The sequence below is a fragment of the Heterocephalus glaber genome, unplaced genomic scaffold, assembly GCF_053883595.1.
Source record: "Heterocephalus glaber isolate CG9 unplaced genomic scaffold, H.glaber_assembly_v1.0 deba00000347, whole genome shotgun sequence".
In the NCBI taxonomy this organism is placed as follows: Eukaryota; Metazoa; Chordata; class Mammalia; order Rodentia; family Bathyergidae; genus Heterocephalus; species Heterocephalus glaber.
The window spans coordinates 48,047,900-48,588,647 of record NW_028258143.1 but is presented as its reverse complement, the minus strand read 5'-3'; the positions used below and the strand labels follow the sequence as shown (position 1 = coordinate 48,588,647).

Genomic DNA, 540,748 nt, shown 5'->3' with positions numbered 1-540,748 from the left:
GCAGGAGCACTGGATAACAAAGCCCTTTATTTTAACTTTCGAGGCGCTACAAGAAATTAGGCACTTAATTGCTCTTTATTACTATTTGATGATAGCAGTGATGATAATGATAGCAACTGCAGCATTCTTAAAACTGCTTCCCACTAAACTCTTAAGTGCTGCTGGACCACGTTTTGGCAGTTTGTAGTAGTCAGCTTTCCGATTGCTGGACACAATATCAGACACAACTTAGAGGAGAAAACGCTTTGATTTACCTCATGTTTGGGGGCAATCCAGTCTATAGTCAGCTGGCGCCAAGACTGGAACATCCAGGCAGAAGGCATGGCCGAACAAAGCTGCTTTAGCGTGTGACTTCCAGAAAGCAGAGCAGGGAACCAGTGCCTGAGGAGCACAGGCTAGGGCCCACAAACTGTATAGTACCCAAGGTCATTATTTCTGCCTTTTACATCCATATAAAGCCTTTTAATGCATGAAGTCTTTGAGGTGTAACTCCGGCATTACCCACACCTTACATTTCTCCTTTGATACAGGAACTACATGTAGATTAACGCCCTTCCCTTTGTTGACCAAGTTCCAGGGAATACTTTGCTCATTTTTTTCACTATCATTCATTTTCTGCTTAGTCCTCCCAGTAAGTTCTGCCGGACCTTTACAATAAGCATATCTCTCTCTCTCACACACACACACACACACACACACACGCACGCACGCACGCACACAAGGCCTTTGTTTACCCTCCTCTCCCTCCACTCACTTACCACTTGCTTCTCCTTCCTCCCTTTTACCCCAAAACTATAAAGAATGGCCTATCTGTTGCCTCTAATTTCTCTCCTCTGGTTCTCTTTTGAGCTTTCCTTGGCGTTTGCCTCCTCTACTACACTACTGAAACTGCAAGGTCACTGGTGAGCTCCATGCTGCTAAACACAAAAGTCAGGTCTGGTTTTGATTCAGACTACTTAGACTGGGAGGCTTAAACAACTGACATTTATTGTGCAAACTTTTGGAGTCTGGAAAGTCTAAAATCAAGGTACTGGCAGTTTCAGTGTCTGATACGGGCTCTCTTCCTATCTGTGGATGGCTGTCTTCCCATGCCAGGGAGCAGAGAGGAAGCAAGTGCTCCTGTATCTTCTTACCAAAGCACTAATCCCATTTTGAGGGCCCCACCCTCATAAGCTAATTACCTCCCCAAATACCTTCCTATTGAAGGCTAGGCTTTCAACATAAGAATTTGAGGAGGATATAAACACTCAGTCCATTGCAGTAAACTTCTCTACCCCCCATCAGAAGCTTTTGGTCTACCTGGTCCATTCCTCATAAAACATTCTTATCATGGTTTCCAGAAACCACATTCTTCTGTTTCTTCTCCTCCTTCGTGGCCACTTCTGCTCAATCTCCTTCTTGGTTACTCCTCACCTTCCTAACTCCTAAAAGTATTTTGTCCTCATGACATTTCCATCTGCACTCATCTTCTTGGTGATCTCACCCATTTCCAAGGCTTTTGATAGCTTTCAATGACACACTTATAGCCCCCATATTTGTATCTCTTCTCATGAACACTGCACTACAGCCTCCTAAATCCATTGTGGCTCAACAATGCCACCATCTTATGGCCAAACTACGAATCGCTCAAAAACCTGTGTCTTCCATAGTCCTCACTCAGACCAAAAACAGTCATTCTTCCCCTTCTTTTTCTCACTAATTCCTTTTCTAATCATCACAAATCCTGTCAACGTCATTTTAAAAAAATCTCACCATCTCTCAGCACCTCTTCATCTACTGTGAGATCCACACAACCAGCATTTCTCACCTGAGTTTCCCTAGTAATCTTCTACCTCCCCATTTCTAGACTTGACCCTCTGCAGTCTATTGTCAGGCAGAGTGATCCTGTTGAAATGTGAGTCAGATCACTTCAGAACTTAAAGACCTGCTTCTCCATCCTTCCCCAAGTGGAAGTCAAAGTCATTGGAGTGTCCTAAGATACTTGGTTCCATATTCCCTCTGACCTCATTGGCTCTCTCCTCTCCCTCTGCTTTGGTTGCTGGCCTCCCTGCCCTTCCTGGAACACACGAGCCATGTCTTAAAGCTCTTGCACTTGCTTTTCCTTCTCTTTGGAATGCCTTTCCCCTAAATGTTCATGTCTGTTTTTTCTTTAATGTCATAGTGAGCCCTTCCTTTGTCACACTAGATAATCTACTACTCTCGCTCTTCAAAGCATTCTTCACCATCAACACAACATGTATTGTACTTACTGCTTCCCCCACCCACCCACACACAAGTATAAGCTTGAAAAAGTTAAAATTGTCTATTTTATCCACTCTTATATCTGCAGTACTTAAAAGGTGCCTGGCACATAGTAGGTCTCCAATTAACTATTGATTAATGAATGAATAAACTTTACTCTAACCTCAATGAACTTCTCCAGGAGAGAAAAAGCCTGAATAATTGTGTTCAGTGTGTATATATCCACGTTAGACTCATATTAAGAATGATGTGGGGCTGGGGATTTAGCTCAGTGATGCCACACCTGCCTCACAAGTGCAAGGTCCTGAGTTCGATCCCCAGTACCAAAAAAAAAAAGAATAATGTGATAATATTACACATAGGATAGGGAATTGGTCTGTTCTGGGGTGGGAGTGTGGGTGTCATTGAAGTGAGTCATCTTTGAGGAGAAAATGTCATCAGCGTCACTTCAGACCATGTGGTCAGCTGCTCACTGCTACTGAAGGCCGTGTGGGAGATGCATTCAGATCACTTCAACTGCATTCTTGTAGCCCTGGAGAGGAGATTTGTTAAGGCCTATCACCTTTTGTGGCAGAAGTTCATGTCATGGTACCGCCTAGCCCCTGCAGAGCTCATGCGCTCACATCCCTTCCTCCAGTATAACCTGGCCTCCTACCCCAGGGCTTCTGTGCTATCTAGGAGCTGCTGCTGTGTCCTCAAGTAGGACTGCATTAAGTGTTGGTGAGTTGACGCCCAAGAGCCTGAACTTTGATAACAGACAGTGGAAGCCTTAGGATACATTTTTACTCCTTTCCCTCCCCTGGACCTGGAATACAGAGGCCTCTCCAAAAACATGCAGTGGTGTCAATTGGCTTATTTCAAAGTTGTGGTGAGCTCAGTTAGTCATGCCCCCATGTTTCTTCTCCCTCTCTTTCTGTCTCACTCTTCTTGTCCCTTATTCCCTTTTCCCTGAAACTGCATTTCCCTGGAACTTTCTTTCTAGAGAAGCGAAAGTAATAGGAAAGCAGAGGACAGTGCTGCCATTCTGCCACTCACCCAATTCTAAGACAGTGGAGGGATTTCAGGAACCTTTTGAAAGATGGATTTCATTGGGCCGTGGAAGGAGATACTAGTAATTATCTGGGATTCTTGCACAAGTCGCTTAGTTTCTAAGAGCATATTAATGCCCTCCTATGTAGTTTATCTAATAATAGTGTCTCTCTTGCCTGTGGCACTCATCATGAAACTCACAGGAGATGAGCTATGGGGAAAGGCTTGCACACTATCGACCTCTGTGCCCCGGTGTCGCAGAGCAAACATCTAGTCTTTTATTGGAATAGCAGGCCTCCATCAGGCAAGGGCCCCGTCCCACCATCTTCCAGCCGAATGGTTACCCTGGAAACCCAATCGAGTGAACTATCTTTCCATATCTGACCAGTCTTCATTGATCCAGGGACTGGCCCGACATAGCAGTTAAAGTCCTTCTTTGGGTGTATTGATCAGATCAGGGCATCCTTCTATGGACACTTGGACTCAAGGATTTCAAACATTAAGGCCCCTCTACTTCACGGTACAGCTGGAAAAAGCAGAAGCCAATCTGCCCCCAGAGAGAATAAAACAGACCTGTAGAGTTAAGTGAAAGTCAGAGACACAGAGTCCTCTTGGCATTTGAGCTCCAGGTTCCACACAGTACCTGGGGGCTGACTATCTTCGCATGTTTAGGCTCCACACACCAGCATATCTTCATGTCCAATTCCCTTTTTGGATTGACTTGCTGTTATTTTAATGCAAAATATTCCCACTCTCCAAGACATTACTCAAGAGTCCATGTCTCCAACATTCTGCTGACCTCAGCTGAGGCCCTAGGGAAGGCTTCTTAAGGTCATATCTTCATTACAGGAACGACACTGCACAGCATAACTTCCAAGGAGCCACTTTATACCTGTGCAGAAGGCTTCTAGTTGTTTACCCAGGAAACCTAAATACAAGCTATGCATCAGACAAATGCATTGTTCAGTGAGGAAATGAATTGTTAGTTTATAAGTAGAAGAGACAAGAAGAGAGAAAAGATGACAAAATATTAGCGGTGGGGGTAGTGTGCCACCACTCACACTCCATATTAGGAGAGCATGATTTGGGCCCTGAGTGTGAAGTGGCATATAAGAACACACCCTCTTTTCTAGGCAACTGGAAAATATCACCAAAGCTAAGCTTATTTCTGTTCACACCCACATCTTAGCTCTCCCACATACATTTGAGTTCCCTATAGGAAATCATCACTTGGATACAGGAGGACAGCCAGAAGTTTTAATGAGTTTTCACTATGAGTCGCATAACACAAAATTGTTGTACTTGTTCTACAAAAAGAAACCAAAATCAATTTGTGAGCAAGTTGTGCTCACATGAAAAGCCAGATAGCAGTATACACCAGCACCACTCATGATTGCCTTAGTCATTGGATAAGGGCCCAAGTATTCAGATAACAAGAGTTTCCTGCTCAAAGGAGGAAGGAGACATTTTGTTTTGAAGAGGCCAAGGAAACTTCAAAGAAGAGGCAGAAATGGAATCAGGTTATGAAGTATCAGTAAGATTTGAAAAGGCAGGGGCAGTGGTAAAAAGTGGGAGATTTGGTGAGGGCATACTAATCAGACATTGCTAATACACTGGATTACAAATGGCCTTAAATGTGAGGCAAAGGAACACTCCCATTTGTTTAGTGAGAACTTTATCTATGATTAAACCATAGAAGCAGTTCTGCAATACCCTCCCTGGTACACAACACACTCAACTATTTTGGATTTAAATATGTATTCAAACAAAGTTGCTTATTGCTCAAAACATAGGGCAGTGCTAAGCATAAGCATTCTTAAAGAATTCATTAATTTTAAAGGAGGCTGGTTTTCATTGGGAATAATAAGGAGATACTGGAAAATTTTATTTCTGTAGTCATTCCTCACAAATATACAACCTTTTAGCTGTGGTTGTCAAAAATATTAAATCAACACTCATTGTTTTGCTGTCCCATTACCGGTGTCTTGTATTCTCATTTATACAGTATTTGGGATGGGGGCTCCGGGGAGTGGGGATTCATCCCCAGTGTGCAGATGTCCCATAGCAATACAGAAACTTGGCCCCTCTGGCCATCTGAAGAAAATAAAAAGAGTATTTAACTCACAACATTGGGGTCAGACTAAGCTAAGGTCTAAAACCTACACAGGGATATTGAATCCCATTATTTGCTGGAAGCTCTCTAGCCGGACTTGCTCCTCCCTCCCTGTTCAGTCTTTCTTACAACCATGTCAGCTATTAAAGATCTTTCTCCTCCTTCCTCTTCCCTGAAAGTTCCTACCTCTGAAAGAAAAGAAAAAAAATACTTTTCTGACATAGACAACCATCAGTTATTCTGGTATTCCTAGCTAAGCCAAATCTCTGGCTGCATTTTCTATAGTATCTCCTAAATCAAGTGTGTTTAAATGTTAATTTTCCCCTTGAACATTAACCTACCAGTATTGCTTCAGAATCCCATTAAAATTTTAAACACACTTGTGTTGCAAAACTACCAAAGAAAAATGAGAAAAATACAGATTGTTTGACTATGGGCTAACCAGTTAGGGATTAATTCACCTTAGTTATGTGTTATAGCTTCCAGCCCATCTACTAAATATAGTCATCCATGATGGCATGTCTTATATGCATGTATATGTGACTAGCATTTAGCAAGCAGGACATCTGATTTATTAGCCAGAAAGTCTGATTTCTGTCTCACTGTACAAACCAGAGAAACAAAACCTCAACTGATCATCCAGCTAATTTAGTTTAGAGTAAATAACACAACTTGCAGAAATTAGTGACATAGGATAGAAACATAGGATTTCAGGGCTGGAAGGAACCTAATGTGTCAATGAGTACATTAATTGATGGACATCCAAACTATGATTAAACATTTCCAGTGACAGGGAATTCACTACTTAATAAATTGATCCATCCCATTTTGGCATACTTATGACTACTAGAAAATCTTTAATGAAGATAAGACCTTAAGAAGCCTACCAAAATCTCCTTCATGTTCACCTATATAAAATGAGGACAGTATTTTTATGTTGGCTAGCTGGACCTAGCACTCAAGGACAAGATTCATGTCTAGTTACATATCATCTTGAACAATACACAGCAAAGTATACTTGACTAACCACTTCTATATAAAGGCATTAGGAATATCTGGGTGACATTCTGTGTCATGCAGGGGTACTGTGTATCTGTGATGACCATAAAGATAAAAAATAACTTGCCTGCAGAATGATCAACCATTTGCCTGTGGATATTTCCATGTGCCTTTCTAATTAGAGGTAAAAAGAGTGCCCCAATATCCCTGAAAAAAAATATAATAGCTAGGCATCATGAAAATCATCAGTCATCTATGTTGATAACAAAAAAATTGAAACTCCTCAAGTTTAAATCACAACATAAATGACCCTAGAGCATATAATTGCCTGCATTAAAAAAATGTGAAGACAAGCAGAGAACAGAAAGGCCACATTAAATGTGGAAGCTAGGTGGTTATCTAGATGGGTTCATTAGGTAAATCACTCCATTCCGCATAGTAGTTATAGAGGGTAGGCAATTCTTATTCATTCCACAGCAAGGTTAGAAGTTACTGTGAGCCACAGACCTACTGAGTTACTTGAGAAGAATTACAACTACAAATGTCAAATCTACCAATGCCAAGAATGTGCCATGTTCAAAAAAAATGTAGGGATTTCAAATTGAGATGACTTTAGGAGCCAGAAAGGTTTTTTTTAAAATGAACAGAACAGGGGAAAGAAAATAAGGTGAACTAAAGGTTATACAGGCATTCAAATTCTCTTCCTCTGCTTCCTCCTTTCTTTATTTTGTCATTGAAAATACCGTAACAGTGTCAGGCACACTGGCTTATGTGTATAATTCCAACTACTCAGAAGGATCATAAGGTCAAGGCCAGCCTGGGCAACTTAGCAAGACCCAGTTTCAAAATAAAAAGGACTGAGGATGTAGCTTAGTGACAGTGTGTTTGCCTAGCATGAGGGAGGCCTCGAGCTCAATCCAGTACTGAGAGAGAGAAAAAAAAGGAAACTATAGCAATAGGCAAGTCAAACATATTGGTTGGCCAGTGTTTGTAGTTTCCAATTACTTCCTTGTGCTCATTTAAAGAATTCTTTTCATTTAAGAGGCCATGTTTTCAAAGAGCTACCTTTTTATTTTTTAAAAAACAATTTATCCAGAGATATAACAATCAGAATGATGAGGGATATGTATACGAGGTGTTTCATTTACAGTGCATGCTGAGAGTACATTTGGAGTTCAATTTTATATATATACTAAATATATTTGTGCAGCTTTGGCAGTAATAACCTATTTTTTCATAGAAAAATTACCTCTTGATGGTTCAACCTCTTGAAACTTCAGGATCTTACATGCACAAAGGGAGTAATACTGCCTACCACATGAGATGAAAGCAAGATTTAATGAGATGGTGAAAAGTGTCTGACATTTAGACGCAGGCAGTTGTTATTTTCATTGTTAATATTGGTATTACGCATTGTTGCCGCGTGGCAAAAACTTCCTCACTGCAGGAAAGGAGGACACAGAACTTGTTGAGATGATCTGCCCTCCAGTCACCCTGGAAGTAAAGGCCCACAAGGACAAAGTAAGGAAGGGACAGAGGACAGGACTAGGAGAAAGTTTCAGAAGTCTGTGTACCCTGCATGTGATTCCTCATGATATTTTCGCCCCAGAGCGTCCATAAACATCTTAAATATAATGCTGGATATGGTACCTCAAGCCTATAACCCCAGCACTCTGGAGGGCTGAGGCAGAGGGATCTCAAATTCAAGCCCAGTGTGGAGGGTTTACCAAGACTGTCTCAAAGTTTAAAAATAAAGAATAAAAAAAGGAGGAGAAAAGAAAAAAAAAGTGGCTGGGGATGTAGCTCAGTGCAAAAGGCCCCAGGTTCAATTTCCAGAAACACACACACACACACACACACACACACGCACACTCCTTATAACCAGTGATATTTTGCAGAATCTTATAGGGCACTGGGTTTTGATTGAAGCAGCTTATACCAACAAGCAAGTCAGAATCTAAGTGGAATAAAACTTGCCAATTTATGGAAATAGAATCTGAATCTCCAGAGGCCAAGGAGCAGGTGAAACTTGGGGACAGCGCTGCTTCAGGCCCCCTGGGAGCCCTGGGAGGATACAGAGGTGAAAGGGTGTTCAGAGATCAGCTGCGGGTCCCTGGGTTGGGAGGACTGTGGGGGGCGCAGTGGAGCTTGATTTGAGTAGATCCAGAGGCCAATTGGCGGAAACACCTGAAAGGCCAATTTTACCCTCTGAGAAGCAAGGCTGGAAGGGAATGAGTGGCCCTATCAGGCAGTGAGCTTCCTTTCTATTACCAGAAGTGCTCAGGCTCCAGGTGGGAATTTTCCTCTGAATGCTGTTGAGGATGATCATGTTCAACAGTTTCATTCCAGGGGAACTTTTCTCACCCTCAGGACTTTGCATTAACCATCTCAAAAGGGAAGAATGAAAGCCTAGATTAAAATATGCACAAAAGTGTGCTAACGAAGATACAAGAAGTAGACAAAGAAATATTAAATTGTTATTGATCTATCATTTGATGGCAGCTACAACAGATCATTCTAATGAGATTGAAATTGTTTTTTAAATTATTGTATACTCTTACATGATGTCATCATATCAATGAGGTAATCAATTTTTAGGGTCATATGGATCTTCAAGTAATTTTTTTCCAATTTTATTTTTTATTAGTACATGTTTGCTGTATATAATGATTACATTCCGTGTGGAGAGTTGGTACATGTGCATAACACATCTTAATTCTTTTCTCATCTCCTTCCCCAACCTTCCTTCCCCCTCCCTCCCTGATTCCTCCATCTCTCGATCCCTCTCCCTTTTGCTATCTATTTCCCATCATCTGTGTTTTATTTTGTTCTTTATTTATATTTTGAGTTTCTCATATAAGATAAACCATGTGATATTTAAGCATATGTGCCTGTCTTATTTCATTTAGCATTATGGTCTCAAGTTGCATCCATTTTCCTACAAATGACTCAAGTTTATCCTTCTTTAAAGCAGAATAGTACTCCATTTGTGTAAATACATTTTCTTTATCCATTCATCTAGTGATGGACATATAGACCTCTTCCAAGATTTTGCTATTGTGAATTGTGCTGCTATAAACATGAGTATGTATCACTGTAAAATCAAGTCTTTAACTCTTTTGGAAAGTGGGTCTTTAAATAATTTTGAAGATTCTTTTAACATACTTTTATACCTTTAGAGAATGCCTAATGTTTTTAAGTAGACAATGCTGGAAATAACTTAGATAAGGGAAGTTAAGAAACATCTTGTATCAACCAAAATGAGCTCTACTGTAGTATGGAAGCGAAAAAAACTTACAGTGGCTTGATGCAAGAAAAGTTATTTCTCACCCAAACTCAATGTCAAATGAGGATCGGCAGGGGCCTCTTTTTAATAAGAGATTAAAAGGAGTACATTTTCTATTCAAATGCCTGCTTCATGATTACCACCACAGAAACAGAGCCATGATAAGTCACCTACTGGTGCTTAAAGCTTCTACCCAGAAGTGGCATTGCTTCTAATATTCATATCTTATTATCCAAAGAGGTCCAGGCCACGCTTCAAAGTGGGACATGGACATTCAAGCCAACTACTGAGAAATCTCAATTTAAACTTATTTGTATCTTGATACTGTGGCTAACAGTGAACACTATAGTCTCACAGTTGAAAGCATGGGTTCTCGATTCACATGCCTTGTTTGGGGTAAGGGCCACTGCTCAGCAATTATGTGACAACTGGATGTAACAGCCTCTGTGCCCCAATTCCCCACTAAAGAAGTGCAAAGAAAATATCACCCACTCCAGAGTAGGGTTCTGAGTTTCAAACAAGGTAATAGATGTAAAACATGTGTAATAGCACCTGGAACGTGGCCAGTGTTCCATAAAAAGTAGTTTCAATTATTTTGCTAGTGTTGAGAAACGAAAAGAAAATACAGAAGAGGGGAAACAGGAGTTAGATTTCCACCTGCAACTCCTAGACTCCAAGATTCTAGGATGAGTGAACTTCAGTCTCAGAATTCATCAATTCAACAAATATTTGTGAAGCCCAAGGCCAAATGATAACCATATATGGGTAGGCAAAAGAAACACAGTGTCTGCTGTTTTGGAGCTCAGGCTCCAACAGGAAGTATCTAACAATATAATTGGCTCAGGCAAATTTCAAGTGTCTTCCCAGGGCATTGTGTCTGTTTCATGCTTAAATCATCTTGCTTTCCAGGTGTCTGTCTCTGGACCCCTGATTGCTTATATATTCATACTAATTACTTGCCCTGTCCTTGCAGAATTTTTATTGCCTGCTGTACCTAATCAACAGGTTCATTTGCAAGCCTAGATCCCCAGCAGTAGCACACTTCTTACATTTGCACACTTGGCCCTATTCCACTGCTACTCAGGACCTCTGGTAACGTAGGCAATGCACTAATACTCAAAAGACCTCCTCTATCCTAAACTTCTGCTCTCTTAAAAGGAAGAGGGAAAGGGGGATGAAGAAAAAATGGATACAGAAAGGAAAAAGCAGGAGGTAATTAAGGTCAGACAATAATGCTCAAAAAGAGTATAAAAAATTTTAAATCTAAAGAAGAAAATCAGTTTTTGCTTTACCTCATATCAAGTCCTGCAATGTTGCTAGCTGCCTGCAAGGTCCCATTGAGAAAAATATCACAGGGAAGTGTCTCTTCCCTAGCACTTTGAATAACATTCTGTGAGATACCAGCTTCCCTCTGTAGTACTCTGAACATAATTCTGTTTTTAATAGTGGAAAACTAGACATCAGCAGTCACTCTATACTATCTCAGAACTGATGTCAGATCAAGTGTCTATAATCCTTTCCTTCATCAGTTGGAGTTTAAGTTCATTCTCATATGTGGATGCCACAGAGAGAGTAGAATCTCAAAAGTAACCTTCCCTTGAAATAATTTTTCATCATTAATTTTGCCTTCACTAGTGCACTGAAGGCAAGTATTTATATGTAAGTCTAACATAATTGTTACCTGGGAATCATTGATATATGTTAGTCTCTACATGCTCACATTTAGAAAGTACAAAGAACTTTTAAAGTCTTTCCCTAAAATTAAGAAAAGTATATACCTATGTATAACCAAACAGTTCAACCCATTCTCATTGTTAAATTACGTTCAGGACAACATAGTTTCTTAATAAGAAAGCTGTATTGTAAATATCCTAAAGAATTAGTTGATCTCATTTAATTGAAACTGAGACCAATAAATTACAATTCCTCCTGCTGCCCCAATTGCATGTGATATTGTAAGTGATCAGCTTCACTTGATGGATGTGTCTAGGCTTAGATGTTTCTATTCATCTTGAATTTTTATGATCTCTAAATTCACTTAAACTTTAAAATGCAATTAAAATGGAGCATAATCAGTATTTAGAAAAAACAAGAATTCAGAAATCTGCACAGATGCAGGTTATTAGAAGATTTAGGCACTCTGAATTCACCAGCTATATTTTTTTCAGAAGATCTCCCTAATGATTGCTACAAAATTATTAACAAAATCCAAAGGCCCTGGAGTTTCTTAAACACTTAAAATGATTTGGCTTAAAAGATTTTTTCAGTCTTCATTTGCATTGTAAAAGTGACTTCGGTTGTAAGTTTAGGAAGAACTTTAGAAGCTTTGACATGGCATGTTGCCATAAAAAATATTTTCCCTGTGGGGAGACAAAACTCAAGTGTGCTAATTAAGGGTGGTTAATATCCCTCAAAATTAATTCTTTGTTACCTGCAGTGTTTTAATTATTCCCTTATGGGGAGCCTGGAAATGCCCTATATCTTTAAATAGCAGCTGGCTGCTCATTGATACTGAGTCACCAACCAGCCTGAAAGTGTTTCTTATATTTATTGGCTATAGAGTGGTGGCCACGGAGAAAGATGCCATATAAAGCAGTAAGACAAATTTTCACTCTTGATTTATAAAATCACTTTCATTGATACCATCATACTTCAAATAAAAGAACCCTAAATAATAAAAGCTCTGATGTAGAATGGCCCCTGAAGGCCCATGTGTTAATAGCTTGGTCCACAGCTTGGCAATGAAGGAGGTGGGGCACCTCTAAGAGTCAGGGCTTAGGGGGAGGTCTTCACTGGAGGCTGCCCTAGCAGGAGATATGGGATCCCAGCCTAGCCCTCTTCCTCTCTCTTTCACTTCCAAGCCATGACATGAGTAGTTTTACTCCACGGAAGGCTCTGGCTATGATGTGCCCTCAAAGGCCCAAAGCAGTGGGGCCAACCGCGGACTGAAACCTCTAAAATTGTGAGCCAAGATCTGTTCTCTCTATAACTTAATTATCCCAGGTATCCTGTACAGTAACAGAAACTGGCTAGCATGATAGCCATAAAAATAAAGGAAAGGGACTGGGGACGTAGTTCAATGATACAGCACTTGCCTCATGTGTATGAAACTCTGGTTTAAGTCAGATCACCAGCACAAGAAAACAAACACACATACAAAAACTAAGGAAGGAATGGGACTGTAATTAACCCCAGGCCACTGTATCTAAGCTTCAGCCACAGGTCCAGTCGGCCAACCATGACACTTCCCCCACCAGTATGCAGCCAGTCCTTTCCATAGAAGTAAAAACCAAATATCCTCAGAGGATATTAGCTGAATTTACAGCTAATGGACCATGGATGAGACTGTTTATCTAGTAATGATGAGTGTTATGCAGGTAACTGTTGTTTCTTCTGGAGTCCTTCTTGAACCAAGTACCTCCAGAAAACTCTAAATATTGGATACACATCCTGAGCTCAAATGTCACTTCCTCTGTGAGGCAACTCTGACCTTATAGTCTCTGGTTGCTACCTAATTATTCTATCAAATTGCCCCATTTTATTGTCTTCACATGCCATCTGAAATCTCCTTGTGGGTTTGCTCATTTACTTCTTTGTTTCCTTCTTCCCACCAGGAGCAAGTGGGCACTAGTTAGGCAGGACCCTGGCCATCTTGGTCCCTCTTCTTCCCCATGGCTTGGGCTGCGTGGGTACATGGTGACTGCCAGTAAATCACTGTTGAATGAGTGAAATTAAATTTTTTTAATATCAAACTTATTTTTCTATAACAATCAAAAAAAGGATTTATTCTGGAACTTGTACTGAGAAAGTGGCTGGTTACAAGAGTGTAGGCAATGCAGGCCACAGGTATTTAATCAGAATAACTGTGCATGGACCCCAAATCACATGCACACACACAAACCTTCACACTGAAAGTGTCATCTCAGGTGAGTATGACCAGAATCAGCCCAAGCGAAGGCCAAGCCAAGCATGTGGCCAGTTCCTCACAGCATTTGCTCTGTCACTCATTCTTCTGATAACTTTAGGAAGTTTTAAGAAAAAGAAAATGCTAGCGAGTGCTTCAAGGGAGATGGGCAGCTGGGTGCTAGAACAGGACCTAGCAGGGGCAAGCTTAAGTACTGATGCATAATTCATGCTAATGTACTCACTGAGGAAACACACTGAGGAATTTCCTTAGCTTCCCATATCCAGGAACCAGGGAGGTCAAGTGAGGCTCTACTCCAGTTCTTCAAAGCTCCTGGGATAGTAAATAATAATAACAAAAATAATAATAATACTAAAACTATAAAATTGGCCATTTTGAGAAACTTCTTAAATTAACATTATTATGCACAAATACTCTGCAATATACATTGTGCCATCATAAAATAGGATCTGTCTAAAAGGACAAATCATAGAGCACAGCAGCGGACATAGTCGGGCACCTGTGCCGCAGACTGACACGGAATGTCTTCTCTGTCTAGACCGCTCAGTGAGTCTCTGGAGTCCTAGGACTGATTCCATTTTGACCTATATTTGAAAAATTACTTGAAGCACTTCATAAACTTAGGAAATGTCGGCCAACCCTTTGAGCAGTCCTCCACCTTGCCCCTGGGGCTACCTGTTCCTGACCTGTGGAAGCCATATCTGAACTTCTGTTACCTGTGCTTGGAGCACAGAGTCAAGGAATTTCCTTCCCTGGCTGGGTGAGCAGTTTGCCTGGATGTGCACAATACTCCTTTCTATGCCTTTGATACCACTGTAGTTCAGTGGTCATCAATCACTGTTTCAATCAGTGGACTTTCAAACTGCACTCAAGAGCTACTGATCACCTGAAGGGAACCATGGTGGAATGAGACAGTTTATAAACTAGTCTATTTGAAAGAAGAAATTTTTCATGAAGGCAAAAAGCCTGCTGTATGTTACCTTCTCTCTCACCCATCAGGCAGCACAATGGAGTCATCGCCACAGGCTTTCCAGGGTTGGCCAAGGTAAAGGGATCATACCGCCATTGCGGATGTTGTCCAGAATCCAGCCCATTCTCTGGGCTGCTGGGGCTTCACTCTTCATGGATCGCCATGAAAAAGACCACTTCTCCTCAGCACATATCCTTAGTCTTAGGTCTCTCTCTCTCTCTCTCTCAAGTCTCTCTCCTCTCTCTCTCTCTCTCTCATCTCTTTCTCTCTCTAAGGGATTGAGCCAGGGCCTTTGCATTGAGTTATGTCCCCAGCCCCCTTTTTAAAAAATATTTTACCAGTGTAAGACAAAGTGTAAGTTGCTAAATTGCCCGGGCTGGGCTCTAATTTGTAATCCTTTTGCATAGGCTTTAAATAATAGGAAATTGTTTCAAAGTTTCAAGGCTAAACATAAAAGCGTGAGGGGCTGGAGATATAGCTCAGTGGTAGAGCACTTGCCTAGCAAACCCTGGGTTCCATCTCCAGCACCTTAGATAAATAGATGGACAGAGTGGATAGAGACAGACAGGCAGGCAGGCAGGCAGGTGCTATCAAGAGCTGTGGGGTAGGCTATCACCATGAAATAACCCTCCCCCCTTGCGCCTTCCTCCAGGCCACCTTCAGATCTGTGGTGGATTTGCTCTCCTCCCATGCACATTCTTTCTCCTGAAGAGCCCTTGTCCTCTTTGGAAATGACTGCCAATAGGTAGCATTTGGCTCTGGCTGAGAATTTAAACACACATCTCAGCCTTTTTTCTTTCCCTGCACCATTGGAAAATATCTAAGTAACATGAGAGCCACCAGAAGGACAAAGCCATAAAAACCCAAGTCAAGGAAACAAAAGAGAACCCTGGAGGTGAAAGCTGAGGTTTCCTTGGTTTTCTGCCAGTGATTGGGTCTTTCCCTTGGCTGCCTCAACTAACTTGGCAGGATAGGAGGTGGATCCAGAAGACTCATCCATCTGAGGAGTCACAGGAGCTGCCTGGTATCTGCTACCTATGAGGTAACTGTGTCCCCACTACATGACACTCGCTGTCCCCAGACCCCTTTGAAGCCCTGCAGAGCCCTCACAATTGGCTTCCTGTATCTCTTTCTGATCCCTCTTTGAAGACAGTCACCTAACCCATCTGTTTCCATCCATCTCCTGACATCTCAAGTTTCTTCTCATTGTGCTCTTTAACAGGCCTCTTTCCCTGCCCTCTTCATAGGAGTTTCTCTTGTTTAGGATGCTTTCCCCCTCTTTCTTCTCTACCTATCAGAACAGTGTTTGTAAGCTAAGTTAAATCTAAAAAATCACCTGCAGGAATTCTTTCTAGATCAGAATTAGAAGCAGTTCTTCCCTGGCTGGTGTCAGCGGAGGCCCTAAGGGCCTCCCTACCATGCCTGTTGTCTTCTCCATTAAACCATTGGCTCCTTCCAGTCCATTTCTCTCATCTCACAATGTAGCACGGATTTGTGTACATAGTGAGTGGTCACTAAAGCTTTGACTTATTGGATATCTTAGGAAAACAACATCTAATAGTTTAAGGTGGGAGACAGTTGATAAGAACACTGTAAAAGTTCAGGAATGTGTTAGCTTTCTGTCACTGTGCCAAAATACCTGAAATAATTAACATACTTTTAATTTTTATTTTTGCTTTGCTAGGAATGGAACCCAGGGCCTTGTGCATGCTGGGCAAGTGCTCTACCACTGAGCTATATTCCCAGACTGATATCATCAACGTACAAAGAGGAAAAATTTATTTTGGCTCATAGTTCCAGAGGTTTGAGTCCACTGTCAGTCAGCTTTATTGGTTTTGGACCTGTAATCAAGCAGAACACCATGGTAGGGAGCAGGTAGTAGAACAAAGCTGCTCATCTCATGGTATCTATCATGAATCAAAGAGAAAGGAAGAAGCTGCATGTGGTGGTTCAGGCCTGTAATTCCAGCCCTCTGGGTGGCAGAGGCAGGAGGATCACAAATTTGAGCCCATCCTGGGCAACTTAGTGATTTAGTGAGAGTTTGTCTCAAAATAAAATATAAAAAAGGAAAAAAGGACTAGGGATGCAGCTCAATGCAAAGGCCCTGGGTTTGGGTTCAATCTCCAGGGTAGCGGGAGGGGGGATTTCTCCCATATCCCCTTTGCAGGCATACCCTCTGTAACCTAACCTCCTTTCCATAGGCCCTACATTTTAAATGTCCCACCACTTCCAAATAGCACCACTGGCTGACAATCAAGCCTTTAGCACATGGGATTTGGGAGGACATTTGGGGTTTGGTTTGGTTTGGTTTTTTTGGTACCAGGGATTGAACTCAAGACCTTGTACTTGTGAGGCAGGCAGTCCACTGAGCTAAATCCCCAGCCCTTGGGAGGACATTTACAATCCAAACCAGAAGAAGAAATATGAATGCTTGGGTAGAAACACTCAGCTTCCCCTCTTATAAGCTCTGTGACCTGGATAACTCTCTATATCTTTGAGTTTCCTCATATAAAAAATTGGAGGATTTTTACGTATGTACAAAGCAGTATTCACCCAACACAGCTATTGGAAGAATTAGATGAATGCATTTAGCACAATGCCCAGCCCCTGTTAAGAATTTAAACCACAAGTGGTGGCACACGTCTGTAATCCCAGTTGCTCTAGAGGCTGAGGCAGTAGGATGGTAAGTTCAAGGTCAGCCTGGGCAATTTAGTAAGGCCCCGTTGCAAAATAAAATAAAAAGGGCTAGGGATGTAGCTCCATGGTAGAGCACCTCTGGGTTCAATCCCCAGCACCACATTAAAAATTATTCCACTGCTGACCCCTCCCTGTGCCTTCTCTTTCTTCCCCTTTCCCCCTCCCTCTCTTTCTCCTCCTCCTCGTTATTACTACTACCACGATTGCTCCTACTATTCCTATTATTTTCTTAATACCCTAAGGTAAAGGCCAGCTGTGGAATATGGAGCCTTCCAAACCTGACCTCCAGCTTCTACACCTGGGCTATGCTTAAGAAAGAATTCTCCTGCTTGCAGAGAGATCTGAAACTATCAAAAATGTGACCTTGAAATCTGGGAGTAAAGAGGAGCCAGGGGAAACTTTTGTCCAGCTTTGAGCAGTGGACAAAAAGAGAATTTCTCTTTGGACGAGCCCCTCTTCTGTTTGGGGAAGACTATCTCACTGTTCTCTGACACATAACAATGAAAAGTAAACATCCACCCTCTGTTTTGGCAGAAAATGTGAGATCACCAACAATCAGAAGACCCACATTAATTCCTAGAAGCCAGAGTTTATGTTTGGAGTGTAGATTATTGTTTTATTGAGCAGAGCTTCTTTCTGTATGCTTTATTGTGCTTTTTGTTTTTTTTGTAGGAAAAAGATACATGTTCCTAAGCTTTGCAGGAGTGAGTTCGGAGACCCAGGCTGAATTACGGCTTATCCTAGAGAGCATGGGGGAGGTCTTTGCTCTTATCCTCATGCAAAACCAGCTCTGGCTATCCCAGCCACTTCGAGAAGGGGAAGACCCAGCTCCTTTGTCACGATGTTCTCAGAAGTCCCACCATGGGCAGAAGAAACAAAGGCATGGCAGCTGTTAGGCAAGGGTAGATGGCTTGTGGGGACATGAGACAAACCCATTTAGGAACTAGAGAATAGGAAAGGAAGGGAAACAATTGGGATCAAACAGTGAAGTCAAGCACTTGAATTACTAGACAATTTAGCTCTTATAATTTGGTATTAAAATTATTACAATCTCACACTACCATCCCCCCCACCCCCATCCACGTCTATGAAGTCTGTGGCACAGGTTTTACTATGGAAATTGAACTATATTATCTTAAATTTATCATTTTTAAAATTTAAAGTCAGAAAGAATTCGAGGTGGGAGACAATGTAATATAGTAATTTTAAAAATGAGAATGGATTCTGGAAACCAGTAGGTCTTAGCTTTTCTTTTTTACCAATTGCACAATTGTAGGCAATTTACCTATTCTTTTTAAGCTTCTGAGTTTTCATCTATAAAATGTAGGTGTGTGGTCAATTGAATTTTCCAAAAGAGGGCTGCACTGATGTATGTTCTAGCCCACATGCTGTTCTCATGAAGTGACACTGACATTTCTTCAAGAGGTGTAGTCTGTCCCCAGCTACTTGGGAGGCTGAAGCAAGAGAATCACTTGAGCCTAGGAGTTTGAGTCCAGCTTGGGCAACACAGGGAGATCCCATCTTGGGAGAAAAAAAAAGGAAAGCAATGAGGCCCATAACCCTTTTCCCCGAATCCAGGCTGAACTTTGAAACTCCAAGTAAAGAACAAGGTAGAAGTGATGTGGCTTCCAGCTTAGTTGTAAAAAGCAGCAGGGTGCTGCCCAGCACTGGCCTGTGCTCTCTCTTCCCCCACTTGCCTTGGAAGCCCACACCACATGCAGAGGCCCTGTGTTGGTGGCCCCCTAGGCCACAGCGACAGTGGCATTAACCCCAGACATGGGAATGAATGAGTCTTCAGGTGATTCCAGACCCAGTCTTCAAGTCCCCCAGCTAGGACTCCAGAGCCCATAATGCAGAGCTAAATGGTACTGTGTTCTCTCTGAGTTTCTGACCCTCAAAATCATGGGAGATAATAAGTGATTAACGGTGCTTTAAGCCCCTAAATTTTGTGATCATTTCTTTTGCAACAATAGATAATTAAAATAAGGGGTAATCATAGCAAAATCATGGCCCTGTAGTGAGAATTAAAAGAAATAATAAAACACTTAGCATAGCAATAAGTGCCCAGTAATGTTAAATTTTTGTTATAACAAAAAAGCAGTTACTACACAAAACTTTGAGCTGAATGAGGCCTCTCAATAGATGCCTTTTCTGGTTCTCCTGACAGATAATCAAGAGAAAGAGACATTGAAATGCATGAGGAACTGAGTTGAAAGCCAGGGGTCTGTTCGATTTGTGCTTGAGTCAATAATCATGGGTAGGCTTTGTTTTTACTTCTGTAGAGAAGCTCCTCTTTAAACTCTTGCAGCCAGAACCTCAGAAGAGAAGAAAGAATATATTTGTTGGGAGCACTATCCTATCTGGGCTGCTTGTAACTGCTAGCCCACCATCTTGTGCCAAATCCCTGTCTAAGAGAAGCTGGCTTCTGTGTGAAATTACAATTACCTCTCCAGTCAATTTACCCTCCCAGTAACCTACCACATGCTGATCTAATATTTGTTTCTTGGAATAGTGCAGTAAGGTATCCGATGTCATAAAGCCCTTCTGTAAAGCCAGACAGCTTTAATGGGACTTGGGGATATGCCAAGCTTGTGCCACATCTCCAAGGAAATTGCAACTCCATCATCTTCAATTTGAATTTGCTTGAGTTTCCAGAGCGATCTGTAATTTTGATGTAGACAGATGTAAGTAAGCGATGGGATGTTTTCCTGAGGTTCCCAATGACCAAGGCTTTCAACAGCAACAACAAAGACCGAGGCCCATTTTTACTTCTAATCTCTTTCCTCCTAACACACAAAAACATTATAAAATATGATTGTCAGTTATGAAAGCAAGAACAGTGAAAATCAACTGAGAAATATATCTTTTTTCCCTCTCTGTTGCAGAGTTTTCTGCTCCTCTCTCCCCCTTTCCCCCTCCTCCTTTTCTTTTTTTGTCTTATGACAGAGTCTCACTAAGTGTCAGGTTGGCCTCAAACTCCCAATCCTCCTGCCACAGCCTCCAGAGTAGCTGAGATTACAGGCCTGCACCACAATGCCCTTCTCATAAGTAATTATTCCATAAGCAATCACGTGAAGACAGAGACAAGACTTAAAGGCGGCATCTCTGGCACAGTAGCTAAGGAAATGGTTCTTGGGTTAAACGCCATTTTAATATCCTGCAAATGATCCTTTAACCCTGCTAATACCCCACATTCCAGTAAAATTAGACCCCACAGATTGAGTGCTTTTTCTAGTTCCAAGCACTGTACTGATTTCTAGTAAGAGCAGCTGACCCATCACCCGAAGACCATTCCTTGCCCTTTCCCCAGCATTGTCCCCTGCTGGTGGCTGAGGTTCCCTCTGCACACTGCACATCTAAAGCTGCTCACCTTTAAGACTTAGTTTAGTATGAGTGTCACTTCTTCCTTTTTCTGCCTGCCATGCCCCTCCCTGTCTGCCACGCCCCACCACCACACAGGAAGTATTCTCGCACTCCCTCCTAAACTACCTTAGAAAAGCTACCAAATAGAAATTACGTAGGCCATACAGGTAGTTTTAAATTTTCTAGTAACTACGTAAGACAAGTAAAAAAAAACAGGTAAAATTTAATCCAAATATATCAAAAATATTATCGCACCAGCATATAAGCAGTATAAAAATATTGAGATGCCTTACATTTTTTTCCCATAAAGTCTTAGAAATGTGACGCATCGTTCCCATTTCCAGTACTTCTCAGTGAGGATCGGCCACATTTCAAGTTCTCAGGAAATTAACTCGTGGCTATCACACTGGATTGTGCAGTTCTGTGGCATTTAGCACATAGCCTTTCCATCTTACGTAGTGTAAGTTTCTTAAGGTCAGGAAGCAGTGAGGGGTAGACAGTCTTTTAGTTTCCCAGCACCTCCAGAACACCCTGCATCATAAACGCTTGAGTCAGTGTGCTAGTCCGGGCTGAGAAAACACGTCAGTGCACCTTGCTGCAATCCTAGAAGGGAAGTATGCGCGCCACATCAAAGCCTAGCTACGGTGGTTCTCACAAAGCCAAAGGCAAGGTGCAAGTCCCTGTGAGGGCTGAAAAACGTCCTTGAGGTCAAAGTTATGAAACTGACAGGACCCAAGTTTGATCCCCAGTACCAAAAATAAATAAAAAATAAAAAAACAATTCTTAATGTCCTGAAATATTGTCTAATTTTTTCACTTTCTGTTTTTGCAAGGAGTGCATGTTTAAATATGAGAATACAGCTTGACGGTATTTTACCATGTTTGTGAACTTGTACTAAGTTGTTTTCTAGGAATGTATGGTAATTCATGGCATATCCTAAAAAAGGTTTACCTTCAGGTGGGACTTCCAATTCACTTTTGCATGTGTTATTTCATGTTCATCAAAATCTCTAGAACATTCATGCCCCTCCTGTTGATCTACTGTCAATGATCCTTGAACTGAAGAAATCAAAGTCTCAGACACGAGATCGTGTTACTTCATATGGTTTCAAAATGATTAAAACTCTGTCTTCTTTAAAATTATAACTCCCTCCTTAGTACCTGCACATCTGGTCAATTTAGAAACCCTTCAGCTGCTGGTTCTGCATGTGGAGATGGCAAAGTTTTGAAAAGGCATTATTTTTCTGATGCACTGAAGTTTCCACAAAAACATGGAGGACTAAGATCACCAGCCAAGGGGCACTAGTAAAATAAGGAAGGCCCAGTTTGTGTGTTTTCCTGTTAATATCATAGCACACAATAACAATGCATTTTATATTTCAACATAGCCAGGAAAGAGGATTTTAGATGTTCTCACCACAAAGAAATGGTAAAAGTTTAAGAGGATGGATATGCTAAAAATCCTAATTTGATTGTTAGGCCCTGCATACAGGAATTAGAACATCACATTGTACCCCATAAACATGTACAATTATTACAAGTCAATTAAAATATATAAATAAACATTCTCCCTGAAATGTAACCCTCATAACTATTACCATTCAAGAGGAGGCCTGAAGCAAGTGAAGAAAGCAGGACTGCTGGAGCAAGGCTAATCTGCAGGCTGCTGGGGAGGCAGGCTACGACCCTCATCTGGGTCTCCCTGAATCCCCTCCCACCAGGAGGGCAAGGAGCGACTACTTCTGCTCAAAAGCTCACCAAGCAGAATGCGATGGTTGGTAACAGAAAACAATCAAAATGTAATGCTACTTCTTTTCTCTTTAAAATCTCAAGCTAATTTATGCTTGAGTCCTTTTAGGTTGGGGCTTGCAGGGAAGCTTTCTTCCTTCCCCTGGTCATTAGGAGTGGAGTGTGGATTGGGTCACTCTATGCTCTTTACAGCCAATTAAGCTTTAAGAGAAAGTGAGCATTGTGAAAACCCATCATCCATAGTCTTAAAACGCCCTCATCAGCATTTGAAATGAGCCCTTACACCTTCAATCAGTATCAACCCACAGCGTTGTGGTTGGCAAGAATAGTGCAATTTTCTTTTGGGGGGAGAGGGGATTTAAGTTGTATATTAGAGTAACCACGGTAGTAAATGTTCAGAATTACTGTCCAAAAGGTTGCAAGGTGAATAGTTGTGGACTACTTCCAGAGTACATTTTCACTAGCATAACTTCTAGCTAATAAATAAAGCGATTATCTAAACGTGTTTATGTATATAATCGGAAGAAAATATGTTATTTTAAAATTTTTTAGCTATCAATCTAAATTCCACACTAAAAGCAATCTTCCCTCAAAAAAGTTCTAGATATTTTGTTTTTAATGTGTAAAATAGAGTCAGATTCTAGGCTTAGATAATTTTAAACAGGGTTCTTGTGGTTGTTATTTTTGAGACAAGCTTTCGCTATGTAGCTCAGGCTGGCTTTGAACTCACGGTAATCCTCCTGCCTCAGCCTCCCAAGTGCTGGAGGCATGCCTGGCACAAATATCTTATTTGTATACCAAGTAATTTAGACTACCACCAGGACTATACTGAAATGAAATACAAGTAATCTTTTTCGAAAATTGAATAGTCTTCTCTTGTAAGAAAAATAAAAAGGAAGCAATTTACAAAATACATAAAAATATGCATTCAATATGCAAATACTTAGCCAGGAGGACCCTAGCAAATACATAATGAACACATTGAATGTTTGTGGAGCCAACAGAACCCAGATAATGCAGTGGGGGTGTGGAGCACTGTGTTTCAGTGACAACATGGCCATCTCCTTTGCCTTTTTCCCTAACTCGATCCTAAAGGAGATGGACTATTGGGGAAATTTTGAATCAGATTTGAAAACCCCAGATTTTTTTAAATACATAAAACAGAGCAAGGTTCTCAGCTCCAATAATTTTAAACAATATTATTTAACCTGCATGAATGTCCTGAGGATATCTGAAAATGGCAATTCTTCATTGTGTGGCCCCATTCTGCTCATTGTGGGACAACTGGCAGCTCTGCCTCAGCATTCCCTCCTAAACCCTGCATCATCCAAAAATATCACCCCAATCCCTCCGTGGGAGAGATCTGGGGAGAAAGAAAACCTACTAGCATGGCAGCAGGCAAAGTTCGAAGGAGGAAGAAGGGCAGGGAGCCATTCCCTGAGAGGCCTGATATTCCATTTTAAGCTGTTTCCTGTTTTATAACATGATGAAAACTGCTATTTTTATCTGCAAAGCTCTGGCAAAGCTGGAGAATCAAACTTGGAGATGAAGACCATTCCCCCCAGTTCCAAGCTTCCACTTCAAAGTGTGGCAAATGCATCTGATTGGCTCAAACTCTGTAGCACGTCCTGTCTTAACCAAATGGGAGGCTGGGCAGGAGTCCAAGCATCTTTAGCTCCCATACTGAGAGGCAGGCTCTGCTTTCTTCAAATAAGGGGAAGGGGTCAGCAGCTGGAAAGAAGAGCACATGCCCACTCTAATTAGCTCACCAGATGTGCTCTACAGGAGAGAGATACTGCGGGCTTTTGGACCACAAAGCGATCACTCGGGAGAGGTATAGTCAACAAAGGCCTTAGTTAGACAAGAGTGAGATTTGATCAAGTCTTAAAGGATGAGAAAACTGGCAGGGTTGTGGGTAGGGGTGAGAGAAGGAAGAGACATAGATGGAATAATGAAACAAGAATGCTAAATTGGGAAAACTAGTGCAGTGGCTGGAAATCCAAGCTCACCAGAGCTGAGGGGCTTGAGACCACAGCACCTTGGGCTGTGGTGAGGGTAAACTGTGGGTCAATGCATGACCCACCTGGGAGCCCGGTGCCTGAAGCTCCTCAGCCCAGAGGTTCGTCAACCTTGCAAAGGACCCTTGTTCTGTCAGAAGACTCTTCTTCCTCCCTCGAGCTTCAGAGCACACTTTACTGCCTCTCCATAGCTCTCTCCAAAGCCACAGCACTTAAAATATACTTCTATCATAGCACTTGCCATATTTTATTTGACTCTGTGTCCTCCTCTTCTTCAACATGGAAACTTTTGAAAATAAAAAATAAGCCACACTAATCTCTGTATTCTAAGCAGCAACTATGACGACTAACACATAAATAAGTGTCCAGTAACTTTACGTGAACTGGATGTTGTTCAGTGTCTTTTTTTCCTGAAAAGTGTCATTTCCTGGGAGCCCCAGCCTTGCACTTGGCTCACAATAGTAGTCAGTGAATAAATGATAGCACTTATATAATTGAGGCTGCTAAAATATGTGTAACTATCTTCGGCACACACCTCCAAAGGTGTGCATTGAAGGTTCAAAGGATTAAAATGTCCTTTCTTCCATGAGACAACTTTTCTCATCCACATCCTAAGGTTAGAGAATGTCTGTGATGGAAGGTAAGATCCCAACATTGGGACTCCCTAAAATCATATATTATAGGACAAATTATTACCACAAATCCATTAGAACCCAGTACCCCAGAGCTGCTATGTATTGATTTTTCTGTTATAAAACAACATTTAAAGGTGGGAAAGGGCCGGGGATTTAGCTCAGTGGTTCCACAGCCTGCTTCACAAGCACAAGGTCCTGAGTTTGATCCCTGGTACCAAAAATTAATAAATAAGTAAAATAAAATAAAGGTGGGCTGGTGATGTTTGGAGCCCTCAAATGGAAAATAAAAGGAGTCCAAAAGGGATGGGTGTTAGGTGGAAGAATGGAGAATCAGGATGGCTTTTCCTCAAGCCTAGGAAGCCACAAGGTTAGCACAGAGAGAGGCAGATTCCAATCTGCATTGCGGGTGATCCACGTTTAAATCTCAGCTCTGTCACTCCCTCTGATCTCTGGTCTGGTCTCTGGTCTCCCTCTTTTTTCTCTGTAAGTCTCTGTTCTTTTTACCTGGAAAGTCCAGATAATAAAAGAGGAAGCTGCAGAAAGTTTCTGTGAATATTAAATGAGCTGTAAGAAATCTTAAGTGGTTGACAGAATGTCTGCTAGCCAGTGAGTGTTAAATAAACATAAACTGCTATGATTACTTTTTCCCCTAAGTATGTTTACAATCTTACTGCTCTGCAATGGGTTATTCCATGTGTAGGTGGTCATAAGGAAATTACATTTTAATTGTTTTTTAAATTATTTTATTTTATTTTATTGGTACCGAGGATCGAACTTGGGACCTTTTGCTTATGAGGCAGATGGCAGAACCATTGAGCTTAGTCCCTGGAGCTTAAAAATTGTTTTAAAAGCATCATTACATTGTTCATAAGGAAAAAAATTGATTCAGATCCTTTAAGAAAAAAAAGACAGGGCTGGGGATTTAGCTCAGTGGTTTCACCGCCTGCTGCGCAAGTGCAAGGACCTGAGTTCGATCCCTGGTACCAAAAAAAAAAAAAAAAGAAGAAGAAAAAGAGAGATTTGAGCTTGCAGTGGTAATAGCAGAGCTTCCTAAGAGAATACAGCCACCTGGTTCCTAGGGGAATCTTTTTTTCTCTTTACGGAGCATGAAACAATCATAGGGTCCTATAATCCCAGCGATGTGGGAAGCTGAAGCAGAAGGATCACAAACTTGAGCCTAAACTGAGTAATTTGGAGACTCAGCAAGTCCTTGCCTCAAAATAATTTTTTGAGGGCAAAAAAAAAAAAAAAGGCTGGGGATGTAGCTCAGTGCAAACGGCCCTGGCTTCAATCTGCAGTACTCCTCCCATCCCCAAAGATGGTAAGATATTGTTTTAGATGTGTCTCATATTTAGGGTTTCTTATTCAAGGAAAGTAAAGTATGAGGCAGTCTCTCATTATACAAAAAAAGACAAAAAAGAGAGAAAATCTTATGCACAGAGAAACTGAAAGTTACAATGGCAACTAACACCTTATCTAAAAGTGCAGAGTAGACGGTGAACACTATATGGGTCTCAGCCACACAATACATGAAAAATGTGGCAGTGACACCCAGGAGATACGTCTTCAACAGCAGTGTAAAAGCAGCACGGAGGAAGACAATGGAATAGAGATGTAGCACAATGTTTATAAGACATATACTCAGGTGTTTCTTCTCTGCTCACCTGGTTACAGCAGCTGCTTGTGTATAAAAGCAGAGGACCAGCCCTTCGTCCCTGTCCAAGCCCTTAGTACTTCTATGACCTTGGCCATGTCATTTAGTCTCTCTGTCATCTGTGAGGCATGGCAAAGAAAAACACTTGCTATATCAACCTCAATGAACTCCTGGAAATTTTAAAAGAAACAATGCTACGAACACACTTGGCAAATTATAAAGCATGATACAAGTGTTGGCTATGATGATGCAGAATTTAGCAATTAGTAAGTGGTTAAACGCTTTATGCTTTAAGGCTACAGTTTTATAGTGAAGGCAAACGACTTCACGTTTATGCGAATTACGTGTGAAGTATGGACTCCATTATTAGACGCCACCTGGTGGCAGGTAAGAGTAATGCAGGTACATTGCTGAGCAAATGTCGCATACATGTTACAGAAAGTTAAGTGACCTGCAATATCAGATACCCAGAAGCTCAAAGGGTGACTTGGACTAAAATGAGCTGAAATGAGACCCGAAGCTATAAAATGGATCTAGGGCTTGCAGTTCTATAAATTGTAGCAGGCCCACTACTGGTTAGCTCAATTGTAGCTAAATTAGGGAAAGAATATTGTGCCTATTTATCCTTGATTTCCACTGACCACCACAGTACTCAACAAGTTTTTAAAATTCGAAAATGAAAAGGAGAAGAATTAAAGAAAGGAAGGGAGGAAGGAAGGGAGGTTGAGAGGGAGGAAAATCTTAAAAGAAACTCTATAATACAACTCATTTTGTGTTTTAGATTTTTTCTTCCCTTCCCTGGGATAGAAGAAAAGAAACAACATACAAATTTTCAGTCATGGTAAAATGCTGCTTGGACCTAGAACACTGAAAAGCAGGAATAAGACATGGAATAGGGCCAGGCATGGAGTGCACACCTATAATCCCAGCACTCAGGAGGCTGAGGCAGGAGGATCACTGCAAGTTTGAGGCCAGCTTGGGCTACACAGTGAGTTTAAGGCCAACCTGAACTGCGTAGAGAGACCCTGTCTCAACTCCTCCCATCCCCCAGAAGAAAAAAAAGACTTGAGGCAGGGCAATTAAGGCCTACATTTTTTGATGGTTTGTGGAGGACATCTATGTTATTCTTCTTGCCTAGAATGGTCTTCCCAGCACAAGCCCCAAGTATAAAGATGACTAAAAGCTCCAGTCTGAGATGATTGCCACCTGCCTTTTGATGCTAGCTGGCCTCCACTCCCTAGCAAAAATGGGCAAATGCACCCCCTGAAAGCCTTAACTTTGCTTGACCTTGACCTTCCTTCCTTTGACCTTCATGTTCTCTTCTCTGGAAAGTTTCCACCATGATCCTAGCAGCCTAGCATGCTCAAAACTTGATTATCCGTGATTGATTTTTCATAGCAATGTGAAGATATTTGGGGCACACAGAAGTTTAACACTGTTGGCTCCATCGTACCATCCTAACAGATAATCACAAACATGGGATTCAGTTACAGAGCGAATAACAGACATCTTCTAACCAGTTTATCCGTCCCAGCCTTCCACATAAAAAGTCATTTAATTTGCATAATACTATGAAGGCGGTATTGTTATGACCCTCACTTTGCAGTCTATGAAAATAGAGTTCAAGGCTGGGGATACAGCGCTAGTAGGGTGCTTGCCTAACATGTGTGAGGCCCTGGGTTCTCACTGCAAAAGAAGAAAAGGAAAAAAGAAAATAGGCTGTGTTAGCTTTCTCATTGCCAAGACAAAATACCCGGCACTAAAAGGATCAGAGGTTTATTTCGTCTCACAGTTTCAAGGAGTGTAGCCTGATCACCTGGCTCCAACGCAGAAACATCACAGCAGAAGGGTGTGGTAGAGGAAAACCACTTACCTGACAGCATCCAGGAGGCAAAGAGCAGGGGAAGAATCCCAGAAGAGGGGCCAGAGACCAGATATATTCCCAAGGTCACGGCCCCATCACCGACCCAACACTCTCAGAAGTGTGTGTTCCTCCTCTAAGCATCCCAGGCCAATCAAGTGGGCAATCAGGATTAAACATCCATAGGGGATTCTTCCTTGGTGAAGATGCAGAGGATATGTGTATCTCTAAGGATGAGCAAATCTGGAAACTAGGGGAAAAAACCATAAGGCATTTTGTTGAATCCTAAATAGGATACACAAAGCTGTGACTTTTCTTTCTCTTTTTTTGTGGCTTTTCTTTTTTCTTTTGTGGTACTAGAATTAATTAAACCCAGGGCTTTGCACTGAGCTACATCTCTACCTCATTTTTATTGTTTATTTTTGAGACAAGATCTGGCTAAACTGCTACATTGTCCTGGCTGTTCTAGAAGTTTTGATCCTCTTGTCTCAAACTCCCAAAGTGCTGAGATTAACAAGCATGAGGAACCATGCCCAGGAAATAATGCTATTATGAGAAAGGAATAAGAAGAAAATGTTCAAATGGGAAGGGGAACTAGGGAGGTGGGCAGGGGAAAGGAAGGAAGGGAAAGAAAAAAAATGAGAAAAGAAGGAAAAAATGGAAACAAAGCTATTGTAAATAAGGAGGGGATGAGGGGTTGAAGGAGGGTAGGGGAATGGGAAAAAATAAGACTCAAAATGTATTATGTACAAGCACAAATTCCCTATGATGAAAGTGATCATTATGTATACCTAAAATGTACCAATAAATTTAATTAATTTTTAAAAAAATTAATAAAAGACAGAGACAGATTGAGATTGCTGCCTTTTTAATGCTAGATTTTGGAAATGAATATATTTAAGATACATATTATCAAACTGTATTTGAATCATGGTACAATCTGCACAAAAGTCCCTAGAACACCTGTTTCATTTCTGTAGGTATAACAGACTAAAGGTCATTGCTACCTTGATAATATTTAAGTAGTTTTGCATTTCCTTGAACATTTCTTATATGCACGATAAATGTATTTTCTCTTCTTTGTATTATTACTATGTATTTTCTAGTTATCAAGCTTTGATATTGCTGCTTATTTTATAATACACCATAACCTTTAAAAAGAAAAGCAAATTTAATAAGAGAAGGGTAGATTGTTATTAATTACATTCCACATTGGAAGCAACAAACATTGCAGCATCAGAATTCATTAAATAGAGGAGAGGCTTGAAAAACTCTGTAGGAGTTTGTATGAAAAGATAGATGAGAAAGAAGTTAAGCACAGAGAATGAAAATAACTTCTAAGAAGTATGTGTTCCCATAGTTTAATTTTGGCATGGTAGTAGGAAGGACAGCAGGTAGCTGAGAAGATCTGAAATAGAAAAAATAATCAGCAATGTATTTTAAAAACACTGAATTGAAAGAAAAGGCCAAGTAACATGAGACAGGTGATTCTATTCTTAACCAGAATGGAAAACCATTGATCTCATTGATTTCTGCATTCGCTTCCATCTGGAATTCTCTATGATTTTAAATTGCAGCACTGCACTGGTATTTATCACATCTGATTTCTTTCTGTCCACAGTCAGTTTGGTGAGAGAGTGAAGAAGTTTCCACAAGAATGTTTGGAATTCAGTAATTTCAAAATAACACATGGTCTTAATGGCTTGATGAAAACAGATGTGTGACTTGATAAAAGATCAGTTAATCTCATGAATTTTTAAATACAGCTTTCTGAGGCAGTTTTCTATTAAAAGAAACCATCATCTTAAAAAATAATATGGTCTTGATGATAGCCACTCTGACTGGAGTGAGATGGAACCTCAGAGTTGCTTTGATTTGCATTTTCCTAATGGTGAAATATGATAAATATTTTTCTATATATTTATTGGCTATTTGTATTCCTTTTTTGAGAAGTGTCTGTTTATCTTCAAGAACACAAAAAACAACAAATTGCTAGTGAAGATGTAGGGGAAAAGAAACCCTTATACATTGTTAGTGGCAATGAAACTAGTACAATGGCTGTGGAAATCAGCATGGAGGGTCCTCAAAAAACTAAAACTAAAAATTCTATTTGTCTCAGCTATACCTTTCCTGGGTATATTTTCAAGAGTTAAAGACATTGCATTGTACTATGATACAGGCATACCATATTTATAGTAGTACAATTCACAATAACTAAGCTCCAGAAACAGTCTAGATGCCCATCAGCAGATGAATAGTTAAAGAAAGTGTGGTATATACACAATGGAAGATTATTCCACCATCAAAGAATGGAAATATGTCATTTGCAGGAAAATGGATAGATCTTGAGACCATAATATTAAGTGAAATCAGTCAGCTATGGAAAGTTAAATATCATCGCATGGTTTTTCATATGCAAGAAATGCAACACATAAATTAATTAAAGAGTAAAATAAAGGAGAGATGGCAGGAAACAGAGGCAGACTCTTTGGAGAAGCGGAAGGAGATCAGGAGAAGAGGGAAGGGGTAGGGTGAAGAGGTGGGATAAAGGAATCAAGAAGGATGGAGAAATGATGCATAAATGTACCAACTTCCCCAAACAGATGCAACTCGTGTATTGTAAATATACACTAATTTTAAAAATTAAAAATATTAAACCCTTTGCTACCATTGAACTTGCTATTAATTTTAGTTTATAAGGTTTTGTTTTTGTTTTTGTTTTTGTTTTTTTCTTAAGTTCTTTTATTGGTACATTTTAGGTATACAATTTGTTTACATTTATCATTGGGTGCTTGTACCTGTACATGATGTATCTTGGTTCTTATTTTTTCCCCATTACCTGTGTGCCCTTCACTCCCTCCACCCTTCCCTATTTATATAGACATCATTTCCTTTTTTTTTTTTTCTTTTCTCATAGTTTTTCCTTTCCCTCTTTTCCTTTCCCCTTCCCCTCCCTTCACCCCTTCGACTTTGGACCTTTTTTCCTATTTCAAATTATCAATTAGGGTTTTTTTTTGTTTTTAAAACATTAGAAATAAATAGACAAATAGGTAGAAACACCCTCAAATCCTGTCATATTGTTTAATCTGAAAGGAGTCAGAGACAGATGACAGCAACCCAAAATGACACAGAAGGGGAAACTTCAGGCTTTCAGGGACTCTGTTAAACTAACTCTTCTCTGTGCAGCATCTTCCTTTGCAAAGCAGAGAGTCCATTGTTCAGAACCTGTATGTTCAGAGGACTTTTTAGTCAAAGCTCAAGGGCGACTACATCTTATCTTAACAGGGTCCAATTTAACTTAAACAGTTTGCTCTTACGACTGGTTTTATATTTGTCAAAGTATCTTTATTTTATGTTTTGGACTATGTTCTATCACAATCCACATTATAATGACTCCCCAGTTGCAGGTGGACTTTGTCTTTTTCTTTTCCGGTACTGAGGATTGGACTTAGGACCCTGCGCTTGCCAGGCAGGCGTGGTGTCACTGAGCTACACCCCCGCCCTTAGACTTAGCTTTTACAACCCTTGAGGGTTTCCCTGGCTTCTCTCTACCCTTTTCCTGCCCTCTCCCACCTCCACATGTTACAGGGAGCAGATAAAATCAGGCCATCAGAGTCAGCAGTGGACATGAGCTGCTGTGACCAGTGTCCCAACGGTCATGACATCCAGTTGTGACTCTCCCCTTCTCATTTGGGGTAAAAAAGAAGCAAGTCCTCTGTTTCTACTGGAAAATTTTCACAGCATGGAACAATTTCATTGACTGGGTGAAAGACAGAAGCTGAATATCATGTGCTTACATCTCTTGCTCTTTATAATAATTTATATAAATTTTCTCTTGGGAATGGAATGCCCTAGGCCTTTCTGTTCCGTTCTGTCTTAATAAGAATGTATCATTCTGGGTTTCCAGATGAAAGAAATACTGCCAAATGACAAATGGCCATGAAAATCTCTGAGGTAGATTATCTAAGTCTACTCATGCACAGTTCCTGCTACACTTTTTGTGGCCCTTTATTTTCTTTGTGCAACACCTACACTAGTCTTGCTAATAACATTTTTTTCTGCTTTGGATGAATTCATAAAAGATGTACATGTGATGAGACTGTATGGTTCATCCACTTGGGTGTGAAGCCTCCTACATCCAGACCCCCTCTGGCCTGGGCTCTGGGGACACAGGGAAACCTTGCTGAGAGTCAAGTTCCACCCTCACCCGCTGGTGCCCACGCCTACATGCTCATTCCACTCTTTGCAGACTCTTTGGCCTGAGACTGAATCTGTTTGTTCAGAACTCCTAACTCCTTCACTCTTCCCATATGCTGGGCCCCCTACATTAACCTGAGTAGCGCATCCCCATTGCCTGCCTTCCCCAGACTTTCAGCCAGAAGCTTAGTTTGATGTTAAGGTTTGACTTTGTGGGGAGGTGGAAGGTTACAGGGGAAATCACCACTTTATTTGAGCATATTCCTCTAAAATGGCATTTATTCCAACACTTTTTCAAAGTAAATGTTAACATGGTGATTATTAAGTCTTAGGAAAAAGCAATTAGAAAAGTGAAATGTGAGAATATTTCAACCCATTCCCCACTCAGAACCCAGCGTAATTACACAGGCAACCAGGTCTGTCCCAGGCAGTTAGCCCAGGCACACGTCTCTGCTCTGCGCATCTCACCTGCCTGGACAATGGCCGCTTCCTGCACTTCTCCACTTTGTCATTCCCTCTGAATTCAATCCTTCCATCCAGTTGACTGCTATGTGCCATTCCACCACAGGTCTAGCCAAAGCCCCTCTCTTCTTCCCCTCATCCTACTGCTGCACGACTTAGCAGACTCTCTTGTTCCTCTCAAGTGGACTGCATCTAGTGAGGGACCTCTCAAGAGCAGAATTTCAAAATAGGGAGTGGGGAGGGATGGCAAAGAAAGGTCATCTGTCCCTGACTTCTTCACAAAGGGACTTAATTGCAGAATCATAGCATAATCTTCAATGATAAGGCCACTAGAGATATAGACAAATACTTTTACTACATAACTTTATGGCTGTGTTCTACCATTGGAACCAGAGCCCATACTGCACAATGAAGTCATATTTGTCATGGTTTGTAGTTGTGGTAATTAGCATATCGACATTTTATTATAATTTATATTGAAAACACTGTGGTGTCAGGTATGGTGGTGCACACCTGTGGTGCACCTTGGGAGACTGAGGTAAGGGGGACCTGAAGTTCAAGGCCAGCCTGGACTATACGGCAAGATCCTGTTGGGGAAAAAAACCCAAGCCAAGCAAAACAAGAAAGCATTGTTGTTCATTGGAAAGAATGTACCATCCAATTATTATAAGGCTGTTTTAGAATCTCTCAAGACCCAAAATTTTAAAAGAACTGCGGAAGTAGCTCAATGCTAAGATGAGTCCCGGTTCCAGAAAAAAATTATATGTAGTATTACTACATTTGTATATGGCTGATTTATAAAAATAACATTATCCTGTATGTATGTCTTAACTTGCTTTTTCTTTTTTCCCTATTTCTGTTGACATTATAAAGTTAAAGATATCACAACTACTGTTGAGTATGGAATTGTGTAAACATATTACATTCCTTTCATATAATCCTTTACTGATGGGCATTAAGGTTTTCTACTTATTTGCAATTAACAGTACTTCTATGAGCATCCTTGATATTTCTCCTTTTGTACCATATATGTTTTTCTGGTGTGTGTACTGAGACATAGGATTAATGGGTTGTAGCTTATGTATATTTTTTAATTTTACTAGATACTACCATATTATTCCTCAAAAGGTCTACACCAGTTTATACTCCTACTAGAGAAGATATTCCATCTCTTCAGAAGTTGACATTTTCCTATTAGATGGGTTAAAAATAGATCTCAGTGTTGTCTTAATTTATGTTTTGCTAGTGTTAAGTTTGGGTGTCATTTCATGAATATATCAGCCATTTGGACTGCCTTTTGTAGATTAGTTGTTCATATCCTTTGTCTTTTTTATTGTTATTTTTTCTGTACTAACTAGTAGTTCTATATACATGACTTAAACACTAATCCTTTGCTAATTTTGTACTGAAAAGACTTGCCCAAGTTGGTTGCTTCTCTTTGAACACTTTCATAGTATCTTTACTTATGTAGACATTTTAATTTCAATGTAGTCAAAATTATCATACTTTTTGCTTCTTTTGCCATAGAAGAGACACGATACTATCACATTTCTTTTCCAAAAATTGCCTTAGCTATTCATGCCTTCGCTTTGCCTTTTGTATGAATCTTGGATTTAAGTTATTGAGTTTGATGAAAAATCATTTGTAATTTCTATCAGAGTGTATTACATTTACAGATTAATTTGAGGAGATAGTTTTGTAATAGTGTGTCTTTCATTTTTTGGACATAATGGTTATTTATTCAGATGTTCTTAATATATCCTTCAAAGAAGGTTTATAATTTTCTTTATAAAAATCTAACTTTTGAAAAATTAATTTCTTGACATTTTGTAATTTGTACTGTTCTTAGGAATGTCTTTATATAAAGAAATTGGTATAAAAAGGACTATTGATTTCTTTCATGTTCACATTTAATCTTAATAAAAAAATTTGCTGAATTGTCTCAGTCATTAAATAGTTTTTCCATTCTTTGCCTTGGATTTTTGTTTGTTTGTTTGTTTTGTTTTGTTTTGTTTTGTTTTGGGTACCAGGGATGGAACTCGGGACCTTGCGCTTACAAGGCAGGCACTGGAACCACTGAGCTAAATCCCCGGCCCCTGCCTTGGATTTTGATAGGATTATCATTATCACCTACAATAGTGACTTTTTTCTTCTCCCTTTGAGAAATAGACAATATGGATAATTTTAAAATCTCCATCCACAAAGGACTGGAATAATGGTACATTCTATAATCTTTACAGTGCTTTTAAAATATCCTTTTATATTTAGGTTAATAATTTTCCTAATTTGCTGAGAGTTTTTCTTTTCAAGAATAACCATTGGGTTTTATAGAATGCTTTCTCTGTAGCCACTGAAATGATCATATACAAAATCTATTAAGGACCCAAGTTCAATCCCTGGTACTAAAAAAAAATTATTAATGTGAAACATGGATTTCTTGTACTTAATATTTTATTTCTGGAATTTGCACTACTTTATAACTAGTAGCATATTTTTAAAATTTAACTTGATTATTTTTAGAAAGTTTGTGTCTAATTAATTAATTTATGAATTTAAAAGCAATGCTTAACTGTATCCCTTTTCAACTTTTGCATTTAATTTTACTACTTTGACTTATTTAGATTCTGAAAAAGTAGATAAAATGTCAAGCCTTCAAGGAGACATTCTCTGGACTGTGGTCTAAACCACACTCTTACCTCTTTTCCAGCCTTCTTGCTGCAACTAGTGTTATGATTCCAGTTATCTGCCACATTGCTTGGGGACTGAGTCACTGGTAGGCTTGAAGCTTCATAAGACTAGGACACTTCATTTGTTCAATTCATTGCTCTAGGCCTAGGGCCTAGCTGTACTTACTGCATAGAAGACACTTAAAAGCTTATTTGTGGAATGAATGAATGAGGAATAAATAGCAATTTGGAAGCTGGTGATGTGCTATGGTCTTTGTTTAAAACTTGGCTAGTGTTCACATAAGAACTTAATGTTCCTTACTAGATTGCTTTTCCCAAAATATCTTCACTTGCTTGAACTGACATGCCAAAGACTGTGATGTCCCTAGGACTGGATGGATTCTACATGATTCTCCTCTCTATCCAGTGTACCAGCACATCATAAAGAAAATGGGAGAGTTTTCTCAAATTAGAAACTAAATGCTACTGGCCCCCAGTGATGAGGAGCAGCCCCCAGCACCTAGGAGGAGGCTTCTGGGCAGCTGAACCACTGCCCCCAGCACCAAGGATCAGAGCCCCGCCCCCCCAGCACCAAGGAGGTGACCCTTCCAGGGCAGCATACCAGTGCCCCCAGCAAGGAGGAGGTGGGCCATGTGGGTGCCAGCAGCACAACCCCCCCCCCCGTATTGAAATGAGAAGACAGGTAAATAAGTCTCCAAACCAGACTTCCAGATCACCTAAAGCAACCCCAAAGAGAAATGAGATGGAACAATCTGATGTTCAACCACCTAGACTCCCTGAACTGGCAACAAAAGAGGATCTGGGAAAAATGAAATCTGAAATAATTTCTCAGACATCAGCACAGATTGTTCCCATAGTGCAAGACATGATTAATAAATCTAGAGAAGATACAGATTAAAAAAAAATAGAAGATTCGAGGAACATGATGGAATCCCAACACAGGAAAAAAATGGAATCCATAAAACAGATGCAAACAGATTTCCAGGAGATTAAAAACTCCATTGAAAGTTTACACAGCAGAATGAGCCAATGTGAGGACAGGATTTCAGATATAGAAGATAAGATTGCAATTAGTGACCAGGAAAAAAATTTTTCTTTAAAATAGTAAGGGACCATGGTAAATCAATCCAGTAGCTGCTAGACAATGCAAAGAAGAATAACATAAGACTTACTGGAGTCAATGAAGAAACAGGATAGAGTGCAAATGACATAAAAAAAACTGTTCACGGAAGTGATGGTAGAAAACTGCCCAAGCAGGGGAAAAGAACTTGACATACAGATAAGTGAGGCATATAGGACTCCAATTAACCTTGATTAAAAAAAAATCTCCACATAGGGATATAATAGTTAAGATTCCAAAAACCCAACAGAAGAACAAAATTCTACAAGCAGTTAGAGAAAAGAAACAAATCACATACAAAGGAAAGCCCATCAGAATCACAGCAGACTTCTCAGTGCAAACCCTCAAGGCAAGAAGAGCTTGGAGTGATGTATTTCAAGCCCTAAAGGAAAACAGCCTCCAACCCAGATTGATGTACCCTGCAAAACTATCTTTCAAAATTGATGGAGAAATAAGATACTTTCATGAAAAAGAGCACTTTAGGAACTTCATGAATACCAAACCTGCACTCCAAAGAATTTTACACAATATCCTAGGAACAGACATTGAGGATCACAACCCCAGGAAGAAGAGCAGAATGAACCCATCTGGCATGACAAGAAATTAAATGTAATGGAGGAGAATGCAACAAAAAGAAAAAGTCATGGCAATGACAAGTCAATACGTTTCAGTTATAACCATGAATGTTAATGGTCTCAATTCACCAATCTAAAGAAATAGACTGACAGAATGGGTCAAGAAGCAAGATCCACAATATGCTGCATATAAGAAACACACTTAATTCAAAAAGAAACTCACAGACTTAAAGTTAAAGGGTGGAAAACAATACTCCCTGAGACAGGAACCCCCAAAAAAGCAGGAGTAGCTATCCTCTGCAGATTAAATGGATTTCAAACCAACACTGATTAAGAGACAATGAAGGATATTACATCCCTGTAAAGGGAACAATCCAACAGGAAGAGATGACAATCATAAATATATATACACCAAATACTAGTGTGCCCAACTATATAAAACAAATACTGGGCCAGGGATTTAGCTCAGTGGTTCAGCTGCCTGCCTTGCAAGCACAAGGACCAGATTTTGAACGTGGTACCAAAAAAAAATTGACTTATATAAAATAAATATTAACAGACATGAAAAATCAAATAAGCACTAATACAATAGTAGTGGGGGACCTTAATACCCCACTGTCACAAGTAGATAGATCAACTAGACAAAAAATAAGCAACAAAATACTAGAACTCAATCAAACTCTTGAACAAATGAATTTAACAGATGTTTACAGAGTGTTCTACCCCACAAAATCAGAATACACATTCTATTCAGTTGCACATGGGTCATTCTCCAAAATAGACCACATACTTGCTAATAGATCATGTTTAAGTAAGTGCAACGGAACTGAAGTTATCCCCTGTATATTATCAGGCCATAGTGCAATGAAATTGGTGATCAATAGCAAAAGAAACTGCAAGAATTTCATGAACACATAGAAATTGAACAACACACTTCTGAATAACCAATGGGTCACAGAGGAAATTAAAGAAGAAATCACACAGATCCTAAAATTAAATGACAATGCCAATACAACATATTGGAATCTATGGGACACAATGAAAGCAGTCTTATGAGGGAAATTCATAGCAGTGAATACTCCTGTTAAGAAAACAGAGTGAGACCAATTAAACAACCTGATGCTGAACCTCAAGCTTCTACAAAAAGAAGAGCAGGACAAACCCAAAGCTCATAGAAGGGAGGGAATTATAAAGATCAGAGCAGAAATCAATGCAATGGAGACTAAGACAACAATACAAAAAATCAATGAAGCTAAGAGTTGGTTCTTAGAAAAAATAAACAAAACTGACAAACGTTTAGCCAACCTTATCAAAAAACAAAAAAAAAGTAAAGAAAAGGCCCAAATCCATGCAATTAGGAATGAAAAGGATGAAATTACAATGGACCCAGCAGAAATCCAGAGGACCATCAATACCTACTTTGAGAAACTATACCCCAATAAGATGGAAAACATGGAAGAAATGGACACATTCCTAGATATGTATGAATTACCAAAGTTAAACGAAGAAGACCTAAAGATTCTAAACAACCAAATATCAACCAATGAAATTGAAAATGTATTTAAAAACTTACCAACCAAGAAAAGCCTAGGCCCTGATGGCTTCACTTCTGAATTCTATAAGATATTTAGAGAGGAACTACTGCCGCTACTGTTTAAACTCTTCAATGAAATTAAGAGGGAAGCAATACTCCCAAATTCATTCCTGAAAGCAAGCATCACCTTGATCCCCAAAGCAGAGAAAGACCCAATTGAAAAAGAGAACTATAGGCCAATCTCACTAATGAACATAGATGCAAAAATCCTTACTAAAATACTGGCAAATAGAATCCAGAAGATCATCAAGAAGATCATACACCCTGATCAAGTGGGATCCATCCCAGGGATGCAGGGATGGTCCAACATATGCAAATCAATCAATGTAATACAATATATCAATAGAGCCAAGGACAAAAAAACATATGATTATCTCCATAGAAGCAGAAAAAGCATTTGACAAAATCCAACATGCATTTATGATAAAACCCTACAAAAAATTGGAATAGACAGTCTCTACCTCAATCTGATAAAAGCCATCTATGAAAAACCAACAGCCAATATCATACTAAATGGTCAAAAAATGAAATCCTCCATACGAAAATCAGGAACAAGACAAGGATGTCCACTATCACCATTCCTGTTCAATATAGTTTTGGAAACATTAGCCACAGCAATTAGACAAGAGAAAGAAATAAAAAGAATACAGATAGGAAACAAAGAAGTCAAACTGTCATTATTTGCAGATGACATGATACTCTACATAGAAGAAAGAACTCCACCAAAAGTCTTCTAGACTTAATAACCAAATTCAGTAGAGTAGCTCGATACAAGGTCAACACACAAAAATCAATAACTTTCCTCTACATGAACAACAGACTCACTGAGAGAGAAATGGGGCAAACAATTCCTTTCACAATAGCATCCAAAAAACTGAAATACCTAGGAATCAACCTAACAAAAGAAACCAAAGACCTCTTCTCTGAAAACTATTGCATTCTGAAAAAAGAGATCAAAGAGGATATCAGAAAATGTAAAGACATCCCTTGCTCCTGGGTAGGAAGAATCAATATAGTGAAAATGGCCATACTTCCAAAACTGCTATATAGTTTCAATGCAATCCCAGTTGAAATACCAGCAGCATACATCACAGACCTTGAGAAAACAATCTAAAAATTCATTTCGAACAAGAAGAGACCCAGAATAGCAAAAGCACTTATAGACAACAAAGACAAAGTAGGGGGTATCACAGTCCCCAACTTGAAACTATACTGCAAAGCTACTGTGATAAAACAGCATGGTACTGGCAAAGAAACAGACCTAAGGACCAGTGGAACAAATTAGAAGATGTAGAAACAACTCCAGACACACTCAGCCACCTCGTCTTCGACAAAGGAGCCAAACATTCTCACTGAAGGAAGGATAACCTCTTTAATAAATGGTGCTGGAAAAATTGGGTTTCAACTTGCCAAAGATTAAAACTAGACATATCTCTCACCGTGCACTAAACTAAAATTGAAATAGATTAAAGATATTAAAGCAGAAACACTAAACTGGCTGGGAGAAAGTTTAGGTAGAACTCTTGGAGACATTAGTGTAGGAAAAGACTTCATGAACAAAATCTCAGTTGCCTGTGAACTAGCACAAACAATCAACAAGTGGGATCTCTTCTTGTTAAAAAGCTTCTCCACAGCAAGAGAAACCACCAACAGAGTGAAGAGACAACACACACCGTGGGGAAAAATTTTACCAGCTGTTTCTCAGACAAAGGTCTACTATCTAGAATCTATAAAGAACTTATAATGAGACCTCCCAAATTTAAAGACCTAATCCAAAAATGGGCATCTGAAATGAACAGACATTTCTCACACAAAGAAGTACAAATAGCAATTAAACATATGAAAAAATGTTAACATCACTGGTCATTTGAGAGATACAAATGAAGATAATGCTGAGATTTCCACCTCACTCCAGAAAGAATGGCTGCTATCATGAAATCAACCTACAACAAATGCTGGAGGGGCTGTGGGGAAAGAGGAACACTGCTCTACTTGTGGCGGCAGTGTAGACTGGTGCAACCACTGTGGAAATCAGTATGGAGATACCTCAAAGAACTAGGACTGGAAGTCCCATTTGACCCAGCTATTCCCCTGCTGTCTATCTTCCCCAAAGATTTAAAAGAATCATACCACAGTGAAATATGTGCACCCATGTTCATAGCAGCACAATTTGTAATAGCTAAAACTTGGAAGCAGCCCAAATGCCCATCAGCTGGAAACTGGAGAAAGAAAATGTGGTTTTTAAATAAAATGGAATACTATTCAGCCATCAAAAATGAGAAATTAGAGACATTTATAGCTAAACGGATGTGCAGTGAAGCAATACTCTTAAGTGAAATGAATAGGACACACATGTATAAATACCGAATAGTTTCTCTAGTGTGAGAAACTGAAAGTGTCAATAAGGACTAAAAGTTATAATAGATAATGTGAAATAGGAAGAAAAGGGGCAGAGGGGAAGTGGGAGGGGGAGGGGAAAGGCAAGAAGGGAATGGAATTAATATGAGAAAATGAAAAAATGGAAACAAAGTCTTTGTAAATAAGGAGGGATGGAGAGGTTGAAGGGAGGGCTGGGGAAGGGGGAAAGAAGAAGAACCAAGACAGATTATGTAAAGGTGCAAATTTTCGACGATGAATGTAGCTGTATTGTATATCTAAAATGTACCAATAAAATTAATTTTTAAAAAAGAAACTAAATGTTACTAAAATAAACATAGCATCTGGAAGGTATTTACTTAGTTTCATACATGGGACAATGTGCAGTCACAGGCTCAACACACCCTCCAAACCAAAGCACCATTATGCAACAGGTTGTCAAACATTGACTTCAAGAACAAAGATCAGGTGTGTGGAAGGTCAGCTCTGTGTGGGGATGCCAGGGGATTTCCACTGTCGCAGCCAGCCTCTCTCTTCCTGTCTCCTTGGAAGGACCCAGGTGCCCTGTGAACAGGAGTGGGTAGTTTCTGTTTTTCTGGTTCCTCTTCCCCACTAACAGTTCTTAATTTTCAGCACAGTGGTTGGATTTCAGGCTAGTTCCAAATACAGTGTCTAACAGTTAAATAACTGTAAATGATGGTCCTAGGGAATTGTCAAGGCATCTTTTCCTGATTTCTTACTAATATACAGTGCATAATCAAGAAAAGAAACAACTGTATTTTGTCTGTAGAGATATCTTTTAATTAATTTTACTTTACGATATGTATAATAATAATAATTTGAAGTATTGTACTTGCAAATTCATTTGCATCATTAGGCTATCATCAGTAGTCACATTTACTAAATGGGCTGTTAAAATAGTATCATTTAAAAAATTTGTCAGTTTTACAATTTAAAGACCTTGATAGATTATATTTCAAGAGATGAATTTTTTAATGAATAAATTTATATTTTCAATTATTCATTAAAAAAATTCATCCTGTTGAATTGCAACTTACTGAAGAAACTTACATGTTTGGAAGTTATCCTAGGTTCGGGGCATATAAAGGGAATATATTCCCTGCCATTGTGGAATTTGTAGACTGGCAAGGGAATGGGAAGGTGTGTACTGTGCCAATTTACTAAGCTGAAACCATGTTTTCTGGAATTCATGTTTATGTTTGATTCTGGTTTAGCACCGGCCACAGAACATAGGCATGAGATTTTGAAGGAGGAAGGGATGCAGCTGCTCTTAGTCAGTGCAGGGGGCCAGGCCTCTTGTCACCCCCACACATAGTCACTGCTCTGTGGGCCCACCTTGTTGATGACGGGCAGCATCCAGCAGCCCCTTCGGCTCCTTCCTGACCGACTCCTTCAGCTTCTCTGAGCCCTGGACCACATATGTGCACCTCCATGGTGAAGGCCACCAGCCACCGCACATGTCCCACAGCAGCGAGGCTGGAGGTGGTGTGAGACAGATGTGAATTCCAGTCTGTCCTCATGGACTCCCGCTTGACCTTGGTCCCTGCATTTCATGCCTGCCCTTCCTTCCTGACTGCCAGTCCTCCTGACCTATGGAAATGACAGGCTCACCCCCAGAGGCCGCAGCATTCTCTAAACTTCTCCACCAGTACCACATAAGGTCTAGTGCCTATTAAAAAACCCACAAAACTCTTTTGGTACCGGGGATCAAACCTGGGTCCTTGCGCTTGCAGGGCAGGTGGCGGAACTACTGAGCTAAATCCCTGGCCACAAAACTCTTGATATCACTCAGGGTGGTTCTACTTCTCTGATTATAGCTGACTGATACATGGAGATAGGCATGGATCAGAGAATTATACAGTGTACTGTGCAATTACCAATTGTGTTAAGGGATTTGAAGGCAGAGTATAAGCTGTGATAAACAATATATAAAAGGCCTTCATTTAGATTAGGGAAGAGGATATTGGGGATGACCCCTTGGAAGTAGTATTTTTTTAGCCAAGAGCTGGAATTCAAGTAGACTTAGCCAGGTTAATAGTTAGACAAGAGGAAGGGCAGTGAGACCTCTGAGGACCTGAAGAGGACCAGAGTGGCCAGAGCCTGGGAGAAGGAGGAGCAAGTGGTAAGGAAGGTCCAGGACTTAGGGCATATAATCCAGTTCAAGGTATCTAGGTTCAAAGACATGTGACAGCAACAGGTTTCTGTTTTTAAAAGACTGCGACTGCTACACAAGAAAAGCAATCGTCTAAATATCTGCAAATGATGATTATTTGATCATTGAGAATTAAAGATGTTTTACAATAAAATTCAGAATTCAGTATTTTTGTGCTCTGGAAATAAAAGTTATAGGCTAAAACCTTACAGCATGCAAATAAAGACCTAGCTCCTGAGTGTCTAAGCCTGGCCATCAAACATGAAAAGAGGGTGGCTTAGCAGTTACCCTTGATGAATCATATTAAAGTCTGAGACTTTGAAACAGGAAGGAAACTACAGTATTAAGATCATGACTGCAACAACGGATTAGAGAGGTTATTAACCCATGTACAAAAACATGGAGGTGTTATTCTGACACGGAGAACGTATCGAACATTACTGAATCTGTCTCTTGTCATCATAGCTAGAGTTAGCCACGTGCTGATAATTGCGCCTGCAACAAATATCTTGTTCTAGCAATATAGATGCTTTCCACCACCCCTGTTGCATTCCAGATTTTAAAAAAATATTTTTATTCCTTCTCAGGAGGATGGTAGATTGGAGCAATAATTTATCAGGATCAAATTTGAAAACTATATTTCAGATTGACTCCTTGCTAGTTTAGATAGCTAAAAACAGAATCATCTAAAGAAAATATAATACCAGTGGTGACGGTAATAATAATAATGATGAGGCCTGAGGGAGGTAAGAGAAGATTAGCTTCAGAACAAGTTTCAAAAATTGAACAGCTTAAAGAAAACACAATTATAGGTTTGGGTTGTTTGTTTATCCCAAAGAAAAAAAATTCTGATAATAAAGAAGCCTGGTACATAGTGAAAAATAGAGATACACAGCAGAAAGTTATACAATGGGCTGGATGAGTGAAAGGGTTGGAGCAGTGGGAACAAGAGGGCAGGAAGGGCTGGGGATGTGGCTCAGCAGCACTGTGCCTGCCTGGAAAGCGCAAGGTCCTGAGTTCGATCCCCAGTATGGGGCGGGGCGGCGGGGAGAAGGCAGGAAGATGTAGGAGGCATTTGAGAGGGAGGGGTGACATGACTTGGGATGTGATGATGGAGAACAACACAGGACAGACATATCTCGGTGGAGATAATAAAGTTGAGTCAAAGGTCCTTTTCATTTCAGAAAAGTTGAAACTTACTAACATTAATGAAGAAAACAGTGACTATAGGACTCTTCAGATCAATGGAAAAATTCAGACTCAATTGAAAATATAATTTCTGCTTTCTTCAGGTATCAGATTCAAACAAACTAATTCATCCTAGAGATTACTGAGGCCTCAGATGCTTGAAGGGAGCAGGAAAACTTTATTTTTCACAGTAGCACAACCCAGGGCCACAGTTCCTTGTGCCAGATGGGAGTGGACTTTAACTGGCTTAAACTTTGTTGTTGTTAAACCTGGGGCCATGCTTAACTGATGCAGGGAAAAATATTTCAGAATGGTTTGTCATGATAATGGCATGATTGGTGTCTTGATGTTTAAATGTACTTGAGGATTATGTAATTACATGGAAGACAAATGGTGTGGTGAGAATATGGCTCTGTCCTTGGTATTCTCTGCTCAGGTGGGTACTCCTGTAAGTAGGCATCCCCTGCAAGCACACGTTCTGAGGGAGGACAAGGAGCAAAGGAGGATGGTACTGGCTGTCATTCCTGGCTCCCTCCTCCCTGCCCTCTTCTACCTAGGCCTCCAGCCCCAATTGGGGGACCTCTTCTCTGGCTCCTCCCGGAATTCTCACTAACCTTTCTGGATGTCTCTCTGTGCCTAGATTCCAAGTGGAGAAAGCATTCCATTATTTATATAGCTGGCAAAAGAAAAACTGCAGTTACTACTGTGATGACAAAACTACACAGATGGGAGAATTGTGGACATTCCATAACTTCACTCAGGGTAATAAAAGATTGAGAAGCTGGTGTTTCAAGTTATGTTTTAGCTGTAAAGCATATTGCATAGTAGCTTGCTTGGACTCTGTTACTAAAAGATTGTGGCTTTGAACTTCAGGGCCCAGAAAGGAGGCCTTAGGGGCTGATGTACTCAGTGGCATGTGTTCTGATTGCACAGGGCACCTGAAAAGGGGCTTAATGGCACTTCCCAATGTTAGGCATTTGGATGCTTTTCTTTGTCTTTTAACATTAAAAACATCATCAATTTTAACCTTAATCCTCTTGCAGAGCTAGCATAGGTGTTCCAAATCCTCTAAGCATTAAAATAGCACTAAGTAACTTCAATTTTCCTACTCCCATCCTTCTCCTTCAACTGATATGGACACAAATCATAATGTTACTTTAAAATCCTTTTTATCTTTGGAGACATTAGAATTCTAAAAAGTCTGATTTATCTATCCTATCTATCCTATCTATCTATTATCTATCTATCTATCTATCATCTATGTATCTATTTTTGTGCTGTACTGGGGATTGAACTCAGGGTTTTTACACTGAACTACATCTCTCCCCATTTCTTGAAACAGCCTCACTAAGTTGCTCAAGTTAGGCTCAAAATTGCAATCTTTCTGCCTCAGCCTTTCAGAGTTACGGCATTACAGGTGTGTGCCACCACACCCAGGTGAAAATTTGAGAGATTCTTTTTTTTTTCTCCTGGTACTGGGGATCGAACTTAGGACCCTGCATTTGCCAGGCAGGTATGGCACCACTGAGCTACATCCCGGGCAGTTTGAGAGATTCTTAAGAACATCCCCAAAGCGATTGTTTAATGTGTACAACGTTTCAGTGGGGCTGATGAGAAGGCTTTGGAGATACACAGTGCTGATGGTGTACAACAGCAAAAACGCTTAACACCACTGAAGTATCCCGGTAAGTGGCTAAAATGGTAAATTTTACGTATGAATGTTTTAGCACAATAAAAAAGAAAACAGCAGACTTTAGGTGTCTTGGATTGGAGGTGGGGGAAGGAGGCTTGGGAAGGGCCTAATATTACTGCATTTTCTCTACTGCTGCTCAGTCTGTTCAATAATTATCATACTTACATTTCCCCCTAGCATGTCACTGTGTAATATTTACCATAAAAGGGTTAATCTGAAAGTTTGAAAAAGAGATTGTCCCAAGTGTTGAGAATGATGAAGACGTGGAAGGTCGCTTGCTCTGTTTTGGGCCTCGTTTTAAATTTGTAGTTAATTTATTTTTCATCATTGGGGTGCTAAAATTTATGGGGTTTTTTTTTTTTACAAAAACAGCATTATTGAGATATAATTCGCATATTGTGTAATTCATCCATCTGAAGTGCACAGTCCCATTGCTTTCAGTTGGTTCAGAGTCGTGTGGCTGTCACCACAGTTTTAGAACACTGTCATCACCCAAAAAGACACCATTCGTAGTCACCATTAGGAGTCATTCCCCATTTCTTCTCACCAGCATTTCTATTTTTAAAGTAAAATTGAGTTGGACTCAAGGATCTTGAAAGCCTTTCTGGTGCCAATGTTCTATAATTTATGAAATAACTGTTTATGAATGAAATAACCACAAAAAGCAAAATTCCTAGGAGTGGAACTTATTTTGGCTGTGCGTTCCTTTGGAGAAATTGAAAGACCAAGGAAATAAAAAGCCTTCAGGATAACAAAACCCACTGACTAATATAAAGAAACACTTTATCTAAAATACAGTATAAGTTCACTGCTCTAAAATATGAAAATGCAGACAGGCGGGGAATGATTGTCACTTAATCTAAGGCTTCAGGGGAGAGAAAGCTCCGTAAGAGGTCAGCTGGGTGGGCGCTCCTGGGTGGGGAGCTGGGAGAGGCCTTCCCCGTGGCCGAGGAGGTGGCACTGGAGCTGGCACACATCCTGGCTCTCAAGCTGCCAAACACAGGCTCTCTGATGCCAGCTCAGCCTCCAAATAAAACCACCAGAACTCTTTATTTTCTATATTCACCCAAAAATCTTCCATAGGCTCCTATACCTAAGAGATGGGTTCCTTAGGAGGCTTCTATTTTCTAAAAATCTCCCTCATCTTTTGAAGCTTGCCAGAAGTCTTCACCATCCTCAAAACTTTCATGAATGAGGCCATCCCTCTCGTTGGGTTTCCATGACATCATTCTGTCCTGGTTGTCCTCCTTTTTCTCTGTCCTTTCCTCTTTACATCTTCTTGGTCTGCACTTTTCTATTTCTGAACTTCCCAGAGCACCTAATTTCCCAAAAGCTCATTCAGAAATCTACCATGCAGTGTTGTCTTGGAGTTTTCTCTAATAAAAGGGTTGACAAATCACAGCTTGCAGCCCAGGAATTGTTTTTATAAATAAAGTTTTATTGGAAACAGCCACAACCATTTTTGTATGTCTTGACTATGCCACTTTTGTACTTCAGTGGGAAAGTTGAATAGTTGTGACATAGGTCATATGAGTACAGAGTGCAAAATATTTGGTATTTAGTCCTTTATAGAAAAATTTATGTTGTTCTAATGAATAAAACCTGTGTCTTATTTCTTCAACTTGATGTCAAAGACTACCTAAATGCTTTTGTGCCCATTCAGAGCCCATTTCACTGCCTTTCGCTTTGTAGGGTCTCAGCAAATTCTTAGAGAGTGAGTGAAGCTGGGGAAGGTGAAGCATGCCTATAATCTCAGCAGGCAGGAGGATCCCAAGTTTAAGCCCCACCTGGGCAACTAAGCAATTTAGCAAGACCCTGTCTCAAAATTAAAAATTAAAAAAAAAAAAAAAAAGACCTGAGGATGGTTCTCAAGGTAAAGACCCTGGGTTCAGTCCCCAGTACAGGAAGAAAAAAGTCAGCGATGGTACAGCTCATGGCCCTTCTGTTGCTGTTGAAAGAAAATTGCCTGAGCTGGAGCAACACCTTCTAGCCTTCTGCTTGAGGCCCAGCTGGCTCTGACCTCCCATCTTTGCCAGGCATCAGGGTAGGCTGTTGGGGGACAAAGGTTCAGGGGTCAGAGAGCTTGGGGTTTGTACCCTGGCCCTGCTCTTGTCAATGTGTGTCCTTAAATGGGTTTCTAAAGTCTTCCAGGCTTCACCTCCCCTTCTACAAAAATGTGCTCACAACACTACCTCATCATAGGATGGAAGAGTTTTAAGTAGGATACATATTTTACGTGCTAGGTATGGTTTCTGAAACATTGTAAACAATCTAAAAAAGGTTGACAATTGTTACTGTCCTATTGTAATCGCATCTTCTCCTGGTCCCTCCCCTTTTTTCTATCTAATCCAAATTTGTTTAAAATCGATGTGATTTCCTTTCTAGTCTCAGTGTGTTGAATTCTAAGATTAAAAAGTTGGGGTCCTCTTGGCAGTAAAGGGAAGATGGCAGTCGACCAATGAATTCCTTTCACTTGGCTTGCCTTAATTCTGTAACTACAGAAAAGCAGTTCAGAAGGTCAAGGAAGTAAATGAAGGGTTAATGAAAAATGTATTCTACAACAGGAGTGAAAGAAGTTTGGCCACTTCAAGGATGAAGAGCATATTTGCTCAGTTCCAAGAAAATACAGGGCAATTAAGCAGAAATAAACAGTAAGAGCAATCTTGAAGGAAAATTGAGTCCTTCAACCCAATGGAATAGGAAATGTTAATGGAATATCATGTTACTTTGATAATAGCATTATTTGATGGGGTTACCACTCCCTTAATAATAATACATTAAGTATCTTCTATGGACCAGGTTTTGTTTAAGATGCTAGTTCCACAGCAACTAACATAATCAGATAAAAATCCCTGGCCTTGGGGACTTACACTCTAGTATGAAGAAAATAAAATTGACAGAGATAGACAGATAGATAGAGAGAGTGATTTATAGTATTAGAAAGTGACAACTGTTATGGAGAAAAGTAGGATAAGAAGTTTCCAAATAAGAAAAGAGGATGGGATGTTTGCATTTTTAAGCAGGATGATTAAATGGCATTTAAACAAAGATGTCAGAATTCTAAGAGAATGAACCACAGGGACATCTGGAGGGAAAAAAAATTACAGGCAGAGAGAACAGATTGTGCAAATGTCCAGAGGCAGAAATTGTCTGGCTTATTCAAGAACAGTTAAGAGGCCACTGTACAGCCAGAAATAATAGCAAAAATATAGTAGTCATCCTTTCTTGAGGCCCTAGCATTCTTTCAAACAACTTAACAAATCTAAGTTCTGCTACATATAATCTTCAAAACAGGCACACACTGTAGGCAAAGTTATTCTTTCCATTTTATTAAGTGAGTCAAGGTTTTTAAAATGTTGAATAACTAGCACAAGATTTCACAGCCAGCAACTACTGGCCCCAGGTGGGCCTGATTCCCACGCTCATGCTCTTTGCCATTCCATCTTTGCCTGCCTTGGAGGTTGAGATTGGATTAGCTCAACTGTTTTCCAACATGTCTAACCTGGGGAGTGTCTGTCACCACTCCTACTGGTTAGCTTGCCTTTAGATTCATTTTAAACTGAATTCGGAGCTTAATATAGTAGCAGATGTTTCCTATGGTCCCTTTAACAACCTTGCAACATATCTACTTTCTTCCCTCTTCTTTACCATTTTGATCTCCCATTATCTTACCAGCTCTGCCTTTGTGCTCGAACTTTTACATGATGTGAGAAATCTACATACCAAAGGCAGCCACATCTTTTTCTAGCCTTTTTCCTCCCAAAGAGCTGATACGTGGTAGAACTCTGAAATATTTATTGCATACTTTGTGAGTGCAAGATTATGGACAATCATCCCTTGAGACATTTTTTGCAAGTTGTTTTGGTGTATCACTGTCTTTCTGCTTTTAAAAAATACTGTATTGTTTTGAAGATTAACCTCAGTTCCTGACAGCATTATTTCAAAGTTCCTGTATTCTCAATCTTGCCTACTCCTTTCTTAATCAGATGCATGATACATTTAAAATAAAGCCAAAAAATAGCACTAAAATTTCAAAAGCCTGTTCATCTTTCTATCCATTGATGAATTTTTAAAAAATCAAAACGTCCCTTGTTGCCTTTGCTACTTTGTGCCCGCCATGTTTTTTCTCCTCTGTTTCTCCTCTGTGATGCCTGTTTGACCACCCTGTTTTGGAGCCAGCTGACTATGGACTGAAACCTCTACAAACTATCAGCGCACCAGGGCTTCCAGGCAGCAGGAGGCCTCCGGGTAGGCTTGCTGCGGCTCCCAGTTTGGAGGAAGCTTCTGGGTAGGCGTGCCTTGGTTCCGAGCCCAGAGGAGACCTCCAGATCGGCAAACCACGGCTCCTGGGCAGCAGGAGGCTTCTGGGTAGGCGTGCTACGGCTCTGAGCCCAGAGGAGGTGAGCTGTGAGGAACACAGACCCACCCTACTCCCCCCCTCCCACCTGTGCATCAAAATGAGAAGACAGGTAAACAAGCCACAGAACCAGACTTCTAAATCACCTACAGCAACCCCAAAGGAAACGAGATGGAACACTCTGATACTCAACCACCTGAACTCCCTGAACTAGCAACAAAAGAGGTTCTGGAAAAAATGAAATCAGAAATAATTTCTCACATAACAGCAAAGATTGTGCCCATAGTGCAAGACATGATTAATAAATCTAGAGAGGATACAGATTAAAAAAAAAAATAGAGGAGCTGAGGAACAGGATGGAATGCCAACATAGGAGACAAATTGAGTCCATAAAACAGATGGAAACAGATTTCCAGGAGATTAAAAATTCCACTGAAAGTCTATGCAGCAGAATGAGCCAATGTGAAGACAGAATTTCAGATACAGAAGATAAGATTGCAAGTAGTGACCAGGAAAAGAAAAAATTCTTTAAAATTTTAAGGAACCACAAGAAATCAATCCAGCAGCTGCTAGACTATGCAAAGAAAAATAACATAAGACTGATTGGAGTCAATGAAGAAAGAGGACAGAATGCAGATGACATAAAAAAAACTGTTCACAGAAGTGATGGGAGAAAACTTCCCAAGCAGGGGAAAAGAATTTGACATACAGAAAAGCGAGGCATATAGGACTCCAAATAGCCTTGATCAAAAAAAATCTACACATAGGCATATAATTGTTAAGATTCCAGAAACCCAACAGAAGAACAGAATTCTACAAGCAGTTAGAGAAAAGAAACAAATCACATACAAAGGAAAGTCCATCAGAATCACAGCAGACTTCTCAGTGCAAACCCTCAAGGCAATAAAAGCTTAGAGTGATGTGTTTCAACCCCTAAAGGAAAACAACCTCCAACCCAGATTGATGTACCCTGCAAAACTATCTTTCAAAGTTGATGGTGAAATAAGATACTTTCATGAAAAAGAGCACTTTAGGAACTTCATGAATACCAAACCAGCACTCCAAAAAATTTTAGACAAAATCCTAGGAAAAGACAACAAGGATCACAACCCCAGGAAGCCCAGCAGAATGAATCTGCTGGGCACGACAAGAAATTAAAAGCAAAGGGGGAGGATCAAACAAAAAGAAAAAGTCATGACAATGATAACTCAATACATGTCAGTTATAACCATCAATGTTAATGGTCTAAACTCACCAATCAAAAGAAATAGACTGGCAGAATGGGTCAAGAAGCAAGATCCAACAATAAGTTGCATACAAGAAACACACTTAATTAAAAAAGAAACTCATAGACTGAAAGTTAAAGGGTAGAGAACAATACTCCATGTGATGGGAACCCGAAAAGAAAACAGGAGTAGCTATCTTCTTTGCAGACAAAGTGGATTTCAAACCCACACTGATTAAGAGAGACAAAGAAGGACACTATATCCTTGTAAAGGGAACAACCTAAGAGGAAGGGATGACAATCATAAATATCTATGCACCAAACACTAGTGCACCCAACTATATAAAACAAATACTAATGGACATGAAAAACCATATAAGCACTAATACAGTAGTAGTGCCGGACCTCAATACCTCACTGTAACAAATAGATAGATCAACTAGACAAAAAACAAGCAATGAAATATTAGAACTAAATCAAACTATTGAAGATATGAACCTAACAGATATTTACAGAGTGTTCCACCCCATAAAATCAGAATACACATTTTTTTCAGCTGCACACAGGTCATTCTCCAAAATAGGCCACATACTCGCTCATAGAACATATTTAGGTAAGTGCAAAGGAATTGAAGTTATCCTCTGTACATTATCAGACCATAATGAGATGAAATTGGAGATCAACAGCAAAAGAAAATCCAAAAACTTCATAACACATGGAAATTGAACAACACATTTCTGAATAACCAATGGGTCATAGAGGAAATTAAAGAAGAAATCAGACGGTTCCTTCAAATAAATGACAATGACAACACAACATATCGGAATCTATGGGACACAATGAAAGCCGTCTTAGGAGGGAAATTCATAGCAGTGAAGAATCATATTAGGAAAACAGAGCGTGCCCAATTAAACAACTTGATGCTGAATCTCAAGCTTCTAGAAAGAGAAGAACAGGACAAACCCAAAGCTCATACAAGGGAGGAAATTATAAACATCACAGCAGAAATCAAAGCAATGGAGACTAAGAAAACAATACAAATAATCAATGAAGCCAAGAGTTGGTTCTTCAAAAAAATAAACAAAATTGACAAACCCTTAGCCAACCTTATCAGTAAAAGGAAAGAAAAGGCCCAAATCCATGCAATTAGGAATGAAAAGGGTGAAATTACAACAGACCCAGTAGAAATCCAGAGAATCATCAATACCTACTTCAAGAACCTAGACGCCAATAAGATGGAAAACACAGAAGAAATGGACAGATTCCTAGATACGTATGAATTACCAAAGTTGAAGGAAGAAGACCTAAAAATTCTAAACAACCTAATATCAATCAATGAAATTGAAAACGTAATTAAAAACTTACCAACCAAGAAAAGTCCGGGTCCTGATGGCTTCACTTCTGAATTCTATAAGACATTTAGAGAGGAACTACTGCCACGACTGTTTAAACTCTTCAATGAAATTGAAAGGGAAGAAATACTCCTGAATTCATTCCTGGAAGCAAACATCACCTTGATCCCCAAAGCAGAGAAAGACCCAACTGAAAAAGAGAACTATAGACCAATCTCACTAATGAACATAGATGCAAAAATCCTCAATAAGATACTGGCAAACAGAATGCCAAAGACCATCAAGAAGATCATACACCCTGACCAAGTGGGATTCATCCCAGGGATGCAGGGATGGTCCAACATATGCAAATCAATCAATGTAATACACTATATCAATAGAGCCAAGAACAAAAACCATATGATTATCTCCACAGACGCAGAAAAAGCATTTGAAAAAATCCAACATGCATTTATGATAAAAACTTTACAAAAAATTGGAATAGATGGTCTCTACCTCAAACTGATAGAAGCCATCTATGAAAAATCAACAGCCCATATCATACTAAATGGTCAAAAACTGAAATCCTCCATACGAAAATCAGGAACAAGACAAGGATATCCTCTATCACCACTCCTGTTCAATATAGTTTTGGAAACATTAGCCACAGCAATTAGACAAGAGAAAGAAATAAAAGGAATACAAATGGGAAATAAAGAAGTCAAATTGTCATTATTTGCAGATGACATGATACTCTACATAGAAGAAAGAACTCCACCAAAAGTCTTCTAGACTTAATAACCAAATTCAGTAGAGTAGCTGGATACAAGGTCAACACACAAAAATCAATAGCTTTCCTCTACATGAACAACAGACTCACTGAGAGAGAAATAGGGCAAATAATTCCTTTCACAATAGCATCCAAAAAACTGAAATACCTAGGAATCAACCTAACAAAAGAAATCAAAGACCTCTCCTCTGAAAATTATAGCACTTTGAAAAAAGATATTTAAGGGGATTTCAGAAAATGGAAAGACATCCCCTGCTCCTGAGTAGGAAGGATCAACATAATGAAAATGGCTATACTTCCAAAATTGCTATATAGATTCAATGCAATCCCAATTGAAATCCCAGCAGCATACTTCATGGACCTTGAGAAAACAATCCAAAAATTCATTTGGAACAAGAAGAGACCTAGAATAGCAAAAGCAATTCTAGGCAACAGAGACATGGCAGGGATATCACAATCCCCAACTTGAAACCATACTACAAAGCTACTGTGATAAAAACAGCATGGTACTGGCAAAGAAACAGACCTGAAGACCAGTGGAATAGATTAGAAGATGCAGAAACAACTCCAGACACACTCAGCCACCTCATCTTTGACAAAGGAGCTAAACACCCTCACTGGAGGAAAGATAGCCTCTTTAATAAATGGTGCTGGAAAAATTGGGTTTCAACTTGCCAAAGACTAAAACTAGACCTATATCTCTCACCATGCACTAATCTAAAATTGAAATGGATTAAAGATCTAAATATAAAAACAGAAACACTGAACTGGCTGGAACAGAGGTTAGGTAGAACTCTTCAAGGCATTGGGGTAGAAAAAGACTTTAGGAACAAAACCTCAGTTGCCTGTGAACTAACACAAGCAATGAACAAGTGGATCTCTTTTTACTCAAAAGCTTCTGCACAGCAAGAGAAACCACCAACAGAGTGAAGAGACAACCCACAATGTGGGAAAAAATTTTCACCAGCAGTCCCTCAGACAAAGGTCTACTATCTAAAATCTATAAAGAACTTAAACAAATCAAACCTCCCAAATTTAAAGACCCAATCCAAAAATGGGCATCTGAAATGAACAGACATTTCTCACACAAAGAAGTACACATGGCAAATAAACATATGAAAAAATGTTCAACATCACTGGTCATTGGAGAGATGCAAATGAAAACATGGCTGAGATTCCACCTCACTCCAGAAAGAATCACTGCTATCATGAAATCAACCAACAACAAATGCTGGCAGGGCTGTGGGGAAAGAGGAACACTGCTCCACTGCTGGTGGAAGTGTACATTGGTGCAACCACTGTGGAAATCAGTGTGGAGATACCTCAAAGAATGAGGACTGGAAGTCCCATTTGACCCAGCTATTCCTCTGCTGGATATCTTCCCCAAAGAATTAAAGGAATCATACCACAGTGATATATGTGCGCCCATGTTCATAGCAGCACAGTTTGTAATAGCTAAAACTTGGAAGCAGCCCAAATGCCCATCAACTGGAGACTGAATAAAGAAAATGTGTTTTTTAAAATAAAATGAAGTACTACTTAGCCATCAAAAATGAGAAATTAGAGACATTTATAGCTAAGTGGATGCACATTGAGGTGATACTCTTAAGTGAAATAAAAAGGACACACATGTGTAAATACCGAATAGTTTCTCTAGTGTGAGAAACTGAAAATGTCAGTAAGGACTGAAAGGTATAATAGATAATGTGAAGTAGGAAGAAAAGAGGCAAAGAGCAAGGGGAAATGGGAGGGGTAGGGAAAGGAAAGAAGGGAATGGAATTAATATGAGAAAATGAAAAACTGGAAACAAAGTCTTTGTAAATAGTGAAGGATGGAGGGGTTGAAGCGAAGGTAGGGGAAGGGGGAAACATAAGAACCAAGAGAGTATGTAAAGGTGCAAATCTCCAATGATGAATGTCATTATGTTGTACACCCAAAATGTACCAATAAAAGGATATACAAAAAAATCAAAACTTCTATGAACATCATCCTTGTCTAAATTAAATCATCTCCTTCTTTCTTCAAAGAAAATACATAAGATTGAACCAGTTATTTTCCTTTTTTGACATGTTTAAAAGATTTTTCTCCTAGGGAAAGTGTATGTCAAATTTTGAAGGCAGAATTGGATAGACGGAATGTTCATTTCTCTAGCAGATTATAAAAATCATCAAACTAGAAAGACAATGATCATGACAAAGAAAAACATTCTTTTGTATCGCTCTTTAAACTGGAAAAAGGAATAAAATCCTTGAATATTTTCCACATAAAAATAATTAAACATTAATCGTTACCTCAGTATTAGTATTCTTGGGATGGGTACTGAAGTAGATGAATTTTGTGTGTATTGTTTTTGCAGGAAATTCTAGTTTTAAAAAATGGAAAGATTTGAAACTATTGGCCAAATATTTGAGATCAATGGTATAAATTTAAATGTCAGAAAGTCAATCTGTAGTAGTTTATTTCTGTAGAAGCTAAAGCTACATTTACTTTTAAAATCTTAAGGTAAAACCAGAGATAGAAACTGTTCAAATCCATCTCATCATTTACCAAGTGGAAACAAATGGGTTGTAGATCACAGTCCTCAAATGAAGCCTACAAGGATGATCAGGCTAAACTCTTCATTGGAAACAACTTGAGGTTTCTTTAACCTTTCTGCGGGGTTGAAATTACTGTATTTTTGAATAAATTTCACTTTACATAATTTCTTCTTCACTCTAAGTGAAAAATTTATTTATTTATTTATTGTTTGTTTTTTGGTACCGGGGATCGAACTTGGGTCCTTGTGCTTGTGCAGCAGGTGGCTAAACCACTGAGCTAAATCCCTGGCCCTAAGTGAATAATTTAACAGACTAATTTAATAAATCTTCATCACCCATCATGCAGCTTCAACCACTATTAACACATGGCCGAATTTGTTTCTTTTCTTTTTCTTCCCTTTTCTTACCATCAGTGCCAAACATCACATCTTGATCCTTTTTATTTCTACTTCCTCGCCTACTCTCCCAATCCCTTAACAACCTTCCATCCAATTTGGAAGCAAATTTCAAAAAGCATATCATTTCACTGGTAAATACACAAATTTCTTCTTAAATTTAAAGAGCCATCACCTGAAACATGCAATAAATCAACATTTATTAAAAAGTCCTAGAAATGGTTCCCATGTCTAGACATGCTTCCTGGTTCTTAACTCTCTATAACTTCTAATTTTAGTCCAAAAAAGATTAGAGCAACCAACCCTGGAGAAAGTCACGAAGCTAAAGATTCAGTGTCTTACATGGTGGTCATATATGATTTTTGTCTGCCTATCATCAGAATGTCCTCGTCTGTCTTTGGAGATTTCTTCCTTAAGGCTTTGTGGAAGACAGACTCTCTTTCCTACTACAGGAGCTAAAGATGCTTAAGACTCACCCTCCCAGCCATTGGGACCCAACTGCCCATTTTTGGAAGGAAGATAGGTGACACAAAGTACTAGGAAAGTGGAGCCCTGCCAGGGGGCAGTGGCTCTAAAAACCATGCTCCTTTCTCCAGAGTGACCAGGGGAAAGGAGAGAAGTGCAGGAGGGTGGGTAACACCAGTGCTGGTGTCTTGAGTTAAGCGTCAGTGTGGACGCTGTACTACAGTGCTCCACAGTGAAGTCAAGGAGGCCCAGTTTGCTGATGAGATTATGGCTGGGTCACTGGTTAAGCAGTTTTCCAGCTCCGTGGCCATTCTTTTCCAATATTATTTAACTAAATTCTTTTCTGTCGTTGCTCCTTTTTTTTTTTTTTTTGGTGCCGGGGATCGAACTCGGGTCCTTGCGCTTGCGCAGCAGGTGGCGAAACCACTGAGCTAAATCCCCGGGCCCTGTCATTGCTCTTTAGAAATATAACCAATACAACTAGAGTTGATGTAATATTTTAAATAATCCTCCAAAGAGACCCTAAAATATAACAAAAAATGAAATAAGCCAGGCACAATGGAACATGCTTGTAGAATGAGAAATCAGAAGGCTGAGGCAGGAGGATCCAGTGAGCCTGGGCAACATAGTGGGACTCTATCTCGTCAGTCAATCAATCAATCAATCAATCAAAAGGAAGAAATAAAGAAGTGATAAAAATTACTCAAAGATTATAAACCAAAAAAGTACAAAACACATCACAGTAGCAGTTTGAATAATCATGGAGCTCTTCTAATAAGGCAATAAAGTTCTTTCACTGCATTCCATTGGTACTTGTGGGTTCATGGTATTGTTGATGTATAAGGATTTTCTTCAAATATTGCCTGTGGAAGGGTGATAACCTTAAATATCTACTGATCGGACTGATCACATTGACATAAAGTTTACTCTAGCACCTACTTGCACCCCCGTAGTTAATTCATATGCAGGATTTAGGAAATGTCATTGACATGTTGGCAAGGAAGGAAGGAAAAAGAAAGGAGAAAGAAAGAGAAGGGAGAGGAAAGTAGAGGAAGGAAGGAAGGAAGGAAGGAAGAGAAGAGAAAAAGAAAGAAAGCTAGATAGAATGGCAGTCTGCAGGGCTTCTCCATTCCATAAATTCTGCGTTTGCGAATCTGTATGTAAATAGGAATACAACAGATCCTCATGGCTCTGGTAGACAGGAGGAGACAATTTTTGTTTTTCATAAGCTTTGTGTATTAGTTTCCTTTTAATGTGAAGATTGACCCATGTTTGATGGCTTAAAACAACACACATTTATTCTCCTTAACGATTCTGAAGGTGTGACGTTTGGTATGAGCCTCACTGGGTCCAATCAAGGTGTGAACTTCACGGGGGAACTGTTTTTCCTAGAAGCTGCCGTGGAGAACCTGCTTCCTGACCTTCCTCAGTCTTCAGAGGCCACACATGGTGCTTGGATAGTATCTTACTTTCCTTGCTGCTGAGGCAAAATAACTGACATCTTCAGCTTAAAGGAGGAGAAGCTTATTTTGACTCATATTTTAGAAGTTTCAGTCCTTGCATGGTTCCTGGCTTCAGGCAGAAGTGGTCATGGTGGAAGGGTGTGTCAGAGGAAAGCTGTTTGTGTCCCATGGAGTCCAGAAGCAGATAGAGAGTGAAAAGCAGAGCCACGAGGGGAGATAAATCCTTCTGGGTCATGCGCACAGTGGCAGCCTCTCCTGACCAGATCCCACCTCCTAACAATAGATCAGCTATGATGCAACTATATTCTTCTTTTAAAAACATTTTTATATTTTATTGGTACATTTTAGGTATACAATATAATGACATTCATCATTGGAAATTTGCACCTTTACATAATCTCTTGGTTCTTATTTTTCCCCCTTCCCCTGTCCTCCCTTCAACCCCTCCAGTCCTCCCTATTTACAAAGACTTTGTTTCCATTTGTTCATTTTCTTATATTAATTCCATTCCCTTCTTGCCTTTCCCTACCCCTCCCACTGCCCCTTCCCCTTTGCCCCTTTTCTTCCTATTTCACATTATCTATTATACCTTTCAGTCCTTATTGACACTTTCAGTTTCTCACACTAGAGAAACTATTCGGTATTTATACATGTGTGTCCTATTTATTTCACTTAAAAGTATTGCTTCACTGTGCATCCATTTAGCTATAAATGTCTCTAATTTCTCATTTTTTATGGCTGAGTAGTACTCCATTTTATTTAAAAACCACATTTTCTTTATCCAGTTTCCAGTTGATGGGCAATTGGGCTGCTGCCAAGTTTTAGCTATTACAAACTGTGCTGCTATGAACATGGGTACACATATATCACTGTGGTATGATTCTTTAATTCTTTTGGGAAGATCCCCAGCAGAGGAATAGCTGGGTCAAATGGGACTTCCAGTCCTCATTCTTTGAGGTATCTCCATACTGATTTCCATAGTGGTTGATGCAACTATATTCTGACCACTTTCCAGAAGCCTCATCTATGAGCACATGAAGCTCTGCGGGGATACCACCTATATATAAACCATAACAGATAGTGACCCATTCCTTCCTCCTCAAAGTACATTGCTCCCACTTCTGCTTCTGCAGGCCTTTTCTGACCTGATCTTCCTGTCTCCCTCCTTCAGGAACCCTGGGATTACCCTGGGATCACGTGGGCAATCCAGCATAATCTTCCCCATCCCATGAGCCTTCATCGAACTATATCTCCAAAGTCCCTTTTACCATGAGGGATAGCATAGTCACAGATTCCAGAGATTTGAAAATAGTCATATGAGGAAGCCATTATTCTGTCTGCTACACTATCTAAACAAACTTAATATTATTAGAAATTTATTTTTTACTAGAAACCCTTGTCTTCAGTAGTTTACTAGTTTGTTTATGAGGTCCTTATAAAATTCCCACAAAACCCTAAGTAGATTGCAACGTTTAAGGCAAGTAGATTATATTATTATATTAGTTTTTACTTTTGTTACCATTTTTAAAAATGAAAACTTGTTTTTAAAATTCAAGATCATTCTGAGAATAAATGAATATGCAATCGTCTATATCTCATTTTTTCACCACCACAGTTAAATAATCATGAAATTTTTTGGCCATACTTACATTTTTTAATTTGACAAAATGTCCTGACAGTATTGTTCAAAAAAGTGATGGTTGATGTTAAACTCATTTCTTAACTTCTTAAAGATAGATATTCTGCTAAATGTCATTGAATATATTCCAACGAAGCCCACAGAAGTAAAATAAATAACAAAGGCAATAACTTTTGAATGACAATTCGATTCTTATTTGCATTAAGGACAATATGGCTTTTGATGCCTTTAAACTTGTGGAAATGTTAGATAAAAGAATCATTGCCAGTTCAATTGTGTCCTGGGTTCAAAAGCAGAAATTTGTGATCAACATATTTTGATTAAACTACTTATGAATGCTGTCAGGAAAAATATGTTTCCTTCATTGTAACCCCAGTTTATATTACTGTTCTATCAAACAATATGAAGTCTAAATCTGATTCATAGAATGCATGATGGTAAATGCTCACTGATATAACCTGTACAGTCAGAGATGCTATCTCCAGGGAGGAATGTGATTAACAGCTGGGAAATAACCCAGCCAAGGAAAGAAAATGACAGTGTAACATTCGTTTGTCCAACCGCTTTAAAAGTAGATGACAGGAGTAATTTCTCTTATCCCTTTACCAGCCCACCGTGCATTCATGCTCGTTGGAGGGTTGAGTGTGCCATGCCTTGCAGTTGGTCTTTTGTACCATGGGAATATTAATTAAGTCTCTGCACAATATCCACTGTAAAACTAATTACTATTCAGTGCCACCAGTTTGCATCTCCGTCTTTATGTGTTGCTGTTTTCCCTACTCAGCCAGCCTCCTTTGCTTGGCAGAGGTTTTGCATTTGCCTTTACTTTATTGTCTGTAACCATTTCTCTCCTGTAGATTATTTTCCAGCCTTCACAGAATCTGGCAGCATCCTGGGTATCCTTTTGATTCTATTGAAATTCTGTTAAAAAATTCTCTCTCTACCTCCTCTCACTGCCCACTATTTTCATGCACCCAGTGATATCTTGCCAACATTCTAGTTTCCCAGGACATTTTATAAAGATACTTTTTGAACTATATAATCTTAGCAGAAGTAATCATAATGCTAGATGCTTGCTTATCTTGGGAAAAATGCAAGGAGTGGTTTAACCCACAGGAAAGAATGTGATTGTACAAAAGTTTTCTAATTAGAATTTTTTTTCCAGTGCTAGAAAAGGTAGAGTAGTAAAGCATATAGAGAAATATAATTCCTTGAAGATTATTTCTTTATAGTTTAGGCTAACCCTTGTATACTCTGTGTAACTGATCAATCGGAATAATTTCAGGACTGTGAAAAGTTACTTTTCTCTGACCTAGGTTCAGGAGAACTGTTCCTGAATGGCTTTCTGGAAAAGATGCTATTTCAGAATTCATAGCTCATCTAATGGCATTAGTTTAATTTATTAACATTCGTGATTTCCTGGCAGAGAGCAGATCCTAAGGGAACTCACGACAGGTTAATTCTTGATGGAAAGAAAGGATGGGGAGATGTTGTAGAGAAAAGTCTAGAAAATATCAGGAGGGCAGCACAGGCCAAGCAGATATTAGCGGGTTCAAAGTTTATGACAGGAAAGGTAAAAAATTTTAGAGAATGTTGTGTATTTTTCATATAGATATATTTATTCATCATTTTAATACAAAGTTTATATTATTTAATTGCTTGTGGCCCAATTACATCATCAGATTTCAGCTCCATAACACAGTAATGCTTCACATTTTAAATTTAGTGACCAAAACATGGTTCAAATAAAAGTTGCACCCATTCCCATGGTGAAAATCCTATGAAAACAGAGCTGTTTTGATCAAAGAGCTTTGGCGTTTCAGGTGGTTGTTCTCCCCTCTTTTCCCACCCACAGTCCTTAGGCAGCTTTCTGATTAAGGGTTGTTCTCATGTAACTTCCTTTGAAATAAGGGGCTTTTACTGAATAGATTCATGATTAGGGAAGAGAAATCACTCTCCATGAAGTAGGCAAACATGAAAAATTGCTGATGTCCTCTTTTTAATAATTTATTCACTCATTTGTTCTTTTAACAACTATCATTGATGACCTACTATGTGTTAGATACTTGACCAACTCTGAACACACCCAAAATGGCTATGGTCCCTGCCTCATGGGATCTACATTCTAATCAAGAGTCAGCCATGTGCTACCACATGTACTTTAAGGAATCATTTGCTCAAGATCCCCTCCCCATATCCAACTATACTCTGCCCAACGCATGTTTTTCCACAGATAATGTTCTTATATGTGTCTATGACAACTTGCTCATGCTTTCTAAAAGCTCCATATATTATCTAGGTGAGGGTTAATATGGCAATTGAGAACATCATTTGCAATATGTTGAAAGATTACTACAGCATTAACCAATCTCAAAAGACATTGTTATTTGGCTTATTTTCTTGTCACTGAGACACAATAGCCAACACTTGCAACTCTAAGGAGGAAAAGTTTATTTTGGCTCACAGTGTGTAGAGTTTTCAGTCCATAGTCAGCTGGCTCCAAGGCAGGGTGGCGTGGCAGAGGGGTGGGTCAGAGGAGAAAGAGCTCATGGCATGACAGTAGGAATCAGAGAGAGAGAGATCAACAGACAAAGAAGGAGATAGACCCTCCTAGGCCATGCCCCCAGTGATCCACCTCCTCCAACCAGGCTTCACCTCCCAACATCACATTTAGCTAGAAACTTAACCGTGGGCTAATTGATTACACTGATGACTGTCACACCTCCATGATCCAATCACCTCCCAAAAGCATCACCTATGAGCCCACGAGGCTCATAAGTGGGACATCTAGATATAAACCATAACATTATTCTGTGGTCAAAATTGGTGTTCATGATCAATTGGCTTTCACAATTAAAAGAAGTTTTCAGTTTTGCAGAGTGGCTCAGTGGTGGAGCACTTGCCTACAAGAACAAGGCCAAGGATTTGATCTTCAGCATTTCAAAAGAAAAAGGGGTTTTCCATTGATCCTACTTAATGTTTCTCAATTCCCTCCATCTATGAAGTTCTCTGGGATATTTAAAATTCACTCTCAATCTCAAAAGCTAATTTCTTTTAAATTATTCTCTTTTCTGTCATCAACAACTCATAGACAAATGGAGACGCGCATTTCCACGTGCTATGATCTCAGGAAGAGGAACCTGGACATGTACTGACCAGCTTCATGGTAGCTCCTATGTGAGCTCTCAGGGTTTGGCAGATTTTTCTAGACTTGCCTGCCCCATCTTTCTGGGATTCCAGGATCAACATTTTATACCATGTCATTCCTCCTCCTTGTGTGTTCCCCAAACTACTGCAAGTCATTTCTTTTCTTTTAAAAATGTTCCTTAATTTTATTTTGATATTCCTTCAGATAACTAGAACCACTTTAATGTGAGGCAAGGCAAAACCAGAGAAATCATTTGCATGATAGTAACTAACATAAAAACATTAATTTACAACTAGTTTTTCATAATTAAGGTGACCTTCTCAATAACACTGTGATAATGAATCCCATCTCACAGGTAGAGAAACTGAGCAGAGATGCAAAGCAACTAGATAAAGATCACACAGTCAGAAAGCATCTGGATCTAAACTCAAAATTTGGTTTCTGACAATCAAGATGAATCAAAGTGATATGCATTGCCTGCATTTCTGGTCATTTGAGATAATCCCAGCCTCAAGTTGCTGTATTTTCCCACGTTTAGACTCCAAAGAAAGTGGATAAGAAAAAATTTTAAATTTGGGTCCTGGGATAATTAGGATAATCAGAATCTCACTCTAATGGTGAGTAGAGACAGTGTAAGCAGCTCGTACTGGCTGACCTCTGATTTGAATCCTGCAGGAACAATGCTGGTCATGGCTTTATGAAGGATGTGCCCTGCCTCCCTACTGCCTCTGCACCCCAGTTTGGTTCCACAGACCTTCTTTATGTTCTTCATGCATATTGAGCTCCTTGCCACTTCGGAGCCTTAAATTGCCACCCCCTCTGCCTGACATGCCCCCCTTCTGGATGTCTCCTTCCCATTATTCCTGCCTCATTCAGGAACGAGCCCCACAGGGAAGCCTCTTCTATCTTTATGTCTAACCTTGTATTAATCAGCTTTCCTGGCACTGGGACACAATAACTGACACCCACAACTTTAAGGAGAAGGTTTAATTTGGTTAACAGTTTCAAATGATTCAGTCCTTGGTCAACTTGCTTCAAGGCAGAAACAGCATGGTAGAAGGGTCTAGCAGACAAAGATGCTTCCCTCATGGTGACCAGGAAGCAGAGGAGGGGAACAGTGCCAGAGAGGCAGGGGCCATTGCTTATTTATAGTATCCAAGGTCATGACCTCCATGACCCACCCAGACACCCTCAGATATGTGCTTTACTAATCCTCTGGGAGTTTTTTCCAGTAAAGTTGACACAACTAAATTTAACCACTGAAAACCTACCCTGTTTTTCTGTCTTGTTACTTTATTTTTGTTTTCTTCATACTACTTGTTTTCTCTCAAATTAGCTTATTACTTTTTGTTCGTTTGCTTGTTTTGTTTTGTTTTGTTTTTGGTACTGGGGATCAAACTTGGGTCCTTGCGCTTGCACAGCAGGTGGCGAAACCATAGCTTACTACTTTTTAAAAATTATGATAAAATACGATAACAAAAAGTTTGCCATCTTAACCATTTCTAAGTGAGTATGGTTCCATGACTATACATACATTTGCATTATTGTACAACCATCACCACCATCCACCCCCAGAACTTTTTTATTTTTCAAAACTGAAGCTCAATATTCATTGAACACTAACTTCCTTTTTCTCCCTACCCCTATTCCCAGACAGCCACTATTCTTTGTAATTTTATGAATTTGACTACTCTAGGTAGTAGACTGGTTTATTTCATCAAGTGTAATTTGCTCCAGATTCATCATGTAGCATGTGTTACAGCTGCCTCCTTTTTTAAGGCTGAAGAGTATTCCATTTTGTATACATACCACATATTTTTGTCCATTCATCCATCAATGGAGACCTTTTGACAATTATAAATAACACTGCTACAAACATACAAAATATCTCTTTGAGTCTTGATTTTCCATTCTTTTGGATATAATTTAGATGTTGATTTCTTAGATCATATGGTAATTCTAATTTTACTTTTTGAGGAACATTTACACTATTTTCCCATAACAGTTTCACTATTTTACATTCCCCCTGAACAGGGCCTGAGGATTCCAATTTCTCTATATCCTCTTCAACATTTGTTATTTTTTTGTTTTATTTTGCTTGGCAGCCAACCTAGTAGGTGTGAAGTGGTGAAGCTAGTTGTTACTTTTCATCTTCTTGTTTACTGTCTACTTTTACTGCTGTGGCAAAGCAGAACAGCTCAGTGTTGCAGCCAAGTGCTACAGCTCTGTGTTACAGCTACAGCAATTTGAAGACTCGAGAATCCGAAAGTTACTCGAAGAGATGGAGCAAAATCATTTATTATCCAGCTGGCTCAGAATAGTTTGCCCACTCTGACTTCTAAGCACTGAGCTGCAGTGAGAATCCATTTATGTACAGTTGGGGAAAGAAAGTTGAGAGGAACCTTTTAGGGTGGAGATACAGCTAGAAGCTGGAAACTTCGGTAGAAACATCAGATACCAATGTTTGACCATAATACTTTTGATATATTGAGCAGGTACAACTGCAGAACAAACAGTCACAGAACATTTTGCTACATTGGGCCTGAACACTGTGTAGCTCAAACAGTTACATTTCTGGGACAGAACACCTTATGGAAAAAACAAAAACAAAAAACACATGGACACAAGGCAAAGACCTGTCCTACTGTGCATTTTATTATTATTATTATTTTTTGGTAGTGGGAATCGAACTCAGGACCTTGCGCTTGAAAGGCAGGGGCCAGAACAATTGAGCTAAATCCCGGCCCACCTATTGTGCATTATTGCTTCATCACTATTTACTAGTATAATAACCAGAATGACATTAGTTATTCAGCAGTGTCTGCCATGCAGTAGGCACTCAGTAGACACTTTTTGACTGAACAAAGAATTACCAGTTGGCCACAAGAAATATACATTTTCATTTAATTTTTAAAGTAAATAACAAACGTAAGGGCTGAGGGTATAGCCCAGCAGTGGAGTGTTTGCCTACCATGTGTGAGGCCCTGGGTTTGATCCCTTGCAGTGTAAATTGATAAATAAAATAAAAAATAATTGTCTGATTAAAAAATTAAAATAGATAACAGTTTAATTGACAAGTAAGTCTTTCTCTCCTTGCCCCCAGCTACCTAATTCCTCTCTCCAGAAGCAACATCTATGATTAATTTCTTATGTCTATTTCTAGAAATGTTCTATGAGTAGACAGCCATATATGAATATATATTTTCTTTTTCTTCATATAAGTGATAGTATACTAACTGATGAGCAAAGTGAAGATTTTCAGGCAGGATCAGACTAGTAGCTGGTTTGAGGCTCACAGGCCAGAGTGAAGACTTTAAAGTAAACAGGGAAATCCAGTAGGCCAGGGTTAGGAAGGTGAAATAGTACCAAGGTTCAGGTTCAGAAGCTAGAACAGGCAGAAAGGAAGATTCTTGTGGGGGTGAGTGTGTGTTGTGTGTGTGATATGTCTCTGCCTGAACCTAACAATATCTTGCATTAGCCCCTCTTATATCAGTTAACTTCTGGATGTCTTTGTGGCAGGACACATAGATGTGTTGTGAGTTTGGGAGGACTTTGAGGTCACAGTGTGACCCTGAGGTCGGAACCGGTCAATAAATATCATAGGTGTAGGAGATGGAGAGTGTGTATCTGGACAGAGATAAAGATTTAGGTGTCACTTGTACAGAAGGGGATGTTGAAGTTGGTGGGCAAAAATGAGCCCTCTAAGTGTGTCATGGAAGAAGACTAATAAGCCAAAGACTGGACTCTGCCAATGCCAATAGACATCAGGAAGGGAAATGAGAAACTGTTGAAGAAACAGCAATATATTTTATCATCATTAACGGGAGATTTGTCATGGGCACTATCGTGACTTTTCTTTATTTAAGACCTCTAAGTTCACTCTGAATCCACATGAGATTGCCTTTTCTGTATTTTCAATAATGCATTTACTCTAAAATGAAATGTTTTCCTAGAAAATTGGTCTGTAAAAATATGTCACTCTAAAGACAGTTGCTCCCACTGCTTGCTACTGAGGACCAAGAAAAAAGCAGCATGTTCCCTCTACAAAAAGAAGAATCAAACTTCAGGTTCTGCATCTGTGGATATAACCAAACACAGAGAGAATATATATTTTTAAAAAATTGTGTCTGTACTGAACTTATACAGGCTTTTTCAAAACCATACTCCCAGGGGCAGAGAAGCTCAGCCAGTCCCAGCACCCAGAAGGAAGCTCCCCCGCTGCCATCCCAAGCTCCTAGGGCAGAGAAGGTGAGCCGTGTGGGTGCCAGAAGCACCCCCCCACCGTGGAAATGAGAAGACATGTAAACAAGCCTCAAAAACAGACTTCCAGATCACCTACAGCAACCCCAAAGGGAAACGAGATGGAACACTCTGATACTCAACCACCTGGACTCTCTGAACTGGCAACAAAAGAGGATCTGGGAAAAATGAAATCAGAAATAATTTCTCAGATAACAGCAAAGATTTTGCTCATGATGCCAGACAGGATTAATAAATCTAGAGAGGACACAGATAAAAAAATAGAGGATCTGAGGAACATGATGGAATCCCAACATAGGAAACAAATGGAATCCATAAAACAGATACAAACAGATTTCCAAGAGAATAAAAACTCCATCAAAAGTCTACGCAGCAGAATGAACCAATGTGAGGATAGAACTTCACATAGAGAAGATAAGATTGCAATTAGTGAGGAGGAAAAGAAAAATTGCTTTAAAATTGTAAGGGAACATGAGAAATCAATCCAGCAGCTGCTGGACGATGCAAAGAAGAATAACATAAGACTGATTGGAGTCAATGAAGAAAGAGGAGAGAGTGCAGATGACATAAAAAAAACTGTTCACAGAAGTGATGGCAGAAAACTTCCCAAGGAGGGGAAAAGAACTTGATATACAGATAAGTGAGGCATATAGGACTCCAGCTAGCCTTAATCAAAAAAAATCTAAGGGACGCCCTGCCAGGGTCGGGGTCCTGAGTCGAGCGGAAGATGCCAAATCACCCTGCTGCGGACAGGCAGGTCTGCCCATGCCCTGCCGGGGTCCTGAGTCACAGAGAACACGCCGAATTGGCCCGCTGCACACAGGAAGGTCTGTGCATGCGCTACCGAGGTCCTGGGTCATGCGGAGGATGCCGAATCACCCCGCTGCAGACAGGCAGCCACCTGGTTCCACACTACAAAGACACAGAGGAAACCACACCACCAGACCAAGGTACTGAGTCCCGCTGTTTCCGGCCCAGAGGTAGGGGCTTCTGAGCCTTTGTCCCACTGCTCCTGGCCCAGAGGAAGGGGCTTCCAGGCCACCATCCCTCCCACCACTCCCGGCCCAGAGGGAGGGGCTTCTGAGCCGCCATCCCACTGCTCCTGGTCCAGAGGAAGAGACTTCCCGGCCACCATCCCTCCCACTGCTCCCAGCCAATAGGAAAGGGCTTTTGGGTCACCATCCCTACTGCTGCTCGCGGCCCCTGGCCTACCTCAGCCAGCTCAGAGGAGGTAATCCATGCAGGCGCTAACAGCCCCCTGGCCCAGTCGACATGAGAAAACACGTAAATAAGCCTCAAAACAAGACTTCCACATCACCTACAGAAACCCCAAAGGGAAATGAGATGGAACACTCTGATACTCAAACACCTGGACCCACTGAACTGGCAACAAAAGGGGATCTGGAAAAAATGAAATCAGAAATAATTTCTCAGATAACAGGAGAAATTGTACCCCTAGTGCAAGACATGATTAATAAATCTAGAGAGGAGCTCAGGAATATGGTGGAATCCCAACATAAGAAACAAATGGAATCCATAAAACAGATGCAACTAGACTTCCAGGACATGAAAAACTCCATTGAAAGCCTACACAGCAGAATGAGCCAGTGTGAGGACAGAATTTCAGATATAGAAGATAAAATTGCAATTAGTGACCAGGAAAAGAAAAATTGCTTCAAAATTATAAGGGAACATGAGAAATCAATCCAGCAGCTGCTAGATGATGCAAAGAAGAATAGCATAAGACTGACTGGGCTCAATGAAGAAACAGGAGAGAGTGGAGATGACATAAAAAATCTCTTCACAGAAATAATGGCAGAAAACTTCCCAAGCAGGGGAAAAGAGCTTGACATACAGATAAGTGAGGCATATAGGACTCCAAATAGCCTTGATCAAAAAAAATCTACACATAGGCATATAATAGTTAGGATTCCAGAAACACAACAGAAGAACAAAGTTCTCCAAGCAGTCAGAGAAAAGAAACAAATCACATACAAAGGAAAGTCCATCAGAATCACAGCAGACTTCTCAACACAAACCATCAAGGCAAGAAGAGTTTGGAGCGACATATTTCAAGCCCTAAAAGTAAATAGCCTCCAGCCCAGATTGATGTACCCTGCAAAACTATCTTTCAAAATGGATGGAGAAATAAGATACTTTCATGACAAATAGCACCTTACGAACTTTGTGAACACCAAACCAGCGCTCCAAAGAATTTTACACAGTATCCTAGGAACTGACATTGAGGATCACAACCCCAGGAAGCAAAGCAGAATGAACCCATCTGGCATGACAAGAAATTAAATGTAATGGAGGAGAATGCAACAAAAAGAAAAAGTCATGGCAATGACAAGTCAATACGTTTCAGTTATAACCATCAACATTAATGGTCTCAATTCACCAATCAAAAGAAATAGACTGGCAGAATGGATCAAGAATCAAAATCCAACAATATGCTGCATACAAGAAACACACTTCATTCAAAAGGAAACTCATAGATTGAAAGTTAAAGGGTGGAAAACAATACTCCATGTGACAGGAACCCGAAAAAAAGCAAGAGTATCTATCCTCTTTGCAGATCAAGTAGATTTCAAACCAACACTGATTAAGAGAGATGAAGGACACTACATCCTTGTAAAAGGAACAATCCAACAGGAAGAGATGACAATCATAAATATCTATGCACCAAACACTAGTGCACCCAACTATATAAAACAAAGACTAACGGACATGAAAAGTCATATATGCACTAATACACTTGTAGTGGGGGACCTCAACACCCCACTGTCACAAATAGATAGATCAACTAGACAAAAAATAAGTAATGAAATACTACAACTCAATCGAACTCTTGAACAAATGAGCTTAACAGATGTTTACAGAGTCTTCCACCCCACAAAATCAGAATACACATTTTTCTCAGCTGCGCATGGGTCATTCTCCAATATAGACCACATACTCACACATAGAACATGCTTAAGTAAGTGCAAAGGAATTGAAGTTATTCCCTGTACATTATCAGACCATAGTGCAATGAAATTGGAGATCCATAGCAAAAGAAACTCAAAAAATGTCATAAACACGTGGAAATTGAACAACACACTTCTAAATAACCAATGGGTCACAGAGGAAATTAAAGAAGAAATCAGACAGTTCCTTCAATTAAATGACAATGACAATACAACATATCGGAATCTATGGGACACAATGAAAACCATCTTAGGAGGGAAATTCATAGCAGTGAATACACATATTAGGAAAACAGAACGAGCCCAATTAAACAACCTGATGCTGAACCTCAAGCTTCTAGAAAAAGAAGAGCAGGACAACCCCAAAGCTCATACAAGGGAGGAAATTATAAAGATCAGAGCAGAAATCAATGCAATGGAGACTGAGAACAAAACAAAAAAATCAATGAAGCCAAGAGTTGGTTCTTCGAAAGTATCAACAAAATTGACAAACCCTTAGCCAACCTCATCAGAAAAAGGAAAGAAAAGGCCCAAATCCATGCAATTAGGAATGAAAAGGGTGAAATGACAACAGACCCAGCAGAAATCCAGAGGATCATCAATACCTACTTCCAGAACCTATACGCCAATAAGATGGACAACACAGAAGAAATGGACAGATTCCTAGACACGTATGAATTACCAAAGTTGAACGAAGAAGACCTAAAAATTCTAAACAACCCAATATCAACCAATGAAATTGAAAATGTAATTAAAAACTTATCAACTAAGAAAAGCCCAGGCTCTGATGGCTTAACTGCTGAATTCTACAAGACATTTAGAGAGGAACTACTGCCACTACTGTTTAAACTCTTCAGTGAAATTGAAAGGGAAGCAATACTCCCAAATTCATTCCTGGAAGCAAGCAGCAGCTTGATCCCCAAAGCAGAGAAAGATACAACCGGAAAAGAGAACTGTAGGCCAATCTCACTAATGAACATAGATGCAAAAATCCTTAATAAGATACTGGCAAACAGAATGCAGAAGATCATCAAGAAGATCATACACCCTGATCAAGTGGGATTCATCCCAGGGATGCAGGAATGGTTCAATATACACAAATCAATCAATGTAATACAATATATCAATAGAGCCAAGGACAAAAACCATATGATTATCTCCATAGAAGCAGAAAAAGCATTTGACAAAATCCAACATGCATTTATGATAAAAACCCTACAAAAAATTGGAATAGATGGTCTCTACCTCAAACTGATAGAAGCCATCTATGAAAAACGAACAACCAATATCATACTAAATGGTCAAAAGCTGAAATCCTTCACACTAAAATCAGGAACAAGACAAGGATGTCCACTATCACCACTCTTGTACAATATAGTTCTGGAAACATTAGCCATGGCAATTAGACAAGAGAAAGAAATAAAAGGAATAAAGATAGGTAATGAAGAAGTCAAACTGTCATTATTTCCAGATGACATGATATTCTATATAGAAGACCCCAAGAACTCCACCAAAAGGCTTCTAGACTTAACCAAATTCAGTCAAGTAGCTGGTTACAAGGTCAACACACAAAAATCAATAGCTTTCCTCTACACAAATGACAGACTTACTGAGAGAGAAATAGGGCAAATAATTCCTTTCACAATAGCATCCAAAAAACTGAAATACCTAGGAGTCATCCTGATGAAAGAAATCAAAGACCTCTTCTCTGAAAACTATGGCACTCTGAAAAGAGAGATTGAAGATGATATCAGAAAATGGACAGATATCCCCTGCTCCTGGGTAGGAAGAATTAATATAGTGAAAATGGCCATACTTCCAAAACTGCTATATAGATTTAATGCAATTCCAATTGAGATCCCAGCACCATACTTCATACACCTTGAGAAAACAATCCAAAAATTCATTTGGAATAAGAAGAGACCTATAATAGCAAAAGCAATTCTAGGTAACAGAGACATGGCAGGGGGTATCACAATCCCCAACCTGCAACTATACTACAAAGCTACTGTAATAAAAACAGCATGGTTCTGGCAAAGAAATGGACTTGAGGACCAGTGGAATAGATTAGAAGATGCAGAAACAATGCCAGACACACTCAGCCATCTCATCTTTGACAAAGGAGCCAAACACCCTCACTGGAGGAAAGATAGCCTCTTTAATAAATGGTGCTGGAAAAATTGGGCTTCAATTTGCCAAAGATTAAAACTAGACCTGTATCTCTCGCCATGCACTAAACTAAAATCAAAATGGATTAAAGACCTAAATATTAAAATAGAAACTCTGAACCAGTTGGAACAGAGGTTAGGTAGAACCCTTGAAGACATCGGTGTAGGAAAGATTTTATGAAGAAAACCTCAGTTGCCCGTGAACTAGCACAAACAATCAACAAATTGGATCTCTTCTTATTAAAAGGCTTCTACAAAGCAAGAGAAACCACCAGCAGTGTGAAGAGACAACCCACAATGTGGGAAAAAGTCTTCACCTGCTCTTCCTCAGACAAAGGTCTATTATCTAAAATCTATAAAGAATTTAAAAAGATCAGACCTCCTAAATTTAAAGACCCAATCGAAAAATGGGCAGCTGAAATGAACAGACATTTCTCAGATAAAGAAGTAGAAATAGCGAATAAATACATGAAAAAATATTCAACATCGCTGGTCATTCGAGAGATGCAAATGAAAACATGGCTGAGATTCCACCTCACTCCAGAAAGAATGGCTGCTATCATGAAATCAACCAATAACAAATGCTGGCGGGGCTGTGGGGAAAGAGGAATCCTGCTCCACTGCTGGTGGGAGTGTAGACTGGTGCAACCACTGTGGAAATCAGTATGGAGATACCTCAAAGAACTAGGACTGGAAGTCCCATTTGACCCCGCTATTCTACTGCTGGGGATCTTCCCCAAAGAATTAAAAGAATCATACCACAGTGATATATGTGCACCCATGTTCATAGCAGCACAGTTTGTAATAGCCGAAACTTGGAAACAGCCCAAATGCCTATCAACTGGAGACTGGATAAAGAAAATGTGGTTTTTTAATAAAATGGAGTACTACTCAGCCATAAAAAATGAGAAATTAGAGACATTTATAGCTAAGTGGATGCACATTGAGGCGATACTCTTAAGTGAAATAAATAGGACACACATGTGTAAATACCAAATAGTTTCTCTGGTGTGAGAAACTGAAAGTGTAAATAAGGACTAAATGTATAATAGGTCATGTGAAATAGGAAGAAAAGGGGCAAAGAGGAAGGAAGTGGGAGGGCTAGGGGAAAGGATAGAAGGGAATGGGATTAATATGAGAAAATGGAAAAATAGGAACAAAATCTTTGTAAATAGGGAGGACTGGAGGGGTTGAAGGGAGGGCTGGGCAAGGGTGAAAAATAAGAACCAAGAGAGACTATGTAAAGGTGCAAGTTTCCAATGATGAATGTCATTATATTGTATACCTAAAATGTACCAATGATTAGAATGAATAACCGATAATGCAAAATAGGAAGAAAAGGTCCAAAGTGTTAGGAGTAGTGGGAGGGGCAGGGGAAAGGAAAGAAGGGAAAGGAAAAATGATGAGAAATGGGAAAAAATGGAAATAAAGTCTTTGTAAATAGGGAAGGGTGGAGGGGGTTAAAGGAGGGCTAGGAATGCGGAAAAAATAAGAACCAAGATGCATTATGTAAAGGTACAATTCCCAATGAGAAATGTAATTGTGTTGTATACCTACAATGTACCAATAAAAGAATTTAATACAAAAAAAAAAAAAATCTAAGGGCCAGGGGTTTAGCTCAGTGGTTTCGCCACCTGCTGGGCAAGCACAAGGACCTAAGTTTGGTCCCAGGTACCAAAAAAAAATAATCTACCCATAGGCATATAATAGTTAGGATTCCAGAAATCCAAAAGAAGAACAAAATTCTACAAGCAGTGAGAGAAAAGAAACAAATCACATACAAAGGAAAGCCCATCAGAATCACAGCAGACTTCTCAATGCAAACCCTCAAGGCAAGAAGAGCTTGGAGTGATGTATTTCAAGCCCTAAAGGAAAACAGCCTCCAACCCAGATTGATGTACCCTGAAAAACTATCTTTCAAAATGGATGGAGAAATAAGATACTTTCATGATAAAGAGCACCTCAGGAACTTCATGAATACCAAACCGGCATTCCAAAAAATTTTAGACAATACCCTAGGAAAAGACAATGAGGATCACAACCCCAGGAAACCCAGCAGAATGAATCCACTGGGCGTGACAAATTAAACGCAAAGGGGGAGAATCCAACAAAAAGAAAAAGTCATGACAAGGCTTTTAAAACTTTTGACTTCATCTCCCTAATGAGTGTATAATTCAATCTTATTATTGTACTGATTAGTATTTTTCTGATTTTAGAATTGCACACCATTCCTTGTGCTCTACTGGCTATCATCTTCTTGTGCCTGCTTTTTAATTGGGTTGTCTATTAATAAGCTCTAAGAATTCTTTATATATTCCGGTCATAGGTTATATGCATTGTAAATATGATCTGTTTAAGGACTACTTTTCATTTTAATGATGTCATTTAAAGTTCTAAATTTTGATGGAATCTCATTTATCAATTTTTTTCTTTTATACATCATGTTTTTTGTATCCTAGGTAGTTCTTGCCTACCCTGAATTCATAAATATTTTCCCTTATCATTTCTTCTTAAAGTTTTATACTTTTAGGCTTTATTATTTAGGTTCATAGATCCCTTCAAGTTATTTTCATGTATGGAAAAAAATGGTTGAGGTTAATTTTTTATCTACAGATACCAGGTGTTCTAGTGCCGTTTGCTGAAGACACTCTCTCTTCCTCAGCTCTTGAATCTAGTTTATATTCTATAAAATGCTAATGTTAAATAATCTTTCAAAACTCAGTGGACCATATATGTGTGGTTCTATTTCTAGATTCTCTGTTTTATTCAAATGATCTATATGTCTTTCCTTACACCAACACTACCTTGATTACTGTAGCTTTAGAAGAAGTCTTAAAATCGGGTGCTAAATGTCTTCCAACACTGTTTTTGTTTTTGTTTTTGGCTTTTCTGGGTCCTTTGTACTCCTACATAACTTTAAAATTTCAATGTCCAGTTCTTCATTTATAGCAAGTATACATAGATCTGAATTTTTATATATATCTTGTGTTTTCTAATCCTGCTAAATTCAAGTACAAGTTCTAGGGGCTCCTAGAGATTTCTTAGTATTGTCTCTGTAGATGATCATTTTATCTACATATAAAGATTTCGCTTCTGCCATGCCAATCCTATCCTAGTTGTGTCATTTTATAGCCAGACTATTTTGGTTTAGACTTATGTTTCAAAGTTTAATGGACAGATGAAGAGTAGGCATATCTGCCCTTGTTCCCCACTTTAGGGATAAAGCATTGTATCATCTCCATTCATAGAAGGAGTTTTTGTTGGAAGTGTGGAGTACATGTCTTTGACCTGTTGAGAAGGTTCTGTTCTACTTCTAGTCTCCTGATAGCTTTTGCCATGAACAGCTGTAGAATTTAGTCCAATACTCTTTCTCCAACTAGTGACAGGATCATATGGCTTTCTCCTTTCCTCTGTTAAAATGATGACTTTTGGGGGTGGATCTTCCAATGCTGAACCAACACTGCCATCCCTATAATAAGACCACTTTCTACATACGGCCAGATCTGACTTCTAAGAGTTTGTTTTGTTAAACAAATTTCTATCTATGTTCATACTTTTTTCTTCTATTATCTTTATCCAGTTTTAGGATTAGCACAATGTTGATTTCTTAAAATGAGGGGAGAAGTGTTCCTTCTTTTTTCTGCTTTAAATGTTTGATATAATTTATCAGTTAAAATGTATATGAGCCTGCTCTTGTCATATAGGTAGGTTTTCAAACTAGGAATATACTTTCTTTAATAGTTGCTATTCAAATTTTATATTTCCTCCAGAGTTAGTTTCATTCATTTGTCTTCTAAGTTACTTCTTAGAAGTTGTCCAATTTATTTCCAAAAAGATTTTTGTAATATGCTTTCTATATCCTTTTAAATTCTGTAAAATCTGTGGTAATGTCTCCTAGATCTTAATATTGTAATTTAAAAAATGTATAACTGACATTGTGTAACAGGAAGAAAAGGTCTAAAAGAGCAGGGTAATTGGGAGGGGTAGGGGAAGGGAAAAAAGGGAAAAGAAAAAATATGAGAAGAGGAAAAAAATGGAAACAAGGTCTTTGCAAATAGGGAAGGGTGGAGGGGGTGAAGGGAGGGCAAGGGAAGGGGGAAAAGAAGAAGAACCAAGAGACTCCTGTAATGGTACAAGATCCCAATGATGAATGTAACTGTGTATTTTATACCTAAAATATACCAATAAAGTTAATGGGGGGGAAAAAAACCATACTCCCTGAACAATACATTACAACAACTATTTATATAGCATTTACATTGTATTAGGTGTTACAAGTAAAATGTACGAGTAGGGCCATATCAGTATATTCCAATATTGCTTCATGTTATAAAAGGAACTTGAAAAATCCACAGTTTGGTATCTGCAGAGGTTCTGGAATAGATTCTCTCTGGATATTTGGGGGTGCATGCTAGGCAAACATTCTACCACTGAGCATCCTCAGCCCAATAACTCTATTCTTAATTTGTTCCTCTGATGCATACTTGAGATATTTCCTTTATTTTTTTCAGTCTTTCATTTTTCTTCAATATATAAAAATATAGCCTTTTTTCTAACTTCACTTATTTCAAATCTAAAATGATAATTGTCTTACCTGCAATGTAGTGTCATTTTAATCTACCTAGGTGGGAAGAACCAACTCTTCCTGGATCTTCAATTAAGCATTTCTTGGTTTACCTATGAAAGCTATGTGTGGTCTTCTCTTTAGAAGACTGTGCACAGGGCTTGTTTATGTTAGAATAAAACCTCTGTGTTTTCAAACTCCTCTTTTCCTTCTGTCCTCCTATTTCCTTCATGCCCAAATATGTAAGACTGCCTTATAAAGAGTGGGATAAGCCTCTCACATGTCAGCTTCCAATAATGGAAAGTGATCTTTTGCCCTAAAGGAATAATGTGGATCTAGTTCTTTGGCTGTTTTACAATGAAATTTCTATTTAGGGCTCAGTGAGTCTCAATGCTATATTGTTTTTCGAGGGAGAGCAAGTAGGTAATTCTCAATCCTAGTAAGCTCATAGGAATAGATTAGTCCTGCCAACTCAAGTCCCAGAGTCTACAAACCAATAAAATGTAAGCCAGTGACACATAGCAAACAGAATAATAGCAAAGAAGAAGCCTGTGTATTTTCAAGAAAATAGTTAGAAGGAGAAACTTTAAAAACATTTAAGGTCTCATATACATTTATATAAACTTATTCTGTTTAAATTAACCTACATTTATTGACTATTTATCACATATTAGGAACTCTAATGTGGGGAATGTAGAGAAAATAATGTATACAATGATTATGGCCCTTTCACAAAGTAAACTTAATGTGCAACCATTGGTGTTACAAAGTCCAAAAGGCATAGAATTATTGACCAAAGTGGCAATGGAAGGGAAATGTAGATTTAAGAAATTCAATCCAATGTAAGAAGGCTTCCAAGAAGGTACAAAAACCCTGTGTGGGATTCAAGTGGACACAGCGGAGGGTTGTATTTAGCAAGAGAGGCTGGGAAGTCATCCTTCTGCAAAGCAGGACCATTCTGTCCCCAGAGCAGCTTCTCCTAACTCTGCCTGAGCTTATTTATGATTTCTCCTCACATTAGGAAAACAAGAAAACAACTCTACTAGCTTTGGTCCTGGCCAACAAAAAAGAATGAGTGGGGATACAAGAGTGACAGAAGTCATGTGGGAAAGTGGCCCCAGGACAGAACGGTAAGGAAGGGAGAGCAGTGGTAAATGGCCAGACATTTCTCTGGCCTCTTATTGAGGAAGTAGCTTGTAGGATGTTAATTGTAGGCATGACCCACTGTTTGAGACTGAGAAGGAATATGAGTAAAGAGAGACTGGAGGTTTCCCAAAGCAAAATGCTGACAGTCATTAGAAATGATGTCAAGTAGAAAGAAAATGGGCATGCAACCCAGACGGAGCAGGTGCCTCGGTATACCAAGGAGTTCTCATTATGAAAACCTATGTGAAAAAGATGTAAGCTGGGACACAAAGTGAAGATCGCATAGAAAAATGGCACAGACTCAAAACACAGGCAAGAGTCAGCCTACACTCATATGGGATAAGATACTAGGGTTGATAGTATTGTGGAGTCCCTGTGCCCCCATTCTTGTTACCTTGTACCTATCCCCCAACAGCAAGCTTGACACAAGACACCTCTTCACTCAAAAGAGGATCGCCACACACTAACCAGAGGGAAAATTCACCTAATTCTGGGGCCTACTTCGTTTTAGAGCTTTTCTAACATGGCAGATAGTCCTAGGCCCCATGTAGTAAAGGTCCAGTATTCTATGAGAAATTCCTTTGTGTGTGGTGAGGGAAGGAGTTGGGAATTGGAGGGAGTTGTCTTGTGGACTGTAAATCCCTTCTCCACTCCTCCCCTCACCACACACAAACTCGGGAACTCCAGGGGCTTGGTCAAGTGCTGCAGGGAAGGGAGGCAGGCACATGATCTCTTTCAACTTCTTATCAACTCATTTAGGCAGTTTCGAAAGGCAGGTGTCTGCTTTATTAAATCACAAGTCAGAATAAATTCTACCAAGGGAATGTCCCGTGGAAATATAGCAATCATGATATGATCTCTTCTAGTTTTGCAACATATACATTTTATCTCTTAAGAAGAGAGTTTTCAGATCTTACTCTGACCTACTTCAGAACCACAGTCAACATCATAAATTGCTAATCCTATTTGCTTCTCAAAAGAAAAAATCCCTAATTGTATTAATTGTGTAATCAGTCTTCAAGACTATTGTTCAAAGAATGAAGTATAATTAACTCAAAGATATTGGCTCCTTCTTTATCAAAAGACACAATTTATGCACAATAATGGTACATGGATTCCACATATAATGGTTTGAATAGTCACCATAAAAATCAGTTATTTAATGGATGAATGGCAATATGAAAAGGAGCTTCCAGCAGCATCTCGTAGGAATCTATCCTGTTACCAAGAAAAGTTTAACAATGACCAGGATAAAAATATAAATAGAATACAGAATTCTATCACACAAACAAGGTAAAGCTGGTGGAACAGACAATATGGCAGATAGCAGAATCAAAATATTAAAATTTCTCAACTGCTCATAAAGTGGGCTGAAATAAGTAACAACTGAGAAAGGAAACAAATTCCACATAAAAACTGGTAAGCTGCACTATACATCCTATATATCTGTAGAATTTACAATGAGCTTGTATATATATGTAGATACATATATTTTTTTCCAGAAACTTAGTTGTTAAACATTTCTCAATCTAACACCAGGCAGGAAAAAAAAGATAGGAAAGATGAGGAGAGAGCCCAAGTGAGAGGCAGTACTTGAACCGTTAACCCAGCAGAGGTGTAACTCCCAGGTCCACCCTCTGCTCTCTAGTTACCATGAGCCAGTGGACCCTTTTAATTGCGTTGGCTTAAAGCTAATTTTTTAAAAAATTTTATTTTATTGGTACATTTTGGGTATACAGTATAATGACATTCATCATTGGAAATCTGCACCTTTACATAATCTTTCTTGGTTCTTATTTTTCTCCCTTCCCCTGCCCTATTTATAAAGACTTTGTTTCCATTTTTTCATTTTCTTATATTAATTCCATTCCCTTCTCTCCTTTCCCTACCCCTCCCACTTCTCCTTCCCTTTTGCCCCTTTTCTTCCTATTTCACATTATCTATTATACCTTTTAGTCCTTATTTACACTTTCAGTTTCTCACACTAGAGAAACTATTCGGTATTTACACAGGTGTGTCCTATTTATTTCACTTAAGAGTATGGCCTCAATATTTAGCTGTAAATGTCTCTAATTTCTCATTTTTTATGGCTGAGTAGTACTCCATTTTATTAAAAAACCACATTTTCTTTATCCAATCTCCAGTTGATGGGCTTTTGGGCTGTTTCCAAGTTTTGGCTATTACAAACTGTGCTGCTATGAACATGGGTGCACATATATCACTGTGGTATGATTCTTTTAATTCTTTGGGGAAGATCCCCAGCAGTAGAATAGCGGGGTCAAATGGGACTTCCAGTCCTAGTTCTTTGAGGTATACTGATTTCCACAGTGGTTGCACCAGTCTACACTCCCACCAGCAGTGGAGCAGGGTTCCTCTTTCCACATAGCCCCACCAACATTTGTTATTGGTTGATTTCATGGTAGCAGCCATTCTTTCTGGAGTGAGGTGGAATCTCAGCATTGTTTTCATTTGCATCTCTCCAATGACCAGTGATGTTGAACATTTTTTCATATGTTTATTTGCTATTTTTACTTCTTTGTCTGAGAAATGTCTGTTCATTTCAGATGCCCATTTTTGGATTGGGTCTTTAAATTTGGGAGGTCTGATTTGTTTAAGTTCTTTATCGATTTTAGATAGTAGACCTTTGTCTGAGGAACAGCAGGTGAAAATTTTTTCCCACATTGTGGGTTGTCTCTTCACACTGCTGGTGGTTTCTTTTGCTATGCAGAAGCTTTTTAATAAGAAGAGATCCCACTTGTTGATTATGCTAGTTCATGAGCAACTGAGGTTTTGTTCATAAAATCTTTTCCTACACCAGTGTCTTCAAGAGTTCTACCTAACCTCTGTTCCAGCTGGTTCAGCATTTCTGTTTTAATATTTAGATCTTTAATCCATTTCAATTTTAGTTTAGTGAATATTGAGAGATATAGGTCTAGTTTTAATCTTTGGCAAGTTGAAACCCGATTTTTCCAGCACCATTTATTAAAGAGGCTATCTTTCCTCCAGTGAGGGTGTTTGGCTCCTTTGTCAAAGATGAGATGGCTGAGTGTGTCTGGAGTTGTTTCTGCATCTTCTAATCTATTCCACTGGTCCTCATGTCTGTTTCTTTCCTGGAACCATGCTGTTTTTCTCACAGTAGCTTTGTAGTATAGTTGCAGGTTGGGGATTGTGATACCCCCTGCCATGTCTCTGTTACCTAGAATTGCTTTTGCTATTATAGGTCTCTTCTTGTTCCAAATGAATTTTTGGATTGTTTTCTCAAGGTCTATGAAGTATGCTGCTGGGATTTCAATTGGGATTGCATTAAATCTATATAGCCGTTTTGGAAGTGCTTAAAGCTAATTTTAATGGGAATTTTGTCCATTGCCTCCAAACATGTTATGTGTCATAGATGAGTTCAAGGGAACTGAATTGAATTTTTTTTTCTGCTTTTTTTGAGTGCTAAGAAAGAGGGTTTTTTCAGGTCCAAAGACCCATGGTCAAATGATAGTTTAAGTGGAAGGGATTAACAAGCTCTATTCGGAAACTCTGGGTTCTGCACTGCTAGCTGTCCTGCTTCTCCAACTCTGCCCTCCTCTCTCACTTCTATAACAGGGTCCATTTGGGAGCCCTAAGTCCCATTTTTCACCTAGTTCTGCAAATATGTGTCTTCTGGTCCTGGCTTCTGCTCCATCAGGCTGACGAGAATGACTTCACAGTCTTGCCTTTTGTGTAGCACACACTCCAGACCATTCTGACCCTGAGGCCCAGCTGCTGGAAGAGAGCATTCCCTGTGCTGCTAGGCGCCATTTAGCTACCTGCAACTTGTCCAGGCTGACTTCCCCAGGCTGTTGTCTGGCAGGGATGAGCTCTTCAGGCCCTCTGATGTGCATTGTTATGCTTGACAACCCCTTCCCATCTATAGTGTGGCCCTCATACATACAGTGCTCTGCCTGGCACAGGAGAACCTCCCCAGACTGGCTAGGACCTTCCTTATATTGCTGCGGGGATCTTCCTTATGTTGCTGCAGCCAGTCAAGTCAGGACCTGATGAATACCTGCTCAGAACTGCCACACCCGTTGTCCTCTTGTACAGAAACAAAGCCATACACAGTGGACCCTTGAGTTATGACCACCCTATCTTTTGAACAACTTAGGTTATGATGAGAATTTTAGTTTTAACTTATGAACAAATTCTTGACCTGAATGCTGGCCACTTGTGCTTCCAGATAATCTCAGATACAGATTTAACCCTTAAAAGAGTTCTGGAAGGAACATTACAACATCCTTTCCTGTGTGGGGTTAACTGAGAAATCCTGGACCAGTGTCTCTCTAAGGACACTGAGATCTGCCTGTATACAGGAGAGAGATTTTGAAGGCAATTGACCAACTTGAGTTATAACCAGCCCTCGGGAACAAACTCAGTTCATAAATCAAGGGTCCACTACTGCAGTTGGAAACCATTTACACCACTGATTTTCAACATAAGACTTTGGTATTCTACTTGAATATTGAGTTGAATGGCTCTGTTTGTGAAAATGAAAATTAAAAATCCAAATTTGATCCCAGGTAGTGAGTTGATATGGACATAGGAAATTGTAGGAGGAAGAAAGGCTAAAAGCTGTCTTTAGTTGCTTATTTTTAACTTCTCTTTCTTTTTCCTCCACTCAGTCTCTCAGCTCCACTTGTTCTTTTGAAATGTGAAAGCCACTAAAACCAAGATGGAAAAGAAGCATTTATCTAAAAACTCACACAAAATTAACAAAAGCTCAGTTCCCAAGCACACGAGACAAGAACCATCTCTCTGGCCTTGTTAATGAGTGAAGACACTGCCCTTGTCTCAGTGCTGGGTCCCATTAAGTTGTACTTTCTTCTTCTGCTTGAAAAAATTTAAAGCGAACATAACCATTGCATTTAAGTGGTTATATTTGGCAACATCAGAAATCTTGACTTGATGAGTTCAGAAAAGTAAAAGTGGGCAAATTTTCTTTACTCCACTTGAAAGAAAGGAAGAGAAGAAGCAAATGGAACCAGATAATATACTTAATCAGGCCTGAAATTGTTTCAGATGTTACAGGAAAAATGAGTTTAAAAAGGGACGTTGAAGGGGAAGAGACTCTTCAACAGATAAGACCCATTCAAGATCCATGAATGTAATAATGTAATTATTATAAGAGAGAGTTTCTTTCTCTCAAATCATATCAGGGCTTCACTAGGGATTTCCTCACAGTAATAGGATTTCTATTAGCTGTTCCCTGGAGCAACTGTGTTCAACCATTTTATTGCAGCTCACTTGATGGACGCCATTTAAAAAATGTGACACTTCCACAGGCATGTCCAGATTTTAATGAGTCAAAAACATTTTGTGTATGTGCAGAAAGAAAGCACTACAAATATTTATAATGGCCAGAGCGATTCAATATAGCTCAAAAGTGGATAAGCAAGGCTACTAGTTATGCATAATTCTGCATACACTAGAGATAATTCCACATTTTTTTTCTTTCCATTCAAAGAAGGCTCATGGATTTTAGGTTGAAAGTTATGTTATTTAGGGGGGAAATTTTGCATCCACTGAAATATGTTTTTCAACAAAAATGTTCACAAACTCGAGAATTCTAGTTCCCATTTAGTTATCCATTACTGAGACACATTTCACAAGTGGTTGAAAGTCATAGTCTTGGGATACAGGTCCTCTAATAACAAGAGGGAAGGAGGAAGGGAAAAGGAAGAAATACTACTTTTATAGGACTAGAGGCATGGAAGGAAATGGTGTGTGAAAGGAATACAAAGAGTTTGAAAGCAGGTGTGGCATGTTAGACCACTGGATTCTTTGACCTCTTCCAAGTGGGCAGCTGTGGGCTGGAAACAGGGAAAGCTACTGACTCTGTCCTTCATCCAGAGAGGCCCAAGTGTGGGTACCTGGGGTGAAGTCAGCATACTTCTTGTGAGCGTGACAACTTAGAAGAAAAGAGACAGTTCTGACTACCAGTGTAAGTCACTAAATGTTTCCCTTAACCCACTGAGAACAAAGTTAGGATTCACCATTTTAGTTCCAAACACCTTCATTCATTGTAAGCCTGAACATTTCCTGAAAATTTCCCTTTCAAAATAGGGCATCTAATTTGAGACTTTCAAATCAGAATTTTAACAGCCTAGTAAGTAACTTGGTAGGAATTTTGGCATCAGCACAGGGTTGTGTGTGTATGATGCTGACAGGACACAGCTGGCATACACAAGCGGTAATTAGGAAAGTTTCACAGTCAGGCAAAGGGAGCAGGGGGTGGGGGAAGGGGTATGACATTCAATATTTTGGGGGTGCCTTCTATGGGCTGATCCCAGTCATGCCAGAGGGAAGGGGAGGAGAGATGATTTGGCCTATGAAGGCCAGCCTCCCTAAGCGCGGGGCAGGGTGAAGAGGACAGAAGGTTTCCACACAGCCTTCTCCCATCCTCTTGCCCCTAACACCTTCAACACATGGAAGAGAGGTTTACTGTGCTTACGGTTTCAGTGTTGTGTTCAGTCCATGATTGGCTGGCTCCAAGAACAGCATGGTGGAAGGGCATAGTGGAACAAAGCTGCTCAACCCACGGGAGATAAAAGGGGGAGGAGGGAGAAGGGGAGAGAGGGAGAGGGAGAGGGAGAGGGAGAGGCGGGGGGGGGGAGGGAGAGAGAGAGGGAATATATATATATATATATATATATATATATATATATATATACACACACACACATACCTCTGCAGGTCATGCTCCCAGGACCTGCCTCTTCTTACCAGGACCGGCCTCCTAACAGCACTTTCAACCAAACTCCAATGTATGAATCCACTGACAAGTACAGCGCCCCTCGCGATCCAGTCTTTTTCCCAAAGCCCCGCCTCTGAACACATGAGACTTTGGGGGATATTTTGTCTAAACCATAACACTCTGAGAAGTCACTGACAACATGGGTGGAAAAGAACTGGCAACCTTTTTCTTTTTGAATTTTCTAATGCTCTCCATTTTGATATGGGGCAATTTCTTCTATTGAAAGAAAAATAAATCACACTCAAAATAAGGATATTGGCCCAGAGGCCATCTAAACAGTCGGATTGAAAATTTGGTGCCTTCCTAAAGGATGAATGTGGTCTGGGCTTACAGTCTGTAGTAGAGAGCCACACATTATTCTTTCTTTTTGGTACCAGGGATCTAACTCGGAACCTTGCGCTTTCGAGGCAGGCTGCGGGCGGCAGCAACACTGAGCTAAATCCCAGCAACACATTGTTCTTAAGTACTTCCACTTCACTTAATTTCCTGGGGCCTCCCTAGTCTACAGGACCCAAGAGACCTACTCACAACTAAAACAGGGCTTTGTTCGTTGACTCTGAAGAGGCTTACAGATTTTTTTTCTTCTAGTGAACTTCAAAATGTCAAAGAATAATTTAGCTTAAAATTACCAAGTCTCAATAGGTTTTGATTCAATACAAGAATGAAATGTGTTTCTAGTCCGCCTGTACAGAGCCTCAGTTGGATGCCTGGGTGCATGAATTTTAGTTTGTCAAGACAATGCCTGAAGGGGCCAAGCAAAAAGAGACTGATATTCTTCTAACCTGGCAACCCTAATTCAATTTTGTTAAAATATATTACATCTTTAACTCTTTTTTTTTTTTTTTTTTTTTTTTGGTAGCACAGAGGATTGAACCCAGGGACCACTGAGCTAAATCTTTCCCATCTCCAGCCCTTTTTTATTTTTGTTTTTAAATTTTGAGACAGGGTATTGCTAAGTTGCTCAGGCTGGACCCAAACTTGCAATCCTCTTGCTTCATCCTCCTGAGTAGCTGGAATTACAGATATGCACCAACTGTTCCTGGCAGCACATTTTCAGTATTATGTTTATAACATTTTGTTAAAAGTTGTGGGTAGAAAAAAGTTCTATGTTAGGAAATACTAGATTGTACAAATGTAAGTGAGTTTCTCCGATTCATCATATTCCAACGTGATGTGTTTACACAGGACCCAGTGGGTCAGACTCCCAGACTCCTTCACCATGGAATCTTTACGTCACACATCATTGTTAAGACCTATGTTTAATGGAATATATTTTGAAACACTCTCCTCCTATTTTTCCAATAACGCTGGATCAATCCTGGAAAGTCTCAACCTAGGAGGAGACTGTGTTTTCAGGAAGATCTATGAGCTAATAGAAACTTCTCTGGGTGCAGAGTTGGGAGAACTAAGTTTAGTTTTGGTTTTACTACTTATGGGCCGTGCAACACTGAGCAAATCAGGCATCTCTGAGACCCAACTTTCCTCATCTCTAAGAAGTCAATATTTCATTGACTCAATAAGTCATGGATAAGGTTGTAAATCAGCAGGGTGTTTCATAAAACATTAACTATATGGCTACCATATGATGAAGCTTTTCTATTCCTCGCTATTTACTCAAAGAAAGAAAAGTGTGCATCATACAAGAATGGTCATAGCAACTTTATTTGTAATAGCAAAAAAGTGGGAATAATGCCATTGTCCATCAACAGATGAACAAATAAACCAATTGATGTGGTAGGAATAAAATGGAGCACTACTCAGCAATAAAAAGGAACCAGCTATTCACACACACCACAAGATGGATGAATACATATGCCCAGTGAAATGAGCCAGACAGAAAGCATATGTAGCATATGATTCTGTTTATATAAAGGTTTAAATAAATGAAAACTGGTTTATAATAAGAGATAAAGTGTCAGTGCCTGCCTGGGGACAGGGGAAAGGCTGCAAGGAGTGGCAGAAGAGAGGAATTATGAGGGAGTGAGTGAACTTCTGAGAATGACAGCCATCTTCGGCATCTTGATTGCTGATTATTTCACGGGGACATACATATGTTAAAACTTTTCATATTTCTACATTTTAAATATGTTCAATACGTGAGAATTTTGGTTCCTCCACATTTGCCACAACACTGACGTGGCTAATTTTTCACACTTTAGCCATTTTAATAGGTGTATAATGGTATCTCATTGTGGTTTGAATTTGTGTTTCCCTAAATGCAAACTAAAGATGTTGAGCATTTTTTATGTGCCTGTCTACCACCCATATATCTTCTTGGGTGAAGTGTCTTTAAATCTTTTCTCTTTTTGTATTTTTTTCTGTTGTTGATCCTTGAGAGCTTTTAGATATTCTTGATATAAGTCATTTATCAGATACACGATTCATAAATATCTCAGTCTGTGCTGCTGGCATGATGTGTTGGAAATGTTTACCCCAGAGTACCAGGATGTCTCACTGTAGCTTTATAAATTTGGAAGTCAGCTTTATAAATTTGCAAATTCTCTCTCAATTTTTTTCTTTTCAGTTTTTAACTCTTCTAGGTTATTGGTCCATTCATAGAGATTTCAGATTCATCTTGACAATTACCACAAAAAATCAGCGAGGGATGGTTTTGATTAGATTGTACAGTATTTAATTTATAGAACAATTTGGACAGAATTGATCTTTTAGCAATATCGAGTCTTCAGATCTATTACTATGGTATGTCTATTTTTTTAGTTCTATTTTAATTTCTCTTAGAAATTTTTTATAATGTTTAGTTTACAACTGTTGCACATCTTTTGTCAAATTTATCTCTATGCATCATATTTTTGTGGTACAATAAAGCACTGTTTTGTTTTAATTTCAATATTTGATAGTTTATTGTTAATATGTAGAAATACAATTGATTTGTTGATTTTCATATATCCATTGTATATCTAGTAACCTAGCTGAAATACTAGTTTTAGGAGCTTAAGATTCTCTCAAATTTCTTAGGGAGACTATCAAGCCATCTTAACTTCTTTTTAATTTAACTTATCTTTGTTTTTCGAGACAGAGGTTTTGCTAGGTTGCCCCTGCTGCCCTTGAACTTGTGATCCTCCTTCCTTAGCCTCTAAAGTAGCTGGGGTAATGGGCATGCACTATTGTACCTGGCTGCTATTATTATTATCATTATCATTATTGTCTAAAAACTCAAATACAGTGTTGACTAAAAGTGATGTGAGCAGATATCCTTATCTTGGTCTTGACCTTAGGGGAAAAGTATTCAACATATCATCACTAAGTATGATGTAAGCTATAGTTTCTTTCATAGATTTCTCTTATCTGATTAAAGGCTTTTCCTTATTTTCCTAATTTGATGACAGAGTTTTATTGAAAATGATGTCAGATTTTATCAAATGCTTTTTCTATGCCTGTTGGGTATTTTTATTTTTGGTTTGTTGATATGGTTAATTGATTTCCAAATGTTAAATACTTAGATGCCTCAGATAAATTGCACTTAGCCATAAGTGCATCATTATTATTATTATTAGTCATAAATGTATCATTAGATTTGATTGCAAAAGTTTTATTTAGAATTTTTGCATTTATATTTATGGGATTATCAACACTCTCCTTCTAGGTTTCCAATTATACCTACACTAGAAACTGTCTCACAGCTCATTGACACTCTGTTCATTTTTGTAAAATTTCCTTTTCTGTGTGTTTTATGTTGGGTGGTTTCTATTGGTACCTTTTTAACTTTAGTAATCTTTTCTTCTGTAAATATGCTCTGTATTTAATCTCATCCCATAGATATTTTTTAATCTCAAATATCATAGTTTTCAGATCTAGAAGTCTAGTTTTGCTCTTTTTAAAACATCTTGCATGTCTTTACTTAATTTTTTTGAATCTATGGAATACAGTTATAAAAACTGTTTTATGTACTTGTTTGCAAATTCTAAGACCTGGGTCTGTTCTTAGTCCATTTTGGTTCATTTTTCCCTCTTTATGAACCTCATTCCCCTGCTTCTTTGTGTGCCCAGTACAAGCACAGGGATCAGTTCATTTGTTTCCCTCCTCTTGGGGAGCACTGTCCTTTGTCTTTAATGTCTTCATCCATCAGCCTTTCACTTAATAGCTGCAGCAGCCACTGATGTTATGTCAGATACCACTACTTTAGTACAGGTTGCAATATGGCATTTGATACTCTTATTCTTTCTACATTTGTTAGTTGGAATAATTTTTGGAAGACTACTCCCACATCATCTAGTTAGTTATCTAGTGATATAGTTAATTAAAAAATGGTGGAATAAATACTCTCCTCCTTATTTTAGAATAAGTAGCTACTTTGCCACAGCCTCTGAAGGTGACACTGAGTTTCTTTTTAACATGAAAGGCATTGTGAGTTCATGAGATTTCATGTATATGTATTTGATGTTCAAGTTATTCCATCTTTGGCCTAATAGCACTCCAGCAAACTGGCTCCTATGCCCTTTTGACATCCTCAGTAGCCTTTGATAACTTCTTTGATTTCTGAAGAAATACAATATTTCTTGTTCATAGTATATATTTTCTCCTAGATATAGAATGAGCTATTTATCTAGGCAGGCCTTGTCTTGTTTCAGTAGGAAATGGTATTTGGGGACCATAATCTGGGTGCTAGGTCTGCTTATTTTTCTTGATTTGTCAATACTTCTAAACTTTTTCAGTAGCGAGCTTGGAAGTAAGTTTTTATAGAAAGAAAAAAATGAATCATGGACTTAAACAATATTTACAATTTAAGATTGAGTTTTGTAAAACATTTTTGGTTTTATGTTTTCTGGCTTTTCTCTTACGCTGAAAAAAATCTCAGTTCTGACCCAATAAGAAAATTATTTGCACGTACACGTTTATATACAGATGTATGTATATGATAGCTTCAAAATAACAATATAATTACTACTACTAACAATAAGAGTACTTAATATAGATTAAGAATTCTTTACATTATTTTTCCTTTTAGGATATATTCCAATAGGTAAAATTAAATATGTTGTGAAGTCATGTGCAATGATTTTTCCTCACATTTAATAAGTTTGTTTATTTGAGTTTGTTTGGTATTTTTAGTGATTATTCTTCAAATTTTACTTTTAAATTATATAAATTATTAACTTTTAAATGATGTAAAATATTAACATAGTTCTGAAGTAGTTTTGTGCTAGTAAATATTTAACAGCTGGCTCCTTGGGAATAAAAGCCCTGATTTCTCTTTTAGTCTTCTCTCCCTTCCTCCCTTCCTACCTTCCTGCTGGTTTTCTATTTTTAAGACTGTTTCACTAAGTTGCCCAAGTTGGTCTCCAACCATATACAAGTGGACTGTCGAGTTATGACCAGCCTGACTTGTGAACAACTTGGGTTACAACCTGAATTTTAGTTTTAACTTACGAAAAAAGTTTTGAGTCAGCTGCTTGTGCTTCCAGATGGTCTCAGATACAGATTTGACTCTTGAAGAGCTCTGGAAGGAACATTACAACATCCTTTCCTGTGTGGGGTTCATGAAGAAGTCCTGAGCCAATGTCTAAGGACACCAAAATCTGCCTGTATACAGGAGAGAGACTTTGAAGGCTGTGTAGAGAAACCTGAGCCTTCAATTGACCAACCTGAGTTAGAACCAGCCCTCAAGAATGAATTGAGTTCGTAAGTCAAGGGTCCACTATACCTAATTCCTTATCCAAGAGGCTGTATAACATAAGCACTTTACTGTGTTCTGCTCTGAATTTTGATGCCTGTTAAATCGCAGCTCCCTAGGAGAAGTAAAGATGTATGTCAAACTATAACTAGGCCCACACTCTAGTAGAAATTAGTTCTGTTGTCTTTGTTATCTTTTTTGAGAGCTAAGAAGTGTTTGAGTGGGACTAGAAAGGTTGCACTGAGAATCAGGATGAATTCAGGAACCTGGCAACTTCAAAGATAAATTTAACAAATCTCCTCAAGGCGAGAGCAGTGGGCAGCCTGGCTTCAACAGCCTGTTGAGTGGCAAGGTTGTGTGGATGAGCTTAGACCCTATAAATCCAGCTGCTTTCACTACAATCACCCTACTGCCTTGTTAGACAACTTCCAGTCATCAGAGGGCATAATCGGTATTTTAATGTTAGTTGGATTTTCAGCTGAATTGAATGTGATAGGGTGATGCTTATTACCCTTGTGAAAGTCATTTCTGCAGTATTTATACTCTTATCAATTTTCTGTTTGTCTTTGATAATGTTTCCTTTAGAGGAAATGACTGAGATCCTGGATTCGTATCTTTATCACGACTGCTTAAAAAGTCATGAGGTTTTAGACAAACCTCTTTGTTTCCTACCAGAACTATATCTCATCTTGGACTCTTTTTAATACCACTTTTAATACCACTTCATCACACCATCATATTTGCATGCCCAAGGCCAGACAGGTAAAAGGGCTGCTGAGGTGATTTGTTGGCTTGTGTCATGGTGCTTACCCAGAACTGTCACTTCTATTTTTGAGCTGTTTCTATTTATTTCTGGCTATCATTATGATTTTCTGTGTAGTCTAAGAGAAAGTATGGAATGGTGTCTATGATAAGAATAACTGTGATCAACTGGTAAAGGAAGTCTGCTGTATTTCCAATGATGCTTCAACACATTTGTCCTAAAGTCAGGCTGAGCTTCAAGACAGTGAAACTGTGGTACCTAGAGATTTTATGTCAAGTCAACAGAGAAGAAATGAGTCCCCAATACGTTCTATTACAGTATAGGGTCAGTGCCTTCTATTCTATGGCAAGACAGTAGCCTCAGAAAAGACCATGGCAGATGACGAGGGAAACCTCTTACATCTTCACATAGGTCTTTATGCTTGAATGAACAAGCAAGATTACCTGAGATGAGATAGAGAAGATGGTGGCAGAGAATTTATATACTCTCACAGAGTGCTGCTTCACAGACCTGTGTATAATGGACCTCAAGACTTTTTTTTTTTTTGGATGAGAAGGAACTCTATTTTTCAAAGAGTATGAATTATGACAATGACTTTGCTCTCCCTATAGTTAACAAGATGTGGGCTATAATTTGCAAAATAAAAGAGAAATTAGTTAATAGAGCACTTTAGTTCATAGAGCGCTTTAGTTCATAAGGGGGAGAAGAAAGAAAACATTTGTACCCCTACCCATTTTGCCACAGATCACAATTAGTTTTCCAATATGACTCTGGAGAGAGTCATTTTTGGGGAAAATAGATACAAAAACAAAACAAAACAAAAAGTACTTGTCATGTTGTGTAGTTTAAATTGCATTCTCCAAAAGACATATTGAAACTCTCACTCCTAAGACCTATGCATGTAACTTTATTTGACAACACTAAGTAGGATAGAAGAAATAAAGATAGTAAAAACAAGACAAGAAAAATCATAATTTTTAAGTTGTACTTTTAAGAAAACCGCAGTTTAAAGATACAATCAAGAGCACCCAGAAGGAAGCTCCCCTGCCACCATCCCACACTCCTAGGGCAGAGAAGGAGAGCCGTGTGGGCACCATAAGCAACCCCCCACCTCCCCGCCGAGGAAATGAGAAGACACATAAACAAGCGTCCAAAACAGACTTCCCGATCATCTACAGCAACCTCAAAGGGAAATGAGATGGAACAATCTGATACTCAACCACCTGGACTCTCTGAACTGGCAACAAAAGAGGATCTGGGAAAAATGAAATCAGAAATAATTTCTCAGTAACAGCAAAGATTGTGCTCATAGTGCAAGACATGATTAATAAATCTAGAGAGGACACAGATAAAAAATAGAGGATCTGAGGAACATGATGGAATCCCAACATAGGAAACAAATGGAATCCATAAAAGAGATGCAAACAGATTTCCAGGAGATTAAAAACTCCATCAAAAGTCTGCGCAGAAGAATGAACCAATGTGAGGATAGAATTTCAGATAAAGAAGAAAAGATTGCAATTAGTGACCAGGAAAAGAAAAATTGCTTTAAAATTGTAGGGGAATGCAAGAAATCAATCCAGCAGCAGCTAGACAATGAAAAGAAGAATAACATAAGACTGATTGGAGTCAATGAAGAAAGAGGAGAGAGTGCAGATGACATAAAAAAAACTGTTCACAGAAGTGATGGCAGAAAACTTCCCAAGAGGGGAAAAGAACTTGACATACAGATAAGTGAGGCATATAGGACTCCAGCTAGCCTTGATCAAAAAAAATCCACACATAGACATGTAATTGTTAAGATTCCAGAAACCCAACAGAAGAACAAAATTCTACAAGCAGTGAGAGAAAAGAAACAAATCACATACAAAGCAGACTTTTCAATGCATACCCTCAGGGCAAGAAGAGCTTGGAGTGATGTATTTCAAGCCCTAAAGGAAAACAGCCTCCAACCCAGATTGATGTACCCTGCAAAACTATCTTTCAAAATTGATGGAGAAATAAGATACTTTCATGATAAAGAGCACCTCAGGAACTTCATGAATACCAAACCAGCACTCCAAAAAATTTCAGACAATACCCTAGGAAAAGACAATGCGGATCACAACCCCAGGAAACCCAGCAGAACGAATCCATCGGGCATGACAAATTAAATGCAAAGGGGGAGAATCCAACAAAAAGAAAAAGTCATGACAAGGCTTTTAAAACTTTTAACTTCATCTCCCTAATGAGTGCATAATTCAATCTTGTTATTGTACTCATTAGTATTTTTCTGATTCTAGAGTTGCACACCTTTCCTTGTGTTATACTGGCTATTTTTCATCTTCTTATGTCTACTTTTTAATTGGGTTGTCTATTAATGAGATGTAAGAGTTCTTTATATATTCTGGTCATAGGTTATATGCATTGTAAATATGGTCTGTTTAAAGACTATTTTTAATTTTAATGATGTCATTTAAAGTTTTAAATTTTGATGGAATCTCATTTATCAATTTTTTTCTTTTACACATCATGTTTTTTGTATCCTAGGTAGTTCTTGCCTACCCTGAATTCATAAACATTTTCCCTTCTAATTTCTTCTTAAAGTTTTATACTTTAGGCTTTCTTATTTAGGTTCATAGACACCTTCAAGTTATTCTCATGTATGGAAAAAAATGGTTGAGGTTAATTTTTTATCTACAGATACCAGGTGTTCTAGTGCTGTTTGCTGAAAACACTATCTCTTCCTCGGCTCTTGAACTGAGTTTATATTCTATAAAATGCTAATGTTAAATAATCTTTCAAAACTCAGTAGACCATATATGTGTGGTTCTATTTCTAGATTCTCTGTTTTATTCAAATGATCTATATGTCTTTCCTTACACCAACACTGCCTTGATTACTGTAGCTTTAGAAGAAGTCTTAAAATTAGGTACTAAATGTCTTCCAACGCTGTTTGTTTTTTTTTAGCTTTTCTAGGTCCTTTGTACTCCTACATAACTTTTAAATTTCAATATCCAATTCTTCATTTATAGCAAGTATACACAGACCTGAATTTTTATATATACCTTGTGTTTTCTAATCCTGCTAAATTCAAATACAAGTTCTAGGGGCTCCTAGAGATTTCTTAGTATTGTCTCTGTAGATGATCATTTCATCTACATATAAAAATTTTGCTTCTACCTTGCCAATCCTATCCTAATTGTGTCATTTTATTGCCAGACTATTTTGGTGGGGCCTAGGTTTCAAAGTTTCATGGACAGATAAAGAGTAAGCATATCTGCCCTTGTTCCCCACCTTAAGGAGAAAGCATTGTATCTTCTCCATTCATATAAGGCGTTCTCACTGGAAGTATGGAGTACATGTCTTTAATCTGTTGAGAAGGTTCTGTTCCACTTCTAGTCTCCTGATAGCTTTTACCATGAACAGCTGTAGAATTTAGTCCAATACTTTTTCTCCAACTAGTGACAGGATCATATGGCTTTTTCCTTTCCTCTGTTAAAATGATGACTTTTGGGGGTAGATCTTCCAGTGCTGAACCAACACTGCCATCCCTATAACAAAATCACTTTCTACATACGGCCAGATCTGACTTCTAAGAGTTTGTTTTGTTCAACAAATTTCTATCTATGTTCACACTTTTTTCTTCTATTATCTCTTTCTAGTTTTAGGATTAGCACAATGTTGAGTTCCTAAAATGAGGGGAGAAGTGTTCCTTCTTTTCTCTGCTTTAACTGTTTGATATAATTTATCAGTTAAAATGTTTATGAGCCTGCTGTTGTCACATAGGTAGGTTTTTCAAGCTAGGATATACTTTCTTTAATAGGTGCTATTCAAATTTTATATTTCCTCCAGAGTTAGTTTCATTAATTTGTCTTCCAAGGTACTTCTTAGAAGTTGTCCAATTTATTTCCCAAAAGATCTTTGTAATATGCTTTCTATATCCTTTTAAATTCTGTAAAATCTGTGGTAATGTCTCCTAGATCTTGATATTGTAATTTAAAAAATGTATAATTGATATTGTGTAACAGGAAGAAAAGCTCTAAAGGAGCAGGGGAAGTGGGAGGGGTAGGGGAAAGGAAAAAGCGAAAAGAAAAAATATGAGAAAAGGAAAAAAATGGAAACAAGGTCTTTGCAAATAGGGAAGGGTGGAGGGGGTGAAGGGAGGGCAGGGGAAGGGGAAAAAAATAAGAACCAAGATACTCATATAATGGTACAAGATCCCAATGATGAATGTAACTGTATTTTATACCTAAAATATACCAATAAACTTAATGGGGGGGGCAAGGATACAATCAATACTGCCTATGATTATAATGCCTTTTATTCCCTATCAGGAAATTCACCCCCAAATTCCTAAGTGTCTTAAATGAGAAAATGAGTCTGTAAAATGGGCCTTCCTGATCTTAAGACTTTTCCCTTGCTGTCATGACCTCTGCCTTAATGCTAATTGTTGACCACTGAAATTGCTATATCTTGTACTTACTTTGATGACAGGATTTGGAAGAATGGGCCCCCACCCCATTCTGTCTTTCTGGAGCCATTCTCTTCCATAACATGCTTGCTTTGAGTTAGGCCTGTGATGCTGGTATAACTGTGTATGGTTATAAAGTAGCACATAGCACCAAAGGCAGAGGATTTCCTCATGGAGTCACCAGACCCCTTTCTCGGACCTTCTTTTCCAAGGTGGATATAGTCTGAGACAAACCAAGAGCAGACAATCTGTACTAGAGACCCAAAGCCTCCAAAGAGGCAACTGAAAAAGTGAGCTCACTGCTGTCACCAGGAAGTGTCAGAGACAACCCTTCCCATACAAGAATTGGTGTTGCATGATCTGCCTGGAAGACAGGAAGTAAGGTCCTGCCTTGTCCACTTCCTCTTGTGTGTTCCTGGACTCACTGGTCTGGGGATAGTGCCCTAGTTTAGAGAGCTCTTGTGACATAGAAAATGCATGTAGAAGAGAAACTCCTTGAGCTGTAAAATATCACAGAGCTGGAAAGACTCCCATGAACATCATGGATAAGAGTCTGCAGGAGGGGAAGTAGTATTTTGACTATTGCTGTTTGTCACCTATGGATTCTCTCGACCCCAACAACTCTGGTGTTCTTGGCTCATTATTGCCCCGCAAACACAGTGAATCAGATTAAAGCCTGTGGAGTCACTAACTAGATCCAGGCTTCTTCATGGGAGTTAGTTAACTCCTTGCGTGGGGACAGATTTCAGAAAAGGGCCCTTCTGAGCATTTGGTTACTTTTTCCATGGCCTCACTATTTAGTCTTAAATAAGAAACTGTGAGGCAGGGCACACATCCCCTTAAACTCTCTCAGCCTTGGAGTTACCTCATGTGAGAATCCCCTCCAGGACATCCTAGCATCACCAGGGTCTGTACTGTCTGGGTCTCACCACTCCATGCGATGACCACTCCCTCTTCTCCACAGCCCTCCACAGCTCTCAAGCCAGCATCTTGCCTTTCAGGAACTTCTACCTTCCCTTTAAATGTGATAATTAAATATTTTATTTAGTTTTTAAAATTTTAAAGACTAACTTCTGCCTGTGGGTATAAGGCAAACTAGAGAGCCTGAAAATAACCCAAAATAATAAAAAATTCTGGATTCAGTAAAAACAGGTCTCTTTCAGGACATGGTTGAATGCTAAGAAAAAGTAAGGAGAGGCTCTGGGGTCAAAAATGAAGAGGAAATAAAAACTTAGAGCGTGAGTATCTGTGCCAGTGCTGTAGTCATTCGGGTGGGCATTGGCAGTTTGGAACTTAGTGGCTTGGGATATAATGCTCAGGCCAGGGCACAATGTGAGGTTTAGAGCTACAGAATTCTGGCTGTTGCTATATAGACTCCTGTAGAAAGTCTGGTCCTCGGAAAAGCTCTACCCACAATGAAAGGGTAAATCAGGGCAAAGGCACCCGCTATCTCACGAAGACAATACGGAGCTTTTCTATCTTACTCTGGGCTCTGCAGGAAAAGTTTCCCTTGATGATCTGCACCCCTGGGTTTGGCATTATATTAACTCCAAGAATCCCCAAGCTGAAAAATAAACATAAATGGAGGCAGAGGCAATGACTCCCCTTGGACAGCTAACAGAAACCACCACAAACCCCACCTGTTCTGAAGGAGTGGCTCTTGTGCAGCCTCTCTGAATCTGAAGGCAGCTCTTACAGTCCCTGTAAATCTTACACCCTCTGGCTCCAGTGGCCTCAATTCTTTCAGCTAATTTTTATACAAGCTTCTGCAGAGCCTTCACTGTCCTGGTCATTTTCCTCTGGGTTATGCCACTGTCCCTTCTCATCCTCCTGAACCTTCAGATGGCTCTACCGTTATGCTCCTGTACAGGGGAGGCTAAGAAGCCTGTAACTTACCCGGGTCGGAGAGCTAGGAACTGCTCACACGGCCAGGACCGTGCGTGTAACGCAGACCGATCTGCTCCAGTGTCTGATCTAAAACACGAACACTCTGCTCCTCTCGGTGAGCAAAGCTAAGCATCTGAAAGCAGTTCCAGGTTTTAGACACTCTTAACTGTGCTCACAGTGAACTCAACTCTTACTGTTTTTATTTAAAACTTAAGTCACAATATTTTTCCCGAGTATAGGTTTTTAGAGCAGAGGATGACAAAAAAATAGAAAGACACAACAGAGGCGAAGGCAGAGAGCAGTGGTTAGGAGCAAGAAACAACTGTGGTCACACAAACCAGCCGTTCTAGTTCTCACAGTTGTTTTCTTTGCTTTTTTATTTCTTTCACTTCTTAAAGCTTATACTGAAAGCCAGCAGCTTCTACACCCCAGCTGGCACTTGCTCTCTGGTATCACCTTTATTTTTCCAGGAGCAACGTCTCCGCAGCACAGAGCATTTACGTTTGGGAGGCCTGCCGCCTGCTGGACTAGAGAAAGATTACATATCAAGTTTCAAAGCTGGCAGGAATCGGGTCTTCCGAGTGAAAATGCTTTATCCTTAGCAGCTTTGGGGGCAAAGAAATCCCTTTGAGATCATTTCCTTGAGATTCTTGGATTCTTCTTGTATAAATATTTAGGTGGACTTTGTCTATTTTCATATCATACTTGTCCCCAAAAAGCATAAAATAAAAATGTTCAAGGAGCCAAAGAGGTAACAACAGTAATAATGATAAACATTATGCCCCGTGCCCTCTATATGCCAGGTATGTGCAAAGTACTCGGTGAAGACTGCCTTTTCCAACACTCACCAAGGCCCTATAAGACAGGTTCTACTGCATCATTAGCCCACAGCCGAGAGGGTCAGAGGTGGAGTTGGCCTCCACACTACCCCCAGAAGGTCCTTCTGAGCGACTTTGTCCAGCAAATGACCACAATTGATTGGACCAGAAATGGTCAACCACGCTGGGCTAGCTGGATCCTTTCTCCTGGAGCTTTGGAATCAGATCCCAAAAGAGCAATCAGTCTGGGCTGCTGGCTTGCATGGAGGCCACATAGACTCTGGTCTGCTGTGAAATAGCATCTTATCCCCTGTGCATGGGAAGTGGAAAGAGATGACCCAGAGAAAGTGAAAAAGGAAAGGGTTTGCATGCAAGAAAACAGAAAGGACAACTTTTCTTTTCTTGGTCATAATCCTTCCTGAGGCTCCCCTGCTTTGATTTGGCTTATTGATATGATTTTCCCTATTTTTAAAAAAATGTGTATATACCCATCCTATGAGCAATAATATGCAAAAGCAAACCAAATCTAATGCATGATGTGCATAATTTGTATTGTACTCCAGGCCAATTAGAAGCTCAAATAAGGAGCAATGACTGTACATGACTATATTTAGTATCATGATAACAAAGCCAAGCCAAGCAATTCCAGAGTCAGCTTTAGAGAAGAGATATTGTACACAGCAGGAAGTTGTCCTAGGGTTTGTCTAAAGACCCTGGATTTAAAAGGCAGATCAAGTCCTTCCTTTGCCCTTCACTTCTCAGGCACCCATGGTCCAGGAGGTCCCTGAGGCCCTAGTGAACAAGCATGCGAGCCTCTAGGAGCTCCTCAACATCCCCTCCCACCTTCTCTTTCCCTGGCTGTAGCTGGGGGTGGGGAGGCTGCAACTGATGGCTCATAGAGGAGGCTGCATCTGCTTGGGAAGTTTTCTTCCCCAAAACTGGACTGAGGAAATCCAGGGCACAGGGCATTTGAAGCTGCTGTAGGAAGAAGTTTTCAGGCCACTGCTCATGGCACACTGTGTGTCCACGGCCCAGAGCGTCCTCAGCGTGTGCCAGGCTAGCTCACCTGGGGTCTGTATGGAGCATGGGGATGAGATCCTCATGCCAATAACAGGTGTGGAATTGCCTGCCATGGCTCTGTGTAGGTCTCTGGTGGGCAGATTGGGTGGGCCGTGCTATACACCATAGAGGCAGCACTCAATTTGGGTCGTTATGACTGTTGGGCTACATCCAGATACCACCATCTCAGTCTTTCCCCACTGAGATAAGACTAAGAAAAAGTACTAGGAACAGTTAACCAAAGACAGAATCCCAGATTCCGGGCCAGTGGCTTCACATAGCCTGTACTGAGAGCAAGAAAAACTCAAGGACTGAAAGTGATCCTCCTTCCACGCGTAACTGAGCCAATACTTTGCACTAACCTTTGACCAGAGGACCTTTATGTCGAAAGCAAATGACCCTGAGAAGCTTTATAGATATTACATCCTTGAAAATGTGTTTTGCTTTAACTAGCTATGATCCTGGCATAAGAGTAATTCATGTTTTGGAAGGACCAAGATAGGTTTTTCTGCAGTTTTCAGCCTCCATTTTTGAGTAACTACCATGTTTTAGGCCCTGGAGAAAAGTAATCAGATAAGATCTTTGTCTTCAGGAGCTAATAGGTCAGGTACTCACCATTAACCTGGGGAGCATGAGAAGAGGCTGGCTGGGCATGGTGGTGGACGCCTGTAATCCTAGATACTTGGGAGGCTGAGGTAATAGGATTATAAATTCAAGCCCAGGCTGAGCAATTCAGTAAGACTCTGTCTCAAAATAAAAAAGGGGGTGGTGGGCTGGGGATGTAGCTCAGTCCAAGGCCCTAATCCTCAGTACCAAAAAATAAAAAAGGAGGTTGTTCTTATCTTGAAACATTGTAACAGCCTCTGAACATTTCATACAGATAAATGGATTAAAATAAATACCAAGAGAAGTCTAGGAGAGAAAGGATTGGGGTGGGAGCGGGAAGAAAATTGTCGGGAGGGGGGAGAGCTGTTATCTTGGAGCTGGAACCACCTTCATACTTGGGCATGTGAGGGCTGTTTTTAAACACTGTCTGAATCATTCCTCCACCCTCCACCCTCCACTTCCCACCCTCCCCTCACCGCCTCCCTGAGTCACCCAGACTGCCGGTTCTCACCGGGAAAGAGAAGGAAGACAGGGTGTAATTTGTGAAGAATCATTGCAGCTGTGGGACTCACTTATGTGTCCCATCTGGGCTACCACTGTGCAGGGTCTGAGTGACTTTACATAGTTTATCTCTTACTCTGTCTAATTTTTCAGTTAAATTTTCTCATAGGTATGTATGTATAGGAAAAACTGTCATGTATTATAAGACTTTGTATTATATGAACCTTCAGGCATCCACTGGGGTCCTTGAACGTAACCCCTAAAAGTACTAAGGGACCACTGTGTATTTACTTCATTTTTTTCCTCTAAGATCTAGATTCAATTTAGTTACTATATTACATCTTGTTTACACATTTCTTTATTGATGAGGAGGTCCTTGTTCTGTTTACTTTGAAATTTAATACTAGTGCTTTCTAATAAAGGTATTATCTCCTATGAGTTTTGAAACATATATCATGCAAAAGAATTCTGACATAGAAACTGAAGCCTCTTTTTCTGTCATTCTCCATTCTAACTCCCACTCCTTAGACTCTTGTTATTGTTGTTTCTTTGGTGTTTTGTTTTTCTACTACTTACCTTTTTAACTTTGAATGAAATACATATACTCACATCTCTTTACTGATCCATTTTAGAAAGTATCTGTTGTCTTACCTCAATGACAGCTAAATTTAATCTACTTATGCTGTCTCTCTCTCTCTCTCTTTTTATTGCTAGTCATGTTGCAATTTTAAATCATTCTGGTTAAACTTACACTTTTTTCATGTATGTCTTCCATGCTTATCAGAGATTTTGAAAATTTTTGTAGTATGTCAGGATACATAGAAAAGAAGACTCTGTCCTCTGTGACTTAACATGCTGCAGCTGGGAAGAGAAGTTCTGAGATGTGGGGCCTCATCCCTTCTTTTCCCTGTTTTTTTGTATGGAGGATCGTACTCAGGACCTTGCATTTGTGAGGCAGGCACATGCGGTGCCACTGAGCTAAATCCCTGGCCCATCCTTTCTTTTCTTATCAGCTCCTTCTAGTGTATACAGAGTCACCACTATTTTTTGTGTACCATGAGCTAACAGACTGAAACCAAAGGGTTCTATGTTTTCCAAAGCCTATAAGCATCAACTTCATCTGAGGTCCAGAATATAACATTTATGAATGAAGAAGAGGACCAGATCCTGCAGGGAATAAGGTTCAAGGACTCCCAGGCAAAACAAGAAGTTTCCCTAACACCCCAATGTGCTAATCCTAGGCACCCTTATTCTTCCTCAAGCCACATTGTTACCTCCTCCCCAGCTTCACATACCTGGTTGCCATTTTGGTGAGGAGCAATAGAAATAAGAGGGGACATGGTATAAAAGTAGTTTGAACTGGAATAGACTGATATGTTGATGTTTGTCTAGTTTAGTTGTTTCTACCTCATACCCACTGAGAAATATACTTAAGAGAAACATTAGTTCATGAGACATAGACTGACTGCTATTCTAAATCCACTGCTCCACTACATTTCCCAACATTCCCTGCAGTCGGGCATAACCATGTGAATGAATCCTGGCCAATGAAATGCAGGTGGAAGTGCTGCACCCACTCTCACATGTGGTCCTCACAGACCTCATTCCTCCTCGTCCATGTTCTTTTCTTTCCCAGTCGCCTTGGAAGCCAGACACTGGAGATTGTCCAGCCACAGGATGCGGGGGGGGGGGGGGCACCTGGGTCCCAGGGGATTTGAAAGAGCTGCCTGCCAATCAGGAATAGCTGTTTTGGATATTGAGGATGTGTTTCAGTTCTCTACTCCTAAATAACAAAGTGTGCTGACTTAGATGGTTTAAAGCTATCATTTACTATAATCTCTATCAGTTTGGGGGATTGACTGCACTCAGCCAGGCGGTTCTCACTTAGGGTATCTCTTAAGGTTGCAGTCAGATGTGAACCTCTTTATTTCAATTCTTGACTCCTTCACTGCCCTCTGAGAAATGGGTTAAGAATTCATATTCCCAGCCCTTGCTTTTCTCCTGAGACTCAGGCAGTGGGACTGGAATTCAGTCTGGAGATGTGCATTTTTTTTTTGCACTCTTTCAGTTTCTTTGTTAACTTTGTTGCATAAAATACACACATTCTCATATTGACATTTTTGTCATGAATAAAGGCAACAAAAATAAGGCAATAGCAGGATGTGCTTCACATAAACAATTACATAATAATAGAAAGTCTACTAGATCCCTGTAAAACAAAAAGATTAGGAAGCAAAATGTGAATAAGCTTTGTATGCAGAATATACTCAAATATGCGTGCAGACAGTATACTCATACTATGGCTCACTTAAGCTCTTTTATGATGCATAGTTTCTTAATCATCCATTTGTAAAGTAAGAGTATTAACAAACAAGAAATCCAAATCACATTTATTTTCACAATATCAAGGCTAACCTCAAAGCAGCATTTTCACTGACTCTAAATGCTAAGTGTTTCAAAAGTAAAAGACGATCTTAATTATTTTTAACCCTCTGAATAAGGTCTGCAAAAAAAAAGGGTATATTATTTAACTCCTTTCAGAAGACCAGGCTCCAACCTGCACTTACTTAGCATAAGCAACAAGAGAGCCAACAGATACATCACCAAGAGCAATCCCTATCCATAGAAAAGCATGGGGGTGAACTGTGTTCTTTCTACTTCCATAGCAAGCCTATTAAGCCACCAGCATAGCAGTTCTGACCTCGTGGACTAGAAGTACTAAATTAACTACACATCGGTTTGACATGTCCCAAGTCCCTGCTCCTAACACAGTTTTGGCACACCTATTAAACACAGCAGGTCATTTAAAAACCAAAACCAAAACTTATACCCAGTCTTTGCAATTAAACATTTTTGTAATATGAACAATGTTCAGACAAAATTTGAACTGTCTGTTCTAAATATAATTTATGTAATTAAGGCTTTATTTAAAGCCTCAATGCAGAATTCTTTATTTTGTCCAAAACAGCACAGTAAAAACATCTCCACAATACATAAATCTATATATAAATATAGAATATCTCTAATATTTTTCCTTTATATGGTAGCATACCAGTATATGCAAGAGAAAGTACTTTTGATGGGCCAAAGGGAAAAGTGATTTAGGCAGTGACCTAGTTACCAGGCATTCACCTTCAAAGACCAGGTAAATGCCAATTTTAGTCAGAAAAGCAGTATTAAAAGAGTTTCTATGAAGCTGAGATTTGTGTGTAATTAAGGCTTTCTTAAACAAAGACAGGTCTTAGATATATGATTTATACAAACTTACAGTAGTGTATATTCCAAATAGAGATTTTCTTCCTATTATAACATGACAAAATAACTGTTTTCTGAGTAAAGACATATGCTAAGGCTTAAGGTTGTAAACACTTTGAAAGGAAAACAGCTTAGTGAAGAAATTACTGTTCATTTAAAAACGTTCATTTAAAAATGTGTATCATCTCATAACAGGCTCCTGAACTTTCAAATTTACATCCAAGAACACATTTACATCTTAAATGTCTAGGAAAGGCACAAGTTTTATGTAAAAAACCAGCAAAATTTTAAACCCACCAATTTATTGAAAAAGCCATTACTTTTATTAGAAAAACATGCTTCACAAGATGTTGGCAACAAGTCGTGGTACAGACACAAGTTTGGTTTAGTGTATTTCTCCCTGAATTATATTCCAGGAGGAGGAACAGCTCTTCCTTGGCCATGGGAAGCAGAAGTATTTGAGGGACTATGTAAGCTGGTGTTGTTTATACAAACCAAACATTTCCTCTCCACAGTATCATATTCAGAAAGCCAAAGATCACAGATACATTTAGGGATCTCATTAATTGACACAGAGCCAAAATGACATACTGTTGACTGTTTACAATGCAGAAGTTCCCGAACAATCCTGGGACATGTAGCTACTTTAATATCTGTAAGAGCTTTAGCCCAGGGGGAAGTAACCACCAACCCCAAAAATGTGGCAACAGTAGCAACAAAGTCAATCATGGTAAGTTTATGACTATCCCAGTACAGGTTGGTGTAACCAACATAAAGCAGAAGGGCAGCAATGCAGTATAAGAATACAAAGACTGCAAATGTAACATAGAATTGTTCAGAAGCGGAGTAATCTATGAGGATGTAGACTTTTCCAATCTATACCACAAACATTTGAAGGTGACTGAAATGATGCCTGATTCAACCAGAATGGATAACCAAAAGTAGCTGTAACAGTTTTATTCTCAGTCACGTTACTACAACTCACTAGAATTTCTGTTTTGTCCTTAAACCCCCTACAGGTGGCAAAAGAGAAAATGGCAGCAATCCACTCCAAGACCTTGATGAAGCCCAGCGGCTCCTTGAGCAGGACCAGGTTCATCTGGAAGGCAGACGTCCTCTGAGGGAAGGAGGGGAGAGAGTCTGGAGATGTGCATTTTAACCAGCATTGTTTTAGGACCTTTATTCCTCTTGTAAGTCCTTTTCATTTTCTAAGTTCCCTTGGACCTGCAGGTAGCAATCAGCTTCTTTGTAGACCTAACAGGTATAACATTCAGCTCAAGTCACAAGAGGTCTCCAGGAAGCACCCTACGTGTCGATTCTGCTCTGGAGTTACCGGGCTTTCTTTCACATTGGGCACACATCATCATGCCAGTGCTCTGAGCCAAGTCTCCAGTGCAGATTGTGAGCGTTGATGACTTCCCTCAGTCATTCGACATTATTTTTACAAAAGTGTTCTGAGCATTTGCCTTGACCTTTCAGGCTTCCTGCTCAGGGCCCAGCTGGTCTCCCTAGTTTGCCTGCCTACCAGTGCGAGCTGGATTTCATGCATGGAGGGTACTTAGCTTCATGTATGTCTGTGACACATAATAGTTACAGTGGGGATATATATATATATATATATATATATATATATATATCCCACATATATAACAATACAAAATATATATTTTTAATATATTATATAATATTATTATATTATATTGTTTTATATTATATAATTATTATAATTATAATATAATGTTATATATGTTATATATTATATATACAAAATGTCTTGATCATTTTCATTCTTTTCTTTCTCCCTCCCTCCCTTCCTTCCTCCCTCCCTTCCTCCCTCCCTCCGATCTGCTACCCCATCTCTACAAAGTCTTTTTGTTTCCTACCATCCCTCCTTTATTTGAATCTTGATTTATTCATATTTTAGGTTTCTCATATAAGAGAAACTATGTGGTATTTAACTTTCTATGTCTGACTCATTTCATTTAACATAATGGTCTCAAGTTCCATCCATTTTCCTGCACATGACATGATTTCATTCTTCTTTATGCCTGAATAATATTATATATTACCTTTTCACTATCCATTCATCTTTTTGATGGACATTTAGCTGTTTCCAGAGTTTAGCTATTGTGAGTTGTGCTACTATAAACCTGGGTATACAGGTATCACTCTACCATGATATATTTAACTCTTTAGGAAATATACTCAGAAGTATAGCTGGGTCAAGTGGAATTTCCATTTTTAGCTTTCTTAAGAAATCTCCATACTTATTTCCCTTGTGTTTGCACCAGTCTACATTTCTACCAACAATACAGGACTGTTCTTTTCTCCCCACATCCTAGTCAGCACTTGTTGTCTTTTGTGTTCTAGCTGAAAGCCATTCTGACTGAGTTAACAGTGAATCTCAGCATTTCCTTAATGGCTAAAAATGATGAACACTTTTTTCATGTATTTATTGACCAACTGTATTTCTTCTTTTGAGAAGTGTCTACTCACTTCATTTGCCCACTTTTTTGACTGGGTTATTTGTTTTTTGAGGGTGGATTTTTTTTGTAGTATTTTATATATTTTAGATATCAGTCCTTTTTTAGAGGACTAGCTGACAACATGTTTCCCATTATATAGGTTGTCTCTTTACACTGTAGATTGTTCCTTTGTTATGTAGAAGCATTTAAATTTCATTTAATTCCATTTGTTGATGTTTGGTATTATTTCTTGTGCTGTTAGAGTTCTGTGCAGGAAGTCCTTGCCTGTGCCAGTGGCTTCCAGAGTTTTTCTCACCTTATTTTCCAGTAGTTTCAAAGTTTCTGTGTTATATCTAGGTCTTCGATTCACTTTGATTTTAGTACAGGATGAGAAATATGGATCTAGTTTCAATCTTTTACATGTGGATAACCAGTTGCCCAGAACCATTTGCTAAAGAAGCTATTTTTCTCTCCACCAGGTGTTTTTGGCAACTTTGTCAAAAATCAGATGGCTGAAGGTGCAAGGGGTTGTATCTGTATCTTCTCTTCTATTCCATTGGCCTACATTCTGGTTTTGTGCCAGTACCATGCTGTTTTTGTTACTATAGCTTCATAGTTTAACTTGAAATCTGGAATTGTGATACTTCCTGATTTGCTCTTTTTCCTCAAGATTGCTTTGGCTATTCTATATCTTGTCTTGTTCCATATAAATTTTAACATTGCTTTTTCTAGTTGAAGAAAGTTGTTGGTATTTTAATAGGGATTGCATTAAGTCTATAGATCATTTTTGGTAATATGGGTATTTTAATAATATTAGTTCTGCCCATCCAGGAAGAGCATGTCTTTCCATTTTCTAATATTCTCTTCAATCTCTTCTTCAGAGTTCTGTAGTTTTTGTTATAGAGGTCTTTTGTCTCTTTAGGTTGATTTCTAGGTATTTGATTTTTTTTTTTTGAAGCTGTCATGAATGGAATTATTTTTCTGATTTCTCCCTTAGTGGGTTATTTATTGGCATATAGGAATGTTATATATTTTGTGTGTTGATTTTATATCCTGTCACTTTGCTGAATTTGTTTATCAGGTCTAAGAGTCTTTGGATGGAGTTTTTTAGTCCTGTATGTAAATGATCATATCATCTGCCAACAGAGACAATTTGTTTTCTTTTTTTTCCTAGTCATAGCTTTTTTATTTCTTTGTCTTGCCTGATTGCTCTGGATAAAGTTTCAAGTACTATTTTGAACAGGAGTGGGGAGTGTGGACACCTTTGTCTTGTTTCTGATTTTGGGGGGAATGCTTTCAGTTTATTCCTGTTCAGGATGATATTGGCTATGTGTTTGTCACATATGGCTTTTATCGGTTTCAGGTAAGGTCCATCTATACCTATTTTCATTAGGGTTTTTTTTTTTTTATCATGAATGGATGTTGAATTTTGTCAAAGGCTTTCACTGCATCTATTGAGATGATCAGTGACATTTTTATCCTAATTCTGCTTATGTGGTGCATTGCATTTATTGACTTATGTATGTTGTACCATCCTTGCATCCCTGAGATAAAGCCACCTTGGTTGTGGTCTATGATCTTTTTAGTGATTTGTTGAATTCTTATTTGTAAGTATCTGATTGAGAATTTTTATTGCATCTATATTCATCAATAATATTGGCCTATAGTTTCCTTTTTTGTTGTTGAGTTATCTCATTCTGGCATCAGGGCAATGCTAGCTTCATGGAATGAGTTTGAAAGCATTCATTTTCTTTTAATTACAATGAAAAAATGAAAAATTGAGGAAGTATTGACATTAGTGCTCCTCTGCAGTTCTGGTAAAATTTAGCAGTGAATCACTGGGTCCTAGGCTTTTTTTAGTTGGTAGAGTTGGTAGAGTTTATTACTGCATCCATTTTATTGTCTGTTACTGGTCTGTTTAGGGTTTTTGTATCTTCTTGGCTCAATTTTGGTAAGTCATGAGTGTCCAGGAATCCATTTCTTTCAGATTTTCCATTTTGGAATATGTTTTAAAAACTGTTTCTAACGATCTTGTGGATTTCACTGGTGTCTGTTGTAATTTCATATTTTTCATTTCTAATTATATTGATGTGGGTCTTCTTCTTTTCGTAATTTTGGCTAAGGATTTATAAATCTTATCCTTTTAAAGAACTAACTTTGATTCACTGATCCTTTGTATTTTTGTTTCAATTTCCTTAATTACCATTGTGATCTATATTAATTTCTTTCCTTCTACTTGTTGCAGATTTAGATTGTTCTTTATCTTAGTTTTTCTAGGACCTTGAGATGGGTCATTAGGTTATTTATTTAGGATCTCTGTTTTTCCAATGTAGGTGCTCATGGCTTTAAATTTCCCTCTTGGAGCTGCTTTCATTGTGCCTCAGATGTTCTGATACATATGTTCTGATACATGTGTTATACTTCCATTGTCATTCAATTCTATGATTTAAAAAAAAAAATCTTCCCTGATTTCTTTCATGAGTCATTGACCAGTTAAGAGTCAAGAATGCATTATTCAGTCTCCATGTGTTCATGTAGTTTCTGTGATTCTTTTTTGCTGCTGGTTTCTACTTTCATTCCATTGTAGTCTGAGATGAGGCAAGAGATTATTTAAGTTCTTGTATTTATTGAGAGCTTGTTTATGACCTAAAATATGGTCTACTTTAAAGAAAGTTCTGTGGGCTGCTGAGAAGAATGTACATTCTTCTGTTGTTGGATGAAACATTCTATAGATATCTGTTAAATCCATTTGTTCTGTGTAGTTTAACCCTGGTATTTCTTTGTTTATATATGTTTCTTTTAATGAAGACATAATTTGATTTCCAAATACATTAATTCTCTGAGCTTTATTTCTCTTCAAAATATTATCATTCTCATATACTTTATGTGTACAATCATGTTTCCTCTTGACCAGTACAGTCTTTCTTTAGCCTGCAGTGGTTTCTAGAAAGGAGGTTTTGGTACGTTTTCCCACTTTACCCAACACTGTATTTCATTGCACACTCAGAAGACCTATCACTTGATGAGTCATTAGGAATTTGAGAAGTCATTGAGTCCATTCAGCCCTCCCCTCCAGAGGGGACAAAAGTGAAAATGCTTTATTCAGATGAACATTGGTCCTAAAGACTACTAGGGAGAAAAGTGATAGATTAGGATGCTCCAACACTAGAATCCTTATCTGCTATGACTGAACATATTAAACTGATGGGCCCACACTTGTTTCAAATCCAGAATCCTAATCACAGAACACCACCCCATCCACCCACCCCTGCTGCCACACACACACACACACACACACACACACACACACACAGTGCTTTGATCTTAGTCACTCTTTCTCTAAACTCTCTGCAGGAGATCAGCTCCCTTAGGTTAAATTCCCAGCTCATGTCTTTCTGCAACGCCCCCGGGATTTCTTTGACAGTGATGCTCCTTTGCCTGGATGTATTTTTCCTACCCTGGCCATGCTATGTTTTTATCCACCTTGAATAAAATGCAAAGACTAAACCCATCCCAAACAACACATCTGTAGAGAGGAATAGGAACTGAGGAGTGGGAAGAGGTCTGCTCAAGCTCTGACTTCACTGCTGCCTGTTTTTTCCTAGTCTCCATCTACAAATAGGGTTAGTACAAGTAACAGAATCTACCCTGTTGGGCTGCAGGTTCACTGACCTTTCAGGTCTTAGGAGCACCCCCTCCTCCTTCAGGGCTATTACAAAAGTTGTTCCCTCTTCCTGAAACAGGAGGTTTCTCCCCAACCCTGACCCTGGTAAATGTCTTTTCTTCCGGTGTCAATTGAGTGATCACTTCCAAGGTGACTAGGCCAAACGTCCATTTTATACTGCTATGTATGTTACCTTAGGGTACTGATCACAGTTCTAAATTTATATTGATTTGTGAGATTATTTAATTAGCAGCAGTCTCCTATAATAGACAGTGTGCTTTGTGAGAATAGACACAACTGTTTTTCTCACCAATTTATCTCTAGCACTCAGCACTCAATATATATTTGTGGGATAAATGATGAACATAAATGAATGAATAATAGTGATGAAAAGAAAGGAGATTATACAGGTCAGTTACTGAGCACTGTGTTGTTATCATTAATATTTTCCTTTCCCAAGCAGGTTTTATAATAATGCTATCAGGATCACAGGGACAGCAGGAGGCAAGGTACATGAAATTTGTTTGTAAATTATAGGGCACTAGGCAAATATTAGAATTTAGTAAGCATTGATATCCCTTAGTTCTCTTTCTTCAGACACCTCAGTAATCCTACACAACCATTTAATGCATATGTACACACAGAGCCAACTGTGCTTCTGTTACCTGGTATGAACTTGGCTTACCTCTTAAACAGTTGTCCTCATAAACACATCACAAGTTCTGCTATTGGAAGAATCAGACAGGAAATGGTTCTCTTATAAACTAGGCACAGAAACACTCGTTTTCATGATGCAGTTTGTGTCACAAGGAAGAGTGAAGCAGGGGCTGGGGGACACATGGAACTGGGGATACATGGATGGTGTATTTTACGAATCAATTTGACTGGGCCACAGCATGCCAAGCTATTTGGTAGAACATAATTCTGGGTATTTCTGAGGGTGTTTTTGGATGAGACTGACATACACTAGCAGGCAAAGTAAAGCAGTTTACCTTCCTAATCTACAGGGCCTTATACAATCATTGAAGCCTGAATAGAACAAAAGACTGACTTTACCCTGAATAAGAAACAATTCTTCTTTCCTGAATGCCTTTGAACTGGGACAAGAGTTTTTTTCTTACCTTCAGATGTGAACTGAAACTTCAGTTCTTCCTGAGTCTCAACCCTGCTGTGGGAACTACACTGTGAGCTCTCTTGGTTTTCAGACCTCTGGACTGAACTAGAATTCATCATCAGCTCTCCTGGGTCTCTAGATTGCTGATTCTCCCGGCAGATCTTGAGACTTGACTGCCCCCCATAATTCTAGCCCCCCTACAATGTCTCCTACCCCCATTTCTTTGGTTCCTTTTCTCTGGAGAATCCATACTATTACTGCTGGCCTCAGAGGTGCTCCCAGCAAGGGCATTTCGGCAACAAGCACAGTGTTCAAAATGGTGCAGTGAGTTCATGAGAAATCATGAGAAAGGTCTAGGCAACCATCAGCATTGGCATAGGATCTGTTAGATGTAGCATGAACACAAATGTGGTCAGGCACAGCTATACTGGGTTGCTGCTGTTTTTGATTGACAATAGGACTCTTGCCAGTGGTTAAAGCCACAGGGACTTTCAGGGGAAAATATAATGGCAGACAAGAGACAACTTCAAATTCTTTGACAGCCCTCCCACCAAGAGGTGTAGTGTCTGTCTCCTACTTTTCAATCTACGCTGGTTGAACCAATAAACTTTCCCAGAAGTACTGTTGTGCCAGTTTCTGAACCCAGGCCTTATAACACCAGTATCTTCCACATTCTTGCTTGGAAACTTCTCTCTGAAGAAGCCATGGACCATCTAAGAAACCCACCTACCCTAAGTCCTTCATGCATGGAAAGCCCAAGCCAGAACACTGTGGCTAGGCCCTCAAGAGTGAGCTTATGTAGGGGAAGGACGGCCAGGAGAGACAAAGAGAAGAGACAGGCACCAAGGAGCACTGAGGCCCCAGACATGTTAGTGAGGAGCCATGGTTGCCTGAAACCACTGCATTTGGGGTAGGTGGCATGCACCAATAGATAACTGAAGCAGGGGTTGACTGGCAGAGGCTGACAGACATCCAAGCCCCATCAAGCCAGGTGAGGCTTGGGGAAGTGCTATAGACCTAGAGGGAGACTGGCTGATCAGGTAACTCATTGGCCAGAAACCAAAGGAAGATGAATCAGAGTTACCTGGCTTTCAGCGTGCAGAAACACAGGACACTGTTAGTACAACCTCACCACAAAGTGAAGCTAAGCCGCTTACCACACTTCCTGGCTGTGCAGGTGACTGAGGAACTGCTGGAGACTGAGCTCAAGGTTGGACCAATCAGGAGTCAGAAGGCAATTTGGAGGAGTGGGGAGGGCCTGGGAGGTGTGAGCGCTCATGAATCTATTAAAATAAATTATTTATCTTTATAAGAATTGCAATGTTTATACATTACTGTTACTAATATACTTTTAAAAAATGTACTAGTTTGTTGGAGACAACAACTGTGTTTGGTTTCTCTTTTTTTTTCCCTTCACAATGAGGAGTCCATATGTGATAGGGGTTTTATGTGATTTTGTTACAAAAATCCAACTTTCTTTTTTTTTTATTCTTAAGTTCTTTATTGGTACATTTTAGGTATACAATAAATTTACATTTACATTGGTTGCTTGTACCTGTACATGATGTATCTTGGTTCTTATTTTTTTCCCATTACCTGTGTGCCCTTCACCTCCTCCACCCTTCCCTATTTACATGGGCTTCATTTCGATTTTTTCTATTTTCTCATAATTTTTTCTTTCCCTTCTTTCCTTTCCCCTTCCCCTCCCACCACCCCTACACCTTTGGGCCTTTTCTTCCTATTTCAAATTATCAATTATTCATTTTAATCATTTTAACCCTTATTTACACTTTCAGTTTCTCACACTAGAGAAACTATTCAGTATTTACACGTGTGTCCTATTTATTTCACTTAAGAGTATGGCCTCAGTATGCATCCATTTAGCTATAAATGACTCTAGTTTCTCATTCTTTATGGCTGAGTAGGACTCCATTTTATTAAAAAAACCACATCTTTTTAATCCAGTTTCCAGTTGATGGGCACTTGGGCTGTTTCCATGCATTAGCTATTACAAACTGTGCCGCTATAAACATGGGTGCACATATATCTCTGTGGTATGATTCTTTTAATTCTTTGGGGAAGATATCCAGCACGGGAATAGCTGGGTCAAATGGGACCTCTACTCCTAGTTCTTTGAGGTATCTCCATACTGATTTCCACAGTGGTTGCACCAGTCTGCACTCCCACCAACAATGGAGAAGGGTTCCTCTCTCCCCACAACCCCACTAACATTTGTTATTGGTTAATTTCTTGATAGCAGCCATCATTCTGGGGTGAGGTGGAATGTCAGTGTTGTTTTCATCTACATCTCTCAAATGACCAGCGATGTTGAACATTTTTTCATATATTTATTTGCTGCTTTTACTTGTTTGTCTGAGAAATGTCTGTTCATTGCAGATGCCCATTTTTGAATTGGGTCATTGAATTTGGGGGCTCTGATTTTTTTCAGTTCTTTATATATTCTAGATAGTAGTCCTTTGTCTGAAGTAAAGCTGCTAAAAATTTTTTCCCAGATTGTAGGTTGTCTCTTAGCACTGTTGGCATTATCATTTACTTGTAGAAACTGTTTAATTTCTTCTTTAATTTCCTCTGTGACCCATTGGTTGTTCAGGAGGTTGTTATTCAGTTTTCATGTGTTTGTGGGGGTTTTGCGGTTTCTTATGCTATTGGTCTCCAATTTTATTGCATTATGGTCTGATAATATACGGGGGTAACTTCAATTCTTTTACATTTACTTGGACATGTCCTAGGAGCTAGCATGTGGTCTATTCTGAAAAATGACCCATGTGAAGCCAAAAAGAATGTGCATTCTGATTTTGTGGGGTGGAACACTCTGTAAACATCTATTAAGTCCATTTGTTCAATAGCTTGGTTCAGTTCTAGAATTTCATTGTTGACTTTTTGTCTAGATGATCTGTCTATTTGTGATAGTGGGGTATTGAGGTCCCCCACTACAATTGTGTTAGTGCTTCTTTGGTTTTTCATGTCCATTAATATTTGTTTTATATAGTTGGGGGCATTTGTATTTGGTGCATATATATTTAGGATTGTCATCTCTTCCTCTCGGATTGTTCTCTTCACAAGGATGTAGTGACCATCTTTGTCTCTCTTAATTAGTTTTGGTTTGAAATCTACTTTGTCTGCAAATAAGATTGCTACCCTTGCTTTTTTTCCGGGTTTCTGTCACGTGCAGAACTGATTTCCATCCTTCTACTTTTAGTCTATGAATTTCTTTTTGAGTTAGGTGTGTTTCTCGTATGCAGCATATTGCTGGATTTTGCTTCTTAATCCATTCTGCCAGTCTATTTCTTTTGATTGGTGAATTGAGGCCATTAACATTGATGGTTATAACTGATAGATATTGATTCATCCTTGTCATGATGTTTTACGTTTGTTGGCTGTTTTATTTACTTTTCCCCTTTTCCCTTTAGTTTCTTACCTTGCCTGGTGGCTTCCCTCTGTTGGGCTTCATGGAGTTGTGACCTGCATTGCTTTTTCCTAGGATACTGTTTAGAATTGCTTATAGTGCCGGTTTGGTGTTCGTGAAATTTCTCAGGTGTTCTTTGTCATGGAAGTATCTAATTTCCCCATCGATTTTGAAAGATGGTTTTGCAAGATACAACAGTCTAGGTTGGAAGTTATTTTCTTTTAGGGCTTGAAATTACTTCACTCTAAGCTCTCCTTGACTTGAGGGTTTGTGTTGAGAAGTCTGCTGTGATTCTGATGGGCTTTCCTTTGTAGGGGATTTGTTTCTTTTCTCTTACTGCTTGTAGGATTTTGTTCTTCTGTTGAGTTTCTGGGATCTTGACTATTCTATGTCTAGGTATAGATTTTTTTTTTTATCATGGCTAGTTGGAGTTCTATATGCCTCACTTATCTGTATGTCCAATTCTCTACCTCTGTCTGGGAAGTTTCCCACTATTACTTCTGTGAACCTTTTTTTTAATGTCAATTGTACTTTCTCTTGTTTTCTCATGGATTCCTGTCAGTCTTATGTTATTCTTCTTTGTATTGTCTAGCAGCTGCTGGATTATTTCTCACAGTCCCTTACTATTTTGAAGAAATCTCTGTTTTCATGGTCCTTAACTATGATCCTGTGTCTTCTATATCTGATATTCCATCTTCAGATTCCCTTAATCTGCTGTGCATGCTTTCAGTGGAATTTTCAATCTCCTGGATATCAGTTTGAATCTGTTTCATGGATTCCATTTCTTTCTTTTGTTTGGCAATTATGGTTTCCATTTCTTTCTTATGCTGGGCATTCATTGCTTCCAGTTTCTGAACTCATCTATTTTTTTATCTATTTCTGATCTAGAGCCTCTAATCATGTTTTTCCCTCTGCTCACCATCTCTGTAGTTATCTGGGAGATTATTTCTACTTTGAACTTTTCCAGAGCCTCATTCATCTGTTTTGTTCCTTCCTGTGCTATCAGTTCAGGGTGTCCAGGGGGTTGATTATAAGACTTTTCCACCTCGTTTCCCCCAGAATTTGTCTTTAGTAGGGTGGAAGTCTGAGTTTGTCCCTTGCTTAAATGTCTTCTCATTTTTGTTTTTGGTACTGTCCTTGGTTTAATTCCTGTGTTGATACTTTGAAATTGCTTATTGTAAGTATCTTTGTTGCTTGTAATTAGAACACTTATGGAATGATTGCTTCTTAGAGCTATATCTTCCAGATATAGCTGGTCTTTAGGCTTTGAGTCTCTAATGACTGTAATTCATTTTCATTATTCCAGGAAGGACCACTGACTAGATCAATAACAGCACCTTAGCACAAGTGATACAATCAGCAACAACATAGCATCAAGGACATCTTAGAAAATGACAATTTGTGGTAGTTATTAATCTATCACCTTTATCTGTGTGAATTAAATCAAAATCGAGGACCAACCCAGCATATGTTTATAGTGAATAAACTCTTCAATATAGCAACTTTACCCTTCGGGATGAGGAATTAGAAGGAGTCGGGGAGGGAGAGACAGATAGGTAGAAGGATAGGGGAAGGTAAGCAGTGAGGCCAGAGGACACAGCTGAGAGAAGGAAAAAGAGAATAAAAGAAAAATAAAGAAGAAATCTGAATTAGGGCCAGGACAGGAACAAAAAGGGAGATGAAGAACAATGTGGGACAGCAAGAGAGTGAGTTTGAGAGAGAGAGAAAGGAAAGAGAAAAGAAAGAAAAAGAAGAAGAGAAAAACAAAAATTTGCAAAGAGTGGGAAAAAAAATTAAAAATACCAGAGGAAAAAACCACAAATCAATAATACTAATTTTGGAAATAAAAAATAAAAATGAAAATGAAGGGCCTCCTTCAGGTTATGTCTCTGCCATCACAATAGACAATGTGGGTAGCAGTGTGCAGATAAAAGTCAATGAGTCTCAGCCAGCCTGTCACAGACCTGTGAGATTCTGGCAGATTTCTGGCTCCGAGTCCCAAATTGAACTCCCTGTCCTGTAGGGGTGAACTCTGCAAGGTTGTGCTGCAGGTTCCAGCTGCCCTTCCCCTAAAGATAGTCCAGGTTCCGATGGGAGGTGATGATCCCTCCAACTTACCCAGTACGGTGGTCTGGTGGCCCCTGTGTCTTTGTAGTGTGGAACCAGGTGGCAGTACAGCCAAGAGGCCAGGGGAGCGGGGGTGGAATGTGTGTGGGAGGATGTGGTGTCCTGCAGGCACCTGTGCTGCTAAGTTGATCTCCGAGGGCGCGGGCTGGATGGGGCCGAGCTCCCTGCGACCCGGGACCTTTCTGCGGCGTCCCGCGGATGTGCCTGGTGTGGGCTGGATCTCTTTTGCCTTTCTTGACCATCCCCTTCCAGAAATCACAGGAGTGTGAGGCATATGAAACAGCATAGTACATGTCTGAGGCCTCGAGGGAGGTAGAATTCCCAGGACGTGGTTATTTATATGACGAGTAGGAGGGAGAAAGCCTAGTTTAGTTTATAGTATTAAACCAGGAAGAAAACAAAACCAGCTTTGTGTAGCCTGGAGTATTTTGTTTTCTAATCTATTTGCAGTCATTCTCATGAAAATTACAATTACAGCAAAGGACAAGTTTAATAAAACTTAAAAATAGTATAAAATTAGCCAATTTAAGATTTCAGGTCCAGTATATGCCCATTTTGTGGGGGAATTTGTTGTTTTGCTATTCTTTGTTTTTTTACCAAATTGAAAATACAGAAAGAACCTTGCAAAGTTTAAAATTAGAGATCTTTGGAAAAATAAATGAAATCATGCATCACTGAGGGAATTACTTCCTTTATGTCCAGTATAAAGGCTCTGTAGACTCAGGTCAATCTCTTGGATTCTAGCATGAATGTACTTTTGCTGCCTTGCAGAAACGTCCAGCTCTTTCAAGTGAGCAAGTCTTACTGCATTCACCAGACTGCAAGAATCACCAGGTCAGGTTCTACACATGTCAACTTTTAAATGTTGACTACATGATCCAGCAGAGTAGCAGAAATGCTATAATGAAGATAGCCAAATTAATCTCAAGAAACTCTTTCATAAATCACTCATAATTATGATGTAATTATTTTTTAAGATAATAAAATATTTGCCCTTTCATTATAGTTAATATTGGCTTTTAGAGAGCAATCTTAGTTTTGAGCTCCAAATCTGCATATAATTGGGCTGGCTTAGTATTTTTCTGCATTGAATAATATCAATGATCTCTCTTGGTAGCAGAGAGTACTGAGATCATTGTGTTTATAAAACCCCGCTAAAAATCTATGCTTACCTCTCCCACCCAATCAGATAAAAGGTAAAAATACCTAGTGGTACTTCCAAATGCAGGTATGGTTTACACCAGACTAGCTACCTCTCCTTAGTACTAACTGCATGAATTTACAAATTTTGGTGTTTTATAAATATAACAAAAGGAGAAGTTGAGAAAACCAGAAAATATTCTTTAGAATTAACTATTTACAGTTTGCTAATGACTAACCAGTGTATATTAGAAATTAGGTTTCTTGGGCTGGGGATTTAGCTCAGTGGTTTTGCTGCCTGCTGTGCAAGCACATGGACCCAAGTTCAATCCCCGGTACCAAAAAAAGAAATTAGGTTTCTTTCTTCCTCTGCAATGAATATATGCTTTAAAGCTTCCTAAGATAGAAAAAGTCACTGCAGGGGCTGGGGATTTAGCTCAGTGGTTTCACCGCCTGCTGCACAAGCGCAAGCACCTGAGTTCGATCCCCAGTACCAAAACAAAAAGCCACTGCAAAGAGTTTAAGAAAAAAATTTCATTTAAAATTCTTAAACTCGGACTGGGGATTTAGCTCAGTGGTTCTGTCGCTTGCCTTGCAAGTGCAAGGATCCGAGTTTGATCCCCGGTACCAAAAAAAATAAAAATAAAAATAAAATTCTTAAACTCTGGGCTGGGGATTTAGTTCAGTGGTTCTGCCACCTGCCTCACAAGCGTAAGGTCCCAAGTTTGATCCCTAGTACCAAAAAAAAATTCTTAAACTCTTTTATTCATTGATCAATTCTGCATACCAGAGATTCAGAAAAGCCTCAGCAGGATGACTTGTGTCTCTTCAGAGTGTCTGTGGTCTCCACTGTGGAGGCTTTGGTCTAGGGTCATCCTTACTTGCATGCCTGGGATGGGGATGTGGCCAGCATGCTGGCTGTCTCCAGAGAGCCTGGCTGGGGTCTCCTGGTGTGGTACAGGCCTCAGTGTGGCAGCCTCAGGGTGTTCAGAATTCTTATGTGTCCCCTCAGGGGTCTGAGACTATATGCTCAGTGAACGTGTGAAAACTCATGACTGTTATGATACAATTTCAGAAGCCACATTATGACTTCGGCCACACTTTTTGGTCAAAGAAGCCAGAAGTCCACTGACATTCAAGGCACAGGGTGTACCTCACCTCTTGACCACAAGAATGTCAAAGAACTTGTGACCTAAGGAAACAAGCACTGCTATCATACACTTTACCTTTCCCAACTTACTAGACACCTTCACAGATGTCATCTACCACCTGTAGTCAGAGTTCTCCAGAGAAACAGAACCAATAGCATGCCCATATGTATGCACAGACAGATTTATTCTCAGGAATTGGCTCCTGTGATTATGGAGGCTGGAAAGTCCAAAATCTGTAGGACAGATTGGTTGGCTGAAGACCCAGGAGAGGCTACATTCCAGCTCAGATCGCAAGCCCAGTAGGCTGCTGCGGAGCCAGGGAGAGCCAATGGTGTAGATGAAGGCCAAGTGCAATCTGCTGGACAATCCCTGCTTGTGCTAGGGGAGACATTTTGTTATTGTTGTTGTTGGTTCCAGGACTTCACCATGGATGAAGCTCACATGCATTATAGGGGCAATCTGATTTAATCAAAGTTCACTGATCTGAATGTTAATTGCATCCAAATACCCCCCCCCCCAACCAAACACCCAGAATAATGTTTAATCACATATCTGGGCACTCCCTGGCCCAGCCAAGTTGACACTTAAAATTGACCATCACACTATCTTTACACTACATTCTCACTTTTTTTTTTTTTTTTTTTTTTGGTACCAGGGATCGAACTTGGGACCTTGCGCTTGCAAAGCAGGTGGTGGAACCACTGATACATTCTCACGCTTAAAAAATACTTAAGAATTTTGTCGCATTTCATTGTCATATAATTTGCATATAAAGTATCTTTCTTCTTATTTGATTCCTGCCTTTCTGGTTTCTTCTGAGCTCAGAGTCCTTTTCCCTAAGTTATTATTTGGACTGAGGGAAGAGTCAAATATGTTTGATCCTATGATTTTCAATTCCTAAAATGATTTTCAGAAGTAAATCTACTTTATACCAGCATTATGTAATGTACAAGTTCCAGCTGGGGAGGAATAGTCTCTGGGTCCCCAGGGTTAAATCATTTTAGTCCTAATGCAGGTCCTCGCTCACATTCATTATCCTGCTTCCATGTCTGCAACCCCCATTATCCTCATTCATATTGCACTCTGTTTCCTGCCAGACTGCTTCCGGCCTCACGTTTAATTAACACCCATTGTCAGGGAGCTCTCCAACAGTCAGTAACTGTACGAAGCTCAAGCCATAAAATCCAGGTATTTTACTTCAACCACATAAAGTTCATCATCTGTGCTTATATTGCTCTATTTCTGCCTCAAGTAGTTATCGCAGAAAACATGCAACACAAGAATTGCAGGAGGGGATTCTCCTATGTAGCTGCCTTCAGAGGGTAAGCAGTGCCCTGGAGAAAGGCTGTTGTTTGGGTTTCAGGGAAATGTTCGGAACATCAACATGGAAACTGGAAAACTCTCACATTAAGCAAAATGCTATCGTCTTGCTTGCAACCGACTACTTCAGAGGAGTTATTTTTCTCTATCCTGAGAGTGACGTGCTTGTCCTTCAGTGCCTGCTTTTGAACCCCCTGGACTTGGTGTTAATGTGCAGATTCCTGGGCCCACCTAGACCAGCGGAATCACCTTCTCTAGTTAGAGGGCTATTTCAGGCATTTGCATCTTTTTTGTTTTTATCGTGGTAAATTATACATAACATTAAATGTATCATCTTAAGTTTTAAGTGTGCATCTCAGTAACATTGGTACATTCATACTGTTTTGCAAACATCACACCATCCCTCTCCAGAATGCCTTCATTGACCCAGAATGAAACTCTGTACACAAGAAACACTAACTCCCCATTCCTCCTAGCTCATGGCAAATTCTATTCTACTTTCTGTCTCTATGAATTTGGCTATTCTACATTGAACTCATACTATATTTGTCATTTTGTGACTGGTTTATTTTACTTAGCATAATGGCTTTGGGATTCATCCAAGCTGTAACATGTATCAAAATGTACTCTCTTTTAAAGGCTGAATAATTTTCCATTGTGTGTATACTACATTTTGCGAACTTGGGCCTACAAGTATGTTAGAACCCCTTCTATTTCTTTTGTTGTTGAGCTTTTTTTTTTTTTTTTGGTACCAGGGATCGAACTCAGGACCTTGTGCTTTTGAGACAGGTGCGGTGCCACTGAACTAAATCCCCGGCCCAGGGATCTTCTATTTTTGGGGGGTATGTACTTAGAAGGCATTTGCATTTTTAACAAGCTTCTCTAGTGACCCTCTTACCCTAAATTTTGATAACACTAGATGTTTTGCAGTTAAATGTTTTGTGTAGTGTAAAGCCTTGTGTGTGCTGTTTTTTTTAAAACTTAGTTTAAAGGAGAATAAGTGAATGAGGTTTATAGCAACTATTTTCTTTTGCTAGTCCTTCTTCCACATCTATGTTACAGACCTAAAGAAGCCTTACCTACTTTGAAAGTCTTTGATGAGTCCTTTCCTTTTCCAAATTATTCTTGGCACAGTGATTAGAATCCCCCCCACCCCCAGAAAATACCTCATCCCATTTTCTTTAAATAACATTCAGCTGATTTCCCAGCGTAAACAATAAAAGCTAAACTTAGCCTGACTTTCAGAGCCATTCACCCAGGCTCCATTTACCTTTTCAGACCTGTCATTCAGAAATGCTCCATTTCGCCTAGGGCTTCTCAAAGTTTGATCCTTGGACCACCGGCATAGTGTCAGCATTACCTGGGAATCTGGTTAGAGACAAAAACTCTCAGTCTGCCTCAGCCGTACCCTATCAGAAATTTTGCATTTGTGGGCTGGTGGGAGAACACAGTTACTTAGGCTTTTAAAAGCCCTCCAGGTGATTTTGAGATTGTTAGCTCACTGCTGCAGCTGAACTTCTTGTACCAGCCCTCCCCAAGTGCTTCTCATGTTGCCAGCTCAACTTGTCCCCATACAATCCTACTTTCCAGGGATCGCCCTCTCTGCCCATGCAAATCCTATGGCTGTCAGTTAAACTTGATTGACAACTTGACTAAATTAAGAAATTCCCAGGGAGGTGACGGAATCATAGAGATGCTATACTTAATCAGTGGATTAATCCACTGCTCTTCCATGGACTGGAACTTTTGAAACCAAGAGCCAAATAAACCACTTCCTCCTTTAAGTTGAGGGTATCAGGTATTTTGTCCCAGCAATGAGACAGCTGACTAAAACAGTGGCTCCCAGCACTGTGTCAGCAGCTACCTTCTTCAGGTGGCCTCTACCAGCTTTGGGCTCAGATGGGCCTTTTCCAGTGAGCCTCTTGGCAGCTTGTCCTGTGCAGGCTTGGGTCCTCTCTGCCTTTTGCACAGAAGGCCATGACTAGATTGTATTGATTTGAGCAGATTTTATTTTACCTCTACTGGGTTGAAAAGGCAGCTGGGGGGTGGGGGTGGGAATGGCGTCAAGCGGTACCGCGCTTGCATACGATAGATAGTTGGTGTGAGGCCCTGAGTTGGATCCATCAAAAATAAAAAACCCCATCAAAAACAAACAAACCAACCAACAAAAACAGCTGAAAAACTTACCAAACTGCAGCCCTGTTTCCATAAACTCTGTGTTGTTAGTCCACTCCCAAAGTTTTGATACACCTTGTTACACCAACCCTGTAGGAAGTGTGAGGGCACTGTCCGTCAGGTAAGCACCCGGATAAAGACTCTTGTCAGGAAGTGAGGCCGGGCTGTAGCAACAGGTGAGGAATAGGGGTGGGGAAGTAAGACCCAGCAGGCACCCACTGAGCACAGGGGTGGGAACAGAGCCACAGGCATGCGTCTTCTCTAGGTCCTGGGCTGTTCCTGTGGGTTTGTGGAGCGGTCTGAAATCACTTCCTTTCCTTTCCTGTGTGTAACACACGTGATCTAAAGGATGTGCTTGCTTCTCTGCAATTACTCAAAAATGAATAAGTAGTGCATATCGCGCAGAAAAGCTAGGAGGGAGTGCCAGGTTCAATTAACTCTTCTACAAAGCCAGTGAGAAGAAAGAGTGGGAAGGTGAGACGTAATTTCCCCCTGGATGCTGAAGAGCTCGTATTTCACGGGAAATGCTGTCATGTGCTCCTAACAGGAATATCTATCTTATTGTTGAAGTGCTGCCTAATTCACTAGAAAATAGGAAGGAAAATGCTTTTCTATATGTAATTTGATAAGAGGATTTATTAGAAATGCTGTTGTAGACTTAATAAAATGATGAATGATTTTCCATCATTTTTCTTCCTAATAGTTGGTTAATGAGGATGAAAAGCAATTATTTTTATAATGCATTTTCATGTAATTGGTGGCCAAGTGTACTTAACAGAGAATAATGAATGTACTACTTTGCAAGGAATTTCTTTGAAAAAAAAGAGAATAAGGAAGATTCTTGGGAATTTTACCCAATAGGTTATAAGCACAAAATTTCCCCCATCAGTCATTACATATAATGCACCATATCTTAATCACTGCAAGGAGTGTGACTGTTTCTTGAAAAAAGGCATAAATCTTTGAGAATTTGCACTTGGAGTTTGGAATGTTGCTACAAATTCACAGAGACAGGAAAAACATGTTTGTTTTTTAAAATTTGCTATTTTTAGCTATCTAGGCTATATGGGCTAATCATATTTAAAGTTATGCTACATTTTTTTGGTGTATGAAAGGAAGCTGTTTTTACTAAATGAAATTTAAAACTACTCAGTGCAGATGGCAATAAGAAGTTGCTTAGTCTGCCTAAGAAAATGTTTTAAATCTTCTGCCCAAGAGGCTCATAAGGGCAGCAATCTACCAGTGTTTATAGATCCTGACCACAACAACCAGTAGTCATTCAGAATCTTCTAGAAAACTGCTCTGAACACTTATGTTTATGTCCTGAACATTCAATCATTTCTGGCTTGTAGAAAAAGATTTCAAATATATACCAGAATGTTCAGAGCACTTCCTAGTTTCTATTTATCTTTTCAATAGAACTATTTTCACTATTACATTTATATAGGTTTAGGGCTCTCCCTTAATCCATCACCCCATAGTCCCTCGAAGTTCTTTCTGCTAGTGATGAAGTACATTCTCCAGGTGCTGTCTGGTTCAAAGCCGAGTTGAAGTTGTATAAAGGAGTGTCCACAGGCGTTTATTGTAGGTGATGGAACAATATTGACATTTAGTTTCTGTTCTTTATAGAGGGGAAAATCCTGATGACTATGTAGGGCTGAGGAACTTTCCACCCCCTGAGGGCTCAGTAATTTGAGAGTATAAAAGAAGCTGACAGATCAACAGGAGAAAAGGCTTATACATTTATAAATGTGCAAATGCATGGAAATCACAGGGAGTGTATGAAACTCAAAGAAGGGCCAAATGATTGAGCCCTAAATACTCTTTTCATAGGGAAGAGGAAAGTTGGGGCTCTGGGCAATTGTAGGAAAAGAGTTAATGATTTCTAAGGGAGATGAATGGGTCTGAAAAATGGTCAGAATAGCTCAGGACAAAGTTCACCTGGGCTGTGAGTCGGCTGTGAAGTCTGTTCTCTTTCTGTGAGTTAATCTTCTGGAGGACCCAGCCCTTCAGTGCCTAGGAAAACTTCAAAGAGAGCCCCTTCCTGGCTTTGAGAGCAAGGGGTGGGTGTGGGGAAACTGTGGGAGTGCGTGTGGGAGAGAAACGGTAAGACTTGCTTCTCCTTTACTTTAAAGCTTTCAGCATAGGGAAGCATCATACTTTGGGGTGTCATTTTCTGAGCCCCAACAACAATAAGAAAGCTTGAGATTGTTAGATTGTCCTTTGAAGATAAAATGTCTTGTGGGTTTCTAATTTGTATTCATTCTTTGTGCAGTTTTACAAAAGATAATTTAAATTTTTTACTTTGTGGATTAATCCCAGTAATGCTAACTTCAGTTTTTTCCTTCTTCGGGTTTAAGAAATGCATTAGAATTGCTGGCTCCTCCAAACTTTGTTTCCACTCATGACTCTTGTCTGTCCTTCTGAGACATCATTTCTGATGACAAAAATAGTCTTAAATAAATAAATACTGGCTCACCATCAGATACAGAATCTTAGACTCTCTCTAGGTCAGATACCTATTTGCTCGGAATTTATGTTGCTGCATCCAGGAACCCAAGAATCAGAACTCCAGTTTGTGGAGTAAAACTTGACATCATGAAATCTTGTTTTACCACTGATTGTATTCATGATTCATTGGGCTCCACTAAACCCTGCATTTCTATGCCAGGCTTTATTTATGAAAATGTGCTCTCCATAACAATATTCCTGCTTACTTCTTTTTTTTTTTTTTTTTTTTTTGGTACCGGGGATCGAACTCGGGTCCTTGCGCTTGCACAGCAGGCGGCGAAACCACTGAGCCAAATCCCCGGCCACTTACTTCTTTTTTTTAATAAAAAGGGACCAGATCCCTCCCTTCTGTCTCCATCTTTCGATTACCACAGCAATCATCCTAATTTAAAGGCCTCTGTTTTTCCCTGTGCACTCCCTTCATCTTCCCCAGTCTATCCCATCTTCTGTGCTCTCATCAAATTAATCTTCCTAAGCTGAAGCTCTGTCAGTTTCCTTACCTGGAAGCCTTCATCTTCTCTCTACTGCCTGATGAGCTTACACTGGCATCCAAAGCTCTGCGGAATAGAGTCCTCAATACATTTGTCAGTCATATCTCTACTCTCCGACAAAACTTCTATCACCTTCAGCCAAAGGAAGCAGACTGTAGCTTCCTTTGTCCACCCCTTGCTCATACTCCTGAGAACAGGGATTGGCAAACAGTGTCCAGTGGGATTGGATTGATGGGTGCATTTTGCACAGCCTGTGAACTAGGGATGCTTTTCACAGGTTTAAAAGATGGAGGTGGGGTCTGATCAGAAGAGGTGGGTCATGGGGTGTGGCCTGGAAGAGTTTGTCTCTTCCTGCCTTCTTTCTTCCGTCTCTGCCTCCTGCTGCCATGCTGTGAAGGTACTTTTCCTCTGCAGTGCCCCTCTGCCATGCTGCCCTGCCTTGGAGCCAGCCAACTATGGACTGAAACCTCTACAAACTGTGAGCCAAAATAAAACTTTCCTCTTTTAAGTTGTGGGTGTTGGGTATTGTGTCTCAGTGAGGAGAAAGTGACTAAGTCAGGGTGTATTTCCCTCCCTGGCTCCTTCCTCCTCTCTCTGCTTCCTGGTCACCATGATGTGAGCAGCTTTTCCTCTCCTATGCCCTTGTGCCAGGGCAATTCTGTGTGGGAGCCAGCCAACCATGAACTGTAACCTGAGCCAAAATAATCCTCTCCTCTTTTAAATTGTGGGTATCAGGCATTGTGTCCCAGCGATGGGGAAAGTGACTAAGACAAGCTCCTAAAGATATTAGGGCTTATTCCCAAATGCACTTGTGTTTATAATAGGGGTGAAAGATGTAATACATTTTCTCACCCATCGTGAGAGTCACAGCCAATACTCCGATAACAGCAGACAGGATAAGAAAAAAAATACATCGGGTTTATTTAATCAAACTTACATGTGACATGGGAGCCTTCAGAAATGAAGACCTAGGAAAACTATGTGTTTTTATTCTTAGGTTTGATGAAGATGGCCTTGCCGCATAGAAGTATGATCAGACAAAAGGTTGAGCTCTAAAGTAACAGACTGAGGGCAAACTCAGCAAGCCCTGTAGCTCATAGTCACCTTGGCTGTCCATGTAGCATCCCTTCCTCCTGGGCTCTCCAGCAGGACCTCCCTGGAATGACAGGCCAAAGGGAGAAGGGAGAGAGAGAGAATGACTCTTCTAAGCAAATGAGCAGCTCCATGTTCTGTGACCTACCTTGGGGAAAAAGAATTCTGATTTCTATGGCCTTCACTGGGGGAGGAAAAGGCGTGGGGAGACAGAGGGGCAAGAGAAGGTCGGACAGAATTTGCTTCTCAGGCTGTCCTAATCTCAACTCAAAGTACTCAGCATGCTAAGGTGGGCATATTGCTGCCTCTAAGATTTAGCTACTGTGAGTTGTACTGCTATAAACAGGGGTATGCATGTTTCACTGTAATATGATGTCTTAAACTTTTTGGGGAAGATATCTAGAAATGGAAGAGCTGGATTAAATGGAATTTCTAGTTTTAGTTTTTTGAAGAATCTTTATACTGATTCCCATAGTGGCTGTACTAGTTTACATTCTCACCAACAATGGAGAAGGGTTCCTTCCCCCCCACACCCTCACCAGCATTTGTTATTATTTGATTTCTTCATGATAGCCATTCATTCTAAAGTCTTTTTTTTTGTACGGGGGATCGAACTTGGATCCTTGTGCTTATGAGGCAGGCGGCAGAACCACTGAGCTAAATCCCCAGCAGCCATTTGTTCTAGAGTAAAAATCTCAGTGCTGTTTTAATTTGCGTTTCTCTAATAGCCAGCAATGTTGAACATTTTTTTTCATATATTTATTGGCCATTTGTACTTCTTTTGAGAAGTGTCTGTTCATTTCAGTTGCTCATTTTTTGACTGGATCTTTTATTTTGGGGGGGGTCTAAATTTTTTGAGTTCTTTATATAGTGTAGATATTAGTCCTCTGCCTGAGAAGTAGCTGGTATACATTTTTTTCCATTCTGTAGGTTATCTCTTGGCTCTGTTGGTTGTGTTCTTTGCTGTGCACAAACTTTAATTTTTATGATTCCATTTGTTGAATCCATTCATGTTATTTCTTGTGCCATTGGGATTCTGTTCAGAAAGTCCTTGCCTATGCCTGTGTCTTCAAGACTTTTGCCTATTTTATCTTCCAGCAGATTATGTGTTTCTGTTTTAACATTTAGATCTTTGATTCATTTTGATTTTAGTTTAATACATAGTGAGAGAAATGGATCTAGAGTCAGTCTTCTCCATGTGGATAGCCAGTTTTCCCAGCATCATTTGTTAAAGAGTTTATCTTTCCTTCAACGTATGTTTTTGGTCCCCTTTTCAAAGATCAATGGCTGACTGTATCTGATGTTTTTCTGCATCCTCTATTCTGTTCCACTGATACATGTCTGTTTCTGTTCTTGTAGGCACTGCACTGCCAAGCCAGGATAAGTGCGATCATTCAATGGATTCAGTTCATGTCAGTAATTTCTGCCTAACCAATGTTAAGTATAGGATTCATCTTTCAGATAAAAAATAAATCTTTTGGGTGGTCCAAAGTGAAACATGAATTTTTGAAATAGGAAAAGAAGAGCTGACATGTTTCAGAGTTTCAGACAGAATTTAGGGAAGGCAATATGGTTACCAATGTGAGTATCTCAGCTCATATTTTTGCCAAATGTGATAAGGACACAACACACACACACACACACACACACACACTTACACACACTGAACCAGGAAATCATCAAGATGAAAGAGTTCTATTAGGAAGTTTCATATAACATAGCAAAAAACAGAGCTCATGTTATAGCTGAGGAAGGAAGCAAAATGCTAAAGCCGGAATTATAGGGCCCCATTTCAGTTCCAAGGGACAAGACAAGGTGATCATTAAATAACAATGTAGAAGTTACAAGACTGATAAAAGATCCAGTCAGAGAGTGAGGGAGGGAAAGAAGAGGGCAGCAAGGGTGAGCACTGTGCCCAGCATGGAGAGTGTCAGATACACGGTATCTGCTTCACAGGAAAGAATTTGCAGATCAAAGTTTCTACAAAATAGGGGTCCTCTAATGAAATTGCAGCAGATATCAGACTACGTCTTTAGAACTCAAAGCAGCAATCACATTTTCTGATGTAACCACAATATCATGGACACAAATAGAAAAATTAATAACTATTATTTAATATCATCTAATTAGAATACCCTATTCTAACTTTTTCAGTTGTTTTAAAAAATAATAAAAGATAAGTTCTCTACATACTTCCAATGGTGGGTGACATTTTCAGAGCGTGTGACAAAGCCTAATGCTTATTGATTTTATGTTCCATCTGTGGGAGTTATAAATAAATATTTCCAGAATCCCTTGGTGACAGAAGTATTAGCATGATGTCATGCCTAAAACTCCAGCCAGGTCAGGAACTGAACTGACGTAATAGTTAGTGGAAACACAAGGGGCAGCCAGGGCCAGAACTACACCAGGGAGAGCAGGAAACTGTCTACCCAAGGCAGCATTTGGAGTCCAAAAATTTTCCCTTCTAAACTTCTTCCTTTCCCTCTTCCATGTGGCCACACTTTTAAACCTTCCCTACTACCTAGGTAGGGTGAGTACAGGTATTTCAAGCAGCAGAGGCCCCAAATCAGGATGATCTGGCTGGTGCATGCCAGAACTGGTTGCTTTTCTCACCCTATGACCTACCCTCCTACCTTCTCTGTTCTAAGCCATAGACTATCCATTTGCTTTTGGGCTCACTCCTTACTCTTCTTTATTCTGTGTTGATACTCTGACTTCTCTTTGTTTTTCCTTGCATAATTCCATTTCCTCTCGCCTAATTCCAGATACATCTAAATTTGAGATCTCTACCAGTTTCTTCATTTTGCTTCCCTCAGCTCCTTAATATTTCCTCTTTGGTTCCCAAACTCCTTCAAATGACAGAGTGTAGTCTCTGCTTCCAACGGCCTCAGTGGGTTTTTGGACCCTTGCCATAAGCAGTCATCCACAGTGGGTCTTGCCCCACTGAGTTTCTTTAGGAATTAACATGTTCCCAAGATAAATCTCTGTGTCCTGATCCCTTACCTCTACAACTACACCTTCTTCACTCCAACTTTGTGATGACAGAAGGATTGCTCAGCCCGTGGCATTATCAAGGATTATGAAAAAAAGCCTATCTATAAGGTTAAATAGTAATCAAACTACCAAATATGCATACATAAGACATAAAAGAATTTGACTTTTCAGTATTTGTTTTTGCCCCTACCATAGAAAAGGACACCACTTTGAACAAAAAGAAAATCCACCATGTCAAAGAACCCCAGAGTTGTAGGCTCAATGCCTTTGTGTCATTTTAGTTGTGGGAGGAGGCATGCCAGTCCTCCAGGGTACCCTTCCTCTTCATAGGAGAAAATTCTTGTTCTGGCGCTGTTCTATACTCCTGAGCCCCACATCTTCCTGTGTCACTTGTCCTGCATGGAGTTTTGTTGCATCCTGCTTGACTAAGGGTCACCATATACTCTGATTAGCCTTATTCTATAGATGAAGCAAAGGAATTTAAAGCATTTGGGCAAGAGACAGCAAGCCTGATACAGGAAAGGGCATCTGAACACAGTTACCTAATTCTTCTGTCCGTCTTCATGATATTCCTTAAAATGACTCCTCTTACTGAGTGGTATTAAGACATCAGTGTATTAGTACCTATTAATCAGAAACAGGGATTAGCTTTGCCACTTTAACAAAAGAAAGAACAAGTACATTTTGGTTGCAAAGAATCTAGAGGCATACTGTAGCCATAGAATACCATCACCGATGAGGAGAGAAGGATCTGTTCATCACATAAAAGCAACGCCACCATTTTATATAGAGCCACATCCAGGTTAGAAAAGGATGGGTGTTAAAAACGTGAGTGAGGCCGCGCGCCTCCGCTGCCCAGCGCCGGGGTCGCCATCGCCGCCGCCGTGCTCTTTGGCTGTCCGGGTGCGGGCGCCCGGCTCCCCCTGGAGGAGGGCACAGCCGGCGCCGCCGCCTTTCCGGCTGGGCCCCGGCTGCAGACCCCCGTCCGACCCGGTGCGGTGATGAAGTGTCACTACGAGGCCCTGGGGGTGCGGCGCGACGCCAGCTAGGAGGAGCTCAAGAAGGCCTATTGGACACTGGCCCTGAAATGGCACCCGGATAAAAATTTGGATAACGCTGGGCCAGGGATTTAGCTCAGTGGTTCCACTGCCTGCCTCCCCCCGCCCCCGAGTTCGATCCCTAGTACAAAAAAAAAAAAAAAAAATTTGGATAACGCTGCAGAAGCAGCTGAACAATTTAAGTTAATCCAAGCAGCATATGATGTGTTGCGTGACCCTCAAGAAAGAGCATGATATGATAATCATAGAGAGGCCTTACTTAAAGGAGGGCTTGATGGAGAATATCAAGATGGCAGCTTAAATTTGCTTCACTATTTCACTGTTACCTGTTATTCTAGTTATGGAGATGATGAAAAGGGCTTTTACAGAGTGTATAGTAATGTTTTTGAACGGATTGCAAAGTAAGAACTAGAATCTGTACTAGAGGAGGATGTTGAAGCTTTTCCAACTTTCAGAGACTCCCAGAGGGCCTATGATACAGTAGTCCACCCTTTCTACACTTATTGGCAGAGTTTTTGTACTCAAAAGAACTTCACCTGGATGAAAGAATATGATACATGGCAAGCATCAAACCGCTGAGAAAAGCGAGCCATGGAAAAAGAACACAAAAAAATTCGAGACAAAGCCAGAAAAGAGAAGAATGAGCTTGTGCGTCAGCTGGTAGCTTTTATTTGTAAAAGAGATAAGAGAGTGCTGGCTCATCAGAAGCTTGTAGAGGAACAGAATGCTGAGAAGGCCAGGAAGGCCGAGGAGATGAGGTGGCAGCAGAAGCTCAAGCAGGCCAAACTGGCGGAGCAGTACAGAGAACAAAGCTGGATGACCATGGCCAGTATGGAGAAGGAGCTCCAGGAGATGGAGGCGCAGTATGACAAGGAGTTTGGAGATGGATCAGATGAAAATGAGGCTGAGGAAGTTGAGTTTTATGATAACCTTTACTGTCCAGCATGTGATAAATCTTTCAAGACAGAAAAAGCCATGAAGAATCATGAAAAGTCAAAGAAACACCGGGAAATGGTTGCCTTGTTGAAACAACAGTTGGAGGAGGAGGAAGAGAATTTTTCAGGATCTCAAGTAGATGAAAATCTATTGAATACCAATTCAGAGGAAGAAATGGAAGACACACTAAAACAAAAGCTTCCTAAAAAACAGAAGAAAAAGAAACAGAAGCCACCACAGAATTATGATGACAGTTTCAATGAAAGTGGAACTGGAGAAGGAGAGAAGGTTGATCTAGAAGATACCAACTTAAATCAAGACAATGCCAAAGAATTAGAAGATAGTCCTCTAGAAAATGTCAGTGTCACAAAGACCATTGAACCATGTGGTGATCCAAAAAGTGAAGCTAAAAGTATTGCTAAATCCAAAGGAAAGAAAACCAAAGATATGAAAAAATCTGTCAAAGTACCTACTGAACCACAAGTACAGAGTGATGTTCTTATCAGCTGTACAACCTGCTATAGTGAGTTTCCATCCTGGAATAAACTTTTTGACCATCTCAAGGCCACAGGTCATGCAAGAGCACCTTCATCATCATCTTTAAACAGTGTAACCAGTAGTTGAAGCAAGAAAGAAAAACGTAAAAACAGATAGAAATCTGCCAACACTTTTTTGCTTACTGTGTCCACATTTTGAGACCAAAAACTGAACTGAAATCATCTAAAGGGTTACAATTTCAGTGATTTGCAATTTATTGCACTGTGGAAGATTATTTTTTAACTTGTAAAGATACTTTTTTGTTTAATATATTTTTTTAAACATTTCACCAGTGATTGAATTCTACTTTTGCCATCTGAATTGACTTGAATGTCTCAAAACAGGTAAATATTGTAAAGTGCATATCTTGATTTCTCATGTAGACAGAAATGTACAGGGAAATTAAATTATTTTAACACATTAAAAAAAAAACATGAGTGAGAAAGAAGGAATCATCAGACCAATGAGCACCCAACGGTTTATTGGTAAGGTTCACAACACTTTCAAGGTAAGGTTCACTTTCAAGGTAAGGTTCACGACAGACTGGAGTGTATTCCTCTAGTGGTAGTTCTGACAAGCCTTGTGTGGTAGCCATCCTGCAAGAAAGCCAAAGATATCTACTTCCTGGTATCCAAGTCCCTGAGTAGTCAGCACCTAGGGCTCACAGATGACCAGAGCTCAACACCCTAGCGGCAGTCTCTTGGGAGTCTTTGAGCTACTACCACCAGCTAAGTTCCTGACCCACATAAACTCTGAGACTGTGTTTATGTTTGAAGCTGCTAGATATGGGGTACTTAAAGTTACACAGCAAGATACCATCAATAAGTGCGCCCAGATCCCAATGAGAAGTTGATGTGCACCAGAGCAGCTCCAGGTACTTCCAACCAGGGGCCTGCCCCAACCCCAGCCACTTGGGCCCACAAGCCTGAGCCAAAAAGATGCTAGGAAAAGAGCTCCACAGGTACACAAGCAACAGCCAGAGGCCTGCCCTGATACCATTGGTAAGTGGGCACAGACCCTAGCCAGAAATCCACTCAGACACCAGTGACTGGGGTGCTCAGGCCTCAGCCAAAGGCCCCACAAGATAACAGCAAGATAGGGGGGCAGACCCTAGCCAGAGGCATGCCTAGATACCATCCCAAGTGTGCACAGTCCCCAGCCAGAACCCTACCTGGAAAACAGGGCAATGCAGGGATCCAGAAGGCCACCATACTGAGCTCAGGAATTGGTGTAGTGGTGAGCAACAGAGAAAAGGCTGCTCCATGGCTTGCTGAGAATTGAAGACCACTAGGTGAGCAAAAAGTTGCCTCACCACAGGCTCAGCAGGCTCCATCTGTTGAAATGAGAAGGCACATAAACAAGTCTCAAAACCAGACTTCCAGATCACCTAAGGTAACCCCAAAGGGCAACTAGATGGAACAATCTGATACTCAGCCACCTGGACTCCCCGAACTGGGAATGAAAGAGGATCTGGAAAAAATGAGATCAGAAATAATTTCTCAGATAACAACAGAAATTGTGCCTATAGTGCAAGATATGATTAATAAATCTAGAGCAGATACAGATAAAAAAATAAACAACTGAGGAACATGATGGAAGCCCAACATAGGAAATGAATGGAATCCATAAAACAGACGCAAACAGATTTGCAGGAGATTAAAACCTCCATGGAAGGTTTACACAGCAAAATGAGTGAGTGTGAGAATAGAATTTCAGATATAGAAGATGAGATTGCAATTAGTGACCAGGAAAAGGAAAATTTCTCAAAAATAGTAAGGGACCACAAGAAATCAAACAAGCAGCTGCTAGACGATTCAAAGAAGAATAACATAAGACTGATTGGAGTCAATGAAGAAACCAGAGAGAGTGCAGACGACATATAAAAATTATTCACAGAAGTGGTGGCAGAAAACTTCCCAAGCAGGGGAAAAGAACTTGACATGCAAATAAGTGAGGCATACAAGACTCCAACTAGCCATGATAAAAAAAAGTCTCCACATAGGCATATAATAGTTAAGATTCCAGAAATCCAATAGAAGAACAAAATTCTACAAGCAGTTAGAGAAAAGAAACAAATCACATACAAAAAAGCCCATCAGAATCACAACAGACTTCTTAGAACAAACCCACAAGGCAAGAAGAGCTTGGAGTGACGTATTTCAAACCCTAAGAGAAAACAACCTCCAACCCAGATTGATGTACACTGCAAAACTATGTTTCAAAATTGATGGAGAAATAAGATACTTTCATGACAAAGAGCACCTTAGGAACTTCATGAATATGAAATCAGTACTCCAAAGAATTTTAAGCAATATCCTAGGAGAAGATAATGAGGATCACAACCCCAGGAAGCCCAGCAGAATGAATCCATCAGGCACGACAAGAAATGCAAAGGGAGAGAATCCAACAAAAAGAAAAAGTCAAGGATAAGTCAATACATATCAGTTATACCCATCAATGGTAATGGTCTCAATTCATCAATCAAAAGAAATAGACCGGCAGAATGGGTCAAGAAGCAAGATCCAACAATATGTTGCATGTAAGAAACACACTTAATTAAAAAAAACTCATAGACTGAAAGTTAAAGGGTGGAAGGCAATGCTGTAGGAACCCCCCAAAAAGCAGGAGTAGTTATCCTACTTGCAGATAAAATGAATTTCCAACCAACACCATTTAAGAGGGACAAAGAAGGACACTACTTCCTTGTAAAGGGAACAATCCAAGAGAAAGAGATGACAATCATAAATATCTATCCACCAAACACTAGTGTGCCCAACTATATAAAACAAATACTAATGGACATGGAAAATGTAACAACCACTAATACAATTGTAGTGGGGACCTCAACACCCCACCGTCACAAGTAGATAGATCAATTAGACAAAAATAAAACAAGAAAATACTAGAACTCAATAAAACTCTGGAACAAATGAACTTTACAGATGTTGGTAGAGTGTTCCACCCACAAAATCAGAATACACATTCTTTTCACCTGTACAGGGGTCGTTCTCCAAAATAGACCACATTGTTGGCCATAGAACATGCTCAAGTAAGTGAAAAGGAATTGAAGTTACCCCCTGTATATTATCAGACCATAGTCTGATGAAATTGGAGATCAATAGCAAAAGAAACTTCAAGAATTTCATAAACATGTGGAAATTGAACAACACACTTCTGAATAACCAATGGGTCACAGAGGAAATGAGAAAGAAGAAATAAGATGGTTCCTACAATTAAATGACAAAGCCAATACAACATATCAGAATCTATGGGACACAATGAAAGCAGTCTTACAAGGGAAATTCATAGCAGTGAATAGTCATGTTAGGAAAACAGAGTGAGACCAATTAAACAACCTAATGCTGAACCTCAAGCTTCTACAAAAAGAAGAGCAGGACAAACCCAAAGCTCACACAAGGGAGGAGATTATAAAGATCAGAGCAGAAATCAATGCAATGGAGACTAAGAGAATGATACAAAAAAATTAATGAAGCCCAGAATTGGTTCTTTGAAAAAATAAACAATATTGACAAACCTTTAGCTAACCTTATTTAAAAACAAAAGGAAAGAAAAGGTCCAAATCCATGCAATTAGGAATGAAAAGGGCGAAATTACAATGGACCCAGCAGAAATCCAGAGGATCATCAATACCTACTTCCAGAATCTATACGCCAATAAGATGGAAAACACAGAAGAAATGGACAGATTCCTAGATACATAAGAATTACCAAAGTTAAACAAAGAAGACCTAAAAATTCTAAACAACCCAATATCAATCAATGAAATTGAAAATGTAATTAAAAACGTACCAACTGGAATCACCCTGCTGCAGACAGGCAGGTCTGCCCACGGCTTATGGAGGTCTCCAGTCGCACGGAACATGCCAAATCAGCCTGCTGCAGACAGGCAGGTCTGTGCATGCCCCACTGAGGTCCCGAGTTGCATGGAAGATGCCAAATCACCCCGCTGCAGACCAGCAGGTCTGCCCATGCCCTACCAAGGTCCCGAGTGGCACAGAACATGCCAAATCAGCCTGCTGAAGACAGGCAGGTCTGTGCACACCCTACTGAGGTCCCCAGTCTCACGGAAGATGCCAAATCATCCTGCTGCAGACAGGCAGCCACCTGGTTCCACACTACAAAGACGCAGAGGACACCAGACCACCAGATCAAGGTACTGAGTCCCACTGCTCCCGGCCTGGAGGTAGTGGCTTCTGAGCTGCCATCGCACTGCTCCTGGTCCAGAGGAAGGGGCTTCCTGGTCACCATCCCTCCCGCTGCTCCCAGCCCAGAGGAAAGGGCTTTTGGGCCACCTTCTGTCCCACCGCTCCTGGCCCAGGGTAGGGGCTTCTGAGCCGCCATCCCACTACTCCTGGTCCAGAGGAAGGGGCTTCCCGGCCACCATCCCTCCCGCTACTCCCAGCCCACAGGAAAGGGCTTTTGGGTCACCATCCCTACCACTGCTCCCAGCCCCTGTCCCACCTCTCCCAGCTCAGAGGAGGTTATCCGGGCAGGCGCTAACAGCCCCCTGGCCCAGTTGAAATGAGAAAACATGTAAAAAGTCTCAAAACCAGACTTCCAGATCACCTGCAGCAACCCCAAAGGGAAATGAGAGGGAACACTCTGATACTCAAACACCTGGACCCACTGAACTGGCAACAAAAGGGGATCTGGAAAAAATGAAATCAGAAATAATTTCTCAGATAACAGGAGAAATTGCACCCCTAGTGCAAGACATGATTAATAAATCTAGAGAGGAGCTCAGGAATATGATGGAATCCCAACATAAGAAACAAATGGAATCCATAAAACAGATGCAAATAGATTTCCAGGACATGAAAGACTCCATTGAAAATCTACATAGCAGAATGAGCCAGTGTGAGGACAGAATTTCAGATATAGAAGATAAGATTGCAGTTAGTGACCAGGAAAAGAAAAATGGCTTCAAAATTATAAGAGAACATGAGAAATCAATCCAGCAGCTGCTAGATGATGCAAAGAAGAATAACCTAAGACTGATTGGGCTCAATGAAGAAACAGGAGAGAGTGGAGATGACATAAAAAAATCTCTTCACAGAAATAATGGCAGAAAACTTCCCAAGCAGGGGAAAAGAGCTTGACATACAGATAAGTGAGGCATATAGGACTCCAAATAGCCTTGATCAAAAAAAAAATCTACACATAGGCATATAATTGTTAAGATTCCAGAAACACAATAGAAGAACAAAGTTCTCCAAGCAGTCAGAGAAAAGAAACAAATCACATACAAAGGAAAGCCCATCAGAATCACAGCAGACTTCTCAACACAAACCATCAAGGCAAGAAGAGCTTGGAGTGACATATTCCAAGCCCTAAAAGAGAACAGTCTCCAACCCAGATTGATGTACCCTGAAAAACTATCTTTCAAAATGGATGGAGAAATAAGATACTTTTATGACAAAGAGCACCTTAGGAAATTCATGAATACCAAACCAGCACTCCAAAGAATTTTACACAATATCCTAGGAACAGACATTGAGGATCACAACCCCAGGAAGCAAAGCAGAATGAACCCATCTGGCATGACAAGAAATTAAATGTAATGGGGGAGAACGCAACAAAAAGAAAAAGTCATGGCAATGACAAGTCAATACGTTTCAGTTATAACCATGAATGTTAATGGTCTCAATTCACCAATCAAAAGAAATAGACTGGCAGAATGGGTCAAGAAGCAAAATCCAACAATATGCTGCATTCAAGAAACACACTTCATTCAAAAGGAAACTCATAGATTGAAAGTTAAAGGGTGGAAAACAATACTCCATGTGACAGGAACCCGAAAAAAAGCAAGAGTAGCTATCCTCTTGGCAGATCAAGTAGATTTCAAACCAACGCTGATTAAGAGAGATGAAGGACACTACATCCTTGTAAAGGGAACAATCCAACAGGAAGAGATGACAATCATAAATATCTATGCACCAAACACTAGTGCACCCAACTATATAAAACAAAGACTAACGGAGATGAAAAGTCATATATGCACTAATACAATTGTAGTGGGGGACCTCAACACCCCACTGTCACAAATAGATAGATCAACTAGACTAAAAATAAGTAATGAAATACTAGAACTCAGTCGAACTCTTGAACAAATGAACTTAACAGATGTTTACAGAGTCTTCCACCCCACAAAATCAGAATACACATTCTTCTCAGCTGCACATGGGTCATTCTCCAAAATAGACCACATACTCACACATAGAACATGTTTAAGTAAGTGCAAAGGAATTGAAGTTATCCCCTGTACATTATCAGACCATAGTGTGATGAAATTGGAGATCCATAGCAAAAGAAACTGGAAAAATTTCATAAACACATGGAAATTGAACAACACACTTCTGAATAACCAATGGGTCACAGAGGAAATTAAAGAAGAAATCAGACAGTTCCTTCAATTAAATGACAATGACAATACAACATATCGAAATCTATGGGACACAATGAAAGCTGTCTTACGAGGGAAATTCATAGCAGTGAATATGCATATTAGGAAAACAGAACGAGCCCAATTAAACAACCTGATGCTGAACCTCAAGCTTCTAGAAAAAGAAGAGCAGGACAACCCCAAAGCTCATACAAGGGAGGAAATTATAAAGATCAGAACAGAAATCAATGCAATGGAGACTGAGAACAAAACAAAAAAATCAATGAAGCCAAGAGTTGGTTATTCAAAAGAATCAACAAAAATGACAAACCTTTAGCCAACCTTGTCAGAAAAAGGAAAGAAAAAGCTCAAATCCATGCAATTAGGAATGGAAAGGGTGAAATTACAATGGACCCAGCAGAAATCCAGAGGATCATCAATACCTACTTCCAGAACCTATACACCAATAAGATGGACAACACAGAAGAAATGGACAGATTCCTAGATACATATGAATTACCAAAGTTGAACGAAGAAGACCTAAAAACTCTGAACAACCCAATATCAACCAATGAAATTAAAAATATAATTAAAAACTTATCAACTAAGAAAAGCCCGGGCCCTGATGGCTTCACTGCTGAATTCTACAAGACATTTAGAGAGGAACTACTGCCACTACTGTTTAAACTCTTCAATGAAATTGAAAGGGAATCAATACTCCCAAATTCATTCCTGGAAGCAAGCATCACCTTGATTCCCAAAGCAGAGAAAGACCCAACTGAAAAAGAGAACTATAGGCCAATCTCACTCATGAACATAGGTGCAAAAATCCTTAATAAGATAATGGCAAACAGAATGCGGAAGATCATCAAGAAGATCATACACCCTGATCAAGTGGGATTCATCCCAGAGATGCAGGGATGGTTCAATATATGAAAATCAATCAATGTAATACACTATATCAATAGAGCCAAGGACAAAAACCATATGATTATCTCCATAGATGCAGAAAAGGCATTTGACAAAATCCAACATGCATTTATGATAAAAACCCTACAAAAAATTGGAATAGATGTTCTCTACCTCAAACTGTTAGAAGCCATCTATGAAAAACCAACAGCCAATATCATACTAAATGGTCAAAAGCTGAAATCCTTCACACTAAAATCAGGATCAAGACAAGGATGTCCACTGTCACCACTCTTGTTCAGTATAGTTCTGGAAACATTAGCCACAGCAATTAGACAAGAGAAAGAAATAAAAGGAATAAAGATAGGCAATGAAGAAGTCAAATTGTCATTATTTGCAGATGACATGATACTCTATATAGAAGACCCCAAGAACTCCACCAAAAGTCTTCTAGATTTAATAACCAAATCCAGTCAAGTAGCTGGTTACAAGGTCAACACACAAAAATCAATAGCTTTCCTCTACACAAATGACTGACTCACTGAGAGAGAAATAGGGGAAATAATTCCTTTTACAATAGCATTCAAAAAATGGAAATACCTAGAAATCAACCTAATGAAAGAAATCAAAGACCTCTTCTCTGAAAACTATGGCACTCTGAAAAGAGAGATTGAAGATGATATCAGAAAATGGACAGACATCCCCTGCTCCTGGGTAGGAAGGATTAATATAGTGAAAATGGCCATACTTCCAAAACTGCTATATAGATTTAATGCAATTCCAATTGTGATCCCAGCACCATATTTCATAGACCTCGAGAAAACAATCCAAAAATTCATTTGGAACAAGAAGAGACCCAGAATATCAAAAGCAATTCTAGGTAACAGAGACATGACAGGGGGTATCACAATCCCCAACCTGCAACTATACTACAAAGCTACTGTGAGAAAAACAGCATGGTACTGGCAAAGAAACAGACCTGAGGACCAGTGGAACAGATTAGAGGATGCAGAAACAACGCCAGACACACTCAGCCATCTCATCTTTGACAAAGGAGCCAAACCCCCTCACTGGAGGAAAGATAGTCTCTTTAATAAATGGTGCTGGAGAAACTGGGCTTCAACTTGCCAAAGATTAAAACTAGACCTATATCTCTCACCATGCACTAAACTAAAATTGAAATGGATTAAAGATCTAAATATTAGAACAGAAACGCTAAACTGGCTGGGAGAGAGTTTAGGTAGAACTCTGAATGACATTGGTGTAGGAAAAGATTTCATGAACAAAACCTCAGTTGCTCATGAACTAGCACAAACAATCAACAAGTGGGATCTCTTATTAAAAAGCTTCTGCACAGCAAGAGAAATCACCAGCACTGTGAAGAGACAACCCACAATATGGGAAAAAAATTTTTACCAGAAGTTCCTCAAAGGTCTACTATTTAGAATCTATAAAGAACTTAAAAAAATCAGACCTCCCAAATTTAAAGACCCAATCCAGAAATGGGCATCTGAAATGAGCAGACATTTCTCAAAGAAGTAGAAATAGCAAATAAACATGAAAAAATTTTCAACGTCACTGGTCATTCAAGAGATGCAAATGAAAACAAAGCTGAGATTCTACCTCACCCCAGAAAGAATGGCTGCTATCATGAAATCAACTAATAACAAATGCTGACGGGGCCATGGGGAAAGAGGAACACTGCTCTACTGCTGGAGGAGTGTAGACTGGTGCAACCACTGTGGAAATCCATATGGAGATAACTCAAAAAACTAGGATTAGAAGTCCCATTTGACCCAGATATTCCACTTCTGGGTATCTTCCCAAAAGAATTAAAAGAATCATACCAGAGTGATATATGTGTACCCATGTTCATAGTGGCAGTTTGTAAAAGCTAAAACTTGGAAGCAGCCCAACTGCCCATCAACTGGAGACTGGATAAAGAAGATGTGCTTTTTTGGGATTTTTATAAAATGGAGTACTACTCAGCCATAAAAAATGAGAAATTAGAGGCATTCATGGATATATTGATGCACATTGAGGTGATACTCTTAAGTGAAATAAATAGGATACGTATGTGTAAATACCGAATAGTTTCTCTGGTGTGAGAAACTGAAAGTATAAATAAGGATCAAAAGGTATAATAGATAATGTGAAATAGGAAGAAAAGGTTCTTAGTGGAAGGGGAAGCCAGAGGGGTTTGGGGAAAGGAAACGGGGAATGAAATTAATATGAGAAAATTTAAACAAAGTCTTTTTAAATAGGGAAGGGTGGAGAGGTTGAAGGGAGGGCAGGATATGGGGAAAAGTAAGAATCAAGATATATTATGTAAAGGTACAAACCTCCAATGATGAATGTCATTATACCTAAAATGTACCTATAAAATTAAAAAAATAAAGTTACATAGCAATACAAACTAACTTCATTTCTTTCTACATTCGTCTATTTGAGCCAACAGATAATTATTGAGCTGTTTTGGTTCAGTTGCAAGGCGCAGTGGGTGGCAGGGCACACTGTAGTAGAACCATCCATGGAGGGAGGAAACAGCTGCATCCAGGTGTAGGTCACACCTAGGCTCCTCGAGCCCTGCTGCAGAGTAGTCCTGTTTCCAAAGAAGCTACACTTTGGGCACCCCTGTCACATGGATGAAGAGCACCTTCTTTTTGAAATATTTTTGGGACAGAAATTGTGTTAATTCTCAGGGAGTTGTGTTCATAGCTTCTTACTTCATTTAGGAAGTTTATTTCTCCCAGTAGGCAAAATTCTCACTGTGATTTAAATCTCTGTAATTTTATTGATTCTTTAGTGAAGAAAAGGAACATACTCTGTAGAAAAAATCTGTCACCAATTTCAAATTATCCAACGCAGTGTCTGAATAGTGAATTTTTAAAGAGCACAGATCCCACTGTGCTTAGTACAACAGAAATAAGTACGTTTGTCTGTGTGTTTCTTGGGTGCTTGTCCCTAGTCACATCATGTGGATGAGAGATTTAGTCAATCCCTGTTTGAGCTGGGAGACGAGCATTGATGCATTGTTATTACCTCCTGGTACAAGTACACTTCCTTCAGTACCTAATTCTTTTTTAAAAATTAATTTTATTGGTACATTTTAAGTATACAATACAGTTACATTCATCATGGGAAATTTGCACCTTTACATAATCTCTCTTGGTTCTTATTTTTCCCCCTTCCCCTGCCCTCCCTTCAACCCCTCTATCCCTCCCTATTTACAAAGACTTTGCTTCCATTTTTCCATTTTCTCATATTAATTCCATTCCCTTCTTTCCTTTCCCCTACCCCTCCCACTTCCCCCTCCCCTTTGCCCCTTTTCTTCCTATTTCACATTATCTATTACACCTTTTAGTCCTTATTTACACTTTCAGTTTCTCACACTAGAGAAACTATTCGATATTTACACTTGTGTCCTATTTATTTTACTAAAGAGTATTGCCTCACCTAATTCTTTTTAATACTTGGACCTTAGGAGAAAACTCCTAAGACATCAGTTGAATTTCCTGCCATTTGCTCACTCACATATGCCCTTGGTACATTTCCAATGCACAGTCTGATGTATGACTCTCCTTCTTTATAGCAGCCATTTAAAATAAGCATGGTTTTGCATGATAGCCATATAGAATATAAGACTTGCATAAGTTTTGAATTCTTGAATAAACTTATTATTATAGTTCAGGCACATTCCTTAGGCCACTATCTTATAAAATCAAGGGGAAAAATCATATTTTAAAAATCAGTTACAATGTTATATCTGAGTAGAGCATACTTTGATGTGCAAACTAGTAGCTAATTTTGAAGTGCAATTCTATTTCGTTTCTTCCATGGCCATCTCTTTAAGCATATTTACTGAAGACTTAACGGTAGCAATTCCTTATGAAAAGATTTACTGGTAGGGTCAGGGATTTAGCTCAGTGGTTTCACTGCCTGCTACGCAAGCACAAAGACCCGAGTTCTATCCCCGGTACCAAAAAGAAAAAGAAAAAAAAGATTTACTGGTAATTAAAAGACTTGTACTGGGTATGGTGGGACACACTACTCTATTCTGGAGGTGGCCACTCCAGAGGCTGAGGCAGGAAGATTTCAAGTTCAAGGCCAGCCTGGGCCACTTAGTGAGACCCCTGTCTTAAAATAAAAATAAAAAGGGCTGGGGATATAGCTCAGTAGTAGAGCTCCCCTAGGTTCAATCTCCAATACCACAAAACAAAACCGCCACAAAACTATTTTATGTTTAGAAAGTCTAATTCATGCAATAGGTTTTTTGGGGTTTTGTTTTGTTGTTTGCAGTGGGAATTGAACCCAGGAATTTATGCACGCTTGGCAAGTGCTCTATTCTGCCAGTGAGCTAAACCTCCATCCTTGGGTGGAGAAATTCTTTAGCTTTTTTGTTGCAAAATCAGAAGTTGATCATTTTTCTATGCAGATTCACTGTCAAGCTACCTAAAAATGTACATTTGAACACTGGAATTATGTCTGAATGGTCAAATATTTAGAAAACAATTTTAGAGAGCAGGGCCCTGTGAGTGTCAGAGAAGATAAATGATCTTTGGCACCTAATTTTAGCCCTTGTAGCTTAAGATACAATTGTCCAATATGAACATGCTTCCAAAAATAACTGTGGGCAGAACTGTGGCCCTGTGGTAATTTAAAATACCTCTGCTAAAGACAATTGAGCTTCATATATATTTAGCTTTTTTGGGTGGGACATAAACCCAACTATGTTGGGTGAGTCTTTTAGCCAAATTCAGTCGTGTTTCCGTGGAAGGCAACTGTTCATAGATGTCATGTAAAGAAATAACATGAGTTCACATTTATTTTTAATTTTCATTTTTTTCTCCACGGTAGGGGCATATTTTTAAGAAGAAAAAAGTACATTTCAAAAATGAATCAATTCATGAGCCAGCTCTATGGGACAGGCCATGTTGACAGAAAGATAGGCTGCAGAGGGGTAGAGTGGTAGAGACTCTCTCTGCACTCAGAATTCAGTGTGTGTTAATTTTGGAGAGAAATTATTTATATTACCACAGCAAATGCTTACCTTATGAAAGCCATGCTGTGGGAGAAGGAAAAGCTGATAGGTAAGGCTCATCCAGCCAAAATATCTGCTTTTCAAGTTTGTAACAAATTATTGTTTTGATAAAAGAACAAAAATATATTTTCAGGGCTTTTAAAAAATAATAGGAGTGTTTGTTTTGTTTTGCTTTTTTTAAAAAAACAGGAGTCTATTAAATTCACATTTAAACTCAGGATTTAGAAAAAACGATTCACTCAAATAAATTTTGATTAATTTTTTTCATGGGGAATAAAGTAAATACTCGTCTGATACGGAAACTATTAGTCACTTATGCAATTTAAGTGATTTAAAATCAAGTGAAATTAACATTTGAGTTTCTCAGTTGCACATGCCACATTTCACAGTTTTCATGGCCACAGGCAGCTGGTGGCTGTCACATTAAACAGTGCAGATGTAGAACACTGTCATCATCACCACAGGCCTGTGGGATGGCACTGCTCTATGTCTTACTTGTGGAATACAACACTATGTGTCCCATCTATAATTTCTACCTAAATTCAGTTTTCAAGAGGACAGATAGATCATTCACTGGGAACAGAAAAACAGAAAAGTGATGCACAGAGCCCTAGGTTCCATCCCCAGCTCTGCAAACAAACAAAAAAGAAATCGGAAGATTCTGGTGATGTGGAAGTGGTGGATGACCTGCTGAGATTTCTGCTTGGGTCGCTGTTGGTAGTGGTAGTAGTGACTTTGTTGCTTTAGTTAAGATGGATGCCAGCTGTTTCACTGGATTATCCTGGGCAGGATGACCAATCAGAGAAGTAGACACAGTATTTCCCATTAACAATAATCTGGCTCCTTGGTATGGAGTGAGCATTCCGTTTTTTGAGAGTCAAGAAAGAAAAGAAACTGTCCAGTTCCCTCCGCAGCCTCCTGAATATCTGAGGGTGGAAAGAGGGACAGCAGTTGCCTCCCCTGTGGTGGACTGAGTTGCTAATCAGCCCAAGAATAGCACCTCTTGGCAGAAGAACTCAGCTTTGTGGGCACTTAGGTGATGTCCAGAAAACCCAGGGAGGGCACCCAAGTCAAATGAAGCCACCCACAGGTGTGGCCTCCTGTGAAAGCTTAGGGTGACCTGCGGCCAAAGTTGACTGAGGGTGAGTCCGCGGTGGCTCAGGAGAGTCAAGTGGACAGGAATGAGGGCCAGTGTGTAGCAGCAAGGGACGATGGCCTCAGGCAGCAGCAGACCTTTAGACACAAGTCCTTTCCATACAGAAACGAAGTGGGTGGAGCTCTTTGATAGAATGAAAAGAGCAGAGGGACTGAGGGACTCCTGAGAGTCCACTGTAGAATTTCTTCCCAATCTGGCATCCAGGAGTTTAAATTCATTTTAATTTTTAATTTGAGAAAAAGAAAATAGACTTGGTGTTACATACCCGGAATACAGCTGAACAGTTGGGACTTACCTCACGAAGGCATACACAGCTATAGTCTAATAATTCACCCCGCACTTTTGCATAAATAGCCCACATTTAGCAATAATTCAGCTGGCAAGGGACCTGCCCATTTGCCAAGAAAATTTAATTTGGAGATTAAACAGTGAAGTTAATTTTGAAACAGTTTTTGAGTAAGCAAAAAAATTTAAAGGTATACTTAAATTCCCATAAGTCATAATTTTATTAGCATTTTCAAACCCCTAACATCTCCACAATAATAGCATATTTATAAATATTAACTTTTTTGTTACCAAGTTCTTAAACATTTCAATTTATTCAGGCACGTTTGATCTGCATTGCGAATAGTTTCTGTACATGATTCTATATATAATAGATTTTATATATGCGTTAAAATTCATGGCAAAAATGGCTCCATTTTGAAATAAGCTAACCCACTTTCATAATTGCAATGAGGATTTTTTTCTTGACTTAAATTTTGGAAAATAGTATGTTAATTTAAAATATTTCCATTATTGTCATGAAATAATTTTTTATTTGATCTTAGCCAAAAGGCTGACAAGTGATGAAATGACTTTTTCAATGATTATGATCTGAAATAGTGGAATTATTTCAATTCATATGCCTTTCTTAGATCTCTAAATTCTTTATTTTATCATTGTAAAGTCAGGTTCATTTCTACATATGAATTAACATCACAAATATAAGTGCATCAGATGTGTATTAATATGTAAATTATATTAATACGTAAAATGACTTCTGAATATTTTACTATAATGGGTTGTAATTCTCTGTAGTGTATCTTTTATAGATATCAGTTCCCTTGTTTCTCAGAAGAAATGTTTAACAAAATGTTTCGAGATTGGACGTGGTAACCCTCACCTGACCTCACCCTGTTTTGAAAGTCTATTGCTCTGACTTCTAAATCCTTGTTTTAGTTCCAGGACATTTATGACAATGAAAGAAAAAAGAGCTATAGAAAAATTTTAAAGCTATAATTTTACAAAAGTCTAAGATATGATAAAAATATGGTGAATATTTAAATTATAAAAAATGTATTACTGGGCCAGGGATTCAACTCAGTGGTTCCTATGCCTGCCTCGCAAGGGCAAGGTCCCGAGTTCAATCCCCAGTACCCCCCCCAAATGTATTACAGTAAAATATACATTGCCCTTAACAGCCCCCCTCAAAATACTGCCTCTTGTTTCAAACACACTTAGCAGCATTCTTGCCACTTTCTGAAGCCGTTCTGGACATTCTTTTTCTTGAGTGTCTTTAACTATACTAGTAAGGCTACCTGAATGTCCTGAACTGATTCAAAACATTTACCTTTCATGATCATTTTGACTTTGGGGAAGAGCCAGAAGTCTCATAGTGCCAGATCTGGTAAATGAAATGGATGAGGACACACCATAATGTTTTTAGTTGGTAGAAACTGCTGCAAATGTTTTGAATCCATTCAGGACATTGTTACAGCCATGAAAAGACTTTCACAAAAGAGGACTTCCATATCTGCTTCAGAAGGTGCCAGGGACACTGGAATAAGTGTGCTTGAAGCACGGTGATGTACTTTTAGGGGAATTAATGGCAGTGTGTCTTTTACTGTAATAAGTTTTTATTCTTTTTTTTTTTAAAGTAGGAAAAATTTATTGGGAGAAAGAAAGCTTCTGCCTAAGAGGGACAGTAGGACCGGAAGATGGGTTGTCTGCTCACCCCACTTTTCAAAGATGTTTTATACAGCAAAGCCATGTGGTGAGGTGGGTACAAAGTGGGACAAACTATCAGACCCAATGGAAATTTACAAGGTGGGCATGAGGTGGGACAAAACCATGACCAACCAACAAGATTACAAGTACAGTCACCCTGGTAATAATGATTAAATGGGGGTCAAATGGGGGAGCAAGTCACATAGCAAGCACACAAGGATTTTTCAGTATTATTCTTTAAATTTAAACATCCTCTATACTTTTGTTTTGTTTTGTTTTGAGACAAGGTCTCATGGTGTAGTCCAGGCTGGCCTCAAACTTGTGATCCTCCGGCCTCAGCCTCCCAAGTAGTGGGATTACAGGTGCCCAACACCATGCCTGGCGCATCTACTATACATTGGATCACAGCGCACAAACATTATTATTTTAGCTATAGCCATATACTCATACAATTCAAGTTTACATACTATTGTGAATGACTGGCCAATAAGTTCAAAACTGAAAAGGTCTATATCATGTTACTGAATGGGCAAATTGAATCCATGCGTGAGGCATCAAAAAGTATGGCAGGGGTGAGGTGGGGTGATTAGCGAGTTCAGCTTCAATGAATTTATCAGAATATTGCAATCTGAAAACCTAGAAAGAAATTATTATTTTTTAACGTAAAATTTTTTATGTTCTGACATAGTATTATTTTTATTTTTAGTCAAAAGTGTTGGGGAAGGAGTATCTTTTTTTTCAATGCTCAGAGGCTTGGAAGGGGCCAAGTTCAATGGTTACTATCCCACCCAGAGAAGATATGTTTGTATCATCATGCCTGGCCATGTTGGTGAGGCAATAGTGCATTTCACTTCAGATGTAATCAATATACGATCTCAGCCATGGCAGGCATGGGACCCAAATGAAAGGGAATCCCTGACAGGATGCAGTTGGCCCTCTGTATCTATGGTTCCCCCATCCAAAGATTCAACCAACTGTGAATGGAAAATTAAACAAATTGAGTATGTAGTGCACATGCAGGTTTTTCTCTTTCTTTTTCTTTCCTTCCTTTTTTTGTGCTAGGGATCAAACTCAAGGCCTTGCATAAGCCTTTCTAAGCAAGCACTGTACTACTGAGCTATAACCCCAGCCCTGCCCTTCCCATCACTCCCTAAACAGTATAGTATAAACTTTACATAGTATTTACCTTCCATCAAGTAGTATAAGTAATCTAGAGATGATTTAAAAAGTATAAGGAGGATATAAGTTGTATGCAAAGACATGTCATTTTATATGAGACTTGAGCAGCTACGGCTTTTGGTGTCCTTGAGGATTCTGGAACCAATCCTCAGATGATTCCCAGGGATGACTACAGTACTCACCACCCACAGGTGCCCCTGGTCTCAGGCCCCTCTGGAGATGCCTTAGGTGTTCCTGAAAAATCAGGTATACATTGTTTCTGCTCTTGCTGAAAGAATCCATAAATCTTTCCAATTCACCCTAACCCATCTTGGGAGATTTCACCCACCCAAGTGGAGCAGTTTTTCTGGTTTGGTTGTGAATAAAATCTACCCTGCACTAGGTGTGACAGAATTCCTGGAAATACTTCCTTCTCCAAAGAAGACATGGATGCCCTTTTCTCCAACTACCATTCCTTCCTTGCCAGGGGCACCTTCTGTTCCCCCTTGGAATTACTATTTTCTGCTTTCATCAATGGAGGCTCTATCAAATAAAAGGTGCAGTTACCCTCTGAGGGCTTTTGACACATGTAAGAGTCAATCATTAAGGTTTCATGTACCTTAGGAAAGCTTTGTCTTCTACCAGGAATTCAAAATGTAAATGAATTTTCCAAGCCTCCCAACCTTCAAGCCTAAAATAAAATACAACATTTCTTTTAGTGAACCAACCCAGACTGTTTTTAATTTTAGTAGATAGGAATAATATCTTAAATGAAACAGTGTTAGCAAAAACAATAGTTATTTTTGTCTGAGTAATGCTGATGTGATGGCATTTTTTCCTCCTCAATTCTGGTCTGAGTTATAAGATAAATACGTGATGATATAAGTCTTAGGCAATGAATGAAGGCAGTTGACTTAGTCTGGCAAGATGTTCCTTACAGGTGAGCCTGGGACTTGTGCCAGCAATCAAAAGGATTGAAATTTAATGATTGCATCATCTAATGATGTCTTCTTTTTGGCTAGGACAGAGGCACCTTCTCCAGAATTTATTCAGAATACATTTGAATCATTCTAGCTATGTCACCTTGGGAAAATTACTTATTTTCTTTGTAGCTCTGTTTGTTCATGTACAATATAATGTCTATCCTATTGGCTTATTAAAGAAGTTGACATATGGAAAGCATTCAGATTACCTGATAATAGTAAAGTCTATGTAAGTATTAACTATTATTTTGATTGCTATTGCTAAAATTTTTTAATTTATATAGAAAAACTGGAGAGATTTTATCTTTATTCTCAATCCATGAAATAAACTAGGTAAATACAGTTTCCACTTAAAGAATTTTTAAACACATATCTTGTGTACTTAAGTATTTTCCAAATAATTATCTTAAATCAAATATAAACCTCTTCTGGAAATAATTTCTTTTTAGAAAAAAATAATGTTTTATAAAGAAATGACTTACCTTTGGAGAATGAAAATAGAGATAAAAATTGGAGGAACAAGGCTAGGGGTTTAGCTCAGTGGTTCCACCACCTGTCTTGCAAGTGCAAGGTACCGAATTCGATCCCCGGTACAAAAAAAAAAGAAATTGGAGGAACAAGCACAGAAATCTCTTGGTAAAACCTCTTCATCATTGCTTGGATCTTAAAGTTTTATTTTTCACTGACCTGAGTAGGTCAGTGGTAGGTAGTCACAGTAGGTAGTCACAGGTAAATAACTTGGAGATTTCTTACATTTATTTTTTATTTACCTCAGTAAATGTATTAAAACAAATGCTGCTTTTCTTTTTTTTAAGTTTATGAAATACCTTTTAGAAAAAAATTATTTCTGTTTTTAAAATTTTGTAGTCTTGGGACAAGGTTTCTGCCATGATAGCATATTGGTACTGGACTAGCTCTCTTAGAGTAACATACAGTACTACAAACCTGGTTAAAATATTGAAAATGATGTCTTCAGCTACTGGACTAGAGCCATCACCTGACTCTAATTCCTGGGAAAAGGGAAATGCAAGGAAAACCCTATGACCAGCGAGATTGTCTGCAGAGAGGCACCTTCCTGGCCCTGTGACAGAGCTGGGACCCAGAAGAAAACAGTGCTCTAACTGAACTCCAAGGACAAGAATTTTAGGAGGCAGAAGTGGCTGGAATTTGTGGTACAGGGAATGAGAGAGAGGAATGAGTGCTCTAGAAATCTCCAGAGCGTCCTTTTATATCTCTGGCTAAGAAAGAATCTGTAGGTATAGAGGGTGGTATTAGTGAGACTAAAGAAATCTACCAGGAAACTATCAGCTGAAAAATTACTGGGCTAGAGCATGGGCTACATGGAGTGAAGAGGAATTGTCTTGGACCATGCATAAAACATAATATAGTTAATATAACTACATAACAAAAGTGCCTTTAGGGCTGGAGATTTAACTCAGTGGTGCCACCACCTGCCTTGCAAGCGCAAGGTCCTGAGTTCAATCCCCGGTACCCCTCCCTCCAAAAAATTTCACCGGGGATTGAACTCGGGACCTTGTGCTTGCGAGGCAGGCGGCAGCACCACTGAGCTAAATCCCCAGACCCATTTAAAATATTTTAACTTATTAATTTTCAAAATAACACAAGCCCAAATTTAATAATTAAATAAGAAAACTTACATAACTAACAATAAATGCCTGTCTTCCTCAAACACACACACACACACACACACACACACACACACTTAGGCTGAAAGCTATTACTGGTCATCTCTGTGTATTACTCACCAAGTCACACAAATGCACATAATGTTTGATACACATGAGTTTTGACTGACTGTGTGGCAGGCACAAGAAGCACAGATAGCACTGTGCCTTCCCCTACACAGCCTTCTGTTGTCACCGTCATACTTTGTGCTCAAGTTCCATACAATTTAATCACAAAAAAGCACTGAAAATTGCATGCTAATGTTAAACGTTTACCATCTTGTAGCTGTTCATGGCTTCACATAGCCTAAGGTTAGACATGACTGAACTAGCTTCACAGGGCCATTCAAGTTCTGCCCTTGAACCAGAGAGGAAAGACTTCCTTGGACAACTGGAGCATTCAGTAGAGACTCCAGAAAGTCCCTACTTTAAGACTGAGGCTAAATTACACTATGATATAGGTTCCTGCACACATGTCCCCCAAAGCATGAAAACAAGCCTCCAAAATCAACAGGATCTGCAGTAAATTAACCACTTGTAATTTTAAAAACCCAGTCCTCTTCAAACAAAGAGAACAAAAATTCATACACTTAATAAGATAGCACTCACAATAGAGCAAAAAAATAAAAATTCATGAGAATTGCAAGGAAACAGTAAAATGTAACCTATGACTAGGAGAAAATCAATCAATAAAAACAGACCCAGAGAGACAATGAAATTAATATATAAGAACTTCAAATTGTCTATAAGGAGATAATTAAGGGCTTAAGAAAAGCATGTACAGGGCCAGGGATTTAGCTCAGTGATTCTGCCACCTGCTTCACAAGTGCAAGGACCCGAGTTTGATCCCTGGCACCAAAAAAAGAAAAGCATGTACAAAATGAAGAAAGAAATGGACTACAAAAATTAGGCAAGTCAAACTTGTAGAACTGCAAGTTAAAATATCTGAAATGAAAAAGTCACTAGATGAACTTATTACATTGGATACTGCAGAAATAAAAAGGACTGAATTCGAAGACGGAGCAGTGGAAACTATCTAAACCATAGTAGAGTTAGAAAAAGGCATTTAGTAATAAACAGACAAACTTCAAATACATTAGGTTCGATGAAAGAAGCCAGACAAAAAAGAACCGATATTTTGTTATTCCACTTATATGAAATGTTGGAAAAGGCACAATATAGAAACAGAAAGTTGATGAGTAGTTGGGTAGGGCTGGGGTTACAAAAGGGGAGTAGCTACAGACAGGCACAAGATTCCTTTTGGGGCATATTTAAAAGGTTCTAAAGGTAAATTGTGGTAATGGTTATATACCTCTATAAATCTAAAATTGTTTGAGTAAGCTGTACATATAGTGAGTTTTATGATATTTAAATTATAGTTAAATAAAGTTTTTTTAAAACACATACAAGGGGTTATCAAAATGTAGAGTGAATGTTTACCTTTTAAAAATTTATTACAGTAAAAGACACATTGCCGTTAATTCTCCAGACACTCTCCCTCACTTCAGATGTACTTATCCCATTGTTCTTCCCATTTCTGAAACAGTTCTGGAGGTTTTTTGTGAGTGTTTTTACAAGGTGTGATAAAAATATGGTGAGTGCTACTGCCAAATGCTATCCAATGGAAATGCAGGTTCTTAAAACATTACTGCGTATCCTCTTCTACCTTATTGACTGGATCTGGCACTGTATGACTCCTGGCTCTTCCCCCAAATCAAAATGACCATGAAAAGTGAATATTTTAAAAGGATTCAGGGCACAGAAGCAGCTCTGCTAGTGCATGACATGAAAGAGAACTTCCAGAACTACTTCAGAAAGTGACAAGAAGGATGGGACCAGTGTGTTCAAAAAGAGGGGATTGATGGCAATGGATATTTTACTTGTAATAAATTTTTAAAAAATTAAACATTCACCATATTTTCTGATGATGTACACTGCCCAAGAAACAATATGAAGTGTCTAACCTACTTTGATTAGAATCCAAGAAAATATAAGTAAGAAAAGAGATTAATTTGGAAAAACAACACTGAAAAATTTCTAGATTTGGAAAACCAACACAAAGGTATATATAACAATGTCAAATTGTGTAAAGAAATTGCTATTAAGAAAAAACAAAATCAGCCAGAGGAAAGAGGATACATTAAATCAGAAGTACAAAATTGAAAATAATTATTGACATATCATAAGAACTGATGCAAACAAACATTCAAAATGAAAGTAAATAAATCTTCAGAAAAGATACCAACTGTACTACCAAAAATGTTTAAAGAAGTTCTTCAGATTGAAGGAAAGTAATTCAAATAAAAATCCAAGTATATACAGAGTAATATAGAATACCCTAGATGGTTAATATGTGGTGCAATTAAGATACATTTTACCACTTTTAATTGTTTAAACAATACTTGATTTTCTAAACCAAAACAATATCAATATTTTTCAAGATGTATCACATTTTTAGAAACAAAATTAATAGAAAAAGATGTGGAAGCTAAGTGGGAAATGTACTATTGCAAGATGGGTTCTTGCAATACATGTAGAGTTGTATAATCTTATGTGAAGATAGGGTGTGATGGCTAAGGGTATGTACTATAACCCTTAGAGCAATCACTGAAGGAAATAGAAGTAATAGCTATAGCTAGTAAACCAACTGAGGAGTATTGTTGCTTGTACAATTCTGAAGATATTAAAACAACTTAGTTTTATACTTCAAAGAGATTAATTTTATAATATGAGATAGCTAGCTCAGTAGATCTGTAATTTAAAAACATGGAAAATATATTATGAAAACTCTAATTATAAGAAACCCAGAACAACTATATTAACATCAGGTAAAGTAGTCTTCAGCACAAGAAGTATTGCCAAAAATATTGACATATTTTACATAATGAATAGAGGATAACTTCCTCTAAAAGATATATCAGTGCTAAATATAAATGTATTTAGTTACACAGCTCTAAAATATATAAAGCAAAATGACATAATGAAAATGATAGACAAATTTAACTTATAATTGTTGATTTCAACTTTCTTTTCTCAGTAATTGATACGAGTAGATAGAAAATCATTGATAGAAACATAACTATCACTGTCAATTTGACACAATTGAAATTTATAGAACATTTCACCTAACAAGTACACATTTTTTGAAATGTACATGAAATATCTATGAAGAAAAATTATATGTAGGGCTATAAAATTCATTTTCTTTTTGGAGACAGGGTCTCACTATGCAGTTCAGTCTGACCTTGAACTCATTATGTAGCCCAGACTGGGTTTGAATTCATGGTGATCCTCCTGCCTCAGTCTCCAAAGTGCTGGGATTGCAGGCGTGTACCACCATGCCCAGCCAAAATTCATTTTAATAAATTTAAAAGGATTACAATCATGTGGGGCATTTTTCAATCAAAATAAAATTAAATTAGAAGATAACTAATTAAAATCTCAAGAATTCCCCAAATATTTGGAAACAAACAAACAAAAAAACATGCCAGTGCTGAGGCTATAGCTCAATGGTAGATCATGTGTTTAGCATACTCTAGTCTCTTGGTTCAGTCCACAGCACCAAAAACAAAACAAAAAAACAGCAACAATACAAACAAACAAATATGCTAAATGAACATCATTTAAAAAGGAAATAGAAAGTACTAAATATTTTAAACAAAATGATAAAAATACAATATATCAAGATTTGTGGGATTTGCAATGAGTAGAAGGAAAGTTACAGCTTTAAATACTTATATAGAAGAGAAGAAAAATCTTTTATTTCAAATACAAGATTGTACCTCAAGAAACTATAAGAAGGAGAGTAAATTAAGCCAAAAATAGAGGGGAAAATAACAGAGGAAATCTGTGAAATAAAAGCAGGGCAAACAATATAGAAAAAAAATCAATGAAATTTAAAATTGGTTCTTTCAAAAAAAAAGATGAATAAGTCTATTAATTGTATATGTAATAGACATGAATTAAAGTATGGCATTAATATTGGTAAATAGAAGAGTAAAAAGTTAAGATAAAAAAGAGTAAAGGCATATATAAAGAGAAAGATGTTTATATTTTTGTGTTAATATACATGGAATATATGTGTGTGATCCCTGGAATTCCTGCCCCCAGTATAAAAACGTTGTTTAATCCTCTCCCTTGGAGTATGAGAAGGACTTGTAAGAAGATGTGAGTTTTGCTCCTGTTTTTTGTGGTACATTATACAAAACTTTATTGCAGCTCTCTGGACAGAGACTGTCCTCTGCTTTGAGGAAGGAAGCTACCATGTTGTGAGAAGGTCACAGAAGGCCTGATGCTGGCCTTTAAAAGGAGAAAATAAGCTCCCATGGACAGCCAGAAAGAAAACAATGATTTCAGTCCTACAACCACAAGGAACTGAATTCTGACATCAGCCAGCCTGAGCTTGGAAGGAACCTGAGAGATGAGAATACAGCCTGGCTAGCACTTGATTTTTTTTTGCTGGGATCCGGAGCAGAGATCATTAGAGCCATGCCTACACTTGTAACCTACAGAAAAGGTCAGATAATAAGTGTATGTTGTTTTATTCTGCTAAATCTGTAGTGATTTGTTATGTAGCAGTGACAGACTGACACGATGTCTCCCTTTGTACTTTCCCTGCCCTAGCCCTGGTGTCAGCCATTTTTTTCAAGGAGTCCTTCCAACAGTGAGAAGCATGGCTATAATTCTATATCTATGAGGGAACACAAAACAAACCCAAATTGAGGTAAATTTTAAAAAATAACTGACCAATCCTCTTCAAAAGAGTCAAAGACAAAGAAGAAAGTTTGCAGGACTATTAGAGGCTAAAGGAAAATGAACAGATAGGACAGTTAGCACAGAGCACAATCTTGAATTCTTAGGCCCAGACAAGAACGATATTATCATATCTATATTAGTTTCTTAATTTTGGTAACTGTAGTATAGAGAATGTGCTTGGTTTGAGTAAATATATAATTTGGTATTTAGAGATTTTTTTTTTTTTGGTACTGGGGATCGAACTCAGGACCTTGGGCTTGTGAGGCAGGCGGCAGAACCACTGAGCTAAATCCCCGGCCCTGGTATTTAAAGATATTTATTTATTTATTTATTTAGGTACCGGGGATCAAACTCGGGACCTTGCACTTGCGCAGCAGGCGGTGGAGCCACTGAGCTAAATCCCCAGCCCTATTTGAAGATTTTAAAAAACCATCGTAGGTCACCATATTGACAAAATGTAGAAGAAAAATCATATTTACTTCCACCTGTCCAAGCAAGGCATTTGATAAAATCCATACCTATTGATGATAAAATAAAAAGAGCAAAATCCACAAGGTCTTTGCAAATCAGGAATGATAAGAATTCTTGATATGATAAAAGGTTCTATAACAACCCTACAGCTAATATTCCATTTAATAGTTAAAACACTGAACTCATTCCTCCTAAGACCCAGAACAAGGCAAAGATACCTACCCTTATCAGTTCTTCTCAGCAAAGTCCTGGAGGCAAGAGAAAAATAAAGAACGTAGAGGTGAAAGGGAAGTACTAGGACTGTCTTTATCACAGACAAACATATTGTGCACATATTAAATCTTAAAAAATCTTCCATTAAACTACTAGAACTAATAAATGAAATGAGCATGTTTTAGGACAAATGTGAATATCTGAAAGTCAACTGTATTTCTATATACCAACAACAAACAAGTAAAATTTGAAAAAAGTTAAAAATAACATTTACCACTGGACCAAAAGCCAGAAGTACTTGAGTTTGTTTGTTGTTTCAGTTCTGGAAACCCAAGGTCTCATATGTGCTAGGCAAGTGCTCTCCTACAAAGTCACACATCCAGTGCTGGGATGTACTTCATAAAAATATATACAAGATCCATGGACTCAAAACTACAAAATGTTACCAAGGGAAATGAAAGAATAATTAAATGAAGGCACATCACTGTGGTTTAAGTATTGGAAGACTTGGTGTTGGGTACGAACGGTGTCCCAGGGAGCTGTCCCGTCTCTGTTGTCAGAATGTGACGATGTTTGACGGCCTTTCCCACAGGTAAGTATGCTCAAGATCAGGCACTGTGGAGTAGGGTTGTCTGTGGCAGAGCTGATTAGATAAGACAGTGTAATTATATCAGGGACCAAAAAAAGAACAGTAGCATTTTTTGCACCCTTTTCTAAAAAATGAATTTATTTAGGCACCTGGAATCGAACTCAGGACCTTGTGCTTGCCAGGCAGGCGCAGTGGCACTGAGCTACATCCCTGGCCCATGAATCTATTTTTTGATACAGGGCATTGAACCACACTGAGCTTCATCCCCAGCTCCTTTTTCATCTTTTATTTTGAGAAAGGATCTCCCAAAGCCAGTCATTAAGATGCCCAGGCTGGGCTTGAACTCAAGATGCTGTTGTCTTAGCCTCCCAGAATGCTAAGATTATAGGCATGGGCCATCATTCCTGGCTCTAAACAATGAATTTTTAAAATGAAGCAAAGTATAAATGAGCTCAAGAGAGGAAAGACAGAAAATTCCTCATCATTTTTAACTGTTTTATCTCAATAAAAACAATGAATATGAAGTGGGAAGGAAAAGAAAAAGTAAGAAAATGAGAGGTTGGAAAACTATATAGAAGATCACAATTTCCTTCTCAACATGTCATTAAGAATGTTGGCAAGCAGTCATTTTCATCTGTCAAAAAAAGTAAGTAGAACAGCTCACTCAGGCAAGGAGAAGGCAAGATTAGTAAGTCTAATCTGCCAATCAATGATTGCTGGGGTATGTTTAGAGAAATATATGTAAGAAAGACTTCAAGTGGAAATATTTGTATTTGTAATAAATTTTAAAATCAGGTTTTGAAATATTCTGTTTTTCTTAAAATATGACATTTAACAAGCTGGAATTATATTTTCATTTTTTGGTTTTTAGAGAAAATTTACACTGGCCATGAAAATAGAACAAGAGGCTAGTAAATGAGTTACTTCACCCTCTGAAGAATACTTTTAGTATTCTCAGCCTTATATGTCATGAGCACAGATACGGCATCGTTACTTCAGGCAGGAAGTAGTGTGTGTGATATGTGACATACATGTGGTGTAATAGAAAAATATGGTGAATACTTAAATGGAAAAATTTTTAGAGTAAAAGGCACTGTCAGGGCTCCCTCAATGGCCACAATCTATCCAAAATGTTTACCGATCGTGGTCATTTTGACTTTGGAGAACAGCCAGAAGTCCAGATCTTAGGAATAAGGTGGATGAGCACACACCATAATGTTTTTACAAGCCTGCTTTTTTGTGGGATGGCACCAGGCAGCAGCAATCACTATATTTTTTTATCATACCTCATGAAGACGCTCATGAAAGAGTACTTCCAGAACTGCTTTAGAAAGTGGAAAGAACAATGGGATATATGTTTGAAATGAAGGGGAATATCTGGAGGGGGATTGGTGGTAATGTGTCTTTTACTGTAATAAATTAATTTTTAATTTAAATATTCACTGAATAGTTCTGTCACACCTCAGATATATGTCATCAAACTAAACTTCATCTAAGTGAGCTTAAAGCCAAGGATTTTATAAAACAGTACCATGTGTTGGAGTCTGTGAGGAAAAAGAAAATATTTGAAGCATTAAAAGAAGACATGAGGGGGTGCCAGGGATTTAGCTCAGTGGTTCCACCGCCTGGCCTGCAAGCGCAAGGTCCCGAGTTTGATCCCCGGTACCAAAAAAAAAAAAGAAGAAGAAGAAGACGACGACGACGACGACGACGAAGACGACGACGACGAAGAAGAAGACATGAGGAAAAGCCTCCTACTTCAGGATTTGGCAGTTTGAAGACATTACTGTGGATTCTTGGACACTCCTGCTATGGAGTGATGGGATCTGTTTCCTCCACTTGAATCTAAGTGATCTGTGGCTGCTTTAGACAATAGAAAATGTCAGGCATGAGGTTGTGTGACTGCAGAGGCCAAGACAATGCCTCTGCCCAGATCTCTGGAACACTGATTCTCAGAGCAGCCACGATTGAAGACCAGCACCACTGCACTGGCAAGGCCACACACAGATTCTCCAGCCGGCAGTCCCACCTGCATCCTGCCTTCTGGCTGTCCTCTTCCAAAATGCTAGTTCCATATGCAGAGCTGTCTGGAACCTTCAGACCATTAGCTGAACACACCCCGACTGACCTCCATGTGGAAAAGAAAACTCCCCTAGTCACACCCTGCCCAAATGTGGGACTCTCCAAATGATGAGATATAACAGTTTGTGTCTTGAGCTACACAATTAGATGGTGGTTTAACATCTAAAGAGTGAGCCATTTTAGAATGAATGATATAATTACTTTTTGACAAAGAATATAACTGTTACTCCTTAATAATGAGTAAAGGCAAATGATATAGCAAAATATTACAGCAATAAACTGAATCTGTTTTCTTTTTTTTTATGTGGTTTCAGGATGCCTAAGGCTATCTAAGGGATACCTTGAATCTATAAGCAGAGTAAACTGAGGAGAAAATAAAAAAGTACAGTAGAATTTCTTAACATAACATGTAACCAAATGAAACATCCATGTATCCAAAACTCTAGAAAGCAAGAAGTTAAGCAGCAGATTGTAAATTGTCTGCATAAATTCTTCTGCTTTTATGAAAGAGTAACAAGTAAACAAGCTGATATCATCATTTTAATGAAAAATACCAAACCATGTCAGGCCTTATCACTGTGAAATAGTTGTTTTAGGACCCTTGTTTTAGAAGAAAGGTACCAGAAAGGTATTTATATGACTGACTGAAAAACAACACAAACCTAGAAACATAGCCATACCTTGCACATCCATAGTATTGCATATTAGCAAAAAACGTTCACATCACAAAAACATCTATAAGATTCTGAGAGTCAAAAGGAACTAATAGGGATGATCAGAATAATCCCCAGAAATATTCTGACATAGGACTCCCCCCCAGACCCAGTTCTTGGAATCAAACCCAGGGCTTTATAAATGTTAGGCAAGCAGTCTACCCCCTGGGCTACATTCCCAGTCTGAACATATTTTTTTCTAATCCTTTGAACTGCAGTCACCCCTCTTCTCAGACTATCCATTTGTTTATCTTTCTGTTCAAATATGATGTTGAATCCACTGAAACTAATTTTTATTTGTTGAACTTGGCTTCTTGATAAGAAATGCAATGCTTACGTCAATGCACATGTGAAACCTACTGATGTCTTGCCATTAAAGCAACTCAAGTTAACTAAATATAGGAATAACTAGAGCTAAAAGCCAAAAGATAAAACCGTGTGGTATTTTTATGTTAATTAGAAAATTGAAAAAGCAGGGCACACAAAACTCATTTCTGTTTTGGCTAAATATAATAGTGTGGATCAAAACAGCTCCACTCTGAAACAAACTGCCTAACATGTAGAAGAGGTGTTGTAAATAATTGCAGCATTGAATTGATTATAAATAAGTTACATGTTCCAAAATCTGATTAAAAAGCTACTGAGATGCCAATATTATAACTCTCCCTTCCAAAACAATCATAAATTTTTTTTTTTTTTTGGTTCCAGGGATCGAACTCTGGTCCTTGTGTTTGCAAGGCAAGCAACGGAACCACTGAGCTAAATCCCCGGCCCAACAATCATAAATTTTACTAATGGAGTTTAGTTAAGAAAGCTAGTTATCACATTTTATATTTAGGTTGAGGCTACCTAGAATGGATATGATTGATATTGCTTAATAATGATAGGAAATGTCTCAGAATGTATGAGAACACATGTGTTCTCAATTGTTAAAAATTAAGCTTAAATTTGGGGTTAGTCCACTCAAGATATTGCTATGGTTTGGATATGGTTTAAATATGTCCCACCAAGGGCCAGGGATTTAGCTTAGTGGTGCCATGCCAGTGTCAAAAGTGCAAAGGCCTGAGTTTGATCTCTGGTACTGGAAAAAAAAAAGAAATTAATAAATATGTCCCCCAAAAGGTTCATGTGCTGAAAGCTTGGACTCCAGTCTAGGAGCACTAGGAGCTGGTGGAGCCTTTAAAAGGTGGGGCCTAGTGCGAGGTTAGTAGGTCACTGGGGTCACTGGGGGGTCATTGGGGTTCTGCCCTAGGAAAGGATTACAATAGTTCTTGTAAAGTACTCAATCTCAAGTATTTTGTTATAGCAACAGAAAACAGACTAATACTGATGTTACCAACATCATGGGTCTTTCCTCCAAAGTCATGATCTTTTAGAGACATGGGAACAGAAGAGAGATGTTGGAGAGTCCTTGGGCTTACAAAGCATCATGAAATGTCCTTGACCCAAGAAGCATACCAAGACTGACTCAAAGATAATAGCTTTCAAACAATGTTACAGGCAAGGCCTACTAATAGTACCACATTTTCTGTAGCCCCCTTCCAAAACCTCTCAGCTTATCACCCAAGAATCTCATAATAAATAACTGACAGAGGGAAGAGCTTGTGATAACCGATTTTCTAGGGCCTCTAAGCATTTTTCTGGAACTCACTGATGCACATGCCTGGCAATGAAGTCATTCCAACAGCTTCAAACATCCCAAGATTCCCTCATTTTAGATGTGTGAAAGTTGTCAGCATCAAAATTGATTCACTTTTATCAACCCTAACAAAAATGAGTAAATGCAAAAAGTCAAGTAATATGAATAAAGAGTTCATGTACAATTGCTTGATAGTGACTATCACACAAAAACTCTACCAGAGCCAAAATCTTGTGAAAAGACCACTGCAATGTTACACAAAAAAACTTCTGCAAGAACATTTGCCCAACAACTGTCTGTGAACCTAAAACAGACACCTCTGTTAGTATTAATTCTTATGCACAAGAATTATTGCTTCAGAATGTCTTATGAAATACTCCTCTTTTTGGCCTTGAAAACTTACCCTTGCATCAACCCCTTTGAATACATTCAAATTTTACTACAGCATTCATATGCCCATCACAGTGTTTCTGTATCCCACATAAATTCTCTGTTATTTAGAGAATCTCTTCCTTTTTTTGGTTGGCAGATGAAAACATTTACAGGCAGTCCTCAATTTATGATTTTTCCCACATTATTATGTTGAGAAAGTAGTACATTCGGTAGAAACCATAATTTAATGTATATTAATCATATGTCAATGGCCAGTAAACACACAGCCATTCTATTCTTTATTTTTAGTATGGTATTGAATAAATTATATAAGATATTCAACACTTTATTATAAAATACGTTTTGTGTTAGATGAGTTCATCCAACTGTAGGCTAACATAAGTGCTCTGAGAACATTTAAGGTAAGGTAGGCTAAGCAATGATTTGGATTAGATATATTATGTCTGTATTTTTAAAAAATTATCAATTTTATTAGTACATATTTGCAGTAAACAATGATTGTGTTCATTATAGGGAGTTTTTACATGTATTTTCTTCTCCTTTTTTTTTTTTTGTACCAGGGATCGAACTCAGGACCTTGTGCTTGTGAGGCAGGCGTTCTTCTTTTTGAGACAGGGTCTCACTATGTAGTACAGGCTGGCCTTGAATATACTATGTAGCTCAGGCTGGCCTCGAACTTATAGTGATCCTCCTGCCTCAACCTCCTGAGTGCTGGGATTACAGGAGTGGGCCTCCATGCCCTGCTTGTACATGTATTTTAATTTAAGATATTTTCAACTTATGATTGATTTATCAGGCTGTAACCACATTGTAGGTCAAAAGCCATCTTTATTAAATAGGGGAATAGGAGCCTTATGAAATTACAGTCTTTCAGGGGTTCTGTAGACTTTTATTTAAGACAAAGAAAACTGGGAAATAAGAATAGATCAGATGATTTTAAAGCCTTCTGACCATTAACTCAGATTTCTTTAACTCTAATTTAACATTAGGCCTATAATCAGAATGAGTATCCAGCAATTACTCTTATTTAAGCAAATTTCATTATTTTATTTCTTTACTCTTCATTTTTTACTCAATATCTAAAATCCAATACCATTGGAAATTCCTAGCAAAAGATGACTGGCCCAGGACAGTGCAGGACTCCCTAAGACCTATCTCAGGGTAGCCAGAGCCAGCCTGAAGAATTGTCCTTTTTGTGCTACAATCTCCTCTTAGGAGCACTCTCTGACCATTTACTTTCATCACTGTCACTGCAGAGAAGACGACACCAGGAAAGAGCAACACTATCTTCCATGTACAGTGATTTTGGAATACCCAAGAGAGAGAGGCATTTAGTCCCAATCTTTTTAATACAAAGGAGTAAGAGTTCCCTGACCCTTTATAAACCAACCCTAACACTGGTACTTTTCATAGTTATACCCGCACCAAATTTTCTATACCTTTTGCTATAGACTAAGATAACATCCCATTAAAAATCTTTATGAAGTCCTATTACCTATGCTTACATAAGAAATCATGATATTACAGAATATCAAAGAAATAAATTGTAAGAGCACTATTTCAAGAGAGATGACATCAGAATTAAAGAAAATGTTTCTAGGATTTTTGACTGGCAGCATTCTGACATGAAGGCCTATTTTAAAGTGTGTACCATGTGTTTATAAACCACATGGCAATATTTACATGGTAGATGTGTAACAACACATATTCTCTGAACTTCTTAATGATAGGGAATGCAAATGCCCTAAGCCACTTCACAATATGATTTAAAAGTTACAGGGCTGGGGATTTAGCTCAGTGGTTCCGCCACCTGCCTCGCAAGCACTAGGTCCTGACTTTGATTTCCGGTACAGAAAAAAGAAAAGTTACAAATAAATTTTTAAATGATTTTTTCACAAGCACTGTTGGCATTTAACAGAAATAGCATTTTAAAGAATTTAGATAGTGTGTGTTTTAGAGGTTATATGTTTTCCAGAAAGGAAAGAGAGCCCTGGACAAACACAAGTGCCCTCCTGACCATCTATGATTTTTATCCCCAGGAGAGATACTGGTCACTGTATTCAATTGGGATGTTACTCCCTTCCTTTCTAATTTTGTTGATTATTGTTAATAAACTAACCATGGCCAATTAGTTGTGTCTTTACAAAGTGGTTCTCATTTCCCCTAACACCTGAAGGCGCTGCTATAAGTGGTAAGCCAAAAATTGGGTGTTGAACAAAGCACTGTCTCATGGGAAGGATGATACCATCAAGAACAAATCCCTGAAGACTTGATTTTCATAGTAGTACAGTTATTTGCGGAAGTTCAATAAGAACCACTCTTGCTCTTACCAGAGAAAACTGGGCAAATCATTTGTGCAACTGAGATTTTCCTTGGCATGTTATACCTGAGGTTGATTCTCTGCTCTTAAGAAAACAGCCTACAACCATGGAACAAAAGTTTGCTGTCTATGTGGAATCAATGCCAACCAAAAGAGAGGTAAAAATATTTTATGGTACTGGCTGCATACCTTTTTTGAGTTTATTGCATACACTTCTTAAAATTATTCCAATTAAAAGATAAGGCCAAAGTATAAAAAATTAAAATATAGGAAGTATAGTTCAAATAATTAGTGATAATTAATAAAACCTACTATTAGTGCCTAGATAATTGCTCATATAAGCAAGTGGTGGTTATGAAATAATCTAATAGTTATACACTTTAAAAATAACGAAGTAATAAGAATACACATACAAAACATAAATTAACATTAACACTTGGAATTTAAAGACTCGGATAATCCTACCAAAAGGAAAAAAAAAGGAGTGGAGATACAAAAAAAGAATAAAAATATATAAAATTACCTATTTAGTCATTGGTAGGATGTATGTAGATATATGTCCAACCTGGTGTTCAAAAAATTTAAGTGTAATTATAGTTCCCTTTGACACTTTAATAAATTATCATAAACTTGGTGGGTTAAAACAACTAAAAGTATATTCTCTCACAGTTCTAGAGGCCTGAGCTGGAAAGGACTGGTATTACCTCATTGGTGGAGCTGGCCTCCTCCATTCTCCAGAGAAGAGCCTATCTTTCAGTTTATGTGGCGGCTGGCATTAGGTTGGGGCTACATCATGCCAATTCCTCCTTCCATGGTTGAACTCCTCCTATAATCCCTCCTCTATGGGAGGCTGAACCAGGAGGATCACAAATTTTAGGCCAGCCTGGACAATTTTGGGAGAACCTGTGACAGAATAAAAGGGGCTGAGGGCATAACTCTGCACTGGATGGTTGCCTAGCAGGCTGAGGCCTTGGGTTCAGGTCTTCAAATACCACATACACACACACACACACACACACACACACACACACACACACACATGCACGCACCCAGATAAGATCACTGCTGCACCTGGCTAATCCCAGTGATGTTGTTTGTAGTATTTTTGTGATTTCCAAAATTTAAAAATATATATACACTCTATAAAGATTTACTCTCTACTGGATATGAATTTCCTTTGAATATTTTTATTATTGGTCAATTGAAATGTACAATCACAAATGGTGAAAAAATTTAGAGAGGACATAATGAGATTCAACATAAAATGTATATATATACTGATTAACGTATACAGTTGCTTTTTGTGGGGTGGGGCTGGGTGGTTAGGGAGAACTGATCCAGAGGAAGAGGAAGGAAATAGAGGCAGACTTTTATGGAAAAGAAGAAATTTAAAAGGACTTAGGTAACAGATGGGAAAATCATAGGTAATACCTATTAGAAGAGTGATGTTTTAAGTTAATGATAAGTAAATAAATGCATTTCCTTAGGGGACTTATACACATATAATTATGTATGTTCAGGCATACCATGTATTATGTGGTAATAGAAACAGAATACTAAATTAGTGGATTTATGAGAACATATCTTGGTCAATTAGATGTATAAAGACATTGGCAGAATAAGAAGGAAGCAACGGAATGTTTACAATCAGCAACCACAAAAATGAGACAGGGTTCATTGAACTGAAACAAAGGATTCTTTGCTAACACTTAACTATTTATATACTACTTCCAGTTCCCCCAAGATTTAGTCAGGACTAGATTCAGCTTCAAATAATGGAATCCACAAACTGTTAATTTAAATGTGATAAAAGTAGTAATTTTCTTGTAGAAAATTTTCTTGTAGAGTTCTGGCCAGATGGTCCAGAGTCAAACATTCCATTGTAACAGAAACCTGGAATCTTTCGCTTTTCAATTTGGATGTAGCCTTTACCTTATAGTACACAGTGGTTATAACTGATTCCAAACCACCAAAAGGGGAAGGGAAGGAAGGGGACCCAAAGGGTGCTTGGGAGGTGTCTGTTGAGCAAGGACCCAGACAGTGTCATACTGCAATTCCTCCCAGGTCCCTTGAACATAGGACTAAACTTAGCTCCCAGGGATGCTCAGAAGTGCTCTATTTTTTTTTTCTTTTTATTCATTAGGGTTAGTGGTACATTTTTGGTACATAATATGACATATTATATAATATGTCATATTATGTAACATATATAATATGACATTCATCATTGGGAATTTGCGTCTTTTTTTTTTTTTTTCGGTACTGGGGATCAAACTCAGGACCTTGTGCTTGCGAGACAGGCGCCAGAACCACTGAGCTAAATCCCCGGCCCGGGAATTTGTGTCTTTAAATGTCATGCCTTGGTTCTAATTTTTTTCCCCATTCCAAAAGAGAAATGCTCTATTCTTGATTGCCAGGGACTCCACCAAACATGTCATTGTTGAGAAAGAGAAGAAGCCTCCTGAGGGGCACATGGGGTTCCTATGAACACTACCTGAATAGCAGCCTTTGGAACCACCAAGAAAATGCTATGACTGCTGACTGAAGCTTATCCATACAAAACATTACAACCAGAAAAGGCATGTGCGCATGACAGGACTGCTAATTAATGGTAGAGCAGTAAGTAGTATCGGAAGACCCAGTGGGAAAAAGGATTATGGTGACATGTGGGAGGCCTTTGAATAGTGCAGCCTGTGTGATGAGCTGAAAAAGGCTTACATAACAAGGAATAAGGATGCCGAGTTAGCCCGCCCAAGAACACTTGACTACTACATAGTAGTGTTAGCTGAGTGTTCTAGTGTTACACCATGGTGGCATATGCCTGTAATCTCAGGATTTTGGGAGCCTGAGACAGAAGAATCACAAGTTTAACCATAGCCTGGAAAATTTACTGAGACCCTGTTTCAAAGTAAAAATAAAAAGGAGCTGGGGATGGTAGCTCACCGTGAAGGCCTTGGGTTAAATGCCCAGTACTGAAAAAGGAAGTACAGTTGTATTTGAAGTGTGCTCTGTAGACCAGCAACAGCAACTTCTGAAACCTTGCCAGAAATGCAAATCTTTGGCACCAGCCAGAACTAATGAATCAGAGTTTCCAAGGGGGCCAGAGACAGGAGTCTGCAGTCCAGGTGATTTTAAAGTGCTAAAAGCAGCACTGCATAGATGAAGGTAAATCCAGAAGTTTTTAAATCCACCTGTTTCTTTGGTACTGTAACTATTTCTGGCCTTACAGAAAATATTAGAAGGAGCTGGATTCAGAGGTCAGCATTAGTAGAATAAAAATGTGGTATTTGTAAAAGTAATGATTAATTCTTTCCTATACACTCACAAATACAAATATTTATATAGAGAGATGCCCTGCCATCAGACTTGATGTAGAAAGCTTAGACACATTCTTATTAAATCACAAATAAAGTAAGTATACAATTGTTATTGTTTAATAGCCTTTCCAGAGTTGGCCAGTGTAATCTATCCACCAAATAAATACTGAAAAAGATGTTTTAATCATTTTTTTAATATGGAGAATACAAATGTGTGCATTTTATTTTACTTTATTTTTATTTTAATTTTTTGGTACCAGGGATCAAACTCGAGTCCCTGCACTTGCGCAGCAGGTGGCAAAACCACTGAGCTAAATCCCTGGCCCATTAATCATTATTTATAAATGATACAATTCTATTTTTAGAGAAATAAATTTTCTTTTAAAAATATTATTAATTTTATTGGTACATTTTAGGTATACAATATAATGGCATTCGTCATTGGGAATTTGCACTTTACATATTCTACCTTGGTTTTTATTTTTTCCCCATTCCCCTGCCCTCCCTTCAACCCCTCCAACCCTCCCTATTTACAAAGACTTTGTTTCCAGCCAAGGATTTAGCTCAGTGGTTTTGGCGCCTGCCTTGAAACCACAAGGACCCGAGTTTGATCCCCGGTACCAAAAAAAAAGACTTTATTTCCATTTTTTTTTCATTTTCCCATATTAATTCCAGTCCCTTCTTTCCTTTCCCCTATCATTCCCACTTTCCCTTTGCCCCTTTTCTTACTATTTCACATTATCTATTATACCTTTTAGTTCTTATTTACACTTTCAGTGTCTCACACCAAACTATTTGGTATTTACACATGTGTGTCCTATTTATTTCACTTAAGAGTGTTGTCTCAATGTGCATTCACTTAGCTTTAAATATCTCTAATTTCTCATTCTTTATGGCTGAGTAGTACTCCATTTTATAGAAAAGCCACATTTTCTTTATCCAGTCTCCAGCTGATGGGCACTTGGGCTGCTTCCAAGTTTTAGCTATTACAAACTGTGCTGCTACAAACACGGCTGCACATATATTGCTGTGGTATGATTCTTTTGATTCTTTTGGCAAGATACCCAGCAGGGGAATAGCTGGGTCAAATGAGACTTCCAGTCCGAGTTCTTTGAGGTATCTCCATACTGATTTCCACAGTGGTTGCACCAGTCTACACTCCCACCAGCAGTGGAGCAGGGTTCCTCTTTCCCCACAGCCTAGCCAGCATTTGTTATTGGTTGATTTCATGATAGCAGCCATTCTTTTCTGGGGTGAGGTGGAATCTCAGCTTTGTTTTCATTTGCATCTCTCGAATGACTAGTGATGTTGAAGATTTTTTCATATGTTTATTTGCTATTCCTACTTCTTTCTCTGAGAAATGTCTGTTCATTTCAGATGCCCATTTTTGGATTGGGTCTGGTGGTTTCTCTTGCAGTGCAGAAGCTTTTTAGTAAGAAGAGATCCCACTTGTTGATTGTTTGTGCTAGTTTATGGGCAACTGAGGTTTTGTTGATAAAATCTTTTCCTACACCAATGTCTTCCAGAGTTCTACCTAAGCTCTCTTCCAGCCAGTTTAGTGTTTCTGTTTTAATATTTAGATCTTTAATCCAGTTTGATTTTAGTTTGGTGCATGGTGAGAGATATAAGTCTAGTTTTAATCTTTGGCAAGTTGAAACCCAAGTTTTCCAGCACCACTTATTAAAGAGGTTATCTTTCTTCCAATCCAGATGTTTGGCTCCTTTGTCGAAAATGAAGTGGCTGAGTGTGTCTGGAGTTGTTTCTGCATCTTCTAATCTATTCCACTGATACTTAAGTCTGTTTCTTTGCCAGTACCATGCTGTTTTTAAAAAAAATCACAGTAGCTTTGTAGTATAGTTTCAAGTTGGGGACTGTGATACCCCTGCCGTGTCTCTGTTGCCTAGAAGTGCTTTTGCTATTCTAGGTCTCTTCTGGTTCCAAATGAATTTTGGGATTGTTTTCTCAAGGTCTGTGAAGTATGCTGCTGGAATTTCAATTAGGAATTTCAATTCATTGAATCTATGTAGCATTTTTGGAAGTATGGCCATTTTCACTATGTTGGTTCTTCCTATCCAGGAGCAAGGGATGTCTTTCCATTTTCTGACATCATCTTCAATCTCTTTTTTCAAAGTGCTATAGATTTTAGAGTAGAGGTCTTTGATTTCTTTTGTTAGGTTGATTACTAGGTATTTCAGTTTTTGGAATGCTATTGTGAAAGGAATTTTTTGCCCCATTTCTCTCTCAGTGAGTCTGTTGTTGGGGTACAGAAAAGCTATTGATTTTTATGTGTTGACTTTGTGTTCAGCTACTTTACTGAATTTGGTTATTAAGTCTAGAAGACTTTTAGTGGAGTTCTGAGGTCTTCTATATACAGTGTCATGTCATCTGCAAATAATGACAATTTAACTTCTTCATTTCCTACCTGTATTCCTTTTATTTCTTTCTCTTGTCTAATTGCTGTGGGTAATGTTTCCAAAACTATATTGAACAGGAGTGGTGATAGTGGACATCCTTGTCTTGTTCCTGATTTTAGTGTGAAGGATTTCACCTTTTGACCGCATAGTATGATATTGGCTGTTGGATTTTCATAGATGGCTTTTATCACATTGAGGTAGAGACTGTCTATTCCAACTTTTTTAGTATGAGTGCATGTTAGATTGTGTCAAATGCTTTTTCTGCATCTATTGAGATGATCATGTGGTTTTTGTCCTTGGCTCTATTAATACAATGTATTATATTTCTTCTGTGTTTTCCATCTTATTGGCATATAGGTTCTCAAAGTAGGTATTGATGATCCTCTGGATTTCTGCTGGGTCCATTGTAATTTCATCCTTTTCATTCTTAATTGCATGGATTTGGGCCTTTTCTTTGCTTTTTCTGATAAGTTTGGCTAAAGGTTTGCCAATTTTGTTTATTCTTTCAAAAAAGCAACTCTTGGCTTCATTGATTTTTTTGTATCATTCTCTTAGTCTCCATTGCATTGATTTCTGCTCTGATCTTTATAATTTCCTCTCTTCTATGAGCTTTGGGTTTGTCCTGCTCTTCTTTTTGTAGAAGCTTGAGGTTCAGCATCAGGTTGTTTAATTGGTTTCACTCTGTTTTCCTAACATAAGTATACACTGCTATGAGTTTCCCTCTTAAGACTGCTTTCATTGTGTCCCATAGATTCCAATATGTTGTATTGGCATTGGCATTTAATTGTAGGAACTGTGTGATTTCTTCTTTAATTTCTTCTCTGACCCATTGGTTATTCAGAGGTGTGTTGTTCAATTTACATGTGTTTATGAAATTCTTGAAGTTTCTTTTGCTATTGATCTCAAATTTCATCACACTATGGTCTGATAATATACAGGGGATAACTTCAATTCCTTTGTACTTAGTTAAATATGTTTTATGAGCAAGTATGTGGTCTACTTTGGAGAACGAATCATGTGCAGCTGAAAAGAATGTGTATTCTGATGTTGTGGGGTGAAACACTCTGTAAACATCTGTTAAGTTCACTTGTTCAAGAGTTTGATTGAGTTCTAGTGTTTTGTTGTTTATTTTTTGTCTAATTGATCTATCTATTTGTGACCATGGGGTGTTGATGTCCCCCACTACAATTGTATTAGTGCTTATTACATTTTCCATGTCCATTAGTATTTGTTTTATATATTTGGACACACTAGTGTTTGGTGCATATATATTTATGATTGTCATTTCTTCCTCTTGGATTGTTCCCTTTACAAGGAAGTAGTGTTCTTCTTTGTCTCTCTTAAACAATGTTGATTTGAAATCCACTTGATCTGCAAAGAGGATAGCTACTCCTGCTTTTTGGGGTGTTCCTATCACATGGAGTATTGTTTTCCACCCTTTAACTTTCAGTCTATGAGTTTCTTCTTTAATTAAATGTATTTCTTGTATGCAGCATATTTTAGATCTTGCTCCTTGACCCATTCTGCCAGTCTATTTCTTTTGATGGGTGAATTGAGATCATTAACATTGATGGTTATAACCGATATGTATTGTCTTATCCTTATCTTTTCTTTTTGTTGGATTCTCCCCCTTTGTGTTTAATTTCTTGTTGTGCCTGATGGATTCATTCTGCTGGGCTTCCTGGTGTTGTGGTCCTCATTATCTTTTCCTAGGATACTGTTTAAAATTCTTTGGAGTGCTGATTTGGTATTCATGAAGTTCCTAAGGTGCTCTTTGTCATGAAAATATCTTATTTCTCCATCAATTTTGAAAGAATTTTGCAGGGTACAACAATCTGGGTTGAAGGTTGTTTTCCTTTATGGCTTGAAATATGCCACTCCATGCTTTTCTGGCCTTTAGGGTTTGTGCTGAGAAGTCTGCTGTGATTCTGATGGGCTCTCCTTTGTATGTGATTTGTTTCTTTTCTCTAACTGCCTGTAGAATTTTGTTCTTCTATTGAGTTTCTGGAATCTTAACTATTATATGCCTATGTGGAGATTTTTTTTTTATCATGGCTAGTTGGAGTCTTGTATGACTCACTTATCTGTATGTCAACTTCTTTCCCTCTTCTTGGGAACTTTTCTGCCATCACTTCTGTGAACAGTTTTTTTATGTCCTCTGCACTCTCTCTTGTTTCTTCATTGACTCTGATCCATCTTATGTTATTCTTCTTTGCATTGTCTAGCAGCTGCTGGATTGATTTATCATGGTCCCTTACTATTTTTGAGAAATTTTTCTTTTCCTGGTCACTAATTTCAATCTTATCTTCTGTATCTGAAATTCTATCCTCACACTCAACCCTTCTGCTGCATAAACTTTCAGTGGAGTTTTTAATCTCCTGAAAATCTGTTTGCATGTGTTTTATGGATTCTATTTGTTTCCTATGTTTGGATTCCATCTTGTTCCTCAGCTCATCTATTTTTTTTATCTGTCTGCTCTAGATTTATTAATCATGTCTTGCACTATGGGCACAATTTCTGTTGTTGTCTTAGAAATTATTTCTGATTTCATTTTTCCAGATCCTCTTTCATTCTCAGTTCAGGGAGTCCAGGTGGTTGAGTATGAGGTGGCTCCATCTTGTTTCCCTTTGGGGTTGCCTTAGGTGATCTGGAAGTCTGATTTTGAGACTTATTTACATGACTTCTCATTTCAACAGATGCAATCTGTTGTGCCTTTGTTTAGGCAACTTTTTGCTCACCCAGTGGTCTTCAGTTCTCAGCAAGCCACTGAGCAACCTTTCCTCTGTTGCTCACCAGTGTACCAATTGCTGGGTTCAGAATGGTTGCCTTGTGGATCCCTGAGCTTAGCTGTTGTCTGGTGTTGCACCCAGTGAGAAAGAACCAACCAGAGACCGATATTAAATCCACACAGGAATTTATTACCGGCCAGGACCCGAGCCGAGCATCGGACTCGAGCCTCGACTGGGGGTTGACAAACATGTTTTATACACCTTTGAGACCAACAGTTTCTAGGCCCCTCTATGGGATAGAACTAGTAAAGCAAACAAAAGGTACAGAAGCGGAATGTCCTGCTGTTAGAACATTTGTAAAACAATAGTTGATTAATTGTTGTTTCTAAGAGACTTTCTAAGGGGAGGAGGTTTCTAAGCTTCCTCCTTCTGAGTTCATCTAAAGGACAGGAAGGTGGGTCAAGCAGCAATATGGAGTCTGTCTTGCTATCAAGGGTCCTTCATTCCCCACTCATTCTTGTAACTTAATCAAATCTTTGATTCCTGTATTTACTCTTTGAATTTTTTTTAAACATCTTTTAAAATCTCATAATTTTGTCTCAACACCATCAGTTTAACTGTATCAACCCTCTGTCTAACATATTTAGTCAGAGCAGTTATAATGTAAGGTCCCACAAGCAAAAACAGAAGTAAGATAACTAAGGGGCCTGCTACAACATAAAGTAGGGTAGTTGATGATGGGACCAGTCAAATAGATTTTGAAACCAATTTTGATCCTTTTGTTGAGCGTATTTAGTCTTTAAATTTTCCCTGAGCATAGCTAAGGTATCTCTAATGACACCAGACTGATTAGCATAGAAGCAACAGGTTTTTTTTTTCCAGGACTACACATAATCCTCTTTGTTTTATGAACAGGAGGTCAAGTCCCCTTTGATTTTGCAGGACCATCTTAGCTAGGGAATCAACCTGGTTTTTTTAATCTGAAGATTGAGTCTTTCAGGTGACCCAAATCTCTGGCTACTTGGTGGCTTAAGGCTTTAAATTTAATTTGTGTCCTGAAGGATCAGGGAGGAAGTTCCAATAGCCACTGACCTGGCTATTTCTAATCCCACCAGAATGGGCACTAAAACGGGGGCAGCCCATTTACTCCTATAGTGTTTAGTGGTTAATCCCAGATATTCACGGCCCCCTTTTTTATTATAATACAAGACTTGTGGAACAACATACACGGTGACACAAAATAAAGTGGCAGATTGGGTAGCCAAGACTGATTTGGGAATGTATTTAGTCAAGTCCTCGGTGCAAGCAAACCAAGCATATCAGGACCAGGTCTCCTCGCTTGAAACCATGGGGCTGGAATGTCACAAAGGTTTTTTTTCTCAAGCCTGTTGTTTTGTAGCCTGGATCTCACTCTGAAGAATCTGTAAGGCTTGAAGAGACTGAAGTAAAGAGACACAAGAACTCTCTGTTATCTGTTCAAGGTTTAACTTAGGGAGGAGTGGCAGCGGCCTCCCATACAGGATTTTAAAAGGGGTAAACTTGTCACATATGGGGTACATCTAACTCTTAACAAGGCTAGAGGAAGCAGATCAGGCCAGCTACCGCCAGTTTCTAGAACATATTTAGTCAGGGTTTCTTTCAGGGTCCTATCTATCCTTTTTACTTGCCCTGAACTTTGTGGGTGATAGGCACAGTATAACTTCCAATTGATATGTAGTGCCCTTGCCAACAATTTGGATATCTGTGCCATGAAGGCAGACCCATTGTCGGACCCCAGGTAACAAGGAATGTCAAATTGGGGAACTATCTCCTGGAGCAAAACCTTAGTTACTATGTTGGCTGATTTTCCACTAGTGAGGAAAGCTTTTACACAACCTGAGTAAATGTCAACCAATACCAGTAAATATTTGAACTTATTATTGGATTTTATTTCAGTGAAATCAAGTTCCCAATGTTCCCCTGGCTCTTTTCCCCATAGTCGATTACCTTTGTTCCTTGGTCTTGTCTTGGAGTTTAACTGTGTACACACCTGACACCTGGAACTGATGTCCTGGACCATAGAGGTCAGTCCTGGGATTGAAAACTTAGAGCTCATTAGTCTTTTTAACTTTGATTCTCCCAGGTGAGTTAAGTGATGTAACTGATGAACAAGTCACCCCAGGGCTCAGGGGAGACAAATTCGTTCATTTGTCCCTTTCCACCAGCCTGAGTCCAATTTTGTAGCCCCTCACTTTCGATTTTCCTCTTTCTCTTCTGGGGTATATGTGGGCTTTTTTGGCAGGTAGCCAAAGGGCCAGACAGGCAGAATGTCTATTGGCCCCATTGGTTCTTTGGCCACCCTTCAGGCTGCATCATTGGCCTCTCAGTTATGGCGGGATTCAAAGCTGTCTCTTTTTTGGTGGCTTTTGTAATGAATAATGGCCAATGTCCTGGGTTTCCAAATTGCCTCCAATAAGCCCCCCAAAATTTTTTTATATACTTTTCCCTTCTGATGTCAATAGCCCTCTCTGTCTGTAGATGTCGCCATGCACATGGGCAGTGGTGAATGCATACCGGCTGTCAGTGTAGATGTTTACAGCCTTGTTTTGACCTAACAGGGCTTGAGTTAAGGCTTTTAGTTCAGCCTTCTGCGTTGAAGTCTTTTGGCTTAATGCCTATGTCCAGTGTACCTGTTTTTCTGGACTGACTATGGCCACCCCCACATACCTGACTCAGTCTTCCACAAAGCTGTTTCCATTGGTGAAGAAGGTCTCATCTGGGCTTTGTAGGGGAACATCAGTCAGATCTGGGCGGTTGGTGGTGGAAGTTGTCAGAGTGTCCAGACAGTAATGGAGGGGCATGCGTATGAGTCAGAGTCCAGGAGTAAGGTGGCTGGATTGAGGGTCGTTTTTCAGGCAAATTTGATGCATGGAGCATCCAGCAACGGGGCCTAGTACTGACTCAGGCAGGCGTTGGAGAGCCATCATTCTGGGGCTCCTCTCAGCAATGTTTCCACCACATGGGGTGTGGTGATGACCAGGTCCCGTCCCAGGCTGAGCTTATCTGCCTCCTTGACCAGGAGGACAGTGGCTGCAACTGCCCTCAAACAGGTAGGCCATCCACTTGCCACAGGATCAAGTCTTTTAGACAGTAGGCCACAGGTCTGTTTCAAGGCCCTAATGCCTGAGCTAGCACTCCCTTTGGCTATGCCCCCTCGTTCAGCCACAGACAACCAAAAGGGCTTGGTGACATCAGGTGGGGCCAGGGCTGGTGCTGACACTAAGGCTTTCTTTAAAGCCAAAAAGGTGGCTTTCTGTTTTTCTGTCCAGTGGGACTGTCTCTTGTGTCTGGAGTGCAGCAATAGTGACTTTCCCCAGTTTCTTGGCTAGGACTTCCTCGAGGGGGCATCACAGTTATCATAAACTTTTTGGGCTATGCTCAGGAGTTCAGTCTTATTCTTTCCCTCAAATCCCTCTAATTTCTATAACTTTTTTTAATGCCTGGGGCCGACTGGGAAACTAAGGCCAGATTTAAAGCTGCTGCATTTTTGGGCACCTCTGGGTCAATAGGAGTGAAAACTCTATGGGCTTCCAAGAGTCTCTCCAAAAATGCAGCCGGAGACTCCGTTTTTCCCTGGCAAACCTCACTTACCTTACTCAAATTAGTGGGCTTTCTGGCCACTGCCTGGAGTCCCCCTAATAAGTGCTGGCGGTAGGTCCTCAGCCTCCTCTTACTGTCATCATCATTGGGGTCCCATTTGGGGTGTCGCGACGGAACTACTGTTTCAGGCTTGGCTGAATGCCCCAGAGTTCCAAGAGTGATGCTGGGGTTTGGCCCAGGGCCTCTTTGACTGTCTGTTGATAAATGCGGTCCCATTCCTCAGTGGTGAACAGGATCTGTAAAAGCTGCTGGCAATCATCCCAGGTTGGCTGATGGGTATGATAAACAGACTCAAGAAGAGATTAATGCCTGAGGCTTTTCAGAGAAGGGGGGATTTTGATGTTTCCAATTGTAAAGATCACTAGTTGTAAAAGGGACATAAATCAATCCTCCCCTGGGCTCTGTCTGTTTTAAAGAAAAAAGGGAGGAGGAAGATGGGGCCGATGGAACATAGTCCTGTCCCGATCGAGTGCCACAGGTCATTCAGGAACTGTGGGGCCCCAACTCCCATGACCACATTTCAAACCTTGCACGCAATGTGCACAGAATAAATTCCCACTGGGGGCCAACTGACTCTGAAACTTGGCCATTTTGATTGACACAGAGTTCACAATTTGCCTTTGGAAAATTTCATGCCATATTTATCTTCTCTGTCTGTGGAATAAATTTTTTTGAAGTTATTCAAAACACAATCAAGTGGAGTTCCTTCTGTGGACTGTGAGGAACCCATAATTTTAGCCTGTGAAAATGCAAAAGGCACACAGAGCAAGCAGACAGACAACAATAAACAGACAAAGACAAACTTTGACCAACTAAAACCTCTGGGGCCAAATTGATTCGGACCCCACCCAGGGAGTTGCTCTTCTGAGGACTCCAACCCAGTTGAGCCTGCTGACCATCGCAAAGAGGCTCTAGGTAGGAGGAACCTGCGCCATGTCTGGCTTCCTCCTACCTACCCACAGTGCACTAAGAATCATTCCATTCTTACCTCTAGAGGCTTCCCTGATAAACTCCTGTGGGTCAGTTGATTGGCAATAGGGCCAGACTGGGACCGGCCTACCTGGAGCCCTGGAATACCTTCAGGGTGGCCTCTCCTTCCACTGACCGGTGTCCAGAGGGGCCAAACACCGTCGATGTCTGATCCTGGTCTCTCCTAAAAAGAAACAAAGGCTCCAAGATAATAAGCTCCAGAGCAGCTGGCTATCTCATTGGGGCCTCCAAGAATGTTGCACCCAGCGAGAAAGAACCAACCAGAGACCGATATTAAATCCACACATCCACACAGGAGTTATTACTGGCCGGGACCCGAGCCAAGCATCGGACTCGAGCCTCGACTGGGGGTTGACAAACATGTTTTATACACCTTTGAGACCAACAGTTTCTAGGCCCCTCTATGGGATAGAACTAGTAAAGCAAACAAAAGGTACAGAAGCGGAATGTCCTGCTGTTAGAACATTTGTAAAACAATAGTTGATTAATTGTTATTTCTAAGAGACTTTCTAAGGGGAGGAGGTTTCTAACCTTCCTCCTTCTGAGTTCATCTAAAGGACAGGCAGGTGGGTCAAGCAGCAATATGGAGTCTGTCTTGCTAACAAGGGTCCTTCATCTGGGTGTGCTTCTGGCTGGGGCCTGTGGACACTTGGGATGGTATCTAGGCATGCCTGTGGCTAGGGCCTGCCTCCCTATGTAGCTGTTGTCTTGGAGGGCCTTTGGCTGGGAGCTGTGCACCCCAGACCCTGGTGTCTGAGCAGGCTTCTGGCTAGGGTCTCTAGACACTTACTGATGGTATGGGGCAGGCCTCTAGCTGATGCTTGTGTGCCTGAGCAGTTGTTTTCTGGGCCACCTTTTGGCTTAGGCTTGTGTGCCCGAGCCACTGGTTTCTGTGCATGGCTCTGGGTGGGATCTCAGAAATAAAATTTTTTTTAAATAATCAGATGAAACATGGGTGAAAACCTACTACCATAATAATGGCACGCTAGTTTTCCAGAGCCTAAGCTGAATAATTGGCAACATTAGACTGAAATCTGAAAGCAATTTTTAGGAAAAAATAAACTCTCTGATGGTTGGGGAGTAGCTCAATGTTAGACCACTTCCCTTAGCGTGCATGAGGCCTTTGGTTCAATCTCCAACATTGTAAAAATAAAAACTAATGGACACTTGGAAACTAGTATAATTTTAAAAAGATAAACTATCCTAGTGGTCATCTATAAGCAAAAATATCTAGAATATTCTAGAAAAAATTTGGAATCTTGGTTTTTTTATATAACATGCATACAAATAAGAGAATAAAATTAACATTTGCAGGACTCAATCCAGAATAGGAAGGTAAAAACAGAACAAAACTAGAAATTTGGAATCAGATGTGTAGTTATATACTAGTAGATATATACTAGTATTTCAAGCTAGTGGGTAATGGACAGCTAAGACAATAAATAAAATACATACCCATGAAACTATTAATATGCTTTGACCAAAGATATGTATCTGAAGAGGCATCTGAGGCGTTTATTCATATCTTTTCAATATATGAAAATGGTAGCATGTTATAGTGAGAAAATATATGGTTTATTAAATTCATAGCACTGGGATAGTAAATATCTTTGATGGGAAAAACAAATGTTTCTACCTCCTATTAAATAAAATAGCACATTATAGAAAGACTAAAATATTATAATATTTAACTAATAGAAATGCAAATTAAAATTAAAATTAAATTCTGTTTTAAACTTAACAGCTTTTATGGGAGAAAGCCTGGTATCACAGTATATTATGAAGGTGTAGGGAAGAAAAAAATTTTTGATACTTGTGGTGTATAAATTGGTGTAACTCCTATAGAAGATTTTCTGGTAAGCTCCATGAAGATTTAACATACTCATCTTTCTGTACTTGTTACCACTCAGTGTTCCCCAGAGAAACTGGTTCAATTGGACATTACGGAGGGTTTTACTGGAGCACTTGTCTGTGGGGGCTGGGAAATCTACAATAAGTAGAGTAGGACAATGAGCTAGAAAATCAGGCAGGAGTTAATGCTACCATCTTAAGGAAGAATTGTTCCTTTATCTGAAAACCTCAGTTTATTTTTCTTAAAGACTCTCATCTGATTGGATGAGACCTTTGCATTACCAAAGAGAATCTTTACTTAAAGTCCATACTGATATAGATGTTAATCATAGCTACAAAATACTCTCAGCAGCAACCTAGAGGAGTGCTTGCCTAAATAGCTGGATAATATCCTACCCAAGTGGCTTATCTAAAAGAACTATCACACCCAACAACCTCACTTCCAAGAGTGTCCTTGCACATGTAAATCTCTAGACACATGCATATGGAAAATTATTTTATACACATACACATAGAAAATAATTTGCAGCACTTTATTTTTTCAGCATTTTTAATAACACCAAAGGATTAGGAACACTATAAATGTAGATAAACAAGAAGATGGCCTAAATACTATATATATTAAGATGAAATAATACCTGAAATATAGTTAAAATAAAAACAATATTGTTTCATGTGAAAATCTTTTTTAGATGAACTCATATTTTTTACATGCTCTCATTTAAACAAATTAACTCTGGAAGAATATGAAAGAAACTGGGTGGTAAGGTAATGCCTTGACCAGAGATTTATATTTTACTTATATAGTTTTTAACACCTTTTGAAATTTCAGCTATTAATATGAATGCTATTACCAAAATGAAATTAATTAAAAATATACTGGCTATAAATCCTCACAATGGATGAAATTAAAAAGATCAACAATGCCAAATGGTGGCTGAGATGCAGAGTAACTATAATTCTTATACATTTTTGGTGGGGCTGTAAAATTGTACAACCAGTCTGGAAAAGTTTTCTCAATTTTTTATACAACCAAACATACATCTACCCAATAGTTTAATAATCTTGCTCCTAGGTGTTTATCTAAGAGAAATGAAAGCACATGTCCACAAAAAAGGACAATTGCTCAGGAATAGTCATAGCAGCTTTATTCAAAATAGCCCCAAACTGGAAATGGTTTAGATGTTCAACCACAAAAGAAGAGCTAAACCTACCATGGCTCATTTAATGAAACACTGCTGAGTAAGAAGGTGAAGGAAGCTATACAGTCTCAATAGTATGGGAAAATTTCAAAAATACTGTCCTGAATGAAATATGTTTTGATCATAAGACTTCATGTGACATGACTTCATTTTCATAACTTTCTAGAATAGATAAAAATAATCAATGGTGGGGAAAAAGTAGCAAAGTGTTTGTTTCTGAAGGGGAAGGGTGAACATTGACTGAGAAGAGAATGAAGGAGCTTTCTGGGGTGCATGGTAGGGTTTCATATCTAGACAAGAATGTGAATTATACATTAAAAGCTCATGTAATGGTACACTTAGGGTTTGGGTATTTCACTGTAAGTTTTACTTCTAAAAAGGTTTGTAAATATTGAATTCTCATTAATGATACGCATGCATAGGTAATAATTTTCACTTAGCAGAATAAAGTTAGTGTTTGTTCTCCATGTAAGTATATATAAGGGCTAGGGTTCAGTGAAATGACTCCTACACACTATTGATGGGAATGTTAATGTGTGAATAATATTTATTGTTTCATTACTCATAATACCAATGGAGTGGAATTGAGTTTTAAAGTTGACAGTATTTTCAAACTAATCATTATGTATGTAACATGAAATACTAAGCATTAGTATTTAACAATAGTTTAAAAATGTAGGACAACAACTGCATTGGGAATGTTTCAGGAATGTTCTGAAATAAACTTTTTAATTAAAAAGAAAATATGCAAAATTACACAAAATGTGTGCATGCTTGGAAAATGGACAGACAGATGTACAGAAAAATTTATCAGGAGTTACCTTACAGTAGTATATCATATGCTACTTTTATTTCACTTCTTGCACATTAGTAATTTTCAAATTTTCTAATAATATAAATACAGAAAAATAGATTAAGTGCAATTCTTGGAAAGAATCCAAATATTGTAAACATTCAGGAAACTTACAGAAGAATAAGAATAGTAGTAGTTAGCTGTATAACAAATCACTCCAGAACATGGTCTTTAGTATAATAACAATTTATTTAATTCCTGATTCTGTGGGTCAGAGCTGCAGACTGGACTAAGCCGGGTGGTTCTTCTGCTCTCGGCTAGGATGACTCCTCTGACTGTCCCCCAGTGCCAGGTTGGCTGAATGGCTGGCTATCAGCTACGAGTCCTGGCACTCTTCCATGATGTTTCTAATCTCTAGCAGGCCAGCCCAGGCTTGTGCTCCTAGTCACCCAGAAATTTGACAAGAGCACTCAACAAATACTCATGAGGCTCAGCCTTAAAACTGACACGTATTGCTTCAGTAGTGTTCCACTGGCCAACAAGAGTCACAAGACCAACCCAGATTCCAAAAACAGGAGACGTAAGCAACTGTTAATAGAAAAGATGAAGTCACATCATGAACAGACTTGGATTTAGGGAGTGCATATTTTGTGGCCATGTTTGCAAATGTATTATGCCCAACACTAATCCCTATTTTATAAACAGAAACTGCTCCAAATATTAAGGAAGTGAATGGTATGAAGAGATCTTTGTGTAGCATAAAATAAAATTAGTGATAAAATTATAAAAGTAGCCAACTAGTTCCTATATAATTAAATATTAAGTTAATAATACAAACTTCTACTTGTATAATATTTTTTTAACATGACAAGATACATCTACAACTTGTACATCAATGAACAGTTTATGAAGACTTAACTTATAGCATTACCACGACTACTAAACATCTTCATTTTTGTCTATGTGCAAGGTTAAAAAATGTGATTGTAGCATTAATTTCATTTTTCTCATTTGGAGAGACTGATGAGAATTATTTTCATGTGTTTAAGAGTCATGGTACAGTTCCATTCTGGAAGAAAATCTGAGCAGAAGTAAAGACTGTGTCCTACATTTGGAATAATGAACAGAAACAGGGAAGACCTGCCATTTATTCTGACCTTTCATAAGAAACTGAACAAAGTAAAATGTTTTTAAGGACAATATATAAATGAGGAAACTTGATATTTCCACCATAAATTGAAAAAAGAATGCCAAAATCATGAATGGAAAACCCCTATAACCCAAAGATCTAAGAAAGTGTGCTTCTTCATATTGCAGATAAAAACAATAATTAATATTTAAATATTTAATTTGCTTCTTAAACTTAAATGATATTTCCCAAGGTGAAGAAGTCAGACAGGCCTATCATGCAGGAATTCTAAAATCTTTGTGGTACTGTGTACGGGACAAATGACTGTTTGGAGAACTGATTGTTTGCTTGTTGTAGGATAGAGGGAACTTTTACACATTAGATCACAAAAGTATTCCATATTGATTCTTCATTGAACATAGGCAAAACACAGGCATTTGTTTTCCATCTCAAACCCTGGACCTTATAAAAATATATGCCCTGTCATGAAGCTAATTTAGCTGCTTTTACCTTTTTAGCTTGTTGTGTTGTGGTGCAGCAAAGCTCACTGCTTGTAGAGTTTCAGTTAAGGATCCTCAAAGCGGGGCCGGGATTAAGCTCAGTGGTTCCGGTGCCTGCCTCGCAAGCGCAATGTCCTAAGTTCGAATCCCCGGTACCGGAAAAAAAAGGATCCTCAAAGCATTACAAACACTGGAGGTATTTGTATTCCAAAATGATTCAGATTGCAAAATAGTTTCATTTCTAGAGATAAATGTATGGCCAGAAATATATTCTCTGCTGAAAAGTCAGACATCAGTGTCTGGCTAGCACACAGGACTCATTCTATGCCATTATTGGTAATTACCAAAGTGATCTGTCCACCTGCAATCTCATGGATACAACAGAAATAAATTGAAAAAGGATTCAAAAGTCATTTAAGTGATAAGAAGAATGTATAGAATACTTAACAGATCCCTGATGCCATGGTATTTGTGCAGGAAAATAAAAATGCTGGAGAATAGAAGGATTAGAAGAAAGGATTAAAATCCCTTCAATATCTGTCTACTTAATCTTGTGCTGCTTTGAAGGACAATAGGGTATTCAACATTGGGTTATCTGTGATACTGGGAAAGAGTTAAAATTCATAATCCAAAATGAAAAATGATGAGACAGTGATCTCTTTTACAAACTTGCAGTGTTGGCAGGAGCAGTTTACAGGTAAAGACTCAGTAGACACATGAGGGTTGAGAGATTGGCCCAGGCTCCTGCATGCAGCTGATTAATTCATGGCTGGAACTGAAGTGCACAGTATCTCACTTCCAAACCACTGCATTGGACTCCCTGTAAGCTCCACAATGTGTTCACTGTACACATGAATGTTATTCTAAAATTTCTCTTCAAATGGCATCAGAGATGAAGCTCAGATCTACTGGAGGAGGTCAGGGTGGGGGCACATCCTATTCCCCTCCCCCTGCAGTGGTTCCTCAAAGGCCCCATCAACTTCTCCTTAACAAAGGAGCATGTCATAGGGTGGTTGATTCTGAGCAGTGAAATATTAAGTTGAAAATACAGTCTCATCCTAAGGCTGCAACCACATGGAGCAGGCGCTCTTACCTGATGACCAAGCAGACAGGGTCAGGCAAATTAGACAAATTATCAGCCACAGTTCAGAGGGACTCCCAGGTGACAGGGAATGCCTTGTCAACTCCCCTCATTCACATTAAAACATCTAAGATGCAAACTTCTGTTAGAGAAAAATGAAATAAAACTGACTCTGCAATTGGCTGAGCCCACATATTGTTGGAAGCATCCCCACACTACTGCCCAGCCTGCTGACCTCCACAGAGCTGGACCATGGGTGTCAAGGGGACCAGCACTGGCACCTCTGTTCCCACACCTGTGACTCTTGCTTTTTTTTTTTTGGTGCCGTGGATCGAACTTGAGTCCTTGCACTTGTGCAGCAGGCAGCAAAACCACTGAGCTAAATCCCCAGCCCACTCTTGTTTTTCTTAACGAAATGTTTAAATGTATATTCCTGGGACAAGAGCAATATTTGCTTTCTCACCCCTTTCTACCTCCACTTGAACCTATCCCGGTACACCCCCAGACTTTTTACTCAAGAAATGAAGCACTTACATTCTCTCACTTCTGCTGTCCATGTAATCTCCTCAGAAACCATTTCAACTCTAAGTAATTTGAGCTTTGCTGGTTCCCTAGGTACACTTTCAAATAACTTTTCAAGGTGACCAGAGACTCATCAATAAACACAATTTCCTTTGAAAAAAATTTTTAAATTAAAAAGTTGTATTAATTGATAACATAAAATGACAAGACCTAGAATGAGAGCAGTTATAAGGATCATTCCTTGCTTAAGTGCTGACTGAAACTCTGATCTTGAAAATTCCATTCTTCAATATCATAGCTTCTGCTTTTGCTCTAAGTTCCTCCTTACTCCACCTAACTTTTCTGTTTCACTGAGGCTCCACTTCCTCAGCCATATTTTTCTGAAGCCTAAGTTTTCAGCCATTGCTTGGTTTCAGTACTTCATATTAAAAAACTAGAACATGTGCTCCAGGAATCACTCGTTTGAAAGTGCTTTCCAATTCTAGCCATCTTTGGCTGACAGCATTCTCCAATCTGGAATTGAGTCAACACTTAACAGACACATGCTAGCAAGTTTAGCTGCCTTCTCTCACTGAATACCACATCAGAGGTCTCATCATTTTTCTATGAATAAAGATTCTTACAGAAGCTCATCAGTATCCCAAGACCTCATCTGGAAGTCATGGAACTGGAATCTGAGACTACACCTCTGAGTCCAAAGCCTGTACAGTGCACCCCCTTGTGCAGTGGCTTCTTGCCTGACTTCTCTTCTGCTCCTATCTAGGAAAGTTAGCTAATCCAGAGAAAATCCATGAACAAATCATTTCATTTCACTGGCCATGGTCACCATTATGGGACGGGCTTCACCAGGCTGCTCTAACTTTCCATCCTGTCACTAGCAACTATTAAGGGATCCTCACAACACTTAAAGATCACCTATGTCCATAATGCTAAGAGAATAGTCTCAGTGATCCCCATCTACGTCCATAAAGCCCCCTAATGTCCCATTTTCTTGGAACCATGCCAGGGGCTTGAGCCCAAGGGCACATTCCCATCAGCTCCCTCCAACACTGTCTTCCCTCTTCCAGGAGCTCTTCTCTTTGCAGTCATCTCTTCCCTTCAAGCCCAGGACAAGAGTCGTGTGTGTGTGTGTGTGTGTGTGTGTGTGTGTGTGAGATGTGTTAGCACACAGGTGAGGCTTTCTGGGAAACTCACTGAGGTTTGTACCCCTCTGTGTGTTGATACAAACTATGTGGAGAGTAGTTAGTTATTTATGCTAGTTCTCCCACCACCCCGGAGTCCTTTGAGGGAAAAAAATGAGATTCTGTACTCTTAACTCATGCTAACTTGTAATGGGCACTTTTGGTCAATGTTTGTTAGATAGAAAATTGATGGTATGCAAGTCATGAGCACACCTTATAGTTACACAGAGGTTACAAGTTTCAGAGACCCCAAAACTATTACTTTGTATGATCCTTGCAGCAACCTACATTATTATCCCTACTTCATAGGCCAGAAACTTGGTTAAGAGGAAGCACAAGTTAGTGACAGACTGGAATGTTAAAAACCTCCTGCCTTCTATATCTTTTAGAAAATGGAATGGGGGGGGTGGGGGTGGGGAGCTGTCTTTTCCAGGGTCCTCCTCTTAGGTAGATTCCCACACTCAGTATGAGTTATTCCCTCTCCTAGTGAACTTCCTTATCTTGGTAGCACATGATCATCAGAGTGGGTTTCTGCTTTTATTCCAGTTCTGGGATTGAACACAAGGTCTTTCCACTGAGCTATATCTGTATCCCATTTTATTTTTTTATTTTGTTTTTAGGCAGGGTCTCACTAAATTGCTAAGTTGCCCCAGGCTTGGTTCAAATTTGTGTCCTTCTGACTCAGCCTCCCAAAGTGCTGGGATTCTAAGCACATGCTGACTTTGATTGAAGCTTTAAACAAGCTCCAAATTTCACATCGTTCCCAGGGCAATAAGCCAGTATTTCTGGTGGGACCTTAGCCCCAGGCTTTTTCAAGCTTCCCAGGTAATCCTTTTATGAAGCAGGGCTCTTCAAAGTGAATGGTACTTCTCAGAAAAACATTCAAATTGGATTTACCCTCCAGGGCCTGAACAGCTTGGAAAAACTGAGATTCAACCTATCAGATGTACCCACTTCCTGTCCCATGAGGAAAAGGCAACATTAGGAGCGCAAGGCACACAGCTCGTGGCCAGGCTCTACCACAGGTCCAGTGAGCAAGTTAGGCAAGTCATCCATCTGGTCCCCATGCTCATTTCTTCAGCTGCATTTTGGTGAGAGTCAAGTGACACTGGGCACAAACAGACCCTTGGAAACTATAAAGGACGGTCTGTATTGGAGTTAAGGAAGACTCCGAACAACCTGATTGCTGCTTTGGGACTTGGCCTCTGTAATAAAATCATGCTGCATGGACCATTGCATTAGTGCTCTCCAGACTCACATTTTAATATAATAGAATTGGAAAATGTTTTCAATGTTTCACAAGCTAGAAAACAAAGAAACAAACAAAACAAAAAGAGCTGTATGAAAGGAGTTTCCACACATATTTGTGGGCTAGATAAACTATTGTACATACTCATGACCACCTAATGAAAATGTTTTAAAAATAATTTAAGACATTTATAAGAAAACAAAATTGCTTACTAATATCACAGCATGAACAGTAAGTAAGAGTAAATTCAATGATAATTTCTTCCTATAAACTATTTTTCAACTGCTTTCCAGTAAGAAAATCTCAATATCTCCAGTTGGTAACTTTCCCCCATTAACCCTGAATAGTCTATGTGTCTTAAGATTAAACTAAGTGTTTTTATTCCTTTGACAGTAATTCTTTTGGAAATTGAATAAAATTCAAGAAAATTTGAGACTCATTTTTAAAAAAGCAAAATAGACTGGATAGTCCACTTTTGCAATGGATACAGATTAATTCTAAAATTCAGCAACATATTTGGAATAAACTGTTTTTCTAAAATTTAGAAAAACAATTGCTTTCTTAGAAATAGGAAAATAAGGCTGGGGCTTTTGCTCAATGGTGCTGTGCCTAGAAAGAAATAGGAAAACAGAAGTGCATTGTTTTTAAAAATCTCAAAATACAACCACTAAGATATATACCTCCTGCTGCTAAGACAAATTGGTTTTAAGAAATATATTATTCCTTCAGGGTAAGTTCAGCTTCTGCTGTACTGATCAATCTGTATTTCTTCCTATTCTGCAATAACTTCTGGTAAACAAAAGCCTCCTGAATTGTCATGAGTTTGTTAGAGGGATTTTACAGAATGGAAACCTACAAGTGGAAATAGGTTCTGAAATTCATCAGCAACACGTGTTAGAACTGTAAGAGTCCAGGCAGCATCTGGCCCGGCCTGCTCTCTCCTTTCCTCCTCCATAGCCATGACAATGGAGCGCCTTTCACACCGCTCCAAGGAGACTGGCCACCAGGCTGAGGCCACCTTTTTCTGCACTTCAGGCTTCTGGCTCTCCAAACATCTTCCTGCACAAACACTACAGCCAAAGGCAACCCAGCTACCCTCTGTGGCATCAACACCTTTCTTGTAAAGGATCTGAGAAAGTTAGCTGAGCACTAGTGTCCCATAGGTGGACTGCGGATGGGCCTGGCCTGTGAAAAGAACACCTGGTATCTCACTTGCTTCACACAGATCCAGTCTTCTAGAGGTTGTTTCTGCCCAGCACTTTTGATGTTTTCATCTTTATTTCCACAAATATCCCTTTGACATTTTATATGTATTGTTCAAGTGTCACAAAGAGGTTAATGCAACCTTTACCTCAGGCTCCCTTGGTAAAGGAGCTGTAAAACTGAACTTGAATTGTAGGTTTCCTGAAGGCAAAGTTCAAAAAAAATCTTTACAGGAAATGTTTAGAAAATAATTCCCCCAAGAAGAAAGGTGTAAAAGTAAAGCATCAGGGCCAGGGATTTAGCTCAGTGGTTTCACCTCCTGCTGCGCAAGCACAAGGATCTGAGTTCGATGCCCGGTGCCCAAAAATAAATAAATAAATAAAAAATTTAAAAAATAAAGCATCAGCTAGGGTGGGCATCCTGCCTTAGCCATGCAATTCTTCCCAATGATACTCTATGTCAACTTTTCTATTCACCTCAAATATTGACTAGTTTCCACACAAGAGTAAGGCCCCTTCTGGGACCATGTTCAGTCTGCATTAGCCAAATAAGAATGTCTGTTTAGGACTAACGGTTTCCTAAGAAAAGACTTCTTAAAAGTATTTGGTTTTCATTTCATTTAGAAACATTTGGCCTCCAAGCCGCGACCAGCCAGATGAGACAAGCAGCTTGAAGCTCCTTGGCTGTACGGGGCTCCGCCCACAGCATGGTGAGGTCCCGGGGCATCTTGAATCCCACCCTCATCCCACGCTCTCCAAGCTGCCACCAGCCAGGTGAGACAAGCGGCTTGAAGCTCTGCGGCCATCCCGGGCCCCGCCCATGGCATGATGAGGTCCGCTTAGCTGTGCAGGCACCTCCAAGGCCCAGTCCCGTGCCCCCTCCTCCCCCCCTCGCGCTTCTGGCCTTCTGGCTCTTCTGCTACCTGGTCCCACACTACAGAGGCACAGGAGATTATAAAGACCCTTGTCCTGAGTGCCGCAAGATAGAGCAGAAGTTAGTAACAGAGGGAGGGCTTCTCAGGCTCCTCGATGAAAACTGAAGCTCAGTGGAAAAGTAAAGAGAATCTCTACAATAAAGGCACATCAGACCACTATACTTGGTCTGCTGCTGGCTTGCTAAGGCTCATTGACTCGTATATGCACACAGATTCCTACGTCGCCTACTGTGACAGCAGAGACATTCCCTGAAGGAGGCCCATAATTTTTATTGCTATTTGCAAAAAAAAAAAAAAATTTTTTTTTCTTATTTTTAATTCTTAATTTTTACTCCTCAAATTTTTACTTTTCTTTCTTTATCTTTTCTTTTTCTCTCTCTCTCACTCCTTCTCTCACTGTCTCACATTGCTCCTCATCTCCCCATTTGTTCGTTTCTGCACTGAATTCAGATTTCTCTTCTATTGTTCTTTTCTTCTCTTTTTCCTTCTCTTATCATTAGGTTTAAAGGAAAGTAAATTCAGTATCTAGCCTCCCTGTTGCTGTTAGGTGATTCTATTCACATCTTTGTTCTTTCATTCTGCCTTTTTCTCTTGTCTTTAACAACTTCTTAGAGTTTGTGTGATCTTTCTGTGTCTTCTGGCCTCACCACTAATCTTACCTGTTCTTTCTACCTGTCCCTCCCTCCCTAACTCCTTCTAACTCCCCACCCCAAAGAGGAAAGATGCTATATTGAAGAGTTGATTCATTATAAACTCATGTTGGGTTGGTCCTCGGTTTTAATTTAACTCACATAGTTAAATGTGATAGATTAATAACTACCACAAATTGTCATTTTCTAAGCTGTGCTTGATCCTGTGGTATTGCTGACTATGTCATTTGGGCTAACATGTTGTGACTGATCTAATTTGTTTTCCTTCCTGGTATAAGAAAAATAAAATAGCCTCAGAGTCATTAGAGTCTCAAAACCCAAACACAAGCTATATCTGGAAGACACCTCTGAAAAGCAATCATTCCACAAGGGTTTTAAACACAAGCAACAAAGATACCTACATTAAGCAATTTTGAAATATCAACCGAGGAATTAAACCAAGGACAGTACCAAAAACAAAAATGAGAAGACACTTAAGCAAGGCACAAACGCAGGCTTCCTCACCACAAAAAGGAAATTCTGGGGGAAATGAGGTGGAAAAGTCTGATAAGCAACAATTTGGACACCCTGAACTGATAGCACAGGAAGTAACAAAGTAGATGCATGAGGCTCTAGAAAATTTCAAAACAGAAATAATCTCCCAGAAAAATACAGACATGTTGAGCAGAGTGAAAGACATGATTAGAAGCTCTAGAGCAGAAACAGATAAGAAAATAGATGAGATCAGAAACATGCTGAAAGCCCCAAATGCCCAGCATAAGAAAGAAATGGAAAACATGATCTCCCAACATAAGAAAGAAATGGAATCCATGAAACAGATTCAAATAGATATTTAGGAGATTAAAAACTCCATTGAAAGCATGAAGAGCAGACTAAGAGAATCTGAAGACAGAATATCAGATATAGAAGACAGGATTGCTGTTAAGGACCATGAAAATAGAGATTTTTTAAAGATAGTAAGGGACCATGAGAAATCAATCCAACAGCTGCTAGATGATGCAAAGAAGAATAACATAAGACTCATAGGGGTCCATGAAAAAACAAGAGAAAGTACAATTGACATAAAAAAACTGTTCACAGAAGTAATAGTAGAAAACTTCCCAGACAGAGGTAGAGAATTGGACATACAGATAAGTGAGGCATATAGAACTCCAACCAGCCATGACCAAAAAAATCTACACCTAGACATATAATAGTCAAGATCCCAGGAACCCAATAGAAGAACAAAATTCTACAGGCAGTTAGAGAAAAGAAACAAATCACCTACAAAGGAAAGCCCATCAGAATCAAGGCAGATTTCTCAACACAAACCTTCAAATCAAGGAGAGCCTGGAGTGAAGTATTTCAAACCCTAAAAGAAAATAACTTCCAACCTAGACTGTTGTATCCAGCAAAATTACCTTTCAAAATCGATGGGGAAATTAGATACTTTCACAACAAAGAACACCTGAGAAATTTCGTGAACACCAAACCAGCACTCCAAACAATTCTAAGCAATATCCTAGAAAAAGGCAATGAAGGTCACAACTCCATGAGGCCCAGCAGAGAGAAGGCACCATGCAAGGTAAGACACTAAAGTGAAAGGGGGGAAAATAAGAAATAAAAGAGCCAACAAAAGTAAAACATCATGACAAGGATGAATCAATATCTATCAATTATAACTACCAATGTTAATGGTCTCAATTCACCAATCAAAAGAAATAGATTGACAGAATGGATTAAGAAGCAAAACCCAGCAATATACTGTATACAAGAAACACACTTAACTAAAAAGGAAATCCATAGACTGAAAGTAAAAGGATGGAAAACAGTTCTCTACAAGACAGAAACCCAGAAAAAAACAGGTGTAGCAATCTTATTTGCAGAAAAAGTAGATTTCAAACAAAAACTAATTAAGAGAGACAAAGATGGTCACTACATCCTTGTGAAGGGAACAATCCAAGAGGAAGAGATGACAATCCTAAATATATATGCACCAAATGTGAATGCCCCCAACCATACAAAACAAATATTAATGGACATGAAAAACCAAATAAGCACTAATACAATTGTGGTGGGGGACCTCAACACCCCTCTATCACAAATAGACAGATCAACTAGAAAAAAAATTAACAATGAAATTCTAGAACTGAACCAAGCTATTGAACAAATGGACTTAATAGATGTTTACAGAGTGTTCCACCCCACAAAATCAGAATACACATTCTTTTCAGCTGCACACAGATCATTCTCCAAAATAGACACATGTTAGCTCATAGGACATATCTAAGTAAATGTAAAAGAATTGGAGTTACCCCCTGTATATTATCAGACCATAGTGCAATACAATTGGAGATCAATAACATAAGAAACTGCAAAACTCCCACAAACACATGGAAATTGAACAACACCCTCCTGAACAACGAGTGAGCATCAGAGGAAATTAAAGAAGAAATTAGACAGTTTCTACAAGTAAATGATAATGCCAGTACAACATACAGGAATCTGTGGGACACAATGAAAGCAGTTCTAAGAGGGACATTCATAGCAGTGAATGTCCATATTAGGACAACAAAGAGAACTCAGTTAAATAACCTAATGCAGAACCTCAAGGTCCTAGAAAAAGAAGAGCATAACAAACCTAAACTCATACAAGAAAGGAACTTATAAAGATCAGAGCAGAAATCAATGCAATGGAGACTAAGAGAATGATACAAAAAAATCAATGAATCAAAGAGTTGGTTTTTTGAAAGAATAAATAAAATCGATAAACCTTTAGCCAACCTTATCACAAAAAGGAAAGAAAAGGCTTAAATCCATGAAGTTAAGAATGAAAAAGGTGAAGCCACAACAAATCCAGCAGAAATCCAGAGAATCATCAATACCTACTTCAAGAACCTGTACTCTAATAAAATAGAAAACACAGAGGAAATGGACAGATTCCTAGATACATACAAATTGCCAAAATTAAATGAAGCAGATATAGAAATTCTAAACACCCCAATTACAATGAGTAAAACTGAAAATTTAATAAAAAACTTACCAACAAAGAAAAGCCCAGGTCCTGATGGCTTCACTGCTGAATTCTACAAGACATTTAAAGAAGAACTATCACCATTACTCTTTAAACTTATCAAGGAAATTGAAAGGAAAGCAAGTCTTCCAAATTAATTCCTGGAAGCAAGTGCTACTTTGATGCCAAAACCAGGGAAAGACCCAATCCAAAAAGAGAACTACAGGCCAATCTCCCTAATGAACATAGATGCAAAAATCCTCAACAAGATACTGGCAAACAGAATACAGAGTGTCATCAAGAAGATCATACACCCTGACCAAGTCAGATTTATCCCAGGGATGCAAGGATGGTTCAACATCCATAAATCAGATCCCAAGCTCCTAGGGCAGAGAAGCTGAGCCTGTCCCAGCACCTGGAAAGAAAATCCCCCGCTGCCATCCCAAGCTCCTAGGACAGAGAAGCTGAGCCGGTCCCAGAACCTGGAAGAAAGCTCCCCCACCGCCATCCCAAGCTCCTAGGGCAGAGAAGGTGAGCTGCATGGGCACCAGAAGCACTGCCCCCCAACCCGGGGAAATGAGAAGACATGTAAACAAGCCTCAAAAACAGACTTCTGGATCACCTACAGTAACCCCAAAGGGAAATGAGATGGAAAAATCTGATACTCAACCACCTGGATTCTCTGAACTGGCAACAAAAGAGGATCTGGGAAAAATGAAATCAGAAATAATTACTCAGATAACAGCAAAGATTTTGCTCATGGTGCAAGACATTGTTAATAAATCTAGAGAGGACATAGATTAAAAAAAAATAGAGGATCTGAGGAACATGATGGAATCCCAACATAGGAAACAAATGGAATCCACAAAACAGATGCAAACAGATTTCCAGGACATTAAAAACTCCATGGAAAGTCTGCTCAGCAGAATGAACCAATGTGAGGATAGAATTTCAGATATAGAAGAAAAGATTGCAATTAGTGACCAGGAAAAGAAAAATTGCTTTAAAATTGTAAAGGAACATGAGAAATCAATCCAGCAGCTGCTAAATGATCCAAAGAAGAATAACATAAGACTGATTGGAGACAATGAAGAAAGAGGAGGGAGTGCAGATGACATAAAAAAACTGTTCACAGAAGTGATGGCAGAAAACTTCCCAAGAGGGGAAAAGCACTTGACATACAGATAAGTGAGGCATATAGGACTCCAGCTAGCCTTGATCAAAAAAAATCTACACATAGGCATATAATAGTTAGGATTCCAGAAATCCAAAAGAAGAACAAAATTCTAGAAGCAGTGAGAGAAAAGAAACAAATCACATACAAAGGAAAGCCCATCAGAATCACAGCAGACTTCTCAGTACAAACCCTCAAGGCAAGAAGAGCTTGGAGTGATGTATTTCAAGCCCTAAAGGAAAACAGCCTCCAACTCAAATTGATGTACCCTACAAAACTATCATTCAAAATTGATGGAGAAATAAGATACTTTCATGATAAAGAGCACCTCAGGAACTTCATGAATATCAAACTGGCACTCCAAAAAATTTTAGACAATACCCTAGGAAAAGATAATGAGGATCACAACCCCAGGAAACCCAGCAGAACGAATCCATTGGGCATGACAAATTAAACCCAAAGGGGCAGAGTCCAACAAAAAGAAAAAGTTATGACAAGGCTTTTAAAACTTTTAACTTCATCTCCCTAATGAGTGTATAATTCAATCTTATTGTTGTACTGATTAGTATTTTTCTGATTCTAGAGTTGCACACCTTTCCTTGGGTTGTACTGGCTATTTATCATCTTATTATGTCTGCTTTTTAATTGGGCTGTCTATTAAAGAGCTCTAAGAATTCTTTATATATTCTGGTCATAGGTTATATGCATTGTAAATATGATCTGTTTAAGGACTACTTTTCATTTTAATGATGTCATTTAAAGTTCCAAATTTTGATGGAATCTCATTTATCAATTTTTTCTTTTATACATCATGTTTTTTGTATCCTAGGTAGTTCTTGCCTACCCTGAATTCATAAACATTTTCCCTTATAATTTCTTCTTAAAGTTTTATACTTTTAGGCTTTCATATTTAGGTTCATAGATCCCTTCAAGTTATTTTCATGTATGGAAATAAAGGGTTGAGGTTAATTTTTTATATACAGATAACCAGGTGTTCTAGTGTCGTTGGCTGCAAACACTATCTCTTCCTCGGCTCTTGAACCGAGTTTATATTCTATAAAATGCTAATGTTAAATAATCTTTCAAAACTCAGTGGACCATATATGTGTGGTTCTATTTCTAGATTCTCTGTTTTATTCAAATGATCTATATGTCTTTCCTTACACCAACACTACCTTGATTACTGTAGCTTTAGAAGAAGTCTTATAATTAGGTACTAAACGTCTTCCAACACTGTTTTTGTTAACTTTTCTAGGTCCTTTGTACTCCTACATAACTTTTAAATTTCAATATCCAATTCTTCATTTATAGCAAGTATACACAGACCTGAATTTTTATATATACCTTGTGTTTTCTAATCCTGCTAAATCCAAATACAAGTTCTAGGGGCTCCTAGAGATTTCTTAGTATTGTCTCTGTAGATGATCATTTCATCTACATATAAAAATTTTGCTTCTACCTTGCCATTCCTATCCTATTTGTGTCATTTTATTGCCAGACTATTTTGGTGGGGCCTAGGTTTCAAAGTTTCATGGACAGATAAAGAGTAAGCATATCTGCTCTTGTTCCCCACCTTAAGGAGAAAGCATTGTATCTTCTCCATTCATATAAGGCGTTCTCACTGGAAGTATGGAGTACATGTCTTTAATCTGTTGAGAAGGTTCTGTTCCACTTCTAGTCTCCTGATAGCTTTTACCATGAACAGCTGTAGAATTTAGTCCAACACTTTTTCTCCAACTAGTGACAGGATCATATGGCTTTTTCCTTTCCTCTGTTAAAATGATGACTTTTGGGGGTAGATCTTCCAGTGCTGAACCAACACTGCCATCCCTATAACAAAACCACTTTCTACATACGGCCAGATCTGACTTCTAAGAGTTTGTTTTGTTCAACAAATTTCTATCTCTGTTCATACTTTTTTCTTCTATTATCTTTATCCAGTTTTAGGATTAGCACAATGTGGAGTTCCTAAAATGAGGGGAGAAGTGTTCCTTCTTTTTTCTGCTTTAATTGTTTGATATAATTTATCAGTTAAAATGTATATGAGCCTGCTGTTGTCATATAGGTAGGTTTTCAAGCTAGGAATATACTTTCTTTAATAGGTGCTACGCAAACTTTATATTTCCTCCAGAGTTAGTTTCATTAATTTGTCTTCCAAGGTACTTCTTAGAAGTTGTCAAATTTATTTCAAAACAGATTTTTGTAATATGCTTTCTATATCCTTTTAAATTCTGTAAAATCTGTGGTAATGTCTCCTGGATCTTGATATTGTAATTTAAAAAATGTATAATTGATATTGTGTAACAGGAAGAAAAGTTCTAAAGGAGCAGAGGAAGTGGGAGGGGTAGGGGAAAGGAAAAAAGGGAAAAGAAAAAAATATGAGAAAAGGAAAAAAATGGAAACAAAGTCTTTGCAAATAGGGAAGGGTGGAGGGGGTGAAGGGAGGGCAGGGGAATGGGGAAAAAAATAAGAACCAAGAGACTCATGTAATGGTTCAAGATCCCAATGATGAATGTAACTGTATTTTGTACAGAAAATGTACCAATAAACTTAATGGGGAAAAAATCCATAAATCAATAAATGTAATACACTATTTTAAATGAGTCAAGGACAAAAACCACATGATCATCTCAACAGATGCAGAAAAAGCATTTGACAAAATCATTCCTGGGTAAATCACTGACAACCTTAACATCCACCACCACTTCTCAACTGTCCGATACTTTAATTAGACATTTGAACAGCTCAGGGGGTCAGTTCAGTGATGTTATTATTCTGGTGAACTCCAGCATAGGCCTACGGCATGAAAAAAAGCTGGGATGTTTCAGCATTCCCAGTCAGGCAGGTAAGGCTCTCTAAGGTCTTTTTCCAGGGCAGCAATGGTTCTCAGCCTCTTTCAACCTAATTCTCACGTCCTCCTCCCACAACAGGCCTGGGGAAGAACAGGGCAAATGAGAAAAAACAAGAGAGCAGCATACTTCCTGCTGTTACTCTGAATAGAAACAAGAACTTTGTCTCCAGGGCAAAACCTCCCTCAGTTCCTCGTCTTGGAGACAGTGAGGGTTTGAGGACATGGGCTGGGAATAGTCTCTTCTTTAGAGCCAGTGTCTCACGTGGACACCTACGGCCCCACCCAGGAGACATCCTGGGTGACCAGAAATCCAGAATGCCACTGGACTCTTGGATCCTATGCACTGGTTGCTTGGCCTCAGCCCTCCCTTCGGGCTGTTCATCTAGATCAAGAGAAATTAGCTTAGAGGTAAGAGAGGAACTCATGTCTGGGTTTAGGTGTTTCAAACTGGAACTGTATTTCAAGAGCTTCAGGTCTAGCTAGCAGCCTCTTTGGATGTAGCTCAAAGTCCACTGTGACATGGTCCCCCATCACTCCATCCCTTGCCAGCCTCTCCTCCAGGCTCTCCACATGACAAGGACACTCCTGACTCAGGACCTTTGTACTTACTTCCTCCTCTCACTTATATTCATGCTGCTCCTGATATCCTTACTATCATATTGCATTTTAAAGGTTCTCTTGGCTACCCCAACTAAACCAGCACCCACCTGACACAAATACTTGCCCCTCACTTCATTGTGACCCAGTGAACAGACTCTACCTCACATAGTAGTTCCCTGTCCTGCTCCCCAGTAGGAGAACTGTAATCCCCGAGGCTAGGAAGTGTTCAGTGAGGATTTCTGGGCACATCAATGTCTGTCATATTAAAATATATTATGAAAGAGGAAAGCAACAAATTTTCCAATTACATACACAGGCCACTAGTTGCATGAGTTACGAAAGTCACTTTGTATTGCTTTCCTCATCTGTTAAATGAAATTAGAAGACCACCCCTGTGGGAAATTGTAGAATTCAGCTATCTAGTTGTAAGAATTGATCACAAGAAGTTTGTTAACTGAGAAAATTAAGTCATTTCTGGGAAATTCCACAGGTCTGTTTGTTAAAAGAGTGTCAGAAAACTTTAAGAGACCTTGTGAAAGTTTCAGGGAAGAAAAACAGGTTTTCCTAGTTTTCTTATTTATCATTTCCTGGGATCAGAGAACCTTGACCCAATGACTCTACGGGTGGTGAGAGAGATATGACTCACTATGCACATCTGTGATGTTTGTGGTGGGCCTGTGGGCTTGATTTTGGCTGAAATGGTCCTGCTCTCTTGATACTGTCTGATGAGAAGAGGGCTGTGGTGTGCTCTTTGATGTACGGGATTGGTGAACGGAAACAGGGGACTTATGAATTTGCCTGTAGCTTTTATGAGTCACTTAAAGTCACTGGTTATCATCAGATGTAAAAATCAGAAAGACAATAGCCAGAATAACTAAGCTGCTTTCCTACATGTATAAAAGCCTTACTTCTTTCCTTTGTGATTGTCGAATAGTGCCAGAGGAATTAAACTGCTGTTTGTCCCCCAGGCTGTCTGCTTTTCTTTCTTTAAAAGTCGGTGCTGGGCCGGGGATTTAGCTCAGTGGTTCCGGTGCCTACCTCGAAAGCGTAAGGTCCCGAGTTCAATCTCCGGTACCAAAAAAAAAGAAAGAAAGAAAGAAAGAAAGAAAGAAAAAGAAAGAAAGAAAAGTCGGTGCTTTCCGGGGTCTCAGGTCTCCTTCTAGAGAGACCACTAACACACCCCTATGTAGTTATAAAGATAAAATATAGGTAGGATTTGTGCCTGGCACTTAGCAAGTGCGAATGAGTGTTAGCTACTCTTATTAACTCTTATTTTTCTAGGGGGGTTAGGGGTGAATCCTTTAAAAGTACATTGCTAAAGTAGCCAACACTTCTCTTACATAGGGTCAGCCCTAGTGTGCCAATACTAGGCTTTCTGTCTGAAAAGTCTGAGCTGCCAAAAGAGGGTGACCCCACAGGGCACTAGGCACCTCTTCCTCAACACACTCTACAAGTGCCTTCACCAGTGCCCAAAGGTGCATATGTCCATGACAGTGCTCTGGTCATGGCCACCCGTCCTGTCTGATCTCTAGGCCATCAGGGCAGTGTCCAAAATGAAATGACAACTAAAAAGATTCAAGTCTTAGGATCTGGGTCTCACAAGACTCTAGACCCACAAGTTCTGAATTACTAACAGGAGTCCTGCCTGTCTTTGGCTCGGCCTGTTTTGCCACCTTGCCTGCCAGCTAGGAATTATTTACCATGTGAGCTCTTCTTCAGTACTCTCCAACACCAAGCTGGTAATTAATGTGTCCTCAAGCAATGATTAGTAAGTGATGCGTGCACTACTTCAAAACAAAAATAAAGCTTCCATGTTTACTTATATTTCTGTAATTAAGGAAATAGATGCAGATCTGACTTACCAGACTCAACCTCTGAACTGCAGCCCTCTCCTAAATGAATACATATTGAGTGTGTGTGTGTGTGTGGGGGGGGCATTCCATGAATAAAGGAGCAACTATTTTTTTGGCAAATGATACAAATTATAAAATAGATAAAATTTAACTCATTTCTTCTCGTAAACATTTCTCATTGAGCTAAAAACTAGTGTGTTTTACATCAAAGGGGACTTTTTCTTTTTTGGGAAAGGATGAAATAGACATTGATGGTTTGAATATGATCTCAAGTCACAGCTCTGGCTGCAGTGATTTCATTTGGGCATCGCCCAAGTCCTATCTACCCTTGACCTGGGTCTACTCCTCCACACTCACCCACTGCCTCTAACATTTAGAAGGTCCGCACATACAAGTTCAAGGTCGCAATAATGCAGAATGCTAGATTGAGAATGTCATTTCCCTGAGGCACAGGACACTTTTACTCCATATTATTCGACTACTTCCTGAGAGCAGCTGCCAAGAGTGGCCTCTCCAGTCTTCATGCCTCTCAGTGCTTTGGCCTGCTGCCATCAGGCTGCTCTTTCCAATACTAGCTCCAAATCCTTTCCCTGATGCCTCTAAAGACCTTCTAATGCCCAGACCCCAGGCTGCCTCCTTCTCCCAGGCCCTCCTCTCTCCCACTTCCCACCCAGGTGTCTGCCCTGGCCCTCCTGTGGCCTCTCAGTGAGCCTTCCTGCTCCTCAGTGTGACTCAGTAACTACTGAAGACACAGGCCCACTTCCCACATGTCTTCCCAGACTCCTTCTACCTCAAGACCTCAAGGAGGACATCTCATCTACCTTGCAATCCTAGAGTCCAACCTCCCCTCCAGGGACACCCAAGATCTCTCCTAGCCAACCTCAGGGTTAAAGAAGGAAATATCTGGAAAGCTATTGGCATCATTCTCAAATCTCTCCCTCCCTCCATGTAACAAATAATGAAAACTACAGATTGGCAGTGGTTAAACGATGGAAAAGATCTAAGAAGAATGATGGGAACAGTGTTAAAAACAGTTACCAGCAGCTTGTTGTGAGTACTTGTTGTGCACCAAGTACTGTACACATATTTACTCCTTTATATATTCACTGACTGTACATACATTTACATGTATATAAGTACATGCAAACTTTACATATATTTAATGAGTATATATTTATATAAATGCTTTATACACATTTACCCTTTAATTCTTAGAGTATCCAATCCCCTAACCAGTGAGCTTTCAATGATAAAAGCAGCTCACTGCGACATAGGTGCCATAAGTTTGCCACCACTGCCCTAAGCTGATACTCTTAAGTTTCTACACAAGATCCCCACCACAACCCAGTGCCCTCCCCAATAAGTCTGGGATTTGATTTCAAGTCAGGCAACGAGGCTTAAACTCCCACTTACAAGTAGTTCAATCCAAGAGAGCTAATGACTGATTGATCAGAAATGAGGAGGGAAAGAGGCAAAGTAGAAGCCAGGGCTCCTATAATGTGATGCCCGAGATGAAGGTGACACATTTACTGTGCAGGATCAGGTGCCGAGAAATCACAGTAGTGAGCCTTGGGTTTGGCCCTCCAGGGCTGGAAGCACACAGCAGTGCATCTCCACCTTGGCTATCCAGGGAGTCACCTGGGTAGCTTTCTAAACACACACGCCCATGCCTGGACATGCCCTTCCTTAGGTTCTGATTACCTGGCCCTGGGTGGGGCCTGAACATCAGAATTTTTCATAGGTTCCCAGATGGATCTAAGGTACAGCCAGGGTTCAGAGTCACTGGCCTAGACTCTATATCTCTCCTGGTTCCCAAATTTAGACCCGAGGAGTATTTGATTTATGTTCCTCCAGGCATTTCCAGATGCCTTCCATGGTTTGGTAATCATTGCCCCAAACTCTATCTCCAGAATTCCAAGGGATCCATGAAGATCCAGCTCTAATATTGGATCTGCTGAAAGTCTCCCTCCAGCCTATGAGTTCATCCTGCCTCTTTGGTGCCTCACCCTGGAGCATTTATTCCATTGCCAAACATTAGAATTGATTCAATTCTTTTTAGTAGAAAGATGAATGTCTTTGCTTTTCATCCAGATTTTCTTAAGCACAACAACCAACTCTAATTTATTTTACTAATATTAATTAAACTCTTATATGAAGTACAGTTTTTTGAAATATCCAGGTTGTGGCTAGGGAAATTTAAATTTTGAAAAGGAAATAAAATTTAAGAGTATAAATGCAAGGCTACAGTACAACAAAACATGTCCACATTTGGAAAGCCACCAAACCAATACTAACAGAAGCATCATCTCCTCTCAATTGAATCACAAAGTGACCTTGCATTTCAGACATGTATTCAGCTACCAATGACAAGTGGTATCTTCAGGAAAAAGAGATTTAGAGCAAGAAACCTTAAGCCTTTTTCCATCTAGAAGGAGACTAGGAGGACAACACACTTTAAAAGTACATTTGGTTTGCTTTCCTGATAATTCCTCGCCTTAATATTACATATTCTAAACATTGAAATTAAATTCATTTCAGCATATTCCATGTGATCCGTTTGACATAAAGAATCTGATATAATGAAAGTAAAGCACAGAAGTATGCTTAGGTGATAAAACTACAGAGAAATGGTCATTTTTACCATAAAATGCTCCTTTTATGGGGAGGAAGCTGCCTTTGGTGGAGGCAGTCTGCACCCTCTTTCTCTCCAGAAGCCCTGCTCACACAGGGGACAGAGCCAGTGAGCTCATCTCATTCTGTTCTATGCACTTTTCTGCACATGTGTTAAATTTTACAGTACAATTGGTTTTAAAAAAACCTCTTAATACTTAAAAAGACTTCTGAAGTGTGTCTCAGTGGTGGTGATATCCTCAGGCCTCTGGATTAGTGAGCATGAAAGATCTAACAACTCCCCAAGTCAGAATCAGTTACTTCTTGTGTTTCGAATCTTTTACATATGTAAAAAGGTTTAAGAAGTGTTTGTAATTCCTACATTTTAAACTCGAAACAATGAGATTTTGCAAAGCATAAAATAGCAAGTGTTTGCTTCACCCAAAATGTTTTAATTCAAATCAATGATTTAACTTCCAAATAAAATTTAAACTACATCAACAAAGTAAACCTCACGTTAGTTTTCCTCACACCTGTTTATAGTGGCAATAAAGATGGAATATTGGTACAATTAATGAGCACCTGAGGGACACCTGAGGGACAACTGAAAGATGCCTGAAGGATGCTGCAGCTCTCACTCCAAACACAGGTTTCTTCATACCCAGAGTGTGTTGGACATGCCTCAGAGGACAAGGAGCCCCGGTGGAGATGGGTCAGGAGCATGGGAAGGCATTTGGGCAGCTGCCGGGAGCAGAATGGGGAGGGGTGCAGAGGGCAGAGCACAGCCTGGTGTCTGGTGTGGGAGAGGCACTTGTGTCACAAAAGCCCAGGACACGGCAGAAAGCCCTACAGCAGCAGTCCAGCTGTAGGCTGAACAGGAAGGGCCAGAGCATCTCAGGATCACTGAAGCCCTAGGCCACCTTGAGGGAGGGCCCATTGAAGGGTGAAAGCTGTCCTGCCTTGATGATGAGCATCCTTCACTAGCAGCTCCAGTTACAGGTAAAACTTGCCCTACCCAGTTCCTGGGGGTCCCAACCCTGACTGCAGGATGTTGTGTGGATTCCTTGCTTTTGATGGCCTCATGTCTACTTACCATCTATCCACCAGAGAGGAAAAAGAAAATGTATACAGATAAAGGAGGAAAAAGAGGTAAAAACCTATGTTAACCATTAGCAGTCCCATACACTAGTGAAGGAGGGGGAATATATTCCAGCCTGTGACACTCCAGAGGCTGAGACATAGCACCTTGCACTTCTATAATCAGATGAAGAAAGAAGCCCCTTTCTCTCTGCTTTCCTGGATCTGCCTACTGACCACAAACATCTCTCCTCTCAGCTTTCTCAACCTTTGATGCATGGTGGACAACCTCACCATGCCAAGGAAGATCAGGGCAAATACACAGAGCTCATCTGAACACACAAGAAATCCCTGTTAGACTAAGAGGAAAGTGATGGCTAAGGGAGGAAGTGGAGCAGAAAGCTGGCCAGAGGCTGGGCTGTGTCTAATCATCTGGCTCAGATCCCTCAATCACCCATCAAACCACCTGGCCATTACCAGAAAAGTCACTCCAGGAGGGACACACCTGTGCCTCCTAACCGAGTCTGTGTACACACAAAGGGCACCCTCACCTCTCTAACAATATTTTTGAAGTCACTGAGGTAGGTACAAAACAAAACAAAACAAAACAAAAAGACCCCTAGCATCGTCTACCCTGAACTCCTGTAGCAAATGGGAAAATCTCACATCCCAACCTGAGCCAAAGCCCAATGCTCCTATGAAGACCAGTGCCACACAGCCACCAGCTCACCCAGTCCCTGACTTGCTGCCAGGATTCCCACCTGCTCCATGCCTCACCACTTGCTGTGTGATATTGACAGTGCACAATCCAGATGTTTTTGGCAGGAGCTGCTTCCTAGGTGGCATTAATGAGAAAAGGTGAGAAACCACGAGGACACCACACTTGCAACACAAGGACATGAAGGTTAAGATTCATTGCTCTTCTTAAGGCTAAGACTGATTCTTTGGGGAAGATGATGCTTCTCCTGGGGAATTTCTTAACTGTCTTCACGTTTACCCTGTAGATCTATGGCTCAATTGCAAGAATCTCCAATAAGCTCCTCAGCTTAACATCTGGGGGGACTTGCATTAGTGAGAATTGCTTGGTCTAATTCACTCCCCAGGCACTTTTGGAGTCCAGTTCTCAGGTGATTCAGGACAGGTCACTGGGGGCTCCTAGCCACTCCGAGGTCATATACTGCCGGTGGGACTGTGTGATCACAAATAATAGCTTTTAAAAGTCTGATTCTATGACAATTACAGAACAGAATTCAAAAATTAGAATTAACTTTTTTTTTTTTTTTTGGTACTGGAGATAGAACTCCCGACCTTGTGCTTTGGAGGCAGGTGGCGGAACCACTGAGCTAAATCCCTGGCCCTAGAATTAACTTCTATTCCACCTTTTCTCTATATGGTTGCAAAACAAGCCAAAAAAACTAATAATAAACATTTCCTTGAGAAGGAGATCACACTTGTGTTTCCAAGAAGAATAGCTTATGAGGAAACTGTTGCCTCTTCAAACACACAGAAAACATTAGAACCCAAAGCAAGTGGGGAAACTGATGTACACGGAGATAAAAATGTCTACTCTTTCAGCAAATGTAAACTAAGAGAGGTGTATATGTCCAGTATGTTTCTTAGTCCTAGGGTCATAAAAAGAAATAAAGTATCACGAAATACTTTATTTCACACAATAAATCATCAAAAAAAAGTAGAAATGCTAAAAATTTTTAAATGGAATTTAAAGGGAGAGAAACCAGACACAGGAAGTACGTAGACTAGGTGGTGGGATCATGGGAAAAAGGTGGGATGCTGGAGGGCAGCCAGGCAAAACCCTCACCATACCTTGTTTCAAAATGCATGATGCCCTCAGATGAGGATCGAGATTGATTTTCAGTTCATTAATTTAGCACAGGAAAAATCCTTGTTCTTGTCAAGCTTCCGGTTCCCTCCTCTCTGTCCTAGCCTTCCCCAAGGACTGCCTGTTGAATCTGCTGGGCAGAGCTGCAACCTCCCAGCTTCTTCATACAGGGTTAACACCAGGTAGGCTATTTCCTTCAGTTCCACGAGGTAGGCATCATGATAATCTCCAAATAATCAGTAAGACTTTCAAATATGTCTTCACTTTTGTGTGATAGAATTTTCAGTTTTGGTCCCTTGCATTCTAAAGACATCCATTGCTTTTTTAAAATGCATGACATAATGAATTTTGCTGTTACGATGAACACTGAAAAGTTTTTCATAGTAACTTAGGTCAACCAAGACACATGCTTAGGAACTTACTGGAAGAATACTCACTTTTTCATTCACCTGGGTTTCAGTAATGCTTTTACCAATAAATTGCAAGACATTTAAATTATTTTCTGTAACTAATTAAATTATCTGTCTTGGGATTTTTACTTTCTGTCTGGGATGGTGGCCTGATGATGAGTGAGAAGGATCCTGATCCTAGGAGTTTGACACCAGCCTGGACAGTGGGGGGGAGAAAGAGAGAGAGAGAGAGAAATTAGTAAAGGAAGGGAAAAGAGAGAAGGAGAGGGGAGAAAAGGAGGAGTGACAGGAGAAACAAGGGACAGAAATGGCAGAAACAGGAGGAGACAGGGAAGAGAAAGAAAAAGATGGAGAGGAGAGGAAAAGAAAGCAAACATTTACTTTTTAATAGTTTTATGCAAGTGATTTTTAATTTGAATATTTAATTGACAAAATCACATATATTCAAGGCACACATGATATATGTATGCATTGTGTCATGATTATCAGTGAAAAACATTTTTAAATCAAAATTATTTTACTTTGGGAGTGAGTGATGTAAAGAGTCATACGCAAATAAGTAAACAGTTAATGTCCAAGAATACTGAATTGATTCATAAAAAATAAAGGTAACATTTTTTAAAACTTTGCAACTGAATTTCCCTACTGTCAATGAATTTGAAGAAAGAAACAGACCTCTGAGTTTATAAAAGCTTGTGGAGTCATCATGATCAATAACAGCAGGTCAAGTTGTTCTTATCAAGACACTGTCTGTCAGCCTGGCATGGTGTTCCAGGCCTATAATCCTAGGACTCTGGGAGGCTGAGGCAAGAGGAACCTAAGTCCAAGTTGTCCTTGGGCAATTTAGGAAGATCTTATCTCAAAATAAAAATGGGCTGGAGATGTAGCTCAGTGGAACAGCATCCCTGGCTTTGCCTTCAGTACCACACATTAAAAAAAAGATATCTATCAAGGTATTATCATATTTTACAGATTATTTTGGATGTCATATATGGGGAAGTCAGAACCTGTTGATCCATAGGAACCAGGCAGTCAACCCACACAGATACACCTGTTAGACAGACTCCCCCCGCCCACCCTGCACATGCACACTGCTCAGGAAAACACCAGTAGCATCCTGCAACCAAAAGTACAAGGGATACCTTTGGAGTCCCAGTCTGGAGTCTCATTTTCTGTCAAGGGGAACAGAGTGGGGAGTGAGGATGACTCTCAGGGTTTGGGGACAGTGAGCAGATCTGAGATGGAAATGACATCAAGACCTCTGGTAAGGCTGGGCACATCCCGGTCCCTGCTCCCATCTGCTCCACCCACAGGCCAGCCAACCGGCCTGCTTATACCACCCACCAATTGGCCCCAGGGCCAACACAATGAGGCCTGTGGGTGGGCTTCTCAGGGTTTTTCCAGTTACAAAAGCGGGAGAAACAGTCAGGGGGAAAGGGTCCTTCTGTGTTACTAAGGGTAGAGTAAGTGACTCCACACAGGAAATACAAGGTTCTCTATGCTTCCCTATATATTGCACTGGCTACCCAGGAATTGAGTCCCACATCAGCTCTAAGGTGAGGGCTTCTGAGCCACTGAGGACTTGCTAAGCACAGAGCGAACTGCTAAGCCTAAACACGAACCAAGGGAGAAACTTCTGCCCCCTGTGCCAAAACAGAATCCAGTACCATTCCTGTGTCACCATACACACTCTGTGAAAGCAGAGGGCTGAGAATTTGCACAAGGAAATATGGTATATGTACTGGTCACTAAGAGGAGGAGAAGTCCTGCCAATGAGAAACTATCGGGAGTACCAGTCAAGCCTTGCCTCCAACCTCCTAGCTCCAGCATTTCAGGGGACCTCAGACCACAGCCAGGGAGTGCAGGCTGAGAGGGGTGGTTGGCTCCTAGGTACTTATTATGCCAGGTGGGCCTTTGTTTTCTACAGAGTGAAGAACTTTTTCAAATAAAGTCATGCATCACAGAAAATGGGGGCAGGTTGGGAAATGCAACATCTACAATTGTTTTCACTGTGGAATATCATAGGATGTACTTAAACAAAGATGGCTAAGACGTCACTGGCTGATTCAATCTGATGAAACCATTTTCATATATGCAGTTTGTCCTTGACAGAAATGTCTTATGTGGTGCATCCCTACAGAGGACAGTGTTATGGTTTTTCTCCATTTAACCTAAAATTAACTGTCATTAATGATATATTTATCATGTTTGCTCAAGTTTGCTAAAGAAGGAAGAAACACAAGCAATGTAGTTAATATGATAGGAAGCTCAGCCCCTCTTGGCCCACCTGAAACTACTAAGGGCTCGACAGACACACTCAACTCATTTTCACACTTTTCTAGGCATACATGTGAACACAAGAACAACATATGGACTGGGTGTACATGTGCGATTTAGAAAATCTCATTTTCTAATGAGATTCATTGCTTTTGAGACTTACTCATAGAGAGACCTAGTTGAGTTCCTTTAAAGCCAGCCTTTTATTATTTCATTACGACAAAATGATTATATGAATATCCATGATAGATGACAATGCAATCTGCTTGTTACTACTGGACTGCACATGTGGAGGTTTGCTCAAGCAAATACTCCCAAGGGAAGCCTGCAGACTTTGGATCCTGGGTGCCCCTCTGGGGCTTTGTCACAATGCCATGGGGCAGTTCCAGAGCAAACAACAGCAGTGCGCTAGTCCCTTCTCTGGTCTCCGCCAACTACTAACTCCGTGAGATTTGAGATTTTTTATAAATCTCAAGGGTAAAATGGTATTTAATTTTTAATTTGGCAAGAAAATAAGAATGCTTAGCACATTTTCCTCATCAGAAGAATGACACACATAGTTCTTTATAGGAGGAGGACTAACATTTCATTTAGAAGATGATTATGTATTGTACTCTGACATAGCCTAGGAACCAACTCACTTGGAACAATATTGTTTAGAATCTGAAATCACTACAAAGTCTTTTGAAAGAAATTATATTACAAAATATTATAATCTGCATCATTATAATCCATTAACAGAAAAACGATTCTAAAAGCATTCTGTTCAGATTTTTATAACTTCTAATAATATTCCATTAACATCTATAGGTTTCAGTGTGATAGCCAACCTGACTCCATTTGTAGAGTTGAGTGATTCCAGGTGGTTGCCTTCCCCTTCCCCCATGGGAGTCCCCCCAGTTAATGCATGACAGATTGCTGCATCCTGTGTAAGTTTGCAACTATATTATCTTTACAACCTTATAAACAGGATACTCTGCACCTGTGTGATATTTTGTTTCAATTAAACTGTGTGAAAATTCCCCTGACCCCCATTAATTTAGCAAAGTTTTGTTCTTGTGAAATTCTCCTTGCCCGCCCCCTCTCCCCAAGCCCTCCCCAATTAGAGGAGCCGCTTAAAAATACCCCAAAAGCTGCTTTTCCTTTGTCGAGAGTTTTTCTGGCTTATGACAATAATAAAGGGCTTAATTTGGCTCAGAGTGTGACGCATCTCTATAGTTCCAACTCGCTCACCCTATAACATCAGGATATCTTTGTCAGATAAAAGGGCCGAAAACCAAGACCAGACCAGGCCACAACAAGCCTTTATTAGGGGAATAGATCTGCCGGGCTGTCTCTGAACAAAGGAGAGACAAAAGCAATATGGCCGGGGCAGGGAGAGTCTTTTATAGAGACTAGGGTAGGGTTTGTAGGGGCTGAGGCGGGGTTGAATGCCGTAGTGACTAGAGAATGGAGGAGCCGGTGACGTCACTAGCTGGTAGGAGGTGAGCAAGTATTAGGTTACTCTCTAGGCGGGAACAGGGGCATGCTGGGAAGAAGGGTTTGTTCTTTGGTGGGAGCAACCATCTTGGCATGATGTCATACAGGGCAGGGGGCAAGGCACATAGGAAGAGGGCAGCTACTATACATGATAGCTGCTGAGGTAGTGGGAGACCTATCTTAAATTGTGAAAACATAAGCATTAGTATATATCTCAAAAACAATTTTAATTAAATACCTTTAAATGATCAAACACTAACAATTTAAGGGTTACTACATTGGAAACACTTTGCTTGCTGATACAGTCAAATTGACTACTGGAATGTAGCCACTTTGCCTGGATGTCCCTTCATGGTCCTCAAACACAAGTAATAATAATGGTCACTGGAACAACTAAGGCAGAACTTTCTTCTGAATTCTCAGCACTAAGGAGCAATTTCCTGCCTCAACCTTCACAGTGAGGATACTGGATCCCATACAAGAGCTCCAGATACGGCTGTCACCACACTCCTCTAAACTTGAGGGAAATGGGCTTCACAAGTAAGTCTTACTTGAATTCTGGCAGTCGAGGCCACAGTCCAAAAGCTGATCTCAGAATCAGAAAGCCTTAACTGCATAAATCACCACTGGCAGACAAGGCTCCTGAGGACCCCTGAGTGCTAATCCAAGTTTGCAGTGTGTCCTAGGTCACGTCCACACAGTCTCTACAGGCCAACAATGCACAGCTTGGGAGGCAGCTTACTGTAGACAGCTAAACTAGTTAGAAAATATTATGAGGCAGGTAGGTAAGGCTGGCCCTCAGCACAGAAAACTATTGAGACACATTTACTAAAAGGTCAGGATTCAAAAAGGAAGAACTACTACACTCACATATTTCCCCTAAGGATGAATAGCAGTGATTGATATTCTAAATAGACATCAATCACCTTTACTGGGGAGCAAAACTTCTCTAGCTAGACCATTCCTTCCAGGAAATCCTTCCTTGTACGCTTGCTACTACGTGACTAGCTTCCCCATTTGATTCCCATTTAATCAATATGACCTAAGTGACTATAATTGTAATCTTACTGGTTAATCATAGTTTTGTCCTACCTTGTGATTTCCCATTGGATCAATATTACCTAGGTGACAATAATTGTAATCTTAATAGTTGACTGTAGTTTTGTCCCACCTCGTAAGGCCTCATAGTTCCTGGCTTTGTTCAATAAAACAAAGAGAAGCGAGGTGGGTGGGCAACCCATTTTCCATCTCCCTTCTGTCTCTTAGTATATGTGCTGCCAAAGCAAGCACTCTTCTGTCTCTTAGATGGAAGCTATCTTTCTCTCAATAAATTCTTCCTACTCTTAATCTCCATTGTTCCTAGAATTCATTCTTCGATTTTAGAGAAAACGAACTCAGCGTTTTGGATATCTAGCACTCTGGGAGTTATAATATTTTGCTTATTTAGATTATTTCCTTTATTTGAATTACTTGGCACCCTATATCAAGCCTCCAGCTCCTTGTGGTTATAACGAACTGTTATCAGTTCAGGCCTATGAACAAGGTCCTGGACTGAGGGCAGATGCTGAGGTTTTAAATGTCCTTTAGTTTAAAAATACACAAACAGGGGGCCAGGGATTTAGCTCAGTGGTTTCACTGCCTGCTGCACAAGTGCAAGGACCCGAGTTCAATCCCCAGTACCAAAAAAACAACAAAGAAAATTAAAAAACACAAACAGGAAGAGAGAGAAAATTTGTTGTCCCTCCTGAAACTTTCCTTAGTGGTTACTCACTGGACAGGCTGACCAGAAGTTATGCTCCTTCTTCCTATAGCAGAGATCTTTCTTCCTGTTACAGAAAAATCAGATTAAATTTACCCATAATCTGTGTGTGTGTGTGTGCGCGCTGGTGCGTGCATATGCATGTGTCTGAGAGGGTAAAGTTCACAAGGAGTAGTTATCACATGTCAACAATTATGTAAACAACCCTAAGTTTTGACCACATACCATTGCTAAATTTTCAACCACTCCTAGTATTCTATTCTAAAGTTGAAAGACGCAATATTGAAGCAGAAGAACATAAAGACATTCCAAGGGAGGATGCTCTTTCATCAGTTGGTTGAAAATGGCATCAAAAGCAATCCTGGGTTAAATCAAGAATGTGTGGAGAAAAATATCAACTCACCACATGCCCTGGGTACTCCTAGAAAAAGTCAGGAACTTCAGGACCAGGCCCTGCCCTCCAGCAGGGGAGGTAACCCACAGCTGGGGATTTCCTCTAGATGCCTTAGACTTTTCCAGGGGAAAGAACAGATTTATATTAATAGTCAACAAGAGGCAAGAGCTCGATGGAAAAAAAGATATTGTGTAACAAAAGGTAGCACATGGACAGGAAGTGGACATGGACAGGAAGTGGACATAGAACATGGACAGGTAGCACTATGACAGGAAGAGCCTTCTTGAGTAAAAAACTGAAGTCACAAAACAGTATAGAGATGCTTATTGCATGTTGCAAGAATATTACACACGTCTGTGCTGATGTAAGAAAAGAATTTATGAAAAGCGTACTAAACCCATGGTTAACGCTGTCATTATGTTTTATATGTACCTTTAGGTGACCACATGGAGAGGCAACCTGTGCCTCAAGCTTGAGGTCCAGGGAGAGGTGTTGACCATGTGACCAGTACTGTGAGAGAGCCAGGGGCTGCACAACCACCAAGAACAAAGACCCTGGAGCAGCTGAGCCTGGCAGGGCACTGAAGAGGTGGAGCCTTGCTCAAGTTATGAGGCCAAGTCCTGTTGGATGCTCTGTCTTACACCAGAGAAGAGGATAGACAGGACAGGCCCCGTGAAGGCATCAGGACCAGGCTTCATGGGGGCATGTGTGACCAGAAATAGAAAAAGAGGATTGGCCTCCTGGACTACTGCTGGCCAGAAACAAATGGACCATCACGGGCAGATGCAGGTTACCAAACCAAGAAGGAACCTGGTCGCCACATTCAAATTCATTCACCCTAACAGTAAGCTTCAAGAGATACTTATTGTATTAGAGCCTCACTATAAGGAGTAGCACTGATTTAGTGTACAAAAATAATTAGGGAAAAAACCCCAAACAAATAGTGCTCAAATAGAACCTGATACTCAGAACCCTGGGCTCCTAGTGTGGCAAACACAGTGAAGGGGACATTATGGCTTGACTCACAGTGGCCTGAGCTAGTGTTCCACAAATAAATACTTCTTAGGACAAAGTAAGCTGTTCCATATGCTTTCTTTAAGTAATAATCTAACAAAGTGCACTAAAATTGCCCTTCACAAGCTGTCACAACTGAGCACCAATGCATCCACAATGGGCCAAGCATGGGACATCAAGTCAAAGAAGCATATACTTTAGACCCAGCAATTCTGCCTAGGAGTTTACCTGAGGAAGTAACAAGGTGAGCACAAATACACACTGGCAGATGCTCACTGCTGTGTCACTTTGAGGATTTCACTTGAAACTCTCCAAACTTCAGGATCACTGCAGAAATAGGGCTTTAACTTCTTCATCTTAGTTTCCCCTCTGGGTTCCATCAAGGCACAAAAAAATAAGGATTTCCCAAGAGCTCTGAAAAGATATACATAATATTTTTGTTCCCCTGGTGCTAAGCCCCAACTTCTTGTACTCTTTATCTCCACTATTGCCCAGATCCCAGATTCAGCCAAGTCCAAGGGGTTTAGGGACCTATAAAGCTCCACCAGCCTCCAGATGCTCCTGGTGGAGAAGAGCTATCTGGAGAGGTGTATGCCATCATAAGCAGACATAGCAGAATTTGAAGCCCTCTCCAGCCAAATCTTATCATTCCCTATTGGGATAATCATGTCAAGTGTTATGAAAAGGAAGAGCCCAGACTGCTAGGAGTGAAGACGGCTTTGGGATAATAGGGCTCTGCCAATGTGGAAGACATAACAGGCAATGGAGCTACAGATGGTAAAGATGGTGAGGACACGGGTCCTTCTAATCTGAGGAAGAGGAAGAAAGTGAAGGAGGAGAATAGTGGAATGAAACCAGGCTGGTAAGACTTGGAGGGCAAGACTAGGAGGTTAAGGCCAAGTGACTAAGTCATGTGGATAAGGCAGGGTGGTCAAGGCCAGGTATAGCCAGTTTTTAAGGGTAGTGGACCTGGCCAGGGGGCTTTGGCTATGAGTAATGCCAATATATTGAGGCCAAGAGACTAAGGCCAGGAGCATACTAAATCTAGGTGGGTTTGCTAAGGCCAGGACGTCACTGCCAGGAGCTTATACCAAATGGATATGACAAAGTGGTTAAGGTCAGATGAGTAAGGCCAGGAGGCTAATGCAAACTGGGTTAAAGCCAGTTTTGATTAATCCAGGTGACTAAAGCCAGGTGGCTTAGGCCTAGAAGGTGAGACCAGAGGAGGTTAAGTAGAGTCATGTGGTTAAAGCCAGTTAGACAAGGCTTAGTGCTTAAGACCAGGTAGGTAGTATCGGCACAGTAAGGTCAGGTGGATACTGCCTAAACCTTAAGACCTTGGCTGGATTTGGGCCATGTCGGAGTCCTACTTTGACTCAGATCTGAGGACATAAAGTTACTCATCCTCAGCTTCCTAACTGCACATGAGGTGAAGAATCTGGACAGCACTGTGGGAAGCTCTTAGGAGATCACAGCCACTCCTCATGTTACCTCTCTTAAATCATCACTGTCATGGTCTAATGGGACATTTGGGAGAAATGCACCCCTACTCCAAACAGCACACGTGGGAGGACAACCACGGTGTCCCTTGCTCAGTGTCAAGGCCAAGGGTGTCTGGCCCCATGTCCTCTGTGGATCACTGATGCCCCACTTCTTCCATATGGTTACCATAGAAGAGCTGCTCTCTGAAGTTATTTGGCTGGTGACTCCCTTCCTCCTTCAGCATTACAGCTGGGGAAAGAAGAGACTGTGACACATTGTGTAAAATATACAGGGTCAGGAATGGAGGTGGAGGCAGAAGCAAACCTGTAGTATGGATAGGAAACACCACAAGAACAGCACCTGTTTACCACCTGATGATGAATCCTGCCTCCATGGAACTCAGCCAAACCATGCCCATTGCTGTGCTCTCAAACACCTAGGCAGGGTCAGCAGTGATGGCAACTGCCATGCTTATGTTTATAAATAACACGTTGTCCCCATTCGCAGAAATCAGTTCCTGATATACATCAACACAGCACTGCAAGAGGTATGTGAATCGCCTGCTGAGCAGTGGATACCCTGGCATCCACCTGAGGGTGTAGCCTTTCTTCCTCCCCAATCCCCACATTTATGTGGTCCAGCTGCATCCTCATCTGCCTGCCTTCACTGTCTAGCTGTGGCCTTTCCTTAGTCCTCATGCCCAGATCTGCACATTCCACCTGCAAGGCAGATTGTCTCTGATGTTTCTCAGTTCTGCTTGTATGTCACAGTGTCACCCCAGGATATGACATGACGAACACAACAATCTCATTGTAATCTGATGTCAAGAAACCCAAAGTCCCAGAAACCACACACAGCCACCACTGTTGGGGGGAAGACTTGTGTCTCGACCCAAGGCCTGTACTCTCAGGACAACCCGCTTGGTCTCGAACACAGCCCTGCTTCCTTCCCAGGAAATGTCTCTTCATGCTTATTTTAGCCACGATTCTCACAGCAGTTGTCCATAGTTAGCTGGCCAGGCCTCTACCTGAAGTCTGAGGAGGGATAAAGGCACTAGACTTTCTCTTCAAGCCTCAATTAGTGACACAAAGTTGAAGGGGAACTGGAAGACACAAGGACCAGGACATAAAGGTAAGTGGTTGAGAAGAAGAGAAGAGAATGATGCAAACCCATAGACCAGTGCCAAACTATTGGCAGAAGTTTTAACAGCTATGATTCCAGTTATGGTCATGTTCTATACAGTGACATTTTGATCAACTATGGACTGCATATATGACAGTTCTACACAATTACATTGCCTAGTGATATAATGGCCATGTTAGTTTGTGTAAATATACTCTGTGATGTTCTCACAACAATGAAATCACCTAACGACAATTTTCTCAAAGTATTTGTCTCTTTAAGCAAAACATGAGCATATATTTGCAAATAAGCTTCATGTTGTTCCAAGAAAATCCTTAAAATAAATTCCTCTTACATATGCTCCTTAAAATTGTTTCTGTCTTGTCTACTCCACAAAGAAGCTAAGATAGAAAAGCTGACTTGTAGCTGGGTGTGATGGTATAGCCAGCCCTAGAACTCTGGGAGGCTGAGGCAGGAGTATTACACATTTGAGCCCAGATCGGGCAGTTTAATGATTTAGCAAAGCCCTGTCTCCAAATACAAAATAAAACAAGGCTGGGATTGCAGCTCAATGCAAAGGCCCTAGATTTAATTCCCAGTGCCAAACCAAACAACAACAGCAGCAACAAAAAAGAAAGAAAGAAAGAAAAAAGAAAGGAAGGAAGGAAAAAGAAAACCTGGCTAATATTAAAAAACCTACAGCCTTGATTTGCTAATTCCATTGCCCACATTTCCAGAGTTTCAGTGAGGTCTCCTTCCTTCTGGCTTTCTCAGTGAGAACAAATCAATGGGGAGCAGGTGAGAACATAAAATCAATACCAGAGCTGGCTTTCTCTGCCACACTACAGCCATCTGGGCCTCAATTACTCTTTGTCGGGGCACTCACTGTCCTTCATTGTGGGTCAATCAGCAGCTTCCCTGGCATCCTCCCACTAGATGCCTGTATCAACTAAACTTATTTCCAGAAACTGCAAAATCAACCTCACCTGGGAGCCACTGGCTTAAGGACATTATTCCCAGGGCCACACTGCTTCTGAAACAGATCTCTCCAGAGTTGTATAAATAAATGCGCAACTCACTATATTCTCAACCCTAATTCAATTAAGAATGTTAAGACCTAGGGGCCGCAAATCTGACCTAAAAGGAAAAGAAAACCAAGCAGTGTGTCCTTGTAGCTCCTTGTAAGCAGTTATGGCACTAGTGCTAGCTTACCTATGGTGACTGTTACGAAAACAGAAAACAAGTCTATTTCATAGCAAAATTACTAAAATCCCAAAGGAAATGCAAGCTCTCCTTTCCATGAAATTAGAAAATAGAATTAGAATTAATAAAATTAGAAATTAGAAAATAAAAGCACCTCCTAGAACTCTCCTGTTTATAGACAATCTAAAGAACAGTAATACCAAATTTCTAGAAGCCATCACTGGCAGATAATGCCCTTCTGAGTGAGAATTAATCTTGAAAGGTGGGCTTCTATTATGCCTGAACCAGCACGCCTAGGACAGCTGAAGCTGCGATTACGGTGACAGGCCATATCGGGGTTCTGCTATGGTCTGAATGCGTATGTCCCTCCCCATTGATACGTTATAATCCTAATCCACTTATGCTGCTCTTGGAGATGAGGCCTCTGCTCTGCAAGGCAATCAGCTCATGAGGGTGGAGCCATCACAAACGTTGCTACTGCCCTTATAGAAGGGACTCCAGGGAGCCCCTTTGACCCTTCATCCATGTGAGGCTGTAATGGGAAGGCTCCATCTGTGAACCAGGAAACGAGCCCCCACTGAACACTGCATCTCTTGGGGCCTTTATTTAAACTTTTACCCTCCAGAACTGCAAGAAAGGAATTTCTGTCATTTGTAAGCAATCCAGTTTATGGTATTTTTGTTACAGCAGCATGATACAGACGGCCCCTAACTCCTGCCAGGTATGTTTGTCATCCCCTCCTAAATGAATTGACTTCTCTTAACACATAGGAAATTGGAAGTGAGAGAGTGACTTCTGAAATTAGGTCATTCCCTGTTCCCTTGGATCACTCACTTTGGGGAAAGCTGGTGGCCATGTTGTGAGGACATTTAAGCACCCCTGTGGAGAAGCTCTTGTGGGAGGAGCAAAGACCCTCTTCCCATAGGTTTGGGGAGCTTTTGGAAGCAGATCTCTGGCTCCTGACAAACCTTCTGATGGCTGCAGGCCTGCACAGCATATAGGCCACACAATTCATGAGACTCCAGGGCAGAAGGACTCAATCAGGACACTTGCTAATTCCTGACCCACTGCACTCGTGTGGGATAATAATATTTACTATCATTTGAGGCCACTGAATCTTGGGGTTATTTGTTTCATAGAACTTGATAACTAATGAACATTTAGAACTCTGTACATGGAGTGACCACACATCCGGGTCTTCCAGAGACTAAGAGGAACTCCTAGGATGTGGAACTTTTAGGGCCCAAGTCAGATAAGCCCCTGGCTAGCTCTGAAGTGCCAACTGCTTGATGGAGCTGTTAATACTAGTAGTGTCAACCAGGATCTGTCTGCTACTACAAGCATCAGCATCAACATTAATTACAAGTGGTGCATTCCATCCTGCTGAGCACAGCCTTCTATCTACATTCCCTCTTCCTGTGACAAAATGGTCCTTGCATCCAGGCCCCTAGTCTTTGCAGTACAGGGCCATGGACTGCACTTGTGTAAACCTGGTAGTTCTTATCTCAAAACCTGCAGCTGTATGGCAACACCAGCAATTCTGAGCCTCGGGGATCTGAGGCCCCTGTCTATACCACACCCCCACAGACGCCCTTCTTTAACTTCCTGCACCCTGACTGGTCCCTGTGTGAGTTTGGTCCTCTACTGACTCTACACATTAAGACAGTCCAAGGTCACACAAATTACATAATTAGAGCCAATTGTCAGAACTAATATATAAAAAATAGATCCAGTTATAGCGTCTCTATGATTTTACTATGAACCCATTCTTACTCATTAATATTTAGTAAATACAGTACTATAAACCTCAATCATGCAACCGTAAATATTGACTTAAAAATTATGACATACTCCCTGAACTACATCATTTATACAAGTCTTCCTTACATAGCCTGCAGGCTGTAACCTATAGAAACTTGATGACAAGTATCAAAACACAAATTACCCAATTTTTAAAATATATTTTGAAACTGCCATTCATTTTAAGATGAGTGTACTGGACTTTTCCTATGAAGTTTTTATATTCAAGACATAAACCTACTTCACATTAAGGAAAGATGAAGTTGCTAAATATATCAACATATAAACCAATAGCAAATGTACTCCTTGGCCACAACTAACCTTAATTTTTCTTAGAAAAAAGTCTATATTTGACCATTGCATTTGCAGTAATTAGAATCAAAAGTTGGTTATCCTATCTTAGATAAAACTGCATTATTAATAGCAGCAATCACAGTGAACACATGTTCCCAGAACACATCTTGCTGCTAGAAAAAGCCAAACCAATGAGATTTTTGAAATTAAATACAATTATTTTGCTTTGTTTACCAAACTTACTAGCGCTTACTATACGCCAGGCTTTAAAATGTGACTGATTTCCCAGAGAATGGGATCCTGTTAATGCCATCATTTTTTAAAATGGGCAAGTGACCACAAGTCTCATAACCCCATGATGATGCTCATTGGCCCCAGATCAAGTACACAGTCCTAAGCAGGACAGATGATGTTGGACTGAAGTGATACCCTGCTGTAGTCAGGAGGATTTGGCAAGGGAATACATTAAATACAGGACACATAATTTCTAAGATTATTTTATGATAATTACCCAAAAAGTCAAATAAAAGGAGTGCAAGAGATTAACCACACACTAGAAGCCCAAAGGATTCAGCTGAGGGCCTAGATCCCAGCAGTTTCCCACACAAGTCCAGCTGAAGGCTTAGAGTCCAAGGCAATGTCCTCCTCGAGTCCAGCCAGTGTCCTAGAGCCCACGGCAATGTCTCATGCTTGTCCGTATTGAGGGTCTGGACCTGGAAGGCCCAAAGGCCAGTAGTGGAAGCCAGAAAATCTATACTGGTGAGATGAAGGATTTGTGTCACCAGGCTGAGGGATCCACATTGGAGCCAGAAAGTGATGCTCACGGTAAAGATCAGAGGTCCCCTGATGAAAACAGCAGCCATTCCCAGCAACAGCAAGACCCTGAGCTCCTCCTCTGACAAGAACAGCCTAGTTCCCATCAGGAAAACCAGCTGCAGCAAGCTTCTAGAAAAATCAACAGCCCACAGTCTTCCCCTCCTGTTCTCTCTTTTTTTAAAAATTAATTTTATTAGTACACTTTAGGTATACAACACATTTACATTCATCATTGGAAATTTGCACCTTTACATAATCTCTCTTGGTTCTTTTTTTTCCCCTATTTCCCTACCCTCCCTTCAACCCCACCATCCCTCCCTATTTACGAAGATTTTGTTTCCATTTTTTCATTTTCTCATATTAATTCCATTCCTTTCTTTCCTTTCCCCTACCCCTCTCACTTCCCCTTCCCCTTTGCCCCTTTTCTTCCTATTTCACATTATCTATTATACCTTTTAGTCCTTATTGACACTTTCAGTTTCTCACACTAGAGAAACTATTTGGTATTTACATATGTGTCCTATTTATTTCACTTAAGAGTATCACCTCAATGTGCATCCATTTAGAACATCTCTAATTTCTTATTTTTTATGGCTGAGTAGTATTCCATTTTATTAAAAAAAAACACATTTTCTTTATCTAGTCCCAGATGATGGGCTATTGGGCTGCTTCCAAGTTTTAGCTATTACAAATTGTGCTGCTATGAACATGGGTGCACATATATCACTGTGGTATGATTCTTTTAATTCTTTGGGGAAGATACTCAGCAGGGGAATAGCTGGGTCAAATGGAACTTCCAGTCCTAGTTCTTTGAGGTATCTCCATGCTGATTTCCACAGTGGTTGTACCAGTCTGCACTCCCACCAACAGCGGAGCAGGGTTCCTCTTTCCCCACAGTCCTACCAGCATTTGTTATTGGTTGATTTTATAGTAGCAGCCATTCTTTCTGGGGTGAGGTGGAATCTCAGCATTGTTTTCATTTGCATCTCTCAAATGACCAGTGATGTTGAACATTTTTTCATGTTTATTTGCTATTTCTACTTCTTTGTGTGAGAAATGTCTGTTCATTTCAGATGCCCATTTTTGGACTGGGTCTTTAAATTTGGGAGGTCAGATTTTTTAAAGTCCTTTATAGATTCGAGATAGTAGACCTTTGTCTGAGGAACAGCAGATGAAAATTTTTTCCCACATTGTGGGTTGTCTCTTCACTCTGTTGGTGGTTTCTCTTGCTGTGCAGAAGCTTTTTAATAGGAAGAGATCCCACTTGTTGTTTGTGCTAGTCATGGGCAACTGAGGTTTTGTTCATAAAATCTTTTCCTACACCAATGTCTCCCAGAGTTCTACCTAACCTCTGTTCCACCTGATTCAGCATTTCTGTTTTAATATTTAGATTTTTAATCCATTTTGATTTTAGTTTAGTGCATGGTGAGAGATATAGGTCTAGTTTTAATCTTTGGCAAATTGAATCCCAGTTTTTCCAGCACCATTTATTAAAGAGTCTATCTTTCCTCCAATGAGGGTGCTTGGCTCCTTTGGGGAAGATGAGGTGGCTAAGTGTATCTACATGAACAACAGACTCACTGAGAGAGAAATAAGGCAAACAATCCTTTCACAATAGCATCCAAAAAAACTGAAATACCTAGGAATCAACCTAACAAAAGAAATCAAGAGCCAGGGATTTAGCTCTGTGGTGCCACGCCTGCCTTGCAAGTGCAAGGTCCTGAGTTCCACCCCTGGTACCAAAAAAAAAAAAAATTGATATTAAAACAAAAGAAATCAAAGTCCTCTTCTCTGAAAAGTATAGCACTCTTAAAAGAGAGATTGAAGATGATATCAGAAAATGGACAAATACCCCTTGCTCCTGGATAGGAAGAATCAACATAGTGAAAATGGCCATACTTCCAAAACTGCTATATAGATTCAATGCAATCCCAATTGAAATTCCAGAAGTATACTTCATGGAGCTTGAGAAAACAATCCAAAAATTCATTTGGAACAAGAAGAGACCTAGAATAGCAAAAGCAATTCTAGGTAACAGAGACATGGCAGGGGGTATCACAATCCCCAACTTGAAACTATACTACAAAACTATTGTGATAAAAACAGCATGGTACTGGCTAAGAAACAGACCTGAGGACCAGTGGAACAGATTAGAAGATGCAGAAACAACTCCAGTTCTCTTTTTTATGGCTATTGGTAACAGTCATCAGGTGGATCCTCCACACCCAGACCACGCTGATTCAGTTCAGCTGGGTGATACAAGTTGACCATTATTAGTTAATCCACCACACACCCCATCTCACCACACTGCTGTGTGGCTCCTCCCTTTATACTCAATGTCCCAGCCACGCAGCCCTGTCACACCTCTAGGTGCATCTCTCCCCGGAGGACTCAGGGCAGCCCATAGGTGGTGGAGACTGAGGGTATCTATTAGCTGCAGCCAGGGAAGTGAGGGAAGAAATGTGAAGACAGATCAAGTACCCTTGGAGGTCTCCCTGAGGGAGGTAGGGGAATCAGTACCCACTGGTGGCAGAATGGCCATACTGGACACAAACACAGAAGAACCTCAGCCTTGCCTGTGTGATCCCTCCTGCCTCTTATTTCTACTTATACTTTCTAATTTACTAATTCATTTTCTATTGCCTAGCTCTCCTTGAATAGCAAGGATATGCTATTCTATGCTGGAACATCTATAAGGGCAGGAATTTTGCCTGGTAAGAAAACAGCTGAAGCAAGGTCTATACAATCTGGACTGATGAGGTTCACAAACCAGGTTCCAAGAAGGGATTGGGAGAAGGATGTAGGGGGCCACCCAGGAAATTGAATTTTGAGGATTACAATTTGTCACATCTTCTCAACTCTGAATCTTTGGCAAAGGAGCAACTACAGACAATCTGTAAACAAATGACCATGACTGTGTTCCAATAAAACTTTATTTACAAAATCCAGTAGTAGGCCACATCTGGTGCACAGGCAGATCTTTACTACCTGAAATTCAAGTACAAAAAGAAGAAAACAGCAAGATAAGGAACTAAATAAAGGGATGGAAGAACAGAAGTTTTAAAAACTATAGGGCCCGGGATTTAGCTCAGTGATGCTGTTGTCTGACTCGAAAGTGCAAGGTCCTGAGTTCGATCCCTGGGACCGCAAAATAAATAAATACATAAATATAAAAATAAAAACTATAATAATGACATGAAAAGATGAAAATGATGCTGTGAACAGTAGGTATTTACCAGACACACTGAAAGAGTCCACAATGACCAACTAGAGACAAAGCCACAAATGCAAATATTAGGGTTCTGTGTATGTCTTGACCTCCTGGCTCAGGAAGCATTTGATAAAGTCATTGGCTACTTTGACTCAACAAATGTCTTCACACTTGAACATAGTAATGCTACAACCAGCATAGTGATTGTTAATTAAAGGTCAAAAGCACTCCAAGGCCAGATAAGAGCATGGAAGAGCAATAATACTGCCTCATGATACCTGCACCGATTAGACAAGGTAACAAAAAAGGAAGCACTTATGAAAATCATCAGAAAAAATTTTTTTAAATCAATAGCTTCCCTTTATATCAGCAATTATTTTGGTTAAAAAACACAAAAATTAAATCCCTTTCACAATAGCCATAAAAGTGCAAACAATCAGGAGATTGTTAATATTGAAAAGTACCTACAGCCAAGAAGAAAGCTACCTTACTGGTAGGTCCAGTGAGATGCATTGGAGTAGGGGTGAGAGCCTTGATCCGGGCACAGGGCTGTTTGTTATATAGCTTTGAGATTATTCCAAATGTGCAGTTTGATATATTGGAGTGTATTCCCCCACTCTGTCACAGAATGTGATATCTTAGACTCCTGTTTAAGAATTTTAGAGTAAACTCACCCTCCTCGGGGAATTTTATGTCACACCTTGTCAGACTGCCCAAATATGTAGTACTGACTTCAACTACTGGACTTCAACATTCATATAAACTCAAGAGTTTGGCAGACACTTAGGGTGCAGCAGGAGTGTGCTCTGCTGGCCGCTCTGAATGTCCAACTCAGACTGCCAGAGGATGTCACTGGTTAGCCTAGGAGCTTTGAGGTTTTGCCTACCAACACTACCTTCTAGCATTTGATATCCAGGGCATTGTGGATCTCTGTGGTAATGTGAGCCAGCTTCTTCAGGGAACCACTCACAGAAAGGCACATGTCAACCTTCAATGCATCCCGTGGAAGCCTATGGAGATTGCTTCCTAACTGAGGAACTGAACGCAATAATTTTGGAACTTTCTATGTGGTTAATGTACCTCATCAACTGGATGTATTTCTCCTGAGGTTTGTTCTCATTATTCCTCCCAGTAAGCATTTCAAACATAAGAAAACATTTTTTTTTTGGTACGGCAATAAACAGTGTGAATCATGAAATCATCATAGATCATCTCGTATTTCTGCCATGTGCAATACTTTGGTGCCTCAGCCTAGAATTGCTAGTAGCCATCTTGGCATCTAAAGAGAATGTCGGGAGAGGATCCTGCTCCCAGAGGCAAGGTGCGCAGTCCTCTGGGGGCTGCCACCATCACACTTACAGGGGCTCATGGCCTTCCCTAAATCCCTACCTTGTATGGGCTGACCTACTTGACTGGCTTCTAACCCCCAGATTCTGGGCAAAGTGAGATCCAGTCTCAAGACACTGGATCTTCTCTTGTTGGCCCACATGTTTCCTCTCTCCCTGGCTCTGAGGAAGCCAGCCACCATGACATGAGGTGGCCTATGGGGCCTATGTAGCAAGGATCTAAGGGCAACTTCTAGCCAACAGCTTGCCAGGGACAGGATCCTGCCAGGATCTGGAACCAGTGATCTCAGAAGTGGGTCTTTCCTAAGCCAGGCATGGTGGCACATGCCTCCAATCTCAGCACTTTGGGAGATGATCTAAGTATGATTTTGTGAATCACACCATTTATTGCCACACAAAGAGAGGTTTCCTTATGTTCACAGTGCTTAATGGGAGAAATAATGGGAGCAAACCTCATCCACTTGTAATTATCCCCCAAAGGCCTTTTCCCCTAACACCATCACATGAGAGAGCAGGGATTCAACATCAGCCTAGCCGGTGTATGCATGTGTAACATGGGCTGTACTCTGCCATGAGTTACTCCATGTTGTATAGAATAGCAGCTTTCAGGCTGTGCCTTGGCCCTGAGTGACTCCATTTTATAAAACAGTCATGCATCCATTTTGAGTACAAATCCTGAGGCAGAAGGACTTGGCATCTTGTCTGTGCAAATAGATGAGCGCCAGATGTTGGACACATGGAACATATAGAAAGGAACAACCCCCAGCTGCACAGCACAATCAAATGCACAAAGATAAATAAGTTAATTGTGCTAATAAAAATGACCACCTGTCAACTTATCAAATTAAATCAGAGGCACATGGACATATGCTATGTCAAAGCCATATCAGAGAAAACCAGGGCTATGAGTTTATTGGACAAACCACAGGCCAATGACTGATGCAACCCTCACACCTGGACTGTATAAAAGGAGGGGTACCCAACACTGGGGTGTGGTGGGGACACACACACCAGCCTGTCTTCTCATCAGAACACCTGGTGAACACATCAGGAGGTTGGCAGGTAACAAACTCCAGCTCCTTGCCCCTCCCCTGTCCCATGCCTTGAGCAAGCTCTACCTGGTCTGTGATTTAATCAGGGTACCTGTGGTGACTTCATTTCTCTGTGAGTTATCTGTCTTTGCTTTCAGCTCTGCCTCAGATTCCTGCATCCACAGTTAACCCTTTCTTAGCCATTCTGTAACTCATGTTAGTGTGTGAAGTGTGGTCTGTGACTTGAGTGTTACAGATATTAGTACTTAAGATTAGCATAAAAGAACCTGTTACCACCAGCCTATTAGCTACCAAGTGAAAAACTGAATGCTCAATCAGCTCTTTTTGTTTTGTTATGGGCATCATGCTTTAGGCCCTTGAGTAGTTAGGCCCTTGCCACTCCCTTGGACACAGGGTATTACTATGCTGCCCAGCCTTGCCTCTAGCTCCTGTGTTTAGAAGCCCACCTGGTCACTTTTATAATCTGAAGAAATGCTGCTTGAATTTATTTTAGCAATTCAAACTCTTTCCTGCTGGAAATCCTATTAAATGAAAAATCAAATAGGAATTGTGACTGAAAATCCCAATGGTGGAACAAGCCAGCACATGGAGGTAATTTATTACAATAATAGCTCACAGTTTCTGCTGAGAATGCACTGTAGTAATGGGAATAAGCCTGGGAATGACTGGATTTCTTCTGCAGGACCAGCCAGGGAGGACAACATAACACACTTGTCACCTGGACAGGAGGGACATTCCCACTCCGATGACACATCCAAAGGGGAAGACAGGCAGGGCAGAGCTGGGAGACAGCTCTTCAGATGTCCTCAGATGCTAGGTTTACCCTGCTCAGGTTTCTAACCAACCCCTTTGAGAGTTTTTCCCACTGACTCCAGAACTCCAGGGAAAACTAAAGCCCAGGAAGTAAGGAAGATAGAAGAGCTAGCTGAGGAGTTTGCAAACAAGGCAGATTCTCCAACTTCCAGTGCAAAGTGTGTGTGGGGGTGTCAACCAGGTGGGAAGACTTGTTTTTGGACAGAACCAAGACCAGGTGGAAGCCAAGCATGGCTTTCAGAAATTCCACTAAAGATGAATAGCTCAGCTGGGCTCTGTGGTGCATGCCTGTAAATCTCAGCTACTCTGGAGGCTATGGCCTGAGGATGGCAAATTCAAGCTCACCTTGAGACCCTGTTTCAAAAAAGTAAAGGAAATGAAATAAAATAAAATAAAATAAAATGGCTGGGGATGTTGCTCACTGATCCCTGGATTCAATCTCCAGTACTAGAAAAAAAAGGGAGGGGGCAGCTGAGATGCCAAGAATGAGGCATCTCACTCCTCATCATCTCTGCTCATCCCCCGTGTGATCCCAACCATCACTGCTGACTTGATGCCGCCCCCTCAGCTTCACTGCTCTGCTTCTTCCTCTCCCCCCACTAATCAACTTAAAAATAGAAAAGGTGATTTTTTTTGGTGGTACTGGGGATTGAACCATGGACTTTCACACTGAGCTACATCTCCATCTAACCTTTTTTTTTTGAGATGGGGTATTGCTAAGTCACTAAATTGCCCAGGGTGCATCCCAACTAGCAAGCCTTCTGCTTCAGCCTCCCAGAGTGCTAGGATCACAGCACACCTGGCTAGAAAGGGTGCCACTGGCTCATACTTTTAGAGTTTTTAGTCCATGATCAGTTGGCCCTGTTGCTTTGGACAAGGCAGCATATCATATCGGGTGCGGGGGTGGGGGTGGGGGAATGTGGGAGCCAAACTGAGGATCAAACCCAGGGCTATATGCATGCTAGGTAAGCACTTGACCACTGAGGTCCACCCCAGCTCTGTTTTGCTTTGTCGGAAGAATGGTCTCATGGCATTGCCCAGACTAGACCCCAGCTCCTCATCCCAAACCATCCGCCTGCCTCAGGCTTTTGAATGCTAGGACTACAGGCACATGCCACCATGCCTACTCAAACAGTAACCTTACTCAAATCACAAGTTTCCTTATCTCTAGGGGAGCCATTATTTGTTTCTATGTTTATCCCCCCATTGTACATCAAGCTCCTTTGAAATTAGGAACATTATCTCCTTTATTTTTCCACCATCCCACAGTCCTATCCAGAAAACTCAGAGGGTGAGGGTGGACAGACTTTTTTCTCTAAAGTAATGTACCTAATATTATTTCATCCTATCCAACTAATGGAAACATTTTTAAAATACCTTAAGGCTAGAGTGCAGCTTAGTGGCAGAACGCTTGCCTAATATGCATGAAGCCCTGGGTTCAATACCCAGCAAAAAATAAAATCAAATAAACAAAAAATAAAAAAGTTTTGATGTTTCTCTCAGTATTGTATATTCCACGGGTTTGCACAATTGTATAATGACTGTGGCTACCACTAAAGTACCCTAAACAGGATTCTCACTTTGAATGATCCGATGTGACATATGTTCATCAGCTGCATGAATGCACCATTCTGATGTGGGGAGGTGTACACAAGGGGCCCAGCTATGCACCTGTGGGGGCTAGGGGAACATCATGGGCATCCCTGCATCATCCACTCAATTTTACTGTGAATCCCAAACTGCTTAAAACCTTAAAATCTCTAAGCCAAATAATTCTTATTTCAACGAGATTTAGTTGGTTTTACTTGCCTATTTAAAAAAAAAAATTGTCATTTATTTTGTCTGGTTCAGGAAAGCCATCCATGACAGTTAAACCTTTGAAAGTTGCTGCCTTGCTGGGTGGGGGTCCCTTGACCTCTATGCTTTGGTAACTGGTGTGGCTTTCTTGTGTTACAGTGATGTTTCAAGGCTTTCACAGTTATTTTCAACTTTGGCTTCACATCAGAATTATTCAGATGCCCAATTCTACCTGAAGACTGTTGACTAGCAGAATATGGGTGAGAGCTAGGCATGAGGATTTTTTTCTGTGGTGCTGGCTGTAAAACCCAGGGCTTTACAGGCAAGCATTGTACAACTGAGCTATATCCTTAACTCCATTCCTTTCTTTTAAAAAATGTTTAATTTATTAATCCTTATACAAAATTGGCTATAGCAATTTATTTATTTTATGAAACAATAAAAAAAATCTCACAACAAATAATAGAGGATGACATTATTATCTTCAACCGATAAATGAATTAGGAAAGTGTGGTATTTATACACAATGGAGTACTACTCTGCCATAAAGGAAGATAAACTTCAGGAATTCATAAGTAAATGAAAGCAACTTGAGAATATAATGTTAAGTGAAATAAGTCAGACACACAAGTTTAAATGTCCCTCCCTTTTTTCCAGATGAGGTCTCAGTATGTTGCCCAGCCTAGCTTTCAACGCCTGGACTCAAACAATTCTCCAGCCTCAGCCTGCTGAGCCAGCTGTGCACCAGCGTGTCCAGCTGCCATGGGGATTTTTGCGAGGCAAGCGGCGAAACCACTGAGCTAAATCCCCGGCCAACTGCCATGGGGATTTTTAACAAATCTCCTGGTGATTTTGATGTGTAGCCACAGTGAAGACCAGTCGGGTCACATGTGCCTGTCCCAGGTGCCCTGAAGAGCTGTTCTCCCCAGTGCGACTTAAGCGTCCACTTAAAGCGTCGACTCCGTGGCCACTGAGGCAAGTTACACAGAGGCTGCAAGCTGCTGGCCTGATGGGGATGCAAGTGTTTCACCTGGACGCCAAAGTGTTATTGGTTTTTAATCGTGAAATATTTGAAACGCACAAAACAGTAGGGATAATAATGTAATAAAAACTCATAAACCTACCAGGCAGTCTAATCAGTTTACCATCTTGAGATATGTTACAGATTTGTATTAAAGTAATAAAACATTACAGATGTAGTAGAAGTCTTCCATGTGCCTTCTCCCTTCTCCCTCCCCAAGGGTAATGCTTGGATTTACCATTTGTTATTCAGATCCATATTTCACTAAATATGTGTTTATGCATGTGTATTTAATATTGTTTTCTTGTTTTTTAAACATTACATATATGGTATCATTCTGTATAATATTTTATAGAGTTGGGCCAGTATTTAAGAACTGGAAGTTTCACAAAAGATCTGATTTTTTGCTTCTCTTGAAACAAGAAGACCTGGCAGCGCTGGACTGGCTTTCTGGCATGACAACGTGCCATGCTGGGCCGGTGTCTTTGCTGGGACACTGCCCCACTGCTCACGCTGTGTAGACATATGTGCATGCACCTGGGCAGTGTCTCCTTGGAGGTGGGTCTGTTCTATATCAAGGGAACTTTGTTGCATTATAACACTTTGCTATCTTCAAAGTCATTTCTCCGGAGTGCATAATGTCAAAAAGTATGTTCTTCTCTTGTGCATCTCTAGCTCTTTCTTTCCTGCTCTCTCCTGTCTTTTTTCTAGTTTTCACATTTATATATAATATATATTTTACATGTTTACATATATTACATATATATTTCACACATATATTTCACATTTATGTATTTCACACACATCTTTTACTATGTACATATGTATACATACATGTATGCACATATATGTGCATACATATACACACCTACATATATATGTATACAAAATGTACATATATATAATTGTGTGTGTGTGTGTGTGTGTGTGTGTGTGGTGTGGTGCTGGAGATTTATCCCAAGGTCTCATGCACCCTGACCTACATTCCAGCCCTCATCACCAAAGCCATTTCTCTTGGAATTCTTGACATTAGCACAAAGGGCAGTTTTACTTTTTTTAAAAAAATTTTTGCCAGTCACTAGTAAAAGAAGTGATTCATTTTGACCAGCAGACTAACCAATCCTGTTACTCCTCTGCAAGCTCTGGTTTACTCTTCTCCCTATTTCAGTTTATATGTTTTAGTCACTTTGGGCTGGGGGTGGTGGTGACAACTGGGGCTCCAGAAGTCTAGACTTTGGATAAAGGGGGCTTTTTCCCGGGTTATATAATTCTTAAGGGCTGAGATAACTTTGCCTTTTATTCTCCTGCAGTAGTAAGAAATGTGTGTATACTTTATAGCCCTTAAAAATACATTTACTGGGGCTGGGAATTTAGCTCAGTGGTTCCACCGCCTGCCTTGCAAGGACAAGTTCCCAAGTTCGATCCCTGGTACCAAAAAAAAAAAAAACCAGAAAAGAAAAAACATTAAAAAAATACATTTGCTGAACGAGGGTCTAGGGATATAGCTCAGCGGTAGAGCACTTGCTTAGCATGTGTGAGGCCCTGGTTTAACCTGCAGAACTGCAAAAAAAAGTATTGAATGAAAGGATATTAATAAGTTAAATTGTGTTTTACTTTATACCTACCTCCTTACAAGCCAGGTCAGCCTCTGGCCCTCCTTTGTTTCTCAGGATATGTGCAACCCAAGATCCTTCTCTGGATGAAGAGCTGAGCCTTTTAGTGGAGATGGAAGAGTGTTTAGAGTTTTTGGATAGTTTTGGTGAAAGAATTTTTGAACAGAGAGAAGTGAAAACCCTTGGGACACTCTCCTTGGTATTTGGAAGAATTTGAAGGTAAGAAGGATGAACACAATATTCTTAGTGATGTTTTGACTTAATATATTTCTCTTTATAGTTCTTCAAAGAGATACATAGCAGTAAAGAATCAAATTAATTTAAATTTCATTTTGATGTCATTTTGTCAAGGAAGATGCTATTAGGATTTAGACAGATGACATCATAAGACTATGACGTAAGTCACACAGGTGATTATCATCCTTCCTGGTGTTTCAGCCAAGGGTACCCCTTGCTAAAGACAGAAATCTTGGGTAAAGAGAGTAGGGCTTCTGTCAAGACCCAAATCATGGTAAGAAACTTCTGTGGTTAATGAAGAGGCATTAATTGTCACCCAAGCAATTTTGTGTGTAATATAAAATGCAATAGGAAATCGAAAAGCTGATTGAAAAGTAAATGGGATCATGTCTTTAAGTTATAATTCATACAAATTTAATCCCTTAAATCACATGTGATGAATTTAAAAAGCAATGTCTTTGTAATAATGCAGTTTAATATAGATTTAAGGCTCTCCATTTATGATTGGGAAATAGGTACTAATGACACCTTAACACTAAACTGTGTTAAGCCTAATAAAATTGAATCAAACCAGGGCTGGACTTTGGATAATAGTTCACATCAACTTATTAGTGGAAAGTATGTGACACTTCTATCATTATATTAAATACAAGATGGCTTGGTCCTCAGTTTGACAGACACATATATTCTTTTTTTAGATTAGTACCTATTTGCAGTACATAATGATTACATTCATCGTGCATAATACATCTCAATTCGTTTTTCTCCTCAACTTCCTTTTTTTTTTTTTTGCCAGTATCAGGTTCATTTATTTATCTTATAAATTCTTATAAAGCCAATTATCATAAATACAGATTAACAACCAGACTAACATGTCAAAAAAGATATAAAGCACATAAAATGATTATACTAAATCAAGGTACATTTTTAAATACAATGTCCATGCTGGATTGCAACAACTATTTTTTTCTCTCTCTTTTTGCCTATTGAGATTAATATATTCTTAAAGTGCACTTTTCAGGTGGACACTTGACACCTCTGCTGAGATGTCTTCCAGATACTTATGTTTTCAGTTTTTCTTTTCCATTGAAAATAATATTAGAAAGCTAGGAGTTTAGCTCAGTGTGTTCTTAGTTGCATGAGGATCTGGGCTCAATCATCAGTACCAAAAATAAATAAGTAAATAAAATAATATTAAAAACAGTCATGGTGGAAAGCTAGGCTTTGAGAGGGAGGGGGCTGCAAAACACTGATTGTTATTAGAGCTCAGTGCTAAAGCCAGTCCAAACCAAACACACTTGGCTAGATGAGAAATTCCTTAATCTGGCTGTCTTAGCTTCCTGGGGCTGCTGTTACCAAGTACCACAAACTGAATGGAGTAAAACAACAGAAATATATTCTCTCACAGTGTGGGGGCCCTAGCCTTCTCCTGGGCAACCTCTGAATTCTTCCTGGGGTCACCAGTATACTAGTATCGTGTGTACTGTGGATCAGATCAGTGACTCTAGGGGCCTGGCAGGATTGACTCCAATTTAAGAAAACAAAATCTTGGAAAGCTTTGGAAGTGGAGTGCACAGATTGAAATCCAGCTATGTCTGATTTAAGCCCATGCCCTATCCTCTATGCTCTGCCATGATCCTAACTCAAATAATGCTTGATCTTTGTCTTTGGAAAGAATCTTTCAAATCAGAACCCAATTCTTTCATACCTTTTCCCTCAAACAGTTACTAGAATGAGAGAATAGTGATAGAAAATATGGTGATTGATTTTTTTCCTACGCCAGAACATCTGGCTATTTCCAAACACCACCCCACGGCAGTGACTTTTGTGTTAGATTACGAGTTAGCCATGGGCAAAAGACCATCTGTTGATCAGAGAACCTTCTCTTTCAAGAGATGAATTTCTAAACATTTTTAAAATTTCTTTTATGTAATCTACTTTTTAGAAAAATACATTAGGGTCCAGAGATCTATCTCAGTGGTTCTGCTGCCTGCCTCTCAAGTGCAAGGACCTGAGTTCGATCTCCGGTACTAAAAACATACACTGGGACAATTTGAGTTTTAAAGGAATATCATCTGTCATCAGGTTCCATTTCTCTGCTCGTTAAATAATTTTAAAATCTACTCCCTCATAATTATATTCAATATTGCAGCTTAATTGACACCCACTAATTTGACTATTGCAGTGGCTTCCAGATGGGTCTCTCTCCCTCCAGCTCCCTCCCATCTGATCATGCTTGACATTGCTGACTCATTCTGATACCACAAAATGTTTTTATATCCTTGTTTGTTTTTGTGATAGGGTCTCACTAATGTTGCCCATGCTGGCCTCAAACTCTTGATCCTTTGGCCTTACCTTCCTAAGCAGTGAGGATTACAGGCACGGGCCACTGCATCTAGATTCTACATTTAAAAAGTGCTACAGTGATTGGGATGTAGCTCAGTGATAGATCACTTGCCTAGCACATGCAAGAGCTTGGGTTCAATCCTTGATGCTGAAAAAAAAGTTATATTCATTTAACAAATATTTACTGTGTGTACTCATGCCAGATATTGTTACTGTAAGTACTGCACTACACCAATGAACCAAAAAAAATTCTTCCCTCCTAGATATTAGTAACTATGTTTGTCCTCTGTATTTTCATATAAATCTTGGCAGGTAAGAATAATGACAATGGTGGTACTGGTTTCATCTTAAACATCTTTGGTAGGTCAGCCATTACCCTAAACCCTTTATGTACAAATTATGTCATAACAATTTGAGTAAAAGCTTTTATTAGGCTGTTTTGGGATCAGGAAATTGAGACTCAGAGATAAGTAAGTGTAAAATAAGAGATTAAAAAAAATTTTGCAGGCAAGATTTGAATTCAGCACTTTTTAATGTGAAGGTTTTGGCCCCTGGATCATCCATCTGCTCTTAGATATTTAGTTTGTGAATGAATGAATGAACCCTATGGAAGCTCCTTGTAGAGCAGGTAAGTGCTTCAATAACACGTCTAAGACATGACAACTTTATATACTTGTTCACCTGAAGCAGTGGTTTGCTCCAAATGGACATTTGACAATGTCTGGAGACATTTTTGATAGTTGTAACTTCAGGAAAGGGGCTGCTACTGGCATCTAGTGAGTAAAGGCCAGGGTGTTTTAGTCTGTTCAGGCTTCTATAACAAAATACTGTAGACTGTGAAACTTGTAACAGCAGAAGTTAATTCCTCACGATTCTGGAGGCTGGAAAGTCCAAAACCAGGCACTAGCAAATTGGCTATCTTTTGAGGACTCAGTTGCTGCTTTACAGCTAGTGAATTCTGTCTCTCTCGGGGGAGGGGTGAACTAGTTCCCTCAGGTGGTGTTAGGCGAGTACGTCATTGGTGGAGAAGTGCCTTAAGTGGGAGACCTTGGGTTTGATCTCCACTACACCATAGAGAGAGAGAGAGAGAGAGAGGAGAGAAATGGAAGGAGGGAGGGAAGTATAGAGAAAGGGAGAGATAGAGAGGATTTTCCTTTTTCTCTCTTTTTAGTACTGAAGATCAAACCAACAGACTTGAATATGCTAGACAAGCATTCTACCAATGAGCTACACCCCTAGCTTTCAAGTCTCTTTTATGACAGCACATATCTTAAAATCCAACAACAGGGGAGCTTTTCATACCAAGCAACATCTGTTCACCTCTTCAAGAGCTGCTGCCACCCTACCCCAAAGAACTTAGAGAAAAGAAAAAAAGATTAAATGACTAAACTTCTATTTTGTGACATGAACTTATATTTTGACCTTCATGTCATGAAGTGGGATTAGGAAACCTGGGAATGTTCTTGGGAACACAGGAAAACATGATGCTGTTGAAACCAATATCATAGATTTGGGTCAAACACAGATCATTTAGTCTCTGACGAAGAACAAGTGTTCCATAATCACAGGTCAGACAGCTGTCCCTAGCCAACCGCTTTCCAAATGCTACCAGGATGTCAGCTTGCAAGATGGATGACTCAGGACGGGGCCCATCCCTTAGCCAGCAGTAACTCAGTTTAAAGAAGAATGTTTGCTCTCAGTGGCTTTTGGCATTAGTTTTCTATAGGAAGATTAGAGCAGGAAAAAACATTTTAAAATTATATAAAAGTATAAGATTTGATTTGTACATTACTGTTTCCATAAATAACTGGGTAAAGTAGTACTTAAAACATGGAAATATATATATATTTAAGAGGTAATCAACTGATACACAATTTTCCATGAAAATCCATTATTAAATTTAAATTGAAAGATGGTTGTGTCTTTAAAGTATAAACAAAATGTATTTTAACACATAAAGAACACATTCATTTAGAGACTCTAAAACACAGAAGAGAAAAATAAGGGTCTAATTATGTTTTTAAAGTACTGAATAAACAACTGCTTCATCATGTGTCAGGGTTTCTCAGTGTCAGCACAATTCTGTGCTAGAGGTCGGTTCCTCTGTGTTATGGTCAGAATGATTGGACCCCCTTGAAATTTGTATGTTGAAACCTAATCCTCAATGCAATAGTACCAAGAGCATTTAGCCTGTAAGAGGTGACTAGGTCATCCTGGCAAAATGTGGAAAGCAGTCAGCTGGGGACAGATATCTGGTCTGTTACCATGGAACAGTTGTCCTTTGTGGCAGACTAAATGATCCTTATTTGACTCAAATCTGTGATATTGGTCTAAAAAGCATCATGTTCTTCTACAAGGTCCCAAGAACTTTCCCAGCCTTCCTAATCCCACTTCATAGTTTGAAAATTGAAATATAAACTTATGCAACATGACAAAATAGAGACCCTATTTATTTAGTCATTTTGCGTTTCCCTTAAAAACAGTCCTTCGAAGTTCTTTGGGATAGGACGGCAGCACTTCTTGAAGAGGTGAACCCTTGTGGCTTGGTAGAAAGAACTCCCCTGTTCATCAGAGGTCTGGAATTTATTTGTTTATCAAGGAGTCTATCTTTGACAGACATTAAAATCAATGCCTGTTTTGGTCAAGCATCTGCACATAAAAGAATGTACACTTTCTTAGCTAAGTATAAATTTCAGCTCAAAGACTGGAGCCTGGTAGTGTCTTTATCCTGACTGTTCCATAATACTCTTAAGAGGTTACACACATTTATTCTCAGTGCCTATCCATGTTTTCTGGTAAATTCTGAGTTTTTTCTGAGTTTTCTTAAAAAAAAAAAGCTTTCAGATCTTGGCACATAAAGTTGCAGACAAAGTCACTTTCTTAGAGCTTTTATTACAGGCTCATTATTGTTTATTCATTTTTTCAGGGGTCTTCATCGAGAGAACCAGACAGCATAATCAGCCAAATGACCAGGATACCATTAGTTCACTGCACAGATTTAGCTCAAGGCAAGAATGGCGTCATCTTGGTCATCTCTAGGAGGGAACACAGTGAACATTCAATGTTAAATATGACATCTGTAATTAGAAAGATCAATGGTTTGACCATAGCAATTTAAGGATGAGGTAATTTGAGGGGGGTGTTGAAAAGTAGCAATTAATTAAAACTTTTCAGTGCGGTTTATTTATGCCTCAGTGAATTCTTTATGTTCTGTCAAAGGAACGCCTTACGTCTGGCCTCAGTATCCCAATAGGTTAAAATATCAGGTGAAGGATGTGGAATTTGAAATAAGCTAAAACCTCTCCATTCCCCAACCCCAGCAGTCCTGGAGGTCGAATTCAGAGCCTCGAGCCTGCCAGGCAAGGGTTATGCCACAGAGCTGCAACCCCAGCCCTTCTCTGCCTTTCCTTATCCTACCTTCACAGCCCCTTACTCCGCCTCCCTGGGATCCAGGCGGCCGGCTTTGAACACAGGAACAAACGAAGAACGAAGAACGTGTGAATAGCCAGGGAATTAAGGAATCAAGTTTCACTTACTAAGAAAAACTAGAAGGATTGAGATTAGATTAGGCAAGGTGGCGAAGGGCTACTGGCAGGGAGAGCGCCGGAAAGTTACAACTGGGTTATTTTTGTGCAGGTGTCTCACTCCCCAACTTTAAAAGACTCTGAGGTTCCCCGGCCAGGGGGACTCCCTCAGCCGAGGCCCCGGTGGCTCTTCAACGACCCCGCCTCGGGGTCCCCGGGCGGCTCCCGGAGAGTACGACGGCCCGGGACAGCGGAGCGGGTGCGGCGCGAGGCGCGGCGGTTCCCGCGGGACCCAGACTGGCGCGGTGAGCCAGGCCGGCGGCCGCCACCTCCTCCCCCCGCGTCCCCGCCTCCGCTGGCGCCGCCTCCTCCCTCCGCCCGCCTCGGCCTGCTCCCTCCCCTCGCGGCTGGCTCCGCGGAGGGCGTGCGCCGGGCGCGAGGTGTCGGCGGCGAGGCAGGGAAGTTTCGCCCGGAGGTCGGCTGTGGCGCGGCCCTGCGCTCTCCTCGGCGGCGTCATGGCGGAGCCGAGCGGCTCGCCCGTGCACGTCCCGCTCCCCCAGCAGGCGGCCCCGGTGACAGCCGCGGCCCCGGTGACAGCAGCGGCCCCGGTGACAGCGGCGCCGGCCCCGGCCCCGGCGGCGCAGGCTGTGGGCTGGCCCATCTGCAGGGACGCGTACGAGCTGCAGGAGGTGATCGGTGAGCGCGGGGTGTGGGGTGCGGATGCGGGGCTCGCAGGCGCCCGGCTTCGGGGCCTACCGGCGCCCACAGTTCAGGGTTCTTTCTGTGCGCTCTCCGGTGCATTTGCTCGTTCTCTGCGCGCTGGTGCGGCGGGAGGCGGCGCGGCGGATGTGACTCGCACTGCGGACGAGCCGCATGCTGCAAACTTTTATCTCCGGATCGCCGGGGCGCTGCGCAGGGGACCCAGCATCGCCGCCGCACCGCACCGCACCGCACCGCTCTGCTCTGCCTCGCACCCTCCCCGCGCCGGGGCCGCTGCCCGGCCGGGCCAAGCGGACGGAGGCGCAGGGGCGGGGTCTCGGGCGCCGCCCTGGCTGCGGGCGCCCGGAGGGCTGCGTCTTGGGGGGACCCAACGGGCGTGGCGGCGCCAGCTTCGTCCCTACCCTTTCACCGCTAGGACGAGGGCCGCGGAGGCCCGGCGCTGCCTGAGCCCGGAGGATGCTGGCCTCCCTTCCCGGTGGCTGCCGCTGGGCGCCCGCCTGCAGCGTGGCTCTGCCTCGGTGCCGGCGCCCTGGCCTCCTGCCCCTGCCGGCCGGATGCTGCGCGCTGGTCCACGGCCGACTGCTCCGGTGAAACCCGAGGCTGTCCTCGATCTGCTGCTGTCTGCCTCGGTGCCTTCCAGTCGGTGCACACACATATCACCTTATCTTGCATTTTTAAATACCCGGAAAAGTGAAACGGCTAGAAGCCGGCATTACTTTTCTTTGAGCACGTGAAGGGCCAGGAGATTTGTGTCTTCCCCTCGCTTAGAACCTTCCCTACTGGATCATCCGGTTAAGTCTGTTACTTAGGGAGCAGGCCTGGGCTTCTAACCTTCTTGATGCTGGGATGGGATGTTGCTGTCCTAGAATCTTGATATTTAACGACAGGAATGAAGGAGGAGTTCAGGGCATTTATCTTAAATATTTTTTTCTGCCTTTCACTGTAAAGATGTTTTTCACATCTTCTTTTGAAAGATTACAATGAGTGTGATTTCATGGTGTTTAAATGAGCCTTTGTCACAGGCTTCCATGTGAATGAAACTGACTGAAGTGTACTTGTATAGGAGAAAATTAAAATTGTCAAGAGATGAGTCTTTATGTCACTGCCGGGATTAGGTAACTTTAGAGGCGTCTCAAAGCCTGGAGGTCTCCATGATGACCCTGTTAACCTGGCAGGTGAGCCCTTTGGCCCTCAACCTGTGTGCCTCCTCCCATGCCCTTCAGTGCTTCTGCCCTAGATCTCCTGCTGTCCTAGCCTCATTTGCCCACACTCACTGGGCCATGCCTGCGGCCCCCAGTTGCCTTCTTTGTGTAGTAGGCCTGAGTATCTTCTGAGAACCTTTCTGGTTCTTCGTGGGCCAAGTATTGTGGCTGCTTCTGGTTTTTCTACTTATCTCATAGCGTGTAATTCCATAGTTTTTATTTGCTCAACAAGGCTTGAAAGCTTGCTGTGTCCCAAGTACTGTGCTAGGTACTAGCAGTATAGAAATTAGGCAGTGGTCCCTGACCTCAAGGACTTTACCATATTAGGAGACAAGGGTTTCAAAGGATTCTTTCTATAGGATTGTGATGAGCAAGTCCTGGGAGAGCCCAGATGGATAGTGACTGGAAGGAGAGATAAGGAAGCAGGATATGTTTTAGACACTGTCATATTTGAGCTGGGTTTTGAAGTCTGAGTAAGAGTTTGGAAGGTGCTTACTTATTTCTATTGCTGCTTTCTCCAACCAACAGTGATCTCCAGTGTCTTATTTATCCTTTGTCCCCCAAATGTAGAGGTAGGCCCAAAAGTTGATTCATGATATCTGCCAGAGGTTTCCATAGAATCCACAGGGTCAAGACCAGAATTTACCTATAGCCATTATGTATTTATTTAGTGAATTATTAGAGTTAAATTGGAAGGTTTGTTGAGTTAGCTACTTTTTTAAATGGATGCATAAAATCTTAGTTTAGGGAGATTAATTGCAGGACCTCTTTGCAGTAACGACATTGTTAATTATGATTGGCCAATTTGATGGAAAAAAATTTACGGGAGGAGCTTGAGAACATAAACACCTGCTTATTCTACTTCTATCTTTTCTCTCATATTCATACTGTGAGAAGGGATTTTCTACATTTTAAAATTCATGTCTTATTTTCCAAACTAAAAGAGATGGCCTGGGTAGGAGCCTTGTTATTGAAAAATCAAATTGCTGGAATAGGATTCTGCAAAGGCGTAATGTTTATAGGGAATTACAAACCCATTTCCATTTAGTGTTTAATGCTAGTTGACTGATTAAGAGTGAACTTGTGGTTAAGTGCTTTTGCTTAAACATTACATTCAAGAAGTTAGTAGTTAAAACACAGAGCCAGTTTCAACATGAATGCCAGGTGACAGGCTTTGCAGCTCCCGTGCCATAAGGCAGGTGTCATATGATAGGACTCTGGCAGTGTGAACTGCCACCAGCAGGAGGCTCGGAAGCGCCTGAGCAGAAAGCTAAGGAAAGCCTGGTGCTTTTTACTTTCCAGCATGGCAAGTGGGCTCTGAGTACTTTTTCTTCTTTCCCTTCTGGACAGCATTAGGAGTGATTAGGTTTCCTAAAATCCAAACAGAGCAAGTTCACTTATTTGACTTCTTGTGTATTAGAAGAACAAACAGGATTTTCTAAGCCTAAAAATAAAGTTTTCTCTTTGCTGCACTGTTGTTCCTTGTATTATAAAAGAGCAATAAAGAAATTGCAATGTTCTTATGAGTAATCTGGGTCAGAAGTTTATGCATGACTTAGAAATGATTAAAATTGGTTGGAGGGAGGTTTGTACTTCGAGAGGGGTTAAAATGTGAAATTATTTAATTTTTTCTTTCATCTCATATCCTTGGGTTATAGATGTCAGGTATTTGTTTCCTCTACAAGCAACTTTTCTTTTGAGGCTTTTAAATCTGTTTATACCCTTTAGCTTCATTAATCTTTGTTTCTTCTCATTTCAATGCATCCCGAGTTCCTTCCTCAGTAGTATAAGGGCCACTGAAAAGATAACATTTGAAATATTAAGTTTGTTTGTTGGTGGCATGGAGTGTTACCTTGATTCTTTAAACGGACAATAAAAGGTGAATTGTGGAAATGTTGGCTTGAGCTTTCCTGGTACAATGGAACAACCTTGATGAGCTTTTCATTCAAGGAGTTTTAATTTTTGCAATATCAATTTTTATAATTCTAGCAGTATCTTTGTTGATTTTCCTCTGAGAAGCACTAGATTCCTGCTTCAAAATGTTTGACTTGCTTAGAAGTTTTGCAGGACAAGTCTTTGTTTAACGTGGTCTTTTGCACTTGATTTCTCAGCATTACTTCACTTTTGTCCTGGGTGGTCATTTGGAATGATCTAAAAATAACAATTAATTTGCCATCTTAGTCAACAAGAAGACTTGATTCCTAGATCCCTGCCCTGCTTGGACAGAGGGTTCCTTTGTGTGCATTGTTTATTCTCTCCTGAGAGGCTTTGTGGGTCTGTGTGGGTACATTCTCAGAGACCCGGTACCAGGGCCTGGGGCCAGTTCCTGCATGAGCAGTAGCTTCTCCTCCTAAAACGGGGTCTGTGGCCAGCCCTGGGTGCTCCCCCTTTCCTCTGTGCTCCCAGAGCTTCTGGACAGCTCCATGGTTGCTCAATTCCAGGTGGTTTTGTAGTTTTCCTGGGGGCAGTTTGAGGACAGCAGTGGTGACACTGGGTGCCTCTGGAAGTGCTGAGTGTGTTTTCTGATTTCTTAGACCTTTACACCAGGCTGCCTCACTGCTGCTGCTGGTCTTTTTACTTCGATTAGTTTGGCTTTTTCCTTTTTTCAAAAATAATATGAGAGGCCTGAGATGCTTGGCTGAAGACAGGGCTTTGATTTTAATCATTTTACAGAGGGAGGGTGTGGAATGGGGGGAGAGCGAGATATTAAAGTCTGTATGTAGAAATGTTTCTTTATATTTATTGTGGTAAAATATATATAAATTGCCCAAGGCCTCCAGCATGCTAGGTAAGCACTTTATCACTGAGATACATCCTGGCCCCATTTTAACCATTTTTCATGTATGTAATTCAGTGGCATTTACTATATTCATAATAGAATTTCTCCTTTAGCCTGATGTGGTGGCACATGTCTGTCATTCCAGCTACTCAGAGAGGCTGAGGCAGCAGGATGGCAAGTTTGTAGAGCAGGCAACTTAGGGAGACCTTGTCTCAAAATAAAAGAATAAAAAGGGGCTGGAGATGTAGCTTAGTGCTGTGTTCAACCTTCAGTACTTCCAAAAAAAAAAAAAAATCGCTCCATTAAATGTTCTGTTCCAATTCTCAAGTGGGAAAAATCTCTGGGTAGAAGCAATTTATGGAAGAGTGACTACAATCCTTGCCTTGTTGATGCATTTGATTTGTGACCAATAATACCCATTTTCCCCTGACTCTTAGGGTTTGTTGTATTCTCCATTTTTCGATGATGTTTGAAGACAAATTACAGCACTGCTGGCTCTAGAGTCAGATGGCCTGGTCTGTTTCATGTCCTGCGATGGGGTCACTGGCATTTGTGACCTTGAGCAAATTACTTAGATGTGTCTGTACTCAGTTCCCTCATTGGTGGCGTGAAGATGATAAAAATAGGATTGTGAGGATCAGAGAATGTAAAGCTTGGCACAGGACACACTGTCAATTAGTCTAAGCCATAACTACTATAAATTCCATTTGCTAATCAGATTCAGGTTATCAGGAGAAAACACAGCCCTGTCTTTGGCAAGACTTTGAAGTAGCTTGAAGAGTTTCCCCCCAAGAGGAAGGGGGAGGGAGAGCTGCCCACATCTCCTTCTGGTGGGTGGCTGAAAGGTGGCTTAAAGGGGAGTCAGAGGCCCAGGTCTGGCTGGCATCTTCCTGCTTCTCCACAGCCTCACACTGCTGCTACTTGTGCTCTTTGGAGGAAGCTGGAGAGACCTGTGGAGCTCCTGGCGATTTGGACAGCTCAGGGGTTCACGTGCCAAATGGCCCTCTGACAAGTGGTGAGAGCATCCTGCAGGAAGGTTGCTGGGGAGGAACAGCCCATTAGGGAAGGGCTCTGAGAACAACCTGCTAAGACGGCACTTTTCTCCCACCTCTGGGTTTGCCCTGGAGGCTGCCATGCTGGCAGGAAATGCTGCTGACTAAAAGAAATACTCACTGTTTGTCCCAGTGAGTGAGAGGACAAGGACCTTCATTTTCAGATAAAGTCATCTCCATTGCCTCCTTCTGTCCTTCTCTTATTTTAAAAATGTTCTCAGGTTTCTTTCTTATCCTTTTGTGTGTGTGTGTGTGGGGGTGTGTGGTTGGGGATTGAACCCAAGGCCTTGCTCATGCTAGGTGAGTGCTCTGCTGCTGGGCCACATTCCCAGGCCTTGTTAAAAACTTTTAAGACAGGGTCTCACTAAGTTGCTCTGGCTGCTCTTGAACTTTCTATCCTCTGCCGTAGCCTCCCCGGCAGCTGGGATTTCAGGGGTAGGCCTCAATGATGGTTTTCTTATCTTTCTTAAAAGACTGACAAGAACAAGACAAAACTCTCCCTTCTCCTTCTTCTGCTCAGCACTCCTTTATCTCTTTCTTTCCATTCACAGCTAAGCTTCTTGAAGGAATCTCCCAGTCACTCTGACTCACTGCAATCTGGCTTCTGCCTTCTGCCTTCAGCCTAAAAAGCCCAAGTTGTTCTCTCTAGAATCACTGCAACCTTGGCCAGACCATTGGGCACTGCAGTCCTCAGTCTTGTCTCTGCAGGGCTGGGCACCATCTTTCATCTCTTTCTAGGGCGGCTATAGCTTGGGTTGCCTTGCTCTTTCTGTCCTTTGTATTCTTTTGCTTCCCTGCATGCCACAGCGCCATGAGCCACATCTGCTGATCATCTCCCTGACTCAGGACTGGTACTGTATTTGGATAACCTTTGGTATGTCTTTGTTTAGATGCTTCACAGGAACTTCATCCTCACAGTTCAACTCAGTGCCTCTCACCCTTGCCTCCGTCCTAACCCTGTTCCCGCCATATTCTCCATCTTCTTGAAAACCCTTTGGCATGAAATGTGCTGGCCATCCTGCACTCTCTCATCTTCACCAGTCTCCCCTGTCTAGTTGATCAGGTCCTACATATCCTTCATCCTCGACATCTTTGATCTGTGTCTGACTCCATTTTGGCTATCACTGGTGTTGTGGTTTATATCTGGATGTCCCCCCAAAGCCTCAGGCGCTAAAAGGTGGGGGCTCCTGAAAAGTGGTTGGATTTGGGGGCTGTATAGCTGACTTGCTGCTAGGAGGTGGGTCTGGTTGGTAGAAGCAGTCATTGTGGGTATGACCTGAGAGCTGTCTCTCTCTGTCTCTCTCTGTCTCTCTGTCTCTCTCTCTCCCTGCTTCCCTGCCACCATGCCATGAATAGGTTCTCCTTTAGCCTCCCTCTGTGCCATGCTGTCCTGCCTTGGAGCCAGTTGACCATGGACTGAAACATGAGCCAAAATAAACTTCTCCTCTTTTAAGTTGTGGGTGTTGGTCGTGTGTCTCAGCAATGAGAAAGTGACTAAGACAACTGGTTTAGTTCAACCTCTTATCAAAAACCATTTTTTTTTTTTTTTGGTGGTACTGGTGGTTGAACTCAGGGCCTTCCCACTAAACTACATCCCCAATCCTTAAAAAATTTTTTTTAAAGAATTTTGAGACAGGATCTTACTAAGTTACTAAATTGCTACGTTGCCCAGGCTGGGCTAAAATTTCCAGTCCTTCTGCTGCAGCCTCCTAGAGTGCTCGGATTACCCATGTGCACCACTAAACCCTCTATCAGTTCTTATGAGGACTGTTGTAACCTCTCTTCCTAATCTGTTCCTAATCTTCCTAATCTCTGTTCCTTGTGTCCATTCTTATTTCCACCTCCAGTATGCATTGCTACCAAAGTGATGTTGCTATTCTGAGATTGTTGTTTTATTTTATTTTTATTGTATTATTCCCAGGCTTAAACTCCTTCAGTGGCCTATTACCTTCAAGACTCATCTTGAACAGTGTTTAAGGCTTCTTGGGAGTTGTTTCTGGCCTCCCTTTCCAGCCCCATCTTGTCATTTTCAGCCTCGGGATGGACTCTCCAGCTAGTGGGACCCTGTTGCAGTTGCCAAAATGCTTCCCTGACCTCTGCAAGGCAGTTTCTCTCTGCTTGGAACATGATTCCACCATCCTGTCTTTCCTCTGCTTAGTGGACAGCCCCTCTCTGCTTTCCAAGTTTTATTCTATGGAAGTACTGTATGCGTGAAGAGTGTACACGTGCAGCTGTGTATCTTGGTGTGTGTTATAGCCATGTCACCAGCATTCAGATCTGGACTTGCTTTTGAGACCCCAGAGAAGTGATTTTCATAGAAACCATCTCTGTCCCCAGAGCTGTCTCCACCTTTTCTGGTGATGTTGGATCTTTCTCTCCCTGGTGGCCCTCACACTTGGGCACATAGTTTCCGGCATGCCTGATGTGGCCCTGCACCATTAAGTCCCTGAGGACAGTTTCTCTTCTCCATACCCCGCACGTCATATTAAGTATTTGGTGAATGTTTTTTGGATGAAGGGCTGAGTTCTGGGGCCAAACATTCCCTCCTCCTTTTGGAGAAGGGACATGGCCTCATATCTAAAAACTTGCCTCCCTGGATCCTGAGGATTTGATCTTGCTTGTGGTTAATGACAGCACTTACTCAGTCGAGTTTGGGCCAATCATCTTAAAGGGCTCTGTAAAAATTAGCTCATTAATCCTGGAGATCAAGAGTAAGCACTTTGAGTGCTTTCACCTGCCTATGTTTGGAGCGAGCAGAGAGGCCTGCTGACTGGAGATCATAGGGACATTGGCTCTGCAGATTGCAGAAGAGCCAGAGCTGCCTGCCAGAATTCAGGCGTCCTTTGACTTAGATGTTGCAGGGTGGGATGAGGAATCCAGTATGCTCTCCTCCTCCTCTAAAGCTACAGCTTTCCTTTCTTGGGTATATCACCAATCATCACTCTGTAACTGCTTGTATGTTTATGTAAGTGCTGTCTTTATAGATAGAGACTTAAATGCTAGCAACTTGTTATTTCCAAAGGGGAAACAATCTCCATGTGAGGTAGAATTGTGGGGAATCCTTCCTGTGATTGGCCAGTGCGTCTTTCTTACAGAAGGAAGAAGGCTTGAGAAAAGGATGTTACTTACCTATACCTCTGAGGTTATTAAAAAAAAAACCCCAAGCCTGTTTTACATATGTAACACTCACCTTGAAGCTCCGTGGGGCCTCTTGCTGTGGAGAAATGAAAACTATTGGAGATCAGGGATCCACATGAAGCACAGGAAGAGAATTGCAGAACAGTAGGCTTTTATAATGGCTAGAGTTGGGTTTTTATAGATTACAAGGGACCAATGCAGGCTTGGCAACAACTGCCTGTAATCAATCCTAGCACTCTGGGAGGCTGAATCAGGAAGATTGTAAGCTCTAGGCCAGAGTGGGCAACTTAGTGAGACCCTGTCTCAAAAATAAGATATTAAAAAAAAAGATCCTATATAATCTCCTCATATACATTGTACATATGGTATGGTAGTGTGGGAGTGGTACATATTAAGACCATTGACTTTGGTTTTTAAGTCAAAACCAATATAGTGGTGTATCTTTGGGGAAAATTTTCTTTTCTGCTTAAGTAGAATTCCCCATGTCATCATGGGAGGTTTTATTACCAAACCCCCCTCCCGCCCCCGTGATTTTGCTTAAATTATACCAAACAACTTCTGGGTGCTTGAAATGATTAAAATATTTCTTTTCCTAAATCTGCTATTCTTTTATCAAGTGTTTGAGTCTAGAAAAGAATTCAGTGTACTAATTAAAAAGTCATTTCAGATTTGGCTTAACTGGAAAGCAAAAGAGAAATAGTAGTATTTTAGAGAATGGCTTGGCAGTGCTTTAAAAATTTCTAGAATTTATTTAGATACACACTTTGGAATCTGATGTGAGTAAATGCTGATGTATTTCAAGTTTCTTTTTACTTGCCAAACAGTTATTTGAGAATAAACTTTGGCTTGGCTTTAAGAAATGCCTTGGACATTGAGGAAGCAGATGAATTGACCTTTAAACTGACTGTATATTTTGATATACAAGAAAACACCATTTAAAGAGAATCAGCAGAGACCTTGACATTTATTTTTGTCTCTGATTTTCTTTCAGACTTCTTCCAGGTAAGTAGTATTTAGGATAATAGTAACTCTCAGAAGCCTAGAAACAGAGGTACTCATGTAGTTCTCCTCTTATGTAAAACTATAAAATTTGGTGACATTTATGGGGTATAAAATTTATAACATTTAGTCATTGTTGGAGCTGTTTGCCAGAAAAACTTGATGGAAAATAGATGACTTTTTACTGTGTAAATGACAGAACTTGTTTGGGGAGTATTTTGGAAGCTAGTGACCTGTAACAATGTGAGACTTCTTGTCATCTCTCTACTGATGGTTGTGGTCTTAAAAGAATTCGTGATACTGTTTTGAACTGTTTGTACCAAGATTTGTAGAAAGGGATGTTCCAGTTGCTTTCTTTCCTGTCCTGTTTAGTTTGATTGAAAACAGGATTACATTTTCTGGGTTGGTGCCTTGACCTATATTGTATTGCTTAGATTTTAATTAGAATCATCTGGCCGATCTTCCTTCCTTCCTTCCTTCCTTCCTTCCTTCCTTCCTTCCTTCCTCCCTCCCTCCTTCCCTCTCTCCCTCCCTCCCTCCTCCTTCCCTCCTTCCCTCCTTCCTTGGCAATGCCTCTGCCTCCTGCTGCTTGATCAGTGACTCAGCAGAGGAAGAGGAGCAGCAAAAGAGGGATCCTGGAGAAAGGAGTGACAGGTCACTGCTGGGTTTTGTAACTCAGTTTCCAGGTGAGAGATGGCATAAGCATATAGGAGAGTAAGGAAGTTCAGATTGGGAAGAGATTGAAGAGAAAATCCACTGCATGCCTTCATTTTTATACCTGAAAACAAGGTAAAGTTGAAGTCCCTTGCTGATGGTCCTTAAGCTCCCTGGCTCACAAGTCCTACCTAGTTCATTATTTTCTTCTACTTATATTATTTACATTGCATTTTCCTTGTTGGTATATTTACTTGTTGATGAAAAGGAAGAAATTTAAAGTATTATTGACTCAAGAATTTTTAAATTATAGCCTGGCCTGTGTCTCAGTGGTAGAGGACTTGCTTAGTATGCATGAGGCCGTGGGTTCCATCCCCAGCACCCTCCCCAATAGATTTGACTAACTGCCATTTTAATAGAGTAAATATATATCTGAGGATGTATTTACCATGTAGGAATCCTAGCAAAATCTTATTTCTTTAGAGGCATTAAAATGATTTTTATATATCTTTCTTCATCAGGATGGTTGTCTTAGAAACCAGGTTATACCATAAACACACAATACTTTCATTTCAATCATTTTATCTCTTGCCTGGTCTATTTCAATAGATTTTATTTTTAGTCTTTGGTTAGAACCTGTCATGAAGTAGACTGGGTGCTGTGTGTGTGTGTGTGTGTGTGTGTGTGTTGCAAAGCAAGGCCGAGGAGCAGCAACTTGGTAGGGAAGAAAGGTACCTGGCATAAATATACTTTCAGACTAAGGAGCAAAGTTTCTGCACTAGTTAGTGTCTGTTGCATCCTTTTGCCAGGCTGGTATTTTGTTACTGAGTGGCAGCAGCATTCCAGAGGTGTGTCAAGCTCTCCAGTATGGGAGCTACTAGCCAGATATGGCTATTTAAATTTAAATTAAGTAAAATTAAAGAAATGAAATATAGTTCTTCAGTCGCTCAGGAGCCAGCTGCCGCTGGTGACTGCCTTACTGGAGAGTTCAGATGCAGACTGTTCCCATTGTCACAGAGAGGGTGACGGGGTGGGGCTCCCTGGCAGTTTCTCAGAGATGTTCAGCCTGGCTAAGTATCACTTCGGGAAGTCATGGGAGGCATCTTTCCAGGCATTGCCATTCATTCACTGAGTACAAAAAGGAGATAGGCCTCTGGAACCTGGTTTGTGTAAAAATCTTTTGTTTTCACTCTGTACCCTATTGGAAAGCTAATTGCATATTTTAGGAGAAGAGTTATTCTTTTGTGTGTGTGGTAGAACAGAGTGTTTTAGGGTGATAGTTTTAAGGTAAACATTAAAAAAAATCTTGTTCATTTAACTCATTCTGGAAATGGGGTTTCTATATAGATAGAGATCCCTCCCAAATGAAATCCAGTAGTTTCAGAAGCATCAAAATGTTACATTTCCTGCTAAGTTTGGTGGTACATGCCTGTAATCTCAGCTACTCTGGAGGCTGGGACAGGAGTATCACAAATTTGAGGCCAATTTGGTCCAAATAAACAAACAAACAATCCAGAAAGAAAGAGAAAAGGCCAAATATGTAGCTCAGTAGATCCTGATTCCAATCCCTAGTACCATCGAAAACAGAAAGTTACATTCCCTTAAAAAATTATTTTAGAATCTTGGGATTGATGTGGTGGTCAGGATCACTTCAGGTCATCTTTTATGTTATGAAGGAGGATCTGACCAGGGCTGGGTGTGTAGGTAGGTGGGAGAGCGCTTAATGAGGCCTTAGATTTGACCCCTGGCCCTGCCCCCAAAGCAACAAAAAGCAAACCAAACCTCTACTAATAGTTTTCTTTTTTGGATGAAAATACAAAGAAGTTCTGAAACTAACTCTACTTTGGAAAAATAATACTGTACTAATTTTATTCACTTAAAAGGTGAGTTTGGAACCATGGTTGCTTCTATTCCCTTGAGGCTGATCAGAAGACAAATGGTTTAGCCTGATATAAGAGCACAAAGCAAGTAAAACATTCAGTGTGAGAGCCAGTGTCTTAATAAAAATTAGGATAATCCCTGCTATTCTGAATTCTTTATTCAAGGCAAGGATACTTGTAGAAGAAGGTCTTAGTGATTAGGGGGTGAAAAAATCTGGGTGTGTTTGGGCAATACAGGAGTGGTCTGTAATATCCTACCTTTTGTGTCCCTTGGGTGATGCGGGCTGTAACAGTGACTGTTTTACTCTGTAGTTGTTTTAATTTTTTTTTTTCTTGCAGATACCCCTTAAAGTTTCTGGAGTCCCAAACCTAGTGCCTGACCTTAAGCAGCAGTTGTTGTGGAAACATTTTTAATACGGCCCCTTTTCTTGATAGTTTGGTGACTGAAATGGGGCTAGTGAAAGATCAAATTGTGATCTTTAGGATGAATTTAAGAATAGTAATATCTTTGGCCTAAGAGAAGATTGGGGATAGGTTGTTTGCCTTTGCTAAAATAAATCCTCATGGGTTGTTCGAAAACTGACTCTGAGCTGAGAGGCCCTCAGGTCTCCTGCATCTTCTTGATTCTTTTTCACAGAAGTGGGAGGACTTTCTGAAGGCTGGGATGTCAGGTCCTGTTGTTTAAAGCCAGGTAGGAACAGTGTAGCAGTCTTGTAACTATATATATGTGCTTAAATAGTCTCAAAGGAGAAGGGGTTACTGAAGTTCCAGGTGCCAGATAGGTAAAAGTTACACTTTTTAACTGGTGCATGTAAGTTGAAATCCATTTAGTCCATCATATCAAAAATGAAATTATTTTCACCTGTATACAGTTGTTCAAAATTAAATTTATGAAGCATTGGTTCCTTCAGGGGAAGTGTCCCTTTGATTCTACAGTATTTCCCCATTGTTGTTGTTTTTTCTTGTGTTACCTGGAGACTGAACCCAGGGCCTTACACATGCTATGCAGGTACTCTATCATGAGCTATATCCCATTTCCCTTTTAAAACTTTTATTGTGAGACAGGGTCTTGCTAAGTTGCTCATGTTGGCCCTGAACTTGCCATCCTCCTGCCTCAGCCTCCTGAGTAGCTGGGATTATAGGTGTAGTATCACCATGCATGGGCCCCAAAAATGTTTTAAGCAATGGTTAGTTTTATTTGAATAAGTATTTTATCTTTTCCAATTTTTCTTTTTATTTTATTTATTTATTTATTTATTTGGTACCGGGGATTGAACTTGGGTCCTTGTGCTTGTGCAGCAGGTGGCAAAACCACTGAGCTAAATCCCTGGCCCTCTTTTGCAATTTTTAAATAAAAATTAAAAAAATTTTTTTTGACAGTACTGTGTGTGGACCCCAAGGTCTCATGCTTGTTAGTCAAATTCTCTACCACTGAGCTGTTCTCCAGCCCTAACTTTTGGTTTTTACTTGTGGTAGGGGTCACTAATTATTACCCATCTGTGTTCACCCTGGTTGCTGTAGTGTCATTGATGAGAGGTTTCGTAGACTAATTTGCTGGGTAAACTAAGAATTAGAATGTTTGCTGTAAAATTGGCTTCAGGAATTTATAAAGTACTAAAAAATGTAAAGATATTAATTCTGATTTGACATTTGAAGGGGGATGTGATCCCTTTTTAGCCTGGAAGTATTTCATTCCAGACTTTCTTAAAATTTGGCACCACATTAAAAATATAGATTGTTTGTATACATACGTAATTGTGACTCCTGCTGCCTAGAAGTAGTGAGCCTTGGTCCATCACAGGCCTAAAAATAGCATGCTGTCTTTGTTGCTCCATTTAAAAGCAGATTGTTGCTTAGATAATAAGACAGTTTCTTTACTTTGGAATCAATCCAGCAATATTTTACTGCTTTTTTTTTTAAAGAGTTGCCAGCCTATTAGGATAGAAAGATTAGGTACCTAGTAATATTTATTGACAGAACTAGCCCATTTTCTTTAATTTATCATGTACTGGTGGCAGAAATAATAGAAGGAAAGAAAGAGGATATGCACTTTACCTTACATTAAATGGAAGGTGATACTGCATTTACACTTTTGATAGATATTGTGATACTTTATTGCAGTTGTGCTAATTAAGTGATTGCTTGTTTCCTCCCATTACTGCCTTTAAAGCTCAAAGGGAGTTAGAATGCGAAGGCATCTTGCCTTATTCCTTTCTTGAGCTAGACCTAAAGTATCAGACCAGGAGGAGAAAATGATGGATGGGGTTGCAGTGGGTTAGAAAAGGAAAAATTGTCACTTGAGTTTAGAGAGTGGAAGTTGCACCATTTTATGGACTAAAAATGAAATGTCATGAAGTTTTATTACTATGAACAAATTTATGGAAAGATTTTGGCGAGAAGCCTAGATTATAGAATATAGCAATTGATTAGCATATCCTCTTGATTATGAGGAATTAGGAACTCACTAAAATTACCCAAGTAATGGGGGCTTCTTTGTAAAGATAGATTTAGGAAAAAAAAAAAAAGATAGATTTGGGAATAGGGTGACAGGAATCTCATCCACAATCCCAGGTGTTGCATCAGCCCAAGAAAAGCTGAACATGTATCGAGGTCTTTGGGAATTAGAGTAAAAATGGAGGTGGACATGACTACAGCAGTAGGAAGGTTTGCACCCTTATATTCAGTATTCTGTAACCTTAGCATAAATGCCAGTGAGTGTGCACTTGCTTTTGTTTGTGAGTTCCTGCTTCTCTTCCTGCTATTATCTGGCTTCCTTATGCACTGTTTGTGTACCTCTTCACTCTTACGTAGATTCTGCTCAGTCAGAATTTTGGCCAATTAATAATCCCTCATATCCCATCCAGTTTCTCTCTTCCTCTTTCTTGCACAGCTATGGCCGATACCTGCTGAATCTCTCATTTTCCAATCTTAGTCTCAAAGAGTAAGAATCAGGCTTTCACCAGGATCCTTTCATGGGACTGCCCTCAACTTAAACATTCTCGTTAGATAAGGGCATAACATCAGACACTTCTGACTAAAACGGGACCTCAGGTGTGGCAGGCACTGGGAGTTTGCAATTTGTGTAACATTGGCCTTAGGTAAGTAACTGACCACCTATCTAAGATAGCACTGGGGAGAGGGAGAGGGAGAGTAATTATTAACTTTAATCAGTGAAATGTAATCATGATCTCATGTACATTTTGTTAGAAAATTTGTATACTTGTGCTTAAAAAGCAGTTTATTCCTTTAAGTCAGTAAACACTTTCCTTGGAAGCAGCCTGTTTTTCCATATGGAATGTAAAATCCAAAAACATATGCCTATCACCGTTATAAATTGCCTTACATTCTGAAATATTGATACTGGAATCATGAGGTATGGTCCTGCCTTTTCTGCTGGATTTAAAGTACTATGAAGTAGTTTATGCTGTTTATGTTATAATAGCAAGGTTCTGAAAAATGTGCCTGGAACCTCCCATTCCAGGAAGAGTTCATTTTCTTATATCAATTATTGATCTCAGCATTATCTTCTCTGTGGATCGGTTCCTTCCAAGTCTTATGGCAGTCCTGTGTTTCAGGGATGACAGATTGTTACTATACCTCTGAAGGACTTCTGGAATCCAAATCCTCTTAAGGAATCTGGAAGATTTCCTTCTGAGGGTCACTAGCAGGTAACCTCTTTCCCCTGTTTTCCTGACACCCAACCTCCTTCTGATCACTTTAAAGCAGTGGCTGGCAGGTTGAATGTTTTTCTTTTTTTGGTACTGGGGATCGAACTCGGGTCCTTGTGCTTGCGAGGCAGGCTGCAGAACCACTGAGCTAAATCCCCGGCCCAGGTAGGTTGAATGTGTCACTGACTCCTGGGTTGAATCCTTGGCTTTGGCACCTCCAACGGTAATTTCCCTGTTAATGTCTTTAAATAAAAGCCATGTTCATAAAATGGTGTCTTAGTTTGAAATGTGTCAGATTTGAGAGGTAGCATTTAAGCTCTTGTTTACCAAAATGTTGTTTTGATTATTATTTTGTAGGACCTTTTGTTGGGTAAAAAAAAAAAGTGAACACCAGCATATTTGGAAGAGATGACTACATCATGTGATTGCGTTTTAGAAATTTCCATCTAGTAATCTTGAATTCTTTATTTTAATCTGCTTAAAAATTCCTTTAGAACATAAGCAAAATTAGACATTATTTTATTAAAGGCTGTGCAATGCTCTTTATTATTTAGGAGAAAAATCTTTTAAATCCTTTTTGGTAAGGACGTGCAGTTTAAAGCCTTCATTTTGACAGTCTGGTTTGAGCTGATAGGCATGTTAATCTCTGTTTGATTGCTTTGGTGGGGAGGTGAAAATGACCTAGTGCTTGGTTTAGGGTATATTTGGAGTTGTATTTTCTTTTAGTTTTCATTTTGTGAAATAATAAAGTAAAAATTTCTACCATTGTATTATTACAGATGTGACTGTATATCTGATTACTAGGTTGGAATAAAATGTTTAAACGTTTTCCCTTTTGACTATATAGATCCCTTTGTGTATCCTTTTCCGGGGATGGGATTTATCGACACAGTGTGTAATGTGTAGATTCTTCTTCATCAGTTATTGCAGTATGACTGTGCTGTAAGAAAGTGAATTTTTAAAAAAGAGGTTTTCTTTCTTTTTTTTTTTGGTACCGGGGATTGAACTCAAGTCCTTGCGCTTACAGGACAGGTGGTGAAAAAGAGGTTTTCTTTTCTATTTCGATTTAATTTTCATTACACTTTTCTTTCCCCCCTTGGGAGTGCTAAAGTGTGTGTGAATATGATTATATATAGAATATATGACTATACATCATGTTTTTTGTGTATATAGAGGCAAAAGATACACGTGTGTGTGTGCATAGCTGACACAGGAAAAATCACATGTAAGAAAAGTGGACTCTTGGAGAATTAATCACTTGATACATAGTCATCATTGAGGAAATGTGCAGAAGTCTTTTGGGAGCTCAGGGAAGGAAGAGCCATTCATGCTGACAAGATGTGTCTAAGGCAAACACTTATGTTGCTCCCACTGTGTGCCAAGGACTAGACAAGCACTTGACCAAGTCTCTCTTCCTCACCTTGTTCCTTTCAGGTCTGTGTGATGATCCTCCTTTTGTAAGTTGGCAAGCTGGAGTTTGGCAATCACACAGTCTATTGAAGGTCCCACCATGGCATCGGAACCCAGTTGTGTCTGGTTGCAAAGGTCCTACCCTTCCTTTGCCTCTTCTCCTTTTGCCTCCTGTTCTGCCTTTATCAGGACAGAGTGAATTTCTAAAAGGTCTCTGTTATGACAGTGGCATCACATGGCAGCTAAGTGGAAACTTACACAGCAGGCTGAGCCCCAGGCCTGTTTCCATGGCATCGTTTGCTGGTTTTACTAAGCCAGTTGTGTGGCCTCGCTGTGACTCATGTTGTTTCATCGTGAACATCAGGACCATCGTGTTGGTTTTGCAGGGTTGTTTTAAGAATTAAAGATCATGAGTATGTAAAGTATAGTAGGTAAAAATGACGATGATGGTCGTAGTGATGCCAGTTAACCCTGAGGAGTGAGTAGGTTTCAGTGCCTGGCCTGGTATAAAGGCCTTTCATAGTTATCCCCTTTGATCCTTGTAAGAATTCAATGAGACAGATTCATTTATTACTATTGTGATTGTTTTGCATAGAAAATACTCATTATGTGAAGGTCCTTATTATGTATATTTCCTACATCAGTATACTCTTACATTGGTATGATTAATTGAAAATTGACTAGGGAACACACTGACATTCAGTAAATATTAATTAAACACCTCCTATATGATGCTTTGGATAGGTTTTCCCTTTAAGCTAGTTTGCTTGCTCTCTCTCACGTCTGTCTCTTTCTCTTCCTCCCCCCTCTCCTCTCGCTCTTCTTTCCTTGTAGTACTAGGGATTAAACCCAGGGCCTTCACACTGAGCTACATTCCCAACCTCTCTCATTCCTCTTTTTGAAACAAGGTCTCACAGAGAGTTCTCCAGGCTGGGCTCAAACTTGTGATCATCCTGCTTCATTCTCCAGGGAGCTGGGATTATAGGCATGTACCACCTTGCCTGGCTGTGCTTTGTATTTTAATGGTAACTTTTTATATGGTTGTCTACTATTTTAACAGGTTTCTTTTGAGAGGTTTGAAAAGGATTAATCTTATAATTCAAGCATTTAGACACTTCATAAGTAGGAAACTGTTAGAAATGCTTATGTTCCAGATCAATTTTTGTGTCCTCACAGTACCTAATGCTATTTCATTGGTAGAAAGAGCTCTAAAGATTACATGAGAAGATTAGGAATCTTTTAAAATGCTCTCTACTGTCCTTCATGTCATCCTGTCTTCTGTCATACAAAATACTTAAAAATGCAGTTGATAAATAAGTCAAACCAGTAACCCTCACGTGCCTTATTCAGTGATGGGACATTGAGAGCCCTAGAACAGTTATTTGCATTCATGCTGAAGTGTTGACATCTGTTAAGAACACAGAATTCGGGAAGAGATCTCCATACCAAATGGAAAAAAAACAACAGCACACAAAAAGCTATAGGGTTTTGGTCATGTAGTTCCCAACACTGAAACCAGAATAAGAAAAAAAAAAAAATCAGCCAAAATAACTGGCTGTTAAAAATTTAAGAGAAAGAAAAATAGATGCAAACATACCCCTCTATAAATATGCCAGTAATCTGGCAGGTAGTGCAAGACACTGGGCTGGAAATCTTTCTTGCGTGCTGGGGAAAATGAAGCCAGGCTTCTCAGATGAGTAAAAACAAGGCTGGGCAGAGAGGAGAGTGTGTTGGTTTCATTTTTATTTTAATTTTTTGGTACTGGCGATCGAACTTGGGACCTTGTGTCTGCGAGGGAGGCGGTGGAACCACTAAGCTAGATCCCCAGCCCAAGTCTGTTGATTTTGAAAGGCCTGAACAACTCTGGGCTGGCGGAGAAGCAGAATTTCTGTCTCCTGCTTTTACCGGAGAGGACAGATGATTATCCTCCAGTATTTATATGCTCTTTGTGGAGCTGCTCTGGTGAGTGTTAACAGGCCCTGCTACATTTTGGTGACATAAAGAGGAAGTTCCCTTGTGGGACTGACCTTGAAAAACTTGGAAGGTTGGTAGGAGAGAAATAGGGAAGTGATTATGTCTTGGTGTGAGGTATTTCTCTAGTGGAGGTGTGTAACATTTAAAAATAATCACCGGTCTCCACAGTCCTGTCTTTCATCATGTCCTGTGCAGTCCTAAAGGAAAGGATTTCAATTCAGTTTGCAAAATTCTAGCCACTCACTATGTGTTGCAAAGTTTGTTCGAAGACAGAATTGAAATGAGAGACAGAACTAAATTGTGTTGGTCAAGCTTGGCAATTTTGTGTATAAAAATAATTTCTGAAGCTTAGTGCATTGACATTAACTGAATGTATGTGTACGTGTTTGTGTATCTGTTTCGTCCTCCTTTTTTTTTGGTACTGGGGATCAAACTCCGGACCTTGCGCTTGTGAGGCGGGCAGCAGAACCACTGAGCTAAATCCCCGGCCCTGTATCTGTTTTTTGATATACATGTTTTAATGTTATGCTTTTATCTCCTGTGTACACTGTGATCTTGGATGATCAGTGTTTAAACTTTCAACAAGGAAGAGAAATAACGAAAAGAAACAATGACTTTCTTGTTGTGCCCAGTAACTAAATTTACCATTGTTCTAAGAACTCAACAAATGACTGCAGGATGTGAATTTAATCGACTTGTGCCTTTGAATTAAGGTATCCTGGCTGTTGTGGAAGTTTTTACTTCCCATCATCCTGCCTACGTGTTCACTTTCCTGCCTGTGTGTAAATCAATAGCAGTTTATTATGATTTAACCAAGTAATAAATAATTTTAATTCAAAAGAATCAGACCTAGGAAGTGGAAGGAATTATATTATTACTGACTCTGTCTTCTAGATAAGCATTAGAAACCAAAGATTTCTACCTTTTACTAAAAAATTATTATATAAGATGGACCATTTTTTTCAAAAGATACCTGCAGTACTACCCACTAGTTTAGCAGGAGGAACTATTTAATTGGAAACAAGGCAATCTGTTTATTCTTATCCTCAACTGAACACACACAGTTTTTATTCAAGTCCCAGGAATTGAACTCAGGACCTTGGGATTGCCAGGCAGGCATGGCACCACTGAGCCACATCCCTGGGCCTTAACAATGTTAATAGTTTTCTTTTTTTGAAAAAGTGCAAGCTTATAATCAGCTGGTTGGAAAAAGAACTTTCCCTAGTAATAGTGACTTTCATTTTATCGACTGCTTTTGTAATCAGGTTGAAATGGCTTACTTTTGACATAGGTTAAACATATCTCCTGAAGAGCAATGATGTATGTATCAGTATTGTTGGTAATCTCTTCCACTTTATTAGTGCTGTAATAGCTGCTTTGCTAATTGCTTTACAAGGATACCCTTCCCCTCCATACTGGGGATTGAACTCAGAACCTTGTACATTCTAGGCAAGCACTCTATTCCTAAGCTATATCCACAACTCCAGGCACATCTCCTTTAGTGCTCATATCAAGCCAATGAGGAAACTGAAGCCCAAAGAGTAAAAACATTAGCTAGGGTCAGATTGAGTTTCTCTCTTAAGTGGCCTTTTGGTTTCTTCTCCCCTCCCTTCTTCCCCTCCCCTTTCCTCTTTACTTTCTTTTTGGGGTTGGAGATCTTCCTGTGTGCGCACACTAGTCTCAAACTCCTGGGCTCAAGTGATCTTCCTGCTTCACCCTTCCAAGTAGCTGGTACTCAATGTGTGGCCCACTGGCTGAAGCCCTAAATCCACTCTCCATCGCATTGCTGTACTGCTCTAGAGTGGCATTCTCTTTGTCCCAGGAGATCTCTCCTTTGATATTTACCACATCATTGTTGCTTCTTTAGCAGGAGAGTCCTCAGCTTTGTTTGGCATTTATTGCTGCTGCTAATTGAGACTGTTCACAACTCCACAGATGCCTTCTGGATTCTCACTTACCTTGACGTTAGGAAAGAGGAAAAGTCGAGTTCCTTTTACTTGCTCTTCTGTTTTTCTTTAGTTATTTTTTCTCTCAGCATTGGGGGTTGAACTCAGGGCCTTGTGTGTGCTAGGAAAGCTATCTATAAATTATTGTGCTACATTCACAGTCCCTGTTTTTCTTTCTTTCTTTCTTTCTTTCTTTTTTATTTTTTCAGTATGGGGATGGAACCCCCAGGCCTCAGGCATGTTAGGCAAGTGCTGTATCACTGAGGTACATCCCTACCCCCAGCCTCTGGTTTTGCTTTTACTTTATTTTTTTTTTCTGAGACAGGATCTTCCTCTGTTGGCCAGGCTGGCCTTGATCCTAAGGTGATTCTCCTGCCTCAGCTTCCAGAGTGCTGGGATTATAGGCACTTTCCACCACGGCCCGCTGGTTTTGCTAATTTTGATTTACAGGTTTGCTTTAAACTTTATCGTTCAGGAATTATTTGCTTATCTTACTGTGGCTTGTACTCCAAAACATAGTGGCATGCTATTATAGGGCCTTCTTCGTGGGAGGACATGAAGAGTCTTCCATTCCTTGGGTTTCCTTGCATTACAATATTTTTTTACATAGAAATTTACTAACCAAAGCAGCATTGTTTATTGTCATTATTCAGGTACTCAAGGAAAGAAAGGTTCCTCATCTTATCCTTTGAAAAATTCATTCTAATCAATGGTTTTTAGTTTCCCAAACCTAAAGTTAGGGACAGTTAGACAACAAAGAGGTAGCTAGGGAAGCAATTGAGAGGGAGTGTTTGCATTGAGAGGATTGCTTGCTTGCTCCAAATCACTTGGAAAGAAGATCAGAAATGGGGTAGGTAAGTTTTCTTGGTTAACTAAGGACACCTGTTTGACTGGCCTGGGTTCCTCTATGGAGGAACAGAGGTCACCTACAACCAACCTCTGTGATTTAGTAGGAGGAAAGTAGAAGAAGTTGCTGGAAAAACCTTTCCAGTGTCTTTAGTTGCCCTGTTGTGGCTGCTCTAACACCCTGATTGGATTCTAAACATTTACCTTTCATGGCCATTTTGCCTTTGGGGAAGAACTGGAAGTCACATGGTGCCAGATCTGCTGAAAAAGGTGAATGAGGACACAATGTAATGTTTTCACAAACTTGTCTTTCTGTTGGATGGCACTTATCAGTGGCATTCAGCATATTTTTGATCATACTCATAAAGACATTCCTAAAAGAGGACTTCCAAAACTTCGTCAGAAAGTGGCAGGAAGGATAGGTAAGTGTGGCTCAAGCAAGGACTGTTTGAGGGGTATTAATGGCAACATGCCTTTTCCTGTTACAATTGTTTTTTCATTTAAACATGCACCGTGTATTTCCATAGCATGTCCTAAGTGTGCAGTGCAGCTACTTTGGCATGAAGCTTATTTCCTGTGGAATCTTAAATTCCTGAAGAGTAGGAAGCATGTCTTTCCGAGTTTTAAATCTCACCTAGTTTGGGGCCCTTGGTGGGAGGTGGACATTATTTGTTGAACGGCTGTTTAAATATTCATCCATCTTTTGACTGTCAAATGGTCTTCCCTGTGTCCAGTTCAGACTTTCCTTACCCCTCTCTCTCTTAATGTTAGAGGAGCCGCTGTGCTTTTATTTCCTTTCCCTTTATGGAGGGAGTGAGGGAATTCTGTGCTTTTCCTTTGCTCTTCATGCTTGGAATTACCTTTGGAGAAACGCTATTGATTCTGTCTCCGCCCTCTTCCACTCTAAGGAGTGTCTGTGGATGCTTTTGTTCTGTTGGAAGATTTTGTGTTGGAGCCAGGTGTGGTGGGTGGGATACTACTTGTAAAGTCAGCACTCTGGGAAGCTGAGGCAGGAGGATTGCAAGTTCAAACTTAGCTTGGGCAATTTAGTAACTTAGTGAGCCCCTGTCTCAGAGTAAAAAAAGAAGAAAAAAGGCTGGGAATATAGCTCAGGGTGAAGGCCCTGGGTGGCCCCGTCCCCGCCTTGAAAGGGTGAGGTGGATGTTTGCTTCCTACATGTTTTAGTATTCTCAAAAAAGAAAAACTTTAATTGATTTGCTGCTTGCAATTTTTTATTTTGTCTAAACTTATTATTTATTTTGTCTAAATCATGATGCTAGCATGAGAATGACCTGGAAATTAGTAGTTAGGTCATGGTGTGTATGTGTTAACTGGGGAGGGGATAGGATAATCTCTGTTCCTCAAGTAATAAAACATTTCTGAAATGTGATCTTTAAATTTTTCCAGATCTCCATTTCTGATACCTAGGAAGGTAGTGAGAGGTTATTATAAGTAAAACTTGGGACAGTTGGCATGTCCCCTTCCCGTCTCCTGAGATTCCCCTCTCTCTGGCGATGGGGCTCCTAACTCACGCTGAATCTCCTCTGCTGCAGGGAGGCCCTGGGAGACTGACCGGGCAGATCTGTGTTGGCAGGCATCCCCTTTGTGACATAGAGGGACTTGAACTTGTGCCTTCCAAGTGCATGGGGAATGCTCTTCCTCCGTAACTTAGGATAGTGGGATGCTTTTGAAGACAGTGGGAGCACCGCACTGAAACATAGTGACGGATTTCTTCCAGCACTGGGAGTTTATTCCCATTCATCAGCCCCAGGAGCCTGTGTGGAGTGTCCGCTGCCTGTCATGGCACACCTGCCACTGCTGTGAACCAGCCACCTCCCTGCCCTGGGCACCTAGGCCAACTCTTTAAAAAACCTCATTCCCATGAGGGTTTTGGGGCTGGGCTTCCTGTAGGGTGTAGGGTGGTGTGCAGGTGGTCACCAAGCCTGGGAGTGCGGACCAGGCCACCCAGCCCTCCTCCGGAGAGATCAAAGTCCTGTGCTGTTGGTGAGATCACCAGGGCCTAAGAGGTGTGGTGTGGGATTAACCTTGCCTTTGGGGCTTGAAAGCACAGGAATAATGCCTTCTTTTGAAGGCAGTTTATAATGTTTCCCTGCTTAAGGACTCTTCTTTCTCTAAGGTTTGCTCAGGCTGAGAATGGCAGTTTGCCATTTCATCAGATGACTCATTTCACTGCCCCTTCTCCTGGACCGCCCAAACCCAGAAATTTCTTGCAAGGATTCCAAAGAGATGGTGAAACAGCCAGACATGACTTTTGCCTTGGTGTGCAGGCACGTTTTTGTTTCTGTCAAAATAAATTAGGCTAAATTAAGTTATACATAGGAAAATATCTGGTGACTTATGTTTATTATGTAACAAGTAGAATTAAACAAGTCAAAAACAAAAACAAACATTTAAGCCAAGTCTGTGGAGAGAAGATGGTTTTGTTATTTGGCCAGGAAAAGATGCACCTTCTGTGGGAGGCAGACAGCTAGGCTTCCCTCCCTCTCTCAGCCTCTGATTTGATTCAGTCTTTTCATTCCAGGTGTCTTTGGTCACTTTGCCTTTTCCCACCGTTGCACCTCAACCGCATGTGAGGGGGTGGGTGAGAGCCCAGGAGGGAAGTGCCCGGGGAACTGCCCATGTCGGAATTGTGTTCCCTGTCTTTCCTCCATGTTAAAAAGTTTCTCCTCACTTTGCTAATTTTATCCACCCTATGAATGATTCCCTTTGTCAGATTTATTGGAATGCCCTGTGGGAGGGATGCTATGCAAGAAAAAAAATGTATTGCATAACTGCCCGGCCCTAAGAGATGCCAGATCGCCCTTGGCAGAGAACAGATTCTCCGCTCTGTGGGCCCTGAGAGCTGGGAAGGCTCCTGGAGGCCTCTCTGTCCCCCGTCCAGTGCCAGGGCAGTCATGACCCTCACACAAGCCCTGATAAAAGGCTTATCTTAACTTTCTAAGATGCAGGTCTTTCCTTAGCCCAGAGGAAGTGAATGTTTCCCTGTTTTCTTTTTGTCCTCTTGTGTGATTCTTTCCAGCTGCCGTTTCTTCACAAATGTCAGGTTTGTCTCTTCTGTGTCACCTCCAGGCAACTGGCATTTGTGACTAATTACTTACAGGGGCAGCCTTTTAGTTTATTTTGATGAAAACAGAATCCCAGAGGACTCTGTTAGTACACTGTATTTGAGCAGGTGACATGTAAGCCTTTGAGGTTTGGGAAACAGACACAGAATAAACAGGGCTTCTCACACGGTATTTAGAAGGGCCAGGAGTTTGAGGCGAGCTCCATGGACTTATACTGACGCCGTGTGTATCCTGTGAGCGATTCCAGTCCTTTAAACTCAATACCAGGCAGCCAGGCCAGGTGGTCATGCGGCTTAGGGAAGGGCCATCGTAGAGCAGAGTCATACAATGAACTCTTATCCAGCACATAGTCTTTTTTTCTCTCCCTGTAGAATCAAACCAAGCTGTGGATTGTGGAGGGGTTTGGGCAGGTAGTATGCATAAACATCAGCAAAGATGTAAACTTCCCTTCCTTCATCTCCCCTCCCCTCTTCTTTTCTCATCTCTTCTCTTTCTTTAGCAGTGCTGGGGGTTGAACCAAGGAGCACTGAGCCACATCCCCAGCCCTTTTCATCTATTTTGAGATAGGGTCTCTATTCTCTTCTTGCTGGAGCCTCCCCAGTAGCCCTGTCTTTTCCTTTTTTAAAGTCAGCAAACCAGTGTAGCCTTTTAGACCTCCAGAGTAGAGGGCTGAAGTGTGCTTATCTCATTGTTTGGCTCACTGTTCTTCGTGGTCTGATTGTTATCAGTGGTTCCACAATTTTTGACTTGCATTTATTCTCATTTTTTTTACTCATTTCTTTGCCCTTTAGTCAATCTTTTGAATATTTGTGCATATATTTTAATTTGAATATATTGTTTTGCATGCATTTTTTTCCTGAGGAAAGATCCCCATAAGGAAATTAAATGGAACACTGGAGTGGCATTTAGTATTTTTGTGTGTTGTGTAACCACTACTCCTGTCTAATTCCAGAGCGTCTCCGTCACTTCCCATCCCCACGGAACAGCCACTCTCCCCTTTCCCAGCCCCTGAAAAACAAGTCTGCTTTCTGTTGCTAAGCATTTGCCTATTTGATATATTTTGTATAAATGGGACTATATATGTCGCTTTTCGGTGCATGTGTGTATTTTAAAATCAACTTGGTTGAGGTGGAATCTGTATAGATAAAATGCACTTTCTTTTTAGTGGTCCTTAAGAATGGTCTCTGTGTGTGTGTGTGTGTGTGTGGCCTTTATTTATTACAACCCACGAGGCAGACACTGTCAGCACTCCCCACCGGCCATTTAGATGAGGACAGAAGCTGAGTGATTTGTACCAAATGGCAGCTTCCGACTGGCAGATAGGATATGGACAGGGGAGCCTGGCTCCAGAGTGCATAGCGTTGACCGCTGCTGTCCAGCAGCCTCTCTATTTTCTTACATGACCAGTTTCCAAGACTGCTTTTTCCTGTGTGATGTTATGCTGTTTTCCCACATCGACAGAAAGTGGTTATGGAATATTCTGCTCTAGAATATTGACTTGTCACATGTACTGTAACTGAATTGTTTCCCCATCAATGGCTCTTCAGGGGGTTGCTTTTTATTTTCCCTGCCCCCTTTCTCACTCCCTCTCTCTCTGTGTCCCTCCCTTCCCAATGATGAGTCATATTGAAAGAAACATTAAGGATGCTTCTAAAGTAATATATGTTCCTTGTGGAACCTGGACTGGATGGCTAGGGAGTGACCACGGCATCTGCTGTTCTTTGTAATGCTGCTGTGCATTTTACTAGTCACTGTCCTTTATCTCTGTACATTATGCTCAGTGGCTGGCATTTTAGACTTAAGGGCAAACGAAGCTTCCTCAGTTAAGTTTTGGTGGAAAGTGATTCAGAAGAGATTAGAGAACATTAGCTACAAAAGACAGTTATTTCTCTCTCTTTCATATGCTATCTAATCTTTTCTTCCTTTCCATTATTATAAGAAGGCTTTTATTAATAAATCACCTCTTTCCAGTAAAAAAGAAATATGACCAAAGGAAACAAGCTAAAACGCATATAATTTCCTCAGATGTATGGACTAAATAGTTTTTACCACCGTGTTCCAGTCCTTTTGTATATTTTGTGTGTCTCTTCAACGCTGGGGATTGCAACCTGGGCATTGTGCATGGTAGGCAAGGTCTCTGCCTCTGAGCTCATCCCCAGCTCTTTTTATTTTGAGATAAGGTCTTTCTAAATTATCCAGGCTATCTTTGAACTTGCTAGCCTCCCGCCTCAGCCTCCCAAGTACAAGTATTTGGGATTACAGGCATTTGGCCTGAAGCCTGGCTCTTTTATACTTTCTACTTTTATTTTTATTGTATTTATTTATTTTTTGCAGTACTAGGGGTTGAACCCAGGGCCTTTGCACTGAGCTATATGCCCAGCCTTTTTCTATTTTGAGATAGGTCGCACGATAAGTTGCTGAGTTGGCCAGGCTGGGCTTGAATTTGTGGTTCTCTTGCCTCTGCTTTTCAGAGTGCTAGGATTACAGGTATGTGCCTCCACACTCAGCTTATACTATTTTTTTAAAAAAATTAGGACAAAGAATGATGCTATCAATGAACTTTTTGCAATAGAAAGTTGATATGATATTGTGAACATCTTTTTATCTAATTAACAATAGTGAGTACTATTTAGTAAGGGCTAAAAGTGTGTCAGGGACCATTTCAAATAGAGCCAGATTCTTCTCCAGACTGGCTGTGCTGGAGGCTACGATGCTGTGGTGTATCTTTGCTGTGTATGATGGTCTAGAAAAAGAACCAGCAGGGCGAGTACCAGACTTGTGACACTGAGACCAAGAGGGCAGGAGGGAGGTGAAGGTCAGAGTGCACTTGGGCCTGTGGTCCTGAGATGATATGTTATAAAGGGAGTGTCTTCATGTGTAACTGGTTATTATAACTTACTGCAACTTACTGCTTAAAGAAGGTCTGGAAGCATGACTTTCCCTTCAAGTTCACAGTTGCATGCCGTGACCACCTTTGGAACTGTGAATATACAGGTTAAGATTAGTTATGGAAGCTGGGTGGTGGTGCATACCTTTAATACCAGCACTCTGAGAGGCTGAGGCAGGAGGATTGCAAAGTTTGATCTCAGCCTGGGCAACTCAGTGACTTAGAGAGACCTTGTCTCAAAAACTAAAAAATAAAAAAGGGCTGGGGATATAGCTTAGTGAGAAGGCCCTGGGTTCAGCTCCCAGTACTGGAAAAAAAAAGCTTAGATATGGTGCATGGGATAAATTCTTCTTTTGCAGCTTGGTGCACTTTGAGGCATGCTGTGAAGAGTTTTACAATAACCAGTTTACCTCTGTAGACATTTAGTCTGGTTCCCTGACTTTCTCAGATGGCTTGACAGGCGAAGCGGTTTTCTGTAGGTTACAGGCTACAGGGTACAGGGGTCTGGTCAGGTTTGATGTGGGCATGTGGAGCAGGAGAAGAGGGCTCCTCTGGGGGCTGACTGAGAGGGAGGGTAGGGTTGGCATGAGCGCCCTGCTCTCTTCCTGCATGTGAGGTAGAGGAAGCGTTCTCTGGAACAGTCAGCTTCAGGGACTTTCCTGGGCGAATACTTGCCTGAACGAATGTATTTCTCTGGTGTATTTACAAAGCACAAGGTGCTAGGGTACTCTTTGCCTTACAAGCTGGTTCTTTTCTATAAAAGGATGGTATATGGTTTTCAAGTCAGTCTCCATGTTCCTTTTACCTTTTACAGAGTGAGAGAAACAAAGGACCTGGATGACCAAAGGTGTACTTTTTAAATGTGCCATTCAGATTCCTTTTGGATGGTATTTTCAACTGAGGTGCCTCATTCTTTCCTGAAGCCAAAATGAAAGAGGATCTGTAAAGTCATTAATGAAAGTAACTGTGCTAGGGTGAGGTAATTAAATGTGACAGCTCCTGTCTCTGTTCCTGGCCCGGTGGTCTTCGAGTTACCCTGACTACAGCGTACAACTTGCTGGATTAGAGAGCTAGTGTGCGTTTGTATCTGGGTGTTACATTCAGAGCGAGGTGCAGGAATATTTAAACGATGCACTGTGCAGAAAGAAGAGGTATTTGTACGGAGCATACCAGTGAGCTATTTTCTGCCCTTGCACGGTAGGAGTACACGTCTCCTCTGATGAGTTACTCAGGGACAAAGACAGGATGTTGATGGTGCTTTGTGGAGTAGATGTAAATTTGCTACTCACAACTAAATAAAATAAAAAAAAATCATTTGGAAAGCAGATGCAGTTATAAAGTCATATATTTAAAAAATGGTGGTGCTGGGCATTGCGTTCAGGGCCTCACACATGGGAGGCAAGTGCTGCACCACCGAGCTTCCAGCTGAAGGTCACACCTTGAAGGCAAGAATACTTCCTGCCACTGAATACCACCCAGAACTTGCTCACTGGAGGTTAAAAGCCCACAGGCATAGCTGCGAAGATAGAACTTCCTGCTTACCTATCCCCCAGGTTGGTGAACTCTCTATAAACTCTAGAACAGAAATGACCTTTATCAACAGGTGCACACGTGTGCTGAGGACATGATGAATGTGTGCTGACCAATAGATATTTAATACCACTTCCTCCTGACTCCTGTGGTTCACATGAAGGATAGTCACTCCAATTACAGTATATACTGGTATGAAGCGGGGAGGTTGAACAGTCCTCCTGTATTTAGTAACACTGGAGATGAAGTAGGTAGGGTGGGAGAGATAAACAGGCATGCTTTGCATTTTGGGTAAATTTAAGTTAAAATATTTTTATTATATAGGTTTATAGCTACTTGATAATTGTTTTTTGCCTTAGCATATTGGAGGTGCAAGATTTTTTAAGTTGACTGGGAAGTCTGAAGTTTGTTCAGTGTGATTCCATGAAGAGAGAAAATTGGCCAATTAATTACACTTCCCTTTTCTTTCTTTTTTAAGTAGATAATGCTTGCTGATAATTGAAACTTTGATAAGGACATTTAGCTTTATTTCAGAGAAAGACAAGTAGAATAATAATTGTATATAATTTTGTTTAAATTTCTTTCAGATAGAAAACCTTCTGTGTGGCTCCCCCAGAAAACAAAAAAGGAGATTGAAGATTTGCCCATGTTCACATTCAGATCTCTTACTCATAGAGTGACAGTTTACTTAACTCGTACATAAACAAATGGGAGTGGGTGGGTACCTCAATGCACCCATAGCTTGTATGATCCGGGAACTGATGATAAAAAGTTTCAACACTTCAAATCTAGAAATTTCTATGAAACCACAGCATACATATTCTTTCATAGCTAGTTTTTAAGCTAGTATGTGTGGGACCCTTTCAAAAAGCACTGGGGAGAAAGAATGGTGATAAATAACCTTTGAGGTGAACTTTTGATATTTGCATTGCGATTCTGTGGGCTTAAGCTTTTAATTTTTAAAATTGCTGGTGATGTTTGTGAAGCGTATCAGTTTCCAGTGTGCAGTGGTGATAAAACTTAAAAATCTACTCTCATACCTTCAGCTTTGGTGTAATCTTTTACAGATTGGGGAGAACTCAGATTTTTTTCCAGTTATAGTCATTTCTTAACATAAGAGGAAAGTTTCAGAATTACATGTCTAAAATGTTCAGTTTTCATGATTGAATCATTTTTTTCCAAAGTAAGTGTTTTTTTTTAGTGTTCTCTGTATTTTCCATCACTTTTAAAAAGTTGTATTAAATTAGTTTGACTTTTGCTTAGGGCTTTCATCACTATCAGTAAAAAGTTGTCACACTGCTGCTGTACATTTGCTTCACCTGGGCTGCAGGGACACTGAAAATAAGAGGGAGAGAGTCCCCTCTGGATTTAGGTGGAAGAGGTGGAGAATGAGATGTCACACGGAGTTGTGGTACCTTTGGAATGTCCACCAAGCTTGTTCTACCAGTCAAGATAGAGGATGGTAGCAAATACACCCTAAATAGGACCTTACACAGGACAAAGGTATTTCTTGCTCTCAAAGTCCCCCTGTGGGTTTGGGAGATACTCCAGGTCAGCTATTTTTCTTGGAGCATCTCAAGGTGCTTCAGTCTTTTTTTAAAAATCAATTTTATTGGTACATTTTAGGTATGCAATATAATGACATTCATCATTGGAAATTTGCACCTTTATATAATCTCTCTTGGTTCTTATTTTTCACCCTTCCCCTGCCCTCCCTTCAACCCCTCCATCCCTCCCTATTTACAAAGACTTTGTTTCCATTTTTCACTTCTTTATATTAATTCCATTCTCTTCTTTCCTTTCCCCTACCCCTCCCAGTTCCTCTTCCCCTTTGCCCCTTTTCTTCCTATTTCACACTGTCTATTATATCTTTTAGTCCTTATTTACATTTTCAGTTTCTCACACTAGAGAACCTATTCGGTATTTACACAGGTGTGTCCTGTTTATTTCCCTTAAGAGTATCACCTCAATGTGCATCCATTTAGTTATAAATATCTCTTAATTTCTCAGTTTTTATGGCTCAGTAGTACTCCATTTTATAAAAAAAACACATTTCCTTTATCCAGTTTCCAGTTGATGGGCAATGGGGCTGCTTCCAAGTTTTAGCTATTACAAATTGTGCTACTATGAACAGGGGTGCACATATATCACTGTGGTATGATTCTTTTAATTCTTTGGGTAAGATCCCCAGCAGTGGAATAGCTGGGTCAAATGGGACTTCCAGTCCTAGTTCTTTGAGGTATCTCCATACTGATTTCCACAGTGGTCGCACCAGTCTGCACTCCCACCAGCGGTGGAACAGGGTTCCTCTTTCCCCACAGCCCTGCCAGCATTTGGTATTGGTTGATTTCATGATAAGCTGCTTCAGTCTTGTGCTTTCTCATTTGTCAGCTCTGAGGTCAGGAGGGGAACAGTTGGGGAGCAGGCACTGTGCAGGGGTCTCCTTGCTTCGTCGGTGGAGAGGTGTTCATCATGGCTCACATGTTCTTAGCCGGAAACAGTCAAGTGGCCCCGGAGGGTCTGGCAGGGCTCTTATGCACTGAAAGGAGAATTGGTGAGCCCTAGTAATGTCTATAATACATGTGTAAGTGAGGACTAGGATCACAGAGAAGAGATTGAAACTAGAAATGATGACTTGAGAGACATTATTTACAGAGAAGGAAATGGTAGAGAAAATTTATAAGAGAAAGCATACATGTACTCAAAGAGGTCTCAGTTTTCTATAACAGTGTCTCTGCATATAGCTTTCTTTACAACCCAGGCAGTATTCTGTGCTAGAGAAATATCAGGAGAGCTCTAACTGCTTCAGGAGAGTCAGTAAGGTTCTGCTGTTGTTGTTTTGCATGCTACACTGACAGTGTCTGCCTCTAAAAGTGCACTTGCACTCGATCATTTCAGGGAGATGCAGTCCTGTAGGTTATCATGATGATGATTGGTTGCACTGACCAAAGCTTAGGTAATTAGTTGGTAAAATGACTATTCTATTAATGTCAGTGGTATTAGGAGAGAGTTCGTATGTGTGCTTCTGCATGTTAAACATTAAAATTGCCTTTGAGTAAGTTAATTATATGCATTATTAGCCTCTGAGCTGACAAAAAAAATAAACTATCAAAATTATCTCCAGGGCTGGAGTTTTTGTGGCTCCAGGGCTGGGGGTTGTACCCCAGTTGTAGAGAGCTTACCTGGTCCACATAGGTCTTGTGTTCAACCCCTAGTATTGCAAAAACCAAAAGCAATGAACAATCCCTCCATCTAGGCCTTGGGTTTGAGTTCCAGCATGACGAAATGAATGAATGGATGAGCGAATGAAATAAATAAAACTACCCTCTCATTTACCCGCTCTTATGTCTAATTCATATGCTAGCATAGGTACAAAGATCTTTAGAGGGGCTGATACTGTTTTTCTTATAATTTTCCACTATTAGAAACTGTTTCTGGTGAAATGGGGTCTCACTATGTACCCCAGGCTGGCCTTGAACTCCTGGAGTTCAAGTGAGCCTCTCTCCTGAGTAGTTGGGACTACAAGTGTGCACCGCTGTGCCTGTCCATTACTAGCGACCTTGATGCTTGGTAAAGGGTGAACATGCATTGGCCTGTTCATGGGCAGAGTGCTTCAGAATGGTTGCCACCAGCCTCCAGTTGAGAACTGACCACCCTCGGGACTTGGGTTGTGCCACTTCTGTTTTCTTCAGCCTTGCGTTCCCTGGGCAGGGGTGCTGAAGGACTGTTGCTCTCTTCTATAGCCTCGCTCTTGTTTCTGGCGTGAGTAAGTACTCTGCCAGTTCATCTGGTCTTCCTGCTTGAATGACAGGTTCTTTATTTGGTTTGGAGACTGTTGGAGAGCAGGGAGCAGCACGAGACTACCTCGGTGGACACAGGAATACGTCTTTCTCGTGTCTCTGATCCCTCTTTTTAAGGTTGTCTTAGGTATCAGTCCCAAGGGGCCAGGCTAGGTGTGGTGACCTTGCTTTGTGTACAGTTCCCAGCACGGCACTGTGTATTTAGGCACTTAATAAAATCCCATTGGTAAGGGTGCCAGTCCCTGTTAAACCCTCAGAATCACTTTGCAAGCACCTGGAGCCTTTCACAAGCATTTCAAGAACACATACTCCATTCTTCAAACCTAACCTTTTACTTTATTTTCAAGTGGCGGGGCCCCTTAGGGTTGAGCAGGCTCTGTGTTTCTCCTTTCTTTCCCCACGTTTCACATTCCACCATGTTCAATCTCAGTGTCACTTCACCACCATTAAGAGGACATGAAGCCTCAGCTCTGACATTGGTGACAGCTCTTAACATGTTCTTTCTCATAAAGTCACCCTCAGGTGAAGAGCTTTCCTAGGAGCAGAAGTCCTTCCTTTACACAACTGGGCCCTATAAAGAAAAGACAGTATCTATTTCCTTCTTTTGGTGTCATTCTTTCTATTCTTTTCCTGTGGGCAGTCGATTCTTGGTCATTGCTGGCAGGTCATCCATATGTTGGATTATCCATGTTTCTGGATTTTTCCTCAGCAACTTCAGTTCTCAATGACTGGGCAAGCCAGGGCTTGGTATGTTGAAAGGACATCTGGTTACTCCCTTACCCATCCCTCTTTTTTTTCTCTCTTTTAGGGCAGAGTCCCTCTAACTCCGAGAGCCATGGTCCTGGAACTGAGGGAGGTTTCTCCTCCCTCCCCTCACCCTCTGGGATGTTTGTCAATGTCTAGGGTTGTTTTAGGTTGTCATCATTGGAGAGAGGAAGGACATGAAGGACATGCTATGACTGTAGTGGGTAGAGACCAGAGGTGCTGGTAAACATCCTGCAGTATACAGGACAGTGCTTCCAACAAAGAATTATCAAGCTCCAGATGTTATAGTGCCAAGACTGAGAAACCCTGTCCTATATATGTAGAGGTCCTTTTGTGAAAGTCTTCCTGTTGATGGCATTATATAACCTCCATGCCATTGCCACATTGTGTTCTATCAGAAAAGCCATCTGCACACACAGCCTGAGTCTGAATGCTTTAGTTAGTTACTCTGAAGTTGAGATGAAAATATGTGCCCACCATTCTGCATATGGCCCTTCTCTCCAAGCCCTATCTTGGTTAACTTGTTAAATTGTCTTGGAGCTTCTTTACTTTTTGTGTTTTTAAAAATTTTGTAGATGTTTCCCCAAACTTTCATGTGTTGTATCTCTCAGATTGCAGTGATTCAGTCCAGATCCTTCACTCTAGCATTCTAGTCATTGCTGCCTCTGATGGAAGTGGGTGTTTCTGAGGTGGAACTGGGAGCATCTTGGCTGATTACCTGTGAATGACGTCAGGAGAGCAAGAGGCCACTACTGTTCTTGCTTATTAGAGGGACTTATGTGGAAAGAAAACTTTTTCATGTCAGAGGGACTTGGATACAAATCTTTGCTCTGCAATCTATGAAAAGCATGGTCTTGGACCTCAGTTTTCTCAGGCATAAAGTGAGATTGAAGTACTCAAGTGTACAAAGTGAATGGGGCTATCTCTACTCATGATCAGGCACACTTGTAAGTGCTAGGGAATTGGTTGTTTAGTGTACTGTGTCCTTGATTTCTTTTTGAGAAGATAATCAAAACTGTGGGAAATAGCAAAACTAGTTTGAGGTTAATGGTGATTTCATTCTCTATTGTGCAGAGATTCCCTGGCAGCCTGTTAAAAATGCAGTTCCTCAGGCCGTATCCCCAGAGATTGTTTGGGAAGTTGGGTCAAGTCTGGGAATTTGTCTTTTTCCCAAGGAGCCGGGTGCTTCTGATGCAGGTGGTCCACATATTTGGAGGAATCTTGGCTTTCTGGCTCCCAGCCAAACAAGGGGCATCCACCTTCTGAGAGAGCCTCATCTCCAGCTAGCTGTTTTCTATCTCTGTGGAGCCATTGACAGAGAATGATCTTTCAGAGCTGTTTCTAGCAGGACAAAAGTGCTCTTTGTTCTTGCTTTGAACGATAACTAGAGATATCTTTATATTGGATGGTCTCCTTGAATATTGTTTTGACTCAGTGTCCTAAGAAGTCTTTTGGGAACCAGCTCAGGAACTCAGGCAAGAAAAATGTTCTTGTTCACTGGCTGTGGCACTTTGATTTGGGGCAAGGAAGGGGGAGGTCGGAAGGAGGTGGTGTTTATTCTCAGTAGGTCTTGGAAGGCTCTGGGAACAAGAAGTGAAACATGGACAGGATTTCTTCCAGCTCCACACTGCTTTAGTTTAGGACTGGAATGAAAGTGACTATATTCCAACTAGCTGTAGATTATTTGTGACTAGTTTATCTCTTTTTTCAGTGAATTCTGTCTGGAGATGTAAATATTGACTACAGTCATATTTTAAGGAGTCGTGGTTGGAGGAGTGTGAGGTCAGCTCAGTGAGTGCCCACAATGACTGGAGCTTGCTAACTCCTGAAGTGAATGTTTGTAATTTTTTGACAGACAAAATAAATGGCCCAGGATTACCCATGAATATATATCTGTGCTGCTTTGTGCTGGACTCCTGGCGCTTTGTGCTGAACTCCTCTGGTGTTCTCAGAGGTCTCTTTCTGTGGGATGTGTTCCCCCCACACCTTTCTGTCAGACATAGCGTCTGCCTGCCAGTTGAGGTTTGGCCTCTGCTGCGTGGGCTGTGAATCCAAAATATTTAAAGAGAAAATCTCGGAAAGAATTTCCATCATTTATTTAATAAATGAAAGTGTGAGATAGAAATTAAAAGTGAACTGGGAAGTGTAGTTGGAAAATGTAAGCCCTGTGAGTCATTCTTTAAAGTTTTAACTTCTTTAAATCACCCCCTCACCAGTTCCCTTGAAAGTTCTGTCAGTTACCCAAGTGGCCCAGATTGGGTGCTTGAGCACCTGAGTTCAAGGCCAGTATGGGGAACATAGTAAGACCCCATCTCTTAAAGAAAATCCTGTCAATTAAATTGAATGGCTTTGAAGCAACAAATGTGACTCTTAGATGAAAAGTGTAAAGCAAAGAGCCAAGTTTTAAGTTGGTACTTTTGAACCCTCATGTCGACCCTCATGTCAACAAATCTTAATATGGGTTAGTAGGAGATTGTTGTGTTTGTTAACATTAGGTACCTGAGCCTGTGGCAGGTGCACATTTCTGTGAATTTCATAATAAAACTGAGTAAAGGCTTTATGATTGTTTATAAGTGGTACAAAAATAAAAGATATATTTAATGGTTAAATGGTGTGAAAATAAGAATTTGATTAACCAAAGTTTTTTTTTTTCAACTTTAATCCTGGCAGCCTTTAAATATGTTTATTTTAGGGTTGAAAGTTAGGTAAGATGGTAGTTCAGTGTGTGTGAGTCATGTAAATTTGGAGTATGCTGATCTTAAAAGCCAATGGCATGATATTTAATGTTCCTGTGGATTTTTTTTTTGCCTAATCACTTATAATCTTAAATATTTTGATATATCATTTTTAGTTCATTTATCTATTTATGTATTTATTTATTTTTGTGGTGATGGGGATTGAACCCATGGTTCAATGCTATGAGCTACACTGCCAGCCCTAATATACAGATAAAAAAAAAATGAAAATGTTGCTTTAAAATTCAAGAGAGAAAGGAAGGTGAATGAAAAATGGAAGATTATTTTGTTGGCCTTTTCTGTGGTTCTTGCCGGAGAATGTGAGGGATTATAATGCAGTTCAGGCACTATCACAAAATCTAATATGACATCCAGATACCCTTATAGCCCAAACATTTCTAGGGCTCTGCTGACAGCTTAATTATTTCAAGCAATATTTGATATGGCAGAATACCAGTTGTCCAAAGACTTTGGTTGTCCTTTTGGGTTCTTTGTTCAGTAAGTAAGCCCTGCCAGAAGATGTGAAAATCTGCATTGACATAAATGTTCAAATATAGGATTGCCATTTCTTTTTACAAAGGGTATCATCACGGATTCCTTAATCCAGTGCTTCTCTACCAGTGGGTGTGAAACATGATGCATTTTTGTGCAAAGTAGGACCTGTCCTCAGTTTTTTAGGATAGAGTCCACATTCTTCTGTGGTAGCATCTGGTCTGTAGGTAAGCACTTGTTTCTCCTTCAGACATTCTACCAGAGTAGCCGGACTCCCAGGCAAGGGTTAGAGAAAAATATGGAAGAGATGATACACTGATCTCTGAAGGCTGTGAAGAGACTCTCTGGAAGGCTGCTGCTGGCTTCTTTTCAAAGCTGAGAACAGACTCCGTTGGTATCAATCCCAAGTCACATGAAATGGTGTGTGATACCTTAAGTATTAGGGTTTCCAGGAATACAGGATTTTCCTTTTGAATGTTTCCTGAAACTAAAGCCCCCAAGGGTCCCCTTGCCCCCTGCTACTTTTAGCATTGACTAAAATACTGTGCCATAGAGAAGAATCTGGAGGACAGCTGGGAAACTGGTGATTCTATGAGCATATGACACTTTTTTAGATATGCACTAAGGAGTTTGCAAGCCTTAAAGGAAAGACACCTTTAGAATACAGTGTGGTAATCTCTTCATCTGTAACATTTATCTGTGTGCTCTAAATTTACCCACATGGGTTTAAGTATAGCCAACTACTTCAGTGTAAGTCTGTCCTTAAAACATTCAGAGTTGTTCTGCAGCATTTCATCTGTGGAGTTTTGCTGAAAGTGCTTAGCCTCCTAGTGAGTGCTTGGGCTTTGGCTGAGTTCCAGTGCTGGAGAATGTGGTGTCCCCTCGAAGTTCATGTTTGACTCTCCTGTTAAAAAGAACCACACATTCTCTGGTGTAGGTTCAGCTGGTTTCTTGCTGTGCTTTGTGAGTTACTGTTGTATCGTAGGTAAATAATCTTTAAATGAAATTGACTCACTTCATTTTACTCATTTGGTTTGGCAAATCATTGACAGATAAATGGTTTTATAAGCTGTTATGTGAATTACCAGATGCAGCAACATAACAGAGCCTTGAAGCTTGTGTATTTGGTATTGGTTTAGCTTTTGTTTGCAGCAAAGATGGGTTTATCCCTTTGAAATGATTACACAACACTGACATAAAGAAGGCCTCAAGGACTAAAGGCTAGGCTTTATGGTTCGGCAATGTATTGAGATCTTGTGCCAGCGTTCATGTAATTATAAACATGTTTTAGAAATGTGAGAAGTGTGATCTAATTCTTAATGAAAACAGCAGAATAAAAATAATTATTGTGACTAAGCATGTGAGTGTATATAAGTGTGTGAACAAGGCTAGGAACATAAGATGCAATCATGGCTGTGTTTGGTTACTAGGACTTTTTAAACTCTCTTTGTTATTGTTACTTAGTATGGTTTACTTTTAAGGAAGGTAGGAAAAGAGCTTTAATTCACTGTGTAATTATTTCTTTAAAACCTCTAAAAGTAAGAGTTGAATGGAAAAATACCTATAAATGTCAAATATACTCTTTTGTCTTTCTAAATATTTCTGTACAGAAGGGCAGTACACATGAATGTCTGTCTTTAAGAGATGGCAGAACAAGTCTTTCCCCCTGAAATATCTCTCAACATATGGTAGGTCATCCTTCTGTTTCACTTTTCTCCCTCGGTGTGTGGAAGAGGCAGCATCTCGGTTTTGGTCACTCCTTTCTCAGTGTCTGGACTCTTCCTTCCTTGTCCTTGAGGTTAGAGGTTGATTGAACAGCCCTTTCTTAATTGTCATCTGGAGCATGCAGACTATATTCTGGTGACTGTGCCAGCACGGGCAGAATTTTGGGAAGGGTGAAGAAAGAATCGAGGGTATTCATTATGAAATATGGTGATGATTACAGTAGAGGTGATTACATATTTAATGTTAGTATCCATATGTTTTCTTCCCGAAATTAACTTCCAGTCCATCCACAAGTGGTATGGTTTTACACCCAAATATATTCCCAAATCCAAACACTCTTCCTTTACTTCTTTGGCCACCCAAGCTCATGCCATGATTAATTTGTGCCTGCACATTTGCAGCAACTCCTTAACCATTGTACTGGATCTTGCTCCACAGCCCGCCTCCACATAGCAGCCAGAACGACCTGGTAGAAATGTACTCCAGATCGTGGAATTCTCCTTTTCTAAATGTTCCGGAGCACTCTTTCTTGTCTGCGTGACATTGTGTGTGTGTTCATTCTCCTGCTGCCTGTCCAGTCATCTTTTACCACCCGCCTTCTTAGCAGGCTTCGGCCACACCACCCTCGTCTCTGTTCCTTTTTCAGACTCATTCCTGATGTGGGCCCTTTCCACATGCTGGCCTCTTTGCACGGTCCCTCATCCCCCACGTCACTACCTCAGAATGGCTTGCCTGTCTGTCATACAGAGCTCAAGCTCTCTCCCTACCAATTTTATGTTTGCCATAAAACTTTTTGCAGTCTGAAATGATTTTATTCATGACTTTTCTGAAATACACATTTCCTCCCATATTAAAATACAAAGAGCAGGCGCTTTTTGTTTTATGCTTTCTTCTAGCACCTTAAATAGTGTCTGGCACATACTAGAAGCTCCATAAAATCTATTGAATGAATAAACAAGCACATACTCTCTGTCATTGAGATTGTATGAGATAGAAATTGAAGTTCTTTCCAACTCCGAGATGCTATTTTTCTTTGTATGGTAAAGGCATTATTATTATAAGTAGTCAGGGGGTTATATGTTTTTTGGCCACTCTTCCCACCCTGTGTCCTTGTTGGAGGATTGTCATACCTGTCATTAATGGGACTGGATAGATTGAAAGGTTATCTTTGGCATAACCTTTGGTGAAGCTAATGGACGCATTAGGTGATTGAATCTGAATCTTGGGGCTTTCTAGAATTTTGGTCCACTTACTGCAGTAGTAGCCCACTGTATCCTGAAATTCAAACCTGACTGCTTGTCTAGCAGGTGTCTTTATTAAATTATTTGCAGATGGGGTTATCTTGGCAGCAAACAAAGCAAATTAAGGGGCTGGTTAACTGTCTTCCAAGAGCTTAGAGTTCAAGGTAGAAACATTAGTTAACCAAAAACTTGACAGGAAGGACATAAAACTAAATACTTCCTATTATTTAAAAACAAAAAGGGAATGCAGAACTTTATCTGTTAAAATATCAATTTAACAAGTACTTATCACTCTAATCAGCCTAGCTGTTAAAAAAATAGTGAGTGAGTAAGCCACACTGAGACTCATGCTGTCCTGAGCAGTTCTTGAGAACACAGGTCTGCTTCTGTTAGAGGCCCACAGATCAGGGTAGCTGGGGCTTAGGCTGTGACAAAGTAGTTTCAGTTAAAAAAATTTGTAATGATTCTTTTTCTTATAGTATTACCAAATAATCTGTATATGTTGAATTTAGACATACCACTGCTGTTATGAAAACTTACATGTGATGGGGTAGAGGGAATGTTGAATCTTCACTTTTGAATAGCTAAATACACATAAAATTCGCCTTACGTTTTCGTGGAGAGGGATTTTCTCCTTCTGGGCTCTTGCAGGCAGAAGACACCCTTTCCCAGGCTGGTTCTCACACCCTCACCCCAGGTATCTGTTTTACCAGTGCTTATATTCCCCCTTCAGTGGGCCATTGGGGCTCAGGAGGTTGGCCAGGAAGCCTCCTTCTTCCCTTTCCCTTGTGTTTCGAACCTCTGTGGATGATTTAGGGAAGCTATGTCCCCTGTGCACTAGCAGCTCACCTGTGGTCTGTGGAGACCAGCACCTCGTCACACAGAGATGCATAGAAACATGGCACCTTGACACACCACCATACCTTACACATCTGCATCTGCATTTCACAGAATACCCAGGTGACTGCTTATGTCACCTCCACAGCTTTCAATTCCTACATACTTCTACCACTTTGGCCACTGCCCTTGGACTTTAGGAGGGCACACTTTCCTAACCTCCCACCAGGTTCCTATTGGTGACACTTGTAGGTGGCTTCCATTAGGAAGAGGCTAGGGTGGGGTGGGGTGGTGGTGGTGGTGCAGGTACTGTCAGCATGGTTCTGCTACCCTCAGGGCTCATCTGCTGGTCTAGTGTTTCCTCAGCCCTTCCTTTCCACCCGGTGATGCTCTCAGGCCTGCTGGGGTTGTCAAGGCGCTGCTGTACCCTCCACTGGGCATTTGCATTCCTATAATTAGTATCTCTTCCCTTGTGGCTCTTAGATTCTGCTGTCATCTCAGGCTACATAATCACATCCCTGCTTCTGGGTCAGTGTGTCAAGAGAAGGGGAAGGGAGACTTTTACCAGTAGAGGTGGACCCTACTTCCTGCTTTTTGATTGTAACTTGGGGGAGGAACTTGGGTTGCCAAGGGAGATAAGATGAGCAACGATTTGATTAGGAAGACAATTGGATGGCAAGGGAGGGAGAGGTGGGTGATACTAAAGTGAATGAACCCCCTCTGCCATCATTGAGCTAGGAAAAATTATTTAGTTACTTGCTGCTTCATGGATGGTGGTAGCCAGTGATGTTTCATTACCTGAGAAGTGAGCTAATTGTATCTTGGGCTGTGAATCATTTCTCTGAGTACTTTCCTGTACACCAGTCATTAAGGTACAAAACTTGTCAATGCTGGCTGTCCGGGGTAGGATTCAAAGTGTGTGTGGGGAGTTGGGAGTTAATAGGAAGCCATAAGGAATTGGTCCTCAGTGGGAGCAGAGATGACCATAGGGAGGGAGGATAAAAAAAGCATTTTCTACAGAGGTTGTAATGGACCTCATTCCAGTCTCCATCCAGAAGTCTGGGATAATCATCTTCTTGGTAATAGAAACACAAACAGTCTAGACTTTGTTAAACATGTGTGCCAGACACATTCATGTTATTGCATTTGCATGTAGTATTGGTTTTGACATTGACAGCTTTTTGAGGAGGGAGGCTGCCGTCATTCACATTTTGTAATTGAAGAACCTGAGTCAAAAACACACCAGCAGCTTGCCCAAGGTCACTTAGCTTTGGACTGTCTGATCCCAGATCCTTAATCCTGAGTACCACAAGACCAACAGGAAGTAGAGAGGGGTGGGCTGGCTTTGGAAGTGCAGAGTGAATGTTTTGGGAATGTTCCGTATTAAAAAGGATTATTTTAGGAATCGTGAAACAGTGAAATGAGAAATTGAAGCCTGGACATTGTCATTGGAGCTCAGAGAGCCCCAGTCCCCTGGTGGAGCTGGTGGACATTAGGTTCTTTTGGTTCCTTATTAAATGATTGCCTGTAAACTCCAGGCAGACCTTTCTAGAACCTGCTTTGTGCATTGGCTGAACAGGCTCCTCCTCTGCTTTCTGTGTCCCTGTTAAGCTGGGCTAGTAGGAAGGCTGAGGGCTAGCCTAGAGGGCTGGGGGAGGGAGAAGGGACAGGCTCTAACCAGTTTGCTGTCAGCTTTTCTATAGAGAGGGTCTTTTCCTCTGCCAGGAGTTCTTGGTTCACATCTCCCGCTTCTTTTTACTTCTTGGAACCCCTCAGAGAGGCCTCACTAGCCAGCCAGGCCTTGGGAGTGTGTGTCCAGCCCCACGTGGACCCTCAGGTGGTCCCTTCTTGGAACTCCTGAAGGGCAGCACTTCCTGTAGCTCTGTGTCTCTCCTTTTGGGTCTTCTCCCTTTGGCTTCTGATAATTGCTGCCTCCTCCTTTGGTCCTGCAGCCCTCCTGGTGGTATCTGCTTCCTGCACCTACTCTGTGCTGCTCACCTTTCAGTCCTCTAGCACCCACTGAAACACATTTTTATGTTAAATAATATCTGTTGAAAGATCTAGTGTTTCTGTTTTCTTAACCAGCTCCTGGCTGGTTAGTTTTCCCAGAGTCCTGGAATCCTGTTAGAGGGACAGGGAGAGAAGCCAATATCCAGGAGCTGTGATTTTTCAGATTTAAGTGTGTAGGTGAGTTGCTGGCGATGCTTTTTAAAAATGCAGATTCTAGGCCTCCAGTTGCAACAACTCATTCAGTAGGTTGCAAGTGGGCTCAAGAGTCTGTTTTGTTAAATGGATATTGTAGCTGTTGCTGATGTAGTTAACCTGTCTCAGAGGCTTGAGAAAGTCTTGTCAAATCCATAGCATGTCGGGCTTAGACACATACCTTAACTTTTTTTTGGTAAGGCGGCGGGGGGGTGGGGTGGGGGGATGGAACTTGGGTCCTTGTGCTTGCAAGGCAGGCGGCAGAACCACTGCACTAAATCCCTGGCCCCATATGTTAATTTTTTAATGGGATGGGTACTATGGATGTACTGATAACCTTTGAGGAAGGCCACTATGATTTTACCTTACCCCTGTATTATCCTGGGGGCTGAAAATCCAGCCTATAAATATAGCTGACAAGTTCTGATGCAGTTAGCTGGGACAAAGGAACTTTCTCTTTACATCACCCCCGCATGCTAGGCCCTACCCCCTAGGATTAGAGGGATAGCTTTTTCTTTTGAATACTAAGCCAGTATGCGTGGAGCTGAGTTGGGATGGAATGAGAACAACCTCAAGTAGATGTTACTTCCTCCTTTTGCATTTCAAGCCCTTCTCATTTCCAGGTGGCTTAAGGTTGGAACAATACGGAGTTAAGAGACTACCACCATGCCTTGCATATTCTAACCCAGACACTTGTTTGGGCCTTTGTCTGTGGGTGGATCTGTTTATTTGTGTGAATAGTAATGGACATTCCTTTGTGGAATGTTGGCTTCCATTTGGCTGATTTAATCTGTAAAATGAGTGGGTTTTGCTGGGAGGAGTTGGACTACCCCCTCAGAGCAGAACAGGAAGATTTTCAGTCCTGCCAGATCATGAGGCTTTGTGTGTGCAGGGGGTCAGAACTTCAAAGTGACCTTTTGCTGAATATAAATGTCAGATTTTCTCTATGGGAATGTGTCCATCCCGTGCCGGTTTCTGATGGAATGTTCTTTGAGATGGAGCAGAAGGGCTGTGGTGGCTTCCTGCTTGTCACCTCTTCATATTGATAGATGTTTTATATCACCTCTTTATACTCAACTAGAATAATTGAAAACCCTAGCCAGTCATAGCCGCCCACATTTTGTGTGGCTCCAGTGTGCTGAACAGTGGATTCATTTTTAGAATGTGAGATTCCCAGCCCATTCTAATGGAGCATTGCTCTTTAGAATGACCCATCTCATAACTCGACCCGAGGACTGAACTGGGTGTTCAGCAACTCAGAAAAGCCTGCAGGCAGGCAGCCTCTCCTCATCTCCCTTGTCCACAGGTGGCCTCTGGCTGCTCAAGAAGGTGTCCCAAGTGACTCCTGGTTGGTTCCTAGGCTAAGTCTCCCCCATATCAAAACAATGAGTTCTTTTGCTTAAGAGTAAAAGAACATTCACTGATGGGGAGGTTACATGTTTTACTCCAAGTAGTATGTTAGGTCACTCTTAATCTTAGGACTAACATTCTAGAAAACAGTCAGCTCTGAGGGCTGGACCCCTAAGTAATTGCTCTTGAGACCAGTTGTTCAGTGTATTGGTTTTTATTTCTTCTGGTGCTAGGGGTTGAACCCTGGGTTTCACTCATGCAGGACCAGTGGTCTGAGTGTTCATTGTCTTTAATTGGCGAGTAGTCATGTTCACAGACAGATTTTTTAAAAATCAACTGTGAATCATTAAGAAAACAAAAATGTCTAGGAGTAAATCTCCATATTAATCACATTGAGTTAAATGGAAATTAGAGTCAGCCTATTAGAAATTACTTGCACTCCTCTTTAACTTGGTGCCTAGAGTTTACCTGTACTCCCTAATAATAATTTTAATTATTATTGAAAATTATTAAATTATTGATTTTTTGTTAGCTGACCCAAATCCATGTACTACTGTCTATATATTTAGTAAGTATAGTGTAAGCTTTTTTTTCTTTAGTTATTGGATTAGGTATAGCTGAGTTCCAAGGTGAGTATTTACATTCATTCTAGTTTGATTCCAGACCCCAGTTTCCCTCTGTGTCTCTAAAAAATCAGAAAACAGGGCTACGTTTTGTTTTCCTGTGGTATTGTCAGATGGTTCTTGATGGACTGCTATTCCTGGTGAGGGCTGTGACCTCTAAGTGCTTTCACAAACCTGCTTTCCCAGGTGAGGTCGTTTGTCCATGTCAGAGGTGAAGCAGAAGGACATTTCCCCGAGTGGCTGTTTCTTCACCCCTAACTTACCAGGTTGCTCAGGAGGGTCACTGGTGTGTACCTGGCTAGAAAAATGATTGCCCTACTGGGCTTGGTGTAGCTACCTGGTTTGTACCGTTTATCTGGACAGGTATCTGTTTTGTAAATTAGTGCATGTAGCAAATTGCATGTAACTCCATCTCACAATTACCATCCTTTGTGTTATATTTGAACCTTTACTGTTTGTATATTCTTCTCGAATGGAGTGAACCAGATGACAGAAGAGTAGCTGTGATAAGGGTTTCTCTGTGTGAAATAGCAAGAGGAGGTGAATGACAATGTGTAGTAAGGCAGTTTGGGTCAGGTCCCTGAGGATGTGTCCTTATCATGTTGACTTTGTTGGTGGGGAGGCTGTGCTGGGTATTGAACCTAGGACCTTGTGCATGTGAGGGAGCTGAGACCCTTGAGTTAATGTAGCTATCACATGTGTCCATCTACTGGCGTTCTCCCCTGGTCAGTTTCTGGCTCTTGTGTGGCTGGCTGGCCTTACGGGCTTTGAGGTGGGACACATGATATAAATAGAACACACAAAGTAAGCTGGGGAAAGAGGATTGGAAGACATCATTTGAACCAAAGCCATTGGCTTTGTTTACTACAGACCATCAGCCAGCACCTTTTAAAAGAAAGCCTGATACTGCCCTGGACTCTAGTCCCTGGCAGAAGGCCCGTGAGCATAATAGAGTCTGTTCATGTGCAAAGAGATGGTTAGACTCTCATTAAAGTTTTGGCTGGGTGCTCCTCATTTAAGTAGGATGTGCTGATAGAACTCCTTCTAGTGATATTCTGATGAATGTCAGAAGCTAATGTAATGCCTTTTTAAAAATCTTATCATTTATAGGAAGGAGTTACTGAACAGTTGACTACTTCTCAACTTTAACCTAAAGAAAATTTCTTGTGGATATCCACACACACACATATTTGTTATTGCTTTTGTGGTGTTGGGGATTGAACACACATGCATATATATGTACATGTATGTGTATATATATTTTAACATACTAACTAGATGTTTATTGCTATACTGCTGCATTGGGGAAAAACTAAAATACTTATAACAGAAGACTGGCTAAATAGATTATGGTACATCAGTATTATGAAATATTATGTAGTATTAAAATGACAAATTGACAGGATACCAGTTGAACTGGAGAGGTTTCTGAAGGGGCAATATTGGCTAAGATTTGGTTAGTGCTTACTATATACTGGCCACAGTTCCACAGCTTCCTGTGCACTAATTTACTGACCCTCATAGCCACCCAGTGAGCTAGGTACTGCTATTGTCTTCTTACAAATGAGGAAACTAAGGCCAGGTACATTAACTCATCTAAAGATAAGCTGTTAGTATTTGGTAATGCTAGAATATGAACCTGTACACCTGGATGGACAAAGATGGTTAAAATCATTTTGGGAGGGACTGTATTTTTTTGTTTGTTTTTTTGAGACAGTCTTACTATGTAGTTCAGAATGGCCTTGAACTCACTATGTGGCCCAGGCTGGCCTTGAACTTGTGGCAATCCTCCTGCCTCAGCCTCCCAAGTACTGGGATTACAGGCATGTGCCACTACGCCCAGCTAGTTAGATGTTAAAGTGCATTACAATGCAAGTTTTGCTCTAGGATATTAATTCATAACTCTTCCTGAACTGTCTGGGTGATCTTTTATATTTTAGATTTTTATTATGTTGTAATAGACCTGAGAAGTCATTTAATCTTTTGCTTTTCAGATATAGCTCCTTTCCTTCTGTTAAAACCAGCAGAATCTTCCTGATGCTAATAAACAGAACAAAACTTAGTACTGACTTGGAACTGCAGTGTCCTCTTTGTCCCTTGGATGCCATCCATATAAAGTCCACCTCTTTCGTGTCACAGACCGGCTATGCATCCTAGAGACCATCTAATGTTCACTGAGTTGATGATGTTTTTCAGGGATGTGAAGTGCATTATGATCATCAGCCATACAGGTAGATTTTGATTATGCCCATTAAGGAAACTGAAGTTTAGATAAAAATTAAGCTCAAAGCCACAGAAAAGATCCCCATCTGACCTCTTCAGGGATCTCACTAATATGGGAACTGTTGTGGCCTACCGGAGTTCTTCAGCTGAATCTTGTCTTTTACTGTTGACTTAATTAGGGCATTTCTGAGAGCGTGTAATTAGTGTGGTGTTATTTACCATAGGTGTCAGTGGGAGAGAGACTTAGAACAGGCATTGAATGCTTGGGCTGCTGTAACAGGATACCATAGTCTGGGGCCTTAAACAACAGAAATGTATTTCCATCCTTCTGGAGGCTGATCAAGGCGCTGGCTGACTCGTTTTCCGAGAGGAGTCTCTTCCTGGCTTACAGACAGCAGCCTTCTCTCTGTGTACTCAGTGGTGAGGAGACGGAAAGTGTTCTCTGCATTCCCTTCTGATAATGATGCTGATCCCCCACCGGGATGACCTCACTTAACCATCACGACCTCCACACAGCCCCTCTGTAAATGCAGTCACCTTGGGAATTGGGCTCCAACGCAGGAGTTTTAGGGGACATTCATTGCATGGCAGTTTTCCAGTCATCCCTCTTTATCTCTGCATAGGACAGGATCCTGCAGAAGGGTTTATGTTTATTCCATTTGTAACAGTAGCAGTCACGTAAAAATCCTTAGAGCAAGGCTATCTTCATATTATTCCTCGATGTCCTTTAGGGTCACACAGTTAGGTCACTTCCTCCTTTCCTGTCAAACATGGATTTACTCTAATCCTGGGAATCTTAATCTAACTTGGCAGGTTTCCAGTTTTTGATCATGACTCACAGTAAAACGTGTTTTACTTTAGCTTGGGTATAAATAACTGAAACAGAAGTTTCCTAAAGCATTTCTTACCTTTCCTGTATAACATAGATTCTGATGCTTCCCTCCAAAAAGTGCTTGTCTCCACCCCCAGGAAACTAATTTCAAACCACTGGATCCTGACTGGGAACTTGAACAAAACACCAGCCTGTTGCAGAGAATGGTAGACCAGGAATAAGGTTGTCTTGTCTTGGGATCCTAATCCTATGTTTTCCAATTACTGCAGGAAGAAAGAAAAGCCTTATCATTTGCCAGAGCCTGTTTCCTCCTCAGTCAGGTGAAGGGTTGGCCTTGGTTTCGTTCTTGATCTCTCTGGTCTTCTCTCCTGAAGGGCTCAACAAGTGATTCAGTCCATTCATGCTGTGACAATACTCTCAGGTCCTGAAGCTTCATATTTACTCCACCTGGAGATGGGAGGCGGATGTAAGTCAGCTATAATTATAAGGCAGCAACAGTTCTCTAGTTGCAAAGCTTAGTAGGACACTTTCCCTGCTAGTCCCTCCTGCCTTTTAGAATTCTTATTTGTGTATGTATCTTCACACGTGTGAGTGGAAGTCAGAGGAAGGAGAGGTAACTCTGTGTTGCAGACATCTGCTCTGTCCTTTTTTAGTATATGTGCTGCTGGAGCAAGCACGCATCTGCTCTGTCCTTTGTGGGAGCTCGCTTTGTTCATTCCCGTTTTTCAGTTCCCGGATTTGAGAGTGTTCTGGATTGTGGATTAAGGCCGGAGGAGTGTGTTTGGGGGACATTTACAACAGGGAGAGCCAAAATGGCTTCCCCTCAGCAGCTAGTTGAAGGCGTTTGTTGACTTCTCTGGCAGGTGTTGGGCCCAGTGCTAACCAAGTACTTAGCACTTTCTCTACTGCTCCCTTCACTCATAATCTCTTCTTCTGGAGACTGGAAAAAACACTGCTATCAGCAGGGCTCTTGTAGTGTTTGGCTATGGTATCTGGAGCATTCTGGATTGAACCCAACATGCTATGATCTGTAGGGCCAGTGGGGCCACCTTGGTGGGACTTGTGAGTCGCAGCCAATGGAGAGCTGTGGCATTAAGGAGAGAAAGTCCTTTGAATAACCTCTGGCAATAGCACTCTCTTCAGGCCTCCATGCTCAAAGGGGAGGTTCACTGGAACTTTCCCTCCAAGTTGGATCTCTTTCATCGAACCATATAAGAGTGAAGAAAATATTTTTCTAGTCAAAATAAGTCAGAAAGGGAAGGGTGTGCTCTGGCTTGTGGGAAGTAGAAGAAAAGCATGGATATTGGTCAGAGTTTGGCAGACTGACTCAGATCCTAGCTCAGGTACTTACTGCTTGTGCAACCCTGGGCAAGTTTTCTGAGTCCCAGTTTTCTCACATATAAAATGAGGCTAATGAAGAAAATGTAAAGGCTCATAAGAGGACTTTCATGAGCAAAGTGCTCATGGTACTCTGGGCGGTCAGCATGTCAGTGTGTGGGGATTTTACTCTCAGGGAGATAAGGTTGGGATTCTCCAGAGCGGCCATCTTGAAGTTGGAGACCTGAGATTAGAGTATGACTGGGGGCCCAGAACTAGTGAGGAAGCTACGGGGAAGGAGCACAGAGCTCTGGCCCTGTGCACATTTGTGTGGGTACTTTTGGGGTGAGAAGGCCTTGCTTTACACTACACAGTGTCACACCTTTTTAGTCCATGTATTAGGGAAGCTGACATCAGTCTCCCTTACTATAAAAAAAATCTCTCTTCCACCTTTTTAATGGTATCCATGAGTAACTTGCAGTGTGTTGCTTGAAACAAAGCTTTAGAGAGGAGGGTAGATTTTTACATTTGGCCCCCCATTTGCACAGTCCTGAGCACAGGCTATTTCTTGTGTTGGCAAGAGTAGAGGATTTACGTAATTAGAAGAACATTATTTGCAGTATCAAGACACCCCCAAACACAGGATTTTTTTCTTTTCTTTTTTGTCCCTATGGGATATAAATCAGATTAGCAGCTCTTTGTCCTCTGCCACAAATCATTACGTATCTATGTTTGGCCCTTATAAATATGGATAATGTCTCTTTGAAGTTTGAGCACATTAGCTAATGATTGCAAAATCTTAGAAATAAGGAACTCATATGAATGTCAAGAGCTTTTGTAATTACGCATTTGCATCATTTTGCTTGGCGTCTTGGAAAGTTGTGCTTCCCACATGAGAACATCAGGACTGATTCCCACTTTTCTAACTGTAGAGCACACCTTGAAAGGAGTAATGTCTGAGAGTGCTCAGAATAGACGAGTTGTCCCGTTGTCACAGAGAAACCCTGCAGTATTGTAACTCAGGATGGGGTTGTCTGCTTTGGGCTGATGTGGGTTGTGATAGTGTAAGGACCTGGGGATGGCAGTGGCTTCCACACTGAGTAGTGCAATCATGTCCTTTGTTCCTGTTCACTGAGTCATACATTTTCTAGAAACACCCAAATTTTCCTTTATTTCCCATAGATAATTACATTAGCACTCAAACTCTAAAGAGATGTCAGATGGTAGAAGTCTTAAAAAATGGATATTTATTTTTTTATTTTTTAAAAAATGGATATTTATTTATTAGAGAGTGCCACAAATAGTAACTGGACAGTGTGCCATTTGATAGCTTATGTTGTCTTTATTCCATTTCAGGCAGTGGCGCTACCGCGGTGGTGCAGGCTGCCCTATGCAAACCCAGGCAAGAACGTGTAGCAATAAAACGGATCAACTTGGAAAAATGCCAGACCAGTATGGATGAACTATTAGTAAGTAAAAGTGAAGGGGATATCAGCCTTTTGCTCTTCTTAACCCATGGGTGTGTGGCGGTGTGTGGGTTGGTGTCATCTTCTGTGTTGACACTGGTATTTCTTGGGAGGCATCCTTCCCTCCATCCTGCTCTCCGGATTAATAATGCCGTACCTTACCGTGTCTTATAAGGTATGCTTTACTTTGCTTTGACAACAGTATTTTGCCCACTCTGCACAACCCCAGGGGTCTCAGTGTTGACATTCTATTGTCCATATCAAGGGACCACATGCCACAGAGTGACTCAGGTCATACGATTTCTGACTGCATTGCTGGCATTAAGCTTCTGGGCCTCAATCTAGAATCCATGGCCATGCATACGCTTGCACGCGCGCGCGCGCACACACACACACACAGATTACCCTCTAAATTATTTCTTTTTTTTTTTTTTGGCTTTTATAAATTACAAAATCACATATAAATGGGAGACATCTTTTAAAATGCACTGTAATTTGTGTTTGGCTAATCACAAGTTCTTTTTTTTTACAAGGTAATTTGTATTTCTTATTGAAAATAAAGTATGTTCCATAAATAGCTGGAGCTTGTCAGTGTAGATATGACTGTAGCAGCATTGGTTGGTTGAGGGAACATTTGCTTCTGGCTTAACTGATTCATTATTAAATGAACAGCTTGGCAAATGGTTATTAGTTGCCCAGCAAACTGTGAAGGGTTTGAGAGTTTAATCTCATAAATATAGTTGTCGTTCTGCCTGCCAGTTTTCTTTTTTTCCTTTTGGCCATTTATTTGAGGATAATATAAAACTGCAGTGGAGGAGTTAACTGATTGGTTATCCCAACACTAACCAGTGCAAATATTAGTCCAATAGCTCCATACAGACTACAAAGTGTAATGACAGTTGGCTCCAAATAAAGAAGCCTTTTGTTATTTTCCACATTGGGAATAGAATATCATTACCAGGAGCTTTTTGTCTTTACTCAGAATATAGCTTTTATTTCAGGCTAATTACAATACACTATAGTTTAAATTAAGTACAAGGATAGAACTGGACTTTTCCAGATCTGCTTGGCCTTAACATTTTAAATTAGGTTACACACTGTATAGATTTCACTGGGATTGAAGCAATAGATTACCAGCTACAATTTACATTAAAGCAAGTTTCCACACATTAATGTTAATTTAAAAAATGTGTATACATTTGCTTTTTGCTTCCCTCAGAATTTCAGCTGTGCTTTGCTCTTAGGGAAATTACTACTGCATACTACTTGTCTGTTTCTTGCTATCACGGTGACCAGTAAAAGTGTGCCTTTTTCATCCAACCAGTTTTCAAGGGCGCTTTCCCTGAGTGTTTCAAAAAAATATTGAACAAACTGTGGGCAGAGCTGGGTCCTGCTTCTGACACTAACCTTTTTTTTTTTTTTTTTTTTTTAACATTAATTGGGTTACCTAACAGCTCTGGGTTATTTTAAAAGAGAATTGATTTGGGAAATATCTAAGATTTCTTTAGGAGTCCTCAAAATGTGTGGCTATATATAAGTGTATTTTTTATTTTTTTGTTTAGAGTATACATTTAAACTTATGTACTGTTTGGAAATATCACTCAAGAACTTAGTGTTAGTGTTTCATTGTGGTACTCTGTGGAAAGTTCCAGCATCTTTTGGCTGCCAGGAGAGTATTTATACAGAAAATGTGTAACGTTTGTGTGTACTTGTGCTTTGTGGGCTGGGCTGATGCCATGGTCTCTGGTCTCTATCAGGCTTTCAGTTGCCCAGAGCCTTCACACTTGCCCTTTGCTGGCTTTGTATCAGATGTCTCCTGCTAGGCATGGTAGCTGTGTAGGGGTTCCAGTGGAGGTCAGCAGGGAGACCCTCCTTCTAGTCTCTTTCCTTTGTTTTCCTGGAACCAGTAAGCATAGAATTGCCATTTGGAGGTACTCACAAGCTATCTGCCTAAGGCCTGGTGCTTTTATGGCTGTGTGGTTAGCTCCATTAGTCTGATTTCTTACTTAGCCTATTAATGGTGGTTAATTATTTCTCTCATTCTTTTTTTCTCTCCGTAATGCCCAAGTTGTAATAGAGTATAGTATCTGTGTAGTTACTTACTTTTCATTTAAAGGGGTGCTAAATTAATAAATTCTTTGCTTTGATCTTAACCTTGAACCTTTGACCTTTTGATGTCTTGCTTTATTTAGAGAACAGAGGAACAGCTATGGTTCTTTAGGATGTACTACTCCCAGGTCCTTTTCAAACAAAAAAGAAATAGAATTTACAGTATAGTCTGCCTAAGGCAGCCAGGCTTTTGTGGTTATTGTGTTTATTGACACAGGAGATTGTGTGGAGCAAAGTTGCTGTCATCTTTTCAACTTTCAATACTGCTGTTGCTTGTGCTTTTATTGTTTCTGTGGGTTCCCATTTTGGCAGTGTTTGGAGATCTAGTATCCTAGTAATCCTTTAATTCCATGAGGTTATATTATATACAGGTCAGTGCACTGCATCATCTCACAGATTGTGCTGTGTGTTAACTGGAAACCACTGTTCTTAGAAGAAACAGTGGCCACTGGGATCTTTATCTTGTGGAGTGTTATATCATAAAAGTCACAATTATCAACTATTTTCTGGCCATTGGACTATCTGCCACCCTGATGAAAGTGTACCACCTTCCATCCTCCACTCTCTGCCCTGTTCCCACCCCCCACATTTTTCCTTATCCCCCTTCCTTGTCCTTTGCTAAGATGGAATCCATATACAGAGGCCGGGTGTGATGGCACACAAGATTTGGGCAATTGGCCCTAACTCTGCTTCTTTGTGTTGTGGAACTGTCAGAACATTTTCCTGTGAACGCTGAGTTGGTTCCAGGTTTTGCTGAAGAAGGATCCAGGTAATCATGATTTCTGAAGCAAAGTGCTAATTTCAGTGCCATCCTCTCTGAGAATGAAGAGAAGAAAAGAAACGTTAGATGAGATCATTGGTGCTAAATCATTGTGGATTCGAGTTTATACTGTTGAAATGAGTTCAGTAATAGTTCCTAAAAATTAAGCTGGTTACAGATCTAGAACGTACTACTTATATGGCAAATCAGTTTCTATAGTGTGGTTAGACCTATAAAGTGGATGAGCTTTACATGTGTATATGGGAGAGCAAGGCTGAATGCTTACAAAAATACTTAAACAGCAATTAGATTAAAACACTAATAGCATGATGTGAATAGCATTCAATGAAGTATTGCTGGTCTGTTCTGTATATTCCTGACCATCCCAACACGTATCCTCTGATAATGTATGAGATTTATTAATCCCATATTTGTTGTTAACCCTACCACATCTGTCAACCTGACAATGATATAAATCAGTAACTTTATTTAGTTTAACATCCTCTGGGAGATATTTATAGTTTTGGAGCGTGAACTTGTTAATTCCCTAGTTATTAAGCCCTGTAAATGCTGGACACTAAGCTTGGGGATGGAAAATCAAAGAGAGGGTGCCTATTCCTTGGGGAGTCCATGGATTAGTAAATGAGTCTCTTGATTTTTGTGCTGGGTTGGCAAGAGTTTTGAGCTCCAGGTATCTTTCTGTCCCATTTCATTTGCCTGGAAATGATTTAGCACATTGGTGTACAGATTACAGTTTTCTAATGTGTCTTCTACTGAGGGAGTCCTTGGTCTCCAGTAGGAATTTAAGGCTTGCTAAGGGGCTCTGAAGCATTGGCTTGCAGACTTAGTATATTCTATATACAGATGGACTTGAGGTTTCTTGAAAGAGCTTGGTTCTCTGGCTTGTGGTCAGCCTCAAAGGTTAGAGATGCCACCCTAGGGCCCATTTGACTTCCCTTAAAAACCATTACATGAATGAAGAATTAATCAGTTTTTTAAAAGTCATCCATCTTTTCATCCTCTCTCATCAAATGGGAAAAATAAAGTCCATAAATATGACATAGTCATTTTCATTTACCCTAAAGCCCAGTTTTCCAACCTTCAGGGTCTTTTTTTTTTTTTTTTTTTAAATCCAAGGCTTGATGGAAATTTTGGTTTATCACCTTACTTGAATTTTGTGATTTTTAGACTTAAACCATATGCCTCTCAACTTTTTTTCTGTAGAATTTTAGTGTGTCTTTGGTAGGTGCTCATAAAAACTCAGCTTCATCTTGTCCTTACATTGTCAATGTAATCAAAACTTAAAGTTTACGTGCTCGGGATAGGAGAGCTATACTTATAGGAGAAATCACTGCCCAGTATCCAGGCAGAGTACTTGTTTCTTTTAAAAGGAAGCAAGGGAAGGAAAGAATGAGGGAAGGAAAAAAGAAAGAAAAAGTGTTAAATGATCACATGATGAAATTATGTAATGATAATTAAAATATTTTAGTTTGTGATGGATGGCAGATGTGAGTAAATTCATTTCATAGCAACAAGGGCTATACAAAGTGATGAACGTTAAACATTGTGGTGGAGGAAAAGGGCCTCTTGACTCCCTGCAGAATTCCTCCCAAAGGCTTTGGAAGAATGATGTCCATCTCTGCTCCTTAGTCTCCTCGTTCTTTCAAGGAAGAATTATATTAGATGGCAAGAATTTATTTTCCTTACCAAAATTCTGTTATCATGTATATTTAAAAACTAATTCTTGAACAAAATCCCTTTTAAAATTAGTTTTAACAAAATACTAATTACTAGCAAATAATGATTATGAAAATTTTAGGGTAGAAAACAGTCAGTTGTATTACAGTGTGACAGAAATCTCCTGTGAAGTCGTAGATTTGGGACACAGTGTCTGGTCTTTTCTTGTATGTACTAATGTAGTTACCTTGCAATGAACAGTTTTCCCTTCTGACATTTGCCCTTCTCTCCCTGTGCCTCTCTATAAAGGTAATTTGCTCTGTCTGGCTGACAGGATATATAAATGAATTGAGAACTTTCCTCTCAAAACAATGCCATTGCTCTCATTTTGCTTTCTGCTGTAGTTTTATTATTTCTTTCTCTTGATCTCCTGTGCTTGTCCGTCCATCCTCCCCTCCCCTTCCCTTTCCGTCTCCCTCTGTCTTCCTCCTTCCATTTCCCTCCTTTCATTTCCCTCTCTCCTTTTTCTCCCTCCTTCTATTCCTCCATCTGTCCTTCTCTTCCTCCTTTCCTTCTTTCCTCTCGTTAGAGGAATGAGTTAGCTATGATTTACAGGTTATTTTAGAGAATAAAGCTATAGATATCTACATGGTTTAATGATCATTTAAGAGGTAATATTTATCCCTTATTATCTGACACAGGCTTTTCCCATCCATTTTAAATGAAATTATAATATTTAGCAGACTCTGAGGTTCCTTCATTTGGAGTCCCCCCATCTTTCTTTTAAGTGAAGTTTAAAGAAACAAAATAAAATAAAATCCCAGTAGTTTGTTTGCCTTGTTCTAGTAATGCTTTGGAGTTATATCAGTATTTTTTGCAAAGCTTGTCTATTATAGAAAGATTATACTGGCTAAAAAGCTTCTAGCTTTTTAGGTTGACATCAGAACAGTATAATTTTTGTTTGAGTTCTTGTGTGTGTTTTCTTTATTGTATCTATGAAGGTATTTTTCCATTCTTTTTGAACTTAAAAATTTTCTAATTCATTAATGATTCATACATATCCCAGCTCATTTTTCATCATGTGTGGGAACAAACTGTATTTAGTTGTTTGTTGTGGTCTTTTATTCCAAGTGTTTAGCATTAAAATATAAATCTCCTCACTGAATGTAGTACTATTTTGAGCATGTCAGTATCAACTATTATGTTTAATACTTTAATTTCTCTCTACCACTCAACTTTGTAATTATTTTCATATGATTTAGTGTTTGTGTTTAACACAACAATTTTAAACACAAATTGAGGGACACATTAGAAATGGAAAGTGTGGGGCTATATTGAAGACATGAAAACATTTTTAAGAAATCAGAGAATAAATACTTAATACAAAACAAATTTAGTCTTATAGTTCTTATATTAGTTACTTTTATACTTATATTTTAGTTCCTTATTTTAATTACATTTTAGTTCTAGTATTGTCTGTCTGGGACAAAATAACCTGGCACCCACAATTTAAAGGAGAAAAGATTTATTTGGCCCACAGTTTTGGTTGCTTCAGTCCGTGGTTGGCTTCCTTCAAGGTAGAAACAGCACGACAGAAGGGCATGGTGGAGAAAAGATGTTCATCTCATAGCAGCCAGGATGCACAGAGGTAGAGGGACAAGAATACATCCTTCTTGGTCATTTTTCCAGTGATCTGTCCCTTGGACCACATGCAACTTTTGGGAACATTTTAGAGCTAAATAACAGTTCTAGAGTTATGTTAGTTTAGAAGTATGTACTATGTCATTAGAGAAAATACTTTTTATTTTTGAAACATCAGATTTAAAAGTTATACCATAGTTTCTCCAGATATCCTAATTAAATTTACTTTTAAGTGTTTTTACATTTGTTAGAAATAGTTCATTAGGATTGCTAAGTTTCATGCTGTTCTTTTCAAAAAGTAAGCAAAGATGAACATTTCAAAAGACTCTGACCTTCCTGGGTTTGTGTGTTCTCAGAGGCCTCATATGCACTCATTTTCAGAGTAGAAAAGAATGTCAAAAAATTCCAGATTGAATATAACTTTAATTATATTTCACTCTTCTTTTTTCTTTTCACTTTCTTTTTCTTATTCTTACTCTTTTTTTTCTTTTTTGTTCTTCCTTTTTCTTCTTTTCGAGATGGGGTCTTACGGTTGGTCTCGAACTCAGGATCTTCATCTTAGTCTCCAGAAGAGCTGGGATTACTGGCCTGCCCCTCTACAGCTGGGTTGTTTACATCTTGGTTTTTTATACCTCACTTTTGTCATCCTCACAACTTCTGGAAAATGTTTGGGTTGAGACATATGCTTTTTTGTCCTTTCCTGTTTGATCTTCGCTCTTGTTTTGGTTTGATTCTTCCTGCAGTGAATAATGCTGCTGGTGCAGGAGGACTGTGAATTGCTGAGGGGGAATGGTGGAGGCAGTAGGAGTTGGCTCTGCCACCTTGGCATGAGGTTGTTCTCTGGGAGAACCCCAGATGGCTCATGGCACCCAGCCACAGGGCAGGAGACACTACAAGAAGAAAAAGACACTCTTCTTGTCTTGTTCACAATAATTTAGTGATGAAGCCAAATATAGCAGCAGGCTAGAAATTGGCCTCTTGCTTTCTAGCAGTACAAGTTGGCTGGCTAGAAAAATTCTTCCTGTTTCTGTTTTTTATGATAAGTTACTAGACTTTTTCAAGTACTGTACTGCCATTCATAGATAAATTAAATGATCAAAAAGCACTTGTGGATAGCTGATTCTGATACTATTATATATGACATATATATCATATATATCAAATAATACGCATCATATATGAATGCTGTTGTTTGTTGAAGAATGTTTTTGATCATCTCTGCAAAATAGCACCTCACTATCTTTTTTTTTTTTCCAGTATTAGAGATTGAACCCCAGGGCTTTTGCATTGAGCTACATCCCCAGCCCTATTTTCTGCTTTAATACAGGGTCTTATTAAGCTACTAAGTTGCCCTGGCTGGGCTCAAACTTCCAGTCCTTCTCCCTCAGCCTCCCAGAGTGCTGGGAGTTTTCTTTACAGTATTTCAGTATCACTTTTCTTTGGAAGAAAATAACTATTCCAAAAGCTTCTACATTTCCAAGCACAATTTGTTAGGTTTTTTTTTTTTTTTTCAGTTTTTGCAGTGTCCCCAGTTTTGTGATACCATAACCAAGAGCAAGCCCTGGGGTGTACATTCTATTCTGTTGGCAGGAAGATGCTCACCCATTGTGATTTGCTGGCTGCCTTTGAGGGATTTTCTAGACTTCCAGCTTCCATGACACTTTACACTTTTGGTGGTGGGGTCCTAGGGGTTGAACGGGGACTTGGACATAGTAGGCAAATGTTCTACCACTGAACTACATCCCTGGCTCTTTTTATTTTATTTTAAGCCACAGACCCACTGAACTACTCAGGCTGGCCATGAGTTTGTAACCCTTCTCCCTCCTGAGTCCTGGGATTGCAGGTGTGCACCACTGTGCCCAGCTGACACTTTACACTTTGACAACTGCTCTCTCTAAAGACTTCTCTGTAAGCACTGATTAAGGATGTCACAGAATGTATGCCTCCATTATAAGAGGTTTTCTGTTTTCAGAATATTAACCATTTCGAATTGCTAATCATGCCTCAATTAAAATATGCTCAGAAACCCAGATACTAAGTCACATGAAAATACTTGCAGAGCTAGGGACATTTGTTGATTCATTCCTTAGTGGTACAAGACAGAATATTTGACTCATTTTTCCTTGAATAAATTTTTCTCTGTTGGTACTTTCCCCTAAAAGAGAGAAGAGTTTGTGGCATAAGTTGTCTTTTATAGCTTAAAAAATCTCACAGTGACATCTTTCGTGATTGAAAATGACAGTTCAGAAAGATACATTACTCTTGTAAAAGCTTTGTTAATCTTGTTCCATTTCTTGGCTGCCATTTGAAATCAATGAAGTTTATTTTTATTTGTTTATTTTTAATCCCACTAAAAATACTTAAAATATTTCAAAAAATACTTACAATATTTGTTTATTTATAAAGACTAAGTCACTTTCCTAATGAGGCTGATTTTGTGGAAGGGTGAGCTGGAGTGTGACTTTCTCTTGTGTTTTTATTTAATGCAGTTACGAAACTATTTAAATGCTTGGAGTGGATTGTGTACATTTTAAAGATACTGTATATTTGGTTATTTGAGTAAGGAAATGTATATTTCATTTGGCAGTATGTGTAAATCATGTGTAAATATGTACATGTGTATTTCCTTTTTAGATTAGGTTTCAGTGTGGAAATGTGTGAGAGCTAGATGATTCACCATCTCATCTGAAGCAGAATGCATCTCAGCGCTTAGCTGGCAGCAGTGGTTCTCAGCCTTAGCTGTGCTTGAGGCTCACCTGGGAGCCTTTGGCCATTTTCAGTTCCAGGATGCATCCTAAACCAATTTACATCAGCCTCCCTGGCTGGGGCTCAGGGACTGGCATTTTTAAAGTTCCCCAGTGAATTCAGTGTGCAGCCAAGATCTAGATCTACTGATTTAGATAAAGTTAGAAATACGTACTTACCTCCTCGGATTAACTGCACATAACGTTGGAGCTTGAATAGCTTTGATTTCTTAACTAAGGCTGACTATTTTGCCATCCTTAACAGATAAAGAATTTATTTAGGACTTACATAAGTTGTGAAAATATGTTAATTTGTTTAAGAATGGTTTAATATTTTAAACCCAGAATCCATTTAAATGCTTCCCTTTCAGTAACACAATCTCTTTCCTTTTAGTGCTTTGTGTATCTCATGGTTTCAGAGACAAAAGAAACAAGGCTTTAAGTTTTTATTAATTCTTACACCTTCAAATTTGTATTCTTTCTCTTTTTTAACCTGAACACTTTGCATAAGTATATACTTAGTAGCCTCTTTATTCCAGAAGACTTAGAGGCAGCTTGCCGGGATACATGGAACACTACAAGGTGTAGTAGAAGTTAAAAACAGGCTGCTACAACTAGGAAAACAGAGATGGGAATAGTGTAGACTGGAGGGAAGCTAAAAACTCACGGTCAATCTGGGCAGGGTTGCAAATACCCTGTGATTCCCGTGCTCCAGGAGGCTGAGGTAGGAGGATTTCAAGTCTGAGTCCAGTCTGGACAACTTGGTAACTTAATGAGACCTTGTCTTAAAAAAAAAAAAAAAAGGGAAAAAAAAGAAAGAAAGAAAGGAAGGGTTGGGGATGTAGCTCTGTGTGGAGGACAGGGTTTGATTCTCAGAACAACCACAACAAAATAAGTGAAACCATGGCCAAATAACCCAGCTTGCATTACAGAAAACTCCTTGATCCAGCAGGGCCAGTGATCGTGTCACATGACCCTTCTCTGTGAAGCTGGTATATACTTACGCATGTACTACTAGAAAAAGGTAAGAGCCCATATCTATCTCCCTTTGCCTTCAGGCTGAGTTAGGAACTGGGCAAATTTCAGATTACCGATTAGCGTTTGAGACACTAAATTAACTTTTAACATTTGTGTTACGTGCCAGGCGTTCTGCAAGGAGTTTCATACCAGATGTCCTTTTGCTCATTTCACAGTATTCCTGTATAGATGGTAGTATTAATCTCATTTTACAGAAAGGGAAAGTGAGGTTCAAAGAGGCTGGATAACTTGCCTGGGTGATAAGCCGGTTCAATATTTACTTCTTCAGAGCCAGCTGTAATTTAGTGAAGCTTTTCTTATAAAGTTCTTAGAGGATCAGGTTCTTGTTAATTTTAGTTCTTGCTTGTCCATTCCAGTATTTATCAGAGAAGTAAGTTTTTGGGGATAGAACAAAAGCCATAAAGCAATATAAAAAATTCTGACAGGGGGATGAATTTCTCCAAACCCTTCATATTTCTAGGGAAGGGTACCTTAGAAGAGTCACCCAAGAGACCCACACCACCTTGTGGTTTGCAGAGTTTGCTGGCTGCTACAGCAGCAGGGTGTGGGTGTCCTTTGATCTGTCTTCCCCCTCCATGGCCCCAGCAGAGGGTTCTCTGTGGCTGCCTGTTCAGTTTTAGTGGTGGGTCAGGCACTTTACTGGCTACCTAATTTTAGGTCAGTGTTTCTCCTCTTGTGAAATTTCACTTGTGTTCCAGATGAAGCCATGTGAGCTGAGATTATATCATGTGCTGTAGCGTGGTTTGGCACTCGATGAGATGTCTGAGTCTGATTTCACTGGACTTCTAAGGGAGCGCTGTGTGGGATTCCTTGACTACAGTTTTGGCAGATGTGTTGCCTGGTTATCACATTTCTGTGATACCTTCCAACTTTGTCCTCCTGTTTTCCATCTCTGAATTTTTTCCCGTCCTGTCTCAAGTTCAAGCTGCTACAATGCTACAATCTCCCTTATTTCCACCCTTGCTTCTAGCCTCCCTGTCCTCAGGTGAGCTTGGGCCTGTCCTCCTACCTAGCCCTTTTAACGCTGTTGACTTTTGTGTTTCTTCCTCGTACCTTTCCCCAGCTCCTGTGACTCCCGACTTTCCTCCAAAGCTCAGTCTATCACTTTGCCATTTGAGTTTGATTCCTGACTCACAGCATCAACACCACTCAGAGCCTGTTAGAGATGCATGTTCTCAGGCCTGGATCCAGACCTGAAACCGAACCTGCTCCTTACCAGGTTCCCCACAGTTCAGTTGGAGAGGCCCAGTTCCAACTCTAACTTCTGCACAGATTGTGTCCTGGCTAAGGGAACTAGTACCCATTCCTCCCCTGGGAAGATTTTGATAAAAAGTCCTCACATCAATTTGCACATCTTTGGGCAAAACTTTAGTTATTTTTGGAGTTAAGAACAAATGAATGTATTTGGGAATAAATGTCTTTCCCTAACCATTGAATGAAGTTAGGGCATTGGGAAAAGCTTGGGATAATTTAGTTGATTTTGTTACCAAGGATTAAAATACCAACTTGACCGCTCTTTTAAAAATTAATGGAAGGTATCTTTTTAGGGAGTGGGCCATCAAACCCAGGGGCTTATGCATGTTAAGCATATGCGGTGCCACTATCCTATGTGCTCTACCCCAGCCCTGCAGGGGATCATTTTGTGGAAAGAACATTGATTCAAGAACCACTGATATTTTAAAGGTCTTACTTTTTTATATCTCTCTAGAAGGCAACCAAAGAAAAGGTTAATATATAAACTAAGGTTTGGTAGGCTTGTAGAGACCTCCTCTTTTCTGTTAAATGTATTTCTGTCCCAGTTTGGGTTCATTGGTCACACAGGCCACATCCTAGGACAGAGTGACACGTGTTCTTCCTGGAGGCACCTTTCCTAATGTCCTTAGGCGTTAGAGGCTCTGCTGCGTGGGGAGACTGCTGTGAAACACATGGGGTTGGAGCTGGAGATAGGGACTCCCAGCCAGGCACCCAATGACAGCAGAGCGCATGGAGGGAGCCATGGGGTTGTGAGCCCTCAGACTGATGCACATCCACTCCCAGGTTCCCTACCCCTTTTCTGATCCAGCTTTACCCTGCTGCTATGGGAGGAGCATTGTCTGTGACAGTCCCTACCCAGTTTAAAGAGTTTGCGAAGTTGTACCTGTAGGTTATCTAAAAGAGACACACACACAGACCCACGGACACAGATGTAGACATGTGCGTGCGCAGTTTGCTCATTGCGAGGTCAGAGAACCCAACACTCTGGGTAGCTAGGAAGTGATACTGTAACCATCTAAATGTGAAGGGCTAAAAAAATGTGTTTTTCCTGACTTTGACCTAACCTTGTTTTGATGCAAAAGTACTTCCTTTTCCATGATCATTGTATGTTTTGATTAATGATTAAAAGTTTGGAGTTAGGGAGGTGGACATGCAAACATAAGATGGTGAAAATTCAGAGCACACCTCCATTCAGGACACATTGTTCTCATTTCCATGGCCAGCGGCGGCATCTGTTCAAACTAGACCCTTCCAGCTGCTATAGGCCATCCTAGTGGGCTCTCCCCCCACTGAGTGGATATGAGTGACTTGAAATAGGCACTACCTGGGCAGTGTTCTGTTTCTCCTTCAGCAGCATTTCATGGTATCAGAACCTAACACCAGAAGCAGATGGAAGCTGCACCTCACGTTTCAGATCTTGTTTAAATGACGGGAGTTGTCCAAATGAAAAGTGTCAGTTCTAGAAATACTGTCATCAGTTAAGTGGATAAGCCAAATAATGAAGGGAAAATGTATATATCATGAAAAGAAAATAAAAAAGAATTGTATTTTTTAGGAGTTTGCTCATGGTAGGAAGCATTTGAAATAAACAGATGTATTATTTTAAAGCATTTGTATGCATTACACGCTGTAGTATTTTGGCCGAGTTATCTGATATATGGGATCTTCTTAGTAATTTGAGGCTTAGGTAGTACTAGATGTGCTAAGATAGCAGCCCAAATTGGAATGTGCTGGTCAGGTACCTCAGTTAACGCAAAGTTAAGTAGAAGTTTGTTAAAATTGAAAATATTTGTAGAATGCATAAATGGACTTTTTCCATCAGGAGTACATAATAGCATTCATGAGGTTGCTTTGACGACTTTTAGGCTGTCCTTGTGGTTTTGGGGTAGCACCTTGAAAGTGAGTTGCAATGGTCTGGTACCTTTAATTGACGGTTAGCATGAGTCTGCAGTTTTATAGGAATCTTCTGGCAGTGCCTTGAAACAGCAAACCAAAACCAGTATGATCGTGAGCAAAAAAAAAAAGGACTTTATTGAAGGTTCTCGTTTGTTTTATTTCAGAGCTTTTTTTTTTTCTTTATATAGGACCTTTTGCTCCATAGCAGTGCTTCTAAAATATGACCCATACACCATTATTTTTCTGCTTTTTTTTTGGTACCTGGGATTGAACTCAGGACCTTGCACTTGACAGGCAGGTGCAGTGCCACTGAGCTACATCCCTGGGCCCATTTTCTGCTATGTTAATGGATTAAACCAGTAGTTTATCTACCATAGGACTTCTCAGAGCCTGTGACACTACTAATATTCCCTGTGACTCACAGTGAGATGCAGTATCTGATGTTTTCCAAAGTTACTTTACTTTGCCTGCCCCACCCTCACTCCCCCTTTTTTGGAGAGAGTGTATGTCTACCATGGAAGATAGTTTGGGGAATGATATTCTAGGATTTTCACATGAACTTTCTCATTAGCCATCACAGCATTCCTGAGAAGCAGAGACAGTTTTTCTGTCTCCTTTTGGATAAAGAAAGAGATAATTCCTCCCTAGAGTTCAGGTTGGCACCAGGACCCAGCCTCCTAATAGCTCACCCAGTCATTGCTATAACTGCTGAGAGCTTCAGTTGAGGTAGCAGGCACTTAGTCCTAAATAGCAGGGCTGTTTGCTGGTAGAGTAGGGGTCATCTGGGTGACATGCTAACCTGAAGTTCCTGTCCTGTGGCCAATCCATAGGCTGCTGGTCTGTGGAGGACTTCCAGATTCTAATTAGCCACTTGACAAAACTGAGTCTTTGTGAAACTTCTTTGAAACAATGTCTTAAGTACCTCCCTTGGTGTAAGGGCAGAGGGACAAACAAAAACCCAGGGGAAAACACAGATGACTAACATTGTAAAATCATCATATGCTTATCTGTGGCTGATGATTGTAATGCTTATCTGTGGCTGACAAGTGTAAGATCATCACATACTTATCATGTACCACGTACTTGAGAAAATGTACCCTACTGCATTCTTATGAAAGTGTTACTCACATTTATTTATGCTGACCTGTCTCCTTCCCAGAAACAAAGGCTAAGACCCTAAATGGCCTAGACCACCAATCACTGAAAGAGTTATTTTTAGAAACCAGCTGACCCCTATGAGTGTGAAGCACATCTCATACTCACCGGGCATGCTGAGCAGGATGCCCCCTATCTTATAGCATCACCTTTCTGCTGAGATAGTTTCTCTTCTGCTTTCTGTGCATTTGCCACACTTTAAATAAACTTTTACTTCCCACTATATACCAGCCTTGGTGCTCCCATTTCTTGTGAAGAGCCCCACTTTTCCATTCTTCACTGAAGTGAGGGCAAGGACTTGAGCAGAGGCAGAGGGTCACACAGGACCCCCCCCCCCCCATTGGTATACTTTAGTTTCCCTTCATTACCAAGGATTGAATCTGTGCTAGGCAAATGCTCTCCTACTAAGCTATCTCCCCAGCCCTTTTAAGGAATCTTATTTTGATACGAGGTTTTACCAAACTGCCTAGGCTGGCCTTGAACTTGTGGTCTTCTTGCCTCATTCTCCCTCCTCATTCTTCCAATTGCTGCCTGCCCATACTTTCCAGGAAGAAAGTGAACTACAGTTCACTTGCATTTTGCCTTCCACTTTGTACCCTGTGGAACTATGTCATGTTTTGTTCTTTTTTTTGTTCTGTTTTGTTTTTTTTGCAGAAAGAAATTCAAGCCATGAGTCAGTGCAGCCATCCCAATGTAGTCACCTATTATACTTCTTTTGTGGTAAAAGATGAACTTTGGCTGGTCATGAAATTACTAAGTGGAGGTAAGTGGGTTTTGTTATTGTTTGCTTATTTTTCCCCCCTTTTGTAGGAACCGGCATAGTGAATAAGACTTTAGATTTGATCCCCTCATTCCTGTGTTTGGGTTTTGTGTGGTTTAGTCTTGCTACAGAATAAGGGCCAGATTTCTTACTATGTCCCATCCCCATGTACAACATACCTGACCTAGGTTAGGTGAGGCCCAGGCCTCCAAATACCTTATGTCATCTGATGCCTCTGGGCCCTTCCCTGTGCTTCTCAGTGTTAGATGTTCTTTTTCCGCGTGCTCAAGCTCTGAAAGGTCACCTCTATACAGCTACTACTTCCTCTTCCCTCCTCCCCTCCCTTTCTCCCCCTTTCCCTTATTTCTCTTCTCCCCTTCTTACCCCTCCTTCTTTTAGCAAGTTGTCTACCACTGTGCTACACCCCTAGCCCAGTCCTTTTTTTTTTTTTTTTTGGTAGTGGGGATCGAACTTGGGTCCTTGCGCTTGTGTAGCAGGCGATGAAACCACTGAGCTAAATCCCCAGCAGTACTTTCTTTTTAACATATCAAAATATACCAATATTTATTTATACCAAATATACCAAATCATTATTTATTAGTATTAGAGCTTTCTGTGTTGAGGGAATGTTTTATAGTTGTGCTGTGTCCTTTCTACCAGTCACATGTGACTCTTGAGCAGAAATAATTTTTTTATTGTTGTTATGGATTCTATTTTTTTCCTCTTCTGCAGTACCAGGTGTGTGTGTACATATATATACATATATATATATATATATATATATATAAAATAAATATCAAAGAAATTATATATCTGTCCTGGGATGGGAAGATGAGGGAGGGAGATACACAGGAGGGAGATTTTAGTCTTCTCTCCTCAGACCAGCAGGAGAGAGACACGGACTCTTCCTTTTTCTCATGCTCCCCTTGTCCCAGTTTCTGACCTAGGATCCAGCACTCTGTTGGTGCTGAATGATGAGGAACAGAGCTGGGGAGCTGAGTCTGGGGCCCTGGGTGGGAGAGGGTGGAGGGACTTTCGGCTGGGCGGCATCCAGCCCCCCAAGAAGGGGTCTGAGCTCCAGGCTCAGGTGGTGGTTGGGGGCGCAGAGCTTGGGAGCCGCAGTGTTGGGTCACCCCCTAGCCTACATGGTTAACGTAATTTTAAAATCAAAGGACAAGAGAAAAGAATCCGAAAAGCAATATTTTTAATCACATGTCAAAAAACAGGATACAGAGAAGGAGCGGCAGGCCTGGGCCCCTCCCATTGTTCCTGGGGGTCACCTCCAGTCTACTTGGTATGGTGCTGGGTACAGGGGACAGTGGGTTCTGACCCCCACACAGAGGCCCATCTGTTTTTTATTCTGATTAGCCATTTTAAAGCAACAAGGAATAAAAAGAAATCCTGCTCTACCCCCTGCCCCATGTGCCTAGGGACTGAGTTTCTCTTCAGTTTTTACTCAGCTCTTTTAAATCACCTCATTTGTGAGTGGCTACCATACCAGACCTTGCAGATTTAGAATGTGGACATCATGAAGAAAAAACTATCTAATGACCCTGCTATCTCAGGCACTCATTTGACGTGGAGAGAAATGTGTGCTCAATTATTTGCTTGTGGACTTGGTCAGAAGTGGCACTATTCTCATCCTGATGTGCATGGCAAGGGAAAGTAACTTTCTCCCTCTAGCCTCATATCTCTCAAATTATACAAGTCATTGCCAATTTAATTTACAAGGCCCTTCCATATCCGTACAGTTAATTTTTAAAAATCTTTCAATATCTCTAACAGAGGGGGAATGAAAGTAATAACCATTAACTTTATTGAACACTTAATGGCTAGATCATGTTCCAGACAGTTCACTTACTTTATGTCATTTGAACTGGATGAAATCCCTCAATGGCTGGTGGTTATCTCTGGTTTTCAGAAATGACACCAAAGTTTAAGGGAGTTAAGCGCCTTGCCCATAGTAGACATAGCAGTAACTGTTGGTGCTGGAATTTCTGATTGGAGGAGTTGTTGATTTAAAAACTATGCTACATTATAAACATCACTTTCATTTTGCAGACCTGGAAGTTAAAGTTTAGAAGGTGCAAGTAGTTTCCTTAGCAAACCTGCAGCTCTCCCATGTCAGGGTGCTAGTGTGTCGCTTGCTGTGTATTGTTAGAACACATGAAGTGTGCTTTAGGAGCAGAGGAGGATCTTTGCTGGTGCCTGGACAAAGCCGAAACTGGTGTAGCTGAATTCTTAGGCCAGAGTCCATTTTAATCTATAGACCCAGTTCCGGCTAAGGTGCAGGCATTTTAATCAACTTGTTATTATTATTATTTTTTTTTTAAAAAGAAACTCTGTTGGCTCCAGCAGAGACCCAGAAATGAGATGACAAAGGCCTTGTAATTGCCTTGAGTCCCCTTGTGTAAGTCTCAGTAGGGAGCCCAGAGAGCTTAGTTCTCTTCTCTTCCAGCTCTCAGTCTGTTAGTCTTTGTTTTCTTGAGTGCCTACTTTGATTTTTAATTGAAAAGGAAAGAAAAAAGGAAAAGGAAACTGGGCAGAGTTGAACTGCTGTTTTGAGAGTTGGGGCCTGCTCCTTCCTTCTGTGGAGGACCCTACTTTGCCAAGTTGACCTCGGAAACTTAACCAGTTCTCTTCTTCTTATTCATGCATTTTTATTTTTTCAGTATTGGGGAGTCAACCTAGGATCTTTGCACTAAGCTACATCTGCACCCCCTTTTTTATTTTTGATTTTGAGACAGAGTCTTGCTAAATTGCCAAGGTTGGGTTTGAATTTGTAATTTTCCTGCCTCAGCTTCCTAGAGTGCTGGGATTGCAGTTATTCTGACCTGTGCCGCATTCTCTTCTTGTGGATTTTCACCATGGCTGAAGAAGATAAGTGACTTGGTGACCAGAGCCCTGAATAATCCCAAATACACTGTTCAAGTTGACCATTTGACCTCAGTTAACTTTTCACTTTTCTAAACTTGAGAATGTCATGTCTTCTGTTCTGCGGGCCCAATAGAAATCACTGTCTTTAAAAGCATCCTGTCCATGCTCTCAGGGCTTTAGGAAGAGGATTAGGTTCTAACAGGCTTCTGCACCTATGGGGAACATGGACACTGAGGGACTCTTGGTCATTTCTCTTTCACCAGGCCAGAAATACATACATGCCTGTTAAGGTATATCCTTATAAGAATAGAATGATTTTTAGAATTACTGTTTTCTAAATGATTCCCAAATCCAAGAGGCAGTACATAAATAGACGGGTTTCTTTTTCTCTTGGAGGAGAAAGATGTGCATTCATTTTCCTCCACAGCGCTTTATCACATCAGATCTCTTAATGAGGGGTGGGCGGCTAGTCTGGTCCTCTTAGTTAATCAGACGGAGCCCAGAGCCAAATTCAGGTCCTGAGGTAAACCATTTGTTAACTCTTCAGAAATGTTGAACCCCCCCCCCCTCCGGGTAATTATGGCTTATACAATGACCCAGAGGTTTGGAATATTAATTAATATGTGTTGAAACATGGATTCACAGTGCCAAGGTTGCCACCTGTATTTTCTAACAAAGTACTAGACATTTATTTATTATAAAAGTCAGTACAGGGAGCATCAGGAAGATGAAAATAAAGATTGCAGAGATGCACAGAAGGGAATCTTTGAGTTTTAAGCAGAGGTAGGTCTAGAGGCAGCATCCTTCCCTTAACTCTGACCTGTGTTTTAGGTGATAAGGAAGAGCTGTTGTTTTCCCTCTCGGCAGCTTATTGCTGTCTGTCCCCTGGCTTTCTGTGCTTTTCTTTGTCAGTTCAGCTTTCCTGAACCCTTCCTGAAATTTATATTCCGTGGGTGTCTCACTATGATGCCTAGGCAGGTCTCAAACTCCTGTGCTCAACCTCCTGAGAATCTGAGACTGAGAAGCATGTGCCACTGAGCCTGGGTGTGGCATTTTGTTTTTTTTTACTGTGGTGGTGCTGCTGATAGAACCCAGGCCCTTGCCCTGCTAGGCAAGAGCTCTAACTCTGAGCTACAACCCTAGCCCAAGAACCCTTCTCACATTCACAATAAAAGTGCCCTGGCAAATTTGGAATTAGTGTTCTGGTTATGGGGTTACCATTCAATTGTTAGTATGTCTTGGGGATGTTTGCTTTAAATAAATCAACAAAATACTATTTTGATGTTCCTATTTAATGTTCTAATAGTAGAGAGAATTCTAATCTGAAAGTAGAATGAAAGTGCCCATAAAATTATTTTTTTTTATCTCCTCTGTCCACTCAGGTTCAATGTTGGACATCATCAAATACATTGTCAACAGAGGAGAGCACAAGAATGGAGTTCTGGAAGAGGCAATAATAGCGACAATTCTTAAAGAGGTTTTAGAAGGCTTAGACTATCTACACAGAAATGGTCAGATTCACAGGTATGGTGTCTGCAGAAGGTCCACATATATGTCCTGGTTTGTAAAGAATTTTAGAAAATTACTGTATGCAGGTAGATACTGACGTTCTCATTTAGGCTAAATAAATAAAAAAAAAATACTAGGGATTAACGGTGTAACTTAGTGGTAGAGCATGGGCTTAGCATGCACAAGGCTCTGAGCTCGATTACTAGCACTGAAAAAAAAAAAACCCAAACCAAATGGAAACAGAACTTTGATGAATTATATTAATATCCTTGGGATTGGTTTGTATGCTTTCACTCAAGTTAGAATATAAAAAGTGCTGAGTGAACTCATTAAAAAATTAGTTTACACAATTACTCTTGAAGTATATTCAGTTGAACTGGATAGCATCTAACTTTGTAATACAGCAAGACTCTTACAAACTTAAATGTTAATTATTTTGGACATGGTGGTGAGAAGAGAGGAGGAGGCACTAATTTCATGTACTTTTGTGACGTAGAATTCTAATTCTTTAAATAGCCAAACAACATAAAATATGAGTGTGTAGTGTTTCAAAAAGATTAGTGTTACTTAGGATGTGAGGAACTTTTGCAAGTAGATAGCCATTTACCAGTAGTAATAATACTGTTATTCCCCTCTCCTCAACCATAAGGGAGCTGTGTATTTGATGATCCCTACTATATTTTCCAATAATTAGAGAAATACTACATTAGAAATAAAACTTATAAAATGGTACTTTTTTGTGTTAGGGTTACTCAGTGTAGCTTTTACGTAATGAAAGGATATCATATAGTATATTATAATTAGTATTTATCATTGGTATCTTCCCAGGGAAGAGATCAATACAATTTACTTTTTAGAGGGCAATGAGATTATTTAGAATAGCAATTTAAGTGGGAGTAGAAAGCTTTACATAGGTAGAGATTTAATTTTTGATAAAATGACAGTGCAGTGAGTTTAGGGGTACTTTAACATTGAAACATAAAATAGTCTACTGAGTAGTGATTTAATTAAATATGGATAATGTTTTTGCATAAAATATTTATTACTAAAATTTTTAACTGTGCCCAAGAGCAAACTCCTAACATGACAGTGTATCCTAGGGACTTTTAAATTTTAACATATAATTTTAATATTCATAAAATAGTAACTGTGTCAAGGAGCTCCATTTTGTGTTATGTTTAAACAGTCTTCCTAAGTCAATGTAATCTAATATTGGTACTCTATAATTCATTCCCCGTTTCTTTTTTCTAATAGGGATTTGAAAGCTGGTAATATTCTTCTGGGTGAGGATGGTTCGGTACAAATAGCAGGTAAAGCTGATAAAGATAAGAACTCTTCCTTGTTTACAGAAATGTTACAGATTCAAGGGATGTAGATTGTTTTTATGAAGTGGATAAGTGGATGTGATCTCTTTTAAGAATGTACCTGGGCCATCCTGTTCTGCAGGACACGCATGTACAGCGTATTTGGGTGTGAAGCATAACATGTTTTCTTGCTGTTTGGTAAATCTTTGTTAGATTTTCAGATAAATAACACTAAGTTACTACAGAACATTTTGACAAAGAATGATTTTACTTCTTATTGATTTTTTTTTTAACCTTTCAGATTGGTTAGTAGGAGTAAGTGCAAAAAGTAGTTTTGAAAAAGATTTCGATGAACTTGAAAGTTTAAAACGTGGTGGCTGAAAGAGTTTTGAACTGTGAAAATCATGGACTCATTTTTGTTCTTGAATCTGACCCAACTTGGCTGTTCTGGACAACCAGTGGGCAGGGGCTGCAGTAAATGGGTACCGAATGGATGCACCAGATGAGCATGGTCCTTACTTGCAGCCTCACATTTTTATCTCAGGTCGTCAGGGTAACCTGTAAGCCCGGCATATTTTACACCACGTCCTTGGTCTGTGTCAGGGATCTTTTGAGCTGTCACCATCTCTCAGTGGGGATGCTTTGACACATTCGGCTGGGCTTCCCTTCCTGCATTGCTGTGGCTGTGTGTGCATCCTTCTGGCTTCCAGGCATTAAGCATTATTAGCAGCCCTTTCTAGCCACATCCTTGGTGAAAGTCACTGGTGGACTTCCGTTGTTAAGAATGTTGAAATTTGCCCCAAATAACTAATCAGACTAATTGGTTTCATTCCAAATAGGGGTAGAAAAATCCCATCTTCTAGCATAGATTTGGGGTTTTCACACACCTGGTTATTAAATCACAGTTGATCATAGTCCTTGGTCTCAGTCTTGTTTCCCAACCTGAGAATCTAGGTTTATGAGAAATGGAAGATTTTTTTTGTTGTTGTTTTTGTTTTGGTACCAGAGATCGAACTCAGAACCTTGTGCTTGCGAGGCAGGTTTTGGAACCACTGAGCTAAATCCCCGGCCTGAGAAATGGAAGTTTGGTAGAAAGCAAACTCCCAACACAAAACTAAACTTTGAGTCACCTTGATTCGCTGTTTGTCCCTCTTAGTGTCAAAGGACCTCTTAGAAGCAAGAAGCTGACCTTAGCCTCTAAGTTAGGTACATATAGAGAGGCTTTTTTTTTTCCCTTTTAAAGTAAGGAAGATAGATTTTGAAACCATCAAATTGGGAATTTGTTTCAAATCAAATTCTCCTCCCAGAACTAATAATGAAAATGATTATCTTTGAAAAGATAGATTTGTTCAATCATAGTAGTTTTAACATGTTTCTGCCATCTTGATCCACCAGTGGTCCATGCATGACTGTCTCATCAGGCAGCTTGTACCATTGGTGGTAGAAGTGGTACAGTCATACCCAGGACTGTCATGCATGTACCACAAAGTGCTTCAAGCCACCTGGCAGCGAGACATACAAATTATAGCCCTGTTATGAATGTGTTAATACTACTAGGGAGGCTCTCTGCCCAAAGCCTTTAGAATAAAAGTCTTTTTTTTTTTTTTTTTAAGTACTGGGGATGGAACTCAGAACCTTGCGCTTTCGAGGCGGGTGCAGCGCCACTGAACTAAATCCCTGGCCCAAAATAGTCTTGTTTCAACATCTTCTCTGTGACTTAGGGCATATTGCTCCATCTTTAAGCCTCAGTTTCCCCATCTGTGAGATAGTGATGATAATGCTTATGTTTCAGGCAGATACTGAATTCCTCTGTAGCTACCGAAGCTTAAGATTTAGGTTCCTGTGAGTAGAGTGTGTTTCTAGGACCTGTAGAGTGTTCTAGGTGGGGCAGGGGAGCCAGTTTGCAACCAGGAAGTATTTCTATGTAAACATTTTGTTAAATGTCTAAAAGGATTATACCTGGTTATAGCACTGATAATTTTATATTCCCTATTACAAGGAGAACATTCAAGTGATACAAACTTTATGTCCCATGGAACCTGGACCTACTCTTGCTTACGGGGTTGTTGCAGTAATTAAATAGATGTAAGAAATCCTTATACAGCCAACAAAATGAGAAATGGACAAAAATAGTTTACTGATCTCAAAATGAAAGTGTTCCTTTATGAGTGAAACTCACATCATTACTTATATCAAACTTACTATAAACGAAAATGCAGATTAAAACTATATTGAGAAATTATTGATCTCAAATGACCCTATTCTGTTGGTAAGACTCTCAGAAGATAGGCATTTTAGAAAATCGTTGGTAGTAACATGAAGAGTTGCATCCATAGTGGGGAGAAATCTGGCCCTATCTCTCAGAACTAGAGGTGCATTTATCCTTTTTCTCAGCGACACAGTGGGGTGTTGGAGTCACCTCATAGAAGCCACTGTGCACATCTCTTTCCAAGCCCACCTTCAGTGACATCATGGCAATTGCTGGCGATCAGCCACGGTGGGAATCAGCACATTGAATGCTCAGGTTCTCTTTTTAGACGGAGAGTTGGTTGCTAAATATTTTCTAGCATACTGCTATAACTACCTCATTGCTAGGAATTTATCCTCTGGCTGTGTCTGGGTATGTTGGGAATAACATCGTAGTATGTTGGTGATAGCAAAAGATTGGAAAGAACTCTGATGTCCTGGTTAAAATGGTGCATGGCATGTCCACATTGTAGAATACCTGCCAGCTGTAAAGCAGAAATAAAAGCTCTCTATACATGGACATGAAAAATGAAATTGCCAGACTACTTGGTTAAATGAATAAAACAAGGTGGGAAACAATAGAGATATTTGTTACCTTTTGTGAAAGAAAAGGGGAGAAATAAGAATATATCTGTAGGTATTTTTACAGAGAAGACTAGAAGGATAATCTTGTGGGAGTGAGACTGTTCAGTGTATACCTTTTACAGTCTTTTGAATTTTAAACCATATAAAAGTATGACCTAGTAAAACAAAGAAAGTGACACATTAGATTATCAATAAGTCAGTCATTTAAAAACCTTTTATTATGAAAAATTGCAAATGTAGTCCATGTAGAGAAGATGAGCAGTGTCCTGTTCATCACTCAGCTCCCATAATTGTCAGTCTTTCACTACTCTTCATTCATCCACTCCTCCCACCACCACTTTGTGGAGTCTTACCGTTATTTGTGTTGAATTTTGTCTGTAAGCAGTCTAAGTGCCTTATGTATGTGTGTTTTGGTTATCACCCTGGGAGTGTTTCTTATCCTACAGGCTAAAGACAGTTTGAGGAAAATACAACTAAACAAGCAATAACTAAAAAAAAATTGGGAGCAAAAATTGGGAACCATCCAGCCTCAAGTAGCCTAGATGTTAAGAGCATATGCACATTTTGGTTTTATCTGGTTTAAGATTCTCAGGCCACCACTTAGTGGCTCTGTGACTTTGGTCAAGTTATCGAACCTCTTTAAGACTTGGTCCCCTTAAAGGGGGATAAAAATAGAACCCACCTCAGCTTTCTCTGTAAAAGCAAAGGCTACTCTTCATGTCCAGTGATCTTAACAGTGGATAGCCCACAGTAGGCACACAGTAGATATCAACAGATGCTGCTCCACCATGGCTGCTTCTGCTGCTACCAGTAGTGTTACTATAGCAGAAGAATCACCATGTCTCTTTCTTGTGCAGCCTGGAGATCATGTGTACCTCAAATTTGTCTTGAAAGAGGTTCAGCTCTCAAGGATTTATAAGTTACAAAGAGTTAACGCTTATTAATGATGGAATTTGGAAGTAAATTTGCCATTAATCTTGTACTAAGCTAACAAAGAGATATAACTAATTTTCTTTGGTGATGAAATGATCCTTTCTCACTAAGAGGGGCAAAAGAGCAATGAACTTCCTTTGACATGCAAAGGTGGGTCAAACCTGCTTTATTCCTCCACTTGGTACCCAGGCAGCCACCCCATCCCATTATTCTTGTCAGATTAATGATCTGAACTCTTTCCCGGGCTGTCTAGAACACACTCTCTTTTTCTTTTTCTCAGTTAGGATCCCCCAAGGTAAGGTTTCTTTCCATTTCAGGCTTCTAGTTTTTCCTCACTGTGGGTGGCGGTTTCTAGTGTGACCCAGGGTGAGGTTGCTCATGGTGCTCTTGGATGCAGAAGGGCACATGCAGAAGCCCCCATGAGGTGTGGTGGTAGGGATTAAGCGATCAGTCTGTAAAGGACCGTGCCTTTCCTGTGACTTGCACGTAGTGAGGACTTTGTGTTACAGCTGAGGGTCTCCTTGGTAACTTTTTTGTACCTGTGACTTCCTCTTAGGAAGGAACAAGAATTGGAATTGCCATTTCCCAGGTGTATAGGGTGGTCTAACAGGAACTCAAGTAAGTTCAGTTTCTGTATCTCTGGAGTTCTAGCTTTCCAGAATTCACATTTAATTCTCTCCTTATTCTCTGACCCCTGTACAACATTAAATTCATACAGAATTTAGAATTTCAACTTTCAAAGTTAAACATAAAGCTCTTGCTGTAAAAAAGCATTTTCATGTCTCCTTGGTATGTAGGTGGGTACTACTGCTGTCCCCTTTGATGGGACATTGACTTTCTTGGTTAGGCCAGTGCCTGAACAAAAACCAGGACCAGGAATCTTTGCGTCTTTTGGGGGCATCTTTGTCTGGAGGGTGGAATATGTTTGTGTATGTGTGTTTGTGTGTGCGTGTGTGTGTGTGTGTGTGTTGAAAGCAGACTCATAGCAAGAGCAGGAGTGAAACTGCCTGTCTTGGTTGCTACCTGTTAGATTTGGACAAATAATGTGTTGCTTTTACCTGGGCTGTTCTTGCCCTTTTCCCTTTGTATCCTGTATTTTTAATAAAATTTAGGCCAGGGAGTTTAGTTTGTTTTTATGTTTTTGAATGTAATGTATATTGCATTGAGAGTATTACTATGTGCATTGTTTTATGAGAGGGTATTTTTGGTATCTGAATAGAAAGCATAACAACTTTTAGGTAAAAAATTATTCATTCTACCATGTATAAAAATCCCCCTCAGAAAATTTTGTCAGACTAGAGCTGATTAAAGGGCCTGGATTAGACTTGAAGAAACCCTTGCCTTATGCACTTAAAAAGTATGTGAATAAGGTTAATATGTGTAGTTCCAATTATAGCAAATTCTACAAATTCTGTGTAAAATGTAGACATTTCTGTTGGGTGTGGGTATAAAACCAGTGTCCACTGTGTACCGAGAGCTTCCCACGTGTCAGGCCAGGTCTTGGGTGCCGAATGCACTGGCACTCATTCAGTGAACAGAGAAGTGACACTGCAGAGTGGGGACGTAAGTTGCCCAAGTCACACACAAGATAAATGGTGGAGTGTCCGCCTCCAGAACTTGTCAGCCCATGTCTGTGAGTTTTCCAAGGAGAGGACCCTAAATCTGGATTTAAATGGTCCCAGGCTTAGATGGAACAGCAGTAGTGACTACTAGCCCTTCAGTTCTCTTCTCTGAGTAAAGCAGTTCTGCTCTGGGTCAGGGGATGTATCATCCACTGCCTTCTCCCTCTTTCCTGTTGAAATACACAATGTCATTGGTAAAATTTTAGGAGATAAGATCCGAAATCATCTTAGAGGTCACTTTGCATAGAATTAAGCTCGGTAGTGACCCATACTCTTCTCAGACTTGCAAACTTCAGGTTTGAGGTAATGAATTAAAACCAGAGGACTGGCTACTCTGGGTTGAAGGAAAACTCTTTCCTTTCCTTCCTACTCTGTCCTCTGTGCTTGGAAAGCCAGTGTGTGACTTCCTTATAGTAAACTTGCAAAATGTTTTGCTGCAAAATGTGATAGAAGGAGGAGTGGGTTTGTGAAAGTTATGCTTTGCCCACGGTGTAGCATTTTATTTTCCAATTTGGTGCTGTTTCATATTGTAAGGAAGAGCTTAGTACTTTGTCTGGCAAGTGACTAAGCCTATTCATCCAGAAGGAATGAAAGAGATTTTAAGCGAATGTGGTAGGAATTAATATCCAACAGTCACTTGGGGGTGATCTCTGCAAATTTGTTTATTCTAGGATTCTGTTAATTAATGTCAACTCTTAAATTCTATTAAAAATGTTGATTTCACACATTTAATTTCTGAATAACTTTCTAGACACATAGTACTGTATTACATATAGGAGATCTCATGCTCATTTTCACACAGTTCTGGCTTTTAGGTGTAACCCCCAGTGTGGTATTAGGAGGTGATTACAGTGTGGTGTTTGAGAGGTGATTACTTCATGAAGGCCGAGCAGTGCCCTAACAAAGAGGGTTCAGAGAATTTTCTTCCCCCTTTCATGTTTGGACAAATAGAAAAGGGGCCATTTATGAAGCAGAAGACAGGTCCTAAACAGAGAATGAATCTGCTGTTATCTTAAATTTCTGTTGCTTGTACATTGCTCATTGTTATGGTTTAGATCTAGAATATTTCCCCAAAGCCTCATGTTCAGAAATGGAGATTTTGGAAGGCGAGTGGATCACAGTAGACTAATCCACTGATGAATCCATAGCTAAGAGTGCTGTTAGGAAATCAGTCTGGTCAGAAGAGGCTGCGGGCATCACCTGCAATGGTGTATATATCCCTCCCTGGCTCCTACCCTTCTCTCTCTGCTTCCTGGTCCCTATGAGGTGGGCAGCTCTCCACTGCCAAACTCTTCCACCCTGCCCTTCCTTCCTCACAATGAGTCTGCCATGGACTGAAAACACGAGCAAAATAAACCTCTCCTCCTTGAAGTTGCGGTTGTTAGTTATTATGTCTCAGCTGTGGGAAAGTGACTAAGACTCCCCAGTATAAGGTATTTTGGTGCACTGTGAATGCATGTAGACAGTACTTACAGATGTAAACGTATATTTCCCATCCTTAGTTTTATAACAGGAATCAAATCTGCTGCTGAGTTAAGCATCCTACAACTGTAGAGAGTTACCCTCACATGTATCTCCACGGGTCTGAGCCCATTCATACCGACCTGTAGGGTTTTCACTAAGAAACATTGGTATGATTTGGGTATCATTTCTGATGGCTAGTAGGAAGATTATATCTTCATCAGCCTTGAATGCATTTTCAGCGTCAGTCTTCGTCTTGAACACTGGAAACCCCATGACTGAACTGCTAGGGCAACAGTACGACTTAACTTGCTTCCTATACTTGGTGTTGCAGTGCTCTCAAGGTGAAGGTGAGAAGGGTGCAAGGCGACTGCAGTTTTACATCCGCAGCTGCAGGGCCCTTTCGTGTTCTTGGCTTCTGATGGGGAGGGCTGGAGCTGGTGGAGGTATTTCTTGTGTGGTAGGGGAGAGGCTGTCCCTTTGAGCAAGGCAATCCGGGCCGCAGTCTACAGTGGAAGCAGCCTCTGATGAGAGAGGCCAAGCTCTGAAAGCCCCGAGGCATCAATGCCTGCGATGCTGTTGGCTTCCTGTTTATTGGCCCCATGGGCTTTGACACTAGCTCGCCTAGTTCAAACCTGGTGCCGCCCCTTCCAGTCCAGCAGCCACATAGGCTCAGTTCATGCGTGTGTACAGTGAGAAAATAGTAGTGCAGTAAAGAAGTTAGAACATGTCCCATTTTACAATTAGTTGCTGTATTGCTTTTGTCTGAAAAATAGCACAGGCCTTTTAATTAAGTATTCCAGGTGCCCAGAGATCAGGAGGCAGCCAAGGAGGTTTTGCCACACCCCCTTCTTTGCCCAGTCAATTCCCCCAGCATCACCAGAGCGTAGAATCTGCTGTGTGAATCTGACCACATGGTTCCCTTGGGTAGTTTGACACTGTAGTTTAGCTTAAATATCACGTGGCTTCTGTTGCATGAGAAGCCCAAATTATGCATAAAGAACAGAATAAAAGATAGCTAACAGGAAACAGAGGGATGGATCTTTTGCAGATGGGAAGGGGACCACGAGATGCAGGGAGAGGGCCAGGCAGGGAGGGGAAGGAGAAAAAGAATCAAGATGTGTTGTGTACATGTGCCAACTCCGCATGATGTGTATAATCTTTATGTACTGGAAATGTACACTAATAAAAATAAAAATAAGCCCAATATTGTTGTAATCGAATAAAGGCCTAGCTCCCTAGTAATAGTAGAGGAGGAACCTGTTTCCTCCATGGATCTGCAGAGCTTCTGGCTTCTCCTTCATGGTCCCCTTGCTTGATTCCGCTGATTTATATCTTCCACGACAAAGGGAATTTATTTCTCATGCAAGTTTTTCCAGTCCTTTCCTCCACTACCTCCACCTTCAGTGAGTTAAGCCCCTCACCCTAACAGGTTTAAAGTGCATTCCACACCCTGCCAGCCACTCCGTGACCCTGTGCTGACACGGAACAGAGCCGCCCCTTCCTCTCTCAGACTGGACACCTCTCAGAGGCGGGAGCTCTGTTCACCTCCATGTCCCCGGGTAGTACCTGAATCACGGCAGGTGTTCAGGGACTTCCGGTCACTGTGACGGAGTGGAGACGTGTGGGATGCCTTTCTTTTGAGAGGCTCTGCAGTCCGTGCGCCTGTCGCTGGCAGAGGCACAGGTGTAGGGCATAGTTGAAAGTTCAGCTAAATGAGCATATACATTAGCTTCACAGAGAGGGAGGTGAAGATATTTAAAGTAATCAGGTATATATACTATAATTTTGAAGGCTGAAAATAGTTTTTTAATGAACATTTTTCACCTCTGATTTTGAGTATGCTTTGCTTTAGGCAGGTAGCAATTAAATGAGTAATAAGGTAAAGGAATAGAGGTGGAGAGCATGAATTTAAGGACGTTCGGTACACCCAGAAAATAGAGTGCAGGACAGGGAAGTTAAAATCTTTGGGTGGCACAAAGTGCCAGAATCATTTCAGGAACAGTTTGCATGAATTATGCTTGAATGGATTATGATAAAAGTCTCATATCAGTTCTTTTTTGGCTTAAGTAAATAAGGATAACAAAAACATGCTTCTTGATGTTGGGGATCTTGACGAATGATAACGTTCGGTGAAACCTCTGGCATGAAGTAGGAGTGTAGTCCGTTCCGGAAACTCACGAGCACACGTCCGAGAGAGATATTTGGCAGATCATAAGCAGCTTTCTGCCCCTTGACAGCTGCTAGCAGTTGTTGGAGCAGCCACTCACGGAAGCCTGACTGGTTGAGCCCAGCGGAGAGGAGTCACCCTGGTCTGAACTGCTGCAAGTCCTCAGCTGTGTGTGTTCGGCCACGTGGGCACAGGGCTGAGCCTTAAGAAAGTGCCTAGGAGGGCATGGGCGGTGGGGACTCAGTCTCCCTCTCTCCCCCCTTCTTCCTTCCCTGCCCCCTTGCTTCCCTTCTTTCTTGCCTTCATTCTTTTAATTAAGGGCCTGCAATGTCATAACTAAGTTACATTCAGATGTTATCAGAGGCCACAGATGTCTGGGTAAAAGACATGAGCTTTTAGACTGAAAACACAGTAATTTGACTTGGTTCCTCACTTGCTTATTTTTTCATTTACTTTTCTGTTTCCTGTTTTTTATAGCCTGTCCCTTTCTTGGTGAAAAGGTGAGGGTTACGTGAGCATTGGGTTCAGTGTGCCTTTGAGTGGCTAGTTGATAGGTGTTTATCGAGCATTTACTATGTTCTGGGTGCAGTCCTCTGAGTTGACACTGGTAAGCATTGGAGACACTGTGTCTACTGCCATAGAGTTTGCAGTTCAAGTGAGACAGATGTCAAACCCGTTAACTATACAAAATCAGTGTCCACTGTTTGTGTGTGTGGAGGAAAATGCTTATTCCTGGGGAATTCAAGTTAGCCACATTCAGACTAGTTTAATAGTTTGTCCAAGGCCTAAATTGTAAATATGTGTTGGAAACAGGAATGGCTTTGGTCATTGATAGCTTATAAGTTGCTGCATGTATTGCACATTGATTATAGGTTTTTAGGAAATTTAAATAGTGACAATATGTATGTGTATTCCAAGATATTTAAATTAACCTTTGAGTATGTGGGGTCCCCTTGATGACCCCGAGATGAAGCCAGATGTCATCTAGTACCCTTGGGCACGAATTTAGCCTTTTCTCTTGGCCAAGTCCTTTGCCGGTCATGGTTTCTGTCACCTGTAACATGACTTTCTTAGGCTCTGGAGTGTCCTTTCAACTGTGTGACTTCAGTGCAGAACTCTGGGGCCCTTGTGGCCCCAACAGACTGCACTCCTCCCAGTCTTTCCTGCTTCCTCTAATGGCAGAATCGCCCTTCTGCTGAGGAGGCCAGAAACTAGTGTTCCTTGACCTTTGTCTTTCCTGCATGCATACCCTCCGACCTGTCCAGTACATCCAGGACTCCTACTGCTGACCACGTGCCCCCACAGGGATGCCGTTGCTCACTCTTTTCTGGATTGCATTGTTTTCCTTCTGAGGGGTCTTCTTCCTTTGCCTTCATCCTCCGTGGTCTGTTCTCTCCTCAGCATCCAGAGGGATGCTGTTAAACCAAGTTGATTTGTGTCATGCCTTTACGGAAAACCTTCCCATCCCTTCCTATCTCAGATGACTGTCACAATCCTTCTGTTGGCTGGCAAGGCCTTATAGGATCTGGCCTCTCATTATCTCCTTGACTTTCTCAGTTGCTTCTTCTTTTCCTTTCCTCTACTCAAACAGATAACCTCGTTGCCTTGCCTGCTCCTGCCTCAGATCTTTGCACAGGCTATTCCCTCTGTCTGGAATTACCTTTTCCTTACCTTATTCAGACCGTGGCTCAGATATCACATCATTGAGCCTTCCAGGCCATCCTGTGGTATACTGCAAACCTTCTACCCCACATTTCTTATTCCCTGTGCTACTTTTCCTGGCTGCACATATCAGCAAGCTCTGCATTAGGGGACCCTTGAGCTGTGCCCCTAGATCAGCAGTAGCAGCCTAGGCTTGGTACCAATGGAGAGAAATAGTGGAGGTAGGGCTAGCAGTAAGCCCTCTGCTGAGTCTGATACACACTGAAGCCTGGGTAGCCCTGCTATACATGGTACTTAGCGATTTTGCTTCTTATCTATATTTACTGTTCCCCTTTCCAAAACTCCAATTTAAATCTTAGCTTGATCAGGATAGAGGTTTCTCTTTTTCAGTCAGTCCTAGTTTTAGAACTGGAAATGGCACTGAGAGAGAACTTGGTAGTTAGTTGTTGAGTGAATTAATGAACATATGGCTACATAGTAAGTGTAGATTAAAAGAGTACTGAGCAACACAGTTTAATACATGATCCTCCTAGTTTAGTGACCTTTCATTGTTAGGAGTTTTAAATATGATGATTTCTTTATCATGGATTTGAAAACATGCAGATTTTTTGAAGACTATATTATCCTCCAGTAATCCTTCTCAAAACTTTTCGGAAATGAGTTGTTTCTTTAAATACTTGTGGCAACTGGAGTTGTGTTATGTTAATCATCTCTCATAGGGACCATCTCACAGATACAGATGGGCTGTTGTGGCTTAATGGACGCTATTGATAGTAGAGCTAGTCAAGTGGAGATTTGTATGAAAAAGCCCACCTGCAGGTATATAAATATTGCATTGAAAATTAAACTTATTAATATTTGATCTAAGTTGATCCTGTCTATCTTTGTGGATAGGCCAGCCCAGAGCCCCTGCTGACTTGAGAGGAGAGCCTTCAGCTTAGGAAATGTTATTGCCCGAATGATATGCTTTACCTAGTGGTCTCCTTGCCACAGCTTTGGCAGTTCTCAGAGCAGGGCTCACGGATGAAGGAACTGAGGACTGCAGAGCAGCTGTGGGTGTACTTGAGGTCATTCTAAAGGTTATAAAAGCAGATCACTCTCAGATACCCTCAGAATTCACTTCTGGTCTTTGCCAGTCTCTCTGGCCCCCATGATTTTTAACTCTCTACTTTTTGACAGTTCAGCTGCCCCAGGGCTCAGGTTCTTCAACTATGAAATAAGGAAAGTTGACAGCATGTTCTCTAAGGACCTGTATTACTTAAATGTGTCTGAGTGACCCTTCACTAGAAGAGTCACCAAAGACATTCTCAGTCCTATTTTAAAGCATTCAGTAGGTGAGAGGATGGTCTTGGGCGTGGGGTAGAGATTAAGCCAAATATCTGTTCTGTGGCTACTTTTATCAGAGCATCTTTAAAATATCCCTCTTATCCACTAAGGATCCTGGAAAAATAGATGGATAGGTCATTTGGGGATTATCATTGTTTTCTTTGGTTCACAGTAATTATCATGTTTGATAGAAAGTTGCCCAGGAGTGATCTCTTTGGCACAGATATCATTGTATCACTGGAGCTGAGAAAGCTGGGTGTTTCCTGGGACTGACAGCACAGCTGGCTGGTATTGCAGCCTTTGAGAGCGGTATTCAAAGGGAACTTGACGGCAGTGTCAGGAATCTACCCAGATGAGACCCCCAACTGTTGTTTCTAAAGATGAAAATCTATGTTTACGGAAGAATAAAATGATATGTTCTAATTTCTCTGCTTCTTTTGTCATCTGGAAATGTGAAATTGCCATTCTCTAATGTTTTAAAAGCAATCAGGACCGCCCATCCCTTATTAATTAATAGGGAGCGTGCATTTCTGCAGGGCAGCTGATGAGTGACTCTCCAGGGCCCAGACTCAGGAAATTCCACAAGTTCATGTTTTCTGACCGCAGATGCCTTGGCCATTACGCTGTGGATGGGTGCTATGGGCAGTAGAGCCAGCAAGGCCATTGCTCACTGCTAAGCAGAAGGAAAGCCAGGCACTTGAGGGACAAAGGGGACTGGGTGATGAGGGAGGCTGTCAGGGACTCTGTTTGGTTTTGTCTGTCCCTCTCGGGCTACCAGGCTTTCTCCTGAGCAGGACAGATGGTGTGTGAGCAATTGATTACTAACAGTGGATCAGGTGCCAACATACTTACTGATTTGCTTAAAATCAGTACACTGATGCAAGGTGTATTGCTCTGGAAGATAATGTTATCCCTCTCAATTTATCAGAGATTTGTATGAGTGGGAGAGAAAGTTGTGCTGCAGACATGTGTCCTGAGAATGATCTTTGCCCCCAGCTTCTCTTCCTGTGCCATGGCATCTCCCTTGAGCAACTAACTGTTACTGATGGACAGTTAATAAGAATTGTGATTATAAATGATTTTCATATAATTTTTATTTTTTATTTTTTTTTTTGTTTGGTACCGGAGATTGAACTCAGGTCCTTGTGCTTGTGAGGCAGGCGACGGAACCACTGAGCTAAATCCCCAGCCCAAATTTTAAAAGATTCTATAAAAATCTGAGTATGTGTGTCTTAGTTACTTTTCTCATTACTGGGACAAAAGATCCAGTACCCAAAGTTAAAGGAGGAAAGGTTTATGTGGCTCACAGTTTGTGGAGGTTTTAGTCCATAATCAGATGGCTCCAAGACAGGGTGGCATGGCAGAGGGGCATCACAGAGGAGAAACAGTTCATGGCAGGCAGAAGGCAGCGAAAGTATTCAAGCAGCAAGCAACAAGGGGCAAGTGATGACCTTCTTTCTGTCCCTTATATCTTATCCAGGTTACCCACCCTTAGGGCAGGTAGCGCTCACACCCTTGATCCTAGCATGGCATCCTTGACCCCAGCATCACACACCCTAGATCCACCTATCTCTGAAAGCCCTATTTATGACTTCATGTGGCTTTGGGGGCCACATCTAGACACAAGCCATAACAATGTCCATGGATAATATGACAAATATGTGGATTCAGTTTTTTTTTTTTTTGCTGGACACGTTAGACACAGCCCAGAGCCGCTGGAACAGACAGCTCTTGTGAGATGTGACTTAGGTTTTGGATTGCATTGCCTCTGTGCTTGCTGTGTCATGAGATACATGAACAAGTACACACAAATACATTTCACCTGCACTCTCATTTCACCACTGTGATTCTCTTCATCTGAGAGGTGAAAGAAGAAGGTGTTGAGTTGGTTGTGCCTTGAGGTGCTCTAGGCACATTGCATTGTGCTTAAAGTACCTGCTAGGAGGCTTTGGCAATTTTCATGTGCACAGAATCTGCTCATGTTCTTGCTACAATGAAGATTTTGACCCAGAAGCTCTGGAGAGGGAACTGGGATCCTGCATTTCTTAGAGCTTTCCAGATGATGCTGATGGTTCTAATCTGTAGACCCCCACATTGAATGGCAAGGATCTAGAACAGAATATTGATTCTTCTTTCTCCTGTTTCTTAGAAGTGTGTTGTTCTGTTTGAGGTTTTTGTGTTACTCCAAATAGCTACTCTTGGCAAAAAAGTAAATTAGACCTTTCTTGCAATATGTGCCCCTCCAGCCCCCTTGAGACACCTCTGGATTTGTTTTGATTTGTGCTTCTGGCTTTAAGTCCATGCTTAATATTGGAACTGTTTTAAAATCTGAGATTGCACTGTGTGTTAAACTTTTCTTGGTGATTTTTACCAAGTCTTTTTGAGGATTGCAACAACTTTGGCCTCTGATGCAATGGTTAACTAACCCTTAGCAGTCTGGGTGGAATGGGGAAAAACAGGAGACCAGAAGAGTTACAAAGCCTTTGGGTACAAATCAGAGTACTTGTCTGACAGGAGATTAAGCAAGAAAGACATTTGTTTACCTTTGGAACAAAAAGTTTGGGCAGTGAATTCAAGTTAGTGTAGAGGCCCAGGGATATTGCAAAGGTCATGAATGCTTCTTATTTTCCCTTTAGCGCTGCCAGTGGAGTCGGCAGCACCTGTCTTCCAGGGCTGTTCTTGCTTCCAGCATCACTTCTGCATGTAATTATTCTCACACAAGAAGGGGAGTAGGAATCAAAGGGGCCTGGCCAGAGGGTTTTCTCTGTAGGAGGAAAACGAGTCCCCAGGAACTTGCACTGTGTCCCTCTAGGATCTCATAGACCAGGACTAGGGCAGACCCTCAGACCTTTCACTGCTGAAGCTGAGCAGAATACAGTAAATGGCTCGGAGCCCTGGGGTCTGTCCCCGGAGACTTGGCAGACAACATCACCATCCTCGGGTAGAACCCAAGGACTAATGGAACCTTTTACATCTACATTCCACATGTGAAAGGTTGAAAAACTATTTCTTAAGCGAAGTAAATTAGCAGGGAATACAATTAGGGCTCACATTCTGGGCCGTTTGATTCCAGAGCGCCTTGTCAGGGTAGAAATGTGGCTCCTCTTGAGTCATCAGGTCCTCCCTTTGCTGCCTGTCCTCTTCCCCTGATCAGGGGAATGCTTGGTCAGGCCCTATCATATGCCTCTGAATGAGGGCCACATGTACTACACCGAACGTGGTGTCACTGTTTGGCCCTGTGACAATTGGGTGCACATTCCTGGTTGTGTTGAAATGCCGCTGCAAGAACAGTGGCATTATTTCAAGAAGGACACTGACTTGACTCAGTGGGTGCTGGTGGCTGCTGTCCCAGGTTTTGCCTCATTATGACTTGGCCCCCTGGGCTCTGCATTCTGAACTTGCCATGGGTTGTGCTGATTTCTGCTGAGCAGGGCTCTAGTTCCAGAGGTCCAGCACCCACCTGGACACTTCGGGTCCCGGCTCCCTCAGGCTTCCGAGGTGATTTTCCCAGCAAGCAGGAAGGAGGGCATGGGTTCCCTGTTTCCACTCTGACTTGGCTCTCAGTGCCCGAAGCTCTGATGACATTTTGATGATGGCAAGCCTCCAGGAAAGTGAAATGTCTCTGCTATTTAATTGAGAAACAAAAATAAACAAGAATTGGTAGATGAAGTCTTGGTTTTAATTATATATTTAAAACAATAAATCTGGGAAATGGTGATTTGGCCATTTAAAGATGCAAACAGCATTTGACCAAAGTATGTGATAACTGGGTAAGCATTGTAAGCTCAAGAACACAGTACCCATTGTGGGAGGCCAGTGGCTGAATTATGGTCTGGGGTGAGCATCCTTTGACTAGCGCTGTGATCAGAACTGCAATTTAGGAAGATGAAGGTGGATGGAATAAGTAGACTGGGTGGCAGTGGAAGAGGCATGCTTCTGTTGCGTACCTGGAAAAACTGTGGGTTCCTCTGGTCAGTGCTTGCCTTCTTTTGCTAAGAAAATGGGTAGAATTCCCAGCCAAAGGTGGCACGTACAGTTGTGAGTGTGGCACATTGAGCCCATGAGTGCATTTCTTCTAAGCACATTGTTCAGGTCATGTAACAGTTGGTGGATTTAATATGTTTTTCCATGGTAGGTGTCACTGGAAGGCCAGGATTGTGTGTGGGTCCCAGTAATTCCAGCCCATGGTGCGTAAGCCCGGGCTGCACCTAGACACTGTGATGTGCCGAACAGGAGTTGGTGCTGTGTGGCGGACACCCATTCTAGTACAAACTAGCGTGAAAGATTGACACACAGATTAGGGAAGAAGTGGCCTCAAGAATACTATCATATTTGGCGCGCCCCACCCCCCCAGCGACCAGCCTGCGGATGGTGAAAACCTCTCCGGGTAGAGCCCTGCTCCTTCCAGCCCGCGCCCCACCCCGCCCCTAGCTACTTGCAGGCCCCCCCCCCCCCCCCCGGCCTCTGGCCTCCTGGCGGTGAGGCTTCCTGGTTCCAGCCTACAGAGGAACAGGGGTTCATAAAGGCTATTGTCCTGAGTTCCAGAAGATAGAGCAGAAGTGAACAACAGAAAGAGGGCCTCTCTCAGGCTCCTTGATGAAAACTGAAGTCCACTGGAAAAGTGAAGAGAATCTCTGCAATAAAGGCACACCAGACTACTGTGCTTGGTAAGTTAGAGGGATCATCACTTCCCATCAGAACCTGGACTATCTTCAGGGAAAGGGCAGCTGGAACCTGCAGTAGAACCTTGCAGAGTCCAACCTTGCAGTCCTTGCAGGAGGGCAGGGAGCTCAACTTGGGACTTGGCAGAAATCTGCCTGAATCTCACAGGTCTGCTACTGGCTTGCTGAGACTCAATGACTTATATCTGGACACTGCTGCCCACATTGTCTGTTGTGAGAGCAGAGACATACCCTGAAGGAGCCCTTCATTTTTATTTTTTATTTGTTATTTTCTAAACAATTTTTTTCCTTATTTTTAATTTTTATTTTTTTCCTACTCTTTTCAGATTTTCATTTCTTTTTTTTTCTTTCTTTTCTCTTTTCTTTCTCTCACTTATTCTCTCATTGTCCCACATTGTTCTTCATCTCCCTTTTTGTTCCTGTTCTGGCCCTAATTCAGATTTCTTCTTTATTTTTCTTCTCTTTTTCCTTCTCTTGACTGTCATTAGTTTTAAAGGAAAGTAAATGCAGTTTCTAGCCTCACTATTGCTGTTATGTGTTCTGTTCTCATGTTTGTTCTTTCATTTTGTCCTTTCCTCTTGTCTTCAGCAGTTTCTTAGGGTTTGTGTCATCTTCCTATGTCCTCTGGCCTCATTGCTAACCTTTCCCTATCCTTCTACCTATCTATCCCTCCCTTCCCAACTCCTTCTACCTCCTCATCCTGAAGGGTAAAGTTGCTATATTGAAGAGTTTATTCACTATAAACATATGCTGGGCTGGTCCTCGATTTTGATTTAATTCACACAGTTAAAGGTGATAGATTAATAACTACCATAAATTTTCATTTTCTAAGCTGTGCTTGATGCTGTGGTGTTGCTGAATGTATCACTTGGGCTAAGGTGTTGTGATTGATCTAATCAGTGGTCCTTTCTGGTATATGAAAATGAGATAGCCTGAGAGTTATTAGAGGCTCAAAACCTAAATACCTGGAAGACACCTCTGAGAAGCAATCACTTCATAAGGGCTCTAAATACAAGCAGCAAATATACTTACAATAAGCAATTTTGAAATATCAACCCAGAAATTAAACCAGGGCCAGTACCAAAAACAAAAATGAGAAGACATTTAAGCAAGGGACAGACTCAGACTTCCACCCCACCAAAGACAAATTCTGGGGAAAAAGCAGTGGAAAAGTCTGATAATCAACCACCTGGACACCCTGAACTGATACCACAGGAAGTAACAAAACAGATGAATGAGGCTTTAGAAAAATTCAAAACAGAAATAATTTCCCAGATAACTACAGAGATGGCGAGCAGAGTGAAAGACATGATTAGAGGCTCTAGAACAGAAACAGATAAAAAAATAGATGAACTCAGAACCATGCTGGAAGCCACGAATGCCAGCATAAGAAAGAAATGGAATCCATGAAACAGATTCAAACAGATATCCAGGAGATTAAAAACTCCATTGATAGTATGCACAGCAGATTAAGGGAATGTGAAGATAGACTATCAGATATAGAAAACAGGATTGCGGTGAAGGGCCATGAAAACAGAGATTTCTTCAAAATAGTAAGGGCCCTTGAGAAATCAATCCAGCAGCTGCTAGATGATGCAAAGAAGAATGACATAAGATTGATAGGAGTCCACAAAAAAGCAGGAGAGAGTACAAATGACACAAAAAACAGTTCACAGAAGTAATAGTAGAAAACTTCCCAGACAGAGGTAGAGAATTGGACATACAGATAAGTGAGGCATATAGAACTCCAACTAGCCACTATCAAAAAAAGTCTACACATAGACATACAGTAGTCAAGATCCCAGAAACCCAATAGAAGAAGAAAATCCTACTAGCAGTTCGAGAAAAGAAAGAAATCCCCTACAAAGAAAAGCCTATCAGAATCACAGCAGACTTCTCAACACAAACCCTCAAGTCAAGGAGAGCTTGGAGTGAAGTATTTTAAGCCCTAAAAGAAAATAACTTCCAACCTAGACTGTTGTATCCTGCAAAACTGTCTTTCAGAATTGATGGGGAGATTAGATACTTCCATGACAAAGAACACCTGAGAAATTTCATGAACACCAAACCAGCACTACAAGCAATTCTAAACAATATCCTAGAAAAAGACAATGCAGGTCACAACTCCATGAGGCCCAACAGAGCGAAGACACCAGGCAAGGCAAGAAACTAAAGGGAAAGGGGGAAAAATAAAAAATAAAAGACCCAACAACAGGAAAACATCATGACAAGGATGAATCAATATCTATCAATTATGATGATCAGTGGCCTCAATTCACCAATCAAAAGAAATAGACTGGCAGAATGGATTAAGAAGCAAAATCCAGCAGTATGCTGCATACGAGAAACACACCTAACTCAAAAAGAAATTCATAGACTAAAAGTAGAAGGATGGAAATCAGTTCTGCACGTGACAGAAACCCAGAAAAAAAGCAAGGGTAGCAATCTTATTTGCAGACAAAGTAGATTTCAAACCAAAACTAATTAAGAGAGACAAAGATGGTCACTACATCCTTGTGACGGGAACAGTCCAAGAGGGAGAGATGACAATCCTAAATATATAAGCACCAAATACGAATGCCCCCAACTATATGAAACAAATATTAATGGACATGAAAAACCAAATAAGCACTAACACAGTTGTAGTGGGGGACCTCAGTACCCCACTATCACAAATAGACAGATCATCTAGACAAAAAGTCAACAATGAAATTCTAGAACTGAACCAAGCTATTGAACAAATGGACTTAATAGATGTTTACAGAGTGTTCCACCCCACAAAATCAGAATGCACATTCTTTTTGGCTTCACATGAGTCATTTTTCAGAATAGACCACAAGCTAGCTCCTAGGACATGTCCAAGTAAATGGAAAAGAATTGAAGTTATCCCCTGTATATTATCAGACTGTAGTGCAATAAAATTGGAGACCAATAGCATAAGAAACCGCAAAACCCCCACAAACACATGGAAATTGAATAACACCCTCCTGAACAACCAATGGGTCACAGAAAAAATTAAAGAAGAAATTAGACAGTTTCTATAAATAAATGATAATGCCAGTACAACATATAGGAATCTATGGGAAACAATGAAAGCAGTTCTACGTGGGAGGCTCATAGCACTGAATGCCCATATTAGGAAAACAGAGAGAACTCGGATAAATAACCTAAGGAAGAACCTCAAACTCCTAGAAAAAGAAGAGAATAACAAACTCAAAGCCCACACAAGAGAGGAAATTATAAAGATCAGAGCAGAAATCAATGCAATGGAGACTAAGAGAACGATACAAAAAATTAATGAATCAGAGTTGGTTTTTTGAAAGAATAAATAAAATTAATAAACCTTTAGCCAACCTTATCAAAATAAGGAAAGAAAAGACTCAAATCCATGCAATTAAGAACAAAAAAGGTGAAGTCACAACCGACCCAGCAGAAATCCAGAGGATCATCAGTACCTAATTTGAGAACCTGTAGTCTAATAAAATGGAAAACACAGAAGAAATGGACAGATTCCTAGATACAAATGAATTGTCAAAGTTAAATGAAGGAGATATAGAAATTCTAAACACCCCAATTACAATGAGTGAAATTGAAAATGTAATAAATTTGCCAGCAAAGAAAAGCCCAAGTCCTGATGGCTTTACTGCTGAATTCTACAAGACATTTAAAGAAGAACTATCGCCATTCCTCTTTAAACTCATCAAGGAAATTGAAAGGGAACCAATACTTCCAAATTCATTTCTGGAAGCAAGTGTGACTTTGATTCCAAAACCAGGGAAAGACCCAACCCAAAAAGGGAACTACAGGCCAGTCTCCCTAATGAACATAGATGCAAAAATCCTCAACAAGATACTGGCAAGCAGAATACAGAGGGTCATCAAGAAGATCATGCACCCTGACCAAGTCGGATTTATCCCAGGGATGAAAGGATGGTTCAATATTAGTAAATCAATAAATGTAATATACTACATTAACAGAGTCAAGGACAAAAACCATATGATCATCTCAACAGATGCAGAGAAGGCATTTGACAAAATCCAACACCCATTCATGTTAAAAATGCTACAGAAAATTGGAATAGAAGGTCTTTATCTCAACCTGATTAAGGCTATCTATGAAAAACCAACAGCCAACATCATACTAAATAGTCAAAAACTGAAAACTTTCATGCTAAAATCAGGAACAAGACAAGGATCCCCACTATCACCACTCCTGTTCAATATTGTTCTGGAAACATTAGCCACAGCAATTAGAAAAGAGAAAGAAATAAAAGGAATAAAGATAGGAAAGGAAGAAGTGAAACTGTCATTATTTGCTGATGATATGATATTTTACATAGAAGACCCAAAAAACTCCGCCAAAAGACTTCTAGACTTAATTGACAGATTCAGTAGAGTAGCTGGATACAAACAAGGTCAACTCTCAAAAAACAATAGCCTTCTTGTACACAAATAACAGACTCACTGAGAGAGAAATTAGGGAAACAATTCCTTTTACAATAGCATCCAAAAAAATGAAATATGTAGGACTCAATCTAACAAAGGAAGCAAAAGACCTGTACCCTGAAAACTATAGCACTCTGAAAAAAGAGATCAAAGAGGATATAAAACAATGGAAAGACATCCCTTGTTCCTGGGTAGGAAGAAGCAATATAGTGAAAATGGCCATACTTTCAAAACTGCTACATAGATTTAATGCAGTGCCGATTGAAATTCCAACAATATACTTCACAGAACTAGAGAAAACAATCCAAAAATTCATTTGGAAACAGAAGAAACCTAGAATAGCAAAGGCAATTCAGGGCAACAGAGGCATGGCAGGGGGTATCACAATCCCCATTTTGAAACTACACTACAAAGGTACTGTGATAAAAACAGCGTAATACTGGCAAAGAAACAGACCCGAGGATCAGTGGAATAGATTAGAAGATCCAGAAACAACTCCAGACATACTCAGCAACCTTATTTTTGACAAAGGAGCAAACCACCCTCACTGGAGGAGAGATAGCCTATTTAATAGTGTTGGAAAAACTGGATTTCAACCAGCCAAAGATTAAAACTAGACCCATATCTATCACCATGCACTAAACTTAGATCGAAGTGGATTAAAGATCTAAATATTAAGACAGAAGCACTAAACTTGCTGGAAGATAAGTTAGGTAGAACTCTTGAAGATGTTGGCATAGGAAAAGACTTTATGAACAAAACCTCAGTAACACGGGAACTAGCACAAAGAGTCAACAACTGGGATCTCATCTTACTAAAAAGCTGCTGCACTGCAAGAGAAACCAAGAGAGCTAAGAAACGACCTTCAATGCGGGAAAAAATTTTTTAGCAGCTTTGCTTCAGACAACGGACTACTATCTAGAATATATAAAGAACTGAAAAAAATCAGACCCCCCCCCCAAATTTAAAGACCCTATTCAAAAATGGGCATCTGAAATGAACAGACATTTCTCAGACAAAGAAGTAAAAGCAGCAAATAAACATAGGAAAAAAGGTTCAACATCGCTGGTCATTCGAGAGATGCAGATGAAAACAACACTGAAATTCCACCTCACCCCAGAAAGAATGGCTGCTATCAAGAAATCAACCAATAACAAATGCTGGCGGGGTTGTGGGGAGAAAGGAACCCTTCTCCATTGTTGGTGGGAGTGCAGACTGGTGCAACCACTGTGGAAATCAGTATGGAGATACTTCAAAGAACTAGGACTAGAGGTCCCATTTGACCCAGGTATTCCCCTGCTGGGTATCTTCCTAAAAGAATTAAAAGAATCATACCACAGCGATATATGTGCACCCATGTTTATAGCCGCACAGTTCGTAATAGCTAAAGTTTGGAAACAGCCTAAGTGCTCATCAACTGGAAACTGGATAAAGAAGATGTGTGTGTGTGTTTTTTAAATAAAATGAAGTACTGCTCAGCCATAAAGAGTGAGAAACTAGAGACATTTATATCTAAATGGATGCATATTGAGGCCATCCTCTTAAGTGAAATAAATAGGACACACGTGTAAATACAGAATAGTTTCTCTAGTGTGAGAAACTGAAAGTGTAAATAAGGATTAACATGATTAACATGAATAATTAATAATTTGAAATAGGAAGAAAAGGTCCAAAGGGGTAGGGGAAGTGGGAGGGGAAGGGCTTAGAAAAGAAGGGAAAGGAAAAATTAGGAGAAAAGGAAAAAATGAAAATAAAGTCTTTGTAAATAGGGAAGGGTGGAGGGGTTGAAGGGAGGGCAGGGGAATGGCGAAAAAATAGTAAGAGCCAAGATACATCGTGTACAGGTACAAACACCCAATGATAAATGCAGATGTATTGTATACTTAAAATGTACCAGTAAAAGAATTTAAGAAAAAACAAAGATTGACATACATTGTTAAAAACATTTCTATAATCTGTTCCTAAGAGAATTAAGAAAACCTTTGCTTCTGCTCTGTACCTATTATTATGCAGTTTGCATAATTTAAGTTACAGTGTTGGTCTTTGTGTGCTTCTTGGCAGTGTAAATTCTACCGAAACTTGTGCGATTCAGGGTAGCTGGATGCCGGTAGCACTGAGGGTGTTCCTGGGTGTTCAGTGCATTTCATTTCATCTGAGAAGCCTTGAGCCTCTCCTACGAGGGGGAAAAAACCCAACTGGGAATCAAACCAAATTATAAGGGTATTGTTTTTGATGATATAAATATGACATTTAGGATTAACCAGAGAACCTCAAACTAGCTTTTCTGAGTTGAGTAATCACAACTTGATCTTTACTCAAGGAAGAGTTTAGGAGTCATGGGATATTGACCCCATTATTATATTTTGGATTTCCTTTTTTATTAGAGAAATCAGCTCTGAATTTTCCTGGAAAGGAGACTGTGGCTAAGTGGCTAAGTCCTTCTGTGAGGGACTGTGGATTTTATTTAGACCCTCAATAACTTGCTATGTGTTTCTTGGCAAGTCATTTAATCTTTTTTATTATTTTTATTATTCCTTCCTTTTTTTCACATACAATATCCACTAAACCATTGTGCTCTCTTTAGAATTTATGTAATCCTTCCCATTTCCAGAATCTGTGTGCATATTGGCCCTGTTGATTTTACTGCTGGGTAATGGCTGTGGTCTGCCTGCTCCCAGCCCATTTTCCTTCTGGAACAGCCCCTCTGCAGGTACTTTTTCCACATTTCCTTCTTCTTTAGAGAGAGAGCAGCAGTAGTGCTGGCCTCGAATTGGATCTGGTGCATGTTTCCTTCCTGATTCTCGCATCCTCTGGTTGGGCTCCTCAGCAGTCTCACCCTGTGCTTCCCAGCTTTATAAAATCACATCTTTTGGAAAAAAAGACACAGACGCTTGGGGCCCCAAAGCAATGGGGGCTCCCTCTGCCTCCCACCAGCCACTCAGAGCTCTGCAGGGATCATTATCCGTGTTAGCCCACTGTAAAGACATTTTAGGGGGCTCTGAACTATCAAAGACCAATTCTGTTAGTCTCTAATCCAAAGCTGAATTGACCCAAAGGCCATTTTTTCCCATGCACAACTCGGGTTCTGGTTAAAAACAATAGTAGACACTGTAGAATTTTGCAGTGGGACAGGGTTGGCTACTTACAGCTCCCTGTTATGCTTAAGGAAATTGATTTTCAAACTAGTTTTGCCATTCATTAGCAAGCAAGTTCTCATAATTTACTCTGTGAACTCAAGGACATTCCTGCTCTCTCTTTTTGTAGGTGCAAGAAAAATTCACTTGGGGCATGCACACCAAGATTCTAGATGCAGTTTTCTTTTGCCTTTCTATTTGGTATCAGGAATCCAAATACACGTAGAACTGGTTGGATATTATCTGTACTTGAGCCTGACTGGATTTTTTTATTCTGTTCATGAAAGGGTGGGGAGAATATTTTAAATATTTTATCTACTCTCTGTGTGCTGAAAACTTTTATTTTTACCAGGGATATCCTTTTATAGCATCGTACTGCTCAATAGGTCACTGTTTTCCTTAATAATAACCCTTGCTGAGATGTCGTCTGGCCCATACTTAATCTATATTTAGATGTAGACAGTAGAAATACTTGTAGCAGCTGTTTCCAGTATCTTGCATCAAGTGCCTTGCCCACACCCCTTCCAAGCACTGGGCATTCTTGATTAGAAGGCCAGCTGACTGCTGGGGTTGTGGTATCGCAACATATCACACAGTATTTGTTGAAATATTTAAGGTAAATTTTCGACATCATATCTAGATATCATAGTGCATGCCTATAATCCCAGTACTCTGGGAGGCTGAGGCAGGAGAATGGCAAATTTGAGTCTAGCCTAGGCAACTTAGCAACTTAGTGAGACCCTGTCTCAAAATGAAAAAGGGCTGGAGACATAGCTCAGTGCAAAGGCCCTGTGTTCAGTCCTCAGTACACCACACACACATATGCAGAGTCATCATGATAACATAGTTGACAGATTAGTTTTGCAGACTGAATAAGATAGGAGGAATTGCTTTTCCAATTTTTAATTTTTATTTTAATAGATTTATTGCCAAGAACCAACAAAGGGAGTTTTTATATAACGATCCTGAGGTTTGGCTTCTCTGGGAAAATGGAAGAGCCCAACAGCTCCAAATTTACCCCACAGTGGCTTTCTTCCCCAGCTGAGTGGCAGAAGCCTGCGTAGGGCCGAGCGTGGCCCCGAGTGTGAGCCGGGGCTCCCTGTGCCCGGCTCGCCCAGCAGAGAGGCTGTGTGGCATGCACATAGTTCATGCACGTAGTTGCTGAGGTTGTGCTGCTGCTTTTCAGGACCCTCCTCCCTCCTTTATGCTCCTGCCTGGCCCTGTAGGTATTTGAGTTTTTGACCCTGGCAGCTGTGAGGCAGCTTTTCTTCCTGGCTGCACACCTGTGCCTTGCTCGAGCTGTGCTTTGTCAGGAATCTGTTTCTGTACAAATCTTCACCTCATTTTCAAGGCCTGGTCCAAGGCCCAATTTGGCTTCAGTCCTTCACGACCACTGTAGTCACAGCCCATCTGCCTCTACGGAGACAGGGTGGCATTTGATTTTACTGCTGTCTGTTATTCCAGGTCTTATGCTACTGAGAAGCTAATATTCTTAAAGTAAGGAAACATGCCTTTCTTTTATTTTCTATCTATAGCTGTAAAATGCTGATGCTGTCCTCTTAGCCCACTTGCCTCATTTGTTAAAGGGCAAAGAAATGTAGCTTATGGTTCCACCTACCAGTTATTGTGCAGAATATTTATGTATGGTAAAAAGAAGTAGGGAAGTCTTATGCATGTGAAGTCACATAAAAAAAGGCCTCACGAGAAGACTGATGAGAAGCAGAAGCCCATAAAGGTTAAGTCCCTGTGGAGTCACATGGTTGGGAAATAGTCTGTCTTAGGCCTGACCACTGTGATTCTCAGCTCTGGCCTGTTCATAGATCTACCACTCTCCAAATCTGGTAACTGACCCCCAAATCCTGCAGATCCTCCGTGAGGCTCAGCATTGACACATCAAAATAAGGCGATGACCAGAATTACTTCACAAATTAGGCAAAGGTGATGGGTGCTCATCACATTACAAGAATCGGGATGTCAGGCTGCATCTGTCACCGAGAAGGACGTGGCAGATGCCCCCTTCTGTGATGGTCCCGTCCAAAGGGGAGGGGATGATGTGCTCAGACAGCAAGCATCATGTTAAGAGGCAACACTGAGGCCGGGGAAGTCACATGATTAAGAATAACAAGTGCGCAGTTTGGGGGCTGGTGCTCAATATTTGGATCTGGGAGTAGGGACAGACGATGGGGGAGAGGAAAGGAAACCAGGCTAACTATGTTAGGCTGCAGAATTTGACTTCATCCCGAGAGGACAGGGAGCCATTATAGACTTGTAAGGAGGCTGTGTCTGTGATCAAAAGACCCAGCTGCTGGAGCCTGGATCTGGGGAGAACAAGTGCTGAGGACTTGGAGGCTGCCGCAGGAATCTTGGCGAGAAGAAATAGTGGCTGAAACCGAGGCTGTGACTGTGGGGAGGAAAGAAGTAGATGGATTTGAAACATGTTAGAGCCTTTAGTTACTAGGATGACAGCATTCTTTCTGGCTTTTTCCTCAAAGCAGCTTTTACTCATATCCTCGTTATTCCTGCAGACAGGAAGCTAGGCTGACAAACTTTGTATGAGCCTTTGCATCCATATCGCCAGAGAAATGTTTGTGGTTTCTGACCCTAGTGTAGCCGGCTCCATTCCCTTTGGCTTGTGCCCCTTAGGAAACAAGGGAAGCTTTTCACTTTTCTGTTTTCACTGTCATCTGTGACCTGTCTCAATTAGAATATACTGATTTTCCTGTTTGTATAAGCACACTATGTACCTTGGTCAGAATGTTCTGTTTCTTAGTACATATAAATCTCTTGTATACACATTAGCCATACATAGGAGAAAACTGTGTATTTATTCTGTAGTCATAAGAGTGAGTGGATGTTAGTATTGGTGTTCTCTGCTTCTGGAATTTTTGTTCTGAGCTTTAAAGACATTTAACCATCTGTTTATAACTTTAAAGTGAGTGTTCTAAGTGGAGGCTATGAATAAATATGTGAATCATGAAAGATATATTGAAAGGATATTGTCAGTAAGGGATTGGTATCATACATCTTTCTCAGCTGTTTTTCCAGCCTTTAAAATGGCTCTAAAGAATTGAAAAAATTATCTAATGTTAACTATGGATTTTTATCTGGATGATGTCTTTTAGGAAGAGTTTTGGAGTATCGAGTTGTTTCAGTTACATTTAAAATAATTTGTTTTTCTTTAAAGCAGCTTTTATCCATATTTGTAATTATTTACAGATGATATATTTATTTGATTTTATCACAAAATCATAACAAAAATGAATATTGAATTCATTATTTAAGTTTTATACATATAAACTCAGTTGAAATTTATTTTTTAGAAGCCTTGTATTTTCTTTAGCCAGATACAGCAGATGATTTCAAATGAATTAGTTCACCTAACTCTTCTATAAGAGAATGAATTGTGTCTTTTTCCACCCATAAGAGATTTGATTGGTTCCAGAAAAAAAATTTTTTTTCACAAGGCTGTGCTATTCTGACTGTAGTATGACAATTCAAAGAATTTTAGAGTTGGACCCATATATATGAATTAAATTAAATAGTAATTTTTAGAATATGCTTCTACTAAATATTAACATCAGAGTAGCAGTTGCAACAGACTTAATTTATCTTAATTTCTTTTGCCTGTAATTGAAATCCTGTTTGGAGTTGAGAATACAATATTTAAATGTAGTTAAAATGAAACAGTCAACGTATTTGTATGTGGGGAAGTATTTAGAATGTTATTAAGTCACATGGTTGCATAAGTTAATACCGAAGGCAAATGTTACTACATTTTGTACTAGGGGCTGTTCTTTGGTCATTGATGTCTTTCTGACAGTCAGTAAAGGAGAACTATATTAGAGCAGTTTGCAAGAGCCACATAGCATAGTGTTCTGTGTCATTTTAAGCATTGACTGGCTTTTTAAAATTACTATCTACAAGCTCACCAATTTGGCGTCCTTAACTTGGCTGTTACCAATAAGTATACTAGTCCTGAGTATAGTTGGCACTTTAACTTAATAACTACTTTTAACCTTTTTGGAAAAATGTAAGTAGGATCACATGGATTAACAAACGCCAGGTGTTCTCGTCTCTAGAGTCATATACAGAGATAATTCATGCATATGTGCCTGTGTGAATATACAGTGTGCCTAATTAATCTTTGCACATAATGAACTTCTAATAAATAATGGGTGTTTAGAAGAGTACTGTTTTAATTCTGCAAACCAGTCCATCTGTACTTATAAAAATTATCCAGAAAGCAGACTCAGAAAAAACCAGTCTTTGCTGACTGAGCTTTTCCTTTGTGTTGATAGCTGCATGAAGATGCATGTAGTCATGTTGGCTTTGTGTACCTGGGTTAGTGGATTTGCTATTATGATTTTGGCTAAGGTGTTAGTCAAGGACATGGGAATGTGGAGTGTTGTTCATCTTTTATTTAAAAAAAAAAACTGTCCAAACATTAACAACTTGGAATTAAGGGGCTAGAAAATCATAATAAAAATATAAAAAGAAACTATACCACATACTAGTTTTACTTTCTATAGTGATATTTTTAATAAATGATTTGCTAAAATGAATCTTGGCTAAAAGACAAGGCATTTTATATTCATTTAGAATGTTTTTATTTTCAATGGTGTTATAATCCTTTATGAGTAATGATGACTTTTGCTACTCTTTCAGTAGAAAAGATAATTAATTTGCTATGCTGAGCACTTGGACTGGTAGGCTGGCCAACCATCACCTGTGTGCTCTGTAGTACAGCGGGTGTGGCACATGGCAGGACCACTGTGGTACACGCCTGAGAGAGCTCCATGGACACTTTGCAGCAATTCGTCACCACTGCAGAGTTCTTTTTTTTTTTTTTTTATTGAACAAAACGAGCAACAAGGAGTGGCGAAGCTTATTTGAAAAAGTAAAAGTGAAGAGTGAGGGAGAAACTGGCTTTTTAGAGTGAGCTGGGGCTGAGTAAAAGAGGAAAAAGAGGCCAGGGATTTGGCTCGGTGGTTCCACCGCCTGCCTCGCAAGTGCAAGGACCCAAGTTTGATCCCTGGTACAAAAAAAAAAAAAAAGGAAAAAGAGCAAAGTACACCCTGGAGGACACAGGGCGGGCTATCATGAGGAAAGCCACGTAGCGTTCTTGAAGAAGAGGTGTGTTAAAAAAAAAAGTAAGACTGTATAAGCAATAACGTCTTGATATTCCTTTTCCCTTTCAGATTTTGGGGTAAGTGCATTCTTAGCAACAGGGGGTGATGTTACGCGGAATAAAGTAAGGAAGACATTTGTTGGTACCCCATGTTGGATGGCCCCTGAAGTCATGGAACAGGTAAAAAAATTGCCTCGATTGATGTGATACAGTAATATATATCATTTTAATGCACTTTTAAGCACTAAGATTTCACTCAAATCAGTCATTGTAGAAGAATGCATCGTGTAACTTAAATTTACAACTGCTGCTGTCTCTTAGGAAATGAACTGAAATTTGTGCATAGACAGCTTTGGATTTCTGACCAAATACAAACTTTGTGATGTTTTGCCTTTTTCATTATTGTGATTTTTCTGATTTTTTTCTTTCTTAGGTGAGAGGCTATGACTTCAAGGCTGACATGTGGAGTTTTGGAATAACTGCCATTGAATTAGCAACAGGAGCAGCGCCTTATCACAAATATCCTCCCATGAAAGTAATTACTGTTGGAAATAATGTGTTGGATTTGAAATGTGATTGGACAGCCCATGTTCTCCAATTCTGTTGGTCACACTCATCTTTCTCATAGCCCTGAGAATTAATGGGGATGGAGCCAAGTCAAATGTCTGGTTTTCTCAGTGGACAGAAAGGACGAAAGTAGTGCAGTTTCCAGCTTCGAAGCTTGATTTACATCGTTGGCACAGAGTTGAGGAAAGGGTGTGATCAGATTGGCTGATGAAAGTTGATAGCTATGACCAATGTTGGTCATTACTCTTTTGAGATCAGAACAATCCCAGGTCCCCAAAGAAAATGTAAGAATAGAGGGCCGGGGATTTCGCTCAGTGTGATTCTGCCGCCTGCCTCACAAGCACAAGGTCCCGAGTTCAATCCATGGTACCAAAAAAAAAAAGAATAGATTATAATGATGTCATTTTTGCAGAGGGATTTCCTAGATTTTCATCTTTCTTTTTTTAATAGTCTATACCATTTTCACCCCTGTGCTTGAGTGTAATGTTGGTGGCTCATCTGATCTAAGTGAGTCACAGTATTTTTAGAAGAAACATGCACTTTGGGTACTGTTTTCAGGTTTTTATTATTCTTTTATTTGGCCTACCTCATTATTTTTCTTAGTTCTGAGATGGTAGCATTAGAGCTAATTTCTCCAACTGGATTTTGTTTTGAGACTAAAATAGTTAAGTTGAAATTCTGAAAGTATTTTTTCAATATATGGTCTATGGTTGTTAATGTTTGTTGGAAAAAATTACAAGCATTAAAGAATTAAAACTTGAAGTTAAAAAAGGTAAATAGTTTTACTGATTAAAAAAACTAATAGGCTGGAGGGTGTAGCTCAGTGGTAGAATGCATGCCTAGCAAGTGTTAGGCCTGGGTATGATCCCCTGTACGCCTCTATCCCCCTCAAATAATACTTTCTTATTACAGAAAGTTTGGAAATATAAGTCAGAATAAAGAAGAAAAATAATCACCCATAATCTTACCAACCACCAACAATCTCTGTTAAGGTCCCAGTGGATTTCTTTCCTTTCCTTATTCTTCCTTTCCTCTCCTTTTTCCTTTTCCCTCCTCCTTCCTTCCTCCCTTTCTCTCCTCCCTCCCTTCCTTCTCTCTCCCCCTCTTTGTTTCCTCTTCTTGTGTTGAGGATTGAATCCAGAGCCTCTCACATGCTAAGCATATGCTCTACCACTAAGCTGTACCCACGGCCTCTCACTGTCTTTTGTATGTATATTTCCGTATATATTTTTAACATTTTAGTTAAGATTTTAATGTACATATACGTGTTTATGTCTTTTTAAACATATTAGATTTTATTAGGGAATGTAAAAGTTGATGTGTAAACAGCAGAAATGATCTTTTGGAGAAAAAGCTGTGAAGTAACTCTGAGAACTTTTTCTTGCATCCAGCTTTTCTTATTTTCTTTCATTCTCCACTTCTTAGAATTTCCCACATGAATCTAAAGTGGCACTTGCTTGTCCCAGCCTGACGTCCTTTAGGTCCTTTAGGTTATTTCTTCAGAGTTTGCAGTCTCCCACATTTTCCTTTTGCTGATTATCCTCCACAAATAATAAACTGTCACTTCTCTCCTTCATCTGTTCACACATCTGAAAGTGTCTGAAAAGAGTCTTGACATGTATAGCATTTACATAAATTAAGGCTGATTTATGCATTAATGAGGTTTATTCATTTTGTAGGTCAGTAGTTTATTATACATTCTACATTTTTTGAAACAAATAATTTTGATGTTAGTGTGAAAGTGGGATTTTTACCTTTTTGATTTGAAGTTTTATTTTATTTTGTTTTGTCCCCTCTAAGGCAACATGGCTTTTTGATCAGATTGTGGTTTTTTTGTAACTTAGTTATAGTCTGGTTATCTTTCAATATCTTCTTGTTTCAGTTTTTCCAAGCCTTTTTAGCAATTTTCTGCATGTTTTCTCTCTCTTTTTTCTTTTTTACAAGGAAATCATGTTACCTCCTGGGATGCTCCGGTTTTATTTTTAGGGTTGGTAATACGTTACAGAGCCTGAGTACAGGCAGTTCCTTACTTAGGAATGGGCTGCACACATGAACGTCTCTCTCTCCCCTCCACTGCTTCTTTCCCAACCAGCTGGGGGAGGTACGTGCTCCTTGAGGCCCTGTGAGAGCCATTTCCCAGAAAGCTCTCTCTGTTGTTTTGGGAGATTGTTCTTAATACACAGAGTGAATTTCTCAAGTTCTGTCAATGGAATAACAAAGAGGTTAAAGGGTACATGAACAGATTTGCAAAGGGAACTGAATATTTTCAATACACAGTATCTGGAAAGTTAAAACTCATGGGAAAGCATGTTTGTACCTAATCAAAGAAAAGCCTTGATGCCTTTGTAAAAAATTAAAAATACTGTTGTAGCAATCACGAAACTGAGATTTTGTCTTCATGTTTGTTTCCACTGCAGGTGTTAATGTTGACTTTGCAAAATGATCCACCCACTTTAGAAACGGGAGTAGAGGATAAAGAAATGATGAAAAAGTATGGCAAGTCCTTTAGAAAATTACTTTCCCTGTGTCTTCAGAAAGATCCTTCCAAAAGGTATGTTGAATTTGGTGGAAGAGTTAATGACCTGGTTTGAGTTCTGACAAAGCTTTGTTTGTGGAGGAAGAAGGTGCTGAGGACATTGGAAAGGCACGTACAGTCTTGGGGGAACCCCTGCTCTAGCCCCCAGATTTCCATCCTGTTAGTGGAAGACAGCATAAGTCCAGAGGGGAAAGAAGAGGGTAAAGGACCAGGGGGAACCAGAGGAAAATTTTTGTTAGTAAGATTCACTGTGTTTGTTAGGTGTGGGCTCTGTCATCAAAGGAAATGAAGTTAAACAGAAACCAGGAGAAATTGGCAGGGCTGCATTCAGAAGCTGAGCTAATATTCCACACTGTGTGGGTTGAGTGACCTCTCAGGATTTGAATATCCGGCTAGCTGCAGTCTAAACCAGGCAGAGCTATTGAATTTTGCATGAGTTTCCCTTTAGTTGCAGCACAAGTTGTTTGTGCTGTTGAAAAGGTTATCAGTAAAGAAGATTCAGGAGATTTTTTTTTTTTACCTAGAAAAATTAATCATATAAACAGAAGCAAAGGGTTTAAATTAACTTTAGCATTTCCTGTTTATTTGTGGGTTATTGCCCTGTCCTGTGTGTCTGTTTTCTGAGTTCACTTCTTCTTTCTTAAGTTCCAAGACTTTGAAATACCCCAGGTAGTGATCAAGGAGGCCAGTGTGCTTCTATAGCTTGAAGGAGAATGAATGTTAGTGGTGTGAACTGCTCCTGGGCCGTGCCTGGCTCAGCTAACTTTGCAGGAACTTTGTTGGGTGTGGTGTCATCCTGGGGGGGGTCAAGGAAAGGCCTCTGCCCACCCTTGCCCTTCCCAGGGTCCCATTTTATACTTGCATTTGAGAACATGGTACCACTCTTCTGAGATTTTCTTTTTCAAGAAAAGTCTCTGCTGTTAGAAGTGATTCCTTTATTTTTATCTTAAATTCTTTAGGAAACTCATTAAGGCTTTTAACTTTACGCAGTAAAATACTGTTTTGAGTTAGGCTACCCTTCTCTAGATTAAACACAACTTTCATGATTTCTTTTGGCTATGAAGCATCTTGAAATTATGTATTATAAATAATACTTACAGACTATTTCTGCTTAAACACTTCATTTACCCTTTATATTTGATTTCTAGGGCTGGTTTTTCCTCTGGTGTTACTACATTGTGGATGGAGATAATTTCTTCACTTTCCTTTTGGGTGAAAATGCTCTTAGATTCTGATTTTATTCTTCAGCATCTCCTTGTCTTTCCCCTGTTTTTGGTGTCATTGTCAAAAGTAAAATTTTAACATCATCAAGATCCTCTTTGCCCAGTGAGAGTCTTGCCTTGCCAGTTCTGGGTTATTACTCGGGATCTTTGAGATGCTTGAACCGGTTGCGATCCCACCTAGTGGTGGTGCTATGTAATGTCACACAGTTCCAGCTTGTTAAGAAGGTGGTTCTGTGTAGTGTAATTAATCATAGAACAATTTATTTCTTTAGGAGGTCTGTAATACGGCCAAAATAAATTAGATTGACATACAATATAGTTACAAACAATTTCTATTTCTTAATAATCTTGAAAGTCTTTCCATGTTTTATGAATTGTATGAGTTCAAATATCAGGTTTCCTCCCATGTCCCCAAAATACTAACACTAATAATAAATAAAAATTCCTTTAGAAAGGAGCCACATCTTAGGAATTCAGGTTCTTATGAAATCCTTCTCTCACTGTATTCTCTTAACAACATTATTAGTGTACAAAGCGTTAATAGTTTAAGGCCTCTTTTAGGTATTTTCTCTGTAACCTAAAGTGTCCTACAATCGTGTAGCTGTTCTCTGTAACAGTGTAGACTGGTAGTGTGTATTGTCTTCCTGGGTGGGTCTTTCTTTTAATGAGAAGCTGTGGATATTGAGAGGTTTGGGGAAAAAAACCCAAACACAAGAACATGATTCATGGCATATGAGAATGGAAAAAATAATATTGTGAAATCATTTTTATATAGGATGTAATTTTACATTAATACATAAATACATTACTGAATTGATACCTAAGCACTTTATTCTGAAGTTGTGACTCTTCTAAAATATATTTAGTCCTTTTTGCTCATGCCATTCAGAGCTTCTTGTTCGTTCCTCCTTTTCATCATTTTTCTGTGCTTAGTTCAGATGCTACATCTTCTTAGAGTTGGATTCATCTGGGTGAGACTTCTATCTCTACTTTACCCTCGTCTTATAGACAGACTTGGTTTCCTTGTCTGTCTGTTCAGTGGGCCTCTTAAGACCTCTTCACGGAGTTGTTCTGAGGATGGGACTGTGAGCTTAGAGCAGACAGCATGGTGCCCTGCATCCTGCTATGGTCAGGAAATTGGGATTGCCATCCAGTATTTGTCTTTTCCCCCCCGACCCAGTGGAGGTGTTTTAATTTTATGCAATAATTATAGATGGTACTGGTTTTGTTGCAGTTGTTTCACTGTGTACGATTGTTGACTTACACACCCAAATTGCTCATGAATTTGTAAGTGTTTTAGAGGAAGGACTGGTGCCACTCATCTTCATGTGTGCAGTGTCTGGTCTGTCTTGCATAATCAGTACTATTTCTTGAAGACCTGGAGACAATTGGGAGTTTACAATTTGGGGGTTATTTTAATCCACTGAAGAGTTTCAGAAACAGAAACTAAATTCATGTCAGTTGGGGAAATCCTTGAAAATAAACTCATTTTTATTTATTTTTATTTTGGTTGCCTCCATATGGATCATCTACCTACTATCTGAAAACAGTTGATGGGTACCAAAGCCCTGGTATTGCTGAGAACATTGTGAGCAATGAATGAAAAAAAAATACCACAGGGAATAGTAACCAGATTCGCTCCTATGCAGGAGCTCTCAGGCTTATCGTGAAGGGGATATATTTTTTGTCAAATACGAGAGGTCATGGGATTTTCCTCATAAGAGAGAACTGGTTCATTGGAGCCCTTTGTCTCATGGAGGTCTATGTTTTGCATTAGGATAGACAAAGAGTTACTTTGATATGCCAAGCAGAACATCTTGCTATTTCTTTAAATAGTGAGCCTTGATCTCGTAGATTACATGTTTTGTATGGATGTCAATGTGTTAAAAGAACCAGGGTTTTCTTTTAGCAGTATGAGGGTGGGTGTTGCATAGATTAATCCATTAGAAATGAATAAGACTTGGATATTTCTTGGGGGAGGGTGGAGTGAGAAAAGCAGCTGTGCCTTAGGTCAGTGAGCTGTTAGAACTTATTAATGCAAGATGTTGGAAGTATTTAAACTATATTGTATTTATTCTGAATCCTTAGAGAATTACTTTAAGTCTCAGTGGACTTTGGTTCATCCATATGCATTAAATGAATCTGTTAAGAGATTTTCTTCTGAGAATGTTGTTGGTACTTGCAGACTACTGCATTGTTTTAAAGGACTTAAAATTGAGTCATCACTCTAAGCCCAGGCCATTGTTGTTTGCTGGTAGATGTAAGGTGCAGTATTTTAACGTTTCATGTAAGACAGTGTTTGTTTTTGTATTATATTGTACTGCTTGATGATTGTTAGCAGCCATGTGAGGCGTGGCCATGCAGAATCCTTTCTCTTGTGGTATTCCGCTAACATGCAGGTGGCACTGATGGTTCCACAATAACCCTTTATTGGTTACTGTGATATTAAACTAAAAAAAAAATCAGTAAATAGACAAAAGCCAAAACAATAAATCCCCAGATCAAATGGGCAGCAGGCACTTGTGCTTTTCTCACACCCACTGTCAGTTTCTTCCTTGTGTTATTTCCCTCATTTCTCCTGGTTCCTTTCCCCCAGACTTTCTCTTGGAGATACTTTGGCACCTGTGGGATTTTACCCCAAAGCTATAAACACTTTAGCTAACCTGAACATGAAAAGGAATCACTGATTGCTGTTTATTCTCTGTAGAGAGTTGCGATGACCTATAACTTAACATTTAAGCCTGGTAAAAAACAGTGAGTGTAGGCTCTGTAAGTCACTTCTGACTTCTTACATCACTGTGTTTTTGTTTTGCTGATAAACCCTGTGAGTAGAGTGGAGTACAGAGAAAGGGGTTTTTTCTCTGCAGCATGCTTTTCCCCTTCATCTTTTGGTTACCATAGAAATGACCTTGCTGGGAGACAGGAAAGCATTTTCCCAGCCCTGTGTCTCACAGTATGCCTGGCATTTCCCAGCCTTCTCTCTACTTCACTCCTACACCTGACCCTTAGTGTGCAGGAGAGTGGGGGTGAGGCAGAGGAAAGAGGGGAGGCACTTGCACTGACCCCCTGCTCTTTCTGATGGCATCTTTCTCCTGTTTCCCACTACACCAACAGTCCTGAGACTCTGATGCCGAAGGAGTTGTAGTACTGTGTCCCAGTGTAGGGCAGTGTCACTTTCCCCTCCTATGTGATCATAGCATGAAATTGAGCTGTAGCAGTTTAGTGTACTGGGAGTGTATCAATGAATCTTGTATGGTCCCTGCCTAGGAAGGCCATAGAACCCAGTAGTGTGGAGGCAGAAAGACCTAGGCACAGATCAATTCAGAATGGGAGTGTGGGCACAGTTTGTGAGCACTGAGTTGGGAGCAGTGGATTCTGCTGGTATAAGCTGGGAGAGGCATCTTTATGTCTTGGCTGTTGAGTGAGGTGTGCCAGTGGTTAGGAAACATTTTGGAGCAAGAAAAGCAGTGTGTGCTCTGTCACCGAAGAGCTTGAGATGGTGAGAGCATAATAGTTGCAGGAGAGTAGATGAGCATGAGGGAGCTGAGGCCGGAGGAGTAAGGATCTAGCAAATTTGCTTTTATCTTAGGCCCCCTGACATCATAAAGATGGATAAGAAAGGGCTAGGAGTTTCCTTCTTTCTTGCACACACTAGCTTACTCAAGATGCATTGTGGATGACGATTTAGAATGAGGAGAGCAGTGGCAAAGAGACTGCCTGGGCCACTCTTCGAACTGTACTAGGCAGAGATGTAGCCATTTGCAGACAAAGCAGTGATTTCAATCATCCTGATTTTTAAAGGTTTTAATTAAAAAAATTAAATCTTAATTATTTTGTAGACTTCCTGGTTTTTGTTTTGTTTTTTGTTTCTGTTTCTTTGAGATAGGGTCTCGCTATGTTGCCCAGGATGGCCTTGAACTCCTGGGCTCTTGAGATTCTCCCACCTCAGCCTCTAGGGTAGGCAGGACTGCAGGTTTGTACCATCATAACTGGATAGCTTCTTTGTTTTTAAAATTCTCATTCCATTTTCGAGGTCTGAGCCATTGCACAATGGCTCCACTCCTGCTCTCTCTGAGCTCTGGTCACACCCTGACAGAGTTTGAAGATCTGAGTGTGCTGCTGCTATACTCTTAAGCCTAAGGGCACACTCACTCATTCTGGCCAGGCTTAGTTTTTCAAGGCACTGTTTCCTTCTGTCCTTATTCTCTGTCGTATACCTTGCACCCGACATGAAGCCTGACAAATCACAGGTGCTCAGTGAATACTTTCTGAGAGAATGTGAGGATGAATTCAGAGTAAATGGAGACCAAAACCATTGCACACGATCAGGAAGACTGTACATTAAAATAGCAATCAAAATTAAATCCTGTTAAATGTTTAGATCCTTTTGAATTTTTTAGTTCTTGCTTTTTAAAGAAGGTACAAATTCATGAATTTAATGGGCTTCCCAAACAAAGGATATGGCCCACCTGTTGTTAGGCGTTTATTTACTCAAAACAGTTAGCAGTCAGCAGCTGTTTATTGCAGTGGAGATGGAGACTCTGGGTTCTTTGTCAGGTACCTGTAGTCAGTGTTCGACTTGAAATTTGCAGAAAAAAAAAATAAAGCAATTTAGATGGAAATTTTCTTTGCACACAGATACAGTTTGTGGCTCCTGTAGACTGAGACAGTTTGTACTTAATGTTCTTAATGATGCTTTCTTAATTCTTTCTTGTGTTTGGGTTTGGTCCCTGGGGACATTTTAGTGGAGCTTCCTGGTTCCAAAGCAGTGGTTTCTGATCATTCCAAACATGAGGACTCCTTCTGAACTGGTACTCCTTGCTCCAATATAATATGGTACTATTTGTACTTTTTGTAGTTGCTACCTGAGAGAAAACCTAATGATATTCAGTAAAGCTTCCTTCTCCCCTCTTTTTTTGATTATGAAAAATTTAAAACATAAGAAAATGTGAAAAAAATATTACATTGCTGACTTCTGTATCATTGCCTAGATTCAGTAATTATTAACATTTTAACTATTTTTTCTGCCTACATTTTATTAAACTGTTTGAAAGTAAATAATTGACTTAGTACTTCAGCTTGCATTTCCTGCAAATAAGGACACACTTCCAAATAACCACAATTCTTAAGAAAGAAAACGGATAGTAAAATTCCTAAAATTGTCTGCCATGTAGTATATTTTTCACACGTCTAATTATTTCTAGATATCTTATCTTCTGTAGTTTCTTCCTTTCCAAACCTGGCATTCAGTCAAATGTCATAGTCTTGAACCACATGTCTGCCCTTCTCCCCCTTTGGGAGATATCAGGCCTATTTGCTAACTGTGCTATATTCTAGATTTCTTTTATTTTTTCTGGATGGCATGTGTGTGTGTGTGTGTGTGTGTGTGTGTGTGTGTGTGTGTATACATGCGCACGTGTGCTTGGTGCTGGGGATTGGAGCCAGCTTTGTGTATGCTACGCCAGTACTTTACCACTGAACCTCATCCTGGCCTCACATGGCTGACTTTAGAGGAAACTATTGGTAAAAGAAAGTATTTTTTATGGAAAAGACCAGTTAAACATAGAAAGAACGCTAGAAGTAGAAAATTAGTATTCTGTCACCTCCTATGAAATAATTATTTAAGGCAAAGATGCTAAAATCATTAGGGGAAAGATTTTCAGGAACATGATAGCCGTATTACCCAGCAGAATACTTGCTAATTGCAGTGGGGAAAACATAGCTTTATGAAGAAGAGCTTTGGAGCCTGGGGACCAAGCTGTTAAACTCGGGTGTCACCAACAGTGCAAAAGCCGCCTCTGTGATGCTGCAGTCAGAAGTGCGTGCCACTTCTTGTGAGGCACAGTGTGAGTGTTTCAGATCCAAAATGCTTGGGACAAGAAGAGTTTCAGATTCTGGATTTTTTAGACTTGGGCATATTTGAAGACTTTGTTACATCCTGAATCTGAAAAATCCAAACCTGAAATCCTCCAAAGTCAGAGACATCTTGAGCATCATGTCAGCACTCAGATGCTTGATGAAACCTAACCAAGCCTTTTGGCCTGACTTTTAGTTTACTGAAATAAGTGCTAGAGAAACGAGTTACATGACCCCTCGGGGAAGCAATCAGACCTGTCTAGCAATGCTTTTGAGTGAATTTGCATTTTATTAATCACATCTTATCTCCTGCTGAGAAACGGAAGTCCACACACACTTGGGTCAGGCTTGTTCCCAGGGCAGACTGAGTTTGGACACAGGAAATGCAGACCTCTTGCAGTCACTGCTGCTCCTGTTGATCACAGAGCACAGGAAACTATATGGTGTGTGTGACACAGTCATATTGCAGCTTGTGTGTTTCTTAATAAACACAGGAATTTAGCTCCCAAACGTGTTAGTCTGCCACCTTTCAGAAACACCGAATTCAGTTAGTGAAGTGTAAGAATGAAGGATGGAAAATTGATCATGCCTCAAGCATTTAACTTACAAGAGTTTATGTGTTTGGCAGTAGAGCTGTTTAGAAAGAACTGGAAAATTGGCACTGTTTTATTTGGTGCCAGCTCATGACTGATTTACTTTCTGGTTTTGCTAGTCCTAAAATTGGTGCTCCAGAAAGACTCTCAAGTTAAGTTGTATCGTCAAGGCAGTGTATTTATTAAGTGGTCATTGTTTCAACTCTAATTTATTATTGATCTTTCAGGCCCACAGCAGCAGAACTTTTAAAATGCAAATTCTTCCAGAAAGCCAAGGTAACATGCTTAAAAACCCAAGTAAATCTGCTATTTTGAAATCAGTATGAATTTACATGTATCCTATTTGGTGTTAAACTGTTGGGATCATTTGTTTTGCAGAACAGAGAGTACCTGATTGAGAAGCTGCTCACAAGAACACCAGACATAGCCCAAAGAGCCAAGAAGGTGAGTGCCACCAGTCCTCGTCACCCTGCAGGATCTGGTGCTGCCCCATGGAACTGAAACCCAGAGGAAAAAAAAAAAAAATTTCCTAGGATGTGTTACTCAGAGAAACCCTGTCTTTGCCTTCTGGTTATCTGAGTCTGTTGTTGAGTGTTTGGCTGTGGAATCAGTGAGAAACTCAGATGATTCATTTTTCCATTTATCAGCTTTGCAGAAAGGTCAGAAGAGGGATAGAATGAGGTTGAAATACTAGCAAGGTAAAATATACTTGAAAAGCTTCACTCTAGGTTTTACAAAGGAGGATGGTCGGGTTTTTTTTTTTTTGGTATCTGGGATCGAACTTGGGTCCTTGTGCTTGCGAGGCAGGCGGTGGAACCACTGAGCTAAATCCCCGGCCCTAGGATGGTCAGTTTTTAAACACAGTTTGAAATGATAAATTGAAAACATTTGTTTTTAATGGTAATTTGACTACCTGTGGAATATAATTCTTTCCTCATAAAAGAACCCCGATCCCTTTTGTAGTCTACCTTACGTTAAGTAAATTATGTTCATGATTACTTGAAAAATTTGCCATTCTACATTTTAAATGGTACATGTGAGTGTGTTTATTTACGGAGTTCATTGTTATGAAACTTAACAAAAACTGAATCATTGGTTTGGTTTAGTTTGGTTTTTAAATTGTTTTTTTTTAAATACAAATAAAAATTATTGTAAGTCATAGATTGAGAAAGGGAAGTTCTTTCTCCTTTCCATATTTTTAAGTTACAGACAAAGGTACTATGAATCTGAATTGTCTGCCCTCTAAATAAAATCTGGCAAGGAAATGTGTTGTAGAGACTGCATCTCACTACAACCAGGTATAAATAACTGAAGGTTAACTTCCAGGCATTGCCTTTTCTAAAACATTGTGTAGCAGATATATTTAGCTAATGCTTCAGAATTGTTTTAAACAGACTTCAAAACATTCTTCATGACACCCTATCCCGTGTACAAGGTATCTGAGTTCTTCTACCCGAACAGCAGAGTTCTGTGGGATGGGCTGGTTTCTGGGTGTGTTAGTTACTGGAAGAAAATTCCTCACAACAACTCTTAAAGGAGGAGAGGTTTATTTCATTCACAGTTTCCAGTGGGTCAGTCCAAGCCTGCTGGCTGCAAGGCAGCCACATACAGTGGAGGGGCCTGGGGGAGTATAGCTGCTCATCTGATGGCTGCCAGGAAGCAGAGCCAGAAGGGAGGACCCAGGGACAAGAGTAAGCTTTTCCAGGTCATGCCTCCAGTGACCCGCTTCCAGTCAGCCTCCTACCAGCACACTGAGCTAAAAGCTCCACGGATGAATCCACTGATGAGTATTGGGCCCCATGATCCAGTTACCTTCCGCATTCCTGAAACTTTTGGGGGCCATTTTAGATCTCAACTATTAACACTGGGCCCGGGAGGGGGGATTATTGCATTCATCTGGAGAAGTCTGTCATCCAGATGTTGCTGAGGGAAGATGGCCCACGGAGTGGTGCATCTGAAGGAGAAGCATAGAGAGGCCAAAGCTTCTGTCTGAGAGAACCCATTAAAATCTGGAGCTGCCCAACCAGAGTTTGGGGACTCCTGACAGCTGATTATGGGAGAAGCCTGGAGACACTTCTGGGGCATTGGAGTCTGGCTCTAGGCCTTTTGATCCTGTTATAGTTTATGTCTAGGTGTCCCCCCCAAAGCCTCATGCAGTCATAGGTGGGGCTTTCCACAGGTGGCTGGATCTAGGATGTGTGACAGTGGGATTGATTCCTGGTGCATTGCTAGGATTAAGGGCACTGGGATTAAGGGTGTGTGATTGCTAAATTAGTCCACCCTAAGCCAGGTAGGCTGGATAGAATATAAAAGGGGCAGAAAGAAGCTGGTGTTGTTGCTTGTGGGCTTGCTGGCTTGCTGGGTTGCTTTTGGTGTCTTCTATCTGCCATGGACTGTTTCTCCTCTGTGATGCCCCTCTGCCATGCCCCTCTGCCATGCCGCCCTGCCTTGGAGCCAACTGATTATGGACTGAAACCTCCACAAACTGTGAGCCAAATAAATCTTTCCTCCTTTAACTTTAGGTGTTGGGCATTTTTTGTCTCAGCAATGAGAAAAGTTATTAAGACAGGCCACATGCCTAAGGACATCAGCAAGAGGTGGAAAGAGCTGTTAGCTCTCGGCTTGTATCATGTGCTCTTGCAGAGGGCTGTGCTGTTTTGTTTGCTTCTTTGTAAATGTGTGTGTATGTGTGTATATATATATATATATATATATATATATATATATATATATATATATATATATATATATATATATATATATGTTTTTTTTTTTCCCCTGGAAGTTTCATCCTGTTAGCTGTTTCCTAATAGCTGGAGTGGTTTTCGAGGTCTGCTTTCTCTCCGTATCTTTACCTTTATACCTCCTCCAGCTCCTTGTTAAACAGCCTGCCAGGTTCTTCAGTTACCATGATTGCGGACAGTCTGACTCCCTCCCAAGCCAGATCTTCTTGTGCTCTGCATTTCTTCTGAATCCCCAGCCTCACACCCTAAGACCTCATCCACCTTATCTGCCCCATCTGATCATTTGCTATGTCCTCTTCATGTTTCCCTCCAACACTTCACCGGGAAGTTTTTTTCTCCTCTATTTTCTGGGGTTTTTTTTTTTTTTTTTTTGGTTTTGGTTTTGGTAGCAGGGATCAAACTCGAGTCCTTGAGCTTGCGCAGCAGGCAGTGAAACCACTGAGCTAAATCCCTGGCCTGTTTTGTTTTGTTTTTGAGACAGGGTCTCACTATGTAGTTCAGGGTGGCCTTAGAACTCACCATGCAGTACGTAACATATGTCTGGCTTTGAACTTACGCCCACTCTCCTGCCTCAGCCTCCTGAATACTCGGATCACAGGTGTGTACAACAGCTGGCTCCTTCTCTGTTTTCAACTGAACAATTGCAATAGATTTAAAAATTTCCATTTCTCCTTTTTAATCTTCTTTATATACTCTATAAGATTAACTCTCTGGGAACAAGAATGGTTTCTAAAATTAAAGATAACCACAAGAGTAAATAAAAAAATAGAAATGTGAAAAATGGTTCCCATCTTATGAAGGCTAAACTCCTTAATTTTGAATTTATGGAACAATTAAATTTCCAGCCTTATATTCTAATCTCCAGCCAAACTGAGCCATCTGTAGTTCCCACTACGTAGCCCATACTCTTTTTTTGGGACTTTTATCAATTTGAGAAAACGAAGAATCTGTTCAGGCTGTGACTTTCTTTCCTTTTTGTTTTAAATTTATGTTATATATTATGTATAAGTGTGTGTTAGTTACTTTTCTCGTTGCTGAGGCAAAATACCCGACACCCACAAGTTAAAGGAAGAAGTTTATTCAGATCACAGTTTGTAGAGGTTTCAGTGCGTACTCAGCTGGCTCCAAGGCAGGGTGGTGTGGCCGAGTTGTCACAGAGGAGAAATAGTTCATGGCAGACCAGGCAGAAGGTAGCAAGCAGCAAGCATCAGAAGCAGCAGCAGCCTGCCTTCTTGCTTTCTTTCTGTCTTTTATATTCTATCCAGGCTGCTTGCCCTCTGGGTGTGCCACCTCATCCCAGCATCACACCCCCTAGATCAGCCAACTCCAAAAAGCCCTACCTTTGAGTGCATGAGGCTTTGTGAGGACATCCAGATACAAGCCATAAGTCAGCGTGTTGTGTGTTCCATGCCCTATTTTGCAGGTATCTTAATCAGTAAGCAGCTAGAGTTCTTTTTGAGAGATGTGATTTTCTAATCATATCTTCATCTGATAGTACGGCTCCTTGATTTTAGGCTTAAGCCCTAGGGCTTGTTTTGTCATCCACTCTTCAAATGGGAAATGGCTGTGCATCTTTTTTTATTTTTTTATTTATATATTTATTGGTACATTTTAGGTATACAATACATTTACATTTATCGTTGGGTATTTGTACCTGTACATGATGTATCTTAGTTTTTATTTTTTCCCCATTACCTGTGTGCCCTTCACCCCCTCCACCCTTCTCTATTTACATAGACTTTGTTTCCATTTTTTTTTTCTTTCTCAAAATTTTTCCATTCCCTTCTTCCCTTTCCCCTTCCCCTCCTGCCACCCCTCCACCTTTGGGCCTTTTCCTCTTTCAGATTATCAGTTATTCACTTTAATCATTTTCATCCTTATTTACACTTTCAGTTTTTCACACTAGAGAAACTATTTGGTATTTACACCTGTGTCCTATTTATTTCACTTAAGAGTATGGCCTCAATATGCACCCATTTAGCTATAAATGTCTCTAGTTTCTTGTTCTTTATGGCTGAGTAGTACTCCATTTTATAAAAAAACCCACATCTTCTTTTATCCAGTTTCCAGGCTGAATTTATTTTTTTTTTGGTATGGGGGATTGAACTTGGGTCCTTGTGCTTGCACAGCAGGCGGCAAAACCACTGAGCTAAATCCCCAGCCCCGCTGTGCATCTTAATAGTGCCATAGAGTAGCAAAGGGAGAATATCAGTAGTTCTTTAAGCATCTTGAAGGAAAGTGAGTGCCACAGTGTTGTCCAGGCTTCTAGATTCATAAAATTGGCACTTCTTCCATCAAGTGCACTTCGGTTACCAGCTCTACTATACTCCTTCCTTATAAGTTTTTTGGCAGTGTGTTGCCTGGGACAGCACCATCATAATGCATTTCTTTTTTATAGTATGTCCCCAGAAATGATTGCTGACTGAATGATCAGAAGTTGTTGAGTGTATCAAAGAAAGGCCATTTGGAACTGTTTTTCACTCACTCTAAGTCCCCCAGATGCTCGGCCTAGGCTTGCTTCTAGGATTCCTGATAATAGTGGGGAATCTCCCTCTCTCCTTGCTGCTATCTTGTGATGTTGGTAAGCAACCATGATGTTCTTTGTTGGAAATGTCGAATTAGATGTTATTTTAATTACCATATGCAACGAAGACCTTTATCATAAGATGGCTTCATGTTTCCTTGGTTTTTACAGTGCCTCAGTAATTTCTTTTGAAAAGTTGGAACTGGATCTTTAGTGTCATTCATGTTTTTTATTCATGGACTTTTTTTTTTTTATTGAGATCTCCTCTGCTACTTACCTTCCTATTTGCTGTGTTATTTCCTAGTTGATTTTCTCTGACTTCCATGGGATGGATTTATTCCTCAGTGACCACTTGATGCTAGTACTTTAATTTCTTCTTCTCAGTGTTATTTTTCATGTAGAAACAGCCCATCGATGTACCAATGTTTAAATGATAATTGGGCCTCTTGACGAAGCTTTTGAAAGTTTAACCATGTTGATTGGAAATTTGTTGTCAGAAAAGCATTTTCTTCTCCTCTCTTATAATAACGAAAGTTTATGATGTTTTACTCTAATATGAATGATATTCATAGTTAATAGAGATAGTGGCTGGTGTTGTAGGTGCTCTCAGAAAGTGCCATGGACCCTGCTAGCACTGTTCTTTCCCTGAGAGAGCTGGAAGCCATCACAACTTTGTTTAGCTAGAGTAGGAGGCCTTGGTTTGGAGCCTTATAATTTCATGAGGATGGGTGATCTTGTCTTCATCTGGATTGACTCCTCTTATTTCCAAATAAATAAATAAATAAATAAATACGTGAATTTAAAAAAGTGAAAACAGACTACCATGGCTTCCTTGATATCTAATGATATAAAATGACTTTTTTCCATGTGTGGTAATTTACATGTTAGGGATATATCTTTTCTTCCTATAGAACATGTAGTCAATTCTTGGTCCTTTTGTTGACAGACAATATTGTTTAGGTATCATCTGTATTTTCTTTGAAACTAATTTTTCTATCTGTGAAATGGAAATTCTGTCCAACCTAAGGCACGTACTGCAGGACAATGAGAGATTCAGTGTTCTGGATCCCATGGTACTCCGTGTGTTCCACAGATGAGAACGGGCTAACAGTGATACTTGAGAACAGAGTTAAGTGCAGCTGTGTAACTTCAACTTTTCACTTATCCTGTGCTTGAGAAGAAAAGGCTTCATTAGCCATTATTCCCTTATGTGACTCTTGAGGAGCACATTTCCAGCTATCTTTTAGGATATGAAAGCTTAACCATGTGGTGTTCCATCTTGTTCTCTACTGGATTAATTAGGTGAATTCTGTTAAAATTGAATGCAGATGCTAGGAAGGACTGTGTGCATCTTCTGTAGGAACGTTAAATCCTCAGAGTTGGCTGATGTCTAAGCTTTATGCTAGTGATATGAACCTTGAGTCACCACATTCAGACTTTCTCTGGCTTTCTAAAACCCACATATGGCAGGACAAAGGGCAAGGGGCTAGTAGCTACACAGTTGTCTAAATCCTAGCTGCCTCACCAAAGAGCATATTGGCCAGAGAAGGGATGTGGTAGGAAAACTCAGTATACAGTTATTGTGGTTGCTTGTGTTTTCATGGGAAGTAGGACTGTTGGAGAATTTTTCCCTGCATGCACAAAGAAACCACATTAGAGGGCTGGGGACTTAGCTCAGTGGTTCTGCTGCTTGTCTCTCAAGCACAAGGTCCTGAGTTCAATCCCCGGTACCAAAAAGAAAGAAAAAGAAAAAAAAGAAAGCACATTGGAAAGTTTTAAAAAATGCTTAGTCAGTATCTCAAGGAGAAGGGGATATTGTATTGGTGCTACATTTGGGTAAAATCATTGTGAATTGGAAATATCAGGGCATTATTTATAAGGCCCAGAATTTTTTGTATTAGCCTATAAAATCAGTTTCATGTTTGGATCCAAGGCTGTTGTTCCTGTTTGATCCTCCTATGTGCTTAGGAATCAATGGGTAGAAATATTAATTCACATTTATATATTACCATGTATTGATGATTTGACCTATGTTTTTACTTTTTTGAAAAATAACTTCTGATTTACAAAAAAGTTAGAGAACTGGTAAGTTTCAGACAAGATGCTCTTGACTTCTAACCACTTCATTCTGAATTTCCTAAAAACAAGAACACTCATAGGTAACAGTAATATAATTATCAAAATCAGGAAATTAATGATACAGTATTATTATATACTTTTTAGATCTTAACCAAAATTTTGCTACTTTTGTTAGTTTTCTCACTGATGTCATTTATCTGGTGCAGGACCCAATCCAGAATGAGTTAGTTGCTCTGTCTCCTTTAGTCTACAGCAGTCTGTTTTTGTTTTTTTTTTTCTTTTACAATTGTGACACTTTTGGGGAATATAAGCCAGTTATTTTGTAATTTTTTTTTTTTTTTTTGGTATTGGGGATTGAACTCGGGTCCTTGCGCTTGCACAGCAGGCGGCAAAACCACTGAGCTAAATCCCTGGACCATAAGCCAGTTATTTTGAAGACTCACTTTATGCATTTTGTGACAGGAGACCTCAGACGTGATGTTGTGTTTTTCTCAGTGGATCACAGGAAGAGGCACATGACCCTGACTTATGATTCAATGATGACATTAACTTAGGTCATGTTTCAGGTGGCGCCTTCCAGGTTCTTCCTTGTAAACACAAGTATTTTTCCTTAATAGGAGAGATCCATTAACATTACCCTTATTTATTACGATGAACATCAGAAGCTAAAGTGAATGTACTCACTCGGGTGGTCATTCATCTTTCTAGGAAATATGTATGCTCTCCTATTTATGGCTGTGCCTTCATACCATGTCAGTGACAGGATTTCCTGTGCTCTGTAAGCAGTCTTGCACAAAGGTGCACTTTGCTGGCAGGGTTAGGCAGGAGGCTGAGATGGTGCTGCTCCAGCCCTTGCATCTAGGCTGCAAGCAGCAATAGCTGCAGCTGTGATGCCCTCTGGGTGCGCCCAGTCAGTGCAGTGAGCCGATGACACTTACATCGTGTTCGTGTGCAGTGTGCACTGATCCTTGCGGGATGTCTGCCCGTGTGGACTCGCAGCAAATGTGCAGCCCATAGTGATGTTGTGATTATCATGTCAGTAAGAAGAAGGTTACCAGGGCTCCGGCAGGCTGGACATTGTACAAGTGTGTCCTGAAATCGAGAATAAATGGTGTCTTGATGGTGAGGTGCGGGGGAGTGGTGGTGGAGATCATTTCCCTAGTGCTAGTGCGATGGATAGAAAGGAGAAGAGGCCCACAGAAGCCCATGAAAGAAGGAAAAGAATTACTGTCACGATTTCACTGCTGTTACTTCTTCAGCTGTCTTCATATTTTCTTTCCTGACCCAGCAAGTTGCAGGTGATGGGCAAGAACCAGGGCTTTCTCTCCTGCAGCAAGCCCTGTCTGCCTGAGAGTTGTAGTGTGTGTGTGTGTGTGTGTGTGTGTGTGTGTGTGTGGTAGGAATTGAAGGCACACAGCAAATATCCTTTCACAACTTTCTGGTCACTTTCATGTCTCCTTCCTTACTTGTTCCCTATTTGGTCTCTTTTAGTTGAAAAAGAGGGAAACTACATCTGAGTTTCTGCAGAATTTCTTCCTCCCTTCTGAAATTTTAGAATTAGTATATAAGCTCTTGAAGGTTATGCGCTTTCAAGAAACCAGAGAAGAAATTAGATGATTTCAGATGCTCCATGGAGGGATTTTAGGCTTGTTTCAAATTAGCCCAATAGAGGGCAGCAGTGAGTTTTTAGTCAGACTGAGCAAAAGTTTTGGAAAAAAAGTTTTTGCAGGTATCAGACTAGTTAGTAGAAGAATCAAAGGTATGTTGGGTCCTTACTGAGTCATGAGCACTGGCTGCCTTAGTCAGTGCTGTTATTTTATCAGACATGGGATTAAGGATAATGGTTTAAGTACTTTTAACTATTACCATTTTATTTTAAATATTATTTTGTATTATATTTTATAGTAACGCAGTAATTTGACATTTGTGTTTTACATAATTTATGTCAAAAGCAAAAGTCTCAATTTTGAAGACAGGGTTGGAGAGCTCTCAGTATTTTGTATTTTGTGGACAAATTAATAGTTCCAATATTTTGTGGAATGTAAAAATATTCAAAATTTAAATTTTGAAGTGGGTGGCAGGCTATTTTTATAATGTTTTTTGGCTTCTGCAGTTCTGAGAGCTGGGTAAATAGAGGAAGGAGGGAGTCAAGTATGTGGTAACTATAAAGGAGCGGTAAGCCCACCTCTGTGACTATTACTTCACATACTACAGGTGTGATAGAAAATCCCCTGGTAATTCAGTGGGCTGGAGTTGGAGTGCTCTTGCAGCTGTTTCTTTTTTTTTTTTTTTTTTTTTTTTCTTTATTTTTGTACTGGGGATCAAACTTGGGACCTTGTGCTTGTGAGACAGGTGGCGGAATCACTGAGTTAAACCCCCAGCCCAGCTCTGTGTTTCTTTTTTTTCCTTTTGTTTGGAAGCAGCCCTGTGTGCTGAGGAGCCCACAAGCTCAAAAGGAGAAGAGCAGTGGTAGTTGAGGGTGTTATTTTTTTTAATTTCAGAACTGTGTCCCAGTTCTAGAGAGGTTAGAGTTACTGGTTTAACCAGGACTGTAACTGGGACAGCTATCTCAAGAGTATAAGCTCATTAATGCTTTCATTAATTTAAAAAATGTAAATGCATTGTTTTTTAGTCAGTTTAGAACAGAGGTCATTTGGTGAGAACAATGCTTTGGCCACTAGGGGGTGCTATCAGAATAGTTCATTTCAGGCTGGATGGAAATTGCTTGCTAGCTTTGTCCTAACCTTTGAGGCTATAGATTTCTTCCTTTAGTCCCGTGTCTGCTGTGAGGACTGTTTGGTGAAGCCAGGATAGAGGAAAGGACAAGGTGGGAAAACATAGGCAATTGCTTTCAATGCAACAGGTGAGTGGAGGTGTTTAAAAGATGCGCATACTGTGGGATAGTGACCCCTTTCTGGTTGCATTTGACTGGGAGCCGAAAGGATCCATTCTGGAAATTGTGATTTGCTGGTTCTGATTTCGGAGAAATGTCTGTAATTTTTGATTGAGGTTATCTTTTAAAGACACCAAGCTTTGGAAACATTCATAGATTTTGAAAGTTGACTTTTTGGAGATTCAGAGACAATGATAGACATTCTGAAAGTTTTCTAAGAGATATTGATTTTTACAGCATTGTTTGGGGAGGGCTGATTTTTTTGTGTTACTGGAAAGGAACAGGCAGAGTTGGTGACCTTATTCTACATCTAGCTAGGAGTTTGAGGTCTGCATATTCAAATCTTTATGTGCTTTATTTTTACCTTTGGGAAATTTGCTAACTTTTTCCAAGGGCGTGTGTACATGAGCTAGCTTGTCTGAAACTTGACTTGCACGTGTGTTTTGAGAGCAGTCTCGCAGCTGCCTGTGCACCTCACCAGCTGTCCCTCTGTGCTCCCGAGAATCCCCAGCAACTCACCCCTCAGGGCCAGGTGGCCAGGTAGGCAGCTGCCCCTCCTACAGCCTCCCAGCTCCTAATCCTCACATGCCATTTTTTCTGACGGTACATAAACCACCAAGAATGGAAAGGAATTTGGCTAGAGTTGCAGAAAAACTGGTATGAAATAATAAGAAAAATGCCTTTTCGAACTTAAAACTGTAATGTAGTAGTAGTTTTTTTCTCAGTGATTCAAAACTTGCCACTTACTCGATGAGGTCATGCCACTTGGAAGGTAGGGGCCAGGCAAGGTTCCCTGAGGTCTATAAGGGGTGATCAAAATTTAAATTAGAAACATTTTTATTAAAGAGATTGCCCTTAATCTGTCTCAAAATACCCCCCCCCCCACCCACACACACTTCAAACACATTTATCCCATCATTCTTGCCACTTTCTGGAGCAGTTCTGGAAGTCCTGTTTCTTGAGTGTCTTTACAAGGTGTGATCAAAAACTCCTGCCAAGTGCCATCCAGCTGAAAGGCAGGCTCTTAAAAACAGTACCGTGTGTTCACATCCACCGTATTTACTGAGACTGGCATCATGTGACCTCTGGCTCTTCCCCAGAGTCATAATGACCAAGAAAGGTAACTACTTTGAATCAATTTAGGACATCGAGGCAGCCATGACAGTACAACTAACGAGGCACAAAAAAGCCTTCCAGAACTGCTTCAAAGTGAGGGGGGAGTATTTTGAGGGGGATTAATGGCAATGTGTCCTTTACTGTAATAAATATTTTAAAATTTAAACATTCACTGTATGTTCTGATCACTTCTTGTATGTTCTGCAGCCTTTCTTTTGGTGTCCTCTGCACCTGGCACTGGCCTGGTCAATCAGTAACTATTGTTTGAACTGAAGCTCGGGAGCAGGGTTATGGAGTCATGGGAATAACCTTGTAGGAATTGATGTGTGAATACAAGGGGATAAAGCAAGTCTACTTTTGGTTTTAAAGGACAGTGGTAAGGTGTTTTTCAGTTGGTCCTGTATTCTTGCATTTCACATCTGGGACTCAAGGTGTAGCTGATCCTAGGTTTGAAACTCTTTATCATCACCAACTTTCTGAGAATCTTGGACCAGTTAGCTTGATTCACCTTTGCCATCTGATCCTAAAATAGAATGGTTAGATTTTACTGTATACTGCATCTCTGTGAATTATGCACTTCTGATTGGCAGTAAAAATCTAGGTCCTACCACTTGGTGTATTCTCTATTATCATTTCTTCTCTTAGCCAAGGTCACATAAAATTTTCTCATTTCCCAAAATTAAATTAAATTCCCATATTTAATTAATAAGGTATTTCAAATCTGTAAAATAAAGGTATTTTAAATCCATAGATTGAAAGTCATTTTAGTACTCTCTAATTTTGGATTGCTTTTTACTTCCCCCTTTCTTTAGGGGACCTAATTCTAAACTTCCTATAGCACGATCCAGTAAATCTTTAAAGTGAGTAAGACATTTTGGAGAAGGGAAGGAGAAAAGTATGGAAGATAGTGGACCCTGTGCATCCTGAGGAAATGAAGAAATCACTTGGTGGAAGGAAGCAAAGCGTTTTCCCTCTTTCCTCCCCGGCCATCTCTATGGGGTCACTGGCAGTGTGCTGAGGCCAGCAGGGGTGCTGTCCACTTGTAGATCAGAACAGTAGGGGCTCTGCTTGTTTTGGGCCACTTAAAAAAATTTTTTTTGCAGTTTTTGCTGGGCAAGCACTGTACCAGTGAGCTTCATCCTCAGCCCTCTTGATTTTGAGACAGGTTCTTACCAAGTTGCCCAGGTTGGCCTTGAAGTTGCCATCCTCCTGCCTCAGCCTCCTGAGTAGCTGGGATTACAGGCGTGTGCCACTGCACCCAGAAAATATTTCTGGCTTTTTTAAAAACAGAAGTTAAAAACAGTTGTCATTCAGTAGTTTTAACACAAATTAAAATGGAAGGGACGTGGTTAAGGTTGCACTTTGATTAGGCTTCCTGTGGAATTACTTCTGACAGTTTCAAATACTGATTTAGAAAAGTGTCTAATGACTTTTATGTATTTTTTTTTCTCGCAGTAAAGGAGCCCTCTGGTAGCTTACAAAGCAATAATAAAGCTAAGAAATACAAGCAACAGCTTTTAATTTAACCCAAATTTAAAAGGCTACCTGATGTCATTTCGGCTTTATGTAACCAGATTGTTTGCAGAAGTAAGGAGATTGGGGCTGAACTGGGAACATCCTGTTTTATTAAGGCAGGAAGGGCCCCTTGTGGGTGGAAAGTGCTAGTTTTGTGGACAGCCGCAGGAGGCTGACAGGAAAGGTCTGGAAGGAGCTGGGACCGCCACGTCTGGGCTCAAAGGCTAAGAGCAGCCCCAGCTCTTGAGATAGACCGCAGTGAGCGTGGTTCCACCCAAACCCACAAAGCAGCTCTGGGTGGCAGCTGCACCCTCCTAGGCCTCCTCCGTGATGTGCAGCAATCTCACTGATTTCTAGGGGGAAACCCAGAAACCCAGCGAGATTCCTGTCTGCAGCCTGGTCTAGTCCCATTCTCATTTTGGACTTTCTCTGGTACCCTTTACCCCAGTTCTCCACATGGCTGTTTGCCCTTGGTCCTTGTACATGCTGCTGGTCCTTCTGACTGGGAGTGCCAACCCCGTCCATCCTCAGAAGACCTTCATTTCAGCTTAAGGAGTCACTTCTGCAGAAAACAGGAGTGGACTCATGCAGTACCCATTGCTCTGTAATCCACATACAGTTTCACTGCAGATTACTTATGGATATCTTTTGTGTCAGATAAATTTATATAATCATTGTAATGGCTGTATAGTATTCCAATGCAAGAAGAACCACAATGTAAAAGTCTTTCTGGATTGATATTTAGATTATTGTTTACCACAGTGGGTGAATATCAGTGTACATGTATTATTGCACAAACGTTACCTATTTTGTTAGGATATATTTGCAGGAATGGAATTGCTTGGTCAAAGAATATATGGCTTATAACTTTTTTTTTTTAAAAAGGAGATAGGATCTTTCTATGTTGACCAGACTGGTCTTGAACTCTTGGATTCTAGTAGTCCTTCTGCCTCAGCCTTCTGAGTAGCCAGGACCACAGGAGTACTTCAAATCCAAGCCTTAGTTTCAGCTCTCACATCTGTAGAATAATGTTTCCTAAACACACACAACCACACACACACACACACACACACACACATGCGTGCGCTTAATTCAATGTTTACAATATGATATTGAATATTATTTGATTTTGGTATTAAAATGCCATCTATATGCATTTATTTCATTTTCCTCCTAGGTCTGCAGTTAGCTATTTTGTAGAGAGAATTCTAGATCTTCTGGCAGTTCTGAAACCCTGAGACTTTCAGTAACTCCAGGAGAGATTAGGATGTACTATGTACTAAAGCTGATCGATAGGGAGGCTATTATGTCCATCCCAACTTGGGATTCTGAACTCACAGGGCCATTAAAGGCATTAGGAAAGAGCTGTTGGTAGTAAGAGGTGCGGAAGCCCTTTGGTTCTTCAGCCTGCTCTTGGACAGGGAGTCCTTTTCAGTGTGAGGCTGGCTGAGTGTGCTGTTCTGAGGTATTTTCCCCATTACTCTGTCACTGCAATCTCTTCTGTCCAGAGCAAACAAATGTCGAGAGCTGCCAGCCTGAAAGCAGTGATTGAGCCATTTCTGTCACAATCATGTGCTCGTAATGGAGGCTCCGTGTCAGCCACGTGGGCTTCCCAGGTGTTGGGCAGGACCGGCATCCGGGGTCTTGGCTAGCACCACACAGTTTCGACGCTGAACTTTGCCACTTTTATTTGGTTTGGTTACATACTAGTATCCCTATGATCTTAAGCCATTTGTAACTTTTAGAGTCCAAAAGGCCACTTTTTTTCCCCCTAGATCGTTGCCTATAACCTTTAAAAGTATAACGTCGAAGTTCCATTCTCACTGACCCTTGGCTGGCTTCAGACCTTGGCGGGTCACCCAGCTTCTCAGAGCCTTGATTTTCCCACCTCCTCAACCTCCAGTGGCTTCTGTGAAGTTGAAATGTGACAGTTCATAGCGAACATTTCTGTAGCAGCGTCTGGACTGCAACAGGGATTCCATAAATGCTTTTTTGTTTTTTTTGACTTTCTTCTCCCTCCTCTCATTGTGAATCAGCGAACATTTTGTAAGGGAGGAACTGTGTGTTACACAGGTGAGTGTAAGGAACCATTTAAATGTCACATGAGAATTGCCTTTTATTTTCTTAAGGAAATTAATGTCTGAGGTTGGTGAGTTCCATCCTGCTCCTTCATTCTTTCTTCCTGTGTCTATAGAGCACAGCAACCCAACAGCAACCTTGTTCTTCAGATGAGGCTGCTCACTCTTGCTCTTTTGCCAGCACACATAGTCTTTGTAGTTTCCTTAAAGACTCTAAATCACTGAGGTTTATTTAGAAACTATTTCTGTTTTAATCATAAGATTTCTGATTTCTTCATTTACTGACAAATGTTTAAGCTGTAATTAGGGAGGCTGCCTGTTTAGCACATATGTGCATTTTTTTTTAACAGTTACAGTGAATTTATCTGTTAGGACAAAGCAAAAGTTTTCAGTAATGAACGTGTGAAGCAGCCCCTCTTCACCACAGTTTGCTGTGATATGATGTTATTTCGGTGGGTTTCCTTCCAGTTTTCTCTTACTAACCTCCTCCCAAGATACTCACCTGTATTCGTTTCCTTGAGGAAACTCAATGCCTAAGTCAGTGGTTTTGAAACCTACTGTGCAGATTGAGAACCATACCCTGTGCCCAGAAAGCCACATGCAACAGTTATGGGGACGTGACCCATGCTACAGTGGGAATCTAGAATTGCCCCCGAAGACTGTGTGTTAAAGGCTTGTTCTCCAGAATGGTGCTATTGGGAGGTGGTGGAACCTTTAAGAGGTGGGGCTTACAGGGCAGGAAGACCCTGTGGTCCCTGGTGGTGTTCCTTCAAAGGGGGTTGTAGGAAGCCAGTCTCTCTCCTTCTCTGCCCCACTCTTCTCTCTGTCACTCCACTGTTGTGAGGGGAGCAGCTCTTTTCCACCTGTTCTCTTCTGCCATGATGCACTGCCTCGCCACAGGCCTAAAGGCAGCAGGGCCAAGTGACCATGGACTGAAAGCTTTGAAGCCACGAACCGAAACAACCCTTTTCTCTTTAAGCTCATTATATCGCTATCTGTGACAGTAATGAAAAGCCAACTAATACACCTGGGGATTTAGTTTTAATAAGTGGGCCAGGTGCTGCAAATGATTGAGACAGACTTCTGTCCCCTGGATGGAAGGAAGCCATGTTGCTAAGGTCACTTTATTTGACAGTGAGCTTTATTCATTTGATAGCATTGTTTTATGACTGTATAATTTTAACTGAAATGCCTATGTTTATCTGCTGCTTTTCTCTTCTTTACTCTGGCGTTGAGGCAGTGCTATTCCTTCCTCCCTCACTGTCCCCTAGAGTTTCCTCTTTTCATTACTGGAGTAGCCACTCCTGGTTGTTGCCTGTGACATGGCTCTTATTTGCTAGCCAGGTTGAGGCAGAGCTGCAATATCTTCTTAAAGCATGGCTTCTTTTGTATTAGTAGCTCTTATATTCATTAGTAAAGTTGGTGTATCTATTGTCAGAGTGGCTGACTTCTTTCCTGGCTTTTTAAATTAGGTCCTAATTTTCTCCTCTATATAATGCCAGGAAGGTATGTGACAGTAGCCTGTTGATGTAGAAGTAAAGTGGTATGGAGAGCTTGTATGTGGACCATGAAGAAAAGGTTGGGAAATGGTTTTGGGCTTAAAGGAAAATTTCTCATGGAAACTATGCAGACATTAAGTGGACTGGAGTTAAGATTATAAAACACCTCTACCCTAGAAGAGACCCTAGCTGCGATTTCAAGCAGAGCTTCCTAGCTGTGACCAGTGCCCTGGGAGACTGGGAGTCATGGGTATGGTGAGCAGGGTGCTGATGCCCTCATCCCTCCAGGCACTGGACAGGGCCAGGTGATGTGAGGTGCTTCATAGGTTTATCCCAGTATGCTGTGTAAATATTACTATTTTCTGTACGTGTCACAAAGTGAACAAGATTGTGAGGTAATGAATCAAGCCACTGGTGTTCAAATTCTGTGAACCATCATAAAAACCAAACCTGGAAGTTCAAAATTTTGTGTGTAGGGGTTTTTAAGGCATCTGAGAATTTCAAAGGGTGCACTATGAAGACCACTGGTCTGATCCTGCTCTCCTGGTATGGAGAGGAGATGTTGAGTTCCATGGAGATTGAGTGGATTTTTCATCACAGCTAGTTGGATTCCTATATGCCTCCCTTATCTGTATGTCAGCTTCTTTCCCCCTGCTTGGGAAGTTTTATGCCATCACTTCTGTGAACAGTTTTTTTTATGTCATCTGCACTCTCTCCTGTCTCTTCATTGACTCCGATCAGTCTTATGTTATTCTTCTTTGCATCATCTAGCAGCTGCTGGATTGATTTCTTGTGTTCCCTTACTATTTTAAAGCAATTTTTCTTTTCCTGGTCACTAATTGCAATCTTATCTTCTATATCTGAAATTCTGTCTTCACATGAGCTCATTCTGCTGTGTAAACTTTCAGTGGAGTTTTTAATCTCCAGGAAATCTGTTTGCATCTGTTTTATGGATTCCATTTGTTTCCTATGTTGGGATTCCATCATGTTCCTCAGCTCCTCTCTAGATTTATTAATCATCTCTTGCACTATGGGCACAATCTCTGCTGTTATGTGAGAAATTATTTCTGATTTCATTTTTCCCAGATCCTCTTTTGTTGCCAGTTCAGGGAGTCCAGATGATTGAGTGTCAGATTATTCCATCTCGTTTCTCCTTGGGGTTGCTTTAGGTGATCTGGAAGTCTGGTTTTGAGACTTGTTTAAGTGTCTTCTCATTTCAAGGGGGCGGGAGGTATGTGTACTGCTGGTGCCCTAGAGGCTTACCTCCTCAGCACTGGGGACAGTGGTACGGCAGCCCAGAAGGTTCACCAAGATTGAGTGGATTTTTAATCAGCTGCTAAGACCTGTATTCCTGCTTTTAACTCCTGGTTCAGTGATTTTTTTTTTTAAATCACTTAAACTAATACTACATGACAGAAGTGAGAATTAGTGGATTGTGAGTCACTGAAGAGCAGGGGCTCTTCTCCTGTTTAGTCTGCTGTTGTCAGTGCTTATTGTGATGGGTGGTAAAACAAGTGCTAGGTGATGCTGGCCAGAGGAATGAATGTGATGGGACTTCTTTTGTCCACGTGGGAGTTTGGGATGTTGTTTCAAGGCTCCTCCAACAAAGATTCAGTGATGTCCTTATGTCTTGTTAGCATTTGGAGGTCAGGGGTTTTTTTTCCTCTAGGAATTGAAGGTAGGAAAAGCTCTTACATACTACGTTATTTTTCCAACACTGAGGATTGAACCTAGTGCATCACAAATGTTGGGCAAGTGCTTTGGCACTGAGTTACCCCCTGAGCCCCTTTTTAAAATTTTATTTTGAGACAGCATCTTGCTGAGTTGCCCAAACTTGTAGTTCTCCTGCCTCAGCCTCCTGAGAAGCTTGGAATACAGGCATGTCCCATCATGCCCAGCTACACAGCAGTTAAAGTTCCAAGAGCTTTAGATCAGGTGAATTGAAAAGTGGATTTCAAATAGTTATTGAAAACTTCTCTTTGAGTTTATAAGAAGAAAATTGCTCATTTTAAATAAAGAATTTTGCTTGTTTTATTTTTCCCTACACTGTACATGTGAGAAACAAAATAAGTTGATTATTTTATCAAAAACGTTGTAGCTGTTCTTCAGCATTAGGTGTGTGACTTCAGCCAAGGACTTCTGCTTCTCGCTTTGTGGTAGATTCTGTCTTCAATACTGATATTTTATATAGCATTTCTGATCTCATTGAAAGTAGAGTTAGGAAGAAGGGATGGTGGGAGGGAAAAGTCAAGGGCTGAAATAGAATGGCATACTACATGTGAAGTGTGGGATTGCTTGCGGACCGACACCCCTGTTCGCTCTGTACCAGAGGGAGAGAGTGTGTCTAATCTGTTGTTTAGTTCCTATATTGGTGTTTTAATTAATGACTTTAAAATTTGAGTATGAAAAGTTGAGCCTGAGGCCATAACCATGAATAAGATTAATAATATCAATAAGAATGAAAAAGGAGAAAGAGGGATTAAAGGAGGAGGGAAGAAGATTAAAAAGAAAAAAAGCTGTATTATGTACATGTACCAACCCCCCAAGCTGAGTGTAAAATGCATGTACTACAAACATGTACTAAAAAAAAGACTGTGCAATGTAGCACAGCAAGACATTGTGTTTTTGGTGATAAGTGATCAATGAAATAACCCAGAAATAGACATATATGTATCTACATCTATCTATAGATATAGATATTAAACTTGACATGTGACAGAGATGTATTACAGATCTGTGTGGAAAGGAGGAATTATTCTACTAAGTAATAGTCCTAAGATATGGATCCATATAAAAAATGTATCCTACACCACATATACAACACTGCCATTAAAAAATTAATTTAAAACTTTAAACCTTTTACAAAAAGAAAATATATTATCTTGGGCCTTTTAAAAGTTTTTAAAAATAAAATTCAGACTCTGTCCATTAAAGAAAAGAGTATTAAAAGTCAACTGCATTAGAGTTAAGGACAACTGTTCATCAGTGGACACCATTAATGTAATAGACAAATCCTGAACTGGGAAAGAATATTTTTAAGAAGTAACAATGGACAGGTGATTGGTATCTAAAATATATAAGGAACTTCAGAAAAATGAAGATAACAAAAATGAACATAATAAATACACAAAAACAGGTATTTCCTACATGAAGAAATGGCTCATAATCATATCAAAGGACCCATAACACCACCAGTACTCAACAAAGCATAAATCAATAAAGCAATGAGGTACCACTTTATTGCTGTTACCTAACACTAGGAAACCTGGCACTGCCATGTTTTGGTCAGGGTATAGACCTTTTGCATCTCATATGAACAGTGAGTAGGAGTGAAAAAGTGGCACAGGAATTCTACACTTAGGAAATGCCACATCCAGAGAAATATTTGCACACTATGCTGGGAGACATTCATGAGAATGTCTAGAACATGAATGTTTATAATTGTAAATACAAGAAAATTACTCTGATAAACTTATACAAAAAATGAATAAATATTGTATATCCACACAGTAGGATATTGTATTGCTGTGAAAATGAACAGTGTAGATGAATTTCAGAAATGTTATATTGAGTGAAAATGAGAAACTGCAGAAGACTATAGTCAGAATAATACCATTGTTTAAAAGTCTTAAAAACATTTAGCAAAACTAAATGATATAATACTTAGGGATATGCATTTGAGGTAATAGTTTTTAAATGTAAGCAAATGGTAAATGCAAAATTTGTAGTAATGGTTGGGATGGATCATGGAGGGGAATGTGTGTCACTGTAGCAATATTTTAAGTTCAGTATTATTCTTAAGCTTCAAACTTACATATGTGAAATCTATGTTGGCCATATATATTAAATACTATATAACCACAACCTAAAGAGCTAGACTTCCTGGGCTCCAGTTATGGTACCTCTGTTCACTAAGGTTTCAATAGTAGGCAGGTTACCCATCCTTTTCAAAACTTGGTGACCTCAACTGAAAAATGGAATGGTAGGAATAGGACCTATACTGTTAATTTGTGAGTGCTAAATGGTACATTCCAAAAGACTTAAGTCAATTTCTTTGTCTTAGTTATATACTTTTCTCATTGCTGAGACAAAATACTCAACACCCAAAGTTAAAGGAGGAAAAGTTTATTTTGGGTCACAGTTTGTAGAGCCTTCAGTACAAAATTGGCTGGCTCCAAGGCAGGGTGGCTTGACAAGGGGCAATGCAGAGGAGAAGCAGTCCATGGTGTGGCAGGGCAGGCAGAAGGCAGCAAAACAGCAGAGTAGCAAAGCAGCAGCACCCTTGGCAGCCTGCCTCTCCCTTTTATCCTTTCCAGGTTACCTGCTCTTTCAGTGGTGCCACCGACACCCAGGGTGGGCCTTCCCATTATCCACATCCAGAACTATGCCAAACCAATCAACGGACTATTTTAGTAGTCACACACCCTTAATCCTGGCATCACATACCCTAGCTCCAGCCACCTCTGAAAAAAGCCCCATCTATGACCACATGAAGCTTTGAGAGGCTGTCTAGACACAAGACATAACAGCCTTTCCTAGAAAGTTTCCTGTCACTAGACACAATACTGGAAACCCACAACTAAAGGAGGAGAGGTTTATTTTGGCTCACAGTTTCAGTCCATAGTTGGCTGTCTACAAGGCAGAAACAGTATGGTAGATGGACTTGGAGGAGGAAAAGGTGCTCAACCCATGGCAGCAGAAAGCAGAGAGAGAAGAGGAGACAGGTACAAGGATACACTCTTCCAGGTCATGGCTCTTGTGACTCATCTCCATCCAGGCTCCACCTCTCATCAGTAGATTCAACTACTGAATGAATTCATCAATGGATGAATCCAAAATTCATTAGTATAGAGCTCTTGTGATCCAATCATCTTGCATACACATGAGAATTTTGGGAAACATCCTAGATCCAAGCTATAACATTCCACCCTTGGTCCCTAAAGGACTCATGTTCATCTCGTTATGCAAAATGCATTTAGTCCATCTCTTTGAGCTGCCAACTGTCCAAGTTCAAAATCTCCCCTGAGACTCAAGGCAAACCCTTAGCTATGAACCAATGTGGAAGTCAAAAAGAAAGTTAACTACTTCCAATATACAATGGCACAGGTAAACATTCTCAGTCCAAAAGGCAGGAATAGGAAGATAGAAAGGAATCAGACCAAAGCAAGACTGAAACACTGCAAGGAAAACATTAAATCCTATAGTTGTATGTCCATCACTTGGGGCAAATTGTGGAGAGATGTGAACTCCGAAGGGCTTGCACAGCCCTGCTCTTCTGGCATTGCTGTTTGTACCTACCCATGGCCACTGCCTTGGGGTAGATCTGCTTACTGCCTGTGGCTTTCCTCAGCAGATGTTCCACATGCCTGGCCTCTCTAACTTCTAGGGTCTCCATCGCAGTTTCAGCTTCAGTCTCACAGTTTCTCTCACTGCCCTCTCAGGGTGCGTAGCCTGGCCTTTCAAGCCTTCTTCTGAAATCTTGGTAGAAGCCTCCATGATCCCATAACTCTTGCATTCTGCATGCTTGCAAATCAGTACCATGTGGGTGACACTAGGGTATGTTCTCAGCTCAAGCAGTAGCCAACCCTCCTTAGATCATGGCCACAGAGTCCTCTGGATGGTTGAGCACTATGAAACATATCTTTTGGAGCCAATTCCCTAGCTTACCCTTCTCCAACAGAGGACCTGGGGCTTTCTTCTCAAATGAAAGGTTCACATTTTTGCACCCCTGTTCCTGTTAACGGTAGGGTCTTATTGATTCCTGAGGTAAATAATCTTTCCTGTTGTCTTGATGCAAAGTACTTAGTTTTTTAAAAAAAGTGCTAATGGTTTTTAGGAGCCATGATTTTTTTTTCTGTACCAGGGATTGAATTCAGGGCCTTGCACTTGTGAGGCAGGTGTGGTGCCACTGAGCTAAATCTCTGGCCCAGGAGCCATGGTGTTTTTGCCTCAACTTTGTCAGTGATTTTTTTCTGGTGAAATTGAAAACTTTTCAAATCATTCAGCTTTGCTGTTTACTCCTGCTTCTCACTGTAGATATGGCTAAAAGCAGCCACCAGTACCCATGCCATAGGCTGAACATTGGGCTGCCTTGAAAATTCCACCTCCACATTATTTAGTCTACCACCTTTAATCTCAGTCTCATCGGGCAAAATGAAGACAAATTTTCTGCCAGGCTGTAATGCACATGCCTTATTCCCAACTGAAACCTCCTCAAAGTGGCTTTTATTGTCAGCAGTCCTATCAGCATTTTGGTCTTTTGAGCTCTGACCAGAATCTCCCATCAAATTTAGCTTATAATATTCTAGGGCTTCTCTAGTTGACATCTCCAAGTCTTTCCGAACTCCTCCCACAAAAGTGTCCCAAAGGCTTCTGAACCACACTATTAGCCATAGCAATGACCCCACTCCTGGTACCAATATTGTAGTCACTAGACACCATATTTGTGTACCAATACCCATAAGTTAAAGGCGGAGAAGCAGAAAACAGGATGGCGGAGAAGCAGAAAACAGAATGGCAGAGCGGCATAGTGTGGAGGTAAGGGCACTCAACTCATGGCAGCCAGGAAGCAACAAGAGAAGAGAATGAATCACTCATGATGAGTATAGAGTTTCCATCATCTTCTACATATAGAATTTTGGGCCATACTCTAGATCAAGACCATAACAGTACATATCACAGACTAAATGTGCAGTAAATTTAACTTTTGCTAATTCATTACCTTTCTTTTAAAATGTGATGTGTGATGCTATATACTTCACCTAGAATTAAAATAGCATTCCCACATGAATGCACTTTTAAACTGACAGTATAATAGAAATGAGATGTTCACAATATGAATTTAGAAATTTATTTATTCTGAGGGATAAAAGTTTGATAGTGATACTTTACCTCTGATAGACTAAAAAAGAGCCTTCTGTAGGGAAGAATGTTCGTTATGGCTCCAAGTCTTTTAATTTTTGAAACATTGGCAAAATACTTCATTGTTTCTTCTCTGCAGCGAGAAAACATCAGAGAAAGGCAATTTTGCAAAAGTGGGTCATAGGTTGTTACACTGTGGTCTCCAACAGTTTTCTTGACTTTAGCAGTAACCACATTGAACTCCAGCATTATGAATGAGGCTCAGTAATACCAGAAGACATTTTAGAAAGTGTGTGATTCCAGAGGGTAATTTAAATTGGCATGTACATTCTGTAGTCAGTCGATTTTGCCAGGGTTGCTGAAAGAGTTGTGTCGTGAATGGGTAAAGAACATTTAAAATTTTGTGGGCTTGGAAATGCTTTGATTGCACACATTGACAGTCACTGAATTGGATTTTAAAATAATGGCTAGAGGGCTGGGGATTTAGCTCAGTGGTTTCGCCACCTGCTGCGACCCGAGTTCGATCCCCAGTACCAAAAAAAAATGGCTAGGACAGGAGTTACTATGAAATAAGTGATTCTTGGGATTTTTACCCCAAAGGTAAGAAAATATAAACCTCTTTTATTCTGTGTGGTCATAGGACATAGTCATCATGAACTGTGTTGCAGTAGTGAGTATCATTTGTTGGATTAATAAGGAATATGAAAATGTGTAAAATTCTCCATAATGTCCCAGAGTTTGGGTTATTTTCACAAGCATTTTAATTTAACTATTTAATGTACCTGTGAGGCAAAGAAAAGGCCAGCTATTTGGTAAGGCAGTTCTATGTGTTACAAAGTTAAATGCAGGCTCACTGATGTGGAATGATGTTTTTAAGGTCAAGTAGTGAATCACAGTACAGACTTCCTTTATTTGTTAGCAACTACCTAATAAGGAATGTTTATGCTAATTTCACATACATGTGTTAGTGCTTTATAGAGGCTGGCGAACAGAAACACTGCTTGCTATGCACTCATTATAATCATCTCAGTGTCTTGTAGGACCAGTGGTTTCTTCTTTCAACTAGGCACGTGATAAGCGAGGTTCTACATCTTTCCCAGAAGCTTCAGATTCCCAAAACCTTTCAAAATGTTGTCCTACAGAGAACTATGTTATGGAAAAGCTTTTGAATTCCAGACTGGGGTATTCTTCCAAGGACCATTCATCATGTTGTGATGTTATTTGTATGGGGATTAGAATCAGAAAAAAGCAAAATTTGGAATATTCGAGACTAAATTTAAGGACAGAAATCTCACTCATCCTCTGACTTGCATTTTAATAGCTACAAAATGATTATTTTAAAAGCATGTGATATTTTGTAGCATTGCCATTAATGTTAATAATAGATGTCTTATGGTACAATAACCAACTGAGATAATCTTTTAAATTTAAAATTCAGCAATATGAAGCAACACCATGTTCCAGGTGATTATTCTATTATAAAAATAGCCAATCATCAAAATGATTCCTTGAGCTTTATTTGGCTTTTACGTTATCACGTATTCTCTTTAATTATGGGTTATACTTAAAGCTTTAACCCAAATGTAACTTAATCTGGGGTATAATCTATTTTTTAAAAATTTTAATCTAATAAATGTACAAAAAATAGAAGAAGAGATGTTAATAACAACCATAATAGTAACAAGAGGAATAAAAGTACCAGGAAATCTTTATTGAAATGAAACTAGGTCAAACACCATCTCAAGTATTTGATTACTAGTTTCTCATTGAGTCAGCAGAGTTTCACATGAGGCAGACACTGTTCTGTCTCCACATTGCAGATGAGAAGACTGAGATGGAGACAAAGGATTGCAATTTATCCAGAGTCTCATATCTGGTAAGTGTTAGGATGTTAGCCTGACTCCAAAGCTAATATTTTAAAATATTATACCATCCTTCCTCCAAACTGAGTGTGATTATCTTAAAAATATATTGGAGTCTCGATGTACTGTATTACTGTTCTCGGGCTTTGTGCACTAGGTCTGAAAAGTAAGACTGCTTTCAACAAAACCTCCATTGTCTTTTGTAGGAAGACAATTCTTATCTTGAATTTCCGTGCTAAATTGAGATTCTGGAATAAATATAGCCCATCAGTAGGACATAACCAATTCAATTTCTCTCAGAGTTGGAGTCATTTTTCACAAAGAGCTTGCTCTTTTGGGTATTAATCCTGAAGTCTAGGTTTTAGAAATCTCAATTAGGGCTGGAGGTGTAGTTCATTGGCAGGGCTCTTGCCTAGCACATGTGAGGCTCTGCGTTCTGTTCTTACCACTGGCAAAAAAAAAAAAAAAAAAAAATCACAATTAAATGCTTGGGCAGTTCTTTTCAGATACAATTGTTAGTTCCTAAGAATGTAAGCTTCTCCAAGAAATGGTGTTTGCTCACTTAAGGATTTTCTTTTAATTTTCCAGGACTTATAAATGCACATTGTCAGCCTGAGCTTGCCTTTGAAATTAACCTACTAATCCAGGCTCCCTTTTATAAGACCCTTTACTTCTATGCCAATTAGGTAGCAGTGCATTTTGGGAGTTTTTGACATGGGCCCACTGAAAAACAAGGGAGTCTGCATTTTGCACTGCGTCTGATTCGGCTTCCTTTTTTGTTTTATAAAATGACTTCAAATTACCTGTACAGTTCAGAGCTGGTTGTCACTTTGCTCAGTTACTTTGTTCCTAAGACAGCATGGGCCGTCTGTTGCTCTCAGTGAGTAATAGGTTGCAGGACAGTGTGAGAAAGTGGTGACGTTTATTGGAATGAGTAGTGGAGACTGAGTTCTCTTCCATTTTCATCTGACAAAATTTTAGGCAAATATTAGAAGTTCTAATAAAGAAAATTCAACCTGCCCACCACTGCCAGGTTTACCTTTTAGAAATTGTTCTTCACATGTTGTGTATTTGCTCACATATGAACATACAGTCTTAGATTTTATTATTTTTAACCCCAAAAGATAACATATTATGCAATTCTTTGTCTTGCTTTTTCTCACTGAATATATTTCCACATCTACACACAACTTCCCTGCTCTTTTTTATTGCTGCATAGTATTTTAAGACATAACAATTTGTCTGTTGTTATAAACTTGAATGTTCCCATATATTTGAAATTACAAACATTTCTTCATTAATTTTGTATATGTGTCATTCTGCCGGTATTTTAAGTTTTTCAGTAAGGTAAATACTCAAACTGGAAATTCAGGGTCAGAGGATACATACACTAGTAATCTAGGTATACTCCCAAATTGTCTTCCTGAATGTCATGATTTTTAAAAATCTTCACCACTACTACTCTTTGATGAGAATGCTAAACTTCAGCTAGATCGAACACTTGATTGACCCTCAAAAATATGATAAAAGATTTTGACCATCGCACTTGTTTTCTGAAAGCATTACTTCCTGAAGTTTTTTCCAGTTTATCCTTCACAAATTCCATTGATGTTTCAGCACCTGCATGTGAACACACACACACACACACACACACACACACACACACACACACAGAGTTCTTATGGACTCACAGCTGCAAGGTTCCTGTCACTTTTTCTTCTGAGTTTCAATGACATAAACACACAGTGGTCAGGCCAGCACTCAACCTTATGCTGCCTGCAGTAAATGTTTCTTTTGCCACTTTTTTTTTTTTCTCATTTTGAGTTCCCTCTTGATAACTTCAGGTTACTGCTTTGTACATTGTGGGCTTTTAAAGGAAGGATATGAGGAAAATAGATTTATTATTTTGGTTAAAGAACAATATACATACTTACTATGAAAACTCAATTGGTGAAGAGAAGTGCCCAGATATTTAAAAATCTCCAAAATATTGGCATCTGGGTATAGCTACTATCAGCATTTTGTGACACACCCTAACAGTTATGTCTTTGTGAACATAGATGTAATATGTACACAGATGGATGTGTGTATGTTTTTAACACATGACCTTATACTATTCTGACTGTTGGACACCTTACTTTTCTTCAGTAAGAGACTTAGCCCCTTTTCCATGTCAACCAGCATGCTTCCATGCAATTCTTAATGACTGTAAAGTTGTTAATATGGACATAGCATAGGTTATGTCCTAGTGTGGAACTGATTGAAGTTTGTGGTTTATGGTTTTCTGTCTCGGTGATATGTCTTTTGATCTTTCTAAAACAGTAAAGTTTTAAAAATGAAAAAACCCAATTAAAGCATGGACACTCATGGACTCGAAATACTCATAAAAGAAGAGAAAATTTACTGAAATGTTGAGTACTTTTTCTAGGAAACTGTGAAATTCAAATTGTTAGTTATGGCCTTCAGTAGCACCACTCAACTCTCGAAAGTATCAGGAAATTTTACACATGAATAAAAGGAACAAAAATCTTAAGGAGCTGTTTTGGGGGAATAACCTTTGCATGTATTCGTGAGTGTAAAAAGGATCATTGCTGTCTCCCTCTGTCCTGCTGGGTACTAACTACCTGTCTTTCTCTGTCCCCAAATTACTATGGGATGCTTGTCTAATTTAAAATACTACAAAAGCCTTTTCCTTCCTGCCAAGGTACAGAGAAGACCAGTGTCTTCTACTTCTTGGACAGTAGTTTGCTTAGGAAACTACAAGGTTTAATGAAAGGGCCTGCAGCTATGGATTATTTCGAAGCCTACTTGAAAACATTTTGGTGTGTTTATTTCTTTCCCACTTCACTTTATTTCAGAAAAGATTTGACATGGGTTACAAAGATGTACACGGTGTAACTGGATAAAATTTCTTAGATGAGAAAAAGAAGGTAAAAGTCACATAAAGGTAGGAAAGTAAACAGGAAACCAGGAGAGTATGGAATTACCTTGGTTAATAGTCCGCAGCCTTGGCATGTAGATGATTTTGTCTGTTTCAGCAGCAATTTTAAGTCTTACAGACCTCTTCAACATGGACCTCAGATTTGGTCCTGAGCTTGGCATGGTGGGAATACAGCCTTATTGATTTTATGATTAGAACACAAACTCTGTACTCAGAAGAAGCCCAAATATTCCTGATATGGAGGTCACAGAGAGAATTAGAGATTTTTAACTTAGAGAATGTTGCAGCTGGAAGGACCTCAAGGGGTCAGCTCCTTCTAGCCTTCCTAGGGTCAGCGAGGCCTTGTAATTGTGCTCTACAGTAAAGAGGACTCTGGTGGGGGCAGTGACTGACTGGGAGTCAGGCACGTAACCTCTTCAATGCACCGTTGCCTTGTGTGCCAAATAGGAATAAGGATTCGTTTTTTTTCCTTACAAGGTTGTCATTAGGATTGTTAAGATATTGCAAGGGAGAGCAATGCAAATCAAAACCACAGATTCCTCTTTCTGCCTACCAGGATGGCCATAATAAAAAGGCAGACAATAACAAGTGTTGACAAGGATGTGGAGAAATTGTAATAGCCCCCATCCAATGTTGATGGGGATATAAAGTGGTATAGTCACTTTGGAAAGTAGTCTGGCATTTCCTTACAAGATTAACACATGACCCAGAAATCCCACTGTGGGTACATACTGAAGAGAAGTCAGAAGGTCTGTACACACAAAAACTTACATGTGAGTGTTCATACCAGTGCTACTCATGGTAGCTCAAAATGGAAATTACTCATCTGTCATCAGCTAGTGAATGGAAAGATGGACCAGATATGGTACGATTCCATATATGAAATACCTGGAATAAGCAAATCCATAGAGACAGAAAGCACATTAGTGATTGCCTAGGGCTAGAGGCCAGGGGGAAATGGGGAGTAACTGCTAATAGACATGGAGGCTTCTTTTTTGGGATGATAAAATTTTTCTAAAATTGCGCTGATTTCTGCGTAATTATGTGAGTATACTAAAACTGTTGACTTGTACACTTGAAGAAATTGAATTGTACGGTAGGTGATCATGTCTCAATAAAGCTAAAAGACACATAATGTAGGGCACAGTTGTTAGTATTGTACAATAAGAAGTATATTAAGTAAACATCCAATAAATATAGGCTTTAAAACAATTAAGAAACTGACTTATCCTGATCATGTCAATACCTTTGTTTAAATTAGAACCCAGGTCCCTGGAGCCTTAACTCAGCAGCCTCCCCCTGTAGCAGAGCCCTGCCAAGGCCACCGTGGACTCTGCTGCCCCTATTAATGGGGTTCTCAGTAGTTAAGACTTTCATTGGCTTTCTTTTCATCTTAAATCTTTCTATTATAATAATTTTTAAGTTTTCCAGTTGCAGATACAGTAAAAACCTTGAAATAGCAACATTTTCAATTAGCCAGAATAAACCTCTGGAAGAATTAACTCATGGTTTTCCCAGGTATCGACTTTTCAGCCCATCCAAGAATTCCCCAGGAGTTTCCTCTCATCCCTTTTCTCCACATGGCCTGTGCTTCATCCTTTCTCTTTTGTACTTCTTCACTTGAAAAAAGGCTGGAGTGAAAAGCAGTGGAAACACTTGTCTCTCGAGCTTTCACAGCAGCAAATCTGGCATAACTTTCAAAATTGTTTCATTGGGGTGAAGGAAAATTTGGGTTTCCTACTCTAGTTTTTGGTATGGTATTTAAAAAGATGCATTCTTGGCTCCTGCATTTGTTCATTGCCACCTCTTTATCACATAAAGAAACTACGAAGATCGGTATCGATCTGATACTCTTAATTCAGTGAAATCCAGATTTGTATAGTGAAATTATATTGGTTTGCTACAGGTTGATGTTGAGAAACATACAAATTATCAGGTAGGGATGTAGCTCAGTGGTAGAGCACTCCTGGCTTACACTTTGGTCCCCATCACCTCAAAGACACAAACCACACCAGTTATTATTTGAATTCATTGAGAAATATGAATGTTTCACTTCAATTTTATAAAGCTTAGTGCCTTAGAAGATGTGGTTGAGGGTTTGATAAGTACATGAGGACCTTTAAACTTTCTGAAAATTAGATTTCAAGAATACCTAGGCTTCTAGGATAGCTCTCTTCTTTCAAGTAGTTGAGGAATAAAGCATTAGAACTCCTCTTTGGAGCATAAAAGTAGCCACCAAGCAATGAACATTAATAAAAAGCTAATGAGGATGTCGACTCTTCAAGTGTGATTTCACTTAGTAGCTGTTGAAACATACTGTTAGATGTTAGGTTACTATTGATTATTATGTGCTGGCTATCACTGTGGTATCAGTCACCCCAACTTACTTGATGAACTCATTTTTTATTGTCTCCCATAGTTTTGCGGTATGCTTTCACCCAGCTCGGTGGCTCTAGGCTCCCCTCCCTGCCTGGCCGGAAGCCACTGAAGATGGTGATTTCCTGCGAATGTAACTGAGAGGAGTGCTCTGTGCCATACCTGCCCCTTACCCATGAGGCCTCTCTTTCTCACTGTGTAGTGACTGGGTTACCCATTTTGGAACACAGCCTGTGCAGTCACCTTTTTAGTAAAAGGCAGTAAGAGGAGGAAGAGACAAGAAATAGGAGAAGAGCCCCAGGGTTTCACAGTATATGGCAAGTTACATGGCAGAAGATAAAAGCAGGGGATAAAACGGTTCAGGTGGAGATGTGGAGGGGGCATGGCAAACAGCCCCTGGTAAGTAGGGTGTCCCTGGTGCTTATTGGGGCCACAGTCACTGGAGATGCACTGAGCTCATGCCCTTCACAGTATCCCTGTCACAACTGCGTAGCATTAACCATTCACTTTCAGGCTCTGAGAAACTGAGTCCAAGCTCCAGCTGCTACAATGAGTCAGCCAGAATAGCATATGGAAAAGTGTACCAGGTATAGGGTCAAAACCACCTTGTGGTACAGATTTTTAGATTCCCTTTGAGGAGAAAGAAAGGATATTAGTGGAAATGATTGTGCCAGTCTTGAATGAGGACACACATGGATGCTTAGGGCTATCCTTTCTCACCACCTCCGTTCCTTGCAAAGGATAATTGTTTTGATTGTTAATAATATATACAATTGATTTTAAAAGTTGTGTATTTATGAGGTACCCATAATATGTTAGGCAGCATTCTAGGTTGGAATATTTGACTAAAACTGAAAGGGAGTAAATCTAGTCATTACACAGCATCAGTTTATGCAGTCATTTCACTTATCCCACATAAATTCTGAGAATCAGTGTTAGTTTGCTGTGAAGCTTCTAGAAAATCATGTAGTGTCTACAAGTCCTTTTAATCAACTCTATCAGTAATGCTCATCTGCATAGCTCTTATAGATATTAAGACACATATGTAATATAAAACATTTTATATATAATATAAAAAAGAACACACTAAGTACTTAGTAAATGCTCAATATCACTTTTACTTTCAGTTCTTTTATAGATTGTGATTCAAACATATAGTCTCACTTATAGTCATATAATGTACTTGTATAATTTTTTAAGCATTGAATGACTCTGTGCATTTATTCATTCCACTAATCTTGATAGATTGCTTAGAGTGTCCTGGTTAGTGTTCCAGGTGCTTGGGCCTCATGGATGAACCAAAATCCCTGTCCTGTACCACCTACAAAAAGAGGATTTCTCTGTGAAAAGATGTGGAAATGTGTAAGACTTGGTGAAAAGGTGAAATGGATAACATGAACCAATCTCACACTTTCATAAGGGCCACTTTAATATTTCAGACAGATGTAGCGTTCAGAGTTTGAGTGACTAAAAGCCACGATGTGGTAGAATTTTGGCATTCTCAAAGAAATCACCTCTGGATGATTCCCTGATGCTGCCAGGGAGCTGGTGAAGGTGCTCTACTGGGTGGTGCTCGTCAGCTTCAATCCTGGCTGATTTTTAGAAAGTCAACTTTAGTAATGGCACCTATAGTAGTGTGTAGTAAGAAAAGATCACAGATTAATAAGTTAAAAGTTTATCCTTTTCTCTCCCCTATATTCTTTTGGATACAATTACACCTATTGTAAGCCCCTCCGTCCACATTGTGCTCATTGATTCAACCTTTCTATTCATAAGAGTATAATTCAGAATATGAATATGAAAAGAATCTCATAAGGAAGTTTATCTTTTAACTCAGACTTTATATCATTAATGCTTTAGATCTCATTATAACATTATAACCTGAGTGCCCATCTTTCTTCCTATGTGGAGAGCTTAGAGAAAAACTGTGGCCTGGTGGCGTCTTCATCCATTCATCATCAGTGTTCATAATGATGATCTCAGATATCCAAAAATAGCTATATTAGGCTGCCCATTTCAAGGAAAATAGATAAAGAGTTTTTAAATTCTGCATATTAATTTGTTCTCTGGGAGTTTTTGAAGATGAGGATGCATTCAGTTTTGTTTTTTTCCAGACTAGAATTCAGTACAAATAAGCATTTTTGATCATATACTGTAAGTTTTGGGCCGTGGACCAAATGTTTCACATTATTTTTATCCATCTATCTAATAACCTAGCAAGGTAGTTATCTCTGTTACAGATGTGGAAACTGATTAAGTAAGGACAACTAAGAGGCAGTCATGTCGAAACTTAGTTTCACATCTGATTGAGGCAGAAGGCTTTGTGAGGGTAACCACTGTACTGTACTGTCACCCTTTGGAAGGATTCTCATTTCCTCCTTCTTTTCTTTATTTCTCAAATTTTCTATAATTAGTATGAATCGATTATATGTTAAAATATCAAAGAATATAACAATACATGTAGCACAGATTTAAAAACATTTTTGTATGCAGTGTGAAAATATAAATGTGAGCCTGAACACTATAACCTTATGCTTAGCAATTACAGTAAATAGATATTATAGTTAATTCTTAAGAATACAAGAGACATACAAGTATTTAGTTTCAGTTTTTTTAAGGAAAATAATATGTATTGATTTAAGACTTTTGTACCAGATTTTAGAGTGATTCTCGTAGTTCATTGTCAACACAATTAGAGAACTGTCTTTTCACATCCTTCATCTTAGTGTAGGCATTTTTGCCTCTAGGAAGGTCATAGGTGATTTCTGAGGAAGTATGATGAGTAAAGGAAGAGGAAAGAACATGGATGGCATAAATAATTGAATCACTTAAAGATAATTTCTTTCATTCTCCATAAGGCCACCCCATTTCCCACAAAAGCCTCTTCTTTTCTGTTGTTGAATTTACCTAAAGATCCCTTGAAAGTTTGCCTTTGTGACTCTTGGGTGGAACCCAGGAATCTGCCTTCTTAGCAAATGACGTAGTTAGCTTTATGACCAGGCATATTTGAGAACTTCTGGGCTAAACAAAAAGCCCACCTGAAGGGAAGCAGTAGGAAGTGAGCTGGTAATGCTGGATTGGGTCCAGGATGTAAAGAGCCTTACCTCGTAAGCTGTGGCCCTGTGGGACATGGGACATGGTGCTCCAAATTGTGAGGAACCTGTGATGGGTGCTCTGAAGACAGAGAAGACCAGAATTAGAATTTAGGTAAGAAGGAGTGGGAGCAGGGAACAATGTGAAGGAGAGGTGCAGGCTGGCAGATGCTGTGAAGACATCTAATCAAGAGGGAGCAAAGTCTGAACCAACTTGTGGCAAAAGTGTAAGGAGGAATGAAGTAATGACATTGAAGTGCTAGAATTCTAAGTAGAAGACTACATGTGGGGATAGGCAGAGGGGGAAACTACAGGAGGAGATGGAGGCTGCACAGACCGTAGGACGGCAGCACCTTTTACTAAGGTGGTGTGAACCAGAGGGGGAGAGATCAGGTGTTTGTGAGCATGCATCTGAGTTTGAAGTTCCATTGGGACTCCCATTTGAAGGTCTCCAGTAGGCAGACAGGTGTGTAGCTAGAGAGAGACTTTGACTGAGAGAGTTATATTTAGGAGTTTTCCCCATGGAGGTGATTATGGAAGCCATGTGATGATGAGATTGCCATGGAGGACATTACAGAAAGAACAATGAAGTCCTGGGAGAATGGTTGGGGAATGAGGAGGATGCAGAGAGCTGCTGAAGGGAAAAAAGAAAATGCTGTCACAGGAACTTAGGAATCAGAGGTAGTCAGTGGTTCTGAGTGCTGCAGAAGGTTAAGGACAGTGAGGGCTTACAGAAGGGCGTTGGATTTGGCTCACTTTCATAGTCAGGGGAGAAGCTGGACAGTCTGAGATGAGTGAAGAGATGGTGAGGAAGTGCAAGTGGGATAATTGTCAAAGTTTGATGTAAAGGGCTAGAAGAAGAGTCACAGCTTAGGATGTGTGGGAGTTTGTGAGGTCAGTGGAGTCAGTGTTTATCTAAAAGCTCACTATGGGGGAGAGGAGACATTGCAGATGAGTAAGCTAGAGTGTGAGCTATGGAGGATTCTAGAGGGCGGTGGTTCACAAATGCATTGATTCATTTGATACACATTGATTTCTTTCACACAGCAGTGCTAGGACTGTGGTAAGGGTATAGGGATAGGACTTGATCTTAGCCTGTGAATATTGAAAGAGAAGAATGAAAGTTGATGGTGTGAATTTGAGTCTGGGTGACTGGGAGGATGATGGCTCCACAGATTACGGGAGGACAAACAAGCATCAGGATCAGTGCTGTGATGAGATGGTGTGTAGCATGATGGGGAGTGTAGGAGGGAACAGGGTGTGGTGGTTGAGGACTTTGTGGAGTGTAGGTTGGATGGCAGTTTCCCTTCTCCAGAAGGCAAGGAAGCTCATCTCAGGTGGAGGGACAAATGTGGGCAGATACTTACAAGTGGGTTAGTAAAGTCATGTTTTTGTGATGGTGACAGAGAGAAGACTTGCAGAAATGAGGCTGGAGGGGTCGCAGGAGCCAAACACAAAGTATTTGCGTATCTTGATGAGGAGCGTGGCTTTTGTTGTTGTTATAGTTTTGTTTTGTTTTCTGAAAGCCCTGCGGAATTGTGATAAGAGTTTAAGCACAGGCAAACAATGCTCCAGTTTGCCTATAGAAGGAGCTCCAGGCAGCAGGGTGCTGGTTGGTAAGGACCAAGAGTGGGCAGGCCAGTAGACTGGGGTCTAGTGTCACTGAGAGTTGGAAGGAACTTGGGTGGAGTAGGCAGAGAATAGGCAGGAGAGAGATTTAGCAGGTAGAGTTGACAGGACTTAGGTTTAAAAGGTTTTCCTGGACATCAGAGGTTGGGGGCAGGGGGGAAGAAAGACAGGTGAAAATTTGTGGAAAAACTAAATGGGCTTTCTGACTTCTAACTTAGAGACTGGAAGGTGGGAGGAATCATTCTGAAAAGATGAGGAATATTCTGAATGTGTTGAGCTTGAAGTACTTATGGGAGATCCAGATGGAAAAGCCCAGCAGGCAGGTACAGTGTTTGCAAACCGCCACAGGGCACGGCCTGGAGAGAGAAATCTGGACGCCCAGAGCACTGGAGAGGAGCTGTCACCTCTGTGAGCTTAGCAAACACACAGCCTCTTTGTTCAAGAATGGACTGTCGTTCAGTTTTCTGAGTATCTTGTCTTTTTCTTAGCCATCTACAGTTTGGCAATTGAACCGTTACTGTGGTTAGGGAAAAACACAGCAAAACAGTTTGTTATTGCTTAGCAGATCCTTGATGAAGACTAGACCCTAAGAAGAGGATTAGATCCAGTAGTGGGGCTTGGATTACTTGAGAAACTCACTTTTATGCTCCCCTCCCCAAGCCCTTAGCGTGGACCCTTGAGGCTTTGATTTTTAAAATGTATTTTACTTTTATTAACCCCATATGAATATATGACTATGCTATTTCTTGGTTTCTTTTAAAATCAGTGGCTGGTCAGATACTGTCTTTGTTAGGAAAACACATGAATTAGAATATATGGTTTTCTAGAATCTTTTACAGGGAAATCTATATTATTTATTTTGCTGCTCTGGCAATCTCTTTTTAGTATGAAATAAATTAGCAAAAGTAGAATTGATGGCCCTTTGGAGTATTGAATTGAAGCACAGTTGAGACATTGCCCCAGAAATAAAAGTTCTGTCTGGAGCCTTTTTATACTGGAGCCTGCAACATAGCTTTCATTTATTACTGAGAATTAATTTTCCGTGATGCAAAGGGCAGGAGTCTTATCATTGTGGAGGTAATGTGTTTTGTTAGCAATAGGAAAACAGTGAAGCTCTTAGCCTGTCCTTTAGGTTGAAAAAAATAACATTTCAGTCAGAAGTTGCTTGAACAAATATGATGGCAGCTTCCTTGGACTACTTGGATTCTTTATTTAGACCCTATTTTGAATAGATAAACTGAAAAAGACATTTTTAAGATAGGGAGACAAAATTGAACATAGACTGATTGTACATTCTCCTAAAGAATTGTTGGTAAATTTGTAGGATGTGAAGTTGATAATTTTGCTCAAGTTTGAAAACTTTTGTCTTTAGAGATACATACTCACATATTTACAGGTAAAAATGATACGAAGTGTGGGATTGTCTTTAAAAATGGTGAGGCAGAAAGAGTTGGGGTGTAGGTGTTGATAATTGTTGCAGGTGGGTAGATAAGGTGCCCTATACTATTCTCCCCTTACGAACATTTCCATTAAAGAAAAGTTCAGCCAAAATGCAGGTGGTAGCCAAGAAGATGGCGGTGTTGAAGATCTGTCTCTCCCATTTTTGACATCTGTATGGCCCTTGTCACTCTCCCTGCCCAGTGGTGACAGACAACTTGCTGTCTGCCCGACGCAAGGTGACGCCTCTGCAGTTAAACTGTGTTTGGGTGATGCTAAGGCCATCCCACTCAGACTCTGGCAGTTTTCTGGGCAGCTTGAATCTCATCCTCTGCAGAGGCTTTAGCCTACAGTGGAAATGGGAATGTTGAGAATTCCTTGCCTCCTCACATTTTTGTGACTTTTGAAAGAGTGAGATATAGGTTGAGAAATTGGGAGGAGTGATCTATAAAGAGAGCAGGAAGAGGAGACAGTAGAACTTTAAATATGAGCCATGCTTCTGAGTAGCGTCATTGTGATGAATCCTGGGTTCCTCTTTGGAGTTCACATTTATGCTGTAATCAGAGCCTCCACCTTTTCAAACCAAAGTATAAATGAGTGCTATGTGTGTGTGTTTGTGTGTGCACATGCGAGCACTTTCTAACTTCTAACTAACCTCACATCTAACTAAGTCTCTCTGCCCTTCACAGAGAGCAAGGTAGTGAAATGAAGTGATTGCAAAGGAAAAGGTTTCCACGAACCAACACAGACCTGTTTGCTTTTTTGAATTATTCCCAGTGTGGTAGGATGCTAATATGTCTTCTCAGAGGCAGATGGGTTTATTCCTTTCCATGATCAGCTCCACTGTTACTTGGGCGTTTAGAACTGTGCCTTTCCTCTCAGGATCTTCACGTGCTGAGAGGAAGGCCCAGAGTTTGCTTGACACTAGCTGCTGCTTTGCTTAAGCAGATCTAATAAATTAAGCCTTTCAACTTCCCTGAACTCAGCCCTATTAGCTGCAGTGAAAGGATCCATGAGGGCAGAGGATGATTGTTTTCTGAGTATGTGATAGTATGCTTTTGGATCTCATGGTGAGGTAGTTTGGCCCAGGAGATCCTGTGTCTTATGTTTTAGCCTAGGACTCTTCATTCCTTCCTTTACTCCATGAATACTCTTAAGACCTATCTGGTACCAGTACTGGGTGTTGGTCCCCAGAGTTGAGGATTCCTTCACAGAGCAGGGCTTTCTGGTCACTGCAGCAGATTTCGCTTATGTTGGTTCTGGGGATCATGGACCTGAGGAGCTTGTGAGGGTTTCAGAAACTAACAGAATCTTCTTCATTTGCCTTTTCCCGCAAATCCCTTCTTGGCCTCTGTGTACCCACGGACTTACCTGGTTGGGACTTTGGAGGGAGAAAGACCCATTTCCCTTCCTCCTCCCTTTTTCCTGCAGGATATTGGGTCACCATGGTCCTGCCTGCGTGAGGGAGAAATGTGCTGGTCAGCATTGCATTGGGGCAGATAGGTGAGTCTCTAAATCCAGCGCTCAGTTCATGAAGCAAGGCCCCTTACCCAGTGGTGAAACCACATTCTTGAATATCACCTTCAAGGTGATAATTTTGGTCCTAATATTCTTATTGGTCTTATTTTTAACTTGGTGCAGAACTAAGGAGAAAGGTGTTTTCTGTTGGGGCTCCTTTAACTGTGTACAACACAGTGAAAAAAAGTCCCCCTTCAGCCCAGCAGCTGTCACCCCATCCTGTAAAGCCCTCCAGAGATACTGTCTGCATATACAGATTTGCCTAGAAGTGGGCGTGTGTACCTCTCTGTTTTCTTTTACAAAATGATGGACGTTATTCTCCATTAGCTTTTTCTACTTATGATATATCTTGATGGTCCACTTGATGCTTTTAATTGGATATACACAGTGTATTAATTTTGTAGTCAAAAAGAATAAACCTTCCATTTGAGCCTCACAGCCTTATAAAAAGCAAGAAACTGTAGAATTCTGTTACGAGGGACATGGATGGCAGCTGCTTTCCAGGCTTTCTTTTTCATATGGAAGAGACATGTTATGTATCTTGGTCTAAGCAGTTGATAACACTTGGCTTTAGATAATGGCGAACACACTGGAAATTCACTGTATGTGGGTGCACCTTTTCTGTCATTTAATCAGGTGCTGCAAGCTGAATAATAACTAAAATGTATCTGTAGGGTAGTTAGCAATAATTTTTATGAGGAAACTTCTTGGTACAGACATTTAAAAGTTATTTGAAAGTATAGCAGAAATGTATATGTCTCAAAATTAGATATCTTAGGGAAATCATAATATGACAACAGTCTTCTGTATTATATTCTATGTAAAAGTGGCTGAGTCTGGATACAGTTTTCAGCCCACAAAAATTAATGCATTTGAGTATTTTTCCAAGCTTTTTTCCTGGGTCATTACTCTCTAATGAGAGTTAGGTCTTGATAGGACATTTATAAAGGTGGTTCTATTACTCAAACTTAACATAAGTGGTGTTTTAACCAATAACCCATAATCTTGGTGTTAGGTGTCTTTTCAAGGTAAGAATCCAGTCTCTGTTACGATAGCTCATATCACTGTAGTTGCTTTTCATCTTAATGTCCTTTCTGTTCAGTTCCTCTGTTTCACTTGGAAACATTACCATATTCCGTTAACCCAGTGGATGATGTTATTGGTATTGTTCTTCTGCTAGATAATTTGCCTTTTATACTCATAGTGAGGCTGCTGGATTTAATGTTATCAGTCAGGCTTCAACCAGAGAGACAGAGCCAGTAGGAGACCTATAAAGAGATTTATTGCACTGAACTGGCTTGCTAGACTGTGGGGCCAGCTGGGTGAGCTTGAAATCCGCAGGGCAGGCTGTTGGGAGGGGAAGCTGGAACTCTGGGACATGGTGCAGCCTCCTGTCCTCACATGGAATTCCTTTTCCAGGGAAGTCTCAGCTCAGTTTGCAAAGCTTTTCAACCGATTGAATCAGGCCCACCTAGATTATCAAGGATAATTTCCCTTCCTGTCTAGTCAATTATGGGCTTTAATTGCATCTAAATATCTTCACAGCTACAGCTAGATTAGGGTTTGATTGAATAACCATGGATTGTAGCTCGCCAGGTTGACCCTGAAACTGACCCCCACCCTGTGCTTCTCTGTTTCTTGTTAGATTTCTCCCAGTTCCAGCACTCAGTCCTCCCAGCCATATGCACTTGGCTGTGTGCTTTTGTTTTGCATTCTCCACCTCTCCTTCTTCTGCAATTATCTCATAACTTACTGCTGTAGCCCGGCAGCTTCGGCTCTGCTCCAGTGCCAAATATTATTTTCTTTTTTTTCTTTGGTTTTACGAGAAGTGTGTTTTCTTATCTGGATTATTTATCTTATCAGGACAGACCCTTCCTATTGTTTTCTTTATTAGCTAAAGTTACAGATCAGCTTGGCACCCAATCTAGCGGGAGCTTTAGTTCCCAAAGACAATACTTGCAAAATCGAATGCTGCTTTCTTGGCTGGTGGCTGTTGTCATTGTTCTTTGTCACCCTAACTTGGGGAAATGCCATATTGTAGAATTGATAAGACTGAAACAGAATAAGAAATCTAATTGCTTCTCTATGCTTTGTGCTGTTTCTTTAGAAGAGTTCCCTTCCAATTTCCAGAACATTCTCTTTGAGCCAGTGCCCTTTCATGTAGTTTTCCAAAGTTGCAAAATTCCAGTGTCAGTATCCGAAGAAAAACAATTATCAAATTTGATTTTTTTCACATTAGAAAATGGTAGTGCATAATAAGAAAGTTGCTACAAAGTATACTTTACTAAACTAGCCCAGTGTTTTGAATCATTTCTTAAGAACTTATAAAAGCCTCTTGTTTCTCTAGAATTTTTTTCTAATTGTAGAAATTTTTCATAATTTCATATCTTTATTCTTCCCTTTTGTACCCTAGAGAAGAGAATGCCAGATTTTAGCCGAACTAGATAAGCAAGAGGGCAAAAAATGTTAATGGGAATCACTGGTTAAAAGGCCCAAGGTTTAGCTGAAGCCACTTACCTATGATGAATAGAAATAGGATTTTTTCTTCTTTATATTTTAATGTGTAATAACATAGTCAGCTGGAAATAATTTGCAAGTATAGATTAAAACCTGAATGTTCAGAGGCCCAGAACGTCTAGAGATGGAGAACACTGACCAAGAACCAAGGTGTGTAGACTTGCTTCTGACATGGCAAGGGTGTCATGTATAACCTGCTGATTTGCAAAGAGTTACTAAGTATACAGACATGAAATTAAATTCAACAGATCACTCTATCAACAGGCCTTGTCTTGATTACATATTTCCATGTAACAGATCACCCTAAACTTAGTGGCCTAAGAACATCAAAAACAGTTCTTTCCTTAGGTTTCCCACTTTTTGGGTCAGGGATTCAGGAAAGCCTTGGCTGCTTGATTTCAGGCCTCATGCAGCTGCAGATAGATGGTCAGGCCCCCTCTTCATGGAGCTTGTTGGAGCTGCCTGGCAGCCTGGAGGCCACAGAGCAGTTGGGATGCAAAGTGAAAGTTACATGGCCTTTTCTGGTCCAGGCTCACTTCTTCTGTGTTGTTTTGGCTATAGATAAGGCACTAATCCACCCAGATTCAAGCAGGTAGCAGGGTGGCAAAATCCTAGATGAACCTGTGGGAGAAAAGATGTTGTTAAGGGCATTTTTGGAAAAAAAAAAATCTGCCCTCTATCTTTCCTCTGGCAAGGAATGTTCACATCTTTGCATGTACAGAATATACTCTCATGCTCCAAGACCCTCCAGAAGTCTCATCTTGTTAATGCTGTGAGGCTCAAAGCAAAGGACCTTGTCATCTAAATCAGGACTTAGTACCATAAGGCTCCTCAGGATCAGGACATAGCACCTCGAGTGTCATTCTTGATCTGAAGCCCCATGCACTAAAGAGACATAGCTGCCAGATACCCACCCAAAATATGACAGTGTTATGCATATCTTACAGGCAGATAGAAAGGACTCTAGTCCCTGGCAATTCTGGAATCTAGCAGGGTGCATGGAGCCATTTTCTTGCCCAGAGCTCTGTTCTCTGTGGCTCTGGGTCCTGCTATCTGGGTTCTTAGTTTTACTCGTTAAGCCATCCTTCCTTTTCTGTAGGAAAGAGGTGGTGTTTGCCTCTTAGCAGTCTTCTCAGGTTGCTGCTTCTCCACAAAAGTGGAGACCTGAAGGCCCCTTTTCACTTCGTACTCTCTTTCTTTTAGTTTAACCTGGCAGTGTGGTATAAATACATAAAAAGCTTTGTGGAGTTTTTGCGAATCTTGTTGCATTTACTCCATTAGAGAAAATCCATGCCAGGCATAGGTAGTCTACCATGTCCCTGTGAGGTGCTCTTGGGACAACACCTGTAAGAGTCTTAGAAGCCCTTTTATAATGCAGAGGTTCTGCCAGGCAAGCTCTTCAGATCCTCTACAGCCTTAGGTGTGTGTGAAAGTACTGGTGAAATACCACCTCACATCTTCTGAAGTCTTAACCCAGGGACCCTGGGTTTGGTCCTTGCCTTGAAGCCGTTTCTTGGTTCGAGAATTATTTGATGTCTGGAGAGACCGGAAGTGAGAAATAATTGTATTCTTCGTATTGTTTTTGGCTTTTTGAGACAGGGTCTTGCTGGGTAGTTGAGGTTCACCTTGAACTCACTATGTAGCCCAGGCTGACTTCAAATTTGCACAGCCCTTCTGCCCCAGTTTCCTAAGTGCTGGGATATAGGTTTGCACCACTGTGCCTGGCTTAAGTTTTATATTTAATAGTGTTTGTTCCTTAGCTCATCTCTCTCAGCTCACATTTTATCAAAGTATTCTGTTTGGAAATCTCTTTAGCTGGATCATTGAGTTCATTAGGAACATTTCTATTTCCTTCTTTACCATAGATGTCAGTGTCATTGTATAACAAGGCTCTCCTTTCCTATAGCTTCCAGTAATATCCTCCTCCCTTTCCTTTAAGCCCTTACTGACAACTGTCTTAAAACAACAGTCATTTCATTATCTTGCCTTGTTTTTGTGTGTCAGGAATTTGGAAAGCACTTGTCCTAACTTCTGTCTCTCTGTGCTTTCTATCAACCTCTGAGGAAGGAAGCGAGGCTGACTACTGTGGGTTCCTGTGGTGGCTGTGGCTGTAAGTCGCTCAGTGTCACTTAGGTGTCAATAGTGACTGAGGCAGTTGACATACTGATTGCTTCCTGCTTTGTTACCCCCAAGTCCCACTATGTCTTCCACTGTGTTTTCAGAAACCCAAATCCGACCATTCTCCCTTGTCCCCTTAGTTGCTTGAATGCTTTTTTCATTGTCTGAGTTTCGAACTCTGATGGGGTGTACAGCAGAAGGAGTGAACTTCACAGGCCAAATTTGTGCCACAGACATACATTTTCAGGCTGAACATTCATTAACATTTTAGAAATCAAGAACATTTGCATAAAAATCTAAATTATCCACTTCTTCAGAAGAATCAGAAGATCTGGCAGCCCTGGGGCTGCCAGCTTGTGACAGCTGTCTGTCAGTCTGGGTGTCCTTATGGTGGGACAGGCTTCCCCAGGTCGCCCACATCATCACTTGGCTGCCTTTCCCCATTACACTTCTGCTTAGCTGCTATAGCCTTTGGATTTGTCACCTGATGATACAAGGTTATTTCTTAAAAAATTAATTTTATTGGTACATTTTAGGTATACAATATAATGACATTCATCATTGGAAATTTGCACCTTTAAATAATCTCTCTTGGTTTTTATTTTTCCCCATTCCCTTGCCCTCCCTTCAAGCCCTCATCCCTCCCTATTTACAAAGACTTTGTTTCCACTTTTTCATTTTCTCATATTAATTCCATTCTGTTCTTTCCTTTCCGCTATCCCTCCCACTTCCCCTTCCCCTTTGGACCTTTTATTCCTATTTCACATTATCTATTATACCTTTTAGTCCTCATTTACACTTTCAGTTTCTCACACCAGAGAAACTACTTGGTGTTTACACATGTGTGTCCTATTTATTTCACTTAAGAGTATTGCCTCAATGTGCATCCATTTAGCTATAAATGTCTCTAATTTCTCATTTTTTATGGCTGAGTAGTACTCCATTTTATAAAAAAAACCCCACATTTTCTTTATCTAGTCTCCAGATGATGGGCAATTGGGCTGCTTCCAAGTTTTAGCTATTACAAACTGTGCTGCTATGAGCATGGATGCACATATATCACTGTGGTATGATACTTTTAATCCTTTGGGGGAAGATCCCCAGCAGGGGAATATCTGGGTCAAATGGGACTTCCAGTCCTAGTTCTTTGAGGTATCTCCATACTGATTTCCACAGTGCTTGCACCAGTCTACACTCCCATCGGCAGTGGAGCAGGGTTCCTCTTTCCCCACAGCCCCGCCAGCGTTTGTTATTGGTTGATTTCATGATAGCAGCCATTCTTTCTGGAGTGAGGTGGAATCTCAGCATTGTTTTCATCTGCATCCCTTGAATGACCAGTGATGTTGAACATTTTTTCATATGTTTATTTGCTATTTCTACTTCTTTGTGTGAGAAATGTCTATTCATTTCAGATGCCCATTTTTTTATTGGGTCTTTAAATTTGGGAGGTCTGATTTTTTTAAGTTCTTTATAGATTCTGGATAGTAGACCTTTGTCTGAGGAACAGCAGGTGAAAATTTTTTCCCACATTGTGGGTTGTCTCTTCACACTGTTGATGGTTTCTCTTGCTATGCAGAAGCTTTTTAATAAGAAGAGATCCCACTTGTTGGTTGTTTGTGCTACTTCACGGGCAACTGAGGTTTTGTTCATAAAATCTTTTCCTACACCAATGTCTTCAAGAGTTCTACCTAACTTCTCTTCCAGCCAGTTCAGCATTTTTGTTCTAGTGTTTAGATCTTTAATCCATTTCAATTTTGGTTGAATGCATGGTGAGAGATACAGGTCTAGTTTTAATCTTTGGCAAGTTGAAACCCAGTTTTTCCAGCACCATTTATTAAAGAGGTTATCTTTCCACCAGTGAGGGTGTTTGGCTCCTTTGTCGAAGTTGAAGTGGCTGAGTGTGTCTGGAGTTATTTCTTCATCTTCTAATCTGTTGCACTGGTCCTCCAGTCTGTTTCTTTGCCAGTACCATGTTGTTTTTAATCACAGTAGCTTTGTAGTATAGTTTCATCTTGGGGGTTGTGATACCCCCTGTCATGTCTCTGGTGCCTAGAATTGCCTTTGCTATTCTCGGTCTCTTATTACAAATGAAATTTTGGATTGTTTTCTCAAGGTCTGTGAAGTATGCTGCTGGAATTTCAATTGGGATTGCACTGAATCTGTATAACAGTTTTGGAAGTATGGCCATTTTCACTATGTTATCCTTCCTACCCAGGAGCATCTGACATTGTCTTCAGTCTCTCTTTTCAGAGTGCTATAGTTTTCAAAGAAGAAGTCTTTGATTTCTTTCATTAGGTTGATTCCTAGGTATTTCAGTTTTTGCGATGCAATTGTGAAAGAAATTGTTTGCCTTATTTCTCTCTCAGTGAGTCTGTTGTTTGTGTAGAAGAAAGCTATTGATTTTTGTGTGTTGACCTTGTAACCAGCTACTTGACTGAATTTGGTTATTAAATCTAGAAGACATTTGGTGGAGTTCTTGGGGTCTTCTATATAGAGTATCATGTCATCTGCAAATTATGACAGTTTGACTTCTTCATTTCCTATCTTCATTCCTTTTATTTCTTTCTCTTGTCTAATTGCTGTGGCCAATGTTTCCAAAACTATATTGAACAGGAGTGGTGATAGTGGACATCCTTGTCTTGTTCCTGATTTTGGTGTGAAGGATTTCAGTTTTTGACCATTTAGTATGATATTGGCTGATGGTTTTTCATAGATGGCTTTTATTAGATTGAGAGAGAAACTGTCTATTCCAGCTTTTTGTAGGGTTTTTCTCATAAATGCATGTTGGATTTTGTCATATGCTTTTTCTGCATCTATTGAGATGATTATATGGTTATTGTCCTTGGCTCTATTGATATAGTGTATTACATTGATTGATTTGCTTTTGTTGAACCATCCCTGCATCCCTGGGATGGATCCCACTTGATCAGGGTGTATGATCTTCTTAATGATCTCTTTCATTCTATTTGCCAGTATCTTATTAAGGATTTTTGCATCTGCGTCATTAGTGAGATTGGCCTGTAGTTCTCTTTTTCAGTTGGGCCTTTCTCTGCTTTGAGGATTGAGGTGATGGTTGCTTCTAGGAATGAGTTTGGGAGTATTGCTTTTCTTTAAATTTCATTGAAGAGTTTAAACAGTAGTGGCAGTAGTTCCTCTCTAAATGTCTTGTAGAATTCAGCAGTGAAGCCATCAGAACCTGGGCTTTTCTTAGTTGGTAAGTTTAAAATTATGTTTTCAATTTCATTGATTGATATTGGGTTATTTAGAATTTTTAGGTCTTCTTTCAACTTAGTAATTCATGTGTATCTAGGAATCTATCCATTTGTTCTGTGTTTTCCATCTTATTGGCATATAGGTTCCTGAAGTAGGTATTGGTGATCCTCTGGATTTCTGCTGTTTCCTTTGTAATTTCATCCTTTTCATTCTTAATTGCATGGATTTGGGCCTTTTCTTTCCTTTTTCTGATAAGGTTGGCTAAAGGTTTGTCAATTTTGTTTATTCTTTTGAAGAACCAACTCTTGGCTTCATTGATTTTTTTGTATCGTTCTCTTAGCCTCCATTGGATTGATTTCTGCTCTGATCTTTATAATTTCCTCCCTTGTATGAGCTTTGGTTTTGTCCTGCACTTCTTTTTCTAGAAGCTTGAGGTTCAGCATCAGGTTGTTTAATTGAGCTCATTCTGTTTTCCTAATATAAGTATTCACTGCTATCACTTTCCCTCGTAAGACTGCTTTCATTATGTCTCATAGATTCTGATATGTTGTATTGTCATTGTCATTTAATTGAAGGAACTGTCTGATTTCTTCTTTAATGTCTTGTGTGACCCATTGGTTATTCAGAATTGTGTTGTTCAATTTCCACATGTTTATGAAATTCTTGAAGTTTCTTTTGTTGTTGATCTCCAATTTCATCACACTATGGTCTGATAATGTACAGGGGATAACTTCAATTCCTTTGCACTTACTTAAACATGTTCTGTGTGTGAGTACATGGTCTATTTTGGAGAATGATCCATGTGCAGCTGAAAAGAATGTGTATTCTGATTTTGTGGGGTGAAACACTCTGTAAACATCTGTTAAGTCCACTTCTTCAAGAGTTTGATTGAGTTCTAGTATTTTGTTGCTTATTTTTTGTCTAGTTGATCTATTTATTTGTGACAGTGAGGCATTGAGGTCCCCGACTAGTATTGTGTTAGTGTTTATTTGATTTTCATGTCTGATAGTATTTGTTTTATATAGTTGGGCGCACTAGTGTTGGGTGCATATATGTTTATGATTGTCATCTCTTCCTCTTGGAGTTTTCCCTTTATAAGGATGTTGTGTCCTTCTTTGTCTCTCTTAATCAGGGTTGGTTTCAAATCCACTTGATCTACAGAGAGGATAGCTACTCCTGTTTTTTTCTGGGGTCCTGTCACATGGAGTATTGTTTTCCACCCTTTAACTTTCAGTGTATGAGTTGCTTTTTGAATTAAGTGTGTTTCTTATATGCAGCATATTGCTGGATCTTGCTCCTTGACCCATTCTGCCAGTCTCTTTCCTTTGATTAGTGAATTGAGACCATTAACATTGATGGTTATAACTGATATGTATTGACATCATTGTCATGACTTTTTCTTTTTGTTGGATTCTCCCCCTTTGCGTTTAATTTCTTGTCATTCCCAATAGATTCATTTTGCTGGGCTTTCTGGGGTCGTGATCCTCATTGTCTTTTCCTACAATGTTTTCTAAAAATTTTTGGCGTGCTGGTTTGCTATTCATGAAGTTCCTCAGGTGCTCTTTGTCATGAAGGTATCTTATTTCTTGATCAATTTTGAAAGATAGTTTTGCAGGGTACATCAATCTGGGTTGGAGGCTTTTTTCCTTTAGGGCTTGAAATACATCACTCCAAGCTCTTCTTTCCTTGAGGGTTTGCTTTGAGAAGTCTGCTATGATTCTGATGGGCTTTCCTTTGTATGTGATTTGTTTCTTTTCTCTAACTGCTTGTAGAATTTCGTTCCTTTTTTGAGTTTCTGGAATCTTAACTGTTATATGCCTACATGTAGATATTTTTTGATCAAGGCTAACTGGAGTCCTATATGCCTCCCTTATCTGTATGTCAAGATCTTTTCCCCTGCTTGGGAAGTTTTCTGACATCACTTCTATGAACAGTTTTTTTTATGTCATCTGTACTCTCTCCTGTCTCTTCATTGACTCCGATCCATCTTATGTTATTCTTCTTTGCATTGTCTAGCAGTTGCTGGATTGATTTCTCATGGCCCCTTATTATTTTAAAGAAATTTTTCTTTTCCTGGTCATTAATTGCAATCTTATCTTCTATATCTGAAATTTTGTCCTCACATTGGCTCATTCTGCTGGGTAAACTTTCAATGGAGTTTTTAATCTCCAGGAAATCTGTTTGCATCTGTTTTATGGATTCCATTTGTTTCCTGTGTTGGGATTCCATCATGTTCCTGAACTCTCTCTCTTTTTTTTTTTTTCTGTGTCCTCTCTAGATTTATTAGTCATGTCTTGCACTATGGGTACAATCTCTGCTATTATCTGAGAAATTATTTCTTGTTTCATTTTTTCCAGATCCTCTTTTGTTGCCAGTTCAAGGAGTCCATATGGTTGAGTATCAGATTGTTCCATCTCATTTTCCTTTGGGTTTGCTTTAGGTGATCTGGAAGTCTGGTTCTGAGACTTGTTTAAGTGTCTTTTAATTTCAAGGGGTCGGGGGGAGGGATGTGTGATGCTGGTGCCTGCTTAGCTCACCTGTTTGGCACTGGGGGCGGTGGTATGGCTGCCCAGAAGTTTCACATCCTCTGTGCTAGGGGCAGCTCTCTTCCTTGGCTTGGGGACAATGGTATCGTGGCCCAGAATGTTCGCCTTCTGTGCACCAGGGGCAGCTGTGCTCCTGGGCACTCGGGGAGGTGGTACAGTGGACCAGAAAGTTCACCTCCTCTGCACAGGGGGAAGCTCTGCTCCTATTACAAGGTTCTTTACACAGCTCTTCTGGCCATGCTTTTAGCCATTTCTTTAAACTAAACTCTGATCCTAGTACCTTGTGATTCAGCCACATTATAAAAGTCAAGAGGAGTGAAGAGCTTTTACTTTCTCTCTGGGTGGAATAACTTCCCTTTCTCTGCATACCAAAGCCTTGCTAATCCTTAACAGCCAGCCTCCCACACTGTCCCTGGGTAGCCTCCTTCTCTTCTGCAGTCTCACAGGGTTTGTGTCTTTGTTACAGCTCCTACATTTTATTGAAATTGTTAGGTTATATGTCTCTGGAATTTGAGTGTACTCTAAGGTATTGGTTTTTATTTTCTTTGTCTTTAATCTAGAACTTATTACAAAGGTTGGTATTCAATAAAACTTTGTTGACTGAATGAATGCAAAAGTGATTTTTAGAAGTATCTAAGCTGAGCTCTCCTCCCTGATGGAGTATACAGTTTGATAGGTCATCTGTCAAAGGTAATGCATAGTAAGTGACTCAAAGGTACAGACAGACTTCCAAATGGGAGGATTGACAAAAACTTTTTTGATTAGGGACAAAAGATAATTAGAAAGTGTAGAAGGGCAGATCAGGCCAAGGAATCTACATAATGTATATTTAAAGTGGTAGAGCCAGGAAAGTATATAATTTCCTCACAGCTGGATTTTACAGGGCACCTAAAGGGATGTGGTAGGAAATAAGTCTTGAAAATATGATTTTGGGATAGAGACTTGAATGTTAAAAACTCTGGACTCATCCTGTAGACAGTAGTGAACTCTACTCAATTTTTTTTTGAATGAGTGCTTGTGTATGCCGAGTGGCAATATGAAGAACAAAATATTCCAAAGATTAGAGAAGATTGGTTAGCAGTTCCTTTCAACAGGAGAGGCAAGAGATCAATGTTGAGGAGGACCTGTCCATGCTCATTTTCACCTGAGGAGATGAAATGTGCAGAATAGTATAATGTTTGATATGTTTGGGTGTGACGAAAAATGAAATGCCTTAATAATATCCCCTGTTGTGTCTGGAATGTTTCTTATGTGCAAGAATCATACTGGGAGCTTTGATGACTGCGGTTGGGTCATGATGATGGGGGTGGTGGTGAAGGTGGCAGTGTGCGGGAGGCATTTGAGGTTGTTAACTTAGTATCAGATGAGAATAGGCATGGAGGATGAACAGATGGGTCGAGGGTAGCAAACCCAAATATGAACAATTGCTGAGATATTCGTATCCAACTCAGCACTTGGAGAAGACTAAGAGGCAAAGTTCCCAAGGCCATCAGTTTAGGTGAGGGAGGGAGGCCTTGGAGAAGGTGTGTTCAGTCAGCAGGAGTGTCAGTGAGCTGAGGGTGTGTTGCTTATGGTGGAGGGGTTTTATAGGAGGGGCGGCGTGGAGTGCAGCATCTGGAGTCAGCCGTGGCCCAGCCTTGTACGATATGGAGTAAAAGTTGACAGGCAGGACGACTTCAGCTGGAGGGGACAGTGAGGCCAGGAAGCAGGCGCAGGGTGGAAGTGCTCAGAGGGGCCCATGCCGGAGTCTGACTCGTGGAAACAGTAAAACATTTACTGCTAACACCTTACTGAGCCTCGTTTTGTTTGTTGATTTTTGATAATTTAGAAGGCTTTTTGTTTGCTTGGCAGTATCTCAACTACATTATAAACAGCAAGTAATTAGAATCACTTGCTTATACTTGTAGTGGGTAGAATGCCTGAGCACAGAAACGTGTGATGTGCATTGATTTCTGCTGTCAGTGTGTCTTGGTGCGCTGATCAGAGGGTAGGTGGGTGACCCTGCATGGGCTTTGGCACAGGTGTGTTCACAGGTGGAGGAGAGGCCAAGGGCAGAATTCCTGAGGGGAGAAACCTTTCCAATGAGATTGTGAAAGCCCATGTCCAAGGAGAAGTTCATGTGGCAGTGGATGACCCGAAAGGTGATTTGGAAGTGGGTAGGTGTATCAGCCTGAGACAGACTCCACTAAACTTTGCTCATGTTTTCTTTTTTTGTCATCTTAATCTTGTGTTGAGCAGTATGCTCCACGGGATGCCCTGGATAGCCTGCTCGCTCACTGTTGGCTCCCTCACTCTCTCCTTCAGATTCTTCCTCTCTGTTGGTGTTGAGCCAGGCGGCCCTGCGAGTATGCTGGGCTGAGCTGCAACAGCTCATGTTCACCAAGAGCTTCTGCTCAGTGAGCCTCCGCTAGAATGGTTACCAAGAGCTCTGGTGACTTTCCCCACCGTGCTGTCCTCTGTGCCCCCTGCCAGCTGTGTGCCAGCCCTGGCACAGGCATCTTGCTCAAGGGCCACCAGAGCTGACTACTGAGCTTCATGGCTCCTCTCTGTCTGTCTGTCTGTGGCTGTCTTTTCCTGTGAGAATCATAACTTTGATTCCTTTCTTTAATGGATTTTTATGATGTTTAGAGAGTGAGAATATTACTTTCTTTTTCAAGTATGGAAAAAATGTAACTGCTTAATTGTATTCTATTCTTGGTCTTGGAAATAAACAGTACTGCAAGTGAAACTGTTTTTAAACCTCGCTCTTGCCAGTGATGACTTGAGGATTTTGTGGGATTATGACTTTCTCTGGATATCCCTTAGCACTGAGTTTCTCTAAAAACTCCCAACCAAAAATAAGAGAATAAACTCATTCTACCCCCTCTTGAGTTTACTAAGTGAGCAAATTATTTAATGGAACAGAAGCGAGGTAATAATAATTCAGTCCAAATTCTAAGGGTTGATAACCTCCCTTGTCATCATTGTAGGGGTCTAGGATGAGAATAGAAGCTTTTAACATAGCTTTTCAGGAAGTTTTTGCTTTCCAAATACTCTCCTGTTCCTGAATAAGCAGCCCACTTGTTAAATTATGTGAAAGGTAGGTTCCTTGACTCTAAAACATAAAAGCTGTTTCTTCTCTCTGTAAACTTCCTATAAGGATACAACTTTTTAAAATTGATTTCTGGCCTCTTCACTAGAAGTCAGTGTTGCATAAATACACCATGAAACCTGGATTTCAGATTTTGCTTCAAGGTTATTCTGAAGAGAAAGCTTAAGGAGACATTCTCAAATACAAACATAGTTTATCATTCTTGCTATATTATATCAATATTTTTCCCTACCTAGATTTTTGAATGTTCTTTGTCTTAATTTAGTTGACCTTTATCTTATTTAACCAAGTATAAATGGGCCCATGTTGCACAAAGGCCCATTCCACCATTTCTTTCGACATCCAGGGTTATAATCCTAGACATTTTGTTTATTTTGCTTTCTTCCAGCAAGTAAAACAGAGAGGGACAGCTACGGTTGTAAAATAAAATAGAAATGCAAGAGGATGGCCATTTGTTTGTTTGTAGTTGGATCCTGCTTGTGGAAATGAAGCTGACAGATCTGGCAGGCAGAGTCAGGGAAGGGGTGTGAACTAAATGTTAGGGTGTAAAGTTGGACCATTTCCAGGAAGGGAGGGTTTCCTTATTGTAATCTCTTAAAGAATATTAATTCATCAGCGGCTTTGGTTTCTACAATTTCACTAAAGATGTATTGTTTCTGATTCATGATTTTGCTCGTTTTCTTACTTCTTAGTTAACAGTATGTTTTGTGATAGATATGGCTTTAAATTTTTTTCTTTTTAAATGTAGTCATTAGCAAATGCCCCTCAGCATGATTTGCACCACCAGAAACACAATTGATTTTATTGTATATGTCAACAGAAAATTGTTTTGTCTTCTCTTTGTAGCTTTAAAATGAGCAATCTGTCTGAAATTCCTGAAGTGCTTTTCAGCATTTTTTTTCTATGGTACTTTGCCAACCTCTGTAAGCATCATTAAAATCACTGCCATTACAATAGGTCTTTGCAGCAACTCAAAATCCAAGTGGAAAAAACACCTTATGCTAAGCACAGTAGAGGTTTTACTAAGTACTCTTTCAAAGGTGAATTTGTTAAAAAATATTTTTGAAGTGGAAAACATTTTTTAAAAAAATTATATTCTTTGTAATTATGAACAACTTTTTATTTGCTTTTAAACTTTCTCATTTTGAGCTCCTCTAGAAGAAGTGGTCAGAATTATCCTTTTTTTATATTAGTGCATATTGGATATACAAAATGGTGAGTTGCATTTTGGCATATTTGTACATAAATATGACAAACTTTGCTTTTTCCCCTGTCGCTCTGCTTCCCCTTTCTTCCTCCTATCCTTTCCTTCTTCTCTAATAGTCTCCCTTCTACTTTCATATCATCTCTCTTTTTAACATTAAAAAAATTTTTTTTTAGATTCTTCCTATGAGAGAAAACATGCTATTTGACTTTTTGAGTCTGGCTTATTTCACTTAACGTAATGATCTCCAGTTCCATCCATTTTCCTGCAAATGACACCATTTCATTCTGTGTGTATGTGTATGTGTGTGTGCATGTGCGTGTGTGTGTGTCTTTTTTTAAATCCACATTTTAAAAAATGTTTATATGTTCATGGGCACCTAGGCTCTTTCCCTACCTTAGCTATTGTGAATTGTGCTATAATAAACATGACTAAGCAGGTATCTCTATAATATGTGGACTTCAATTCTTTGGGGAATGTACCAAAGAGTAGTATAGCTATGTCCTATGGTAGCTTTATTTTTAGTATTTTAGAACCCTCCATACTGATTTTCAGAATCTAATTTACTAATTATTAATATACATTCCTGTCAACAGTGTAGACGAGTTCCTTGCCCCCATCCCCATATCCTCCCCAGTGTCTGTTGTTTTTTAAATACTTCATGACAGCCCTTCTGATGGGGGTGAGATGGACTCTCAGTGTAGTTTTGATTTGCACTTCATCAGGGTTACTCATACAGCTTCTACATGGCACTGCCTTGAAATCCAGCTCAACCACTAGCATATGTTGTTCATGGCTTCACATTGTTCTGACATGTGTAAATACTTCAAGTTTACATTTTTGGTATTTCTCTTTAACTTAATGAAGTGTACTCATGGTATAACTAAATAGTATCTATTATAGAAAATAGTCTTTCTTCACATCACGGTATTCAGTCTTAACAGGACATTTTCAGACAGCTTCTTTCTGCTACGTAGTGGCATAAAGAGAATGAGAATCCAAAGGCTTTGGATCTTGCTTTGATTTTGCCCTCATAGCGATCTTGAGCCACTTTTTGGGCCTTCCTCTCCTCCCTCCTCTGTAAACTGAAGGTGTTGAATTAGATGGTCTTCTCAAAGTTCCCTTTCCACTCAGTTTCTCTGAATCATGGAACACTAGCTGTTGATGTTCACTTCCTGTTCATCCGCTACAGTGCTTCATTTAATTATGCCTTAGTACTTTTTAAAAGGCAGCTGACTGTGGTCAGAGGCTTCTTCTCAGTCACACTGTCCTTTGAAAAGTTTTTTTTTCTCCCCTTCACAAAGACATTTGGAAAGCATGCGCTGTAGATTACAACTCTACCCTAGTTTTTAAAAAAAGGAAATAATTAAGGAAGTCTGATTATAACATAAATGCTGGCAAGGCTGTGGACAGTCATGCTGTGTTCCTACAATCCCATAAGTGTCAAATGTGCTGCACAGTGTCTTAGAAATAGTCTGGTGCCATTTTATTTCGCTCACATAGGTTGAACAGAATCCTGGGAATTCAAGTGTGATGTTAGGTTCTGAAAAACAGCAAAGTGGCAGCAGAGGGTATTTGTTCTATGGATATAGGTTTTTGATGGCAGTACCTCTAGTCTAGTATGCTTCAGTGGGCTTCCTGATTTCCCTGTCCTTGCCCAGTCAGCTGTCAGTTGCTTGTGCACATTTCCTTAAGTGGTTTTGAAGCTGACCTTGTGGCCTTGTTTATCTAGTAACTAACAGAGCTGTTAACTGAGTAAAAGTGAAAAACGAGCTCAATCCTCAGGGGCTTGTGTATATAGTGTTCTTCAAAAATATTTTGTTCTAGTAGTGCATTTTAAGAACATAATATTTTTGGAAAGAGGGTGAGTGTGAGAGTTGGGAGGTTGTATGGTGGTTTGGGATATTAATGTGTAGTTGTCCTTGAGTAAAGGACCACTGAGGCTATTTGCAGGGTAGAGTGTGTCTGTGTAGCAGCACCGGAGAGCACTGTGTAAGTCCAACAAGTGAAGGATGGTATATGCTTGTTTTTATTCAGGTGAGGCGAGTTCCAGGGTCAAGCGGTCACCTCCATAAAACTGAAGACGGTGACTGGGAGTGGAGTGACGACGAGCTCGATGAGAAAAGTGAAGAGGGGAAGGCAGCTGCTTCTCAGGAAAAGGTAAATGACACTGGTGACCATTGGCGGATCTGTATGCGTTGTATTTCTATGACCTTTTCTTTTGTGTATGTGTAATAATGGATATATAATTGTTTTACAGTCAAGAAGAGTAAAAGAAGAAAATCCAGAGGTGAGCAGCATTTATTATTTATTTATTTATCCATCCATCCATTCATCCATCCATGCATGCTTCATTCCCCCATTGTATATCAGAGTCTGATCCATTTGGGAGAGACCACAAATAGATGTTGTCGGTCCTGATTCTGTCTGAGTTACCTCGCACTGTGCAAATCACAGCACATTGATACATTCCTTGAGTCTCAATTTTCCTCTCTGTCAGATGGGATGATCATAGTACTTACAAGGTTGCCATGAGGCTTGATGAATCCCATATGTAGAGCACTCAATGGAGTTCTTGTTACTAACTTGGTAACTATACTTTTATCTCTTAGTATTATTCTCATTTAGAAAACATTAGTGAGCATACAGTTAAAATTTCAGGTTTTTAAATTTACAATAAAGCAGATAATAAAACAGCTGCAGTTGAACCTACACATCTTTATTTTTAAATCTTCGGGGAAACTTGGTAGTCAAGCAAGAATCTTTTAATAAAGGCAGCTTCCCTTTGAGAACTGGTCATCTTTTGATTAAGAGATGAGTTTTGATTTACTTCCTCCGTGTGATTAATTACCCTAATGTCTTAATGCCTGATGATGACTATAGCTCACTAATTCTCCTAGAGGAAATTTAAGCATAGTTAAATAGCTCCAGATATTTTACAGATTTAGCAATTAATATGTATCGTGAGAAATTCTCATTATAAAAATGGAAAACTCTGGGCTTCAAATGATATCCATCTCAACAGTTTTTAAAAATTAGCAGACATTTCCTTTTGGTGAAATGCAGCAAATTTGATCATGGGTTTTAAGTGGCATTAGAGAGATGGGCCTTGTAAGAGACGGGCTGCAGAGCCACAAGCCTCTCTCTTTTCCTCCCTCTTTCTCTCTTCATCTTTCTGGCTACATCAGTGGGCCCTTTCCTCGGATTTTTCAGGCTATGCTTCTCCCAGAGGTAGCTCTTCTTCTGTTTCCTCATGTGATAGCACAGGCAAGCTTTTTTGGTTTTGTAATTATGCAACATTTAATTCACAGTGTATACATATCAAATGAAGTTGTGCACATTAAATGTATACAATTTTAAATTTGTCACATCTCAAACTTAGAAAATAAAAAAGACAATGTTATTGTTAGGAAAAAATATAAATTGACCACATTTCAAAAAATAAAACAGGAAGAAGTGGATAGATGTCACAGGGAGTAGGCCTTGACTCTTGTTACCGCAGAACTGGAGATGTAGGGTAAAGACATGCTGTGGTATCACATGCCAGCTTTGATTCAGGATGCTGTTGTCCTCTAGACATGAGCCCTGAATGGGACATGTTAGCTCCACAGATGTTGTGCTAGGTTTTTAGAATGATCTTAACCAGTGTCATGAACTCTGCCCTCTCTTTGCTCACTTTCTCATTCTAATGTCTGTTCTTACGTTGGTGTACATTTAACGAAGCATGTGAATAGGCTTCTTGTTTCTAAAAGGATTTATTTGTTTGCATATAGACATTCCCACCCAAGTTTAGGAATAACCTGCTGCACCTGCTGTTCCGCAGCGTCTCAGGCCAGGCCAGTGTTTTGACACTTTCCCTTTGGCAGGGCTGTCATTTCAGTATCCTGAACTATGTTAACAGGGGCTACAAAGATGGTTCCTGTGACCTTTCAGCTTTTAATGACATCAGTCCTCTGATTTTCCTACCACTACAAACTGCTTCCTATAAGTGAAGGATGATGTGTTTTATTTATTTCTTATAAAAGAAATTAAAGTGTTGAATGTGTAAATAATCAGTGAATATGTAACATGTGCCTACTGTGTGCACTGTTTTAGAAGGAGTGGGGGATGTATCAGTGAGAATAACAGAGCAAAATCTCTGTCCTTATGGAGCTTACATTCTCCTGGGAGTAAAAGTAAATTATGTGATTTGCTACTGTGACTTGGGAGCAGTAAAACAAACAAAAAAACCAAAAAAACAAAAACAAAAAACAACCAGAAGGGATTGAAGGTACAGGGAATGTGGTAGGAGCTTGCAATTTTTAGATAATTGGTTAGGCAGGTCTTATTGAAAAAGAATGTAAAGGTTGAAAAAAAACTGTAAGAGAATTAAAATGAATAAAAACTGAAAGTCAGTTTCTATGCAACTACCCATACTGCTCTTGTGATTGGTGTTTCTTTCCATAGAGGTTGTCTACATTGTTTTCTTCCAGAATTTTTTCCTGTTCATTTGCATATAAGGGTGTATATAAAGAAATCTAGCATATCATTTTAAAATATGAATGAAGGCAACCCACTTTCCGGTCCTCCTTCTGTCTCTCTTAGTCAGAAACTTTCTTTCTCCCAATAGATTTTTCCTACTCTTAACCTCTGTTGTTCCTAGAATTCATTCTTGGATTTTAGAGAACATGAACTCGCGTTTTGGACATTTAATAAGTTGGGCAGTTATATCTCTTCCCCCCTATATCATTTTGGAGTTTCCACTGAGATTACTAGTCAGAGGTTCTCCAGGTCATTCATCACCAAAGTCTTGCATGACAATCATGGCGTTGAGCAACAGTGGCACCAAGAAACAGTCATTCCCCTTGAGTCAAAATACTGGTTTTGGAAAACAACCACCACTTCACAGTATTGATGTACTCAGCTCAATAGACTAAAGCAACAAGACATAGGAAAAGAGACCAATCTGTAGTCTGCATCTCTGGGATGAGAAGTAGGTGAGGGCAGGCACAGCACATGGAAGACAACCAGCCCCAGGAGCCACGGCTAGTCCAATCTGTCATGATCACTGCTGGGATGCTGGCAGCGAAGGAGCTGGTGAGACACAGCAGGAGAGGTATCCAGAAAGCCCACACTCATAACCCTCAGCAAGCCCTTCCATGCTGTGCTTGGGAGCCAATGAGGAAGCCACAGTGGAGAAAGTGGATTAGTTGGAAAACTGTTGGACTAGAAACAGTGAAGATGAAAACAAAGTGAGGATGAAGAAATAAGAATTAAGAAGCAGTAGGAGTCAGACTTGTCAGAACTAAGTGATCATTTGGATTTAGAAGGTTAAGGAAAACAGAAGAGCAAAAGATTCCAAGTTTGGGCCAGGGATTTAGCTCAGTGGTTCCATCGCCTGCCCTGCAAGCACAAGGACCCAAGTTCGATCCCCAGTACCAAAAAAAAAAAAAAAAAAAAAAAAGACTCCCAAGTTTGAAGTACTGAGTGGATAGTGATGTTGCCATTATCTACATATGGAAGAAATGGTTTGGAGCCAGTAATTGATGGATCCAAACTCAATCCCAAGCCTTTTGGCTTCATATCCTCTGTGGCTTTTGTTTAAAGAATACTTTTTGTAAATGCATTGTTTGGCAATGCCTATGTATTGTTTCTACTTTGGCCCAGGCAAAAGACAATGTTTCTAAATTCACAATAATGTAGTTGCGTAATTTCTGGAAATACTAAACATTGCTGAGCAAAACAATATATTTGAAAAGCAAAGGACATTTAAATCATGAATTTGGTCATGCATGAGAATACACTGCAATAGTACTTGGATACTTTGTAAATTTTTATTAGTGAGACTGTGACAAGATCCAAGATACATTGTTTGGCCCACACAGAATATACAACTTTTAGTAACTCCTACCAAATTTAATATTAATATACATCATTTATTTTCAAAAAAATATGAATGAAATTGTAGAAACTATACATTTTTGTAACTTACCTTATTATTTAGAACTCTCACATTAGATATTATAGATCTGCCCTTTTATTTTTAGTTGCTTTAGAGTATTATATTGAATGGGTGGAAATGGTTATTTAACCATTTCCTTCTTGGCAGTCACCTAGGATGCTGTTACAAACATTCCATTAACTTTCTCGGGTATGCATTAAGGTGCACCTACACAAATACAGCACAGTCTAGATATTTAGAGTTACGATTGCTTTGTTGAAGTTTCTCCTGATTTGGACTTTCATAGCTGCTATCAGTAACTGTACCAATGTATACGGCCTCTGGCAATGTACCTATACTTTTAAACTTCTTTGAAAATGAAAATGTTTATCTGTGCCAAATGGTATATTTAAATGCCAGATTATTTATATTTTAGTAAGTTTTTGAATTATGCTTGTCATTTAAATAGCAGTTTAGTTATTTTTTCACATAAGCCTCTAGAAGACTGAGGTGGTATTTTATGTGTTTGTGTTCCCTTTGCATCTAGTAGGCACAGACATATAACATATGTTTGTTTTTAACACAAATATCCATGCACTAAAATAAAAACATGAAACAAGTGCATGAATAAGCACAGAGTATTTATGAGATGGTCAGAAGTGGAGATAAAGATCACAAGATACTATAATTGAGGCGTCAGAAAAAGTAGCCTCAGTAATACCATGTATAGACGGAGTAAGATGCTGCAGTAAATACTGGGTATTTTAGAGGTGCTTGACTTCTGCAGGGCCATTTGGCCTCCTAGGAAGTCTGAGCTAGAATGTATCTCGGCATTATCTGAAGAAGATGGAGAAAGCCTGAGGGGAACGTTCGCCAGAGGGACCTGGGGAGATGTGGTTCATCCTGGGCCATATTTGGAGGTTCTCCTACATCCAACAGTAAGGTGTCTGAGTTAGACCATTTATCCTGAGATTAATAGCCAGGCATATTGAAAAAATTAGTCCTATGTTCCTAATCTAATATTTTAGAAATAACTTTACAAGCTATTAGTCACTCAGTAGTAATTAATAATTTGTCACAAGTAAATAATTCATCCTCCTCTTATTTATCATCTTATTCCACTTGGATGGTGGAAGCCTTTGGAGGCCACAGTTTAATCATACTGATATTAATAATAACTGATTGAGCAGATACTTAATCTGTGCCTAATCCACATGAAACTTTATTAAACACTATGAGACTTATACAAAAAGAGACAAAAGCCTGCTCTCTGGAAGCTTTTCATCTCTCTGGAAGGAGGAATTGCAAGACTTCCTTAGGTAGTGTTTCCTAGTTTATATACCTTTTTACCTAAAACTATTATCCCTTTATTGATCTTCTTTTGACCAGAAATTTTGGAAATTTTTGACCGGTGATTTTTATCAGGCTCTGAAATAATGTGTACTTGTTTTCTGACTGTCAGTTTTGCATTATACTCTAGTTTTCTATATAAAAAGTGAAACTGACTCTATCTTTAAATTTATCTTTTTTATCTTTGGTCTCATTACCTGAAGAGGATGTTCACTAGGAAATCTGTTAAAGCAGTGTTCTTTTTACTGCGACATGTCAGTTAGGTGATGTGGAAATAAAGGATTCACAGCCCTGGCTCCATATCGAGCAAAGTGAAAGCTTTAAAAATGCGGGTGCCTAGACTCAGCACACAGATTCTAATTTGGAGTTTAACTCTGATTTTTACACTTGATCTTAGCCAAAAGGCCGAGTGATAGGAAACTCTGATTTTTTTAAAAAAAACTCCTCACATGATTCTGATTTGTGGCTAAGATCAAGGACTATTGACTAGGACAACTGCCCAGATCGCTCTGAAGCCCCAAGTACAGAGTGGAATCCGGGAAGACTGTGTGCTTGGAGTTCCTGAAGATTGTGTTCTAAACACCCTCCTGTCAGAAATGAGGGGAGGGAGGAGACGGAGAGCAGGAAGGAGGGAGAGCGAGGGAGAGAGAGGAAGAAGAAAGATTTCGGAAATCTCTTGGAAAGGCTGCCCTTATTTAACCTAAGTATAATACAGTAGGAGAAAGATTCTTGGCTGAAGCCCTGTGGGACCCCCAAGAGGTGTACTGAAAAGATTTTCTTATGGAGAATCTAGTCTAGGTTAACTGTAAAAATCTTGTGTTTCTAGTCTCTGGGATCTTTTTTTTTTTTTTTTTTGAAGAAATCTTTTTCTCTTTTTTTTTTTTGGTACCAGGGATCGAACTTGGGACCTTGTACTTGCGAGGCAGGCACCAGAACCACTGAGCTAAATCCCTGGCCCTAGTCTCTGGGATCTTATTCTGAGGAGAAAATACATTTTGTGTCGATTTAGATTGAGTTAATTTTACTAGAGATTAGACAATGTGAAGGCAGAATTTATTGCTTGTATTGCTCATTGCTATTGCCTGATAGTTTTTAGACTGCCACTAAAAATTATTTCTGATGAAAACTTGTTTTCCAAATGCCTACCAGAGCATACATGCTTGTTTTAAACCTATATGTGGATGGAAAGAAAGATTTGCTTTCTCCCTTTAAATTCATTATGGTCAACTTTCGTTATCCCAGATGGCTTTAGCTAGGTATTTTTAACATTAAAGGTGTTGTTAGTGCAGGTGACTGGCCTAAATTTATGATCAGAAAACTGCTATAGTTCTGAAAATCAACTTTTTATTTTGTAGTGATTCTGTATTTATGGAAATGTTGCAGATAGTGCAGAGTCCCCATATAAGCTCACCTGGTTTTTCTCACTGTTTATTTCTCATATAATCCTGGTATATTTATCACAGTTCAGAAACCAGTATTGCTACATTACTATCAAGTATGCAAACCCTGGGATTTATTCAAATTTCACTGGTTTATTCACTAACATCCTTTCTCTGTTCCAGAATTTCAGTACAGGATAATATATTACAGTTAGCTACAGTATTTTTAAAATATAGGAAAATGAGATTAGGCAGAGCTCTATGAAAAGTTGGAAAGCAAGCATCTCTTCCTTCTGTCGATTCTGAGATATTTTTCTCTTTCTTACTCTGTCCCAGATCTATTTCTAGAGTGATGTCCTACATTGATTTATTTTTCTCTTCCTTTCCCATCAAAACATTCATTCTTTCAAATCCCTCTTTCTAATGAACTATTTAAAAGGAAAAAAATCTGATAAATTTCTGTTGTACAGTTGATAAGTGAGAGCTGCTTAATGTAAGCTTTTTTGTATATTTTTAATGAAAAAAAACTATACTCAAAAGGCCATGGCCTAGTCCCATAGAATATATCCATAGTGATCACACTTGGGAACTGTACTTGATTGTCATTCATGGAAGATGTGTACTGGCAACTTCCCTCTCCAGCACTTGTGTGCACCTCTGTGTGTTTTCTGAGGACTCGTCTGCATTGCTCCAGGGTAGTCCCTGCACAGTGAGGTTGCAGGGTGTGTCTGTGGAGTGCCCTTATCCATTCTGGTTGACCAGCTATCTGACCTAATGACTGATTGACCATGGTAAGGGAGCAGGTCAGGAGTTGCCTCCTCCTCCACCCTCAAGGGAAAGAGAAGCTGTCTCCTAGAAGTAAATGCCAGTAAGGCTTTTTAGATTACTGTTGCTGTTTGACTAAAGATAGGATATGATGTAAGTGCTGATGTAGTCTTTGGTTGTATCACAAACCTAAATTCAGATTGTAAAATCAACCTGAACCATTCATCTCAAGAGTTCATTTGGATAGGCCCTGGCCCTCTGGCTGGTTAAAAAGGTTGTTTGGTCATCTAACATAGTCATTTTTTCCCCTCATTTTCCCCCAATAATTAATTATAAAATTTTTTTTTGGCTTTTGAGACAGAGTCTCACTATGTATTTCAGTCTGGCCTCAAACTCACTGTGTAGCCCAGGTTGGCTTGAAACTCTCCATGATCTTCCATGTCCATCTATTTATCCATCTGTCTACTTGAGCTTTTTGGTGCAATACAAAGTAAACTGTAGACATCAGTACAGTTCTCCCTATTACTTCAACGCTAACATGGTTATTTCTGAGGAAGCACAGACAGAGTAACAATTTTATTCTCTTAAACTTTGGAGAACTCTGCCACAAAGAATTTCTGATGTTTTTTGATTATTTTAGAATTGGTAGTAAGTTAGAAGTAGGAGATTCTTTTCATTTGTTTTCATTGCTGTTTCTCTTCGAGTTTTTTGTCTTTCAAGTTTTACTCCAGGGCAGAGTTCACAAAAGTAGGACTTGAGGCAAAAATAATTTGGGTGTCACCTTAGGATCAAAATTCTAACTCTGAGAGAAAAATATAACCCATCCCTCTGGTATTTCTATTGAGAAAGATGTTTTTTAAAAACCCATTTACCCTTACACATTTTTGAAATTCATTGAATAACTAGTCAAAATAATGATTAAAGAGGTAAGTTTAACTGACCATGATCTCCTTTCATTAAGGATCTCTTGGAACTTTAGATGAAATTATACAAGAAAAAGTTATTATTAATTTTGAAATATCACGTAGCCCACGCCTTTACACTTTAGGTGAGTGGTTCTCTAAAAGTATATGGGTCACCCTGGCAACTTGTTAAAGATACAGATTCCTCACATCTTCACAAAATTCTGAGCCATAGGCCAGGGGGCCCAGAAATCTTTAGCACATGTCCTAGGTTATTCCATTCTAGATAGTCAAACGCGTTTGGGCTACACTACTACTTCAACATCTTCTGAAAATTATTGTTTCTGGTAATTGGGATATAGCATAACCATAGTGACCATGGTGTCTTCCTTTGGCTTCCTTGAGTACTATAATGGTGGTTCTCTTAACAGATCTCTGTGAATGCTAGCAGTATCCCCGAGCAAATACAGTCCCTCTCTGTGCACGACTCTCAGGTATGTTCCTCTCCAGCCATTTCCCTTTGAGGTGCTTTGTGGATAGACCTTGAAAATACCCAACATTTTAGATATCTAGGCAATTTGAGGGTAGCATTTTAGCATGTCCAAATCAGGAGCTTATAAACTCTCTCTTTAAATAGATACAGAGAAAAAGATTATTGTTACTGTTAACTGTCCTTTGCAAGATCTCCAATCTTTATTTTATCTTTTATTTTTGGGGGTACCAGGGATCAAACTCAGAACCTTGTGTTTGCAGGGCAGGCACGGTGCCACTGAGCTAAATCCTCAGCCTTTCCAATCTTTAAATGATAGGTTCAGGAGCAAGTGTATATTACCAGATTGCTTCTGAAATTGCTTGTCTGGTGGAAAATAAGCAAAGGAAAAAAAGAGACTCACTATTCTATTATATTCCAGCCACAAAACCTTGTGGTTAATTGATACATTTCTTTTTTGCTCCTGATTGGATTTCTATCACTATTTTTTGTAATTCTTTTACTGTTAAATTTTATGGGCCAATTCATCTCTATAACTTGCCTTGTAAGAATAATAGTTCAGCGACTGAGAAATGTGTTTATAATGCATAATTATAAACAGTATATGACAGAAGACCTGTGCTGTGAGTCACATTGGATGGTGATAAAAAGATTGTGTGCAATCCCGGGAAGAGCTATGGACATAGAGCCACAGTGCAGGTCCACATTCTAGTTTGGCTGTATAATTAGTAGGCAAGCTTTTTTGTTCTCAGAGTGATTGTGACATATATAATGCATCACCAGCCCTAGAATCACAAACTTTTTTCTAAATCTGTATCTTCCATATAAATTTATTTCTACTTTACCTGATCTGTCTTATCAAATAGAGATGGTTAGAGAGATGGCTACAGGAAGCCTGTTGGAGCCCTAATAACTAGTCCTTTGTTTTTATTTGATAGCTTAGGAAGCAAAGACTTGTAGGGGTTAAGTAGTTTGTACAAGGTTATACCATTGGTCAGAGGCAAGATCGAAATTCAGATTAGGTCTTTATGTTATATCAGCCAATTCAGATGAACTGTAGTGAAAAGTTGAAGGATAGAAGGAAATGAGGAATAATTATGGGTCAGAAAGTAAAGAGAATAAAGGAAACAGAAAGGGGATCAGGATAACTAGTATTTAACATTTTATAGTTTATGACTCACTTTTGTATTTTATTTTCCCAACAGTTTTTTGAGGCAGGAGTCAATCCTATTTTGTGAATGAGAAAATAGGTTCAGAGAATGACTTGTGCATGGTCCCATAGCTGGTCAGTCTTGACCTACTCTGCCAAGGAGGTCTACTTGTGTCCAGGGATTTGGGGCTGTGCTGTAGAGGTAGGTAGTCACGGTTGATAGTCTATATTGAAGGAAGTGGGCTGCAGGTGAGAAAGGCGGGAAGGATACATGGTTGTGTGGTGCACTGGCTTCTACCTCTCCCTGCACCCTGAGGTTTAAGGGGCCTTGACTTTGTGCATCCCAGTGGATGGCAGTGTGTTACTCCAGTTGTAAGGTGCCACTGGAGATGGCTGTCTTTCCTTTGCACTTTCTGCAGCTAGTACCAGTTGTTTACAGTGTCCATTCTATGGCCGAGGCTCCCTTTAGGAAACTTGGGAACTAGCCATCATTCTGATTCTCATATGGAGGTGCTCTGAGGCCAAAGAAGACCTGGAGGTGTAAAGCGCTAGTCTTAGAATTTCCAGAAACTAAGGGAGGAATATTGTGATTTTATTCATTTGTTCCCTGATAAAATTTACAGCAACGTTTTCTGTTTTGTTTTTAAAGGGCCAGCCCAACGCTAGTGATGACTACAGGGAAGCTTCTTGTGCTGTGAACCTTGTTTTAAGATTAAGGTAAACAATGCTATTGTTTGTTTTGCATCATTTTTCCATAGTATAATACTCATTCTCCTTCATTAACTTTTCATAATATTAGCATAAAATAAAATTGTTAACTTATTTGATTTCCCCAAACAACCAGTGTATGTCATATTCCCAGAACTAATTGCGCTCTTTTAATTGCTTGCTAAAGAAGAAAGAAAAGCACCATATGAGAGTGTCTGCAGGCTTAGTGTTCCCTTCATTAAGACTTTTTTCCTTGCCTTTCTTTCCCTTTTATTTTTAACAATGTAAGCTCACAGTAAGAGATTTTTAATGAGTTTTTTTCACACTCCAGCAGTCAGTCTGACAGAAATAAACCATGCTTGTACTACAAGTTGCCTGTTCAGAACATTTTTCAGTGGCAGTTTTGATCAGCTACTGTGGAGGAATGATGGATATATTTTGAAAGAAACTTCATTCTTCTAGGAAATGGATGCAGATATGGTCTCTGACAGTTGATAGCCTAGTGAATGAAAGCTGTCTCTGGTTTAAGCATTTTTTAATTTAAAGGTCAGTCTTTGCAGATACTCAGTTTGGTATCTCAAGAGAAAGGAAAACTGTTTAAATGTAATCATAAACAGCTTAATTTACCAGGTCAATCAGAATTCTATGACATTTTTTAAGTGTTTAAAAGAACTTATATATATTCTCCTTCTGAAGTTATACAGAGTAAAGCATGTGTGTCTCGTGGACATACTCAGAGCTGGGGCTGCAAAACTTGGCTTTATCACCAAGGTTAGTTTCCAGCCCTCTGAGTTATAATCCCTCAGGACAGATTACTGTCACCACAGTCACCCCTTACTTCTGATGGTCATTTACTGTCCGCAGTGCATTTTCACAGAGGAAAATGTGAACCTCGGTGTGGTTTAATTCAAACTTATTTCCCCAGCCAAGAAATGAAAGTTTTTCAGCCTTTTTTCCTTGTATTTGAAATAGCCTTGATTATTATTCATAATTAGTGAATTTAGCTATTGCCAAAGAACAAAGTAGTCCATACACTTTTTGTTTTATTTTTGTAACCTGATACTTCTAGCTTTTGTTTTGTTTTAACTTGTTCAGTTTATTCATTCATTCAGCCAGTGTTTGTGAGGAACTTGCTCAGTCCCAGGGGCTCTGGGCCAGGTCCAGAGGTCCAGCATTTGTTGTTGATGTTCCAGGAGAGGCAAGCATTGTGGCATGTAGGAAGTGACCTTTAGAATCTGCTAATCAAGTCTTCTGCTTTATATATACAGAAGTCATTTCTTTAGCATTCCTCCTGGATTTTACCTGGCTTCTGAGCACATATCAGCTCACTTTTTTCTCCATGGTTGTCTCTTTCATAACAAAGAGGTTTTTTGATTCTTCTTCCTTCTGAAGATCCAACCAACCTGCTTGTTCTAGGCTCCTGTGGGCTTTAATTCTGCCCTTCTAAGCACATCTCAGGCTCTCTGGATAAAAGGCGTGGAGAATGTGTCAAAATGCATATTCCTAATCTTTACGTCCAAATATTGTTTTGTTCCAGATACTAGAATACTATAAGACAAATGTATTATTTCATTTTTCTAAGATCCATTTGTATATTTGCAGAGCTCATTCCTGTTTTCTTCTAAGAAAAAAATATACTACAAGTATCTTTTGCTTTACTTCTCATAGTTTCTGTGCTGTTCTTACAATTCTAGTTGATCACTTGTTTTAATATTTTGTCTGTGCTTGCTCAGGTTACATTTTCTGTCATGAGTATAGATTGTCACATTTTTATGTGTGTGGCTTAGATAGCTAGTCCTACAAGATGCCCCCTGAAGAAAGTGCTCTGTATTCAATAAGAGAAACAATGGTTATTACTCATCTGTCTGTCTATAATGTATGCCAGTGGTGGCAAACCTATGGCACGCGTACTACAGTGGGCTGTTGGTATCATTGAAAGCGCTAAAAGATTCTCTATCATTGATATGTGCATTTGTGTGTGTGTGGGTGTGCACGTGCAATACATATATGCATCTCTTTTTGGAAACTGTAAGGAAGATTAAATGTAATAAATACTCTAAGAAGTTTTGCAGGAAAGGAATTTAACTTTGTTTAAGCTAAATCCTGTTGACCTCAGAGCTCTTTTCATACAAGTATTTTCCAGGTTTAATCTTCTCCCCCTTGAGTCTAGCACCCATATTTAAATACAGGATTCCAGATGAGGTCGGAGCAGGCTGGGATAATAGTAAGGTTATGTGATTTTTTTGCAGTTCATACTCTGTAGTTGTCATGAATCAGCACATCCTGTTTTCATTGTCTTCTGAGGTATCTAGGCACTGGGGTGATAAGTTCAGTGTGACTCAGCAACTAAAAGAGCTGACTTCATTTTTTTCTAAGGCCATTTCTGAACTGAAGCATGTTTTAAAACTTTATATGTGACTTATTTAGCACTATAATTAAATGCCTGTTAGTTTTGGTTCATTTCTTGTCCAGTATATATTTCAGTTATTGTCAGCATGTCATATTAGTTATAGTGTTTGGACAAATGTCACTTTCTAATTTGATAAACCTGTTTCTTAATCTTCACCCAAAACACTTGATTAATGTGCCCAGTAGTGTAAAGGAGGACAGTCTTCTGGCATTTGTTAGAAACCACTCACTTAAATGTTTTACTTTTAATTGATACATGCAGATTGTTCATATTTTTGGGCGTACAATCGATATTTTCATGCATGTGTGCAGTGTGGAGTGATCGAATTAGGGTAATTAGCATTTCCATCATCTCAAACATTTATCATTTCTTTCTCTTGGGAACATTCAGAATCCTTCTAAATATTTTGATATGTGTAATAAATGTAACTATTAAATGATATTCACCCTACTGTGCTATAAAACACTGGAACTTATTCCTCCTCTCTAACTGTATTTTGGGACTTGTTATCCAGTCAGTCTGTCTCTCCTCTCCTCTCTTCTCCCTTTCTCATCCCCTACCTTTCCTGACTTCTTGTGGTCACCATTAAATGAGATCCACTGTTTTAACTTCTACATTTTCAGTGAGATCATGTGGTCCTTGCTTTTCTGTATCCGGCTTATTTCACTAAACATAATGATCTCTAGTTCTATCCATAGTGCTTCAGGTGTAGGGTTTCATTATTTTTATGCCTGAAATAGTATTTCATTACTTGTGTATGTGTATCATATTTTCTTTATTCATTCATTAGCTGATGTCACTTAGGTTGTTTTCATCTTGTCTATTGTGAATAGTGTTGCAATAAACATGAGAGTGGCAATGTCTCTTCTATGTACTTATTTTCCTTTCCTTTGGATATATACCCAGTAGTGGGACTGCTGAATCATATGGTAATTCTTGAGTCTTTGCACTTGCGGGGGCAGGCAGGGGAACCACTGAGCTAAATCCCTGGCCCCCTGTTTTCATTTTCTTTTAGGAACCTCAATACTGTTTTCCATAATGGTTGTACTAATTTACATCCCACTAACAATGTGTCAGGGTTCCCTTTTCTGCACGCTCTCACCAGCAGTTGGTATCTTTTATCTTTTTGATAATAGCCATTATAACTTGGGATGAGGTGATACTTCATTGTGGTTTTGATGAACATTTCCCTAATGGTTAGTAATATTGAAAGTGATGTCCTTGTACTTCAGTTTGAGTAATAACCTTTGAAAGTTGAGTTATTTTTGTGATCATTCTGTGATAAATGGAAACATTAAATATATTGCATATTTATTGACTGCCTATTATGTGCATGTCCATAGTACTGTTCTAGGTTCTGATATACCTATGGCAAACAGAAAAGATAAATTTCTTACCCTCAAGAAGCTTAGGGCCAGGGGTTTAGCTCAGTGGTGGTGCCACCACCAGCCTCACAAGCACAAGGTCCTGAGTTTGATCCCCAGTACAAAAAAAAAAAAAAAAAAAAGCTTATATTATAAGCCAGAGAGAAAACCTCAAGCATTCATATTTCATGTATCAAGTTCTTTAAAAGAAAAGCTATATCAGTGGGATAGAAAGTCAGAGAAATACTGTTCTACATTATGGAAGTTAGTTGTAATAGGTTTTTGTTGCTGTATAAAAAGTTACCACAGACTTAGTGACTTAAATCAACACCCACCTGTTATCTCACAGCGTCTGTAGATCAGAAGCTTGGGCACAGGTTAGCAGGACTATTGGCTCATCGTCTCAGCAGGCTAAGATTAAGGTCCGCTCTGCTGGAGCTTGAGATCCTTTTCCAAATTCACCGGGGCAGGTGGCAAAATTTAGTTCCTCACAGTAGTAGCCCAAAGCCCACAGTTCCTGTGGCCAGCCCTCCATAGGCAATCCCACATGACTACTTATTATGGGGACAGCAGGAGACCTCAGGCTTCCACCTGCCTCACCTCAGTCCTTCTGTTAAAGTTTGTTTGTTTTTAAAGCCTGTCTCACCTAGCGTACTCCGCCTTTTGTTTAACTCAAAAGTAAGTGATTTGGAACCTTACTTACATCTGCAAATTCCTGTTACCTTTGTCTTGTAATATAACTCAGTGCCAAGAATGACTTCTCCTATGTCTAAATTTTGTTATACTCTAGGGGACAGCATTGTGCTGGACGTGTTCACCAGGGGACAGGACTACTAGAATTGTGCTAGAGCTTGCCTGAATGTAGAAGCATTCTCTAAATAAAGTGACATTGGAGCACATGGACCCTGTTGGAAATGAGGAGCAAGCCATGAGGCAGAGCAAACAGTGATTGCAATGGTTCTTTTCAGGAAACATAAGCTGTTCTAAAAATAGCCAGGAAACCAGCATAGGTAGAGTGGTAGGGGATAAGGTCAGAGATGCAGTGCAAGGGCCTAATCATGTAGGGCTCTATAGCTTGTGGTGAAGAGGGTGGATAGTCGTTGGAGGCTGGTGAACAGGAGAATGATATAATCTGAGTTAAATCTTAAAAAGAGCACTGCAGTTGCTTTATAGAGTATAGGCCATATGGAGACCATAGAGTGGCAGAGAGAGTCCCTTGATGGTGACTGCAGTGACTCAGTGAGTAATGATGTGATTTGGACTTTGTTGGGGACCAGTGGCAATGGTAAACAATTATTGGGTCAGGGAGAGTGAATAAAAATTTAGTCAGGGTTTTGGATTGAAAATAGGGATTAGTGGATTTGCTGTTCCTGAGATGTGCAAGAAAGTAGGGGATACAGAGTAGAATAGAATCAAGAATTTCATTTTGGTCATGTTGGGTTTGAGCCATTTCTGCGGAGATGTCAAGCAGGCATTTGGACACATGGTTTCAAGGATATCTGGGCTAGACATGTAAATCTGAGAACTGTTAGTGAATGTGGCATTCAGAGCTATGGGATCAGACACCTCATGGAGGAGGGGAGTGAAGGTAGGGGAGAGGGTTGGTGCACTCTGACAGGTGGTGCACAGATGAGCAGTTCACAGACAGAGATGAAGAGGCTGGGGAGGGCTGGTCCTGTAAATCAAACGGAGGAAGCATTACCAGAATGGGGATGGAAAAGCTGCATCGAGTGCTGTTAATGAGCGTGGATGAGAAGAACTTAGAACTTACCACTGTGTTTGGCAAAATGGAATGTATTCTTGATCTTGGCAAGAACTGTTTCAGTGGAACAAATAGGGGCAGAAGACTGATCAAACTGAGTACAAGACAATATGATGGAAGAACATAGAGTAACAAGGATAGAAAACTTGTTAGTCCAGATAAATCTTGCTAGAAGTTCCTGGTACAAGGGGAGGGGGAAGAGTGGTAACTCAATGAAAATATAGAGACCAATGAAAGATTTTAAAAAGCATGTTTATAAGTTAATGAGAATCATCCAGTAGAGAAGGAAGAGTGGCACGAGAGAGGGCGGTACAAGATTGGTGTTTCTAAATGAGTGAGCAGGGGAAGCCGGCACCCATGCAGATAGATGTCAGCCTTACGGAGGAGGATGGAGAGTTCGTGTGGTGGGGACTTTGGCCACCAACAGGGCAGCAGGCAGAGGATGCAGGCAAGAGGTGTAAGGACGTGGGTAGATTTGGGGGTTGGCGGTGGAAGTCCTCTTGTATTGTTTCTATTTTCACAGTAAGATAAAAGATGCCATCGTTTGAGAGCAAGGAAGGGAAAGAAGTCATTGGAGTTTTGAGGAAAGAGGAAAATAACGATGTGTGTAGGAGAGCAAGAAAGTAAATTTATTAGGGAAAAGTGGTGAGATTAACAGGCACACCAATGAGGACTTGAGGTTAATACCTATGAACTTTAAGTGTCCTCTAAGTGGACATTGTCATAGTGTCCCAGAATGTGTGTGTGTGTGATTATAACCTACGTGAAATCACATTTTAAAATATTCATAATGATTCCATGAGCCCTGGTTTTAGGGATCATGTTTAAAGAAGAAATGAATATAGTTTTTAGAATTGCCATCAAAATAATCTCTCATTGGGCCGGGGATTTAGCTCAGTGGTTTTGCCTCCTGCTGCACAAGTGCAAGGACCCGAGTTCAATCCTTGGTACCAAAAAAAAAAAAAAAAAAATAATAATAATCTCTCATTTGCAGAGTGGCGGTCACCACCAGATCCCTTGATAGGTACAACTTCCTTCCTATAGGTACAACTTCCTTCCCTTAAAACCCTCAAAGCCATAAACTCTTTGAAAACCAAAGATCTGCGATCCAGTGTTGATTCCCACCACACAGTTTCTTCACACCCTGCTTCTCCATTTGAAATTTACTCTAGATCTTTTGATCACCTCTGGGCCCAAACAACTATCTCCTGAACTAGCCTGTGTGATAGGAAGCTGGAAGGCTGTTCTCAGCCAGTGTTTTACAGATTGAAAACAAACCAAGGCCCTTTTGAGTAGCATTTGCATTCAGTTCTGTTACCACGGTAAGATTCTGGTGTATCTATGTGTGTATGTATTTATACACACATACACATACTGTGGTAGTTAGCTTTTCATCACTGTGTCAGAATCTCTAAGGTAAGCATCCTAAGGGAGAAAAGGTTTATTTTGGCTCATGACTTCAGAGATTTCAGCTTGTGGTCAGCGGGCTGCATTGTTTTTCGGCCTGAGGTGAGACAGAAACATTATGGTAGAAGGGCATGGCAGAGAAAATCTGCTCACTTCAAGGCAGCCAGGAAGCAAAGAGACGAGGAAAGAGCCAGTGAGGAAGGGGCTGGGCACAAGATATAGTCCCCAAGGTCACATTCCAGTGAACCACTCTCTCCAAAGTCCTCATCTCCTTCCAGTGATGCCATGAAATTATAAATCTTTTCAATGGATTAATCCACTGATGAAATTCAAGGCCTCGTGATCTAATCACTTCCAAAGCCCATCTTTGAACACAAGAGCTTTATGGGGACATTTCAGATCTAAGCTGTGACACACATGTATGTACATATACATTCATTCAATTCATTCATTCATTTATATATACCCTCACTCTGTCTTGAGAATCACTGGCCTACACAGTGTGTAGACATCCAGAAGTTGCCTTCTTTACCCCCTGAGGCTATTTGGGCATGGCCTTCATGTGTGTTGTGCTCTACAGATGAGTGAGCAGAAGACTTCAGCTGGAACCAGCCTTTCATCAGTCCTTAACTAATGCTATGCAGGTGGCTGCCTTCCATCTCATGGAAAAGGCACTCTGACTTTCCTGTTGATTTAGCCTCTGCAGATCTACCTGCTAGGCCCATGGCTTCCTTCCTCACTCTGCCCCTACCCACCCTCAGCCCACCTTCATTCTAGAGTGAGTAGGAAACTGGAAAATATTTTATTTTTGAAAATATTGCATTGCATGAAGAGACAAATACATACTGGCTATAGGTAGTACAAATCTCTATTATACTGTACATTCATTTCTGGGCATCATAAACAAAAGACTAAGGAGGCAAACAGCTAATTCCTTCCTTGAAAAAATGTATTATTGCTTGAAGTTGCTTTTAAAACTGGCTTATTATCTGTAAGATTGAAAAAAATAGATTTTAAACTGTAGGTTTCAATGTTAAATGCTTGAGATAGTTCAAATGTTAATTTTTCTTTTGCATACTCTGCAAATGTTCTTTATTTTGTCTATGGTAATGTTACCTATGATATAAAAATTGAGTATCATAAAGTCAGTTATAAGATAAGGGAATATCCTTAAACACACCTCAGCAGACAAATATCAAGTACCACCTTGTAATTTATACACTGTAATAAAATTTCTGGCGTGAGTCAAACATTGTACAAATATTTCACCATTAGTATATTTTTCATAGATAAAAATAGTCACATATTTGACGTTAAATGTGTGTTTTTTTAGAATCAGGCCATTGACCTGGAAAAATGGTAAACTTTGGTGTTACAGTGCTAATTCCTTTGTGTTGGTGCTGCTCAGCATTTGACAGCTTAGCCCTGTGGTTTGCATTTACAATTTTGCTGCAGGTAGCCATAAAAATTGTCATAATAGGTAGTCTGATATGGTTTGTCCATCAACGTGCTTATAATGAATTTGCCTTGTTATTATATAGCAGCATCATTAGACCTTGATGGCCCAGTTAAAGACCCCAGGTGAACATGTAGCTTTCCTGCCTAGTGGGAAATGACCTCTGCAATTGGATTATTTAACAAAAATCCTTCAACATAACATAATAGTCATTGCCTAATTTGACTTATTACTTCAATTTCTCTATTAAAAGGTGTGCTGTAAAGAATAAACTTAGTAAATTGTGATTTTATAAAGAAAACTAAATCTGTTAGAAATAAGGTTGATCACTATTTTTGCATTCCTGTGCCTGAATTTTAATTCCATCATATCATTATTCAGGAGGAATTAGAATTTTTAAACTCTTCTCCAGCCTGTAAAATAGGGTTAATTGCATAATTCTTACCAGTCAAGTGGCCAGGAGGCTTGATTAATTTTTTCCCTGAAAAGGTTAAATGACATAGGCATATTATTCAGTTGTGCAGTGCTTTTTAGTACACATCTCTTCTCTTCTCCCCCTCAATAAACTACTTGTTTACTGCTTTCTTTGTGCAAGGCTTTGTTGAAAATCCAAAGATGAATAAGAGAAGGTTTCTGCACTCCAAGAGCTTACCACGTAGGCGGAGAGATCAGGTCCCACACAAATGACTCTAATACAAGGTAGAAAGTGATAAATGCAATAAGAAAACAGATAAAAAGAAGAGCTCTGGGTAGTGTAGGAAGGTGAGAGCCCTTTTGTCTGGATGTTATCTTTGGTTTGCTTGTTTCCATAGTAACCAGTGTTTATGTTTTTCAGTAACCACATTTTGAGAAGAGTAATGGGCAGGGTGAGTCCAGGGGGCAGTGTCAGGCTGTGGACTCTGTTAAGGAGCTCTGACAAGACCATGTTTTTTTTCAGTAGAGCAGCAGATATTATTAGGTAGGTGCCTGACTATTAGAAATACAGTTCTTTAGTCTTAAAAATATTTGGCATTTTACTTATAACTTTTTGGATGTTCTTTTTTGATTATTTTCTTTCATTTAAAAAGTGGAGTAATTTCTGTACCTCTTGGGTGTATTGTTAGTAATGTCCTTCAAAAGAAGTACCTACTATGTACCAGACACTGTGATAAGCATGTGATATGCTTTGTCTTGTTACTCATCATAAACCACCACAACATCAGTACTACTGTTACTGCCATTTCACAGGTGAGGAATTTAAGGTCAAAGCCATGTAGTAATTCATCCCACACTGTAAAGCCAGTAAGAAGCAGAAATAGGTTTTGGACCACCTCTGATTAGCATGTTAGTCTTTGCTTTTTCCATTTGACCCTGGGGCCTTACTTTATTCAGTTCCTTCTTCAGTGCAACAAGAAACCCGTATGCTTTCAGAGTTTTTACATATTGTAGCTTGTCTTCTCATTACTGTTTCACATACTCTTTTTAACAGTGTTTCCTGGTAAACTCATTAAATATTGTGACAGGAATACCTGAAAACATTTTCCTTGGAGGAGATTGTAAGATGATGATTCAACTAGCAACTGCATTTGTGGTATTACATAATATTAAAAGCATTATCACATCACTTGCCTGACTTAATCCCCCCCCATCCTACATTGGCTACCATCAGAGAAAAAAGAAAGGCTGGAGACATTAGGTGGGAGAGGAAAGGTTGGGAGACTTTAGTCCCAGAGCTAATTGCCTAGGCTGGCAAGCACCTGGGTTTCCTGATGCAGATCCAGTGTTAGTGATGGTGGTACAGAGAGAGAATGGAAGTGTACATCATGTAGTGTAATGTGGGATGTTTTATAAATATAAAACCCATCTACCGATTAACAAGCTAAAGGAGGGAAGGTTCAGAAAGATTTGGTAATATATGGAGAAGAAAATAGAAGAATTAGAAACCACTTGTTTTGAGATGTCAGTTTTTCAATACTTGAATGAAAAGATACTGTGAATACAAGTGCTATCAGTTGTAGGTGATGTATGGAGACCTCTAAAGATATTATTAGTTCTTTATTTTCAAGTCAAATACTGTTATCTTAGAACTATAGAAAATCAAAATAAAAGATAAAAAAGGAACAGGAAATAAAATCATTCATACTCTTTATTTAGAGATGAATCATTGCTACTTTCTTTTTTTTTTTTGGTATTGGAGATCGAACTTGAGACCATGTGCTTGCGAGGCAGGCAGTGGAACCACTGAGCTAAATCCCCAGCCCCTATTATTGCTTCCTTGAAGAGATTCTTCTAGATTTTTGTCTACATGCATGTTAAAGAAACTTTAAATTTTAAATATACTGTTGCATAAACATTTTATTGTAAAACAATATGTTTCATCTGCTTTGTAATACTTCTTAGATATCTTTTCATGTCAAGGAATGTAAATCTGTAGCTTCCTACTTGATGACTGCTCTACTGTTTGATTGAATGTGCCAAAACATATTACACAAAAAGAATGGGGCTCACCATGTGGCTCAGGGGGAGATCATTTCCTATCATTCACTAGGATCTGGGTTCAATCCCCAGCACAGCAAAAGCGATAAAAATGTTATGGGATATTTAGGGAGTTCCAAGGTTTTCAATCTGGCAACATATAAAAACTTAGACTATTCAAAAATGATGTTTTGAAAACTGCCTAGTAGAAAATACCTATTACCACTAAATTTTGACCTTCTCAAAATGCCCTTGGACTGAAAACTCTGAAGATGGGTAAGTGAGGAAGCAGCCCAGCATCCTCGTACACCGGGATTGCTTGGGGGCTGGTTGTGGGTCCTGGGTTGGCAGAGGCTGTCCACATCCGCATCCCTGCTTTCTTAAACTGTCTTATGACTGAGTTTTTTCTTAGAGCATGATTGTACCCAAGGCCTTGCACTGGAAAGCTGTAAATATTAGTGATTGCTGAGTTGACATTTGCTTACCAATAATAGAACACAAAGATAGAGTTCCATTTGGAAGTCTTTCTTTTGCATTCTTCTTCCTAATAAATTTTTTTTTTTTGGTACCAGGGATCAAACTCGGGTCCTTGAGCTTGGGCAGCAGGTGGCGAAACCACTGAGCTAAATTCCCAGATCCCCTAATAAATGTCTTCAAAGGAATCCTTCCTTGGTTGGTCACTGTGAGCACACAGGGATTAGAGGAAGTGACATTTGGGGAGCATGACAGTTGGAGGAGATGAGAGCTTGACTTTATGTTCCTTGAGTCTCATAAAATGTCCCATACATGATAGACTTCTAATAAATGAGTATTACACAAACCCCAACTGAGTGGTTGTTAACAAAGGCACACCTCACAAACTTTTTATATTTAGATATCCAACAGGATTTTTTTTGGGGGGGGAGCTTTCTCTTTTTGACATTACGAAGAAATGCATAAAAATACTTCTTTGCTGGATTTCATCTACAAAAATTCTCAAGCAAATTAATACTTGGGGCATATCCTTTATATTTTGTTCTCTTAAGTACTTTGCTTTTAAAATAAATATGGACTCTGCTGCAAGGATGGTGTGGCAGAAATAAAAGAGCAGCCATGCTAAGTGTGGCCTTTCCTGGAGCACTCCGCCCTTCCAACACACCAGCTTGGACTGCTTCCTGAGACTCCTCACCCGCATCTGTCAGCTCTGCCTACTGGGTCTCGAGTCTCAGTGTGCACCTTTTATAGTGCCAAAGTGGTGGGCTTCTTTCCCCAGATCCTCTTGGCAGAATGTTCCCTGTTAAAAATCTCTCCCCGATCCTCCCTTTCCCTGTTGAGAGGACAGTGGAGCCAGGCACCTGTAGGCAGTTAACACAGAGAAGCTGGCACCCCTGTCTGAAGGTTGCCCCTGCTGTAGCTGTGACACAGAACATTGTCAGGGGACCACTTGTCTGATGGCAGAAGAGTGGGGTGAATGACGCAGTGTCAGTCTCAAGTGCTAGGACTTGAACCCCAACAGCAGCCTCAAGAGTAGAGCAGGTGGGCAGCCTCCTGGCTGTCCTCTCATCCCAAGTTCACTGCTCTGTGACTGGCTATTGGCCGTGCACACCCATCCAGTGGGCCCCCTATTTCTGAAACTCACGCATCTTCTGTGAACTTGTAGGCCTTTTCGTGTTATTGCATTGATAAGCATGAAGGAAAAAAATATCTTAAAAGTAATGGGTGCCTTAAAAGCTTTGGTGGCATTTAAGTCAATGTTAATTACCTAATACCTTGTCTGATAACAGCCTAAAGTTTTTTTTTAATTCTTTTATTGGTACATTATAGGTATACAATACATTTACATTTATCATTGGGTGCTTCTACCTGTACATGATGAATCTTGGTTCTTATTTTTCCCCATTACCTGTGCACCCTTCACTCCTCCATCTTCCCTATTTACATAGATTTCATTTCCATTTTTTTTCTTTTCTCATAATTTTTCCTTTCCCTTCTTCCCTTTCCCCTTCCCCTCCTACCACCACTACACCTTTGGACCTTTTCCTATTTCAAATTATCAATTATTCATTTTAATCATTTTAATCCTTATTTACGCTTTCAGTTTCTCATACTAGAGAAACTATTCAGTATTTTTTGTTGTTGTTGTTGTTACCGGGGATTGAACTTGGGTCCTTGCGCTTGCGCAGCAGGTGGCGCTATTCGGTATTTATACATGTGTGTCCTATTTATTTCACTTAGGAGTATGGCCTCAGTATGCATCCATTTAGCTATAAATGACTCTAGTTTCTCCTTCTTTATGGCTGAGTAGTATTCCCATTATATTAAAAAACCACATCTTCTTTATCCAGTTTCCAGTTGATGGGCACTTGGGCTGTTTCCAAGCTTTAGCTATTACAAACTGTGCTGCTATAAACATGGGTGCACATATATCACTGTGGTATGATTCTTTTAATTCTTTGGGGAAGATACCCAGCAGGAGAATAGCTGGGTCAAATGGGACCTCTAGTCCTAGTTCTTTGAGGTATCTCCATACTGATTTCCACAGTGGTTGCACCAGTCTGCACTCCCACCAACAATGGAGAAGGGTTCCTTTCTCTCCACACCCCCACCAGCATTTGTTATTGGTTGATTTCTTGATAGCAGCCATTCTTTCTGGGGTGAGGTGGAATCTCAGTGTTGTTTTCATCTGCATCTCTCGCATGACCAGTGATGTTCACATTTTTTCATATATTTATTTGCTATTTCTGCTTCTTTGTGTGAGAAATGTCTGTTCATTTCGGATGCTCATTTTTGAATTGGGTCATTGAATTTGGGGGGTCTGATTATTTTCAATTCTTTATATATCCTCAATAGTAGACCTTTGTCAGAGGTACAGAACCAGCCTAAAGTTTTAACAAATGCCTTCTTGTTAACCTTTCTGCGACTCCACCAAGCCTGTCCCCTTTCTCCTTTTTTATATTCCACCTTTCCTAGCTCTTGACTCAGTAACCTGCTGCTCTTAGCATTCTAAAAATTCTTCTCTCCAGTTTTATCAGGGAAGGTTGTCTCTTAGGACTTGTCCTCTTGATCAGAGCTGAATAATTCTAGAGACTGTTTGCAAAGTTATTTCAGTTCGGTTACCATTTCCCTGGAGAAAATGAACGGTACAATTTCTTTCTCAAATGTTGAATCTTGGAAAGGTAACAAGCATATTTCACTTTGGGGGCTTTCTTTGCATTAACTTTTCTTTCCACATTGAAACTAGACTTCTGAAATATAATTTCAACTTTATTTTGCAGTCCTCAAAGTACTAGAAAACTTTGTTCTCCTTGGTGAAATCCATTCAGTTGTTAACTGGTTGTGTTGCCCAGTGAATTTCATTGGTTTGCATAGTTTGCCATCATTGCCATAAAAAGTTACTATGAACCTTGTATTTGAAACAACAGAAATTGATTATCTTTCAGTTTTGCAGGTCAGAGGTTCACCATGAGTCTCAGTGGGTTAAAATCAAGGTGTCAACAGGGATGCATTCCTTCCCGGAAGTCCTTGCTTTTTCCAGCTTCTAGAAGCTGTGGTATCTCTTGGCTTCTGGCTCTTTTCTTCCATCTGCAAAACCAGCAACTTAACGTCTCTCTGATCCTACTTCTGCCATCGCATCTCTTTCTGTGACCACAGTGAGGAAAGGTTCTCTGCTTTTAATGACTTGTATGATTATAATGGATCCTCCTGGATAGTCCAAGATAATCTCCCATCTCAAGGTCCTTAATCACAAAGTCTCATTTGACACATAAGGTAACATGTACAACCTCCTGAGATTTAGCTAGAGAGATAGTTGAGGGGGCATTATTCTGATAGTAAAGAAAGATTTTAAGGCGCTCTCCTCAATTTGTGGTGTATCATTTACTTTTGTGGTACTTACTTTCTGGTCCCATATTTCGTGGGACTGAATGCAGTGTCCACCTCATTCTTAACATTCAGGATCCCTTGTTGTTGAGCAGTGAACTTTCAAGACCTCAAGTTATCCTTACAGAACACTTATAGGCTGCCAAGTGTTACAAAGATGATAGATGTGTACAGAGTGAATCTTTTTTCTGTCTTTGTAATATATTAGAGACAAGCTATGGAAATATGTAATTCCCTGTCCCATCCCTTTTAGAAGATGAGAGGGATTGTGTAAAAGTGCAAGGTAATTTGTGGAGGTCTGCCTCCTTATGATGCTTCTGGGGCAGAGGGCCAAATCCATGGCTCCCACGTAATCCCCTTTTTAGAATTTAATGCCTGGTTCTTTGCTGGTGCACATGTAGATTTTCTCAGTGTTTTGCTACTATAAACAGTGCAGGTGATCATTTCCCAATGAAGAATGTGAACGTAGACACAGATCAAGGAATTGCAAGTTTTTATTTGATACCTGGATTAGTAATTATTATAGATAGCATTTATACCTGCTAACCAGTTCAGGGCAATGTGTTAAATGCCCTTTGCCTTATTTATTTAATTTCTAAAATCATTGTACAATAGATACTAATACTATTTTTATTTATGGATAAAATAACTCAAAGCTCTGAAGTTAATTTTCTTGCCTTGAGAGTCACACCCTAGTATCTGTAGACAGGAATTCCAACTTGTGTTATCTGATCCTGAAGGATCCTCATTTAAACACTACCCTGTCTAGCTTGCAAGGGAAGAAAAGTCCAGAAAGATAGATTGATAGAGACTAGGTTATGACTTTTATGCAATGGAATTTTAACTTTATGATAAGTAATAAAAATGTTTTGGAGGCAACATGGTAAGAGAATTATCAGGGCTTTTGCTCACTCAGAAATAGCAGTTTATTTTCCTGCCTCCATGCCTGTCATTATCCAAAATTAGTCATGGATTCCAGATGTTATGTGGTGGCTGGTGGCGAGGAAGGAACTGCTTAATTCAGGGGAGTTGGTATCTTCTTTGGTTCACTCTCATAGTTCCTGAGTCTCGGTGTAGAGCCCTTTTCACAGTTTTTCCTTGTCCATCAACTGACACTTCAAAGAGCATGTGGACAAGGGCCTAATGCCTTAGTTTACTCAGTGACCACTGGTATTAGGGCTACTGCTGGTCATTCCATTTGCAAATAGCATGACACATTAGGATGTTGCTAGAGTTACCCATATTTAGTTTTGGGGGTTCTATGGAGGTGGTTATGTGAGTAAAGGAAGCTCTGGAGTCACATCTTTTGGGGAGCAGCATTACCCAAGAAATTCCCTGTGAAATTTCAGAGTTGGGAAAAACTGATGCCAGCCATCAGTGCCTGTATATGGTACCAAGTTTGGATACCACTATCTGGTAGTCAGGTAGTAGTAAGGCTAGAAGGACAAGGCTGAGGTGTAACTGGAGAATATCGAGTCAACAAAAAAGGAGGCTTAAAGAACAAAGGAGGAGCCATTTATTGGAAGGCTTGGGCAGTTTGGATACTGTTTTCTGGCAGGTTTCATTTACCTGGCCCTGTGCCTTGGGCCTGGAAATGGCCTCTGGGAAGTGGCCAAGCTTGGTCCAGTGTTTATGAAAGAGATGAAGAACATTAACTTACCTGAAAAAGTATAGGCTGAGAAAAAGGTAGAAAATATCCACTGTATCTTTGGGAACTGTGGCAAAATAAAAATCCATCATTTGATAAGAGTCTTAATCAGAATTTGGCTGCCTAGAGTTAACTAGAGATTATCTTCTACAGTTCCAGCTGCTAGGCTGTGTAGAAATCAGACTATCACACAAATATAAAAACTACTCTTTTAAAATTTTCTTAGAAAATAAAATTCTACACTCTCTTGGTAATCTGCTTAACTCAGTGAATTCTCCCAGTGAGTTTAAGTAGGGAACTTTAATCTCAAAAGGAAAAGACGACTTTTGCTAGAGTTTTTAATGAATTTGGATATTGGAGGTTCCGTAGTGTACCTGGGCACAAACTACTTATGTGTCCTCTTTAAAACCCATGTGGTCCATTTTTATATGCAGAGCTATATCTCTTTTTAGAAAAAAAGTACTGAAAGGCTTCTGGCTTAGCTAAAAAAGCAGCCCACTTTCTCTGAGACAGGGAGCCCCAAGGAAGAGGGCTTGGTCTTCCATGCAGGTAAGTTAGGGGCCCTTCATCTGTGCCAGGGGGGTGAGTCAGAGCACACTGCAGTGAGTGCTTCATGATGACTCCTTAAGGCTCTAAATGGGACATCTGCCATCCTGCCAGCTGTTTGCCTTGGTTACCTTAATGGAGAACCTCTGGGATTTCCACGAAATCAAAGCCTACATGTTTGTCTAGGGTTGGCTCTGTGGTTTTTGGTAGAGCAGAAGATACAAGGCCAGCTCCGTCAAAAACTTGCTGATGGGGTTTTCAGTCTTCGATCCACTCCCTTTTATGTTCGATTGCGCCATTTTGCTCCCTTCCCTGAAAGCAAAGGCTTTCTCTGAGAATGTTCACATGAAGTATTAGTCCTCTCAGAGGCTCAGAATGAATGTTTATTACCACAGCATGGGCTGCACCACTTTAAACTCTCACATTGTAAATCACACCAAGGATCCTAGTCAGATTGGCCTTTTGACTGCATTAGCCTAACTGCTCTGATGCTGGGAAATGTGTGTTTGCTTATTTTTAGCATTGTCCAAGTAGCTAAGAAGACTCTTGTTTCTCAGACCATTTTATTTCCCTCACCCATCCAGTCCTAGAAGGTCAAAGAGAAAAGAGAGAAGTTAAAAAAACAGGGCTAAAAGATGTTTAATAACCTTTCATTTATTCTTTTCTAATCAGTTTATCGAACAGTCTATATCTCCAGGGGTTAAACAAATGAGTTTTCTTTTTCCTTAGTCACTGCCTTCAAGAGAGCTCTGCTGAAGCTTCCTCTCAGTCCTTTCATCTTTGAATGGCATCTTGGGCATGAGGCCATACTTTCCAGTTACTTAGGATATAAGGAAGTTGAGTCTAGTCTAAACTTAGGCTTTGTGTCCAAGGTAACCTTTATCTTCTCCCCTCACTCTCGTGTTCCCCTACCTGAACAGGGCTCAGAGCTCTTTCATTCCTTTCCTCTCTCTCTCTTTTCTGGGTGGATTCTCTTCTTGGTTGTCCCAGCTTCACTAAGACGTACTGGCTGCCACTGTCCTTTGAGCTGGCATCCAAAAGTTGGGTCTCTGAAAGGTCCAAGATGGGAGCCTCCAGGCCAGCTCTGCTTCTTCTTACCTGGGGAGGGGAGCTGTGTTTCTGGAGTGGGGTCATGGCAAGGTGGCCTGAATATGTCCGCCTCCAGGAAGCTCCTCTGTCACACCAAGCTACAGGAGTGTGTGTGCGTGGTGCTCTAGGCTGCTGCTTCTTTGCACCCTGCTATCTCTTTCTAGTTTTCTTTTCTTTGCTTAGGTGCTTAGGCCTAGGGCTGATGGCAAAGTCTTCACCTTAAGCAGGAACCCATATGGGGAGGGCAATGCCAGCTTTCCCTCCTTGCTGGCACCTCTGATCTACGGAATGATGCTCTGGGGGGACACTGCATTTGGGTGGAAACCATAGTTAACCACCACAGGTCTGCATGAAGAGCCTTAGCATACTCCCTGGACTCATAATTCAGGATGATGCTGTCATTCCACAAACCCCATGTTTTCTTTATATAGATAGTGTTTGAGGGAGTTACAGGTCTTGATTGAAGCTGGCATAGCCATTTTGGTCAGTGGTTAATAAGCTTTGAAGGAGTGGCTGACCTCTAATGATTGTCATGCTCTTTAGAATATGGGCTACCTGATTCCTTCAGTTTAGCATTCTAGGAACCACTTCTTGGGCAACAGGAAAAGGTTCAGTATTGAGTGGCACAGTCATTTGTGCATTGCATTTTTGGGCAAGCTACCCTGGAAAATAATGAAACATAAACCTCAGTTTGTGTGGTATTTCTTATACTTTAGTTTAAGAAAATAAAGCTATAAGCATAGAAAATACTAAATATGCTGAATAACTTACATAAGGCAATATATGATGACTCACTCAGGGAAATATAATTAAGAATGGTGGTGTAGCTTTTTGAATTTGGTGTGATCTGGAGGAACCCACCGAGGGTCTCGCTGGCCTGCTATGGAGGGAGCGGGGTCGGGCGGGGGCAGCTAGGAGTCTCTGCCCTAGCCAGTGCCTTCCCCTCCCTGAGTGGGTTCTGGCTGTGTTCTGTGGGATTGGATCAGAGGAAGGAAACACCTGGGATGGGGAGGAAGAAGTGTAAAAAAGTACCAACACAAAGTTTTAGGACTCACTTGATTTTTGTTTTTAACTAGGCTGATTTTGAAATAGCTTCACTTCACTCGTGCCTGTAATATTTTTGTCTGTTATACAGTTTCTAAGATGAGTACAGGCTAAACATTCCTTATCTGAAATACTTCCAGCAAGAGATGTTTGGATTTCAGGTTCTTTTGGGTCTGGGGGATATTAACATATATGCAGTGAGGTAAGTGCAAACGTAGATTCATTCATGTTTCATACACACTTTACACACATAGCCTGCAAGTAATCTTACACAGTATGCTTAGCGCCCTTGTGCTTTGACTCTAGCCCATCTCGTGATGTTAGGTGTGGAATTTTCTGTCTCTGTTGTCCTGTGGGTGTTCAGACAGTTGCAGGCTTTAGAGCATCTTGGATTTCAGATTTTCAGAGTAGCTATGCTCAGTGTATAAGTAATTTTTAAAAATTATGCCTTTATCCTTCTCCCCTACCCCTTGTCATTACTGAGGTTGGAACTCAGGTCCTTATACATGCTAGGCAAGTCCTGTAGCACTACATCCCAGCTCTTTCTTTAAAATTTTTATTTGGAGACAAGAGTCCTACTAAGTTGCCCAGGCTGGCTGTGAATTTGGAACCCTCCTACCTCGGTCTCTAGCAGTTGGGATTAGAGCCACATGTCACTGAACCGAGCATGCCTTTGCTTGTAAAGTATTCTGTAGAAGCTGTAAGGAGTTTTCTGTTTACTGAATGCTTCTTTTTTTTTCTCTTCTCAGTTATCAAGGTGATTTTAGTGTGCTATTTTCTGTATTCCCTGGAAAGGAATAAATGCCTTCTTATATATTTTGTGGTCAGTCCCCTCCCCTTGAGTTCCCTGGCCTGGGTGCAGAATGCTTGTGGCCTCTTCCACTCCAGAAAGTTCTCCTTGGTTTCATTGGATTTGCGACCTCCACCCTGGTCTAGCACCACATGGCTCGCATCCTTTTATCTTTCTAAACTACTAGTCTTTCTCTACTTTCTTTTCTGTTAGAGAATTTATTGGAGGTTACTCTTTTCAGTGTTAGCATCTTTTTTATAAATAGCCTCTGGGTCATATTCCAGTATTTTATCAAGATTACTTTAAGGACAAATCAAGTGGATGCTCTGTAGCCTCTTTTAGGCTGAAACTGACTTTGTCATTCAGTAAATCACCATGTTTAAGGACTAAGACCTTATCATCGTGGCCTTGGACTTTAAGTTGCATATTGAGTGATAAGGAAAGGATGCATATATATTGCTATTCCTACCCTACTATATTACTAGTGTTGAAGCTACAGAAAGGTCCATTAAGTCTAAGGTTACCTTAAAGGGAGGTTATCTTTGTCGTTAAACTGACAATTCCCCTGATGTACTCAACAGTATTGCAAGGACCTTTCCCCTGTCATCCAAAATTCAGCTTTGTTATTTACTTACGTCCCTGCATGACTCAGAAGAAAGGACTCATATAAAAACATTTTAACATGTTTCAGAGACAAACAACAATTTTCAAACAGTCTCCCCAGGGAGGAGAATAATTATTTCTATAAAATACTGTTCTGAGAGTACTTTCCACTAACCAAATCCTCAGAATAATGCCCACTTCTGTTATTGCTATGATATAAAAAATTGAGTGTGGGGAATTTTCTTATATAAAGATAAACTCATGCTAGGGGATTTCTATACTGGATAATCTTCAGCTTTCTGAGTGCAAATAAAAAATGGAAATTAAAATCCTCTATTTAAAGTATACATAATAATGCTTTGGAAAGTACAGGGTCAGAAATGGTGAGCCTTCACGGAGTAATATGTGACTCAGTTCAGGTCGGAAAGCAGGGAGAGGACCGGAAGAGCACGCGGTTGGGTTGTGTTTGCAGCACCCCAAATCCTTATCAGTGGCTGGAAATTGTGCCTGTGTTGTGCTTTTGACTCACCCTTAGTATGGTGTACTCCTTCGTGCTGTGGTACCCCCTCCTGCAAGGGAACTTTGCAGAGAGCATTCACAGACATAATTTAGTCAAGCAAGGAAATGCTGTTTAGCTACTTCTTCAGGGTTGTTTGTTGGCCTTTTTTCTGTATGTACACACTTAATTGCTCCTGTTGCTGTGGTTTCTATTATTTATTTTCAATTAAAAAGTTAGGAATCATCAGCCTCCAAATAAGACTTGCAACTTAGTTATTTTTGAGGTTTTTTCCCTTTGTTATCAGTGAGTAATAAATACAACTCAGATTAATTAATTCCATTTGTGCAATAAACACTGTTTAAACTCTTACCGTATATCAAACATTGTTTTGGAGGTATGAAAAAAATGAATAAAACAAGTTAAATGATAAGGAAATGAACCCTGGCTTTTAGTACAAGGTGGCCTTTGAGTTTGTATTTGTGATCAGCTGTCTGTAGTTGAAGACTGATTGGGTGGAGTCAGGCACTGGGATGGGAGTTAGAAAGATAATAGTTTTAAGCCCTGGGGGGCTAATTATGGCTTAAAAATAGGATTAAAGCTGTATAGTTAGCCCCTCCCTCTGTCCAAGTGCATATTTGACATTTATGTAGCATTTTGTTGCCTGCAGTAGAGGCAGGTTTAAGGACCCTCAGAAATCTGTTATCCAGCTCACAGAGCTCCCAAATTAGAAGGAACAGAGCTGGAGTTAAGAACCTTGAAACTTGTTGTTACATTGTGACCCCTGCCTTTGAACTATGTTCACCTGACTCAAAATATAAACTGTCACAGAGTAACTATTTTTAGAAGGAATATTGTTTATCCCTGCAGAAGCGTAGGCTGTGTGCAAAGATGATTTATAAAATGAGAACTCATCCATAGATAGATGAACATATGTGGGGTGGTCCTAATCCAGTGGCCGAGGAGAAAATGTTAACTGCCATAAATGCTCAGAAAATCAATGTCTTTGCACATGATCCCTGTGCAGTTTTAATTTCTGCTTATTGCTCATTGAAATAATTAGGTGTTTGTGGGAAATGGAGCAGGAGAGGAGATACGACTGATTCAAGCCATAAAACAGGAAAGGAGATTTAAAAACCTTAATAGAAACCATGTTGCCTAGGCACTCTGGGAGGCTGAGGCTAGAAGATTGCGATGTTGAGCCCAGCCTGGGCATTGCCAACTTTATAAGACCCTGTCTCCAAAAGTAGAGCTGGGTGCAGTGGCGCATGCCTGTAATCCCAGCGCTTGGGAGGCTGAGGCAGGAGGATTGCCATGAGTTGGAGGCTGGCCTGGACTACATAGCGAGAGCCTATCTTAAAAAAAAAAAAAAAAAAAAAAAAAAAAATTGAAAAGAAAGAAAGGGTTTGGCATTGTAGCTCACAGTGAAGGCCCCAGGTTCAGTCCCCAGCACTTCAGAAGCAAACAAACCAAACCATGCATTGAACCACAGAAGCTCCACAAGCTTCAGGCAGCAGCGTTCATCTGAGGCTCTGCCCAGACCCACCCTGCTGGCTCTTCACTTCCCACTTGCTTGCCTCACTCTGTCCCTGAGTCCTAGGCTGTACTCTGGAGTCTGTATCTGTTTTGGGTAATCTGCCTTGGTGATTCCCTTGGATTTTCAGTTAAGTTTCTTTTGGTTCCTGTGCATCTCTCAGCACTGCTTCCTTCTATGATTCTGAAACGTCCTCCATGGCTGCCCCCAGGTTCTCCGTAAAGGGATGCTAGTGGACTTCAACATATAATTAGAGTAAAATACGACAAGGCCTGTGTGCGCCAATGCAGTTTTGAGAATATACAACCTATTGAAAATGGGGAGTAAACATTCTGGAAAAACATTTTTAAATTGGTGTGATGTTTTGTTTGTTTGAGACAGGGTCATGTGATGTAGTTTAGGTTGACCTTGAACTCACTGTGTAGCCCAGGCTGGACTCAAACTTCAGACAATCTTCCTGCCTCAGCCTCTCAAATACTGAGATTACAGTTGGGTGCCACCAATCCCTGACTTAAATTGTGTTACGTTAAACCAAGCAAGAATTGCCTAACTAGAGGAGCTTTGTGACATGCTTGGGAAAGCACATACTGAATAATGACCTGGGAAAAAGATTGATGAGATGCACCGTGGAAATATCTAGAGGGATTGGAAGCACATAAACATTGATATAAGCACATGCTATAAGCAAATGATTTCCTTCCACCTTGCCTTTTTCCAGGGAAGATTTGAGTCACTGTAGCATATGAAAATATAAAGTAGGAGATGTAAAATGAAGCTAAAATGAAAATTCAGAACTGTCTTGCGAGGGGAAAAATTGATGTAGGAACTCACCGTGATATAATTACAATCACAGAAGGAAATTCTGCTTTCAGGGAATTAGAGTTAGCAACAGGGAAATTAGAGTTGTCTGTATAGTTCTCTTCTCTTGATAAAAGTAAACCTATAGATTAAAAGATTACATAGAGGGAAAGCTTCTGCTTGAAACTAAATGCAGGGGGAGTTTACCTCCTTGTTCTTTCTGTAAGGAGCCTGAGATAAAATAGCAGCAAACTTGGCCTACAGTATTTTTGCAGAAGGTGCAAAACTATTCTTAAATTTCTTCTTCCTTAGATGGACTCTTTTTAGAAGTCAATGCCAGGTCATAATTGAATTACAGCATTCAGTCATTTCTTCAGGGCCCAAGCCAGGTACAGGTTCCACACTGATGGGCTGTGAGAGGGCACTGAGCTTCAGTTGAGGAAATGCTTTAGGTGGGGAAAGGACAGCAGTTAGTCCAACACAGGAGTTCTGATGGCTACTCAAGGTGCCTGTTTGCTGTTGACTGAAGGAAATTCCTGTTTGCGTCTGAGCAACTGGAAATGTTACCACTCTCCTACGAGAGGTCAAACCTCTGAATTTTGTGTTACCCAGACGAAAGGAGCTCCTCACTTTTAGATATGCTGCAAAAAAGATATGGTGAAAGATTATGTAACTCGTTTTTAAAACATTTTTATTAGTATATGTTTGCAGTGCATAGTAATTACAATCACCTTGGGGAATGAGTATAAACACATATTGCATCTTGATCATTTTACTCCTCCTTCCTCCCCTGCACTGCCCTCTCCCTCCTTCCCAGACCCCCTTCCACCTCCACAGAGTCTACTTTCCTGTTTCTTACCATCTCTTTTTTATTTTACTCTTTAAATCACTTATATTTTGGGTCTCTCACATTAAAGCATGTGGTATTAGTCGTCGGTGTCTGACTTAATTCACTTAGTATTGTGGTCTCAGGAGCCATCCACTTTCCTACAAGTGACTCAGATTTATCCTTGTTTATAGCTGAGTTCTACTCCATTATTCATTATGTGTTGGTGGGTAGAGCATGAAAAAAATTTTTTTGAACATTCAGTGGACACCATAGTTCTAAACCACACAATATAGAAATGAGTTTGGCCTGAGCAAAATACTTTTCAAATAGGTATGAAAAATGGCTTCCTCTTCCATAAACATAGGTACATCCTTTGGAACTTTTAAAATTATTTTCAATGTTGCATTCTTAATGCCTTCCCAAGAGTTAGAAAGATGGCATGGTTTTGTTTTAATTTTAAGAAATATTTATCACGAACAGTAATACTAGTTTTAGCATGTTAATATTCCATTTGTTAAAAACATGAAAATGGACAGCTACCTGCTCATAGACATGCCTGGTGAGGTGAGATCAGAGACTCACCAGACTGTGAGTGCTCAGTGGCCAACCACCAGGTGTGTTTTGTTCACTTTGTATCTTCTGTGCTTGGCACACTTACTAGCAGAGAGAGCTTGTTTTAAAAATAAATGAAGCAGGTTCTTACCTTCCCAGGTGCTGCCTTAAATGGGCATAACACCATTAATTTAAAACCGCGGAATTATTTAGATACACGTAATGAAAGGAAAATTGGAAGCAGCTCTTTTGAAAGTAGAATTTGAGGGCCTGGGATTTAGCTCAGTGGTTTCGCTGCCTGCTTGTGCAAGCACAAGGACCCGAGTTCAATCCCTAGTACCAAAAAAAAAGAAAAAAAGAAAGTAGAATTTGATGGGAGAATATACTAGGAGATATATTCTCTTGATTCCCATTATACATGAAATTTATGGAAGTGTGAGCTTAGGACATGTGCAACTTTATGGATTACCAGTTCCTTGTATTCAAAAAATAAGCTGCCATCACTTTATTCAGTTCAGCAAATTCTTTTTACCTACCTGCTCAGTAGTGAAAGAGTGGTTGTATTAAGTGCCAAGAAAAAATGACCCTTCTCTTTGCAGAATCCATAGATGGGCATTTACAAAAATTGTTTTAATATGGTGGGTTAAATCCTTGATGATCCTATTTTAAGAATTATAAAAATTTGCTCAGTTAAACATATGAAGCTTCTTTTATTTTTTAAGCTTTTAGCTCAGTTTTTTTTTTTTTAAGTCTTTCATATTCATTACAGGAAATTTGAAAAGTACAGAGTTATAAAGAAGAAAATAGTTACTCATTGGGCCATCACTCAGAAATAAGTATGACTAACATTTTGGAGTTTATATTCCTTTTACTCTGTGTGTGTGTGTATATATATATATATATATATATATATATATATATATATATATTTGTTGTTGTTGTTTACACAGCTTCTTCATGTTTTATTCATAGCACTGTGTACATCAGAAGCTTCCCCGTGCTTAATATACTGCAGCATCCTTTGGGTGAAGCACAAAATTACATTAATTATAAACAAAGAAACAAACCACTTTTGACTTTTAAAAATTATATATATATATTTATATCCAGTTGACAAATAGCATCACAATTATTACTGTATAAAAGACTAAAAATCACCATGGAAGCTAAGGCCTAAGTTTTTATTCCAGTTATTCCCTTTTAAGATATTAGAAATTAGATTCCAGTTCCTCAAAAACAAACAAAACAAAACAAAAAGAATCCAAAAAAGAAAAAAAAAAGAGATCTACATTATTTATATATAGAATGGAAAATAAAAGCTGCTTTTTGGCTAAGTTAGATTGCTGTTACCTACAGTATTTACATGTTTTTGTAAATGTATTTGTAAATGTTAAGGAGGAAATTGCATGTATTTTTTATTGTTCCAATTACTTTGAATGAAATTTTTCTCCTGCTTTTTATACTTAGGATTACATTGTAACCATTTTCTCATGTCATTAAAAATCCTCTATAATAGCTACATAATACTGCATCTTGCGGTTTTTTGCTGCAATTTAACTATCTTTCTATCATTGGAGATTTAATTTGTTCCAGATATTTGCTGTCATAAACAATACCCTAAAAACTGGTTTTATGCAGAAAATTGTTAAATTACTACTTTATTCCATGTGCAGATTCATAAATGTAGAAGTGGTAGGTCAAGGAGTGTAACCTTTTTGAAATTTGGAAATTATTGACAAACAGCACTTGTAAAGGGTAATACATCAGTTTATACTCCTGAAAACATGGAAGAAAAGTCTAATGGACTTTTTCTTTGACAACAATTTCTGTTTTCTATAATCATTTTATAATCTTTGCAAATTTAATTTGGTAATTAGAAAGAAGTGATTGAATATGTAAGTTTGTATTTCCCCTGAGCCAAATCTTAAAATTCCCAGTGGATAAAGTAGGGCATTGCATAAAAGACCTTTTGATAGTTAAGGAGTTTCCTGCTGAGTACAGTATCTCATCCCCATGTAAAAATTAAATTTATGTTTTAAAAAATGATACATGAATATTGTATGCACTTATGGGGAAATTGATATTTCTATTATTACTTTAAAAGAATTCACACCATATCCCAACATGTGCCTTAGTCTAAACAGAACAAGCCTAAGGCTGTCCCTTAAAATGAAAATGTTTATTATAATAGCAGAGAAAGAAATTAGGTTATTTTGAACGTATTTGTTGTTAATGATTAGCTGCTGAAGTCCAGTGCTCATTATTTTCTCGTTAGAGTACTCAGGTTAATCCTTTTAATAATGACATGCTGTGGAGCAGCCTCTTCATAGCAGTCTGTCTCTTCATCCTGTCCTCTCCCTCAGAAGATGCGGAGTGTGCTGCCGCCTCCCCTTGCTCTGTCAGCAGGCAGGAGGAATCCAGTTACCCTGTTGCTAGGTTTCCTTACAGGCTCAGAGAGTGGAAATGGGTTTCGGAGTGAAGCCCTTGTGTTCTGAGAACACAGTGGGTGCTGCTCTTCTGCCACTTGACCAGCCAGAGATGCCCGAGTGGAAAAAAATGCCACCTTCTCCCTATAAAGCCTGCTCCCAAGCCTGTTGTCTAATTATCCGAATAAATGCTCTTGTTCTCGTCCAAGGACAAGAATCCTGTTTGTAGAGAGAGTATAGAAGAGCTGTTGGAGCACTTTTGTTTTCTCACCCCTAGAGCCGGAGAGAAGATATACTGGGAAAATTAGGCTTGCTTGATGCCAGGACATAACCAGGAATGTGGTACTCATTTTCTTCCAGAGGCGCATGATTACTTGCCTCTGTGTCTGACAGAGTCCTATAGTGCAACCTCATTTAGTAAAGGGCACCAGAATGAATGCAGGTGAACCAGCCCATGAGCCTTCTTCACCAGTCTGACCATCATATAACCATGATGGCAAGTTTTTTACCTGCACGGCCTTATGCTCCTGCAGTTGTGATGTTGTCAAATTGGCCACTCTGATTTGGGCAAATATAACAGAAGTATTTTGAGTTACACATTTTCTTGGTCAGCCCATCCTTGTCTGTCTTAATGTAGGAATCTAAAGGAACATAGAAATTCCTTAGTCATTTTCTATCAATTTAATAGTTTAACAGAGTTGACTTTTCTCTGTGCTAAGCATTTACTTGGTTAGATAATATTAGAGAGATCGAAGGCTGAGAATGACCTGGCCTCTTTTCTGCTTGCTTCGTAGCATGTTGGAAGTAGGAGTTGCAGCCAGTGATGGGGTAGAAATTTTGTAAGTAAAGAAAGAGGCATTTGTGGTGTCAGTACCCAGGAGGAGAACTCTTTTGAGGAAGGCACATCAAACACTGTTTTTGTACCTGATCTTCTCATCTATGGAGTTTCTTTCTGGCTCTGAATTCTATGATTGTTCATAAGCTCATTGAGTGCAGTGTGTTCCTTACTTCATTTCTCTGTGTTCTCTCTTCAAGTCCAGAACTTGCCTTGGCCCTAGCATATGTCCTTATGTATCCCAGCTGAATGAGTGATTGTCTCCACTTGCTTCATTCTTTTTTATTTATTTGTTTTTTTTAGTACCCGGGGATCGAACTCGGGTCCTTGCACTTGCGAGGCAGGAGGCAGAACCACTGAGCTAAATCCCTGGCCCTCCGCTTGCTTCATTTTTAACTCACTCTTCAGTTTAGCATTTGTCTTCACAGATTTCACCCTGTTTACTTAATTAAATGGCCCATTGTACATTTTGTTGAACTTTAAAGAATTATGCTTGATATACATTTTTGTATACATTATTTTATTAGAAAAGGGAAGGAAAAAGTAAGAAAGGATTTGCTTTCAAGAACTACCCATTAGGATATTTTAAAATTGAACTAGTAGAAATATTTTTTACATTAATAACTATTCTAAAATTAAAAGGAGTTTGTAAGAAGGTGTTAGTGATCATATTTCAGACACAGAAATTAAACTGCCTTTTATGACTCAAGAAAAACAAGATGAACATTACAAACAATCCTTATTTCCATCTTTTAAGACTCCCGAAGAGCAGAAATCCTTTTTCATTTGTGACCAGTCAACAGCACCAACAACCATTCTGGATGCAGGAGGGTCCCAGATCAAACTTGAGTCATCAGCTGCCAACTTTAATAGGGGCTCCACGTTCTTTCAGACACACAGCTGTTTGGCAGCCACATCTGTACTCTAGCTCATAAAAAGTCTTTCAGGTCATTTAAAAATGTTTTATTAATGGCCACATCAACAGGCTGAGGGAAGAGGTCAGTATGCTGAAGCGCAGATAAAAATGAGTACTGTATTTTTTCCTTCCCAGTTGGCTCAGTCAGAGCGCCTATTAGTGCTCTAAAAAGTTATATAATTAGCATGGTACCCGCTGCTCATTTGGCAAACCAGACTGATATCTAATGTTCAGCATACAAAACATGGAAATGTCATCTTCGTGTGCTCCATTCTGTCACTGATAGCCAAGAGCAATCCTGAGTGACAGACCCATAATAACAGTGATGATGAGAATCACAGATAGTAGCCTGAGTTTGGGGCATTGTTCCTTTAGGCATTCTTGAGTCCAGAGAAGCCTAGGGTGGTGGAGAGTATATAATGTCAATGACATGTGGGCCCTGACTGGTGCATGGGAAGAAGGTGACCAGCAGTGCTAGCCAACCGTGCGTGAAATGGTTCTTGTGTCTTTCTCAGGGCATTCTCTGATTGAGACAGACCAGATTCTGTAGTATATTTCAGTCTTGCTCCTTTCTTTCCTCCCTCCCTCCCTTTTTTGCAGTACTTGGGATTGAGCCCAAGGGTACTATGCCACTGAGTTACATCCCCAGCGCTTTTTATTTTGAGACAAGGTCTCACTGAGATGCCTAGGTGTCACTCAGATTTGCAGTCCTCTTGCCTCAGCTTCTCAAGTGCTAGGATTACAGCTGTGTACCATTGTAGGTATGATCACATAAACTACAATCTTTGATTTGTACAAATAAAGCCAAGTATTTAAATTATTTATAAGGGAAAGAAGGATGGGTTGGTTGTCAAGCGTATTCTCCAATTCTCATAGGTTTATTTCACTCTCTGACAGTTATCAAGATTACCAAATCAGTCCTGGCTCTCTTTGTTTCTTTCAAACTCTCAGCTGGGGTCTTGTCCCAGGAGCACTGATCTTTGGCACCCTCTTTGTGAAAAACCCCAACTATCAATTTACTGTAAAGAGGAAGACTGTGTGTTATTTGTGGGTTGCACTTGTTAAAGAGCACCCCCCTGGGTGTAAAGATCAGTCACTGGAAAAAAAAATCATGAAGGAAATTGTTGAGTGTATGGTTTTTTATTAATGATTGTTAGATAAGAAAAGCACAGTATCCCACAGTCTCATTAAGTCCTTCACTCCAAGATACAGTTGCACACTTGGGAGTTTCTTGTTCAACATTCTGAAGCATGTTTTTCAAAATTATCGAAATATAGGGCGATGGTTGTAAAACATGGATTCCATGACTCTGATGAGAATCAATGTCATTACTTGACAGCCACATGGCGCATGTTTAAACACAGGCAATCGAAAGCTTTGAGCCTTTGGAGTGAGATTGTTACACGGTCGGCAGTGGAGTCTTGTTCCCAGATGCTCCCTTCATGGAGAAGGTGATGCTGCACCACTGCAGACTGAGCTGTGTGAACAAGCAAGACCAGGGTTTTTCCACTTTGGCAAACGTGAGGTACTTGGAATTTTCCACTTAGGATGAGTTGATTTCTATGCCAAGTGATTGATATCATTTATTTACTTTATTTGTTAAAGGGATAGTTTTCTCCAAAACCATTGTAATAATGCATGTCATAAATCAGTGCTTCAGTGAGAACCAATTAAGTTTTTAGCAAAAGAACAAATAGTGACCTTTAAAGATTTGTTAGCATCAGATGGTATATTAGTTTGCTAGTGCTGCCTTATCAAAGTACCACAGACTCAGTGGTTTAAGCTACAGGAACCCATTTTCTCACTCTAGAAGGCCAAGATGAAGATGTGGGCAGGTTTGGTTTCCCCTCAGGTCTCTCCCTCTGGCTTGCAGAAAGGCATCTTCTTCTTTTTTTTTGGTACCGGGGAACGAACTTGGGTCCTTGCACTTGCAAGGCAGGCACTGGAACCACTGAGCTAAATCCCCGGCCCACAAAGGCACCTTCTTATGATGTCCTCACGTGGTCTCTCCTTATTCATGCATGTGCAGGTCTGTCCTTTATCTCTTCTTCCTATGAGGAGATCTCCCACGGATTGGCTTAGGGCTCACTCCATTGACCTCCCTTTCTCTTAAAAGACTCTTTCCCCAAATATGTGCACAGTCTGAGCTGTTGACAATCAGGACTTAAACTTAAAAACCTTGGGGGACACATTTCGACCCATAACAGATAAGAAGGGAAAAGGCACCACACAATGACTACATTGTCAGCCCCAATTCGCAGTAGTAGTAAGAACTGTGCAGTCAGACAGTGGTGGGGCCTACAGAGGGTGTCCGTGGGGACTGCCCAGGCAGAGCTTCGGTTTCCCTCCTCTGGCTTGTGGGAATCTAAATATTTCAAAAGACAATATATTTAGTAAAATCTTACTTGGAAAAGTGTTGAGCACTAGTCCTCACTTTAAGTCTGTCATGCAAATCATACCCCTCATGTACCCTTAGCGTTCTGGGCTCTGGTAACTGCAGGAAGCTCCCCAGGTTTACTGGTCGAGTCACAGCAGCATTATTCATTGGAGCATCATAGGACCCCCAGCTTCAAAGGTCAGTTGATGTTGCTTTTTTTAACCTTGAGAAAATTTTTAAAATTTTGATTTTGTTTTGACATTATTCTTAATAAATGTCCTGTCCTACCCCCAGCCTCCTGACAGGCATGCCCTTTTGTGCTGTCATGTGTATATTTTCCTTCTAACACACATCAGCAACCTACCATACATCAGTCTAGTAGCAATTATTTTTCCGAACAGCTGTATAAATAACCATTTCCTGAAGCAATTTCAGGAAAGTCCAACTTAAGGAATTATGGTATCTTTGCTCAAGGCTCAACCATATTAGATAGAAAGTGCATTTTAGTAACTTACAGGCCATTTCTCTGAAACAGCCAAAGGAGGAAGCACCTGCTCATCCTCCTGTTATTAAATTTATTTGTTTTATGTTACTACTTGTGGAAAACTCAGGGAGATTTTTATTGTATTTCTAGGGGACATTGATAGCAACATTTCTCATTAATCAGTCCTTCATAATTTTCTCCTTTTCTGGTAGATACTTTAGACTTCACTGAAAACTATTTTTGTTTAAATTTGCTAATTTTATATAGCTTTCCTTGGATTTAATTACACATAAATTAATAGTAAAATTATAGTATTAGAGAAGTTAAAATAAAGCATGCTTCTTGCTGCTTCATGATTGCCTGGCTAACATTTAAAGAATTTATTATTGTCCATGCATTTGATACAGTTACAGTTATACTAAAATTCTCTTATGGCTAACTAACTTGATCACTAGCATATATTATGACTTTTAACTTTGTGAAGGGTATCCATCCATGGATGTTTAAAGTGTTAATACTTATTTTAAAAATGGAAGAAAATCCTCCCTGGCTTTCTCACACATGGTATTGTTAAAATAGTTAAATTTAACAATATGAGAATGAGCAAGGGTTGTGGATTGTAAATGCATTCACTCATAGGCTATTTCTTTAAAATAGGACAAAAGGGAAATTGCTTGCTCAGTCTCTTTCCTACATGTTCACAGTAGAGTGTTACCTTGGCTCACGGATGTGTCAGCTAATGTGAAAGATCTATGTTCAGTGAGCATATAGACTTCAGACCCTTTCGGACGCTCCTTAGAAAACACAGTTCGGAATCACCCCTTGTAGAGATTGACACAGACCCTTAGGGAGCCCCAGGAAGAAATCTGTGTTAGCCTTCATTTCTCCTCATTCTTCAGGTTCCTCTGTTCAGGTAAATCACCAGGAAACAATGTACCTCAGCTGTATTACTTCAGCTTCCAGCAACAGTGCCATCAGTCAGGTGCGATTTAATATTGTGCCTTCAGCGCGTGGGAGAAAAAAATCTCCATTTTTTGCCCCATGTAGCTGGGGACATTTATATGAAAAAAGTTTCTGCTTTTAAAACATAGTTGGAGACACTTCTTGGTGTTTCTTATAAAGGCGCTTCAATAAAAAATTTCTCAAAGTTAATACCAAGGAAAAAAATCTGTCTTACAATTTTTTTTTGAAAAGTAGGAATTATGTTGTGTGCTTTTCCATCTTCTGCTTTAGATGCAAGCAAGCAAAGCTAACTTCTGCACTTATTTAGAACAACTGGCTTCTTGGGTATGTGGTAATATCTCTTAACTTTTTAAAAATTTCTACTGTTTGCTTATTTATTTCGTAGTGCTGAGGATTGAACCCAGGGTCTCATGCATGCTAAGCATTCTACTACTGAGCTGCACCCACATATCCCTTATTTTTAATAACCAAATATTCAGTTATACATTTGATTTGATTTTGGAATGATGTAATATCCATTTTTCAAGAATTAAGCCAAATGAATAGTAGGCAGAGAAGATGATAACTGTTCATAATAGAGTTTGTAATGGCTTATGCCCTGAAGAACCGAGTTTCCATTTCTTAAAAATAGACTCATCCTGGAACACTGCAAATGGTGTGTAGCTCTCCCCACTTCCCCAGTGTATCAATATGTATAAACACATCTACCATGACACGATGTCCAGAAACCAAGTGGATGTTTATTTGGTCCACATGTTAGAATATCCTTTACATTTCTTTTATTAAGGGCTTAGTTTGTTGTCTTGGAAACCTAACCCATTGAAGAGAAGTCATGGACAAGTTGATGAGTCTCTAAGTCCTCTGCAGCAAAACCTAACTCACCCTAAACTTCAATTAAGTGATGTTAATTAAGGCTGGTTCTATAGTGATATCAGCTGATTTTTAAAGGGACACATATATAAAGAGCTCTACCTAATAAGCATGCAAAGTATTTTTTCCTGCTTAAAAAAGTGTGCACTTTGGCCAGACTACTGTGTTTCTGCTCTCAACAGGGATTTACATGAGCCTGTTTTTTTAATCAATCATTCTATTTTATATAAACATATATAAAACATAAACACATATAAAAATATATATTCCATGTTATATAAACATATTCACTGCAGAAATTTGGTGCACAAAGCCATTTTCTTTAAGAGATGTCAGGATACTGACTGTATGTGAGGAAAAGTGTGTGTGTGTGTGTGTGTGTGTGTGTACATATGTGTATGTGTGGTAATCAGGCACTGCTCATGCTTTTTGGCTGAAGGAACCAGTGTGATTTTCTGATCTGTTTAACATTTGATCTTGGGCTGTGTAAAGCTGGATGGCTTGATGTAGACTAGAATTATGGATGGTACCAACCTCTGATTTTTGAGACCAAAGGTATACATTAGGGTGTATGGAGCTACAATGCAAAAGGAATTTTCACCTTTTAGAAGGCTCACTGATCCAAAAGCTTTTTTTTGGCAAATCAAATGCAAGGAAAAGGGTCCCAAGGATAGGGTTTTGGTTCAGTTATTATTTTCACCTTCTTGGCACATATGGCACATCATACATGAAGATACATACACCTAGGAGAACCTTGACTTCAGGCAGAGATAGGGTAGATGGATACAGCAGTGGCTCTCAACCTTCATTTCTTCAACTTTGTTCATGTGATTTTTTTTCTATCTACAACATTTCTCCTTGCCTATAGTGATTCTTCCTTTAAAATTATAGTTTTTGGTGCATGTTCATATTACATAGTGAAGTTTGCTTTAAGTTGGTGCATGCACTTAACATATCTCAGTCAGTTTCAATCTCACTACCTCTACTGATCCCCCTCTTCAGAATTCTACCTCCTGATCATTTCCTGTCATCTCTCCTCTGTTTATCTATTTATCAATTTTTGTGTTTGTAAAATTTCTCATATGAGAGAAAACATACAATATGTATTTTTCTGAGTCTAGCTAATTCCCCCAACCTGATTTGTAGTTCCATCTGTTTTTCTGCAAATGACATGATTTAATTCTTCTTTATGGCTGAGTAATATTCTATTGATATATATATATAATATACATGTATATGTATATTATATATATATATCACATTTAATTTATCCATTCATCTGTTGATGAACTTCTAGGCCAGTGGTGGTGTACCTATGGCACGTGTGCCACAGCGAGATGTTTGTTATCATTGAAAGCTCAAAAAGGTTTGCAATCACTGATCTAGCCTGTTTCCAGAGCATAGCTATTGTGAGTTGTGGTGCTATCAACATGTGTGCATGTGTCACTATAGTGTGCAGTCCTTAATTCTTTCAGGTATATGCCCAGGAGTGGTACAGCTGGATCAAATGGTATTCTTATGTTTAGTCTTTTGAGGATTCTCCATACTGATTTCCATGTGGTTATACTAGTTTACATGCTCGCCAACAGCATAGAAGCCCACCCACTTCTTACCAGTCTTCCCTCCCCTCCCCTCCACTCCCTTTCCCTTTTTGTCGAAAACCATTCTGGCTGGGATGACATTGAATCTCAATGTAATTTTTATAAGTACATATTTGAAGTACATACCTATTACATTCATCATGAGCTGGTACATGTACAGAACACATCTTAATGTGCATTTCTCTGATGTTGAACATTTTTTTATTGGGTTCATTGTTCTTTGAGTTTTTTGGGGTGGGGTTCTTTATACATTCTAGACATTCTCTATCAGAGGAGTAGCTAGCAGAGATTTTTCTCCTGTTCAGTGAGTTATCTCTTCACTCTGTTATTGTTGCCTTTGCTGTGTAGAAGCTTTTTAACTTGATATAATTCCATTTGTTAATTCTTGATGTTGATTCCTGTGCTTTTGGAGTCTTGTGCAGGAAGTCTTTGCCTGTGCCGATGAGTTCACCTGCCTCTCCTAAGTTGTTTTCCAGCTGTTTCTATGTTTCTGGTTTTATATCTAGGTTGTTGATCCATTGTGACTTGATTTTCATACAGAGTAAGAGATAGGGATCTAGTTTAAATTTTCTGCATGAGGATATCCAATTTTCAAAATACCATTTGTTAAAGAGACAGTCTTTTCTCAAGCACATGTTTTTGATCTCCTCCTCAAACATCTGCTGGCTATAGGTACTTGGGTTTGTTTCTGTACCTTCTGTTCTAGTCCAGTGGTCTACATTTTTGCTTTTATGCCAATATTATATTGTTTTGGTTACTGTGGCTTTACAGTATACTTTGAAGTCTGGCATAGTGATGCCTTCAGCATTGCTCTTTTTGCTCAATATTGCTCTAGCTATTCTGGGTCTTTTCTAATTCCAAATGAAATTAAAGATTGGTTTTTCTAGTTTTTTAAAAAATGTCGTTGGTGTTTTAATGGGATTGCATTAAATGCATACATCACTTTTGGTAATCTGACCATTTAATTCTTCCAACCCCAAAACAGTGGGTAACTGTCTTCTAATACCTTCTTCAGTTTCTTTCTTCAGAGTTCTGTAATTTTCATTTTAGAGATCTTTTATCTCCTTAGGTTGATTCCCAAGTATTTTAATTTTTTTTAAGCTATTGCATATGGAATTGTTTTCTTCACTCCTTTCTTGATGGATTTGTTATTGGTATATGGGAGCACAATTGATTTTTGTGTGTTGATTTTGTATCCTGCCACTGCTGGTGAATTTATCAGATATCAAAGTTTGTTATTTATTTATTTATTTATTTATTTATTTATTTGGTACTGGGGATCGAAATCGGGTCCTTGAGCTTGCGCAGCAGGCAGCAAAACCACTGAGCTAAATCCCCAGCCCTTCAAAGTATTTTAATGGAGATTTTTGAGTCTTCTCTGTAAAAGATCATAACATCTGCAAATAGGGATAATTTGACTTGTTCCTTTCCTATTCATATCCCTTTTATTTCATTCTCATTCCTCTGGCTAAGATTTTGAGTACAATATTAAACAGGAATAGTGAGTGTGGACACCCTTGTCTTGTTCCTGACTTTAGAGGGAATTCTATTTTTCCTCAGGTAATATGATGTTGACTGTGGATTTGTTAAATATGACTCCATATGTATTTTCACCAGGTTTTTTTTTTTTTTATGAAAGGGCATCAGATTTTGTCAGGCCTTTTCAGCATCTATTGAGATGATAATGATTTTTATCTTTGATTCTATTTATAGGGTGTGTTACATTTATTGATGTTGAACCATCTTTGCATCCTGGGATAAAAACAAACTGGTCATGGTACATAATCTTCTTTGTATTCTTGAGTTCTTTTTGCAAGGATCTTATTAAGGAATTTTGCACCTGTGTTCATCAAGGATATTGGCATGTAGTTTTTCTTTTTGTTAAGTCCTTAACTTGTTTCATTATTAGGATGATGTTGGCTTCATGGAATGAATTTGAAAGGATACTTTCTCCTTCTAGTACATAGAAATGTTAGAGAAACATTGGTATTAGTTTTTAATGGTCTGGTAGAATTGAGAAGTAAATATACCTAGTTCTGGGCTTTTCCTAGTTGGTAGAGTATTAATTACTGCTTCAATCCCATTGGTTATTACTGATCTGTTTTGATTTTGTATGTCTTCTTGGTTTAATTTAGGTTGGTCGTATGGATCTAAAAACTTAACTATTTCTTCTAGATTCTCTAATTTGATGGAATATTTTGAAAATAACTTCTGATGGTTCTCTGGATTTCAGTGGTGTCTGTTGTAACTTCCCTCTTTTAATTTCTAAATTTTATTAATTTGAGCCTTCTCTCTCTTCTTAAATTGCTGAAGATTTATCAGTCTTGTGAATCTTTTCGCAGGACCAACACTTTGATTTGTTGATCCTGTGTATTTTTTTAGTTTTAATTTTATTACTGTAATTTCTACTTTGTTCTTTATTATTTCTTCTACCCGCTCTCAGTTTGTTTTTTTGTGATCCATAATTAGATTATTTATTTGAGCTCACTCTGTTTTTCAAACGTAGGTACTCATAGCTATAAATTTCCCTCTTAGAACTGCTTTTATTGGATCCTACAGATTCTGATATGTAGTGTTTCCATTATCATTTGATTCTGGGAATTTTAAATTTCGTAATTTCTTAAGTGCTCCATTGATCATTTAAGAGGATGTTATTCAATCTTCATGTGTTTGTGTGGTTTCTGTAGTTTCTGTGGCTGTTGATTTTTAGTTTCATACCACTGTGATTGGATAGAATACATGAGATTGTTTCAGTTGTTTCATATTTGTTGAGACTTGCTTTGTTGCCTAAAATATGATGTATTTTGATCTGTAATGTAGTTTAATTCTGATATTTCTTTGTTGATTTTTTTTCAAGTTGACCTATTTTTGCTAGGAGGGTGTTAAAGTCCTCCATTATGATTGTATTGGGGTGTATCTGTCCTTCTATATCAAGTAGAGTTTTTTTTTTTTAAATGAAATCGAGTGTGGTAATGTTTGGTGCATATGTTTTATGATTGTTACTCTTTTTGGTGATTTCTTTCCTGTACCAGTATATTGTGGCTTTGTCTCTTCTGGCCAGTTTTAGTTTGTAGTCAACCTTGTCAGGTATGAGAATAGCTACCCCTGCTTGCTTTCAGGCTATAGCTACTCAGGGTATCATTTTCCATCCTTCCACTTTCAGCCTGTGTGTTTCTTTTCAGATAAAGTGAGTTTCTTGCAGTTAACATATGGATTGGTCTTGTTTTTTGATCTAGTCTGCCCATCTGTGTCTTTTATTTGGAGAGTTAAGACCATTAACATTATGTTGTTATTGAAAGACGTGTATTAATTCCTGTCATTTTGTTGTTTCTCTGGTGTTTGATTCCTTTCTATTGTTCATTCATTTGTCTTCTCTCCCAGGTGTACTCTGGTGTACTCTGAAAGAGGTGTACTCTTTCCCTTTGCCTAATGTAGTTGTCTTCTTGGAGTGTTTAGGACTCCTTCAAGTATGTTGTGCAATACTAGTTTGGTTGTCATATATTTCTCTAGTTTATACTGAGCACAGAGGTCTTTATTTCTTCAGTTTTGAAGGATAGCTTTGCAAGATATGGTAATCTGGGTTGGCAGTTTTTTTCATTGCTTGAAAAACTGTTCCAAGCCTTCCTGGATTTTAAGGTATCTGTTGAGAAATCTGCTGTTGTTCTGATGGGCTTGTCCTTATATGAGATTCATTACGTCTCTCAAACAGCTTTTAATATTGTTTGTTTGCTCTGAATTGTTCTGAATTTTTGGCATTTGATTTTGCGCTGTCATGGGGAAGTTCTTTTCTGGTCACATCTACTTGAGTATGCATCTGATTCCCCAGTTTTTGCAGTAATCTCAGTGAGTAGATTTTGGTTTTGTTTTTTTTTTTTTTTGGTACCGGGGATCGAACTCCGGTCCTTGCGCTTGCGCAGCAGGTGACGAAACCACTGAGCTAAATCCCTGGCCCCAGTGAGTAGATTTTTAAAGCCACTAGCCTATAGTTCAGCACCTTCTTCGAGGGCAATAACTGTTAAGTTATTTCTTTTAGATTTATCCAGGAACTCTACCTACTGTTCAGGGCTTCTTATTCCTTTGATTATTGTGGCACTTACATCTGTTTTCAGCTCCTGGTATTCTTCTTCTGATTGCTCTTGTCTATTTCCTAGACTTTCAGTTGCATATTTTACTTGACTTACTGAGGTTTGTATTTCCAGGATTCCTGTGTAGTTCTTTTATAGAACTTCTACCTCTCTAATGAGGTAGTCTTTCATATCTTATATATGCTTCTTTAATTCAAACAGCTGCTTATTTGTATCTTCTTTATAGCTCATTGATAATTCTAGTAATTGAGTCATTCAGCTACTTATTTGTCTCTTTGGTCCCATTGATCATTTTAGCTGTCAGTTTTAAAAATTCTTTTTCTGGAATTTCTTCATCCACTTCGCTATCTGTGGGATCAGCTTTTGGGGAGTTATATATTTTTGGAGGCATCTAGTTGTCTTGCTTTCTCATTTTAGTTGTTTCTGTATAGAGGTTTATAGAAAAGTTGGATGGTATGTATCTGCCAAGGTAGAGTGGGGTTTTTATTTGGAAGTGGCTTTCTTTTTGTGGTATGTCCTGGGTTGAGAGTACATCTCTATGTGAGTTTCCACTTTGCTCTGAGTGCTAGGATCAGCTCCTAGTCCTCCTTTGAGAGGAGAGAATAACTACCAGGAACCTCAACACTTGAGAAGCTAACCTTTTACTTTCCTGCATTATCTGATGGCTAAGAACTTGACACAGAGAAATATGGTACAGTAGGCTAGAGAAACCTAAGCTAACTGTTTTACATAGTGTGTAGATAGATAAAAGAGAGGAAGAGATAGAAGGGAAAAAGGAGAAAACAAAAAAAAGAATAATGAAGAAATAACAGTACAGTTTTTAAAAAGGAAAAAGAAGGGGAGAATAGAGAGACAAGCAGATACGGGGAGGGAAATGACAGTAGGGGAAGGAAGGGACTATGGTGTCAATCAGAGATGAGAGAGTAGAAAAGGAGATTGTATCAGTTTTTGGTAAAACAGCCAAACGAATTTGGATATCGCTAAGAAGCAACTGTTGGTGTGAGAGTGTAGGAGAAAACAAGGGAGGGTGTCACAGTGCAAAGAGGGAACAGGTACAACTGTGCCTAGACACACACATAGAAAGATCGACCCTTGTAATTCAAAATGATGGAAGGACAGAGGGACCGAACACCAGGGTGCAGTAGTCCTGTCTCGTTGACTCGGGTGAGTGCCCCTTGACAGTCTCTGGTTGCTGCTGTTTTTGGCCCAGCGTGTGCTGGGTCTTCTGATGCTCCCAGGGTCAGATGGTCCTTCCACTGGGTTTCAGCCCCAGGGCTCCCTGCCACAACCTGGCAGGAAGTTTCAGCAAGTCTAGACCCCTGTGATTTCAGTGTGATCCAGGGTCAGGGAGGAGACTGTCCCAGCTGCCACAGACCTCTGATTTTCTTTCTGGCACTTGCTTCCTGCTGTGCTTGGTACTGGGGAAGCAGAAGCTGGAGCTAAGATTGTCCGGTTTTCACTCGAAGCCACCAGCCCTGACTCAGTCTGCTGAGACTCTTCTTGGCCTATGTCCCTCGGGGCCCAGTGCTGGGGGAACAGAGGCCTAGCGTGAAGCCTGTTCTTCTCACTCTGCCTTGGCAGTCACCACTCCGGCCCCTCTGCAGCCCTCCATGTTCCGGTCTGGTTTGCAATTCCTGTGGTCTCCATGAACAGGGGCCTCTCTGGTTATAATCGCTGGCTCCGGGGCATGTCCTGTTGAGAACCACTCAGCTGGGCTGGCACTCAGTGCCAGACAGTGTCTGCCCCCTAGCTACTTCTTCTCAAAGTTTGGTTCATGGAAGGGCTTGGTCTCCAGACCTGCATGGGGAGCAGAGCCTGTGGACTGAGAAGCGCTTTCCTCTTATTATCTCATACACCGACCGGGCTGTGTCCTGCCAGGGGAACTGCATAGCTCAGTGGGCACTGAGGGTAGGGCTGGCTGGGATGAATGCCCAGCTGCGGCCACCCCCGGCTCCATTCTCTTAAAGTTTTGTGCATTTCGCAGAATGGCACATCCTCCAGACCTGTGCTGAGAGCAGGACCTGGGTTGGGGGCAGCCTCACTTCTTACACTGTATCTCACCTGTCCACCCTTCTGTATAATTTGTATTCTGGTTGCTGGTGTCTCCACTGTCTCCTGTACCTGTACATTGATTGACCTTGGTGGGCACGTGGGAGCCATTTGTGAGTGCTGGTCCCTCTACACTGCTATGGTCCGAAACTCACCTGTAGTGATTCTTAACTGAATGTTGGGCATATTGGGGGGAGTACTGCTCTTTCGAGAGTGCACCTCTGCTCGCCCTACCTGCAGTTTGAGAGCTACCCATCTAAATAAAGAGCAGTGGTCTGGAAGTCTCAGGTCCCAGGTGTGAGTGTCAGTTCTGCCATTAATGGCTCCCAGCATAGGCCTGACACCTAGTAGGTGATCAATAAGGATTTATGGAGTGTCGAGTGAATTAACTAGCTGTGTAATCTTAGGCAAGCCATTTAATCTCTTTGGCTTCAATTTCTTCACCTAAGGAATGAAGGGAATGGATCAGGTGACCTCTGAGGGCCTCTTCAGTTGTAAAATTATACAATTCTGTGATTGGCCCTTTACCTCAGGGGAAGATTAATTTGACAGGAGAGTGAAGGATGGATGAGCGTGAGAGCCAAAGAAGGGAAATACACCTTTCTCTCAGTCAGGCTAATGTTTCCTTCTCTGCTGTTGTTTTAAAAGCACTTATTTACATGGAGTTTTCTGTGTAGTTTACCAAGGCCAGCTGTCCTCCCAGGAGATTATAAACTTTTCAGACTGGAATTATGACTTTGTTTTTCCTTCTATTTCTGTGAACCTCAAAATATAAGTCATAATAATGCTTTCCAGCTGTACCAGGGAGTTCACACTGTTATCACACGGCTCATTTAATCTGGGAGGGAAGCATATTTCCCCCTTTCACTGCAGAAGAAGCTGGAAGTTAGAGGTGAAGTGGATTGCTGAGCACCGTGGCTGGTGAGTAGCCGAACTGCAGATTGAGCTCTGGTGCCCAGTCTCAGGATGTGAGGCTCCAGTTCCTAAAGCTTCCTAGTTCACTCATCTAAAGTCATCCCTTAAGGGAAGGCCAGAGATGATAGGAACATCACTTCTGTGCCACCCTGGGCTTGGCCGCAGGACACTGCCACTGTTTCTTCCTGGTTCTCTTGTTTCTGACCTATGTTGTAGGTTCCCTCAGTTTATCCTTACATTAGTGCAATTTTCCATGTTCATTAAGTACAGCAATTTTCATCCTGGGCTACATATTCATCTGCCAAGAGTTATACCCTGAAAAATGGCTCCCTCAAACTTTTCCTTTTCCTTTTCTCTGTACATCTTTAGCTTTCATAGTAGCACTCTGGGTATGTGTATATGTACGTTGTGTGTATAAAGTATTATCTGTTCATTAAATCATTGATTTTAATTTTTGATGGATGGTGGTGATCTGCCCTTGGTCAGGGAGAGTGAAGTTATAGGGGAGTGGATGATTTGAGGATTCTTAAGGAGGAAGAGCCCACAGGTCTTAGTGGTTGATTGTCACTGTCATTTTCTGGCTGGAAAGCAGCAGCAGAAAGTAAATTCGAGAGGAAGAGTGATGTGTTCTGTTTTGGGTGTGCTGGGTGTTTTGGTGACTGGACATTGCATGGAGAGATACCACATATAGGCAGTGGGATAATGGATTTAGAGCTCTGGGGAAGTACCTGGGATTGAGTTATGGATTTGGAATTAATCATACAGGGAGGGAATGAGTAGAGAGTTTGGTAGAGGATGGAGCCATAAATCTTGAGAAGACAGGCAGACAGAGATAGAGTAGAGTTTGGGCTGATCAGAAAGGGCAGCTAGGGAACTGGGGAAAACTAGAAAAAGGAAATGTATCAGAAGCCACGGGAGAGGCACTTTATAAAAGCCAGACTCGTATACTACATTAATTCATCCAGCAAATACTATCTGTATGCTCTCAGGCAGCGTGTGGGGTGCTGAGGAAGAATACTGAACAAGGCGAATGGGAGTGGGATGTGGAACTCACTGTCTGGTGGCTGAGCCAGATGTTAAAGCAGTGGTTACCTTTGTGCAAAATGTGGTGTAGGAAGCACAGGCCTGGGGCTGGCAGAGCTCCAGCTGATCTCACCTCCTTGCCTGACCTCCCTGAGAAGACCTGGCCAGGCCGCAGAGCGGGATTGGAGCCAGTTAGGTGGAGGGGAATGGGGCGAGATTTCCAAGTGGGAGAAGCCCGCTCCCCCGAGACACTGCAGTGGGCGATGGCAAACTGGAAGCTGGGAAGGAGCGGAAGGGCGTGGGGGAGAGAGGTGAGACCAACGTGGAAGGAGCCTGCTGAAGGATTCTGGATTTTGTTTTAATAACAAGAAGAAGGAAATGGAGGTTTTAAGCACAGGGTGGCATGATTTGGTTAGGTACATATGTTGGTGAGCTCTAGTGCAGATCTGAGTGAAAAGGCGGAGACCCCTTCGGAGCTCGCGCAGATGAGAGTTCAGGGGAGGACGGGGTGTCTGAGGAGAGGCCTTTGCGCTAGAGAAGGTGGCATGGCACGGCGATCAACCCTTAGGTTTAGTTCAGATATGCTGTTCAGACAGATGAGTTTGGTATGTCCTTTGCCCTTTTCAAGGATCGTTCCTTTGTCTGTAAAATAACAAGGGATAATAGTTGTCCTTACTTCGAGTTGTTCTGAGCGCGGAGTGAAGTAACGCATTAAAACGCCTAGCTCATCCCAGCACATGGTACGCCTTGCTGTCTCGGTTCACTTTGTGAAGCTGTGACGGTACACAGACGGGCTCGTTGATAATGAACGGACATTTATTGGCTCAAGATTCTGGAACTGGGAAGTTCAAGATCCAGCACCTGTATGTAGCGAGGGTCTTCTCACTGCGACATCCCATTGTAAAAGGGCATTTTTCCTCCTCAACCAGCAGGGATGCACTTCACTTCAGTGCATGAGCTGAACTAAAAATGGCATCCAAACTGACCCCAGCCCATGTGTCACATCCCCATCCTGTCCCTGACAGGGGTCCCTCTGGAAACCCCCAGACACCAATAGTTTCACCCTCAGCTGGCATGTCAGGTAAAGGAGAGAAGAAAAGGCCTGGTGTCCAAGTCACTCTCTGCTGCTTAGAGGGAGGGGCTGCTTCTGTGTCCCATAGAAACAGGGTGCCTGCTGCCCCGACACGGTCTCTGAGAGCTGTTGCGACCTCAGAGCACCAGGAACAGTTGGCTTTTATCGTTACTCTTAAGCATCCCCGTGCTAGAGGGCACAAAATGCCAATAATGGGTAGTCTTTCTGACAACTCTTTGACAAAGTGATCTTTGGGCTTGTGTGCCTCTCAGTCACGTCTGGTTTTGGGGTGCATGTGCCTCTATCTCTGCTGGCATGGACTAAGAAACATTCCTGTGAAGCTGAAGGATGCAGACAGTCCTGAGCTGGTGCAGATGGTACTGACCAGTACATGCAGAGGTCCAGGTAAATGTTGCTCCGTCCTGTAAAATCCACACCTCAGCTGCACTGGCCCCTGCTCCTCCACACCAGGGAGTGTTCTTTGTTTCATGTGTTCCTGTCGCCACCTTCCTAGCCACTTGCCTCATTTGAATGGTCACTATGTCACTTGAGGATGAAATGAAAGAACAAGAAGAAAAACTTTTAATGTGCGCTAATCTTTATCTCCAAACTTCTCATTATAAATGGACATAACAAAAAACAAAAAGTCTGTCAGTACCAAACAGCAATTATTAAAAAACTTTTAGAAATCACTTCCAAGTTTGTAGATTATATTTTCTTTTCATTAAATTCCCATCGCCTTATTTTTCTTTCTCATGATTATTTTCTCCCATGCTCTCAGTCTGTGGGCCAATGTGTTGACTTTTTTTTACTAAATCCTTAAAAATAACATCAAAGTCTTACCATTCCAGAAAATTTTATGTACATTTATTGCCCACAGCTTGTGTGTTAATATCAGCAGAAATTATGTTTTACATTTGACCTTACTAATGAATAACAATAGACTAAATCTGGCTCACATATTAGTGTCAAAGTTTAAAATTGCGCATCAACAATTGAAACTTTTTTTTTTAACACTGGGGATCGAACTCAGGACCTTGTGCTTTCAAGGCACCACTGAGCTAAATCCTCGGGCCTGAAATTTCATTCATAATGTCAGATTTCTTGTTTTTGTGAAGAATCTGAATATTTAGCAACAGCCTAAATTCCTGCTTGACCATAACCTGCCAGTTGTGTGTAGCTATTGCTTCCCTTGGATGGGGAATGAGCTTGCCTACTAGCAGGGTTCCCATGTCTCCCTGTTCTTTAATTCAATCCCTTCCTTACACTCAGTTCCTACAATGGAGCTTAAAAATTGCCAAATAGTACAACTTAAATAAAGTGGAATTTAACAATACTGATGAAATTGCAAATGTGTATATCCTTTTACTAAGCAGTTCACTTCTAGAAATTCATTTTTATACTCATGTATTTAGAAAATGACTTAGGACAAGGTTATTCTTTGAAGTATTGTTTATAAGAGTGAAAGATTAGAAAAAAAATCTGTTTATAGAACAGGAACTGGTTCAAAAAAGATATAGCATACAATGGAAACTAGGTATTCAGAAAAGAATGAGAAAGCGCTCAGTGAACTACTATGGGGAAATTCTGAGATGTATTATTCTAAGAGGCAAGGTACAGAGCAGTGGATATAGTATACTACCATTTGTATTAAATGTGTATATTTGCTAGTATGTGCGTAGCCATCTCAGGAAGGATACACAAAAAGTCTAAAATGTTTATTGCTTCTGAGAGGGGAATCAGTTATTTGGATGGGGGAAGCTAATTTTCACAGTACACCCTATCATAACTATTGACCCCACCACCACTACCACCAATACTGGAGATTAAACCCAGGGACTTCACACAGGCCTACAATCCCTATCCCCTTTACAAATTTTTTTAAATTTTGAGACAGGCCAGATTTGAATTTCTGATCCTTCTCCCTCAGCCTCTAAAACCATAGGCTTTTATTACCTATTTTACCAAAATAATTTTCCTCCTGTGTCACTAATCCACTGATAAGCATCATTCCTCCAGGCACTTCCCAAAGCCCCACCTATGAGCTCATGAGGCTTTGGGTAGACATCTAGATATAAATCATAGCATGCCTTTAACAAATCTAAGATTAAGAGAGTTTTTAATAAGAGTTAGGAAAAACAGCCTGAGTCTGCTCAGATTTTTATGATTTCCTCGGTAAAGTTGCACAGACTTAGCTTTTGGCTTTAAATCATGCCTATTTTCAACTCCCCTGAAATCAAGTGTCCTGTGTGATATCAATTAAAGTAAATGTACTTTCAATTAGAGGTGTTAAGTATAAGCCTGAAAAGATTAATTCTTTGTAAAAGGATGACCTTCAGTAGTTAGATCCAATTAGGCATTTTTCCAACTATATTTCATCTTGATGAAACAAGTCTACTACTCACAATCAATCACTGTAATCTTGTCAGGTGAATATTCTAGGTTCAGAGTCGTGAAAAAGTGACTTGACTAGGCAGTCTCTGTGACTTGAGCCACCGTGGATATCGGTGTAGATCACGAGTGTTGGTTATTACTTTTGTGGTGTTGATATTTAAAGCATCGAGATGTGCACGATGATATTCCTGGCACAGTTCTTACACCTCTTACTATGGTCTTAGAACAAACTAATCTAAAGACTAATCAAAAGAGAGAAAAGAACAGTGACATTAATTAGTATTGAATCAAATTATTTTGTAATTTTTTTCTCCTTATGTCATTTCACTATTAATTATGTCAGTAGTATTTACTTTCCTAGTGGTTGTTTTTTCTTATTGACTGTTTTAGTTCTAATTTAACCTTTGGTCATATACAGCATGCTACCAAGAGTATTAAAGAAGTGAACATTTGATGATTATTTATGCTAACATGCAAAATCTTGGGGAATATTGTTTTCTCTTTAAAATGAAAGGAGTTAAGCATTTCTGCTTGTATTAGGTTTTTCCAGTATAGATTTGTTCGTTTTCACTCTGCCATTCATTAAATTTGTAAAGTTGGAAAAATCACTGAATGTAGTCACATAAAAATTGGGGAGGGGCATGGAGTCAGAAAAAATAAAGAGTGGGCAACAAGCAACACCTCTTTGAATGTCTCAAAGGTGATTGTTGGAATCAAATGAGAGTTTATATATGTATATATACATATATATTTATAGATATATATAGACAGGTATATATGTACATATACAGAGTCCACCAAAAAAATATATACACACTTCAGGAAAAGAAAAATAACAGATGTCTGAAAGCTAATGGTCACTACTTTGAGCACCTCTTATAACTGTACAGGCCAAAGGTAACTTGCATTAATCTCATGATGTCTTGATAAATTTACTATTAAAATATTTATGCAAGTTTTTCTTTTCCTGAAGGGTGTGTACACTTTTTGGCAGACTGTATCTACACATGCACAGTATGTGATATAGCATATATAGTTAGCCTGTGGACCACCTTCCAGATACCAAAATCTGTAGTTACTCAAGTTATTTATGTGTGTGTGTATATATATGTGTATATATATGTGTGTGTGTGTGTGTGTGTATATATATATATATATGAGACATAGTATGTTTATATAACATTCTATGGTATACTTCAGATCATTTCTAGATTACTTTTAATACCTAATCCAGTAGAAATGCTATTTAAATAGTTGTTATTGTGTATTTTATTACTGATCTATAGTTGTTTGACTCTGTAGATACAAAACCTGTGAATATAGATGACTAGTGCCTTCACTCCTGTGTTAGTTACTTTTCTCTCATTGCTAAGACAAAATACTCGACACCCAAAGTTAAAGGGGGAAAGGTTTATTTAGTCCACAGTTTGTAGAGGTTTCAGTCCACAGTTAACCTGGCTCCAAGGTGGAGTGGCATGTGGAAAAGGGGCATCGCAGAGGAGAAACAGTTCATTGCCTGCAAAGACAGCAAAAGCAACAAGCAAAGGGCCTTAGTAGCATCTTTCTGCCCTTTTTATTTTATCTGTGCTACTTAGGGCAGATAGCACTCACACCCTTAATCCTAATGCCCTTGAGCCTAGCATTGTACCATGAATCAATTCCAGCCACCTCCAAAAAGCCCCACATGTGACTTCATGAGGTGTTGGGGAGACATCTAGACATAAGTCATAGCAACTCGCCACTCCTCTGTGTGTGTGTGTGTGTGTGTGTGTGTGTGTGTGTGTGTTGCTTAAGTATGATGCGCCATTCTGGGAGTTCTTGAGACCCTTCAAAGTGCCTAGCTGGGCAAACGTATTTTATAGTAATATTAAGAAATTCTTCATCTTTTTTGCTCTTATCCTTTCACATGTCCAGTAGGATTTTTTTGTGGCTTTCTATGTAATATCCAACATTGCAACAGATTACAGAAGCACTCTAAGCATTCAGCTATTTTTTCTATTTTTAAGTTTTTATTAGTGCATGTATGCAATACAGAATAATGATGTTTGTTCGGGGAATTGGCAGGTGCATATACCATATCTTAATCATTTTCAATCCCTTTGATCCCTCTTCCCTACCTTCTCCATCAGGAAGAATTCAGATGTCTTAAGCCAAACATTACAGAGGCTTGTGAAAGTTGAAAATAATGTGTTCTTTTAGTGGATTTATCTATCTTTTGGAACAGATTTTTGAACTTTTTGTACATTAGCATGAGTTAATTATTATCATCTTCAAATGAATTAATATTTTATAAATTTGTCTGTTTTAATTTCTAATACAGTAAATTTTGATAGATATAGACCATACAAATCAAAGCTCTTTAGGGGCCCTAAATGCTTTTTAACAACGTAAAGGAGTCCCATTACAAAAATGTTTGAGAATTGCTGATATCCATATATCAGGAATTGCAGAAGTCCCCTGGTCCCATTCTGTCCCAAGAGGAGTGCTGATACAATACAGGAGGAGACACCTGTAAGGTTGTGTGAAGTTCTGGGCTCAGGGCTCTCGTGTGATGGGCTTGAGCACTGCTTGAATTCTTAGCCCTTTGTTTCTCCTCTTTGGTTTGTGGGAAGGTGATAGAAAATGAGTCAGAATTTCTAGGTGCCGAGGAAGACTTTCTTTAGTGGGTTCCACGTATTTTGCAATTTTCTGGCCTCCTTGAAATTACTGATGGTTTGGGTCAAATCCCGGTGTGGGCACTGTTCAGTGACGTTCCATAGAGGTCAGCCAGCTAGGGCTGCAGTACGGACCAGTCTGCTTAGCCTTGCCTGGCACCGAGGCACCCCAGGAGGGCGTTATGTGAGGGGGTGTTCAGGCCATATCTGCCTCTGTCTTGTACATTCTTGGCCACTGAGCTAGTAGTTGAATTCTTAGAAAAACTACTTGATCATGTTTACTAATGAGGTTTCCTTTTTAGTGCAAACATTTTGTTTAACCTGTCTATGTTGATAATGTAGAAAAAAATTCTACTCAAAATATCACTTCTAATGCAGTTTCTTAAGGCGTTTTTATTAACTTTAATTCTAGCCTCTGTTGAGAGGTACTTGTAATATTTTAGTGTTCTTATAAAAATTTAAAACTAGCCCATTTATAGCTTGCTGTCTGTCTTTATCATTTCTTGAAATTTATATGAATGGAAAACTTTATTTTAAGTATTTACTGGTTTTTCTATCTCCCCAGGGTCATTTAATTTTTAATTGAATATGTATATATAGATTAGCTTTGTGTAAGCATTTTATATTTACTGAAATGAAGTTTCAAAAATTCATATTTTACAATGTTCTAGAGGTCCCTAAATTTATAAGATTGCTGACTATAAAATGCGTACTTTGTTTTGAGACTTTTGTTGCATGATTTGAACTATTAGCACTAACTTCCTTATTTGTTATACTTTAAAAATTGTTTAATAAAATACTATTTCTTCCAGGAAAAATATGAAAAATGCTTGAGATATAATTCATTACAGACAGAAGGCTCCTAAAATACTAAATTATGAAATTAAATTTAAGGTTACTTACTTAATGCAGATTTTATAAAATGAACCTTTTGGCTTTTTAAATTTTGTAATATAAGCATGTTTTTATAAGGTAAATTTAATGACATAAGGAAATATCTTTATTCATGTCATAGCTATCTCTTCCAGTCAAGGAAATTGGTAACCTAAAACTATAAAATGTTACTACATGTTAGTAGCATCTTATAAAAATTGAAATTCGTTTAGTAGATTTAACTCTGCCTCATTAGATTTTAATGTGCTATTTGTTATATATTTCAGAAACTCCAGAAAGGAACTTAATGACATAAGATTTGAGTTTACTCCAGGAAGAGGTAAGTTTTAATTAAAATTATTATTTTAGTGCTACAAGAAGCACTTAGAAATTTATTGCAAGGATGTGATTATAATTCTTTGTCTAAAAATGAAGGAAGGAAGGAAGGAAGGAAAACAATGTGGAAGGAGAAAGGGACTTTTTGCTGGCCCCAAGAATCCCAGTGACACACGTGGCAAGTATATACACACATATAAATTGGGTATATTAACTCAACCATGGAAATAAGTACTGGTATGGTAATGCAGGGCCCAAGGGAAATTAGGATGCATATAATGAGAAGCATGAACACTCCTAATGAGAGCTGATCAGGAAAGAGCTGACATGCTTCGCCTCTCCATTCTCAGTTCAGGTTTCATGAAGTGGATACTGGGGAGTGTTTGTGGTCTTTTTTTGCTATAGGCACTAGGCTGAGCTTGATGGGAACAATGCCAGTCTTAGGGCTGATACAGTTTGAGTATTTTAAATAAGTTATTACAGCTGCCTGAAGGCTAGATGGGTTGGCTGCTAGATCATCTGCTGGATGCCTAAAAGACATACTAGTTTTTATTATCTCTTGCACCTGGCAGATAGATAGCCTGGTATGTAGAAGAGCCTCAAAAAAAAAACAACTTGGTGAATTAATAGGTAAATAGTATTTATGAACAGCTTCAAAAGATCACAAGATGAGGTGTTAGGAAAAAAATATTTCTACAACTTAGTTTATAATCAGAATAACCTAGAAAATAAAAATATATGTATATTGACTACCTTTCTAATGTACATTAGTTTCATCTATTGTAAATTATATATATATGTGCTAATAATGCTATTTTATTTATTAGAACTCCATATAAATTTCAATTTGATTAAATAAATTGTGTTTGGTGAAAGTTTGAAAACCCCGAGGAACAAGAACTTTCTGGGTTGATAGCTGGTCAGTCAGCAAACCTCCTTGACCTCCTTGTTATCATCTCCTACAAGAAGACACAAACTCCACTGCCTGTGGGAGCCGGAGTGAACAGTGGGCACTGCAGGAAACTGGAGAACCCCACTTAAATATATTCATGTTCAGTTTTTTAAAGATATTGCTGGCCAGACAAAATATGCTCCTGGTCTTTATGCCATCATAAAGCCGCTGGTTCTGATCTCTTTTCCTGTGCAAAGGCAAAGATTTAATATACTCCCAGTATATTTGAATTAAATTAAATATGAACTACTTTTTACAAAATAAATGTTTATAAGGTTGCCATGAATTCACTAATTGATTTTTCTTTCCGGTGTGTTCATCTTTAACAATTTAGAGTTAGCCTATGAAATTGTACCACATCAGTTACAGTTATCAAAAAGTCTTCTATTTTGTCATAATGTAAAAATATTGACAGGCAATGCTGTGATAAAATCTAATAATTATATAATAAATGTTTCAAGTAGAAAGGACAGATTCTTATTTTAAGGTTGCTTCTTTTCATGTTATTTTTTAAAATAGACTATGGCAATGAAAATCAATTTTCGTCTTAGGAGGTCAGACAAATTTCTGGACTCGGAATATTTATGGATAAGATGACGCTGTTATGCATTAGCAGGCCATTTGCACTGACTTTGGCAGTCTCATTTGGTAGGGCTAGATTGAGAGTCTCCGCTTTTGTCGCCCAGACAGAAACCGTAGTGCTGACTTCCACATGACCTGGGCCTTACGGGGCAGCCCTGCACAGGCCTGCTGTTAACCAGTCACTGTGTCTGTCTCCCTGCACCTCTGTGGTTACAGATGCCATCTGTGTTCCACATAGTGAGTGCACCACTTCACGAACATCACACGCGCAGGACATTCGTGTTGTACCTACATATGAATAAGTGTGTGTGGCATAAAACACAACATAAACTTTAAATATTCTCTGCCCTCATTTATGTTTTTTTTTTTGGGGGGGGTACCAGGGATCGAACTCGGATCCTTCCGCTTGCAAGGCAGGCAGCAGAACCACTGAGCTAAATCCCTGGCCCCTGCCCTCATTTATGTTTATTGTGTCTGTGTGTGCTCTGGAAACCCTGACGTTAATATATGATCGTTTAATCTGTTTATTGATCAGGAATGTTAATTGGCTTAAAGGAAAAATAGATTACTAATGAAACATGAGGTAATTATTTTACATTTCTGTTCTACACTGTTGCTGATGTCTTACATGCATACAGAAAAACTGGTTAATGGCATGCACACAGATGTGGAATAATTCTCATCTTGGTCCACTCCCATTACCCATTTGCCGTTTTGATATGATTCATCTGCTGCCCAAGAGTCCTGAAAATAGAAGGACACGCTATACACTTTAATCACTTGGGAATGTCTGTCTCTTTGGTACTGCATTAGTGTTATCCCTTAATGTGGCTTTGTTTGATTTATCCATTTTCAATTACATTTTCTGATTGTACCTCCTTACTCAAGTTTAAGATCTTATTATTGTTTTAGAGATGGTGTAGCGTGTCAAAGTGCTTTGACGGATGATCAATCAGTGGAAATATAAGGACTGCCTGCTTTATGCCCAGTGCCTGCTGCGTGTTAGGCACTTTAATTCAATATGCCTCTCTTCCTGGAGATTGGGTGGTGTCCAGGAAGAAGGAGATTCTCGGGCTGAATGTTCTAGCAGCATCCAAAGCGATGTCACATTCAGAATGGAGCCTTTTAATGTGCGATAATGGGATCATTTCATCACAAAGAAACTTTTCTATACCATTGACAAAAAAGGACAAGACCCAAGATAAGCTCACTTTATGTGAAATTTCATAGTTTAGTAAGATTCCTATATATTTCTCTGCCATTTACTTAATTTTATTCAATTTCATTATGAAGTGAAATCAGTAAAATGGTGGAATAACTCAATTTCTCTGAAAGTATAGAAAGTATGCATTGAGTTTCAAATTTTTGCTGGAGATTTAGGGAATTGAGCTGTGTACGAGAGGGAGAGGGCAAGACTGTAAGATGAGTTTCAGGTGACCTTTGACTGTGGTGTCATCATCACCTTAATGATTTGTTAAGTAATTACTCTGTGTCAGACACTGAGCTGAAAACCCTAAATCCCAAGAATTGTAAGAGATGCGTGTACTTGTCTGTACACTCTGTGTGTGTGTGCATGTGACATACAGGCGTATGCACACATCCACACATATGAGCTCATTTACATAGTCACCATGTCCAGGTTATGCTGAGGTAGTTTTTGGTGTGACAAAGTACAATTCAATTTAGATGCTTGCTTGATTCAGTAGCTATGTTTTTAGATGCTCCCTGACCTTGGAAGGCACTTCTGTTCATCCTTCATCTAGATTGTCACAGGTTGCTCAGCCAGTTTCTTCATGTCCAGCTAGAGTTCTGGGTGTGTGTGAATATGAAAATGCAGTGGGGACCAAGTCTTTTCCCTTGAAAAAACATAGGGGTCTGTAATGGCTCTTTTGAGCATGTTATAATTTCTCAATCCCTCTTTACAAAGTCTTCAAATAGAAGATAACAGTGTTGCCATGTTCATTCATAACCTTTCAATTAAATCATTTCAGCTATATTCACTTGCCACAGCTTGTTCAGTCCCATCTTTATGAGATTGCCAACTCCTGTCACTTATCATTGAGAAACTACATTATTTTACTCAACCACATTTTCTAAGAGAATGATTCTGTTGCTATCAAGTGATCAATGTCATGTTAAAGGAGTTTCTTAATAGCATAAATTTAAATGACTCATCTTAATAGTTCAACAAGCTCGTGAGCTGTTTATACCAAATACAAGGTTGTATCAGATGCTACCTATCAACCTTTGCTATAAATTCTGACTCAGTAGCTACTAATGATAGACAAGGATTGATAATGCCTGGAATTCACCTTGATAAGAAATAAAAGCAGTGTCCCAGAGAATAGCTACATCTTCTAGGGGTGCCTGTGAGGATTAATTCAGATGGTAGGCAGCAGGCAAAAGATTTCGATCACCAAAACTAAAAAAAATTAAGGATTTTGTATAACATTTTTGAATAAATAGCCAGACACAAATTACACTCAGGAAAATGGATTTCATGTTACTTCTGATTTTTTTCTCCTGATAGAATCTGACTTGTTGAGTTAAAACTCATGTGGGTAATTTTATTAAGTAAAAAAAATATATTTGGCATTGTACTGGATTGTTGATTTTTATTTTATGTTACTAATACATATTCATTTCACATTTGGACAGATACGGCAGATGGTGTATCTCAGGAGCTCTTCTCTGCTGGCTTGGTTGATGGTCATGATGTAGTTATAGGTAAATTGTTTTTTTAGTATGCAGTGTCATTTTGTTGATATAGTAAATGCAAATATGTCAAATGAAATGTGTTTAGAAGCAAAAGTTTTCACTAAGGAATGATTTGCTCAATTTTGTAAAAATTCTTTTATGAATTCTTAAGTGAAAATTCACCTAAGAGTTATATATAATTTTCTTTCTTCCAAGCCTCTCACTGTAATTCTCGCATTTGTCTGGACTTGAATTAGCCAGTGAGGAGCCTCACTTACTGGAAACATAACAAAGAGTCCTTAACAGTCAAAAGTCCATGACACAATGAAGATAAGATGCTGTAATTTCTATGCGCCAAAGTATGAGTACCTCTGAGATGCTTTCTCAGAGTTTCTCTAATAAAACTTAATGTCAGTTTTCCAGGAGTTTTAAACATCATTTGGACCAGTTCTTTTGTTATGTAGTTAGGGAAACAAATTCCTAAAGAGGTTTCAGGACTTAGTCCATAGCCAGGCAGCTGGGTTGTGGCAGAGCCACTTTGAAACCATGGAGTCTTTCTGTCACTTTTAGGATCAAAGGAAAACTGCATGGAGATGGAGGAGCCTGCTAGGTATAGGGCTGCTGATAGGAGCAAGCAATAGTAGGTGGACCTCCTACCAAGGAAAAGGAAGTGGAAAAGGCCTAGAAGGCCCACAAAGTCATGTAAGAAAATCTGATGCAGCTTGGTTCTGCCTGGGTATGGATGTGATCTATGCACAACAGCAAATTCTGAGTATATGAAGATCTTATAATGTAATCTATTACAGTTTATTCATAATAATGACCCTGAGTAATCAAGGTTACTTAGCATAATAATGCTAAAATATTACATTAATTATATTGTTAGCTATAATAACAGCATTAATTAGAAGAATGTGTTATGCTAAAATTTTCTTCAAAAATACTCAAAGTGAAACTGTTGGGAATTATGTACTCCCTTTAAATAATGTTTTATTTTTAAAAAAATCACTATCACAATAAATCCTTTTCCAATAATACTGGAGTGTGTGATTGAAAGGAAATTTGAGGTAGATACACAAACCTATTGAAATAATTTATTTCTAGAAACTTGGTAATGTGGATTATTATAAAGTAAGCTACCATAGTTTATTTGACGTGCTCCTACCAGCTAGAACTACTGGTGGTGGTACATGTGCGACCATTCCATGCCGCCCAATGGGGCAGTCACGCATGTACCACTGGTGGGTTAGAGCCACCTGGCAGCGAGACATATGAATTATGGTCCTGTTATGAATGTGTTAAATAAGAATACGTATGGGTTTATAGTGGGGAATTAGAATTCTAAGAATCAGTGTGTTATTTATATACAAATGATACATCATAAATGCAAAGATACCTGTGTAATTAGAAAAAGTAAGCTTTTTTCCTATTAATTGTACATGAAGTATACACATTGTTTTCACAAAGACGCTCTGATTCTTTTGGCAAGTGATGCACAGAAGATATTGACATGTTTTTAAGGAAATGAACATATATTTGTTTATGTTTTTGTGCATCTACTTAAATGTTGTATTTCACACTTTCCTTTACAATCCTGTGAGAGCTCATGGCCAGCAGAATTCCTGGCTATATTCTGATTAACTGTAAGGAAAAAGCTGAGAAAAAGGATCAGTTCGACTTTAGTGTCTGTTTTAAATTCCATCTCAGATTTTTTTCTTTCCACCCACCAGTTCTTTAATAAAGTTGAGCACTCTTGTTCCCCTTAGGAAAACTAAGCATACACCTTTGTATCTTAGTTTATCATAAGAAAAAAAGAGAACAGTTAGTGGCTAGCTCAGGATATTCTGCAAGATATATTTTCCTTAAAGAGAACTGTGGTTCATATACTAAGTAGCCCGAATTAAAAAATTAGTCCATAAAGTGAAGATAATAGTTGAAAACCCTCTTTTAAATACCTACTAATGTCTCTTATTGGCCACAAGGTCAAAAATCAAATTGTCTTTTAATTGAGTTGATTCTGGCAGATATTTGAAAATACAGAAAATCAGAATATACAGAAAAGCACAGTGGTCATGTTTGTTTTTAAGTGTGGCCTTGATGCAGCCTACAGTTGTGTCTTTTTTCCCCCCCTTCATGCTCAGCTGAATCTAAATGACAGGAAAGTTTGTTGAGTTTTTTAAAAGAAAGAAACTAAGAAATTAGAGTAGAGTTCACATATAACATTAAAAGCACATAACCAGAAAGTTTCTATTTTTCTTTGTTTTAATTATTCTTTTAAAAAAATATTTATTTTGCCTTTTCCCCCACTTGGAGCTACAGCATTTCAATATATAGAATATTCAAATAAGAAAAGACACGTATAACTCTGAAGTGACAATAAAAATGCCTTCCTTGAACCAGATGTGATGGTACACACCCGTAATCCTAGTACCTGAGGAGGCTAAAACAGGAGGGTCTCAAATTCGAGCCCAGCCTGGACACCTTAGGTGACATACTGAGATCTTGTCTCATGTGAAATATTTTTTTAAAGGGCTTGGCATATAGCTTAGTGTGAAGCTATTCTTAATCCCCAGTACTGCCCTCCAAAAAATCTAAACTTTATAGAAAATGTTTACATATTTTGTTTGATAATCAACCAGTTCTATAAGGTAGGAAGAACAGACTGTTTTGGTCATTATTTAATGGATAAAAAACTGAGGTCAAAAGAAGTGTTTGCATGCAGCTTGTAGTGGTCCTTGAATGTGGGTGGTCTTGAGTGTAAGTCCAGAGCTTATCCCTTGCCCTTCCACTCTGTGTTCCGTATCTTCCGCCTTGGAAAGTGGACCCAAGTAATTTTAAACAGTGATGGCTCCTGGAAATAATAGCTTGTCCTCATTTGTGTTTTCCTGGAACAATAGATGTCATTTTATATTTTAATTATTGATTATTTGACAAACAGATATACAGTATGTTGGATCCTGTGTCCTTTAACCAATTCCAGCAATTCTCTACCCTCTCCTTCATCATCTGTTTCCCTCTTTACTAGATAGGTCACCCCCACATATAAATGTTCTTCTTGCATTTTAAAATTACTCCTATTTCCCTCTATCCCCTTACAGCAAAACCTATCAAAAGAATTGCCCCTGCCTTCAATTCCTTTCTGACCATGGTGTCTTAAATCCACTCCAGTCAGTTTTTTTTAATTCTCTACTCCATTCAAACTGTTGTTTTCAAAGCCATCCTTAGGGAAGATACACTTGGCAGACTGGATGGCAGTTGCAAAAGGTAGATGTGGCTGGACTGGAGTTAGCAAGGGGAAAGGGGGCTGATCTGTGGTCTGAGGACTCCTCATTCCCAGATCTGACAGCCATGCCCAGTCCTCATCGCACTTGGCTTGTCAGCAGCATTGGGATTAGTTGACAGGGGCTTCTCTTCCACAATAACTTTGATAAGTTTTTCATTGTTTTGTTTGTTTAGTTTTTAGTACTGAGGCTTGAACCCAGGGCCTTTGCCCTGAGCTAAATGCCCAGCAAATCCCCCACCCCATCTTTTATTTAATTTTGAGATGAAATCCTGCTAAGTTTCTGAGGATGGGCTCTTGTGATCCTTCTGCTTCAGCCTCCCAGAGTGCTGAGATTACAGGCCTGTACCTCTATGTCTGGGTTTTTCTTTGTTTTTTAAAATTCCACATCTTAACAAGTGTTTCATTTTTAACTGTTGATACACCCTCATCTTGCTGACCTGTGAACCTTGATGTGTCCAAGAATGCTTTCCTGGGACCTTGTCTCTTCTCTGATTACTTTGCTCCTTGGGGGATCTCATCTGGTCTCCTGGTATTACTTCCTTCAGTTGTGGCTGGGATCTGGAATTTCCCCCCAAAGCCTCCTGCACTCAGAGGTGGAGCTTTTGGAAGCCATTTGGATCTTGAGCGCTATGGCTGATTTGCTGTCAGGAGGTGGGGCCCAGTTGCAGGCCTGTCACTGCAGGTGTGGCCTGGTAGGGTGTTTCCCTCTTTGGTTCCTTCCTTCTCTCTGCTCCTGGCCTCTATGGTGTGATTGACTTTCCTCTGCAGCAGGCCCTTCTGCCCTGCTGTTTCTGCTTTTGGACCTGCAGCCCATAGACTAAAACTGTGAGCCAAAACAAACCTTCTCTCCTTTAAGTTGCAGGTATCAAGTATTATGTCTCAGCAACACAAAAAATGCCTAAGACACCTATTCTTTAATGCCTAAATTTGTATCTGTGACCTGGACCTCTCCTCAAATCCAGCTCCCTTTGGAGCACCTTTACTGGGAGGGTAATAGGTGTCCAAAATTGAATTCACGACTCCAAAATCCAGCCCAGCCTGCCCCAGGCAGTGGTCAGGCTCTCTCAGTTGGGGCCATTCTGCACCATCTCACTTCCCATCCTGTTTCAAGCCCTTCTTGTCCACTAGTTGAATTGCTGCATTTATGTCTTCTCTGGTATCTCAGCCTCTGTCCTTGAGACCCTTCAGCCCATTCTCATCTCTGCAGCCAGAGAGACCCAAGGAAAGAAGGTCAGACACAAAGGCTATGCGATTTAAGTATCCAGAGTAGGCAAATCCATGTAGAGAGAAAGAACAGTGCTTTCAAGGGCTACAGTGAGGGGGTGAAAGGGAGTAACTGCTAATAGGTATGGGATTTCTTCTTAGGCTTTGTAAATATTTTGGAATTAAAATTAGTAATGATGCACAACATTGTGACTATACTAAAAACCACTGAATTATACATATTAAAGGAGTAAATTTTATGTGAGTTGCAATTCAGCTGGAAAAAGTAAACTAGAGTATATCAGTCCTTTAGTAATGGCTTCCTACCTTCCAACTCTGTGGCTTGCAATGCCTCCATTATGTCTCTTGTCACTTTTCAGACCTCCTGTCTTCCACTCTCCCCCTTGCTCACCTCTTCCCTCCCTCAACCACACTGGCCTTTATATTTGCTGCTGCTACCCTCCTCCTCCTCTTCCTCTTCCTCCTCCTCCTCCTCATTCTCCTCCTTCTCCTTCTCTCTCCTTCTCCTCCTTCCTCCTTCCTCCTTCTCCTCCTTCCTCCTTCCTCCTTCTCCTCCTTCTCCTCCTTCTCCTCCTCCCATTTCTCTTTCTCCTTCTCTTCTTCCTTCTCCTTTCAGGATGCTTTTTCCAGGTATCCAATGCTCACCCCTATCACCTAGTGGTTAAACATTACCTTTCAAAGAGGCTTTCCTTGACCATCCTACTTAAAATTGCACCTTACCCCAGATCTTTCCCACGTTCCTTGCTTTATTCTTCTGCCTCTTCTCCTATATAGAAAGCTGTGTGTATTACTTATTTATTTTATTATCTATGTAGGATTCCCCCTTGAGCATTAGTTTCCTGCAAGCTAGGATTTTTAACTGTTTTGCAAACTGTTATGTGCCCAGTGTCCCATCCTATTCATATCTCACAGGAGGCCCTTGATAAACACTTGTTAGAGATAAACAAATTCTGTTCTAAAATGCATAGATCTCTCCAACATTTTCTTTAGAAACAAAGCATACTTTGAGTATAGGATTCTAGTGTTTTAGGAATCTCACTTTCAACATTTGCAAATATGAAGTAAGATACCTGAGTAAGTCTGTACAAAAAAAAGTCCAGTTCATGCAGAAATTTGAATGATTTCTTACATGTATAGCTTTTCCGCTTCTGTAATATAAAATGGCTGACATTTAAATGGGTTAAGAATCTGGTTTTAGAATTAAAAATGCCCATCAACATTTTCTTTTGATTTGGAGTATATGCTTATGGCAGCATGAAAAAGCTGAAAAAAGTGATAGTCTATGTTATGGAGCAGAAAATGTTATGGCTTTTACTATAGCATAGCAAACAGAGGTTACAAGAAATCTTCATTCTGTAGCTTGAGGGTAATCTGTCAGCAGCGTGGGAACCTTCACAAAGCAGAGTTTGGATTGAAGGGCCAGGATAGTGGCATGGAGTGATCGCTTTCATGTAGAAGTAGTGCAGTGAAGAAATTAAATCTACTGTTTATAGGCTAAAGTCATAAACCCACTTCAGTTGTGCTTAAATTCAGTACTACCTTAGGCAAAAAACAGGAAACATGTTTAGGCCTTATGTAAATAGTCATAAGACTGGCAATGCCTTCTGGGTGGGTGTTGGTTTAAAAAAAATAAATTTATGAGATGAAAAGTAGATGATGTGCATGTATAAATTTGCTTATATTGCCTGGCAGGATTGGCTGAAAAATGTAAATAGATCCTCCTGGGTCCCTATTCCATTGTTTTTGAGAGGATTCCCAAGGGTGACTGAGAGTGAGGCAGCAGAGAAATCCAGTGCCTCCTGGTTAAGAAACTGCCCATTACCTTTCTCTGTAAGGGAAGCACAAGGGGAAAAAGAACAAGCAAAAATTCATACGTAAAAGAAAAGAGGAATTCTGAGTTCTGTTCAGCCTTTGCAATGCCTGCTATTTTTTATTTTCTTTCTACTGAGAGTTAGATGTTGAGCAGTGAAAGAGGAGACGTGAGTGGGTGTGTTAAGCGGGGCGGTTGCATGGCCTGCTCAGCAGCTCCTACAAAGCCACCAACCTCCGATCTGTGAGACCAGACGCGGGGTGGGGCCCACCGTGCATGACGGGAAAGGAAGCTGCTTGGCAGCTGCTTTGCAGACAAGGAGCTGCCCTTGCTGGGTTTCACACCGCCCTCGCTTGGCTTTATAACAGTGTATGTCTGGAGTTCAGAGCCAGCTGTTGGGATTTCTGCCTCCAGAACAGGGAAGCTGTTGCTGCATTCATTTGCACAGTTTCCCTCCACTGGGTTGTGAGACTAGCTAACTAGTTTCCACCGAAGTGTAAGCTTACTGATGTGCTATGATGTTCCCATAAGCTCTCACCTTGAACTTTTTGACATGTTGGTCATGTTTCTGGAATGTTTTTTTCTGCACCTAAAGAATCTTATTCAAAACCTGTTTGCCTTTAGGACTTACCATACATGTCTCCCCTCTCCCCTCCCTTCCATAATCTGGAGGGCCGGGGATTTAGCTCAGTGGTTCCACCGCCTGCCTTGCAAGCTCAAAGTCCCTAGTTCAATCCCGGTACCAAAAAAAAACAAAAAAAAAACAACAAAAAACTACCTTCCATAATCTGGAGAGCAGCTTATCTTTGTCTACAATTCCAGAGAACTGAATTTGTCACATGCCCTGTGACATGTGGCTTCTATCATGCCATACTTCCGGGTACTCGCTTCTCTTTGTGGGGAGGTTGAAGGTGCCTTTAGGGCAAGACCTGTCTTCTATGTTACTGTCATCTTTGCCAACCAAACATAGGTGCTGAATACATTTTGACAAAGAAATGAATATGATTAAGTCTGTTTGACAGATTTAATATTGGATCAGTGCATGGATTGATTTTTTTTTTTTTTTTTTTGGTACCGGGGATTGAACTCAGGACCCTGCACTTGCAAGGCAGGCACCAGAACCATTGAGCTAAATCCCTGGCCCCTGGATTGATAATTTTGGACAATGAAAAGAGTGTTATACCTTGTAAAAATGAAAGAGAATTCACTGTGATTAATTCTCTCTGTCTCTGTCTCCTTCTCTTCCATTTTTTCCTTCTTTCTGTCTCAGAAATGGACTTATATGGCTGTTGAACCCTGCCTTTTGAGAGGAAAATATGGTTGGCCCAGAGGGCCTCCTGTCTATCAGCACTTGCTGAGGTTAGTTTTTCTCAAAACATAGGCCCAGATCCCTGCATCAGGATCTTGTCTAGGGTGCTCATTAAGAATGTACATTTCTGGGTTCCAACCTAATCTTTATATCACTGGGAGTCTTGGACACAGAGTGTAGAAATCAGTATGTTTAATAAGCACTTCAGGCGCTTCCTATACTCACTAGGATTTCATGATCACTTCAGTTTCTGCAGTAACATTTGAAGACTGTTTTTAGCTCGTTCTGTCATTTGTCTTCGCAGTCTCACTAATCTCCTTTGTTTTTCTACCTTCCTTGATTCTCTTCTTTTTAGGAGTCTGCTTGAAAACCATGCCAGTTAACTTTTTAGTATTGTATATTTGGATGTATAAATGGTGCAGATGCCGCACATACGAAAGAGCCTCATTGGTGCAAATTTTTAACCTAATGAGTAGTTACAGTTTTTATTAAAACTAATATTGCTGCTCAGGGTGCAGTCAATTCTCTAGGTGGCGTCATCTTTTATTTTTCCATATAATGGCAAAGTATCTTTAGGCTCCAAAGTAGGCAAGCAGCAGAGTCTGCTCGTTCTCGAGCATATGGTGAGCAGTGTGCAGTGCTGTTCCCTGCCCTCATCAGGGCTGTTTAAGTTATGAGTGATTGGGATTTATGCAGCAGCAGTGCACTTTTACAATGAAAGTCTTGGAGAAGAGTGAGCATGTTCTTCTCATACTCAGTTCAGTGATTATGCTCTGCTATTTACTGATGTTGAAATTCCGCGAAGAAAAGTTTGCATTAACAGGAGTCTTTATTGCACAGTTGTACTAGGATTTTAAAATGGTGACAGATAATAAAAAAGAGGAAGAAAACTCTGTAAGGCCTTTCTGGGTTTACATAGGCTTGAGGCTAATTAAATGATGTCAGTAAATACAGTTGAATGATTCCTGATTAAAAGCTGTCTGTATGTTAGCGTCAGTACTCCAGGGAGCTAGGGACTGTGGGAGTGCTGTGCTGACTACTTCACTTGTGTATTTTTTGAACCAGAAATAAATGTTGAGTGGTTAAATTTGGCATAGGGTTTCCATTTTCAAAAGGGACTGCTGCCAATGTGCTTTGCAGCTCATTGCTCCTAGTTTTCCAAATATCTTTTTTTTTTTCTTTCAAAAAAGTCTTTTTTTCTTTGAGGGTCAAGGATGTAGCTCAGTAACAGAGTGCTTGCCTACCAAGCTCAAGGCCCTGGGTTGTTCGATCCCTGGTATTCTCCCTATCCCTTCACTACATACAAAACAACCTTTTAAAGCATTTATTCCCTAAATAGAAAAACATGACAACACAAAAAACTGGCATACAAAATTATTTGTAATGTTAAGTGATAAACTGGACTAATATAAAAAGTATAATGCCTGTTGAATACTGATTCTAATTCCCTTCTGATTAATGACTGTCATCTCTAGATAAATTAAGATATTCAGCAATTGAACTCTTAAGATGGTAGAATCTGTGTTGTTGTTTTGTTTTTTGTTTTTGTTTTGTTTGGTTGGTGTGGGTTGGTTTTTTGAAACAGGTTCTCACTGTGTCTTTCAGGCTGGCTTTGAACTCACTATGTAGCCCAGGCTGACCTTGAACTCATATCCTCCTGCCTCAGCCTTCTGAGTGCTGGGATTATAGGTTTGCTCTACCACACCTGGCTAGTATTGCTATTTAAACATCCGAAAAGCCGTTCACTTTGTGTATGCCAACACCAGGCCAGAATAAATGTGCAGGGAAAGCACAAACATGCACACATACACAGCATATACACACACACCATACAAATTCAGTATTAATTTGACCACAGAACTAAGGATTAATATATTTTTCTAATTTTATTTCATTAAAACAGAAATAATGAAACACATAGAATTCTCACTTTAACAGAGTATCACTTTTATAATCTGGTGGCCATACTTCCCTGCCCCAAATTCAGGGGAATTAAGAAGAACGTGTTCCTAGCAAACAGTCAGAAGCTGTGAGTGTGTCCCCAGCCACCCAGCCACATCCTGTGCTCACCTGCCTATGACTCTGTCATCATCCACTCAGGTAGGGTGTCCTTGTAAAGCAGGAGTAATAGGAAGATTCAAAACTACCTTTCAGAATATGGGCAAATATAATTTCCAGGAAGTTCTAGCATAAATAACATCTGTAATTTCCCTAAAGATGTGCTCTATTTCTGTATTACATGGCAGTGAATCAGTGCAGCAGTAAACCGCACTGTAAGCCCTGCTTTTCTAATTAACATTGTCACTTTCGATTTAGCTAGGAGTGGGGATCTTCTTTACAAACCACTGGTACAGAGCCCAGTTAAAATCTGTACTTAATTTTTTTTCCTTAAATTCTTTTATTGGTACATTTTAGGTATACGTACATTTACATTTATCATTGGGTGCTTGTACCTGTACATGATGTAGCTTGGTTCTTATTTTTTCACCATTTCCTGTTCACCCTTCCCTATTTACAAAGACTTTGTTTCCATTTTTTCCTTTTCTCATAATTTTTCCTTTCCCTTCTTTCTTTTCCCCTTCCCCTCCCACTTCCTCTACCCCTTTGGACCTTTTCTTCCTATTTCAAGTTATCAATTACTAGTTTTAATCATTTTAATCCTTATTTACACTTTAAGTTTCTCACACCAGAGAAACTATTTGGTATTTACACATGTGTGTCCTATTTTTTCACTTGTAGAGTATGGCCTCAATATGCATCCGTTTAGCTATAAATGTCTCTAGTTTGTTGTTCTTTATGGCTGAGTAGTACTCCATTTTATAAAAAACCCCACATCTTCTTTATCCAGTTTCCAGTTGATGGGCACTTGGGCTATTTCCAAGCTTTAGCTATTACAAATTGTGCCACTGTAAACATGGGTGCACATATATCACTGTGGTATGATTCTTTTAATTCCTTAGGGAAGTTAGCCAGCAGAGGAATAGCTGGGTCTAATGGGGCCTCTAGCGCTATTTCTTTGAGGTACCTCCATACTGATTTCCACAGTGGTTGCACCAGTCTGCACTCCTACCAACAGTGGAAAAGGGTTCCTTTCTCCCCACAACCCTGCCAACATTTGTTATTTGTTAATTTCTTGATAGCAGCCATTCTTCCTAGAGTGAGGTGGAATCTCAGTATTGTTTTCCTCTGCATCTCTCGAATGACCAGTGATGTTGAACATTTTTTTCCTATGTTTATTTGCTGCTTTTACTTCTTTGTCTGTTCATTTCAGATGCCCATTTTTGAAATAAGTCTTTAAATTTGGGGGGGATCTGATTTTTTTCAGTTCTTTATATATTTTAGATAGCAGTCCTTTGTCTGAGGTACAGCTGCTAAATTTTTTTCCCCCACAATTGTAGGTTGTCTCTTAGCTCTGTTGGTAGTTTCTCTTGCAGTGCAAGAGCTTTTAATCTGTACTTAATTTTACTTAAATGAAATATGAGTCTGCTAGTGGATTAGTCTGTCACTGGAGTCTTGCTCTTTTCGTTTACTTTAAATTGTCCTGTTTTAATTAAAATGTCAACTGTCTTTTAACTCTAGAATCAGATATGCCTAAAGATAACACACGATCCAGCCAAATTTCCTGACTGTTGGATTATAATAAGCCATATATTGACAGTTCCTGCTATCTGTCTGTCTGTCTGTCTGTCTGTCTCTTTATTGTGGTACTGCGGATTGAACCCAGGCCCTCACATATGCCAGGAAAGCACCCAACTACTGAGCTACATCTCCAGCCCTTTATTTTGAGACAGGGTCTCACAAAGTTGTTCTAGCTGGCCACAAACTTGCAATGTGTTCCCTTACCTCAGCCTCCCATCAGCTGAGATTACAGGTGTGTACCACCATGCCCAGCTCACCATTCCTTATTTGTGACCCAGATTCCCCTTATTTTCTGGTCAAAGAAAACTGTGCCTGAGTAAACCTAGTCTATTCTTTGTGATAATACACATTTTATGTAACACGTCCAAGTATGCAGGATTTAAGTTAAATAACTCTTGTTGAGTTATCAGTGGACTGATCCATCTATGGCTGTCGTGTGTGTGTTTGTGTGTGTGTGTGTGTGTGTGTGTGTGTGTTCCCACTTCAGAAACTATTCCATCAGTAGTACAATATTCTACATATAAGTAGATGACCAGTGTGCTTTCTTTTTTTTGGTACTAGGGATTGAACTCGGGTCCTTGTGCTTGTGCAGCAGGTGGCGAAACCACTGAGCTAAATCCCTGGCCCCAGTGCGCTTCTTAATAGACCGAGAGGCAGGAGTCCTCAGCCTAAAATGAAATCTCACTGCTGTTTTCTAACTTTATTGATCAGTGTGCCTCATCTTAGTTTCTTGTAGAGCAGGAAATAGAGGGCCTAGTTCATCCCATCAAAAAAATTAAAAAGCTAAAAATGAAAATTATGTCCACATTTTTTACTTAGGGTGGGCTTACTATGACTATGTTGGCAGCATGTCTAATTATAACTTTAAATTTGACCTTGTATTTGATTACCATTGTTTTTTAAACAAAGATTTTCTTGCCAATCTTAAAGCCTAGTTCTTAGTCTTGCACCATGCAAGTTTTGCATGAAAAGTGTGTGTAAGAATGCTGTCACGCCAGATCGATTTTAAAACAAGGAGAGACCACCTAGTTGCCTCCTACTAGAGTGGGAAACTTATCTGTGTTGTCAGATTATCAGTCTCTGTTTTGTAAAATCAGCTGTTGTGGCCAGTTTTGTTCTTGAGCTAACGTTTTCAAAAGTACACTATGCTTCATAACCCACAGCAAACCACTCCATAAACACAGGTTTTCCTGCAGGATTCTGTGGCTGATGAGCCATAGAACCACACAGCAGGAACCTGCAATCTGGAAAACATTCAGTTAGCCATAGGTGCAGACTCTTAGGCCTGGCTGTCTACTTTTCCAACCAGTGCATACTGGGACAGAATGGGAAGGAGTTGCCCGTTAGATTTTTGGAAGCAGATTTTTTTTTTCACTTAATTTCTTAATAGTAAAATGCTATAATCTTGCTTAGGGAACTATTCAGCTATGAGAAGTTTGTTACCAGAAATGAGGACATCAGATAGAAAGTATCTACTCAGTAATAGACCCCCTGGAGGGCTAATTTATAACAGACTCTGAGCCTTCTTACCAGTTTGTGGTTTGGGGCTAGTGTTTTAGAAACTCAGTGTGCTCATGACTCATTTCTTTGTTGCTGCTGCCAGCTGTCTGGACCTTTTTATCTTTCTGTGGTATGCAGGGCCAAGGTAGGAAAGGCATCAGTACTGCCTAAGTGCTTGCCTGTCTTGCCTTTCCTATGCACTGGCTATTAATTCCTCACTCTTTTGCCTGTGATTCTTGTATTTGTCAGTGGTACTGAGTGATAAGGTGAGAACAACACACAATCAGAGCTTAGCACCTAAAAAGGTGGAATATAGATTAGAGGACCTCATTTGGACAGCATTATCTTAGAAAGCAAAAAATGCTATAGATTATTCTAATGAGCTCTTTTAAAGAGAAAATGAAAGTTTGGCTTTTTTTCTTTACACTTATGAAAATTATGTAATAAATGAGTATAAGAAATTAATTTTTGATATTTCAGAATATGCATTTTTATATAAAAATACAAAAATGTACTAAAATTACTCTGAGCAGTGGCTTTATCTGTTTAATAAGTAATAGCAGTTTTCTAGGCATAATATGAAATACTCCTGCACTTCAAGTGTCTGCAGACTACAGAGTTCTTATCTACTATTAACAGGCATACCCCTGTTAATACTGGGAGTCCTCAAAGGAGTGTATCCCAGGAGTCCTCAAATCACTTTGCCCCTACTGGTTGGCATGTGGTGGTCTCTCTGGCGCCTGCTTATCCTTTCCCAAGATTGCTCACCAGTATCACCAGCCACCGTGGGGCCCTAGGACTCACAGCAGATGTGCTGCTTCTAGGAAGTCTCAAGGAACTTCCTGTTCTGGGCTAGAGGGGCACTGTCTTCCATGCAGAAGTAGGGAAAGGGGCCATATTTTGTCATCCAGGCCCTGAAGCTTCTATACTTGTGCATTCAATGAATAAAGCATCTAATCCACTTTGTGGTGGGTCCACCTGTGCATGAAAGATGAGTTTCTTGCCCTCGTGAAAGCTGCTGCTGTCTAACATGAGAGGTAGACATCAGAAGTCCGCCCACAGATGTCAGGGAAATGATAAATTGTAGGAAGTGCTCTGAAGGAGAATGATAAACAGAAGGTCCTCACTTGGAGTCAAGAATAATAAAAGCCCTCCATGGAGACATCTGAGTGAAGCCTGAGAGTCAGCCTGTTCATGCTGAGCATGTGCAGAGGTAATGGACTCTGCAAGATGACCAGGGTGGCCAGATCAGCTGAACAAGCAGAGGGTGATATGAAATACAGCTGGGGAGGAGGTGGCCAGTTCGGATCATGAAGGAAGTTGTAGACAGCCTTGGCCAAGATGACTTGCAAACATTAAAGCCTTGTCATTTAACTTTGATTGAGTCACTGTATAAAGTTTAATGCTTATGCTTTTCTTGTGGTTTTCCTATCAAAGAGGGCAAGTAAATTCTTTTCTTTAGACTTGTTTCATTCTTCAGAAGGTCTCAATATTTATTTTATTCTGAGTTAGATCCCTTTACTGCCTGAACTTGATTCCCATTTGACGGAGATGTGTAGGAGCCACAGAGAGACAGAAACAAAGCCCTGGAGGACTAGAGAAATAAAAGCTGAAATGATGTCTCAACATTCTAGGTTCATTTTTGTTTAAGAGCATTGATAAGTGACTTGTAATTTACTGCTTGGGGACCAAGAGAACTTCAGAGATACCATATAATAATTCTGAATCCAATTATTGTATCAAAAGGAAATTAGAATTCCTAGGAAAGGCAAAACATAAGCATTAATTGCAGGCATTTTGCTTATATTAATTGGTAGCCAAAGGGCCTTCATGTATATTCCCAAAGCAGATGAAGTATATTTACCATTTCATAATACTGCCTATTGTTACACAAATTAGTGTAGGGTAAGGTAGCACTATACATACAGTATAACTATTGTTATAACAGAATACAGAATGCATAAAATATCCATGTTCATTGAGTTAAAGCAAACTTGCCATTTTAAGTCCATTAATTGCAGTTGATTGTAGTGGATTTTCTTTCAAGGATGAGCGCTCTAATTACCTAAATGAAAGAAGGCATTCAGGTGACTTCATGTTAAGAATGCAGGCTCAGAAAACTATGTTCTTGTTTAGCTGTTCTTTGTCTTGATGAACCAGATACAGGGCTAAGACAGTGTTTTCCCACAGTGGTGATTTCTGGAGTATTTCTAAGTTGATAAAGCTCTCTATTAGCACTGGATATTGTTTTGCTTTTACCCTGCCTTTAATTGACTTTATTCAGTTGAGAGCTTCCCAGACGTCTAAGGAGTAGCAATAATAAACACATCTAGTGGCATAGAATTAGACAATACAGAACTGTAGTCTCCATTAACTGACATCTCCCATAGTTACTTAACAACTAATTAATTGTTTTAATTAATTAAATTCAGATTGTTTATTGTTCAATTCAATAATGAATTGATTAGTTATTGGTAAAATACATTTTGATATGTGTCTTGAGTGGCCACATGGATCTCCATTATTATATGCAAGTTGAGTGTCCCTTATCTGAAATGCTGGGGACCAGAGACATTTTAAACTCAGAATTGTTCAGACTTTGGAATAGTTGTGTATAGGAAATGAGATATCTGGATGAAATCTAAATCTAAATGAAATTCATTTATGTTTCATATATACTTCATACACATAGTCTTCATATACTTACACATAGAGGTAATTTTATATAATATTTTAAATAATTGTGTGCATGAAACCAAGGTTCATGTGTAATGTTTTCTACTTGGGATGGCATCTTAGTGCTCAAAAAGTTTTAGAATGCAGAGCATTTCTGATTTTGGATTTTCAGATTGGGGATGCCATGTCATACTGTTTCTGGTGATTAACTTTTAAAATACCCCCATGTTTGTTTTGGCTTTCAGAATCTAAAGGCCAAGTAGAGTGGGAAAGGAGCGCAGGTATTGAGATCAAACGGATCCTAGCTCTCTCAGGATGTGTGACTTGGGGAAATTAGTTCGCTTCTCTAGTGCTCAGTGTTGTCTTTACTCATAGAGTGACCCACTGCTATCCCAAGGTTGTTCTGAGGACTCCTGGGTTACATAAGGTTAGTGTGATGAGGCCGCTAGGAAGCACTGAGAAATTAGCAGGTCTGTCCTCTATTTAGAATAAATATGTTTGTCCTCCTGTCCAACAGAGGACTTCTTCTGTGAAATACCATACTATAATTGCCCCAAATAAAATGAAACTCAAATCCCTGGGAAGGGTAAAGGTAGAAACTCTAGGCAAGAAATAATAACTGAGCTGGTGTAGTCATACTTCTGATCCAGGAGACTCACATGCTTGGCCCTGCCCCTCTATAGGAGTGGAAGGAGTTGTTTTCTCCTATTCCTGCTCTGCCCCAGACAGTGCTACAAAGTGGTATAAAAAGAACAAAAATTAAAACAGGCATTCGGGAAGGAATAGGCAACTAAATACAGTGGTCTAACCAAATAGTTTACACATTGTCAAGGATACATCCTTGTTTAGTTTTCTGCTTGCTTCCCCGTGCCCTTTCTTATTGCCCAGCAGGACTGTCCAGCGTGTGTGTAGTGCCCCAAAATCTAGACTTAAAAGGGGATTCCAATAGAAAAATGTGAATTCCCTTGTGTTCCTCAAGACCACCCTCTGAGCTCTAGCTCCTTTACCCAGTGATCTACTTTTCTTGCATTGTGAGTTCCAGTTCTTTTGGCAAACATCTCTGTCTCTGTTACCTGACACTAGGCATGTCCCCAAGTGTGATGTGGAGTCTACAGCCCAGTCTCAAGCAAGCCATACTCAGGGCACAACAGGAAAGCCAAATATGAGACAGTACGCTAAGCCTAGTACTTATACAGAGCAATGGCCAATTGACCATGAACTTGACTTAATTCAATCAAGTGATGCTTTAAATTCCCTCTGTAAAGTGCATTAGTGATTCCAAGGCTTGCTAGATGCTAAACTGTAGGAAATGCGTCTCCTCCCCACGCCCATTCCTAATCCCACCGGGTAAGTTCTGTGTACAAAAAGAGTTTATTTCCAAGTTTGTATATGTAGGTTTACTTCCTGTGAGAATGATACTACGTCATTAACCAATGAAATATGAGTTCAGATAGTAAGTTGTTTCTTCAAGAAACAGGGGGCACACTTTGGAAATCTTGATAAATGGAATTGTTAAAAGAGACAAAACTTGTTAAATTAGGGAGGGAAAAGATAAAAATAGAGAAAAATTTAAAATATAGGACTTTGTAAATGGCCCTGGCCCTACATCGCAAGATTGGATAGTAAATGTTAACATTAAATTTAAGGTTTATTTGTAAGCAGGTTTGCTTCCCTGCTCAAGTGTCCTTTGATACAAACCAACTAAGTGCCATGCACAACTTCATCAGACATGAGTAGTATTTCTATATCTGGAGACAGGACCAGCTCTTTAATTTTCAGGGTCTAGTGCCAGAGGGAAATGTAAGTTTCCTTGTTCAAAAATTAAGAATTTCAGGATAGTGACATAGCATTAAAGCAGCTCTGCACCCTGCTATGCCTTGGTCCCGTGTGTTTGCCTAGGCCATGGTCCATGAGGTTGGCCCTGCCAGAGACAAGATCTGGGTGGGGAAGAAAGGTGGCTTGAGAATGTTATGTCTCTGATAATTTCTGGGGTCAGTGAACTTCCCTTTGTCCGAAGCATGTGCTCATTTGTGAGTTATCACTTGGAATATCTTTATACTGAGCTTAAATCCAGCCTCCTTTGGTTTCTGCCCTGTGAAACAGTGTACAACAGATCTTTGAAAACTACCAAAGCTCCCCTATATCTTTCTCATTGTACTTCCTGGGAGGCAAAGTCAGTCCCAAAACCTCCTCTATCCCATCTCTCTAGTCCTTCAGTGCTCTCATTATTATGGGCAGTGCTTATCATTACTATTAAAACACACAAACTCTACATTCCTAAGGCAATGTGGGGCTGCAGAGCATGGGACTTTTCTTGGAAATACTGTATTAGAATTCTAGAGATGCCAGTATCTCATTGTGAACTTATTAAAGACCACTTACTCTAAATGTTTAATGTATGTATGATGAAATATTTCAAATGTATAGAAAATTATGTAATACTGAAGACTTAGGCACTCATCATTAAGATTTAGTCTTTTGCTTTGTTTCTCTCTTGCACCCTTCCCCAGGCCTCTTTAGAAATGTTTTCAACAGGCTGCTGCTCACTGGATTTACTCTTATTCTGAATTTGTGTAGTTGTTTTTATGTCCTGAAGGTTTCAATTTTGTTTAGGTCCCTGTAGAGCCTGTAGCTGTACTGGAGACCTCTCTAGGAGGTTCTAAACCCAGCTGTCTTTCTGGCAAACTTTTTAACTTTATTAAAATTCTATGAAATGAACCTCAAAAGCATTATGTTAAGAAGCCAAGCATAAAGGTCACATATTGTTTGATCCATTCATATGAAATATACACAATAGGCAAATCCATGGAAAAAGAAAGCAGATTTGTGGTTGCTGAGAGCTGGAGTGGTGGGAACTGGGAGTGACTACTTAATGGATAAGGGGTTTTCTTTTGGGTGATGAAAATGTTCAGGAACTAGGTAGAATTTGTAGTTGTACAATGTTTTTAATATATTAAATGCCACTGAGCTGTCTACTTTAAAAGTTAATTTTATATGAACCTCATCTCAATAAGAAATAAATGTTATGTGATGACATTAAAATACTTGGAATTTAGGGTTGTGTATACATCTTGAGATCAGTAGTATTAATAATTTGAAATAGTAATTGCATATGGGTATTGTTTACTAAATACACAGTCTGAAGTTCTACTTTTTTAAGTTCATAAAGTACAGAACCTGCCAAAAAAATGTATACACACTTCAGCTGTTCACCATACTAATAAATGTCTGGAAGCTCATGGCCACCACTTTGAGCCCCTCTTGTAATTGTAGAGGCCAAAGGTAACTTGTATTAATCTCAAGTTTTCTCAGTAAACTTAAATCAAAATATTTATACAAGTTTTTCTTTTCCTGCTGTGTACATTTTTTTTGGCAGATTCTGTATTTGTGACTGATTCATTTTGTACATGACAGTGGAGAGTTCTGTACTTGTAAGTTGTGTTTTGTATACTGGCATATCCTCCCTTGCCATTCACTTCAACTACCCATGGCTGATACAAGCCTGTACTCCAGAGCAGCAAATGAAAGTGATTTGGTCAGACCCAACACATTTTCCTTCAGGGAGACTCCAAAGAATGTCTCTTGGATTGAGTTATACTATACAGATTGACTCCATTTGTGTGTAAGTCTATAAACCTCATTTCAAAGTAGAATCTATCATTCCTAGCATAGGATGATGTTTTAAGAAACTATTAAGAAGACAAGATGAAGGGAATCTTCTGTGTTTTCATGTGAACACAATCAATGCCTACCAGAAAACTACACTGTGGAAAGCTTCACCTTTAACACTCTAAAGAGTTTGAATGATTCATTTTTAGTTAGAGTGGTTTAAGCTACAAGTAACAGAAAAGTATTCAAAATGTTTGACAAGAACTTTTTAGCCCATGTAACTGAAAATCCAGAGGAAAGGAAGGTTTCTGGTGATCTTTTCAAAGCCCAGCTTTTTACAGTCTTGATTCTGCCCCAAGCCTCATTCTCTTCATGTTCTGGGAGGCTGCCAATGGCAAGCAGTGCCGGGTGTTCTCTCCTTCACCTGTGGTTTTGGTGGTCCTTAGTGAGGAGCATGATGTTTTTCTTAGAAGCCTCTCCTCTCATTGGTCTCTGCTGCTTTACCTCCATCCCTAAGCAGGCCTAAGATCTTTATAGCTTGATTGTGGGGCATCAGCCACAATATCTACTGCAGGCCCCATAATCCTCACTCTAAATGGTCTTAGCTCTTTTGAAATGTCTTACAGAAACACTCGTTGTAGGTATAAATGAGTCTTCAGAAAATGCATTACATTGCTTTTAGGTTATGCTATGGTAGCATTACATAGCTTTCAAACGTGCTATTGAGATGTGTTATTTGCAGCCCACTTTTAGTAGTGAGGAATATTAAAGAGAAGGAAAACCAACACGTGCCGTAGGGGCACTCATATTTCTTTGGTATGTGCCTCGCACTTGACAAGAGAGCACAATTTAGTTTATTTATTCATTCTCTCTTGGATTTCATATGCCATGTCTGTTTATTTTTGTTGTTTGTTTGTTTTTTGGTACCGGGGATCGAACTTGGGTCCTTGAGCTTGCACAGCAGGTGGCGAAACCACTGAGCTAAATCCCTGGCCCCATGTCTGTTTATTTTTAATAAGCAACCCCTCTTCCGTAGTTGGTGCACAGTTGGTGTTTCATTGCTGATTGTGTTGTTTTGTTCCATTCTCTTAATTCTATTTGGTATGCAGAAATTCAACCTTAATTATATATTATAGGCTTTTCTCTGACTTTAAACCATGACTCCTTTTGTTTGAATATGTTAAAAAAATAAATCCCAAACTGTGAAAAACTGATTTTTTAAATTACTCCAGCTTACATTTTCTATTGCAAGTCTTAATTTAATCACAGTTATTGAGGAAATGAACCTAGGCAGTCTTAATTGAGTGCCCCTGTGCCTGTGGAATTCTTTTCCTCTGTTGGCATACCAAAATTGAAATTTGTTGAGCTGCAAGTTTTTACTGCAAAATCCTCTGAACAACATTTTAGTCGATAATCCCTCCCATATCTGTTTTTCTGTTCTGATTCCAGTTCCCAATAGTTTCTTTGGGTTTTTGCCTTAGTGCAGAGGTTGCTACCTAGATGTGCAAGGCTCCAGTCTTGCCTACAAATGTATTTTGTTTGGCCTGGACAGAGAAGATTTTTGGAATTTGTTGTCAACATTTAAAAAGTGCGACCGTTGATACAAGAATCCAGCTCTGGCTTGTCTTAGAAAACCCAGAAGACTGGAAAACAATTGGGCATAAAATCCTGCATGGCAAAAATTCTTTCCCTCCTCTTCACTGATGTACATTTATTGCCCAGGCCCCTGAGACATCTGACTCTCTGAGCCCCACAGAGTCCATTAGTGCTAACTAGTGCTACCCTGTTCTCCTCCTACATGCACAGCATGTTATCTCCACAGCCCTAGATAAAAGCAATTTAAGAATTTTTTTTTAAAGGAAAAAGCAAGTATGATTGCTCCAGCAGATCAGGCTGCAGGCATAAATCTCTACAGCTTTTTAAAGACTCCTGTCTCCCTGATAACTCCTGAGAAATCACCAGCATTCTTAGACAAAATCCTGGACCAGAAGAATATAGTATGGATCTAATTGTCCAGTTTGGGGAAAGGTTTACAGTTACACCATTAATGGATAAAGTTCTAACCTGCTTCCCTTTATGTCCACAAGGATCCATCTAAGAATGCTTGTGGTTAGGGTCACTCCTGCTGATAGTCCCTTCTACGGATTCCCTGGTCATTTGTTAAGACTTCATTGATAGTACTCATTAATACTAAACTGAATCAGTATATGGAACTGCAAGTTTCAACCACACACCATATTTATAACTAGATAACAGCAGCAGCAGCAAGACATGTTGTTCTTGCACAGAGTTGATTACAGCATTACCCGTGTACTCTCCCTGCTCAAGTATTATCAATTGACCTAACAAGACCTCTTTTATTCCCATCAGACAAACTCATTTTGCAGCTTGACTTCACGTCCCTTTACATTTCTCCTCAAGCAAACCATCACTCCTAAGTTCGTCCTCTAGTCCCTTCCCAGTGCTAGAGTGCTGCCAGGGCTGGATATGTGAATGCTAATGACAGTTGCAAACTAGACACACCCATTTAATGGCATAGTATCTTCTTGGCTTAGGTTTTCTAGTGTGATTTAGACTAATATTTATTATAACAAGTCCCATCATTGAGGAAGTATGCACACTAGAATAAACACTTGTGTTCTCTCAGTGGTCACTTGGTTGGCCATTACACCATTTTTATAATCAGTAAGATTTTGTAAACTAACAAACTTTAAAGAGTGTTGATGAGGTCTGCTATGCATATAGCAGGCATTGTTACTTTGCTTACCATGTAATCTAGATTGTTCTTAAAATTAAAGCCATTTCACCATGGCATTCCATTGCAGCCTAGGTTTCCTTTATCATTGCTACTTTGGATTCCAGTTGAGCAATCCCTAGTAAAATGTAATTTCTAGGAAATGGTGGTCATTCATTGGCTTGGTCAAGAGAGAGTTCACTTATCAATGGACTGAGTTTGTGTGTGACTTCTGTTGGCTTTCTTGACCAATGAATGTTTCCTAGAGCACCAGAATAATGAAATATTTACTCAAAAATATTTTTGAATGAAAAAATTGTTAGGTTGACTTAAAATACCATTTTGTACATTATAAAGACATATGGGGTTCTTTTTGCTATTGGATTTTGTTGGTCTTAATCAAACTGCTAGCATGTATGAGCAGCAAAAATTGGGGGTTCATATTTGCCCTATTCAGATTTATAGGCAAAACAGAATGGGCATTCCAGAGGTTTCTATCTTTCAAATTATGTCTCTGAAACAAGAAGTTAGACATGCAATCATTTTCTTATTACATTACCCAGGAAATAATGAATTCATCATTTTTAATCTCACCATTCCTCATTAACAGCCTAATGCCAATATCTCTCATAGAACAGTGCCAAATTTCAGCTTCTACTAAACTAAGCATTGGACAAATGTTTGAACAGCACACTGTGGACCTATGGCAGATTAACTCTTTGGAAATGGAAAATATATATGTTTAACTGACCTCCAGCCCACTGGAAATAAATCCTCTGCATAATCTTGCCAAAATGTGTTTGGTTGTGAACAGGGCCCCATCGTTTGTCTTTCTGCAGCCTGCATATCAAGTGCTGGGCCACTGCAGTCTTTTTCTGCCTCTCTTGTTCTCTCAGCAGTCTGCATCTTTGATGAGCTGATTGGTGAGGATGTATTATTTTCATCCTTTCCTTTGTTGTTAATCAGCACTATCATCTTACTGAAATATCTGTTGGGTGAGGAATTCTTTTAGTTTAGTTTCTCATAACCATCCAGTTGGAATTGAAACATGCTTCTAATTTGTTCCTTAAGCTTTCAACCCATTGGTTCTTTACATTTAGCTCTTGATTGATATCTCACATTAAGTTTTTCTTTGATAGCAACTGGAAATTTTAATGTATCATTGCTACGTTTAAAGATAAGTTTCTTCTGTGCTTCTTCTTCTGTGCTTCTTGGTGGACAACCTTATCATGATTATTCTACTGTCTATTGGCCTATTTATTCAACGATGCTTCTAATAGTATAGATGTTTGCTTTTCTTTTTAGTTCATAATTTCCTGGAATTTAAAAAAACCCTGTCTATAATGTATATGATGTAAATGACTCTTGATTGGACTAAGTGACTGTTTCATTTAAAAAGGGGCTCAGGCTGGAGCTGGAGCTCAGCCCTTCCTAAATTCAATTTCCAGTAACCCATCCCCCCCCCCAAAAGAAAGAAAGAAAAAAGAAGGAAAGAAAAAGGAAGAAAGAAGAGAAAAAGAAATTCCTGACCAAGTACAGCCAGTTCTTTGGGGATGACAAATGGGAATATATTGGGTTTCAAAGTGAACACCATCTAGAAATTGCTAGATAGTGCAGACAATTAGGCAGTTCACCTTAATGATGACTCACTAATGTTTTGAGGACACAATGAACTTTTAGAAATCTTAGAGTCTATAGCTTACTATTCCTTGTTTGGGGGAAGGACCAGCTTTATTTCTTAGGGTATAACTGGGAATGCTTTAGAATCCCAAAGCGGCTGATGACTGATAGATAGCACATTTTACCAATGAAGGGATGCTGGCATTGCTGGACAAAAGGAACAGTGAGAGGTGCACAGTGAAGCACTGCTCAGCCGAGTTCTGTGGGGTCCGAGCACTCGATGTGTTCAGTGCTGCTGTTAATTAAAGCCATAGTCACTGATTGGCCTGTCTCTCACTGTGGCTGCCTTCACATAATGCATAACCCATACCAAGGAGTAAAGCAGCCCATCTTCTCACACCCTTTTTGCTCTGTAAGACTTCTAGAGGCATTTTTCTGAATTACTCAAATGCTGTCATATCTTAAGGTAGTTTTAAACATGCTCATGATCACTTAGGAATTTTACATGGAAATTTCTAAAATTGATACTTAGTGTAAACTGACTCACCATGATCTATTTCAGCAACACTTCTTTCTCTCATACAGTGAAAACTTAACCTACAGAATAAAAGCTTTATTTCCCCTTTAGAGCAGGAAAAAAATATTTTTCCCTTGGAGGAGGAAAAAAATACATGGAAACATCAACAACAAAATAATCCTCAAAGCAGCTTTACTTTTCAACAGCTTTACATGGGACCAGCTGTCAAATTATTGAGTATTGAAGAGTTTGAAAAATCTTGGCTGAAAGGCAGTAAGATCGAAAGATGATTATATTTAATGTTGGGAAGTATTAGCTCCAATTCTTTCCAACCTGGACATAGTGGAGAGCGTGGAGGGCTTTGTGATGTGTCCTACTCCTTCCCTTGTTTCGCTATGCAGTTTCCCAAAGAGACCTTCACATTTACCTGTTTTGCGGGTGACTGTCTTGCAGGAGATCGCAGGCCTGGTATCTCCTGTCTTAAAACAGATCGTTACCACTTTAAGGTGCTATCCAAAATAAGAGTCCAGGGCCAGGGATTTAGCTCAATGGTTTCCCGGCCTGCTGCGCAAGTTCAAGGACCGGGAGATACCTACCTGAGAGGCAGATGCACTCAGACTGTTTATACCAGGGCTGGGGCCAACCTGCCTGTACTCCACTCTTGTGTAAGTCTCCTGCAAGCTCTGTGACCCTCGGCCAGTTGCTCTATCACTCTGTGCCTCAGTTTTTTCTGTAATATGGGGTAAATACTAGTTCCAACCTCCTAGGGTAGCTTTAAGAATAGTCTCAATAAATCTGTTACTGTTAAGTGTTACTAATAATTTCATTTACTCTGAACTGTGTAATTACTCTAGTGGGTGGAGTTTCTCAAAGTCAAAGTGAGGAACTGTCGTGTCAACTCAGGGACTTGCTCAGCTTGTACATTAGCAGTCAGGGAGCCTAAAACTTTATCAAGAGGAACATGGAAAGACACGCTCTTTAGGAACTATTTGGAGGTCTCTTTATTCCTGGGGTGGTGCAGTGGGAGGCTGTCAGCTGAGTGCAGAACAGCCTTGAGAATACGTCAAGATTTCAGCCAGCTGGGGTTATGTCTACCATCCCATCCTTGAGATCTGTTTAGAGTTTCAGCAGTCATCTCCTTGATGATCTGTTTCACTAAAAGTTTACATAGCCGTCAAAGGAACACATCAAGGAAGACATACTATTTACATCTTGTCTCAATTGGCATATCATTTTATTTCTCATCAATAATCTATGGCCTTCTATAGTTAACTTTTCTAACCATACCTGCACTACCACAGATGTTTCTATGAAGAGGAGTGATGTTATTGTAGAGTTTAAAAAGGCTGCAGAGTATATACAATCTTACTTTTCTCATAGTTGGCTAATCTAAGTCTGTTAATCCTCCTCTTAACACCATAGAAGTATAAGATTATGAAAAGCCTGAGAAAGGAGCAAAGGAATGGAGGCATCCGCTTTGTAGTGGAACTATAGAGGGCTGGGAACTGCATCATCTTTGCTTGTGCCATGTCTTTTGAACCATAAATCGACATAGGTTGCAGCTCGCAGCTTTTTGGTCGATTTTTTTTCCAGTGGGAAGGAAAAGCCAGATCTGCCCAGTGTTAATGAGATCTTGCTGCCTTAAATAGCATCAGAATAAGCAGCGCTGACTTGTTCTTTCCACGGCTGCACATACAGCCCCCAGCCTTGTTTGCCCTTTTCACTGCTGTCAAGCATTCCTCTGATTTTTATTCCTTAGTGCATTATTGATGATCATCCCCAAGTCAGCATCTTTTCTGGCTCCTCTTCTATATTTTGATGGCTTGTGACTCCTCTTCCACTCAGCCTCATTACTGCACATGGCACGGAGCCCCTTTCTCATACCATCATACCAAAGCTCCCTTCCCCATGGTAGCCAACACCTTTATTTATATGGAAAGCAACCACCTGTGCTTCATAATGACCTCATGGGGTTCCTTTCTTGTCTCTTCCCTTACCAGAAATACTTTGTTTTTCTCCTTTTGCTTTTTATTCCGCAAATCAGTGTGACACATGCTACCTTCATTTTTTACCTATTACCTGACATAAGATGTCTAGATCCATTTGTTGTGCTCCAGGTCTCCAAGGAAGGAAGACAGCATATTATTACCTTCTCTCTTTCTCTACTAGGGAAGGAATGGAATTCTGAAATTCAAATAATTTTATTATGTCTCATATGTATTGAGGAACTTGTGGAATCTGGTCCCCTTATAAATACTAACATTTATGAAAGTTTGGTCATCTTCTACTTCAGAGGCTTCAATAACATTGCAAAGACCAAAGAAAAAGTCACAATAATTATTCTCTGAATTCCTTTGGGTCTATTTTTTTTTTTTAAGAATGATTTAGTCTTTCTGAAGTCCTTAGCAACCAGAACATCCTCACTGAAGTCTGTCTTATTTCTTCTGCATTCTTTCAAATAGTTTTCTGCTCATGACAACAACAAAAAATCTTTTGGTAATTACCACACTGTGACTGACATTAAAGGTACTGTTCTTGAAGTGTACATTTAAGGTTGTTTCTGGTTCCACTGATCAAACAAGATTGGACTTTCTAATAAATCAGCTTGCCATGCACATTGGTAGTACTGGTCTTGTATGTATAACAGATGAAGTCCAATCTAGAAAATATTACTGAGGCGAAGACTAGAGAAGCCTTGACTGTGAACACTGTAGTCAGTAGTTGGCATACTCAGTATTTCCTTTCTTTTCAAAATAATATGTTCTAGTTAATGAATGAGATAAGCATGCAGCCCATTACAACAATGAGTCTTAAAGTTGTTTTAAAGGTATTGAATTTTAGGATATTTGTTTCCTAAAAATACTTTCTGGTGCCTTATGGTGTATGCTAAATGGATATTTTGATTTCTTAAAGCATGTAAGCTGATATTCATTATTAATAGTGATGGGAGTGCATGTATGGAGCCTTTGAGGCTATTCTTATTACTTAAGTAACCACCCTTTCTCCTAAATTTTGTGTATCCCTCAAGAGTTCAATAAGGCTGGTGGTTTTATGAAGGTGCACTGCCTGGAAATAAGGTTGTAACCCATATTCTGTGGGAAGGGGTAATGAAGAAAGGTTGGACTTCTTTCTGCAGACCATCTCCAGTGTAGGGATAAGCAGCTTCCTCTTGATCATAAGTGATACACACAGTCCTGTCTGAAGATGAAAGGCTGGCATCTGTAACCCATGACGACCCTTCTATCAGGAGGATACATTATAGCTGCTTTTCTCCTGCTAGATTTATTCATGCCATGTTGTTGTAAACAAATACAGAAACAAAAAATCAACTCATAAATTCTTACCCAGAAGAAAGGTGAAATTTCTTCCAGTGTTACAGACTGAACCTAGGGCCTCTGGCATGCTAAGCATGATGCTCTACCACTGAGCTATGCCCCCAGCCCATGTCCTCTTTGCAATCATAGCACTTCTCTATTACCTTAGTAGTAAGAGAACAGTGTCTTGAAAGAAAAATGAATTTCCTGATAGGGTGTTTCTTACCTATTCAGTTAGGATAGCTAATATATGTGAGATGCAGTGATTCCTCAATGAATGAGTCATTTGGAGAAAAAAGCTCCCCTTCATATGGTTGATTGCATTAAAACCCATACCCCATGCACGAAGGTCTTAGAATATGGGCACAGCTGTCTGCATGAGAATCTGACCCCGGGTACTTTAATGACCTCTTTAATTTGTCTAAATATGTTTTTACAGTCTATAAGAGTACATTTTTTTACATGAACATTAATTTATAAGGACTGATTGTAGGCATTTAAAGCTTTTTGGTTTAAAATATATTTTGAAAGTTAATTTAACATATTTAATGATATACTCAATCCCAATCAGCAAATTACATGACTGTTAAAACATTCTTATTTTTACAAAGCCAAACCAGAATTTGAGATTTCTTTTGCCAAACTTTTATCACTGGTAACCTTTTTTAAAAATTCTGTTTTGAATGCACACATAAAATTGTACAGAGTTCTGAAGTACAATGTGATATTTCATGCACGTGTACACTGTGTAATATGCGTGATATTAAATCAGGGTGATAGCCTGTCCCACAATAACATTTCCCAGTGTACATGGGTAACATTGTTGTTACCTGGTACATATTTAAAGCCCTTTTTCTATGAGATAGAGTCCACACTCCTTGGTGGCCAAGGCTTAGGTGATTGGCCTGCACCAGCATCCCCACCTGTAAGCCCTGGTCCCCCAACTCCAGTCAGGCTCCAGGTTGCTGGGCCCCTGGTACAGCTCTCAGTGGCTCTCTGCTCCTTCCCGGCACATCTTTACCACGCACCTTGTTCCTGCTCCTTCATCAGTACTCCTGGGATGCACTGTGACCACGTGTTTACAAATCTGCCCACACCACTCAAGGCAGAGTTTGCTTGCACTGCTTATGTTTATATCTCCCCACCTCTTATAGGAACACCAGCTCGTGACACACTTGATATGAATTTGTTTAATAACTAAAAGATCATAGTACCCATATTGGAACACACACCTGCTTTAAAGGAAAAAAACCTAGTTATGCCTCTTCATAGGCAGTAGCTTGAACTTCCTCATATGCAACCTCTCACCACTCCACCCTCCTCACTACCCAACATTGCCCCAACTCAGAGGGGCCAAGTTCTTTATGGTCTTGTCATGGGCCACTCTCTCCAGATAAATCATACAATCTGAAGGGTCTTGAATAAATACTATAGCTTGACCCCTTGAGCTTCCATGGGTTGGAAACAACAGAAATTAGGGCCCAGAAGGTTTTGAGTTTTCAAATTGGGCTGGCAGCAGGAGAACTTAGCTTGAATCCTACCTTGCGTGTAAGAGAGAGAAGCCCTAGGGCATGTTTTCAGGGTAGAAAGGATAATCTCCTAACAGCAGGTGTTGCATTGCCAGCTTCCAGTATCTCGGGGACCTGCTGCAGAAAGGAGGGGTAGGGATGTCTCCTGTTCAGTGCACTATAGCCAGAAGGTACAGTAGGATGCCTGAACTCTTGACAGGTTTGGGCCACATTTTAGGAACAAAGAAAGAATCCACCCTTCTTCCCCAAAGGAGAATAATTCCATTTCTACCAATTTCTAATTGCCTAAAGTTTCTATACTATGAAAAATATCCTTCTATCTCATTTAATTGCAGGTGCCTGGAAGGATTAAATAGCTGCTGGTTTATTTTCATTCACTCATGAATGCCACAGTTATACTTAAATGTGCTTTCTGAGAGCTACATGCTTCTGGGCTTTGGTGCGCAGCACTGTGCTGAGCGAATCTCATCTCTGTCCTCATGCTGCTTTGGCTTTTGCTGGTTTGAGAGGGGAAAGAGTTTTTGAAACATATAGTAGCATTGGGGAGGTTACTTCTGTAGGATTGGATGGGGATAACACAAATGGGAACCTGGAGATATAAAATCAGGAGTTTTTTTATTTTTGCTTTACTGGGGATCAAATCTAGGGCCTTGCACATGCTAAGCATGCACTCTACCATTGAGCTACAACCCAGTGCTGCACCTACAAGCTTTCATATTTTTCAGCTCTGCTAATCATTGCAGTGGGGTGGGGCGTGGAGCTTCTGAAAAAGAGCCTCCTATTTTCTTAATCAGTGGGTACTTGGAGATCGTTTTTTATTTTTACTTTATTATCTTTGTGATTTTTATTAGTATGTCTTTGCAGTACACAATGATTACATTCACTGTAGGGGATTGGTACATGTACATAAAACATTTCATTTCCCTTCTTTTCCCCCATCCTTTCTCCTCCCCCCTTTATTTTTCCAGCATAAGATTCATTTCTTTATCTTATAAGACCTTATAAAGTCAATTACATATACAAATTGAAAACCAGGCTTGTACTAAATCAGGGTCACTTTTTACATTTCCTTAGTTAATGTCTACTGGTGCCAGTGCAATGTTGGGTTCTGAGTAGAAACCTGGAGGTGACAGATGGGTCTCCTGTCAAGGGGCAGCAGTCTAGCTCCCCTGTAAATAGGGTAATCATCCCAATTTATCATCCAAGTTAGGGCATTTTGCGGGTACAGGGTAGAAAGGCATCCCTGTCAGAGTGAAATGAAGACAGCTTCTATAGCTGTCCTCAGTTATCTTTTGGGGGCACAGCCTTCTGCCAGTGATTGCTCCCTCCTGGTTTTGGGGCCCATCAGTAATAATAACTATAACCCCCATGATGGGTAGAAATTTGTGTGGGTTTCATGCTTTTCTGGAGAAACATATTCACTATTTAATTTTTTATTAGACTTGTACTTTTCAAAACTCAGTGGTGTCAAAGGATGCCACATAAAAGATTACTGATTGAGAAAATAAATAGCTGTAGACTTGTGCCATACAACAAACACTGGGATCATTGTGCCAAGAATGTACCTCTAAGCTCTATGGCAGAGCCTATGAGACTTTAATTTCTGTACATGTTCTGTTTATCAACTTCTTAATTTCATAGTTCACCAACTGGAGGCCTAATAGCTTTCTGTATCTTTCAAGCCACCCAATGACCCTGAGTACAACTATCTGGCACCTCACATGTCTAGCAGGGACATCAGCTTTGAGTATTTTTCTCCCACCACCTCCCTAACCAGGGAGTTAGCTGCCCCTTCCTGCTCACCTCTTTGTGTTGCCAGCAAGGTCTTGGTGTTCTGTCCTCTAAAGCGAGGTGTGAGCAACCTTGCATCAGAAAGGTGGGGGGATAGTGGCAGGGACTGGGGAGGGTGGAGGAGGAGGTTATCAGAATGATCTTTAAGATTTAATCAGGTGCTAATGTGAGACCTTTGTTCAGTGCTATTAATGTTTCACACTTTATTAGATGAAATTAAAGCTGGAGGTACAAAGTAAAAGTCTGGCAAACCCATCCCAGTGCATTTTCTTGCAACAGTTATTAATTTTCTAAAAAACAGGACAAATATTATATTGACTGTGACACTGAAACAAAAGCTTCTATTTAAAATACTTGGTTTTCGTATGCCCTATTCTGTTTTCACATTCCTATAGTTCCCAACTGCCTCTCTAATTCTGCACTGACTGTGATGTTTATGCAAAAAAGTATTATTTAAATGTTTTATTCTGTTGTTAGAGATACTATAGAGCACACCCAGCCAGTTTTCTTATTCCCTGCTTGATCCAAACCAATCCTTCTAAGATGGAGGAAGGAGGGTCAGGATAGTATGATTTGGGAAAAGGCTAGAGCGCTGCTGTTCAGGCTGTGAGCCACACCCTGGCTTGTGCCTCAGCATCAAACGCTTTATGACTAAGCACATTCTCTGGTTCAGCTGATGTTTTTTCAGTTGCTAGACTTTTCTCTGTGAAGGAAGTTGCAGTTGATTTACATTGTGGTGCCTACTCGATACCTCAAGTGGATCTGTAGGAAGTATTTCAGCAACTGGCTACTTTAGGTCTTACTGGTATATAGCACAGAGAAGATAATTTCCTGAAGTGTGGACATAAGTAGAGTGAAGATGTGTGGTGTATATTGCTAACTCCCTTGCAGTGAATGCAGTCATTATATACTGCAGATGTATACCGATACGAAATTGAAACCAAACCAAAAGAAACAAAAATATTATATCTCAAGTACTTTTTAAATTTTAGATTTTTTTATTACTGCATGTTTGTAGTACATCTTACATTTCTCATGGGGAGCTGGTACATGTGCATAACACATCTCAGCTCTATTTTTATCCCCTTTCCCTCTCCCCTCCATCCTGCTCTTGGTCCCTTTGCCATTTGAAAAAGATTTGTCTGCTCTTTATTTATATTTTGGATTTTTCATGTAAGAGAAACCGTGAGATATTTAAGCTCTTGTGTCTGATTTATTTCACTTAACATTATGGTCTCAAAATGCATTCGTGCTCCTACAGATAACTCAAGTTTATCCTTTTTTATGGGACAGTAGTACTCCATTGTGTATAAACATATTTTCTTTATCCATTCATCTGTTGATGGACATATAGGCCACTTCCAAGATTTAGCTATTATGAAATGCGTGGCTATAAATATGGGTATGCATGTATCACTGTGAAATGATGTCTAACTCTTTTGGAAAGCTACCTACAAGGGAATAGCTAGGTCAAACGGAATTTCTAGTTTTAGTTTTTTGAGGACTCTCCATACTGATTCAAGTCCTTTAATTTTTAGGCTATGGTCTAACCTAGAGAAAATCTTGGTTAACCCTTGGATTGGTTTCTTGTTATTAATGAAATAAATTATGTAGTCTTGCTCTGTACCTTATACTGACTGCTAAACCCTTACTTTAAAGACTTTGGAATAGATCACAAATAAAGAATCAAGTAGCCCAGGATGCGAAGATAAAGTAGATGTCCTTCCCCAGGGCAGCACCACACACTGTGAACAAAGCCTGCCCTGCAGACCCCCGCACAGCTGGCCACATGTGCACTGAAAGCTTCTGTTTGGGTGGCTGCCCCCATGCTAGGCCAGAGTCCTCCCAGTTTCTCTGGACTGCGAGCTTCTGCCAGATGGCTCTGCCACAGGTGGCTGCCCTGGCCTGTAATTGAGGTAGCAGTCCTCATATCAATGTGTTTACTGTCTCATTAATTCTAAGTTTCCCAAAGCTTTTCCCAGTCCAGAGGCCACTAGGTTAAATCTCAAGCTGTGTGTCCTATTAATATGAGGCTGTGGAAAAACCTTTCTGTAAAAACAGATCAGGGCAAGGCGCAAGTGACCACGAGACCAAGTCGATCTATGAATTAAGCATTCATTACTTTTCGTTTTCTTTGGCCATATCTTCTCTGCCTGATTAAAAAGTTTTTTGCAATTTGTATGATTTGACAAGGTTGCAAAGACCGCTTAAAGCTTATTTCCTGTGTTTTTATTGTTAATCAAGTGATTATATGCATTGAAGGAGACAAAAGTTATTTTTAGTCTTATAAATAGACTATATTTGGAGAACAGTTGGCTGTTGTTTTAATTTGTAGTACTTGTGCCAGTGAATCTTCCCTTAACCAACGGTAGTAAAATTGTCGTCAGAATCTCAGAGCATGTTTTACCTTCATGCCTTATATACAGATAGGCTGATACTTCCAGAATATGTTCCTGGTTGTTAAACTCTTATCTTGGAACTTAGACATCGGCAGAATTAAATAAGACCTTGCTATAGACACCAAAGGCCTATGAAGAATTTTCTTTCACCTTTAGAAATCATAATTAGAGTGATTTCCTCAATACTGCTGATGAGAATGTAAAAATAGAACAGTCACTTTGGAAAAAAATACCAGTAGTTTTTTTTTTTTTTTACAGCTAAACATACATTCTTCCATGCCATGTAGCCATTCCATTCCTAGGTAGCTACCCAAGCAAAAAGAAACTGTATGTCTGTACAAAGACTCAAGCATGGACATTCACAATAGCTTTATGTGTAACAGCAAAACTCAGAATTGCTCCAAATGTCCAACAAGATATGTCAACAAACTGAAGTATATCATATAATAGAATAGTACTAAGCAATAAAAAGGCATGAATTCTTCATCACTGTTCAACATGGATGAATTTCAAAATAATTATGCTATGTGAGAGAAGCCAAAGAAGATGAATAATACTCATTTCACTTGTATGAAATTTTTGAAAATAGAAACTAATCTGTAGTGACAGAAAACAAACAGTGGTTTCCTGAAGAGAATAGAGACGGAGGGGAAGGTGGGAGGAATTACTGAGAGGCCTGAGGAACTTTTGAGGGTGATGGATACATTCAGTATCGTGATTGTGGTGATGGTTTCTGAAGTGTCTCCAGATGTCAAAGTTTTTATCATTTGAATATGTGTAGTTTATGGGATGTCAGTTATCTTTCAGTAAGGCTGCTCTAAAATAAAGGCCTCACCTCTTAACTCCTTATATTAGTGTAAGAAGAGATGCTAGTATTTGGACGAGTGATTGTCCAGGTTTTAAAGGGTATGGCCCCAGCCCTGGTGTGGGGAAGTATCCAGCAGAAGCTAAACACTCCCCAGAAAAGTGCAAAGTTTTCCCTACTGTTTGAGTCCAAGACTAAATGCCCAGGTTAAGGCACCTACAGAATTCTTCCTGTTTTTCAAGGAGATAAAATACTTTATAACATTTGTATCTCCCCCCCCACCTTTGTTTTACTAAGAAAATAAATGAATTCTTACCTTCATATCAAGTGAATGTTGGGGTTTCTTGGCAGGCATAACTTTAAAGTTTTCCAAACTTTATCCAATATTTTAGTTTTTTTCTTTTGTTTTTACTTTTTTCATCTTCTTACTGAGGAAAAATGAAACTATAAACTCACTGGCATATCATAATCACTAGCCAAATGAGGCTACAAGGTTATTGATTATACTATTTCATTGCTTTCAAAATGAGCAATAATAACATAATGATTATTGGACCCTTCCATTACTGTGCTGTCAGCCAGTTCATAAAACTCTACCTTAAACACATTAAAGGAAATTCAGGATCAAAATATCAGTTTTTATGGTTGTGTTTTAAAGAACAGATTCAGTATTAGCCAGTTTCCCCGTCTCAACCTGTTTCATGTTCTCACACTGTGCAAAAGATGATAGTAACAAACTGGAATTTACCCAAATCCTATGGGGAATAGCGGATGTATGCCTGTTTCTTTTATTTCTCATAAATTACTTCCTCCTATAGGTGAATAATACTAATACTCAAGTCTGTTTGACATATTGGTCCCCAAAGCTGCTTGCTTTATAATACCTATAAGAAGCCAAGTATCTCTTCTAACTACTGCCTTTTCTTCCCACCCAGGATTTGACTTTTTTTTTGTAAAATGGAAATAAAATTATATGTAATATACTCATTTCTCATTTTCCTCCAATACTTTATCATTTTCCATTGTCTCATAAATTTGATAATGTGAGACACCTTGAAGGTGATTGTGTCATGTCCATGCTTGTGCGGTCTTAGAGTTTTCCAGGGGAAAATCTAGAGGCTTAGATATGTATGCAGGTAGTGTTTGAGGAGTGCTTTCAAGATCAGTATCTGTCAGGAAGCAAAGTGCATGGAATTTGGCAAATGGAGGAATTCTGGTGTGTTTCACCCAGAGCAAAATCCTCTCTTGGCAAAGGGAGCTTTGGAGCAGGGAAGACCCAGGATTGTCCAGCTTGAGGAAACAGGGCCTTTTTACTCTCATAAGCTGTCGCTGGAGAGAGGGCCTAACCTGGGTAGAGACAACTGTCTGTGGCCCACAGGGGCTGAGCTATCAGCTGCCAGACCTAGCAGATGGGAAACAGTTGCCTCATTCCTGCAGAAATGATCTGGGTATCACACCTCCATACCTGCCACACCCCAGCCCTGGGACTGCTGGGATCCACCTGGGAATAGTTCTTGCAGGACTGATTGATCCTCATCATCTTCATTCTTTTCTGTTCACTCTAGATTCCTTTCATCTGAACTAGCTCTCTGCTCTTGTCTCTCAATGGTTTCTCAGGGTAGCTAGGGGGTGACCTAGAATCTCATCTCAGAAAACCTTTGAATGAGAAATGGTAAATCTTTAAAATCATGGTTATGCAGTGTATGATACCTGATGCTTACTTGAGATGAGCCAAGAGTTAACTTGCTTTGGGAAAACAAATGGGATTCTCACTTGGGAGACACATTGTGGAAATTCTTAGAAAATATGAATAATTCTTCTATTGCAGGGACTTAACCTGGGGTTTTTGAGAGTCTTAGAATCCTCTAAAATTTTATGCAAAATTTTGCATACATGCTTCTAGAGGATATCTTTCAGCTACAACTGGATGCTAGTGTCTCAAAGATTTATTTCTTACTTATTCATACATTCAACACAGATTGACACTGTGTGGCTCTGGGAACATGGCAGTGAACAAGACAGATAAGGTCTTCATTAATTGGAGCTTATGTTCTGAGCATGTGGCGTTACCTGAAGAGGCACATAATTCATAAATAGCTAGCATGTCACAGGGTGATAAGGACTCTGAGAACAAAAAGTTCTGAGTAAAGAGATAGTGCGATGGGCGTTTGGGGGTGGTGAATGGGTAGTAGCAGAAATTGGAAGGGAGGGGGCTCTCATGGAGGACAGTGCTTCTAGCAGAGGGCAGGCAGGTTCGGGTGTCCTCAGTGGGAGCCTTCTCTAAATGCTCAAGGGTGCACATGAGGGGCCATTATGGCTGGGGGTGGAGCAAGAGGAGAAAGAGTGTGCTGAGGGCTGAGGGAGACGGAGTGGGAGGCCTGGCCAGGTGGGCTGTATAGACCATTGGAGACACCACGGATTTTACCCTGACCTGGGAAGAAACCAGAAGGTTGAAGGAAATGTAGCACAGTCGGACGGCCTGTCTGCAGGCTTACCTGATTACTGGGTAAGGTTGGCTGTGGCCAGCAGGGGCTGAAGTGAAGATACCGCAGGCTACTGTGGCACCTAGACGAGAGATAGCAGTGGCCTCTTGGGGTGTAACAGTGGAGGCCTGAGAAGTCTTTGTAGATCTCAGAAATATGCCTTTTACACAGAATAAGGTTTTGTCTGGATCATAAAAGTGTTTGAATCTAGCAGAGAAATCAGAATGTACAGATGATTTCAGCACACAATAAGAGCAGTGATAGAGACCTAGAAGCGAGTGTAGTTAAGGGAATTATTCTGGTTGGCAATTTAGAGTAGGAAATGGCAAAGTACATGCTGCAGAGGTAGGTCACTAGAGCAAGATAAAAGTGTGGACTTTACCTGGAAGTTGAAATGGTATTTCCTACATTAGGCAGCCCGTTCTAATTTGTGGTCCAGATTCTCCAGGAAATGGATGAGTGTGTGAAAGAGGACTGCAGGGAGCTGAGACTGAAGACAGGGAAGCCAGTAAAGATACTACAGGTGTCCAGGGCAGAAATCTCTCACCTGTGTTCATCGTTCACCTGCAATACACAGAGCACGGCTGTAAGCATTCTACACATATTAGTGCCCCTCATTCCCACACATCCCTCTCAGGTAGGCACCATTAATGTCTGCATTTCACAGATGCACCCCAGCTCAGAGAGCCAACCAGAATGCCCCCAGTCCAACCAAGAGGCAGAATCTGAACACAGGCTCTCTGACTCAAGAATTCAGTGCATCTTATCAAGACACGAGCCTGGGATTTAGGAACAGGAATGGAGACAGTCTCTTATTTTGTCCCACACCGAAGTGTAACGACCCGTAATTTTGCATCAGTGAGGTAGCAGTATCCAGAAGAAGCCTCCTCTCACCTCCTTTTCCCCGACTTAGAGCTTGGACTGTCTCTGTCATTTCACGCTGCTCCTCTGTGTCAGTGCCACGCACACAGCAGATGTTCCGGGAGTCTCTAATTAGGACAGCATCTTTAAGTCACCACGTTGTGAGGTATCCCAAGACCACACTTTTTATTTCCTTGGTAGTACTTCATACTCAGCGCTCCTTGGACCTCTTTTCCCCTCAGCTTTTGCTGGGTGTGAGCTGGAATTAAATGAACTAACAAACTACCACCATAATATCACAACCATGTGAAATGGTTGTGAAATAAGCTGCTACCTGGGGAGAAAAATGTACAAAGAGTGAGCAAAAACTTCAATGAATGTTTAAATTTTAAAAAAATATTACAATAAAAGACACATTGCCATTAAACTCCTTCAAAATATTCTCCCTTGCTTCAAACACACTTCTCCCATCATTCTTGCCACTTTCTGGAGCAGTTCTGGAGGTCCTCACTCATGTAGGTGAATAGTTCTGTCCTCTGTCACGGCAGAGCTCTCGTCTCACATTACTTCTAGGGTGGCAATTTTTTGTCAGATAAAAACTTTACGGCGTGTTCTCACCCACCTTACTCACCAGAGCTGGCACTTTGCAACTTGTGGCTCTTCCCTAAACACAAAATGGTCATGAGAGGTAAACATTTTTAATTGATTCAGAGCATTAAGGCAGCAGGCAGTGCAATTAAAATACGAAAGAGGACTTCCAGAACTGCTTCATAAAGTGGCAAGAATGATGATGTCAGTGTGTTCAAATAAGGGGACATGTTTTGAGGTGTGTTAATGGCAGTGTGGGTTTTACTGTAATCATTTCTTTAAAAATTAAACTTTCAGTGTATTTTTTAATCACACCTTGTATCTTTTGAGTAATTACTCCGAATACAGTCATGTATTGCAGATATTCACTGAATAACTGTTACTTTTCTAACCATCAAAATGTGGAGGATTTTAGGAGTAGAAGGAATTTGTGGAGAAAGCAGTGCCCGGAGACTGGCAGATTTAGTTTGCCAAAGAAAGATGCACTCTGCTGCCTCCCCTGGATAGATTACCACAGAGTGATCTTATTTCCTTCTCGGTTTAGACCCAGGAGATACTGAGCGCCAGCATCTTTTCCATGTAGCTCTTCATTATATTATTAGTTTCACTAAGCATAATACCTACCATACCTGCCATATCGTAGGACCCACGTGTTATCCCAAAAAAGCAAATAGAAGCGTTCTGTCCTGACAGGTATCCAGGTATGCAACCCTTTAAGTGTAATGCAAATAAACAGAAATAGCGAACAGGGCCAGAGGGCTCCAGTCCTGGGGGCCTCAGTGCATATCACTGGTGTCCCTGTTTCTCCAAACAGCAGCACAGCACAGTTAGTGGCCTGGGGAGGAGGACAGGAAGCTCAAAGAAGATCACAGAGTCTGTGTGAAACCAAGGGAATGAGTTTATTTGGGGAAGCTGGGCATGGTTTGAAAGGAGTTGATGGCCATTGGATTAGAAGGCTTCAGAAACCCCCTTGTCTTTAGATACCAGTCTTTTAAAGTACCAAGTGCAGTGGTCTCCACGCATGTGTAAGAAGCCCTAAAATCACATCCAACCCTACCCGGCTCTTCCTTCTCAGCTCACATGCCAGGTAAGGAGCATTTTTATTTTTGAAATCCAGGTGCACAGTCAGGAGAAGGGAGAAAGCAGTGACACCCATCTTTTTAATGAGCATTGGTACTGGAAGAGAAATTAGCATCACCCTGAATTTTATGTGATGTCAGTTAAATGAAGGTGTTTTATAGCACTTTATAGCAAATTAGAATCAACCAAATTGAAAATAAGCCTAGCAGCTGGGATAAGTAATCAGGTAAGTGGCCAGTTTTGCTATTTTTGCTCTGAGCTGAAGACAGAATTTGAATTTCTAATGTCCCAGAGGTGTGGGGCTCACAATTGAGCAGCCTGGATCCCAGGATGATTGTTTAAGATGCCAGCGACTCAGTCTAGCCTTCTGGTCCACAGCCTGTTTTGCCCATTCCCTGGAAACGGACCATGGTAGCTGTGAGTGTAAGCAGGAGAGAGGGTTGTGCATTCATGTAGGACGAAGCTCTGCTTTTGGCTGAACATTGGAACAGGCTGAAATTAGATGACCCAGAAAAAGGCAGGACATCATCCATATTAACTGAGGTACTCTAATGAAAGAACTGAAATTCATATGAAGACTTTCTGGCAACTCGTGAAATCAAGCCAAATCGGAGAAACTATTTCAACACGTTTATGTTTTAAGAAAATGGTTACTGTGTTCATTTGCTGCAGTTTGTATATAGTCAGGATGCCCTGACATAATCAGTCCTGGCTCTGGTGGACAGGCTTTTCTAGCAGAGCTTTTTAATCCAAGAGCCATGAATTACTTTCATGAATTACTGGGTGATTTTAGTATCCAGACTGTGTTCAGGACATTACTGGATTCAGAAGCTTGGTGATGCTGGGCATCGTGGGTTTGGTGGCCCAGCACATGTCTGATGTATATGTGCTTGCTTATGTGTACATAGAGCAGGGGGAGGGAGAGAGAGGAGAAGGAGGGGCTGGTAACAATGAAACCTTGGCGATGGCTCAGCGCAGAAGTACAGTATTAAGAAGGCAACAAATGAAGATAAAATGATGCTGGTAATTATGGTTTGTAGAGAGAAATTTGAGTAGTATATAGTTTTCATTTTTTTTCTTTGAAGCTGATGGGTTAGATGAAATAAACTAATCTTCAGTAGATCTTTGACTTAGATTGTTTTCCATCAACCTCTGAGAAAAACAGATTTCCTTCTGTTTTCCATGTATAAAGTTTCTACTTGAGACACTTTTCTCAAAATATTTGCTTATTTTCTTCTCTTAAATTTTTTTTAATCTTAAAAATTCAGATAGGTTTTTAGATACCCAACTGCTGAAGCAGCAAGTAATTTTTGGTTTTTTCCAGTAGTAACTTCTTCCCTAATCAATAGCCCTTACTTGACGCTCAGTAGTAGTTTAGCCTTGAGGTCTGGATATGGAAAAGGCAAAGTTTTAAATTTCCATCATCATTACCTTTTGGTAACTCTGCTAATAAATAGTCCCCTAAGTCAAAGGAGTAACCAGGAAAAGCTGACTCCTCTGCTCAGGTATCAGATGCATCATGACACCTGAGTGAGCCGGACAGGTCCCTGATGGATCCAGCTGATCCTGAAAACACATCTTCAGTACTGAGTTGCAAGCTGGCAGCCTCTGGTGCATGACCCTGCTCAGCAGACTCAGGTATTGTTCAAGTTAGCACTTCACAAGTCTGACAGATCACTGTGTTCTGAAAGCATTAAAACGCACCACCTGAGTTGTAGAGGTCACCCACTGTATTTTGTTGCTTAGATAAAAATGGGTGCAGAGAATTGAGTGAATTTATAGGCCAGGAGTTCATATGTGCTGACCTGTTATTTCCCAAGAAAGTGTTTTTGTAGTCTCCTCTTTGTTTTGCACTGCCCTCTCCTGGCTAATAAATTTCTTAGTAATGAGTGTTTAGATGAACAAAGTGGTTGAGGCTGGGGACTGCAGTCATTTCTACGTTCCACTAGAAAGTAATTTCACATTTTTTTATTTGAAATGGGGGATTGACATACAGCGATTAATTCAGATGTGCACAGATACAAGATTGCCAAAATGATATAAATGGTTGTAGAGAATATCTGTAGGAGAGTAATTTGGTTATTTATATGGACTTTGTAATGTCTGTGAAAGAAATGCTTTTGCAGTTTATTGCATCATTAGTCAAATTTTCTGAATCATTGATGTGAAAATCTAGTGTTAACTGGAAATAATTTGGACGCTCTTTCTCCATGTTTGTATTTTACAGTGGCTGCTAATTTACAGAAGATTGTAGATGATCCCAAAGCATTAAAAACATTGACATTTAAGTTGGTAAGTGGAAAGTTATAGAAGAAGATAATACTGGCTATGCTGTTGCCAGCAAAGAAAAGTAATGTAGTTTAATCACCCTATTCTGTGATTTTATTGTTGTTGATGTCTTCTTTGGGGATAAATTTTTGGTATTTGTCATTTGCCTTGGCAGTATTTGGGAACATTTTCTGATCATGACTAGAAATTTCCTCTCCTGTGAGTAGAGCTTGTTCTCTCCCCGTCACATCTTTGATTAAGAGTGGCCATGTGAGAATCTGAAAGCCCGGATGTACCATTTTGCTTCCAGTTTGTATGGCAACTTGACCATGAAAAATTAGACTCTTTTCAAAGCATCATTCTTAGTAAAGTTGTCCTGAGGTGAAAGCCAAGTGGTTCTGACTTTTAAAAATAGAGACTGATTGTTGTGGAAATGGTGTAGGTAATTGGAAGGGACTGTGGAGCTGCTCACTGAAAGCTATGAACAAAGATGTAACATTTTACCTTCACATTTGAAAGCACAGTAACAGGTTTTTGTAGAGAGTAGATATTCGAACGATTTTTATGCACTAGTGATTTTAAGCAAGCACTGGGTAGTCACAGGGATACAGACTACTGGGCATTCTGGGGTCGTTGTGGAGCCATGAGACAGTAGTTACGGCTGCAGATGGAGAGAAGGTCCAGATAATGAGGCGAAAGTAACTTTTACTGGACGTTTTAGCAAATAGTACATTAAGGTCAAATAAGCGTCTTGTTTTAAAATTATAGACTAAGCTTATCAAGGACCACTCAGACAGAATGCCATGAGCAATTCAGGATCCAGACAACCAGCACTTTGCTGTGCACAGTGCATATTGATGGTCTGCTTTGTTTCTTGTGAGAATTAAATGAAAAATGTGTATGGCCAAAAACATTAAATGCTTAGTTACTATAAATGTGAACTTGGTGCTAATTAACTTTTGGGTCCCGCTTCTCATCTGATTTCAGCTAGCCAGACCGTGTGATAAAAGATGAACTCAAAGCCAGGGATAGTGTTGTAGGCCTCTAATCCCAGCTCTCTGGGAGGCTGAGTCAGGAGGGTCACAAGTTTGAGTCCAGCCTGGGCAATTTAGCAATATAATGAGACCCTATCTCAATAAAAAAGAAAAACTATATCTGAAGAAATTCTGTCTCTTTTCTAATAAACGAACATTATATTCAGACATAACAAATTGCAAAATTCGTCGTCTGGTTTGGGACTGTACTGTCACCTCTATTGTTTCTAATTCATCTGTAGTTTTGTAAACATGTTTTGTTTATGTGAGGACGTATGACGAGAAAATGGCACCCTGTGTCAGCATTTCAAGCCAATATAAATGTCCCTCTAGTTTTTCTACCATCTCCAGAACATTTTCCTAATTTTGGACATGAAGATGGAGAAAAGCATTAGAAACTTTCTTGCTGGCTTGTTCCCACTAGCTCTAAATTTGCTTTCTGGTAAAACACTGGCCCTTTCCTACCGACAAAGATTTTATAAACATAACTACTATATTCTCTGCAGGTAGACAGTAAAAATAGTGTAACATTTTCCCTCGTCCCCCCCTCCAATCAACGTTACTTGTTTCCTGGATTCTTTCTTGATTCTTCCCTGTTCGTCTCTGTCTCTAGCACCTTAGGGTCCTGTCATCTTCGGATCCTGCTGTTCTTGCTGACAGTCCCCACTGCCCAGCTGTGGGTACCATTCTGTGGCTACAGACAGAGTAATCCTTCAGGTCCAAAGTGTTCCCAAAGGTTAGGCTCTTCACTGTCCTCTTCTAAAACCCATAGCCCTGAGCATGACACAGCCCTCTGACCAGGTGCCCCCTAGATCTTTTGTGTACCTTACCTCTGGTAGCAGGTCCCTTCCGTCTTGGAAGCCTGTGCCTCAATGGGGTTTTCTTGGCCATGATCATACAGTGGAAGCTGCAGACTGCTCTGGTCTAGCTCCATAGCCCTGCTCTCAACAATTGCTCCTTCTTAGAGGTAGCCCAGCAAAGTGTGGCTTGAGGGTTTCCTGTATGTGGATTCCTCCTTTTGGGTGAGTGGATACATTCACATCAGCTGAGACTGAGTCTTTTCTTGTACCTTAAAGGTTGAATAATTCTGTCTGGCATAGGAGAATCCTAGAAGCAAATCTATATGTGTGTTCCTTCCTGCTACAGCTTCACAGTGTGGTCTTGTGGTGTTCTCAGTACATGGAAGTTGATGCCTTTTTCCCCAAAGATAGTTAAAGATGTTAAACAAAACCAAACTTGAGTGACCTGTTTCATCACTTAACTCTCTGTCCAGCCCTTGTTAAAGCCTGAGTGGGTTTCTTTGTTGTTGCCAGCAGCCAGCCAGGTTTAGATCCATTTGACAGAGCTAATTTGAACTGAGTTTTTGGCCTAATTTTCTTTAGGCCACTAATACCCTAGTATACTTCAGAGATTCACATGTATTGCCTTCCTTCATCAATTTGGTTATTCTATTGAAGAATAAAAGATCAAAGTGTTGCAGCAGCATTGTTCCTCATAAACACTATTGCTGTCTCTCTCTGCTGTTTATCATGATTTTACCCCGTTTTGTTTTGTTTTTTTGGTACCAGGGATCGAACTCGGGTCCTTGCGCTTGCGAAGCAGGCGCCGGAACCATTGAGCTAAATCCCCGGCCCAGTTTATCATGATTTCAATCTCAGAGGTTTCATTGCTTTCTAAAAAATGAATGCCAGGGGCCTGAAAATTGTTCGAAGAAGAACAGTATCTTGGTACTGTGGTTCTTTACCTCCCTGCACATTGACTTCATTCAGGGGACCATGGAGACCCTTGAAGAATATCCCTAGCACCCAGGTCCTGTCCTGATAGTTTGCTGCGCAGTCTGGACTTCGGGAATTTTGACAACACGTCTTGGTGATTCCAGCGCCTTGCCAAGGTTGAGACACATTGTGTAGATGACTCAGTCGTCATCTCCTTGTCTACCACTTGGTTCAGGTTTGTTAAAGGTGTTTATCTTCATCTTGTATATCTGCTTGTATAACAAAAACAGTGGCCGAAGGATAAAAGTGACAAGGATATAGGTTATATGAAACAAGTACATTTATTTTTTTCTCTGCCCAGTGAGATGTTTAGCCTTATTTGACAGATGAGATAATAAAACACGCATGATTTCCATCCTTGGCATAGCCAGGGGCTGGGAGATCAGATTCTTTTCACTTTTAACAAAGCAATTCAGGCACAAGGGGCGTTTCATCTCCAAGATTACATACTTTGACTTTGACATATCAGTACCTTGTTAGGGTTGTTGTAAGTCCTAAGAAAGGTTTTTCTAAACATTCTAAGTTATTTTTAAATTTGCTACCTTGAGATTTTTGTAATGTAGGTGAGCCTCGTTCCTTTCAATGTGGAATTTTTGGAATTGCATTAGTGAAAATATGAAATAAGGTATATGTAATTTTCCCTTGAAAGAATACCAATGTAAATACATGTAATTAACACTCAGTTGGTACACAGTTATGAGAACATTACAGATTTTAGTTGCTGGCATTCAATAACATTGTATCCATTGCAGATAGAGATTTTATAATCATTTTAGCAATTTTTTAGAAGTACTTAGGCATATTTAGATGCTTCATGACTATATAAAACATCATTTCGCAAAACGTAGGTAAAGTCAAGACTGAAATGGGTAAAACTAAGAGTTAACTTTCTTCTCCTGATGAAAAGGAAAAGGATGAGATGAAGGTCTGAAGGGAAATGGCCAGTTCAAGAACGCTCCTGTAATCCCAGCACTCTGAAAGGCTGAGGCAGGGCGATCTCAAGTTGGAGCCCAGCCTGTGAAGTTTAGAGACTTAGGGAAGACCGTAGCTCAAAATTAAAGAGGTAGGGTAGTGCTGTGCAAGGACCCTGAGTCCAAACCCTAGTACCCAAAGCGGGGAAAGAAAAGACCCACATGGCAGCCCGGCCCCCTGCTCTAAAGTGGTGACTCTGTAGGGGTGGTCCCCAGACTGGCTTCACTTAGAGCCTGGAAACTTAATAAAAATGATAACATGGGTCCCATCTCAGGCCCCAGAAGTTGGCGTCTCTGGGGGCTGAAGCACAGGAATCTTTAATAAGCTTTCCGAGTGGTTCTGATAAGAACCAAGGCTGAAGGAAAGTTGCAGCTGCACACTTTGGGAGGCACTGGAAAAGATTAGCGTTTCTCAAACTTTAGGGCACTTTGTAATCACTTGGGAAACTCAAAAACATCCCAGTGCCCGTCCACACCCCAGACCAGTTCACTCACAACCTTTGGAGTGGATGCAGGAATCACGTTTTTGAAGTCTCCTGCTAATTCTAAAATGCCACATTTGTGGCAGAGGGAATCCCTGGTGACAAATGCTCAGCAGCCACACCTTTAGCACATCCTGTGGGCATGAGCCGCACCTGCTGGCCCCATAGGCAGGGTAAGGAGAAGCTGGCACTCAGAAATTAGGGCTCATATTCCCATGATAACAAGTGTGGTGCTTTACACTGTCTTAGAAGTCTCTGATAGTGTGTCCATTTCTCTTTAGTAAGGAAGGCACAATTTTACCTGTGCCTTTGAAGGGATTTTTGGCTGGTCCTAAGAATTAAACTGGTGATCAACAAGAGAAAAACCTACACATTTATGTAATATAAGTCATTTTTTTTTGTCAGAGAAAAAGGAAGTTTATTTGTATATAGGAGATTTTTCAGAGCATTTATTTATTTAGAAACACAGAATACAATCTGGGGTATTTCTCATGTTTCTCCTGTGCAAGTGAAGTTGATCTTCTGAAACAGAGATGAGATTTCTTAAATATGGTGTTCTTAAAAATCAATTAAAGCCTTTTGTTTTTGCTTTTGGCTAAATGTTGAAAATTAACTGGTGTAAATATTTCAAACAACTAAGTTCAATAAGTATATTCAAGTTGGTGGCCTTTAAAGGTATTTAAAAAGACTGAATTAATTGGCTTAATTTTTAAGTACATGTTTGAATGGCTACTTGGTTGCTAACATTTATACTCCATGCAGATTTGACTAAATTTTGCTGAAGCCCTTCTTTAGTTCTGGAAGTCTTTTTGTTGTCTCGTTGGGAGAGTGATACTGTTAACTCTATTTAGCAAATATAAGAACTGAGACAAAGGAGTTCCAGGGGCGAAGCTAGGAGATGGCAGAGCTGGTGTTTGAACCCTGGCCTTGTGACCAGACTTATGTAATATAAGTCTTAAATGACATAGGAGCTTTCATAGGGAACTGAAGACACAATGAAGCTATTAAAGTTGAACACTGGTAATGGAATTGGACAGTAAAGAACAGTAGATTGTGGAAATGTAACAAGACAAGGGGACTTGGATGAGGGTAGTGAATGTAGAGAAGTGCATCAGAACATAGAGGTTAGTTAACAAGGTTTGTACCAATTTCTCTGGCCTTTGATTTTCCTCTTCCAGGTGCAGGGAGGATACCTTCCTTGTGGGAGGGTTAGCTCCTGTTTTCAGAAGGTCAGATCGGAGTGCCTTTCCTTCTACTTAGTGTCTTTAACTTAAAACAACATGCCAGAGTGGTGTATTTTGGAGGGGTACTTAGGAAGGGCAAAGGTAGCATGTTCTGAACACCTTCAGTTTTAAGTCAAGGCTCAGAAGGTGTAGATGTCAATCCTCTGAGGCTCCCCAATGCCCACTATTTAAAGCAGAAGTTTATTTTGGCTCACAGTTTTAGAAGGTTGAGTCCATGGTCAGTTAATTCCAAGGCACAAATGGAAGAGTGGAAGGGCTTAGTAGAGAAAAGCTGCTCATCCCCTGGCAGCCAGGAAGCAGAGAGAGAAGGTAAAGTTCAGAGACACAAATATATCCTTCCAGACTCTAACCATGCACCACTTTCCAACAGCACATTCAGCTATGATTGAGAGACTGGTAAGTATAGTGCTGCCATGATCCAATCACCTTCCAAAAGCCCTACCTCTAAACACACTAGACTTTTTGGGGACACTTTAGATTCAAACCATAACAATGGGTAAAACTGATGATGGTGCCACAAATCAAGGCAGTGACATCAAACTGTGCTAATAATCATTGCTCACTCACTGTAAAAAGGTGAAGGCACTTTTACTTAGGAATTATCCTAATGAGGCAGGAAGTGATTTTTATTTTATCTAATCTCAGCTTGAGGATACTTCCCTTTAATATTCCATGTCACAAAATGGAAATCACTTCTATATACTGAAGTACCAACCATGACAGACTCCAAGAAAAACATTTGTGATATTGTTTGGTTGTGAGCTCAACTTTTTTTAATGAAACATTATTTTTATTTGGAAGAATGACTGACAAACTTATTTTTGTTAACATGTAGTGAGTTTAATGTTAGGTATTTGGCAGGCTTTTTCCCCCAAAATGAACAAAGTAAAATTGACCCTTAAAAAAAAGGAGATTACTTGTTGTCAATAATAAATTCAAGCTTTCAAGTAAAAATAGGATTTTGGAAAACTTGCATCTGCCAGTGTAAGCTTGCCAGCCCCCCATACTTAAAGATTTTCTGATGGGATTGATGATGGGTGATATTAATGAATATGATTTGTTGACATTATATAATGAAACTTTCATATTTATAATGAAAAATGTTAACATTTAGAATATCTGCAAAAACTCAATGATGCTTAAAAATCATTCACAAATAAAAGATCCATTCCAAAGGCAAGCGAAATGAATGGATTTTAATGTAACACTATAAAAAGTTCAGTGCTACAGCTTTACATTCCACATCACAACTAACCTTTAAGAAACTACTACTAAGAAAGTTTGGTATGCTAGCGAATGATATCCACAACTATTTGGAAAAGCCATTAAAATGCTCTTCCCTTTTTTAAGTACATATTTGTATGAGGCTGGATTTTCTTTATGTACTCCAAGAGAAACATAATGGAGTGAATTAAATGCAGAAATATGTATAAGTATCCAGCTGTCTTCTATGAAACAAGACATTAAAGAAGTTTGCAAAAATAGAAAGCAGTATCAATCCTTTCAGTGGTTTTGTTGTTAGTTTTTAGTGGGGGGCACTGTGGTTATTTTTCAATATAGATTTTATTTTGTCAACAGGTAGTTTATTATTACTAATGTGTAATGAATCAAGTAAGTATTTCTGTTTTAATTTCTAATTGTGTATAATAAATGTAACCTACATAAACATGTTTTGTTTTCAAGTATAATGATTATAAAATTATTTTAAAATATTTTGTACATGTTTTAGTGCTAAACTATTATAAAACTTTCTCAGTTTTAATTGCTAAGACAGTGAGTAAAAGAAAATAACCCTCATAAACATAAGCTTTTTTGAGTCTCACATCATTTTGAAGAGTATAAGAAAATCTTGACGCCCAGCAGTTTGAACACTGCTACTTGGATGGTTCTCTGATTCCTTTTCTCTGAGTTTCAGAATCATTTGCATATTGTCCTCCTTTGTATGGTGCAGGCACAGGTGAGGAGAGGAGAGGGGAAAGGAGAGAGCAATGGTTTAGGGAGAGCAGGAGGTGGTGAGGGTCCACTGAGGGCCTTGGAATGAACACACCCTTCCTACATGGCCAGACCAGGAAGCAAGCATGGCAGAAAAGTGGCCAGGCGCTGGGGACAGAGGTGGGACAAGAACCCTCAGAAGACTCCCCACAGCCCCGGTCAGTAACCACAGGCTGATCACCCACTGTCACTGTGTCACCTCCCTGCTTCTCTTACTCTTCACTAGAAGGGGTTTCTCTTTTGTTCCTAGTCAGTTTAACCACTGCTGAACATTTTGTTTTTATTCCTAGTCACTTTAACCTCCTGATAATCACATTGCCAAATGTCTAATGTAGCTTTGAAGCTTCTGATACACTTTGAAGCTTTTCATGTACTTCCCACTTGCAATGTGACCCTATTTTGTTACCAGCAGCAGCATAGTTGGTCCTCAGATGTTTGTCAGTCATCTGGTTGTCACACAAATTGTCTCTGACAACATTCAGTGGGTTGAGTAAGTGATGTTAGCAAGAGCTGCACAGGAGAGAAGAGGGAAGGTTTCAGAGGGTAGATGAACAAATTGGTAATGGAATGAGGAATTGGGCAGGGGAGGTGACTATTGGAGTAACAATGTGGCAGACACCACCCGGAGACAGCTGGGCTAAAATGCCTGCTGTGCCTGTGAATCCTTGTTAATAGTGAAAGGCAGTGGAGCCTCTCTGATCTCACTGCCCCTGGCAACACAAACAATGAAAATTGCACTTCACTGAATAGCTCATCTGTCAAGGGAAAGGAGAGGTATCTTTGGACAGGCACAAAGTAGATGCTAATCTTTGGATAATGACTCATATCCCAACCCTGTAGGCTACTGATTTTCTTACACAAGCATTAATGACTCAATACTGAATGTCATTTTAAAGACACTTATTTAAAACTTGTAAAATATTTTAAATATATTCTAGTTAGCTGCTTTTGTAATGGAAAATGCTAGCGTTGACAGGCTTGGTTTTGTAGTTTTTTGGAACATGACTAACATACACATGCCTGTAAGTCGTGCTAGGGAGGTTACTTGTAGTGATTGGAAGGGTCTGTTTTCCACAGGAAACTAATAGTTTTGACAATAGTTTAGTAGGAATTAAGCCCAGGAGAGGTTTATATGATCCTTTGGTAATTAATCATCCATTCCCAGGCACTCATCAAACTTTTTTCTCCTTATTTGTGGTTCCTACATAATGTCCATTCTGATTTATAAGAGGAAACTTAGAATGGTGACACGTAAGTGCTGTGTTGGTATGCATGTGTGTCAGTGCACAGGTGTATGTAAAAGAGGGAAGAGGAAACAACAACAGAATTAAAAATAACTATAACTTATGAGAGATTTACAAAGTAATGGCTTATTTCCATTTCCTTCTGATTTTAAAGTAAGAAAAACAAAGCATCTGACACACTATAATTTGGGCCAATTCAAGGCAATTAATAAGGTCCTAAAATATTACAACAAAATTTTGTTCTAGTAAAGAATTTTGTTATGTGTTGATCAGCTTTCTGTTACTATAACAAGCATACCTGAGACAATCAACTTACAAAGAAAAAAGGTTTATTTGGGCTCACAGTTTCAGAGCCCCCAGTTCATGATCAGTTGACCCTGTTGTTTTGGGCCTGTGACAAAGTAGCACACTGTGGTGGGGATGCATGGCAGAGCAAAATCACTCACCTCAACACTGGGCAGCAAAAGAGAGAGAGGCAGATGCTGAGCTCACAGGGTCCCTCTCCAGGGCTCAGCACAGTGACTGAAATACCTCCCACCAGACCCAGCTCTGAAAGGTTCCACCACCTCCCTTTCACACCACTATGAGGACCGATCCTTTATTTAACACATGGACCTATGGGGGGGACACCCAGCATCCAACCTGTATGCAGCAAAGACCTTTACCTGTAACCTTACTCTCTAGTGTTTAAGTTGCAGTTGCCTATGAACCATACTAATACTGGGTGATCACTTCTTTTTTGCTGACAAGTTTCACAGCTGAGATATTTGGGTTTAATTTGCCCCCTGGTAATCTATTTTCACAAACATCCTTTCAATAATTATTACTAAGAGAATCTAATTAGAAGTACTAGTTGAAAAGTTTTGGACTGGGAGTCAGTACTTCAGTGTGTCCATGAGGCCTTGGGATTAAATCCTAGCACTGCAAAAAAATCTTGAATGTGGCTTCTTGGCCATCCTGTTTTCTTGGCAGTTCCAAAACTGAAGCCTGGTGTGGTGTTGTTTTAATGTACAGCAGTTCGTTCCCCGCTCTTGTTCTACACTTGTTGGCACAATGGCCAGATTTCTTTCTTTCTTTTTTTTTTCTTTGTTTTTGCAGTGCTGGGCATTCAATGACCAGATTTCTGCAGCCACATAGCACCCAATAGCCATTCACAAGGGTGATTCTTGGGATCTACCCTGAAAGAGCTGGCCACGCCATTCCTTTACACATTGTGCCTGTGCTTTCATCTGCCATCACAGGAACAAGTTTTTTTTAATCCCCAGCAGTGACAACTCAGGACTGAAGGTTTCTTTTTCCCTTTCAGGCTTCTGGCTGTGATGGATCGGAGATTCCTGATGAAGTGAAGCTGATTGGGTTTGCTCAATTGAGTGTGAGCTGATGTATGTCCCTGGCTAGCACCCTGATCTGTCCTGCCGGATTCCCTTCTTCCCCTCCCCTCCACTTCCTCCCTCCCCTCACTCCCAGTTCCCAGCAAAATTGGGAGATTGTGAAGAGGCTGGCTTCGTTGAAATGGGATAAAAATAATTTTTTAAAACTTGCAACCCTCCAAGTTCTGCTTTATTCTCTAGCAATCCACAGTACGAGAACAAGCAAATGCCACAGCTGCACGACTGTTGCTGATTTTTCCAAAAGCTATTTAATATTCTTAGCAATCAATTTGGATAGCCCTTAAGTGAAAAGAATCTGAAATACACTCAGGTGGTCCTATTTATTGGCAACAAAAAGAATTTTCTATTAGAAGCCTATTCTCCTTTCATTGTTATTATTTCTGTTATAATAGTTTAATTGTACATTTGACAGTACTGCCTCTTTTATGTTGTACTTAGAAATTAATATACTTATAAAATTAAGATTTATTAGCCAAACTTGAATTCTAGTTTTAAAACTGACTGTGAATTTTATTTTTCATATATTTATGCATTACAAAACCTTAGCTATAAGAAAAAAAGTTTTGATTATATGCTTCTTGCAGTTAATCTCTTGTTATTTAAACAAAAAAAGTTTCAGGTCTATCTTTGGAGTCTTTGTAACTTCTAATTTTTGAAATGACTGAATTAGGAATTTGGATGCTTATTCTTTTGGTTTATTTGCCTAAAATCCAATCCACAACCTGATTGTCTCTTGGGAGAGGGAGGGAGGTGCCTTGCAAACTTTCATATTAAGAATGTGCCTGAGGCTTTTTTCTTTGGAAGAGTCTCAGATCTAAAATTTCCTCTACATAAGGTGGCATATGTAAGTTTTGCTTCATTGGAACATTTAGAATGCTATAAAAATGTTGCCATTCTGTTAGATTGCTAACTATGTACTCATCTCTGATTTGGCTCTCCATAAGTGATAGGATTTGTTATTCTAAAGGTGATAAACTTGAAAATACCAGAATCTTGAGTTTTACTTGAAATTCTGCAGCATTCCCAGGTGAAGTGAAAGTAATAGAAAGGGTTTTGTGCAATGACTAGAAGATAAAAGTGCTGTTAAATTTCAAGAATAAATACTTTCAACCCAGTTAGCCTTCTGCTTGACCATGTATTATGGAAGTAATGAACCTTAGGATTTTGGAAATTGGAGTCTCAACTTTCAGGGAGATGGGCTCCCAGGATGGTACCATTGCTCTTTCCTAGCTAACCCTAGATACGGCAGCTCTTTAATGTACTTTAAAAAGCAAATATATATTACTAAGGAAAAAAAGTTATTTATAATTGCCTTGTCATAATTGTTAAGGTGTTCTAGAGCCATTTGCATACAATTTAATGTAATTTCATTCCATTCTATTGTTTACACGATTACTCAAAGATGACTGCAAATGTAAAAGGAAAATAAAAGTGTATTGCACAATGAAATTGTGTTACATTCCTTTCCTCCATGTCGTGTTATCTGCTTTGCTGCAATGATATTTAGCACTTCCATAAAACACCTAGTAAGAATTAACTAGTGAGAAGTGCCCTAGAGGAAGAGTAAGGCATCCATCCAGTCACAGAGAATTGGATTTGACAACTAACTGGAATTAGCTTGAGGAGAAAAGGCAAACATTCACACTCCATGTAGATAGCTTCTGAATTAAAGACAGCAGGGCTTCAGGGGACAATAGAGAATAATTCCTTCCAACCACTTCATTCACTTCAGTGCTAGGGATGCTGAGGCACAAGAAGTATTAAGCGACTTGTCCCAGTCCTTCACAGAGCTGCTTGCCAAGCTCGATTGCCAGGTCTCACTTTCCTGACATTTGGGACATGTTCTTTAAACAGTCTCTGTACAACTTGTGGGTAAAAACAGTGTGAGCCAGGACCATCGTCTTGTACTCAAAGAATAAAATACACATGAATACTGGAGAACTTTGCAGCCTGGTAATAAATATTATTTAATAAGGTATTTACACTCCATTTCTATATCTTTCCTTAAAACAACTTGAAGTAGCTCATGTACATTTATGTAATAGGATAAAGACTTAAAAACACGTAGAGAACTTAGGATGGAGGGACAGTAAGAATTGGTTTAGAAGACAAATGTTAAGTGTTAGAACACACAAAAATTCACCATGAGTACCTGCATGATTCCTAAAATAAGAGCTTCTTAAATACCATACTAACTATGCTAAGTGATTTACAGATAAAATCCAATGCCTATCAAAGGTCCAAAACTCTACTTTGTACAGAAATAGAAAAAAAGAATCCTGAAATTTGTGTGGAACCACAAAAGATGCTGATTGACTAAAGCACTTTTGAGCAAGAGAAAGCTGGAAACATCACACTTCCTAATTTCAAAATATGTTATTAGGTTTTAAGAATCCAAGTAGTGTGGTACTGGCATGAAAACAGACATATAGATCAAGGGAACAGGAATAAACACACATTTACAGTCAACTGATCTTTGACATTCTATATGACAAGAGTGCCAAAAATACAACAGGGAAAGGACAGTCTCTTCAATCAAATATATTGGGAAAACTGGATATCTGCACAAAGGACAATGAAATTGGACTTACCTTACTCAAAATGGATTAAAGATTTAAAATCTAAGACATGATACTGTAAAATGTCTGAAGAAAAATGCACAAAGCTCATTGGCCTTGGTCATGGAAATAATTTTTTCAGTATGACACCAAAAGCACAGCAAAAATAAACTCATGGCATTATGTCAAACCATAAAGTCTCCACACAGCAAAGGAAACAATAACAACAAAAAATGAGGATCTGTGGATTGGGAGAAAATATTTTTAAACCATGTATCTGACAAGGATTTAATATCTAATATATAAATTTAAAACTCAATACTAAAAATACTGATTAAATTGGCAAAGGACTTGAATATATTTCCAAAGATGACATACAGATGGCCAACAAGATGATGAAAAAATGCTAAACATCACTAATCATTAGGGAAATGGAAATTAAAGTGACAGGGAACTATTACCTTATGCCTGCTGGGATGGCTGTTATCAAAGATAAATGTTAGTAAGAATGTGAAGAAAAGGGAAATATTACACACTATTGGTGGGAATTGTAAATTGGTACAAACATTATGGAAAATAATATAGTGGTTCTTCAGAAATTGCAAATAGAATTACCATATGATCCAACACTTCCACTTACAGGTGTATACCCAAATGAAATGAAATCAATGTCTTAAAGACACATCTGCACTTTAATGTTGTTTGCAGCATTATTCACAATAGTTGAAAGATGGGAACAAGTGTCTATCAAAGTATGAATGGACAAGGAAATTGTTATGTACAATGTATACACCTTCAATAGAATACTATTCTGATTTTTAAAGGGGAAATTTCATGCCATTTGTAACAGAATGGATGACCTTGAAGATGCTCAGAGAAGTAAGCCAGACAGGAAAAGAATCCTGTATGATCTTACTCATATGTGGAATCTAAAAAAGTCAAGTTCACAGAATCAGAGAGTTGAATGTAGCAGCCAAAGGGAAGAGAAATGGACAGTGGTTTGTCAAAGGGCATAAAGTTCCTGTTAAGTGATTGAATAAAGTCTAGAGGTCTCATGGGTAGCTCAGTGATTATAGTTAATAGTACTGTATTGTGTACTGCACATTTGCTAAGAGTAGATCTAAAGGGTTCTCACTACATTTAAAAAGGTATACTTATGTAAAGAGATGCATTTGTTAATTAGCTTGATTGTAGTAATCAGTTCAGTATGTATATCAAAACCACATTGTACACCTTAAAGTACATAATTTTTGTTCAAAAAATAAAAATAAGGTCAGCAGAAACATTGGCCATAAGCAAATGATTTTAAAGTGACAGTTGCCCTTGTGTATTTACATAACTAAAAATCCAGGCATAATGAGTTTGATTTTAGCAGATTTTTAAAAAAATTAATGCAACAATGCTTCTTGGAGATTTTGACTTGGGATGGGATAAAATATTTTCAGCAAGAATGATTAATATGTCCAATGCATGTAAAGAAAGTGAATTATAAGAGCATATGCTTAAAATTAAATTAAACCAGTAACTCCTTCAACTCATAGACACATTATTACTATTAACACAAATTACCACCCTCCTGCAAAAAGGCTTACGCACACCTACAGGAATGAACAAGCCATAAGAGATGGTCACATTTGGGTACATTGCTGCACATCTATAGTCTCAGCTTCTTGGGAGGCTGAGGAAGAAGGATTACAAGTCTGAGGGTGACTTGGGCAATTTTACAAGACCCTGTCTTAAAATTTCAAAAGGGGCGGAACACGCCAGGTAGGCCCACTGCAGACAGGCAGGTCTGCGGATGCCCTACCAAGGTCACGAGTCACGTGGAATGTGCTGTGTTGGCCCCCTGCAGACAGGCAGCCACCTGGTTCCACACTACAAAGACACAAGAGTACACCAGACCACCATACTGAGTCCCACCGCTCCCGGCCCAAAGGTAGTGGCTTCTGAGCCGCCGTCCCACTGCTCCTGGTCCAGAGGAAGGGGCTTCCTAGCCACTATACCTCCTGCTGCTCCCAGCCCAGAGGAAAGGGCTACTGGGCCGCCTTCTGTCCCACCACTCCCAACCCAGAGGAAGGGGCATCCAGGCCACCATACCTCCCGGCACTCCCAGCCCAGAGGTAGGGGCTTCTGAGCCACCATCCTGCTACTCCTGGTCCAGAGGAAGGGGCTTCCTGGCCACCATCCCTCCCGCTGCTCCCAGCCCAGAGGAAGGGACTTCTGGGCCACCATCCCTACCACCACTCCTGGCCCCTGTCCCACCTCTCCCAGCTCAGAGGAGGTTATCTTCACAGGTGCCAGCAGCACCCCCCAGCCCCCTCAATCAAAATGAGAAAACATGTAAATAAGTCTCAAAACCAGATTTCCAGATCACCTTCAGCAACCCCAAAGGGAAATGAGATGGAACACTCTGATACTCAACCACCTGGACCCACTGAACTGGCAACAAAAGGGGATCTGGAAAAAATGAAATCAGAAATAATTTCTCAGATAAGAGGAGAGATTGTGCTCCTAGTGCAAGACATGATTAATAAATCTAGACAGGAGCTGAGGAACATGATGGAATCCCAACATAGGAAACAAATGGAATCCATAAAACAGATGCAAATAGATTTCCAGGACATGAAAAACTCCATTGAAAGTCTACACAGGAGAACGAGCCAATGTGAAGACAGAATTTCAGATATAGAAGATAAGATTGCAGTTAAAGATGAGGAAAAGAAAAATTGCTTCAAAATTATAAGGGAACACAGGAAATCAATGCAGCAGCTGCTAGACGATGCAAAGAATAACATAAGACTGATTGGAGTCAATGAAGAAACAGGAGTGATTGCAGATGACATAAAAAAACTCTTCACAGAAGTAATGGCAGAAAACTTCCCAAGGAGGGGGAAAGAACTTGACATACAGATAAGTGAGGCATATAGGACTCCAAATAGCCTTGATCAAAAAAAATCTACACATAGGCATATAATTGTTAAGATTCCAGAAACACAACAGAAGAACAAAGTTATACAAGCAGTTAGAGAAAAGAAACAAATCACATACAAAGGAAAGCCCATCAGAATCACAGCAGACTTCTCAACACAAATCATCAAGACAAGAAGAGCTTGGAGTGACATATTCCAAGCCCTAAAAGAAAACAGCCTCCAACCCAGATTGATGTACCCTGCAAAACTATCTTTCAAAATGGATGGAGAAATAAGATACTTTCATGACAAAGAGCACCTTAGGAACTTCATGAATACCAAACCAGCACTCCAAAAAATTTTACACAATATCCTAGGAACAGACATTGAGGATCACAACCCCAGGAAGCAAAGCAGAATGAACCCATCTGGCATGACAAGAAATTAAATGTAGAGGGAGAGAACCCAACAAAAAGAAAAAGTCATGGCAATGACAAGTCAATAGGTTTCAGTTAGAACCATCAATATTAATGGTCTCAATTCACCAATCAAAAGAAATAGACTGGCAGAATGGGTCAAGAAGCAAAATCTAAAAATATGCTGCATACAAGAAACACACTTAATTCAAAATGAAACTCATAGACAGAAAGTTAAAGGGTGGAAAACAATACTCCATGCGATGGAAACCCAAAAAAAAGCAGGAGTAGCTATCCTCTTTGCAGATCAAGTAGATATCAAACCCACACTGATTAAGAGAGACAAAGAAGGACACTACATCCTTGTAAAGGGAACAATCCAACAGGAAGAGATGACAATCATAAATATCTATGCACCAAACACTAGTGCGCCTAACTATATAAAACAAATACTAACGGACATGAAAAGTCATATATGCACTAATACAATTGTAGTGGGGGACCTCAACACCCCACTGTCACAAATAGATAGATCAACTAGACAAAAAGTAAGTGAAGAAATACTAGAACTCAATCAAACTCTTGAACAAATGAACTTAACAGATGTTTACCGAGTCTTCCATCCCACAAAATCAGAATACACATTCTTCTCAGCTGCACATGGGCCATTCTCCAAAATAGACCACATACTCACACATAGAACATGTTTAAGTAAGTACAAAGGAATTAAAGTTATCCCCTGCATATTATCAGACCATAATGTGATGAAATTGGAGATCATAGCAAAAGAAACTCAAAAACTTTCATAAACATGTGGAAATTGAACAACACACTTCTGAATAACCAATGGGTTACAGAGGAAATTAAGGAAGAAATCAGACAGTTCCTTCAATTAAATGACAATGACAATACAACATATTGGACTCTATGGGATACAATGAAAGCAGTCTTATGAGGGAAATTCATAGCAGTGAATACGCATATTAGGAAAACAGAACGAGCCCAATTAAACAACCTGATGCTGAACCTCAAGCTTCTAGAAAAAGAAGAGCAGGACAACCCCAAAGCTCATACAAGGGAGGAAATTATAAAGATCAGAGCAGAAATCAATGCAATGGAGACTAAGAGAACAATACAAAAAAATCAATGAAGCCAAGAGTTGGTTCTTCAAAAGAATAAACAAAATTGACAAACCCTTAGCCAACCTTATCAGAAAAAGGAAAGAAAAGGCCCAAATCCATGCAATTAAGAATGAAAAGGGTGAAATTACAACAGGCCCAGCAGAAATCCAGAGGATCATCAATACCTACTTCCAGAACCTATACGCCAATAAGATGGACAACACAGAAGAAATAGACAGATTCCTAGATACATATGAATTACCAAAGTTGAATGAAGAAGACCTAAAAATTCTAAACAACCCAATATCAACCAATGAAATTGAAAATGTAATTAAAAACTTATCAACTAAGAAAAGCCCAGGCCCTGATGGCTTCACTGCTGAATTCTACAAGACATTTAGAGAGGAACTGCTGCCACTACTGTTTAAACTCTTCCATGAAATTGAAAGGGAAGCAATACTCCCAAATTCATTCCTGGAAGCAAGCATCACCTTGATCCCCAAAGCAAAGAAAGACCCAACTGAAAAGGAGAACCATAGGCCAATCTCACTAATGAACATAGATGCACAAATCCTTAATAAAATACTGGCAAATAGAATGCAGAAGATCATCAAGATCATACACCCTGATCAAGTGGGATTCATCCCAAGGATGCAGGGATGGTTCAACATACGCTAATCAATCAATGTAGTACATTATATCAATAGAGCCAAGGACAAAAACCATATGATTATCTCCATAGATGCAGAAAAAGCATTTGACAAAATCCAACATGCATTTATGATAAAAACCCTACAAAAAATTGGAATAGATGGTCTCTACCTCAAACTGATAAAAGCCATCTATGAAAAACCAATAGCCGATATCATACTAAATGGTCAAAAACTGAAATCCTTCACACTAAAATCAGGAACAAGACAAGGATGTCCACTATCACCACTGTTGTTCAATATAGTTCTGGAAACATTAGCCACAGCAATTAGACAAGAGAAAGAAATAAAAGGAATAAAGATAGGAAATGAAGAAGTCAAATTGTCATTATTTGCAGAAGACCTCTTCTCTGAAAACTATAGCATTCTGAAAAGAGAGATTGAAGATGATATCAGAAAATGGACAGACATCCCCTGCTCCTGGGTAGGAAGGAGTAATATAGTGAAAATGGCCATACTTCCAAAACTGCTATATAGATTTAATGCAATTCCAGTTGAGATCCCAGCAGCATACTTCATGGACCTTGAGAAAACAATCCCAAAATTTATTTGGAACAAGAAGACACCCAGAATAGCAAAAGCAATTCTAGGTAACAGAGACATGGCAGGGGGTATCACAATCCCCAACCTGCAGCTATACTACAAAGCTACTGTGATATAAAAACAGCATGGTACTGGCAAAGAAACAGACCTGAGGACCAGTGGAACAGATTACAAAATGCAGAAACAACGCCAGGCACACTTAGCCATCTCATCTTCAATAAAGGAGCCAAACACCCTCACTGGAGGAAAGATAGCCTCTTTAATAAATGGTGCTGGAAAAATCGGGTTTCAAGTTGCCAAAGATTAAAACTAGACCTATATCTTTCACCATGCACTAAACTAAAATCAAAGTGGATTAAAGATCCAAATATTAAAATAGAAATGCTGAATCAGCTGGAAGAGAGATTAGGTAGAACTCTTGAAGACATCGGTGTAGAAAAAGATTTTATGAACAAAACCTCAGTTGCCCATGAACTAGCACAAACAATCAACAAGTGGGATCTCTTCTTATTAAAAAGCTTCTGCACAGCAAGAGAAAGCACCAGCGATATGAAGAGACAACCCACAATGTGAGAAAAAATCTTCACCTGCTTTTCCTCAAAGGTCTACTATCTCGAATCTATAAAGAACTTAAAAAGATCAGACCTCCCAAATTTAAAGACCCAATCCAAAAATGGGCATCTGAAATGAACAGACATTTCTCACACAAAGAAGTAGAAATAGCAAATAAATACAGGAAAAAATATTCAACATCACTGGTCATTCGAGAGATGCAAATGAAAACAACACCGAGATTCCACCTCATTCCAGAAAGAATGGCTGCTATCATGAAATCAACCAATAACAAATGCTGGAGGGGCTGTGGGGAAAGAGGAACCCTGCTCCACTGCCAGTGGGAGTGTAGACTGGTGCAAACACTGTGGAAATCAGTATGGAGATACCTCAAAGAACTAGGACTGGAAGACCCATTTGACCCGGATATTCCCCTCCTGTGAATCTTCCCCAGAGAATTAAAAGAATCATACCACAGTGATATATGTGCACCCATGTTCATAGCAGCACAGTTTGTGATAGCTAAAACTTGGAAACAGCCCAAATGCCCATCAACTGGAGACTGGATAAAGAAAATGTGGTTTTTTTAATAAAATGGAGTACTACTCAGCCATAAAAAATGAGAAATTAGAGACATTTATAGCTAAGTGGATGCACATTGAGGTGATACTCTTAAGTGAAATAAATAGGACACACATGTATAAATACCAAATAGTTTCTCTGGTGTGAGAAACGGAAAGTGTAAATAAGGACTAAAATGTATAATAGGTCATGTGAAATAGGAAGAAAAGGGGCAAAGGGGAAGGAAATGGGAGGGGTAGGGGAAAGGATAGAAGGGAATGGGATTAATATGAGAGAATGGAAAAATAAGAACAAAATCTTTGTAAATAGGGAGGGATGGAGGGGTGGAAGGGAGGGCTGGGCAAGGGTGAAAAGTAAGAACCAAGAGAGACTATGTAAAGGTGCAAATTTCCAATGATGAATGTCATTATATTGTATACCTAAAATGTACCAATGATTAGAATGACTAATTGATAATGCAAATTAGGAAGAAAAGGTCCAAAGGGGTAGGGCTAGTGGGAGGGGCAGGGGAAAGGAAAGAAGGGAAAGGAAAAATGCTGAGAAATGGAAAAAATGGAAATAAAGTCTTTGTAAATAGGGAAGGGTGGAGGGCGTGAAGGGAGGGCTAGGAATGGGGAAAAAATACAAACCAAGATGCATTATGTAAAGGTACAATTCCCAATGAGAAATGTAATTGTGTTGTGTACCTAAAATGTACCAATAAAAGAATTTAACAACAACAACAAACAATTTCAAAAGGGCTAGGGACATAGCTCTGTGATGGAGTGCTTGTCTAGTGTATGAGGCTCTGGGTTCAGTACCTAGTGTAACACAAAAAATAAATGGTCACAAGTACCTGTTTCCAAAATGTCCCAGTGATTGCCTAGATACTATTTGACTACAGAGAAAATACATTTATATGGTCTTTTGTCTGCCTTCTTCCTTATCTGCCAAACCTACCAGCCCAATGGATGCTAGACCAAATGAGCAACCTCAGGTAAACATGGATCATAGAGCCAATAAAGGCACACAGAACATACCCCCTCCATGAATGAGGCATACAAAGCAAGCATCATTAGCTGAAGAGGCTTACTGAGCCCATGTAATTTAACTCATAAGTCGTCAAAGGGCCAGGAATGTTATAAAAGTTATAAGCTTACACTATTATTAATTGAATTTGCTATAGAATCATGAAAAGTCAGTGATAGAATAATTATTCCTATAATTCACCTACCCCTCATATAGAATATCAGTTTAGGAAATCAAGACTAGTATCACAGAGGAAAATTATTACAGAGGAAATTTATTGTCTAAATAGAATATTCAGTAAACTAATAGACCCATAACCTCGAAGAAGTAGAACAGTAAGTCTTCTGGTAAAAATGGCATAGTCAATACGCTATCTAACCTTGACCAAAACAAACAATTTGGTATTGAATCATTGTGGCAGCAGCATTTCGATGATTTCACATAAAATTCAAAATGAACATGTAATCAGAATGAGGTTGAGTATGTTCAGGTTTTCACATGCCTGTCTTTTCTCCAAATTTTGTGGGATTTTACTAAAGGAAATAAGTGAATCAAAATGAAATGAAAGACTGAGGAAAAGGACAAGCATGGGTCATATAGTAAAATGACGGTGCTGTTCTCACTTTCCAGTAAAGCCTGAATTCAGTGGCACCACTCTAGTGTCCCATCTTGTATCATTGTGTGAAGCATGGCTCTATACGGTATTGACTGACTCACCCAGTAGTCCCGTGATAGTGTATATGTGTACCTATAGTGTAAGATCAGACTGTGGCTTGTGCCAAAACGTTTGAAAAGCACTGCATTAAACCACTTTGAGTGTTTCTTGGGGAATCAGCCAAACTTGTGACTCAAAGCAGTCACTCTGTTAAGCACTTTCCATCTCCCCTCTTTACTTTTGTGGTCCTCGGGATGAGCTCAGGGCCTCATGTATGTTAGTCTAGCACTCTGCCACTGAACTACATCTTAGTCCTTTTTAAGTTTTACTTTGAGACACAGTCTTGGTAAGTAGCCCAGTCTGGCCTCAAACTTGTGACCCTTTTTCCTCAGCCTTCCGGGTAGCTGCAGTTACAGCTGTGTGCCATCATCTCCTTTAATCTTAAACACTGTCTGTTAGATCTCGTCATTCCCACTTTTAAAATAATAAAACCAAGGCTTGGAAAGACAAAGTGGCCTGAGATAAGACAGTAAGTATTGCAATACAAAGTGGAAATTTAAATGAAGGTATATGTGGTTCTGAAGCCCATATTCTTATCAAAGGAGACAACCTCCTACTATAATGCAAGCAACATTTTATTGCAGGTTTGCTCTAGACCAAGCATTAAAGGGTTTTCCCTCATTATCTTCTAAAACTTGAACTCTAGGAAGTCAGTTTTATCACATGCATCTTATGGATTAGGAAATAGATGTACAGAGTTCTTACGTAACTAACTCCTCTAAGGCCGGGATTTGAACCTAAATCAGCCTGACTCCAAAGCATTTCCATTCTACTATGCTGCCTCTCAGCGCAAATCCAGGATTTGTAGGGCCTGAGGTTTGTATGGTTTGGGGTTGAGAAACCAGTTTTGGGTCCAAAATTATGTGTAGAATATTAGGCAGAGAGGCGTCTTGGCAGGGGCCCTGAAGCATGTCCCTGATAATTGCCACTGTGCCGTAGATATTACCTTGCTTTTTATTTCATTATTTATATTATAACTTTTTTGTTCAGAGACTTTTGTGATCTGGCTTGTAAATCTAGGAAGGTAAATAATTTTCCTGAAATCAAAGAACCAGACACAATTGTATGAGAAGAGATAGCTTCAGTTTGATTTTTAAAATCTTAAATAACATTAGCAAAACTAGAATATTGAAATGAAAATTAAACTAATTACATTCTGTGATATTAATATGTAAAATCCAAATGCCTTCTGCTCAGGCTTTCTTGCTATCTGCAAGTGTGACCTCACTGAAGTTCCATTTCACTTCACTTGGGCTTGGTGTACTCATTTTTAGATTGAGGGGGATTAATTAGTTGATCATTAACTTCTTTTCCAACATGAACATTCTAGGGGCCTAATTGAGCAGAGGCAGGAATAAACGGGTTGCTGCTTGACTGAACTGGTTGGTCCATTCAGCCTACAGTTGAGCTGCTGTTGAATTAGGTTTTAGAAATTCCAATCAGCTAATTAGGATCTTTTGTTATGGCAAAGAATTATACAGAGTTAGGACAAATCTAATAGAAGTTAAAAGGAGGTGGAGGGTTAGAGCTCCATCATGCAGCTTTATTGCTTTTCACTTTCTTCCCTGGGGTCTCTTAGCTGATGAGTGGAGAGTGACAGAACCAGAAGACACCTATTCTCCACACTGCAGGAATCATCAGACAGTTGGTTCTGGTCTCAAGTGTCCATTGGTGAAAGGGTTTGTGTGTGTGTGTGTGAATAATATCTGAGACATGGTCCTTTTCCTCTCCTCCTCCTCCTCCTCCTCCTCCTCCTCCTCCTCCTCCTCCTCCTCCTCTTCCTCCTCCTCCTCCTAGATATGGCCAAGAGCTTGGGTGTGATCATGTGGGTAAAAGCAGTCCAGTGTACTTGTTGACTCTTTGGGTTCAACTCAAAACCCCAATCTTGTGAGACAGAGCAGAAGGACCTGACATGCTCTAAGAGGTATTTTAAAAAAATTTTTCCGGCAGCTGCCTTCAAATGCCTTGCAACTGGCCAAGGCTATATCAGATACTCCATGGCCACTCTGGCAGATACTTGCTTTGGATACAGCAAGCTTCAGTCGTGGGTCCATTCCAGATGACTCTACCCTGCAACTTCTCTGGATGACTCCAACTCTCTCAGCCAACCTTAATCAGGTCTGTGAGGAGCCCCTCCTCTACCCATGATTAAACAGAAAGCCTGACACTGCCCATGTACAAGCCCGCCTTTGCTTTTTTCCTATATAGGCAATCATACCTTTAGTGAGTCAGTCTATGTATTGTTCCCTCATATGTTAGAGCATAAACCTTATAAAGCGTCTTTTGGATGGCACATTTTTGCCTATTTGTGATTTTTCTCAAACAGAACGTGTTCAGAACACTAAAATCTGGTTAAAGCTGTGGAAAATGGCCAGCAGCTGGGGCTGGTAACAGTGAGGACAGCAGCAGCAGAGAATAAAGGAGAACATTGGGGAGCTGCTGGGAGCTGCCATCTCCAATCACTAGAAGAGTACCTGAGGGCAATTGGTACCTGAGGGCTCTCATTGCCAGAAGAATGCAGGAGGGCCATTAACTCTAAGAGCTGATAGTCAATGGGATTCAAAGCTCAAAAATATAGACCCTAAAATAGCTATACTTTGCCTTTTTGTGATGTCTACCTGAATTGACCAAAGAACCCTCTGCTGATTGAAGTTACTTAGCAATTGCATAGTTCTAGTATTTCTGCGTTTTCATTTTGTGAATGGTTAATAATATTAAGATAGATAACACTAAAAACAGCAACCATAATGCTTTCCATATTCCAGGTACCTCTCATATGTATTATATTGCTTAGACTTAATGTAATTATGCAAGGTAGGCAAGCCTGCATCCAATTTATAGATAAAGGACATGTGGTTCAGAGAGTAACTTATCCATGAATGCACAGCTAGTAAACAACAGAACTGAAATTTAAATTCACATATATCTTCTTATCATTCCACATTGCCTAAAAGTTAAATCTGCATTTTCCTTATTTATTATGCCATTTAATTGGCTTTCAACACACCATTATAGTTGTTTCAAATGAAGCTTGGTGATGTTAAATTATTTGGTATAGATCGGTGGTGGTAAAACTTTTAGAGACTGAGTGCCAAACTGCAACCCAAACCCCATTTATTTATCGCAAAGTGCCAACACTGCAATTAAACCTGAATACTGAAGTTTTAGTTTGGAAAACCCCCACAAAACTCTACATTAGTATCTTTTGTCTTAAAAAAAAATACAATAACCTGAATACCATAGGTTTACCATCGCTGGTATAGACCTTTACTCAAAATGTGTTGGAAAATCCAATAATGTAACTAGTAAAATAAACTCAAAGAAAAAAACCATCATCAGAAAGATATTGTAGAAAGTCAATGGTTGCAATAAGGCAGCAATGAATCCAGGCTGTAAAAATTTCAAATGGTAGTTGCAGGCAGATCAAGAAAAGGACAATCTGGCTGGGTAGTAACATTTTCAGCTTTTCCTCACTGTTGGCAACCCTTCAAAATGACTTCAATAAAAGGAATTAGTAGTAGACTGTGATAGCACCATAGTCAGCTTTGCAAAATGAACTTAAAACTGATTGACAGATAAGTAGACTTTTAGTAGCAAATTCCTAAAAAGATCAGCCAGGAGCTGTGAAACATAGAATGATTCTTTACTGTGGGTTAAAAGAGAAAAGGATTGACTTCCCCATCTCCAGAGCCACCTTAAGGACCAATTTATTCTTGAACTTTTCAGTACCAGCATGGTAAAGAATTTTAAATGTTTCCTTGAAATATCACCTGGATAATACTCACTACCATGAGGATCACTTTTAAATTTAAATCCAGCCCTTCGTTTTAAACAGCTCTCTGTTTTCCATCAGGAAGACAAGGAACTTGTTTTTAAGCAATGAGATAAAGCTTAACTCATATAAAGAGCCCTCTGAGTTTCAGGAATTAGTTCATCGTTGCCTTTTAAAAGGCTATAATCAGTGTCTATGCTCCATTTGCACAAGGACACTTTGCCTTTTCTCATGGTAGACATGGCCGATCTGTCACAGTGCTTATGCTCATTAAGCCTTAGAACTATCATTACAACTGGCTCTTGTGAATTGTCATGAGCACAAGAACCGCATGTCTATTATTCACAACCATATATAGTAAGTCTCCACTTACTAATGAGTTCTATTCCAGGAGAACTTTTGTAAGTTGGATTCGTTTGTAAATTGGAGAGAGTGAGTCTTATACATCTTTGACACAAATGTACAACGTAAAGCATAAAAAAACCCAAACACACACAAAAATACAGGAAATCCCCGATTATACTATACTACTGTACACTGTTGAACTGTACAGTAAGCACACAGCAGCAAAATAATGACAATGTTCAGCAGACATGCAAGCAACTTGTGATTTGTTCACATCTATGAATGTTCATAATGTGGGATCTGTTCATATCTGTGAAAGTTTGCAACTTGAGTGTTCATAAGTTGGGGACTTACTGTACACAGAACTTAGCTTTTTAGTAATTATGTGACATTTTTGAATGAATGGTCATAATCTAGAATGAATAATCTAGAGTGAATAATCTAGAGTAATCTAGAATGAATGAATGGCTGATCTAGACCAATTCATTCAAATTTAGACTCATTGGATATACTTTAATAGGTCACAGGATTTCAGAGATCATCTGACAGACACTCCTGGCAGTCCTTTTTGGAAGTCATGCTTCTATCTTCCAGTCTTGTATTACTTATCATCTACACACTGGGCCAGGAATTTAGCTCAGTGGTGTCGACATCTGGCTGGCAAGCACAAGGTCCTGAGTTTGATACCCAGTACTGGGGGGAAAAAAAGATCTTATAATCTACACAGAAAGAAATTTCCCCTGTGATTAAAGGAGAAAGATCATGCAAATATGAGATCAGACAGTTTTCTAAGTGGTGGCAGAGCTCATGTTTCTGAAGCTTTTAATCATAATGAGAATATATTCAATGTAGTATAATCCCAAAAATGTCATCCCACCTGGCTTGGAAGAAGCACACAAGTACACAAGCAAATATTTGCTATATAAACTTACCAAATCTTACCAAATCACCTTGAAGCCCTCTGCTGCAGAGAAATGATACATTTTTCAACAATGAGCAAACCTGGGAACTTTCTCTCTACCTGTTTTCGGTGCTGAAGACTGTTGAAGCTGAGGCTCCATCTTCATTCCTTGTCCTTGAGTTTGCAGCTGATGCCTGTGAGGTGATCATATTTGTAAAGTAATCCTCAAGAAGCCCTTTGACCAAGGGCCACATAAAATGAGGGAAGAGAGCCAAGCACTCAGCTGTGACTTCCTCAAACATAATCTACAAATGCCTTGTCTGCTCAGCTCAGAACACATGAGGATGGGGGAGTACTCAAAATTTCTCCGATCTCCTTTTCTTACTTGAATATGAAGCTCTGTATTACCTTGTATTAACCTTGAGAAAATACAATCAGCCCCTGACCCATAAAAACTTACTTGCAAGTTGAATACTCTGTCCCCTTTCCTCCTAGCTTGTCCTTACCAAAGACTCCCTTGCTGTGCTAGAAGATAGGATGGAAAACTAAAGATCCTGAAGTGACCTTGCCGACTTTACTTTCTGTTCCCTCCATCCCAGCCTCCCTGCTGTTCATATAACCTGCCAGTATCTGCTTCAGCCCTTTCTTTGGAGACTGGCTTCTTTCAGAACTTCTCAACAAAATTCCTCCTCTTCAAGTCTCTGCACAAATGTTGCTTCCTCAGTGTGGTCTCCCTGAATTTTAGTTAAATGGCAACCTTCAGCCTACCTGTCCAGTACTCTTGATTCCTCTTAACCCGTTTCTTTTTCTTGTCTCAAAGCACGTATCACCTTCTAACAGCCTACAAAATTTACTTATGTTTAATGCAAGCTGTCTCAGCTGCTTCACAAGGTTAGAGACCTTTTTTATTTACTGATGTAATCGAGCTCCCAGAACAGCAAGGAGGATATTATAGGCTCTCAGTAAATATTTGTGGATGGATAGACGAAGGACTTTTTAAAGTGAAAACATGGGAGAGTTGTGAAACAACAACAAGAGCCACGAGACTAAGGAAACACCATCCTAGAGGGATTTTTTTTTTTTATGGTACTGGGAATTAAACTCAGGGCCATCAAGTGTCCCACTGAGCTATGGCCTTAGCCCTTTTTAGTTTTTAATTTTTTGTTTTTAATTTTGAGACAAGACCTTGCTAACTCACTAAGTCACCCAGTTAGACTTGAACTTGTGATCCTTCTCCCCCAGCAGAGTACTGGGATTATAAGGATGTGTTGCCATGCCGGCTGATCCTGGAGCTTTTTATTTCCTGTTTTTACAAACCCTAAAACTTTAACAATTAAGAATTTATTTGATTTAAGGGATAGTTTTTAAAATACCCATGCTACATAGTAGTGGTGCCAAGAACTGCCAGCTATTTGCACACTTCTGTGAATCCATTTCAGCTCATCACTCCACTCATCTCTAGTAGAGATCAACTCTGGTGAGAATGGGACTGTCAGAGGGACCCTTGGATACCCTGAAACACAGAGCATTTTAGGGACCATGGCAATCCTTGCTGGGAACCTAAAGCAGCATAATAAGGCTGAGCCTGAAGGGGTGGAAATGGAAAAGGCATATTTACATATTAATGCTTAGTTTCTGTGATGATCTTTTAAAAATCCCTCCAAGAGAAGCTTGTTTAGATCAGTGACCTCTTCCCTTAAATCATCACCATCTGTTGGCCAAGTGTTGCCTATGTTCCAAAATGTGCCCAGCAGGAGCTTGGTGCAGGAGTAAATGGGACTGGGGATAGGCATTTGATTTCCTGGCTCGGCTGGTGTGTCTCTTGCCAGGAGACTGAAAATGCTTACCAGATTTGCTTCATCTAAGACTGACTGTGTTTCCCATGCAGCACTCTACAGGCTGTTCCAGCTGATGAACTATCCAGGTTTTCCTGCCCAACATTGTGCACTTCCATAATTCATTTGGCCACCAAGAATAATGCCAATATTATAGCCCACACAAAGTCACTTTATGGCTATTTGATGATTGTTAGATTGTTGATGGGCAAGCTGTTTTTAGAATCCACAGATCATCCCTTAGTAGCTAGATATTTCAGACCCATCAAAGACCTGAACCAAACAATTTTAGGATAATGGTGGTCATGGGGTTGGCACAAGCAGCAGTGCATTGAGGGGCTTGTGCTTAAAAGTTTGTTGTCATTATAGTCATTCTAATTGTATAACCCTGGAGAAGCTGAATGAAATCATTTTCCTTTAATCTTTCCTGGCAACCAAATGGCTAATTGTAGTATGATTTGAGATTTTTGAGTAAATAGGGAAGAGAAGATGGGATGAGAAAACTCACGGATTCCCAAGGCATGGTGTGCCTGTGAGCCAGTGGAGGGATGTCTTTCCAGAAAGGCTGAAAATTCCTCCATAGACTACTCTGGAGTTAAAGTCTTCTACAGTAAATCACATTAGTTACTATTTACAGATGCTCACTCCTTATCAAGCATTGTACAGGCAAGCTTTCATTTAATCCTCCCATATACTTGAGCAATTATAAGACAACTAGTTGTGTTAGCTAGTTGTGTAACTGCCCAGAGTCCCAAAGAGGGAAAGAGGAAACGCGAGGGCCCAGTCCCCTGGCAAATTGACAACCGTGCCACTCATTCACATGAGTGCACTGTCTCCACCCAGAAGCCACAAGGGGACCTAAGGCTGTTGGCCTGTCTGTTTTAGAAGATTGTTTTGTACCACAAATTTCCCTCAGGAGAGCTCTGTGTCAGGTTCCCAGCTATATATTCCACTGATACAAGAAGAGTAGAATGAGCTTTTTTAATGAAAAAAAAGTGTTTTTAATAAAAGCATTAACTTTTAGCCTAAGGTAGACTGTCCATGACCAGAAAGGTGTGTCCAGCTTCCCCATGAAGAAATGAAATTTGTTTCAGCATTCCCAAGTTGTCTTTCTCCTCTCATTTAGCAAAGCACTTTTGCCATTGGACCCTGCAGGCTTCAAGAAATAAAAGGCAATGCAGATAAGGCAAGGTCTCGGTTTGTTTCCTTCACAAAATGAACCAAATGTTTTCTCTCTTAATGCAAATGCCGGGAGAGTTGTCATTAGTTGGTAGCACTGATACAGGAATTAGTGACTTCACATTGTTTCCTTTAGTGTTTTTAAAATAGGTTAATGTGAAAAAACGTTACATTTCTCTCTTATCAAATGCCTTTGGGAATGTGAAAATGAATAATGTGGATGAAAATGGGGGAAATGGCTGAAATAAATGCTTTTCTCTGCTTGATCCAGGACAGGATATAAGGGCCCTAGCACTCTGTAATTTGGAGGGGCTTCTGGAAAGGAGCCATGTGTTTAAAAATTAAGTATGTGTTGAGTTTTGATGGTAAACTTTGTAAGTACTTATGCCATTGGGTATCACAGAAGGAGCGTTAAATTAGAAAGCCTATAAAACAACAGAAGCAAGAGAAAAAATAAAGAGTAAAATTGTTCTCTTAATTTTTTCTTGCCCCTTTAAATGCCCTACATCCATTTGGTGACTTCATGAAGAAGCTCTGTACTCCACATGCTTCCCTTGGTGTGATTCACATGGTATAGCTACCACGAAGAAAGGTCTTAAAAGACAATCTGCAGTGGGTTTTATAAAAATGATGGCACAAAACAAAAGCTACAAAAGTCCACAATTTTAAAACGAAGCCTATATTTTCTAAATATATTAATTTTTCTGAAATTTTAATATTTTACAAATTTCAATATTTTACAAAAAGCACACTTTAAAACTAATCAACAAGAAAATAAGTGAAAATAGAAGGAAAAAAAAGAAACAAAACTTTTGTACATGGGGAGGGGAGAGGGCTTGAGAAGGTAAAGATAAAAAAAGCAGTTATATATAAAAAACTAATCAAATGCTAGGGAATTATTGGTCTCTAGGAAAGGCATTAAAACTATAGTTTTTGCACTCTTACCTTATTCCTCCAATCCTATTGTAGAACAATATTCCAGATAT

General features: G+C 39.9%; 1 protein-coding gene, 2 long non-coding RNA genes and 2 pseudogenes across 5 annotated transcripts; 3 read left to right on the top strand and 2 right to left on the bottom strand.

Annotated features, from left to right (window-relative positions):
* Positions 1 to 105,301: 105,301 nt before the first annotated feature.
* Positions 105,302 to 105,955, bottom strand: LOC101709210 (synaptophysin-like protein 1 pseudogene; annotated as a pseudogene).
* Positions 105,956 to 125,273: 19,318 nt separating this feature from the next.
* On the top strand, positions 125,274 to 131,317 carry LOC147829950 (uncharacterized). The gene is made up of 3 exons (XR_015446863.1): positions 125,274 to 125,505; positions 126,816 to 126,879; positions 128,853 to 131,317. It is a non-coding gene; the product is annotated as an uncharacterized LOC147829950 (long non-coding RNA).
* Positions 131,318 to 131,491: 174 nt separating this feature from the next.
* On the top strand, positions 131,492 to 133,188 carry LOC101712907 (dnaJ homolog subfamily C member 21-like; annotated as a pseudogene).
* A 104,124-nt stretch (positions 133,189 to 237,312) lies between these two features.
* Stk39 (serine/threonine kinase 39) lies at positions 237,313 to 522,065 on the top strand. Of its 3 annotated transcripts, none has more exons than XM_004857609.3 (18): positions 237,313 to 237,606; positions 288,180 to 288,292; positions 303,218 to 303,326; positions 307,583 to 307,724; positions 308,964 to 309,019; positions 338,479 to 338,588; positions 338,842 to 338,943; positions 341,393 to 341,526; positions 349,411 to 349,459; positions 349,562 to 349,627; positions 404,074 to 404,196; positions 404,297 to 404,326; positions 412,784 to 412,846; positions 414,642 to 414,709; positions 465,165 to 465,217; positions 469,406 to 469,474; positions 510,443 to 510,507; positions 520,532 to 522,065. In XM_004857609.3, exons 1-18 carry the CDS (start codon positions 237,426 to 237,428, stop codon positions 520,604 to 520,606), a joined length of 1,608 nt encoding a protein of 535 aa, XP_004857666.1. In that variant the 5' UTR covers positions 237,313 to 237,425; the 3' UTR covers positions 520,607 to 522,065. The 3 variants fall into 3 exon arrangements, with proteins under 3 accessions (XP_004857666.1, XP_087056030.1, XP_087056025.1); XM_087199899.1 differs by lacking the exon at positions 237,313 to 237,606 and adding an exon at positions 238,035 to 238,269; XM_087199904.1 differs by lacking the exon at positions 510,443 to 510,507 and having other exon boundaries at positions 237,325 to 237,606.
* LOC106010472 (uncharacterized) lies at positions 380,895 to 419,110 on the bottom strand. The gene is made up of 4 exons (XR_001184270.3): positions 418,810 to 419,110; positions 387,201 to 387,284; positions 382,776 to 382,845; positions 380,895 to 381,297 (listed from the first exon to the last, which is right to left on the bottom strand). It is a non-coding gene; the product is annotated as an uncharacterized LOC106010472 (long non-coding RNA).
* Positions 522,066 to 540,748: the final 18,683 nt, after the last annotated feature.

Bases quoted from the DNA above. Each gene is read 5' to 3' on its own strand.
- Stk39 (XM_004857609.3), top strand. From the start codon at position 237,426: ATGGCGGAGCCGAGCGGCTCGCCCGTGCACGTCCCGCTCCCCCAGCAG. The intron at 237,607-288,179 runs GTGAGCGCGGGG...ATTCCATTTCAG, and splicing joins CGAGCTGCAGGAGGTGATCG to GCAGTGGCGCTACCGCGGTG. The intron at 414,710-465,164 runs GTAAACAATGCT...TATATATTTCAG, and splicing joins AACCTTGTTTTAAGATTAAG to AAACTCCAGAAAGGAACTTA.